Source organism: Kogia breviceps, chromosome 7, assembly GCF_026419965.1.
Source record: "Kogia breviceps isolate mKogBre1 chromosome 7, mKogBre1 haplotype 1, whole genome shotgun sequence".
Lineage (NCBI taxonomy): Eukaryota > Metazoa > Chordata > Mammalia > Artiodactyla > Physeteridae > Kogia > Kogia breviceps.
This window is the reverse complement of record NC_081316.1, coordinates 109,884,281-110,460,996: the sequence shown is the minus strand read 5'-3', so window position 1 is coordinate 110,460,996 and position 576,716 is coordinate 109,884,281. Positions and strand designations below refer to the sequence as shown.

Below are 576,716 nucleotides of genomic sequence, written 5' to 3'. Positions count from 1 at the left end.
CGTCACTTTACGTGGGCTTGTCGCGTGCCAGGCGCATTACCTCAATTAATCTTCACAACAACCATATGATAAAAGACTACTATTGTCAGTTTACAGATGAGGACCTGAAGCCCAGAAAGGTTGTGAAACCTCCCCATGATCACAGGATATAAAGAATGAAATGAATCTATCTGGCTCCAAAGCCTCTGCTTTTCTAAAAGCTCACATTGAGGTTCACTGTACGGACAATAGAGCTTTGTGGGGCATCGGTCTGAATCCATTCACTCGTTCTTCTATATTGTCAGCTATTTATTAAGTATCAGGTATGTGCTGGGTGCCGTAGAAGGTGTTGTGAGCATTGCAGTGCATGAGATACAATCCTTGCTTTCATCTGTCTTGGACTCCGGTGGTTATTTGTTTAATGCTCATAAGAGCATTATTCTGACTGTATTAATCTGCTGGAGCTGCCATTACAAAAGGCAGACTGGGTGGCTTAAACAACAGAAAATGATTTTCTCAGACTGCTGGGGGCTGGAAGTCCAAGATCAAGGTGCTGGCCGGGTTGGATTCCTCTGAGGCCTCTCTCACTGGCTTGCAGATGTTCACTCTCTTGCTATGTCCTCACATGGCCTTTTCTCTGTGCCCATATATCCCTGGTGTCTTGTCCTCTTATGAGGACACCGGTCATAGTGGATTAGGTCTCGACTGCTGTGACTTCATTTAATCCTAATGAACTTTTTAAAGGACCTATATCCAAATAATATTAGGACTAGGGCTTCATCCTGTGAATTTTGGGAGGATCCAATTCAGTCCATAAGCCTGATCACCTGAAAATATAAGCTCTTTCTTTAGAGGCATGAATAAAATCTGAATTTCTAACTGAATGAGTATCAGTGTTGTCTAAGTCCTGGATGGAACTCATTGGTATTAGTATGTGTTACCTGTGTTATTTCAAAGCCCAAGACTACGTTTTATTAAGAGGTACACAATCAGTTATTCCTAAGAGAGAAAGACCTGGAGAAATCTTATGGTAAGTAAGAAGGGTGCTAGCACATGTGACGTTCACAGTAGCATGGGATGGCCAGAGAGGAACAGGTTTATCTTGAATATAGTAGCAAAGGCTATTTCTGCCACCCATGTCTTCATGAGTGTGTGAGAGACTTACGTACATATTGGATTTTCATATCATGTCTTCTCCTGGCAAAAATGTACAAAGATGGTTCTGAAGGGATTGTGACTGCAGACATGAGGTGTATTCTAGCTGGATTTGAATAATGTCTCCTAACTGACTTTGCAGAACAGTGAGCTAATGGTTGGCTGAGACTTGGCTGTTTTTATGATGCCTTGCCTGGAATACCAGCATGGATCATTCACACTGATGAAGGGGTACAGTAGTTTAAAAATACTTAAAAAATAGTATATAAACAAGAATATCCTTATATTTGAGTTCAAAAATATTTTTGACCCTTTGCCTATATTAAAAACCTTTTTTTCCATAGTACTTCACCAATTAAACCCATAAAAGCTCTAAAGATCAGGGCAGAGTGTGTTTACTTCTTTTTGTCTATCCACAGAATGTAGTAGAGAGGCCTGAACAGGGTCTGCCCAAGAAATTTCAGATTTGTGGACAGATTTTTGGAAAGCCTAGTTAAACAACACAACCACAACAATAAAAACAGTATTGCATTGTTATTAGAGAAACAGCATGGGTAATGGAAAAAAAGTGGGTATAAACCTGTTTGACTTCTGTCTTTAAGTTGCTGTGAGGCTTAAGAACACACCTCCCACCCTACCCCTACCCGCCATCCCCCCAAAGCTCTGGATCTTAATTCTCTCCTATGTAAAATGAGGCAGTAGGTCTGGTTCCAAGTTCTTTCTAAAATGTCCTGTTTTATGGTGATGGGTGATGATTACAGTTGAACTAATGGCAGGGTTGCCAGACTTAGCAGATAAAAATACAGGTGTCCTGTATTTTATGTCAACCTTAATATTAGAAGTTGTACTGAGAGGCCCCTGGAGAATCCAGAGTCATCGGGAATAAGTGTAGTGTGCGTGGTCTGCACGCCACATAATAGAGACCTGGCTGCTTATGGTAATTTTTGGAACTTGTAGCATTTCAGAGTAGTTTTGGATTGGTGGAAAATGTTCCGCTCCCTATTAATATAGCCCAGGACCCAGAACGTAGAGGAAGCGAGGTGACTAAGCAGAACAGACACAACTGTAATGTATCCCCAGCTCTGTGGTGGTTCCCTAGTGGAGCAGGAGCCTGCAGGTAACACTTGCTTTGCTATAGGGGCTGCCAAGTTCATGCTATGCCTGTGCCCTTTCAGACTCAGGCTTCCATTGGCGTTCCAGAAGAATTTACGTTCATAACTAGGTGCTTTCATGAAAGAAAATACAAGCACGTCAGGTTCTCTTCAATCTAGAACCAAACTCACCCCCAACCCGGCCACATTCTTACAGGCTGGGGAAGAAAAGTGTTCTGGGTCAGAGAAAACCACCTCCTTGAAGAACGTTAGAAATGTTCTGTGCACAAGAAGTCTTTATAGAAATCAGCAATTTATTTGTTCTTTGTACCAGGATAGGGTTGCCCTTCCAGCATTTTTCAGAACTGACTTCTCATGGTTCGGGTCAGGCACTGTAAGTAAATTAGCCAAGTTATCCAACACCATGGCAAAGAGATTCTAAGTGTAGCAAAACAAGGCATGTGGGTTCTGGGTTTTGGGGTCGTAAATACCGGTTAGGAGCTTTATACCAATTACCTCTATCCCTTGACACATTTCCTTTTTAAGGTTAAGTAGGTTTAATTACACAGCTCCTTTTCCCATCTTTGCTTCTTTTTGACATTACATAAGATATTTTAGGAACAGGGAAAGGTTAATGGGCCTATGATGGGGCCTAGAATTAACTTCCTTAATTAAGCCTCCAGAAGACATCTTTTCATTTCTTTTAATGACCTGTCTTGGTTAAAAAAGACCCAAAGCTCCTGCAGTTTTGTGCGGTTCCTGTTTGTGGAAGACCTGCTTGATCCATCATGGGGTTGGAGCTTTGTCTTCGGTGGTGTTCCTGGTTCAGGCAACTGCTGTCACCAGCAGGGGGGCCAGAGAGAAGAAGCATCTGGTCAGTGTTGTGACTTTGGAAAATTCGTTTTTGTGGATTTGGACATTTACAGTCCATTATCAGTTTATGTTCATACAATAGATGGATATAAATAAGTCCTTCCTCAAATTATGCTCAGCAAGTAATGTAAATTAAATTATACTTTAAAGGTACCAGATCAGTAACAAACATCTTGATAGTTAAACACCTTGCCATGAATCTTCTCTCAAACTCATTTTCATACTCTTAATTTCTCTTGTTATTTAAGAATTTTTGACATGTTTGTCTTAGGTGAGGGCCAGCTGTACATTCATTTCTTCCCTCTTTTTTCAAATTAGATCTCTTCGAGGAGCAGTCGTCATTGGTGAGATTTTTACAGAGCCCATTTCAACATGATAGTGTTTCTGTATTCCTGAGTGTTTTGGATTAGTTTATCAATATCTCACTTATATTTCTTGATATTACTGGAGCAAAATATATATGCTATTAGTGTTATTACTTTTCCCAGGTGATAATTCTAGTGGTATCTCCTAATCAGTAATATGTATTAGGATGTCCTTTTAAAATTATGTATCTAAATCTCTATCTACATCTCCAGGCCATAGTGGGCAGGTTCTGATTTAGAGAGATGTAGTAGCACAATGAAATCTAATCTGTGTTTTTCCGAGTACCCCAGGGGATATTGATATGCATCCCTCTATGTACACGTGTTTGGAAATGCAGGCTGCTTTCCAGGTCCAAGCCCAGGGCGGTGGACAGCTTCTGTTCCCTCTTCTGTGAATCTGCTCTCCTACCTGATCACCTAACTGTCTGAAATGGCAGTCCTTGCCGAATAGCTTCTTGTGACATGGACCTCGGCGCTGAGCATGAAACAGAGAGCTGTTATTATCTGAACTATACAAATGGGAGAGTAAATGAGTGTGCAGTTCATTGAAAAGGCTTGTTAGGGACAAAAAAAGAAAAAAAAAAAAAAAAAAAAATCCCACATCTGTTCCAGGTGTTTCCAATGATGCCCCTCCCTGGTAATGGAGCAGTGATGATTTGTGTCTTATTATGCAAAGCTACTTCAGTTTGTCAATGGACATCCTGTGTTTGGTTACAGAGAGCCTAGATAGATGTCTAGGAAAACGTCTGCAAAGTGATGCACTCTTTTTTTTTTTTAACTTTTTTTTAAAATATTGGAGTATAGTTGATTAACCATGCTGTGTTAGTTTCAGTTGAACAACAAAGTGATTCAGTTGTACATATACATGTATCTATTCTTTTTCAAATTTTTTTTTTTTTTTAATTTGAGTTTTGGCTGTGCTGGGTCTTCGTTGCTGCGTGCGGGCCTTCTCCAGTTGTGGCGAGCGGGAGCTACTCTTCGGTGCGGTGCGCGGGCCTCTCATTGCAGTGGCTTCTCCTGTTGCGGAGCACGGGCTCTAGGCGCCCGGGCCTCAGTAATTGTGGCTCGCGGGCTCTAGAGAGCAGGCTCAGGAGTTGTGGCGCACGGGATTAGATGCTCCACGGCATGTGGTATCTTCCCGGACCAGGGATTGAACCCGGGTTCCCTGCATTGGCAGGCGGATTCTTAACCACTGCACCACCAGGGAAGCCCTCAAATTGTTTTGCCAATTAGGTTGTTACATAATATTGAGCAGAGTTCCCTGTGCTGTACAGCAGGTCCTTGTTGGTTATCCATTTTATTTACTTATCTATTTATTTTTGGTTATCCATTTTAAATATAGCAGTGTGTACATGTCAATCCCAAACTCCCTAACTATCCCCCCCTTGCTTCCCCCCAGGCAACCATAAGTTCATTCTCTGTCTGTGAGTTTGTTTCTGTTTTGTGAATAAGTTCATTTGCATCATTTTTTTTTTTAGATAGCGCATATGAGCGATTCTCTTTCTCTGTCTGACTTACTTCACTCAGTATGACAAACTCTAGGTCCATCCGTGTTGCTGCAAATGGCATTATTTCATTCTTTTTAATGGCTGGGTAATAGTCCATTGTGTATATGTACCACATCTTCTTTTTACATCCCTCTGTTGATGGACATTTAGGTTGCTTCCATGTCTTGGCTATTGTAAACAGCACTTTAATGCAGTTTGGGGTGCATGTATCCTTTCTGACCATGTTTTTCTCTGGGTATATGCCCAGGAGTGGGATTGCAGGATCATATGGTAGCTCTATTTTTAGTTTCTTAAGGAACCTCCATATTGTTTTCCACAGTGGCTGCACCAGTTTACATTCCCACCAACAGTGTAGGAGGGTCCCTTCTCTCCACACCCCTCTTCAGTATTTAGTGGAGTTTTTGATGATGGCCATTCTGACTGGTGTGAGGTGATAATCTCATTGTAGTTGTGACTTGCATTTCTCTAATAATTAGTGATGTTGAACATTTTTCCATGTGCCTCTTAAAAACAGCACCGTGTCTTTCCTCTTGCCCTAATTCAGACATTATATAGTGCGGATGCCTGTTATCACTCAGCATTTTATTCATATGACATGCCCTGAGTTTAATTGTATCAGCATTAAGTGTCCATATTAAATAGAGTGGAAAATAAATGATCCTATGACTGTCTTTTGCTCTCTTCTTCAGGACAGGACTAGAATTAGCAGATTAATCTGTAAACTATGATGGCCAGACTGGGAGGTGTCAGGGGGCATGTGGCCTGGGGACAGAGGATGTGCCGATCCATCTCCAAGTAAACCAAGAAGCCAGAAATAGGTGGGAACTTTTCTGGGTCTCTACTTCCGTCACCTGTAAAATAATTCAGTATCTTGTAAATTGGTTTGTCATGAAGATTAAACTTGTTAATACACATGAAGTACCCAGACTGGTGCCTGGCACAGAGTTAGGTTGTGTTAATGTGTGAAATAGCATTATTATGATTGTTTTCATCAGCAGAAACTGGAGGATAAGGTGGGTTCTGGACCTCAGCAGCTGGAGGGGTAGGTGGAAGACAGGGTAGGGGTGTAGCTTGAGCTCTGAGCAGTAATGCTTAGCTGGAGGTCCTGAAATCTTTCCCGCTCAAGGGCCTCCTTAATCTTGGAGACCAGTTGAGCTGAGCTTGAAGCAGAACATCCTGTGAACCCCAGTGTGGGCATATGGGAGAGCCCAGTCTGAGACCCAGTTTCTAGAACTGTGTTCTCCAATTGAGCTCACGTCTTGTCTCTCTCCCCTTTTGAGAACACCATCGGGCCTCAAAGGAAAGAGCTCTGTGACCACCAGAGAGAGTGGCTGGTGTCCACGTTTACTGTTGGCTCTGCTTTAGGCTGTAATTCTGCTGATCTGTAGATGACACAGGTGATTAGGTGTTTAACAAATGATTTGAGGTAGATCATTTCCCTTTAGGGTGGTGGCAGAGCCAACATAGCTATTTTCACTAATAACATCAATTCAATTCCTTAGCATCCATCATTGGAGAATCTCAAAGATTAATCCACTGAGAATATTTCCACAGCTCTGTGGTTGCTGTGTATTTTTCACAGTTCCCAGAGATAGGTGATAACTATTTTCCACAGCGACTGTATTCACTTAATCATGTAATTCATCAGACAGTCATCGAGTGCCTACTGTATGTTGACAGTGGCACTTGATTCTCAAGATACAAAAGAAGAATGTGACGTGGTTCCTGGCTTCAAGGTCTCGTGGAGCAGTGCAAGGACAGAGACAAGCTGACAAACACCGCAGTGCAGTGAAAGTGCTGAGAATAGAGCAAATATGAAGTGCTGTCGGGCTCCAAGGATGATCAGCTCTCCCTTGGTGGTAGAGTCATGGTAAGGAAGAGCCTCACAGAAGGGATAAAAAGAATTATTTGGTCTTCAAAGATAAGAAGTGGTTTATCTGGCAGAGAGAGAAAAACGAGTATTCCCAGTAGAGAGGCAGCTTGGGCAAAGGGAGAGGCATGGAACACATGTATTAGGAGGTTGGCATAAGAGTGGGAGAAATAGGATGGGGCAGGTACAGAAAAGCAATATCACCAAAGACCTTGCTTCCAAAACCTGGAAGTATTGACTTTATCAGAAATCGTTAGAGGACTTTAAACCAGAAGGTAACATGATGAGGTTTGCCTTTGAGAACGTTCTTTCTGATGATAGTTGGGAGGATGCAGTGGGACGAGAGCAAAACTACTACATAGGGAGATGAGGAATGCAGTTGAGAGACTAGTTTAATGCCCATGTTATAGATGATAAGGACCTGAGCTAAAGCAGAGCAGTGGGGATGGAATGGAGGACTCAGATTAAAAAATCTTTTAGAGGTAAAATCAAAAGGACTTGGTGGCCAATTGGATGTCTAGAACTGAAGGAGAGGTATTTTAATACTTAATACCAAATATATTTACTCCTGTTATCACAGTCCACAATGCATATTCCTCCTCCAAATGGTCCAAAGCATATCCATTTTTTGTTCTTAGAGGAAAAAAATGGAGGTGATCTTGCTGCTGGAGCAAAAAAAAAAAGAATACATTTTAAGGAAGTATTGGATTTTATTGGGGTCCTCTCTCCATTTAAATGCCCGGAGAACCTGAGGTGGTCCCCTTACTGAAACCTTACAGACGGAGCTAATGGAGAAGGCAGAGAGGCAAGGTCTTCATCTCTAGATCAGTGCTTCCCGCATTTAATGTACATACAATCACCTGGAGATCTTGCTCAAATGCAGATTCTGATGCAGTGGGTCTGGGGTGGGGTTTGGGGTTCCACCCATTTAACAAAGCTCCCAGGTGATGCCAGTGCACTTGACCTCAATTTGAGCATCAAGTCTCCAGATTATTTATTATTCCCAGAAATACAACTTGTTAGTGCAATGAGACAGCCACAACCAGATTGCACCAGTAGAGGAAAACAGCACACGCCTCAGATTATGCTGCCGCTGGTCTTTCAGGTCTTTCAGGTCTCGTCTTGGTGGGGCCTCTTGGGAATGGGGTCTGTCCCAAGAAGAGAGCTGACAAAGTCATATACAGTCATAGACAGTCTGAGCCAATAGGTGTCCTGGTGTTTTACAAAGAGCCACTAAGAATCTTACCACCATGCTGCCCCTGGCAAGTCTCACTGAGTAATGAAGTCCTGACTCAAACCTGAAAATAGCTCCAACCCACTGGCCTGCAAACAGTCCCACCTAACCAACATGGGATAACGTAAGTTTTGTTAAATTTGCCGTGGGTTGAGGAATATTTTGGGTGAAGTTATAAAAGCGTCTTTTAAGCCATTGCAATATTTATGTCCCTGTCACCAGAGACAAACAAGACTGGAAATCTGCAAACTGGCTCCTTCTTATGAGTCAGCACTCGTCCACGTTAAGCCTCTACTTGCCAGCCATGTCGTGCTTAAGTTACAGTTTGTTTGTATATGTCATATGTCGAGTCTTTAATCACAAGAGCATAAGTGCTAGGGACCAGGACCAGATGCCAGGGTTGGCATGGCCTGGTGGGAGACTGGCACTGACAAATGGCCTTGGGTGGCTCAGACCCAAGCTGGCCTGCTCTGGTTGCCTGAAATAGAGAGGAAATTTTGCTGTAGAGAGACTGCAGTAGGCTCCGTAATGGAGAGGTGTCTGGTATGAGAGAAAGGGCTGTCTTGGGAATCAGCAATAACCGGTTATGTGATTTTGGATGAGGCGCTTTGTCTTTCTTGGTCTTGATTTCTCTCTCTGAGAAAATGAGAAGGTAGGCTAGGTCAGTAGTCCTCAAACTTTCCTCTGCACAGCCCTGCAGTCCTCCTGGAGGAGCCAAGAGCATCAGGCAGGACCTGCCCAAATCCTTTCCAACTCTGAGTCATATGAGTTGGTAGGTCCCCAACATGTCTCTGCCTTTGGTTCTTGGTGTCATGGTAATCTCTTTCCAGTCCGCAGAAGTGTTCTCATTTGTGAGGCCTTTGATTTAGATTTTGGACTTCCTACAAGAGTCCTGTCTATACTCAGCACAGATAAAATTCTAGAGGATAAGAAGGCTTCGGAAAAACTTAGCTCTAATGCTGCCCTCAGGAATTCCACGAGCGAGCATGGATCACACATGTGGAAAATACTTACAAGAAGGGATATTAACAATACAATTGTGATAGCATCGATTGTATCTCCAGAGTACACCTCATCTTAAGAAAACGGATTGATTTTTGAACAACCAGCTGCAGAATTAATTTTAGTAAGCCAAACCAGAGTTAACCTACTTTTTGAGAAATGCATTGATTTGGGTTCCTGAACCATGAGCTGGAGTTACATAGCTTGTGCAACCACTAGACTTCTCTTTGTCTCAGAATATTTCTTCTCAGCAGCCTAGAATCTTAGCATTTCATGTAAAAGAGATTGGCTTGTTTTCATTGTCTCCTTGTGTTTATATACGTTTCAATTCTTTCTGTGGACTGCACTCACAAGGATAGTTACTATCCTGATTTTCCCAGGGTCGTTGTCCTCTAGCAGGGTGTACAGGTATACAAGTGCTGAAGTGCCTAGAGGCAAAGTTCAAAGTGGCTCTGTAACATACAACTTGTAAATACAATGGACCACTTCACAAAGGATTTCCCTTTGCAACACTGACAACACCACCTTAAAGGCAGCAGGCATACTTGTTGAATGACTGAATGGCCATTCTTTTGTTTATTTGTTCCATGGAGTTGACCCTTTCACAGAGCTTTGTATGAATTACTGATTTCTTCTTTGGAGAACTGAAATAAAGCTATGCTTTTCCTAATAACTAAACTCTCTTTGTGATTCACTTAGCCAGCTGGGTCTTCATGGTTACCTGCCTTTGATTGGTAGAAGCTATGCACTGTCATTTTACTCTTCTGTTTCCTTGAAAGGGTCCCCCTCTTTGGCTCTTGCCCTTGAGCACAGAAGAATCACTCAACACAGAGGCTATTGACAAAAAGGGGCATTTTGGGTGTCAATAGGGGTAAGTCATGATTAGTTAATAGAAACTTGATTCTCAAAAACCTAGGGGATTTTTATCACACTCAATATGGTTTTCTATTGGATTGTGTCAGAATATGCAAGTTCATGTGCACAAATTTTGAATTCGTTTAGATTTTTTTCTTATTACAAACAAAAACCTGATTGAAACATGACACTAGAAGGTTGATAAATTCGACTCTGCTTCCGATGGGCCTGAGAGCATCTCTAGAAAATAGTATTATGTTCCTAGGGAATTGGCATTTTAAAGCATGGTGTATGAGAAAGGTGGTTAATAAACTATAAAAATTATGGGATTATAGGCTGTAGGGAATCTGTTCTGGAACTCAATGGGTAAATGGATCCAAATCACTTAGCTAAGAAAAAGGTAGGTAAGATAGCATAAGACATGAGTGCAGACATAGTGGGAGAAGGGAACAGAAGACTGGACTTTTTTTTTTTTTTTTTTTTTTTTTGCGGTACGCGGGCCTCTCACTGCTGTGGCCTCTCCCGCTGCGGAGCACAGGCTCCGGACGTGCAGGCTCAGCGGCCATGGCTCACGGGCCCAGCCGCTCCGTGGCTCGTGGGATCTTCCCGGACCGGGGCACGAACCAGTGTCCCCTGCATCGGCAGGCGGACTCTCAACCACTGTGCCACCAGGGAAGCCCCAGACTGGACTTTTTATCTCCTTGCTTGACCTTGAGCTTCTTTGGAATTATCATGTCCACTCATAAAGCAAGGACAGGAATATCTGTCTCTCACTTTTCAGTGATCTTTGGAGGTTTGTTGAAATGATGATGGGAATATGATAACGTTAAGTGTCGTAGCTATACAGTGACTCATCGTGATACGGCTATGGCAAAAGCATAGATATTGAAGCCACCCAGACCGTTGTTCAAATCCCAAACCCTCCCACTTATGATACCTTGAGAAAGGTATTCAACTTTTCTGAGCCACAGAACTATGATATTACCTTTAAAATGGAGAGAATAAAGTTGTTGGGGTAAAAATGTAATGTAAATGTGTAAGATACCATACTTTGCACAGTAGCTATTCAAATCACGGTTCTCGTTATCGTCGTCATCATATCACAGGCAAGAAATAAGAAGTCCATCTCCTAAGCATTCGTTTATTCAACAGATGTTTTGACTGTTCACTGTGTACATTGGAAACTAGATATGATTTAAGTCAACTTATGATGTCAGTGGAGACAAAATGAAATCATGTAAATGCACATACAGGGTATATGCTGCCCTTAAATAAAAAGTTAATATTCATAACTGACCAACAAGATTTAAGTTGCACACAAATTGTTTTTGTTGTGTTTGTTTTTAGATTTGTATAATGAGTCATTCATATCCTTGGCCGTTCTTCCTTGTGATTAACAACATATCTGCAATATGGTCACACAGTAGATTAACACTGGAACCTAGTTAATAAACTATGGGCTCCTTTTAGTGCCTAGGTATAGCGCATATAGACTTTAGATTTTATTCTGGAGGAGACAGAAGCCATTTGAAAAGTTTGAGCAGAGGAGTATCATGAGCTGACTATATTTGCAGAGACTTACTCTGCCTCTCCGTGGAGAAGAGATGGCTACGGGTCAAGGGTGCAGGCAGAGACACCTGCGGATGGTCATTGCAATGATAAAGGGTAAACGTGGTAGTGATTTGGTCCTGAGGGGCAGCGGTAGGAGGCAGTGATACACGGTCAGATTCTGAACCTGATTTGGAGGTAGAACTATAGAATTTGCTGGTGGATTGTAGTGTGATGTGAGAAAAAGAACTCAAAGACTCAAGCCTGAGTCCAGAGATTTTGGACTGAGCGATGGGAGGTATGATGTTTCCGCTTAATGGAGATGAAAAAGACTAGGAGCAAGTGGGACCATTTTCAGTGAAGATGCAGAGTTGACCATTGGATGTTTGAATCTAGACTTTAGGGGAAATGTTGAAGCAGGACATAGAAATTTGACAGTCATTGGAGTTTAGATGGTATTCAGTGTCAAAGGACTAGATCACCAGAGACTGAATGTAGAGAGAAAAGAAGGTGAAGCCCCAAGACTGAGCCCTACAGCCGGTCATTGTTTAGAGGTCAAGAAGGTGAGAAGGAACCAGCAAAGGAGAACCAAAGTCAGACTGATGGGGGCATGGAAAACAAACTTATGGTTACAAAAGGGGAAATGGGGGGAGGGATAAATTAGGAGGTTGGGATTAACAGATACACACTACTATATAAAAAAGAGATAACCAACAAGGACCTACTGTAGAGCACAGGGAACTATACTCAATATTTGGTAATAACCTATAAAGGAAAAGAATCTGAAAAAGAATATATATATATATAAAACGGAATCATTTTGCTGTACACCTGAAACTAACACAACATTGTAAACCAACTCTACTTTAATTAAAAAATGCAAAACAGAAAAAAAAAAGGCAGACTGACGGGAAGGAGGAGAACTTGAAGAGAGATTGGTGCATCAGGAATGAGAAAGGCAGTAAAAAAGTAAGATGCGTTTAAGGAGGCAAAGTGGCCACCTGTGTGTCAAATGCCGCTAAATAAGCTAAATAAGATGAAGACTGAGAACTGATTTTTGGATTTGGCAAAGTGAAGGTTCAGTGCGAACCTCAGCAAAAGCTGTGATGCCGGAAAGATTGGAAAGGTGACCTGATTGGAATGTGTTCAAAATAAAAGAGGAAGAGAAATAGAGACAGTGAGAATAGACGTCTTTGCTGTGAAGGGCAAGAAAGTAATGAGGGAGGAGGGGAGAATGATTCAAAGAAAAGGTAGGGTCTAAGCAGGCATGATATTAATAAATATGACCCAGGCTCTGATGGATCGGATTGGATGCTGGCTGCGGGTCTGGAGCAGAGTCTTGGTGGGCCTGCTGATCCAGACTTACACCTTTTGGTAGCTGGACTATGGAATGTCCAGGAGGTCCCAGGGCAGAGGTTGGGTTGGAAAAGTAGGTGAGGGGGTACTTGGGAAGCTCAGTGTCGTGGGTGTTTATCAGCAGGTCCAGAAGTGTTTTAGTATTTTCATAATCAGGATGGTAGTACCAGTGTGTTCCAGCTGAACATCTGCCTTGGATCCATGAGGAATTTTTTTCTTTATTATCTTCATTTTTTAAGTTGAGGATATTGCAGCATATTTCCATGATGATGAGAATGACCAAAAAAGAGGGAAAATTGAAAAATGTGATGATGTCAGAGAGCAAGGTGAGAATTACAGGACCTCCTTGAGTTGGGGAGTGAGGCTGGGGCTAGTGCATAAACGAAAGGGTTGGTTTTGATGGAAACACAATCTCTTTGTTCCTTAGGACAGGAAGGCACACAGAGGAGAGGGCCACAGACATACGTCAGCTGCCAAGTGGTGGTGGAGGGCATGTGGGATTTCTTTCACGGTTGCTTCTATTTTCTCTGTGAGAGAGGAAATTTATTGACACCCCACATTTTTCTCTTCCTCAGAATGACTATGTACCTACACTTTATCTGAGATTTATGTAGAATTCTGGGGAATCCTGGTTACTAGACCAACTTTTGTTTCAGAATCTGCGTTTCCCGCTAAGAGACATCAAACCGCAGAACTTTGGTCCTCTTATTCCAATGGATGATTATTAGAGCCCAGTTTCCTTTAGAGCCAGTTTGTTTGGAATGTGATGAACCCTGGCTGCCTAGTGCCCTGCTTTGCTGTGGAGTGTCCCAGAAAGGAAGCATTTCTTGCCTGGCACAGTGATGTGTCCAGGACCACCAATGAACCTGACTCAGAGTAGGTAGGTGTTCAATAAATATTTGTTGAATGACTACAGGAAGGAAGGAAGGAAGCAAGGAAGCAAGAAGATAATATTCAGTTTGCATCAAGAAAAGACACTACTAATCCAGCCTAGTAACATATGTTTCTGCTCAGGAGATTTACATCTTGTTTATAACTAATTCCTCCATCGCATGTTTGGCGTTCCAAGATTTTTGCCTAGACTCAGGAATACATCCAGAGTGGCTGAAGGATGGCAATGCTTGATTGCTTGCCTCTCCCTCTACCTCTGAAGTTAATCTGATGCTCTCTGAGTGCAAAGACACAGACAGGGAGGAGGTTAATGCAAATTTAGCCAGGAGTCTAGTGCCACTTCACAAAATATTGATTAGGTGTCTGATTTGCTCTCCCCTGACAATGGGCCAAAGGAACGAACCAATGAGGTGGGCTCAACTCCAGCTCGTCATGGTCATTCGATAAAGCCAGGCAGCCAATGAGCAGCTGCTACCTTTTGATTGGGTGAGAGGCCAGAGAGGGGGGAAACCATCTTAGCAACAGCAGGAAGGACTGCACACGCCCTTGCACAAACCTGATGCCTTACCACCCTGCTGCAGGGAACGGTTTGCCGATTGTGTCTCTTAAGGCTTTTGTTCAGCCACGGTCCTAGCTTCCAAAGGACCAGTTTCTTTTCACAGATCACACTGCTCACCTGGTCTGTCGGCTCATAATCCCTTTTTAATGGAATGAAGGGGCGACCTTCCTCTCTCTGCCCCCTCCAACACACATCTTATTAAGAGCCCACTTTGATCTGCAGGTAAACGGCACAGGCTTTGTTCTCAAAATGGGCTGTTCTGACCCCTGTCCGGGAGCTGACCCCACCACTGCCCTTCCCGACACCACATGCAGATGGGGAGGGAGGTGGCCTGGAGGCCAGGCCCACTGCCTACCTGTTGTTTCCTGTGCTTTCTGGAAGAACCGTAGAAGGGGTTTCCCCAAGCCAGCACAGGCTTCTGTGTCGCTGTTGTTTTCCGTACAGGCTTCCCCTTCATTGTTCCCTGGCCTTCACAGCCAGGGCCCAGGAAAGCTTTCCTGTTTTCAGCGTGGCACTTGGCAATGCCTTTCGTAGCCACTGGGTTCCCAACATTTAACATTGTCATCTGAAAGCCTCCCCTCCTCTGGTCTCCACTGGGTTTTTATGTTTTCTGAGCAGCTGCCCTTATTCCCCAGGTGCCAGGGCCTTGGGGGCTGCCTGCCAACCCTTGGTTTCCCCAGATTAGTAGCTGCCGTGGCTTCCTCGTCTCCCTTCTGTCCCCCCACCTCATATCCTGGCTCTGAGTTTGTTTTGAGGCCAGGGGTGACGGGGGGTAACTGGGGGGCTGCACACGGGTTCCCAACATCTTTCTTTCCTCCGAGGACTTTGCTGCCTTGCTCTGACAGCTGCTTTCAGCCTGAATCTTCGATCCAGGAGCATCTGTCCATGGATTATCCAGTCCCGCTGGTGGCTCTTACTCATGTCCCCCGCTGACAGCTATAGTTGCGTCTGCGTAGGAGAGCCTATCAGGTAGGGCAGACTTCACTCTGAGCGGTGTGTGGCTGTATTTTGTACCAGAGAAAAGGAAGTTGAGATCATGTCATAGGAATTTTCCAGTCCAAGAAGGATTATTGTCTAGGAAATGGTAGCCAGCTGTTTTCCATCTTCTCGCCTAGCAAAGGGGAATGACCTGAAATGGAAGCAAGGGAGAATTAAGACAGACATGAAGAACTCGTTTCTGAATATTAGGCTTAACAGAACCTGGAAGATGTTACCAAGTGAACATTTGGAATTACTTTCCGAGTGAGGTATGATCCCCGCCCACTGGAGTTTTGTTTAGGTGTCTTCTCTCACAGGTGCAGTGGGGTGGACGTGATGACCTCCAGGGCAGCACAGCTGGGCTTTGGAGTTAGACTGGCCTAGATTTAAGTTGCAGCTTTGCAGCAGCCCCATAATGTGGTGTTAGCAAATTTCTTAACTTCTCTGAGCCTTTTACAAAAATCTGTACAATGGAAGTCACAATATCAACCATATCGTTTTAAATAAAACTGTGTATGTAAGGCACCTCGCTTAGGACTTACCATGTAATAGGCATTCAAAACTGTTGACTCTTCCTCCCAATTCTAGAATTCCCAGAGCTTCATTCCATCAGTGGACCTACGGATACAGTGTTATTAATCAATTTTAAAAATTGAGCATCTCCCTGGAGCCTAGCTTCACGAGATCTGCCCATGGTTTCTGCCCATGACAATTTATGTTTTAGGCCAGCAAAGAAGCCAAACAAGTGATATAACAGGGCATCCGTGTGGCAAGGCAAAGCTAATGTCACTTGTACAGAGTCAGTGAGTGTAATAGGAATGGGCTGTCTACCCGGGTTAGAATCATCCAAGAAAACATTGCAGGAAGGTTGGGTTTTAGTTCAGGAACTATCATTTATGTCCTTTGACTCTCTTTTCTTAGCTGTAAAATGGACACAATAATAGGATTAAATGGGATTGGAAGCAGATGAAATGCTGCAGGCATGTTTGACTGCGAAACTCATGCTTTAACCAACACACACACACACACACACAGTCCTCATCACAAGACATCCAATCAAATATTTTTAATGTGTCAAATGAATTGATAAAAGTGATAGCTATGAATGACAGCTGGACGGAATTAATCCTGTGCTGCCGAGGAGCTCCACGACAATGACCTTTGGTGTCCTCCCTCCCAAGCAGCCGCATAGAGACACTTCTCCTTCTGTGGACTGTGATTCACACATACGCATTTTCCCTTTTATCTCCCCATTTGCATGCTCATATTAGACATGGATTTGGTTGGACCTGCGTCTGTTGAGACGGCCAGCCAATAACAGAAGCCCCATGGGGACGAATGCCGTCTGGTTTCGGGAGTGGGTCTAGCGAGTGAGGTCTAGGTCAGGAAGCTGTTAGCCGCAGAGGTGGGGAATATATTCAGCTGTCATCACTTTTTAATTAAAATAGCCTGGTGGCAATTGCATCCCCCCACTCTGTCGCTCTCCACCCTCTCCCTTGCACTGGGTCCTCCTGCAAAACAGAACAAGTATCTTCTCTCTGGTCCAGGGTCTCTGGGGCTTGTTCAGAGACCGTGAGAACCCTGACCTTTAGGAGGAAAGAGGCACAATCCTCTGTTCTCTCCCCAGCTCCACCTTTTGTAATGACAGGGTGGTGAGAACATGTATAGCATGGAAATCTGCAAAAGCTACAAACCAGGGCTTTTCCCTCCCTGGAGAGTGACACATTAAACATGGACCATCACACCCTTAGAAGAGACTTGGGGTAAATTCCCAGCTGGTAATTCCTGAGATTACTATCATAACATGGGCTTTTCCGTACTCTGGATTTTCTTTTTCATTTTCTATCACATTAAATCCACTTGTTTCATTGCTTAAATGGAATGGAAACTTGAGAAACCAGATGGGCTCATTTTTAGAGCCTGCTCAGCTGACCTAAGTTAAAATCCCTGCTACTTGATTGCTTGTCACATGCTTTGAACTTTTTTACTTAGCTATTTTAAGCCTTGGTTTTCTCATCTGTAAAATGGGGCTAATAATAGTATCCACTACTTACGGTCATTGTGAACATTCAATGTAATCTTTCACTAAAGCACTGAGTGTGGTACCTGGCATGAAACAATTGTGCCGTAAGTGGAGGCTATCTTATGAGTCAGTATTTATCATTCTGGTTGGGGGACACGATAAAAAATTGATCAGGGGTAGACTAGCCATGTGTGATTAGGCTTGTCATGAATGTAGAAGTTTAATAAGGACATTATTTGACACAGTTATCTGAACCATGTAACAGAGAAGTGTATGAATAGGGTGCCACAGCACTTAATTAAAATGTTTAATTTATTACTCTGGTGTTTTCTGCATTTAAAGATACTGTGCACAACAAAATGTAGCACAGTCTCCACTCTCTCAAATTGGCATGATATGCAAATTATATCTTCAGCACTTATAGCGATATGCAAATAAAGCATCAACATAGTTGCAGCTTCATTAACACAAAGCATTTATTTTGTGCCTATTTTCCATAGGTGCACCAAAACAAAATGATTTTGGACAAATCCAGCTCCTACTCTTTGGGAGTTCATGGTATATAAGAGATAATACAGGCAAACCTTGTTTTAGTGCACTTCACTTTATTGCTCTTTGCAGATAGATTTTTTTTTTTAACAAATGGAAGGTTTTACAACCCTGCATTGTCAGATGATGTTAGATGTCAGAGGATGTTAGATGTCATCTGTCAGATGACGTTGTCAGATGATGCTAAAACATGTTAGCATTTTTTAGCAAGAAAGTATTGTTTAATTAAGGGAAGTACTTTTTTTTTTAGACATAATGTTACTGCACACAACAAATTATAGGATAGTATAAACATAACTTTTATAGGTACTAGGAAACAAAAGAATTTTTGTGAATTGCTTTATTGTGATATTTGCTTTATTGCATTGCTCTGGAATTGAACCCACAGTATCTCAGAGGTATGCCTGATACTGAGATCTAGCATAGGTGGAAAGACAGATTGGAGATTCTGAAGGCAGAATAAAAATTCTTGCACCAGGAGCTAACTCATAGAAAGGTGAAGTTTCTTATCTGTGTGGTGAGATAGAAATTCGTTTTAGGTGAGCGTGAGTAAACCTCTTTGGAATCACAGGCCAATAGGATTTGATTGAAGTCTGTTGCCTAGGTTGACGAATTTTAAATTGTTTTTCTTTGAAGTGCACGAGGGGCCAGTTGAGCGGAGACCAGTGGTAAAGCTCACCCAGCATTTACCAGTCTGTTCTCAGAAGCCACCCCACCCCCGTTTCACTGGTTCCAGTGGTAGCTTTAGATTTAGTGGTTGTCCACAAGGCTCTTCTGTGTGATGAGTCTTCACACTCTCGAGGTAAGTACCCTCAAGTCACCCTGCATTAGAATCACCTGGGGTGCTTATGAAAATGAAGATTCCTAGGCCAGAGTCCAGCATGGTAAGTCATGGGGGTGGGACCTAGGAAGTTTGAATTTGATCGTGGGCCTCGGATCACTGCTCTCCACACCAGACCACTGCTCTAGAGCCTGCCTTCTCAACATTCGTCCTATCCCAGGCCTCCTTATTACTTCTGCTGCTGCTGCCTTAGTTCATGCATCTAGCCTGGCTATTACAGTCCTCTCTTAATTGGTCTCCTAGTTATCCTCTTTACTAGTAGTAGTAAGCTAAATAAAATTCAAATCTTACAGGGTCAGATCCTATATAAGATCCTACAATCAGCCGCTATTTCCTATAGGATGACTTCGTCTCTTTACTAGGACAAGTAAGGCGCTCGCCAGCCTTGCCTCCCGCCTCATCCCCTGGGTCCCCCTTATATGCTGCAGCCACGCTAAAGGCGAGTCTCTGAATACACTCTGTGTCAGGGGTCCGGGCCCTTGCTCTTCTTCTGGCATCTGGCTAGAATGACCCCCCCATCACGCCCCCTCCCCTTATTCCTCTCCTGGCTCTCTGACAAATACCTACTTTAACACAACTGCTCAAGATCTACCTCTTCTGAGATGACTTTTCTGGCCTTTTCCCTTTTTGCGCCTGCATTCTCCCTCCCGTCTGTATTTGCTTTGACGATAGCACTTATAGCACTCCACTGCAGCATTAGTTGACAAGTCTGTCACTCCCTTGAAAGCACAGCCCATGTCTTTCTCCTCTTGGTATGTCAAGGAACATATTAATGTTTTCCAGAATAAATGAATGAACCCATGAATTGTACAACATGGAACCTAAATTTATTCCCAGACTAAACTTGCCACACCACCCTTCTTTTCATGACGTATATCTTATCAAGAGTTTTGAAGATCACAGGCAAAATGAAACAACTTGGAGTTTCCCACATGTGAGTGGGCTCGATCCAGTTTGACTAACACATTCTAAAGCCCACAGAGTGTTCCTTCCCTTCATGATGTGGAGGTAAAAATAGGGAGAATGAAATAAATGAAACCAGTCTTTGTTATATAAACCACAGGGTAAATTGGGGGTAAATGAGCAATCTTTATGGCAGATGTAACTGATCTTTCTGGAGAGTTATTTTATTTAATTGATTAATTTAATTGCCTAGCAAATGAAATCTGAAAATACTATCCCTGACAAGACTTACTTGCTGCAAATCCCTTCTCTTCTGTAAACCTCATCGATTCCAGTTAATTCCCCATCATTCCTCCTCTCTGTCTACAGTGTGATTTGAGCATTTCACATTTTCTTTCAAGGCTGAAGTTCAAAGATCGGACATAAAGAGTTGAAGATGTTCAATTCTACTGTCTAAGGCATTTCAAGAATCAGTGGTTGCTCTCATGTGTTGCTGGTGGGGATGTGAAATGGAATTAGCCACTTTGGAAAACAGGTTGGCAGTTGCTTAAAATGTGAAATGGAAATTGAGTATGAGACTTCTCCTTTTCACCCCTAAGAGTTTACCCAAGACAAATGAGAAGGGACATGTACACGTAAAGACTTGGTACGTGAACATTCACAGCAGCAAAACCATAATACCCCCAGCGTGGGGACAACCCACATGTTCACGAATTGGTGAATGGAGAAACAAAATGTGGTGTATCGTACCGTGGAATGCTAGTCAACAGTAAAAAGAAATGGAACACCCATGCGTTCTACAGCATAGATGAGCCTCAAAAATATGCTAAGAGAAAGAAAACAGTCACGGAGGTATTTATACTGTGAAATTCCATTTATATGAAATGTCCAGAGAAAGCAAATTTATAGAGACCGGAAGCAGAGTGGGGGTTGCACAGGACTGGCGGGGTGGCAGCAGAAGCTGCAGCTGGAGGGGATTTGGGGGTGCTTGAAATGTTGGAAGACTCGATTGCGGTTACAGTCCTCCACCTCTCCACGTTTACGTATAATCATTAAACTGTGCAGTTACAATGGGTGGATTCTGTGGTGTGCAAATGACACCTGAATAGAGCTGTAAAAATGGTTGCCACTGGTGCTCTGTTACCTTCGTAGTTTTATTATACTGGTGGTACACTTGCAAACACCTTTCCCAGGTAAATATGTTTTCAAAGTCTTTAATCACAGCATCTAGATTTTAAGTGGGTTTCTCTCCTTTTCTATGAACCCCTGAGACCCTTCACCTTTATACCAGTGGAGACATATTCAGACTGTAAAAACTTTTTTTCTCCTTCAAACGAATTAAGCTCTGATGACATCAGCTGTATTTGTAGTACACCTGATTAAGGCCATGATACTCATTAAATTCTTCAATGATTAAAAATGCAAATTACCAGGTTGGGTTGAGCAACAAGCCTTGCTTCTGGGCTCCAGAACGGTAGGGAACAAGCTTCATCTCAGGCGATGGAGCTCTCACGTCTAACTTGAGTCGAATGAGGCAATATTGACTGTGAATGACTAAGGTATACCTACTTTTTATGGGTCAATATTTCACTTATAGAGGCAACGCATTTCTAGGTGGCTCATACCTTTGTGAGTACACTGAGAAGTGTTGTATTGGGATGGAAGGACCCCCAAGCTTTGGAGTTAGAACTGAGTTCAAACACTGCGTGTCACTTACTACTGGTGTGCTCTTCGGCTAATTATTTAATTTCTCTGAGCGTGTATATCTTTATAACAGGGAATTTGATTATCTAGCTTGAAGAACCTGGGGGCTAATTAAATGAGATCACTTATGTCACTGGGCCTAGCATATAGGGAGCATTGAATAAGTGGGACCATGGGGTAGCTTAGATAATAAGCTCTTGGTTCCTTCAACAAATATTAACTGAGTGCCTACCATTCGTTTACTCCTTCAATTTATTATTTCATTGTTATTTTTTTTATTTGGCTGCATCGGGTCTTAGTTGCGGCACGTGGGATCTTCATTGCAGCACGCGGGCTTCTCTAGTTGCGGTGCGCGGGCTCCAGAGCACGTGAGCTCAGTAGTTGCAGTGCACGGGCTCAGTAGTTGTGGCGCGCGGACTTAGTTGCCCTGCTTCATGTGGGATCTTAGTTCCCCGGCCAGGGATCAAACCTGCGTCCCCTGCATTGGAAGGTGGATTCTTAACTACTGGACCACCAGGGAAGTCCCTATTCCTTCCATTTAGAAAATATTTATTGAACACCTGCTATCTTTCTGGTAGTATTCTTAGTGTTCAGGATCCATAAATGAATTTAAAAAGACAAATTCACACCGTAGCAAAGCCTACTTAGAAAATATATATAAACATAATAAATAATTAAATTCTATTATACGTTGCAAAGTGCTATGTCCTATGGCAAAAAACAAAGTAGGATGGGGGAGGACCTAGAGTGATGGGGGTGGGGAAAAGGATGGATTGCAATTTAGGGTGATGAAGGAAGAGCTCAGTGAGTAGGTAAAAAATGAGCAAAGCCTTGGAGGAGGTGTGGGAGCTGGGCATCACCCCGCAGCTCTAGGGAAGAGCCTTGTAGGCTGAGTAAACAGCCGGTATATAGGGCCCCAGACACCTTCAAGGAGTCCTGGGAGGCCCGTTACCATGTCAGACGCTAGATACGCATGGTAACCCAGCGGTCAGAGTGAGTTCAAATTCTGTCTCTGTCACTTGCTAGTTTGGTAATTTTTGGCTAACCTTTTAATTTCCTTGAGCTTGTATCAGTTCATCTATAAAATGAGATTTGAATATCTGTTTCAAAGGATTATCTGTCCCAAAGGACTGAAAGTCATTTACCCAGTCATCTCTGAAGCTACAGTTTGTAAATCGTGCTTCAGCAGAACGGGAACTATGGTTTTATTTGTGTCTGGTTCTGACCCACTTAGTTACGTATAGCATCCTGACACGGAGCCCGTTCCAGTACTTCGGCGCGGTGGTTGGGGCACCTAGGAGATGAGGCCGGCTGAAACAGAAGGGCCATTTTGAGATGTCAAAAGGAATGAGAGAGAGAGCATTAATTTATTCATTCAGCCAGTAGATAATTGAGCTTCCGCTATGTTCCGGGCACTTATCGCTTGGAGAAGAATAATGTGGAGTGTGGTAAAGCGTTTTAAATACTGGGAGGATAATACATCTTATACATATGTAAATGTGTGCCTGTGTGTGCATGTACCTGTGCAGTTTTTCTCAGAATCAACCATGTGCCAAAGGTGACTCAGACATTGATGGAACCTTTATCAGGGACTTCCAGTGAACTGTGGGTTGGGGGTTGAGAGAGCAAGGAAAGGACATGGGAGCTCCTTCAACTTTGATACTGGCCTTCTCAGACGTTTCTCTCCTTCCCTCTCGCTGGCTGTGAACTGTGCCCTGGAAAGAACACCGGATTGAGTCAGAAGACCTTGGTTCCACAATCAGCCCTTCAGGTTTTAGCTGTGTAACCTGGGCTTGTCATGTGACTCCTCTGAGCTTTATTTTTCTCATTTATGTAGTGGAAATAAAACTTCTATGTCACCTGCCACCCGAATGTCAAAGGTCAAATGAGGAAATGCATTTGAAATCATTTGATAAACTATAAAACTGAACATGAGTTGAAGGAGGTGCCCGTCATTGTTGGAGAAGGAGGCTGATAGGACACGGGGATGGTTAGTTATCTGTCGTAGGGAAGAATGGTTTTGGCATTTCTCCAAAGAGTAGACATTTGGTGCTAATTTATGCACATTAGTTAATTCTGCTTTGCTGGGGGGCTCAGATGGGACTCCCTGATGGATGTGCCATCCATGAAAGAATCATGAAAGCCACATGGCTCAAAACTGTGATCCTTTCAGGGATGGAACTAGAGAGACAGGCTCTTGAGAGGCACAGGCTTGGCTGACAATTTCAAAATCGTTTGCTCAGTGAAACCCTGCTGAACCCTAGGTAGTGGGATGAGGAGAGAAAACACTTTTGTCCTAAAAACTGTTAGGTTCATTTTCCACCCCGCTCCCCAGCTATCTAGGCTTTACATTCCAGGCATGTAGGGATACAGTCACCCAGTGGTAACTGGTGATGCTGGGCCCTTCTTTCCAAGCTCTGAAACCATCTGGGCTGGCTGAGAGTGAGAAGGGAAAAGGCAGCATACTTTTCAGGAGGAGAAAAACACTCTCAAGAGTCAAACTTGAGGCAAGTTCTTGGAGCAAAGAGAATTATTGAGGGGGAAGGCAGCCAGATGCTCTGTAAAAGCATGTGTCTGGTTATAGCATAAATCGAGGACGGGCAAGAAAGAATCACTGAATCTTAAGAATTGTTGAACCTCATCATGGGCGAGACTCAGGTGAACCACAGATGCCCTTGTATCTCTGTTTCTCTGTTGGTCTCGCTCTCCACACAGTAAGCTCCCAACTAGGACCGAGTTTTTTGCATTTTTTTCTATCTGTAGTGGTTGTGCCAGTGCTTTTGTCATTTCACAGTTGCTCCCAATATATGATGGAGTGGGATGGTTCACTGGCCCTTCCCACACACCAAGGCTGGCTAAGGAAGGAGGGCAACCCCTGAATCTTCTGTGGGGAACTTACCTCAGTGTTTCATAATCCTCAGTATTTAGGGAAGATTCTGATTTGGTTAAAAGATAAGAATACTGGGCTTCCCTGGTGGCGCAGTGGTTGAGAATCCACCTGCCGATGCAGGGGACGCGGGTTCGTGCCCCGGTCCGGGAAGATCCCACATGCCGCGGAGCAACTAAGCCCGTGAGCCGTGGCCGCTAGGCCTGCGCGTCCAGAGCCTGTGCTCTGCAACGGGAGAGGCCACAACAGTGAGAGGCCCGCATACCGCAAAAAAAAAAAAAAAAAAAAAAGATAAGAATACTTCTCTTCTTCAGTACCTGTTCATTTTCACTATGCTTGTAGCACCAGCAGTGGGCTGGAAATGGACCAGAATGATCTCATTTCTAAGGCAGAGCTTTCCAGGGGCTCTGTGACAGGCTTGGGGTGGCTGGGATACTTTACAAGGCATTTATCCGAGATATGGGTGGTTGAAAGTTTCTTATAGTGGGAGAATATATAAAAGCAGTTTTGATAGCTATTTAGAAATTTTTAATTCTATTTGAACATTCATTGTATGGCTTCATCTGTAAACTTGCTGACTTCCGTAATGACTCTTTGGGTGTCTAAAACTCTGTGAATGCCCCCCCACACACACACACCAGAGTGTCCTGGGAAGCTACATGCAATTCACTTTCCCCGGATCATCCTGTTAGAATGTCCTGGTATTTAGTTTGATTATTTTTTAGTCATGATTTTTTTTTTTTTTTTTTTTTTTTTTTTACCATCAGTGATGTTCTTTGCTTTGTGTGCCCTATAAAGTGTTAGATTTTTTTCCTGATTTCATTTGCTCTGATATTTTATATTTTGTCTAATAATATAGAGGGCATATGTGATTTTAATCATTACTTTCTTTCTTTTCTTTTTTTATTTTTTTTCGGCTGTGCCATGTGGCTTGTGGGATCTCAGTTCCCCGACTAAGGATCGAACCCAGGCCATGGCAGTGAAAGTGCGGAGTCCTAACCACATGACTGCCAGGGAATTCCCTAATCATTACATTTTAAAAGCAGATATTAGACGTTTCTAAATAGAAGATGATTTTATTTTACTGGGAGAGTTTATACAAAGTCCATATTTAGTATCTTCTATAACATTTGCTAACTTAAAAAGTAAGTAATGAAATTTAATTAGTTTTATTACTAAGTCTCAAATAGAATCTCCCAGATTTTTTCCAAGGTATCCCAATTATGCAATTGTTATAGCTTCCTGTGTGTGATGATATAAAAAAGTTAGGGCAACATTGCCATAAATTATTCTTGTTGCCAGTTTTCACCCTGGGAGTTGGGGTGTAAGTGGAAAGAATGTTAATCTTGGTGGAAAGGATTTGTTAGAGAAATCCAAGATGTTGCTATTTTTGCTTTTAAAGTTCCATTTGCTAAAATAGTGAAATAAGGAGGGCATGTTGAGCTTGAAGATATTTCACAATGCTGGACACTGTCTGATGGGGTTGGCTGTGTTTCTGCAGGTTCATACCTTGCCAGCTGCATCTCCCTTGCTTCTTCCAGGACAGAATGGGTTGAAAGAGCCAGCAGGAACTGACAAGGTAAATGTCACTACATCCAGCTGGCCATACTTTGAAATTAAACATGGACTTAACAGATTTCAAAGTGTCGTAGAATTCATACAGTTCATGAAACCACATTTAAATGATAAGCAAGCGATAACCCTCCTATTTCAAAACATCTGAGCAAGTGTTTTTTTATTGAACAAAACTCTTAAACTTCATTTCTATTGAATAAATACACCCAGTACAGGAGAAAAAACACCAAATGGGTCTGAAATTGACCTTAGATTACTCGTCCAATATTCTGGAGGGGTGTGCAAGGGGTGGTACCCCCTTTCTTCTGGAGGGCTGGCTGGGGAGAGAGGTCAATGCTGAGAAAGTGCATCTGCAGCTTTGAATGCATCTCCCACCCCTCGCCGAAGGGGTGGCAGGGAGGGGGGAACAGGCATGAACTCAGGGGTCTCAGGATGAGGCTACCATACTTAGCAAATAAAAATACAACAACACATGGAATATCGGGGATATATTTATACTAAAAGTTATTTGTTGTTTACCTGAAATTCAGTTTAAATTGGACATTCTGTTTTCATCTGGCAACGCTACTTAGAAAGAGTTGCGGGGAGAGGGATGTGGGAAAACATGAAGAAGCAGAAGGACAGGAGCGTCTACAATAGCGCATTTTATGGCAGGAAGATGGTGACAGCAGCATCATCCCTATGTCATGTACTTGGAATGAGATTTGCACAGGATTTCTAAGGACACACAGGGCAAGGTGCTGGTCAGGAACGGCTTCAGATGGGATCAGGACTGAGTCTTGAAGAAGATGCAAAATTACCCACAAAAGGAAGATGGTGAGAGATGAGGAAGGACATTCCAGGCAGAACGAAACAAGTCCAAGGCACGGAGGATGAAACAACTCCAGTATCTGAGTCCATGAAGCCTTTCTGGTCCCACCCAGAGGAATTCCTTCCCCCTTCCTCTGTGCTCTCCTGGCCCTTTGATGGAGCCTAATCACTGAGCTCTTATGCTTTTTGCTCTTGAGACGTCTGTGATGTGGGCCCATCAAGTTACAGGTGGTAGGTTATAGAACAGACTCATTTACTGTCCTAGTTGAGCAGTAAACCCAGCAGTGAACTGAGTTGAACAGACCCTGCTTTTTGCAGACGATTGAGAACAAATACGTCAAATGTTTTTTCTCAGGCAATGCAACATGCTGCATATATGCACATGTACTTAAGTAAACACAGAGAATTGATTTATAAAACATCAGACCTTAGGTATCTAGGATTGCTTCCCCCCAAGAGAAATAGCAATGTGAAAGTAAACGAAATGGAAAACTAAGTAAAATTCCTTGCATTCCCTAAAATTTATCCCCAAGCCAACCTACACTGCTTCAGTATATGAGGTAAACTCTCTATTGCGCATCTCATCTGTCTACTGCTTTTGAATGTTCTCTCTCAGAAGAGACAGATTGTCCTTTATCCTGTGTGTGGCACTTTTACCGCCCTGCTTAGAATTCCCTAGTTAAAGTTCTTCAAGTTATGGTGCTGTGTAAATAAATAAATAGGACCATGCTTTCTGCCCTTTGGGGCCCAGAAACCGAGAGGCCTTGGGTGTCTGTGGGAGGGGAACTTTCTGGACATAATGGTATGATTTGGATGCAGCTTACCCAGAGATAAGAACATTGAGAAGGTGGCTCTGTCTAGTAGCTTTAAGATGGAGATATAATCCCTTTTTGTGTGTATGTTTGAAAATGTTGCTTTCCAGAACTTTACCAACCAGATTAAGGGCTTTTGTTGTCGTCGTTTGTTTTCATTTTGTTGTTGTCAGGGGGAAGGTTATTTGGAGAATTATACTTTACCCATCGGCCGTCTAAGGGTTCAGAGTGGTTTGAGCCTTTCAACTCTAGGAGTGTTTATCTTGCCCCTGAAGTTGTTAATATTGTATGTCGTTTTTCCTTTTCTTTGCACATGTCCTAAAGATGCTGACCGTGCAGGGATTTCACTCAGACCTCTCCCGACCTACCTTGATTTACCTTTACCTGAGAAATGCCCGTATCCGGCTGTATGTTCCGTGGGGACAGTCTGCTTATTTTGGCACCATGTGGAGAGCCTGGTCCCCTTCGCCTTTCTCAGCCCTAGCGCCTCTCTTTGGGGCAGAATTAATCCCATGCTTTCTTTGGGCCCCACCAAGGGTCGGTTTCTGCTCTCCTGCGCCACCTGCTGTCACCTGCTCCAACCGCAGCCTTCCCAGGCTCCAGCCCCAGGCTCCCTGGCAGGAGCCCATGCCAAAACCTCAGCCCAAGCAGATGTTACTTAGGCTGCCAGGTTTCTGTCCTGGTCTTATCTGTCCTGCCTCCACTGGCTCACCCGATCAGAATCCCAAATGTCCCCAGATGACTTGCCTCAAGTCACGCAGACCCGGAGCTCCTTGGCCAGAAGAAGGGAGGCTGCCAGTGTAGGGGTTGGCGATCAGGGGCCCGTGCCAGCTTCCTGAATATGTGGTCAGTGGAGGCCAGCCTCCGCCCAGCAGTGAAAATGCAAATAGATTTCTGTCACAATGTCAACACACCCAGGCAGGGCACTGATCCTTTCATGGGCTCATCAACATGTCCCCAGTGTGTTCCCTGACTGGGCCACTAGTTTTCTCCCAAGTTGCTTAGAAACTGGAAACTTTGTTTTTTTAGCCGTCTGGACTTTCTTACATTCTCACAAAACTTGGTGATTCTAATCAGGGCACCACAAAGAAAGTGGAGTGGTGCTTGTTAATAGGTTAAGTACCCCTGTTTATTCCCTATTCTAGGTTAGGGATCTCTTGATGGCCGGGACTTCAGCATATGTTTATTCTCTCACACACAGTCTGGCACATAGTAGGTGCCTCCCAGAAACTTGCTGAAATGCACAGATTCTCTTTGGACAAAATCCTTCATGAAAGTCCTTTTCTCTTTGTCTATTAAAAGTAAAAGCTGTCAGATGTGAGATTCTGATTGTTTGTTCCTGATTTAAGCCTGAAAGTAAGTCTGACTTGGTAGAAAGAAATGATGAGCGATAGCAGTGATTTCTTCTGCTACTCTCATAGGAATGGGACGGTCACCAGCGGAGGTTAGAATAAGTAGCAACGTATGTGTGCAGGGGAGAGTTGGGTTAGCTACGAGATAGAACTTCCTGAGAGCAAAGGTTACAGGATACTCTTAGAAATTACAAGTGGGGGTTTATGCCAGCAACACATCCATTTAGCTCAGTAAACATTTATTAAGCTCCTACGTCGTGCCAACACTGTGCTGGAAGCTTGATAAAATACAGTGCCCGACCACAGAGAAGACTGAGACACATAAACAGACAATTTCAAGTCGTTTCCTAAGTGCCACGAGACAGAGGTGTGCCTGGGGTGTTGTGGGAGCATGACGAAGGGGTACTGATTTGAGCTGTGTCATCAGAGAAGGCTTCCTGGAGGAGGTGCTATGTGTACTGAGTTTTACCACTGGATGAGAGGTATCTCGGGGAATAAATGCAGTCAGTGCATTCCAGGAAAGCTGGACAACGGGATTAATTGATGTAGAAACATCTTTAGATGATAGAAAATCCCTTCAGTCCTACTGAGTTGAGTCATCTGCAGAATGACATTGTGCCATAGGACATGTCTTACCAACCTGGTGACAAGAAGGGGCTCAGTTTTCTGTTCCACGTTTGATCTGTCAGACATGATTAAGATAGCCTTCTGTAATTTTAGGAGGGAAAAAGGTAAAGGAGGGAATCTTCTTTTCTTCATGGATCATGGTCCTTTCAGCAGCCTCTCTGCTCCAAAATTGTGAGCTCTGCAGAGCTGGCATGGCCCTGATGCATCGGACTTGACATATTTGGGGGCTGCCCGCAGAGCCACGCTGATGGGAGCCCCAGACCAGGCATTCTCCATGCGTTCCAGGAGGCCACAGAGAGGAAGGCTGGGGTTGGGCCTGCCTGCTGGCTCAGAGAGAGTAAACACACTGCTGCCTAGAAACTCTCTCAACAGCTTCTCTTTGAAATCCAACAGATTAGTTTACCAGGCCCCATTGTACAGGTGGGAAAACTGAGGCTGAAGAACGTGAAGCCACTTCCTAGGTCCTGGGGAGTAACAGGTGGCTGCTATGGATTAATTTAGCTTCTTGTTTGTCACTTCAGTGCCTCAGCTAGTACCTCCCCGGGGTGGGAACCTCTGAGAGGCATTTTTCCCAGAAAGAAGTGCTTTTGAAATGACAGGCCAGTTAGTAATGGCCCGTTTCCGCTGGATACCCGGCTTATTGGGCTGGCGTGGTGGGGTTGGGGGTTCCCCGCCTCCTCCAGGGAGGTCATTCAGCCCCAGCCATGGCAGCTGGTGTCTCCAGGCCCTGGACCACCACCGGAGAAAGGCACCCGAGGAAGGACAAAGAGTGCAGCCCCGGCTGTGGACCTGAGCCCTCCACGCCCACTCGCCCGAGGCGGCCCTGGCCGGGTCAGTGCCAGGCACTGTGCCGCTTCTCCACCCCCTTCCCGGGCCCCCCTGCTCATCTGCTCGCTCTCAGCGCTCCAGCCCTCCTGAATGGGTCTTTGTCTGCGCCCCAGGAGCTGGCTCGGAAGAGCCCTGATAGAAATGCTGGACAGAGATATCTCCTCTGGACCCAGGCGCCGCTCGGCGCGGTGCCCACCTTGTGGAAGGCAGGTCTTTATTGTGCCGCCGGCTTGTTCCATATCTGGGAGCGAGCTGGGGCCTGGGTGAACGGAAGAATGTTCTGCACCCCTGCACAGTGGGGTCATCACCAGGGCCGGGGGATGGCAGTGCCTTGGTCACTTCCCGGAGCTCTCTTTCCCACTCTTTCTCTTTGCTACTTTGCCCCCAGAGGTGACTCTACTCATATTCATACCAAGAGGTGAGGTTAAATGGTCACTCTTTATGTGCCAGGCATTGCATTAAGGGTTTTATCCCTTTGAATTAAATCTTCCCAACAATCCTATGAGGTATGCCTCCATTATTATCCCCATTTTACAGGTGAAGAAACCAAGGTGGGGAATATTAAGGAACTTTCCCCGGTAATTCTGAACACAGGTTGGATGGGTCTCTGCTCTTGCCTCCTCCTTCTAACCTTCAGGGGGTCTCTCACCAGACATGGAAATCCTAAGCCCCCTTTACACTTGGGCCCCTGAGAAATCACCAGCTCTAGGGTACTGGCCGCCTCAGGAAACCCCAAAGGAGGCAAAGCCTGGTTCTGGCAGAATTCAGAGAGCCTTCTGGCCTTCTGAAGTCCCATCTTGTTTATACTGTCACTCCTTTGTGCCTTTTTTTAAAAAAAATCAAGAGTAACATTTTATTTAATAAGGTAGAAGAAACTATGGATGTAGAAGGAAAAAGTTGGGGTACAACACCATATTGAAAATTTTGCTAAAGAGCCCTACCTTCACCCCCAGGAAATAGAAAGGTTCTGCGAGGCAAACACCACCCGAGAGCTAAAGCCAAGGATTCATCTCCGGGGTCACCCCCCGCTCTGGTCTAGCGCCCTGCTGTAATGAGGGGATCGAGGTTAATTCCCGGTAGCCGACTCTTCAGCGCTCTCTGGGCAGAGGTTGAAGTTCAGGCACGAATCTTGCTTTGACTTTTTTCTTAGTAGTTAGAAGCAGTGGTCACGATGGCATCTACATTCACACACATGTGGCAGGGCTGTGTAGCTTGAGAGGTGTGGTCCAGAGCTTTCTTATGGAGCAAAGCTCAATGGCCCTTTTCAGGGACAGACATTTTAACCATGGATTTGAGAACAGCCCCATTAGCTGAGCCAAATGGCCAGCTGGGAAGGGCTGTGAGTATTTCTCTGTCGGCAAAGAGGCTAGAGCAGTCTATGGTCAAACAGACAAAAACAGCAAGAGAAATGCAAGTTAGATCTTAAGAAGAACTTCCCAACTGTGCATCATGGTGCACTGACAGGCAAAATAAGTTGTCCTTCAGAGTCTGTTTGTATTTGCTTGTTCCTTGTCTTCATTTTCTCCTTTTTTTTTTTTTTTTCTTTTTTAAAGAAAAGTTAGCTCTTCACCTTTCTAGGCTGTTATCGTTGTAGTCAATGTTACTTCTGGGGAAAGGGGAAGGACTGTTATAGGCCTTATGTAGAGGGAGATTCCTTTATGTCCCTCTTTCACGCATGACAAGAAACTCTGCAGAATTGGACTCCTCAGATTTGTGTGTGATGTGGTGTGTCTTCCCCTCTCCCCCACTCCTAGCTGCTCTTGCATTCAGCCCCAGAAATGGCAATGCTGTAAAGATGGGCAAAGCGACTGAGTAATTTTTCCATGTCTTATTCTCCAAGTTGCTTTCTACAGTCTTTATGCATTACTCTGATTAATATCCAAGGATCTTTACCCAAGCATATTTCTCCATTAAACCATTCCTATCATCATGGGGTATTATGACCGTCTAACTGTGGTGATCATGTTTTGAGTAACTGAAGCATAAGCACAGAAGAGAAATCCCCATCAAAGTCAAGAGGATAGTCTGTGGACGATTAGAGTCCTGAGATGCAGGGAATCGAACAAAGAAGAGTCGCAAACACCCATCGGCTCCCCTTTCTTCTCCACTGGAGCTGCGGTCATTCTCTGGTGTTTTTCTTAGGAGTCGCCTGCTCCTTGTTTACTTTGTTAATCTCATTTCTGAGAGTGGAACTCACTATTCAAAGAAGTAATAGTTAAAGATAGCAGAATTCAAGAGCCTGAGGGATAAGTCAGGCTGGACACAGGAAAAGGACTTTTTGATTGGGACGAGGAGGATGTATAGGAGAGAAACCCATTGGGACAGGACAAGTGGAATTCACCTCTGGCACATGGGCTACTGAAGTTTGAGCAACTTTCAGAGTCTCAGTCCTTTATTCATAGGATAACATGTGAGTCCCTGGACAATTTCCTCTTTGTGAATAAAGCTATCAATTTATTCATTGGATTTTGGTCGATAAGCAGTGCAGAATCTCCACGTTTGGACTGTGAACAGCAGGCGGCAAAGTATCACCACGAGTGTTTGAACAGAAGAGTGACGTGATCAGGGAGGCATGCGTCAGGAAGACTCACCCGAGAGTCGTGTGTAAAGTGGATTACAGTGGTATCAGGAAACTAAATGGGAAGATAGAGCAAAAGCCCAGTGGAGAAAACAAATGAGAACTTCACCAAGGATGATGGCAGCAGGAATCAAAGAGGAGGACTAATTCAAGAAATGCAGTGGAAAATGAAGGGACAGGGCTTGGCGACTAAGTGGGCGTGAAGGAGAGGCCTGGTGGGGTGTGGGGGGGTGATTCACAATGACACAGCCGCTGCGAGATTCCCCCAGAGAGCAATTGGGCATTTGTCCAGTGGCCAGTGGGAGTAACTGAACTTTCTGCACTTTTCTTGCTGAGAATCAAGGGGGGAGCGCCAGTGGCCTATTCACTGTGTAAACTTACCCCTCTAACCTCTCATTACGGGTAGACGAGGGCCTTGACATAGAGTGAGTGGGATCCTATGATAACCATTGCCACCGCTGTGGCCCTGCTCTTAACGGTGATGCTCTCTAACCCTCAGGTTACTGTGAGTTAGTGGGGCTCTCTGCACACAGAAACAAGGAGAATTCCCCCAAAGAACTGAGAGGGGAAAAATTTAACAGAAAGTCATACAGGGTGAAGTAGGTCAGAAACAGAAAAACAAATATCGTATAATAACACACGTACGTGGAACCTAGAAGAATGGTACAGATGAACCTATCTGCAGGGCACGAATAGAGACGCAGACGTAGGGAACGGACTTATGGTCACGGGGTGGTGGTGAATTGGGAGATGGGGACTGACGTATGTGCACTGCCGTGTGCAAAACAGACAGCTGGTGGGGACTGCCGTATAGTGCAGGGAGCTCAGCTCGGTGCTGTGTGGTGACCTAGCTGGATGGGATGGGGGGGTGGGCGGGAGGGAGGTCTCAGAGGGAGGGGATATACGCAGGCACAGAACTAATTCACTTCATTGTACAACAGAAACTAACACAACATTGTAAAGCAACTATACCCCAATTAAAAAAACTGTATCTATTTTTTTTAAAAAAGAAAGCTCCACGGTGATATCCTGCATGACCTATTTTAATGCTATTGGGTGGCATTCAGTGTTTTAAATTACTTTGCACCCTCACTCTTCTTGTCACCGTTTTCCAATTCATAATTCCAAGGCCCTGATACCAGATTTCCCTGGCGTTAAGAGCGAAATGGGAAAGGAGTGGCAACTGAGTTCTGTGTTCATTGCTGTCGTGCTGTCTGAAGACAGCAGGCCCTGGGAAGTGTAGTGAAGATGGCATCTTATTGGCCTTCAAGATGAAAGAGTTCAGTAGGGGACCACTGGGCTTGTCTCACTGGCATCTCCCTGTGGGCCTCTCAGATAACCTGGCAGCACATTCTTTCACCCTGACTCCAGGACAAGAAAGAATATTCTTTCAATAAGCAAAGCCCAGATGACTAAAAGCTCTTTCTTTAAAAGAAAGGCCCAGGGGGTTTCCTCTTATGATCCACGTTGGTCTCTGTCCAAGGACCTATGAAATCCCCTGAAGATGAGCATCTCTGGAGGGTCCAGCTGTATTCTTAATAAAGTGCAAGAAATTTGACTCTTCTCACAACCTCACTTGGTTTCCCACATTGAGGCTGCTTTTAGCCTAAGCCATCCTTTTTTTTCTTGGTTGGAAATGCCAGTCTCTACTCTTCATCAGTTGATATAGGAAAAGTAAGCATCCCTGTTGTTAGGTCAGGCAAACCTCAGTTTGTAAATTTTCCTCCAAAGCATGGAGATGGGGTTACTTCTTTTTTTTTTTTAATTTTAATTTTAATTTTTTGGCTGCGTTGGGTCTTTGTTGCTGCGTGTGGGCCTTCTCTAGTTGCGGCGAACGGGGGCTACTCTCTTCGTTGCGGTGCGCGGGCTTCTCATTGCAGTGGCTTCTCTTGTTGCAGAGCGTGGGCTCTAGGTGTGCAGGCTTCAAAAGTTGTGGTGTGTGGTCTCAGTAGTTGTGGCGCGCGGGCTTCAGTAGTTGTGGCTCACGGGCTCTAGAGCACAGGCTCAGTAGTTGTGGTGCACGGGCTTAGTTGCTCCTCAGCATGTGGGATCTTCCCGGACCAGGGCTCGAACCCATATCTCCTGCATTGGCAGGTGGATTCTTAACCACTGCACCACCAGGGAAGCCCGAGATGGGGTTACTTCTGATTGCCAGGTCCCCACAGTGGCTGGAAACTGCTGGAGAGCTTCTGGGTCAGACGGTGCGGTGGGCTGTTGGATGCACCCCGTCCTAGGAGGGTTCTTAGTCTCAACCCTCTTACTCTAATGCCAGGCTTTTTGATAAAGTCACTGAATCCAGCTTAGATCCCGAGAATGTACTTACCCATCTGCAAATGAGACTTGCCCTGACTTCCGTCTTCTAAAAATGGCAGGTTTGACCCCAGAACCCTTTAGTTTCCATCTGAGTAGGAAAGCTCAGTACTGAATGACTGCTCTAGGTGTTTTCTGGATACGTGTGGGTCACCTTGCCATGTAAGAATGTGTTCAAATTTTACTTTTCAAGAGACCCTGTTTCCCCCACCTAAAGAATACCCTCAGACTCGGAGCATGAACCTGCAACTCTGTCGCCTTAGCCTTAGCACTGATGCCAAGAAATGAGGAAGTACTTCTGTGATCATTTTCTTGTTGTTGTTTTTTTTTGCAAGGCCGTTTGGCTAATCTTGCAGGCACTTCTCAGAGGCAGTCAGTTCTCAGGGATCTGCACATGGATTACACGCCTTGTGAATTGTTCACGGATAATTGTTAATTCCAGTGGCTGTTTGACAGCCACTGCTTGACGGGCTCCCATGAAGATAGTCCTCAAGGTTTTCCCCTAAGCTAGGGACACCTGGGAAACATTACCACATTCTAACGTTCGCATGATAGAGAATAAACGGGGAGGTAAACTGATTGAAAAACCATCATATAACAATTTCCAAATCAGGAAAAACCCACAAAACTTTGGAGTAACCCTTTATGGAATTGGATTATTTCTACCCAAACATCCCTCCGTGATTATTAAAAAAAAAAAAAAAAAAAAAAATCAAGCCATCTATAGACTGACTCCATCTTCTTCCCAAAGCCACAACTTACAAGAATGTAATTACAATATTGAACCCTGAACCGAGTGGAAGTTCAGGAATGAGAGAGGGTATTGACACACATAAATTCTTCTGCCAACTTGGGATCCCATGGGGCTTGCACTAAAAGCTTCCCTAGCCCTTTCTCAAGACAGTCTTCAAGGGAGCTGACTCTGAGCCGTCTTATCCATCATCTAAAATGGAATGAAACCCAATCGAGCAATATAAAACCAAAGCAAAAATTAGTTGTGCCTGCCTCACCCCCTCTTTGGTCAAAGCCTCCCATGCCTCTGCCACCTTAAAAGTGGAGCATGCATTTTCTGCGTGCAGAGACTGCACGAAGTGGGCCCCCTGCTCTTTTCAGGGAGGGAATGTAAGCAGATCCCCAAAGAAACCACTTGGCTCAGCGATTTTAGGGCTTGTTGTTATTGGCCTGGCCTAAAAGAATTCAGCGAGCTGCACCTTTGCCAAGGAAAATGCAAAAGCTTCCCCCAAACAGTCGTTGAGGGTCATGGGCTCATCTGTGAACCCAAGTAGGAAAGCAAGGCAGACAGAAAATTCAGGAAATTGGAGAGGCTCCTTAGAGATGGTTTTCTCACTTAGCCATGGGCGGAGGCCAAATGAGCTGAAGAGGTCACGCCAGGCAGCATGAGTGGGGTCCAGAGGGGAAGGAGCTCAGGCAGAAGGCTTCCTCCTTCCATCATGAGCTCCTGATTTCCTTGAGGAGTAGAGTCAGTTTCTTGCCCAGCCTGGCTCTGCGCCAGTCCCCAGCCGTCCTCTGCTGGGCTCGGCATCTGCCCCCTTGCCCTGGGCCCTGCGAAGTTGTCAGGCAGTGCTCTCTGCCATCCTCAGGCCGGGAAGAAACTTGCCATGGCCTGATTCCTCCTGCGTCTCCTGGCTTCTCACATCTCTTTTTTGTTAAAAATGTGAAAATCACGGACCCAATTTTTGTACGTCATCTTTCTCTGAAGCACCCTATAATTCTTCGTAGCGGTTTTTCATCTGGCTCTCCCCAGCCCCCCACTGTTTGTGACCTCCATGTCAATAGGCCTGGTGATCCTAACTGTATAGCTCGTGCTGACCATGGTCCCCAGCTGCAGTAGTTCCTAAATCAACGATTGTTCGTTGACTGATAGTAATTAAGATTACTACGGGACATTCTTTAGCATGACTTTTTTACTAACACTTTGATTTCTGTTTCTAGCCCACGTCTGAGCATATAGGAGGTGTTCAGTCAGCACTTGACGGATTCAGATTTTTTTCTGATGGATTAACAATCTTTTGCAGCCAGGAAGAGACTAAGTCTTATGATGAGTCTAGCTTCGTCTCTGCTTCTTTCCACTCCGGAGATCTTTCAGGGCTTTGTCTCTTGCATCCCCCTAAACGTTTACCCTTATCCCCACCTCTCACCATCTCTTGAGACCCCACGATGGTTTTGGAAACATCCCAAGTATCTTGGACCTCCCTTGAGGCTCTCTCCTCACTTCTCCCTACCTCTCAATTCCTTCACTGATCTCGTGTTTCTCCCTTTTCCTCCACCCCTAAACTCTATGTCATTTCCCTCCTCCACTTAAGCCCTCCCTCCTCTCTACTCAATCAGAGGTCAGTTCTTTGATGCCCCATTTCTCTTGTCTGCCATGCCCACCAGCTTTGCCCTCATTTTTATAGCTCTGCCCCAGTCCCCATCATACAAGCAAGTGAAATACGTACCACATACCAGCATCCCTCAAAGCCCCGTATCTTGCTTTCCTCCTTATTAGCAACCTTCACCATTTTAATTTCTCCTGCCCCTATTCTTCTGTCTTCCCACCCGGCACTGGAAGGCTTGCACATGTACGCAAAAGATAGCATGATGAGCAACAATTTCACCTGTGCTTTTTTCCAGTACCACGTGTCACCAAGTAGTGACCACTCGCACTGGAGGTGGTATTTTATTTTACTTTATTTTTTCACTTTTTCATTGAAGTACAGTTGATTTACAATGTTGTGTTAGTTTCAGGTGTACAGCACAGTGATTCATTTATACATATGTCTATCTTTCTATTTATTCTTGTTCAGATTCTTTTCCCTTATAGGTTATTACAAAATATTGAGTTCCCTGTGCTGTATAGTGGGTCCTTGCTGGTTATCTATTTTGTATATAGTTGATGTGTGTCTATGTTAATCCCAAACTCTTAATTTATCCCTCCCGCACTTCCCCTTTGGTAACCAGAAGTTTATTTTCTGTCTGTGGGTCTATTTCTATTTTGTAAATAAGTTGATTTGTTTTGGAAGCGGTATTTTTAAAATTTACTGTAATCTGACTTTTTATAATCCTTATTAATATTAGCTTCTGTCTTTATACTCTGAGACAGTGCATATTAAAGGTACCATTTTTCTTTGCCTTTGTTTCCATGTCTTGCTGATGCCTTTTACATGTGTATATTTTTGCTAATTTCCCCATTGGAATGGCCAACAATGAAATTAGCTTTGGAGGCAGCATTCAAACAGAGATCAGGCAACACTCAAACAGGGAAGATAAGGAAGGAATTCAGACATGAGCGGTGGGGGTCTTTGACCATTTGGCTTCTAAACATCTCTTTTAAAACCTGAGATTCTCCTTAAACTGATGAGAGGGTGGGAGTGTGGCCTTCTCCTCTGTGTTTTCCACTGTTCTAAAGGGCACTTGCCTCACCTAGTAGGTACTTAAATATTGGAATTCCTGAGACAGTAAAATAAATAATTCTGTTCAAGAGAGACAGAGGAAAAGGCATAAGCACATTTTGCATTTAGGTGGTCATTGAATATATTAGGACATGTGATCCCTAAATAGGAGTTATACGCTCTGTGTGAGGATTTCCTGCGTTTCTCTTGTCCACTTTCCCTTCTTGGAACTCAGATTGTTCAGAGACCCCAAGACGCTTAGAGCTAAAGGGATCCTCCAACGGTGATTTCAGTCTAGAAGGTCTTCCTGCCTGGGCCCATCCTTTGACCAAAGAACTTCCAATGACAGAGCCCTCCTGACCTTCTCCAGACAGGAAGTGATCCTTCTAATTTTGGATTGAGCTAGCAGAGTATTTTTCTTCTGTGAGTCAAAAAGCATTCTCTTAGGAGTTTCTCCCCACTGGTTCCATCGTATTCCCTGAAAGCTAGAGCAAATCCCATCCCTTTCTACCTGAGAGCGCTTTGGATATTTGAAGATAGCAGTCATTTCCTGTGCGGAGTTGTATCTTCACCTGCCTAAACGTTTCTACTTTGCCAGATTCCTCCTGAGATGACTTCTGATCCCTTCTATGCGATGGTTGCTCTATTATCAGCACACTCCATTTCGCCTGGTGTGGAGCAGAACAGGATGCCCCGACCAGCCCAAAGGAAAACAAGACTCTCCCTCCCACCCCACTCATTTTCCTATTCTTCCGCCCATGAGCATGTGTCCTCCGCGTGCTCCAGACCCTCCGACACCTCCTCTTTGAGAAGTATTCCTGGATTTTTATTCCGTTGTTCACAGCAGTCCTGTCACTGAATGTCCTCAGGTTGAGATCCAATTACATGAAAGGAATCTGTTTTTTGTTTTTGCAGCTTTCCTTGAATTCTCCAAATCCTTGTTGCTGTTTTTTACTCGAATTCAGTTTATAACACCGTGTAAGTGTCTTCAGGGTGGGTTGCCTCTTTCACATTCAGTCCAGAGCCCAGTGTAGGTATAGGCATAGCATAGAAATATTTAGTGAGTCCACATCATGACTTGACGCGTCTCCGTCATCACATTGTTTCAGCTCCTTTTGCCCGGGGTGTTTCTGTGTTTGTTTTATCTTTGGTCCTCTAGTGTCAAGGTTGCTTATGGAGAAAGAGCCAGGGAAGAAGTGATGGTTTTTAGTAAGTGGAGTTTTATATTTTTACTCCCAGCTCAGTCTTGCCGTGTGGTCCAGGACAGAGCTGCTACCAACATCGGGGAGGTAATGGAGTTTAAATAGAGGTCAGCGGGAATTGGCTTGAGATTTGGCTTGCTGAAATTAGCATGCCGTGGCCCGAGTCCCCTGGCCAGGACAGCTAGAAGAGTCACGGAGGCAGTGTGGTATGGTGAGAAGAGCTCTAGGCTGAAATAGATTTAGGTTTGATCCCTATCATGGCCGCTTATCTCATGGGCAATTAACCACTCTGAACTCAGTTTCTTCATCTGTAAAATGGGGTTAACCCAACTCCATCTCAGAAACGGCATAAGGGTGAAATGAGATAACGTGGCACCACACACGTGGTGGCACGTGAACTCTGGCCGGGGCACTGTTGACGTTCTGCCGCTTCCTTACTCGGTTCTGGCCACTAAAGAGCATCCCAGTAGGGCCCACTGTTGTTTCCCCAGCTTTTGACATAGTGACACGGTCTCTCCGGCAGGCTTGGTCTGGGTCCGGCTGTCTGTGTCACACCCAGCACGTGGTCTTCACAGCCACCGCGTCGATCAATACTCTTTCAGGGTGCCGCTCACCGCCCTGCACTGAGGGAGGTCCGGGAGCCCCACCCCCCCCTGCTCTCCAGAGACAGAACACAGTGTAGACACAGGAGGCACGAGGAAGTCGGGAAACCTGGGCCCTCAGCTCCACCGATGGCTTTCCGAGAGCACTGGACACCTTTCTAGGTTGCATGAGCCTCCCATTCTGTTTGCAGAGAGAGGGCTATATTTGATTTCCTACTTGACTGCCAGGGTAGGTGGGAGTGAATGAGGCGGAATCTCTCCGGAGAAAGATACTATGTGAACATACAGTCTGTTTCCATCAAGTGGGGAGCAGGAAATTGCCAGGGCTCCAAAAGGATGGGTGCCCACACTGGCCAGAGTCCAAGAACCTGGACCATCTCCCTGTCCTCAGACGGCGGAGACCACGCCTGTCTCACCAGAGTAGCCCTGTGTGAAGGTCCGACTTTATGATACGTTTGTGCTGGTGAGCGAATTGGATGTGCAGAAGAGGCAAGTGGTTGCCAGTCACCACGTCCACACAGAGTGTAAACTGTGCAAGCTCACGACTCATGCCATACTCACCTGGACCAGAGTCCCCCAGGCACGGGGAACTCTTTTTGTCTCTCCCCAGAGCGGTTCCCTGATTAGTTACAGAGGGGCTCACACAGGGGCTTTTGTGCATGGCTGGAGCGGGACTCCACAGCCCCGGGGGTGCGCACCCCTGGGGTGTGTGATGAGCTCCTCTCTCTCCCCCTCCTCCCGGAGGCCCCGACCCGCCTGGGTACCGCCTTGCCGTGCCCTGCGTCTTCCACAAGGGGGAGCCCCCGGAGGGCAGCAGGATTTGGGAAGCGCTGAAGTTTTCTCCTCCTGTCCTCTAACTGATTTTCGCGTACCCAACTGTTAGATTCCTTTGTTGCAATGTTGGGGCCTGAGCTGACACTTCTGGAAGCTTTGGATGAGAACCACAGCTGATACGCCATCGTTTCTGGTTTGTTGTTATTTACCTAGCATCATCAACTAAGGTGGAAAAGTAGCAAAGAGCTTGAAGACTTTCATGGATCCTAGGCCCTGGATGGAGGCAGGCGGCTTCAGACAGCATCAGACAGAGACCCAAGAAGGCCGAGGGGCAGCCGGAAGGTGCCTGTGGCTGCCGAGCCCAGGTAGGTACCCGGGAGAGGATGACGGAGGGGCACCCGGGGCCTAGAGCCCCTGACGGCGGGAAAAGTGGATGCACAGGAGAGACGGCGGGGGGAGAAGTGCAGACAGGACCTGGGAGATGGAGGGAGAGCGAGGGAGGAGCCCCAAAGGAGTGCAAAAGAAAAACTGCTTGCTCGTAGGTCGTGATGCAAAAGGCTGACCACAGAGCCGGAGAGGGAGGGTTTGGGGGCTGAATCAGAGACTTAAACTTGTTTGAAGTTGGTTCCAACTCAGCTGCCCAGAAACTTCACAGGACATTGGAGGCCGGGAGTTTGAGAGCAAACGCTCAGTTGCAGAAGAAAATTCAAAGTGAGTGAGTGTGCCTGGAAGTCACCCTAGGCGTCCTGGTTGTGTGTCACAGGGCCACACCTACCCCGGCCTTTTGACCTCAACGAGGAAGAATTCTGGTCTGCCGGCCGTGTGTTCAGGTCCTTCGCACTCTGAACCAGTGTCTCCGGCTTTCCCTCCTTCCTTCCAGGTGCCCACAGTCGCGCTCGGGAATGGCTAGGCGTCAAGTTCTCGTTCTGCCAGTTAGTGCGATTAGCTTAAGCAAGGAGATCTCTCGTCTCCGTTTTCTTTGTCTCTAAAAGGGAGATAATACTATATTACTGATGAGCCTTATAGGATTTTTCTGAGGGTTTGAATAAGTAAGATAATGTGAAAAAATGCTCTTAATAGATTCTGATTGCTAGCCAAATAAAAGATGGCATTAATAATAATTAGTTGGGCTTCCCTGGTGGCGCAGTGGTTAAGAATCCGCCTGCCGATGCAGGGGACACGGGTTCGTGCCCTGGTCCGGGAAGATCCCACATGCCGCGGAGCAAGTAAGCCCGTGAGCCATGGCCGCTAGGCCTGCGCGTCCGGAGCCTGTGCTCCGCAACGGGAGAGGCCACAGCAGTGAGAGGCCCGCATACCGCAAAAAAAAAAAAATAATAATAATAATAATAATTAGTTAATATACCCTTACTACTCTCAGCAGGGTGTTTTCTTACGGAGCTTTGGAGGAACCTGTGTGCATGTGTGTGTGTGTGTGTGTGTGTGTGTGTGTGTGTGTGTGTGTGTGTATCTATATATATGCGTGTCTCTGGCAGATAAGTGGGAAACTTTGTGTTCTTTCCCTTTTAGCCATCTTCGAATGTTCTTTTTCCCAGCCTCGGCTACATTTTTCTGTGTCTCAGCCATGCAGATTAGTGATTGATGGTGTCTGCTTTGCTCCCTGGAAGAGCGGTTTGGCTGTGTCCTGGGCTCTGTGCTGCCCGAGTCAGTGTCACACCGTGTCTCAGGCACATGCTCCGACTGAATATGATTGGAAGAAGCGAATAAGAGGCTGTGTTTCTAATCCCGTCACCATGTTCCCTGCCTGGGATGTTCTTTCCAGGCCGCTTGTTACTTAACTCGCTAAAATCCCTCACATGGGAAACTTGGGTCTGCATTCTGAGTCAGGCTGGTTGAGGCGACCTGTGAAGGCTTCCGAGGTTGGCTTTGATACCTGTGGACACATTCACCCTTTCTGCGGGTTCCAGATGAGTGTGGAATACGGGGAAGGCGCTGTACACTGGGAGCAAATCCTCGGACTTCACTGAGCCGTCTCTTCCCCTTCTGTCAGGTGAAGTCCTTACCGCCCTTCCTTGCTGCATCCAGATGTAGATGCGAGGCACTCCTGAGATTATATCTGAGCACACCAAAAGTTTGTAACTCTGCAGTGTTACATAATTATAAGGTATCATCATTGTTACTCTGCTGCAGGTTTTTTACTAGTGATTTATCCGTATTTTACAACTTGCATTATTTTAAAAGCTATCTTTCCCCAGATGTTAATGTACTCGCCTTTTCTTCTCCACCACTTGACCGATAAATATCTACAGAGATGCCAAATGATACACCTACTCACCTTCAAAAAGTCGGTATCCCATCCAAATCACGTGTATACACGCGCAATATGTACCTAGACTGTATTTTTCTACAACCTCCAAGCACGTATGTATCCCTTCTATTTTCAAGCATGTACTTACTCCCTTTTTAATATAAAATATATACAAATATATCTTTGAGGAAAAGACATATGCTGACGTTCACACAGCATACTTACTTAGAGAAGATTTAATGGGCAAGAGGAAAGACACATCACCCTATCAGCATTCCAGCTCTTTTCGAGTCCAGAAGTGACCACAATACACAATTCGTGTGGTTAAAAAAAAATCGTGGATCAATTTCTGCCCTGTTCCTAGTAATGAATATCAATAGCTTACCTCTTGCAGATGGACTCTCAGCAGCTTTAGGTAATTTTAAATGAGTTTTCTAAAAAAAAAAAAAAAATACACTTGCAAAGTCAATTATTTTGAATCTCATCTGAAGCAATTAAAAAACATCCTGACATTTAAGGTGATACTTTTTTCCCAAGTAAAATAATTATAAATAATACTAATTATGAGCAAATCATTCAGTTACTCTCAGTCTGGTTCAATCTTTAGGTTAATAAACCAATCCATTAAAATTCATCTTGCTCAAAGGACCAATTTGTTAAAAAATGTAGTGACCTTTCACCGCAAGTATGATTGATATTTTCTTCAACAATAGTCAGAGCTGTCTTTCCCAGAAGAGAGTGTGGTCAAGTGGTAGGTGTAGAAAACTAGGGTTCTTTTATGCCTGTCTCAGTAATACTTCTCAGGTACAAAATGATGTTGAGGAAGAGGGTGATGGTAATACACAAAACGAAAACTCTGATCTCACAAAGTACCTAAAAGAGATGTCTGTAAGCCTCAGGACAGTTGCTCACAAGAAGTGACAAAATCATTAGTACTGGGAAAGATTTTAGTAAGCCCTTCTTTCTGTCTGCCTCTGGGGTTTCATCTCCTCCAAAGATGTAGGGCAGGGATTTGCAAATATGGCCCATGGGCCAAATCCAGTCTGCCACCTGTTTCTGTAAATAAAGTTTTATCAGAACCAAGCATAACCTGTCATTTGCATATTATCAGTGGTTGCTTTCCTGCTATAAAGGCAGAGTGGAGTAGTTGCAGTAGACCCCATACAGTCCACAAAGCCTGAGTATTTCTTATTTGGCCCTTTACAGAAAAAAGTTGGCTGACTCCAGGTGTAGGGTAATGAAAACAAACACAAAACCAATTGTCTTTGAATTTATGCCAACAACTAATATTTAAGCAGCGCTTTACAGTTTATAAAGTCTGACCACGTTCTTTTGCAATGTAAAGGACAGAGAAATTGCAGACTTTTCCGTGGTCATTCAGCCAGTAAGTGGTGTGGGTAGGACTTAGCCTCTAGAGTGGGAGGGGCCCCGCCCTGATGGCAGCCTGGACGGAAGCGGCCTGCGGAGGCGGCTCTCAGAGGGAAACGATGGCCGTCCCTCTCTTTCATCTGCGCAGAAGTGCTCGGTGCCGAAAGACAGTTGAGGAAGCAAAACTCTTGACATTCTCTTCCCTCTCTGTCTGACCTTGACCTGGGTGATTTTAACCTTGTTCTGCTTCTACCTCCCTATTCTCAGAACCAGAATGGTACTAATAAACAAAAAGGAGAGGAAGGTGCTTTGCAGTCAAACAAAGCTAAGCTTTATTGCTTCAACTCTCGCTTATCTGCACTGAAGGAATGTGTCCACCCTGAAATTGGCACTGGGGCACGGATATTCTGAAATAGCCAGTAACAGCATAGTCTTTGTGGAGTATGCTCTCTTTTTTTAAAGTTTGCTTTTTGAAATGGCAATACCTCTCAGCTATGTTTTCCTTTTACTGGGTTTATGGCCAAAATTATATTTTCTCACTTGAGCTTGTTGTATCTACTAGCAAGGTGGACCACAGGAACTGGATATAGGAGGAAGAAAGGCTGGCATGGATACCTTGCCTTTGAGATCTATGGATATAAACCAAGTTCTTTGCAGAGACCAAAGACTTTGTGAATCTTATATTTTCTTGGAAAGGAGGCAAGGGATATACAACTCGAGAGATGAGAATAAAAAAGTTGTAAGTCAAACCTTTCCTGAAGATTCTGAGCCAAAGATGAGGATTTAAACAATTGATCTAATGCAGGTTTTCCTCTAACAATGTTTATTTGGAGTGTCCACTCTGGCACGCACCACTAGGAGTTGAAGGAGTTGACTAAGATTCAGATATTCTTCAGGAAATGATTTATCAGAGAAATGAACATGCGTGTACGTGTCTATAATGCAATGAGAAATAATTAATGGGAAGGGAGCACAGATTAAAAAATCTGCACATGCTCAAAGAGACATTATTCTTCCTTATTGGAACGTCACTGATGATACTGTGGGGGAAGTGGCATTTGGTGAGACTCAAAGACTATGTAGATTGTAGACATTTGGAAATAGCAGGAGGTGGGCATTCTAAGAGGAAACAGGGAACAAAGTCACAGAGCAAAGTATAGGATTCGTATGTGATCCGAAAGTCGTTCATCTTATTGGGAGCATATGGTTATATAGGCATGCAGGAAGGTATGACGGGTGAAGAAGGTCAGAGCCAGAATCTAGAGGGAGTTGTAGATTAAAAAGTTTGGTCTGTTTTCAGTTGATGATGAGAACCATTGCATATTTTTTTCTGCAGGAGAATTACATGATCATACCTGTGATTTATTGGAAAAGAGTGTAACAGATGTTTGAAAAGGACTTGGATGCAAGGTCGCAGTTAGAAGCTAGAGCACCGGTTCAGGCTAGGCGAATAACGTTAACTCCTTTGTCTTGTGCTTGTGTTCGCGAGAACGCTCCTCTACAACCTGACTGTCATAGGTTATGGCACTGGCTGGGGACTTTCTGAGGGCATTTCTTTAATGACATGTCAGTGGCATTTACTCATAAAACCAAAAAGCCATTGGGGCCAGAAATAGGGGTTTTGGTTACTTCCCCAGACAGGATGCAGTTGGGGTGATTATACATGTGATTCATCGAGGTCGGGAAACAAGTCCTCCACAAACAAACACCCCTCCCCTCCCAGCCCAGTGACTCACGGCTTCTTCAGTTTGGAAAGCTCTGGAGCCCAGGCAGAATGTGAGGTGTGATGTTAAATCATAAATCCTCAGTGTTCATTGTTACAAGAGAAACACTTTTATTCATTCTGAGGATCATCGAAGCAGTAAACATGGAGTGAACTCTTACTGTTTTAGGCACAAGCATAGTTCCTGCCACAAAGTATTTTCCAGTTTACCTGGGAAAACAGATATAACATAAGTAGAGTATCCCATAAATGTTATAACAGAGAGACGCAAACAGTCCTAAAGGGTCAGAGGAAAGACCTGTCACTGCCCTGGGAAAGGAGGAACGGCAGTGGAGTTGGGCCGTGCACGATGCCCGTTCATCATGTCTTCATTCTCTCATTCAGCAAATAATGATCGAGCACTTACTGTATGCCGGGCACGGTTCTAGACAAGAGATTTCATACTTTTATGGCGCTTGCTTTCCAGCAGGACGACTTGGATATTAAATAGAGCTGGGAGCCAAACAAACAAATTGCTATACTCAGGGAATTTACGTTCTTGTAGAGGAACATTACAGAGAGTGGCAGCTAACACTTTGTTCCAAGAAAGAGCCACAAATGCAAAAAGAAACATGAAGCCAGCCCTCCTGGGAAAGAATGAAGGAACTGCAGGTTTGGGGGTATGCAATATAACAAGAGGGCTTATTTATAGACCTGAAATTGGATGCACAAGCCTCCATGCTGTTCTTTGGCTGGAGTTGATGGAAAATGGAGCCTCTTCTTACATGGAGACTCACGGCATTGGGTCCCCAGACATTCTGATTTTGCAGTGCCTAGCAGGCTGCTGGGGTCACTGATTCAGGAATCTGAGTACTGTGGCTTAGACTCACTGATGATTTTTCTGTACCTGTGTCTGACTGTCCTGCAGTGGCCTAGTGCCGTGGAGATACAAATTTAAGACACTGGCCGCGTCCTTGCTTAAATATTCAGGTCAAATTCTGTCACAGCCAACTCTGGCTTGGAGGTCATGCTTGATTCTCGTTTTATCAGGTTGTCTAAAATAACCTGGCCATGAGGTGGTTATTGTTATGGTACTCACTGGAATGGGATCTGACCTATATAAGGAAAAGAACTAGGACAGAAATAGCTCTTCAGCCCATCACAGACTTGGAGAAATCCAGTATAAGCAACTGCAGAATCACAGAGCTGGACGGGACTCAAGGTGACTTAAGGTGATATTGGCCCCTGCCTCTAGGCAGATATATGCCTGTCTGGAAATTTAACATACATTCTAGAAGTCATTATTTTAACAATACGTAAAAATTTACCCATCCTGAATAGTACAGTTCCCTTCAGGGCAGTGATGCTGCCTAGCCTTGGGCAAAACATCTTTGAACCTCCTATTTTACAGTAGACCTCAGAACCCATAGCATATTCTTTTGGATATACTTAGTAGGAGGAAGTGGTTGTCTTTGGAGGCTGTTTTGCATTTTCTAAAAACCAAGTGCCGTATCCAGTTGGTCCAGCTGAATGATACCATTTTTGATTAAAAATGAATTTAAATGCAGTTATGAAATTATGAGGTGACGTTTTTCTTTGGCTCGTAACCGGTTCAAAGGAGGCTTGTCAGCACTTGCAAAAGTAATAAGTACATATTCTCCCAGATGGCTAATTGGAGGGTCTATGAGCTCTGGTAAGCTGTACAACTTCTCATTCTACTTGGTGAACTACTTGAGGTCAAGGAGTGTGCCTTGTCTCAAAGCACCCACCTACCAGGTGCACGCCAGGGGCTAGTGATAGAATTAAGCAGAAAATAATAACATCACTTTACAGTCGTATCATGAATTCTTTGCCCATTGTGATTTTTTCACCAAATATGAACCCCGTTATCACTTCTTACCTTGAGGCTAATTACCCAGCAAACTGTTCTGGGAAGAGAGTTCAGCTTCTGTTGTGAGTCGGATGGGTAACTTGGGGAAAAGTGCTCAAGCCTGTGTCCCCATCTTTAAATAAAGAGATTGAACTCGATGGGAAAAGGTCCATTTGAGGAATAAAATATCGAGTAGCTACCTTGTGCCTATCTCTGCATGTTGTGGGAGATATTAGTAAGGTCTTAGTGTGGATCTGGATTCTTGTGTTTGCAAGTGACAGAAAACCAGCTTGACTAAGTTGAGGTAGAAAACCAAGCTTCAGCAAAGGCAGGGGGCCACCAGACTCCAGACATCACCAGAGTCAGGGACTCGAGCACTTCCACGACACCCTCCCTCCAGCTTTGTCTTTGGCTTCTCTCTCCCAGTCAGCTCTGTTCTCTCAGATTTGCTTCCTCGGTGAGCCTGAAGAAATTTTCAAAACCTCCGGGAGGTCCTCTGGGCCAGGGGAACAAGATACCGTGCGTGACTTGTAGCTCCTGTTAGAACCATGAGGTTGGCTGGAGAGAAGGGCAGCAGCTCCCCCAGAGAAGGGGCTGCTGTACAGCCCCAAAGTAGAACCCCTCTAAAGCCTGCTGTTGCTCTTTGCTGCCCCCTCCCACCCTTTTCTCTCAGCTCCACACCCATTGTCTGGGCACCTTCTACTCTTCTTGAAGCTTCTGCCCAACTTCACTGTCTCTGAGGGCTGAGCAGCACAGTCCCTACCTGTCTACACTCCCAGATCACCTTGAACCCATCTGCACCCTGGAATGTTGCTTGTTGTGGTCACTTGATCGGTCTTTCTCCCTCACGAGACGGGGAACTCCTCAAAGGCGATAACTGCCTTAATTGGTTTTGTGTTACTTTATGTATTTATTAGATCACTTATTTATTAATTATTGACAGCCTACTGTGTATTAGATTCTGGGGATTCAAAGTGAAGGAACCCAAGATCGCTGTTCTCAAGATGCCCGAGGTCAAGTGGGGACACGATAAACAGACACTTGCAGTACAGTGTGGTGGTGTGAGTCCTCCAGAGATGTCTGCACTGGTGCTCTAGGAGCACACGGCACACAGGAGAGTCTCCTCCCTAAGCGAGGACAGGGGTTGAGAAGTCCAGAGAGAGTTTCCGAGAGATAGGAAGGGGCCACCCCTGGTCTGTGCTGAGTTCTGTTGCATAGGATTGAACCTGGTTGTATAGGGTCTAGAGGGGCGGGGGGGACATCCTTCAGGGGTCTCTGAAAGTACAGTGTAACCAAAGGCTTATGTTTGAGTGGGATAGATAAGGCAGATATTCATTAAATAATTGGTAAATAAGACAGTTTTCAATAAAGTACTAGTTTTACTAGTACTTTGCACAAGGAATACAGAAACAATTGAGATTACCATGAACTTATAAGGGACATCCTTTGGAGCACGTGGGTAGTGCTTCACTTCATGGGGAGTCGGCAGTGCTGAAATCAGAGGCTGGGTTTCAGTCTCACTCTGCCAGCTATTACTTTGGTGATAATCGCTCAATCTCTAATTTCTACATCATAAAATGAAGACACTAAATTCCACCTCTCAGGGTTATACTGAGGATAAAATAAGACACGTAAATGAAAGTACTTCATAAACTGTAAAGCACTATACAAACTGAAGTTCTTCTTCAAATCCATTTATTGTTACAACAGCGAGTTCTTAATTGACAACAATATTTGGAAATATGAAAAAATGTATAAATACCGTTACACGGAAAGATACAGTGTTCGCATTGAGAGTTATGTTAATTTTACTCACTGGCTAAACGTTGTGGTTAATGCCATTGCAAAATGCATCACACATTAACGAGTGGACTGACTTTTCCTCTATCTCTGACTCTGAGGATAGTGCAGTTTGACTCAGCTGGCCGTGTCACAGGGTAAGAATTAAATCGTTTGGATGTAGTGATTATAAGGTGTTCTCGTCACCAAGTGAACTGTATTTCTGTAGACAGAAGGTTCGCCTAAGGATTTCCCTCTAGCTGTACTACTGTAAGAGGTGAAACTTTCCCTCCAGTGCCTCTGTTTCCTCCTCTTTGAATAATCATAAATAATGATAGTATTGTAAAGAGTCGCACTCACCCAGAGGACCTGAAGAAGTGTGATCCCCTTCTATTCTGTGTGAATTAGGTTCTGCTCAGGTGTGGGAGAGGGCAGGGAAGTACAGCCAGCAGATACAGAATGACCCGCTAAAGGAGTCTGAACTTTGAGTCCTTGAGTATATCTCAGAGGCTAGGATGAAATACTAAATTTTAGTTGTCCCAGTGGTTTAGGCACACTGTATAAATAATCGTTCGCTCCATGTTCTCCTCCAGTTTTCCAGAGCTCTTGCCATCACCTGGGAAGGAACCCCTGCCTTGTCTCCCACGGACACCACCACGGCCAACCTGGAGCTGCCCATTACAGGAGAGAGTGACTGTACTGCTTCTTCATGTTGCTGGGAGGGTAGCCCTGAAAATCATAGAACGAGGCGTTAGAGATTTGCCTCTCACTCTTATTCAGAGACGAAGCCAGAGTCCATAGAAGTAAAGGCTTATTACTCCCAGGCATGGGGTCAAAGCCATGGCCAGTTGGTAGTTTTCTTTCTCCACCCATGATTCAATTTACCTCATCTTTCTAAAAGTTATGTAAGGAAAGAGACCATGGCTCCTTTTTGGAATACTAGACCTACGAGATAGTAAGTAGTACAAGTTCTACAAAATAACAGGGTATTCTAGGGTCAAACAAGTTTGAGAAATTCTGAATATGTCCCCAGTAGAGATACAAAATGTACATGCACATGTCTAAGGTGGCAAAAATTTGAACTCAGCTTTCCCAAAGTTATTTGACTCTAGAACTGTTTTATTTAGTAATATTCATTAGCATCTTGAGTGCCTCTTTTTCTTCTTTAGTACAGTTTGGAAAATGCTATTTTCAGAGAAGCTTCAGTAAATCTTCCTATTAAAGGCTGAAGTCTATGTCTTAGATTGAAGAAAAGTTGAACATAGCTTTGATACAACCCTGTAAATAGGGAATACTTGTCTACCATCCGCAAGATTCTTTTCAACAGCCCATTCTTTATTAAATTGGAGGTTTGCAGGGAGGGGAACTGAAATAAGCAATTGGCCTTCTAGTCCGTTCATCCAGTTCATCCAAAAGCTCTATTTTCAAGATTAATTCAGAAAAAAAGTTTTTCTTCTTTTTCATTAGACTAGATAGATCTCATGGAAAATCCCTTGAAAATGTTGAAACTGACACCCTTCCCTCCCCTCTGCCCTTTTGCCTTTCTTTGTAGAGAATAAGTCTGGGTTTGATTTATAACTATTATGGTTTGTATTTGATGGAACCCTATGGAAACCTATTCGCCAAGGGAAAGAGTAATAACTAGTAGTTTTAGCTGTCATCACAGAAAAATCCTTTCCTCTCCTTCAGTCTTTCCATTGCTCTGTGATCATAAGGCATACCTTTAATGAAACCTTTCTAATGAGTGCTAAGGTTGTGTTCTCTTTCCATAGGTTCTCCAAAGTATGTTTTCTTCCTACTGACAAAATAGTCAGGAAGATAGTGGAAATGGGATCAACTCCATTCATCATATGCTTTATTTTATTCCTCTTCTCAGAGTTCATTGATGAACTTTCTTCTCCAGTCACTGGTTTCCCCTGCATTGCTTCAGAATTTATTCATTTCATAGGATGTCATATTACCTGTGGTGACACAATGCTTTGCAACTGACCTCAATCCATTCATATATGTATTTTCTCTGCCAACTAGAACCTAAAGTTTCTTGGAGGTAGGTACAATATATTTACATCTTTCGCATTATCTTTGGAGTCTCATTCGTATATAGTGCTCTGTACAGAGTAGACATTCATTCATTTGAATTGATTTAAGAATAATTTCCATGGAGTTGAATGTGAGTGAGGATAGCAGCTCCTCTTTGGAGCTTAATATCTCTATGTCTAGAACATAAATGTTGGAGTCCACCTGACCTGAGTTCAAATGCCAGGCCAAAGAAACATTAATGTGTGCTCTTGATCAGGTTACTTCCCTGAGCTTCCATTTCCTATACATAATGGTGATAGTATATATACCTTTTTTAAAGCACTATTGAGGATAGTAGTTAATAGTTTAAGTTCTGGAGTCAGACAGATCTGAGTCTGAATCTCATCTCTGCATCTTAACTTGCTACATGATCCTGAGCAAGTTAGTGAACCTCTCTGAGCCTCATTTCCCTCCTCCTAGCACTGGGGTCCATCATAGTATTTATCTCATGGAGTAGTTTGAGTTAAATAAAATAATGCCTGTAAAACTTAGAATGGTACCTCATACCTAGTAAGAATTCAATTGATGTCAACCATTACTATAGAAGAGCCCCTAGCATACCTGGCACTGGTGGGCTCAAATAAACTTTAGTTCTTTCTCCTGCTAATTCTCATCTTTAAAATAGTTGCCACCAGCAGACACACTTTTTAGACCCGTTGGCTAATGGGACTTCAGCATAACTTTTGTGTATGAGTGGTTCTCTGACTCTTTTACCCACCTGTCTTAAATGGCACCAAAGTCTTCTGAAGAAAAGGCTTTTATGCGGGGGAGCTCATGAACATCTGGATTAAAAAGAGTTTACATTCTTAAAGCGAGGTAGGTTGGAGATATTTTTTATTAAACATAGCCATTTTGTGATTTGATTTCCCCAGGATATGAATCAGAGAGAAAAAACTGAAGTTTTGTCCCAGAAAAAAAGGAGAGGACAGGCAGAGGATTTTTCACTGGTAAGGCAATTTACACACTTGTCCTTTTCATAGTGACTCATGGTCTGTGATACATTTCATAGCGATGTCTATGAGTTTCCAAATCTGGAAGAAGACGTATCAGCCAAATAAGGGAGAGAGAAGAAAACAGACTTTTAATCCACCTAGTTACCATTCACAGAGCTTTAGAAGTAGAAGTCCAAAAAATGGCTATTCCATCACCCCATGTTTAGTCACATATTTAAACCCATTGAGAGAGAGAATTAGCTAATCACTTCCAAAATATCTTCAGCAGACCAGCAGAGGAATTCAGTCTCTAGCTCCAGTGTTCTAGAAAAAGTTCTTTCTTCCCAATCTCTTCTCTTCCCCAACCCTCCCCCTTTCTTTTTTTTTGCTATAATTTGAGCTAAATCTTCACTCTTTTTTAGCTTTCGTATTGTCTGACCTAAGCCCGTCTTAAAATGAGTTTGTAAACATTTTTAAAAGTTATTAAAGCTTACCCCTTAGTCTTTTTATTTTACTATTTAAGCAGTCTCAACTCATTTAAAAAACTGTCTTAAGTCCAAGTTTTTCCCTACTTGACATAATTTCGGGTTACTATTCTGAGGGTGTTCCCCAGATAGTCTAATAGTAGAGTAAAAAACACCAGCACTTTGTTATATCCACTTGGGTACCCCCAGGACCTAGTGCACTCAGCATACAAGTGCTTAAATAAATGTTGAGCGAATGCGTAAATATGGCTTCAGGTTTGTATAGCTTCTAATACTTCATGGAAAACTGTAACTTCCTTAACAATTTGTCTGAGATTCTCTTACTTTCACAACAAAAAAAATCTTCCTTTTAGTTTTAAACCCAGTAAGTGGTAAAATGGAGACCGGACCTTAAGTCTCCAATTCTTAGTCGCATAAGTTTCTTAACTTAACTTGAACATTTTCTAAAGCCAGAGCTGCTGGTGTTTTGAAAAATACAGACCCCCAAACTCAACCTTATACTCAGATAATGGAGAGAGTGATGGAAGGAGCGCATACCAGTTCTAACATGTCTTTGTTTGGAAATATATCTGAACGTCATGTTATTTTTTTCATCGTAAAATGTGATTTGTTCAATGGATAGCTTTCTGTCTCCTCTGACCCTGAGCTCCAATTCTGCTGCCTTTCTGCAAGCTTATCACTTTTTTTTTTTTTTCCACATAGTATCTCCATATTTTGTTACGGGCATGAACTATTAGTAGGACATGACAGGGCACTTTTAAACTCTTCATCAGGATGTACATGGTACCTTGATTAAAGGGTGCATGATCAGTGTTAAGGGTCTTATTTAGGACACCTCACGACGCAGTCCTTGCTGGTCCAAGATTTCTTTAGTGCTGAAATCAACCAGCTTTACCATTTATTTCATTTACTTTGCTAGAACTGACAAAGGTGGGTATTAAATGATTAGGGAGACAGGGTATCTTGAATTGAGGTCTTCAAGGTCAGGGACTGTGTCAGAAATTTTTATACTCCCTTCCCCTAATCCATGGTCTGGCACAGAGCAGGTGCTTAATACATATTTCTTATATTGAATCTATAAGAAAAGCCCAGGCATCTGAGACTTAGTCTTGACTTTGTACATAACAATGTGCCCTTGAATAGGTCACTGAACTTTGTTGTGCCATCTGTAAAATGGGATATGTATCTACTCTTAAAGAACTAATGAGAGTGTGAGAATTACAGGAAGTTGGGCTTTACAGAATATTGGTTTTGGATTTCACAGATGAGGCGGAGTTCTGTTCTTTAAATAAATACTTTACAAACTGATGGTCATTGTGTCATAATCCTCTATCAAGCAAATAATCAAAGCAAAGTGACTCTTGGTGACCTACTTGTGGATTAATATTTGTAATTAGAATGTCATTTTTGACAAATTCCTGCAACCCTCAATATCCATCTTTTCCCTCAATTCACATTCCATTGCTATAGTCTTTATTGTTGAAATGGAATTGTCAACTTGAAGCTAATTTGAAAAATGGTTTGCTGCAATCTGGGTTCATAAATCTTAACAGGAAGAGCCAAGAGCCACGTAGCTCAGAGCATTGTGAAATCATTAAATTAGCCTCCTGGAATATATGAGTAGTCTTCTACTTTCTTGTTAATCTGAAGCAGAATGCCCAGAAAGAGTATTTCATAAATGTTAGTGTTGGGCGCTGGATGACCTATGAGTGTATCGCATTTATCAGTGAAGGCAATCTGTATTCTAATGTTGCCTTGTTAAAAAAAATAAGTCATTGTAAACTTGAAAATGAACAGTAATGATGATTTCTCTCATTTTGTTTCCTCAGTGTCTCTTAAACCAAATGCCTAACACAAAGTAGGCATTAGAATCACCTGGAGGACTTGTTAATTCACAGATAGTTGGATACTATCATCAGAGTTTCTGACGAGGTAGACTTGGAGTGGGATGGGTCCCAAGAATTTGCAATTCTAACAAGTTTCCTGGTGTTGCTAATGCTTCAGGTCCAAGGACCACACACTGAGAGCAGTTACCTGATCTCCCTTACGATTGCCAAGGCTGATAAAAACAAATATCCCATGAGCTGCTCCTCTTTTTCAAACTACTGTACTAAAATGGGACTTTGAAAAGCCATCAATGGCACAAACCACAGGTGGACATCCATGGGTCAGGGTGTCTATACAGAACTGTGACGAACACTAGAAAAAGAAAGCCAGATATTTTTTTTTAAGTTAAACTTCTAGCTCCTTCACACTATTGTGGTCTTTTCCACACTTCTTCTTGAGTCATCTGAAAATATATTACCTGAATCTTTAAATGCAAAAGAAGGAAGATGTGTCTCCATTTTCCCCCAGGTTGTCATTTTTGGTTCCACACTCTCTTTCCCAGGAAATAGACCATGTTTTCAGGTATGGATTCAGGTATCTTCTCTTCTTGCTTTAGGATAGACTTAGATCCTAGACAATAATCCTCTATCAGGCTATTTTAAGTCAAGCCCTTATTTCCTATAGGCACGATGTTACCAGTTCAGGGGGTTTTTTTGTGTGTATTTTTTGTGTGTGTTTTTTGTTTTTACTGGAAGCCTATTTCATTCAATTCAATTCAATACCCATTGAGTGTTTTCATATGCCAAGCACTATTCTAGATGTTCAGGAAAAGACATGACCAAGATTTGCTCAAATTCCTGCCCTTGCAGAGCCTACATTCTAGCAGAGACAGACAGTAAACTTAATACATAAAGCAATATGTAATGTTCCTGGTAGTAGATGCTATGGAAAGGAGGAAAATAAAGCAGGATAATAAGGTTCAGGACTTAAGGGGCTGGCAGGAAAGGGTCGTGTGTACACTTGCAATTTTAAATAGGGTGCCATTTGAGCAAAGACCTAAGACAGGTAGGACTGTAAGCATGTAGTTATCTAGGGAAGAATGTCCCAGGCAGAGAGAACAGCCCGTGTGAAGGCCAAAGGGCAGGAGCATGGCTGGCATACTTAAGGACCAGCAGAGAGGACCATGGGGCTGAAGCGAAGTGTGGGAAGGGGGAGTGGTGATAGATAGGAGAGGTAATATCAAGGCGAGGTCATGATCATGTAATGTTTGGCAGGTCACTGAAAAAGACGTTGGCTTTAATCTGAGTGAAAAGAGAGTCATTGCAAAATGCTGACTTTTAAAGAAGGACCCGTTCGAATGTTGTGTTCAGAGAATACTGAGTAGGGCAAGGATAGGAGCTAAGAGGCTAGTTACAAGGTTATGCCAGTAACCCAAGCAAGAGATGATGTGGCTTGGGCCATGTGTTGATTGATCAGTACAGGTGGTGAAAAGCAGTTAGATTCTGTATATTTTGAAAGTAAAGTGCAACAGGATTTCATGAGAGATTGGATGTAGAATGTTAAAGGAATCCAGGTGTTGGCCTGAGAAGCTGCAAAGATGAAATTGCTATCAGTTGAGATGTAAAAGGCTGTAGGAAGAGCAAGTTTGTGGAGAACGTTGGGATTTTGATTTTGGATATACTGAGTTTGAAATGACTGTTAGACACCTGATGGGAGATGTAGAGTTGGTTGCTGGTCATGCGCATATGGGGCTTATGAGAGTATGCGGAGTAGGTTTGGGCTAAAGGTGGAGTCATCAGCTTGTCAGTATTGAAAGTTTTGAGGCTGAATGAGACGATCAAGGGAGTGGGCGTAGATAAAGCAGAGAAGAAGAAAAGGACTCAACCCTGGGATTCTCTAGTGCTAAGGGGTCAAGAAGGAAAAGAGATACCACCAAGGAGAGATTGAGAAGGAGTGACCATCCAAGGAGAAAAACTGGGAGGGTTTGGTGTCCTAAAAACCAAGAGAAGGAAATGTACCGGTTAGAGGGGAGTGAAAAATAGTGTCAGATGCTGCTGTTGGGTCAAGTAAGATGAAAACTGAATATTTACTATTGGATTTCACAACTAGAGAACATCAGTAACCTTGACAAGAACATATTTGGTGGCATGGCGATGGTTAAGGTCTGCTCTAAATAGTGTAAGAGGGTGATAGAATAAGACTTGGAAATGGTGAGGAAAGACAACTCGTGAAGCTCCTGCCAAAGAAAGCACAGAAATGGGAGGGAAACAGGTGAGGAAAGTGGGGTCCCGCTAAGGGTGTGTTGGTGGAAGTGGTGGTGTTTGTGTTTGTTTGGGGTTGGGAGAAATAACGATATGGTTGTGCGATGATGGAAGTGATCCAGTAGAGAGGGACAGATTCGTGTTTTAGGAAAGATAGGAAGGATTCCTGAAGCAATTTCATTGGGTCTGCAAATAGTGATAGTATCTAGAATCCAGGTGGCAGATTCGGCATCCCAGAAATCAGGGATTTTTATCTACGGTAACAGGCATGTTTGGCGGGGAGTAATGCTGGTGGGGCAGTAGGTGTAGTCGTCGAGACCATGTGTAAAATCCCTTTTGATTGTTTCAGTTTTTTCCATGAGGGAAGAGCCAACATTATCTCGTAAAATATCAAAAATGATTCAAAAGAAAATACAGCCCACATATATGCCTCTTCAAATATTTATTCAGAAAATAAAACAAAGCCAAACACAATATGAAAAGTATGCAATAAATGTTTCATTTTAGGAGCTTTTCTAAAGGAACTGAATTGACTGAGGTTTTTGAATAGAGATGTAATATCTTTTCAAGTAGGGACTCTTCCTGACGAATGTCTCTATATCAAGCATGGACATTCTTTGTTGCTCTACTGGCCTTCACATTTATTTAAAATTAGGGATATTTGTATAGAAGTTTTTATTTGCCAATTCAATATGCATGAATGTCTACGTATGACATTTTTTCAGATGGTGAATGTGGGTAGAACGTCTCCATTAGAACTCTTCTACAGTGATCTCTTGCTCTCCATTCCAACAGTGTGGATGATCACTACCGTCTTGTCAGTGGGGTCAGTTTGACATTTTGTAGCTATTGGCTGCAGTTCTTAAGCAGTTCTTAATAGGAGTTTTAGCCATTCTTATTTATGATGAGGTCATAAACTTAATCAGAGATAGGAACCACGTATATGATTTTAAAAAGAGAGATAATGGGCCCTTTAAATAGTTTCCTCTCTGGGGTAAAAAAAAAAATGTCACTTTCTGGAGGATTGAAACTATATCTTAGTATACAGTATCAGTGCTTTGTATCTTAGTGCTTTGCTTGAACAAAATTTGGAAAACATAATTCAGAAGGCATTCCGTAATGTTTTGCAGTGATAATAAAAAATACTTATGTAAGATGGATGGTTAGAAAATACTCATTGGGGTTCTTCATATTGGGGAACAAGTGAGTTTGAAGCAGAAGAAAATAACCATAGTATTGAACTCATAGGGTTGTAGGGAAAATGAAATGATATTGCCCATGCAAAGTTCTTGTTACAGTAGATGGCTCATGTAAGTGTCCAGTAAATAATTATAGTAGGTATAAGATGATGGGGTTCCATTGGAAAGATACAACAAAATTGTCAAAATTAGGGGACTGTTCTTAGTTAGCTGTGGTTTTTCGTCTTTTGGGTGGTATCAGGGGGAGGGTGGCAGAAAATTATTACAGCCCAACATTGCTTTATTGAGAACCAACCTTTAGCAGTAGGACCATATAGGGGCCAAGTGAACAAGAAACGATCATTCAGCTTTTATGTACCAGGGCCTATAGTAAGCATCTAATGTATACATTTTATTTGGTCCTTACAAAAGACCTGCACAGTAAGTTGTATTAACCCAATTGTATGGATGAAGGAATTGAATTGGGGAGAAACGTTCAAGTGCTACAACAGGAAAACCCTCTGCAAAATTTTAAGTAAATTAAAAGGCTGACCCCATCAACTAAGCTGCTCACAAAAGAACAATATCCTTACCAAGATCACAACATGATTTGATTCCTAAGCTCCCAGTCTGACTATACAGGTTATTGAATAGGTCATCTAAATCCAACTCAAATCCAAATGCCTGTTGCTGGCTTGGTCAGAATCAAAGAGTCAGCTTACTTTGCTATCTTTCATGGCATTCAGTTCATGCTTCCAAACAAGTATGTAGAAATGGTTCACACTTTGGTATGAAAAGGTTGAAGACATAAGGAAAATCTCATCTTCTGTCCCCTGAGGGAAAAAACTCTTCCCATTCCCGAAAGCTACAACATAGTTTCTTTGGAACCTGGTTGCATTTCATACTCAAACTAGTATCACTCTGGTTGATGAGAAAGAGAACATTCGCTCTCTCTTCCTAGAGGAATGCTGAAATTGAAAGAACAAAAAACCCCAAAGGAATATCCAACCCAGTAATTGATATCTAGTCTCATAGTCTGTCATACAGAGTGAAGTTAAGTCAGAAAGAGAAAAACAAATACCGTATGCTAACACATATATATGGAATCTAAAAAAAAAAAAAAAAAAAACAAAAACAAAAACCTAGGGACAGGACAGGAATAAAGACTCAGACATAGAGAATGGACTTGAGGACACGGGGAGGGGGAAGGGCAAGCTGGGACAAAATGAGAGAGTGGCCTGGACATATATACACTCTACCAAATGTAAAGTAGATAGCTGGTGAGAAGCAGCTACCTAGCACAGGGAGATCAGCTCTGTGCTTTGTGACCACCTAGAGGGGTGGGAGGGAGACGCAAGAGGGAGGAGATATGGGGATATAGGTATACATATAGCTGATTCACTTTGTTATACAGCAGAAACTAACACAACATTGTAAAGCAACTATACTCAAATAAAGATGTTAAAAAAAAAAAAGAGCATAAAAAAAAAATATCCAACCCAACTTAAAAACTTTTCTATTCAGAACCAAAGAAAATCCAGCAGAACAATAACTTCCTTTTTTCAAGGGGAACCAAATGGTGGTATGGTTTTAACAACTTGCTGGAGAATTCTTCATTTATGGTAATCAATTGATTAACACTGAGCAGCTCCATTTGTGAAGGAAGCAGGGAATAGTTTCGCTGGCAGAACAACTTAAAAATTCTGTTCGTGAATATTACGTAAATTCAGTAAATTCACTCAATAATGAATATGTGCAATATAATATTTTACACCTGAGTTTAATCCAAAACAAAAAAAGAAAACCCCAGAATTTTGAAAAAAAGTTCATATGGAAATGTCAAATCACCAGCTCGTAACCTTCTTAATTTTTTTGGTTTTTTCTTAAGATAGGAAGGTGTAAACTCTCCACTCAGTCTGTAGCCACCTGAAATAGGAAAAATGATAACAGGACATCAAAAACAATTTTTTTTCCTTTCTATAACCTGAGGTGGGGCGATGGGAAGTTCTCATGTGAGAAGGGACAGGAGAATTTCCTGGGTTTCCATTATGAGTTTAGTATGACAATAGCTACGTGCAAATATATGGAGGATGCATACTTTTCAATGGGCAAAACCAGAATCATTCATCCATGTCCACAAAGACCAGTTTAGAGAAATTGAAGCTAGTGTTAGCACAGAAGTTAACGGCTAAAAGGGTAGATAAAGACAGAAATTAGTTACTAAGAGGAATCATGATTTTCTTTTTCCTCAAAGAACTTAAAAATCTGTGTAGGCTCCATCTCGGATCACCTAGGTGCCCTTCTACCTGGAGACAGGATTCGGCAGGAATGATTCTCATGGGCACAGAGGATCCTGGGAAATTCTTCCTTCTTCCCTGTCTCAGGACTTGTTTATACAGTGTATATGTTTTATACTACAAATGAAACTTCATTTCACTTGTTTGACAATTTCTCATTGCCCAGTGGCCAACTCACTTGTTCCTTTTGGCTGATTGCAGAAGAGCTGCAATCCCTCGAGAGGATAAAAACAATGAAGAGGGCAGAGACCCAACCCAGCTTCCTACAGCTTTCGTCCACTTCATTTGAGGAGTCTATGACTCATCCCTGAGTCCCCCCCACCCCCAAGCAACTTCCATCAAATCATAGTCCCCAAATGTGTTGTTGAACATTTTCTTTAGTGGTGCCATCTTGTTCTGAGATTACAGGGAATGCCGATTTTATTAGATTTCTTTCAACAAACTCGTTTAATTGTTGCTGCCCCTTGGCAAGTGCTGAGTCACTCTCAGCGCTTCATAGCATTCCAGGAACACCTCATCCTTCTAACTTTCCTTTTTTTTTTTTTAATGTCTTCCTTTTGTTTGGTTTAGAACAAGTCTCTCCTCTTTTTTCCCCAACAGACTTGTCTTTGGAAAAGACTCAGAAGAGCCAGTAAACTTGGCTTCTTCAGTTCTGCTTCTCATGTGAGTATAATTTATATTTCTAACTATTATGCAAGTGTCATTAAACAGCATATTTCCCCAGGTTTTTGTGGAAGAACTGCTTGTTTGATCTTTGCGACGCTAGCACTCTTTTAGAATTAACCACGGAAAAACTTGATGACACTTCCGTGCTTCTTGTAAAATTCATCTTCGGGGTAATTTTATGGTGTGTATTTTCCCCCTTGAAAGTTTTAAAGAGCTGGATTTCTCTCTCTTTACAGAGTGTTCTAGCAGCTGTGTCTCATTTGCTTTTGCAAGGGCATTGGAAGAAATTGCTATTTTGGAAGCTCCTTAACATATGGGATAATTGTGTACCGCACTTTACAGTTTGCATAGTGCTTGCCCATTATTTCACCTCGTCATTTCTCATAGAAGCCCTGGACATATTATTTACATTTTCCAAAAAGAGCAATAGAGGTCCTGAATAAATAGCAGGAGCTTGGCAGGACAATTTATCTCACTCTGGAATTAATCAGTAGATTAAAATCTCTTCCTTCAGATCCTTTAATACCTATGACCAGAAAGCCTTTTAGACCATGCTTTTAGACCTGCACACCCACTATGCATCTGAGGAATATGTGGTCCACTAGTTTTTGGTTTGCCCTAACAAAAAGCTGTCTGAGTGATTGGACATTGGGAACTGTGCTGTTTAACTGCTTTTATTAAAAGTGATACAGTGGATGGCTAAAAGCACTGGTTCCAGGGTCACACTGCCTGGGTTTAAATCCAAGCTCCAACCTTTATCAGCTGTGTGACACTGGATGAATTACTTGACCTTTCTCAGCCTCATTTTTCTTATCTGTAAAGTGGGAATATTAGTAGCTCCTTCTAGGAATTATTGTGAGGCTGAATTGACCGAATTCACGTAAAGCTCTAAGCATTGCACCTAGCACAGAGTAAGCCCTTAGACACTGTTAGCTGTTACCATGCTGTGATTCAAAAGGTGGCTCTCTGGTCATTTATTCTGAGATTCATTTAAGTTGATTTGTTTCATGAAATTATACAAATGGCTCAGTCAAGACCAGAGATAGTTGGCAGTCGTAAGAGGTGGTTGCCGGGGTAGACAGACCTTGTACTAGTATTTCCTCTCCTCTTAAGAGCTGTGATCATCATAACTTCTCAGTCTCTCTGTCATTCTCTTTAAAGTGCAAAGCTGCAATGCTGTTCCTCCCAAATAATATGGGATTTTGACAGACAGTCCTATTCACTAGTACCCACTGTATTTCATCCTAGCACTTTTGGAATGGTAGCACACAAAAAAGACAAAAGGTGACATTGGTTTTCTTACAGTTCCAGGCAGAAGTAAGGTATAGAGGAAATAGCAGGGATCTGCCTAGTTGCAAATGCTCTCTTGTTGGAAGGCAGAAGGCTGAGTCCCACGTCTGCCTCAGGTTTGCTGGGTAAACTGGGCAGAGCACTTTGCTTCTCTGTGCCTCAGTTTCCCCACCTACAAAGAGGAATTATAATACCCACGGGATGAGCAACCCGTCCCCCATTTGCTGGGACTTTCCTGTGGCAAGTGCCGCATCCCCAGAACCTCCTCCATCCTGGGGAGACCGGAATGCTGGGTCACCCTGAATATCTGCCTCTCATCTTACTGGGGTCACCATAGGGCAGTGGATATAAATGTGCTTTGAAATTTCATGGGCTGAACAGTATAGGGAACCCAAATCTGAACACCTAAGTTCCCAGAATAGTGCTATGGGTTATTGGAAGAAAAACATGGTAATACAGTATATCGTTTCTTAAGTAAGAATATCATACTTTAATTCTTGGTACATGTTTTATAAACTGCTTAGAAAATATATGATGTGACTGGCAAATTCCACTAATGGAAATATCGTGTTTTACATCATTCTTAAATGTTTAAATACATGTAATTGAAAGTATACAAAGGCGTATTCATATAGAACAGTTAGGACAATTACTTCCACATCACCACGACAAAGGTCATTTGCATTGGAAAAACCTCCTTTGAAACATCTTTACTGCCTGAAAAGTTCAGTTTTGCACCCAAGGCATATTTTTGAAAGGATCACCATTTACAATAAATGGATTAGTGATTTGTCTTCAAGAACTTCAAAGGAAACCCAGATAGTCTGGGGAAGATCATGTAACTGACCATCTATTTGGTATTTGAAAAAGAAGTACACACCAAAGGAGAATAGTCCATTACTGGGAATTAACTTGAGGCAGTAGCATCAGCGTTTAAAAGATGTGCAAAAAAAAAAAAATTTTTTTTTTTTTTTTTTGGGTCTTAGTTGTGGCAAGTGGGATCTTCGCTGAGGCACGCGGGATCTTTTGTTGCGCGGGCTCTTTGTTGTGGTGTGCGGGCTTCTCTCTAGTTGTGGCATGCGGGTTTTTCTCTTCTCTAGTTGTGGCGCACAGGCTCCAGAGAGCGTGGGCTCTTTAGCCTGTGGCCCGTGGGCTCTAGTGGAGGTGTGCGAGCTCAGGAGTTGTGGCACGCAGGCTTAGTTGCCCCGCGGCATGTGGGATCTTAGTTCCCTGACCAGGGATCAAACCCGTGTCCCCTGCATTGGAAGGTGGATTCTTTACCACTGGACCACCGGGGAAGTCCCAAGATGTGCAGAAATATTGAGTGAAGTGCACACTCCGGAATTAGAGTAGTTTCCCCAAGATGATTCATTTAGTTTTCTTTCATATCATATAGAGAGTGCACTTGAGTGGAATTTCAAAATGTACAAGTATGCATTTGCTTGGATATTCAAAGTTTTTTTGATGGACTTTTCTTTGTGTTTTACCTAGAGGCATCCAACCAGAATTCAAGCCAGTGTAAAGTCTGTAAGTGAGGCTTTTTGTAGACATGAATAACAAGATAAATAATACAATAATATGTATTAGTAAATACAATGATGTATATTAGTAGAAGCATAAAAACAAGTTCAGTCGAACTCAGTTGCTTACGTTAATAGAGAGAAGTAATATTTATCTTAAAAGTTAGCCTTCTAAAATATAACAGCTTGTTTTCTGCTTGGCTTTGAAAATGGAACATGTAAATCTCTAAAAAGATATTAAGGTACTTGAAGACCCTGAACGTGTCACAGAGTCTTTCTTTATCTACCCCAGAGGACCTACTGCAGCCTTGGGTACGCGACAGATGCTCAGTAACATCTTGTTAACTTATATTGAGTGTTGTATGTACTACTAATAATTCAAAATAACATAATGAAACCGGAGTGAAAAGGGCATGGTCTACCATTCCACATTCAAATTTTTCCCAAGGAATGAACTACTTTGCCTCTCAGACAGAAGCAAAGAACTCATTCAAAAGCAGAGCTGAAGGCTGAGGGAGTTATTGTTGTTTATATTTCCCTGGACAGAGGAGTCATTCTGTTGGCTGGCTTCAAAGGCCTTTTCTTCTACCTTCCATCTCGACATGGTCGTGCAGGAAGAAGCCTTTATCCTATTCCTACATTTTACAAATGGACACCCAGAGGAGGGAACAGTTTGCCCCAGGTCAGATTCAGACCTTGCCAGATATTTGTTAACCTGAATTTAAGTTTTCCAAATTTCACCAAACAGAGCTGTAGGGACTTTTCTTGGCCCCTTTTCCGTCCAGGAGACTCCCTCCTCCGCTCCCTTGCCCTCCCATCCATTATTATCGAATGCCGCTGCTCCTTAAAACAACTCCACTGCCTTCTGTCACTTTCCAATGGCATTTTGTTTGCTCTCAGACAACACACTTGAACCTCCCCTCCAAGGTCTCAAGCTAAAGGAATCTTCTAGATTACCCAAAGTGGAATATAAATTGAAGGACCATTCCTGCATTTCTTCTTAGGCCTGCAGCCTTGGAAACTGTGATGCATAGCTCCGGGCTTGTACTGATTACTCTCAAGCTTCAGTAATGCGAGTCAAGGCTTTGCTTTATGGTTAATTTAGCCGATGATGAGAGCAAGCTGAAACTTGTGAGGACCGACACAAGTTGGAAGAAACCAAGGTCATAGCTTGAGCAGAACCTCCAAGAAAAGAGATTGCCTATGGCTCTTAGAGCATCCTTTCCCCAACAGTAGTGAGGCAGACCGAAAGTAGAAAAATGACAGTCTCCTTTGAGGGGCATATGAGGGCACAAAGATTTTTCAAAACTCAGCCCCACAGAGAGGAAATCTGCTTGGTATTTATTCAGGCCCCTTTCTTTGAAATCTTGATTACCCTTGGCTCAGCTAGGTGCTAAAATTTATGCACCAGCGACAGGTGATTCTTATGTAAGGATGGAATCTCGGGTGTGATAAATTTGGTCTTGAGACATCTCAGCTCGCTTGCTGCAGATGGCAGTGTCATGATGGCAGAGTTAGAGAGTGGTGTCCTGCTGGGCTGTGGGCTGTCTGTGAAATGGCTACTCAGTTCAGAACTGTCTGAGCCAGTTCCTTGAGCCTCAAGGTCATGACCAAGGGGCTCAGCCCAACTATAGGGTTGACATTCATTCTAGCAACATTCTTTCCTGCCCCCTTAGACACTCCAGCTGACTCACTCCTACTCAAAAGTCCAACAAGAATCAGGTAATCTGCGTTCTTTGTGAATACCTTTGTAATTTGAGGTCTTTGTCTGTCGTCGTTAACTGTTGTTAGGCGTGAACTCTGTGTTTGTAAGGAATTGCTTATACTCCAGAATTTCTGTCAACCTGGTTGGTTTGGCCAAGGAGGTATTTTTACACACTACATCCCTGTCGGGTCCTGCAACTTTCAGGGCACAGGTTCTTAGCCTTCGTTTTGAGGACTCTGGAAATCCGCCCCAAATGCACATACACACACAAATTGTAAACATACATGTCTCTTTCTAGGGAGACCAGCTTTCATAAAATTATCATAGAAGTCTGAGATCCAACAAGTAGTAAGAGTCACTATTGTAGCTGAAGGAAATGTTCTGGAGCATCCTTTGTTCTTTTCAAGTAGATTTCCCACTTTGAATTTTAGATGGAACTTGATCAGAGGGTAGCAACCTCCGGCAAGCTTTGGAGTCACGTAGCCTTGATTCGGGCTCAGACCCTGGCTCTACATTTCCTGACTGTGGGAGCTTAGACATACCACGTCTGTATGCGTCACATCCTTATTTAGACAACGGATAAAACAGGGAAAATATCACCTACTTCGTTATGCTACTGTGGGAATTAAATGAGAATATATATAAATCTTGTGGTGTACCTGGCATTTGTTTACTGTTCAATCAACTGTAGCTAGCAGTGGTAGGAGTCGCGTGGAACTCATGTCTCTAGAGCATGTGGGGTGATGCCCAATGTCATGTGTCTTCTACCTTGCTGCAGTTTAAACCTATATCCTGTCCTTACCTAATCACTGAGTCATCAGCTGCCATTTCATATTCTTCATAAGCATCAACACGGTTTACCCACCACTCTTAAGAAATGTCACATTCCCGTCCTCTAGCCCACCTCTTATGGGAAAAAGGGTGATACTAACTGGCGTTAAACTCCTGGAATCCCATTTTACAAATATTACTTTCTTCAGAAAAGTCACAGTTTACTAATTGTAACGATTCTTCAGAAGGGATATATAATGTATATTTTAGCTAGGGACATTTTTTTCTTACCTTATGTGCAATAACTTACTTCATCTCCTAGCACATAGTAAGTACTGGTCAATATTTGCTGAATGAATGAAAAAGAAAATCTTAACAAACTAAAAACAAGGGACGTATGCGTGAGAACATTACTTCTTTTCCTAGTCATTCTCTTGTCCATCCTTATTACCCCGTTCTTCTTCTCTAAAGACCCCCCACGAGCATGACTCACCTTGGAAACTACGGAAGAGCATGGCTCTATTTGAGGACATTTATCATCCTGGTATCATGTGCTGCTTTTCATTGTGGGATTCGAGGCCAACAGTATCCAATCTCAGTCTCTCTTTTTAAAACTGATATTTCTGTAACAAGTGTAAAATCATCCTAAATGGGGAACCCCATTTTTTTTTTATACTGGAGATGACAGTTTTTTGAGATTGGACAAAAAAAATTTTTGAAGAGAGAACGCACTCAGTAAAAAAAAGCTGTGTTTATGAAACTGTTATGCGAGCTAAATGTGATGCACTGGAGAAACAGGATGGTAAATTTCACTCTGTACCCATGAGATCTATATCTCAACTCTATCGATAAATACTATTCAAGCGTATGTAAAAATTCCTTCTGTATATATGCATTTTTGTGGGTCTAGTTCATTGCCTAATCCACAGAAGTTACTTAATAAACATTTGTTGAATGGATGGATTCATATTATATTTTCATTATAATAGAAATAACATTACTTATTTTTATGTCATTCCAATAAGGAAAATATAGTAGTTCTCCATGTAATATCTTTATGGACATATATTTCTGAAGCTCAGCTGACTGATAAACCATTAAAACAAAGTATCTTCTACGCCTGTAGAATTTCTATGACAGAAATTTTGGAGAAGATGGGTGGAAGGCCGTTGAGTGAGTGTGCATTGCTATTTACTGTGTTGGAAGTTGAGTTTTGCCATTACACCCCTTCAGAGAGAACAATACTTAAGGAGCCAACAGCAGTCTTGTGGGCGTGCCCCCTTCCCGCTTTCTCTCAACCTTACTTTTTCACAAGAGGAATAACAAGCAGAATCAGAACGGCACTGGCCTGCCGGACTGAGGGCTCAGACCATGTAAGTGCAGCAGCACATTCAGCAAGAAGTCTCTGGAGCCTCTTGTCACAGGCGGGGAGACTTACCTGAGAAGTTAGGGGGAAGGTAGCTGTGTGGCCAGAAGAGCTCCCTCTAGCAGCCAGTTTCCTCATGAGGCGTAATTGCATCTGCGTCATTGGCATCCAGAAGGCAGTGGTTATGTGGGAGAACCATAGAAATAGGGAGGTCGCGAGAGTAAAAGGTAACGAAACAGAAAGAAATTATACCCCAAAGGAACTGTATCTTTCTTTGCTCTTTCTTTTATTGCTACCCCAAGCTCTGTATTCACCTTTGATTACTCAGTACTCTATCTCAGGTGTGTTTTCCCACATCACCACTGACGCTGCTCTTTCATCCCCCTTGTCTTACAAAAACACCTAGGCAAACACATGGCATTGGTCCTTACCTTACATTTCTTTTAGGGATTGAGAAAAAGTAATCAACATTTATCGGGCATCTGTAGGGGCCAGGTAATTGTACTCACTCTCCAACTCAACAGGTTTTAGATGAGGAAAAATAAGTATGAGGAAGTTAAGTAACTTATCCAGAGCTGCCACCTAAGTGGTGAAACTGGGTTTGAAACCCTTGTCTGTCAAGTCTCTGCATTTCTCCAGGGAACTCCTCAGGACCGGTAGAAAATCCCTTGAAACTGAATACAAGGACATGCTTGGGGACAAAGATCATTCAGTTTGAAGATTTATGTTTTTACTTCCTTGAATTTCTTCTTTACGCAGACCCACACAGAGAGGCTCTCATCTGTGTACCTGTATATGTGAGTTTAAGCCTTCTCCCATCTTCCTACTCGGACAACAGCAAAGATTCCATTTCACGGTTGTGGACATTAGGGTCTATGACTGCGCTTCTGGTGTCGGGCAGACCAAGATTGTCCTGGGAGGTGAAAAAGAAGAAGAGGGGTGGATCGTGAGGGCCAGACCAAAGAGTTGTGTGTGACCAAATACTGGAGCACTTTGGTTTTCCTCTTGCCCCTGTTGGGAAAAAAGCTACTTTTTCAAGTAGCTTCATTCGTTGTTGAAGTGCCTGTGCTCCTGTCTTGATAATCTCTCACATTCCTTCCTCCTCCTCCTCACTCCGTGCTCCTCTTCTCTACTAAGTGTACAGGATAGTACACCGAATGCCAGGTGGAAGTCAACAGGTATCTCTGTGAAAATCAGGGAAAGCAAAAGCTTACCACTTCCCAGTACTTGTTAAAACATCCCGAAATAGCTTGTGGGCTGGTGCCAAGGTCGAGGAGGTCAGCCCACACTTGAGCTCAGGCGCTTGAGTCAGTCAAATGGGAATGTTGGGGTTTCTTGGCTGGACGCGTGTCAATATCGCCGTGTACAGAAGATGTCTGTCTGCTGTACCAGCGTTTGCCGTCACACTGAACCGTCAATTTAAAGACTGACTAATGTCCTGAGTACATTCGTCTTTACAAGAAGTTCCTTGCTTCAGGGGCAGATGAATTTTGTCGACTATTCTTTGGTCTCCTGTTTCCTTTCCTCGTCTCTCCCTGATCACCTCCTGTCTCCTTCATGCCTCTCTGCACCTCTGCCCGAGGAATTGTACTCTCTCCTTGTCCGTTGGCAGCATCAGCACACCTGCAACGCCTTGTACACCATCCGTCTTCCCTGCTAAAGTGGACATTCCACGCAGACCTGTTTTCCCACTCATATATAATTCATCTGCCAAGTACATGGCTTGCATAAACTAGGCATTCAATAAATGTTTGTTGAATGAATGCAAGATAGAATGAATAGACAAGCACATTAGTTTATTTTGCCGCGTGTTTGGCTTCACTGAACCATTTGGAATTTTTTCTTTTCAGTGTCATTCATTCTTACTGCCTTTCTGCCTTCCTCAGTCAATATTTATTGAGAGTCTTTGCTGTGTCAGGCACTGGGCTGTATGTCAGCATGAGTGAGACGTTGTCCCTACCTCCTTGGAAGGTCCAGAGTGGGTTGTACTGATTATGTTGGTTCTGAGTCAGGCAGCCATACTTGATGAATCACCAGCCACGGGGAGTGGAGCCTTGAAGTGGCTGTTTGTGGGAGGATGCAGAGGAGGAGGACATTATCCCGACCTTGAGACTCTCACAGCTCATGGGGTAGTGAACAAATAAAGACGTGAAATATATAGGATAATATATGCCTAGCAGTTGGAAATGGTGGGGTACAATAGAAATGGCTGGGGGGTCCTGCAGAGGTAAAATAATAAGTTTTTCTCCCTGGTGCAAAATCTCCTTGATACCTTTAAACAGTACATAATTTATATAACAGATATTTTTTCTGTACTACTATGTGCTTGACATTATGCCAGGGCTGGGCACATGGCAATGCAAAGAAAAAGCGTGAAACTTGCTTCTAGGAAGGTGCAAGCCAAAACACAAAATGGAAGTAAGGATGAGTGAGCCGAAGTGAGAGTGAGAGAGAAGAAAGAAGGGATGGGGATGGGAAGAAAGAGGCCAAATCTGAGAGCTCCTGGTCAGTCCCCTGCTTTTAGGTCCAAAGGATTCCAAAGATGGGGGCTTTAAACTCAGGAATGTTAGCTTTCTCCCTTAGAAATTTTTTTTTTTCGAGAAAGAGCTGAACACTTTTGAGGTGACAGAACGTGAATTAAAAAAATAGAAATATGAGAAATGTCTAAATAACTCCAGCAGTCTAAGTTATTGGAGGCTAGCTTATTTCCAGGTGACTTAACTCTGACCTAAGATTTCCAAAGAATTTTCAGATTTCGCCATCTCTACTATCCATCCACTAGCAACCATTTAAACAAAGTTTTAAGTCTGTTTCTACTTTCACAGTGACTATGATCATTAGATCTTGTGTCCATCTAGTGCATAGTTGGGGTTTTTCTGTTTGTGTTTTAACTTTTTATTTCATATTGGAGTATAGTTGATTAATAATGTTGTGATAGTTTCAGGTGTACAGCAAAGTGATTCAGTTATATATGTACGTGTATCTATTCTTTTCCAAATTATATTTCTGCTTAGCTTTTTACATACTATTGAGCAGAGTTCCCTGTGCTGTACAGCAGGTCCTTGTTGGTTATCCATTTTAAATATAGCAGTGTGTACATGTCAATCCCAAACTCCCTAACTATCCCTTCTCCCCACCCTCTCTCCCTGGTAACCATAAGTTCATTCTCTGAGTCTGTGAGTCCATTTCTGTTTTGTAAATAAGTTCATTTGTATCATTTCTTTTTAGATTCCGCATATAAGCGGTATCATACGATATTTCTCTTTCTCTGTCTGACTTACTTCACTCAGTATGACAATCTCTAGGTCCATCCATGTTACAGCAAATGACATTATGTCATTCAGTTGCATATCTGTTTGGTACTTACCATGTGCCAGGCAGTGTCCTAGGCCCTAGGAATCCATCAGCCCCAAATCATTGACCCTGTGCTGGCATCAGTAATTTTGACTTTCCTTTTATAAGGTATATTTCAAGGAGCCTCTGGAAGTGTCTTTAGACTATTTTTTGTTCAAAGGATTCATCATGCATGTCTGTGATTTGGTTGTAATCATTAAAGGGAATGTGGAGCAGAGCTGAATAACATAGAAACTCTAAAATTAAAACAATTTGAGAGTTTCCAAAAGCATGCCCCCTTGAATAATCCTAAGTCAACACTCTATCAGGCTCCCATGAGGAAGGCAAGAGAAGCTCAAAGGACAATTACCCTCTGTATTATCACAGGAAGAAGAGTGGTTTCTTTTAAATGTTGACCTAATGGTTAATATACCTTGGGCACAAGCCTAGACACTTTACATGCATTATTTCATTCAGTTCTCCCAGTAACCTTGTGGAATGGGTCTTCTTATTAACCCCATTTTCCAGGTAAGGCAGTTGGCGCTCTGAGTGACTACGGCAGTCACCCAAGACAATACCCCTAATAAAGAGGAAAGAGAACACTTAAATCCAGATTCATTGACTTCCAACACTTGCCTTAGGTAGAAATCTCTTTCCGAATATTCTTATCAAGACTTAGAGCCATTTCTTGGTGAGTCTAAGAAGCTCTTCTCTATCTGAAGACTGAAGGAAGGATTAATTTGGTGTTGGATTTTGTCTTCTAAAAACCTTTGGGATTTCTTAGAGGATGCTATCACCTGCCATCTCTTGGCCTGCCACACGTAGGACATGCTAGAGGGTCCCTCTTCAACTCAGCCGTCTCCGCTCTTGGCTTTTAAGTTCCATGAAAATGACTGGACACATTCCTCTTACTCCACTCATACCCAAGGCCAGAGAGACATTCTACAGGCTTTTGTCAATAATATTTCCTAACGATGTTATCAGTATCTGTTCCAGGGTCTTCATACCACCTTCCCTTTCTTGTGTGTGTATGTTTGTCGTATTATTTCTTATAGTAATTACATGATGTTAATATATTACAATTATAACACAAATATATTAAAATTCAAAAATTGTATATTTTAATCGTTAAGAACCAATGCTCAGAGAGTGTCCTTACCAATTGGTTTTAGTAATTCAAGAATATAAGAATATAAGGCACAAGAACAAATAACAAGTAGCTCCTGAATTTGAAAAGTATCCAAATGGTAGCCCAGGGACCCAAAGGCAGCTCACACCAGGTTTGAACAGTCCATCTTATATGGCTCAGGTACAGGACTGCCTAACGGCAGGGACCTGGATTAGCCACGGTCATAGAATTTTACAAGTTAAAGGAGCATTTGCCATCCAACCTCTACATTGTACAAAAGGAACTGAATTCTGGAAAGGTTAGTGGTTTGCCCAGAGTCAAACAGGAAGGCAGAACAGCATCTAAAGCAGTGACTCTCAGACTTTTAAATCTGTAGATAAAAAGGAGATTGTTACAATACAGATTCCTGAATCACAGTCCCAGAGAATCTGATTCAGATCAGAGGTGGCGCCCAGGAATCTGTATGATTACTAAGCCTCCTGGGTGATTTGGTGGCTGGTGGTCCTGAGACCACACTTTTAAGGAACACTGCTCTGGAATCTAGGCCTCATGACTCTCAGTCCAGTTACTTCCCAAAGGACTAGGCTGCCTCCCCACATTAAAAAACATTCCAAACAAGACATAAGACTCTTGGTGATTCACATTAGGGCTTTTCTTTCCTAACTCAACAATTAATTCCTGAAAGCATCACTCATTGAGTAGTTTTCTTTCACTCACTCCATCAGCCCCTCTGATGTGCCAGGTGCTAGAGATACAAAGATTAAAAACACAACTCCACTTCCAAGGAACCCATCCACAGCAGGTGTTGTAGCTACCATTTCCTGAGCCCGTTATTTTATTTTATTTTTTGACCGGACCACACGGCATGTAGGATCTCAGTTCCCCAACCAGGGATCTAGCTGACGCCCCCTGCATTGGAAGCGAGGAGTCTTAACCATTGGACCACCAGGGAAGTCCTGTGAGCTCATTAGTTATCCATCCTTCTTAGAGCTTATCTCATTCCTTACGTCTAGGTAAGCCTGCACAGAATAACAACATGATTTGGGAGTTGTTTGTATATATAGAATCATGCATATTCTCTGAAATTTGTTCTTCACCCTTAATACATATTTGAAGTATTTCTCTCTGTTCTTTATATATGCTAGTCTTTGTAATGGCTACAGAGTATTTTCCAATATTGATGTATTTAACCATTCCCATATAGGTGGATATTAAATTGCTTCTATTGTCTCCTATTGCAAATAGTGCCATGATGGATTCCAAAGTCAGTCTTCTTATCCCCATTTTACAGAGGAGGAGATAGAGGAAAGTTGGTTACGTTGTCCAAGGTCTCACAATGGCAGAATTCGGATTCAAACTCAGGCTTGTCTGTCTCAAAGACCACAGAGTTACTTCCTTTTCACTATTACACCTTTTAATAATTGCAGTAGAATGGGGTAAGTGCTGGACGAGGTGGGTACTGTTGGACTCCTAAAACCTAGCTGCTGATAGGATGTCGGGGTCTTCAGGGAAATGATGTTTGAGCAGAATTTAGGAGTCTTCTGGGAAGAGGGAGAAAGCCAGCCTAGAAGGAGATGTAGGTTTATTGCAAAACAACCAGTCACACGTATTGATCACCTACTAAAGGAAACCTATAATACACGCTTGTGGGGAGATTCACAGAAAAAAAGACGTGATATTCGCACACTGGGATCTTACAGCATGATGGTGTGTGTGTGTGTGTGTGTGTGTGTGTGTGTGTGTGTGTGAAAATACGAGAACAACAAACCAGTGAGTATGGTATAAATAAACACCCACCTCATTTGGCAGCCTCATCAGAGCCCTGGAAATGAGTGGGCCATGGGGTCCTGTCTGCAAGTCGTGTCAGAGAAACGTGCCCTCTTAATAACTCGGTTTCTTCCTCTGAAACGAAGGAAGTACCGTCTAGTCCCTGCCTACGTGTCAGGGATGTTGCAAAGCTTGGTTAATTTCTGTAAATGTTTTGAGCTCCTCCAAGGTGTGTGTTCTATAAATAGGAAGTATTAGTAGCAGCCATCAGAACCCAGCTGAAACTGAACTGAACTGCAGTTCTCTGAGAAAAAACCGGAAATGCCCGCAAAGCCTAAAGCCCACCCTGGGTCCATCACATCGACCCTCCTTTAAAAGGGAGCCTGGGTCTCATGTAGGGCATCGCCAGAGCTCTCACGTGGGAAAATTCAGGAGACTCGCTGGATTTTCTAACATTTAATTTCCCAGCTGATTACTGTGATTTAAGAGCCCATCTGGCACAGCCCATTTGTGAGGTATGTGTGCGCAGGGAAGTGGGGCTCTAGTAAAGGCAGAGATCTAACAGAGAAGAAGAACACGCAGAGTGGAGCCAGGCCATGTTGGAGCCCTTGGCTAAGATGTTTAAATAGGAATTTCATCGTATTAGTGTTAGTGAGGCCAATAGGCCATATGTTGTAAGAAAGGCAGTCAGGGTGCCAGCGTTTCTCTTACTCAGGGCTTTTATGCTCACTTAGTGAGGATTTGGTGGTGCCTTTGTCTGCCAGGGGTCTAGGGGGAGCTGTGAACAAGCTCAGAAGAAAATCCAGCTCTGGGTTTCAGCGGCAACATACGAACATCTCTACCCGCAAACTCACGGGAACTAAGCACTTGCCGGGGGACGCACACCTACACTCCCGCGCAGGGATAGTTGGGATCGTTTAGGACAGGGGGTGCCCTGGAGCTCATGGTCCCCTTACTCTCATTCCCCCCAAAGAGCGGGGGATGGAGGAAGCCATATGTCAGCGCTCATATCCTCATGGCCCCTTCAGCGTAACTGCAGTTCCAAATCAAGCCACAGGCAAGTGGATTTCATAAGCACTAATAGGACTTACAGATGTGCAGAAACCGACGCCGTGATGCTCAGCTGAACTCCCGGATGCAGTTTCTCGTAATTTTCCAGTACCCAGGGGATCCTATGTAAACCTGGTCCAGACAGAGTTTTTATTGTATCTTATTTCTGAGCTCCAACCGGGCCTTCCCTCTGGAGGTCAAGCCTCTTGGTCTCCTTGGAAATTCCGATCTGAAAGGTAGAGGCTCCTGATTCCTGTGGTCACCACTTCTGCTGGGGCTCCAGGTCCACAAGGAAAAGTCATCAGCGACTTGATCTTAATCCTTCACTGCCTGTGCACAGGTCACTGAAAAACATCTGGCAGTCCCGACCCTTCGTGTCCGTTTGCCAGATGTATTGAAGCGGGGCAGAACTGGCGAGTCCATCTGTGGTCCTCCGTGGTGGCGGAGGGAGGGACTAGGTAAAGGTCTGACTTTGGGAGGACCTGGGAGCCCTGTCCATGTTGCTCAGTCAGAAGGATCGCTGACCTCTCTTCCCTGGTTGGAAGATTTGCACCTTTACAGGCTGCGAGGCTGAGTTCTTGGGGCCGAGGCTAGGAAAACGTCCTCTCCCACACCTCAGAAATGTGAAAATAAAGTTGGCGCCCCTACAGGTTGGAATCAATACCTAATTCCCTTTGGGAGATTCCCACCCTGCCTCTTGGGAAGGTGGATTCCATAGCCCGCAGTGTGGAGTTCGGCATGGAAGGATCAGTAGGAGTGAGGAAGTCTTTGATGTGGTCCCCTTAGGCTTCTGCTTCTGGAAAGGGACTTCTCCTTTAATTACTTGGACCACAGACAAAAGTTTCGCCTTCTTGAAGGGATAGATATCCATTAGCGAACCTATGAAATACAGTGAGACCTCGTCTATAATGATGGAGCTTCCTCAGGGCTTAAGGATGTCTGGTGAACTCTGGCTGAGAGCCCTGAAGAAAGGGCAAGTCTCCCGATTTCAGGTCCTGTTGCATCACAGATGTCTAACCTCCTAGCAGCAGGGAGCTTGGCAAAGGCAACGAGGTAGGAGGGAAAGCATCCATATCTCATCATTGTCTTCTCCTTGCCCCCGTTTGCCCTCACCTAGCACCAGGAACCTTCCAGGCTTCCCGGGAGAAATGGTAATGCCAGTCTGGACCAGCTGCATTGCCCAGAGAGAGGTCTTTGTTATAAAATGCATCATCGCACATAGATTCTGCAGCGAACTGAATTCGGATAAATGGATTTGGCATCCCGGCCTGCACAGAAATTGCTCTTTGTCACGATTTTCCTTGCCTTCAACAGAGACTTAACCTGTCAGGAGGTTTGCATCTCTCAGTGGTGGAGGGAAGAGGATGGGAATTGTTTTGCTATTTTTTCTACCTTATTCGGGTAACTTAGAGAGTACTCTAAAGATTGTGTGAATAAAATGTGCAAGACCTATTACACGTAAGATAAAAAGTCAACCTGAATTCCTTTTTTATTAGCTAGAATGTCCAGAAATAATATAATAATAACAATTATACTTTACAGGAATTAAAAACTTTATCACATCGAGGTTGCTGAATAGCTAGCTCTTACCATTGTCATGAGAAAGACAATGCAGGAGGATTTGGGGGTCAGTCAGGAATGGCAGATACTTAGTATATGTTTCATCCTCCTCCTCCTTCTCCCAGGGCAGTGATAACTTAACTAACGCTCGTAAAACTCTTTCCTACTGCGATCAGGCAGGATTTCAGAAGCCTTCTCGGCTTGTACTCCAGACACCTTTTACCAGGCAGTCCGAGTTGGCACAAGGGGTTTCATTCTTTAAAAATGAAGATAGAAAAAGGTGTCATCTTGAGTTTTTCATGGCATCATGAAAACGTTTCAAGAAGGGATTTTGGACTATCTCTGTGGCTTTTGCCAGCCTTTTCTGTTTACCAATCATTTAGACGGGATTCGAGACTCGACTTTCCACTTACCCCACCCATTCTTGTCTGCCACCCCAAAAATATCACACCAAAAGAAATGGGAAACATGATCTTGCTTTTATGAGCCATCCATGAGGTGATGTCTGGTCCATATTAAATGTCAGAAATAAATTATTGATGTGAGAAGAAAACACAGAGGTGTCATTATATTATGGATATTAATCCTACCCAAGAAGAAGAGCGTAACCACCTTGAGTCCCCCCGAGGACACTAGGAGTTTTGCCGTTATCCTTTAATAACCACCCGCCTTGGGAATATATAGAAAATATGTCAACATTTTTCATGGGACACTGTACATTTGATGCCCTCTCTTCAAATCTTGAACTCATCCTCTCCTCGTTCCTGCCCCATGGCTGAAAACAAATAAAAATTCAGCAAGCACTAGCAATTACACAGGGAAATGCATAGACTTTAGTCTGGGTGTAGATATGCTGAAAGCATTTTGTGGACTCAGGTGACCTGTTGTCTGTCACTTCTGATCCGAGTTATAGGACCACACAGTTGGATTGGCCTGACTAGAACACACTGCTAGAGACCTTTCTCAAACTTAGTTGACCTCTGACATCAACCTCCTGTATGAGTGTTTGGTGGTTTATTCTTTGGGGTTTACCAAGATGGCAGCTGCTAGAGCACATGTGGCCAAGGTCTCCTGTATCGGGGGATTATATGTGATACAAATGCCTGACTAACAAATAAAGCAGAGTGAGAGAAGGGGCACCATGAAATTCCTTCAGCCTGACCTAGGACCCTCTCACCAGTTTCGGGGCAGGGAGGAGAGTCTTAATTCTGATGCTGTCCTCACAATAATACATGAGCTTTGGAAAGACGCTTAACTTTCCTCTCTGTCAGCTCTCTACCACAACATGGAGTAATAATATCAACTAGACTTACTGATATGTGGAGTATTTTGCAATCTGAAGCATTAGCTCATGTAAGATGGAGAGGCCAGACATTCTGTTCCTTACCCTGTGTGCGGAGCGTAAGACTGAATTTCAGGGTGGACTAAGGGAAGGTCAGTTTACAAAATGTGAAAAAGATGTGGTCTTTGACCTCAAGGCTAGAGGTGAGAGATTTGGATGACAAGTGTGTGTGTGTGTGTGTGTGTGTGTGTGTGTGTGTGTGTATACATATATATGTATATAGGTGTGTATATGTACCTATACCCATGTTAAATTAGAAGTTGCATTACTTTATACTTTGAGAGGTGTCTCTGGGCAGCATTTTAGTTTGCCAGCCACTGTTAATATGGCTATTTTTTCTTTTTGCATCTCAAAGGACAGACTCCTTAAAGATTTTCCAATATGATGTGAAAAACCATAGTTTTATCTGAATGTTATCTGAATTGACTTTGTATGCATCTGATGCAGTCTTTCTTTCAGACTAACCTGGCTGTGTTGATCATTTGTTTACCGATATCTTTCCTTTTTCCACAAAGGACTGGCAGGGTTGGAGGGAGGGCAGGTGGTGCTGTAATAAGAGGTATCTAACATGTTTTCTGTTCTTTGGGGCATTTGAGAAAGCAGTAAGCCAACGTATAAAGGAAAGCACTTCTTTGGCAATCTAGACAGAAGAGAATCCTTCACTGCAGGACTAGGTGTTGCGTTGACCTTGTAAATTAGTTCTTCCTGTCTTTGAGGCTCTAGGATCATGCAGCGTCCTAGCAAATATGTCTTCACATTAGGGCAAGACAGTCCTCTTGTTTCCAGCAGGCAGGACAAATAGCCAACAGGCGACGAGGCAGGGTTTCCTGGGGTTTGGGCTACTGCAGCTTCCTGGACAAATGAAAAAATGCAGGTGTCACTGCCCTGCCCCCAGGCCAGGCGGGTCACAGGGCAATTGCCCAGTTGCCCGCTGGGAGAGGCCCACCCTGCTCTTTTCCCTGCAGGTGCATTTTTCATGTTGATTGAGTCATGATGCCTCTGTGGCACAGAACATCTGAGGATATGCCTTGTAGGGAAAAGGTCAGAAAGGACGCCAACAATCTCCCCTTCCCTAAACTCCAGGGCTCACTTGCATGGAGTCGTGTGTAAAGGATGGGCCAGCAGGGCTCGTTGTAGGGCTCTGTCTTTCTCTTCGAATGGCAGGAGCGAACCCTCCATCTTGCTAGCTTCAGGGTTGCCTGGCTGCCTTATTTCAACTGAGGCAGCACAGCTTGCTTTAGCTCTGAAGTGTGAAAACCAAATACAGGTTGGCAGAGGGAAGAGATGGAAGCCGCATAGCCTTCTTGGAGCATGAAAGGCGCTCGCTCAGCTCTGTGCACCAAGCGCAGAAACTTTTCCCATCCCCTAAGCAATTCCTTATCCCATGGGCACCCCTGAGAATTGTGATTGAAAACAGCAGCGGGCCTGGTTGGTTGCCCCTCACTGGGGCTCTTCGGTTGTAGCTGGTGGGCAGATGCTGTGAATTTCTCTAATTCGGGAAGGGACCCGTAGCTGTCCCCTTCCAACTCTCTGGTGTGTGTCTTCTTAATCTGCTCATGACAGTGAGGCAGGGACACACACACACACACACACACACACGCACACACACACACGCACACACACACACACGCACTCACGCACGCACACAGACTTGGCTGGTTTGTCCCAGCACCCTGAGCAACGATTTTGGCTATTTATTATCTCCCCCTTCTATGTCCTAGAGAAGATTTTAGAAATTCTAATACAGGAGGCTGAGAAAGGAAAATATTGGCTTCTACAGTACAAACATCTGTGTCCTGAAAGAAAATGTTAATTTTCCCCTAAATCAAATGTTGACATATATCGGCCGCTGCTGAAGATGTGTCACTGTGGGAGAAGGTCTCTGCTCCAGAGCGTGGATATCGGGCCAGGGTCTGTCCTCTGAAATGCTAGCTGGATTAGAATCTAAACAGGTTTGCGTCAGAGCTTTTATGAATCGAATCGTTGCAGTTAGTTTTCAAAAAGCTGATCTCTCTGGGACACCCTCCTGAGCGGGGAAGCAGGGAGCCAGGGTTCCACTCTGTGCAGCACACTCTTTTCTGCAGAAACCGGGCCCCTCCTGGGTGTCTGCGGCGATGCAGGCACTGCTTACCTCCGCTGAGGGATACAGGATTTTAACCGGAGATATGGGAGGGGGGGAAAGGCCAGCAGAGTGGCGAAAGGACGGAATCCACAGGCAAAGGGAAATTTCCAGTGCTTTACCTGCCCCCTTTCCCCACTGCCCCCAAAACACACAGTCTAAATATTCTTCTTTGTTCAACACCTATGTTTTTAAAATTCCAAATTAAGTTTCTCCACCCACTCTCTCCCTCCAACTAGACATACACACGTGCGCGCGCGTGCGCACCCTTTTCACTTGTTAAGTTTGAAAGATGATATATACAACCGGCATGCTTTGCCAGTCTGCACGGTGAAGGCCAAGATTAATGCAGAAGGTTGGTGCAACGTTGCCGCAGAGCAGCGTGATCAGAATGCAAGATGGAGCACAGGGGGAAAGGCCAAGAAATATGTCTGTGCTTGGAGTTTACACAAGTCTCCTTAGCAACTTGTCTGAATTTATTTTTCCCTTAATGTGTGTGGGTTTCTTCCAAACGCAGAGTGAAAGGGGAGTGGAGTTTCTAAGTCCCCTCTTTCTCTTCCCTGAGGGCGGAACCCTTGAGTTGGTGGGGGAGCCTTTCTCCCTCTCACCAGCGCCTGCCCACCCCTCCCCTCCCCCAGCTAGGTAGCCCTGATCCTTTGCATTGTGACTCTGTGGACAGTTGGTGGCTTTCCAGAAATTCCCATCCCCGTGGGGGAATGATGGGACCTGTTTCTGATGGCCACAGCTGTGCAGGTTTCTGCCACAGCCTCCCGCTCCTGGTGCCTGCTGTCGTGTGTGGCATCTGTGGAAAGGTGCCTGTTTACACGCCAGCGTGTTGTAAAATAAGCGAGAAACAGCATAGCTCCTTTCCTCTCAACTGTGTCTTTTATTTTTCTGTCTTGCTCGTTTCCCTTTCTGTCTTTCATCACCTCCTGAAACACACACACACGGACGCGTTAGCGCGCGCGGTCCTGTAATTCTAATTAGAAGATGAATATAAAGCTTTTAGAAAAAAAACCTGACTCTTAGGAATCTGATACGTTGGATTTTATGTGACTGGGCTTGCTTCAGGGGAGACAGCCGTAAATACTGCAGTGGTTTTCCCTACAATTGCTGTACCTGGAAATAACTCTAGGGAAGTACAGTTGCTGCCTCGTCGGAGCCGATGTTGAATATAAATCTTAATATTTCTTCTTCTTGCCCCCTCCCCTTTTAGAGTCAGGGGAAAAAAAGGAAAAAAAGAAACGGAGCCAAAAAACCGTTAAGGTTTGATTCTGGCTTTTTTACAAACAGATGTTGCTTGTCATTCTGTTGGTGTTAAGTAGGCACCAGATTGGACCAAGCGGCAGTGTGTGTGTGTGCGTGTGTGCATGTGTGCATGTCTCTGTGCGTGTCTGTGTGTGTGTGTGTGTGTGTGTGTGTGAAAGAGAGAGAAGCAGGAGAAGGAGGGAGGGTGGGAGAGGGAGAGAGAGGCTTGGAGGAGAGAGAGAGTTGTTGGGGTGCATAGAGCGCTGGAAGGCAAAACCAGATCGATTTGGGGAAAAGTTGAGAGCAAGAAGTAGGTAATATAGATTCATACCTCTTTTTTCTTTCCAAACTTCAATTTGACGGAGACTTTATAAAATCATATTCCACTTGGTGGATTTTTGTTGTTCCAGAGGAAAGGGGAAATGTGGAAATCAGTAGATGTGGAGAGCCCTGGATGAGACAGGCTAAGCTCTCCTGGAGTGAAACGCAGAGAGAGGGTTGGCAGGCTGTCCCTGGGTGAATCTCTACCCTGGAGTAAGGCAAAAGGTCTCTGTTTCAGCTGAAGTTAGCTTCTTGTGTTTGATGGGCGCTTCTTTTTGTAAGTATCATTGTGGAGGTTCCAGGCTCTTTTGTACTTTTCCCAGAACAAGAATCCTCTTGTTACACAGCCAAGGTTCTAAAGAAATACAGAGTCTTTACCTATTGCATATCTCCTTTCCTGCAGGACCCAAGTGATCTAATCCTCAGTATTCCCCCCAGCCACCCTGTACCCTCACTTCGTTTGTAGCTTTCTAATCCAATTGTGGTATGCTTTCTCAAGAGCAAAACATAGCTTTGAACATAAAAGTGTTAAAGTTGCTTGGCATATAGAAAGCTTTGTGCAGCATATAATTCGTTTATATTCAAGAAATGACAGACATCCGAATTTTTAAAAACATGTGTCTCGTGTTTCCATACCAGAATCAGGGTCTTCTATGTTTTTCAAAATTTTAATTCTCGTAAAAGCCTTTTTGGCTTTATTAACAATATAGCTAGAAAGGAATTTGTAGGCTGGCGCCCTTGCTTGTATTTTAAAAAGCAAGAAAAATTGTCATCCTGAGCAAACTTAACGCTTTCAAAAGTGAAAGCGACCTCCTTAGTCAGTTGCACATGAAACAACTTGTTACTGGCAGCCCCTCTCTCTTTTGTTTCCTCGGGTGTGTCAAAAGCAAATTTGCCTCCAACTTCTCACTCTTAAATAGTCGGTCCCTGTTATACATCTGTTGTAAGTGAACACTTAGTGGGTTTAAGATCGTTTTTAAATTACCCCCCCCCAAAAAAAGCCCACTACTCAAATTATCTGAGGGCATCTTTTGTTTTCATCCGATCTATTTTATTCCATCACGCCATTTTTCATGTCTTTGTTCTTTAGCTGACCTAGCCACACTTTCATTTTTCATTTGACGTAAAATATTTATTTATTTTTTTAATACAGGGAGTAGGTAGTAGGGAGGTTATAAATATCAGCTCCTAATTTTCCCTGTGCCCGAAAGGAACGCGAAAACCATGGCGTTGCTTTGCCAGTCTCCTCCCTCCCCTGCTCCCTTCTGGTCAGTTTTTCCTGGGGAGAGAAGAATTCCTTCGACCTAAGCTAGCTGGCTCTGGTGCCGGAAGCCTCTGTCTGTCTGCACAGGGTGCTTGAGGGACACTCGCACTCTGGGGGCTGGTGTCCTGGTGGCCAGGTCGCAGGTGGAGACAATGTGCTGTGATGCGTGGCACCCGTGAATTACTCTTGGAAGAGCACTTGCTGGATGTGCCTCTTTTGTTGAGGTGATTGGATCTTTCTACAAAGAGCAGGGGCTGCAGAGGGTGAGAGAAAAGACATCAGGAGAACTGGAAAGCCATAGGGAGACCAAGACTAGCTGTTTCTCCTGCTTCGTGATGTCGGGTTAATGCCAGGGATAGATTTGAGTTCTCCCTCTCTCTCTTTCCTCCTTTCTTCCTTTCTCTCTCTCTCTCTCTCTCTCTCTCTCTCTCTCTCTCTCTCCCTCCCCCACATCCCCCCTCCGCCCTTCCTCCTTCTCTTTCTTCCTTCCTCCTGTCCTCCCTCCTTCCTTCCCTCCCCCCACTTCCTTCCTTCCTCTCTCTCCATTTTCTCCACCTCTCACTTTCTGTTTAATTCTCTCTCCTTTTTCTCTCTCTGTCTCTTTCTCCTCCCTCCCTCTCTTTCTCTCTTTCTCTCTCTCTCTCTCTTTCTTTCTCTTTCTTTCATAGCAGGTTGTTCAGTTGAATTGCTCTTTCCCCCCAGGACAAAGGAGGTCTGCTGAGATTCTATACAAGGGACACCTCTTTTAAAGAGAAGGAGGGTGGAAGGGCAGGGAATCTGTCTGTCGGTGTCGTTCTGCTGACATCACTGTGGATTTGGTGTTCAAGTCCACAGCCAGGCAAAACTCAAGTACATTTTCCCTTTTGCGAGCAGCTGCACAGTGAGTTTTCCTTCCACTAGTAAAGGAACAATGAAGGGAAAGGAAACCCTGCATCTAAAACCTGGCCAATGAAAGACCGTTGGAATGGAAGCCAAGAAGCCCGCTGGGGTGGAGGGGGACAGACTCCTGAATCCACCAAAATCAGATATTTTACTTCTTTTTTAGCGGCCCCATCAGCAGAGAGAAATAATGACTCCCGAATCATTTGTGAATCAAAAAGTTAAAGCAGTGTCTCAGTGACGCTACATCATCCCAGGTAACGATTGCCCAGCTTGCTTATACCTTAACCCTGCTTAATTACTGATAGCCTATCGCTTAAGCATGTTTAGCAAATGAGCGGTTTGATATAAAACATTAGAACTTGGGAGGATTCCGAGACGTCGCATTCCTATTTGAGCATTTTTCTGGTAAAATCGTTCTCAAGATTCATCGGTAGCCAGGGAAATTCCAGGAAAAATGTGAAAGTGACCTATTTGCAGAACCTTTCTATCATGTGTAGTTCTGGAAATGAAGAAAACATAATGCTGCCCAGGGTTTTTCTAGAATTACTTTTATTTCAGTTTTTTGTGTCCCCTTTTACTTTCATTTTGGCATGAATTCTCGTTTAGCTTTATAAAAGAGTTGGGTGACAAAAAGAAAGCAACCACAAACCAAGCAAAAAAATCTTGATCCATTTAAAATAATTTTATTTTCCAGATGCAGGCAAATGGTTTGAAGATGCTGGCCTAGCAAGATGGCAACAGGTTTAAAAAAATAGGATTCGTAAGAAGTTCCTTTTGTCAGGTAATTATATTTTCCTATCATTTCCCCAAACCTTCCATTTCCTCAAGTTTTTAGGGCATGCTTGAATCATTTAATTATGAAGAATAACTATTTTAAGCTTGAGTTTTTGACAATAGCAACTAGTTTTATAATATTCGTAGCCAATGAGTAGATCATTCAATTCTATGGAGCTCGGAAAAATATTTTGAAAGTTATTGCTTAACAGTGCTTATTTCTTTTGACAACGATTTAGGCAAACCTCGTTTGAAACCATCAGGCGCCGTTCTTAAACTCTGTGGCTATCTTTAGTAATTGTACTTAGAAATATAAGTATTAGAGGATTATCTCTAAAAAGCCTAACATGTGCTCTGAATTCCTGGAAGATGTGGCTTATAGAAGTTACATAAAAACTGGTGCTTTGTAACATAATAATTGCATAATAGTTGATGTTTTAACTTTAGTCCTAGATTAGTAATGCTGTATGTCTACATACATACAGTATGTAGACATATTTTATACAACTGTGCTTACACAGGTCCAGTGACTAGGATTTGAGCTCAGCTATCATGATGTAAATAGTTTCCTTTCAGTGTTCATTGGAGGACTTTGTGCTACGTAAATATGTTTAATAACACAAATGATATATTTGCTTGATAACTTACCTTACCCTACTTTTGCCATTGTTTATGGGCATTTGCCTACATTTTCCAACTTGATTATTAGTGTTACTATCTAAGGTAGCCCCCACAGAATCTTGCTTAAGAAAGCAGGACAAACTTCCCTCTGAAAAGAACCCTTATTATTCTACTCAACACAAAGATGGTTCTTGAAGGAGGTATTTAATTGATATTTTGGGGAAAATGTCTATTTCCAAATAAACCATTCTTCTACTAGGTTGATATCTAACTTTCTCTTTTTTCTGCCACCTAGGCATCTTCTGATTTCTCTTTTATTTTCTAAAATTAAAACTCTGGATTGCTTGGAAATTAACATTACAAACCCTTCAGAATGAATAACTTTTCTCTGTCCTGTATTTTCCACACACACACACACACACACACACACACACACACACACAAGACACAGAGAAGTCCCCAACTGAAACACGGCATTGAGCTCCTTTTTGTGGACTTCGAGGGTGCAAATTTACAAAGGTGATGCTTCTTGAATGATTCAGTGTAACACTCTGACAGATCTTCATCCGTTGCTAACAAATATTGCCTTCTGTCTTTTTAATAAATGATAACAGCAGTTCTCTTCACTTTGGGAGCCTAAGCCTATTCCTTTATACATTAATAAGAGCTCCTATGTCACACACATTCCAGCCATCCTAAACAGTGTGCAAAGTGCTCTTCCTCAAATACCTCTGGCCCTATGACCTTGTCAGGGAGATCAAAGAAAAATAAGAGGCTTGGAGTTTATTTTAAAACCTTTTGTTCTATAAAGGAAATGAACACTTTAAAATAACAGCAAGTCTAAACCATTTTGAAGTAACTGGTTTGGATCCTCCTTGCTTCCACTTGGGATTGTTGTTCCTTTGGATCTAAAAGTCAAGCCACGGAGCTGCAACGAAATTCTCGGTCTTGGCAACCTTCACAGCACCAGTGAACTCTGAGCAGTGATGCTTGTGGCTCCATCGTGATTAAACAGGCAGACAATGAAGTGTCTATGAACCATTGCCTCCTCTTCCCTGTTTGTCCCACTGTTGGTTTCCTGTTCTCCTGTTCTCTCGCTTTCACTTTTTAAGTCGTATACATCGGGGCCTGCTCTTTTCTCTGAATAATTCTCAAATTCAGCTGTGTTTTTTTTGTTATTAGGAGAGCCTCCCAGATTCTTGAGATAGGAATGAATGTTCCTCTGTCAAGGCAAAGATCTATTTTTTTTTTTTGAGAACCAGGATCTACGGTCACTGCTAACAAAAGTTGAAAAGGTCTCTTTTTAGGTCCTACAAAGAGATGGAGGCATATGTTTTTCCCCACATCTAGGGAGATGCATGATTTTGCTTTCCATCATTTGTCCTTGAAGTACTCACGCTTAAGCCTGTGCTCAATAAAATTCACAAAAGGAGCCATTAATGAAAGTACATTGTCTTGGCTGCTCCTTTACTAATAGAACACTGATTTTGAAGAAAGGATGTTATACTGACAAACAAAATCCTTTTATGAGAAGTCCTTAGAAATAGAGTCATTCCCACACCTGGGACAGTTTTGAGGGGAGCAACTATATAATTTCTTTTCTGGTTCAGATTTTATAAAATATGCCCAGACTTGCTCATTGTTGGTGTTTGGACCAATAATGGGGGCGGAGTGAGGGTGAAATGCAAACTTTTCCTCAAGATGAATCTTCCAATTTAACGTAACTGTAAATCTCCTCTAGAATAATTTTCGGGAAATACTAACAAGCCCATTGGTGGTACTTGCTAGTTTATTACAGCTGTTTGCCAGAATGCAAATAAAAAAGGCTAATTTCACCATCTTTTTTTTCATGTAAGTCACAGGTATTTAAAAGAATGAACTTGCATTTGGGTTCTCCAGTGTTTCTCTCTTTCTCTCCCTACAACTGAAAGACTTTTCTTTATTCTGCTCATTTGCCATACTGATATCACTATGCTCAGTGTGCGTGTTGAGGTCTGAATAAATGAGTCTTCTGTAATATTAAACAGTAAAATGATGAGGTTTACCTGAAGCCCGTTGGGTCTGTGGAGTAACTGAAAACAGGGAAGTATGTGGGGGGAGAACCTAGAAGATGCTGCTTAACTTTTGCCCTTTTAAGAGCAGGATGAAGTCTTCCCATTTCTGGCGTGAAATGGTAGAATGGCAGAAACTTTGGTTGGACTAATGGTGTTAACGTTTCATTTTCAGACATGTCAGACACCCACACGACAGAGATACTAAGGCCTGTTGCCACAAACCCGTAGATCCGAACTTGTGATGATAGTCCACACAAGCTTGTGTCTATAGGTATGTGTCTGTGGGCAATCTCACAGACCGCGGGCTTTGCCTGTCTGCCGTCAAAATCCCCTCCAATTCCTTGATTCTCCCTCTCTTCCCCTTAGTTTCCTCTAAGAGGGGTAGACACGGAAAGAGGGGCTGGTGCGGAGGAAGGAGATCTTTTGTCCTGAAATGGATGAGGCTCTTCAATGATTTGATTTATAGGCTCGCCCTCAATTCCCTTCTTTCTTCTAACTGCTCTCAGCTGTCAAACAAAGAGCCTGGGCTCACAGGTGAGGCAGCAGGAATGGGGGTGCCTCAGACAACTTGCTGTTGAGTGGTGAGTAAATAGATACACACACCGGGGTTTGTTTTGTTCTCTGTGCGCCTAATTGTTTTCAAAGTTATCATGATCTTTTTTGGGAAGTGACAGAGACTTGTGTACAAGACCCGGTTCACCCTGGTTTGGGTTGTATCAGTACCTTCTAGCAAGTCTTCCTTTCCCATTGTTCTCCAAGTGCCGTCAAATCAGTCCTTACCTTTAAAAATAAAAATTTGTGAGGGGAATGGCTGTGCTTAACTGTTTATACTTCTGGACATACCCAGCACTGTAAGAAAAAGAACTTTCATACAAAAGAAATGGCTCGTTTAGGTCCAGCCTCATATTTGTCCAGAGCTGTTTTATAACTCTTCACCACGTTTAAAAGGCTGGAATGAAAATAATTTTATCCCCTTGCCTCTTAAATGTCACCATTGTGCCAGGATTGGAAAGCCAAACTGACTCCAGATCAAAGCAAAATTGGCTATATTTGTCTCATTCCAACAATGTGAGCTGAAGAGTCTGTAAACAGAACCCAGGGTGAAAAGTTGATCAGATTTGGATGACTCTGAAGCTTTTGCATTCCCTTTTGGTCAAACATAGTGCCGGGAATTCCCTTAAGACTTTTTTTTTTTTTTTTTTTTTTTGGTGAAGCCTCTTCTAACAAAAAAGGGTCAATATGAAGTAGTTATTATCATCATCCAAAGGTTTGAAATGCAAATGGATACATTTTTTTTCTTTTTTTCACTCAATGCTGTATCCTCATAAGAGCCGCACTGTTCACGGGTAGCTAGAGCTCTTTCTTCTATCAGGCATGTCAAAATGAAATTTTGTATGTTGGAATTAGGAAGGCCCAGATACAGGTGACATTGTTTAAAGACGTCTTGGAGAATACCAAGCTCTGAAAATGCTACCCCCTGAGGATGTTGTGTGTATGTGTTTCCTTTGCGTTTGCTCTGCAAAGCGTTGAGGAGGGTGGTCTGTAGATCTTGACTTCCAGCTTACTGAGAGATTGTTGCTTCGTTCTGGAATGATGGAACAGTACATCCAGAAGAAAAAGTGTGTCCCTATTACCCAAGACCTTTATCTGCCCATTAAGCAAACAATCTACTCGGTTGGTTTTATACACCTCTTTGAAGTGGTCGACTTGGAATGGATAAGCTGCTAGCAAATTAAACCTGCACCTTCCCTGGATAAACACTTACGTGTGATGAAGGCAAAATCGTGTCTCTACTCATCATCCCTTTAACCTGCTATTAAGTGTGCTACCAGTGGGACCAATAGAGTTCATGAATCTAGGGGATGCTGAGCCTAAATTCCCTATACAGGGATAACATTAAGACTGCAGGGTGGCTTCCCTGGTGGCGCAGTGGTTGAGAATCCGCCTGCCGATGCAGGAGACACGGGTTCGTGCCCTGGTCCGGGAAGATCCCACATGCCGCGGAGCAACTGAGCCCGTGAGCCACGGCCGCTGAGCCTGTGCGTCCGGAGCCTGTGCTCCGCAACGGGAGAGGCCACAACAGTGAGAGGCCCGCATACCGCAAAAAAAAAAAAAAAAAAAAAGTGCAGGGTGACCAGTAGGTGACTGTCATATCGTTTCTTTTAAGGGGTTTTTTTAAACCCAGTCATTACCCTAAGAAAAAAGATTATGCAGAGCAGTCCATCTTTTCAAAGTTTCTAAAAGGCCTAGGACATGATTATTTGATTCACCTGGCTAGAAAATAGTCTAGTGGAAAGCCCAAAGCCCCTGGACACTAGTCACAAGAAATAGGATATTAAATATTTTACAGGATGATGAAATTCAGTATTTTTCCCTTCTTCCATGTTCATGAATGAGTGGTTCTGTAGATATTAATTATTCCCTTGGGACTCCCTGGGTGTGGACCAGATATTTTACAGGAAGCTGATGAAAGTAAAATAACTTCAAGTTTTCCTCAGAAAGACTCTAAAATATATATTCAGTAGTTATTGTTGCTTGGGGGTGTAGAGAGAATGGGTATAAGACAAACTAGTTTTATTAAAATTCTCAAATTATCAAAAATATATTTATGAAGCTGTGACACGAGGATATAATTTAGATTTGTTTTTTTTTAACAGAAAAAAATAATTATTATTCCAAGAATTGTGTTTGATAAAGCAGTTCACCCTTTATCACCAGAGTTTGGAGAGAGCAGGGGGAACTGGTGTTTAATTTTGAAAGGGTTTCTTGTTTGTGTTTCAAAATAAATGGATTTCTCTTCACGGGAAGAAACTGATACATATAGGACAAAGTTAACTTTTAGTTTTAAGTTAATATGAGCTCTTGTTTTTCAGTGTGCTTACCAGTCATTCCCCAACATTTGTTAGGTACTCTGGATCTTTGAGGACTATGTTATTTAACTTCATCAGATGTCACCTAGCCTCTCTAATTGAGATTTAAGAAGTTTCTCAGGCCTGTAATAGTGCTGAAATTTTACGGAGAAGTCAATACGAATGACTCCCCCAAATTTGCAAAGACTTATTAACAACACCTCACATGTTGCTCAATAAAGTGTGAGGTGGAATAAAGCCACTTTTTAATTTCCCTGTAGCCATATGGCTAGACAAATTATAGGATGCATCCACTCGTTCATTCAGCAAACCTTTATGACTGCTTACTATGTGTTCAGTACTTTGCTAGAGGGTGAAGACATTACTCTGACTTCAAAAAACTGATTATCTGGTCAGGAGTCCCTTTGCAGAATTGCTTGTCGGCCATACCGACACAGACTTTAATGAATCATGTTTTAATCATAACGTTTGTCCAACTTCCAAACACCAAATCAATACAGAATATGTTTACTAGTGGGGAGTCCCTGCTTTTCCGTAATCTCAGACACTCATAGCATTGTTCAAGATTCACCCTCCCTTCATTTGGAAAGATTGCTGCTGGTAGCACTTAAAACCTCAATGTTCAGTCGTCTGAGGGTCTGTCTGTATGTATTCAGAATAGCTTTAAAATATGTTTTTTCAAGTTAAAGAGTAAAATGGATTCTCTATACCTAAAGATAGGTAACTGCTGTTCTCCTATAAATGCTATTTATTTTATTTTTTTACTTTCCCTTTTCAATAAGACCTTTTATGACATCACTCCATATCATAATTGCATGTTGTTATTACATGCCTACAAATATTTACACTAATTATGTAATGAGCCATAATTGCACTAATACATGATAATAGGCTAAAATCAGTGTAAATAAACAAGGAAATTCACACAACTAAAGGAGCAGGGTGTTGAAAACCATTAGTATTCTAAGAGCAACATCTTTTTATCTTTGACCCCTAGAAGAAGAAGGTACATGGAGAAAGATGAATGTTTCCATTTCCAGATATTTAAAAGCTCTGTAAGCTATATGTTTATACTCATATACTAGTATTCTAGCACACTGAAACTTAACCTCTCTTTGTTGTATCTTCTTTTGCTTTCTCTTATCTGCCCCTCCACTGCCTTGTTTCCCATTTATAAGAGTTATATCCTGACTGTGTTTATAGAATCAGGCAAATGGTCAGTGCAAGGAAATGAATTATATTTTCTTTCAGTGCCCCAGTGGATATTAAATCATATGCATAAGTGAGTATCTGAAAGGCAGGGGACTTGGAGTTACTTCTTGAATTTCCATATGAGATCCAGGACTTAAGGCATACTTGTCAGGTTGAATTCAGTCATTCTACAATTTTACCCCTCTGGAATCCTGATAGCAAATCCACCTTCCTATGATTGAAGTTACAATGTAAATGGAAGAACAGGGGACCTGATATAAAAATAAAAATCGCCTAGCCTTGAACTTTAGGTTCATCTATACGCCTACTTTACTCTTTCATTCATACATGTTTGTTTTCATGAACATGTTTTTAAGTCTCTACTATGTGCCAGGTAGTAGGCGTGCAGGTGGTACCAGATTTGCAAAGGTGAGTAGTGCAGCCTCATCTTCAAATAGCTCAGGGTCTAGTGAAGGAGACAGATAAGTGATAATGCAGTGGTGTTAGGGCTAGATTAGAAATGTGTGTATGGGGCTTCCCTGGTGGCGCAGTGGTTGGGAGTCCGCCTGCCGATGCAGGGGGCGCGGGTTCGTGCCCCGGTCCGGGAGGATCCCGCGTGCCGCGGAGCGGCTGGGCCCGTGAGCCGTGGCCGCTGGGCCTGGGCGTCCGGAGCCTGTGCTCCACAACGGGAGAGGCCACAACAGTGGGGCCCACATACCACAAAAAAAAAAAAAAAAAAAAAAAAAAAAAAAAAAGAAATGTGTGTATGAAATTACGAGATAATCAGAGAAAGAACTCTTTGAATTGAGGCTTGAAGGATGAATGGGAGTTTGCTTGGTGAAAGTAACGTCCCAGTCTTTCCCCCAAACCAGGTAGCATTGATTGAAGAGAGGCAGCCTCCTCAAAAAAGCAGCCTTACTCCTCGATTGCTGCGTGAGGGAATAGGGTTGGAAAAATAATCCTTCGCCAAGTTCGTTGAGTAACATGAAGGAACACCAGCTCTTCAGCATTTGGATCTGTCTTTTGAACACAATCAGCATGATAGAATTATCACTCTTTGTTTCCCTGTGCGCTCAGACACCCCTCTATCTTATACGGTTAGGCGCCGCCCCTCTGAGGAACAGCTTTTACCAGGCAAAACCAGAGTCCACTTGAGTGATGAGGAGAGATGGCCACAGAGCAGTCCTCATGGGAAAACACAAACCTGACCAAACATGGGAACACACAGAGATGGGAAGCCACCAAGCTTATGAGTCTGTCTGTCACTCCAGCATTGAACTAGCCCTGAAGATAAAGGAAAGACCCAGTTTAAAAATGAAAAGAACAGGGCTTCCCTGGTGGCGCAGTGGTTGAGAATCCGCCTGCCGATGCAGGGGACGCGGGTTCGTGCCCCGGTCTGGGAAGATCCCACGTGCCGCGGAGCGGCTGGGCCCGTGAGCCATGGCCGCTGAGCCTGCGCGTCCGGAGCCTGTGCTCCGCAACGGGAGACGCCGCAGCGGTGAGAGGCCCGCGTACCGCAAAAAAAAAAAAAAAAAATGAAAAGAACAAACAGGGAAATTTAATCCCTTATAATGAAAAAAATATAGAGTCACATTTCTATACATTGCTAAATGAACATTTAGGGATAGACTTTGTGAAAGAAGTGCTGAAGCAGTCAACTCTGGAAAATGGGCGCTTTATAAATATGTGAATTGCGTGACGTACGTGATGAATACTGTTGAGCGAATGTTCACCGTAACTTCTATATTACTTGTTTATCTCTCATTTGTTCATAATCCTGTTTCCTATACCTTTTCACCATGTTTGGGCTTAAACTATTTCCCCTTGTTTACCAACCCTTTAGAGATTCCAGTTTTCCAGGTTCACAAGGGTAACATTTGTCTTCCTAATTCTTTCTTCAGCTACTCGAGTTTAAATATTGGTCTGCTTTCATTGTTCTGTTAACAGGTACCAGAGGACATTAGATTGATCAGAACGACAGCCATTATATAACCTTACCATAATTTTCATGCACAAATAATTTCTAGAAGACCGATCCCAAGTATTTCCTTCCTTCCAGTCTGCACAAGTAATCTCATGCCAAGATTCTTGTGTTATTTTCCTTACTGTCGGACCCTTTGATGTGCTGTCTCTTATGAATGGCCCAAATAAGTGACAGCATGAAGAACAGTTATAAGACTAACTTGTAATTTCATTGCTTACGAAATGGTAGCTTTCCAGCCATTGTGACTGCATGCTCCCAGGTTGAGGTAGTAGGTTGTATAGTTTAGAATTACATCAAGGGAGATAACTGTACAGCCTCCTAGCTTTCCTTGGGTCTTGCACAAAGCAACATGCCGAGAATGATCATGGTTCCTCCGGGCCTTTTCTTTTCCTAAGAAAGCCTATTAAAGGTAAGATTGGGTACAGTTATTTTAGAATTCATGTTTTATTTAATTCTTGCACCCCGAAGGTCTACAGCAGAAATAGGGGCAAGACCCTCAGGCTCCTATATGGTCTTCACTTCTTAGCTAATACATCCACCCTTTAGAAGAGCCTGTGGCCTTGCCCTAGAAGACACTGTCATTACTTTGTCACATTTATCATGAGTTTGACGGAAAACACAGCTATTACCTGTGTCTGTGTTGGATAAGAGTTTGTGTATTAAACATCTGTAGCCACTTGACATATAAGGACCTGCTTAGTATTGTTTATACATTTATAAAGATTTTTTAAAAATCAGATTATCTCCCTGTGCAGGACAATAATGTCCTCTGCTTTTCAGTGGCATAAACTTGAGTGATTTCACACAGCCATGGTTTCCAAGGGCAAAGTAGTGTTTGGGGTCCTGTTTCTGAAGGCAGACTAACTGTCATATGGTTGAATTTCTACTGACTCAGTAATAAGGTTGTATCTACCAGAGTTTAAATCATGCCATCTTTGCTTACAGAGTGGCTGTGGTGTCTAGGAGGTCATACCCTTGTGTTTTTTGACCAGTAGCTCATGGTTGGACACAGAGTTTGTGAACTGCAAGGAAAATAAATTATGGAGGCCACTTTAGATACACCTTAGTGTCAGTTTCATCAGTAATGGATGGGCAAAGCATTCTTCAAAACAATTCATTCCTTATTTTCATCTTTGGTGAGTATGGGTCCCGTTTCCACAGGGAAACTCTTCACTGAATTTTATATCTGACAATCATTCTTAGCCCCAGAAATCCCAAGTACACGATTAATACAAATTACCTTAGTTTGTCTTCTGAGAATTAATCTTAGGATTTAAAAAGAAAAAAAAAAAAAAAGTTGCAGCATGCTACATTTTTAAAATATCCTCAAGAAATTATAATAGCTATAATGGGTGATGTGTTATTTTAACTTTTTCAGAATCCAGTGATTTAAACCAGCTATTTTCTAGCACACACGTAAGTTTCGAAACATAAATGTGTTGCTGGCAACTTGACCTTCTTCATCAATCAAGGAATGGTTTGCTGACACAGTTTATGGAGACTCTGGCTAGTTAGAACAGCAAGTTAATAAACTTTCCTGAAGACATGTCACCTGTACTTCTTTATTTGCACTCATCAGATTCTTTTTGACTTGGTTCATTAGTAGAGGCATTTAACTAGTATGTGATAACCCAGTCAACCCCCTTCTGGTGCTGGGTAATTATGCATTTCCACAGTCATTCTTGTCGGGACAAACACTGGCCTTCTCGAAGCTGGCTTTGGCTTACTGTCTTCCCCGAGCCTTTCTAGAAGACCCAGGGAGGAATAAGCAAGCCGCGTTTTTATTAATTCAATCAATATGTATCTTCTAAATATTTAGTGCACATTTGGACTGCAAATAGAATAATACCCCACCTCATTTCTATTCCTGGCCCACTGTACTATTTTCCCTTCATCTCTTGCCCTCCAAATGCTAACCCCACTGAAACACTTGTTTTTCTATTCTGAGACCAATCTTTGATGGTCCTTAATAGCTTGTTTCTCGAACCCTTGTCCTCCCAAGTTCTGTTGACTGCTTCCTTTAAATAGTGTTTCTCAAACTTTAATGAACAGGAATCGCCCAGGGATCTTGTTAAAATGCAGATTCTGATTTAGTAGGTCTGAATGGGGCCTGAAATGCGGCATTCCTACCAGCTCTTAAGCGAGGCTGATGCTTTTGGAGTGTGGAGCGCACTCTCGGGTAGCAAAGCTTTACACGAGCAGATGTTTCTAAATTCCAAGATGTCCGGACACTTAGGCTGAGGGGAAAACATTTGGAGACAGCTCCCCGTCTTTAGATAAGTACCGCAAAATTCTCCTTTAATTGCTGTCACGCAGCTTACCTTTTACAGATATTTTGGTTTCCTTCACTAATACAGAACCCCAAGATGCAGCGCTATGAAAGTTGCCTTTTAGAAATAAGGACCTTGTGACGTTGAGTCTGGTCCCAGAGATCTTCTTCATGTTACACGGATCATTCAGCAGACACATCCTTAAGCAGAGCCTGTAAAGAGAATTCACCAGGGGCGTGAGTGCAGGCGCCAAACCTTGGTTCTGCCCTCCTCAAATCATTTAAGCCTTCGGAACGACTGTGCCCAATTACGTTAACCCACGGACTAGACCTGGACAATTTCGGAGTGACCTTTAGTATAGAATATTCTGCAATTCTGAGACTGCCATTCAGGAGTTGTAGATGGCAGTGACCAGAATCTTACTTTGTAGCCTCCATAGCCTCCTGTCTTGTAACGTGAAAACAGAAATTTCCAATTCTGGGTCTGTCCTGTCAAAGGGACATGAGCAGAATGGAAAGGGGCAATTTGCGATAATGGTTACCGCAACAGCCCGCGAGCACGGAAAGCCGCATTAAGGCAACGGATAAAACAGCCTAAGAAAACAGTGGCCATCAATTCCCTGGTTCCTTCCATGGTTTGTAGATCATTAGGGTAATAAAGAAAAGTAAATTAATTTCTGCCTAGTTAATGTCTGTGAATGGGGTTAAAAGCACTGAATATCATTTTACAGTAGAGATTAGCTCAGTGGTGAACAGGAGGGGGGCTATGTCGGACATGTGAAATTCACCACCTCCTTCCCTGGTTCCTGTTTGTGCTCTCTCTAAACAAAAAATATGTGCTTCGTGCTCTACCGCCAACAGCAGTATGGAGCACACGAGAGCTTCTGTGGCCCTTCTCAACCTTTTTACATCAGTCACAGAACTCCCACTGTTCTGTGCTAATGCAAAATGCAATAACGTTTAGCATCAGGACATCTCTGAGTCAAGAGGTTAACGGAAAACACATCTCCCATTGTGTTCCTGCAGCTCTGATACTGTTAATGGTGAAAACACCATGGAGACAAATAGATCTCTCTTTATTCAGGATGCTTTGAGTGAAGAGAAAATATATATGACATGGTTACAATGTGAGAGCCCTCTCTATATGGTGCATTAAGGAAGAATGGGGGAGAAGAGAGGTTCATGTAACATCATGCTTGATATGGCTTGAGCCTTGTCTAGAGGGAGTTTTCTGTTGCCTTCATTTTCTTTCTGTTGCTTTAATTCTTCCAGTTCTGGTGCTGGGGGGAGTGAGATTTAACCTTTCAAGGTGCAAATTCAAGGAAAGAGGACTCTTTGGATAAGCATAGTGGAAGGCTTTATGGAGTATGTTCTAAAATGTGGCAGGAAGAGATATACGATCACATAGCTGCCACTTTCTCTTATCCTACTCTAGTGCATCTTCCCTTTCTCTGGTGTGTGCTTCCAGTATAGAGACTGTGGACCAATATGTTTGTAAAAGGGAGCCAAGTGGGAAAAAAAAAAAAAAAAAGAAAAGAAAAACCAAAACACACACATTATAATTATGCAGAGATTTTTACTTAAAAATTACCTGAAAGTAGACTGAATGTTCTTTGTGGCCAAATAAAGATCAGTGGTCTTATTATCCATTCACTTGAGAGTATCCCTTAGGAAAATCTTAGTCAAGGTCACTTCTCGTTCCTGTAAAACTTTAAAAAGAAATTTGTTTTAATTAGAAGCTAAAATTGGAGTGTTCTGTTCTTTAGGACCTAAAAACTTTTCACTCTGTGGTCAGAAATTCTGGTTCAGGAATCCATTTGGGGAGGGGTATCTGTACAGGTTTAGATGTACCAAATAATTATCAAATTTTTAATGTTATATGTAGTTTTTGAAGCATTTGGAGGATATACATTATTGATGACCACTCAGTCTGGTTAGATGACTACACTGGCTTTGGTGGAGGGGGGGTGAAGGGGAAGAGTGGGGACTTATATTCAGCTTTTACATTGAACTGGACACTCTGAGATGTATTTTCAAACCAGGCTGATGCCCTTCAATAATAGTATTCTAATCGTTGATTCCATTGCATCAAGGGCATCCAGATTTCATGGATAAAATTTATCAAGTCCAGGAAAGAGGGAAAGGACTTCCAGAATGACTCATTGTTTAATGAATTAGGCCCCAAGTATTCTGCGGTTGCCATTTTAAAATTTGAGGAAAAAGCATAGACTCCAAATCATAGCTTGAATTCCAGATTCGGGCAGAGCATGCTCAGTGGTGAGGCTGCAGTGTTATAGCGATATGTTGTTTCTGGTCAACTGCTAATAAGCAACTTCAGAGCATAAATGGGGCACTCATGATGTGTGTTCTGAATCCTCTGAGGGTTTAAGAGCCTTTAATCTATTTGTAGTTTTTTGTTATTGAGTAATGAAGTGCTGCTAATATACTGAAACCAATGAGCAAAACACGTATTAAATCAAGCATAATTCAAGGAGAATATATCCCCAAAGATTGAACAGAAAGGTGCAAAATGAATTTATGGGAAGTAAACTTTTGCGGGGGGGATGGGTGGAGACAGTAAACATTTTATTACCTTTCATAACCACAAAGAAGGAGAGTTTTCTGGTTAACCAATGTAGTTTTTAACAAAACTGCCGTATATGAGATTCATGAACGACCAGATTAAAAAATTAAAGATTATATTCTGCTTAAGGCTAAGATCATTCTAAATACAATATTTCTTTAAGATTTATAAGTTGTTCAGAATCCTTTATGCTTCAAGATCAGCATCATAAAGCAAAATTTATGTTGTGTAGTTAGTTGACGTGTAGAAGTGCCAGTTACAGATCTCAGCTTGGTAGAATACTGGTTAAATTAGATTTTACCATTTATGTTCTACGGTTTAAGTTGGAAACTTGTGTTAATACTGACTGTGATCTCATCTAATGGAAAAGTGCCAAAATTCTCTGTTGCAAATGAAACACTATTAACCAGTCTATCAAAATATTTAGTTATGAATACGGCATATATGTTATCCTGTGAACTTGGGTGGTTCTAAATTTAGCCAGTTCGGTTGGCTCTTCTCTGCCTCGGCAGATCGTCCCTCGACCTTTTTCCATCCTGTTCTGCGCTCTTGGAGGTTGGCCTTCATGGGCTGTCTCAACAATCCCTTTTCCCTTCTGACTTTTGCATGTGTTTCACCAAAGGGAGGCGCCAGCAGGAGACCCAACGGAAAGTAGAAAGAGAGGTTAGAGCTTAATCCTCCTGCCTTTCTTCCTGCAGGCCATGGAGTTGACCTGGCTTCGTTCCTTACTGAAGTTGGTGGCACCTCTTACAAGTCCTAATTCTCTCTCCACCTTCTGATAACCACTCCCTCTCCTTGTTCTCTCAGGCCTAGGTGGGTAATGACTTCCTCTCTTGTCAGTCCTCAGATACCTTACCATTTCTTTTTAATCTCTCTTAACTCTTCCCAATCTTTGTAAATAATCCTTATACTAAACTTCCCTTTGCTTCCCCATCAAAGTCTGCCATTTTCCTGTCTGGACTCTTGATTTTCTAGCTGAGTCAATACAAGCTAGATAACAGAAATTAGTCTCTCACTTTCCATCCTGCGTGGGAGGTGAGGGATGGGCGAGTAGATATTTATCTTTTCCATAACACTGTGAGCTCTGGAAGGGCAGGGACCATGTCTAATGTCCTTTATCATCCTCGACAGCACCTGCAGAGGGGCTTGGTCCACGGTGCATGCATGCATCTCGGTGAACATGGAGAGTCTTACTGAGTTCCTCTGGAATCCTCACATTTGTCATTGGCTTAAATGGATTGTAAGCTCTTGACTTAGGATGTAGACTTCAAAAAATCAAGGACCACACTTTTTTCAACAACATTTTTAGTATAATTTCATGTGACACAAATATCATACCCACACTGGAAATACTAACTCAATAAAAATAGAAGATTTACTTCATATGTTAGGTTGATTTGTGTTTAGTAGATGAGAAATAATTATGCTTAAAATGTTTAGATCTAACTTTGACATTACCAACTCATCCCCTATTTGTTAGTTTTACCTGTTTGTGCTGTTTTTGTATATTTGTTTATCTGGCTTTTAGCTCTTCGGCTGTAATGACACTTTTCTGAATATAATCTGGCTAGAGGGAACATACCTGGCGTGGTTAAAATAGGACTTAATAACTGCGAAATAAAAAGAATAGTTACCAGAAGAGGTATCTTCACTGTTTCTTTGTGGTTCACATTGTGGATTCACTATTTGACTTTACTGTAGTGCCAAACCTCTCCATACTTTTAAGTTTCAAAATTATTCCCAATTCTATGAAATGTAGCAAATGGAAATGGAAAACACTTTGGTTCGTAAAGTAGTAAGCTGTTATCGTATTGTATTCACTTCCTACTTTTGCGCAAATCAGTGTTTTAACATCTAATTGCTCCAAAATTTGGGAAAATAGATTAGGAAAATCAGTTAGGAAGAACTTGCCTTTTGACTTCCTTTACTGAAGGGAAACTGCCTGGTTAGTTCAAAGAGCAGTTTCCTCACTGTTCATATTTTTAAAACAAGATCATTTCTTCAACAAATGGAGGTGGTTGAAACACTATCAACTCAGATAAATTAAACTTTGTGTCTCCCTGATAAGTGAAACTGTTTAATGATAATTTTACTAGTCCACTTGGGAAGTGACCAAAGCACTATTAGATAAGTTAAAACCAAAAAACACGGAAAATATTTTTGCCAACTGTTTCTTCTTGGCCTCTTGGCAAAGATCAACTATTACGTTCCCTATCTAGGGACTATGTCTTGTGGGCCAGACCGGATGATCTAAGAGGTCTTTATAATCGCTAAATACTGTGACTTTTATCCCCAAGTGAACTACATAGTTTATTTACATAGAAACACACTCACAGGCTTAAGGAAATGCAATATGACTAATGGTAAGAAGAGTGAGCCAGGATGACTCAAGTGACTTTTTTTTCTAAATAGAATAAGTAAATTAAAATCACAGACATTCTCTCTAGTTCTCCTCTAGCATCTCAAGATATAGATCTTAGATGTCAGAATTTCCCAGTAGTGAGTTAGTTTCCTGTCACCAGCAAATTATAAATGTATTACCCTGTTAAATCAGCAAACCTTTGCTGTACTTATCAAGAAAGCTCTTCAGTGGAGATTCGGTTTAATTGTTTTAATTTCACATTCTGTCCTGGGCACATGGGAAATTAAAAATCTTAGGAATGATAGAAAAATAAAAATTGCTAGAAAAATACAAGCATGATAAAGAAAGCATACTCACTGTGCATTTCAGCTTTATTAAGAATGTGTTTTTGTAGTCTTGGGCTACATTTATCTAGACAAATGATGCATTAGAAGGAATCTCATTTTCAATTAAAAAAAATGGTTTCCTCAGGACTTTGTTGGCAAAGAGAACATTTTTGAGGTCTCTTTTCTTTCTCTATGTTAAACAGACATTTCATGCTTTCTCCAGAAGGTAATACTTCGAATAGTCTAGCTGGGACTAAAAATCAAAATTGTTGTCACTGTTGTTGTTGATGCTTTTAAATTTTTTGAATCAAATCTCCTCCATACTCGACATAGGGCCCCCTTAAAAATAAAAATAGGGACAGTCAAGAGATCTTACTCCCAGAAGGCTTCGAGTTTCTCAGCTGACTACTTGCCCCACTTACTCTGGGGGGATACACAGGGTAGAAGAATGTGGTTAAGATACACCAATTGAGAAGGCGGATAACAAAACCCTAGTATTACCCGTGGATTGTGTCCCTACGACAACTGGAAAAACTTCAGGCCATTCTTTTTTGTTGTTATTAAAATTTTTTTGATGTGGACCCCTTTTTAAAGTCTTTATTGAATCTGTTACAATATTGCTTGTGTTTTATGTTTTGGTTTTTTGACCCTGAAGCATGTGGGATCTCGGCTCCCCGACCAGGGATCGAACCCGCACCCCCTACACTGGAAGGTGAAGCCTTAGCCACTGGACCGCCCGGGAAGTCCCCCAGGCCATCCTTTATTTTCAGAGGAGGTGTCCAGTTACTGATCCTTTCTGATGAAAATGGTGGTGGGGGGGAATGCTGACTGGGGGCTTGATGAGCGATCCATCTATTCTCTTGTGTTTTCTGCTTTCAGAGTCCTGATTTATCATTTGGAGATCCCTTTTATTTCAGCCCTGAGGAGCAGAGCCATATAAATATCATGCATTGTTTTCTGACACCCTGTAGCTTACTGCACAACTGATTTTATTGCTTATCCTCAAACTAAAGCGTAAAAGATGATAATTTTTCTACAGGTTCTTTTATAGTGTATATACTGAAAGCCCCAGTAAGTCACTCTCAACCTCCTCTGTGGCATGGGAAGACAGCTCTCAGAGTCACTCACTTCCCACGGTAAATTCAATACAGAATGGAGCATATATTCCTCATCCTGCAGTCTCACGGTTTAAGTGAGAATATCACCCTCACGAACATAGCTCATTTTACTAATTTATCTCAGTTTAGTATCTCATCACACATTCTACCTATGATTTATCTTTGGTCTCAATTACCTTCATAGCTCATGCTTTGAAATTACCCTAAAACTTAGGTTTCTGGCAAGGCCTCTGTTCATGGTTGAGGATACCTTTGTTTTGACGGTTTGTGTCTTCCCAGGTCTAGCTGAAAGGTCATCATCTCTCTTTCTGTTTCCCTCTCACCTCCCTCAGGCAGCTCTTTCTTTTGTGTTCACTTAAGACTTTGTTCCAACAGCTATCCCATCATATGATGTGAGCGTTACACATGTCTGTTTTACTGATAGTTTTTGTGAATTCTTTGATGGGATGGACACCATTTTAATCATCCTTCTCTTCCCAGGCTGACACATAATAGTTATTTAATAAGTGTTGGTTCAGTTGAATCACATTTTCTTTCAGTAAAAAATTTTTGACAGGTCTGTGATTTAGGAAATATTAAACTTGGATAACCCACCTATGTGGGTTCTGTATTTAAGTTCTATATTGTAGTATTCTGTGACATCTAGAGTTTTTTCCTTTCGTTCTGCTATTGTTTCAGTGCACAAGATTGAATCTGAAATCAGGTCAGTAGCCAAGTCAAAACAGGGTGCAACTGAAGCTTGGCTTTTAAAAAGTTTCCTTAGGATGTTGGGAGTTGCCAGAAATTAAAGGCTTTATTAAGCTACAGGAACAAAGAATAAGCCCCAAAGAGAAGTATTTGCATGCTTATTAGAACAAAATTGACTAAGTTTCATTACTTAATTTTTATTTCAGAGTAATCACAGGCAATTTCCCTGCAATGGGGACGCAATCTCCCTTGATGTTGTACCCTTTTCTGCATTGTTCATTGAGTGTAAATAGAACCATCATGGTCATGAAGATGATGAATGGTTGTCTTTGATGTTACTAAGCTTCCACAGTTGTTGTAGCTTCTTACTGGGCTACATTCTAGTAGAGTTTTTGAAGTGTTTTTTAACTAAGGAATATATTTTATGATGCTGGTGGTAGTGGTGGTAATGATGGTGATTTGTTTCATTCGTGTCCACTGTGCAAATGGAATCGACAATAAAGACCAAGTTACTTTTTAAAGTTAATCAAAATTTTAAAGTCCTTCAAATTAAGTGATGTGCCATTACAGTAACATCTATCCAATTTAAGAATTCATTGAATACAATTAGTCTTATCTTATCTTTTAGTTTTTAATCCCAGGAATGAAATAAATAAACCTTGCTGTCTGGAAGGATTTCAGTACAACCTAAAGAGTTAATGTTACAATAGTTAACCACTCAACAGTTTTTCCAATCAATTTCATGTCACTTTATCAAATAACTGTTAACTTACTACTGTTTTGTTCTCTTTTCCCCTATGTCTACTTCAAGTTTTACTGTATCAATAATATGGGCCATTAACAATGTTTTCAATCTTCTCTGTTATACATAGATCATATTATATAGACATATATACATTATATATATTATGTCCATACCCATATTGCATATATATCTCACATTCAGTCATTCATTTATCAAATAGTACTTTACTGAGCATTTGTGCTAGGAGTTGTCATGAATGCAAGATAGGTATGACATTTCCTGCCCTCAAAGATCTTGAAATGTAGTGAGGAGAATAAAATAATTACTTCACAAATACAGATGCATTAAGTGCAATTCTTAAATGCTATGGTGAGTCAGAGAAAGAGAATATTTCCAAAGGTTGAATCAGAGAAGACTTCATAGAAGAGTTGTATTTTGAGCTGGGGCTTGAAGAATGGATAAGATTTTGAGGGATAGAGATTAGGGGTAAAATATTTCTGATAAAGGGAAAGTATAAATAAGGGGCTTGATTAGAGAGAAGTAGGAACTATTTGGGAATGGAAATAGTCCATTTGGGCTTAGACATAGTATGAAAATAGATTTAATAGAAGAAAAGTCTTTACAAGTAATCTGAAAGCAGTTCTTAAAGGGACTTTAATGCCATGTAAAGGTGTTTGGAATTTTGCCAGGTAGCTGTAGGGAGCATGTAGGTTGATTAACTGTCTATTTTAAGATGATTAATTAGCTTATGAAGTGGACAAGACGGGATGGGGGAGACTAGTTAAGAACTTATTACCGCAGACAGGTGACCTATGTATCAGTCTGAACTAGAGTCTTGGCAGTATGTGTAGAAAGGAGGGAATACTTGCCAGATCCTGTCTGTGCAATTGGAATTCAACAGTAGATGGATAAGAATGGTAAAGATTTGTTCAAGTTTGATTGGGTAAATTAATTCATTTTGGATTTTAACAGTATGGTATTGTGAATTTTTGCAGAAATACTTTGCAGACCAGGAATGAAAGCAGAGGAAACAAATGGTGATTACTCATGATCATAATTTGGAAAGTGAAAAGATGTAAAAGGTCAGAAGATAATAGATCCTGGGGTGCTAGTGAAAGCGTCATTGAAATGACTTCACAAGTGTTATTGACTAAAGTAGAGCTAGATAAGAATGATTGGCTTGGGGGATTCATTGGAATTTTGGAGTTTCTATATCACAAATTGAAATTGAATAGATTCAGTAGAAGTGAGGAATGGATATGTGATAATTAAGAGAGGCTTCCCTGAGGTTGAAACAGTTCCAGCTTTTGATGGATTTCAGGTTGTGGTCATGTGTACTGATGACTGAAACGGAAAGGAAATAAATATCATTGGACTTGATGAGGCCAAGGTACTCAAAAGACCCTCAATGTAGCCAGGGTGGCGGAAAAGACCATAAACTGAGATAGAATGAAATTATAGAATTAAAGTACCCCCAAACTGAATGAAAGTTCAGAGACAAATGTCCATGCACTGTCTCCATCTCTAAGAAAAGTGTGATACTGAAATTGGGCAAGTCTTAGTGAAGAAGCCCCACTCTTTCTGCCAGGTTCTAATAAGTGAAGAATTCTCAGTTACTTTCTAATTTTCTGAGAATTCAATTCATCTTTTCAAATGCAAATATTATACTTATTCACTAAAGGCAAGAACATAACTTCACAGTCATTGGACATGTTTAAAAGTATGATCAGTCCTCATTATTTATAAACCTCACATTTGCAAATTCACCCACTCACTAAAAGTTATTTATTTGTAAACCCATATTAATACTGGCGGTACTTTTGTGGTCAGTTGGAGACATGTGCAAGGCAGTGAAAATTTGTTTTGCTGGTACACACAACCTCCTAGCTGGGGTTGAACAAGGCGACTCTGCCTTCTTTTTGAAGGTCTTACTGTGTCCTTTTTGGGATTTATTTAGTGCCATGTTTTTTGCATTTTTTCACATTTTGTCGAAGATTTCACTGTTTAAAATGGCCCCCAGGGGCAATGCTGCAGTGCTGTCGAGTTTTCCTAAACGCAGAAAGCTGTCATGCACCTTAAGGAGAAAATACGTGTGTTAGACACGCTTCATTCACACATATGAGTTACGGTGCCGATGGCCATGAGTTCAATGTTAATGAATCAACAATATATATTAAATAAGGTGTCTCTAAACAGAAGCACACATAAAACAATATTATGCACTGATTAGTTGATGAAAACATGACCAGAGGCTTGCAGGAAACTAACCCGGAATTTCCCCTAGGAGGGATTCTTCAGTATTCACTAATTCAGTGTTCACAACAGCTCTACAGAAGATAACTGCCATGAATAGTAGAAATCAACTGTGACTTGTTTTTGTTAAAGGTAGCTGTCTTCGTTGTTTGGATCCCCACTCAAGTTCTTTATCCTTCATGACCATTCCCTCTGAGAAGTGTATGAACTTTGCATAGATACTATTCTCTTGTTAACTTGTTGATGAAACCAAAATATGATTTATTTAAATGGTACTTTGAAGTAATTTTAGACCTATGGGCAAGTTGCAAAATAGTACAGTGTTCATCTAGATTCCCCTAATGTTAACATTTTTACGACCACAGTACAATTATCATAGCTAAGAAATTAATATTGTTATAGTGCTACTAACTAATTACAGACCTTATTAGAATTTCTCCCCATTTCCCTTTAATGTCATTTTTCTGGTCCAGGGACCAATTTGGTATCCCACATTGCATTTATTGTGTTGTTCCTCGGTCTCTTTCAGTCTGGGACAGTTCTTCAGTCTTTCTTTGTCTTCCATGGCCCCACCATTATTAAAGAGTACTACTGCTCAGGTATTTTGTAGACTGTCCCTTAGTTTGGATTTATGTGATGTTTTTTCATGATTAGATTGAAGTTATCCATTTTTGGCAAGGGTGCCACCAAAGATGCCATCATATCAGGCTCAATGATGTCTATATGCTATCTTACTGGTGATGTTAATTTTGATCACTTGGTTAAGGTAGTGTCTGCCATGTTTTTCCACTCTAAAGTTACTATTTTTCTCTTTGTGATTAAGAAGTGGAGGAAGTTTTTTTTTTAACGTTAACATTTTCTGGGAGATTACTTTTCAATCAGCAAGCACATTAGCACTAATCATTTCCATTCTGAGCACAGTGATAAGTAGGTGGCATAATTTTTAAATGGTATTCTTTTCTTCACTGAAGACTAACAGTCTAGTTGGGAAGATAGAAATAGCACACACTAAACCACATTATACAAGGAAAGATAAAGAGAACTACATTGTGGCAAGTGGTGCGACACAAAATATAAAAGCTATAGGATTGATTAGGGAAGGCTTCCTGTGGAAAGCGGGAACTCCTATTGTACTCTGAAGAGTGGGTAGGCTTTTTCTAGGTAGAACTTTATAATTCAGTGAAGTATATTGAGTACTTCAACTCCTTGGGAACTGTGTTATGATCCAGGAATGTATAGGTAAAAAACCAGAATCCTTACCTTCAAGAAGCTCCCAATCTAGAGCATCCTCCAGCACAAGATGGCACCACGGGAATCCCTACTACAGGCTGTCTGAGGGAACACCGAGCTACTGCATCCACCGCCGGGTTCCAGCCGTGTGGCTGACAGGGTCTTGGTGCTCCGGCCGGATGTCAGGCCTGAGCCTCTGAGGTGGGAGAGCCGAGTTCAGGACATAGGTCCACCAGAGACCTCCCGCCCCACGTAATATCAGATGGTGAAGGCTCTCCCAGAGATCTCCATCTCAATGCTAAGACCCAGCTCCACTCAATGACCAGCAAGCTACAGTGCTGGACACCCTACGCTAAATAACTAGCAAGACAGGAACACAACCCCACCCATTAGCAGAGAGGCTGCCTAAAATCATAATAAGGTCACAGACACCCCCAAACACCACCAGATGCGGTCCAGCCTACCAGAAAGACAAGATCCAGCCTCATCCACCAGAACACAGGCACCAGGCCCCTCCATGAGGAAACCTACAAAACCCACTGGACCAACCTTACCCACTGGGGACAGACACCAAAAACAACGGGAACTAGAAACCTGCAGCCTGCAAAAAGGAGACCCCAAACACAGTAAGTTAAGCTAAATGAGAAGACAGAGAGACACACAGCAGATGAAGGAGCAAGGTAAAAACCCACCAGACCAAATAAATGAAAAGGAAATAGGCAGTCTACCTGGAAAAGAATTCAGAGTAATGATAGTAAAGATGATCCAAAATCTTGGAAATAGAATGGAGAAAATACAAGAAACGTCTAACAAGGACTTAGAAGAACTAAAGAGCAAACAAACAGTGATGAACAACAGAATAAATGAAATAAAAAATTCTCTAGAAGGAATCAAGAGCAGAATAACTGAGGCAGAAGAATGGATAAGTGACCTGGAAGATAAAATAGTGGAAATAACTACCATAGAGCAGAATAAAGAAAAAAGAATGAAAAGAATTGAGGACAGTCTCAGAGACCTCTGGGACAACATTAAATGCACCAACGTTTGAATTATAGGGGTCCCAGAAGAAGAAGAGAAAAAGAAAGGGACTGAGAAAATATTTGAAGAGAGTATAGGTGAAAACTTCCCTAAGTTTTCCTTATGGGAAAGGAAATAGTTAAGTCCAAGAAGCACAGAGAGTCCCATACAGGATAAATCCAAGGAGAACCATGCCAAGACACATATTAAACTATCAAAAATTAAATACAAAGAAAAAATATTAAAAGCAACAAGGGAAATGCAACAAATAACATGTAAGGGAATCCCCATAATGTGAATAGCTGATCTTTCAACAGAAACTCTGCAAGCCAGAAGGGAGTGGCAGGACATATTTAAAGTGATGAAAGGGAAAAACCTACAACCAAGATTACTCTACCCAGCAAGGATCTCATATTCGACAGAAAAATTAAAACCTTTACAGACAAGCAAAAGCTAAGAGAATTCAACACCACCAAACCAGCTTTACAACAAATGCTAAAGGAATTTGTCTAGGCAGGAAACACAAAAGAAGGAAAAGACCTACAATGACAAAGCCAAAACAATTAAGAAAATGGTAATAGGAACATACATACTGATAACTACCTTAAATGTAAATGGATTAAATGCTCCAACCAAAAGACATAGACTGGCTGAATGGATACAAAAACAAGACCCACATATATGCTGTCTACAACAAGAGACCCACTTCAGACCTAGGGACACATACAGACTGAACGTGAGGGAATGGAAAAAGATGTTCCATACAAATGGAAATCAAAGGAAAGCTAGACTAGCAATTCTCATATCACAAAATAGACTTTAAAATAAAGACTATTACAAGAGACAAAGAAGGACACTACATAATGATGAAGGGATCAATCCAAGAAGAAGATATAACAATTGTAAATATTTATGCACCCCACATAGGAGCACCTCAATACAGAAGGCAAATGCTACCAGCCATAAAAGGGGAAAGCAACAGTAACACAGTAATAGTAGGGGACTTTAACACCCCACTTTCACCGATGAACAGATCATCCAATCCCACTACTGGGCATATACCCTGAGAAAACCATAATTCAAAAAAGGTCATGTACCACAAAGTTCATTGCAGCTCTGTTTACAATAGCCAGGACATGGAAGCAACCTAAGTGTCCATCAACAGATGAATGGATAAAGAAGATGTGGCACATATATACAATGGAATATTGCTCAGCCATAAAAGGAAATGAAATTGAGTTATTTGTGGTGAGGTGGATGGACCTAGAGTCTGTCATACAGAGTGAAGTAAGTCAGAAAGAGAAAAACAAATACTGTATGCTCACCCATATATATGGAATCTAAAAAAAAAAAAAAAAATGGTTCTGAAGAACCTAGGGACAGGACAGGAATAAAGATGCAGACATAAAGAATGGACTTGACATGCGAAGGGGGAAGGGTAAGCTGGGATGAAGTGAGAGAGTGGCAGGCACATATATACACTACCAAATGTGAAATAGATAGCTTGTGGGAAGAAGCCACATAGCACAGGGAGGTCAGCTCAGTGCTCTGTATCTACCTAGAGGGATAGGATAGAGGGAGATGCAAGAGGGAGGAGATATGGTGATATATGTATTTGTATAGCTGATTTCACTTTGTTATAAAGCAGAAACTAACACACGATTGTAAAGCAGTTGTACTCCAATAAAGGTGTTTAAAAAAATGAAAATAAATAAGGAAACACAGACTTTAAATGATACATTAAACAAGGTGGACTTAATTGATATTTGTAGGACATTCCATCCAAGAACAACAGAATACACTTCTCAAGTGCTCATGGAACATTCTCCAGGATAGATCATATCTTGGGTCACAAAGCAAGCCTTGGAAAATATAAGAAAATTGAAATCGTATCAAGTATCTTTTCTGACCACAATGCTATGAGACTAGATATCAATTACAGCAAAAAATCTGTAACAAATACAAACACATGGAGGCTAAACAACACACTACTAAATAACCAAGAGATCACTGAAGAAATCAAAGAGGAAATTTAAAAATACCTAGAAACAAATGACAATGAAAACACGATGACCCAAAACCTATGGGATGCATCAAAAGCAGTTCTAAGAGGGAAGTTTATAGCAATACATTCCTACCTCAAGAAACAAGAAACATCTCAAATAAACAACCTAACCTTACACCTAAAGCAATTAGAGAAAGAAGAACAAAAAAACCCCAAAGTTAGCAGAAGGAAAGAAATCATAAAGATCAGATCAGAAATAAATGAAAAAGAAATGAAGGAAACAATAGCAAAAATCAATAAAACTAAAAGCTGGTTCTTTGAGAAGATAAACAAAATTGATAAACCATTAGCCAGACTCATCAAGAAAAAAAGGGAGAAGACTCAAATCAATAGAATTAGAAATGAAAAAGGAGAAGTAACAACTGACACTACAGAAGTACAAAGGATCATGAGAGATTACTACAAGCAACTCTATGCCAATAAAATGGACAACCTGGAAGAAATGGACACATTCGTAGAAAACACAACCTTCTGACACTGAACCAGGAAGAAATAGAAAATATAAACAGACCAATCACAAGCACTGAAATTGAGAATGTGATTAAAAATCTTCCAGCAAACAAAAGCCCAGGACCAGATGGCTTCACAGGCGAATTCTATCAAACATTTAGAGAAGAGCTAACACCTATCCTTCTCAAACTCTTCCAAAATACAGCAGACGGAGGAACACTCCCAAACTTATTCTACAAGACCACCATCACCCTGATACCAAAACCAGACAAAGATGTCACAAAGAAAGAAAACTACAGGCCAATATCACTGATGAACATAGATGCAAAAATCCTCAACAAAATACCAGCAAACGTAATCCAACAGCACATTAAAATGATCATACACCACGATCAAGTGGGGTTTATCCCAGGAATGCAAGGATTCTTCAATGTATGCAAAAAATCAATGTGATAAACCATATTAACAAATTGAAGGAGAAAAACCATATGATCATTTTAGTAGATGCAGAAAAAGCTTTCAACACCCGTTTATGATAAAAACCCTCCAGAGGGTTATCTGGTAGTTCCAGAGGGAACTACCTCAATGTAATAAAGGCCATATATGACAAACCCACAGCCAACATCGTTCTCAGTGGTGAAAAACTGAAACCATTTCCTCTAAGATCAGGAACAAGACAAGGTTGTCCACTCTCACCACTGTTATTCAACATAGTTTTGGAATTCTTAGCCACAGCAATCAGAGAAGAAAAAGAAATAAAAGGAATCCAAATTGGAAAGAAGGAAAACTGTCACTGTTTGCAGATGGCCTGTTACTATACGTAGAGAATCCTAAAGATGCTCCCAGAAAACTACTAGAACTAATCAATGAATTTGATAAAGTAGCAGGATACAAAATTAATGCACAGAAATCTCTTGCATTCCTATACAGTAATGGTGAAAAATCTGAAAGAGAAATTAAGGAAACACTCCCAGTTACCATTGCAACAAAAAGAATAAAATACCTAGGGATAAACCTACCTAAGGAGACAAAAAACCTGTATGCAGAAAACTGTAAGACACTGATAAAAGAAATTAAAGATGATACCCACAGATGGAGAGATATACCATTTTCTTGAATTGGAAGAATCAGTATTGTGAAAATGATTACACTCCTGAAAGCAATCTACAGATACAGTGCAATCCCTATCAAACTACCAATGGCATTTTTCACAGAACTAGAACAAAAAAATTCACAATTTTTGTGGAAACACAAAAGACCCCAAATAGCCAAAGCAATCTTGAGAAAGAAAAACAGAGCTGGAGGAATCAAGCTCCCTGACCTCAGACTATACTGCAAAGCTACAGTAATCAAGACAGTATGGTACTGGCACAAAAACAGAAATATAGATCAATGGAACAGAATAGAAACCCCAGAGATAAAACCATGCACATATGGTCACCTTATCTTTGATAAAGGAGGCAAGAACATACAGTGCAGAAAAGGCAGCCTCTTCTATAAGTGGTGCTGGGAAAACTGGACAGCTACATGTAGAAGAATGAAATTAGAACACTCCCTAACACCACACACAAAAATAAACTCAAAATGGGTTAAAGACCTAAATGTAAGGCCAGACGCTATAAAAATCTTAGAGGAAAACATAGGCAGAACACTCTGTGACATAAATCACAGCCAGATCCTTTCTGACCCACCTTCTAGAGAAATGGAAGTAAAAACAAAAATAAACAAGTGGTACCTAATGAAACCTAAAAGCTTTAGCACAGCAAAGGAAAACATAAACAAGACGAAGACAAGCCTCAGAATGGGAGAGAGTATTTGCAAATGAAGCAACTGACAACGGATTAATCTCCAAAATATACAAGCAGCTCATGCAGCTTAATGTCAAAAAACAAACAACCTAATCGAAAAATGGGAAGAAGACCTAAGTAGACATTTCTCTGAAGAAGATGTACAGATTGCCAAAGAAACACATCAAAGAATGCTCAACATCACTAATCATTAGAGAAATGCAAATGAAAACCAAATGAGGTATCACCTCACACCAGTCAGAATGGCCATCATCAAAAAATCTACAAACAATAAATTCTGGAGAGGGTGTGGAGAAAAGGGAACCCTCTTTCACTGTTGGTGGGAATGTAAATTGATACAGCCACTATGGAGAAAAATATGGAGGTTCCTTAAAAAACTAAAAATAGAACTACCATATGACCCAGCAGTCCCACTACTGGGCATGTAGAAAACCATAATTCAAAAGAAGTCATGTTCCACAACGTTCATTGCAGCTCTGTTTACAATAACCAGGATATGGAAGCAACCTAAGTGTCCATCGACAGATGAATGAGTAAAGAAAATGTGGCACATATATACAATGGTATATTACTCAGCCATAAAAAGAAATGAAATTGAGTCATTTGTAGTGAAGTGGATGGACCTAGAGACTGTCATACAGAGTGAAGTAAGTCAGAAAGAGAAAAACAAATATTATATAATAACACATATATGGAACCTTTAAAAAAATGTTTCTGAAGAAACTAGGGGCAGGACAGGAATAAAGACGTGGACATAGAGAATGCACTTGAGGACACAGGGAGGGCGAAGGGTAAGCTGGAATGAAGTGAGAAAGTGGCATGGACATATATACACTATCAAATGTTAAATAGCTAGCTAGTGGGAAGCAGCCACATAGCACAGGGAGATCAGCTCGGTGCTTTGTGTCCACCTAGAGGGGTGGAATAGGAGGGTTGGAGGGAGGTGCAAGAAGGAGGGGATATGGTGATATATGTATCCATAGAGCTGATTCACTTTGTTATACAGCAGCAACTAACACAACATTGTAAAGCAATTATACTCCAGTAAAGATGTTAAAAAAAAAAAAAAAAAAGCTCCCGTTCTAGTGAGAAGGACATAGATGTCCATAAATGGAGTGCAGATATGATCACTGTTGTGTGGAGATTGGAGAAAAGAGGGTATTACAGGTGTGGCAGAGCGATACCACATCTTGGAGATGAAAAGAACATAACCTTCATGTTATCTAGCCTAAATCTCTGCACTCTAAGAATGCCAGAAGAGTTCCTCTGATGATGTCACTCAATCTATATTTAAACTCTTCTAAGTCACAAGAAGTTTATTTCTCTAAGCATCTTATCCCACAGATTTATATCTTTTACTGATAGAAGAAGTTTTTTTGTTTCTTTTTTCTGTTGACCTAAAATTTACCTCCTCCAAACTTTCACCAATGAGTCTAGCTCTTCCCTCCTTTGCTATGAGGGAATATTTCTACTCTCTCTTTTTGGGAGACAGTCCTTGAAAGTAGATATTAAATCCTTTCTTAACGTCTTCCTTTCAAATTAAACATGAGTAAATCTATATACAGATCTTTCACAAGTCTTCGTGTATTTGTTTGTCAATTGATATGGCAACCAGAATTGAAAATATTCTGCGGCTTTCCAACCAGTGGAGAACACCATGTAACTAGTCTCTCCCTTATTCTAGACAACATAATTCTATTAATACATCTTGTGTGTGCTTTGGTTATTTTGGCGGCAAAACTGTTGGCTTGGTTTGTATTTTCCTTATAAAGAATCCATGCCCCCTTGAATGCCCTCACACTTGTTCTGATCTCCTCCCCCGGAAATATTTTAGAATAATTATTATATGAAATCTCTCCCACACAATTCAGTTGGAGTTTTGAGCCTAGCATTCAAAACTTATTTATTCTTGTCATATTTTGTGCTCTTTATTTTGACTTCCTGTTGGAGTTCTCTTTGAACTTTGATCTTGTCATCTGGCACAGCTTTTATTTTCCCCCACTTTCAGTATCTACAGATTTCATAAGAATCGAATCTATTTTTATCCAAGGATTTAATGAAATAAACAAGACAGGATCAAGAACAGAGCTCTTCAGCAAACCATATATGTCTGGTCATTTCACAATATAAAAAGCTCCCAGTTGGACTGTCATTGAGCCCTCCTGTCTCTCTCTGCAGGGTACGGGTATGGGGGCGAGCAGGGCATGCTCTTTGACAATGATGAGTCTGACCTAACCAGAGCCCAAGGTGGCATGTTGGCCAGCAGGTTCAAATCAAGTTATACTTCACGGAAGGTGGGTTACTTGGTGTCATATCCTAAAAGCCAGAAAGAACCATAATTGCTAAAGGCAAGAATTCTATAATGTTTTACTGCTTGTGGGGTTTTCACACATGCACGGTCTTGTAAAGATGAAGCGGTATCAGTTGCCAATGAAGATTTGGGGCTAGGGAATGACAAAAGAAAAACAGAATTTAAAGCAGAGTGTTCTGTTAATGGAACTCCAGATAGACCAGAGGAGGGAGAAACTGGAGGACGGGAGGCTAGCAAGGAAGCTGCCAGAGGTACCCAGGAGGTGAAATGGTGAAGAAGTTACACAGACAGTAGTGAAAAGTGAAGAGGAAGGAGAAGATCAAAGACGTGTTCCACAGAAGAGCAATAGGACCTTGTAACTAAAAATGGGTTTGGGGAGGGAGGGGGAGGGACAAATAAAAGACCATCCCCACATTTTAAATCTCGAAGACTCACGGCCCAGTTGACAGAAACAAAGGAGCTGGGGTAAAGGGAATCCTGTTTAAGGTGAGGTTGGTTTTCCTTGTTTTAGCGTAACACTTCGGTAGGAACCTAGGACTGCAGAGTCGTCCTCCACATTAGCAAAGAGAGAGGGTTTATGAGGACTTGTTATTCTCAGGTCAAAACTTAAATGGCCCCCTTCATGGCGTGACCGCATTGTAGCATCACCGTGGCTGTCAGCCCCTTTTGGTTTCCTGGTGCGTTGGTGGACTACTGTAAAAGTAGGAAATATTGTTTCCAGTTGAACCAAAGATCTCTTAAGCTTGCAAGTCCATTTAAGATGTTGCCAATGGTAAATGTGGTTGTGAGACTCTTGGAAATGGAGGTTAGCTAGGATAAATGATGTCCAAATCATAGAATAAGTCATCGGAATAAAATCTTGGATATCTCATTCTTTAACCATCAGCAGATATTTTGACAAAGCTATCTACCTACTCCTAATGGAACATTCTACTTGTTTCTTTCAATGAATGTTCAGTTTTTAGTCTCTCTACACCCACATGCACACACACAAATGAGTGCTAGAGAGAGAGTGAAAAGATATTAACTCGAAGCCCCATTAATCAGCCTTCAGAAGTGACCCTGTTATTAAGCTCTTGATCATCATCATCACCAGCTATTCATTAAGCACCTGATTGTGCTTATGCCAAGGGTACGCACACTGGGCAAAAGTCACAGGGGGATGCCCTCTCTGGGCATATAGATGCTGCATACAAGAGCAAGAGAGAAAATAATGTAAAATGGACAAACAAAAATGCTGAGTGGACAATGATTCCGTTTATCGTATTCTGGGGAAAGGGAAGTTGGGCAAGACATTTTTGCTTGATTTGATAGGGTACCTCCTCTCTCGTTTTCACAAGCTTCCCTTTAATCAGTCTTCCTAAAGATTTGGGCTCGAATGTGATTGTATAATACGGGGTAGCTTGAAGATCCAAGAGCTAAATGTATTTGACTCTCTCTTTGTTCTTTTTTGTTGTTGATTCCTATTATTGAAGATGGATATTTTTCTTTTAAGTCCAATGTGTCATTCTTTTTCTTGTAAGCAAACCTCCCCTATTCCTGATATGGCATCAGTGCATGTATCCCCATGTCTGCATCTAACTTGTGTTATCTAGAAGAGGGGACTATCAAACTTTATCTATAAAGGTCCAGAGAGGAAATATTACAAGATCACAGTATGGACTTTGCAGGTCATATGATCTTTGTTACAACCACTCAACTCTCTCGTAGTGACAAAGAAGCTATAGATGAGAGAAAACAAATGGGCATGACTAGATTCCAACAAAACAGGGAGTCGACGGGAGTTCACTCCAGAGCTGTAGTCTGCTGACCCCTAGACTGAAAGAAAGAAGTTTGTTTACTAACAAAAATGTGTTAAAGACCAACCCACATCCCCCTATATGTGATGAAGAATTCTTCACACGTAGACAAAGGAATATATGAAGAAATGACAAAGCTCGTCTGAGGTCTTCAATCACAGAATTTCTCAACACATATAAATGCTATCATCTATAATTTGCCATTTCAGTCAGACATTCCTATGAAGTAGTCTTTGGAAGTTTGATTATATTATCCATTTTATTTCTGGGAGAAGGGATGCCTGTGTTCCGTTTACTAAATGTGTCTGGTAACTTCTTAAAAACGATCTCCTAGAAATTTTTCTAAACGTGCATTTCCTCTTCTTAGCAGCTGCATTAAGCAGTCTCCTCCTGCCTTGCCTTTCTGTAGTCAGTGCCCTTGCTGTACCCATTATTCCCCTTTCTCCTTGAAATCTTCACACTGGGACCGCATACACTGACCATTTGTTTTTTGGTTGGTTTATTCTTTGCTTAGACAGTAGTCTACTCTCCACTGACTGCACCAATAGAGAGCAGTGATGTAGATAATCTAGAAACAATGGATAATCCCCAGGTCACTCCAACTTTGGAATGCTTTATATGATTTTTGTGGGGACAGCTTTACCTCGGTAATTGTATTCTGCCCAACCTAATATTAAAATCAACTCTCATTTCTAGAGCATCTCATTGACCGAAGTGATTGAAAAGTGTGTCTCTGATGAAGAAAATCATTTGATATGGATAACACTTACGCAGATAATCAGAGATTTGAGTATATGAATAGCTAGATGATAACTGACATGTCAATCAGCAAATATGTTTAAAAGCACTACTATTTGTCATGGACATGTAGCATCTACTTAAATATTACTAGGTACTTTTATATGCATTATTTTAATCCTTAGGACAACTGTATTACAGGGATATGATCAGCTTCATTTTTTTGTTGTTTTTTAAAGATTTATTAATTATTACTTTATTTCTTTTTGGCTGCATCGTGTCTTAGTTGCAGCACACGGGATCTTCATTGAGGCATGTGGGATCTTTCGTTGCGGTGTGTGGGCTCTTTGTTGTGGTGCGTGGGCTTCTATCTAGCTGTGGTATGTGGGTTTTCTCTCCTCTAGTTGTGGCGTGCAGGCTCCAGAGCACGTGAGCTCAGTAGTTGTGGCACACGGGCTTAGTTGCCCTTCAGCATGTGCAATCTTAGTTCCCCGATCAGGGATCGAACCCGCGTGCCCTGCATTGGAAGGCAGATTCTTTACCACTGGACCACCAGGGAAGTCCCTCAACTTCAGTTTGAAGCTTAGGCTTTGAGGGGTGAAATGACTTCCTGCAGGTCTCAGAAGGATAAAGGGTTGGGATTTGTGCTCAGTCCTCCAATAGTAGTAGATCTAGCACTCTTTAGACAGCTATCTGTGGGTATAGTGAACAGATTCCATGCAATTCAGAAACACCATTGCCCTGCTTTTTTCAGGACGCTGAGAGGACTGTATACATAAAGCAAGACAGGATTGTTACTTGGAGGGAATTGAAAAGCTATTCTCAGGTATTAAGATATATAGGCATTCACACTTCTGTGCCTTTGTTCATGTGCTTCTCTTGACAGTCCCCATCTTTCTGTTTAGCAAACTTACTTAGTTTATATGCAACAGAGTGCATCCATTTGAAATATATAATTGAAGATTCTCTACAGGCTTACATCCATAAAATAGCCATGACAATCAAGTTGTAGAACATCTTCATTACCTCCAAAAGTTTCCTTGTGGCCCTTGGCAATCCATCTCTCCTTCTGGCCCTGGCCCTAGGCAAGGACTGATCTGCTTTGGGTCTCTATAGATTAGTGTGTATTTTCTACAGTTTTATATAAATGGAATCATACAGTATGTACTCTTTTGTGTTGGTTTCTTTCATTCAGTGTAAAGATTTTGAGACGCATCCATGTTGCATCCACGCTGCATCCTTTTTACTGCTGAGTAGTAGTTTATGGTAGTATGGATATATCACAATTTGTTTATTCATTTTCCAGTTGATAGACATTTGGGTTGTTTCCAGTTTGGGGCTACTCTGAACATTTGTGTGTAAGTTTTGGTGCGACGTTATGTTTTTGTTTCCCAGTAGAATTGCTGGGTCGTATGGTAGATATATTTTTAACTGACAGTTGTCCTCCGTGGCTTACCATTTTACATTCCCACTAAGAGCATGCGTGAGTTCCAATTTCTCAATATTCTTGTCACAACTTGTTATTGTCAGTCTTTAATTTTTATTTTTATGCAATTTTAAAGGTTACACTCCATATACAGTTATTACAAAATAGTGGCTGTATTCCCTGTGTTGTACAGTGTAGCCTACCTTGGGTAACTGTTCTAATGAGCATGTAGTGCTTTGGTATCTCCTTGGGATTTTAACTTGCATTTCCCTGATGACTAAGGACTTTGAACATCTTTTCATGTCCTTATTTGTATATCTACTTTTGTGAAGAGTTTGTTTAAATTTTTATCTTTTTTATTAGGTTGTCATTATTATTCGGTTATAAGAGGTCCTTATATATACAAACTAGATACCAATCTGTCATATTATATGCATGGCAAATATTTTCTCTCAATTTATTGTGTGTATTTTCATTTTGTTAATGGTGTCTTTTAAAGAGCAAAAGATTTACGTTTTGATCAAGTCCAATTTATTGAATTTTTTCTCTTATAGTTCTGTTATTCCTGGAATAAGTTCTAATTGGTAATGATGTAGTTTTTTTTAATGTTGTTAGATTTGATTTATTAAAATTTTATTAAGGAGTTTTACATCTGTGTTCAATCTATGTTCCTGAAAGGTATTGGTCTGTAATTGCCTTGTCATTTATTTATCCAATTTTAGTAAAAATTCAGTGTGACAGTGTTCTCTTTCTTATCTTTGCCTACCCCCAAAGTTTCAGAGAGTTTCTTCTATATTTTCTTCTAAAAGATTAATAGTTTTAGCTTTTATATTCAAGTCTATTGTTTACTGTGAGATAATTTTTGTATGTGTTATGAAATAAGGGTCAATGTTCTTTCTTTTCTATACAGTTAACTTGTTATAGCGTCATTTGTTGAAATGACTCCACCCCCTCCATTGAGTTCCCTTGGCACTTTTCTCAGAAAATCAGTTGACCATATAAAGTATAGATCTATTTTGGATTCTATTCTGTTCCATTGGTTTGTAGGTCTGTTCTGTCCTCCAGTACCACACTGTCTTTATTATTATACCTCTATAGTAAATCTTGAAATAAAGTAGTATCAAACCTCTGGTCTTTAAAAATTACTTTGAAAATTCTGGAAACTTTGTGTTTTGATATTAATTTTAGGATAAACTTGTCAATTTTTGCAGAAAAAAAGGGGGGGGTGACTTGCTGAGATTACTTTGAATCTCTAGCTAGGTTTGCATAGAATTGATGTTAATGATATTGGAGTCTTCCAGTCTATGAACCTGGTATGTCTCTGCACGTCTTTAGGTCTTTAACTTCTCCCAGCAGTATTTTGCCATTTTCACTGTAAGCTCTTACACATTGTATTAGTTTCCCAGAGCTGCTGTTATAAATTATCACTAACTGCTTGGCTGAAAATAACAAATTTATTTTCACTGTTCAGGAGGCCAAGAGTCCAAAATCAAGGTAGTGGCAGGTTGGTTCCTTCTGGACACTCTGAGGGAGAAACCATTCCATACCTAGCTTCTGGTGTCTGCCAGACATCCTTGGCATTCCTTGGCCAGTTTCTTGCCTCTGTTTCTCCGGGTGTTCTCCTTCTATGTCTCAGTGTCTTCTCCTTTTCTGTCTCTTATAAAGATACTATTGTTGGATTTAGGGACCACTCTAATCCAGGATGATCTCATCTCAATATTTTTACCTTACTTACAACTGCAAAGATGCTTTTTCTCCCCAAAAGACTACATTCTGACGTTCCAGGTGGGCATATCTTTTAGGAGCCACAATCCAACTCACTACCCACATATTTTTGAAAATTTATTCCTAAGTAGTTTATGTTTTATGATGCTCTTATAAATGGATTTTAAAAATTTCATTTCCAATGATTTGTTGCTAGTATATAAAAATATAATTGACTTGTATGTATTAATCTTGTATCTTGTGATTTTACTAAACCCAGCTATTAGTTCTGGTCATTGCTTTGTAGATGCCTTTAGGATTTTTTACATCAACAAGCATGCCCCTTAAAATAGAGGCAATTTTACTTCTTTATCTATCTATGCCTTTTATTTTTCTTGCTTTATTATAAATTGCTAGGATGTCCAGTGAAATGCTGACTAGAAGTGGTAAGCACAGGCATCTTTACCTTGTTCCCAATCTTAGGGGAAAATAATTTTATAATTAACTATCAAGGATGATGCGGACAATAGGTTTTTTATAGAATGCCCCTCATCGGATTGAGAAAATTTATTTCTATTCCTAATATGCTGAAAGTTTTTTCTGGTTTTTTTTTTGGTCGTGAATCGGTGTTGAATTTTGTCAGATGATTTTTCTGCACCTATTGAAATAATAATATGCTTTTCTCCATTTATCCTATTACTATGGTGAATTACTTTGATTGAATTTTAAATGTATCAATAAAACCAATATTACATTCCTGGAATAAATTCTAATGGTAATGATGTATTCTTATGTTGTTAGAATTGTTTTATTAAAATTTTATTAAGGATTTTTATATCTATGTTCAATCTATGTTCATGAAGGATATTGATCTGTAATTGCCTTGTAATTTATTTATCCAATTTTGGTAAAAATTCAGTTTGGAAGTGTTCTCTTTTTCTCTATTTTCTGGAAGAATTTTCTAGATTAATGTTATTTCTTACTTGAATATTTGATAGAAGTCACCAGTGATACCATTTGGGTCTGGCATTTTCTCTGTGGAGAGGTTTAGATAGTGAATTTAATTGCTGTAATAGATATAAGGCTATTTAGATTTTCTGTTTCGCCTGTGTCAGTTTCAATAAGCTGTATTTTTCAGTGAATTTTTCAATTTTATTTACGTTCTAACCTACTTATTTTTATTTATCTAACCTAGATATTTTCTCTTCTGTGAAACCTTCCTTGATACCTCCAATAGAAGTGACTTCTCATCCTTTGTGCCACTACTTTATCTAGTATCATTTGTCCTCTCCACCTTCCTTTGAGGTTGTCTGTTCATATATCTCTTCCTATACTAAATTAAGAGCCCTAAAGTTTGATGATTGCATCCTATATATCTTTGAGTCTTTGCCACCTTTTATGGTGCTTGGCACATAATAGATGACCCTCCATCCTAATTTAAGTTATCAAATTATTCCATCTGTTGTCTAATTTATAGTTACACAAGCATGTGTCTAATTTCCCCAGTAGACAATGAGCATCTTTTGCAAAAATGGCAAATATTATTCAATGTTCATATTCCTCCTATGTCTTATATTTAGAATAATTTTTAAACTATTAAATTGAATAGACGCTGCACAGTACAGAAAAATCAGTATTCTGTGAACTCAGAGAAGAGAGGTTAAATGGAAACTTGGAAAACACGCATTAATAAAGGGAGAGAAATAAAGGAACTAACATTATTGAGCACTTACTATGTGCCAAACATTGTGATCAACAGTTTATATTCCTTATCTCATTTAACCTTAAAATAATTAGGGATAAAAGATATTATCATCCTCATTTTACAGATCAGGAATCTGAAGTTCAGAAGAGTTAAGTACTTTGCCCAAGTCCACAAAGTTATGAAGTGGCAGGTCTGGGTTTCAGACCCAAGTCTGAATGATCCCATCATCCATGTTCTTGGTTTCAATCGTACTTTTGCCCATTTGGTTTGCTGCAAGACACTTGATGGATTTTCCCAAGTGTGGTCTCCCTAATTGAGCATTGGAATCATTGTACATTTAGAAAAACTACAAAATATTCCCTGGGTACATGTCCCACCCTATAGCATGAAATAGAAGAAGCATAGAAGATGCAAAAGAGACTTATCTCAAAGTTTGCTGCGTAACTCCCTGTGGCCTTCCCACTACTCTTCATCAGCCTTTTGTCTACAACCCTGTAGTTCTTTTGATGATATCAGTTACCACCATTCTGGCTACTTGGAGGCATCCTTGGTTCCCGAGTCCCCACCCAAATAGCATAAGGGAAATTAAGAGGCCAAGACCATGATAACTCAAACAATTTCCACGACTTGATGTGAAAGAAGAGGATCTTTCCTGACAGCTGATCTTACCTTTATGGATGTTCCATGTCGGTTCTGTTTAGAAAGATCTGTGGGCTATTTTGTGCAATGCAGTCCTTCTCCTTATGCCTTGGTACAAGGTAGGTCAAACACCAGATCTGATCGTATAGCGTCTCTGCTGCTGCCAACTAAGATATTTCTATCTTCGGTCTATTTTCTCTCTCAACACGACAGTACTCTGTAAGTCACCTAGATCTGGATTGCCTATGATAACGCAGCTCTTCCCAAGTAGAAAAATGAATAATGCACCATTTTACCAATGCATCTTAGCCAAAGAACTGGGACGGGAAGAAGTTTTTCTGTGATTTCAGCCTGTCAATTGAAACAGGATGTTTCTGAGGTCTTCCCAATGTGGAAAAAAAAAAAATAACAATAATTGTTTATTTATCTGCATAGGATACTGTGGTCAGGAACTTGCTGCTTCTCTAGGGAAACTGTTTGCAGCGCATCGTTGAGGTGACAACTTAGCAATTCACACTGATCATTCCCTGTGGTCTGCCATGGTGAGGGTGATGCTGTCGTGTATTATAAGCATCAGACGAGGGAGGTGGATCAATTCTCTCTCTTGAAATTCTAGTCCTGGTTGGAATAACTCCCTTACGCACCCACAGCTCTAGGTTTTTTCTGACTAAAAAGTGTAGCAAATGCTCTCAGAGCTGTTCCCATTAGGAGAAAAAAAAAAAAATCTAAAAAGCATCCCTGCCTTTTAAATGTCAGAGATCAACATGGGTATCTTTCTTGCTTTAAGGAGTAGATAATGGCTTCTTTGTGGTCTGAGCTTCAAATTTGTTGAGGGGAGTATGTTGTTGAGACTTAGAATGAATTAATAATGTTTATCATGAAAACCTGGATCAGATGATATTCCACATGGAGGTAAGAAAGAAGAAAATGGCATAAATACATGACCCCTTGGGAGCTGTTTTCAGTTGAGATTTTTGAGTAGGCAGTTGAAATCAAGGGAAAGACAGGAAGAGTAGGATCTGGGAAGAAAAGAAGGGCAGCATGTAACCACTTTTTCCTTCCCACCTAACACTATGTTTAGGCAAAGCACAGTCCATAGGAGAGTGTTTTCTAAAATCTTGCTGAATAAATGAAAGGGATGGATGGATGGATAGATGGGTGGGTGGATGGATGGGTGGATGTGTGGTTCTGAACTTTCTTACATGGTAGCTTCAAATTGTGGTGATTTTGTTGTGTTCTATCTGGGTGCTGCCGAAGCCCAAGAAAGACCTTCCTATTTATTAGATCCTAGAAACTAAATGTGTACTCTTCACGGCCTGGACAGGACCAACTCCTGCAGTTCTCTTTATCCAGAGGCAAAAAGGACCCTCTTGCCTGCAGCTGGAGTACTGTTGCCAGTTGCAACAAAGAACCTATAATATATTGCCTAAGGAAACAGTGTTTCCTCTGACAGTGTTCAATATTGGCTCCTTTGCCATGAGGGGGGCTGTTCCTAGAAATGGCCTCCAGAGACTTTCCTAGTAAACCAGGATGCAGGTTGCATTGCTGTGTAATTCCCCTGCTGAGGCCCTATGAAAGGAATGAGTCGGGACAGATACAGCAAGATATTAGGACACATTTCCCCGTTCTTCATCCTGCATAACACAGAAGTGAACTTGATTTCAACAAGATAACCCAATTCTCAGCATGCTTTTCTACCTACTTTTATCCATAACACTTCCAAATTACTGTCTTTAATTCAAACTGTGCAGAGCAACGAGAAAATGAAAAGAAGATAAAGAAGATAAACTGGTTAGTCAAAAGTAAAATGGCATTTCATTAAAACTTAAGCTTGCAAATTCATGGAAAATGAAAGTATTTTGCTCAAAAAAAAAAAGGTCGTGTGATTAAACCTCAGGGCAGCATCACTGTCCTTTTGTGGTTTTGAGTGTATTTCATTTGTACATTGGAAGTAGATATTTGTCATATTAATAATCGCTCTACTAAATTGTTCACTCAGCATTGCCATCATTTTAACTTTCTTTAGTCCCAGGCTTTCATCTTCTTTCTGTACTTAAGCTTCTGAGTGACGGTTTGTTCTCATAAGCTTTCAATTAAAAAAAAAATTTATTGAAGTATAGTTGATTTACAATGCTGTGTTGATTTCCACTATACAGCAAAGTGATTCAGTTATACATATATTTATATTCTTTTTTATGTTCTTTTCCATTATGGTTTATCTCAGCATATTGAATATAGTTCCCTGTGCTATACAGTAGGACCTTGTTGTTTATCCATCCTGTGTGTAACAGTTTGCATCTACTAACCCCAAACTCCCAGTCCATCTCTCCCCAACCCCCCTCCCCCTTAGCAACCAACACATCTGTTCCCTGTGCCTGTGAGTCTGCCTCTGTTTCCTAGATAGGTTCATTTGTGTCATGATCCACTTATTTCAGTAGGTATCTTTATTCACTTAAAGTGAAGAATCAGATTGTGATTGTGTTGTAAATAAGTCAGCTCTTTCCTTCGCTTTCATGGAAAAGCTGTGGATGCTAAAAAAGAATGGAAAGAAATGTTTAATTTCTTAATTAAAATTTTTATTTAAAAAAAATAAAAAATGTGTTTAGTCTCTTAGGAAGTCGGCCATTAGAATAAGTAGAGCTAACTCTGAGGGGAAAAAAAGAAGAAAATGGAAAAGGTGTTTTTAGAGCTTTTAATTGAAGCCCCCCAGTGTCCCCTTTCTCTGTTTCTTTCTACTACCTTTACCCCACCCCTGTCCCACAGTCAGAATCCAGGGCACAGGCCAGCTCAGAAGCTGAAAGGAGAATAAGAGGCAGGCTCTGGATTATCCTTCCCCAGTAATCTTGAAAGATGGAGGCCAAAAGACTCTGCCTGGAGGAACTCCTCTTTACATTTCTAAAACTGCATCAGGGAAACTTCTAAATTGCATCGACGATCCTAAAATCTTTATAAGTAAAGAATTTTCTACATTTACAAAACTTAATCTTTTGGGGATCTTTTGCGGTAGAACAATATGAGGAGAAGTAAACACCCCCTATATTCTGATGTATTGGGCATGCTCTTTGAAACGTTGGAGGGACTGTTTGCCAAAAAGTCTTGGCAGTTTTCAAAGATGGCTGGCCAAGTCATAAGAGAATGAGGAGAAGAAGAGGTTTATGTAGAACTGAGTCCAGCATTGTGTGCAAAACACAGGTTTCAGTGTAAAGAAATCTGTTGCCTAAAAACCTTGGGAACTATATCATCCTGTCTTGTCTTTACTACATAGATATCCCACACAAGTAGCCTGTTCTTTAAAAAAAAAAAAATTTTTTAGAAGATAAGAAGATAAAGATGGTCCTAAAGAAACAAATCTCTTTATTTTAATTTTCTTTTCCTTTTCCTTTTACATTTAAGAGTTAAGACAACATTTCAGCAGAGAAATGTGGAGAAGGGTAAAGGGAAATCAATAAAGTTATTCTGTGACTTTTCCAGGAGGGAGGTGTGTTAATCGAGAATGGCTTGCTTGGCTATATATCAAGTCCAAGGAGAGCAGGAGTTGATTTTGAAACAGATTTCCCAGCTAGACTGAAAAAAAAAAAAAAAAAAAAAAAAAAAATATATATATATATATATATATATACACACACACACATAAATATGTATATATGTATATGTAAGTATGTATATATATATACACACATGTACATACACATATGCACACATATATACATACATAGATATATAATTCTATAAGAATGGTGTATTGTGTGTGTTAATACTATCATATATTTTAATATATATTTAAAATGTGTATGTAAGTATATGCACACATTTAAAATATGTATGTGTTTGTGTGTATATGTATATATACACACACACATTTAAAAAGTAGATAAGAGTAGTTTCTTTAGATAACTAGTAATACCAGACAAAAAATTCTTCTCATAATGTTTTATATACATTGATTTGGGTCATTTTACACTTTATAAGTTTCTCTTATAAGTCTTTTGACTCCTAAAGAAGGCAGTTGGTTACAAGATCCTAAAATGAGAGAAAAAGGAATGTAAACCAGATTTCCTAACCCCAGGCCAGTGGAAGTATCTGTGACCACAAGAAATCTTCTGAAGAGTCTCTGTATCATTTGTGTGGTCACTTTCTCTAGTGCCACATTACAGAAGTTTTTAGCAGGTGTGATTTTAGCATGAAAGTCAAGGTGGCCAGGAGACAGTTCTGCTGGGCTGGGGTGCCATGTTCTCATGTTTATCGGAAGCAGTGGTGGTTTCTTCATGGACAAATTTGAACAACATAATTGGGTGGAGGCAGGATACCTGGGAGTCAGGCGTGACTTCCCCTTCACAGTGTGATCTTGAGTGAGTTATCCATCCTTTCTGAACTTCAGTTTCTTTGATTATGAAATGGAATGGATACCGATTCTTGCCCCTTTCCAACAACATGCTTGCTTATGGCCCAAGAATCTTGTCAAAATTTCTTTGTTCCACTCAGTGATCAGGAGATTTTGGAGACAAGTTAATGGGTATCCCCTTTTCTCGACCCAGTCTAGTATGGTGAATCCCCCCATACTGAGACTCTTAACATTTTTCTTCTCTTGTTTTGTATATTCAGACTTTAAATTGTTTTTAACATCAGCTAAGATATTCTCTTTCTTTTCTAAATCCAAATCCCATGTATATCATAACCATTAAGACAATATTCTTGTAAGGTAACAGAATCTAGACAGAGAGAGAGACTAGGCAATTCTAGAATTTCCCTGGAGGGAACTTCAGAATTCATCTAATCCAATCCTCTCATTTTATAGTTGTGGGAGCTAATGATCTGAGGGGTGAAATGTCTTGTCCAAGGTGACTGTGACAGAGGTAAGCAGAGAACTCATGTCTCCTTAACTTTCAATTCTATATTCTTTCCATTGGTTCATCTGTCTCAGGACCACTATAACCAGAAATAGAACCTGAAGTTCAAGAAAGCAGACCAGACAAGGGTGTGTAAGTCTTTGATTTTCCCCAGGGCCAGATTCCAACTCTGTGTGTACATCTTGGCCAACAGGGCTTTAATATCCTCATGGAGGACAGAGGATTCATGGTTGCCGGCGCCTCTTCTTTGCCCCTTCTTGTCCCATAAGACCCAGCCCAGAAACTGGATCCAATTGAACTCCCGCCTTTCCGTGTTTATTATGGACGTGGTTGCATTTGCACTCTTTCCTATACTTCTTAAATTTTATCTTGCAGTTGACTTTCCTCACTTTATATTCAGCATTTACTGAGAGTTTGCCTTGTGACGGTCATGGTACAGAGGGATAGGTACCCATGGAGTGTGCACCACGATCACAGTGCAACAGGTCCTGAGTAACACCTGCTCACAGCGCTGGGGGCCCCTGGGGAAAGAGAGACTGAAATCGTCCAAAGGAGTCAAGGAAGACAGCAGATGGGGTGGTAATTCTCCTTCCTCATCAGCACAGAAAAGTTCATTCTCTGCAGTGGTATTTTCCAGACTACTCTCTCCCTTGTTTTCAATAGAAGGGGAGGAATATGTGGGATTTTTTTCCCCCACCTTCACGTCCACTCAGGTCTTACCTTGCTTGTTCTCTGTGAATTGTCTGAACAGAGCTGTTTCCTGTTTCCTGATCCTTCAGTCATTGCTTACTGCACAGTCAAAAATAGTCAACAGGGCTCTGAGATTTTATTTTATATATATATATATGTATATATATTTATGGTATATGGTTGGAGGGAAGATACTGTTCACCAAGTATGTCCTCCCCTACTTTAGTTTTCCGATCTGTTTTCTCTGTTTACTTTGCTTTTAAAAAGACATTGACAACTAGATACCTAGATGTTTCCAAGAAACACCCAAAGCATTAACATTTTAAATAGAATCTAAACACCAGCCTGATTTTTTGTTTAATTTTTGAAATTCTTTTTCTCCTTCCTTACCTTAGAACGTTTTTATCTTTTCCATACATTTTAAGATATGGATTTTGAGTCATGAAACTCATGGCAGGAGAGGAAAATCATCAACTAGAGGTTGCTTGTCTCTGTATCACCAGTTGATAGATCTGTGTTACACGACATTATGGCCCTAGACTATATTAAATTCCCAGAAACGTACAGAATGAGCGGTAACTTGTAAAGCACCTATTATATGGCAGGCAGAGTTCTAAGCGTAGTAGAAACAAAATCAGCACATGTGCAGGTAAATCCCTTGCAGAGCCGGGCATATAGACCCCAAGGCCCATAAACTGAACAGTCCAGCAGTCTTGGGGTAGATAGTCAAAATATCACAGCGAATCTTTAAAGACCTAGGAAGGTCGAAAGAATTTACTCAACCTCCCCCTAGTTTGGGAATGCAGGTTGGCCTCAAATTGTAGTTGGCTTGCTCTGAGCCAGCCTGCGTTGGAGCGCACCATCCAACATTCCTGGAGGGCGAAGCATCAGACCGCAGAAGGCGAGCCGGCTCCCTCTGACTTAGTTCTCTGTGGTCCTCATGTCATTGCTCGTTGTAGCATGGAGAGACTCCTTGAGAAGTGTTGGATGTGCCAAGTTTAAAATCTCTGCGGTAGCAGTTTCCACCCTTAAATTATTCCTCGGCTTCTTCCCAGAGCACTCCCTATTCATTGCTCTCTGTTTTCATCTCAGCAGGAATTCTGATACTGCTGCTGCCCCTCAGTCCCCAAAACGTGTTTCAAAGTGTTTCTGTATTCCTTTAGTTTTACTAATTCTGCACGCTCAGTGCTTTTGAAACTCATCTATTTTACAAATGCTCAAGTAGACATAATTGTATCTTTTGGAAGCCCTTCCCGACTACGCTGTAGTTAGTTAATAATGGGGGAAACCAAGGTGCACAGGGCATGATAATTCTTAACGGTACCTTGGATTTACACAGACTCACTCTGACTGAACTTGCGGTGGTTCATTCTCAACAGCTGGGTTAAGAGACCTAGATTCTATTCTTGGTGCTCTAAGCACCTTCTTGGGGAAATGTACTGAGCCACGAATGGCCTTGGTTCCCAACTATGAAAGGGGAATAATGACATGAGGATATTTGCTTCCCCCTCTCCTTGTCCTAAATCTTTAGAACTTAAACAGCTTTAAAAGATCCGAAAAGTCTGAACGTGAAGAAGGAATGTGTCTTAACTTTATGACTGTTAATGGAAAGGTGAGGGGGCAGTATTAGGAGCTTGACTGGAAACCTTGAAATCTGAATCGTAGTTCAATCTCTTCTTGATGATGGGTCATTGCCCTGGATGGAAACCTCTCTCATTTTTAGGGAGAAAGTACTGCATAGTACAAAATAGTATACTGGAAAGTGCTCAGAGATCCAGAACACAATAAAAGGGGCCCAGTCTTCTGAAGAGCGTGACTTTGGTCAGCAAAGATGCCTCTAAAGAACCATGGCATCCGTAGGACTGAATGTGAGATAAGAACTCTTGGCTTCCAAAGCTTTACCCTTCCCCCACCTCTCTCCTTTCCCTCACAACCGCCAGGCTTTGTAGCAGTTTCAGAAAATATGCAAGCTCTAGACCAAGTCCCTAGCCTGTATCCTTGGTTGCATATCATCTCTAGACTCTCAGCCTAGCAATCTCAATCTTCCAAAGTCTCAGCGGGTGGAAATATGCCTCTTTTCTTGCCAGCCTAAACCTAATGACTGAATAGCAGGAAGCCTAGACCAAAATAGAACTTGGCTCTTAGACGACACACATAAGCCAAGAATAATGATCTTTATAATGTTGGATTCCAGTCTTTTCCTGCACAGGTAATAGGGATCTCGCCTTTTAGAAGGGTCTTGATCCTCTCCCTTTCTCTCTTTCTCAGTTTACCCACTATTAACAGGAATGAAAGATTTTCTCTTTTATTTTTCTAGACCCTAAAGGCTATTGAAACGTACTTCCTACAAATTGGGAGACTCGGGCCACAAGGCAGTGGACAGTAGATTACCTTTCAGAGAACTTCACAAACCACATGGGTCCATCAGATAAACTCCCTTCTGTGGAGTTAAGCTAGAAACCTGGAAAAGTCCTCTGAAACTCACCTGATGGAGGCATAAGGAGACAAGAGAATTATTTTATATATTTATATCTAACAATGTTGTTAAATATATATACTGAAGGATTATCTCACCATTGATTTTCCCTAATATCCTAAAAGGCTAAAGAAAAGCAAAAACAGTGTTTTTTTTTTTCACTGAGCCAAAATCCGCCTGTTTAGCTTGACATTACTCAGTCTGAGACCCTTGGAGCTGGTGTGGGTTTGAGGTATAAAATCTGCCAGATGACTCCTTTTGAGACCACGTGAACTACAGATTGCCTGTACCAGACACTGCTCCCTACCAGTTCAAAGTGTCATTGCTTTAGGAAAAGGGCATTGCTAACCAAACAGTGCATAACTAAGCTTCCTCTTCCTCACCTTCCTAGGAAGAACAGTAAGGAGTGTTTTTGTCAGTTGACGAGGGACTCTTGCCAACAGAAATTAGATAGTTCACATCTAAAGCACATTTAGAGTTTATGGGCTGGAGTAGATAAACTCCATCCAGCTCTCCAGTGAGAGGTGCCTCCAGCCCCCAAGGATGCATCTTTAGAAACTGTGTTCTGGGTTCATATAATGGAAATTACCCCAGGCTAGTGAAGATTGTAACTGAATCAGCGGTGCCTAAACCCTGAACATGCATGGATGCCGGTCGAAGGACAGATTGAATGTCATCCTAGTCCCCTTGTCCTCTATTCAGAGACAGGGATTCCTCAGATGAAGACCGGCAGAGAAGCTAGCCTGCCTGGGATACCACTTATACATACTTAAATATTCTTTCCTTAGGCAAAAGAAGGAATTGTCGAATCTTTTTGTCAGGAGACACATTATGAAAAACCCTGGAGCCTTTAGGTCAGATGGTCATGAACCACTTCTAGCTTCTCAACCTCTTTTTCTGAAATGAGGGCATCTGAACTGGGTTGCCAGTCTCAGATCTAGACTTACCCACACCCTCTGAAGTGTAAGAGATGTCTCTCTGCACGTAGCTCAGAACTCCTTCACGACCATGTCATCCTGGACGCTTTATCAGTGGATGCTACCTCCTAATCCCCAGAGCAGTGAGATTTCAGACAAAGTACATCTGGCTTCCAACAGCACACCTTTGGAACTTTTAGAATAGATGAAACAGACCAATTTGCTCTTTTTCAGAAACACAAACATGGGTATAGGTGGGACCTCTGCCAGAGTGTCATCATGGACAATAAGGCTGCAACTCACCATTTATTAAATGCTACTTTTCTCTAGCATTTTACTAAGCATTATTCCCAAGGTTATTTAGACATGAACCGCCCCCCCCCCCAAATGTTACAATCGAAATCACATTTACGTGAGTGTGAAAGTTTATTCAAAAACTGCTTGGCGAGCTCCTGCTGTGTGCCAGGTGCTGTATACTGGGAATATAAACGCGACCATGTCACAGCCCTTGTCTTCATTCACCTTCGAGTTTGGAGGTGGAGATAGCATAGTATTTAGGCAGTGCCAATACCACAGCATCTTCTTCTCTCCTCCACCTAAGGAAATCACACTGCCCAGCACAGGGCCTGACATATAGTCAAGTCAATAAATATTTATTGAATAAAATGAACTAAATGAAAAAGAATGAATAAATGCTAAGATAAAGTGTAGGGTGCTATGCAAACTACATAGAAGGAGAAACTAGGCTAGTTTGAGGGGGGTTACCTGCAGAAAGTGTCATCTACTCTGAGACAGGCAATAAAAGCGTGTACTGATGCAAAGGAAAAGATCATGCTTGTGGAGTTAGACCTGGGTTCAAATCCTAGGGGCAATTCCAAACCTTACCCTTTGCATCTGTAAAACACTGGTGATGGCTTTCAAGGCTGTTTTGAGGATTAAATGAGATACTAGTTATCTGTGAGTGTCTGGCACATCGGAGAACCCCAGTAACAGCTTAGAGGGGTCATAGAGAACGGAATTGCAACAGTAAAGCAGAAGCACCTAAGTAGTAAGGTTAAGAGCACAAATATTTTGAGGGCCAGAGAGCAATACTAAGCTTAAAATCATGGTGGAAGCAAGGGAGAGGTGCTACCTCTTTTAGCCTCCCAGCCCACGCAAGGGTGGAGGGGGCAGGTGACTTGTAGAGGTTTGTCTTCCTCCTCAGAGCCATCCCAGAAGGCTTTCATGTTCAGCTTTTAGCTACAGGACCAGGTATCACCTTCCTGTCGCTGTTCACAGTATGGTAAATACCCTTGCAGGCAATCACATGGTCTTAGGATATTGTGATGTGTGGAAGCAATTTGTGTGTGTGTTTGTGTGCACACACATGCATACATACATAAAAACATAATTTTTCCCTGTATGTTCTCGTAATAATTAGCTTCTGTTGCTTTTATCCTAAATATCACAAATATACCAGACTCCCTTCCTCTGTTCTTCCTTCCACCCATATCAGACCCTTTCCCACTACGTTCATGTAGTTAGATCAATTAACACCCACACACCCACACCCTATTCTCTACTGTCTTCAGCTCTTTTTAGGTGACCTTTTGGGAAGTGCCCTGAGATGCGTTGGCTTGCTGGCTATGTTAATGTGGGTGGGGAAAGACTGGGTTGGGGGTGATGCCAGCAGCTGACTTGTGGTTTGAGTTTTCAGTCCAAGACATGAGATAGGACTGTATTTTAATATGACCAAAAAAAAAAAAAAAAAAATGTCCGACAAGAGAGTGAGAGAGGCCAAAGAAAGGAGATGGTGGTGGCCAGAGATGAAAGAAACTCTAAGACATAAAAAGACTTTAGACCTAAAAATCTGGGGAGGGGAGAAGTAGAAGTATTTAAAATGATGATGGGGGAGGGAAGGCAGTTGATTGGGTCTTTGAAACCATGCCAGGAACCAAGAGCCAGGGGCAGTGGCAGAGGAGAAGGCCAGGTAGGACAATTAAAGTGGAAATCTGGCTCCCTACAGGGCAGCATGGAGCAGGGCTACAGAATTTGCTGCAGTGGGAGGTGGGGCCAGTCTGGCACAGTCTGTGGGTTTGAAAGGAGCTGGGCGGGTTGGAGAATGCCAGTCCGCCTTTGTAGTTCTGAGCTCAGGGAGGGGGTGACAAATACTGGGCTTCAGGTCAGAAGCCTGGCTTGGGTGGCTTCTGGAGAAATTTTCCCTCTGCTCCCAAACTCTTAAAATGAGCTCATCACACCACTGGCTTCCAATCACAGCATAAACACGTGTCCTGGAGGCCGTCCTCCAAGCAGAGATTTCAGCAGTGGTACCTGTTGGCCGACTAATGGGGCCCTTTCCCTTTCCTATTCCCTAGAGACCGTAAAACTGGGCTGAATACAATATCCTTGCATATTTCCCATCACCCTCCCAACATGCTTCACATCTCCCAGACTCCTAGGGTTAATCCCCAAGACAACCTTGCTTTGAAAGAAAAAATGTGGTGAGCCTACTTGAAGATTTGGATCCCAGAGGCCTCTTGTCTGTCCTGCCTCAGCCAGACACCGGGCTCAAGGAGATGGACGTTTACAGAGAAAGAAGCAGTAAGTTCTTGTTGTTGTTTGTTTTCAAGGCTTGATTGCTCTCCAGCTTTAGGGTCCCTGAAAGCAATGGGTTTTTCTTTTTTCTTTTCCTTTCCTCTTTCTTTCTTTTTCTTGCTTTCTCTGCAGAAATTAATAATATCCTGCAGATGATTCATAAAAGCAATTGCATTAGAAAGCACTTCTTCGTTGCTGTTTGTAGCTCGGGTTAAAGATACCTAAAGTTGATCTGTAAGTGCCTGTTCTCAACACTCTAATATTTGGAACTGTATCTGCATTTGTGAAAATAGTCTGTACTGCTGGTTCCTCTCCAGAATAAATCCTACATAACCGGCTGATTGATTGTAATCGTCATGAATTTGTCCCGGGACTGGCATGGACGTCTTCTTTGGGGATTTTTGTGCCTATCTGCTGCTCATCAGTGGGGAAGGCGAGACAGACTTTGGAACGAGGGTGTGGTCCGGTTGATTCAGCTTCCTTCCCGGCCCATCTCTGCCTCCTGCCCTTCTGCTTCTCCCTTCCCACCCTGGCTCCTCCGATCCAAATGAGATGGCACCCACCTTTCTTTCCTCTTATCCGCCTGTGTCCCACTCAGTCAGTTCTGCCTCAGCCAGACACCGGGCGGGTGATCAAACTCCCCGTACTCAAACTCGTCACGTTTGTGACCTCAGCGTATTTTCAATCCAGTTGAAATCTACTCCCTCAGCTTCCCCCATCCTGGGATTATTCCTCAGCTCAGTAAGAGCAATAATAATACTGTATTTAGAAGTTCCTTAGCACATTGCATCTCTGAGAGTCTTACAGATGTTATCTAATTAATCTTCACAACACCCTATATGGGAGCAGTAAATATTATTAACCATAACAGAATACACACACACACACACACACACACACACACACACACATATGTGCTAAGGGCAGCAAAATAGTTCACTTATTTATCATGGTTCACTTGATATAGTAACTGGTATTTTTGAAACACCCATCATAGATACAATAATTAGAGATGTGCTTTTGTTAACAAAACCACTACCCACTTCTAGCATACCCTTGGGTACTAAATAATTACCCACTTTGTGTGGTTATCTAGCTCACTAATTACCCACAGAAATTGGGGTCAGGTGTTAACTGCTTGAAATAAGTATCCTCCAAAGACATGGCTGAGTTGTATAGAGAAAATGAAGTGTTCATAGCAAAACTTTTATAAGTTACATATTTGTATCTCTTGATAACTTGAGTGAATACAGACAGGGACAAATCAGCTCCGTGTGTGAAAATCATGCTGAACCATTGTTGCAAATATCTAGAGGTTTCAGAGAATCTCAGGAAATGTCGTTCTCCGTCTACCTTTCCTTCTTGAAGATGGGTGCATCCATGAGTCCCATAATCTGGACTTCATAGACAAGGACACGGAGGCAATTGATGATTCTCCTTAGGAGTGATTCATTTTGGCGTTACAGGGAGGCACCCAGTGAGTCAAAATTTTTTTTTTGACAGCTCCACCCTTTATGATTATTCTAGCATGTTTCTTTTTCTCCATCAGTCTAGTGCAAACACCCTTTTAGCCAAATCTGAAAAAGATTCTAACCCAGTCGCCAACCCCTGCCAACCATCTCTTTCTCCTTCCCAATAATGAGAAAGAGAGGAAAAAAAGGTATTAAAGGAAACCCAACACGATGATTGTAGGCCTTTTCTCTTTTTGCCTCAGTTTGTTCTCCTTTCCTCTCTCCTCCTCTCCTCCCTCTCCCTTGTTCTTCTCTCCGCATCTCCTTCTCGTTTGTGCTTTTTCTTCTCCTTTTCCTTGGCATCCAGCCGTGCGTCTGCAGGTCTCACAGTCAGAGACAAAGCACAATATCTGAGTTGAGCACAAAGAAACTACCTTTTAAAAACATCGACTTGGAAGAAACCCGCATCCCCAGCTACCTCCCTCCCTTCCTTGCTCTTTACAGAGCCCAGCGTTATATTTAACACAGCACTGCCTGTTGTCTGCATGATTCTAGCCACGAAAATTGGGTGAAGATGGCAGTATACCCACTGTGTGTACAGATAGGTAGAGACCCTAATTTTCGAGAGCTACCTGCTTTACACAATCCTCCTGTAGCTGAGCTTTTAAGATGTGTGCCCACAGAAATGATAGGATATGCTCCCCTGGTCAATTCAGGATGTCTTTCATTTTTCTTGTGCCACTTTTTTTTTTTTTTTTGTCGTCTGAATGATTACTTATCATGATCAAGGGACTTCAGGCTGATCAATGAAGTGTGCACAGAACTGATGGACGTTCGAGGACAAGTGCTTCAGGAATAAGGAAAAATGTCTGCAGTAGAAGCGAAGGGTTAGGATGAGCTACAGTCACTGATAAGTTCATTTCCAAATCCAAGGGAACGTTAAGTGGTAAATTAGTACACATGGCAAACAGAGTCAACGCGTAAAACCCAGCCATTGAAAAGAAAGAGATTTTTAGTATTGTAGTCATCACATGCCTTAATAGAGTGTCTGCGTACTTTAAATATAGATTGGAATCACTGCTCTTTTATCCCTCTAAATGCCGATTTCAAAGAAGTCTTTGGGCATTGTTGACTTTCTGTCCATAAAGAAAACCCACCCAGCTCCTCCAAGTACATCACCTGCACTCACACATGCATGCGTGTTTTAAATACCCATGGGATGTGGAACAATTAGGCAGAGATCTGCACTGTGGTCTCTCGTTTTCACTCCTCCCCACCCACCCCCTTTTTTCTTCCCTTTTAGAAAATGTGATACCTGATCTCTGGGTCTAGCAGGGCTGAGGATTTTTTTTTTTTTTTGTATTTGTATAACACAGTGTCTGGCCTTCCCCCTGACCTGCTGGTGTATTTTTGGTCTCATTAGTAGTCAGGCAGAAGCCTTAGTGCATCCGGTGCTGGGAGTCAGGGATGAGACACACGACAGCAGAGAGAAGGAGCGGGCGAGAGGATATTAGAAGAGAGGCTTGCCTCCAAGATATGGAAGGAAGTGAGAAATGACAGGACGACGGCAAGCTTTGTATGGAGGAGCCTGGCAGGGCGGGGGAGCGGTGAGGAGCGCGAAGTGGGTTCTCAGAAGCCCTAGAAGAGCTAAAGGTGATTAGAGGGGGATATTGATTCCTTACTCTGCCAGAGATTTAAGCAGGCATGCGAGGAATCTGCACCATGGTTGGCAAAAGGAGACCCATTGCCTCCTGTAACCAGACACTCGGGCTTTCCAGGAGCCCAGGGAGAGAGCCGAGAAGAAAGGGGGCAGTGTGGTCTAGGAAAATTCAACTTGTCGCTGATTTGTGCCTGATGCTCGCTGTCCGTCAGCAGCCTCCCTTACAATCTTTTTTTCCTCTCTCTCCCTTTTTTTCTTGCCTTCTCCTTCTTCACTGAAGCCTAGGGGAGCCAGTAAAGATTAAATGTGCTTTCTCAAAGGCAGCCACTTCATGCTGCTATGTCGAAAGGGCCATTATTATTATGTTTTTAACAGTAAAAGAAAAAGGGAGAGAGGTTGAGAGAGAGAGAGAGAGAGAGAGAGAGAGAAGCTAGGTAGGATAATGACAGACTAGCTTTTCTGAGAGGAAAAGGAAAAGGGAAGGGAGAGAAAAAGGAGAGACCCTGAACTGAACAGAGGATTGTGCCTGCGAAGAACCTACAGAGGTGAGAAAAAAAAGTTGTCTTGAAGATGGGGTGGGGGGTGGGGGTGGGATGTTGAATAACCCTGTACACAGGGAAAAGAGACATAATTTAGCTGTCTTGCTCCTATGATTCTATTTTGCAAGGCGGGGGGTGGGCAGAGGGGGGGGGCAGATCCTGGAACTTTAACGGTTTTTAGTTGCATATGGAAATATGTACAAAATATTTAGCATTTTTCCTGAGTGCCCGAGGCCCCCTCCAGTGCCTGCCTTGCAGGGGCTGCTTTGTCATTCTCTTTGACTAGCCATCCATCCACCTTGCTCAGGCTGGAATAAAAGAAGAAAAAGAAGGAGGAAAGGAAAGGAAACAGAAGGAAAGAAAAAAAGGGGAAGAAAAAAAAATTTTAAAGAGTCATCTTCCCACCCACTTCCCCTCCCTTTCGTTTCATTTTTGGAGGCGGCACTAGGAGCTATCTCCGCAGAGGAAAGCCCAGCTTCCAGGCAGACGCGGGGAAGCGACGATCTATCAGGTACACAGCCCTACACAGCCCGTAGCTGTCTGCGAAGATGGAGGGGAACTGTGCTTCGGATGCCTCCGAAATATTGGCAAACGGCTTCAAAGGATCCGCGGCGGGAGTGGGGCGGAGGAGATGCGCCTCCCCGGCTCGCGCCCACCCCTTCCCACTCGCCTCGACCAAGTGACAGCCTGGTGCTGGCTCGGGGTGATTTGGCCTTGGCTTCAGCCAAGCAGCTGGTGCACAGGAGGCCCTTCGCAGGACTGGCGAAAAGTGCACGCTAAAGAAAGAAGGAGGAAATTTTGAAAAGCAGCCCTGGGGAGGGTTCTCATTCTTCGAAAAACACTGTTTTTGAATTTTTAACTGAATATTCTCAAAATTTGATCAGTCCCAGTCCCTCCCTCCACTCCCACCGAATCGCCTTTTTTTTTTTGCCCCCTTCTCTCGTCAAAGCATAAACTACAGAGTTACAGTCTCTAGATTTGGTGTATCGCTTCCTGCCCCCGCCTCCCCCTCCCTGCCCAGTTCTCAGTCCTCTATTGAAACACCTCGCCCAGGCAAGCGCCCTGCAGCTCACATTTCCCCCCCTGGCCCGGACGGTGCTACTGGAGGCTGCAGCCCGACTCCACTTCCAATGGGTGAGTTTCAAACGCTCTTCGTATGTATACTTTCCAAGCCTCCAAATCCTACTGTTTGGTCTTCTCCTTCTCGAAACCTGATTTGGATGGTTTTTGCATGCGGCATGCTCGCCCAGGGGGGAAGAGATGCCTCGGATTTTCTTTACCGTCATTGGTGCTAGTTGTAAATTAAAGCTTTGACGTTTAATCTTGATTGTAGACCGTGGTTTGAAAAACGTGGGCATTTCTGAGTCTGTTCATATTGTTTTCCATTTTAGTAAACTCTTTTGCCCAAAGCTTCAAAGAGTTTTCTCTGATAGACTGGCGATTGTATGTTCAGGTATGTATATGCGCCCACAGGCGCTGCGTACGTTTGTATGTATCTACTGTACTTACGTGGAATCCAAATTTGGTGAAGGAAGGCGGCTTAGAGAGCGAGGGAATATCCTGCCACCTGTTTGTTGCCTTTTAGTCGTGAACCTCGAACCGAAATTGCTTGTCATTCCCGTTTTGCTTTGTTTTGTCTCAAGAAAGAACAATTTAGCGCGCTCCTCTCAATCCCTGAGACCCTAACTTGTGATGTTTACCGTTTAAATCCACGGGTTAGGCTCTTGGGAGCTGCGAGCCGTGCCTTTGCATCCTGGAAATTTGGTGGAACTTTTTTTTTTCTCTGAAGCAAAAACAAAAGAAAAGAAAGTTTGTCTGAAGTGTTTGAGTGCACCTCTGAGGTTTTCATTGTTAGGTGGGATCAGGTGACCAGAAAAGTGGCAGCTCCTGGATTTGTGTTAAAGTAGGTATATATTGTGTGATAATAGCGTGTTGGCTGCGATGTGTACGCATGTTTATTATCGATGCCTGAGGCTTGTGGAACTCACCTACCCTGGTCTATTCCTTGAGAGCAACACGCAGTACTATCCGAGCGTAATAAGAACAGCTCAGTACCTGGTGCTTGACCTCAGAACATATCAGCTGAAGTCCCAGCATGCCCCATGCCTCCAACTTCTCAACTCAACAGTTAATCTTAAAATTGTGCCCAATTAAAATGGGCATGTGGATAGAGTATATATTCAATGCCCACATATGTGTATCATATATGGCTGGACAGTGAACACACAGACACAAATAGGGACGACCCAGTAGTGTGAGCTAAAATATCAGTAGGCTAAAAATTCCACTCTTGCTAGACTTACAAGAAGGATGGAATTTATGGTGTTAACAAAGATTAAATTTGTATTACTTGGCAAGATTTTAAAAAATAAAATAAAAGGAGAGGTTATAGCTTCCTTGCCTGACATCTCTTTAAAAATGTTATGTACAATGAGTTTAAAAGTAATAGGGAATGGAAATGTATTTTCTAAACACATAAAAGGAAAGAAATAAAAGGAAATATATATATTTTTAAACATATAAAAGGAAACAGCGCATGCACACAATTATTGTATCATTTAGAAGTTATCAATGCCTATTTTTTATTTAAAAATTGGAAAAAAATGATCAGGATTTATATAATCCAACGAAGTTATTTATAACACCAAACTGTACAGTTAAAAGAATCTTCTCTTAAGGTAATTGTTAGCATTACCTAGTTTGCAGTTTTCTAAAAATGTAACTTTTGATACCAAAAGAATCTCGGTGATTTAGATCTATCTCATAGTTAGAGAGAGAAGAGAAACAGTAACTTACCTTTTCTTTGTTGTGAAAAATTCCAGTATACAATTTCATTTAAACCATTTTAGTATTCTTGAGCCAAGATTTATCTTCTATTTTTGGAAAATACCTAAGTCAACCCTGACTTCAAATGCTTTCTTCTTTTAAAGACTTTATGTCGGTTATAACCTTGTTTTATACGTTGCCGAAGGTTAAGGAAACTGTTCTTTTCCTGCTTTTCTTTTTGTAAGTGTTTATTGCCATTTTAGTCATTGACTCCAAATCGTAGTCAAGAAACCATTTTGTATCAGAAAACTGAATTGAGAAAACGAATTGTGCAACAATTGCATTGTGCTTTTTGTCGAAACCTCCTAGTAGTTGTAATGTTTAAATATTACTTTCAAGCCTTTGATAGCCTGAATATGCGTCAGAGAAAAGAGCTATTTGATTTTCAAGTTATCTTTTGGTTTCTATACAATGGATTAATGATTTCCCCCCATCTTAGCTGATGTGCATGCATAGGCATTTGGGAATTATGGAAAGGCATATATTTAACTTATGGATATATAATTACCACTTGATTCATATCAAGTATTTGCCAAACATTTGGTGCTTTTTGAGCTCAAAATATAGCTGCATCTTATTCCATGAAACTGTGTGCAGGGATCAATAAAAGCATGCTGGATGTAATTCTTCTGTGATTTTTAAATGATAACAGCATAGTAATTTAATACAAGTGATACAGTTTATATTGCAAGGCACTCTTTCGGGTTTTTTACATGTTTTCACCTGGATTGCTCATGTCCTAAGGTTGCTATCATAGGATTGATCATATAGGCATTAAGGAGTGCGTAACGACGCAGGAGATTTTCTATTTCAGCAGGGAACTGCTTCAGTATAAGGGCAGATTTCTCAACACCCCTTCTTCCTCACCAAGCCCATCAGTGAAGTTCAGTGAAATGAATAACATAATTGGTGGTTGGTTCAATCACTACCAGTCTAGACTAGCCCAGACGCATCAATTAGAGGGGGCTGTCTTTTAAAGGGAGAGTGCCACCGAAACAAGCAGGGCATTATTGATACTGATCTTTAAAAGTGCAAATCCAGCTTGGCAGATAAAAAAAAAAAAATAAGGCAGGGAAATTGGGGAGGGGGGTGCATTGCGGGAAGAAAAGAGAAAGAAGTGAACTGGAGCTTTCGGACACAGAAGGACAGGAAGCTTGAGAGAAAAGGCGAGAGATCAGGAGTGAAATGCAATGCAGCACTTCCTTGCAGCACACAGTTACAATTCAGTTCACAGGGCGCACTGGTTCACCGTATTTTTAACTAGATTCCCCCCCGCCCCACCTTTTTTTTTCATTCCTTTTTTGCCTCTGTTTCCAAAGAAGTGCCAGCTTAAAACCAATGCAGTTGGAAATTTAACAGCTCTAGGAAGCTCTAGAGAGAATAAAGCCAAGAGTAAGATGAACCAGCCAAAACTCCTTTTGCAGCATTTTTCCCCAAAAGAAAAACACAGAAGATGTTTATTTTTCAAGTCTCTAATTCAACCTTAAAAAAAAAAAAAATCAACTATACAAGTGAACAGGACTCATTTTAAACCCAGCACCTGGGAACTAATTTTATGGGCAAGACACCTTTAGGTAAACAGCTCATAGCCTTCTGTTAAATACAGTAAAATTATGAAGAATGTAACAAAAGGCTTTGGTAAATTGCTTTTTTCTTTTTTCTTTTTCTTTCTGTCTTTTTTTTTTTTTTGGATGAATAAAGCACAGATGATTTAAAAAGCGTTAGGAGCACGTCAGGCCCCAGGGAAAGAAAATGTTTGATTGGTATTAATTAAAACACTGCTAATATATTCTAATAAAATCAAATTTAACATTCTAAACTAATCCGCTTGGTATGTCAAAGGAGAAGAAAAGTATTATCTTATTTGCATCTCTGCAATCCAAATGCATTTGCTCATTCAGCAGAATTAATTTTTATCACCAGTCTGTTTAATCTCCTCACAGATTTAGCCAAACTTATTCTTTCAAACTAAAAAGGATCAGGGTAGGGAATCCATAACGGTATTCGGAAGACTAGTGACTGTATTTAGTACCGGCTTTATTTCATGATTTTTTTTTTTTCTCTTCATTCGCTATAATGGGGTGTGGAGGGAAACGGTGAGTCTGCAGCGAGAATGATGAATGGTTAATTCTCCCTCTTTCTCTCCTACCTACCGGGTTATTTAGGAATTCCAGTTGCCAAATTATGTGAGTGGCGTTTATTTACAGGAGTGATGTTGGTCTGTTGATTAATACCTCACTTATTTCTAATTTCAGAATCCTATTTTTTACAAATTCCTAATGAAAAAAAGGATCTTAAACCAGAGACCAATTGCCTTTTCTCAATTATTTTCAACTGTAGGCCTCCTAAGAGAAAGTGGGGAGGTGAATGTAAAATTTTTGTCACTAAGAACTGAGTTCTTTGTTTCCTTTTTAAGTCAAAATTTCTACAGAAAAATTCATACTTTTATGAAACGGCGAGTTTTACGCTCTTTACTGTTAAACTCTCACAATGGATAAAATTGTCCCCAAATGACATCATAGCCAAAATGTTTCTCCTCTCATTAGTCTCCCATGACTATGATATCATATGTAAATATGTGCCTCACACACAAAATGAATGGGCCATAAATATCAAGGACCACATTTGTATATTTGAAAATAAATAAATAAATAAATAAATAAATAAACAAACGAGGAATTCTGCACACTCTCAAGGAGTGTAAAACCACTGACTCAACCACTGAGGATACTGCCTCTTGCTCCACTGCCTTTTTCAGTTCTTGGACGTAAAAGAGCAATCGCAGTTCGGTTTCACATGTATTGTTCTATAATCCAGGCAATAAATGCTAATTAGTAATGCTCAAGGATCCGACCATTCAGAGTAATTATCATAATTTACTTCTTCCTTGTTAAAGACATTCCTTGCTGATTAAAAAAAAATGAAGTCGTCGTTTTACCACTGCCCTGCAGTGGAAATGCACTGGAGAGATGTTCAAGGTATAGGAATATCGCTCTGGCTGCATTTGAAGTCACCGACGTGTGCCTCTTAGCTTATTCCAAATGGAATTGCAACTTGATTTTGAAAAAGAAATATTCATGTAAATGCACAAAGTTTTGCATGTGCACCAAGAATGTATGATTGTATTTTACAAACCCCAAGGCTCCTCCTTCCCCGCCCACCCCCTTTTCTAAAACCACTTACTGAGCAGAACAAAGGAAACTGCTAACTATAGAGGCATCATTAAATATGAACAGCAACAGCGTGATAAAGTATGTGATATGACAACATATTTCATTGCACAAAAGTGCAGATAATTAAATAATTCAATAGTAACCCTGGTTAATTAGCAGAAAGTTCTTTAAGGAGGGATCAAGAAAATGGATCCAATCAACTTGAATAATATGCTCCATTCTCCAAGATCACAAATATGTATTTGGTTATTTGATGATTGATTGATTGATACAGAAAGATGAGGACAAAAGCCTACTCTTCAAATCAGAGGTTTGACCTGGTGTCGTCTTTAGGACAAATTAGTCATATGTTTTAACAGAGCAGGATTGAATGTAGGGCAGTCTCTGTTTTCAGTCCAAGGTATAATCTGCCATTCTCTTGCACACTTCTCTTTTAGCAGTTGATCTAAAAAATCATCAGTCCCTTAACTTTTCGTATCATTGCCTCAGAATATGTATGGAGCCTCCCCCACATTTTCTAATGAGGCTCTTGTTTAAGTTTTCTTCTTATTGCTTGAAGCAAATAAGGATCCTCTGCACAGAAGGAACAGAATAAATAACCATATGCTGAACATTATCTTTGGTGGACCCCTCCCCTCTTGCTTTATCCATCAAGGTAATATTCCCAATGTTCATTGTTCATTGGTCCTTTAAGGAAGAGCTTCAGCTTTTACATGAGGGCTGTAAGCACATTAGAGGAATAATTCCCTTTGGATACTATACAGAAGGAGCCACCTGCAAAATGTTGATGCTGTTATTGAAATCTCAAGTGGAATCAGCTTTCAAAAAATTAGATATTAGATACATCCGATATAATTTGCAATGTGTAATTATACTAATGTGCATATAGTTGTGTGTTGCTTTACATGTTGCCTACTTGAGATTTTTATTCCCCCCCTTGGGCATTTCTCCTCATTTGAAATGGCTCCTGAGTAGAATGTTTTTAAAGTCAGCTTTTATTTTTTTTAACTCCTTGTTAATTAATATAAGAAGCAAAGAACTCTGTGTTCTCATGCAAGAATGAATGTGTCTGGCCTAGATGTTGGAAACTAACGATTACTAAAAGGGTTATCATTGTGGATACTTGCATTATTCGTAAAATATTTGCTGCTCTTTACTGATTTAGTCTTCATTTTGACTTTGGGCAACTTGAAGTAATGGAGAATGTTAGAACAGTAAATCGTATTCATAAGATATCCATTTCCTTTATTAGAATAATGAGATAAAATGCCAGGGAAATGGCCTTAGGCAGAGATAATAATCTTAATTTAATCAAAGTAATCAAAATCATAACAATAACAAACAACTTCTTTTCTATCTTTCCTCCACTTTGCGTGGCACATGATGAATAACTGAAACTCTGCCTCAGGTCATTTATGCACTCATGTCACTTTCCCGTTTGGTGTCTCAATATGGTGTCTCCTGGACTGGAGACCCCACCACACCAAGGAGCTGACCCTGAAGATCTAGCCATTAAGGCACAATCCAGACAGAGCAACAGTGAGGGGATTGGTCAGGCTGTCACTTGGCACTTGCTATATGCTCAGTGGGTGGAGATGCTTCTGATATAAATTTGGAGAATCATCCCCATCAGATCACAGAGGGACCTCAAGCAAGGCAATGCAAGGGTCCCAATTTACGCTTATACGTTCAGGAGACAAAGAGGATTCCAAGCGAGGCTCATGTTAAGATGATACAAGATATAACTTATTCCAATTAAGTAGTCACAGGCCCCAAAGAAAGCTGATTTGTTAAACTTTTGACTCATTATAGACACCTGGAGTATGGTGCTTTGCATGTTTATACTATTTATTCCTCAAAATTCATTTTGCTGACGGGGTCCAGAGACATTATGCATGGGCTGTATCTGTGCAACACCAAAACAATACGTTGATTTACTTTTCATCTGCTCATGTATGCAAGAGCTTTGCATTATCAGCTACCCAAAGGAGTCACACAAGAATTTTGTGACACGTTCTTCCTTGTTGCAGTGGCATTTTAGTTGATTCACAAATGAGTCTCATACACATGTATCAAAAGCTTAGCACCCCACCCTCCCATTCTATGTTCACAAAATAATAAATTCTAAAATCTGTAAGATGTATATTCAATTACTCATCCAGGATCAGTTATTGCATGCTTGATCAGAACAGAAAAATATCTATTAACAATATTTAACAGTAGGTTATTTTACCGGTATTCGGAAATATATATACATTATACCTGCCATCTAGAAAGAGAACCAACATTTTCAATGTGTCCAAAGCGTTTCGTGCAGAAAGAGAGGTGTGTGGTAGTAAATCCCTTTTGATGTAACTTATTATGCATCTTCACTGTGCTAGCATAATGAAGAAACTGACAATAAAGGCTTTAGTTAATTTCAGGTCCACCTGCAAAGTATACTGCATTCATAACAACTTTTGTAGAATGAAAGAAACATTAATACAGCTCTTCCCAAATATCCTTGTCTGTAAAATAAGCGGGTTGGATTAGTTGGTCTCTAAACTCTTCTCCAGCAGGGAATTTTTGAAGCGATTCTCATAGAGGTATAAGAACAATTTCAGGACCCTTGAATCCACAGTCTATTTGCACCAACAGCTGCCCTTTAAAGTTATATTTGATCCCACCTCCAGGCGCTGTACTTACTAACATATCTTGCCTTGATGCTAAAACAGTGAAGACTGAAGTTTCAGGAAGGGCAGGGACAGAAAAGAGGCACAGGCGAAGAATGAGAAAAGCTACACAGTGGGAGAAGGAATTTCTTGATCTGAGATCTAAGCCCATTTCCTTCAACATTAACATAGAAGAAACCCAGAGGAGCACCTGCCTTTCTATTTTAAGACCATATTCTTTAGTCCTTCTGCCTTCACTAATTGCTTGCAGTATCCTTTGGTTTTTTTTCCATTGGGTTGACATCTTTGAGTTTCAGTTTCCCCTTTCTACTTGATGCATTTATATCATGTTAATATCCCCTTCAAAACCTACAGTTGTTACATTAACATACCACCCTTCCCAAATTAAATCTTAACGTGTTGTGTTTAAAACCTCCTGAAAATTGCCCCGCCCATTTTCTCAAACCATGTATAACCTCTTCTTGAATTAAGGGAGCCCGCTCTTCCAGGCTTCCAGGTCTTTGAATTCGCTCTCACCCAAGCTTTTCCTCTCTGCACGCTCTGCCTCTCCACCTCTTCTACATTTCAGATACCTTTCTTTTCTTCCTCGCTTTCTCTTCCTCCCTCCTCCTTCATTCTTTCTCTGTCTCTCCCCTCCCTTTCTCCCTTCCTTCCTTCTCTCTTTCTCTTTCTCCTTTCCTTCCTCCCTCTCTCCCTTGTTCCCTCCCCTTCCTTCCTCCCTTCCTCTTTCCCTCCTTCCCTTTTGTGGTTCCTTTCATTCTTTCTTTCAGGGGGCACCATGTGTCATCCTCTGAGCCAGGCACTAGAAATACAAAGACACATACAAGGAATTGACATCAACTCCTAACCGTTCTAGTGACTCCGTTCACTCCTACATTGCTAAGCACCGACGTGCCCATACTTATTTTATTTTGCATGTAGTCTTTAGATTTAGTTGAATGTGTCCTTAATGTCCTGTGTTCTTTTGTTGTTTTCCTCCGTGTCCTATTTCAGTAAGTTGCCTGTTGGATAAACCTGAAGTTATTCTTACGGAGCGCATTCTCCCAGAGCGAGGATCCTGGTGCTCTCACACACTCTCAAGCAATGCTGTTGCTTGACTGATTCCTGAACAAGATGAACAATGAGCAAGCTCCATTTCTCTGGTGATGCAGCATTTCACTCATAGTTAGAAACAGCATGGCTCTCAAAGTATCATAACATTCCTCTATTTGTATTAAAGAGTCAATGTGATAACCTTCTGTGATGTGTTCTGTTATTTTTTTAGTCGTGTTGATGTCCTTTCAGCTGGTCCTATAGTCCCCCCTCCTCAGGAATGTCTCCCCAGTGAAAGGACACACACCACAGAGACTGCTGTCCTGATGGACGCTCAAGCCGACTGGGAAGTTGAAACAAAGAAAGCAATCACCTGAAGACACCTCTCCTGCCAAGCGACACACCCACATGCTGCAGCTTCAGCCAATAGAATCTCAGAACAAGAGGCAAGCTTTCCAAGAAACAGGAACACTTAAGAATGACACCTAGATTTCGAAGGAGCCAAGGACTTTCTCTTCGTCATGTGTATTCCTCTGTTTGTATTTAAATTCTGTGTGACGTTCATTTTTAAAAATCATTTTTTCTAGTATGAATGAATATGCTTATTAATGCACCAATTTTTAAAATAGAAAGTTGTTCGTGCCAGAAGTAAATTGAATGTTAGCCACACACCGAGTTTGACCTTCAGAGTGACTTAAAGAATATAAAGTTCTTTTGAAATAATGAAGTAGTGGGAGGCAATCCAGAGGATAAAATAATGGTGAGAACTCAGACTGTGGCAAAGAAATACAAGATCGCGCTGACTCCAACCAACGAACCAACCATTCTTTTTATCAGGCAAGCTAGGTTCTGGGAGATGTGCTGAGTGCCTCTAAAGAGTTTAAATCTAGTGAGACAGAGGCACATAAACTTTTGAAAAGATAAGTAACGAATCAGGTCAACTGATAAGAGCAAAACCAAAACAAAGCGAAAGATACAAACAAGGAGCTCAGAGGTCACCTTAAGCTGGGCAAACTGGTCTGTTTAGGGAAGAAAGTTCCCGAAGGAGGAAAATACAAGATGAATCTTAAAGGCTGTTAAAGATTTAGATAAGTGGAAAGGAAGGAGAAAATAGAGGCCTTCAGATGGATGTAATAGTGTGAGAAAAGTCAGAGAGGAAAGCATCTACGTGGTGGTTTTAGGGAATTATGAATATACATGCCTTGTGTACTGCATCCCAGACTTTCAGTGCCAATGTATAGATATATATATGGTGAAGACTTTGCACACACACACTTCCCCCCTCCCTCCCTAGGGGTCGCCTAGAATTATAATCATATTTCTTCCATTAAACAACTGATATGAAGATTTGTGATTTTTCTGTTAGCCTAGTAACAATGGATATTTATTGCGTTCTCACTACATGTTAAGCATTTTCTATGTTAACTCTCTTAAGCCTCACAACAACCCTGCCAAATAGATGTTGTTTTTTATTACCATTTTACACAAAGAAAACTGAGTTTTAATGAGGTTAAGTAACTTGCCAAACTGCCACATACAGGGTTCACAATCAGAACTGCGATTGCAGAGCTCATGATCTAACGCACTAAGTCACAATGTTGCTACCAACGTTGTAATATTATCTCTTCTATATTCCTCGATATTTTTCTGTGGTAAATAAATAGCTATTTCCTTTAATTAGCTTCTCAAATTTTTCAGTTTTCTGGTTAAACTCGCATGATGGAATGTATTTTCATGAAAAAAATTGAAAAAAATTGGGGAATAGAGTCTATCAGCATTTTAGACCTTTTTTTGGGAGGGGGCCAGACTCTGATGAAACTGCTCACTTCGGTCAGCATGAAATCTCAACTTCTTGAGAATAAAAATAGGCGGTGGAGAGAGCTTAAAGGTCATCTACTGCAATGTCCTTTTCTACAGATGTGATAAATCCATAAAGTTAGAGTGACTTACGGAAGATCACACATTGAAGTGTAGCAGAGCTAGGTCCAGAAACCATGCCGCCCTCAGAGGCTCTTGAACTTCTCCACCCTGTCTAAATGAAGTGTGAGCTTGAATTTGATCAGTGAAAACATTCTATCTGGGTGATCAGGGAGCATTGTACCTAGTAGATTGCTTCAATTTTGCACCTCTTTGGCTTCTCACCTCAATGTGAAAATTAGCTAGCTACAAACTGACATCTTTAGTTCCAGAAATTGTCAATGGTCCATCCACAAAGGACACACAATGGCAAGTTATGTGTGCAATGTCTTCAATGATATTCTTAAATTAGTTGGCATTCTTAGTTCGCCTAAACAAACCAGATCTTCTAATGAGCATTTTCTTAACCAGTTTTATGGACAGAATATATTTGTAAGAGCTTCTGCATGAATATTTAAACATGACTGTTTCAATAGTCCTTATGTTTTTTGAAAATATCAATGGTTATTTTCTATTTTAATTGTTACTAACTCAAGAATACTTCAGCCATAAAAAACTGGAACTGAGGAAACCTCACTCTTCTTTACCAGCCGCTTTGCCTTCAGTTGGCATTTAGGAATGATTAATAAAGTGGTCAGCTGGAGAACACAGAAGTTCAAAACGCAATTTTGTCTTGAAGGAGTCAGTTAATCTGTGTCTACTTAAGGGCAAGCATCTAGATGTTTGGAAGGACCTGAATATTTGACTGTTGTAAACTTCCGCTGAGATATCTGGCATTGTCACACTTAGACCTCCTGGTGGCTCAGGTCGTCCTGTTTTCAAAATGGTGGTCATTGGCCATGTCTCACACAGTTCTCATTAAGTGAACTCATAAATAAACAGGTTTTGGTTTTTTTTTTTTTTAAAGCGTAGCCAAGCACTAAATGTGACTTTGTTGACATTTTATGAGACTTTGTCATATGTCCCCTGAACCCCCAATAAAAGCAGTGTTGCATCAACTGTGAACTCGTGTTGATTTCTTGGAAGAGTATGCTCTCATAATTAGGGTGTTTTCACTAATGTGTATCAAAGCTAGTTTCAGGATCTATGAGGAGCAAATGATCTGATATGGTGGGGAAATTTCAATTTAGAGGCAATTTCTAAATGATCCCATGTTGCCTTTAATAAACAGCACTACCGTCTACTCAAGTCAGAAACCAAGGTGTGATGCTTGTCTTTCCTCTTTCCACCTGTCATGGCCAATCAGGTAAATCTTTTTGGTTTTTCCTTCTTTCTGTTTTTAAACGTGTCTACTTCTCCCCATCCTCCAACTATTTAAGACAACTCTCATATCACCTGGACTCCTGCCTCATGCTTCCATTTTCTCCCTTCCACAGTGCCAAGTAGCACCCAGGGAAATCTGTCTAAAGCACAAATATGATCATATCATTCCACAGTTTCCAACTTTTCACTGGCTTCCCATTGCCCTTTAAATAGCATTACATCTAAAACCCTTCCTATCCTGTTTCCTTGCCCCAGCATTCCTCTCTGGACTCATCAAGTACCAGTGCTTTTGCAGGTTCTCAGCATACATCTCTGCCATTTCTTATCTTCTGAGTTTTCTCACGCACCTACTCCTGCTTGGTACTCTACCACCCCTTCCACACTCCATCTATTGTCCTTCGTGTCTCATCCTAAAAGGCATTTCCTCTTGGAAGTCTTCACCGCAACCATCCACTACCCCTAAGACTAGCGTCTTCAGCTAGGTGCTTTCATAGCATTCTGTGCTTACTTCATATCAGTGCTTATCACCCGGATTATGAGAATGTATGTGACAGTCTCCTCCATTTGAATATGAGATTCTAGAGCTGCCTTGTACTGTAGGGTAACCACTCACCATACATGACTGCTACAATTTAAATTAATATTGAGTGAAATTTAAAACTCAATTTCTCAGGTGCACTGGCTACATCTGAAGTGCTCAGTAGTCACCTGTGTCTAGTGGCCACCATGTTGAATGGCACAGATATGGAACAATTCCGTCCTTGAGAAAGTTCTGTTAGATAGTACTGTTCTAAAAGACAAGAACTGTGTTTGGTTTGTCATTTTATCCCCTAAAATTGCAGCCTTTCTTATCTCGAGTTTGTCATCTGAACCACAGAGCAAAACAATTATTTCAGTGACCGTTTTTTCAATTTTCCCGACGATGATATATAACTAAAATTGTATGCATAGGAAGGAAATTAATTAATTCCATGTAAAGATACCCAGGTTTACTTAAGAATTAAGGTTTAATTCTAGCATAAAGTCCTCATTGAGAAAGTCTACAATAGCTTACCACAGTGTTTGGCACAATGTAAGTACTTCCTAAACATCTGCTGAATGAATGAATGACATCTGGATATCAGATATTTTGTTTTATTTATTCTCACCGAGATGTGTGGGGTCATGTAGGAGGCATGCTGTAGATCCCCAAGAGCCTCTTCTCTAGAGGATACGGAGATAGATGATTTCCTTACATCCATCCCAAGGATAGTTGAATTGTGTCACTGCAACCGGGTTGCCCATTATTTTACTTGCCTTCCTTGTTTTCATTGGCAAACAAAAGTAGAGAATTGAGATCTTATTCAGTAAATAAGAGCAAAGTGAAAATGATCAAAGTAGATACCAGATTTGATAAACCCTATTTTTTTAGGGGTTGGCCAAAGTTCACTGAAAATGTTAATGATTTCCTGAGCACCTACTATATTTTTGGTAGAAACTTTGTTAGGTCCTGAAGACATAGGAGGGAATCAAGATGCACACAATTCTTGAGTTCACAGTGAAACAACATTAATGTCATTATTTCAGCTCCTCTCCCTGCATTGTGCCCAAAGCAGTAGTTCTCAACCTTGACAGCACATTGCTACCACCAGGTGGGCTTAAAAAATTAGTGATACATGGGTCCTTCCTCAAAAGACTTTGATTTAATTGGTGGTGGGGGGTGTAGCCTGGGAATTGGGATTTTTTGTAAAGCTCCCTGGGTGATTGTAAGATGCAGCCTAAGTTGGAAACTTAACCTATGGGAACATAATCTTAGAGTGAGCGCAAAGCTCAAGAGCTTTTGGTATTGATGATGGATAGCATATTGGAGACAAAAAGAGAACCTTTAAATCATCTGTCTAACATCCTCATTTTACTCTTTATTCCTCAGAATATAAACTCATACTTAAGAGTCAATGAGCTGTCCAGGTCAAAGGGCCAGTTCATGACTCAGATAAGACTTGACCCCAGCTTTCTGACTCTAACATGACCTTTTTGCTACACTAAGCTGCCTCCAGGAAATGGAAGATACAATTATCTTCAAGAGACAACCAGCATCCACCATAGTCATAATATTTTAAAGCTATAATTGAATTTGGACCAGTTTTAATCCCATGTACTCAAAATTTTCTGCTAATCAAATGTGAGCACTATAGATTCATTTTGTTTGAGTGCAACTTCTTTTTTGAAAAATATACATATATATGTGTATACTTATATATGTAATGAGTGTGTGTGTATATATATATATATATAAAATGAGGTAGAGTTCAGTTTCCCAGGATCCCTCACCACATTCTTACAGATTCAAAAATCAATATACACATGTTAAACTCCACACATAACTAGGAAGGACATTTTGCTTTTCAACTTGAACTACTCAAGAGCAGAAATGGTAGTGGGAGGAGAAATGAGAGTGCATTGTGCTCCCACATTCTCTGTCCCCACCCACCCTATTACGTGACATTCCATTCAGTTTAACATTTTACATACAGGTAAAAGTTGCCAGTCTGTCCCCATGAAAAAAGTTGACTTTGAAAAATAACTACTATTAAAGAAAAAATTACTTCTTTTTGCTACCCCCACCCCATTTTTAGATTCTCCTCATAGATCAAGAGAATTCAGGAGACATACATTATCTAGTCCATTCTTCTTTGTCCATATAGTGAAAACGTGCCTTTCCATTTCTTAAGGCATCAAAATAAAACTAATGTCCATATACTTCCTTCGAGACATGTTTCAGTGTTTGAGAGCCTACACAGTTGGGAAATTCTGTTTTATTTTGCTCCCAAATCCCTCACGCTGTAGTTTAATCCCATTTTCTCTTGTTCCCTGTGGAGAGAAAGAACAGCTGGTCTCCATTCTCTCTAAACCCAATCCCTTCAAGTCCTTAAAGACACCTACCTCCCAGCCTTCTCTTTTCTGGAATAAATAATAACAGTCCCCATCAGGAAAATATCTCTCTTGGATCATGCATATTCACTTCCAGCCGTATCACGTATATTCATGCTCATCACATAACGTTCATAAGTAAAACAAGCCAAGGCCAAGAGCAAAAACAAGCAAATGTATCATTGTTTTCATGAATGAAGTTTCAGATCCAATAATAGATGCTGAATACATAGTTGTGAATGGTAACCTTCCAATAATTATGTGCCAAAATTATCATAATTTCTTTTAGAAAGTATTGGCAATCTGTTGCTTTTGGAGAGGGGAATTAAAAATTCAGTGATTAGGTTTCAATTTCCTTTATGCATGTTCTCCCCATGCCCTGCAATGGAATATTCCATTCAGCATTCCACAGCAGGAGCCACCATTGCTTTGACAAAAATAGATACAGTATTGGAACATTCAGTCAATGGAGTAATCCAATTGTCTGAACATTCTTTTCTGCTTTATCATTTACATTTTAATAAATCCCAGAATATGTCAAGCTGTATCGAGTTGTACCAAGTGTAGCTAATAGCATGCAGTTACCAGATGCAGAGGAAATCATACAGGCAAATCCTGCAGTGCATCACATTTGGTTTGTATATATTTTTAGGTTTCTACATTTTAAACAGGGATACTCTTTAAAAATGGCTATTTAGCAAAATCTTTGCTATTATCAACATTCTGTTAGTATATTCAGCTTTCATAAAGGAAGCTGTGGGGAGAGGGTGCTCTATTTAATTGATCTAGGAATGCTGACATCTGCTAACCCCAAGGATGACACTATATAGCTAGTAAAATGTGGAATGTTAAATTATCATCTTATGCTTATTTCTTTGCCAGTTTATTGTCTCTCCATTCAGGAGCCTCAGATGGTCACATTTGAAAGTCATTTGACATTCCATGATGCCAAGATTCCAGGCAAATCAATCCTGAAAAAGACTCTGTGTGTGTGTGTGTGTTTGTGTGTGTGTGTGTGTGTGTGATTATTAACCTATTTGCATAACTTACCTCCTCCATAGATTGACCACCTACTGTTGTAACATTTGAGAGATTTGTTGTCCTGGTTTGACAGAGCCCACTGAATTTTCACAGTGTGACAGAGATATAGTGATGGAGTGAGTCTCAGCATGTTGAGGGTCCCTAAGTGGTAGGCATGTGCCTGTAGAGGAAGATTTTTCAAGGACAAGACTATTCAGATTAGTCTCTACTAGTAAAAATCAAACAGAACATGAGGCTTAAACTTAGCTCTGCTTATATCCTTTGTACCTAATTACCTAAATTATGTGTTAGCCCATCAGAAAATTCTCACGTTAGACTTCTCCCCAAAGACCAGGGTTATTTCCTGACATCAGGTATGTCTGATTAGTGTTAAACTTGTAAATAGACTGAAGGACTAAAAAGAATCATTTGGCTTTTGCTCTTGCTTAGAGCAGTGTAAGTGTTTACCATGGAGTTTGTGGGCAGCATACCACTATCACTACATGGGGTCAAGTACTGTGCTGAGGAAAGTGATGTCACAGCTTATAGCAGTGGGATGGAGAAAACCAAAATGCACTGGCATTGTAGTGCACAAGTGAGGTCATCATCATTTCTTGATTCCTAGAGTTTTCTCTTACTCTGCCCATATTATGAAAACTGGTAGATTTAATGGAAAAGTATGACCTAGCCCATAGTAAAATGATCACAATATCTTGAAGACCTCTAGAGAAGGACCCTTTACAACTTCCCCATTCACTTAGAATATGATCAAACACTTGCTCTCATAAAGTCCTGCCATGATTATAGAATAATGGTTTATAGTTTTGATGGCACTCAATGAACTTGAATTAATCAACTAATAATCTCAATCAACATCAGGGAGAATTTTAGGAGGAATGTCAGATGGTGAAGGTCCAAAGGCACAGTTGAAAGTTCAATTTTTGTGAATCAAAGGTTCTATGTTATAGATCTACCACTATTGATAATTATTTCCTTTAAAATTTCTGGAGTTGAGTTAGTTCTTCTGTAAAATGAGGAACATGGTAGTCAATGTGTTGTTACTTCATGAAGATATTGAAATATGATAAAATGTTTCAGGAAGTCTCTTACTGCTTTTAATATTTTCTCCTTTTCTGTAACTTTTGACATTTCAATTGTAATGTGTCTTGGTGTGGTTATCTTTAGGTTCATCTTATTTGGAACTCTCTGGGCTTACTGAATCTGGATGTCTGTTTACTTCTTCAGTTTAGGGAAGTTTTCAGCCATTATTTCTTCAACAAGATTTCTCTCCCTTTCTCTCTCTCTTCTCCTTCTGGGATTCCAGTAATGCAAATATTAGTTCATTTTATGTTGTCCCATAAACCCCTTAAGCTATCTTCACTTTTTAACTTTTTGTTTTCTTTTTGCTGTTCTGATTGGGTGAGTTCCGCTGCCTTGTCTTCTAGTTGACTGATCCTTTATTGTGATATGTCTAGTCTGGTTCTGAACTCCTCTAGTGTATTTTTCAGTTTAGTTATTGCCTCTTTCAGCTCTGTGACCCCTATTTGGTACTCTTTTCTATTTTCCATGTCTCTCTTGAAGTTCTCACTATGTTCATCCATTTTTCTCCCCAGTTTGATGAGCATTTTTATGACCATTACTTATAATTCTTTATCAGGTAAATTACTTATCTCCATTTTATTAATTTTTCCTGAGGCTGTATCTTGTTCTTTCATTTGGAACATATTCCTCTGTTTCTTCATTTTTCTTGGCATTCTGTGTTCGTTTCTATACAGATGAAACAGCCACCTTTCCCAGTCTTGGAGGAGTGGCCTTGTGTAGGAGGTGAACCTTGTTGTTCAACCCTGCCCCAGTTCTATCGTCTCTCAAATCCTTGTGCTTGTCCAAGCAGCCTATTATACTTTTAATAGTTCCCAGTAGTTGAGGATGTGCCAAGACCTGTCAGTGTCCCTAAGGGGAGGATCTCGGCATCCAGATCTGGCTGGAAGCCAAACTCTCATACATCAGCTTTTAAAAGTATGCAAATATATACAGTCCTGTCAGACCACAAGTGTAATTCCTACTGACCAGTGCTTTGGTGGTGTCTCCTGGGTGGCAGTCACAAAAACTGGGGCTACAGACAATTTTGCAGGTGTATCTTGGCGATATTATGGGTTTGGTTCCAGATCACTCACAATAAAGTGAGTCACGTGAATTTTTTTTTTTTTCCCTCAGAGCATATAAAAGTTGTGTTTGCACTATGCTGTAGTCTATTAAGTGTTCCATAGCATTATGGAACAAAATATATATATATTTATATTTATATATTTATATATAAAAATATATATATATACCTACCTTAATTAAAAGATGATGCTGTTGGGAAAAGGGCACTGATCAACTTGCTTAGCTCAGCGTTGCCACAAACCTTCAATTTGTAAAAAAACACAGTATCTGTGAAGTGCAGTAAAGCAAGGTGCAATAAAACAAGGTATGCCTGTGTAAGCTCTTTTCTGGGAGACACAAGTGAGCTAGACCAAGGCAGAAAGGGAGAGCACCAAGATGATGTCCTCAGCCTGTGTTCCTTGAGATCCTTGAGAACAGCTTTGTGTCCATCAGAAATGTGCCAAACGTGAAGTCTGCCCCTCAGGCAAAAGCTCAAGGACAAACAAAGAGGCCTCCTTCACAGAAAGACTTGGGGGTGCACCTTAGTCTGCTGTCTTCACAGTGCCCTGGGCATGGCAGCCTGCCAATAACCATCTCTCCAATTGCCACAGTCCTGTGAGACCCAGGAACACAAGTCCCACTGGCCACCAGAGCCTGGTGATGAAGATTACATATCATTGCCTTTTAACTACCCAAGTAAATAAGAGCAGGGAAGCAGATGTTATAAAAAATTAATATAGTTTTACAGAATGCACTTTTATTATTTTTTAGTTTTTCCCCAAAATCTATTTTATTGAAGTATAGTAGATTTACAGTGTTGTGTTAATTTCTACTGTATAGCAAAGTGATTCAGTTATATATGTATATCCATTCTTTTTCATACTCTTTTCTATTATGGTTTATCACAGGATATTGAATATAGTTCCCTGTGCTATACAGTAGGACCTTGTTGTTTATCCACACTATATTTAATAGTTTGCGTCTGCTAACTCCAAACTCCCAATCCATCCCCCCACCCCCTTGGCAACTACAAGTCTTTTCTCTCTGTGAGTCTGTTTCTGTTTCAAAGAAACAGAACCACATATAAGTGATATTATATGGTATTTGTCTTTCTCTTTTTGACTTACTTCACTTAGTATGATAATCTCTAGGTCAACCCATGTTGCTGCAAATGGCATTATTTCAACAGAATGTACTTTTGATGTTTGCTTCAGCCAAATTTCCTTTTGGAGTCTAAATCCATAGACTTTCAATGACAAAGAAGCCATAAAGGTCATCTAGTTTATCTTTTGTCTGAATTTTCCCTGCTAGCCTATAATGGACCACTTCACTAATCAGCAGTTCCATCTTTGGACAACTCAGATAGTTTAAAAACTTTTCTCTCATATCCAATCATAAGAGGCACTTCCATCGTTCCTGCTTTTACCCTTGGATCATACAGTGTATGCTAAATCTCATCTCTTCTACTTATCAGTCCTACAGGTATTTAAAAGAAGAAACCATGTTCCTTCCAGAGTCTGCTTTTCCCTAGGCTACACACACCTAGCACCTCCAAGCACTCCTCCTACGGCATTATTTCCAATACCTTGATTATTCTTTTCAGTCTCTACACTTCAATTTGTCTATCTGCCTTTTTTAATGTGCTACTCAGAATTGAATGCAATTTTCTAGATGTGGACTGACAAATGGAGAGCTGAAGGTGATGATCACTTTAAAAAATGCTTCCTAAGTACTGGATTTCTATGTATAAAACCTCATATTAATCTTCTTGGCAACCAGTTAGCAGTGTTGACCCGTATCGTCTTACTATCTATTAAAATACTTAAGTCTATTTTGTACATGCTACTGTCAAACACCATTTTCTTCATCTTTAGATTCAGCCCATTATCCTGTCTCCCAATATCTTTTTTGATCCTAATTAAGATATCTGATATATTAAATATTTCTCTCAGAGTCATCTTATTCATATATTTGACTCAAACTTTCCCAAAAGAGATCATAAAGCCTTGTCAAGTGACTTGTTGAAGTTAGAATCCTGAATGTCATTCACTAAAACTATCCATCTAATAACTGTCAAAGAAAGAGGTGAAGTTAATCTGGAATTTTTGTTGTTGTTGTTTGGTTCATTTTAGTCTCATACTTATATTAGCTTTTTTCTTATTAATGACTCATGCTGGGGACCAGCCATCTAGATGAATGATAGACGGGAAGGGAAAGTTCACTCGGGATCAATAGTTTGCTTTAGGTAATCAAAAGAAGGAACATTTCATTTGTGAAGAATTGAGATCACTACTGCATATGTTGATGTTTGAAATAACTGGATTTTCCTCTTTCCTGCTCTCTTTGGGTTGGTAAACAACCCTCCTTGAAAAAGGAGATCTAGGGTAAAGGGAGTTGGAAAACTTTTGCCCACAGTATATAAGAATATTAATATGTCCATACATCTTTGCACTTATCTATCCCACATAATAAAGTAAAAGTAAATATGATTAAAAAAACAAACAAAACCTTTGGTTCTTCACTGTAATAACAATTCTTTGTAGAGGAGAGGGAGTTATATAAGGTGAGTATGGTCTGGCATCTATTCAAGGGGTTTAGTTACCAAAGTGCCAGAAGATACTCATAATAAGGTATTTCAACTCAATTCAAATTGTTAAAATGAATTGAAATTCATGATAAAACAGCTTCACAATCTGGCCCCAGAGGACAGAATTTATAGCAAGGCTCCAGTGTACTGTGCTATCTGATGGTAATGTTATCCAGAAACGTTGAAAGTCCTCTTTTTATTCTTTCTCTTTTTCCTCCTGTGCTGAGACTTGGTGATTATTTCTCTGTACCTCATTTTCTTTTGCTCTTTCCTTTCTTTCCTTCCTTTCTTCCTTCTTTCCTCCCTTCCATCCTTCCTTCCTTCTTACTCCCTTCTGTATTTCCTTCTTGCCTTCCTCCCTCCCTTTCTCCCTCCCTTTCTCCTCTCCCTCTTTCTTTCCTTGGTTTTTTGTTGGCATTCCTTCTCTCCCTCTCTGTCTCTCTCCTTTTATTTTACTGATTATCTTTTCACTAAATATGAACTACTTAAGAGCCATTGCTTGAGTTTGGTATCTGCACATGGCTTTCTCATGCTGCTACTGTCCTCTCAAGACTTCATCTTTGAATAAACCAATGTTAAAATTTTATCTGAGGATAAAACCACATGTAGTTATCAGGGTTCTGAACTCTCCTTGAAAGAAAAAGAAAAGAAAAAAAAGAGAGAAAAAAGAAAAGAAAGGAGCCTCCCTGGATCATTTCTGTGCTTTTTCCCCAAGTTACTTCCTCACCTTCTTCTATAGCTCTCTGATTTCTTGGACAGGGGTTAAGACTCAACATTTAAGGACACAGTCATCCTTTTTTTTTTTTTTCTAACACTACCCATTTTCATTATTCTCCTTGTGCCTACCACTCCTATTCTCTGAATGGTTCTTAAACTGCAACATGCAACAGAATCGTCTTGGAGAACTGGTAAACCATAGACGGCTGTGTCCCATCCCCAGAGTTTCTGATTCAACAGGTCTGGGGGTAGAGACCTAGGATTTGCACTTCTATCAAGTTCCCAGGTGATACTGCTACTATTGGTCCTGGGACTACACTTTGAGAATGACTACTCTAATTCCAAACCTGTTTCATTCTCCTTCAATCATTTCTTCAATGGAATAAATAATGCTACTTCCTTTCATCTTCCTTAGTAACATGTATTTCCAGAACTTTTAATCATCAGGGTGGCTCTTCTTTAAACTATTTCCAAATCCATATTTTGCTGGAGGGCTAGAACTGAATACAAGACTGTAGCTAATTTTGACATAATAAAAATAACAACCCCTTATATTTATATGATGCATATCTCCCAAAGGGTTAGAGCAGTACTTTCTTATCTATTATCTTGTTTGTCTGCCTAATATCCATGTAATAATATCTCATTTTGGTAAGAGAGATTGTTGTAGGAAAAGATATTGTGCAATTACCACAAAGATATGCAGGAAAAGACTTGAACTCAGCATTCCAGACTCCTAGTTTGCAGCTCTGTTTGAATTCTTGAAGGATTTATTTAACTTATGAAATGCAGAGTCCAGTTCATCTCATTGATATAAGGTGAACTGCTCTGATCTATTAATGTACTGTCAAAAAAATTAGAAAATTACTTAATTTTGAGTAGAAGCTGTTATTGGCTGTTCAAATTCGAAATAAGCCTAATTTAAAGAATTCCACTCCAAAAATGTGAAAATTTAAAACTCTTTTACTTGGAACTTTATTTCTATGATCACAAATAATGGCTTTTAACTGTGATCCCACCTTTGGTTTTCAGTTCACTAAATATATTAATTTTGGTGCAGTATGTTCCCCAATTTGTCCTACCATAGAAAACTAGCCTTCTACCTGGTTCTACAAATTGGTTTCAACATTGTTTGATTTTTTACAATCTTACTGTTTTATATGATAATTAGAAATTTCTACATTTGTCATTTACCTGGCTTTATGTACTACATGTTTCCAAAAACCCAAGGGAGAAAGAGAGGCTAGAGGGAAAGCAGTTTCTCAACGTATCAATGTTATTATTTATATATATTATCTCAAAGTTTTTTTAGCTCCTTATGTCCCATGATCCTCTCTCTGCTTTTCTTATATCCTGTTCTGTCCTCTCCTTATGACAAAGAAAATGAAGAGTCTGACAGCTTATGAAACAATAAAGCTGGATTAGATGGGTTTTTAAGGGTCCTATTGTTTGTCCCTAAACCATTGTTGCAAAAGCAAAAGACTCCAACTGTTCAAGCGACATACAAATTGCCATCAGCAAGGTATTAGAAGGAATCTCATTTACTACCACCAAGGAAATAAATAACACCAATGGACTGAGTGTCTTTCATCCAAATTAGACTAACCAAATCAATTCAGATCATTAGAATACATTATATCCAATTATATATAAATCTGCCTTGTAAATAGCCACTTACCTGCTTGCCCAGAGCAATGTAATGTCTATGCTAAACCAACAGTTAAAAAAATTATAGAATCGACTGGCAAAATATTTTAATGGGTTGTTACATACTTTGTACTTAATTCATTCAATAAACATTAATTGAGGACCTACTACATCCTGGGAATACAACGATGAATAATACATGATCCTAGTCCTCAAAGTGCTCACCTCATAAGGGGAAAAAGACATGTGAGGAAGTGATTGCCCTTCTCTGGCTCTAAACTGCATTCAATCCCAGGAAAATTAATGGTGTGAGTTTCTGCCTGATTTATGCATGGGGATAAAAAGATGAAGAGACTGGTGAAAATATCTAGAGAAAACTCAGTGATGAGAATTTGCATAAAGGTTCAGGTTCAACGCCTTCCAATGACCTTCTCTAAGTAAATGCAGGTTTCAGGTTAAGCGAAACATAAAGAGGAAGGTGGGCGTGTCCAGGAGTGGAGAACACTGTATGCTAAAGTCCAGTAGAAATGACTTGGATTACCTAGAATGCTGTGATTCCATTCCATCTGTTCCTGTGGATAATTAAGTACATTAAAAACATTTTCAAAAGAGGAAAAAAAAAAAAAAACATTTTCAGAGGCATCACTAGCAATTGGTAAACATGTTCATTCTTCAAATTATGTCTCTATCCCTAAGATAGTCCATTTACTTAGGTAATAATACGTTCTTTCCTTTATATATCAAGAGGGTTTGACTGACCCAACTTTAGCTGAAAGATGTACAAAGATGCACATGGATCCAGCTACACTTTCTTTAAACAACGGTCCCATTACCTTTAAACAATGACCCTTGCTAGCTGGACCTAGGCTGGACGGAGATCACAGCACCAGAGAAGATGGACAAGTGTTTGTGGAGTGGAAACTAAAACTGGCTTATTTAGGGATTGAACTTGCAACCTCGTGAGTATGGAGTCCAAACCAGCTGATTGTAGAGCGCTGTATGGAGTGAGATTATCTTCTTGGTTTTAATTTTTTAGTATCTTTTAAAAGGCACAACCCCAGCACAACACATGGAGAGGAAATGCTGATTTGGAGACCCCCCAAGGTGGGTCACCGAGGCCTTCCTCAGACCTTTAAGAGGAAAGAGGTTCTGCAGTCTGTAGGTGTCAAGTGCATTACATGCTCATCCAAGGGACCCTGGAAAGGAAATGATAACCCTCTTAGAAGTAGTGCTGAGAAAAATTTTAGAAGTGGCTTTTGAACCCTAAAAGAGAGTTATACCAAAAAAAAAAAAATCACTTTTTTCCAGAGTCACTCGTTTGTGCCTTTTTAAACATAGCATGTTTCCATTTTCAGCCTACTCATCATCGTGCATTCTCCAAGATTTTTTGCAATCATTAGAGTTCTCTTATTAGCTAATAACCATGAGTAATTCACCTTATGAACTGATTTGTTGTTGTTGCTGTTTATAAAGTTCTGTTATCGAGAACTTTAAAAGTTTTGTTATCGGGCTCTGAAAACTGGCATTTCTCGTGTCGGTGACCAGTTTGGGATCAAGGCATTGCTGAGCTTTGATTGGCCAATTTGCTTATGGTCTGACTGCCTGTCAGTAATGCCCATTCACAAAAGCATGGGGTGAGGTCATCATGCTTGCAGAGAGAAAGGTTTGCATGCTTGTTATTTTGTATGTAGCTTATAATCACGTTGTTCTTGCATCTGGCAAAATATGTGCCTGTGTGAATTCCATGAACACTAAAGAGCAAACACACTAAGTATGTTCATGTTTTGATTTTGACCGTGTGACTGTTGCAGGCGTCCTCTCTACTGAAACAGTGACTTTGTGTTAGGCCTGGCGTTGTGCTTTGGGAGCCAGTAGAGAGGCGCTTGTACAATCAAGACCCTGGCTGAACCGCGTCGTGAAGCTGGATGGAACTTTCTCCAGTGCCTGTGCCCAGTTCCTGCCTCTGTCACCTGTCTCCTCCCTTTACGGTCCCAGGCTCAGCTTTCTGTGCCTAATTAGAAAATAACTGATAGATTAATGCTTCTTTAAGGTATTATTTAATAAGGTGGGTTCCTCCCATGGGTATTAGTAAAGGAGCCTTGAACACTGAAGGGACTTAACATCTCAGAGAAGAATTCTCCCATCACAGCCTTTTCTGACGCCATGGCAGACTTGCGGAGTGAAGAGGGGAACCCAGGATAAATCACTTTTATTCATGTTTCTTAATACCACTTGCTTGGGCAAAACTGTGAAACAGACAAAGCTTATCTTTTGTACCCACAGCTTCTCCTTTCCACACTCTTTGCTTGCAGGACTCTGAACAGTCAGTTTTTTCCACCTGCCTTCAGATCCAAAGCCACAGAAGTTTAAATGGTGATGCCCCAGGAACAGGGTGTCTCTCTCTCCCATTAAGCATCTCCATCATTGTTGTGTCAGCAGAACTAGAAAAGCTCATTTGGTCCACACGGGGTGGGAAAATATGCTACCTTTTTGGCACATCCATGACTTCTCCATTTTGTATCTTAAAAAGTTCACTGTGGATTTTTTTTTTTTTTTGCGGAGCACAGGCTCCGGGCGCGCAGGCTCAGCGGCCATGGCTCACGGGCCCAGCCGCTCCGCGGCATGTGGGATCTTCCCGGACCGGGGCACGAACCCGTGTCCCCGGCATCAGCAGGTGGACTCTCCACCACTGCGCCACCAGGGAAGCCCAGGGAAGCCCAGGGAAGCCCTCACTGTGGGTATTGAATAGTGAATGCAGTGTCTCAGAGTTCTTGATGTGTCTTCTCTCTCTGCTCTTTCAGTTCTTGAGAATTTTGACCACTGGCGTGGATCTTAGAAGTCATCGATCTGCCTTCTCCCACTTTTCCAAATGTAGCCTCTAGCCATCCCATTTCTTTTCGTAAGTTCAACTGGGAGCATGTTTACAAATAGATAACCAGCCAGAGGCACAGAGAGACGGACTCCAACCTCTCACATTTAAACCCATGTAACCCCTACTCTTCTTTGCTTTCCATGCATCCAAAAGGGTGCTAACATGACATCGGTCCAGGACCGAGGTAGAAGCATGCATGTTCTCATAAAGGGCCAAGTTAGGATTTCCCTTAGTCAAAATTCTTTCCTTATATTTTAAATGGAAAACGTTTAACTGCACACGAGTTGTTTTTAGGTTAAATGTTTATAGGATTTATTTGAGACATCCAGGATGGAGAGTGATGGTATACTCAATCATTTCCTGCTTTTTGCCTTGTGTTTATTTCTCTGTTTATTCAGGTTTATTATTTATTCATTGAGCTATTTTTCCCCCTCTCGGCCTTATCTCTCTCCTCCTTGATCATGTTCTCTGGACCATTCTTCTTACTGTCTGCCTGCTTTGTTTTCAACACACACTCAAAATTATTAGCACTGATGCTGGACCACTTGTCATCCTCACACAGTCCTAGAAACATCTGATTGCGGGGTAGAAATGCCTTTAAATGGCCATCCTCTTCAATCCCCTGCTGTCAAGTCAGTACTCTGCCCATGACCAACTGCTATCATCATTCAAATCTGAATAGAAACATCGATTCCTCAAGGAAGCCTCCCCTGACCTCCCCGCAATTAGATCCTGTTCCTTTGTTTGTGTTCTCATAACTTGCTGTAATGTTTTTCTTTACACCACTCATGGTTTATAATTATGTATTTAGGCAATGATTTGATAAATGTATGACCCTTCCTTAGGACTGTGTGCTCCAGAGGGGAGAGATGCGTATGTTTCACTCACCACTGCATCCCTCCCTCTTTGCCCAATGCCTAGCTCATGATGGGAATTGATAAATGTTAATTCGTAGTTATTATTATTATTACAAATATCAAGGTCTATGATCAGCCTTGTTTTTATTATAAAACAAGACCTGGCTAGAGGAAAGGGATTTATAGATTTACCTACATTTTCCTTCACTCATTCATTCATGTATCCATTCATTTAATACAGCTGTCAAACAAACAATGACAAATATATATTGCTTAACTATCAATACTATGTTTAAGACCCTTTTCAAGCAAAGGGGAGAAAAGGCAGATACAAAATGATTCAATACAAAGCAGAGGCTGCTAGGTGCGCAAGCGAGCTAGAGAACACGTAAGGCTTGGAGGACTGAGGGAGGCTTCACGGAGGAAGTTGCCTTTGCAGAGGCTGGAAGGTTCTCGATAACTTGGACAAGTCGAGATGGAAGGGACTGTGTTCTAGATGGAGAGAAGGGTGAGGCCAAATGTTTGTGTCTCTATCCTTTGAATGCCCTGTGCAGGGAGAGGAAACAGCCAATGTGTCAGTGACCTTGACAGTGGAGACCGAAGGAAGGTCCTGGAAGAACTTGGATGTTCATCACAGGAGTTGAGATTTTTTTATTCTTAGGCCAGTGCTGAGTGATTGGAGGCCGGTGAGCATGATGATCTCATGCGAATGGTGTGTTTGGAAGATTAGTTTGGCATCACTGTGTCTCGGGGTTAAGTTGGCTGTCGTGCTGACCCTGGCAACTCTCATCTCTGATGCTTGTGTTCCTGTCCCTGTGTCTTAGTCCCCTAGGGCCTGGACTCTAACCACTGCCACCCTGACCTGGGATCAGCTGCTGAATATTCCTGATATTGGTTGCCTACAGTTTGAAACTCTGCTTATCACTTGTGTGGTCTCAATGGACACACTTCATCTTGGTCTCTTAATAAATGTGTCTCACGACACATCTTTTGAGTGAGATCTCAAGTAATCTTCTTACTTTCATTCTTGGATGATGCTACTAACACTTGTACGTGGCAGAACTGACTCCTAACTCTAGGATTTCTGATCCCAGGTCTGGACCTCTTTTCTGTCGTAAGTTCACAGTCTCTCTTAACTAATAAAAAGAATGAGTGAGTACAAATCAAACCACAATAGTTAAAATTTATTAAGTAGTTTCTATGTGCAGGCGCGCTGCTAAGCACTTTATATGTATTGAATCATTGAATGACCACAAAAAAATGTTGTGAAGTAGGTGCTATTGTTCCCTTTACAGGTGAAAAAACCATGATAAGAAAATTAAGTAACATGCCTGGTCATGAAGCTACTAAGCAGAATAGTCTGGACGGAAACCTGGACAGTCTGACTTCTGAGCCCATATTTTACTGCTGTGCTACTGTCCCCTAAGTTAAGCGATGTACATACATGAAAGCACCTACTCATTGTCCCATAGACAGTAGGTGCTCAGCGAATATTGCCTGAATGTCAGTTCACTCTTCGATCTCAGCTAATGCTGTGTGCATCTCACTTGTCCTGTGCCACAGACTGGTTCTGTGGTCTGGGAGTTGGTCTCCAGATGCTCATACACAGGTGGTCCTCCTGAGATGGATTGTTCTACTGCTGTGTGTTTATGTTTGGCCCCTCATCTGCTGCCAACCCCAGGAGTCTGTCTTCACTTTCCAACCTGGTCTTTCCAACCAAATGCAACCTCCCCTCTTCTAGTGAATTATAGATGGCATTCCTTCTTCCATACTTGCAATAGACATGGTCTTTGGGATAGGTCCACACAACTTCTTTCTGGGGAATAATCCTTTTAGGAACCTACGGTTTCCTCTGCAAGCATTGATGACCTTCCAAAGATTATCAGGAAAGGCCTTTTGGAATGGGAAGCGGTTCACTTAAAAATGCAACAAAAGGTATTGAATTAAAAAGGTATATCACATGCTACTGTGTTATGCCAGAAACTATGCATTTTCACACACACGTCTTATTTATTAGTCTCAACAACTATCTGAAGAATTGTCATCTCATTTTACAGATAAGAAATCAGGTTTAGACACGTAAAGATGCCCATGGCCAGATGAGTGGTAGATCTACAGTATAAACATAGGTGTGTAAGAGCTCACAATCCAGCAAGGAAAATAGATGACTGTATAAATAACAACAGCAAGCATGATAAATGCTGTGATGGAGAAAGTGTAACCAATATGTCCTTTCTTTGTATTCCATAATGGCACAATGTACAGGCCTTAAGTTAAAAAAAAAAAAAATATATATATATATATATATATATATACACATACATACACACACACACACATCCCATTTAGTAAAACAATTTTTCCCTTCCCTCCCTCAAGTCTTTATTCCTCATCTTTTAAAATTACTAAGGAGTTTATTTGAACAACTGAGGGTCCTAATGGTATGTAAAGCACTATGATATCGACTGTTAGAAAATGTAAAAGCATGAACAAATATGGGCTCAGGACAAAAGAAGCTTAGACAGAACTGGCCATAGTAGTGGGCAGTGTAAATGCTAGAAAATTCTAGGCAAAGCTCATAAAGAGGGTCAATTTCAATACACTAAGTTCTGTTTGCATGAGTGGTCAGGGAAAGCCGGCCAGCCCCGGCCAGCACTTTGGCGATGGCAGAGGAGCAGGCTGCACGCCGTGAGAGAACTTTGTGCCCTGGTCTTGTTTACAATTTGTCTGAGGCTTCTTGAGATCAGCCTAGCCAGATGGACTCTTCCTCTCAAATATCAGACCTGATCTTTTAAAATAAAACAGTACAAAGCACATTAAAAGCTTTGATCCAACTGTTTACTTTGCATTTGTGTGTGTTGGGGGAAATGGGGACAAAGGAAGGATTTATTAGGCCTTGGGTGGCCGGTGAAACCACCGGGCATGTTCGAGAAGAATCGGGAGGGCTCCGAGCTGGCATATTGGATCCGTGTCAGCACCTGGACACCCTGACGTTCCTGCTGAATTCTGTGGCCTCACCCTGTGAGCCTCCTACATTTCAATCTTCTCATCCACAGTAGGGGCAGGGTTCCTGAGATAGGAGCCCTTGCAGTTTAGCTGGTCAGTCCATCCATCCCTCTGCTTCAGGGCAGGTCAGAGTCAGACACCTTCTTTAGGATTCTCCTGGAAAAGAAGTTTCTCAACATCCCTGGGTGACACCACCTTCCTTTTCTGTGAATGTGTCATTACTTTCAAAGCATCTCACGTAAATTAACTATTTGGTCTGCATCCTCCTAAAACAGGTGTTTATGTATTCTCTGTCTCTCTCTCTCTCTCGCTCTCTCTCTCACACACACAATACAGACATTTTTCCTACACAGATTAGAACACTGTGTTGATTACAGGAAGGAGGAATCTTTTACTCCTGTTATATACCAGAAACTCTCAACAGATGATGTCATTAATCTTCTCCAAAGTCCCATGAAGTAGGTACGATTTGCCCATCTTAGAGATGAAAAATCCTGAAGCTCAGAGAAGTCAAAAACTTTCTGGCTCATTCCTTATAGCTATTTGTACTTATTTTCATATCACCAAAGGGTGGAGCTAAGATTCAAACTTGAGGCCGTGGAGTCCAAGGCCGGTTTGTCTGTTCTCGTCCTGTGGGCTGGTCTCTCGTTGCTCAGTGTTCTTTGGCTCCACAGATACCTAATGAAGAGGGGCGATTGCTCTCAGAAAGTTCTCCATTGTGTCTGTTTTCTTTTATATGTGCATTTGTAGGGACAGAGAACCTCTAAAAAAAAAAAGCTGCCCTAAAGGATTTTTCAGATCAGTAAATGAAAGGAAATTGTATGGGCAAAATAAGACAGTGCTCCGAATAGAGGATTCAGGAGCCTTCTGCTGTTTAGGAAGGAGAAGATTGCTGAAGAACTGCAGCTTTCTTTTCGCTCAGCAGAAGAGCAACTGTGATTGCTTAGTAAATACAGTGCATGAAGTATATGGAATCCCCAAGTGTGAAGACAGAGTTGTCCTCTTATTTCTCAGCTCTGGTCACCTTTCTGCCCTTACTCCCCCCATCAATTCAGTCCCCAGTTAAAACTGTTGCACATAAGCTCTGGGTCTCTGGGTAGTTCAGGGATGGGCACTAGAGAGGAAAGGAATTTAGAAATTCCAGTACAAACACAGTACAGAAAGCTTCATCAATTGCCGTGTCTAGTGAAATTAAAGCCACTTTGAAAAAACACAGTTATTCCAAGGTTTCAAAAACAAGTGAGGCATTTGGAAAAATAAAGATAAAGCATGATGGTTACATGTTTATCAAATAGAATTTTAAAATATCTCGTCGGTGTGTGTATGTCTGTGTGTGTGTGTGTGTGTGTTAGTGTGTGTATAAAAGAGACAGAGAGACTAGTACTGTAATTTTAATTGCTTGTAATCTAACTTGCCTTTTTGTTCCTTTTTTCTTTCTTTCTTTCTTTTCTTTTCTTTTTTTTGTATCAGTTAATCTGTTGGTTACATTTTCAGCTTTTCTTTGCTTCTGGTTTCATTTTCAGATGAAAAAATGCTAGGCACACAGTGCTGCTGTCTGGTTGCCATGGCGACCACAGCCTATTATCCTGCCTTGTCATTCATCACGAAAGAATTGCACTTGACAGAGGGAGAGGAAAATGCCTGCAGTCTGCAGCATAGGAGGAAAAAAAGGTTTTCTTTTCTTCTATGTCTGTAAAAGGTCTTTAATGCCCGTTTAGTTACATGTTTTATTTAGCATTATTTATTACTTGTAACGACAATCATTGATACCTGTAAAAATACATCCCCTCCCCCCAAAGTATGTAACTTGCAATTTGTTCCTTTGCCTTGCTTTCCCATTTCAAACCTGCACCTAGCGTTGCACCTCCATGCCCCACCACCACAAACACTGCTTCCACTGCAGTAACAGAAACAGCCCAAAGATTATATTTTCCACAGAGGATGATCATTGTAAAAGTAGCTAAACAAACCATTTCTTCTTCCTGAAATTGTTTTATAATCAACAGTTCTCTTGTCCTGCTATTCCTAAAACTAATTAGTGGGATACATAATCGATCAATAATTGAATATAACTTTTGATTAAATGACTTCTCCAAGTTTCAACGCCTATGAAATAGAGTGTTAGCAAAATAACGCAAAAGTACGATGATCTGTCCATTAGATAATCGAATATAAGATCATGATTGCTCTTTACAAATTTAGATCCATCCCAAATCCATTGTTCTTCAAAGGCAGGGAAATGTAATTACTTGTTATTTAACTGTTCTGCATCATGACCATTGGAATTAGCCTAAATTATTTCCAAAAATAAATGGTCTAATAAATTTCGTATATTTAAATACTTAGCCTTATTTATTATGTCTGATATTTTCCACTTCATTATTTAACTCTTAAAATATCTGTAGCTGGTGGGCCATTTTCAACAACTTTGCTAATTTCTTTGCTCTTCTTGAATTGCTTGACTTTCTTGTTAAGGTGGAGAAACAGGCAGTATTTTAAGTTGAGATCTAGTGAGCTTGGTTTCTGACCATCTTCTTGCTCTTTTGTCTCAGTGATGCGAGAGAAACTGGACAATAATGACACTTCATCTCAAGTTGGTAAAATACCAGGATTTGGCATCACTGATGTTTGTTTCAAAAAAGCCATCCCACCTTGAGACTAAATGGGCAACTAGGGTGAGGAATAGTGAACTTCTGAAGTTCACGTTCTAGCCTGTCTGAAGACAGCATCCCTACTATAGGTCAAACTTCACCAGCACCCACGGAGACACTGAAATCACACTTCTACCTGTAAGTGAAACAGGGAGCTGGTTAATTATCTGGTCAGTTTTGGGTTTTGTGATGGTTCAGATTCTAACCTTCCCACCATTATCTGGATAATTTTGGCAAGAGGATGTTTGGGGGCGGAGAGGGATAATTCTAAAAGAATGAAATAATTACAGCTGTTCAGGAAATCTGTCCTGGATTTTAAATATTGCTCCATAATAATTCAAATCTCTTGATTCTCATCACATTGCAGATAAATTCCATTAATGCATACTTGCCAGGATCCTTTATATATCCTGGCTGTGTAAAAATGTAGAAACCCTGGAATGTTTTTCTTTAATCTTGACATTTGGGAGAGCAAAAGGAAACAACAAAAAGGAGAAAAGACATATTGAGTTTAGAATTGTGACTATTTCCTATTGGTTCTAACTTTTACTTTAATATTGCAGTAACACCACTCTTCATTTCCTGTTAAACTTCAAGCCTACCTTTTGATTTTCAAACGTCCCCTAGGCTAATGTTTTCACTGAAGAATGAAATGAACAGGCAGAAACAATTAAGCGAGCAGATACAGTGAAAAGGAGCGCCACGCTGCACTTTCACAGAAATGGACGTGTATGAAGGAATTCTGCTTGGAATTTGATCCTATAGCAGCAGAGCTTTTGCTTCTTGTCATTTTTCTTTTGCCCACCCCCAATGCACACCACTTCCCCTTTATGGGGGAAAAAAAAAAAGATCTAGGCACACAAAGGAACTCCTAAATACTCACAGGCATGGGAAATATTTTCTCTGCCTGTTACTAGTACAGGATAATCTCCAAGAAAAAAAAAAATTCATCCAGATATTCTAAACTGCAAATGTCTTCCAAAGCCTGTTAAATGTTTACATATGTCTTTATGAAATTTGTAATATGGATTGTTTATACACTCTTGATTAAGGGCATGGACATCATTAAAAAGGATCAAGTCAGTTTAAAGATGGAAAATTATAAAATCAGATAAAATTGTAACCTACAAGAAAAAGTGTGTACTTTTTAAAAAAAGCTTAATAATCTACAACTCTGTATATAAAAAGATAAATCAACAGCCAAAAGTGAGCTGTTAAAGAACCTTCTAAGTTCTATCAGGAATTAACAAGGAAGTAATTAACTCTCCCCCAAACAAATCTGCCATCACATGTTTATAGCATTTTTACCACTCTCTGAAAGTTATATCTTCTTTTTTAGCACCAAACTGAGAGATTTTACATGGCAGGAGCTTGGCATGCCTGTTTCTGGATTTACTTTGTTAAAACAGCACTAAGTCATATGCTGTAATACATAAGACACTGGGTACAATATAGCAAGGTAAGGGGGCTGACAGCAAGGTATCATTGTATATATTTTAGAAGATTCCATATTATTATCTGACATAAGACCTGCACGACAGGTTCAAGGTTGGTCAAACTTTATTTCTAAGGTGGTATGCCATGGGAAACTGCCTTGTGAAGGGATCAGAACACCCAAAACATGCACAGTTTAAACCTTGTGACTCTCCTTTGTAAGGCAGAACAATACCTCAGTCATGGATCTGGAAGATGGAGGGTACCCATAAGATTATACTGAGCGGAAGGCCTGGTTTTGTTTTTTATTGAATCCATCCCTTAGTATTTTCCCAATAAAACACTTCTCATAAACCAGGGACTTTGTATTTTTGTTGTTGTTATGGGGATTTAAAAAAAATACCAGTATAATAGTTTTACTCTGCAGTAGTGAAGATTTAAAGACAGCTGCTAGTAAACATAAAACCGGCTATATAATGGCATTACAATGGATTTTTTATTTGAGATTCCAGGATGGGGTAAATTTGTTACCCTAACAAACGGCTGGTTACGTGGAAATTGACTTCACATAATAGGGAACATTTCCCTGGAAAAGAAGGCAATTTATATTGGTTAAAACACCAAGCAACGACACACTTCCTCTTCTTTGTTACTTATAAAAAAAAAAACAACAATGACAACAACAAAAACAACAAAAAAACTCCACCTATGTAGTGTCTAGACATGAGAACGCTCCAGTAAACCACTCTTCTTGTAGGTGTCATGGTACTAGTCCTGGAGCAATTACAAAAGCACAAATGAATTTTCAGGTATCTGTGGAAGTCCTAAGTGGAATAGGACATTTTTAAAAAAATCTTATCTACAGTGATCGGTCACCAGCATCATTTGAACTAAGCAAACTGAGATCACCTGATCTTCTTCCTTGTCTTTGTAACACAAGGAAAGGTAAATCTAAAATATTCATGGGTGTATTTACATGTTTTGCAATACCATATTATTTTTCGGATTACAGTGTTATATTTGTTAAATGTCAGAATGACCTTACAAGAAAAATATGGGCAATGGTGGCTGTCGAGAAAGTGTAGTTAGAGATATAAAAGAATTTATTGAGATGGATGTCACTAAATCTTGAAACTAGTCACCACTACAATTTGGGATTCTCTTTTTCTGGAGTGTCATAGCAGCCTCTGCCAAAGATATGTCCACCTGTGAATTTGCATAAAACGTCTTGCAGAAATAACTAAGCTAAGGGTCTCAACAGGAGATCATCCTGGATACATGTGGGCTCTAAGTCTGATGATGGGCTTCCTTGGAAGAGAAAAGAAGGAGAGATAACACAAAGAGACACCCAGAGGGAAAGGTCATGAGTAGACAGAGGCTGAGGTTAAAGTGGTGAGTCTACAAGGTAAGGAAGGCCCAGGGTTGCCAGCAGCCAATAGAAGCTAGGAGATAGACAAGAAATGAATTCTCTGTCAGGACCTCCAGAAGGAGCCAGCCCACGTTCTGGACTTCCAGCTTCCAAAACCATGAGAGAATACGCTTCTGTTGTTCTAAGTCATTCAGCTTGCGGTGATTTGTTACAATAGCTCTAGGAAACTGGTACAAGTTAATGCAAAACAAAGCAAAACAGACTCAACAATGAAGGCAGTAAGGGGACATACTAGCACACAGAATACAAGGGAGAATAGGACGACCACGCTGGCAGGAGGTCGAGTGTGCAACTGAACCCTGGTTGTTTTGGAACAACCAAAACTCAGGGTCCAAATTTTGCCAGAACTCTCCATCCTCCTCCTCTGCATTATTGTCTCGCATTGACAACTGGCTTTCTTCACTTGGCCAGAAACATTGCCGCTAACATCTCCCGAATTTTCAATTTTAGGGTTTCAATCACCTCAGACAGACTGATTCCCTTTCATATTTCCAAATCCTGTGGAAGGATTCCACTTTCTTAGTTTTTGGTCATGCCTACCCCTGAACTAATCAACCAAGGCTAAGCTGCCATAGATTATCAAATACGGCAGTTTCTGAGGAGACCATAGGAACAGGTGGAGGTGCTGGCACCCAAGTGTCCATCACATGGGATCTTTTCTTGTCTACCTGGGATGCCATAGCCATTTTCCTTAAGGACCATGGTGTGCTATTGGCAAAGACATTCACTCTGTGGGTGAGATCTGGAGGTGAATCCAGGCTAGAGCGTGGTGTTAGCAATTCACCGGACCTTTCTGAGCTTCTTAATCTGCTTTTGAAAAATGAGGATAGATTCACTGTACATATAGAAGGATCTCAATCGTGTGTGTTAATGATGATAGCAGGAGTAGAGAAATTGAATTGTCCTGAAAGACAGACAAAGTCAATCACTTCATTTCTGTAGCTGAGATTTCAGAAGTTAAGTTGGTAAGAAAACCAGGGCGAGAATTTAGGTTACTTAACTACCAGATGAGTGCTCCTTTGTTATTTTATAGGATCTGTCCCCATCCCTGTGGATATAAAATAAGGTCTCATCTGAAAGGTGTCATTCAACTAAATCAAAAGCATCTCTCTTAGAACAGACACTGATATTAGGCTTTAGATTAGATAATAACACTGGGGTAAGGAGGTCAAGAAGGAAGGTGCAAAGAAGTGGGTTGGGAGCTAAGATGTGAGGGACCCAGCCTTGGTGCTTTTGCAAAATTGTGCCTGCCCTGGAGTCTATAGAATGTAATTATTTTGAGACAGCTTTCAGAAAAGAGAGAAATAAGCGCTGGTAGGATCAGAACCCTCTAATTTTAAAGCCATATTGTTTATATCCCTCTACCCTGTGTTTATTTTCCTTTTGCCATCCCTTATCGTATAATGAACACATTTCGAAAGGGCCTACTTGCCTCAGTTTTGCAATGAGGAAATCAAGAGAGAGAGTTTGCCTTCTTTGGGCCAAGACTGGACCAGAATAAGGACAACTATAAATATATCTAGTGACTGTAGGTCAGCTCGTTTTTTAAGCTTGTAACAACTTAATGCTCATGTCTACGTTTTAAAGTTTTTATAATATCAACTGCATTTTCAGGTTGCTCTGGACCAGAAAGTTCTACTCCATTTTCTTCAGGATACTATAATCATAACCAATGAGACCTATACACACTGCTCCATATGTGGGTACCAGTCTACATTGACACACACACACATACACACTTGTAATATGCAGCATTCACAGAAAAGAGTATGCTTTTTCGAGGCCCTATTCTGTAAGAAATACTGCTTAAAATGACCACTCTGAGCATAAGAGTCTTACCTGCCTTTGTTAGTAGATAGTAAAAAGTTTTACATAACTATCTGTAGGAGTATTTCAAAGTTTTCTTGGTAGGTTCCAGTTTTTTAAGTCAATGATTGTTTAGCAGTTAGTTGTCATTTTGTGTGTGAGGAGGTGAACTCAAGGTCCCTTTGCTCCACCACCTTGTCCTGGATTTCTCAAAATATTCTTTAACATAAAACTTTGTGAATACAGTGAAAGGCTTATTTGAAAATGGTAGAACATACACCTTGGTATGAAAACCATATGTAGTTAATACACCGTTAGTTTAGGTGTTATTGTATATCCAATAAGTTATGGATAATTCAATCTGTGAATATGATCATTAAATTCCACCGCCCTCTCACTAAGTGTTGATGAAACAAACAGACCAAGGAGTTCCATCACACCTGATCCAGGGTGGGACCTAGTTGGCTGTGGCCAGTCATCCTCTTCCTCACTGCGCCTTGCTGTCCTTGCCCCCTGACAGTCTGTGCTGAAATGGCTCCCTTGTCGGAACATCTCAGGTAAGTTGCAGTCCCCGAGTCTGCAATTTCTCCATGCTCAGATTTTGTAGCTATAAAGTCACAATTATTTTATTTCTAATAATTTACTTCTAATGGCCTTTGTGAAATGTTTGCCATTTTATTTTTGCCTCTCGGTGTATAGCTTCTCTGTGTATGTGTGCAGCTCTGATGCTTATCTCTGCGTGTCTCTGCAGCAGAAGGACGGGGTCTCACATATTCAGTCAATCCATCCATCCAATCAGCTCATTTGGTGAGTATCTACTGAGTCCCTACTGTGTTCCAGGTGATGCTCTAGGTGCTCGGGATATATAGGCACACAAAACAGACAAAACTAGTTGGCCTTCATAGTGCTTATATTTTATTGGGTAAAATAAACCAAACCCCTCCCCCCAATAAGCATAATAAATAAGCTATAGGGAAAGAATAGAATAAGCGTAATCAGAAATGACAACAGAAACAGAGGTACAGGCTGCAATTTTAAATGGGATGCCAAAAGGGGGTCTCATTGACACAACTTTTGAGCAAAGACAATAGGTACAAGAAAGAGTTAAATATGTGAATGCATGGAATAAGAATATTCCAGGTGGATGGAACAGCCATTGCAAAGGCACAAAGGGGAGTAAGTACTTTGCTGGTGGTGGTAAGCATAGCAGTGCCCCCAGAGGTATTTAGAGGTCCATGTCCTAATACATGGAACCAGTGAATATGTCACCTAACATGGCAAAAGGGACTTTGCAGATATGATTAAATTAAGGATCTTGAGATGGGGAGATTATCCAAGTGGATCCAGTATAATCACAAGTGTCCTTATATGTGAAAGGGGGAGGTAGGACAGTCAGAGAAGGAAATGTGTGATAGAAAGCAGAGGCTGAAGTGATGTGATTGCTGGTTTTGAAGATGGAAAGATGTCATAAGCCAAGAAACACATGAAGCATATAGAAGGTAGAAAAGGTTAGGAAATGGATTGTCCACTAAAGTTTCTAGAAGGAGCGCAGCCATGCCAACAACTTGATTTTAGCCCCTTGAGACCCATTTTAGACTTCTGACCTTTAGAAATGTAAGGAAGATAATAAAGGTGTTTTTTTGTTTGTTTGTTTTTGTGGTGCGCGGGCCTCTCACTGTTGTGGCCTCTCCCGTCACGGAGCACAGGCTCCGGACGCGCAGGCTCAGCGGCCATGGCTCACGGGCCCAGCCACTACGCGGCATGTGGGATCTTCCCGGACCGGGGCACGAACCCACGTCCCCTGCATCGGCAGGCGGATTCTCAACCACTGCGCCACCAGGGAAGCCCAAGGTGTGTTGTTTTAAGCCACTAATTTTGTGTTAGTTTGTTCATTAGGAATAAGAGACGAATAAACTAGTACTTTCATTCATTTATTCAGGTGATTTTCAGATAATAGTATTTTGTGTGTCTAATACATGCCAAGCGCTGAATGAGGAATGGAGATTCAGACACACAGCTCTTACCCTGAAAACTATGATCTTAAAGCAAGGGTAGATAATTCCTACAAAATGTGGCAAAAACTATGATAAAGCAAGGCACACAAGGCTTTGAGAACACACATGAGAGACATTTAATCAGACCGAGGAGGGAATAGTAGCCAGGAAGACTTCCTACAGGAAGTGGTATTTTAACTAAAGTTTAAACAATTAGTAGAATTTAACCTGGCAAAGATGGGGGAAGGGAACATTACAGATGTAAGTAATTTTGAGTTCAGAAAGCCACAAGAGTACATGTCACATTCCGGGGACTGTGGGTAGTTTGCTATTTACTGAGAGGTAAAATGGAATGCACAAGAAGCCTAGGACGAACATGCTCCTAATATGTAGACTTTAAACAAACATGTGTGTTAATACTAATTTAATGTTATTATTCTTTTACTGAAGTATCATTTACCTAACAGGAAATGAACAGATTTTGGATGTACACTTTGATTAGATTTGACCATTGAGTTCACTTGTATGAGCCATACCCTAACAAGATACAGTCAATTCTGCTACAATGCTAAATTATGCATTCCTAAAGATCAACATTGCCGTGCAAAATCATGCAAGAAACATCACATCATAAGTCTTATGCAAAAAATGGGACTAGGGTAAAACATTCAAACACTTTGTCAGTGACACGTAAAAATAAATAGAAGAATAAATACCGTATGCTAACACATGTATATGGAATCTAAAAAAAAAAAAGGTTCTAAAGAACCTAGGGACAGGGCAGGAATAAAGATGCAGATGTAGAGAATGGACTTGAGGACATGGGGAGAGGGAAGGGTAACCTGGGACGAAGTGAGAGAGTGGCATGGACTTATATATACTACCAAATGTAAAATAGATACCTAGTGGGAAGCAGCCGCATAGCACAGTGAGATCAACACCTAGAGGGGTGTGATAGGGAGGGTGGGAGGGAGACACAAGAGGGAGGAGATATGAGGATGTATGTATATGTATAGCTGATTCACTTTGTTATACAGCAGAAACACACCATTGTAAAGCAGTTATACTCCAATAAAGATGTTAAAAATAAATAAATAAATAAGAGCCTAATAAAAATAGTAGTGCAGTTTTACACATTTGGTGATTAAGGAGTTCATAAAGAAGTTATAATAAGAAGTTCATATAATAAATATGGCACTTTACTTTGAAAAAGACCTAAAATTTGCTTATGGAAGTGGATATCAGAAGGGTTGCAATTTGTGAGTGATTATGAAGTGAAGGAAAGAGGGTTACCTGAAATGAGACAGAAATACGTAACACCAGACGTGGATGGTTGTGACTCAGAATACAAGAGATAAACTGAGGCAGCTCGTAGATGTTTGAGGTGTGTTCCTTTGTGTGAGATTTGTGTTTTCCTAAGCAGCTCAGTTTAGCTGGATGCAGTTTTTTTCACTCACCTAGTGTTTCTTGCAGACAGCATCACACATAAGCAAATGAAAAGTCCATGTCACACTCAGATTTTTCCCTAATGTATCCATTGCACGGGAACAAATTCACATTTCGAAACAAGTGTTATAGTAGAACTAACCGTGTAGAACATATCCATCACTGCCAAAAGAGCCCTTGTACTTCTGCCCAATCAATTGCCAACTCCCACTCCCAGAGGCAATCGGTGTTCTCATTTCTATCACCATAGATTAGTTTTGCCCCTTCTAGGACTTGGTATAGGTGGAATCATGCCATCGATACTATTTGGGACCTGGCTTCTTTCACTCAAATGTCTCTGAGGTGCATTAATGTTGTTGCATTCATCAGTAGTTCATTTCTTTTATGGCTGAGTAGACGCACCTTAGATGGATACACAATCATTTGTTTATCCATTTTCCAGTGGCACTCATCATGGTTGTTACCAGCTTTGGGCTATCATGTATAAAGCTGCTATGAACATTTTGTACATATTTGTTTGTGTACATTTGTTTTCCTTTCTCCTGGGTAAATATCCAGGAGTGAAATTGCTGGGTCCTAGGGTACGTCTATGTTTAATTTTGTGAAAAGTGTTCAAACTAATTTCAAAAGTAGCCATACCATTTTACACTTCTATCAACAATGTATAAAAGTTTTAGTTGCTCCACATCCTCACATTTGATATGGTTGGCCTTTTAATCATTCTACCAGGTGCATAGTGGTTCTCATTGCGACAAATGTGCATTTCCCTGATGCAAATTTCCCTAATGATAGGAGCACTTTTTCAAGTGCTAACTGACCAGTCATATAGTCTTCTTTGTGTAATGCCTTATACTCAATTAATTGGTTGTATTATTATTATTGAGTTGAAGCCATTTATATATTCTGAAAACAAGTCTTTTGTCATATATATGACATGTATATGTTATGTATGACAAATAGGTAGATAGAAAGGTAGATACAGATAGATATTTTAATTGATGATCAACTTAACAATTTTCTTTTTTATATTTAGTACTTTCTGGTTTGTATCTAAGAAGTATTTATTTATCCCCAAATCATTAATGAATTCATTCTTCAATGTTTTCTTCTAGAATATTAGAGTTGTAGAGTTCTAGGTTTTTAGGTTTAGGTCTATAATCAATCTCAAATTAATTTTTTTGTATGGTATGAAGTAAAGGTTTCTTTCCCCATATAGATAGCCAGCATTCTAGAATATTTGTTAAAAATAATTTTCTTTCTCATTAAATTACTTTAGCACCTTGTTCAAATAATAATAGATCATATAAGTTTGAGTCTATTTTCTAAAATTCTGTTCCATTAATCTATTTGTTAATATTTATACCAATATCACACTGTCTTAATTTCTATAACTTCATAATAGGTATTAAAATCAAGTACTGTGAGTCCTACAGCTGTGTTATACTCTTCAGAATTATTATGGCTATTCTAAGTCCTTGCATTTCCAAATACATTTTAGAGTCAACATATCAATTTCTATTTTTTAAAAGCCTGCTGGATTCTAAAAATTGAGATTGTGTGATCTATAGGTCAACTTAAGAACAGACACCTTAACAACATTGAGCCTTCTAATCCATGAACATGGTATATCTCTTCATTTACCTAGTCTTCTTTAATCTATCTCAACAATATTTTGAAATTTCTAATGCATAACTCTTGAAATGTTTGTTATATTATTCCCAAACATTTCATGTTTTTGATGATACTGTAAGTGGTATGTTTATAGTTCATTTTTTATTGCTAATGTGTAGAAATACTATTGACATTTGTATATAGAAATTACATTTTACAGTAATACTAAATTCATTTATTAGCTCTATTAGGTTTTTTTGTTGTTTTGGGGGGGGTAGATTCCTTAGGGTTTTTCTACATATATCATGTCATCTACAATTCAAGATAGGCTTGCTTTTTCTTTTCAGTCTAAATGCCTTTTATTTCTTTATACTGTATTATTGCACTGACTAGAACATCTAGTACAATAATGAACAAGAGTGAGTAGGATAGACATCCTTGTTTGTTTCCTATCTAAGGGGAAAGCATTCAATATTTTACAATTAAATAAATATGATGCTTCCTGTATTTTTAAAAGTAAATGACCTTTATGAGGTTGAGGAAATTTCTTTCCATTTCTAATTTTCTGGTAGTTACTCCTCCTCCTCCTCCTCCTATTATTATTATCATTACCATTACATTATTAGGCATTGAATTTAATTAAATGCTTTTTCTTCAACTAATAAGATAAATAATTTTTATTTATCCCATCAATATGTTGAATTACATCAATTTTATTTTGAAAGATAAAACACCTTTGCATTTCTGGGATAACCCCATTAGTTCATGATGTATTTGCCTTTTTAATGTATTGCTGGATGGGGGTAGTTAGCATTTTCTTAAGGAATTTTGTATCTATGCTAATGAGAGGTATTGATTTATAATTTTCTTTTCTTGTAATGTATTAAGTGGTTTTGGTTTCAGGGTAATACTGGTCTTATAAAAGGAATTGAGAACTGTTCCCTCCTTGTATATTCTTGTAAGAGTTTGTGTATAATTTGTATTATTTCTTTCTTAATTGCTTAATAGAATTCGCCAGTGAAGTCATCCAAGTCTGGAGTTTTCTTTGTGGAAAGATATTTATATTATGAATCAATTTCTTAATGGATATAGAGCTAGTCTGATTTTTAAATTTATTCTTATGTTAGCATTAGTATTTTGTATTTTCAAGGGATTTGTCCTTTTAATGTAAATTTTCAAATTTATTCTCATAAAGTTGTTCATAATATTCACTTATCAAGTTTTTAAGTTTGAATGATCTATATTAATATCTCTTCTTTCATTTGTAATATTGATAATTTGTATTTTCTCTTTCTTCTTGATTAGTATAGGTAGGAGCTTATCAGTTTTATTAATCTTTTAAAAAAGCCAATTTGTGATTTTATTATTTTTTTCTTCATTATTTAGCAGTTTTCTAGTTAATCGACTTCTGCTCTTATCCTTATTATTTCCTAGTATATTCTTGCTTTGGGCTTAGTTTTTTGGATTTTTCTAACTTCTTAAGGTGGAATCTTAGGTTACAATTTTTTTTTTTTTTTGCGGTACGCGGGCCTCTCACTGCCGCGGCCTCTCCCGCCGCTGAGCACAGGCTCCGGATGTGCAGGCCCAGCAGCCATGGCTCACGGGCCCAGCCGCTCCATGGCATGTGGGATCCTCCCAGACCGGGGCATGAACCCATGTCCCCCACATCAGCAGGCAGACCCCCATCCACTGCACCACCAGGGAAGCCCTTAGGTTACAACTTTTAAACCATTTTTATCATCTAACATAAGCATTTAAAACTGGAGTTTTCTTTCTAAGCAGTGCTTTGACTTCATTCTACAAATTTGATGTGTTGTGTTTTTATTTTCATTTAGTTAAAAATGTTTTCAAATTTTCTCTTAATTTTGTCTTAGACCCGTGGTTTATTAAGAAGTATTTTGATTGACTTCTAAATACTAGAGGATTTTCCAAATGCCTTGTTACTGATTTCTAATTTAATCCTAAGAACCTACTCTAAATGATTTATATTATTTTAAATTCGTTTAGACTTGTCTTATGGCTCAACAAGGGGTTTATCTTGGCAATGTTTTGTGATCACTTGAAAAGAATGTGAAGTTTCCAACTGTTTGGAGGAGTGTTTTATACATATAAATCAGGTTGTGTTGGTCATTAGAATGGTTCAAATCTTCCGTATGCTTATTTTCTGTCTAGTTTTTCTATCAATTGTTGAGATAAGAGTGTTGAAATCTCCAGCTATAATTGTCAATTTGTCTGTTGCTTCCTCCTTTTCCATCCTGTTTTTCCTCATGTATTCTGATATTGTTATTAGATGCATACCCTTTTATGATTACTGTGTTTTCTTTATAATTTGACACATATCATCATTGTCTTTATTTCTGGTAAAACTACTTTTCCTGAAGTCAGCTTTGTCTAGTATTAATATACGCAGTTCATCATTCTTATGATTAGTGTTTTCATGGTATGTATTTTTTCCACATTTTTATTTTTAAGCTGTCTGTGTCTTTATATTATATGTGAGTTTGTTGTAAATAACACATACTGAGTCATGCTTTTTAACACAGTATGACAGTTTCACCTTTTAAATGAAATATTTAGTCCATTTACATTTAATGTATTTATTTAAATGGTTTGAGTTAAGATTGGTATCTTGCTATTTGTTTTCTATTTGTCCCATCTATAGTTTGTTCCTTTTTTCCTCTTTCCAAACTAATTTTGGATTGAGTGATTATTATTCCATTTTATATCTTCCGTTGGCTTATTATTTGTACCTCATTTTATTTATTTTTTAATGATTATTCTGGGCCTTACCATATGAATCCTTAACTTATAGTCTGTCTTGAATTAATATCAGCCCACCTCGTGTAAAACATAGGAACTTAAATTTTCCCCACTGTTGTTCTTTTTCTATTGCTATCATGCATTTAACTTCTACACTGAGACTATCAATTTTTTCAACCTTTTCCTGTCTGTGTTTCAGCTTAGCTAATTTCTATTTTCCTGTATTCAAATTCACTGATATTTCCCTTTGCTGAGTTAAGATCATCCAGTGAAATTTTTACTTCAGATTTTTTTTTTTAATTCTAGGTTTTCTCTTTGGTCTTTTTATGTTCTTCATAAAATTTCCATTCTTTATTGTGTTTCTTGACTTGTTACCCCAATTTATCCATATTTTCATTTAAATCTTTGAACATATTTATAATACTTGTTTTAAAGTTCATGTCTGTTAATTCCATTATCTCTGTCATTTCTGTGTCTGTTTTTATTGGCTTATTCTTCTCCTGGTTATGGGTCACACTTTCCAGCTTCTTTATATGTAGGCATTTCTGAGTTGATGCTAAACATTATAGATTGTATGTTGTTGAGTGTTTGGTTTTTATTGTCTTTCTTGAGTATTGAATTTTGCTCTGGATGGAAATTAAATCAAGGCAGCTTGATTCTTTTGTGTCTTGTTTTAAAACTTTCTTAGGGCAGGTCTAGGGTAACCTTTACTCTAGAGATAAATTTGCCCTTCTCCTAAGACCTGGCCTTTCTGGGCTCTCTTCTAAGCACTGTGACTTCTCTGGGAGGTCTCTACACTCTGGGACTAGAACTTGAATGTCCCCCAACATTGTGCAAGTTCTAGTAATGTTCTACTCACAGTTCCTCAGTAGTTTTTCTTTCCCTAGTAGTTGTCTTTGTTCAGTAGTTGTTCTGCACATGACCTCATGGTTTCTTATTTTGCACATGGGAAGCTTCATGTTCAAACACTCAAGGGCTTCCAATATAGATTTCTGAAGCTCCTTCTCTGTACAGTTCCCTTTTAGCTGGTATCCTGACCCACAATTTCCAACACAGGAACTCTACACTCTGTTCCCTTTCTCTTTAGCCAAACAAGACCATTGTTTTCTGACTTCCCTTTCCCTGCACTACAGTTCAGAAAATGCCTGTAAGCAGAAAGCCAGGGAAATCATGGAGCTCACCTAATTTAGCTTTTTCCACGCAGTAATCATGGTTCTGTGTTGCCTGTTGTTCAGCAATTGAAAATGGTTATTTCATATATTTTCTCTAGTTTTATAGTTCTATACCAATTACTCACTTATCACTTGTAAGCAAGTATTTTAATGCTAAATCATTTTGGTCGTCAAGTTCTTTGAAGAAAAGATATGAAAGTTTTTCTTCATAACAAGAAATACTACTTTAGTAATTATACTCTAGTAAATTTGTTTTATGTGTGTGTGTATGTGTGTGTTTGTGTAAGTATAAGTGTGAGTCTTTATGTGTGTATGTGTATAATGGGATTTCAGCAATCATGAGGGGCAACAATCTTTTGGTTTTATGCATACCATATTATCAATTTTCTTTTTCACATAAACTTTGGTTACCTTGGACCTTATTGAGGCCTATGGGAATTATACCTTTGAAAACCAGAATGAAAGCATATTTTTCTATTTTCTTTAATACTAAACTATATCTCTTTTTGGAATGTTATTCATCTAAGGTAGAGAATAATTATACTGGTGGGAGAATTAGTTAGAGTCATTTATACCCTAATAGACCTAATAGTCTTTATATGAACTGAAATGTAAAGTGGATTTGTTCTTTGCATTCATATGGTTGATTCAGAGAGTACATCATTCACGGTATCTGTGAGACACCAGGTGGGGTGCCCAGGTCAATGGAACAAAAATGGATTTATTTGAGTCACATGGATTCCTATTGTTCAGATAATAAAAATCCATATTCATTAACTTGTAAGCAATTGGAACCAGAAATATATCCATTATATTGAACCATACATTATCTGGTACTTTTTTAACCTGATTTCTATAGTACAGACATATTTGACAATTTGTCTGGAGGGTTCCCCTAGTGTGACTAGTTCTTAGGCCTTGTAAATATTTAGCACCTAGTAATACCCTAGTAACCATGATCAAAACTGAGGTTGCAAATAATACATAGACTTCCTTGATAATGTAAATATGAATATTTATTGGGTGTCATTAATCTAGTTAGTCATTTAACAAACACATTTTGGGTACCAAATACTATGTTAGATGCTAGAAAAACCATGATGAACTGTTCTAGGCACATAACGGAATATCTTTTAGAGAAAACCTATGTCTGTGTCAAGGTGTAAATATAAATGACCATTTTCATTATCTACATATTGGACAAACGAAGAATTTGAGAACCCATCTTCCCAATCTCCCATTCCAGAAACACGAAAGCTGTCACTTATCTCACGGAAAAATATCACCTGGCCAAAGAGAACTTTCTCTTTCCTTAAAGCAGAGTTGCACTGGTAGTCGTCACTGCATTTTATATCTGCTAACCTTTAAAAGCAGTCTCAGCTGTGAGGAAACACTATGGTTCGGTTATTTTATTTTTATTTTTTTTGCGGTACGCGGGCCTCTCACTGTTGTGGCCTCTCCCGTTGCGGAGCACAGGCTCCAGATGCGCAGGCGCAGCGGCCATGGCTCACGGGCCCAGCCACTCCGCGGCATGCGGGATCTTCCCGGACCGGGGCACGAGACCTTGTCCCCTGCATCGGCAGGGGAAAACCTGCGCCACCAGGGAAGCCCTTGGTTATTTTTTTGAAGCCATAATGTCTTTGGCCTAAGTAATGGATGAAGGAGTTTGCTACCAGGAATCTTTTCTCTTAATGCTGCATGGACTCAATCTCAGTTTTCTACATAGCTTCCAGAATTATTGTTAAGAGCAAAGTTAATTTTCCATTGTATAGCGATGTATCACATCACATACAATTGAAGATCCCTCTGGGTGATAGACTACAGCATGGTGTATATTTCTCATCAGATGAATCTGTTAATTAGTTAATGTTGGTAAGGCATTTTCAAAATTAAAGAAAGAAGATAATTCATTTTTATCAGCTTTGGAGTCTCTTTCTTCATGGAGACAAAGTATAATGCATTGAATCATAGTCATAGAGCTCATTGCAGCGGGCACTTGAAACTTGTATGAGAAGGGAATGCCTATCAATTTTTGTGATTCTCATCTAAAAATACATAAAGCCCAAGTGTACTCTGGAGATTAACTGGCTTTATCAATAGCAAATGTCCTTCTTCACCTGAGATTACCAAGAATTCAGACCTGGTCAGGCTGCTTTCATATGTGTCCTGGATGACACTTTAACCGATGCCATATTACAGAAAAAAATACAGATGTATATTTGGTTTTTAATACTTTATGGGAAATTGCATCTAGGTATTTCAAATATTACAGCTCTAGGTCCATTAAATATAGCGACTATAGATGTAATATATACTATATTTTTTTCTGCAGTAATTCATTGATATCTGGGGATGTGTATATATCATTAATAATGGATACATATATACACACAAATGTAAATGTATGCATTTTAAAATTCTGTTAAATGTTAGTTTGCCCTTGAAGCCCAAATATCCAGGCTATGTCATATCAACATGAAGAAAATACAATTAATTGGAAAGTAAAAATTGTTCATAGTTCCACTTAGGCAATCTCATTCAGCTGATTTTTTTTCATGAAACTGACCAATTGTTTTGATATCATAAGGACATTTTGAAGAAATATGTTTGCTTGTAATTATTAAATAATTAACTTGCTATGTAACACATGCTAATTTCATATTTTTTCAAAAGACTTGATGCTTAAAAGACAACTTGTTAAGTTATTCATCCAACTCCAGCATAAGACTGTATTTAAAATTGATGAAGGCAGAATGATACCACCTCACATCTTTAGTCTTAAAAGGATAGATAAAAGCAGAATTATTTCAGTTTAGTGTAAGGAAGAAAGTTTCTCAGGGACCCAGAGGGCTCCATAGAGACTCTCTCTGTAGGTAAAGTCTACCTAGAAATTTAAAAATAAAAGTAATTGAAGGGATACTTTCTTTAGAGGCTACTTTCTTAAGAATGATGGAGAATCTGAAAAAGAATACATATGTATAACTGAATCACTTTGCTGTACACCTGAAACTAACACAACATTGTAAATTAACTATACTTCAATTTAAAAATGGTTAGAGACTTCCCCGGTCACTCAGTGGTTAAGAATCCGCCTGCCCATGCAGGGGACATGGGTTCGATCCCTGGTCCAGGAAGATCCCACATGCCACGGAGCAACTAAGCCCCTGTGCCACAACAACTGAGCCTGCACTCTAGAGCCCGTGAGCCACAACTACTGAGCCCACGTGCCACAACTACTGAAGCCCACATGCCTAGAGTCCATGTTCTGCAATAACAGAAGCCGCTGCAACTAGAGAAAGCCCGCGTGCAGCAACGAAGACCCAACACAACCAAAAAAGAAAAAAGAAAGAAGGTTTAAAAATGAAGAATAATGGAGAAAAATAAAGTTGACTCCTATAAAAATGAAAGGAAGAAGCAGGCCAACAAGTATATTAACAGAGAATTATTAATCAGATGTTGTTTAAAAACCACCTGAGAATAAGCATTGTGAACAAGAGATTCACACCAAAGTTATCCACAAACATAAAAAGAGATAAACTTCATGTGCTTAATTCGTATTTCCTTTTCTTTGTCCTATATTTTAGCATTTAAAAAATCAACATATTTTGATTAATATACTCTAATTTTAAAGTATTAATATACTTTAATTTTAAAATAAATATTACATACTACAAATGATATAGTAATTATGTAGCATCTTCCATTCCCTTGGAAGCTATGAACAAGACAAAGTGGTTTTTTTAGGGTTCTTTTACTTTAATCCTCACCCTGTGATAAATATGATCTAGGCATACTCATAATTTTTAATCACCATCGTATAGACAGTCAGTATCTTTAAACAATAGTTTTCCATTAATTTGCATCTTTTTTATTTTTAGAAGCCTTCCAGTAGTGCTTCAAAATGCAATGAACACCATCAGTGTTTGTCATTCCTTTACATATGATGGCGGGTGAATAACTCTCCTGATTTGCCTGAGACTGAGTGCTTTCCTAGGACAAGGGACTTGCAGCCCGGAAACTGGGAGAGTCTGGGCAGATCAGGACAGTTGCTCACCAAAAATGAGGGACACTGAGTAAAGTGGCTAAAACAAGTGCAGCTGATATTTATTGGGGACTTACTTAAGTGTCAGGCTTGGTGGTAAGCAGTTAAGTTTTGCTCTTTCATTCAATCCTCATGACAATTTGAGATGAGTATTAAGTTTCATCTCCATTTTATAGGTGAGGAAACTGAGGCTTAGTCAGATGATGTAAAGCATAGTTATAAGTAACACATGCATATTGAATATACTAGAAATATATGCTTTTTAAAGTCATGTCTTCTTATGTGCCAACTCTTATTTTAATATCGCTCATATAATATCATTTTATAGTAAGCTTGATGGGTAAGTGAAGTAAACGAAGGAGACATCAAAGAGAATGTTTCAGCTCAGCACGGGAGGGCCATGCATTGGCACATGTACCTAAAGGCCAGTGGAATGGCCTCTGTTCTTGTACTATTAAGATGAATAGAGGGGAAGTCAACCAGCTGGTTTTAAGAACTTAAGGCCAACTCACCTTTGTGTAGAAGAATTGGAACTGAAGTTTACATTCATCATAGATTTTTGTGTTTACTGTGCTTCACTTTATTTATTTATTTATTTATTTTTTTGAGGGATAAAGGAGAGAGGACTTAATTTAGGTGAGGCAGGGAGGAAAGGGGAGGATTGGGAGTACCGTGCCGGGAAGATGAGAGTCCGGAGAGGAGAATGGCTGGAGGCATCAGGAACATCCGTGTGGTCCGGAGTGAGGGTGATGGGAATGGGCAAAGGCTCCCCTACTGCCTCTTCCAGGCCCAACAGTCTAAATGCTGTGCTCCGGCTCCTCCTCTCCCCCTTCTCCCCTTAAGCCCTAGCACAGTCTGATACTTGAGCTTAATGTCTAAAGGCATTGGGGTAGTATTATGCGGCTCTGTATTAGCCACCGTTAAATACTTGGTTGGGTAGCAGGACCGACAAAGGAAGTGTTGAAACCCACGGAAAGAGACAGGCTTGATAGGGATCCTGACCCAAACCCCTGTAGATGGGGTCCTGCTCTCTGCCCTGGCTGTCAGATAGATGAGTAGAAGAGCAAAGAAATGAACTCGCGAGACACATTCTCTGTCCCCCTCTATTCCTTCAAGGCAACCTGAAGCCCAAATACTGAGACACAGGTTGCCAATATTTTTCTGATAAAAAGAAGAAAGGAATGAGGGATAAACAAAACATGGTATATAAATGCAATATTCAGTCTTAAAAAGAAAGAAAATTTCTGACATTCGCCGCAACATGGATAAACCTTGAGGAGATTATGCGAAGTGAAATAATCTGGTCACAAAAGGACAAATACTGTATGATTCCTCTCATAGGAGGTCCCTAGCAGAGTCAAATTCACAAAGACAGAAAGTCGAATGGTGGTCGTCAGGGGCTGGGAGCAGTAGGAATGGGGAGTTAGTGTTTAATAGGTACAGAGTTTGCTTTATAAGATGAAAGAATTCTGGAGATGGGTAGTGGTGTTGACTGCACAGCAACGAGGTTGTACGGAATACTACTGAGCTGTACACATAAAAATTGTTAAGATGATACATTTTATGTTATGTGTGTTTTTACCACAATTTTTTTTTTTAAAAAAGAAAGAAATCCCTAGGCCTCTCAGTATGCACATTTCTAGCACCATTTACAGAGTCCCTGTACTTTCATCTTTGTCCTGATAACAGCTTGTACTAGGCAGTTAAACAAGTCCCGGACTTGACTGTTCTTTGGATTTTTCATCCATAAAATGGGAAACATCCTTCTTAATATGCAAGTGTTCTTTTGAAGTATAATTGGACTTTCTCTTAAAGGCCAACTGAATAAAACTCATCTTTTCCTGACCTGACTCCCCCAAAATAAAGAAGAAATATTTAGTCATGAAGCCAGAGTGTGGTACAATTCTACTGGGCTGGGTGGGGGTAGAAAGGTACCGTAAGGCTCACAGTACAAATGTCAACCAATGATCAGGACATCTTACCCAATGGTTTTTACTCCCCATGGAAAGGCCTAGGAAAGTTGTGATTCCCCCAGAAATCCTGACGTCACTTCTCAGATCTTTTTACCAAATCTCACATGTGGCAGAGTCCTTGTATCCTTATCCCAAGTTGTCCTCTTATTAGAAAATCAGTCACTGAGGCAATTAACTAGTGAAGGCAGCAAAGCAGAGTGGTAAAGAGCTCTGCACCCAGGAAGACTTATTATGTGTTTTGGGGGTATTTCTGAGGGGGTGGTTTCAGAGGGAAATAGTTCTTTAACTCATTCATTATTTTGTTGAATAACAATAGTAGTTAGTCTAGTATGATTTTTTTCTTCTGATTTTATTAATTTATTTTTATAGAATGAAAGATTCTTTTTTTATAGATTTATTTATTTTTATTTATTTATTTTTGGCTGCGTTGGGTCTTTGTTTCTGCGTGCGGGCTTTCTCTAGTTGTGCTGAGGGGAGGGCTACTCTTCATGGCGGTGCATGGGCTTCTCATTCCGGTGGCTTCTCTTGTTGCGGAGCACGGGGCTCTAGGTGTGCGGGCTCAGTAATTGTTGCTTGTGGGCTCTAGAGCACAGACTCAGTAATTGTGGCACAGGGGCTTAGTTGCTCCGTGGCATGTGGGATTTTCCCAGACCAGGGATCAAACCTGTGTCCCCTGCATTGGCAGGCGGATTCTTAAGCACTGTGCCACTGGGGAAGACCCTGAACGAAAGACTCTTTAAATTCTATAGTACTTGACAATTTTCAAAAATTTCACAAACATGATTTCATATAATCCCATAGTAACCCTTTTTTCCCCACCCTTATCTTGCCTTCCACCCTTCCCTCTCCTCACTGGTAACTGCTACTTTGTTCTCTATGCCTGTGTGTCTCTTCTTTTTTCATTCACTAGTTTGTTGTATATTTTTAGATTCCACATATAAGTGATGTCATACAGTATTTGTCTTTCTCTCTCTGACTTACGTCACTAAGCATAATGCCCATCAAGTCCATCCATGTTGCTGTAAATGGCAAAATTTCATTCTTTTTTATGGCTGAGTAATATTCCATTGTGTATATATGTACCACATCTTCTTTATCCATTCATCTGTTGATGGACACTTAGGTTGCTTTACATACCTTGGCAATTGTAAATAACCCTGCTGTGAACTTTGGGGATACATATATATACTTTTTCAAATTAGTGTTTTTGTTTTTTTCAGATATATACCTAGGAGTGAAATTGCTGGGTCATATAACAGTTCTATTTTTCATTTTTTGAGGAACGTACCTACTGTTTTCCACAATTTACATTCCCACCAACAGTATACGAGGGGAAGACCTTATTTTGAATTCTAGCTGCCACTCACTAACTGTGAGTCCTTGGCAACATTGCCAAACCTCTTAAACCTTAAAATTATCTCTGTAAAATGGAGACAATAAGAACCTACCTTTTGGGAGGTTGCAAGGATGGTGTCACAAATGCCTAGTGCACTTAGTTTATAGAAAGTATTCAATACACATGACCATTTATTAAGATTGCCTCCAGAATAGGAAAAGGTGGACAGAGATTTATAACCACGGCATCAGACCCCCCAAAAAATTCTTCCTCTGTATCTGCGATCAAACTTTTTTATTGATGCTCCTTATATGCATATGCAATCACCCACTGTGTTTTTGGTCTATATCCATAGCTTCCTAATACTGTTTTATTCCTTCATTCTTTCTTCATCTCTAAAAGAACTCCTTGTGTTTCCTTTTCTTTACCTCTTAAACATGTCATCAAAAGTTGTGATGAATCACAGCAGTCTGGCTTGAGAATTGGTCCACATAAAAATTCCAAATATAATCCAGCCCCGGATGATGTTGGTCGTGAATTATTCATATGGTCTAATGAGGAACACGAGAGGATTTGTAGTCAAATAACAACTTTTCTCCAAGTGACATAAAGCACATCTGAAACAGATCACAATGATCTCACTTTCCCAGATGGGAAACCAATGCCCGGGAATGGGAAAGGACTGGGCCAAGTTGAACAAGCAACAGAGATTCCAACAGGACAATGCTTCTGTTGGGACTCAGTACTAAGTAGGAAATTCCCACTCACTCCCTCACCTACCCCTATTTCCTATAGGATAAATTGCATGATTTTTTTTTTTTTTTTTTTTTTTTTTTTTTTTTTTTTTTGCGGTATGCGGGCCTCTCACTGTTGTGGCCCCTCCCGCCGCGGAGCACAGGCTCCGGACGCACAGGCCCAGTGGCCACGGCTCACGGGCCCAGCCGCTCCGCGGCACGCGGGATCCTCCCGGACCAGGGCACGAACCCGCGTCCCCTGCATCGGCAGGCGGACTCCCAACCACTGCGCCACCAGGGAAGCCCTAAATTGCATGATTTTTAAGGGAAACACATAGGTGACAGAAAAACGCAAGCGTATGAGAACACTTGGTTAACCTAGATGCTAACAATGTACAAGCTCAACTAGAGTGAAAACAGTAGAAGACAAATGTGTGCTAAAGCAGGTACCTGATCTGTGCTTCCTAACCTGGCAGACAAGGCCCTTTGTGATCTGGCCCCAGTCTACTTTGACAGCTCGGCTTTCCCCACTCCCCAGCTGAAAACTGAAACCCTACATAACATCCATACTGAACTCTCTCCAAACACCCAGTATCTCATAGCTGCCTGACTTTACACATCCTTACCCTCCACTCCTCTTTACTTCCTGACCTAAATTCTTCTTATCCTTGAGTCTTTGGCCTGAGCCTCAATGCCTCTGGGAAGACTTGCCAGTCCTCCTCCACCCCTCTTGGGGGTCAGATTCCCCTCCTCTGTGTTCTCAGGGTACCCTTCACATATTCCTGTCATGGTATCTCATACTGTATTAATATGACCTGCTTCCTGCTCTGTCTTCCTCACAGGACAGAGGACTCCTTTAGAGCAGGGACTGTCGCTTTGTATCTTAAGTGCCTGGCACCTACTAGACTTTCAGTAAAAGCTTCTTAAGGGAATTAGTACTGTTTCTAGCTCGGCAAAATGCAAGAACTTCTAACTCGATTTCTTTTTCTATCAGTAATAGATAACAATCTCCCCTCCACCCCCGTCCACCATATACTAAGGATATGGTCTAGCAGACTTTTATGGAATCACTATGACCTACTTAAATTAAAAAAGAATGATCTCTCGAAAGGATGTTCAGAGGTCATTTGATCCACTCCATCAGCACCAAAGTGAATTTTCTGAAAATTTGAAAATATGCCAGTAATGAAAAGCCACAAAAGGTAATAATCAGTATTAGAAATAAGGGAATGTTAACCTTCAAGTGGGCTCAAATGACGTGTTCAGATAAGTTTGGTTTTCAAGAATCAAGAACAAAGCTTTCAACTTGTTACCCCTTCATGTTGAAACATGTAAGTGCGTAGAAAGTAATGTAATTCATATGCTTGTGATTCATTTACCATTCACTCATCAAAATGCTTAGGTGCAAGAGTGTGCTTGATGCCTGTTCAAGCTTCCTTTTCTTGACAAGGATGTTTGTTTTTTGTGAGGTAACTCATGTCCTAAAATTTGGGTACTTACAGGGAAATTCCAAGCCTGTCAAGTCAAAAGGGCTTGTAAATTGGTCCCACAACTTTCTCCCAGTAAAGGTTAATAATCTTGTGGGTGGTGGTGGGGGGGGCTGGTGGTTGGTATTAGGAGAGTTATTGTGCTGTAGATGAAATAGGTCACTGACTAATTGACTAAATTTCCCAAGAGATTAGTGATCAAAATCAGAACTTCTAAGCTTTTCCCAATTTGCTGTACACCCTTAATTGGCTTCAGGTTTATGACATGAGGCTAAAATGTTGTAAAACTGGACAAAGGCCTTTGAAAAGAAAAACACTAAACTAAAATGGTGATCGTTTTGAAAAGCAGTAAGAACGCATCAATTCAAATCATGAATTGTATTATTACCTATGTAAAAACCCCATACTCAACTTTCAGTGCCTTAAAATGCCTCTATACAAGGAAGGGCTGGGTGAGGTCCTTCTTTTTGTTTCTCTGTGTGATAGAGTACAAGATCAAAAATGCTACAATCAAATTGTCAAATGAGAGCATCATTCAGAAGTTGGTGTCAGATTACTAGCTATGCCTGAAACAAATCAAAGCAAAACAAACAAACAAAAAATCCAGATATCAGGATCTAGGATAAGGCCGATGCCTCCAAATGAATGTGATATCCAGAACGGAGGTCTGTTTCATAGGGCTGACCAAGCCAGGAGAAGCAGAGGTCAGATTCATGATGAGGAGAGGAGGCCCTGCAGTTCAGAATCTTGGGCTGAGCCAAGGGAAAGTCAGTAGATTCAGATCAATTAGAATTGCTGGGTGGGACTCTAGAAATCTAAGGGCCCATCTAATTCTGGAATCATTCCATTCATGCCTCCTGGTGCTCCAACCTGTGTTTGAATGCTTCTAGACTTGCAAAACCCTTTTCCTCAACTGGCCTATTGTACAGATGACTCTTCATTTTAGATGATTGCTCCTTATATTTAATCAATATTTATCTGTGTTACTTCCACCTAGGGTTCCCTTTCGAGGTATACACAATACGTTGAATCCTTTTATCCAACATTGTTCTGGGAGTTTTAGGACCTGGTTCTTGAGATCTCCTGGATGCTTTTCTCTAGATGAAAGTTTCTCAGATCCTTTTACTGTTCCTCATATCCCTTTACTTTCTTGGTTGTTTTCTTCCTCTAAAAATCTTTCTCTTTGTCTCTCTATTCCTTAAGTGTGTTAATTAGAATGAGTGGATGGAACTCTTCATGGTCAGACCTTGAAAAATCCATGTAGAGTCATATTATCTTTAAAGTGAACAGTAGATACATTTCCTTCCATGAGCTCTCTCTCTCCCTCCCTTCATAGTCAACACTCGTGATTTTTCTGTGCTTATCACATCCAAGTGGCATGTTTGTAGGTATTTGTTTACTGGAAAATTCCATTTTCATTATATTCAACTTCTTAAAGACTGTTGAGTGAAAGATCCTGCCTGAGACCACATTTAAATCTTACCTCAAGGGCAGGCCATACAATTCATGAACACATAAACCCTAGATGAAACTAAGGAAGAAAGGGACTCTCTGTACATCATTCAAAAGCAAAATGAAACATCAATTTTTTTATGTGAGTATAAGTGGAAGATGACAAGAAATCCAGGGCAGGATTAGGGAAGGGACAAAAAGCCTTACTGGTTTATTTTTCCACAAAGAAAGGCAGATTGGGTAGCAAAAGGTTATGTCTGGACCTTGGGTATATACACACCTAAAATTAATCAAAAAGAGAATGTACGACTGAATCAATATGTTGTTATTTTTATGGTTGTTTATGGAGCTTTGTCTATGCAACAGAGAACAATGCCTAGGTTCCATGGAAAATGTTTGCATGACATAAACTGTGGCAGAAGACAGATGGTCATCTGATCTTAATAACTGTGTTTAAACAGAGTTGAACTGCTATTAGTGATACCCTCCACAAAGATTTATTTGGGAAACATGGTACAGGGACTTTCACCCTCATGGAATATTTTTTCTTTCAATGTTTGTGATTGTCTACACAACACTGAAAACATCTGAATTTAAACTAAACCTTTCAGTCCATCATCTGCATGGCTGGCACATGCAATGCCAAACAACTGAAAGCAAGAAAAGAAAAATGCAACTGACTGCATTATTTAGAGATATATAGATTGCCAGATCTGAGTAATTATTCAAAGGTTGGTTCGTATGGACATCTCACTGGGACAAAATATAAATCTAATTCAGATCACTTGGTCTGTTAAGACCCTACTGGTTCCTCACTGCTTTCAAGAGCACAATCCAAGGGCCCTGATAGGGCAGCCAGGTCACTCTGTTATTTGGTCCCACCCTGTCATCCCAGCCTCATCTGTTGCTTCTTTTCACTTAGTGGACTCTATAATCCAACTACACAAATGATGCACCATTAAAAGTGCTTATGCTTTTTCAGGATTTCAGCATGTCTTTGTCCATATGCCTTGTCCCTGACATGTTTTTCTTCTAATTTCTCTGACTGATAAACTTTCTATTCTCCCATCCATCTTTTAAGACCATGCTCAAGTATTAACTCCTTTAGGGATGCCTTTGCTGACTTCCCTATACTAAATAGTTATTTTCTTCACTATGCTTCTATAAGGCACTTCAAGAGAATTGCTATTACACTTTGCATTGTCATTACTTGTCCACACTTCTCTCTTTCTTATTAGACTACAAGCAGAGTAGGAGGCATGTCTCTTTAATCATTGACTTTCTTGTGCCTAGAATAATGGCAGACTCATAACTGGCACTCCACAGATGCTATTTGAATGAATGAATTCTGATTTAAACTCTTTTTCTTCAATAAGAGAATTTTTATCTGAATAGTTTGGGATCCTTGTTCAACAGTTCACTCCAGCTATGTAGATGATAGCTAAAGGAACATATCTCAATCCAATATTGATTTGATTACATAAATTTAAATAATAATGTATTCAATCAACTTTAATTCATTGACTGCCTATTTTGCATTTCATGTTTTTATGCAACGGCATAGAAGACACATTTTTTTATAGTACTTAAATTCTTATTCACAAAATACACTTCAGGATATGTGTAGCTGTGATACATTCCTTATGAAGATGCCTGAACTCTCTTTAGGAATTTTCCAATCTCTCTAGAATGCACGATATTAAAAAAAAAAAAAAGAATACAGTGAATGTTAAATACCTAGTAGCCTTCGCAGAAGCTATGTTCACAGCACGAAAAGCTATAAAAGGATTATAGAATGTCCTATTCACCTATTCAATTCTGGGAATTAAAGAATTTTCATCATGTCTTTCTTGCTTTATATTTCATTATTTGGTAAGAAAACAAGTTCCCATGTTATTTTGTCTCTCTCTCTCTGTGTGTGTGTGTGTGTGTGTGTGTAATAACATATATTATATATCTGTGTGTATAGTTTACCAATAGGGGATATATATAGATACACACATATACATTTATATACATGTATATACACATACATTTGTATTCCGTTAAACAGGAACACACAAAACCACAAGAGAAAATTACTTATCCCCCCCAACTTCACCCTCAGCCCCTTGAAACGTGCCAATATTTTTCATTTCTCTCCCAAAATTGTCAGTATAGAATTGGACGCTGTAGCATGAAGGGTAATACAGGAATACTTTCACCAGGCTTAAGGATATGAGATAATGAAACTTGCTCCCGGGATAAGCATATTTATTGGGTTTGTTATGTATCAAATGTAACAAAAGTAGAGGATCTGAAGAACACCCTGTGTGGTTCTTTTCACACCCTTTGATCACACAATTCCTCTTTAATTCAGATGCAGTAGAGCTTAAGTGGCTTCATTGATGTGTTAAGTGTGGAATGATTTTTGTATAAAATAAAAAAGGCTCCATTATGTGTCCAGAGAAGCCTGTGTGCACTCATTTATTGAGACAGGAAGTCGGTTTCCCACACAGAACAACAATTCTGTGATGCTGCAGCATTGTGTCTGAAAGAAGGGTAAAGGAAACTTCATTTTCTACCTGGCAGAAATCGGCTTCAGGAGGAAGGGGCAGACAATGCGATTGGACTTCCACTGAGTGAGAGGACTTGATGGATTTTCAGAAAATGTACCGTGCCATGAGCAGGGAGGTTGCCTGGAATACTTTTGTTAGGAAAACGTACATTTTGTAATGGGCGCCAGTTTTCTGAATCTTCCTTGAAAGTGATGCATTTCAGTGAGCACTTGTCACCCCCCTCTTGAAGTCAGGCGGGGCAATAGAAATGCTCTTTTGGATATTTTCCCTTCTCTATTTGTGTCTGGGTTGATTTTGGTTTGTTTGTTTTTTCCTTAAGTTGGTTGCCATTCGCTTTTTTAAAGTTTTTGTTTGTTCGTTTGTTTCGTTTTGTTGTCTTCTTAATAAACATGGAGAATATTTCTGAGACTTTCCAAGGCGAAGTTAAAAAATCCACCCATAGTTTAAATATTTAGGCATGGATATAGGTCCTATCTGCTAGGAGTGGACCTCAGTCTTGTCGTAAACCCATGGAATAAACCCTCCACTGTGGTCACAGGATGAAGAGGATCAAGATTAGAATTCACTTCGGTCTCTTATCCAAAGCTCAGTCTTTTATCTCTGCACCATGCTGCCTTATACTCTGTGAGGTAGCTAGAAGCTAGCCGCCCTCCCCATGGCTCATATGATTCCAGCGTCTACCCTCATGGTGATTGTCTTAGTCATTTTCCGCTTCAGCCTAATTATGAACCAGTCTAAAGGCTTGCGTATCTTTGCTGGGAGTTGTTCTAAAAGAATATATTGTTGTTGAATATATAGTTGTTCCACTCAACAGTTTTATAATCTAAAACAGACAACACTACATGGATCTAATGAGAAGAATGTAGAGAGAATAGAGCAAGCTTAGGGAATTTTTCCATTGGTCATGTTTGCCTTATTAATATTCTTAAGATAAGTAAATTTTCAGGGTGAAAAGTTCAGTAAAGGATAGTTATATCAGTTTCATGTCCAAGAAGGCAATCATTAGGCTGTGTAAACTGCGGTGGGAGATAGGATTAGAAGAGCTATTTGATTGAGGTTTGGTGAGGGAAGTCAAAAGGGTAGACACTCCAGGCACAATCAAGTTCTCTCCGTGACTACTTCATTCTTCCTTGTATAGTTAGGTTTGTTTCTGGCCATTCTTCTTAACTTTTCCCAAACCTACTGCTAATACAACATCTACTTTTTCCTTCCCATCATGCATGGGTGATTTTTGTTGTTGTTGTTAAATTTGATGTCACAATATTCTTTTGATCATTATAGATGTGTTTATAAAAGAATTTCAGAGTCTAGTAGTTCTAGGGGATAAGTATTGGGGCAGGACAAAGAATATTCTTCCAGAAGGTCCTAGACTAATAGTGACAACCATTAGCTTTCTTCCTCTTGGCATTCAGAGCGAATTCTTCCTCCCTGACTCCTTTATCAGCCTTTTCTATTTCATTCCAACTCACAGTAGCACTGCCATTGATGTTACCCTAGATATTTAACGCTTCTTCCTCACGCACTTCTCACATTCTTCTCATGCATTTCTCAGAGATCCCCATCTCTCACCCCCTCCACCTATTCGTGTAATGCTTGGTATGTGACTGTTGCCATGAACAACAATAGGCCCTGCCCAAATCATGTGACTTTAATTTATCATGTCAGACACCATTTTTTTTTTTTCTACAGAGAATTAGTGGCTGCCCTAAAGCTAATTTTCTTACCCGATGTGATATGGTTTCTGATCTCTCTTCACCCCATGCTTAGATTCAAATAAAGGCTACTGTGCCTTTATCCCCCAAATCAATCACCCAGTGAAAAGATGGTACAGTCAGGAATCCAAGAGCCGCATCTGCTCCTGGTACTGTAACTGACTTCTTACAACTCAAGACCAGCTGCTTGATTTCTCTTTCTCTTAATCTTTCTGATCATCTCTGCATCAGAAAATTGTCTTTTTCCTCCCTCCCCTCTTTCCTTTTCCTTTCTTTCCTTTAACTCATATGTGCTGCACATCTCTGTTCCCCAAGAGAGAACAGAAAGACCAAACAAAACATTAAAATAACAACACAAGACCATTGTGATTAAATGACCAGATAACAAGGAATAAACTCCATATGCATTTGTACAGTACTGTGTAAAACTACGATATTGTTATGGGAGAATGACACTCTTGGGAAGACTGGAGAACACAGAGGTTAAGAACTTGGGCTTCTGCATTGAAAAACATGAGTTTCAATCCTACTAGCTGCGTGACCATGGGCACATTAAAGTTTCCAAGTTGCAGTTTCCTCATCTATAAAGTACGACATGTTAATAAAATTACATAACCCAAAGAGCTGTTGTGAAGATTCACTGAGTGAGATTATATACGTAAAATGTGAAGCACAAATGCCTAGCATATCATAAATGCTGAAGAAGTTTAGCTGTTATTATCGTTAAGGAGGGCAGAGTAACTTGCACTATTATCATGCCATTTTTGTTGTTTAAAATAACAGTGATGACTGCAAAGGAAACAAAGGTCGGTGGGGGCTGGAGAGTCAAGACTTCTCCTAAGGGGTGTCAATTTCCTCTGAAGAAAGGAATTCATGAAAGTAGAGGCATGGCTGTGCTTGGGATAGAGGCACAGTAATGTTAATGGTGAAGGTTTATACTCTTGAACACTCTTTTGTGACTGCGAGCTGTTTGAAGGCAGGAGTTATATTATATTCATCTTTGTAGCCCATATCTTAATTACCTGTGCTTAGTACAGCAGAGAACTAGACAAATGAAATGAATTTGATTATATTGCCTTGAATTCAGTCTTTCAAAGGAAAAAGCAACGAGTCTGCTTTCCTGAGAGTTTTTAAGGTCTTGCTGGAGCTGACTTGGGAGCATACAACCAAGGGAAGGGGCCGAGGGCTCGGAATTCCAGCTCAAATCCCCAGGTCCACCACAAGCTGCCTCTGGATCTCAGAGCTCTCCATTACTGACTAGGTGGCCTTAGGTCCCTTGAAGCTGGAATTAAAGATAACCCATGTGCAATATTTGGATAAGAGCCTTAATAACACGGACTCTAAAGATCATGAGGCAACAGGAATGTTCCATTTAGTTTATTTTTGCTGTGTGCTTATCAGAGTTTGGAGCACACATCCAGGACATTCAGATGGCTGGAGTTAAAATGATTAAAGGGTATGGAGGGCTTCCCCGGTGGCGCAGTGGTTGGGAGTCCGCCTGCTGGTGAAGGGGACGCGGGTTCGTGCCCCGGTCCGGGAAGATCCCACGTGACGCGGAGCGGCTGGGCCCGTGAGCCATGGCCGCTGAGCCTGGGCGTCCGGAGCCTGTGCTCCACAACGGGAGAGGCCACAACAGTGAGAGGCCCGCGTACCGCAAAAAAAAAAAACTAAGGGTATGGAGCCTCCATTTGGCTTAATGCTGCTAAGAAATTCCTTGGCTAAGAAAATAATAATCTTCCGTTTTTTCTTTCTTTCTTTTTATACATTTGTATAAGTTGATCAAAAAAAAAAATCTTTGCAGTTCAACTTGGAGTTTCTTTTTCCCTTTCTCTCTGTCTCCGGGGCCTTATCTGATTTTAATCAGCACTGGCCTAATATGATTTGAAACAGCTGAGGCCGAAATGCCCTTAAAAAAAAAGATCTCTGAAGTTGCAACTATTGGAAATACCTACCTATTCTACTCCCCTCGTCCAAGGCAGTATGTGCTATTAAGTGTAAACCCTGGGGATTATGCATTTACCCTTCAAACTTTCCAATGCTCTGTAGAGTTTTCTCAGCAATTTGAAAGTCCTGTTAACCATAATACAGCCAGTTCTTGATTATCCACAAAAAAAGGAAATGAATAGTGGCACAGATAATCCGAAACAGAAAAACAATCAAAATGTTTCTTATATTTTACTTTGGAATGCTTTGTATGGCTTTTGGGGATTCAGATTTTCCTTCCCAGGGATGTTGAGCTCAGGAAAAAGTTAAAATGAGTTTGCATTCCCTAAGCCCACACTAAATAGCTGAAGGGGGACGTGGCCCAGCCACATGCTGGGTGGCAGAGAGAAGGAGCCTGAAATCGAGGGGAAAGAATTCCACTGATAACCTAGAAGTGGAAAATGCCCATATGAATAATTAAGTGCCGACTGGAATATAATTCGGTCTTGTCAATTAGTGTGGACAATTTTCCAGCCCACATTTTTGAAAAACCAGGTTATCCTTTTCAGAGGAGTTACACTGGTAGTTAAAACAAATGACCTCAACGTTCTCTACCGCTCCCAGTCCATTGGCGCTGGAACTGTGTGAAGGAGGCAGGACCTGCTGCTAATGCCGCGGGGATTCAGTCCTTGGCTAATGCACTCCAGCTCCATCCTACAACCATCTTCAATTGAACAGACATAGGTTTATAAAACGCCAGACTCTACGCTGAGTACCATCTCATCCACTAGGGTAGTTACCATTATTGCTCCTGTTTTACAGGTGAGAAGACTACGGCTCAGACAGGTCCATTACTGATTTCAGTTCCCAAAGCTAGTCACTGCAGAGACTAAATTTGAGCCCAGGACTATCTCACCTAGTCTGGGATAAGGATGGGTAAAGAGCAGAAAGGATTTCAAAAAGAGGGTTTAGTGAATGAATGAACACAAGTTAGTGGGTAATTACAATGGACTGTGGGTGATGTTCCTGCAGGACCAGGTACATGGTGCCATTGAGATAGGTCCTAAGGATCAAATGGCATTTTTTAAAGAGCTCTGAAATGGACAGGATGGGATTCTCAGTGGTGGGAATACCTTTGGCAGGTACACACAGGTTAGAAAACACCAGGCGCGTTCAGAGACCCATGGGCTGGTCTGAAAAAAGAATCTGCTCAGGGTAAAGAGATGTTAACAAAAATGAAAATAATAACAAATGAAAAGAAGTGTCTAAATTGCGTAATAGTTGTGCCATAAAAAATCAGCGTGGGGAACAGGAAAAGGAGAGAAAAGAAAGGACAGGGGAAGCCTGTTTTGAACCCCCATCATGTTTCTTATTTATTTTTTTTTTTGCGGTACGCGGACCTCTCACTGTTGTGGCCTCTCCCGTTGAGGAGCACAGGCTCCGGACGCGCAGGCTCAGCAGCCACGGCTCAAGGGCCCAGCCGCTCCGCGGCACGTGGGATCCTCCCGGACCGGGGCACGAACCCGCGTCCCCTGCATCGGCAGGCGGGCTCTCAACCACTGCGCCACCAGGGAAGCCCTCTTATGTTTTAAAGAATGTAAATCCTCACTTTGTTATCTAGTGCAGGACAATGAGTATGCATCTTTCAATGATTTTAGTGTTGGGAAAAGATGAGGAAAATAGGTAAAGATAAAGAATCGGTTAGGTCAAAGTAACCCAACTGGCCAAGTGGATCCCCAAACACAGGTTTCCTGACCCCTACCCTAGGGATCTTTCACTGGACAGGCTGGCTTTGACGTACCATGTTAACACCAAGGCCAAGCCTCCAGGAAACCTCAGAGTAGCTTTTGGGAAGAAAGTAGGGACTCCAGGATACTGCAAAAATAACTCATGTCTTATAGATTTTCAATTATTTCTGGAAATTTCCACAGGCATCAGCTAAATTATATTCCTTTTTACAGGCAAACTGTTTTGTCTTCTCTTGATCCCTTCTTTGACATCTCCCCACGATCACCACCTTTTACTCCATCAAAGCTGAGTTATTCCCTGTTTAAAAATGCAGGACCCATAGAGTGGTTTACCTCTAGGTACCATTACCATCTTCTGGGTCTCTGCCTCTTTAGCCTTTGGAGTCTTAGATGTCTATGGGCCCCATTCCTTGGTCTAGGAACAATTTTTAATCACTGTGGACATGACCTCAATGAAATTGGCCCCAGAACTCTGGGTCCTCAGCAGATAGTTCTACCTTTCCTCCCATAGTGGGTGCTGTGGGTGCCTTTTAGGACCCACCAAGGTGCCCCAGCTGCCAAGAGTGTTGCCTTCTAACTTCCCACAGCTGAGCCTTCCCTGGAAGGCTCTCTTGCTCTCTGTCAAAGGAGGCTTCCTTGCCCAAGGTCATGTCCCCTCCCCAAATGTGGCTCATAGCTAATGATTGCCCAGATCCATCGCCGCAATTCCACACGATTGTTCAGAGCTATCTGTGCTCCAGAATTCCTTGTGGGGTCAGTTAGGCCCACTCTTGTGAATGCAGCACTTTCAGCTTCTCCCTTTGCCTGGTCCTGCTTCCCCTACTCTCTCAAGGGCGCCGTTCCTGAGAGCACTCCTAAAGAACTCCTCACATGCAAATCTCCACTCTGGAGTCAGTTTTCCAAAGAACTGATGTATGACATTCCCATCGCCCTATATTTATTGTGACTTCTTTGTTGCTGTAGTCACCTGCCCAATAATGAAAGAAAAACGCACAAACTTTGAAGGGCTCAGAGAGCAAGTTTTTGGTGGATTATGTACAATAGAATCTATCAAGTCAGGTCTTTAGCTCAGTTCCACCGTTTTCTTCTTGGCCAGGAGTAAGAAATTTAGCATTCCTATATACTCGCTTCTTCTGGTTCAAAATGGGTCATAACCTATAGGATGGGGGTGTTGGGGAAGAAAAATGAACAGATGGCTAAGCAAGTCCTACAAGACCATTAAGTGCTATGGGAACACTTAAACTGTGTGGTGAAAGCTCTAAAATCTAGGGCCCTGTAAGACTGAGATTCTACAGCCCACTTCCTTGGAGGTAGTTTTGAAAACACCCTTTGCTTCATTTCCTGTGGATTATGCAACCACAGAATTCCTCTGGGGACTCAGCCACACCCCAAATCTTAGCCTAAATTACTGAGTTTGACACAGATTCACAGGAATTTGGCAAGGAGCTCACCCAATTTTTCTATCTCAAATTGGATCCAAATGTTGCCCAGGTTGGCTGAGAGTTCAGTCAGAAAAGAAGGAGGCCCAGGCCCATAACTGCTAAATGGTGATATTTGAAACTCAAATGAGTTTGGCTTGCCTTTGAGAGTGGGAGGAAGTTTTGAGCCATAGTATATGATATAAGCCATGGTCCAACTCAAAACAGTTTCCACTTTTTTTTTTTTTTGGTTATTGTTTCAGATCTGGATCTGCTGCTAACATTCACAGGTCACTATGCTCATTCCAAATGCCAAGGCCAGTTGCAGGGAATTTCGGGCTCCTATGGGGTCAAGGTATAGTGGAGAAGTAATGTTCCTTGAATTCCCTCTGGAACAGAGCAAGCCTTGACAGAGGATGGAGAAGGGGGATGTTGGAGAAGGACTAAGGGAAATCCTTGGTTCAGCCCCTGTGAAGAGTCCAGCATGGAGTTGGCTGCTCTGGTTGAATTCTCCCTCTTTTCTCTGGGTATTCAGAAAGTGCTGGCCTCCTGCTTCCCGGAGTAGTGGCAATGGCTAATACTTGTAGCAGTGATTTGGATAAAATTGTGAATTAGAGAAAGTTAGATTTTACTGCTGGCATCACATTTTCTATCACAACTTCTTAAAACCTTTTTCTTATTCTATTTTTTTTTTTTCCACCCAAAGAGCCTCCATCACAGTCTCCACTGTTTTCAGGCTTCATCTACATCTCCTCCAGAATCCCCCACTACCCCAGCAGCCAACCACTGGGTTGGCCTTTCCCAAGCAATGTCACATTCTCTGGGCCTTTCTCCCTACACCCACCCCACACACTTGTCTTCACCTGATCTCTCTCCACCTCCCACCACCATTAAGATTCAGCTTTCATAGATCCTGTCTCCTACCTGCTTCGACAAACCACTATGTTATAAAATATATATTTATGGAAAAACCCACTAAAACTGTTGTCAAAATATGTGTGTGTCTTCACTTTGTCACTCACACAGCAAGAAACATCAGGTAAGCCATTTTGATTCTTTAAGCCTCAGTTACTTCACCTCTAAAACAGAGATGAAAAAAACTTAACTCATAGGGCCTCAGATTAAAATTAACTCCCATCAAAAAACACCTCTTGTGTGTGTGTGTGTGTGTGTGTGGTACGTGGGCCTCTCACTGTTGTGGCTTCTCCCGTCGCGGAGCACAGGCTCCGGACGCGCAGGCTCAGCGGCCATGGCTCACGGGCCCAGCCGCTCCGCGGCCTGTGGGATCTTCCCGGACCGGGGCACGAACCCGCGTCCCCTGCATCGGCAGGCGGACTCTCAACCACTGCGCCGCCAGGGAAGCCGCCAAAGACACCTGTTGATTTTCTGAAATAAGATGAAGTGCCCCTTCCCTATGCTGCTACATCACCCAGTAATTCACTATCTTGAAGCATGTAACTTTGCATCTAAGTTGCCTACTCCCTTTCTGACCCTCACTAGCCTGAGGCTCCTGACGGCAAGGACTACAGTTGATCACGCTTGAAGGCCAGCGCCTCACATAATGTCAGGCATGCAGCTGGTACTCAAAATGTGTGTGTTCAACGCACGGCCCACTCTGAGAGCATTTATAAATAGTCGAGATTGTTTCTCTCAGAAAGCATATTTGTACTGGAACAGGGTCTTTTTTGGACCATGTCTTTCCTGGAGGAAAGACCATAATGGTGCAGGATATTTGGAAACAGGTGGAGTTCATGTTGTCCCTCAAATAACTCCATGTAGGTGGCCTCTTGCTCTTTGCAGACATCCAGCTAGCCCTGGGCCCTTGCACCTGAGGGGGGATATCTGAGACTCTTGAAATTTCCTGTTCCATTTCAGTGACACCAGTTTGGCTCAGTTTTCGCCTCCAAGCTGGGATCAAATGTTGTCCAAGGATGGAGAGAAGAGGAGAGATAGCTCGTTCTCTCCCTTGACTTTCCTCACTTCAACTCCTCTCTTCTCACGTTCTTCATGGAAGCTTAAACTAATTCCCAGGGAAGAGTCCTGTCCTGGTCACCAGCAGCCTCTAAGCAGCTCACGATGGGTACCGGAAGTTCCTGGGCGGGGGCGGGTGTGGGGGTGGGGCGTGCTCCACGTGATGGGGAGAAGTGAAGAGGAGTGGGGTGCAAGGGATATGTGATGTGGGAGATGCCTATGTTCACAGAGCAAAGTGATGTTGTACAGAAAGCCTGCCTCTGCTGACGAGCCTGGGAAAAGGACAGAAAGGAAATGGACTATTTCTGTTATGCTTTTTGGGAGACGGTTTTCCATGTGTCTGTCTCACATTTTTTACGTCTGGCAAAAGCAGGAGCAGTGACTGCTTTCCTTCCATCTTTTCAAGGCAGTTTCTACAACAAAGAGCATCGAAAGAAAGAGATAGCCTGGAGCACAGGGCAGGTATGCTGACTGCCCATTATACAAAATTGGGGTTCTCTAAGCTCAGGCTCGTCTCCGTACTGCACCCCACAGTGTGATCAGCCGTCACCTGGCTCTCTTCCCATTGCCCTGTGGAGTTTGGGTCCAGGGAAACAATGCAAGTATGTTGATACTCATGATGCTTGCTGTGCTATGAGTGATCAAGTCCTTCATCTCTGATCTAGGAGACTCATGGATTCGTTCAGCATCCATGAAACCATGTCAGGTTAACTTGTAAGCGTAATAGGAGCATAGCATTTCAAACCCTTCACAGTTCTTGACAATGCTCTCTCCGCTCTCCCTAAAGGCAGCGATACAAGCATTCGGCCCTTTATGCCCTACCTCCCCTGGGAAAAGAGGGGTGAGAGAAAAAGAGGATCTATTGTTTGAATGTCCTCTGTTTGCCAGGCTGGACTGTGCTGAGCTGAGCCTTTCATCTATTAATTCGTTTAATCTTCACGATAATCCTGGGATAGGCATTATCATACCCATTTTACAGATGAGGAATCCTAGGCTCAGTGAGGTGACGTGCCTCTTCAAGGTCACACGCAGGTACAGTGTAGGGGCAGGATTTAAATCTAGGCCTGTGTCTGCTGAGAGAGCCCCTGATTCCTCTATTACGCCATTCTGGAAAGTCAGTCAGTTCTTCGTGTTGACTGGGTGCCCAGCGCAAGATAGCTTGGGAGATGCCAACAAGCCTAAAATCATTTCTCTCCCGTCTGTTATCTGCCTTGTGATTTTGCCTAGTTCTACCCCTGGGTACACTCCTTTACTCCTAGTTTAACAGAGAACTTTTACTTTTTAAATTCGATCTAGACTTGTACCTTCTCTTTTCTGGGACCCCTGCCTCCCACCGATATCATGCTTATTTCTTAGCCTTGATCTTCTGGATCCTGCCTATCTCCTTGCTTTATTTTATTCTATTTTTCCTACTCAGAAGGAAGGATGTGAAGCAATTTCTCTGATATCACAGAATCCATAACACTCTCCAGACTTCACAGTTCTAAAAAATCTTGTTTGGTTTTCAGATGTGACTGCAGTGATTTGCACCCGGATGCTTAGACTGGCCATCTGCTCAAAGGCTGCTCAGAAAGACATGCCCATGTGTTCTCCTGCCACAGACCAGTCTGCTCTTCCTGCAGCTGTGGGTTTCCAGGACCTTGTACCTATGCCACATTGTCTGAAGCTGAGCTTCACGGAATCATAAGAGCATTTGCCTGGACCTACTACATAACCTAAATACAGCATAAACTGACCTTGTCTTATAGGAAGTGGGTCAAGGAACGAGCCTCTTTTTTGTGCAGAGCTTGTTTATTTTCCAATTAAGAGGGGAAAGCACCAGGCAGATGGAGTATACACGTGAGTACAAGGGAGACAGAAAAATGAGCAGCCCTTTCCATCGAGAGGGTTTGCTGAGGTCTCAGGCTTTAGAAAGTCACTGTTAATTCCTCTCTCTGAGGCTCGATATCACTAGATAACCAAGTTCTTGTGGGAGCTTTCATGAGGTTTATAGTTCACTAATAAAAATAAATGTTGTAAAATAATCTAAATGTTTGACTGAGAATATACATGTTTCTTTATGGAGCAGACTTAGTTTGGCAATAAACTTATACAGCTGACCTAACTCTAATTCTCTGGGGAGGAAAATTGCCACCTACCCCAGAACACCATCCAAATACTCACAAGAATGGGCCAATTAGCGATTCATATTTTTAAACACTTATTAGCACTGCCCATACTGAGGCTAAGCAAATTTTGAAATAAAAAGAAAAGGATGAAGGGACATCGACCATGCTTTATGGAGCTCATAGTCAAATTGAAGAGAAAGACAGTAATACTTGAAAAAGAAATAACCTACAATCGGACTGTAGGCCAAAAGACACATACGAGCAGCAGAGATGATACTAGGTGCTGCAGAAGTTGTGAAGAAGTATCATTAGTCTCCTAGTTACCAAGACTCTAAATTGGGGTGACATCTTGAAAGCCCACACCTACTTCACTCCCACCCAGACGCCTCCAAAATCCCTCTCACAGCCTCCTCTTTCTCCTTTCCATAACTAATGTCAGCACCTTACTTCAAGACTTTATCAATTTATATTTAAATTTTTAAAACTCACATGTCTCCTTGCTGGCCTCTCCCCACTTTCATTCACATGGAGCACGAATTAAGCTCTGATCCTTTTCCTTCCCTATTTCCAAACTGAAATAAAGTCAAAATTTGAGGATTGGCATGAAAGAAGAATCCAGGTTTGAGATGACCTGGGTTTAGTTCTGGGAATGGTAACAGTGGAAAAGGGAAAGAAAGAAAGGAAAAGAGAAGCAAGATTTGATATTTGGAATGTAGGGGATGACAGCAAGTAGCATTACTAAGAACTATGGGCTTAAATCTAGAAGACCGGAAGGTGGGCAAAGGGCAAATATAGAGAAGAGCACGTTTCCAAGGAGAGATGCTGAAGTGAGGAGATTTGGGACTTTAGTAATATCATCCACCACTTGGAATGCACTTAGTAGGACATAGGAGGTGTTCAATAGATGTTTGTTGAAGGAATGAATAAAAGAATGAATGGGACTTCCCTGGTGGCACAGTGGTTGAGGGTCCACCTGCCGATGCAGGGGACACGGGTTCGTGCCCTGGTCTGGGAGGGTCCCACATGCCGTGGAGCGGCTGGGCCCGTGAGCCATGGCCGCTGAGCCTGTGTGTCTGTATCCTGTGCTCCTCAACGGGAGAGGCCACAACAGTGAGAGCCCCGCATACCGAAAAAAAAAAAAAAAAAAAGAATGAATGAATAGCCCTCAATTTCATCATACCCATCGTATTTTATCTTTACAACAACTCTGTTTCGTGGTTCTTTTTATTATCTCTGATTTATTATCTCTGAACAATGGGTAAGGCCAACATTTCAGAGATAAGGAGAGGAAGAGGAACCCTTGAGAACAGCAGAGAAAATCAGAGGAGAACTAACAGAAGAAGAATCATGGAACCAAGAGAGAAAGGAGATTTGTCATAAATATAGGGTCCACGGTATCAAAAACTGCAGAAGTATCTTTGAAGGGAGCACAGTTTGAGGGAAAGGGAAGAAACTGGACCATAGCAGATCACCTGGGTTAAAACCATCCTTTTGCTTTAACCTCGAGCAAGTTGCCTTAACTATATGGAATTTGTTGATTTATCAATTGGTCATCATATCCACTTGTCAGGATTAAATGAGCTCATGAAATAAACGACCTAATACCAGGCTTGGCATCATGGAGCAGAAAACAGCTGACACTTATAAGGCATCAGGTACTGATCCAAGTGTTCAACGTGTATCCATCCATTTAAGCCACATAACAACCTTGCTAGCTGGGTTCTGTTTTCATCAGCTTCAATTTGCAGATGAGGAGACACAGGTTTAGAGAGTTTAAGTAAATTCCTCAAGGTCACACAGCTTGTGAGTGGCAGCAGCTTGGATTTAAACCCAACCATTCTGTTCTCAGAGCCTATGCTTTTAACCACCATGTTTGCTGAACCTTGTTGAATAAATTACTCATAACTATTAGTTCCCTTCCCTCAAGAACAAGTGAGCTACATTAACTTTTTCAAGTAGGAAGATCAAAAGGATTTAAACTAGGGGTGAGCAGACAACATACCACAGGCCAAATATGGCTCATGGCCTCTTTGAGAGGCCCACAAGCTAAGAATGGTTTTTATGTTTTCAAATGGTTGAAAACATTTTAAAAAAGAATATTTTGAGACACGGGAAAATTATACAAAATTCAAATTTTAATTTCTACCAATAAAGTTTTATTGGAACACAAATATGTCCACTTACGTATCATCTCTGCCACTTTTGTACTGTAAGAGCAAAACTGAATAGTTGCAAGAGAGACCCTACAGCCCCCTAACCCTAAAATATTTACTCTCTGATCCTTTACAGGAAAACTTTGCTGACCCCCTAATATAACCAAAAACTCTGGCGAACGAAGAGAAGTGGATTTAAGGGCTTGAATTTCTCAGGAACGTTGTTGCCCTTCACCCCCCTTCTCAGACGCTTGATGGACTGCTCCCGCACCTGCACTTCATTAGGAGACGGGGGTGAGGAGGAAAGAAATCTCCAACCCGGTAGTTTGTTGAATTTCTTGGGTGGAGGAGGAAGGTGGAAGGACGCTCGCTGGTGAGGGTGAAGGTGAGGCTTTCTTTTCAGTCCTGAATTACAGCCAGATGAGTTTATCCCTTTTTTTGGCAGTGGAACGGTAACTTTTTTTTTTTGCGGTACGCGGGCCTCTCACCGCCGTGGCCTCTCCCTTTTTGGAGCACAGGTTCCAGACGCGCAGGCTCAGCGGCCATGGCTCACGGGCCCAGCCGCTCCGCGGCATGTGGGATCTTCCCGGACCGGGGCACGAACCCGCGTCCCCTGCATCGGCAGGCGGACTCCCAACCACTGTGCCACCAGGGAAGCCCTGGAATGGTAACTTTTAATGCGCTTAGTAAGCGCAGGTGCTCAGCAGTCAGGGGAGGAGAGGCCGTAGCCAAGTCGCAGCATAGGTGTCTTCTCCCGAGGGCCAGGCCGTGAGCGGAAAAGCCGCCTGCTTAGACACGTTCCAAGTGTCTACCTGCTCTTCACTGGGGAGTGAGAATGCCTCTTGGGCTTTTGCACAGGGCTGGGAGCCAGTTCACCTGGGTTCCATGTTGAGATTTCTCAGCAGATCTCCAGCGTGGTAGCACCAAGTGGATTCCTTTATTTCTGCCTTGCTTAACATAATTAAACTGAAGTCAGATGTTTATCAGATTCTCCAGTGTGTTCATGCATCCAGCCTATAAGATAACTAGTAAACAAGAGGGTGATAACGGTAGGGTTATACCTGCTTGTTTTCTTTTTTAAAAATTTTCTAAAATTGTGGTAAAATATATATAACATAACATTTACCGTTTTAAACATGTTTAAGGGAACAGTTCTGTGACATTAAGTATATTCACATTGTTGTGCAGCCATCACCGCCATCCATCTCCAGAACTCTTTCATCTTCCCCAGCTGAAACTCTGCCGCCACTGAACAATACCTCCCCATTTTCCCTCCCTCCAGAGACCAACAACTACCTCTTTCTGCCTCTATGAATTAGACTTCTCCAGGTATCTCAGGTAAGTGGAACCATACAGTACTTTTCCTTTTGCGTCCGGCTTATTTCACTTAGAATGATGTCTTTAACGTTCATCCATGTTGTAGCATATGTCAGAATTTCCTTCCTTTTTAAGGCTGAATAATATTTAATTTATGTAATTTTGTTTATCCATTCACCTGTTGATGGACACGAGTTTTTTTTCTACCTTGTGGCTGTTGTGAATAATGCTGCTATGAACATGGGCATACAAATATCTGTTCATGTCTCTGATTTCACTTCTTTTGGATATATATCGCAAAGTGGAATTGTTGGGTCACATGATAACTCTGTTTTTAATGTTTGGAGGAACAACCATACTGTGTTTCATAGTGCCTGGACCATTTTGCATTCCCACCAGCAGTGCATAATGGTTCCAATTTCCCCACATCCTTGCCAATACTTGTTATTTTCTCTTGTGTTTCTTGTGTTTGTTTGTTTAGTAGTAACCATTCTGATGGATGTGAAGTGGTATCTCGTGGTTTTGATTTGTGTTTTCCTAGTGATGTTAAGCATCTTTTCATGTGCTTATTGGCTAATTGGTGTCTTCTTCAGAGAAATGTCTATTCAGGTCATTGCCCATTTTTGATTTGGATTGTTTGTTTTTGGTGGTTGTTGAGTTGTAGGTGTTCTTTCTATATTCTAGATATTAACCCTTTATCAGATATATGATTTGCAAATACTTTTTCCTATTCCATGGGTTGCCTTTTCACTCTGTTGATCGTGTCCTTTGATGCACAACATGTTTTGATTTTCATGTAATTGCTGTTAACTATTTTTCTTTTTGCTGTTGCCTGTGTTTTTGGTGTCGTATCCAAGATATTGTTGCCAAATCCAATGTCGGGAAGAGTTTCTCCTATGTTTACTTTAAGAGTTATATAGTTTTAGCTTTTACATTTAGGTCTTTATTCCATTTTGGATTAATTTTTGTATATGGTATAAGGTAAGTGCTCGACGTCATTCTTTTGCACATGGATATCCAGTTTTCCCAACATCATTTGTTGAAAAGACTGTCCTTTCCCCACTGAATGGTCTTGGCACCCTTATCAAAAATCTTTGACCATATATGTAAGGGTTTATTTCTGAGTTGGCTTGAGTTTTGATATTAGCAGATATGCCTCTCAAATCAAGCCCCAAGTTGTATAAACTTTCCATAGACGATGCTATTAGAACATCGGTGATAGCCCATCTCAAGCTAGAGTTTCAAATGCATGAATCTGTATCACCACTAGTTTGTGAGTTCCCAGAGAGCAGGAACTCTCTTATAACTCAAGTTTAAACTTAATCTATATGTTTTGTTCATCCATTATGCGTCCAGCATCATGATAGCAGTAAGGATGCAGACACTTGTCTTTAAGAGCTTGCAAATTAGCGGAGAAATAAACATGCAAACATATGAATGTCTTTTTGTGAGAAGAATACTCCAGAAGGTAAAGCAGGGGTAAAAAGACGGAAGTGGTGACATCTAGTTGGAGAGGAGAGAGAACTTTCTCAGAAGCGGTCACACTTCTGCTGAGTTTTGAAAGATGATTAAGAGTTTGCCCAACAAACAAAAAAGGCAGAGGTCATCAGCACATTCAAAATGGAGGAACCACACCTGCAGACTTGGAGGGGGGCTGCAGTATGGTCGTTGGAGGCCTAGCACATATATTACAAAGCCAGGAGGAGTGGGAGAAGAGCCTAGAGGGGTAGGCAGGAGACAGGTCCCAGAACTTGAACTTTATTTTTAGTGTGATTGGAAGGATTTACATGTCTATCCCTTAGACTAGTCCTTAGCACTTATCATTGTTTATTGAACTGATTTTAGTCCAGTACAACAATGATATATGTTTCTTTTCCTTCTCAAACATTATCTCTTCCTCTTCTTTTCTTTCTTTTTTTTTTTTCTTTTTTCTCTTTCTAATATGATTTTGATGGCTTTGCTACTTTTCCTCAGCTCAATATCTCAACTACCAAAGGACATAAACTACACTGGGGCATGAATTTAGACAAAAACAACAACAACAAAAATGAACTCATAAGAGAAAACATTGAAACTACCTAGGTTAGGCTCAGCTGAACTTCCAAATGTGTTTTAAATTAGGTCGTCTCAACCATGACTACAAGTTCAAAACATTCAAAGCAACCTTATTGGAACTGGAACAAGGCATATTTGGTTTCCTCTAAAGGGTTTTTAAAAAGTGGAGCTAAGGGCAGAGATCCCAAATGTAAAAATACGTGAAAAGAAAGCCCATAAGCAAATTGTCTTCATAACAAATGGCATTAAAAGTTCCAAACTATCAAAAGTTGTGATCTCTTAGGAACATCTCACTTAGAGGAACAATGCCTATGCCACACTCTCATTTATCTGGGCAGGGCCAATCAGATGCAAGTGAGCGGAGGAAGCATTTGGAGCCATCAAAACGTATGTGAAGGGTCCAGAAACTCAGATATGTTTTGCTCTTATTTTATACAGCATACAAGCAAACTTGGTTGCCTAGTTTCTTAAGAGGACAGAACATGAACAGTAAGGTATAAGGTCACCAAAAGAGAGGTGTCTAGAAACAGGCCCAAGGATTCTTTTGAGAAAAAAAAATACTGTTGATTTGACAAAGAGAAGACACAAAAAAATTTGAAAGTAAAAATCTACAAACTCTAAAAATAAAACCCACACACAACACATAAAGCATCCTTGGATTATTTAATAAGGAAATAGAGGCCTAACCCCCTCAGTAGCCTCCAATGCATCTCCAAAGGAAGGAACAGAATCAAAGCTAATGTTCAAAATGATTCCTTCGTTCCGTATAGTTATATTGATACTTCAAACATTTAGGCCTGCAAAGTAGTACAGATGAGCTATTCTGGAAAATGTACTTCTGCAGAAATAACTGTATCTCATTCTGCGATGATGCTAGTTAAATGAAGCATCAGACAACCTCACCTAATGTTAGCATAATTTCCTACTTAAATAGCAAACCTTTATCATTAGAGAGCTTATATAATTTTCCCATATACTAAATATGATCTTAGTCAAGACTGTCTCCTTATCTGCGAAATGATAATAATAATACTACTAAGTATATCAGAGATCTGTTTTGAGGGCAAAAAGAGATAATGTATGGTATCTAGCATTTTACATAGTCAATACTTCACAAATGTTAAATACTGCTACTACTACTATTACAACTAATGTTGATCTTATAACAGGACTGTACCTGGGTTCCTATCCTAACTCCACCATTTATGAGCTATAAGATCTTGGGAGAGGTACTTTACTTCTTTCTGCTTCAATTGTTTCATGTGGGAAATGAAAACAAGTCTATATCATATCTACCTCAGGGGGTTGCTACAAGGATTAAATGAGATACTATATGAAAAACACTTCAGTTAGGGCCAGGCAAGGAGTAAGGATTTAAGTACTATTAGCTGTAATTATTACTGCTGTTGTTGTTATCCGCCATTTTGCTTGTAAGGATGGTAGTTCTCAAAGAGTGGTTTGGGGACCCCTGGTGGTCCCTTTTGCAGGCAGCCCAAGCGGTCCAAACTGTAGTGTGTCTTTTTCACTCCTTGAATGTACAGTGGAGTTTACCCAAAACGACGTGAAGTGTGATATCGCCATAGGTTGAATGCAGTTGCACATTTGAGACTCTAGCTGTCTACTATTAGATAATAAAGAGATTTGCAAAACTGTAAAGCAATGTTATTCTCTATTTTTTTGTAAAATAGTTATTTTTCCAAAATTATGTTTTATGGTAGCCTATGATGGGTGTATTGCTGTTATTTTTAAATGAATCAATTTTAATGCTTAATTTTAATTTCTAATATGGTAAATATCAAAATATATAATCCACATAAAGAAAAATTCTTTGGAGCTCTCAATAATTTTAAGACTGTAAAGGGGTCCTGATACAGAAAAGTTTGAGAACCACTATCTTAGTACATAAAGCCTCAGAGTTGTTGACATCCTTCAAGGTCACTTTCTTGAGATTTGAGTAGAGGTAGAGTCAAGGCTCAACCAAAATTTACTGATAATGAAACCTGTTGATCATTGTAATACATCACACTCCAAGGGTCATGGAACTCCTACATGGGGAGAGGGCCAATGGTCATTACAAAGCTTTTATAGTTGAGTATGGTCGCAGGGTTCTGTGTGGTCAACTTAGCAAGACTCTACTCTAGACATGGTATTCAAGGCTAATATATGTTTTACAGCATCTTAAATTTTATTCAAGTGGCCAACCACGGCAGCACTGAATTCACATACAGTTCTTGCCTGGTGATTAAGAGGAGGCACCTAGTGTTAATACTCTTGAGTTGTAGCTTTACTGTCCAAACTGACTCCCATCACAGTTTTTCAATCTCAAATGTCAGGCAAGAATTCTCACCCGTTTGTAAGCCACTTTAAATATGCTTCTCAGGAGTTCAAGAACTAATCCCTGGAGAAACTGTGTCAAGTTCTTCCCAGTCCTGTCCCCATACCACAGATAGCTAAGCTTCAGTCTTAAGGAAATACTTTGGGACACCAGGGCATACTTAAAGGAGGGAAAATAAACAGGACAGACTTCCAGAGAAAAGACATGTGTGGTCTCTCTTCCAATAAGCATTTGATACTCGAGTGTTATTTCACTGGAACAAGTTGGTTTAAGTATGTACTATTCTGACTTAGGGTTTCCATCATTGTCTTGATGCAAAGTTGACAAATGCTATGTTGTTTAAGACCTTTGTCTCAGAGTCTTCAGATTTTTACACACATATACAATGCATTTGGTTGGGTTGGATTGAAATCTTCAGTAGTAATTCAAAGAGTTTGGCTTCTAGGGTAATGTCACAGGTTTGCATGCATTATGCAGAATTTTCTGCTAAGTGCAATAGGCCCTTAGAAATTGAATTGGTTGATTTCAGTCCAATGCTTATTTGACATAAATGTCACATTTATGCTGAAGAGTCATATCATTCTTCTATTTCTGCTCCAATAATGTTAATTCTTAAAGTGTTACCCTACATAGGCTATGACTACATGATGCCAAATATCCATCTGGAGGTAAGAAACCTTTATTTTATTATCCCAATGTTCCTAAATCTAATATTTGATAGGATGGAGTTAAATTACCTGGATGTTTAACTATTTTCATTTGTGGCTAGGTGCTGCAGTGTTGTAGAAAAAGAGAAGTAAGTAATATGAAATGGAAACCATTTTGATCAAACTCTATGGCACCACAGAAATAAACAACCCTCCTCCAATATTTTGCTCAATTGAATAATCTCAACCAAATGTTATCAGATCAGTTTGTGTGTGGAACACAATGTGCCAAACAAAATAAATTGACTATTTTACTGTTGAAATAATGTGAAAGGAGCGTGGCGCTCAGGGAAACAAGCACGAGATATACTGGGCAAGGCAAAGGGGGTCCAATTCTCTCCTCCTCCTCCAAGGAGGGTCTGACCAGAGCTGGCTATCTCCAGCAACAGAACAGGGACACTGATACTCTTATCTTTGACTCTACAGAGGATGCTTCTCTTGTGATGCCTTCAACCCAGCCAGCCCTGTGGTTTTGGAAGAGAGGCATACAAGGTAGTTCTAACTACTGACTTATAGGGAAGGATTCTCCCTCCCTCAGTTTTCCAGCCAGTGTCTCAGCACATACTGGAAACACTCCAGGCTTTAGGGATGACCCATTCATTGACACTTCATCACTACCTTAACCTAAGACTTGTAAATTCAGGCAGCAGACCACCACACCATCCACAGTCTACTACTGCTGGCTGCTGGTTTATCTTGTCCTAGAGAAGTACCTAATTGAGATATTTCATGGAACACAAGACTACACAGCACAGGCTGACCAGTAGGAGAATAATCCTGTAAAAGCTGTCCAGACTCGAGATAACACCATCAAAGTTGTTGAGGCATTTAAATATTCTGAGATTTTCATTTAATTCCATTTTTTGCCTGCTTAGAGTTTGACTTCATATTCCCCTTCTCTAATCAGATCTCCAATATTCAAGTGGAGGTTCAAGGTTAGCCATTTTCTGATAAATCTGGGGAAAAAAAGTGAAGCCATATCATGTTTCCAAGCTCTACTCTTTTCTCCGCTAGCCGAGCCAACTGAGCCACAAAGTGGGTTTGGCTTAATGACCCCATTAAATAATTTATGTCTGGGTAGCCTTGGTCTTTGTCTCAAATGGGTGAAAATAGAAATATAGATGGAGCTTTTCAGATAAACAGTTCTGGTACATTTGCCAAAAATGAATATACTTATTCAGACCTCCCTAATGAAATTGAAAGACGGACGTGTTATACACTGATGCAATTTAGTTAAACAAATTAACCATTTAACCCATATTTCTTGGGTGCCCACTATGTGTTAATTTTTGAAAACTACAGTTAAGTAAAAAACGTATTTTAAGGCACTCACAGTCTAAGTAAAAGACACAAAAGTAAACACAATTTCCTATCTGTGTAGTTTGTACCTGAGATACAGGTATGCACAGCATGCTTTGGGAACACGGAGGGTGATGATAATTTCCTCATTATGATTACCATTAACAAGCACCATATATATATTGTACCCAGCAGAAATACACTAAGAATTCCAGGAGCTGCCTTGTTCCATCCTACTTCTCCATTGCCAAGGCTGCACTGATTAATCTTTAGAAAAGCTACAGTTTAGCACCTGTTGAATGATATTAGAGAAAATCATCTGTGTTGCAAATAAAGAATATGTTAGGGAGGCTGGACTCAAATGGATCCAGGTTTTGATATCTTTCTCCTTCTGTTTTAGCAGACAAATAATCTGTTGCAACTTTGCTGCTTCTCTTCCCTAGCTTGGCTCTGTTCCCGTGCACCATTTTGTTCTAGGGGGATGCCTAAACTGATTCTGCAGCGTTAGCCAAAACAAATGAGGAGCTTGGCTCTGGGTCTGGTTGCAGCAGCTGCTGTGATTGAAGTTCTCTGCACCTAAGACAGTGGGGCAGCTTTCCGTTTGACAGATGAACACATTTTCATTACTAGAGAAACAGGAAGCATGGCATACTGGGCAAAAAAAAAAAAAAAAAAAAAAAAAAGGAAAAAAGAAAGAAAGAAATATTTGGGAAGTTGCTTTGTTCTTTCTTATATCAATCATGGTTATTGTTCAGCTGAAATGTTGGTGAGGAGGCTGACCGAGTGGGAGCCTCGTACCCAAGCCTCAGGCTTCTCTTCCCCCCAGACTGTAACTGTGAGCTGACAGCTGCGTGGTTTCCTGACCTCAGGTTGCCTCAGCCAGAAAATTCCTTTGCAGATCTGCTCTGAGAGGCTGTTTCTGTTCATGCATGCAGCACAGGGCAGGGAGAGGCCAGGAGGTCTAGGGGAACCCACATGTAAAGGAAAGGAAAAGAAACATTTGGCTGTTTCCATTAATTCAGTCATACAGTGGAGCTGAACTGTCAAGTGAGTAGTTGAAGGCCTTCAAAATAGCTACTCGAGACTTCCGTGGTGATCTGGAAGCTTGTGAGTGACTCAGCTGCAGGGGGACTGGATACAGGTTCTTGAGAGAATAGAGCACATTTCTAGGAGGGCAACCTTGTGACAGCCTTTCCTTTATCATTTCATACTCAGATTCCTTTTATCAAAATGGTAGCCTTGGGAGGCATCCTTGGTCCCCAGATTTTATGTGTTGAGTCTCTAGGTAAAGGTTAGTACCATCCAGTGATATAGAAATCCAAAAAGCAGAGGAAAAGTATGTGAAGGAGAGCAGAAGAAGATGATAAGAAAATACATAAATCTAAGGGGTGAAGTTGCACATGAAATGGCAAAAATTGAAGTATTAGGGGATGTCTTCAGGAATGAGAGGAGTCCTCACAGGCACATGATTTCTGAACCCTCGTTTACAATGATCACTAGACCAAGAACATCCTGACTACCGTGGAATCTGTTGAAGAAGTTGGATGTCAGTCAAGGCAGCTAACATATGTTGATCAACTACTATTTGTCAGACACTGTGCTTGGTGCTTTATACAATGACGTGCCTACAATAGCACATAATGTAGGCGTTTGATACTTTGTTATATACATTAAAGAAGCTGAGACTTGGGCTGTCCTAGGTCACATGGTTAAGTGACAAAGCAAGATTTCCAACCCAGTTCTGTGTACTTTCAAAGCCATCTCGGAGTTTGAAAGGTTCTTCTACCCACATACCCAAGCCCTATTTCTCCTGCAGCCTTGATAACCTGCAGTATTCTTTCCTGCTTGGCCTGGACAAAGTCACCAATCTCTCTACACATGACACCAGGCTGCTGGCAATTGATGGGAATTGGCACCCAAGATGAATCCTATTTGCAGTCCTTGTGCCTTTACCAGTGGGCCGGGGTGGGAGGCGGGGAACCGATTCTGCTCTCCTATTCATTTACCAAAGATTTCCAGTATAGCAGGCCATGCGATGGACTTCTGTGTTCATGACCTTAATTAGTGGGTTCCTTAAGGACTCACGAGGACTCTTACATTTGCATCCTTGTCACATGACATGCATAATGCTTTGTCTCTGGTCTTCAAGCTAAGGGCTCGCACTTGCTCATCTAAAATATCAAATCCCTTCCTATTTGTCATTCTATGTTCATAAAAGCATTTGCTGAAGGCCTATTAGTGGTGGTGCCTCTGATGCCAGAAAGGTTCGGGAACTTAGTCAAGGTTCTGCAGTAAGTTACAAAACCAAGCAAAAACTTCAACTTTTCTGTTCCCCAATGAACTCTTACAGATCAAGATTTTAAAAATCACATCTCATAGAGCTGTAAATTTCAGTTAAAACTTCCTACGATCCCTTAGGTTTTTTTCCTCCAAGCCAATCAAAGTTTAATTGTTCTTATAATAGTACGATATCTAAAATAAGCTTCTGATAGGCTTTTTTTCTTCTTATTTTAGTTTCTTTCTTCTTGTCTCTAAATTACCCTTTTATCTTTGCTCTTGCAAATGAATTTGTTCCCAAGTGCAACCAAGGGCATTTTGTGAGGAAAGATATGTGCAAATTTTGCTTCCTATAAGCAGGAAAGTTATATGTATGAATTACTAAGCTTCTCAGGTTGAGTTTCCTCATTAGTGGTATGAGATATCAGTGCCCACCTCTTAGGGTTGTTGTGGGAATTAAACTAATTATTTTATATAAAGCATCTAACAACATGCCAAACGCATGGTAGGAGTTTAGCAAATATTAGTCTCTATTATCATTAATATTGATGTGAATTGTGTAAGGAAAGACATAAAAAGGATAAAGAAAAGTACTACCACCATAACTTTTACTACATTATTATTTTTGTACCTATGATTTCCTTTTACTATAGATTTTTGATTACAGGCTAGGTTTGATTTGATATCTATCTAAAATCCACCTATCTGTCTATCATTGGGAAGTCAGGGTCATCTCTTGTGCCTGCCATGCCCACAGCCTTTTCTCAGGGAGACCACAGCTCTTCCTGAAGGACCTAAGGAGCATGATGGACAGTCATATTCTCAACCCAGTGGTCTTGTGTCCAGGTTCACCAAGTCCAATTAACTGACTTGAGGGTAAGCAATGCATAGGCCAGCAAGTGGCCTGTGAAATCTCTCTCTACTCAGGAATAAGCTAAGCTAATAAGATCCTCTCAACTCTGCATTTAGTCTCGAGAGTTGTGGAGAAGATTAAGCTTTTAACAGTTAGAGCTGAATTCTGAAAGGAGACGCAGAGAGAGCTCATGAAGTAGAGTGAGGCCGTACCATGGAGTTGTGAGCAAATGGAAACTAAAATTTAGCAGAAGCACTTGCTACTTACGACGACCGACAACCGTCTTTCCGTGGCCTCCAGTTAAAAATTCTGTGCATCTGTGTCCCCCTGGTCCCAACAGTGAGGCTCCTCTTGGGTGGCTTTGAATTCCCAGCCGCTTTTCTCATGCCATGTCTTGTTTGGAGGGACTCAGAGCTATTCTCAGATCCACCTGTTGATTTGCTTCAGTGATCACTGCTCTATCACTCAAATGCCATGTTGGACCTGGAATTTCTCTACGAAGTGTGCAGTCACCCAGACTGCATAGGGCAAATTAGAAAATGATGCCTTCTGTTTTGGAATCAGAACAGCTTGTCTGCATGTCTGGTATTTCTGTCAGGGATTCTATTATTCCTGTTATTTCCGACCACAGCTGGGACATGGGCTACTTCTCAGGGACTGAAGAGCATGCCTGTTAATCCACCCTTTCTTCCTTCTTTGATCAAACTCTTCTCAGATAATGAATCCTAGTGTCTTCACATAGTCTTCCTTACTCTCTGGCTTACGGTATATATAACTGTGGGGTTTTGTTTGTTTGTTTGTTAGTGGTTGCCTTCAAGTTTACAATGTGCATTTATAACTAATGCAAATCCACTTTCAAATAATACTGTACTCCTTCATGGATGGTGCATGTACCTTATAACAGTATTCTTAATTCTTTCCTCCTGTCTGTTATAGTATTGCTGTCATTTATTTCACTTATTTCACTTATAGGTAAACTATAATCTCCAAACACATTGACACTATCATTATTTTGAACAAACTGTTATCTGTTAGATCAATTAAGAATAAGAAAAATAAAAGATTTTATTTTAACTTCATTTACTCTTTCCCTAATATTTTTCTCTTCTTTACATAGGTCCAAGTTTCTGACCTCTATCCTTTTTCCTCTCTCTGAAGAATTTCTTTTAACATATCTTACAAGGAAGATCTATGGCAACAAATTTCCTAAATTTTGGTTTGTCTGAGAAAGTCTTTATTTCTCCTTTACTTCTGGATAATTTTACTAGACCCAGAATTCTTGTTGGTGGGCTTTTTTCTTTTAACACTTTAAATATCTCACTTTACTTGCTTCTTGCTTGTTTGATTTGTGAAGAGAAGTCTCATGTACTTCTTATCCACTTTTCCTCTATAAGTGAGGTAAAGTTTTTTCCTCTCTGATTCTTTTTATTATTTTCCCTCCCTCCCCCACCCCACCCCGGACCCTACCCATCTAGGTCATCACAGAGCACCGAGCTGAGCTCTCTGCGCTATACAGCAAGTTCCCACTAGCTATCTGTTTTACACATGGTAGTGTAATTATGTCAAAACTAACCTCCCAATTCATGCCACCCTCCCCTCCCCCCCACCCCATGTCCATACGTCTGTTCTCTATTCCTGCCCTACAGATAGGTTCATCTGTACCATTTTTCTAGATTCCACATATATGTGTTAATATACGATATTTTTCTCTTTGTGACTTACTTCACTCTGTATGACAGACTCTTGGTCCAGCCACATCTCTATAAATGACCCAATTTCATTTCTTTTTATGGCTAATATTCCACTGTATATATGTACCACATCTTCTTTAACCATTCATCTGTCAATGGACATTTAGGTTGTTTCCATGTCCTGACAATTGTAAATAGTGCTGCAATGAACATTGGGGTACATGTGTCTTTTTGAATTATAGTTTTCTCAGGGTATATGCCCAGTAGTAAGATTGCTGGGTTATATGGTAGTTCTATTTTTAGTTTTTTGAGGAACCTCCATACTGTTCTCCATAGTGGCTGTGTCAATTTACATTGCCACCAACAGTGCAAGAGGGTTCCCTTTTCTCCACACCCTTTCCAGCATTTATTGTTTGTAGATTTTTTTGATGATGGCCATTCTGACTGGTGTGAGGTGATACTTCATTGTAGTTTTGATTTGCATTTCTCTAATAATTAGTGGTGTGGAGCATCTTTTCATGTGCCTCTTGGCCATCTATATGTCGTCTTTGGTGAGATGTCTATTTAGGTCTTCCACCCATTTTTGGATTGGGTTGTGTTTTTTTTTCATATTGAGCTGCATGAGCTGTTTATATATTTTGGAGATTAATCCTTTGTCCATTGCTCCATTTGCAAATATTTTCTCCCATTCTGTGGGTTGTCTTTTTGTCTTGTTTATGGTTTCCTTTGCTGTGTGGAAACTTTAAGTTTAATTAGGTCCCATTTGCTTCTTTTTGTTTTTATTTTAATTACTCTAAGAGGTGGGTCATAAAAGATCTTGCTGTGGGGACTTCCCTGGTGGTGCAGTGGTTAAGAATCTGCCTGCCAATGCAGGGGACATGGATTTGATCCCTGCTCCGGGAAGATCCCACATGCCAAGGAACAGCTAAGCCTGTGCACCACAACTACTGAGCTTGAGCTCTGGAGCCCACGAGCCACAACTACTGAGCCTGCGCACTACAACTACTAAAGCCCGTGCGCCTGGAGCCTGTGCTCCACAACAGGAGAAGCCCATGCAATGAGAAGAAGAGTGGCCGCCACTCGCTGCAACTATAGAAAGCCTGCGTGCAGCAACAAAGACCCAACTCAGCCATAAATAAATAAATTAATTTTTTAAAAAATGATCTTGCTGTGATTTATGTCAAAGGGTGTTTTTCCTATGTTTTCCTCTCAGAGTTTTATAATGTGCGGTCTTACATTTAGGTCTTTAATCCATCTGGAGTTTATTTTTGTGTATCGTGTTAGGTAGTGTTCTAATTTCATTCTTTTACATGTAGCTGTCCAGTTTTCATAGCACCATTTATTGAAGAGGCTGTCTTTTCTCCATTATATATTCTTTCCTCCTTTGTCATAAATTAGGTGACCATAGGTGTCTGGATTTTTCTCTGGGCTTTCTATCCTGTACCATTGATCTATATTTCTGTTTTTGTGCCAGTACCATTCTGTCTTGATTACTGTAGTTTTGTAGTATAGTCTGAAGTCAGGGAGCCTGATTCCTCGAGCTCCGTTTTTCTTTCTCCAGATTGCTTTAGCTATTCAGGGTCTTCTATGTTTCCATACAAATTGTAAAATTTTTTGCTCTCAGTGAAAAAAGCCATTGGTAATTTGATAGGGATTGCATTGAACATGTAAATTGCTTTGGGTAGTATAGGCATTTTCACAATGTTGTTTCTTCCAATCCAGCAGCATGGTATATCTCTCCATCTGTTTGTGTCATTTTTTATTTCTTTCATCAGTGTTTTACAGTTTTCTGCGTACAGGTCTTTTGCCTCCTTAGGTAGATTTATTCCTAGGTATTTTATTCTTTTTGTCATGATGCTAAGTGGGATTATTTCCTTAATTTCCCTTTCTGGTCTCTTGTTGTTAGTGTATAGGAATGCAAGAGATTTCTGTGCATTAATTTTGTATCCTGCAACCTTACCAAATTCACTGACTAGTTCTAGTAGTTTTCTGGTGGCATCTTTAGGATTTTATATGTATAGTATCATGTCATCTGCACGCAGTGACAGTTTTATTACTTGTTTTCCAATTTGTATTCCTTTTATTTATTTTTCTTCTCTGATTGCTGTGGCTAGGACTTCCAATACTACATTGAATAATAGTGGCAAGAATGGACATCCTTGTCTTGTTGCTGATCTTAGAGGAAATGTTTTCAGTTTTTCACTATTGAGAATGATGTTGGCTGTGGGTTTGTTGTATATGGCCTTTATTACGTTGAGGTAGGTTCCCTCTATGCCCACTACCTGGAGAGTTTTTATCATAAGTGTATGTTGAATTTTGTCAAAAGCTTTTAAGCTTTTTCTGAATCTATTGAGATGATCATATGTTTTTATTCTTTAATTTGTTAATATGGTGTATCACATTGATTGATCTGCGTATATTGAAGAATCCTTGCATCCCTGGGATAAATCCCACTTGATCATGGTGTATGATCTTTTAGTATATTGTTGGATTCTCTTTGCTAGTATTTTGTTGAGGATTTTTGCATCTATGTTCATCAGTGATATTGTGTTATCTTTGTTTGAGTTTGGTATCAAGGTGATGGTGGCCTCATAGAATGAGTTTGGGAGTGTTCCTCCTTCTGCAATTTTTTGGCGAGTTTGAGAAGGATAGGTGTTAGCTCTTCTCTAAATGTTTGATAGAATTCGTCCGTGAAGCCATCTGGTTCTGGACTTTTGTTTGTTGGAAGATTTTTGTTTACAGTTTCAATTTCATTACTTGTGATTGGTCTGTTTATATTTTCTGATTCTCCCTGGTTCAGTCTTGGAAGGTTACCTTTCCAAGAATTTGTCTGTTTCTGCCAGGTCATCCATTTTATTGGCATAGAGTTGCTTGTAGTAGTCTCTTATGATCCTTTGTTTTTCTGTGTTGTCAGTTGTAATTTCTCCTTTTTCATTTCTAATTGTATTGATTTGAATCCTCTCCCTTTTTTTCTTGATGAGTCTAGCTAAAGGTTTATCAATTTTGTTTACCATCTCAAAGAACCAACTTTTAGTTTTACTGATCTTTGTTATTGTTTTCTTCATTTATTTCTGTTCTGACCTTTATGATTTCTTTCCTTCTGCTAACTTTGTGTTTCCTCTGTTCTTCTTTTCCTAGTTGCTTTAGGTGTAAGGTTAGATTGTTTATTTGAGATTTTTCTTGTTTCCTGAGGTGAGCTTGAATTGGTATAAAATTCTCTCTTAGAACTGCTTTTGTTGCATCCCATAGGTTTTGGATTGTCGTGTTTTCGTTGTCATTTGTTTCTAGGTATTTTTAAATTTCTTCTTTTATTTCTTCAGTGATCTCTTGGTTATTTAGCAGTGCACTGTGAGCCTCCATGTGTTTGTGTTTTTTACAGATATTTTTTTCCTGTTACTGATTTCTCTTCTCATAGCATTGTGGTCAGAAAAGAAGCTTGATACAATTTCAGTTTTCTTAAATTTTCCAAGGCTTTATTTGTGACCCAAGATGTGATCTGTCCTGGGGTATGTTCCATGTGCACTTGAGAAGAAAGTGTATTCTGCCACTTTCAGGTGGAATGTTCTATAAATATCAAGTAAATCTGTGTGTTTTATTGTGTCATTTAAGGCTTGTGTTTCCTTATTTATTTTCTGTTTGGATATCTGTCCATTGATGTAAGTGGGGTGTTAAAGTCCCCCACTATTATTGTGTTACTGTCAATTTCCCCATTTACGGCTGTTAGCATTTGCCTTATGTATTGAGGTGATCCTATGTTGAGTGCATAAGTACTTGTAATTGTTATGTTTTCTTCTTGGATTGATCCCTTGATCATTATTTAGTGTCCTTCCTTGTCTCTTGTAATTGTCTTTATTTTAAAGTCTATTTGATATGAATATTGCTACTCCAGCTTTCTTTTGATTCCCATTTGCATGGAATATCTTTTTTCATCCCATCACTTTCAGTCTGTATGTGTCCCTTGGTCTGAAGTGGCTCTCTTGTAGACAGCATATATATGGGTCTTGTTTTTGTATCAGTTCAGCCAGTCTGTGTCTTTTGGTTGGAGCATTTAATCCATTTACATTCAAGGTGATTATGGATATGTATGTTTCTGTTACCATTTTCTTAATTGATTTGGGTTTGTTTTCGTGAGTCTTTTTCTTCTCTTGTGTTTCTCACCTAGAGAAGTTCCTTTAGCATTTATGGTGGTGCTGAATTCTCTTAGCTTTTACTTGTCTGTGAAGGTTTTCATTTCTCTGTCGTATCTGAATGAGATCCTTGCTGGGTAGAGTAATCTTGGTTGTAGGTTTTCCCTTTTCATCACTTTAAATATATCCTGCCACTCACTTCTGGCCTGCAGAGTTTCTGCTGAAAAATCTGATGATAACCTTATGGGGATTCCCTTGTATGTTATTTGTTGCTTTTCCCTTGCTGCTTTTAATATTTTTTCTTTGAATTTAATTTTTGTTGGTTTGGATAATATGTGTCTTGGTGTGTTTCTCCTAGGGTTTATCCTGTGTGAGACTCTCTGCATTTCCTGGACTTGGGTGGCTATTTCCTTTCCCATGTTAGGGAAGTTTTTGACTATATTCTCTTCAAATATTTTCTCAGACCCTTTCTCTTTCTCTTCTTCTTCTGGGACCCCCATAATTTGAATGTTGGTGCATTTAATGTTGTCCCAGAGTCTCTGAGACTGTCCTCAATTCTTTTCATTCTTTTTTCTTGATTCTGCTCCTCAGCAGTTATTTCCACCATTCTATCTTCCAGCTCACTTATTTGCTCTTCTGAGTCAGTTATTCTACTATTGATTCCTTGTAGTGTATTTTTCATTTCAGTTATTGTGTTGTTTATTACTCTTTGTTCTTTAGTTCTTCTGGGTCTTTGTTAAACATTGCTTATATTTCCTTGATCCATGCCTCCATTTTATTTCTGAGATTTTGGATCATCTTTACTGTCATTACTATGAATTCTTTTTCAGGTAGGTTGCCTATTTCTTTTTCATTTATTTGGTATTGTAGGTTTTTACCTTGCTCATTCATCTGTAACATTTTTTTGTCATATCTTTTTTTTTTGATGGGTGGGGCTATATTCTTATCTTAGTGGTTGTTTGGTCTGAGGCAGCCAGCACTGGAGTGTGCAGGCAGTTAGGTAGAGCTAGGTCTTGGTGCTGAGATGAGGACCTCCAGGAGACCTCACTCCGATTAATATTCCTTGGAGTCTGTGGTTCTGTGTTAGTCCAGCAGTTTGGACTCATCGCTCCCACCACAGGAGCTCAGGCCTGACCCCTGGCCTGGCCACCAAGATCCTGCAAGCCACGTGGTGCAGCAGAAGAAAAGAAAAAACAAGTAGCAATACAATAACAATGAATAAACAATAGAATAAAAATAGAAAATGTATTAGGAAAAATTAAAATATAAGTGAAATAATGGCAACTGCAACAAGGTAAAATACAACCACAACAGAAAAAAATAAAAAAGGGGTGGGGAACAAGCAAAAAGGAGCAGAATAATAACAAAGTATAAAGAATAAAATAAAATTAGAAAAATAAAAAAATAATTAGAAAAAATAAATATATAAATGAGTCAACAACAACAAGGTAAAACAGAACCACAACCTGGTCACTTGGGGGCTCCTCCCATCCCCTTAGGTATCCATGGTCCCCCACCAGTGCTTGGTAGATGCCCTAGTTGAGCGGAGACGTGAACTCCATGTCCTCCTAGTCTACCATCTTGACTCTGACGCTCCCCTCTGATTCTTTCAATATTTTCTTTGTCTTTGATTTTTTTTTTGCATTTTGAATATGATACACCCAGGTGTAGATTTTTGGTGTCGTTGTTGTATTTATCATGGTTGGTGTTGTCTGAGCTTCCTGGACCTGTGTTGTGTATTTTGAAAAATTGTTGGCCAGTGTTACTTCAAATATTTTTTCTTTCTTCCTCCCTCCCTCCCTCCCTCCCTGCCTCCCTCCCTCCCTCCCTCCCTTCCTTCCTTCCTTCCTTCCTTCCTTCCTTCCTTCTCCCTCTGGTATTCTCATTACACTTATGACACATTTTTTCATTGTCCCACAATTCTTGGATATTCTTTTCCATTCTTTTCTTTTTTTTTCCTCTTTCCATTTTAATATTTGAAATTTGAAGTACTGACATATCTTCAAGTTCACTGATTCTTTCCTTGGCCATGCTGATGAGACTGTAAAGGCATTCTTCATTTCTACTACAGTGTTTTTAATTTCTACTATTTCCCTTTGAGTTCATTAGAGTTACCATCACTCTCTGTTTACATTACCCATCTGTTCTTGCTATACTGTATTTTGAATCTTCTAGGCCTTGCCTCTTCCACATTTAAAGCCAAGGAAGTTAAACAATTCTTCTTCTTGCAATAAAAATCATGGTTCTTGCAATAAAAATCATGGCTTTCAAAACTTTTTCCTACTTTAGATCTACCCAAATTTACGTAAGAGCTCCAAAGTGAGGAATTTAACTCTTTCTTGGGTATCTACCTAAAGGCAGCATTATAGCAAGTTTTGATGATGCTTGAATCATTAGAGGATGGTGAAGATAACAGACTTCAATTTTAAAATATCCTTCTACTATGTTTTGCTTCTTAAGGGGTTTGTAAAACCTGGAACACAGAACTCACACTGCACTGACCCAGCTGAGAAGCAAGATAGCCCTGACCAATGCTGGGAAGATGAGACAGAAGGAGCACCTCCCCTCCAATCCTGGGCATTACTTACAGCTTATTTACCCATTTACTTGGCCAATCGATTTATACCCTGGTGGTCATAATACATAAAAGGGAAGCCAGACATAACCCACTTCACTCCAAAACGGCCCAGAAAAACAAAAAACAGAGAAATTTGATATTGTACTTGGGATTGAGGAAAACTAATTGATTTGACAGCTAAGCTAGAACTCCTAAGGGAAAAATCAGTATAGAACAAAATAATCTCGTCTGTAATTTTGTATGCTATTCCCCCTAGTATGTCGATTGTATATCAATGTCATCTGTTTTAGATGGGGAATGTTACCAACTATAATGCTTCTGTTGATATTTCAAAAATATTCTAATCTCACTGCAGTAATAGCTTCTGTCATTCCTAGCAACATATATGCCATAACATTCTTGGTTGCATTGACAGAAATATGAATGTGCTCAGATTTTATATTATTCAGACCACCGTATGTCTCTTTCTTAGTGTTCAGTTGCTTTGGCTTTACACACAGTGTTAGAGCCTGACTGCCCAATCCAAGTGCATTAGGTGTTATTCATGAGGAGCATCAGTCTTCTCATCTCTGTGTGATTTGGGTCTTCTGCTTCTCTAGCAGAAAACCTTTCTACAATTCTATGGATTTCCTCTTTAAACATTATACTTTCCCGTGTTCTGTAACTCAAATGAACTTGCTATATACCTTGATCCTCATCTTCATTTTATTCCCTTAGAGTTATTGCCTCTCAGGTTGGAATGGATTTATGGTCCGTGTGTCAATCTGATGTTTGAAACTTTCATGTACCTTCTCTGCCAAATTCCTACTCTGTTCTTAAACTCATTGCCTTCCAGTTCTGTCTTCTAGTTCTATCTTTGCTAATATTATTACATAGACCTTACATGAGCAGATATATTTCAATGTAGTTTTAACTTTTTACTCTAGTTTCACTTTTTAGTGTCACTTAGAACAATCCAAATCTTTCTTCTACTCCATAACCCTTCAGATATTTAAAATAGCTACCAGGAGCATTTACTTCTCTGGGCTAAATATCTCTAGTTCCTTCTATTGTTAATTATAGAATATAGTTTTGACTTGCCTTATCATCTAGTTGGTGACTCATTATGCATTTGAGTTATACACCCACAACATTTTGGAAGGGATATTAGGAAATTTCTCCACTTTGGCATCAGAATCCAGACTGGAATGATTAAGAGTATATGGCTATCTCTAACATTTTAAAATTTAAATGGAGCTTTAGAAAAGTAAAAAAAAATAATAAGATTTTTAAAGATAAGGGTTAAATGGGATCCACTAATACATACAGTAGAATAAAATCACACACAATTTGCTATAAATTTGATAATGAACATTTTTAGATGTCATTTGTTGTGATGATAAAACCCAGTCAGTCTGGAACCCAGTCAGCACTGTGGGAGTGGTCTTGGAGGCTTGGAGAATTATCTAGGAGATTCCCTAGTGGTTTCAGAATGTCCTTAGTGGTGGGGGCGGGGGGGGGGCAATAAGGTTAGAAAGAGAAACTAGAGGATTTGTCTTGAAACTCTGCATAGTTTATTATATTTTTACTTACATTGTATATGACAGAATAGTTACTGTAATAAGGTTCTCTAAAGATACTTTTGGTCACACTTCGCCTAAGATTAAGAAATTACCCATTGTCCATATCAAAGATTATTATTTTTATTTAGGGTAGCTTTAGAAAGTGATGGAGATTCTGGGAAGGTAAAAGCTAATCTCCCACCAAGACATTGGAGCCACCATTACTCTGATTCCTCATATTGTTACTTTTGCCTTAGGCAATTCTGCATTGGGTGTACACTGATTATAAAAAATATGCAAAATGCCATCAAACCCTCTGAAGCAGTTGCTTAACATTTACTTGAAATAGCAAGACCTACAGTGGGTGTAGAGAAATACTTCCGATACGCCCTGTGAAGTGTCTGCTACCAATTACTTTTTATTCTGGAAATGATTTGTTCTCCCTAAGTGCTTCTGCATTTTACTGTCTCTGTGTCTCTCGGTCTCTTTCTCAGATGCCTCTATGTTCTATCTGTATTGTGTTTCCAGAAGGAAAGAATATTCTATTCATTTTAGTTCACAATTGGTCATTTCCAGGCCAAAAAAAAAGTGCTCCCATCAGAGTAACATTTATCCCCAAACACTTTTAAACATTCTTCCTGGCTACAGCTGTTCATGATTTTACTCTCTAATCCTTCCAGGCCCATTAATCCTAAGACTGCACATGTGATGCTTTTAAAGTATGGTATCTAGAACAAAATCCAATACCACAGGTGAGGTCTGATCCTAGCTTTCTCTTAGCTTGAAAGTCATGTAGATTACAGTTGGGGAGCTATTTTGGACTTGAGACACTGATGACAGATTGCTTTTATTAAACACCCTCTGTAAATAGAACATTATATTCAGCCTTGGAGCATCAACAAACTTACAGACAGCCTTGGAGAAGGCAGAGAATCTTCCCTTAAGAACTGCCATGTACAACAAAGCTGAAAACCAAGCTGCCACTTGCTGCTAATCATAAAGCCATCATCAAGTGAACTCCCACTTACTGGTATTTGCGGAGCCATTGAACCATGAGAGATCTAGGCTCATAATGACAAGATTTAGGCTGCAATACTTATTTGATGCATTTCATGTAGACACCTCTTCGGGGGCAGTTTAGGAGTACAAACATTTTCTTAGGGCCTTCAGTGTGTCAGCACTACCTCACTGAATTTTCAGAATGATTCTCTAAATTTGGATTGTTGTTCCTGTTTTGTAAATAAGGAAACTGAGTCTCAAAGAAAGGTCAAGCAGCGTGCATTTGAATAACTGGCAGGGCCAGGCTTAAAACTCAGATATTTTACTCCAAAGCCCAAGCGCTTTCACTAAAACATGCTTCCCAGGAGGTTGCCTGTGGGCAAAGTGAAAATTATGTTCTAGATATTTAGCATTAGCAGACATATGAAAGGACAAAAAGACAAAATACGAGTAACCGACAGTGGAAACTGTTCATAATTCTTAATTGTTGCAATGATTCTAAACTGAAATGTGTTAGATTTTACCATATTATTATTCAACAGATGTTAACCAGTTATGTTAGCTATATATCGCCTGTGGTCTTTGGTATACTCTCTTCCGTGTATCTTATATAAACTGTTGGTGACTTCACAGGCAGTGCTGCATCATTAATGCATGTAAATTCAGTAGGCATTTTTTCCACCATTCATTCTGCCCTAGAAATTCTTATTTCTTGTACCAAAGTGGAGGATCCCTTTGCCGTTTTCAGTGTTGACAGGTTGCTGAGGCAGAGTTTTTACCCTAATAGACTTTTCAAGCAGATAGAAAGCTTTCATGCAAAGATATCTATAAATGTGCAAGGAATCATAGACATTAGAGCCAGAAGGGACTTTTAATGTTTTCTACTCAAGCATCTCATTTTTATCAATAAGAGAACTAAGACCCAGAGAGGCCTATAAATAGAATGTTCTAATAACACCTACCTTATGTAGGATGTTGTTCATTTTCCAAATATGACACTCTGAAGAGTAAAAGGAGTGCTAACCGAATGGGATGCTGGCAAGTGGGCCCTGTCCCAGGCAAGCCAGGATCTAGAGTTACTCTAACCTCTTTGAACCTTTTAAATCATGAAATAAGATGGCATATGTGAAAACACTTGGATTAATACCTGGTGCATACATGGAAAGTGCGAATAAATTTTGCACTGAATCTGAAGTCCAGTTGCCTAGGAAATCAGTGGAAGAGCTGGGAGTTAGGCATATGTTTTCTAACTTCTAAAGTCAATAGTACCAAGTGAAACAAATGAAAACATAAAGTGACAACTAATCATCAGGTTTTGTTTCTGTTTAGCTTAATTTTTGTTTCTGTTTTGTATCTAACATAGCAAACTTCCTGTCATCTTTTCCCCATTTTATAGTTTGGCCACATTATCCAGTGGCTTCAAGATAGAAACACATTAGTAAACAGCTGTGCAGACTAATAAATCCTGCCGGAAGGAAGGAAAAGATAAAGGAAGGCAGGGTGGGGAGGACGGATGAGGAAGAGGGATGGTGAGAGCAGTTGTTTCTGAAGATATTAGATGCTGTGGAATCTGTACCCAGATAAGATGCTACACATTTTATACGGAATTTCTTAAAAATGAAACTAGATTGAGTACAGATTTTTAGCTTAAAAGCAACCGATTTACAACTGCCCCATTCTACTGCCATTTCACTGTGTAAAAGTTGTTACTACATCTTTGTTTCATTCCAATATTTATTTAGTATAGTCGGCTTTCAGAGCCCTTGAATTCATTCCTTCTCCACTTTTGCCATAAGAATAACTGCAGTTCATTCCTCAATTTATGGCAGACCACAAAGTGAGTGATCTAGTACTGCTTTCTCCAGTGTTAAGTTATGAGTGCCCAGGAGTAGTTAAAAGGTAGTACCTATATAAACTGATTTTTCTAGGTTATGTCATTTGGAAGTTCCATGTTTTATCCTCTCTCTAAAGAGGTGTAGAAACATTCACTTCTCTGCTTCCAAATCCAAGATATTGGTTCCCTCCAAGATATTTCTGGTTGAAATTTTGTCCCTGGAAATGCAGAACATGAACCACTTCTATTCCTTGCCATTTCTCCAATGGCAATGAGGAGGTGAAAATTCAAATGTTTTCTAGGCTGTGAAATCTGGCCCTTCTGTTTTGACCTTTTCATTATTCCTTGTTCTGACTGACTGGTCATTGCCAGCCCCTTCTGCAGGTTGGTTGTGTTCTAAGGACTGGAAGAGAAGAATCACCACCTAATCAACATACCAACTATTGCAAAGGGCAAAAACAGCTGCTTTTCTCTATAGCCACCTCCAGTGTACACACGTCAACTTACACAGAAACTGGCCCCACTTTAGAAACATCCTGTTCTAGTTTTGGTGCAATTAAAAAAAATAAGGGGTTTGAATAATACTGATTATTTCACTCTAGCAAACTAAAGTGGAAAAAACTACCCTCTGCCACATCATGAGATTATAAAGCTCGTGAACGTCTCTGACTATGTCTAATTTATAATCAACTCTGGATTTTTTTTCAAGTATAACTCTTAAGATTTTTTTTCCAGTAAGAATTTTCAAATAAGATTTCCCCCTAATGACTGATTTTTCCTACCTTCAGTTTGAGAATTTTATTCCTAAATCGAGTTTTCTTTTTCTTCTGTCTTGAATTATATCTTCAGTTTTACATTTTCTCCCAAGTACAAGCAAGAATAATGCTAGAAAGTAAGCAGTTAAAGTGCAAATGTCTTTTATTTCCACAGTGCTGTACATTTTGCAAAACATAGTGTTTTAGTCTGCATGGGATAGTTTCAGTAGTAGTAACAAATTAATCCCCAAATCTCAGTTCTTAACACACTAACGCCTTATTTCTTGTCACATGATATATCCAATGTGGGTTAGCTGGGCGCTGGGTTCTACATTAGCTCACAAGTCACAGGCTGATGAAAACACCGTCATCTTAACACATGCCTTTGGAGTTTGCTGTGCCAGCCTTAGAGGACATTTATTCTTCTGTGTTTAGGCCTAAGTTGAAAATGCATCACTTCTGCTCATAGCACCTTGGCCAGAATCTGTCACATTGCCCACCTAGGGTGAAAATATGGGTGATCGCCTGGATATTCCATAAGCAAAAGATGTCTCTGCCACACACTTTTATGTCAATGTCTTCACTTAAGCCTAATTACCTCGAAAGGTTGATGCTCCAGCTACTAGCAACAATCTGGCAACTATGTATCATTTCCCAACTGTGTGTTCGGAATGAACTCTCGCAGCCACGTTTTCCTCATCTGGAAACTGAGGCTCGGAGACGGTGGCGTGTCAGTTCGGGTCATCACAGAGTTATACGCCATGGTGGAGGTAGAAGCAGATGAGATCTAGGGGTTAGTTTCCATGAAACATAGAGGGAAGAGAGAGCCAGGAGTAGGCAGAGGAAGCCTTCAGACCGGAGCAGAGGTCTGACACCTGTGAAAGGACAGAGGGTGGGAAGGGCCAGCCTCAGGCTGTGGAGCAGCTCTGCCGATCTCAGCCAGCCCCGAGGCAGCCCCAAAGGAAAGATTGACAGGAGAGGAATCTCGCAGTGGGCAGAGACGGCCAGGCCCTAGGACCCATGTCGCGCTTAGTTGTCAGCTGGGAACCCATGTTCTTGGCTCTAACACTGAGGCAGACCCCCAAAGGCACTGCCGCTGGAGGTTGTCAGCTGGCTGCATTCCTCACAGCAGGTTTTCTGTTGACAGGCTGCCACAGATAGCTATTCTGAGAGCAACAGGTGAGCTGAGAGACATACTCAGGGTTCCTGGTGCCAAGGCTGCCTGGTGTTCTAGCAAGCACTGAGAGCTACAGCAGAACTTTGAGTATAATTTTTCTATTATTAACTGGATAAAGAACCTTCAGAAAAAAGAATAGTAATGGGGGTGGATATTAAGGTCAAGAAGTCAGGAGATCACTGTTCTAGCTTCACTTCTGCCATGAACTAGCTGTGTGACCTCCAGCTCTGTCACTGAACTCATTGTGCCTTTAATCTCTTGTCCAAGTTAGACGATTGGACTAGATCAGTGGTTCTTAAACGTTGCTGTGTTTCACAATCACCCAGAGGGCTCGTAAAAACACAGATCTCTGCTCCCACACCCAGAGTGAATGTTCTGAGAAATCTTGAGTGAGGCTGGAGATTGGCCTTTCTAACAAGTTCCCAGGCACTGCTGCTGGTTGGGAGCCCGTACTTTGAGGAACACTGGACTAGATGCTCTCCGATGTCATTTCAAACTCATAAATACTATGTGCTTGTGATTTAGCTACATGACTTTAAAATGATCACTGCTGCAGTTATTTATATCCATCTCTCCATGCTCCAGTATAAACTAATATAAATGTTGCCTTTATTACTATCTGTGTAATACCTGTATAGATAATGTATCATTAAATAAAGATATCTAATGATTTCTTACCATGTGATGGATATTGTGCTAAATACAAAGAAAATATCCTTCACATTTGAGTTAAAATACTAATAGAAGAACCATCATCATCGATAACATGTATTGAATACACACAATGTCCTAGACTCTGTGCTAGCTCCCTGGGTCTGTTACCTCATTAATACGAGTACATGATTAAACACGATGTTAGGAGAGCTATAAGGAAGGAGCGACAACCTCACAGCACAGAGATAGAGCACAGTAGGCTTTGGTGCATATAGATGAGGTGGGGGACGAAGAAGCAGTGCACGGGGTAATGTGAGCAATCTGGCCGCCATGTGCAGATGGCATATACCATTTGGGGAGTGGAGAGTGTTTGAAGTCTTAGCCTAGACTGAAGGTGTTTTGGGGGTGAGGAGGGAATGCTGTTTGTGTGAGTGGGGGAAAGGAGTAGAATCAATTCAGACATGCATTTCAATTCTGTGAATCCCACACATTTGACAACCATGGCCTAGAGCAGTCTACTACACCGCCTGGTAGGTAAGTAAACACTGGTAGACAATTTTACTGGAGGGAAAAGAAGAGAGAAGTGAAGAATCGAGGACCTGTCTCAGTTCTGCTAAAGCGTCAGCTCTGTAGCCTTGAGCGAGTCACCGAGCTCTCTCAGCACCCTTTTCTCATCTCTACAGGAATGTAGCGCTCACTGTGCCCATCTTAAAGTATAGTGAGTATAAAGTGAGAGCGCACCGTTCATCACAAAGCTCTGTGCATCAGTATGACATTATAAGCAAGCATCATTATTAATAAGCAAGCTGTCTTGTATTTCTAGACTTTTTCAAAACATTTCCAGCTTTCTGGTTTGGTAACAAGTTTCACTCTCTCCCCCAAAGACCAGAACTCCTATGGAGAGTGGTCTGGCATTTATCCAGTTGTCTGTGGGATGTCATGCACACCTGGCAGCTTTAGAAATGCGGAAAGGGAATCCTCTGTCTCATGACCTGACATCCTAGGAGCTCTCCCATCTACAAGAGGTAGGTTGGCCTCTACTGGCTAAAAGCAAATAGGAGACTCCCAGAGAGTTGATCCATGTGATGTTCTGTGGTGTAGGACAATAAAAAGGTGACATGAACGGAATGGAAAATCAAGACATGGCTGGCCAAAACATGTTGTAATTAATATATCCCAGGAGCTCAATTGTTCTCTTTCTCTGGTTGGAGCTGAAAGGAACAAAGGAAGGAAGGGGAGAATCCAATCCAATTAAAGAAAATGCAGCTCAGGTTAAGGTCAAGGCTATTGCTCTAGGGATCTTTCATTAACCACTTGAAGGCAGGTTCAGAATGGGTTAATATAAGCCTTGACCTCTGGCATTAGGAATATATTGTCAAGGGAAAATCAGATTCTTAGCCAGAGAAAAGGCAGGAAACTTTGTCTACACTTCAATTTACAGATGCATATAGAGTTGATATTTGGAAAATCGAGTGTGTCCATGAGGAAAGTGCTGTGGAAGCTGGTTATATTGGTATACTTTGCTTTTATGGGTTATCATTCCCTTTAAGCAGATGGATAAACTAAATTTGAAGGCATCCAAAGACTGGATTTTAGGAAATAATTCAAAATTCAGAGGGGCCTATTCTCAAAGAGTAGATAATATCAAATATTTATATTTGGCTTTAGAGTTTTATCCTAACTCATTTTCAGCATATTTGCCTATGCGTTAGTATTTTTGTTGGAATGAATATTAAAACAGACCAACATCCTCTGTGTTCTCAACACCTAGAGTGGATCGAAGGTGGTTGAGAATTCTGCTTTGGTCACATAAAGTGTGAGATGACTAATAGACATCCAAGGGGAAGTGTGGAGTATATGACAAACCTTAAAAGCCATCCCTTCAGCACTCAATTGTCTCCTGAGCTAGAGTCCTACAGTCTTAACCATGAAAGGTCTAGACATTTCCATATCTCTCCTTGGATGTTCCATCATCACAGCAAACCCAGTGTATCTGAAACAAAACTCATTTTCCTCCTCAACATGTTGACTTTATTTTTGCCATTCCTGTTTCTGCTGTGGATTTCATCATTTTCCAAGTCACCAAGCTTCTAAACCTCACAGGTAGTCTAGTTTCCTCCCTCTCCCTTTCTACCCAGATCAACCATAAAGTTCCATCAATCATAGCTTTGTAACGACCATCCTATAATCCCTTCTCTTTCCACTTCATCTGTTATTACTCTGGTTTAGTCCAACATCCCCAGGATTCCTTTACATCTAGAAAGCAGTCATCTTGACTACAGACTCTCTCAGCCTTCAGTTTCATTCTTTGTATTGCTTCCATATTGATCTTTCAAAAATAATCCTTTGCAGGTGTCGTCTTTCAACTCAAAACTATTTTTTAAATTTATTTATTTATAGCTGTGTTGGGTCTTCGTTGCTGCACATGGGCTTTCTCTAGTTGCGGTGAGCGGGGGCTACTCTTTGTTGTGGTGCACAGGATTCTCATTGCGGTGGCTTTTCTTGTTGCAGAGCACGGGCTCTAGGCATGTGGGCTTCAGTACTTGTGGCATGCAGGCTCAGCAGTTGTGGCACACGGGCTTAGTTGCTCCGCAGCATGTGGGATCTTCCTGGACCAGGGCTTGAACCCATGTCCCCTGCATTGGCAGGCAGATTCTTAATCACTGCGCCACCAGGGAAGCCCCTCAAAACTATTTCTTGACTCACAATTTGTGGTAGAGACTGTTAGATGACTCCCAGTGTCCACCAATCCATTCATTATTTCTTAGAACCAAAACCCTAGACAATGTGCTCAGCTCAGAAACCCACCTTTCCCAGGATCCCTTGCAGTTACATTCCATCATATGACCAAGTTCTGCCCCATGAGATGTAAACAGCAGGCTATGGATCTTTCGAGTTGTTTCCTTCAAAAGGAGCAATTTCTTCATCCTCCTTTCCGATTCTGGAATGTGACCATATTGCTGGGACTCCAGCATGTGTCCTGAATCCTGAATCTTCCAGGGTAGAAGTTAGCTCTGAAGGTGGCTAAACAGAAAGATAGAAGGAGACTGAGACCCTGATGACTTCATGGAGCTCTCATACCAACCCTGGACTGTCTAATTCTGTACTGTTTTTATTTACATGGACAAATAAACGTTTATATATTTAACCCACTATCCTGAGGGTATGTTACTTACAGGTGAATGCAAATCTGGACCAAGATACCATTACCTCCAGGGTACAGGGAGTTCTTGCAGTGAATTTTTTTTTAACATCTTTATTGGAGTATAATTGCTTTACAATGCTGTGTTAATTTCTGCTTTATAACAAAGTGAATCAGTTATACATATACATATGTTCCCATATCTCTTCCCTCTTGCATCTCCCCCCTCCCACCCTCCCTATCCCACCCCTCTAGGTGGTCTCAAAGCACCGAGCTGATCCCCCTGTGCTATGCGGCTGCTTCCCACTAGCTAGCTATTTTACGTTTGGTAGTGTATATATGTTCATGCCACTCTCTCACTTTGTCACAGCTTACCTTTCCCCCTCCCCATATCCTCAAGTCCATTCTCTAGTAGGTCTGTGTCTTTATTCCCATCTTGTCCCTAGGTTCTTCATGACATTTTTTTTCTTAGATTCCATATATATGTGTTAGCATATGGTATTTCTTTTTCTCTTTCTGACTGACTTCACTCTGTATGACAGACTCTAGGTCCATCCACCTTGCTACAAATAACTCAATTTCGTTTCTTTTTATGGCTGAGTAATAGTCCATTGTATATATGTGCCACATCTTCTTTATCCATTCATCTGTTGATGGACACTTTCTTAACTTAAGATTCACTACAGAAACTTGGCCTGCCTCTAAGCCATTTATACAACACTTCTCCTACCAGAAATATTCCTTGTGATCAAGTTATTGTATTCCAAATGTGCTATGCATTCTCCTGTTTCTGAAATTTACCATAATACTTAGGGACCCTGACTTTCATTTAGCCCCATAGCACCTAGCAAATACTTTGCATTGAGATGCAAATAAATGTCAACATGGAAGGGATTTACAATTTCTCTAATTCAAAACTTTGTATACAGTGAAGGAAAATTCTCTATATCCTTGCTGCTCGTAGTCTATTTGGTGACTGGCAGCATTTTACAAGACTCCAGGTGATTTAAATGCACCTTTGAGTTTGAGAAGCATCTCATCTGTAGCATATCTTATCACATGTCATTCAGCTGCTCCTTAAGTTGCTCATAAACACACAAAGCACCTTAGCCTGTGCTTGGACAGCTGTAATTGCTAGTAAGCCATTCTGCACTGTAAGCTGCGCATTGCTTCCTTGGAACTTTCACTTATGACTTCCCTATTTCTGGTCTCTGGAATAACGATAAATAACACTGATCCACCACAATTATTTAAAGGTAGTCCTCATCGGGTTAAGCCTTCTCTTTTCAAAGGTGAACAACTCATTTGGATTGGCATTCTTCACATAACCTGATTTTTAGACACTTCATCTGCTTTAATCTGTTCATCTGTTAGTGCCCTAATTAAAATACGAAACCGGAGTTCAATATTATTCCCTGAGTATGTGGAACTAGATGTCATAAGAAACAGTGAACTCTAATTCCCTAAATCTGCAACCTATTACATGCAAAGTTTAGTTCATCACTATAGTTTTGATGGTGTTCTGGTGATTGACACATTTTATTTATATGAATATTATAAAAAATCATCTTTTGAGTTAAAGTATGCTGAAAATGTCAGAAATCACATCTTGTTTGTTATTTGTTTTAATCAGGAAAATCTATGTGCGAGTCAAGATACTGTGGTTTTTTTTTTCTTTCTAGAGTTTCCTCTGCTACCACCAAAAGTTAATACACACACACACACACACACACACACACACCACACACACACACACACACATACATACATACATACATACATACACTGAGCTCTCTCCAGTATGTCTTCGTTTCTACCTTCCTGTAGGACACTTTCTCTTGAGTAACTTGTCTGCACCTCTGACTCAACAGCCTTACCTAGCTCATCTTTCTGTCCTTTTTATAGTTATGAATATGTGCCTTACTACCCTTTTAAAGAGAGCTCTCCTTGACAGATGTAATTCATATTTCCCATAACACTGAGCACAATGAACAACTCACACTAGACACTAAAGAAATATTTTTAAAAGAATCAGTCACTGTTTATTCACTGGAACATAGGACATTACTAGATTAGACTTTAGTAGGATGAGTTGGGATAGACAAATGAGTAAAATACCAGAACTGCTTTTGCTATCTTTAGGTGAAATGTATAGCTCCCTCTGGGATTGTCCCAACAAAGGAGCTGACCTAGTTTAATAGAGTATAAATATAGTGTGTTCCCAAAAAGTCCCCAAACACGAGATACACAAAAGTGTGTCTTCAATGTTTCAAGTGGTGCAACGAATACAGATTGACCCACTTAAAATGAGCCTTTTTACACAAAGTGGTTTCTATTCAGACTAGGACCATCAAGCAAAATTCTTGCATCTATGGTCCAAGGCGATTCCCCTCCTTTCCTTTGAATGGCTATTAAAGAATTTGTTTACCCAAATTAACAATCAAACCCAGCAGACAAACAACAAACAGACAAACAGCAACAAATTTTACCCCAATCCTGTAGTTCTTAAAAAGAAATGGAAGTAAATGTAGATGAAGAAAAACATCTAACTTTAGCATTTTCCATCATTTTTATAGTCTTAGTTTGCACAGCCTCACTCAGAACACTATTTATATCTTCTAGATATTTTGTCTGAGGTTAGTAAGCTGTCAGTGGGCAAGTATTTTTGCCCTGATTGTGGTTTCATGGACTATTCATAAACATGAGTACCTGGGGAAAAAATACCATCATACGTTTCCTCCCAGTTGTATAATTTTTAGGAAAAAATGTACCACTTCACTGAAATAGACAAGTGTAAATCTTAAGCAGTATTAGTCATATCTTGCCCTAATTGAAAGATAATCAAGATTTTAAAAAGTAAGTATTGGTGGAACATCCTAGATCTAGGGCAAGTTCACACCCTACTCTATTCTCCCCTCAACTTACCCAGTAAAGAAAAGTTCTTGTATAGTAACTGGTAGAGGGTGGAGTTCTTTTGCATTACTCCCTTTTCGGACCATCTCTCTCATGACGCTGATGTTCTCAAGCCGGCTTGAGGCCATCTCCCACTTGGGAGGGCTCCGCTCGCTACCTTGGAAAGATAAGTAGGACTGGAAGGCAGTCCAGGGCAATGAGGAATGGAGTAGATGACTAAGGCCAGCTCATCTCTAGCCTTAGGAACAGGGCCTCACTTTTTTTTCCACTTTGAAGTTGTAAAAGCAAGCTAAATGAAAAATCATTCTCCTATTGATGGAAGACTTGGGTTGCTTCCAATCTTTTGCTATTACTAACAATGCTGCAATAGATATTTGTGTGTATCATTTTGCATGTGTCCTAGTATAACTCTAGGATACATTCCCAGAAGTGGAATAGCTGGGTCAAAGGGTATATGCATTTGTGATTTTAATAGATATTACTAGATTGCCCTCCCCTGGGGTTGTAACAATTTACATTCCCGCCAGCAATATATGAAAGTGACTCTTTTCCTACCGCCTCACCAAGAGATTGCATCACACTTTTGGGTTTTTGACAATCTGATAAGTGAAAAAATAGTATCTCAGTGTAGTTTTAAAACTGCATTTCACTTATACTCATAAGTAGTTTCATGTTTTTAAAAGTAATTTATATTTCCTTTTATATTCTTTGCCCATTTTCTTATTGGCTTTTATCAAAATGTAGGGGCTCTTTATACACTTGGGAGATAAGCTCCCTTTTTTTTGGTATTTGTTGCAAATATTTTAACTCAGTTTTAACATTTATATTTTTCTTTGTTTAATAGTATGTCTTCACACTGAAATTTTCTTTTAGTATTATGTAGTCGAATATAACAATTTTAAAAAATTTTGGATTTTGATTTATATTTAGATTGGCTTTTTCCTAACCAGGCCTAGGATGGAATCCTTCCATGTTTTCTTTCAGTATTTTTATGGTTTCATGCTTTATATTTAAATCTTGATCCATTTGGAATTTATCCTTGTTTGAAATGTGATATGTAAATCCAATTGTTCCAGGAACTTTTATTGAATACCCTATGTTTTCCCCTCTGGTTTGAGTTGGCACTTTTGTTATATAATATCTCTCTCTCTCTCTCGCTCTGTTTCTGAACTTTCTCTATTTTTTTCCATGTCAGTCTCTTCATGCATTAGTGTCATGGATTTATAATATGTTTGAAATCAAATAGATCATTTCTCGTCCTTGTTTTTCCATTTCAAAAATTCTCTAAATTTTTTTTACACGAATTTAAAAAATTTTCTAGCTTTTTAAAAATATTGGCAATTTTACTGGGATTACATCATTTTTAATTAGGTTAGATAAAATTGACATCTTTTTTTTTTTTTTTTTTTTTTTTTTATTTTTTTTGTGGTACGCGGGCCTCTCACCGCTGTGGCCTCCCCCACCGCGGAGCGCAGGCTCCGGACGCACAGGCCCAGCGGCCATGGCCCACGGGCCCAGCCGCTCCGCGGCACGTGGGATCCTCCCGGACCGGGGCACGAACCCACGCCCCCCGCACCGGCAGGCGGACCCTCAACCACTGCGCCACCAGGGAAGCCCAAAATTGACATCTTTATGATGTTTGTTCTCCCTATGTAAAATATGTAAGTCTTTCCATTTGTTAAATTTTACTATCTTTAGTTAATTTTATAAAGTTTCCTTAATATGTCTTACATTAATTTTCTTCTTGGTTATTTTGTCTTTTTGAGTTGTTATTATAAATGGGATTTTTGTTTTCTTCTATCAGATGTTCCAACTGGCTATTGTTTACATTGATGAAAATCATTGATTAATTCATATTAATTGTATATCCCCACTAATTTGTTTTCTTGAGTTTATACTTCCATTCAGTTTATTCTCTTGTGTTTTCCAGGTTACCATTAAACACCTTCAAATACTGATTGTATGTCTTCTTCCTTGTTTCCAGTTTTGTACCTCTAACTTTTTTCTCTGTTCCAATTGTGTTGGCTGGTACCTCCTACACAATGTTAAATAATAGTGATGATTATGGGCATCTTCTTTATGTCTTTAATGCGAATTTCTTTGTTTTTGCAATTAAGAATGGTGCTTGATTGGGGCTAAGAAGGAAATATCTCATTATATTAAGAAGGTATCTACCCCTATTTATTGAGGTTTTTTAAAATCAAGAATAAATGATGAATTTTTAAAAATCAGATTTATTGAAGTATAATTTTCATACAGTAAAATTTAGATTTTTAGGTGTAGAGCTCAGAGAATTTTGACAAGTGTCTACAGTTTATCAATTATGAACACATTAAAGATACGGAATATTTTCAACACCATAAAAAGTTCCCTTGTGACACTTTATAGTCCATTTCCCCAGCATCCTCACCCCTGGCAACTCTGATCTGATATTTTTACCCATGGTTTTGCTTTATCCAGAATAAATGGAATTATACCATATAAAACTGTTTTGTATCTTCTTTAGCATAATTCTTTTGAAATACTTTCATATTATTGTATCTATGAATAGTTCTTTTTTATTGTTGAGGAGTCTATTGTATGGATGTACCACAGTTTGTTTATCCATTCACCAGTTAACAAACTTTGGAATGTTTCCAGATTTCAGCTTGTTATAAATAATCTAAAGATCTTTGTGTAAAGTGAAAAATATGAGTTGTATGGTAAATGTATGTTTAACTATTAGAAATTTCCAAGCTGTTTTCCCAAGTGGTTATATCATCTTGCATTCACACCAACAATGTATGAAAATTACAGTTGCTGTGTATTCCTGCCAACCCTTTCTTTTATCTACTTTTTTTGGCGGAAAGGTAGGGTTGGGGGAGTCATTTTGTAGGTGTCTAGCAGTATCTCATTGTGACTTTAATTTGCATTTCCTTAATGATTAATGATGTTGAACATCTTTTCATGTGCTTATTTGCCATCTGTATCTATTCTTTGGTGAAGTATCTGTTCAAATATTTTGCCCATCTTTTAATAGAGGCTTTTGTCTTCTTCTCATTATTTTAACAGCTTAATGAAGTGTAATTAAAAAAAAACAGTAAACCACATATATTAAAAGTATACAACTTGGTAAGTTTTGACAGATGCATATAACCATAACCAAAATCAAGATAATGAATATATCTATTACAATTAAAAGTTTCCTCTTGATGCATTATAATTCTTCTCTTCCACACCTCCCAACTCTGGCCCTCACACCCAGGCAACCAATGACATGATCGCTGTCCCTAGAGATTAGATTGCGTTTTCTAGAAGTTTATATAAATGGAATCATAGAGTATGTACTCATTTTTTTTAAGGTGGCTTCTTTCACTGGCATAATTATTTTGAGTTAAGTCTGTGTTGTTCCATGGATTAATAGTTCATTCCTCTTTGTTGCTGAGTAGCATTTCGAGTACAGATGAACCATAATTTGTTTATCCATTTATCTGTTGGTAGATTTTTTGGCTTGTTTCCACATTTAAAAATTTATGTCCAAATTCTTGTGTGAACATATGTTTTCAGTTGTCACGCATATATACCTATGAGTGGAATTGCTGTATTATATGGTTACTTTATGTTTAACTTTTTGAGAAACTGTCCAAAAGTTTTCCACAGCAGCTGCACCATTTTATATTCCCACCAGCAATGTACAGGGTTCCAATTTCTCTGCGTCCTTGCCACATTAATTTTCCTTTTTAAAAAAAATTATGGGCATGAAGTGGTATCTCATTGTGATTTTTTAAAATTTATTTTATTTTATTTATTTTTGTCTGTTTTGGGTCTTTGTTGCTGTGCATGGACTTCTCTAGTTGCAGCGAGTAGGGGCTACTCTTTGTTGCAGTGCACAGCCTTCTCATTGTGGTGGCTTCTCTTGTGGCGGAGCATGGGATCTAGGTGCATGGGCTTTAGCAGTTGTGGCTCGCAGGCTCTAGAGCGCGGGCTCAGTAGTTGTGGTGCACAGGCTTTGTTGCTTCACAGCATGTGGGATCTTCCTGGACCAGGGCTTGGACCCATGTCCCCTGCATTGGCAGGCGGATTCTTAACCACTGTGCCACCAGGGAAGCCCTCTTATTGTAATTTTGATTTGCATTTACTAATGATTAATTATACTGAGCATCTTCTCATGTGCTTACTGGCCATTTGTCAATCTTCTTTGGAGAAATATCTACTCAAAGCCTTTGCCCATTTTTAAATGGGGCTGTTCATCACTTTATTCTTGAATTGTAAGTGTTCTTAATATATTCTGGATATTAACCCTTTTCAGATATGCAATGTGCAAATATTTTTACCTATTCTCTGTCTTGTCTTTTCAATTTGTGGATAATATCCTTTGATTCACAAACATTTTAAATTTTTATGAAGTCTAATTTATGTTTCCTCATTGGGTATTTGTGCTTTAGGTGACATGTTTAATAAACCGTTACCTAATCCAAAGTCATGGAAATTTATATCTATGGGTTCTTCTAAGAGTTTTATGGTTTTAACTCTACATGTAGGTCTGATGTATTTGGATTAATTTTTGTAAATGGTGTGAGGTAGGGGTTCAATTTCAGTCTTTTTCATGTGGGTATCCAGTTGTTCCAGCACCATTTGTTCTCCCATTCAATTATTTAACTCCCTGGTCGAAAACCAGCTGACGATGGATATGTGGATTTATTTCTCATTTGTAGTTTATTGATCTACATGTCTATTTTTATGCCAGTGCTACACTGTCTTGATTGGTGTAGCTGTGCTTTAGTAAGTTTTGAAATCAGGGAGTGTGACTCCTCCAGTGTTATTTTTCTTTTTCAAATTGTTTTGGATATGCTGGTTCCTTTGCATTTTCATGTAAATTTTTATTTTAAATGACATTGGAATTTTGATAGAGATTGCCTCTGATCTGTAGGTCAATTTGGAGAGTATTACTGTGTAAACAATATTATGCATTCCAATCCTTGAAACATGAGGTATCTATTTATTTAGGTGTTCTTTAGTTTCTTTCAACAAAGTTTTGTGGATTTTAGTGTACAATTATCAAACTTCTTTTGCTAAATTTATTCCTAAGTATGTTATTTTTATGCTATTTTAAAATTGTTTTCTTAATTTTCAGATTGTTCACTACAAATGTATAAAAATACAACTAATTTTTGTATATTGATCATGTATCCTGTAACCTCACTGAATTTATTAGATCTAATAGATCTTAGGGCTTTCTGTATACAAGATCATGTCATCCACAAATAAAAATAGTTATTCCTTTTCAATCTGAATGCCTTATATTATTTTCTTGCCTAATTTATTTGGTTAGAAGCTTCAGGAAATGTTGAATAGAGGTGCTAAGAGTAGAGATTCTTGTCTTGTTCCTGATCTTAGGGATGAAAGTTTTCAGTTTTTCACCATTAAATATTATGTTAGCTGCATGTTTTTCATAGATGCTCTCTATCAGTTTGAGAAAATTCCCTTGTATTTCTAGTTTGTTTAAGGTTTTTATCATGAAAAGATTGTTCAGGGTTTTTCAAATATCTTTTCTACATTTATTGAAATTATCATGTTTATTCTACTGATACAATGTTGATTGACTTTCATAGGTTGAACCAAGCTGCAAACGAGGGATAAGTTCCATTTGGTCATGGTGTGTAATTCTTTTTATAGACTATTGGGCTCAGTTTGCTAGTGTGTTATTGAGCAATTTGTTTCTCTATATTTATAAGGGATATTGGTCTTTCTCTCTATATATATATATTTCTGGCAATGTCTTTTTCTGCTTTTGGTATCTGAATAATATTGGACTCAGGATGAGTTGGAAAGTGTTCCCTTCTCTTCTATTTTTGGAGGAATTTAAGAAATATTAATGCTAAATTTTCTTTAAATGTTTGGTAGAATTCACCAGTAAATACATCTAGGCCTGGGCTTTTCTTTGGGGGAAATTTTTTTATTACTAATAAATTCACTTCACTTGTTACAGGTGTATAGATTAGATTTTTATTTCTTCTTAAGTCAGTATTGGTAGTTTGTGTATTTCTAAGATTTTTTCCATTTCATATAGGCTGCTTAGGTTTTTATCTATGTTGATTACTCACATTATTCTCTTTTAATCCTTTTTATTTCTAAAAGATTAGTAGTGATGTCTGTACCAATTTTAGTGATTTCAATTTTCTCACTTTTTTCCTTGGTTAGTCTATCTAATTTTCTTGATCTTTTCAAAGACCATACTTTGGGGTTTCATTAAATTTTTTCTATTGTGTTTCTATATTCTATTTCATTAATTTCTGCTCTAATTTTATTATTTTTCGTCTTTCTGCTTTCTTTGGATTTAATTTGATTTTCTTTCTTTATGACTTAAAAACACACTCATTTATTACTTCACAGTTTCTATGGATCAGGATTTTTGGCATAGGCTAGCTGGGTTCTCTGCTCAGGGTCTCAGAAAGCTGCAAGCAAAGTGTTTACAGGTGCTACAAAGTCATCTGAGGCACATTTAAAATCCTTTCCAAACTCATTAGTTGTTGGAAATGTGAATTTCCCTGTAGTTGTATGACTGAGATATCCATTTTCTTGCTAGATATAGATCAGAACCACTCTCAGTTCCTAAAGGCCACTCTCTGATCCTTGACATGTGGGGCTTGTCTCTCAAAACATGGCAAAATTTGCTATTCTTTTTCTAGTTTTTCTAAAGTGGAAGTTTAGGTTATTGGTTTGAGATCGTTCTTCTTTTATAATGTAGATTTTTACAGCTGCAAATTTTCCTATAAGAACAGCTTTAGCTGCAGCCCCAAAGTTTTAGTATGCTTGTGCTTTCGCTTCTATTCATCTCAAAGTATTTTCTAACTTCATTTATGTTATCTTCTTTGACACGTTGGTTATTTAGGTGTATGTGATTTAATTGTCACATATTCGTGAATTTACAAGTTTATATCTGTTGCTGATTTCTAATTTATTTCTGTTGTGGTCAGAGAATGATGTCACTCCTTTTTAATTTTTTGCTTTGTGGTCTAACATCTGGCTATCCTGGAGAATGTTTCATGTGCTTAGAGAAGAATATATGTTCTATTTTTAAGTGGAGTGTTCTGTACATATCTGTTAGGTCTAGTCAGTTTATAGTGCTGTTCAGATCATCTCGTTTTTGCTAATACTCTGTCTAGTTGTCCTAATCATCAATTAAATTAGGGTATTGAAGTTGCCAATTATTATCATTGAATTGTCTTTTTCTCCCTAAATTATGCTAGTCTTTGCACTATTGTTAGGTGTATATATGTTTATAATTGTTATATCTTCTTGATGGATGGACATTTTTATCATTATAAATATCCTTCTTTGTCTCTAGTAACAGTTTTTGTCTTAAAGTCTATTTTTTTCTGATATTAGTGTACTCACTCAAGCTCTGTTTTGGTTACTATGTGCATGGAATGTGTATTTTCCAACCTTTTATTTTTTATTATTATTTTTAATATCTTTATTGGAGTATAATTGCTTTACAATATTGTGTTAGTTTCTGTTGTACAACAAAGTGAATCAGCTATATGTATACGTATATTCCCATATCCCCTCCCTCTTGAGCCTCCCTCCCACCCTCTAGGTCATCACAAAGCACTGAGCTGACCTCCCTGTGTTATGCTACTGCTTCCCAGATATCTATTTTACATCTGGTAGTGTATATATGTCCAGGTCACGCTCTCACTTCATCCCAGCTTACCAGTCCCTGTATCCTCAAGTCCATTCTCTACGTCTGCATCTTTATTCCTGTACTGCCCCTAGGTTCATCAGAACCGGTTTTTTGTGGTTTTTTTTGTTTTTTGTTTTTTTAGATTCCATATATATGTGTTAGCATACGCTGTTTGTTTTTCTTTCTGACATCTTCACTCTGTATGACAGATTCTAGGTCCACCCACCCCACTACAAATAACTCAATTTAGTTTCTTTTTATGGCTGAGTAATATTCCATTGTATATATGTGCCATATCTTCTTTATCCATTCATCTGTTGATGGACGCTTAAGTTGCTTCCATGTTCTGGCTATTGTAAATAGTGCTGCAGTGAACATTGTGGTACTTGACTCTTTCTGAATTATGGTTTTCTCAGGGTATATACCCAGGAGAGGGATTGCTGGGTCATATGGTAATTCTATTTTTAGTTTTCTAAGGAACCTCCATACTGTTCTCCATAGTGTCTGTATCAATTTACATTCTCACCAACAGTCCAAGAGGGTTCCCTTTTCTCCACACCCCCTCCAGCATTTATTGTTTGTAGATTTTTTGATGATGGCCATTCTGACCAGTGTGAGGTGATACCTCATTGTAGTTTTGATTTGCATTTCTTTAATGATTAGTGATGTTGAGCATCCTTTCATGTGTTTGTTGGCAAGGGGTATATCTTCTTTGGAGATAGTGCCTTGATTACTGCAGCTTTGTACTATAGTCTGACATCAGGGAGCCTGATTCCTCCAGCTCTGTTTTTTTTTTTTTTTTTTCCTCAAGTTTGCTTTGGCTATTCGGCATTTTTTGTGTTTCCATACAAATTGTAAAATTTTTTGATCTAATTCTGTGGAAAAATGCCATTGGTAATTTGATAGGGATTGCATTGAATCTGTAGATTGCTTTGGGTATTATAGTCAATTTCACAATGTTGATTCTTCCAATCCAAGAATATGATATACCTCTCCATCTGTTTGTGTCATCTTTGATTTCTTTCATCAGTGTTTTATAGTTTTCTGAGTACAGGTCTTTTGCCTCCTTAGGTAGGTTTATTCCTAGGTATTTTATACTTTTTGTTGTAAAGGTAAATGGGGGTGTTTCCTTAATATCCCTTTCTGATCTTATGTCGTTAGTGTATAGGCATGCAAGAGAGTTCTGTGCATTGATTTTGTATCCTACTACCTTACCAAATTCATTGCTTAGCTCTAGTATTCTGATGGCATCTTTAGGATTTTCTATGTATAGTATCTTGTTATCTGCAAACAGTGACAGTTTTACTTCTTCTTTTCCAATTTGGATCCCTTTTATTTCTTTTTCTTCTCTGATTGCCATGGCTAAAACTTCCAAAACTATGTTGAATAATAGTGGTGAGAGTGGGCATCCTTGTCTTGTTCCTGATCTTAGAAGAAATGCTTTCAGTTTTTCACCGTTCAGAATGATGTTGGATGTGGGTTTGTCATATATGGCTTTTATTATGTTGAGGTAGGTTCCCTCTATGCCCACTTTCTGGAGAGTTTTCATCATAAATGGGTGCTGAATTGTGTCAAAAGCTTTTTTGCATCTATTGAAAGTATCATGTGGTTTTTATCCATCAGTTTATTAATATGGTTTATCACATTAATTGATTTGCATATATTGACGAATCCTTGCATTCCTGGGATAAACCCCACTTGATCATGGTGTATGATCCTTTTAATGTGCTGTTGGATTCTGTTTGCTAGTATTTTGTTGAGGATTTTTGCATGTATGTTCATCAGTGATATTGGCCTGTAATTTTCTTTTTTTGTGACATCTTTGTCTGGTTTTGGTATCAGGGTGATGGTGGCCTCATAGAATGAGTTTGGGAGTGTTTCTCCCTCTGCTATATTTTGGAAGAGTTTGAGAAGGATAGGTGTTAGCTCTTCTCTAATGTTTGATAGAATTCTCCTGTGAAGCCATCTGGTCCTGGGCTTTTGTATGTTGGAAGATTTTTAATCCCACTTTCAGTTTCAGTGCTTGTGATTGGTCTGTTCATATTTTCTATTTCTTCCTGGCTCAGTCTTGGAAGTTTGTACTTTTCTAAGAATTTGTCCATTTCTTCCAGGTTGTCCATTTTATTGACATAAAGTTGCTTGTAGTAGTCTCTCATGATCCTTTGTATTTCTGAGTTGTCAGTTGTAATTTCTCCTTTTTCATTTCTAATTCCATTGATTTGAGTCTTCTCCCTTTTTTTCCTGATGAGTCTGGCTAATGGTTTATCAATTTTGTTTATTTTCTCAAAGAACCAGGTTTTATTTATTTTTCTTTTCTTTTTTTAAACATCTTTATTGGAGTATAATTGCTTTACAATGATGTTTTAGTTTCTGCTTTATAACATAGTGACTCAGTTATACATATACATATGTTCCCATATCTCTTCCCTCTTGTGTCTCCCGCCCTCCCAACCTCCCTATCCCACCCCTCTAGGTGGTCACAAAGCACGGAGCTGATCTCCCTGTGCTATGCGGCTGCTTCCCACTAGCTATCTGTTTCACATTTGGTAGTGTATATATGTCCATGCCACTCTCTCACTTTGTCACAGCTTACCCTCCCCCCTCCCCATATCCTCAAGTTTATTCTCTAGTAGGTCTGTGTCTTTGTTCCCATCTTGCCCCTAGGTTCTTCATGACCATTCCCCCCCCCCTAGATTCCATATATATGTGTTAGCATACAGTATTTGAGTTTCTCTTTCTGACTTACTTCACTCTGTATGATAGATTCTAGGTCCATCCACCTCTTCCCTCTTAGAACTGCTTTTGCTGCATCCCATAGGTTTTGGGTTGTCATGTTTTCATTGTCATTAATTTCTATGTATTTTAAAAATTTCTTCTTTGATTTCTTCAGTGATCTCTCGGTTATTTAGTAACACACTGTTTAGCCTCCATGTATTTGTGGTTTTTATAGTTTATTTTCCTGTAGTTGATTTCCAGTGTCATAGCATTGTGGTCAGAAAAGACACTTGATGTGATTTCAATTTTCATAAATTTTCTGAGGCTTGACTTGTGACTCAAGATGTGATCTGTCCTGGGGAATGTTCCATGTGCACTTGAGAAGGAAGTGTATTCTGCCGCTTTCAGGTGGAAAGTTCTATAAATATCAAGTAAATCTATGTGGTTTATTGTGTCATTTAAGGCTTGTGTTTCCTTTTTTATTTTCTCTTTGGATATCTGTCCATTGGTGTAAGTGGGGTCTTAAAGTCCCGCACTATGATTGTGTTCCTGTCAATTTCCCCTTTCATGGTTGTTATCATTTGCCTTATGTATTGAGGTGCTCCTATGTTGGGTGCATAAACATTCATAATTATTATATATTCTTCTTGGATTGATCCCTTCATCATTATGTAGTGTCCTTCCTTACCTCTTGTGACAGTCTTTATTTTAAAATCTATTTTATCTGACATGAGTATTGCTACTTCAACTTTGTTTTGATTTCTATTTACATGGAATACATTTTTCCATCCCTTCACTTTCTCTCTGTATGAGTCCCTAGGCCTGAAGTGGGTCTCTTGTAGGCAGCATAGATATGGGTCTTGCTTTTGTATCCATTCAGCCAGTCTGTGTCTTTTGGCTGGATCATTTAATCCACTTACATTCAAGGTGATTATCGATATGTATGTTCATATTACCATTTTCTTAATTGTTTTGGGTTTGTTTATGTGTGTCTTTTTCTTCTCTTATGTTTCCTGCCTGGAGAGGTTCCTTTAGCATTTGTTGTAAAGCTGTCTTTGTGGTGCTGACTTCTCTTAGCTTTAGCTTGTCTGTAGAGCTTTTGATTTCTCTGTTGAATCTGAATGAGATACTTGCCAGGTAGCTAATCTTGGTTATAGTTTCTTTCCTTTCATCACTTTAAATATATCGTGCCACTCCCTTTTGGCTTACAGAGTTTCTGCTGAAAAATCAGCTGGTGACCTTATGGGGATTCCCTTGTATGTTTTTCCCTTGCTGCTTTTAATGTTTTTTCTTTTAATTTAATTTTTGTTAGTTTGATTAATATGTGTCTTGGTGTGTTTCTCCTAGGGTTTATCCTGTATGGGATTCTCTGTCCTTCCTGAACTTGAGGAACTCTTTCCTTTCCCATTGTTAGGGAAGTTTTCCACTATAATCTCTTCAAATATTTTCTCAAACCCTTTCTTTTTTTCTTCTTCTGGGACCCCTATGATTCGAATGTTGGTGCATTTAGTGTTGTCCCAGAGGTCTCTGAGATTGTCTTTGATTCTTTTCATTCCTTTTTCTTTATTCTGCTCCTCAGCAGTTATTTCCACCATTTTGTCTTCCAGCTCAGTTATTTGTTCTTCTGCCTCAGTTATTCTGTTATTGATGCCTTCTCGTGTATTTTTCATTTCAGTTATTGTGTTGTTCATCTCTGTTTGTTCTTTTAGATCTTTGTTAAACATTTCTTGTATTTTCTCAATGCATGTTTCCATTCTATTTCCAAGATTCTGTATTATCTTTACTATCATTACTCTGAACTCTTTTTTGGTCTTGTAGATTTTTACCTTGCTTCTTCATCTGTGACATATTTTTTTTTGCTGTCTCTCTTTTTTTTTTTTTTGATGATTGGGATTGTGTTCCTGTCTTCCTGGTTGTTTGCTCTGAGGTTTCCAACACTGGAGTTTGTAGGCTGTTGGGTATAGCTGGGTCTTGGTGCTGCAATGAGGAGCTCCAGGAGACCTCACTCTGATGAATATTCCCTGGAGTCTGAGGTTCCCTGTTAGTCCAGTGGTGCAGACTCGGAACTCCCACTGTGGGAGCTTTGACCTGACCCCTGGCTCATGAACCAAGATCTTGCAAGCTGCACTGGGTGGCAGAAAACAACAACAACAACAACAACAAAAACCAGTAATGAAGTAAAAAATAAAATTAAGCTAGGAAACTAACAGATGTCTTAGAAAGAATATAAGAATAAAAATATAGGTGAAGCAATAACCAGAAGGTAAAACAGAACTGCAATGATAAAAAAAAAAGAGGAGAATAAAAAAAAAGAAAAAGGTGGAAAAGACCTTGGCTGTGGAGGGTGGGGCCTAAGCAGGGGTGGGGTTTGGGTAGTGAGTGGGGCCTATTCTTAGGACCAACAGGGCTGGAAAAAGCCCTAGGTGGTATGTGGGGTGGGGCTTAGGCTCAACGGGGCCCAGGCTTGCCTCCCACCTCTGGTCTCAGAGGGTGGGGGACCCCACCTGGGAGCTCACCAGGCTTTCCAGGCCTGAGTGGGCACAGCAAATGCCCTCTGTTCCTTCTCCTGCTCCTCAGGTCCTGGAGGGCCCCTCCCGTCTGCCTCTCCTGTTCTCCCCTGGCCTCTCTGCTATGCCCCCAGGACCAATGTGGCCAGGAGGGGGCCTCTGAGGGCATAGGACCCAGCCCAAGAGCCAGGCAGACTTCTCTGGCCGATTGGGCAGGGGAAACGCTGGGCATGCTCCCCCCTGATCCAAGTCCCTAAGGGTCCCTCCAGGCATGGGAACCCCTCCCCGCCTCAGCCATCCTTCAGGGGCCCTGGTCCTGTCTGTGCTCCAATTCTTCTCTGCCTTTCAGTCCCTCCATGTCCTACTGGTTTGCTTGGGAGTTTCTCCTGTCTCCTTGGGCATCGAGGTCCCCCACCAGCATCTGGCAAGCACCCTAGTTGTGGGGAGACATGAACTCTGCATCTTCCTGCCCTACCATCTTGACTCTGCCCCCAAGCTATTGTATTTTTCAACTCCAGAATTTCTGTTTGGTTCTTTAAATAACGTCTATCTCTTCATTGATATTCTCTATTTGATAAAACATAATTCTCATATTTTCCTTTCATTCTTTAGACATGGTTTTTTTTTTTTTTTTTTTTTTTTTTTTTTAGTTCTTTGAACATTTAAAAAATGGATAATTTAAAATCTATGTCTGCTAAGTCCAACATCTGGACCTCCTCAGCAGTATCTAGTGACTGCTTTTTTTCTCTGGGTATGAGCCATACTTAATTCTTTCTTTCCATGTCTCATAAATTTTTACTGAAAACTGCACATTTTAAATAATAGAGTATGGCAACTCTGGAAATCAGATTTTCCTTTCTCCAGGGCTTGTTGTTGTTTCTGCTTGTTGTAGTTGTTTGTTTACATACTGTTCTGAACTAATTTTATAAACTATTATTTTTTATGTGTGGCAATTGAAGTCTCTACATGGCTAGCTTAGAGGTCACCTAATAATCAGATAGAGATGTCCGTAAAAGCTGTCTGTTAGTTTTGTATGGTTGTATAAAAAGTTACCACAAACTAGGTGGCTTAAAACAACACACATTTAATCTGTTATAGTTCTGGATGTTATAATTGAAATAATTTTCAGTGGACTGAAATCAAGGTGTTAACAGGGTTGCAGTCTCTCCAGAAGGTCAAGGGAAGAATCTGTTTCTCTGTAATTTCCAAATTCTAGAGTTGCATTCCTTGCTTCATGGACCTTTACCCTATCTTCAAAGCCAGGAGTGTAGCCTATTGCCTTAGTCTTCACATTGCCTTTTCCTTCTGTGTCAAATCTCCCTTGATCTCCCTCATATAAGGGCACTTTTGATTGCAAAATTAAGGCCCATCCAGGTAACCTCCCCATCTCAGTATCCTTAGCTTAACAACACCAGTAATTCTCTTTTGCCAGGTACGCTAACATTCGAAGGTAACAGAGATTAGGACTTGGACATCTTTGATAGCCATTATTCAACCCACCACATCCAGGAACCCATAAATCTCCTAGGCTTTGCCAAAAGACTGTGTGTGTATGTGTTGAGGAACATCTGCAACACTTGACAACTCTGCCTTAGCCTTCACTTCCTGCCAAGCAAACTCTCTTACCCCAGCTTTTCCTTTTAAGACTTTTGATTTATCTGTTGTTTGCCCCAGTCATTGTCCCCCACTTCATGCAGCTACAAAGTTAAAACACCTATCGGTGACTTTTTGACAAGGGCTCCCTAGAGAGAGCTTTTCATATTGGACAAGTTCCATGTTAAATAAAATACAGGTGACCTTTTCCCTTTCTTTGAGGGAATCACCATATAGGTCAAATAATAGTAATGCTTTGTGCATGAGGTTCTGCCAGAGCTTTGGCTTCATTCTGCTCCTTACAGTGGCTGCCAGGCTGCACTGGGAATGCAGGCTATTATTTTTCAAAGTTCCTACAGAGTTGGTGAATAGGACACGGGACTAGGGCAAGTTAAAAATGTCATGAAACTTACTGTTCTTACCAAGATTCAGCTGTGTTTTTGATTAGATGTTCCCTGGATTACTGCAAGCCTCTGGGTAATTCCGAGTTCCAAAAATGTGAGTCTGACCACGTTTGCCAGTTTTATTCATGGTTATTATGGAAAATAACATTTTTGAGGTACTCCATTATTTTTGTTGATGTAACTCATCAAAGTGTTTTTTTTTTTTTAATGGTTGTACCATTTTCTGTTCCCATAAGCAGTGTTTGACAGTTGCAGTGCTTTTGTATTATGTATTCTGTATGATCATGTTTTTGTTTTAGATATTCTAATAGGTTTGTACTGATATCTCTTTGAGGTTTTAATTTGTGTTTTCCTAATAAGTGGTATGCTGAATGTCTTTTCAGATATTTATTTTCCATCTGCTTATCTTCTTTGGTGAAATGTCCTTTCATATATCTTGTCCCTTTTTTTCTATTGCTTGTTTATTTTCTTATTATTGAACTCTGCAGATTCTTTCTATATTCTGGGAACAAGTCCTTAATCAGAAATGTGATTTGCAGGTATTTCCTAAAGTGTGTCTTTTTATTCTTTTAACAATGTCTTTTGAAGAGCAGACATTCTTAATTTTAATGAAGTCCACTTTATCAATTTTTTACAGTATGCATTATGCATTTGGTGTCATATATCACAAATCTTTGCCTAATCCAGTGTTCTAATTTTTTTCTTTTAGAATTTTTATAGTATTGGGCTCTTACAGTTTTTTAATATATAATTTTAGATTTTTATTTAAGTCTATGATCCCTTGACTTAATTTTTGTTTATACAAGGTATGAATTGAAGGTTTGTTTCTTTGCTTACTTGCTTGCTTGCCTGCCTGCATAGGGATATATGATTCTTCCAGAACCTTTTGTCAGAAATACTGTTATTTTGCTACTGCCTTGTCTTGCACCTTTGTCTAAAATCAGTTGACCAATTTAGGCATTTCAGGACTCCTTCTTTGTTCCATTTATCTATTTTTAGGCTATCTTTATAGCAAAACATTGTTTTGATTCTTGTTGATTCAATTTTGAACTCAAGTAATGTAAGCCTTCCCACTTTATGCTTTTTTAAAGTTATGCTATTTTAAAGTTGTCATGGCTATTCAAAGTCATTTATATTACCATCCAAAATTTAGAATCAATTTGAAAATTTCTATAAAACATATGTTTTGTGAGAATTAATTTTTTAGCAATATTGATTGTCCTAATCTATGAAGACAATCTATTTCAGTTATTTTCTAATTTTTGATATATGTTTATAGTCTAGAATGTGATCTATTTTGGTGAATATTTGATGTATTCTTTAAAATGAATGAATATTCTGTTGTTCGGGTAAAAGCTTCTATAAATATCACTTAGGTCAAGTTAGTTGTTCAGGTCTTGTATTTCCTTACTGATTTTCTTCTATATCCTTACTGGGAGAGGAGTATTGATTTCTCCAACTATACCTGTGGATTTGTCTATTTTTCCTCTAAGTACTGTCAATTTTTGTTTTATGTATTTTGCAGTGTTCTTATATTATCAAATAGTATAATCTTTAATATCATGTAATATTTGTCTTTATCTGTAATAATAGTCCTGTCCTGAAGTCTACTTTGTCTCTTGTCTTGTATTAATAAAGCCATTCTAGCTTTTTAAAAACTGTTTAAATTAGTAATTGCATGAGATATATCTTTCATCCTTTTACTTTTAATCTATCTATGTTTTTATATCTTAAATGAGTTTCTTATAGATAGCACATAGTTGAGTCTTGTGTTTTTAGCCAATATGACCATCTCTGCCTCTTAACTGAAGTGATTAGAACATCAATATTTACTCACTGCTATGAGTCAGTTTAAATCTAATACCTTGCCAAATTTCTATTTGTTGCACATTTTTTGTTCCATTTTCCTCTTTTCCTGCCTTCTTTTTTTTAATTGAGTTTGATACCTTTTTATTTCCATTGTTGTCTTATTAGTTATAGCTCATTTATTTAAAGAAAATTAGTTATTGCTTTAGAGAAGTGGTTCTCAACAGCGGGAAATTTTGCCTTCTAGGGGATATTTGTCTGGACACATTTTTAATTGTCACAACTGTGAGGGTTCTTATGGCATCTAGTGGGCAGAGGTCCAGAATACAGTTAAATATCCTACAATATGTAGGGTGGTCCTTCACAGCAAAAAAATTATCTGTCCCCCAAAGTCAGTAATATCTAGGTTCAGAAATGCTGTTCTAGGATTTACAGTACACACATTTAAAGTACAATAGTCCACTTTCAAATAATATTCTATCACTTCAGGTATAATTTAAGACTCCTAGAGTGGTTTACTTCAACTTTCTCCTTCCCATACTTCATGTTATTGTGTATTAGAGTTTGGATCCATCTTCAGTGTCTGACTACTGACAACTTTCAAGCCCCACCACTTCCCTTTCTCTTTCTCCCTCACCCTGGGTGTATTGATGAGAAAGCCCAGGTGCTCTCTTCTTTGGCACTAGTGGGCATTTCAAATTATGCAAGCCTTGATCTCTATATAGAAATTCCCACCCCAGTCCCATCCCCTAAACACTGTAAAACCTAAGCAGGTCTCTTTTCCCCACTTTCCTAAACCAATTCAAGTCAGCTTAAGAGCCCTCCATGCCCTCCTTATAAAGTTTCAATATGTGAGTAATAAGCTTTTTTAAAACCTCCCAGTATGTGACAGGTGTCATTGGTCTCAACATCCAAACCAAATTTTTGACATGTGCTGCTCTATCTCTTGACAATGGGTCATATTTTCCTTGTTGTTGTTTGTCTCATAATTTTTATTGAATGCCAGGCATTATGTGTAGAAGAACAGGAAATATAGAGGTAAATAGCATTTATGTCCAGAAATGATCATGTCTCTACTGTTAAGGCATTCGTATGTGTCTATAAGGGTGTTTTATCTCAGGGTTGTCGGTAATTGGACTGGGTTTGTATTTCGCTATTGCTAGCATAATCCTCAGCACATGACAGGTTTCACATTTCCCTGGTTGTGGGCTTCTGTTGGCTTGTGGTACCTGTGCATGCGTTTTTCTCAGTGTTCCAATTCCACCCTTAGCTTTAAGCTATCCTCATGTCTATGCCATAGAGGAGGTTTCTTTCCATGTTTTTGCCCCATCTCCAGGGTAAACCACCATTGTATTACTGCTAGCTCATGGTGGGGTAAGTGGTTGGTCCTCAGTTCTGGTTCTGACAATTGTATTCTGTCAGTCTTGTTTAAGATCTATGACTAAGATTATTTGATTTGACTGTCCTTAAAACTATTAAGATGTGAAAATAAGTCAAGGAATTTCATAATTAAACAGAAGGTAAAACAGAACTGCAATGATAAAACATATTAAAACATATGTTTTATATATAAAACATATTAAACATATTCATATTAAACAAATTTCACATTCCTTCAGTAAACCCCACTCAGTCATTGACATTATTTAAAAATTTTTCCACCAGCTTCTTACAAATATTTTACTTAGAATATTTGAAAAAATGTTTGTAAAGGGTATTGGTTTGTAATTTTTCAATGCAGTATTTGTCCAGATTTGCTTGAAAAATAACTTGAAAGTTAGTATTTAGCTTCATAAGTTAATTTGCAAGATTTCCTTATTTTCCCAGTCTTTGGAATAGTTTAAATAGCATTGGAATTACATGCTTTTTAAAGTTTTGACAACACTTCTGTAAAACATGCTAGGTCTTGTACTTTTTTTTTTTTTTCCCCCCGGTACGCGGGCCTCTCACCGTTGTGGCCCCTCCCATTGTGGAGCACAGGCTCTGGACACGCAGGCTCAGCAGCCATGGCTCATGGGCCTAGCCACTCTGTGGCATGTGGGATCTTCCCGGACTGGGGTATGAACCCATGTCCCCTGCATCGGCAGGCGGACTCTCAACCACTGCGCCACCAGGGAAGCCCTGCTTAGACTTTTTATTTCTTCTAGGGTCAGGATTGGCAAATCATAGTTTCCTAAAACATACTTGCATAAAATTGAACAAAGCCCTTTCTTAAGAGTATTTTAATTTTTTCTGCTTATGTGATTTTTTTTTTTTTTTTTTTTTTTGGTTTTTGCCTTGTTTTCTATTTACACTTTCTCCCTGTTTTCACTGATTAGGTTAAATTGTATTTTAATTTTTTAATGAAAGTGCTAATTTTTTTTAATGTATTAATTTGTTTTCTGTTTTCCTATTTTCTAACCCCTTAATATCTATTTTTATCTTTTAAAATTCCATTCTTCTGCCTATGTTAAGTTTATTTTATGGTGCTTAATTAGTTTGCTTTAAATCATGTTTCATTTTTATATTTTATGAACTATTCTATATTTCTGTAGTGTTTATTCTTCATTGTGCTTCTTATAATTTTGATTTTATTTATGTGATAAAATTTTCCCTTTATTCTTAAGTTCTCTTAGCTCATATTTCATCTCCTCCTGTTGTCTCTTCTCTGGATTCTTTTATCTCTGACTTGGGGTCTCCCTTTTAAAGACAATAGTTCCTTTAAGTTGTTTTGTCTCTTTTAATTCATGGCCACATGCTTCATCTGCTGTGTTGCAGCATTGGCTGATGAGTGTTCTTTGTCTGTTGGCAAAGTTTTTTGTGTTTTAGATATATGATCCATCTTAAATTTATTTTTGTTCATAGTGTAAGGTAGAGTTCCAGTATCATGTTTATTTTTATTTTTTACATATATTCATCCAGTTGTAACAGCAAAATTTGTTGAAAAGACTTCATTTCCCCATTGAATTTCCTTAGCACCACTGTAAAAAATAATAGACTATATATATGTGAGTCTCTTTCTGAACTCTATTCTGTTCCATCAGTTTCTGTGCTCATTATTTTGCCAGTGCTACACTATCTTGATTATTATAGCTGAGTATTGTCTTAAATTAAATAGTACAATCCTCTTGCCTTTTCTTTTTTCTTGAGATTGGCTTGTTTATTCTTGGTTCTTTGCATTTCCATATTAATTTTAGAATCAACTTGTTGATTTCTGCAAAAAATACTGCTGGGATTTTTATTAGGATTGTGTTTAATTAATAGATCAATTTGAAGAGACCAAGAAATTTTGAGTTTTCCAGTCCACAAACATGGCATATCTCTCCATTCACATAGGTTTGTGTTTTTTATAATAGGTTTGTTTTTTGTGGGTAAGCCTTGGTATTTTGCCCATAAATTTTTTTTTTTTTTGCGGTGCACGGGCCGCTCACTATTGTGGCCTCTCCCGTTGCGGAGCACAGGCTCCGGACGCGCAGGCTTAGCGGCCATGGCTCATGGGCCTAGCCGCTCCGCAGCATGTGGGATCTTCCCAGACTGGAGCATGAACCTGTATCCGCTGCATCGGCAGGCGGACTCTCAACCACTGTGCCACCAGGGAAGCCCCACAGATTTTTATTATAGCATCATTCTCTCAATGGTCTTCCAGTTTCTTTATTATTATTTATTATTGCATGGGTTGGATTTTCCTAGACCTGCTCTTTGAAGGAGTTTCCTGTAGTGGAAAAAATGATAGGGGAACCTTATAACAGGTACAGAAACAGATTGGTTCCTACAGATATGATTGATTGTTTTATTCTTTATATAGCCCTGACTTTTCTGTTTAGTTTGTTTGTATTTTTTTAAACATCTTTATTGGAGTATAACTGTTTTACAATAGTGTGTTAGTTTTTCCTTTACAACAAAGTGAATCAGTTATACATACATATATGTTCCCATATCTCTTCCCTCTTGCATCACCCTCTCTCCCACCCTCCCTATCCCATCTCTCTAGGTGGTCACAAAGCACAGAGGTGATCTCCCTGTGCTATGCGCCAGCTTCCCACTAGCTATCTAATTTACATTTGATAGTGTATATATGCCCCTGCCACTCTCTCACTTCATCACAGCCTACCCTTCCCCCTCCCCATATCCTCAAGTCCATGCTCTAGTAAGTCTGTGTTTTATTCCTGTCCTACCACTAATCTCTTCATGACATTTTTTTTTCCCTTAGAGTCCATATATATGTGTTAGCATACCGTATTTGTTTATTGTTTGTATTTTAGTTATATCGGCTTCAACCACCAAGACAGCCCACCGCAGTTTCTGACCCTATTTGGGTAAAAAAATGGAGCTGGTCTCTCCCCTTTGAGAAGTATATTTTCACTACCGTTTTTTTCTGAGATTTGCCACTCCTGGGCTACTCTTTCTATGCTTTTTTTCATGGCTTCATCCCAATATTAGCACCAGTTGGCAGCAGTCCTTACACAATTTTTCCTATCTGTATATTATATTTCAATATAGTTTCATTTAAAATGGAGTTTCAGAGATTTTCTTGGTGGTTTTGTATGAATTCTAGGGAAAAGATACTCAGTTATGTAGCTATGTTAATGTAAGAGGTCCAAATTTTAATTTTTAAAAATGACATTTAAAACAATATATCAAACTTCCTAAACAAACTTATAAAGTAAATTCTCTATGTAATAAAATTAGGAATTATCTCATAATGTTCTCAGTGTAGAAGGAATTCTGGTCTCTCCCCTTTGAGAAGTATATTTTCACTACCGTTTTTTTCTGAGATTTGCCACTCCTGGGCTACTCTTTCTATGCTTTTTTTCATGGCTTCATCCCAATATTAGCACCAGTTGGCAGCAGTCCTTACACAATTTTTCCTATCTGTATATTATATTTCAATATAGTTTCATTTAAAATGGAGTTTCAGAGATTTTCTTGGTGGTTTTGTATGAATTCTAGGGAAAAGATACTCAGTTATGTAGCTATGTTAATGTAAGAGGTCCAAATTTTAATTTTTAAAAATGACATTTAAAACAATATATCAAACTTCCTAAACAAACTTATAAAGTAAATTCTCTATGTAATAAAATTAGGAATTATCTCATAATGTTCTCAGTGTAGAAGGAATTCTGGATTTCCATCACTTACCCAAGAAATATCCGTTTCCAAAATATATTTCTTTAGCTATAAAGGCCTGTATTATTACAAAGGATTAAAACTAAATTAATCTGAGCAATTAGCTAAAGCAAAACTCCTTCAATATTTACATTTTTCTAAGACTCTTTTAAGCTCTATTCTCTTAGATTCATAGGATTTTAGATTTGGCAGGAAATTGAAATTAAGGGCCTTGATCTAGATGCCACAGCTGAGTGGCAGAACCGTAGCATTTGTATAATCCAACTCTCAGCCGTTGGTCCTTACACTGGTTCCTGCAGGCCCTTTTATTACTTATTTCTGGTGAATTTCTCTCTTAAACATTTATTTCTAATAAATTATCAAAGAAAATTTTCTTTTATGTAGATGTGAGAAAACAGATTTGAGTTGGATAAGTCTGTATACTTTTGTTAATAACAAAACTAGGACTAGAACCCAGGTCCACTAAAGTAAGCATCTCAATTATTCAGAGAGCCAAGTATTAGAATAATCAATGGATATCCCTATTTCCTCCCAATATATACATTTATTTCTTCTTTGGGAGAGCTATTTCAGAATAGATGCAACTGCTTTGGTTTTAAAACCCTAGGAAACAAGAATCTGAGTGTACAATACAGTAACAATGACCCAACAAGCTATCTCATTGGTAGCTGCTCTGAGAGTGCTTTCTAATGGTTTTCACCATCAACAGATCATGCTGAGAACAGTGTATGCTTTGGTGCTCCACCTTCCTTTTCTTGCTTCCTGACTCTCCTTGCCACCTTCCTCGGGTATCCAGCTTCACACAAGACCAGGAGCAGTTGATGCTCCCCAAAAAGCAGTTGCAAGCCAAGACTACAGGAGGTAGGACAAAGTGAAAGACATTACATAAGGACAAGGCAGGGGTAGGAAAGACAAAAGGGGTCGTAGGAACTGGGAATTAAGAGAAACCTAGGGATGCAGAAACAAGAGACTCACAGAGCCTGCATATAGTCCAAGGCTGGGAAGATCAGGAACCAGGCAAGCAGCAAGCATAGCAAACCCAAAGCACTAGCAGCAAAAAATGCCTGAAACTGAGGTAGATACCAATCATAAGGAGAAACTAGCTTGGGGCCTGTGGGCCACCATTTTGTAGAACTCCAGGGAGCATCATCCTTATTACCTGCTGTGAAGAGCAAGTCAGCAACATTAGGGAACTGGCCAGTGTCTTTAAAAGGTTAAAGATGAAAGATGGGATATAAATCTCTTCCTGTGACATCTACTATCGAATACACTCTGTAGAAAAAGACTGATTTCGCTAATGTCCAAACTGTCCTGGGGAGACAGAACCATAGGTGAATTTGTGAGGGGAATGTTACGGGCAGGGGGTGATCTGGGCCATTCCTGGGCTCCCTGACACCCCTGAGTGGGTGACCTGCTGCCTGGGAGCCTCGGTACCAAGTCTGGTAATTGCAGAGTCTTTGGGAGGGCACCCGCACGCAGCGCCTCAGTTCAATACACATGCCTTTAATTTGGTGTTTTTTAATTCAGCTCCAAGGCTGTCGTCAGCCATTTCTCCCTCTTTCCTTTAACACTGACCACCTTGTTCCCTTTTATACCCTGAACAGAGCCAAGCAGTGTGCATTGAAATCCAACATCCTTTGTGCTGTTTGAGAAATCTGAGGCTGACATCTCCGGGGCTTTTTTGTTTCTCTTGCCTCTCTCTGCCGTGACCTGCCAACTCCTTTTGGCTCTCCTGGGCTTTCGTCATGTCCCGTATCGATTGCTACCCTTTTCTTTGTTTGTGGGATGCTAAGGATGAACCCTGCAGCACAGTGACGCTGGCTTTGGACATGGTCAGGTCAGCCTCCAACCCCGGGCATATAGGTCCAGTGATATTTCACCAGACCAGGGCTGTTGTTGCATCAGCAGCTCATAAAGGAGCCAATTGATTTTTTTTTTTCAGACTGCTATTCTGAATTCACAAGGTCTTTTCTAGGATTTCATTCTGCTGCTTTAAATGCTCTTTTTTCTGCTTCTTTCCCATCTTAGACCTTGTGATCCTCAGGTACCCGGTTTGCTAATTACCCCCAGTGCTGGCACCTGACAGCAGGTGGCCACAGTTCTGTTAATTATGTCCCCAGGCTGAAGAACTCTCTTGCAATGACATCCAATCATCTACCTCTGACTCGTGGGCTGAAAGCAGGTTGCAGACATGCTTCTCTTCCCCTGAGCTCTTAAAATCTATTCTTCTGGCCTAGCACCTTAAGATTCATATGCTGTGCCTTGAAGGTATATGATAGAATATCCAGCTCCATGCCTTCTACAGCATCCAGTGCAGCACAGGTATTGTAGGCTCACGTGAAGGGGGGATTCCAGACCCAGCCTGTACCTCATCATTTACCAGTCACACAGACTAGCTGGCAAAGTGTCAGCAGACGCATTCTGGGTAGACCTGTAGTAGATTAAGGCCCTTAAGGCCCTTCTCTTGTCTTCTTCCATCCCCCTGACCCCAATATAAACTGTCCTTTAGCCCAGAAATTACTGTTTTCCATAAAGAGTGGAATAAAGATTAAAGGGAGCCATGGTGAATTCCTTCCTATGGAAATGACCAAGACTATGGTATAGGATATAAGAAGCCTGGCTTTCCAGAGAAGTAGATTCTCATCAGTTATAATATTCATTCCATGAGTGACCGGGACTCTGTTTTTCACCCACAAAATGGGGGAGATATCTATTCCTTCTCTGGAAGTGAAGTTTGACGTGCAGCCAAGAGAATTAATTGTGCAATATTTCCAGAAGGCTTGGTTTTCCATGGAGACAGGTGCTGTGTGCATACAAGTAAACACACAAAGATATGTAGATATATAGATGATTCCTCACTGATTATTTCAAGATACTGGAAGAAATGAATCGTGGGTAAGGAGAACTGTTGAGCAGGGAGTTTTTGTCAATTTGTAGGTACTTTAAAGCAATTGCGATGGATGTGGGAAAAGAAATCAATGGAGAACTATCAATAGGGATTTCACTCTAAATACAATATCCTAACAGCCTAACTAGTCATCAGAAATACTGCCTATCTGTAATGTGGGCAAATTAAAAAGATCAAATAAGATCTTTGCATAGAAGTCATAAAAATAGAATAAAACATGCACTTTTCTTCACACATGATGGGGCGAAACAGATAAAATTGGTCCTGGTCCAGGTCAGAGGTGCCTTATCTGGTCTACAGTTACAATCGCAATTTTCATTTGCATAAAAGACTTTTATGTGTTGTTGCAGTTGACTCTCATAAATAAGAGAGTCGGTCAGGTTCCCTCTTTATATATGAGGAAACTGGCTCAGAGAGCTCACCCAGGATCACAGGATGTACACACAGGAATGTTCAGACTTAATCCCAGGTCATTCTTCCTGAGCTAGGGTACTTTCCACTCGTCCACACTGGCTCTGGCAATTAAGTATTTTCTTTGAGGCCTCAGTTCTGTCCTAATACACTGTTCTCTCTCTTCAGAGAATCTTCTTCTCATTGGTCTTTCTTCAATGACTGGGTAACATAGACCCGCTTAATGCCTGTTCTCTGGAAATTAGACCTTCCTCTTGAGTCAGCAGATGCCCTCGGGTTGCCCTGAATGCCCTGATGTATCATTTGGCCCTGGCGGGTCTCCAAACCCTCTCTTCAGCTGATTCTCCCCGAGCAGCCTCCCAGCCTGGAATTTCTGGTCATTGCCCAGTCAAAGGTAAGCCCACAGAAAGACAATGATAAGAAGGAAATAACCGGGGAAGCTCCGTAAACAAACGCACCCTACAATTCCTGGCAACTCTGTAGTCTCCCCTTCCAACTACAGGCCGGCCCCACTTGCAAATATTTTTGATTTTTTGGCACTGATAAAATAACTCTCAAGAGGAATTTTTAATTTGCGCTCAGTTTGGTTGGGTCTCTTCGTTCATGCTTCCATCTCTAGTTATTGAACTCTTTGCTCTCTCTCTTTCTCTCAGGTTGTTTGAAATCCTCTCAATCAATGAATTACCCCACTCCTGCTTGTCAATATCTTTGGGAGCTTTGACTCTCAGACAGATCAGGGAGGCACATGAAGGATGCTGTTAAATGTGCAGGCCAGTAAATACACCTATATGATGACCGTTGTGTCCATTCTTTGTATTCAGTTGGCCAACCCAGTACTATGGTTAGATCTAGGGAAAAACTCTCACCATGTTAGGTTCCCTCCAACCCATACCCATCATAATTTTTCCTGACCCCTTGGAGACTGAGAAAAGGTAGCAGTGATAAAGACTTATTGCTCTTCCTTGATATGTGTGAATAAATTGCACCCTTCCAATGAGATCTGGACTCATACAACAGACTCTCCCTGCCGGCTTGGCTGTGTTCTCTGTTCTGCAGACAACAAAGGATGACAGGTTGTTAAGTTTCAGCATCAGAAGAGAGCAACTGGCTTCCGTTGGCAACCTCACTTGTTAACTGGCAGCTCGGAGAAACAAGACTCCCTGGGTCATCTAAGGACAGGCAGAGGTTGTTGAGTTGTAGAAGTGGCAGCAAAGAAGGGCAAAGGGGTTGATGATGATTCTGTAGCACAGCAGTGCCTTGGTCCCCCTCTCCCCCTTGCCTTTCCTCCTCTCCAGAGCTCTCATCCCATCTCTCAGCCCCACCCTGGTAGTAGGGTCAGTGTAAGAAATATAATAAGAAGCACCCCCATTTCCTGAATAGGCTTCATGGAAGGGACCTCAGCCCAGCCTTTGTGACTACAAAAGTTGTCTCCCCAGTAAATGCCTTTCTATACTCCGCAGCAAACCTAGCTAGCTGGAGAGCGTCTGATCCTAGTAAGGAATAAAATAAACCTGTCTGATTTTTTATTTTCCACTGGAAGACTCCCAAATGCTTAATTTTCATTCAATATTCTAAACCCTGTCAGGTCATAAAATATTTTTAATAAATGTTTTGTCAAAAAACACTTCATTTTGGAATAATTTTAGATTTACAGAAAAGTTGCAAAGATAATACTGGGTTCCCATATGCCCTTCACTCAGTTTCTAGGAGACCAATTTTAATACTTAACTACACTTAGTACTTAACTAATGCTTTAAATAGGACCACACTGGACTTTTAGAACCTTTTAGGCCTGTCTAATTTGCAGCAACACCTCTCTTCCTCATAACTGGAGTCCTTAACTCCCACCTACTGCCTCGGTCCCTTCTTGGGCTCTGGGCTAAGCCTGACCAGCATAGGAGGAATTTGCACAGACCCAGCCACGTATTCTGGCCCTCAGCTACAAGTTGACCTTGTGGACAGCCCAGCCAGCCCTTGGGTCCCAGATGTGAGCAAGCTGCACATTGAACATTTACCTCACTCACAGGAGGAGTGTCCCCATTAAGCCTCCATCAGGATCCCTGAGTCAAGAACCATGTGCTTACCTCCCAGCTTAAGGAATAACGCAATCCCTTGTCCTTGACTTTGCCTGTGTCCTTTCTATGGCTCCCGAGGCCCCATCTGGCTCTTGCTACTTGTCTGTAGTTATTCTGATGCTGCCTGTGGGGCCTGGGTCACTACGTACTTAAAATCAGGTCTACCAGTTCACACCTTTCAGACTTTGTGTCCTGGCTCCTGGATGCTGGACTAAACCTTCTCTTGACCCCTGCTCTTCTCTCCACTGAACTAGTCTAGGCCCACACCCGCACTCTTCTGGGGCTCCTTCAGTCTACTGAAATTGACCAGGCCATGCTTGATTACATCATGAGCATGGTAATACCTCACCTTATTCAGTCATTTTTGTGCAAACACTTACAGCCTGTCACTTTTTAGGCTCCGTTATTGAGGTTTATGGAGATGAATAATAAAGCCTTACTTTCAAAGAGCTCATAATCTAGCAGAAGGGACAGGCGAGAAGAGTGAGGACTGCCATAGAGCAGAGTCGTTGCTATGAGAAAGCTAGCCCAGGGTAAGTGAATAGGTAGAACTCAGTTCCTTACAAAGGGACATGTAGGAAGGGGCACATAGAATAGCAGGTTTGAAGAGAACAATAAACAATGTCATTTTGGATATATTATATTTGAAATAACAACAGGACACCCAGATGAAGATGTGCATTATGCACTGGAATTAGAAGCCTGGGAGAGGAGAGACATGTGGGCTGAGCTTTTGGGGTTATCAGAATACAACGGCAAATTGAATTCTAAGACCACTCAGAGATCATGGATAGAAGGAAAAAGGTGCTAAAAAGGGGACCTGGAAGAAATCAACACTTAAGGGATAAGAGGGACAATATCAAGCAACTTCAAAAAGCATCCCTCTAACTTGAAGCATTCAAGGCATGGGGGAAGAGGTGTTTATTCACATCCTCTCTTCCTTGCACCTTAGCTCTCTTCCTGTTGTGTAATCTGCCCAGGCAGGCAGCCATTGGATATTACTGTCTACTGTTGCTGAAACAAAGAGCAAGAAAGCCAAATGTCATGGCCTTTGCTATTAAGACATCAGAATACTTATTCCTCTCCAAGTTGTTCCGGTTATTGGTGAAGTTGGAGAAGAAGCCGGGGAAAAGCTGGGTACATCCACAGTCCCTGAATAGATTTCACTATTCTTGTCCATAATGTGGGGATAAGACATGGGTCATTAAGTGGCATTCTGAGAAAGGCATTCTGTGCTCCTGAGACAGAGGTTGCCTAGGAGTGATTGGAACCGAAGAGTGATTGGAACTGGTAAATGTTCAGGTTCCCAAAGAGCATCCAATATAATAAGGACCCCCAAAAGAGCCTAATGAGTAAAGGATAAACTTGGAGTCTGTACTTGGGAACTAGAGAATCAGGTATATGAACTCTGTATCCAGCAAGAAAAAAACAAGATGACAATACATAATTGTAATGATAGTGCCCAGAAGTGTAACAAACACATTGAAGCATCCAACTTATTACTTGTGTTGAATTAACTGATCTATGATTAATAGTGAACATTGTTTTCAAGCTCCAGATTATGGAAAAAGTAGCATTATTATTATTGTACTGTGGATCCTGTTGGCTCCCTGTTTTCAAAGTGAGTCTACAATATATATGTGAACCCTGGTTGTTTCCCTGAGAAATTTGAGAACACAATGTGGGTTCCTCTGGGATCTCCTATCTGAAAACATTTCTTTAAAATCTCTTAAGTCTCCAGCAACAGATCAGTTGTTCTCACTGGGCTCTCAGGCCACTTCTGTCCATCTGACCTGGAGGAGGTTCTCATAGAGGTATTTTTAAGTAGCACAGATGAGTTATTGTCTGGTACCGGGGTATCTAAAAACTGCAAGTGAAGACTATCCTTATCCCAAAGCCTTGATAAGGCAGCCTGTGTCTATGTGACTAGATATCCTGAAACAAGTTCACCTGGAGACAAAGTACAGGAACAGGCCAATTCCTGCTAACAATGGGACCCACTGATGCTGCGGATTGTGGGGAGAAAGCTGGAAACTGGTACGAAGTCCGAGAACTGTATGCAAGGATACCCCTTCTCGAGTGCAAACTTTTTCTCACCGGTCTGGAGAGCTGCCACATTATTTGTCCTAAAATGCTTCTGCAGTCTCGTGACCTCAAGGAAAGGAGATTCATTATCCAATTTGATCTTCTTAGCATTCCTGTGGAACAGATATCAACGTGCCCAATTTTCAGAAGGGAGAGCAGAAACTTGATTTTTTTTTTTATCTAGCAAATATCTACTGAGCACCATTAAGTATCAACACCTACCATGTGATGAGTATAAGATATGATCTTTGCTCTTATGCAGATTGCAAATCTGAGAGAGGGAGAAATAAGCAAGTAAACAAAATTTCAAAATTGGAATCATGCTAAAGGTGAACGGACATTGTAGACTCTCTTATTTTTTCAAATTCTTTGCTGTCCCTCTTTCTTGTGACTTCCTAGGGGACACCTCCCTGAAGCTTTCCCTGTAGGAAGTGTATTCTTACCTCACTGAGCTCAAGCTTGGATGTATGATGTGCTTTGACCAATGAACCGTGAGTGGAAGTGATCTATTTCACATCTAGTCAAAAGTTTGAAGAACCACTCGTGGTTTTGCCATTGCTTGCTTCTCTCTGCCTCAAGAATTGAGTGTCGCAGATGGAGAATGCCTTTTCTGCCATTCTCTAAATGAAGACAGCACATGGAGGAGAACCTCAGCCTTGAAACAGCCAGTGTGAGTGGGCCAAGAATGAGAAATGAACTCTTTGTTTCTGGAAACCACTAAGATTTGAGGACTGCTTGTTACTACAGCATAACCTAGTGAAATCTGATTAGTACAGTGAATATGTTCATGGGTTGGGGCGAGAGATAGAAGGAGGCTTTGGGGATGGTCTCTGAAAGCTTTTGCTCAGGACCCAACGTTTTTTTGATGGGTCTGAGGTCACTGTGTACCCAACATAGTAACTAGGTTTCTCCAAGTCTGTTTAGGCCATTTCTCCACAAATGACACTGTGCAAAAGGGCTGGATTCTGAGTGAAATTCACAGACCTCATAATGGAAAGATGCATAACTGAATTTCTGTACAGATTTATGAAAATGTCAAAGAATTTCTCAAACATTTAGGTTTAGATTGAGTCTAAAGCATGTTTTGCCTCAAGCTCCTTGCTCCTTAATTTTAAATCTGTATGGATCTTCAGGAAAATGGAATCCATATGGTTCTCATTCATTCAACCTTACCTCATCAAAATACAGTTTGAAAGAATCACTTGATGTTTTAAGCTCTTGAAATCATGTTTTCCTTCCCAAATTGGGAAGCTGCCTTTCCTGTGGTTGACACCTCAAAGGAAGAAAATATGTTCATCCTTTTGGGATGTGGCGAGGTCCCCTGGTCAGACTACTTCTCTCTCTTGGCCAGAGTGAAAAGTCCTGCAAATGTGGCCTCTGTTATCATCACTACATGGCAATCTGGCAAACTAAACCACAGTGTCCAGCCATTGGAACAAGACATATTTCTTTCAAGAAGGTGAAAGAGTCAAAGCCAAGAGTCCAATGTGTCTCCAGGCATCTACCCCTTTTCATTGACACAATCCTTTTCTTTGCAACCAGGTCAATGCCAATACTTTATGTCTTATTTCTAGCTAGTAAGAAAAGTAATTTTGGAATTTCCCTTCTTTACTATTTAAGAAACTTTAAACATTTTTAGCATGGCATAACTAGCCCTTTGTCCTTTATCCTACCTTGTTATTTTAATCTCTCTCCCTCGACATCAAGCCACTTGTAATTTCCCAAACAAGACCTGTTTCTGCTGCTGTACATATGGTGTTCTCACTAAGTGGGATGCCATTATCTCCCTGGTCCAGCAGGTGCCTTCCTACTCTTCCTTCCAGATACTGCTGAAAAGTGTCTTGCCCTGTGATCTCCATGCAATTTCATGCTTCATCTCTAGTGCTCTCACATGGCCATGCACATACTTCCATTAACGTTTATCTCGTGGTGTTATAATTATTTATATGCAGAATAATCTCCTCCAATAGATTTTGTCCTATTTGAGGGCAGGGAACAGGTTTTATTTGCTTTGTTTCCATGGCATTGCCAGAATAAGAAGCCTCAATCACTGTTCACTGGTTGAATATAGGGTTAAATATATTCTGGGTTGGGGAAGTGGTATTCAACATTTCACCATAATAAAAACATCAGAATTTAGTATTTTTTCAAATTATTACAAAAAAAGAATACATCTGCTGAAATGAAAAAGTAGAAAGAGAAGAAGAGAGCCAGCCAATTATCCAGAGAACTCAGACAGTGTAGCCTGGAGAGGGTGGGAAGTCAGTTCTCCTCAGCTTGCTTTTATAATATTTCTGAGGTTGCTTTTTGTTTTTCTCTCCCCTACTTGTCTAGGCCTTGCTGCTAACCCACTTTATGTTTCAGAAAGTGCTGAATTTTCAACAACTGAAGGCATAGTTTCTGGGGGAAAGTAAGGGGAAGAGCAGGTAGATGTTCTCAGGACTCTTCACATTAAATTATATCTATATCTGGGACTGCCCCGGCGGTCCAGTGGTTAACACTTTGCCTTCTGAGGCAAGGTGAGCAGGTTTGATCCCTGGTCAGGGAGCTAAGATTCCAAATGCCTCGCGACCAAAAAACCAAAACATAAAACAGAAGCAATATTGTAACAAATTCAATAAAGACTTTAAAAAGGGTCCACATCAAAAAAATTTTTTTTAATTATATCTATATCCATATGCATGTTAGATATATCTATATATACTTATATCTATATCACATGTATATGTAGGTATACATCATATGTATATATAGGTATCTCACATGTATATGTACACACATAAAAATATATATATATTATATATGTGGCTATATGCATGTAAAGAGAGAAAGAGAAAGATGTAATATGTGTGTTTGTGCATGTGTATCCATATTCATTTGACCTTGGATGTGAATATATTTTCAGGCCAATTTAAATCCCAACTGCCTAATTACCATGTTGCCTTAAAGGAAAATTCTAGATTCACACTGTGTGGAAGACAAAAAGTATTTCATGAATTAAGCACCCATTATTACAATAATAAGAAGCACAGTAAAAGCTGGTTGGACTCTGGCCTTAATATTTTGAGCAGCAGAAAGAAGAAAGAGATGATGAGAAGCTAGGCAAATGATTCAAGGAAAATGCGTGTGTCTCTTCTTGAAACAATGAAAAGACTCAATCGAAAACTTCCTTCCCCACCTCTCCTTGCCTTAAACCTCTGAGAATCTCTTGCAGAATGTGTTTGTTTTGTTAAAACCATGGATTGAGGAGCAGTCAGGGGAGAACTAGGGGGATAAACTTCATTGAATATTTCAGAGTCGGAAAATCTTGACTCACATTAAAACTGCGAGCACTGGGAAGTATGAAGCAGTGATTCTTATCTCCTAAAGAGTTTTACCGTCATCAATGCCCAGAGTGAGCTGATGAGCTGAGAGTGGGTGACCTTAATAGACATAACTGTGTATGGGTTCATTGTACCATGAAATTAAATTTTAAATCTGAACTGATGAACAAAAATGCTGGTTTGATATTTCTGAACAATAGTTTTAATAGTTTTGTAACTCTTTCCCTTCCATGAGAATTGATCTGAATTTGGGACTGTGCAAGGAAGCTTCTTGTTTCTGAAGACTATATCTGAGTTCTACCACTAATAGGTGAATTAAGATTATTCAAGTAAATTGGCAAATCCAGTGGCCTCTTCCCAGCCCTCCCGCTACCTACTCTCTCTTGGAATTGGCCATTGTTAACCATTCTCTTCTTGAGTATCTCCTCTCTGGCTTCAGGACAGAGGCTCCTCCTACTCTTTGGTTGACTCCTTTTTCCAATTTGCTGTTTCCCCCATGTTACACAAGTAGCCCTGATCTTACCACCACACCCTCTTTATCCCCTCAGCAGTCTCATCCTTACCCCTGGCTTTAACCATCACTGCTTCACATGACTCTCAAATCTATACTTTCTGTTTGGCTTCTCATCTGAGCATTCACCCCATATTCTTATTTACCTTCTAGACATTTCCACATGGATGTCTTCTTAGCATCTCAGATCAGCATGATTAAAACCCAAATCATCACCAATTTCTGTGTATTTCTTTTTTAAAATTTTTATTAGATTATAGTTGATTTACAAGGTTGTGTTAGTTTCAGGTGTACAGCAAAGGGAAGCAGTTTTACATATACACATATCCACCCTTTTTAAGATTCTTTTCCCATGCAGGCCATTACAGAGTATTAAGTAGAGTTCCCTGTGCTATACAGTAGGTCCTCATTAGCTATCTACTTTACATGTAGTAGTGTGTAGATGTCAATCCCACTCTCTCAATCAATCCATCCCCCGCTTACCCCCTGGTCACCATAAGTTTGTTTTCAACCTCTGTGACTCAATTTCTGTTTTACAGATAAGTTCATTTGTACCCTTTTTTTAGATTCCACATTATTTTATGATATTTGCCTTTCTCGGTCTGACTTACTTCCCTCAGTATAACAGTCTCTAGGTCCATCCATGTTGCTGCAAATGGCACTATTTCATTCTTTTTTATGGCTGAGTAATATTCCATTGTAAATATGAACCACACATCACCAATTTCTTATACCTGTACCTTATCCTGACTTCCCAATAAAGAAATAAAATTCAGAAACTTCCAAGTTCTGAGCAGTGAAGAGCTGGAGTTGGGGGGTGGGAGGTATTGACAAAACTCTGCCAGTCCCCCCGTAGGGTATTTCAGGAGGATCTTTTCACTTGTGTCTTCACTCCCTACCCATTCACTCACCCATTTATTCATTTATTTATTCATCCATCTATCCATCCCTCCCTTCCTTTCATCATTCATCCAAAAAGCATCGATTATGTCCCTTTTATTTGTCAGGGACACAAACATAAATAAGACATAGTCTCTGACTTCGAGGAGTTTCATAGGAAGAGACAAAAATTGCATAAAACTTTCCAGATGCTAATAGAAACATTTGAAATTTGGGACACCAAGTAGGAGATGGTCAGTATCATTGAAGGGAGATAAGTTCAGAAAGTCTTCAAAAATAGGTGGCACGAGACACATCTTAAAAGATGAGTTGGTGTTCATCATGTGCACAGGCCCAAGATGCTGCATGAGTAGGCACCAGGGTCTGAAACAACACCATGTCCTGTAGAAGCAGAGGGTGGAAGACACTGCGAGTTGGAATTTAAGAGGTAGGCAAGGCCAGTTGGTGAAGATGCTTATACTCACCATGCATAGGAGAGTGAGTTTTATCCTGAAGTCCCTGAAGAGCCTGAGTTGGGGGATTGCCAGCTGGGAAGGTGCAGTTTTGTCTTCTCCTTGGGCTCCTGCTACCAATTTTAGTATTTATTGCTCTGGCCTTAGTCTCTGACTGAGGAGAGAACAGCCTCCCCTTCTTGCTTCTCCTCCTCCAAACTCTTGAAACAGCTGCAATAGTTTCCAGTTTTCAAATAGAACTTTACTAAATGCTAAAGGGAAATAAAAGGAAATTGTTGCAGAAATGTCATCTGTAAAGCAGTAGTCTAGTTTCCTAAGTACAGATGTCTGAGTCAACCATTCTACTAGAAACAGCAAAGACATTTACGTGGTTTCCAAATCTCTCTCTACAGTTCATACTACTCTTGCCACCAGTGTTATTACTTCTACCACTGCCACTATTATTGCTGCTCCCATCACCACCACATATATGATAGCACTTTAGCAGCTCACGTACATTATATATCTTATGCCAGTTGCTATGCTGGTTGCTTTATTGATAACGTCGCCTTTAACCTCCATCAAAAATAAATGAATGAAATATTTGTCAATATCCCATTTTATTTATTTATTTTAACATCTTTATTGGAGTATAATTGCTTTACAATGGTGTGTTACTTTCTGCTTTATAACAAAGTGAATCAGTTATATATATACATATATCCCCATATCCCCTCCCTCTTTCGTCTCCCTCCCACCCTCCCTATCCCACCCCTCTAGGTGGTCACAAAGCACCGAGCTGATCTCCCAGTGCTATGCGGCTGCTTCCCACTAGCTATCTGTTTTACATTTGGTAGAGTGTATATGTCCTTGCCACTCTCTTATTTCGTCCCAGCTTACCCTTCCCCCTCCCCGTGTCCTCAAGTCCATTCTCTACGTCTGTGGCTTTATTCCTGTCCTGCCCCTAGGTTCTTCAGAACCATTTTTTTTTTAGATTCCATATATATGTGTTAGCATATGGTATTTGTTTTTCTTTTTCTGACTTACTTCACTCTGTATGACAGACTCTAGGTCCATCTACCTCAATACAAATAACTCAAGTTCGTTTCTTTTTATGGCTGAGTAATATTCCATTGTATATATGTGCCACATCTTTATCCATTCATCTGTCGATGGACACTTAGAGAAATGGAAATAAAAACAAAAATAAACAAGTGGGAACTAAAGAAACTTAAAAGCTTTAGCACAGCAAAGGAAAACATGAACAAGACGAAAAGACAACCCTCAGAGTGGGAGAAAATATTTGCAAATCAAGCAACTGACAAAGGATTAATTCCAAAATTTACAAGCAGCTCATGCAGCTCAATATCAAAAAAGCAAACAACCCAATCCAAAAATGGACAGAAGACCTATATAGACATTTCTCCAAAGAAGATATACAGATGGCCAACAAACACATGAAAGGATGCTCAGCGTCACTAATCATTAGAGAAATGCAAATCAAAACTACAATGAAGTATCACCTCACACCAATCAGAATGGCCATCATCAAAAAATCTACAAATAATAAATGCTGGAGAGGATGTGGAGAAAAGGGAACCCTCTTGCACTGTTGGTGGGAATGTAAATCGATACAGCCACTATGGAGAACAGTATGGAGGTTCCTTAAAAAACTAAAAATAGAACTACCATATGACCCAGCAATCCCACTACTGGGCATATACCCTGAGAAAAACATAATTCAAAAAGAATCATGCACCACAATGTTCATTGCAGCTCTGTTTACAATAGACAGGACATGGAAATATCCCATTTTATAGGAAAGGAAACTAAAACACAGTTGGAAGTAAAGGAGCATCTCCAAGATCACAAGCAAGTAAGTGATAGAACAAGTGGTCCGTATCAGCCAGTACCAGCAGGTTCGAGGAGTTTTTGCTGTCATGCTGGCAACCAGAGGCATTCATGCCAAGGTGCCTAGCTCACCGTGGCTCACACTAAATACTTGCTGGACACACCCAGGCTCTTGTCCTTTCTGGTGCTAAATGTCTTCTTTTCTCTTTAGCTCCTTCTCCCGATAGAGTACTTGACTGGGATGGTAGAGTAACTACTCTCATCAAAGCACTTCCCCAGAACCAAGACTCTTGTCATTCTCTTACACAGAGCATTCTGTGGGGAAGGATGGGTGGGAAAAGTGTTGATCTGACACGTGGTCACTCGTATGTGGCCCAAAGAAAGACTAATAGATGAGATTCAAATGTGTTTCACTCCTTGTCATTCTCTTGGATTAAGGGTTTGTGAGGTAGAGGAAAGTAGTAAAAAGACAACTGCATCCATTTCTTGTGTGGTTTTGAGAGGATTCTTCATGCATTGTTGGGGTTTTTTTGTTTTACTTATTTCCAATTACTGAACCAACCAAATTGTCTTCAGATGTAAAATAAAATAATCTATCAGTCCTGGATTTAGTATAACACAATGCAAGGGATTTCCAGAAGCCACTGACTCTCTCCAGGATCCACTTTCAGAGGACTTGAAACTAGAGCTGAAGGCAGACTGTCTCCTTCCTCAGAAAACAAAGATTATGATGACACTTCATTATCATCATCAATGTGTGTAAAGTCTGTGCCATGTTCTAGGCACATCTTTAAATATTTTATACATCTCACAATAACCCTACAGTATAGGAATTATCCTCATTTTTGAGTTGAATACACTGAAATTTTGATAGTTGGGTAGCTCACTCAGTGTCACATGTTTAAGATGCAGAGCTGAATTTCAACTAGGTCAGACTAACTTCCATGCTTCACATCAGCAAGTCAATATATAGGGCTATCTGACCCTTCCTTGATATCCAAGATCCAGGGATGCTGTTTCCCATCACTACACCTGTATTTTGTTTTCCTCTCCTCTTTGTGGTTAAGTCCCCACCCACCACCTGCTGTGTCTTAGATGTAGACTCTGTCTGTACCTTCTCTTGTGACTTAGAATCTCCCACGCAGACTTCAATCTATTACCACCTCTATATTGATTATTCTCTGCCTCTGGTTTATCTTTCCAGTTTGACGTGAAATTAAAAATTTTGACTCCAGCCAAACACTCTGAATTCATGAAATCACATAGCCTCTCTTTCTACACAAAGCTCCACATTTTCCAGCAAGGACTCTGTCTTGTATTCTGCGCCACCCACCATACCCACCTTGGAACCATTTCTTGTTTTCCTGCCTTATTCAGAAGCCACCCATCATTGGCCCAGACAAAGAGACTAATGAAATGGACAGTGTGGCAGTGTTAATGAGAAATAAAGAAAAAAACACGTTTTGAAGAAAAGTCACAATGATAAAGAACTGTCAACAATTTTGTTCCAGAGGCAATTACTTCACTTGTAAGCACCAGAGTCACTCAAGTTGGAAGTCTCTTTCCTTCTCTGTATGTGTGTGTGTGTGTGTGTGTGTATAATTATTTATTTGAACAAAGAAATGGAATCTTTAGAGAAGAAATTACAGTGCAGAACAGATAGCTATTCCTTCCTAAATTCAAGTGGTATAGTGCAGTTATTGCAAATAGGCCCATTTTCCTGGATCATCTCAAGGTCCCAACTTTTCCTTGGTACTCAAGTGCAGGGCTGCTCAATGAAGATGAGGTATCCACCCAGTTCTTTGCCAAGGGAACAATTATTTATAGCCCTAAGAGTTTTCTGAAGCACAAGCAATAATAATGTTTTATATCATCATCACCACCATCACGGTATCATCTTCTTTGGCACTTGGCAGTGTGATCACAAAATGTTTCCACGCCTAATTTATCCTTTGATCCTTATTAAAACCACCCTGTGAGTTAGGTATTGCTGACCCCAATTTTATATAAGGAAATGGAGTCTCAATGAGGACAAACTACAGAGAGTGAAATCTGTGCTAATTCCCAGGCCTCCTGACTTCTAGGCCAGGCTTATTACATCATGTCTCATTGGGTAGTCAGGGCTAAATGATACTTACAGGGGCAGGCAATGTGGCAAGGTGGTTAAGACCAATAATTTTGGAGGTCGATTCCTTAGGGTTCAAATCTCAGCTTAGGTGCTTGCTATTTGTGTGGCCTTGGACAAGTTACTTGAGATTCAGTTTCATCATCTGTAAAATGGAGCTTAAATGACTATTCACAATACTGAGGTGAAGGTTGAATAAAATCATGCCTGTAGGGTACTCTGGCTCAGTACAATGCTTGACACAATGCAGGTTCTTAATAAGTGGGAGTTTTTAAAAAAATTACACATGACGTCCACATTCTACCATCTTTCTATTCAGAAATATGAAAGCTCTGAAAAGCAAAATTTTCAAAAATAACTTATTTCGCTGCAAAACTCAACCTAAATAGACCTTAAGTTAATCTTGTATTTTTTTATCTTTTAAAAATTGTTTTGTACTCTGTTTATCCACCTTAGTGTGAATATTTATGCATTTTGGTGCAGAAATATTACTGCTTTTGCTGCCACAGACCCCCGGGTATATTACATAATATTCAATATCACCTCTTTTCTAAAATTTAAAACATTCTATATTCTGAAACATAACATACATACCATGAGGGTATTGGCAAATGACTGTGTGTCCACTCTTGCACACTGGTGATACTGGCATTAGGAGAGGCTACTAGTATTTCTGTTATTCCTGATTCCTTCGGTATTTGTTTCTTTCACCAACGGGGGTTGGACTGTCTTGCCAGTCGGTATGGAGTTCTGAAGGCCTGGAGCTGGAATGGAGAAGACAAGCTGAAAGCATTAGCCACAGGGATCGTTAGACCAAGGTGGGTTGGAGAGAGGTGAGGCTCAAATGCCTGAGAAAGCAAGCAAGGATGCTGAGTGCAGGGGCCAGAAAAGGGGGCTGTATCAGCAGAGGCCCTCCGAGAAGCAGATGCCAAACAGAATTCAACCTGCAAGAGGTTTTTTGGAAGAAGCACCTGTACATGATAAGGCAGCACGAGTAAGCGGGGAAAAGGTTCCGATTGCGATGCTAGTCTGACACCTGTGAAAGGAGAAAGAGAAGAAAGGAGGGTGGGGTAGTGAGGCTCTCAGGTGGTAGCAGAGCACAGAGAACGTCTCAAGCAAGCTGATGGGAGACTAGTGACCACAGGTTCACTAGTGGAGAACTGCACTGGGCAGGAACAGCCCTTCTCTGTCACCTCCCGTGATCAGTCACTGGCTGGGAGCGCCCCGTAGAGACTGTGGCCTTGACACCAACACTGCAGAGGATCCAAAGGTGCAGCATCTGGAGGTTGTCAGGCAGATGCTGTCCTCACAGTGGTTCTCTTAAAGGCAGGTCTGAGCAGCATGTCTCCGTGGCTGCCGCAAAAGCCAGATTTTGTCAGAGAAGGCATTCTGAGTCTGGCAGAAACTCAGAATCAGAGCAAATTAGAAACAAACAAAGGGAATGGGAGCATGTCGTAATAGTATTACAATTCTAAAACAATTTCTAAAGACCTCAGAGGATATTCACATTACCACTCTGGCTAATGGGTTTATGCATCAGCCCACCTAGCTTGGGTGCCAGGGCAGAGCTCCTGAGGCATTAGGAATTGTGTCCAGTTCATCCCACCATACCCAGAAAAGAAAAATGATTGAGTCATCCACCTAATTCCCTGTGGTCAACCAGGGCAATCACCCCACAGTTCCTCCTTTCAGTCCTTCTTCAGAATGCTGCTCATGGAATTCCAACAAAATGCCCTGCACACAGCAGACCCCCTGCAGGCATGGTCCAGCGTCTAGTACAGAGGCTGAAAATTGTAGCTTCCCAGGTCTGATAGCTCCATTCAAGGCAGAAGGCCGTCTTAGTCCCTATCTCCGTTTTGGGCTTTTCCACCATTTTCTGACTTCAACAGGATGGTCATTTAAGAAGAAGTACTTTGGGGTCTTATTCTGAGTTGAAGATTTTGGAGCTAGCCATTACATAGGGCAAGGAAACCTGCTGGAGTTGGTAGACAGTACAAGTCAAGGGACTGGAAATCTGAGTCAATAGGTGTTTTCTCCTGAGATCAATACTAATATATTTAGTGCTATTGAGCATCATTAAATATGTATTGGTTCTTCTTAGTCTCAGCTAAAAATCATTCTAAGTGTATTCTGCATGCAAATGAGTATTTAGAGCTGATGCGTTAATGCCCTGTCTCCAAGCATGGGGTGTGTGCCCAAGCTCAAGTTCAATCACAGAATGAGGAGCCAGTGAGCTGTACTGAGCTGTCTTCATATGGCTCTTGCACACCTCCTCATGGAATTCTCTCCTGTTGACTGGGTAGTCACGTGCCCTTCTAATGCCAGTGGAAATTGAGACTATGCATTGAGTATGAGCTATGACCAAGAGTAGTATTTGGACACTGTCATTTTGAGACCAGAAGGACTTTAAGAAGTGAAATGCAGCATGCACTTCTACAGACAGCCCCCTTTGGCTCTCCCTACAGCCTATGTCTGGCCCCCAGCTCCCTTTTCAGAGTGGCTCAGGTCTACTTGGGGTGAGGAAGAAAGAGATGACTTTTTAATTCCAGAAGCGAGGCCAAGTGATAAATGTATCTGTAAACTAAAGGAGATATATTCTATCATCCTTGAGATCTCCTTTAAGGCAAAAACCCTAAGAGACTCGTAAATAAAAATGTAGAGGGTAATTATATTTTAAAAAAGAAAAGACCAAGTTTAAGTTGTTCAGCCCCTGCCAGGCTTCCATCAGTGAGTTTACAGAAGTTTAAGCTCCACACACAGATGTAACCATTTGAGTTTTGATTGGAAAATTCTTTTCTGGTATAGAGTATATAAGAACTTCTGTCCCTATAAGAAAAGGGGGGAGGCGTATGCCTATCAAGCTCTAGAAGATTTCATGATAAAGCATGAGATTTGGAGTCATAGACCTGCAATCAAATTCTGCCTGCCCCACATCATAGCTGTCTACCTTGCTGCATCAGTAACACAGATGCAATGGATATGGGCTTCTCATGGCTGATATGAAGCCTAAATGTGAGAACTGAAACAAACTGCTTGCTAATAGAATGTGATAGAAAAATGGCGGTTTCCCCATACCCAAAGGCCAGAAGCAGAATGGATTCTCTCATCTTTGGGATTCTCCTTAATCAGGAGGATGAATGAATTGGGCTTTATGGGGTCATGGGAGATACAGGTAAAACCAAAGTAGAAGAGATTGGAGTTCCCTGAGTGTGTAATGAAATCCCAGAGAATAACATGCTCAAAGGTAAAAAATCACCACTCTTCTCCAGCATGGCACACCTCTCTGAGAGAGAAAGCAGGCTATGCACACAGCAGGCAGAGAAACATTCTCTGCATACATCCGGCAGCTGAACTAACACATGGACCTCAGGACAGGTTACATAATCCCGGAGCCAATAGCCAATAGTGAGCATCAACTCTGAGAGATTTTCACGTAAATAACAGTAAAGTTTAAGTATCATTATACTCTCTGTGGAAGAATGTCTGTAAACCCACATGACAGCATAGAAGGAGCTAAAATACAAGTTTTTTTTTTTTTTTTTTGTGGTACGCGGGCCTCTCACTGTTGTGGCCTCTCCCGTTGCGGAGCGCAGGCTCAGCGGCCGTGGCTCACAGGCCCAGCTGCTCCGCGGCACGTGGGATCTTCCCGGACCGGGGCACGAACCCGTGTCCCCTGCATCGGCAGGCGGCCTCTCAACCACTGTGCCACCAGGGAAGCCCTAAAATACAAGTTTTAAAACTGCATTATGTTAGTCATCTATTGCATGTCACAAATTATTCCAAACTCAGAAGCTTAAAACAGTAGACATTATCTCACAGCTGATGTAGTTCAGAAATCCAGGAGCAACTTAGCTGTGAGTCTCTTGTGAGTTGAAGTCCTGGTATTGTCTGGGGTCACAGTTAACTCTAAGCTCGGATGGGGAAGGATCCACTTCTCACATCACTCACATGCTTGCTGGCAGCCCTCACAGTTCTCTATAGGCTGCCCGAGTGTTCTCACACCATTGCTGCTCAGGACAGGCCAACTGACTCCTCTCAGAACAAGTGACTCAAAGGGAGGGTTATGGGGGGCGGTTGGAAGTGCACCCAAGACAGAATCCACAATCTTTTATAACCTAATATTAGAAGTGACATCTCATGATTTCTACTCTGTTTGACTCACCAGAAGTGAGTCACTAAGTGCAGCCTACACTCAGGGGGAGGGGAAGGAAGGTCGACCTCTTAAGCAGAAGAGAATCAAAGAAGGTATAGACACAAGTTTAAAACCAGCGCACGCATTTAAAAGAAGAATTCAATTAAGAAATGGAATTGGTGGTCATGCAAAGATCTTGGATGGAAAGTAGACAGTAAAATCTGAATGGATTCTATTTTATCCCTTCCGAATAAGTTAGTGAGATCTCACTGTCTGGATGAGCCTGCTGTGTGCATAGAACAGATTTCCTTTTCCCTCTGGGCACAGAGCTACAGGCTACATTTCTTAACTCCCTTTATGGGTACTTGGGGCTGTGAGTCTGAGTTCCAGCCAATGAAATGTACAGAAGAGATATCCTCCCTTCCTAGGCCTGCCCCATAAAAAACTTCTTCCACACCCTTTTTTCTCTACTGAATGGAAATACTGATTGGAGATGATTCAAGGATTTAGTAGAGGGTGGAGCCATAAGAGAAAGGAGCCCAGGTCCCTAAATGAGAGATTGGAAGTTTGCCTGACAAGCACATCTGATTTGAATCCACATGAGCAAAACTAAATTTTTATTTTTTAAACCTTTGGAGCTTGGAAGGTTATTTATTATAGCAGCTAGCATAACTTATTCTAACTCACTGTCGTTTAAGAGAGGTAGTTCAAAGGTAATAGATGAAATAATGTTGAGTCTATAAGATCTTCTGAACATGAATTAATACAATTATATTAATCGAAGGGCTTTTAAAAATTCAAGAATAAATGTATAAAATGGTTATTTAAAACATCTACTATTCCCTATGACTGATAAATTGTTACTTTGATTCTTGGAATATAACCTGGGAAAAAGACCAGTAAATTTTGCTGATTATGATATGGAGTCCATCATAGAGCATAAACTTATTAATCAATAAAACATATATAATCTACTTGGCTTTGGGGAAAATTGGCTAGTGAACAACATAATATAATGGATAAAGGTGTAGTCTTTGGAGTTACACAGACCTGGTATCCTTTCTGTAGCACCACTTAGAACTTATATAACCTTAAATTTCTTACTCAATTTATTTAAGTTTCCTAATCTATAAAATGAAGATGATGATGAGGAGGAGGATGATAATAATAAAAATTATATCATTTACATGATAAGATTACAGCGAGAATTAACTGAGATCTCTGTATTTACATAGAAACTACACAATAAAGTGTTCAGAGAGTGTTAGCCATTATTATTATCATTCTTGCAATTTTGTTATTTTGGGGAGGGAAATTAATACTTTGCTAGTCTCTATTGCCCTTTGAGGAGAGATAAATAAGGTTATGATTAAGATAGAAGTAGAGATTATAATTAATTGAAGAGTCAAAAAGACCTAATTTACTAAGGCTAATGGCAACAGTCTCCTACAGGTCATATGAGAAGATTTTACTGTGACAGGTGAATTTTGTAGGAAAGTATAAGAAACAGTATCCCCAGAACATATTTGCCAGATACAAGAGTTTTAGTCAAAATCTAGGAAAGGGATAATCACTTAAATATCCCTATCACTTAGATTTTCCTCTGGAGACATTCTTTGATCAAAAATGTAATAAAATTAAAACTAGGGAAAAAAACCCCTACCATCTAGGAAATTTAGAAACTTCAAATAGTTCTTGAGTCAAGGAGGAAATCAAGGTAAGAATTGATACCTATGTAGAAAATAATAGTACCAAACTCTATGTGATACAGTTAGAGAAAAGCTCAGTGAAATAGTCATGGTTTAATATTGTTTACTTTAATAAAAGAAAGATTTTTAAAGATTGAATTAAATATGAAATGCAAGAAGTCAGGAAAAAAAAGTAATCCAGAAGAAAACAAAAATAAAAGCAGAAATTAAAAAGGAAAACCAGACAGGGTAGAATAAATAAATATACTCAAGACCTTTAACATACAGTATTTGTCTTTCTCTGTCTGGCATTTCACTAAGCATATTACCCTCCAGGTCCATCCATGTTGTTGCAAATGGCAAAATTTCATTCTGGTTGATGGCTGAGTAATATTTCACATCTTCTTTATCCACTTGTCTGTTCATGGACACTTAGGTTGCTTCCATATCTTGGCTATTGTACATAATGTTGGTATGAACACTGGGGTGCATGCATCTTTTTGAAATAATAGGGGAAGGGGCAAGATAGGGGTAGGGGATTAAGAGGTATAAACTACTATGTATAAAATAAATAAGATACAGCAATATATTGTACAGCACAGGGAATATAGCTAATATTTTTTAATAACAAATGGAGTATAATCTATAAAAAAAATTGAATCACTATGTTGTACACCTGAAACTAATATACTATTGTAAATCAACTATATTTTAATTTTTCAAAAATAGACCTTTAAAAAAGTAAAATAAAATAGATAAAACATTAGCTAATCAAAGCACAGGTATATAAAAGAAGAAATAAGAATAAAGAAATAACCATAAATAGAGAAGAAAATAATCTTTAAAAACGACTTTGCGGGCTTCCCTGGTGGCGCAGTGGTTGAGAGTCCGCCTGCCGATGCAGGGGACGCGGGTTCGTGCCCCGGTCCGGGAGGATCCCACGTGCCGCGGAGCGGCTGGGCCCGTGAGCCATGGCCGCTGAGCCTGCGTGTCCCGAGCCTGTGCTCTGCAATGGGAGAGGCCCGCGTACCACAAAAAAAAAACAAACAAACAAACAAAAAAAAAAACGACTTTGCTTAGCTCTTTGCAGACAAATATGAGAACCTAGTTGAAATGGATACTTTTCTAGGAAACCATAAATTGCCAAAACTAACCCCTGAAGAGATCAAAAGTTTAAGACTACCAATATTCGTAAAATACAGACAAATTTGAAAGAACTTAGGCCTAGATATTTTCACAAATGAATTCGACCAAACTTTAAAAACAGCCGGTTTCAATGTTATTTAGAGCCTTGTGATCCAGAGCGACTGAGGACCAGCATATGGGCATCGCCTGGCGAGACATGCGCTCTCAGGTTCCACTGCAAACCTGCTGAAGGAAAATCTGGTTTTAACAAGGCTCCTTGGAGATTGCACGCACGTTAAAGTTCGAGAAAACGGATTTATACCAAGGTTTGGCAAACTATGGTCCACGGGCCAAATCCAACCCACCTCTTCTTTTCATAAATAAAGTTTGATTGGAGTACAGTCACACTCATTTGTATATGCTTTCCCACTACACTGGTAACTTGAATATTTGGGGACTGAGACCATCCAGCCCACAAAGCATAATATACTTACTATCTGGCCCTTTATGGAAAAAGTTTGCCTACGCTGATTTATACTGCTGCAGGCATAGAAAAAGTGAGAAAAGCTTCCTCTTCTATCGATTACAGAAACATCAAGTAGGTCACAATGACTTCATACTTAGCCAATATTTCACAAGCAATAGATAGCAAAATAAGATCACTCTCACTTATGAATATTAATGCAAAAATGCAACCCTGTTAAATATAATTCATAAAAATCATAAGATAATACTCTTAAGTATTGTAAAGGAAATTGACAAAGTTCAACATCATTATTGATTTTTAAAACACTTAATAAAATGAGAATAAATGAATAGATTTCCTTAGCATAATAAAATTCATGAATTTAAAAATCTTTAAATTCATGAATTCATAAATCTGGCATCAGGCTTGATGGGGAAACAATAAAGTGATTTTTTAAAAATCACACCATTATCATTACCTGCAGACAATATTGCAATCCTTAAGTAACATAAAAGGATCAATTGAAAAAAATTATGACGATAAAGACAGTTCAGGAAGATACATGTCTTGCTGCTTGACAAATTACTCAATCGCTTTGCTGTACACCTGAAACTAACACAACATTGTTAATCAACTATGCTCCAATATAAAATAAAAATTTTTTTAAAGTCTCAGAATGGAGAAGGGTTACATCTAACTCCACTTTTTGGCATGGTAAATGAAATATAAATAAAATTTAAAGATTGACAAACCAGGGGAAAATATTCCCATATTCCAAGGGGCTTATCTCTTTCATACATACAGACTTCCTTGTTAAAAGTCCTATGACCAATAACCCAGAACAGTATTAGACTAAAGTCATGAACTGACAATCCACAGAAATATAAATAGTGTTTAAACACATGAGAAATGCAAGTGGAAACCATGAAATAATATGTTTGCCAATTAGACTGTCAAAGATGAAAAGGCTGGTGACAATGTGAGGAAGGAGTCGGTCTTGTGTGTTTGCCCAAATTGTATGGGAGGGTTTGTTGTCAGATTGTCTACAGAGGGGCGTCTGTAATGATCTATCAAAATGTAAACAGTCCACATCCTTTGACCTAGAAATTCCACCTCTATAAATTTTTCCTGGTGATATACTTGCACATGTGTGAAATGATTTATTACATTGTTTGTAATTGCAAAAAAAATGGGAACAAATTAAATATCCCTTGATAGGGGCTTGGTAAAATAAAATATGATACATTCATGGAAGTGAATACTAGGTAGTGGTTTTAAAGTGGGGTCATCTCTTTGTGTATATTGAAGAAAGATCCGTAAGACAAATTGCAGAGCAAAAAGTAATGTGTGGAATAGTGTGTATGCATCCATTTGCAGAGGGGAAAAAAGAATAGCGTACATACACGCTTATTTATACATAGAAAATTCCTGAAAGGAGAGGAATGGAAGTAAGAACAGTGACTGCCTCCAGTAGTGTCCTGGTAGTATGAAAGAACCTTGAATTATAAAAAACAAACAAACAAACAAACAAACAAAAACAAACTCTGAAACTAAGAAGCTAAGACACCTGATCTAATTTAGCACCGAGGTACAAATTGTAACATCCTCAGTGCTGGCTATTTTGGCCATTTGAAAATAGAGAAATGTTGCTGATGTGCAATTCTGGACCTAATTACTTTCTTGCTAACCACTGAACATTTCTCCCCAAAGGTCCTGCTACACAGCCAGTCAGAGAGAGAGAGAGAGAGAGAGAGGGAGAGAGAGAAATGTGGCTTGTTATCAACTCAGCCCCACAAATCCAATCAGCATCCTAGAACTGCTTACCTTGTGCTTCCTGAGTCATTTCTAATGAGAGATAATGATAGCAAGGTGGGAGGTCTCAGGTGGGTGTCAGGAAGGATGCCAAAATGTAGGCCAGGTCAATTTTGATTCATTGCACATCAAATTTTTCACTTTTCCTTCCTTTGCACATTTATAGCTATTAGTGAGGAATTTGGGAGCATTGCAAATACAAGCCAGTCAGCAAAATTGGCCTTAGATCCCTCGTGTATGCATTCTAGAACTGGAGATCTAGATGGAGAGAAAAAGAGGACATCCTCCAGGAGATGCTATGGGACAAGCCTGCTCTCAGGGATACAGGGGCACACACTCTGGGAGCAGGGCAGGGGCTCTAGGGTAGGGAGGGAAGACAGAGCAATCCTTACCAAAATATATAAACATAAAATTTGCCCATATGTTTACTGCATATTGAGGGAAGTGTAAAGTGAATAAAGCTGGGGGAGGCTCATTAGCAAATATTTTGTGGCTCTGGAAACACAAGGGAAACTATGTGATTTATTACATAGTCAGTAGAAATGTTGAACATGGAACTTCTCTTGCGTACTTACAATAGGCCTGTCACTGTTGTAGGTCTTAGGGATGTGTCAGAACAAAATGCAGCCTTGCCCCTCATGCTGATTACATTCTAGAGGCCAGGGTAAGGGGCTCGATATGGGAGATGATACATAAATAAGAAAACACACCTATGAGATAATATTAGGTAATGAACAATCTAAGGGTCAATCTGCAATGGTAAGGGAAGAGAAAGACAAGGGGTAATAAGAGATTATTTTAGATAAGTGGTCAAGGCAGCCTCTCTGAGAAGGTGTCTGATAAAGTGACATTTGATTAGAGACCTGAGGAAAGTTAAGCAGCAAGCCATGAGGATATACAGGGGAAGTGCAAAGGCCCTGAGGCTGAAGCCTGACTTTCCCCACACAGATAAAGTATTCAGAAAATAATGGTAAGAAACAATTGAAACAAAAACATACCTTCCCTATGATTATGTATGCATAGAGATATGTATCAGGAAAGACTTTTAAAAAATATAAATTCTTATAGTGCTTCAGTGAAGGGATAAAGACTCTTTCTCAGGGCAGGCAGTATCTTCGAATTCCTCGTGTCTGATCCAGCCATGCTTGGTATATATAGAAAGTTGGTATCTGTAGAAACAATATCTGATGACTAAATGAATGATTTTCTTTGAGAATATTTTATTTATCATTTTTAAAAAAAACCAAAATGGCTGTTTTTGAAAAATCAAGTTTGTAATAGCACATTGCATCACAGGGTTTCTCAGAAAGACCTGACTTTAGCTATGGGCCAGCCCAGGATGTAATTGGGGAAGGGGACAGAAAGCTAAATTTTACTGATTACCTAACAACTGCTATATATTTGTATGTGCGTTATCGTGGGCAAACCTCAGAACACCCCAAGGACAAAGGTATAGTTGTTCCCACCTTGCAGTTTAAAACAACGAGGCCAGAAATTCAGTTTCTAGCTCATGGACAGAAGGCCCGTAAATGGTGGAGCTGAACAGCAGACCTTCTGCCTCCAAGTTCAGACGTCCTATGACCATAGCTATGGGGGGCCGGTGTGGGGGGGTCTACTCTAGACCTCCTCCCTCATGCCCAGTGGTTTTGAGAACCACTTCCTGGTCCCCAGCATTCTCCGCGTGCCTTGATTTTCTCAAACCCTCCCGGTGAGATGCTTCTTGGGAGCTGTTCCCTCTGCCATATCCCCATGTCTGGTCTTTGTGTACAAAGCCCACTATTTCGCCCTTACTAGTGGTGTGACTCTGGGCAGGTCATTTCACCTCTCTGAGTCTTATTTTTGTCATGTTTTAACGGAGATAACTATGTGTTGGAATTGTGGTGCAGAGTCAATGAAATCATTCAGTCCAAGTGTCTGGACCAGTGTCTGATATATACGGCAGATACTCAATAAATACTGGGTGAATCTATTTGTGACCATCTTGGGTCTGGGGCCAGCTAACGATTGACTAACCTGATGAGTGAATCCTGCATTAGTTGCCAATGATGATAACAGCATAAAATAGTGTGCCTCCCCAAGAACATTTTCAATTTAACAGAAACTCATTGCTGATGGTGTGAAGGCCAATCACAGTTGCCAGAGAAGACCTCATTGACTTTCCTTACCTTGGCATTCAATGGGAAAGCAGCACATTTGTTCAGAATTCATTAGGCCATGACTTAGGCTCAGAGTAAATTTAACATGTAGATTGACTGTCATAAATGGAATGAAAACCTCCTGCTAAGAAGACACCAGTCTGCATATGTAGCCTTCAAACTTAAGGTTCAGAAAAAAAAAAAAAAAGAAACTCTTTAGAAAAGTCTAGAAATAAGTCTAGTGAGCCCTGTTTTCTGAAATCTAGGATTTATCTTTTTTTTTTTTTTTTTTTTTTGCGGTACGTGGGCCTCTCACTGTTGTGGCCTCTCCCGTTGCGGAGCACAGGCTCCGGACGCGCAGGCTCAGCGGCCATGGCTCACGGGCCCAGCCGATCCGCAGCATGTGGGATCTTCCCGGACCGGGGCACGAACCCGCGTCCCCTGCATCGGCAGGCGGGCTCTCAACCACTGCGCCACCAGGGAAGCCCTATCTTTTTATATAATAATTTTATTTTCTTAATCATGACTGACAGCAGGAGAAGGGGATACATAGACAGTCTAACAGGTGAGTGTCACAGTTTTCTAGGGCTGCCACAACAGAGTACCACAAACTGGAGGACTTAACGACAGAGATTTATGATCTCACGGTTCTAGAGGTTAGACTTCCAAATTCAAGGTATCAGCAGGACCATACTTCCTCTGAACTTTGCAGGGGACACTCCTTCCTTGCCTCTCCTCGTTCCTGGTGTTTGTCTGCAATCCTTGGCTTGCGGCTACCTCAGTGTGGTCACATCTTCTCCCTGTGTGTCTCTTCTCTTTGGAAGGACACCAGCCATATTGGATCAAGGGCCCACTCTACTCCAGTCCGACTTCACCCTAACTCATTAGATCTGCAGCAGCCCTCTTTCCAAATAAGGTCACATTCTGCAATATTGGGGACATATCTTTTTGAGGGACATAATTCAGTCCATAACAGTGTATCACTAGCCTTCCTTGAAGTATAGAGGGATACAGGGCTGGAGAGCCAGGCAGATGATTTTAGTTGCACACTTTTCTAACCACACTTTTGTCTCCCACTTCAGAAAGCATCCTGGAAAGGACATGAGGGACTACACCTCATGTCCTAGAGCCTGTGCTGACGTGAGAGGGGTAGAGGTTGCCTCTCCCCTTCTTTCTCACTGTAGGAGGCTTGCTTCTGCAGATGCCACAAGTCTCAAGCTGGGCTACCCCATTCAGATGACTTGGAGCTACAGATACATAACTTTGGGAGCCAAAGTGAATGACCCTTTTCTGTTTCCATTTTAATAGCCAGAGTTTTATTTCAATCCTATGTGTGAGAAAAACATATTAAGTGTGCTTAGCACTGCTGATACTACTTTTATTAGGTTCAATCATATAGATTGACCATTTTTATAGACAAAAAATGGTCAAGTATTGGCACTCTCACATGGTTCGACCTATGTATTCTGTTAGGTGCCGTCATGGGTGAGCCCTACTTGGCCCTAATTATTGAAATTGATCCCAAGCCTTTGAACTTTATACTGGGCCCAATCCTACCCTCATGTCCTACAAGGGAACCACTGAGAATGTGTGCGCCCTCCCATGCCCAGCAACCCTGTGAGAGGCACACGCTCAGAAAAGAAGCAAGGATTTGGAGTTTCAGAAAGATCTGGGTTCAAATTATTCCTGTTAGTTCTAGGATTGGACTTCAGAGGCCCAGTTATGTAGGTTTCTTAGTGTCTCAGAAACCTTGTTTGTGAAATGGGTATAAAACCTTGTAGGATTGTGAGGATTACATTATATATGTATTTAATATATACACTACCAACACATAGTAGGTGTTCAACAAATTTTGATTCCCTATGCTTATGACCTCCATAACCTCTACTGTAATCCCTCAGAATCCCAGGAACTGCTCAGCAGGAGCAGTGGGAGAATCTGCAGGCTTAATTAGGGTAACTAAGGATTACACGATAATGGGACAAATAGGCTACTTGGCATGTACCCTGTTCTTCTGGATCCTACAGCAGATAATGGTCTCAGAAAATACACCTTGAAACCCATTACTGAAAGACATCATCGTTATGCAGTCTTTTCTCATCTCACAATGAGTAAACTCCATTTGAATTGCATACATGATGTGTCTGTGTTTACACCCAGTGTCATTTTCCAGCATGGTAGTTCTCAACCTTTTCTTCACTGGGACACACGTGACATCGACATAAATTAGCATATGTGGCACTCTCTTTGGGGGCTATTCAGAGATTCTCTAATTCCCTATAACCACACTTTTGTCTTCCATTTCAGAAAGTATACTAGAAAGGACATGATGAGGCGGCATTCTAGAGATAACCTCCTTAGATATTTTCCAATTAAATTTTCCACAAACTTGAGCAAATTATCCACAAGTGCTGTGCTTATAACCCACCTGAAACTCGTGTGTGGTACGATACTGAGGTCGAGAGTCAGTCTTCTAAGAGATGCTGTTATCATGACCATTCAGAATGGTTCAAACACGCCGAAGCCACTAGACAGTGCAGATCCCAGGAGACAGTTGCAGTCTCCTACATCTCATTTAGATGCTTCTAGGTGCTCTGACCCAGACTGAACACATGGAGTCAGGATAATTGCACACAATGAACAAATGGATCTTTTTCAATGACAGTGTGTTGGCACGAGTGGTACTCCTGCCTCTGTGTTACGGAGGCAAAGCAATGAGGCAGAAATAAAACCACCCCAGGCTCCTTGACTTGCAGAATATTCTATATATACAATATTGCTACTGATATGATCAATGATATCTAACCACCAGAAGCAGTCTGCCCCATCTTTTGGCACTTAAGCATTCTGTTCAGCTAATCTACTCTCCCCTTTGGTCAAAGCCATTTATTACCAGTTGTAAGTGATGTGACTATGGGGCATGCTACCTGGGGCCACTGGAAGCTGCCATGGTTTACAGCCCTTGGAACAGACTCAGACATTGTAAGTTGAAAAAAAAAAAAAAAAAACTCCTTAAGCCAAACCCAAACCTTTTACAATTGAAATTATAATAAATCACACATCCTAAATCTTCCTGGAAGCAGGACTCAGGAAAGATTTCCCCTCTCTCTCTGCCAAAGAGCCACTTAATAAGGGAGAAAGATCAAGAAAAAGCACAATGAATGGTGTTTCAGCTGTGCTCAGGGCTAAGATAGGTAGTCTAAGATTGGGTCAGTTCTTAAGACACGGAGGCCGGGAATCAGGATAAGGATAGATAGAACAGAAGGGGAAGGGAAATGGGAGCATGTTACTTCCTAGCTTTAACCATCAATGGCTCCCAATCACCTCTAAGACACATCCACACGCTGAGCATGATGTGTATACAAGGCCCTCCACGTTCTACCCACGCCTGACATGTCCCTCTATGACAGCACCCACCTCTCTGTATTGCAACCATTCGTTTGCTTTCCCTATTAGACTGTGAGGCCCTTGAGGTAGGGATCCTGATTTAGTAAACTTTAACCCTTGGTACCTAGCCAGAAGCCCAGTAGGTGCTTAATCAATTCTGAATAAATGAGGAAATTGACCCTGGGCTAAAGCTGTGCATAAGCTAAAAGGGCCAAGTCGAGAGAAATGAACCTCAGATTTTGCATAGTCTGAAGAACTCACGGGCATGTCCTTCTCTGCTGCCAGGCACTATCAGCTGTTTCAGGGAAGGCTGCTATAAAATGTGACCATGAAATAATGTTTTACTCTCTTCCCCACAAATGTATCACGATCTGCGATCCCTTCTAAGTCCTCTCCTTGGGAGGCTACATGTATATTTTTAAATGGCTGAATTTGCTCAAGACGCTTCTTGGCCTCTTTTGGAATTGTGGTCAGATTCAGTTTATATGCCATATGAGAAAACCAATCTAATTCCTTTATAGGCACATTATTTCCAAAACAATGTTCTCCCAGCTTGATTGCCCACGATATTCACGGGACACAGCTTCAGGGCAACTTTTTTAGTAGCTTCCTACAACAAATCCACCCCTCTGAAGATGAAGGTGTGCAACACTTGAAGATATTTGAGAGAGCGCCAGGAGTGTCCACACACGATTCTAAAGAAGAGTTCCCAAAATGCTTTGAGCAATTCCCCATTATCTTGGAAATGAGCATACATCTATCAAGGAAAGTACTTTGAAGGCAATAAGGATGGTCTATTCTAATGTGTGCCATAAAAATAAGCAGAACTTATTGAGCGTTTATTATGACTGAGCAATGCATGTGTATGTGTGTGTGTGAGAGAGTGTGTGGGTGTGTGTACGTGTGTGTTCTCATTGAATCCTCCCAACAACTATATGAAACTAACAATAGCAACAGCGATAGCTAGCATTTACTGAGTGCTTACTATGGGTCAGGCACTGGAACTAAGGGTTCTTTCACTTTAATCCCCATTTTATAGACAAGAAAACTTAGGTTTAGAGAGAAGTGACCTTCCTAAAGGTCACGAAGCCAGTAGAGAAAACCTGAGATTCATGTACAAATTTGTCTGACTTGTTCTTTTTGTGTGTGTGTGTGATATGCGGGCCTCTCACTGTTGTGGCCTCTCCCGTTGCGGAGCACAGGCTCTGGACGCACAAGCTCAGTGGTCATGGCTCACGGGCCCAGCCGCTACGCGGCACGTGGGATCTTCCCGGACCGGGGCACGAACCCGCATCCCCTGCATCGGCAGGCGGAATCTCAACCACTGCACCACCAGGGAAGCCCTGACTTGTTCTTAATTACTCTGATACATGCTGTGTTATAAGCTCTGCTCTTAACCACTGTGACATGACCTCTGCATTTTTATTAAAATATTTGGGATGCATGTAATATATATTTTCACCCTAACTCATACTCCTTTTTAATCAAAATGTTACCTAGTTCAGGGCTCAATAAATACTAGTTGAATGAATAAACCTATGTCAGTGGCGGTGATCCAACCAAGACCAGGCAGAAGGGCAAAAAGAACAATAGGCCAAAGTGATACAAGATGGTCCAGCTCATCTCATCCCCAAACGAAAGCCATGCTCATAGCAAAGAGCAGTGGGTGTCAGAGAAAGTGCCTGGATGGCTTCCTGCCGGCTGCAGCATGCGGCTTTGTGAATTGTTTGCTATTTCATTCCCAGTAAGCCCCTGCAGGGCCCTGGTCCTCAGTCCCCTCATCCAAACATTGGGAATGGGTACATTCACCTCTCTTCTTCAGCCCTCCCCTATGCATATTTATAAAGGACTCTAGAATCCTGGTATGCCATAAAGATGCAAAGTATGATTATTATTCATGATACAGTTAGCAAGAAGGACATTTGTTATTTCTACTCAATTGGTTTCCTCCCGGAGCAGAAACAATTCTTTTTTTGACATAGTATTAATGTGCCATCTTTGCAACTTTGATCATCTGTCATTTGCTTTTGGAGAAAGTTGTGCCACTGTTTCAGGCAGCACCCTGCCTTTTCCTCTGCAACGTGGACACTATCTGAGCGCAAGCTGCTTCATGGTTTAGATGAGACTAGGGATCTTTATTTGATTTCTGGTATCAGGAAACCATTTATTAGGATCAAGGCAGTTAGGCTACGAGACTTCCTTTCTTGCCTGGGTAGTCGCTAGTTGAGCAGGCAGCCTGGGCTCATAAATCTAGTTTTATTTCCCCATCTACTCACCTGGAACTAAGTGATTTTCTTTTTAAGGCAAAGGGGGAACACATTTCCTTATGTAAGCACTCTTCCTCCGGCTCGTAATCACCATTGTTTCTTAGACAAGCTAGTGAGCAGCTGAAGAAGGGAGCCATTTCTATCCCGGGCATCACACTTGTGTTTTCAGAGTTTACAGAAAAACACTGCAACCAATTTGGGATTTCCCTGTAAGGATCCACTTCCTCGAAATAAATCAAAATGGATTCAAATGCGCATTTCAGAGACAAAAGGGCTTTCTGCAAATATGGCTTTTCCTAGGCCCTTCAGAAACTACCTTGCCTCTCTTTCGGGCCTCCATCCCCCTCTCCCACCCTCCCGCAAGCCCCCCACCCCGCCTTCCCCTCCTTCTTAAGAAGACTTTCCCAGGTCCCTCTTGGCTGTGGTTGAACGACGTTGGCTCCTGTCCACGCTGCAACAAAGACCTGGCATTCCAGCTGTCTGAGTCTAATCTCCAGTGTCAGCTCTCGTTAATGTGTGAGCGTGAAATCAGAGGGGGCAGAGCTGCACGGAATATTAAAACCATGATCAGAATTCCACTGAAATGCTGAGAGTCTGCAAGCACCATTAGAGGAGGCTGTCAAATCACGGCTTCGCATTAAATAAAAGAAAAGATTTCTATCAGAGGAAAGTACAATCAGTGAATCGCTGAGCTAAATTAGCATTTGTTCAATTGGAGATCGAAGTTGATTTATTGTTCTACACGACATTAATGTAACTATGTGCTTGGCCTGCTAAGGCAGCTACTTTTTCATTTAAATGGTTTCTCTCCTTCCCGGTGCAAAGGCTGCAATCATATTTCAACTTTGCAGAGTGATCAGAAACATCGTGGAATGCTGCAGAAATGTCTTAGGGCGGCCTTGCCTCCCCTCCCCTCTCCTTCCTTTCCTTTTTCCAACTCTAGCGCCTTCCTCCTCCCCTCCCCTTCCCCCCTTAACCTCATGGCTGGTGGTCAAGGTCACAGAGGAAGAGTAATCTCAAAGCCACCAACTTCAAAGCTGCCATCAAAGAAGCCCCTACGTAGCCACTGAATTAAAAGGGAATGGGGGAGGGAGGGCTCTGGGCACTGGCGTTCATATCTGCAAGAAAGGGCCCCTTAACTGCCCTGTTGGTACAGCCCAACCTGGGGCGCCCTACATCCAGTTCTTCCCTGCCAGCCTCTCAATACGGGTCTCTTCTCATTCTCCCCAGTCCCCCTCCCCACGCACACATCGCCTGAAGATAATATACATTTCCAATTAGCAGAGCACATTGTACTCATGTTCTCTTTTACTGCCCTAACTATCTTCCTTTTGCTAAAAAGCTGGGCCGTCATTAATGAAATCCTGCAGTTCTGTTAATCCGAGATACAATGCTCCTTTTCTCTCTCAGCCTCTCCCAAACATAAAAAACTACAGTTACTTCAGCTCGCCTCCTCTGTTTAGATTTCTTGTCATTTGTCTTTCATTACATACCTGATGTAGCACAGTAGCGGTCGAAGTTCCTGGACATAGAGGGAAAGGACGCAATTATGTTCCTTTTCCAACGCGCTGTTTGCAAAGGCAGCTGGCATTTTCTGGTTTTGTTTTGTTTTGTTTTTTTCTTTCTAAAGCGCACTGATTTTAATCTCTGGAAGTTGATGAATATGTTTTAGGGTACTTTCAGGGCCCTAACATTTAGCAAGCTTGTTAGATTTTAAACTAGCTGGGAGCCCTGGAAGAACCCTGATAAATGAGATTTCAGTATTTATCTGCAATGCCTCTTATGAATTACTTCATTGTATCCCACAGTGAGAAAAAGGCAGGCCTTGGAGGTGGGTGGTGAGGCTGGCATGTGCCACCCGTTACCACTAGAAATACTAACTTTTAAAGCAAAACAGACATTGGACCAATAGCTAGTGTTTATATTTTATCTTTCTTCCCCCGAGCACCAAACATCCACCTTCTGAAATGATAAATGGAGTAAAGTTCTATATTTGGGGGAGGCATGAGGGCATTGCAGGACCTTAGGGTATCAGGCAAAGGAATAGAATAGTCACCGCACAGAGGACTGGCTGTGGCCAGATGAGGTAGAGCGTAGCCGCCACTCTCCAGCCCTCTGGCCTCTGACACAGATGGAGTCGCTCCAAGGGTCAAAGGCATAGAGACAAATTCCCCTCCCACTTCCATCACAACTGGACCTAATTGGCCCCCCTTGGTCAGGCGAGAGACCACGGAACGAATGGTCAGGATGCTGCTCTTTGCTCTCACCCAGTGAGAGGGCCTCTCTACGGCCACAGGTGCGGGTCTTGGCAAAAGACTGCTTAGCTGGCTGCTGAAGACGTGCACCGCTAGCCCCTGTGTGCCTGCCGCCATTTTGTCCAAGTTGCTTACCGTTGCTCATCTCTTATGCCGTTTAGAAAGTTACCCTCTCTTATGGAGGTACATGTATATGTATAGCTCATTCACTTTGTTATACAGCAGAAACGAACACGCCATTGTAAAGCAATTATATTCCAATAAGGATGTTAAAAAAAAAAAAAAGTTACCCCGTCTCTTCACCATGTGGATTATCACTCAAATCAACCACTGTACAAAAGGCGTGTGGATTTCATTCTCCAAAGGCAATAAGAGTGTGGTCACTAAATACAGAAAAAGCTTCAAACCGGTCGTTTGCATCTCTCCTGGACGGTCCCCACAGCGGTTCTCTAGCGAGAGCCAGTAGTATCCTTGACCGGGGATTCTCGTGTCGCTTGACAATCCACATTCATTAGCCCTCAGGTGGCGTCACAGCACGTGCCTCCCAGATTTCCCACCAGCAGGGCGATCATATGACAAAGCCAGCCTCTTGAAAGACCCAGATGCAAAACTCAATGATTTCCTGCACTCACAATTGCCATGGTCACCCGTTCCCCAAACATGATGCTCCTCTCCTTTACATGATAATCTCCTTCTGAACATAGCTTTATTCATGGAATTAAGGACCTTCAGATGATTTGGGTCACTTCTGCTTCACTAGTGCACAAAATAGAGCCCCAGCCAGCCCCCAGAAAAGATAACGCAGACACTTTGTCAGTCACCCCACGTGGCCTGCAACACCTTGGGAGCCCAGCAAGCAACATGCTCCTCAAAGGCTAGGAGGGACCAGGTCCGAATGTCCTTTAGGGCGGGAAACACAGGAGGAAAACAAGTTTGGTAGCAGAGGCAGTCTGTGGAAGGTAGCCAGACTGCCCAAGACACTGTGGTCTAAGAGCTTGGCTCAAGAAATGCTTAGCACCAGAGACACAACCCAGTGGGCATTTGGAAGGGGAGGGCAGGGCATAGGATGAGGTCATGAGATCAGCCCATTCCACACAAAAGCTCAACACACCAAGTCTACTCCAGGGAAAAGAATGCTGTGGTGAGTGAGGCAACAGCAGAGGCCTGCCAACAGCTGGGTTTTGGGGAGAAGGGTCAGTCCTCAAGGAAAACGAAACTGCTACCAGAATAGATGTGTAGAAAGACTAAGAAGCATATGCAAAGCAGCAGCCGTAGCAGGAAAAGCAGTCCTCATCTGCTTCCCCATCCTAGAAAAGGGGTCCTAATAGTACTACCACATAGGGGTATTGTGAGGATTAAATGCTTTGAGATCTATATCGACACCTCTGTGTGTGTGTGTGCGTGTGCGTGTGCGTGTGTGTGTGTGTTAGATCACACCTGCACATGGAAAGCCACAATGCTCATTCGGCACCATCAAATACTCAGGGCTCCTCCCAGGTGTATCATTTCGTTTTTTTAAAAGAAGAATGAAACGAACATGTATTAAGACTGTCACACAGGATGCTAGACACTTCCATATGTTATTTACTTAATTCAACCTCACAACATTCATTCAATCATCACAGCAACTCTGTGAGGGGTGTATGATTACCTCTCCTTTTTACGTTGAGGAAATAGAAGATTAGGAAGGCCTGAGTAACTTCTCCCAGGGAAGACACCTAATCATGGTAAAAATATTGAAACTCAAGTTCCAGGATCTAACTCCGAATGACTCACTCTGCAAAAATACTAGAAGGATTTGAAGCATCTATCCTCAGCAGTGGCTTTTTGTAAAACTGAGCCTCAAAGCATTACATATGATTAGAAAGAAACATCAGTAATGCAATACCACAGTAAACTCAAGGTAGGAATTATTTTATTTGGAGAGTAATAACTAATACCTAACATCTCTTGAACAGGTGTGTTAAGTGCCATGCAGTGTTCCACATATGTAATTGCAGGCATTAACACATTTAATCCTCACACCGACCCTACAAAATATGTTCTAATATTATCCCCATTTTAAAGATGAGGAAACCTAGGCCCAAATATATTAAATAACCTCCCCAAGGTAACACACTTAACAGATGGCAGAGTCAGGATTTGAAGCCCACCAAATCTGGGCTTCGAATTCCATACTCCTAGCCACCATGCTCTACTGCCCTGGAGGAGAATGAAGCATAATTCCTTGTCATTATTCTAGTTCATTAAGGAGTTTTGAGAAAAGCACATTGGAGCCCTGCAGCTATGTTTGAGCCCAAAGAGATTTTCAATGCAAAAATTACAAACTTAATTATAAAGCTCCCTTTTATGAGGTTTAGGCCACTAATAGACTTCCTCCTCCTGTTAGAGTTTTCCCAGAACTAGGGAAGATCTGGTCCTATAAGCTTTGGGGAGGTGGGGGGAAAATACAGGCAGGAGAAATAAGGTGACAGTCGGCCCTTGGATCAAATACCAACTGTGGAATTTCAGACAGAGTAGAAGCAGAGTGCTTTTGGAGCACTGGAAAAAGTGATTCATTCTCACTGTGGGAAGGCATGGTGCAGAAGTGAAAGGAAGTGCTCCCAAACTGGCCCTTCAGGAATGGGAGGGATTTCCATAAGGAGAAAGCAGAGTGAGCTCCATCCCAGGCTGAGGGCCATGCGTGAGCAAAAGCAGAGAAACTATGAGCTCCTAAAAGACAGGCTATACAGAGAGCTCACCCCTGTGTCCTTCATAGCCCCTCCTCTAGTGCCTGGCTCTGCCTGGATCACAGTAGGTGCATAATAAATGTTGAGTGAGTTGGACAGACCATGCTTTCATGCGTGCATGAATGAGTGAAATCAAAGTGCAGGCCATGTCCAAATAGTAGCAAGTCATCCAATATGGCTGACATTGGTGTCTCCCAGTGCATTTCTGTGGATCCCAGAGAGTGGTTTAAACAATGAGCAGATCTGGTTCCTGAGGGCCTGGGTCTCCTGTCTCTCGCCATGCCACTGCATCATTGCGATGTGTGAGAGATTTGTTTGGAGTGAGGAAAGCATATTTTTGTTTGCATTTGCTTAGCACGTTGATGTCGCACATTTTGCTATGAGATGTAAAGTCATCTGCATGCACCGGTTGTGCAGTAAGAGAAAAGTCAAAACAAGCGTCAGGCGGGGTGTCAGCCACATGGCCCAGGCAGACTGTCATACTTCTTTGCCCGTGATCGCTGCCACCTTCTCGCTCCTCTTTTCCCCACTCTTCCTTGTTCCTGAATCCCCACACCTGCATGTACAGTTCTAAGGGTCTAATTTCTAATCGGCTTAATTATATGCCAGACAGTGTCTACACATACTGCAGATCCAGGGTGGCAATGCCCACACCATTCACCCCTGTGGATAAACAAACTTTGCATCAGTCTTAACTGTAAGTAGGTGTGGCTTAAGAATCCTCAGGAAGCCATCCTATCCTGCATCATAGTATCACCTAAAAAAATAAATTTAGCAGTGTGCACAGGACAAATGATAATATTTTCTTTTTATCATCTAGAAATACCCCCATTCTTTCAGCTCCATTTCATCCAGGTCAACATCAAGACTATTAATGTCCTGAAGAACATAGACTCATGTTACCAATAGAGATAGCTGTGATACAAGGGGAAGGAGTTATTAATTTGGAGTCCAGGAGACTTCATCTTGAGTAATCTGTGAAATTTGGGGTCAACCACTTAGTTTTTCCCCAACTTATAAGTAATATAAGAACGATAATAACATCACAGGGTTATGTGATGTTATTATAAAAGTAAAGGCCATTCATACTCATTCCTTTATTCAAAGAAACTTTAGTACGTGTTCATTTTGTGCCAGAGATTACACCAGGCTTCAATATGGAGCAGATGGCAAAGCAGACTTCGTTCCCACCCTCATGGAACTTAAAGCCTACCGGAAGAACAGATCATCCTCAGGTGTGGTGACGGCTATGAAAGAGATGTACGGGTACCTGGAAGGGTACATTAGCCAAGAGGGAAAAGAACATGGGAAGGTTCTGTGCCACAGAAAGCATGATGCATTCATGGAGATGAAAAAAGCCATGGATGGATGATGGATCACAGATAATGAATGTGAGAGAGCTTAGTAAACAGAAAAGTACTGTGCAAATATGAGGGATTTCATGCTAATGGAGATAATATCTTTTGGAAAAGATCATCTCCAATGAAGCTCCTGGCAGATTGGTAAAGGAGATGTTTAGAGACAGAAGAGACCATTTCCACTTCTTCTCAAGTCTCATCTTGTAAGCAAGCATCTATTTTATCAACATCTGAGGCTAGATCCACAGAAGAATAGATCAGGATCATCCAGTGATTATAGGAATGATAAAGAGGAAAGCTCGCACAAATGCTCACTGCCTTCTGGATGTCCTCTGGCAATATTCAGGCCATTCATGCCCAAGTTCACAGGCTGGAAGATTTCATTCCACATACGTTTTCCTGCTGCCACATCAAGATCCTGCCATCCAGCACTCGTACTTGTCCATTTATTTTGCCTTTGTTTTAAAACACTGAACCTGATTAGAATAGATTGGCTCACATACTGTGTACAAGGACACATCAAAAGTCACACACCAATAAGTTGTTCAGAAGCTCCCCCTTAATCCAGGACTCTCACAGCCTCTGGAAGATGCTCATTGTAGGCTTTGGCCATCTTTGGGTGCTACTGGAAGGCAATCATGCCTGGTTAATCGTCTGAGTGTTAGGAAGTTCCTTTCTACTTCCAGAGAACCAGAGACCCATGGAAAAGACTTCCAGGGTCTTCTAGGAGCCCTCTTACCAGTTCAGGTGTCTCTTCTATGACAGACCTAACAGGTAGTCAGGAAGTCTCCGAATGAACACTTCCAAGGACCGGGGAGCTCACTATGTTGCAAACCACCCACTCCATGGTCTTCACACTGGCTGCTCCATGCATTGGTCTTAGCTCTTCCTCTGCTAATCCAGAGAATAACTGTTCCTTCATTCAACATGCATTTTTCCAGCATGTTCCTGGCTCCCTCTTATGTGACAAGATTCCATACAAAAACATGTAGAACAAAGCTTCCTCCTTAAGGAGTCTACCGTCTAATGAATTTGGTACACTCCCTGTGTTAGTTTGCCAGGGCTGTCATAACAAAGCACCACTGATTGGTGGTGAGAAATATATTTTCTCACAATTCTGGGAACTAGAAGTCTGAAATCAAGGTGTCGGCAGGGTTGTTTCTCCTAAGGACTCTTCCCTTGGCTTGTAGATACCATCTTCTTCCTCCCTGTGTCCTCACCTGGTCTTTCTTCTCTGCATGTGGGTCTGCGTCCTAATCTCCTCTTCTTATAAGGACCCCAGTAATGTTGAGTTAGGGCCCACCCTAATGACCTCATTTTAACTTAACTACTTCTTGAGAGACCTTATGTGCAAAGACAGTCCCATTCTGAGGTTATGGGAGTTAGATCTTCAACATATGAATTTGGGAGGGAGGACACAATTCAGCCCATAACACTCCCCTTTGCTTGTGCAACTCTTCAAACATTTAAAAATAGACATCATATCCTTCCGCTAAGCTGCTTCTTCTTGAGGGTCAACATTCTCAATTTCTTTGACTTTTTGTTCCACTGTATGGCCACCAAACCCATCACTGCCTTTGTTATTTTCCCATAAAGACACTTTTGTTTATTATTGTATCCACTAAAATGTGGGGTCCAAAAGGGCACAAGGCAATTGGATTGTTGTCTCCCCTGAACTGGTGACACTAAATAACTATCGATTTAGCATTTGGTTAGGTGTATGTTTCAGTAACCATCTTGAACATTAACTCATACTGACTTTGAAAACAACCAGGATCCTTGGACGTTACAGACTATTGTTTGTCCTATAAGCTTCTGTTTTTAGCAATAGTTTCTTTGAAGCAAAGTATAACATTCTGTGGTTATGAACGGGTTGACCAGGGTAGGGACACGAACAGTCTGGAAGCAGACAACTAGAAACAATACGCCCAGCTTGCCAGCCTTCTATTAATCAAACCCTTTGAAGATAGTGGTTTAATCAGGCAAGAATCTACCTAATTGCATTACCATTAGGCCCATATTACTCCATGTTACCTTGGAATCCGTTATCAACTATCTTAAAATTCAAATATGTATCTCTGCGGCAGTGTTTCCCAAAATGTATTCCAAGGAACATTTGATCCTATGGAATTCTCCAATTAAGGATGATCAAAAAATTGTTCAAAGCAGTACGACTATTTCTTCTTGAAGATGTCTAAGCTACTTTGTCATATAAAAGGCTATTAGGTGTTCTAGGGTAAAGAAACCTATTTAAATTTATATAACACTGCTTCACAAACTTATTTGAACATGGAACACTTTTTAAAGTTAATACATAATAACATCAATAGAACTCGTTTCTGTGCAGTGTACTTTGGGAAACATTAGTCTCTAAGCCAAGCTAAATTTTACCCACAGAGTTTTTATTTTCATAGATTTCACTTAGCCTTCTTATAGTCAAGCAAATGCCAAAACATTCCCTCTACAGCTCTCCCCTGTTCTCTGAGCCTGTTTTTTTTTTTTTTCCCCCTCTATTTTTCCTTTTCTCTCCTTTTTGCACATATGTAGCACTTCCACCAGTTTCCTTAAAAACATGCAAATAGCAGATCATACAGACTAATGGAACTCAACCCTGGGGCTGTGTACTCCACGTGGGGCCTTGAACAGTGTCAGTTGAAAAGTTGTGATTAAAGTTTAGAGGATGATCAAATTTCTGGGAGCAACTGGGGTTGGAGTTCAGTCAAATACAAGGCATGGCCAAATTGCCAGTGCTGGAGGGGTGCTCATGGGTGATGAGTAAGGAAGGAAGAGAGAAAATTCCAGCAGTAACGCTTCATTTAGTATTGGACATTTACTCTGCACTGGACACTGTACTGTGTTCTGGACATTACAAGCAAATAATCCATATTCCCTTAGAGTTCATTGTCCAGTGGGAGAGACAAACAGGTAAACAAATAATTATAAGTCACGGTAATAAATATTATAGTAAAAGTGGGTTTAAGATGTTATTGGAGCAAAGGAGTAAACTTATGAACCCTGCCCAGAGAGTCTCATTCTTGCCTCCATTTTCAGCCTTGAATGTGCGAGGACATTGACCCTGTGTAAGTGATTGGGACTCCATCAGAAAGGGTAAGAGGTTTAGGTTATTGGACACCTCCAGTGCACTCCAGCGTCCCACCTAAAAACTTTGTGTCAGAGTCAGGGAGAGTCAGGAAGCACAGAATCAAGGCACCAGCCAAGATAATGTCATAAAGCTCCTAAAAACGAAGACTTCCTGGTTTGATGACTCTGAATAATAATTTTGCTCAATTAACTGCCAGGTCTAGTACCTGACATTTGAGCAGCCCTTTACAGTTCACAAGCTGCATTCACACCTCTTACTCTCAACAATCCTGTAAGGTTCTTGAGATTGGCCCAATTTATAGATGAGGAAAAAGCAGCTCAATGAGACCAAGTCATACATCCTACACCCACGGTAAGTGGAAGGAAAGAGAAATTAACTCCCCACTTCTTCAGACATCAGGTTCAGTTTTCTTTGAAATGAGGAAATTTCTGAGAGTATAAGAGAGATAGCAGAGGAAAAACCTGTTTAGCAATATTCCCAAAGGTAGATGATGAGAAGGGGGCCAGCCAAGGAACACAGGGTGGAGACAGTCGTTAACCTGGATAATAAAGAAAGAACTGCATGAGAACTTTCCCTTCTATAAAGTTCAAAGTAATTAAGGGAGAGACATATCCCAATAACAGTCCCCAAAGTAAGGAGCATCCCTGCCTTTATTTTACAGGTGAGAAAACTGAGGCATAAAAAGAAAAAGTGAATTGTCCAAAGACAGTTTCTAGGCTGGAGATAAACTCCATCTGCCCCGCCATGAACTCAGGTGCAGTCACGGGCTACCAGCTCCCACTCACCTGCAGTGACTCCCTGGGTAGATATCCTTTCCCACCCAGAGCTGAGTGGTTAGTGGAAGAGAAGACATTTCTTCAAAAGAAGTCATCCTTCACGCCACGCCACTTTTGATAGGAAAGAGAAGCCAGGATGTGAGTGCCTGTGGCTGGCTCAATCCATTCTTTTCATCTTATCGTTGAGAAAGATATACAAAGAAAGCGGGCACACCATAGGGATGGGTTAACGTAACCTTTCACAGCCTTTTGCCTGCCCCATCTTCCTCCTCCCTCTCATATTCTCCGTGTTCTTGGCATAATTCTTTCCCAGCAGCTCCCTTGAGCCCCTTTCTGCTCATTACTTTACATGCCTAGATAAATCTCCAGATGATTCACTCCCTCCAAACCCACCTAATCTGATATGTCAGGGGATTCCTACAAAGAACAATCAAGCATTTGCCTGGAGGACTAGTGGACTAGATTTCTTCTGTTTTAATTCATAACATGAAAGAAGGAGCTTAATCTACACCAGGCCCCTGGGAACCCCACTTAATAGACTGTGCATCAGGGAACTTTCCAAAGACTGCTTTGGAAGAGATCTTCCATCCTACTGGAATATTCTTTTATCAACTAACCAATTGCTAATGTCTATTTCATGTCTCAGTGGCTTCTTGTTGTTGACCTGGTTTCGTCCTTTCATTCAGCTTATTGACCACTTTTTATGAGACAGGTTGCTATCAAAAGGCTATATGCACCTTCCTCTTATCAGAGGACAGAAGGAAGTATCTAGGAAGGGCATATACAACTCATCCATTTCTCTCACTTCTCAATATTGTGAGCAATTGCTCAGAGACATCCATAGAAGGTCTTGTTCCAGTGATGTGGCCAGAACATCCTGCAAGAAAAAGTGAAGGAAAATCATTTCCTCCTCCTTAGATATGATCCAGTCTAGTCCCATCCTTCAACTTTGAAATTCACTGAAATTAGGAAATGGTGCTTTCGGTGGATAGCCCTTGGAGATATAGATAGAATGAGTGTAGTCAAACCTGGGAAAGACACAAGGTAATCCTCCAAAGCAGTATTTCTTCAACTTGATCAGTGTATGAATGTCTCTTTAGAGAAAAACAACTGTCATTTAGCCCCATGTTGACTTCATTGTATTTTAATGTTTCTTAAATATATATAACCATTAAACTAGGCATAAACTCCTTATGCACATTAGCCCTTAAGCAATACAGTCAAAATTGATTTGCAAATAAACAAAACTAAAAAATTAATACTGGAATTATTACCATTAATTTAGTATGACATATGACAGCTTGGTAAAAATTAATTTTTGCCCAGAATGTGAGTGTGATTCCAAGCGCTATGGCATATGTACTTGCTTTTGAGTTTGGTCTTCCTCTGCTGTCACCTGCTATGCAATGACTCCAACCCTTCAGTATTTCTCTTTATGACAATTCTAAGAAATCACCACTTCTTCAGTACACGTTGAAGTCCTCTGGTTTTCACTAGAGTGCAAGTGAATTCTACCTCACCCCTCTTCTCATTCGTGAAATGTGCTACTTGGCCCTAACGCAAATGCAATTGGAGCGTTGGAATCACGTGGCAGTTGTCAGTTATGAGTTCTCCCAGATGCCCCAGAATATGTGCATATGTGTTTTTAAAATCATCAAAATGAAAATATGACATAGAAAACTTCTCAAGAAAAACGTTTGACTCTCCAAGAATATGCCTCTAGCCTCCCATGGAGGATCCACATATTCCTGCTTGACAAATATGACCAGGGAACCACCCGAGCTTCTTCTGTCAGAGCCCATAATGACACGGGTCCTATACCACTGTCCAGAGAGAGCTGGCCATGCTGCCATCACAGAGATCAGGGAGATGAGGAAAAAGGCACGGCTGCTCAGACTCAGCCATCTCCAGAATCTTCCAGATGGAAATCAGGCAGAAACTCAGTTCATTTGGAATATTTTGCACTTGCCACAGATGGTTGAGAGACGATTATGATCTAACCCTGTGTAGGATGCTTTTATGGGATGTTATAAAAGAGAAAATACACACACAGTGGCTAGCAAGAGAGCCAGGATGACATAATGGCCTATTTCATCTATAATTTCAGTGATTATATAGATGATGAATAAAATCCAACTACAAGTGCTTTTTTATTATCTTCTCGATGGGGTAAGATCTAAAAGCTTGACCCCTGGAAAGTAATAGCCTCTTTTAGATGTATCCAGAGTTGGAATAAACCTGGGAATCTGGACTTTGACCTGAAACTCTTAAAGAGTATGCTGCTTATCACTCCCTTGGGGACAGAGAGAGTTTTACAATGAGATCATCTTACACTGGAGGAATAGTATAGATGACTCTTAAAAGTCAAAGGAATCTACCCCAAAATGGCTTCTATTGGGGGCAGCTGAGATATCAGATTGGCAGTGCTGAGCTGTTCACCAGGGGCCTCCTACCTTGACTAGGATAGAGGAGAAGGGCAGAGGTCAAGCTGCTGATATTCGTGACAAGGAAGCAGGGCATTCTATTTCTGTATTGAGGTCACTAGATAGAGCCAGACCTGAGTCATTCTTCCCAAAAGGTTTGAGCTCAGATCAAGTCCCTAAAAGCCAGCAAACCAATTTCTGGGCAAACTACCTAACCATACATCACATTAGCCGTCCTCTAGCCAGGGTGACCAGAATCTGGGTTCTTTCCAATAGAGTCAAATCTCTGGGTAATACCCCTGATGGTCTAGCATCCCTGGGGGAAGTACTTTGGCATGTGTGGCTGAGGTTGTTTACACCGGTTGACTGTCAGGCATTTGTAGCTGGAACCAACATCACTTGTAATGCTACCTGATTGAACCAAGGTTTCTCCTAGTAACTTCTGCCTATCTCAAGACTCACCAACCATCCAGATGACTTGGGGCATTATTCCCTATCAGTGGGTTCAGCTAATGTGTGCTGAAAGGGGAAGGCAGATCCAAGCAGCCCTTCTGGGTAGAAGTGGGCAGTTGAGAGACAGGGTTTGCAGGTCTCTCACACCTCTGATGGTGATACACAGTATCCGTTAGAGAGATACCTCATCATCTGTAGCTGTCAAATCCAAACTGTCCTCTTTTAAGAGCCAATTTGTTTTCTTGCCAGATCAGTGCTCTTACCTGTAATTGTGTGCCCCACAAGCAACAGCCAATAACCAGTTAACCTGCAATTCAATTTCAGAAGAAAAGAAATGTCTTAATTCAAACATTTATTGTACAAGTGTGAAATGCCCTTAGTGAAATTAATGGAGGCTCAGAGACTATAACTTATAAATTAGTTTGCCTGTGTGGAGCAAAATGATAGAAGGAAATGATATAGTTTTGGGAACAGACAAATGCAGCTTTGCTCGGTCTTGATTTTTAACGCTGGGTCTGCTGTCATTACTGTACTCTGATGATAATGGTTGTCAACATGCCTAGATCTTACCTAGTATAATAGCTGGAACAGCAGTGCAAGCCTCCAGTGCTCCCACTGGCCATAACTTCTGATCAGAATGATGCTCCTCTGCCTACTTATTACGCCCTCCTATACTCTAGTCTTGGTCCCCAAACAAGTGTCTCCAGATGCCCATTAATCTATCATTAGATCCCATCCTCCGTTTTTCATTTGAAATGGACACAAAGAAATATTTCTACTTTTTCAGACACCCTTGTGTTGTACAGAGGCTGTGCTCTGATTCACACTTTTGTGTGTAGCCACATCTTATCTGCCTACCGTGGTCCAGTACATTTGCTCATGAAGCAAAACGTCACTGAAAGGGCTCAAAGCAAGTCGAACCTTCAATTGAGAGCAGAGCGTAGCTAGCTGTTCACTAAGCCTGTATGCTCTTTCTCCTTGCCACATAGCTAGGCCATACCCTTTCCTTACTTTTCTGTTGGATGTGGCCGTGTGACTGAGCTCCAGCCAGTGGAATTTGAGCCTATGTGAACACAAGTGAAGTGAAGATGGGCTTGAAGTCCTGACCCTAAAAAAAATCTTTCACATACCATCTGCATGTTCTTTCCTCTTCCATTAACTTGACACAGATTGATGGTGACAGTTTGGGAAGCCAAAGTGTTGATGATGGAGTAGTAGGTGGGAGAAAGCTGGGTCCTTGAATCACCATTTGGGGAAAAGCTGTGCATCAATCCGGAACACCTATTTTATGCTCTATCTGAGAGAAAAGTAAACTCCTTCCATGTTTGAGCCTTTATGTCAGTTGGGGTTTGTTTGTTACAGTAGCAAGTGTAAAGGCCAATAATACAGTGTGTTCTACTGAATATAATGGGAAAGAACAGTCATATTTCAAGGTTCCTAACAGTTTTAGGATGTTTTTCTCCCAAAATGAGTGTTTTAAAAAGATGACAGCGTCTTCATTTGCTTTGAGATTCAAGTTCCTTGTCTGAGAAAAAAAAGAGAGAGAGAATTTTGGACTAAATCTTCATGAACAAATATTGTGCTACTATTTTTTTTTTTTGCTCCCACAGTCCTCTTTTTTTTTTTTTTTTTTTTTTTGAGAAATAAAATGGAAAACATAGGACCATACAATGAGAAATCTCCTTTTTCCAAGTAGGATGGAGAAAAGTAAGGAGGCCAAGTCAATGTAAAAACAAATACAAAATCTATTAGAGTTAAACCAACTAGTTACACCTGGCTTTAACATTGCTTTGGAGCTTTTTATTGCTGCATAGAAGTATGTAAACAATGGTATAGTATGAAGAGAGGGAAGGGGAGAGGGAAACATGGAGGAAGGAAGGGAGGAGGGCAGATACGGTGCTGAAACTCAAGTAGGAAACAAAGCAACATTTTGCATTCATTCCATGGCTCTCTAGCCAGTCATCTCAGATAGAATGTGACCCCACCTGTTAACGAAAAGAGCTATTGTTTGGTTCCTGCTTGCTCAACTCTTGCTCCTCCAACAGACGAATCTCACACGTACGTAGACACATACTCCCACACAAGCACACTTCCAAAAGCTTGTCATAATATCCTTCAGCATTAACTCCAAGAATTGCTACACTGTTAAGTTCTGTATTCCAAACAAACTTAACCTTCACGTGTAAGTGATTTGGCATTACATCTCTTCCTATCAAGGAAAAAAAAAAAATTCTACAACACACAGCTTCTAATTAGTAATCCCCAGTAGGAGATGTAAATTACATTAAATGTTTAAAATATTTCCAGACACACCTTAATCCAATAATCCCTTCTTGACTCAAGAAGGGTCTTAAAAATTCAAAGGCCATTTATCAACCCAAGAGAGCTGAGGCCCACAATTCAACAATACACTGTTTTCATGAGAGGCTCCCCTGGTTGGCATGATACTGCAAAGCACTGTGGAATGCCAAACACCCAACTCTTTGGATTAAAAGCACGGTAATTCCATGAAGTTTTTTGTTCTGAGTTGAGAAAATGGTTGTGTAGTGACTCACATTTCTTCAGACTTATCAGAGTAGCATTATGTCAGGTATTTCATAGAATGATCTTTTCTCTCTCTCTCTCTCTCTCTCTCTCTCTCATGAGAAAAGGGAAAATTTAAGGTGGTTTGTGGATCTTCCCTTCAAACTTTCATAACTAAAATTTAGTTTTAATCTGTAACATTAAAAAGATTTTAAAAAAACAAACAAATGAACTGAACATTATGGAGAAATGATCTGCCTCAATCTGGTCCATAGCTAAAAGGGTTTCAGTAACAAGAAGAGTCCTCTTACTTGGTCCATTCAACACTGAGCAACCACACTTCTAGGCATAGCAAGTGGAGAGCGAAGATGTAGTAGGATTTGCCCATGCCTTCTCTCTCAAGTGTCACTGCTTTTTACCCAGCACTGACATAAGGATAAGAAGGACTGCAGCTCCCAGGAGCTCTGAGCTTGACCGTCAATGGCCCATGAGCATTCCCTCTTGAAATGTTTAATCAGACACAGAAGAACAAGTCTGACCTCAGAGTGGAAGGCTCCCAGGCCATATTCTGGACTCAAACTGAAGAGAATTGAGTATGAAAATCACTTAGGACATACAATTTACATTTCTTCCCATTTGCCTATTTGTTTAGTCCCTTGTTTCAATCCACAAAGGATTGAAACAGACCCTAGAGTAGGGAACGGGAGAAACCATCAATGTAAAGTTATAAAATAAAAATAAAAAATCAGGCTGAAAGAAAAAGGCAGTACAAATATGTTAGCCATAACATAGATGCCGTGACAGACAGTCGTGTTTGGTCCTGGTCCAAAGAAAATATAACCAGGAATGTTCTTCAAGCTTTTGGTCTGACTGAGGTTCTCGAAATTTTAGAAGATGAAGAAAAATGTAAAAATAATTTTAAAATAATTTGTAATCCTATTACAAAGAGATTTAGAACTGTTAATATTTTGGTGTGCTTCCTCCTAGTTTTTTCTCTTTCTCTCTCTAGATATACATATATAAATTATATCATGTGCATTCTCCCATGTCATTAACTACTTTATGCAAACATGATTTGTAATGGTCTTAAAATGTTACATCATATTCCAGACTCCTTATTATTAGACATTTTGATTGCTTCTAATAATTTGCTACAGTAAACTCATGATGAAGAGACTTATACATAATCTTTTCAGACATTTCTCATAATTTTCCAAGGATATATTTTTATGAGTGGAGTTACCAGGACCAATGGTAGAAACTTCACTGTGGTGTCTGATAACTATTGTCAAGTCACTTTCTAGAACATCTGTAGCCATTTTCATTTTAACAGCGATTGACAAGAGCAATTTCTCAACATTCTTATAAAAAATATTATTATTTTTAAAAATTTTATTAATTTGATAGGTGGAAAATAGTATTTCATTATTTTTTCTTTTCTTTGACTTCTAATGAAATGGAACACTTCTCTTCTTATATTCACTAAGCATATGTTTTCTTTTTTGGAGGATAGCCTATTTATATGCTTGGCCAGTTTGTATTTAATTTTTAATATGTTTTTATTGGTTCTATTTTTCTGTTTTTAATATAAGCTTTTCACATATTTTATTGTAGTTATTTATATTTATATTCTTGCTACGCTTTGAGTGGATGCTTTCATTCTTTATATTTTCTAAATATTTACAGTAGAAAAGTAATTGAATATCATATATGTGCTTTGTTACCTACCACTTGATCCAATGCTAAATTATTATTAATTATTCTAATTCTAAAGTATTTTGAAAATTATGAGTATTAAGTTTCTTCCTTTTGAATAATTTTATTTCTGTTTCATATGAAAGCATCTTCCCTCTCAACTCCTGCCAATTTTAATGAGCTTGATATTTGTAATTAGCAAGATATAGACTATTTTTCATATTAAGAAAGAATACTGTTTGTCCTACTACACTATGATTTTCTTTTTCAATACTGGATACTAAATTTTATCAGATGTGATTGATATGATCATGTGGCCTTTCACGTTTTGACTTTTTGAGAGATAGTTGGGTTTTTTTTAAATAAAATTGGATTCTTTTATTCAAGAATTCACTCTTCTATGTCAATATGGTTTTTTTAAAACCATACTGTTTAACTTCATTTATTGGTCTATTTAGTTTACTGCTTATTTATTAGTATTTTATTTTGAATTTTTATATCCACATTCATAAATTCAAAATAGAATTCCATAGTATTATATACATTATAGGTAAGATTGTTGGTATCACTTTTATATTAAATGAATTAGATATGTTCATTTATTTATTAAATTTATTTAGGTTATTATTTCATTATTTAGTTTATTATTTACTTTATTAAATGTATTACATATGTTCAATATTTTTCTCTGCTCTTATACTTTTTACAGTTCATATTACTTTCAGCATTTTAAAGAATTTAGTGGAAATGTATGTCCCTAAAACTTCTTTCGAATAAAATATTGCTTAATAATCCTTTGAAATATTTGCCATATTATTTCATCTGTAAAAAATTTCCATTTTTGTTCGAATCAACTTTGATAATTTGTAAGTTCCCTAGACATTTACCACTGTATTGTGTTTTTCAAAGTAGCATGAAGTTTCACTTACAACATTTTCATTAAAATTATTTTAATAATACATAGTACATATACAGCATTACATATTTTTTCATTCATTCTAACTGTGATGAATTTTTTCTTTATTTTCTGATTAAAATTTACTCATTTTTTTCTTTCTCTAATTTATTTATTTCCACTGTTTTCTTTACCATTTTATTCCTCCTGCTTTCCTTATGTTGATTTCAGTTTTCTAGCTAGTTGACAAAAATGATTATATATTTTTCATAACTAAGTCATTTTAGGCAATGAATTTACTTCTAATTAGAACTTTGGCCATATCCTTTAAGTTTTGGTAAACAGTTTTCATTGTCATTATTTTATAAGTAGACTGCAGTTGTAATTTTTATTTCTTTTTTGATATACTCATCCAAGGATGATTTACCATGCTTTTGTGAACCACCTTCCCCCTAAATACACATACAGCACTCTTTGGTCTTTGTTAATATGACCTGAACTTTAAAAATATTATTCAAGAATATTTTCAGAGAGATATTCAAGATGGCAGAGGGGTAGGTGGATGTGGAGTTCATCTCTCTCCACAGATGCAAAAGGAATACATCTATAGATGCAACAGTTCTCACAGAACACTGGCTAAAAACTAGCAGAAGACCTTGGACACCAGAAAGGACTATAAAGATCCCTTCATAACTGGGCTGCCCCTCCAAAAGCAGAGGCAGCCAGAGGATGTGTGTGCACCAGTCCGCATGGGGAAGGAGTAGGGATGGAGCCCAGCACCACCTCCTGGTTCTCCCTCCAGGGAAACCAGGAAAACAAGAAGTAGCAAGAGCTTGAGAAATGCCTGGCTTTGAATTGGGGATCATTCACCTGCCTATTGCTTCATTCCTGGAAATTTCATCGCAACTAAGTAAGAAATAAAATACCTGAAAGAAAGAAAACAGAGAAAAAATGCCCCAGAATTCCTAAAGAAAAGGTCTTAGTGCTCTGGTGAGGTGTCAGGCCTGAGCCTCTGAGGTGGGAGAGCCAAGCTCAGGACATTGGTCCACCAGAGACCTCCCAGCTCCACATAATATCAAACAGTGAAACCTCTCCCAGAGATCTTCATCTCAATGCTAAGACCCAGCTCCACTCAACAACCAGCACGCTCCCATGCTGGACACCCTATGCTAAACAACTAGCAAGACAGGAACACAAACCCACCCACTAGCAGAGAGACTGCCTAAAATCATAATAAGTTCACAGACACCCCAAAACACACCACTGGACAAAGTCCTGCCCACCAGAATGACAAGATCCAGCCTCATCCACAAGAACACAGTCACCAGTTCCCTCCACCAGGAAGCCTACACAACCCACTGAACCAAGCTTCCCCACTGGGGGCAGACACCAAAAACAATGGGAACTACGAACCTGCAGCCTGCAAAATGGAGACCCCAAACACAATAAGTTAAGCGAAGTGAGAAGACAGAGAAACACACAGCAGATGAAGGAGCAAGGTAAAAACCCACCAGACCAAACAAATGAAGAGGAAATAGGCAGTCTACCTGAAAAAGAATTCAGAGTAATGATAGTAAAGGTGATCCCAAATCTTGGAAATTGAATGGAGAAAATACAAGAAACTTTAACAAGGACATAGAAGAACTAAAGAGCAAACAAACAATGATGAACAACACAATAAATGAAATTAAAAATTCTCTAGAAGGGATCAGTAGTAGAATAACTGAGGCAGAAGAACGGATAAGTGACCTGGAAGATGAAATAGTGGAAATAACTGCTGTAGAGCAGAATAAAGAAAAAAAGAATGAAAAGAATTGAGGACTGTCTCAGAGACCTCTGGGACAACATTAAACACACCAACATTCGAATTATAGGGGTCCCAGAAGAAGAAGAGAAAAAGAAAGGGACTGAGAAAATATTTGAAGAGATTATAGTTGAAAAATTCCCTAACATGGGTAAGGAAATAGTCAATCAAGTACAGGAAGTTCAGAGATCCCATACAGGATAAATCCAAGGAGAAACATGCCACCAAGGCACACATTAATCAAACTATCAAAAATTAAATACAAAGAAAAAATCTTAAAAGCAACAAGGGAAAAGCAATAAATAACATACAAGGGAATCCCCATAAGTTTAACAGTTGATCTTCCAGCAGAAACTCTGCAAGCCAAAAGGCAGTGGCAGGACATATTTAATGTGATGAAAGGGAAAAACCTACAACCAAGATTACTCTACCCGGCAAGGATCTCATTCAGATTCGACAGAGAAATCAAAACCTTTACAGACAAGCAAAAGCTAAGAGGATTCAGCACCAAAAAAACCACCTCTGCAACAAATGCTAAAGGAACTTCTCTAGGCAGGAAACACAAGAGAAGGAAAAGATTTTCAATAACAAACTCCAAACAATTAAGAAAACGGTAATAGGAACATATCAATAACTACCTTAAATGTAAATGGATTAAACACTCCAACCAAAAGACATAAACTGGCTGAATGGTTACAAAAAAAAGACCCATACATATGCTGTCTACCAGAGATCCACTTCAGACCTAGGGACACATACAGACTGAAAGTGAGGGGATGGAAAAAGATATTCCATGCAAATGGAAATCAAAAGAAAGCTGGAGTAGCAATTCTCATATCACACAAACTAGGCTTTAAAATAAATACTGTTACAAGAGACAAAGAATGACACTACATAATGATGAAGGGATCAATCCAAGAAGAAGATATAACAATTGTAAATATCTATGCACCCAATATAGGAGCACCTCAATACAGAAGGCAAATGCTAACAGCCATAAAAGGGGAAATCGACAGTAACACAATCATAGTAAGGGACTTTAACACCCCACTTTCACCAATGGACAGATCATCCAAAATGAAAATAATTAAGGAAACACAAGCTTTAAATGATACATTAAACAACATGGACTTTATGGATATTTAAAGGACATTCCTTCCCAAAACAACAGAATACACTTTATTCGCAAGTGCTCATGGAACACTATCTCCAGGATAGAGCATATTTTGAGTCACAAATCAAGCCTTGGAAAATTTAAGAAAATTGAAATCGTATCAAGTATCTTTTCTGACAACAACACTAGGAGACTAGATATCAATTACAGGAAAAAATCTGTAAAAAATACAAACACTTGGAGGCTACACAAGACACTACTAAATAACCAAGAGATCACTGAAGAAATCAAAGAGGAAATTTAAAAATACTTAGAAACAAATGACAATGAAAACACGATGACCCAAAACCTTTGGGATGCAGCAAAAGCAGCTCTAAGAGGGAAGTTTATAACAATACAATTCTACCTCAAGAAACAAGAAACATCTCAAATAAACAACCTAACCTTACACCTAAAGCAGTTAGAGAAAGAAGAACAAAAAACACCAAAGTTAGTAGAAAGAAAGAAGTCATAAAGATCCAATCAGAAATAAATGAAAAAGAAATGAAGGAAACGATTGCAAAGATCAATAAAACTAAAAGCTGGTTCTTTGAGAAGAAAAACAAAATTGATAAACCATTAGCCAGACCCATCAAGAAAAAAAGGGAGAAGACTCAAATCAATAGAATTAGAAATGAAAAAAGAGAAGTAACAACAGACACTGCAGAAATACAAAGGATCATTAGAGATTACTACAAGCAACTATATGCCAATAAAATGGACAACCTGGAACAAATGGACACATTCTTAGAAAAGCACAAAATTCTGAGATTGAACCAGGACGAAAGAGAAAATATAAACAGACCAATCACAAGCACTGAAATTGAAACTGAGATTAAAAATCTTCCAACAAACAAAGCCCAGGACCAGATGCCTTCATGGTTGAATTCTATCAAACATGTAGAGAAGAGCTAACACCTATTTTTCTCAAACTCTTCCAAAATATAGCAGAGGGAGGAACACTCCCAAACTCATTTTATGAGGGCACCATCACCCTAATACCAAAACCAGACAAAGATGTCACAAAGAAGGAAAACTACAGGCCAATATCACTGATGAACATAGATGCAAAAATCCTGAACAAAATACTAGCAAACAGAATCCAGTGGCACATTAAAGGGATCATACACCGCGATCAAGTGGGGTTTATCCCAGGAATGCAAGGATTCTTCAATATACCCAAATCAATCAATGTGATACACCATATTAACAAATTGAAGGATAAAAAACATATGATCATCTCCATGGATGCAGAAAAAGCTTTCAACAAAATTCAACACCCATTTTTGATAAAAACCCTCCAGAAAATAGGCATAGCTGGAACTTAACTCAACATAATAAAGGCCATATATGACAAACCCAGAGCCAACATGTTCTCAGTGGTGAAAAACTGAAACCATTTCCACTAAGATCAGGAACAAGACAAGGTTGCCCACTCTCACCACTATCATTCAACACAGTTTTGGAAGTTTTAGCCACAGCAATTAGAGAAGATGAAGAAATAAAAAGAATCCAAATCAGAAAAGAAGAAGTGAAGGTGTCGCTGTTTGCAGATGACATGATACTATACATAGAGAATCCTAAAGATGCTATCAGAAAACTACTGGAGCTAATCAATGACTTTGGTAAAGTAGCAGGATACAAAATTAATGCACAGAAATCTCTTGCATTCCTATACACTAATGATGCAAAATCTGAAAGAGAAATTAAGGAAACACTCCCATTTGCCATTGCAACAAAAAGAATAAAATACGTAGGAATAAACCTACCTAAGGAGACAAAAGACCTGTAGGCAGAAAACTATAAGACACTGATAAAAGAAATTAAAGATGATACAAACAGATGGAGAGCTATACCATGTTCTTGGATTGGAAGAATCAACATTGTGACAATGCCTCTACTACCCAAAGCAATCTACAGATTCAGTGTAATCCCTATCAAACTACCAGTGACATTTTCCACAGAACTAGAAAAAAAAAATTCACAATTTATATGGAAACACAAAAGACCCCAAATAGCCAAAGCAATCTTGAGAAAGAAAAACGGAGCTGGAGGAATCAGGCTTCCTGACTTCAGACTATACTACAAAGCTACAATAATCAAGACAATATGGTATGGGCACTAAAACAGAAATATAGATCAATGGAGCTGGTTAGAAAACCCAGAGATAAACCCATGCACATATGGTCACCTTACCTTTGATAAAGGAGGCAAGAATATCCAATGGAGAAAAAACAGCCCCTTCAATAAGTGGTGCTGGGAAAATTGGACGGCTACATGTAAAAGAAAAATTAGAACACTCCCTAACACCATACACAAAAATAAACTCAAAATGGATTAAAGACCTAAATGTAAGGCCAGACACTATCAAACTCTTAGAGGAAAACATAGGCAGAACACTCTACGACATAAATCATAGCAAGATCCTTTTTGACCCATCTCCTAGAGAAATGGAAATAAAAACAAAAATAAACAAATGGGACTTAATGAAACTTAAAGGCTTTTGCACAGCAAAGGAAACCATAAACAAAATGAAAAGACAGCCCTCAGAATGGGAGAAAATATTTGCAAACGAAGCAACTGACAAGGGATTAATCTCCAAAATATACAAGCAGCTCATGCAGCTCAATATCAAAAAAACAAACAACCCAATCCAAAAATGGGCAGCAGACCTAAATAGACATTTCTCCAAAGAAGATCTACAGATTGCCAGCAAACACATGAAAGGATACTCAACATCCCTAATTGTTAGAGAAATGCAAATCGAAACTACAATGTGGTATCACCTCACACCAGTCAGAATGGCCATCATCAAAAAATCTACAAACAGTAAATGCTGGAGAGGGTGTGGAGAAAAGGGAACCCTCTTGCACTGTCGGTGGGAATGTAAATCGATACAGCCACTATGGAGAACAGTATGGAGGTTCCTCAAAAAGCTAAAAATAGAACTACCATACGACCCAGCAATCCCACTACTGAGCATATACCCTGAGAAAACCATAATTCAAAAAGAATCATGTACCACAATGTTCATCGCAGCTCTATTTACAATAGCCAGGACATGGAAGTAACCTACGTGTCCATCGACAGATGAATGGATAAAGAAGATGTGGCACATATATACAATGGAATATCACTCAGCCATAAAAAGAAACAAAATTGAGTTATTTGTAGTGAGTTGGGTGGACCTAGAGTGTGTCATACAAAGTGAAGTTAAGTCAGAAAGAGAAAAACAAATACCGTGTGCTAACACATATATATGGAATCTAAAAAAAAAAAAAAATTTTCTGAAGAACCTAGGTGCAGGAAAGGAATATAGATGCAGATGTAGAGTGGGGACTTGAGGACACAGGGAAGGGTAAGGGTAAGTTGGGATGAAATGAGCAAGTGGCATGGACATACATACACTACCAAATATAAAATAGATAGCTAGTGGGAAGCATCCACATAGCACAGGGAGGTCAGCTCAGTGCTTTGTGACCACCTAGAGGGGTGGATAGGGAGGGTGGGAGGGAGACACAAGAGGGAGGAGATATGGGGATGTATGTCTATGTATAGCTGATTCACTTTGTTATATAGCAGAAACTAACATACCATTGTAAAGCAGTTATACTCCAATATAGATGTTAAAAAAAAAGAAAAGAATATTTTCAAGGATAATTCTTGACTTCTGCCCTCCATTTTATAAACAAATATATTACTAATGATATCATTAAACCCTGTGTTCTACTTTCTAAAGATGTAAACAATAGTGGATTACTTAAAAGAACTATCTTGATCCCATCATATTTTAAAAATTAATAGTTCTAATATAACTTTTGTCTCAGTGCTCTTTGGTTCTGTGAAATAAACCATCAGATTCGTGGCACTGAAGTAGTCTGTCCAGGAAACAAGGTTGAAGTAATGACCTATAGAGATTCTAACTGTAAGCAGCAATGGCTATTACATTGGCATCATATTTACGAATACAGTATAATTTTACCACATTTGACACACTTTCCCTTTCATCAAGTTAGCTCCAACTTTTCCTTCAAAACTCAGGAAAAAAAAAACAAACCTCAGCTAAAGTTTCTCCTTCTCCATAAAGCCATCCTTAATTTCCAGGTTTCCTGAATGTCCCCTCAGGACTTCCCAGAATATCGTATACATATTAGTATCCCAGTTTGTGTCCTGCTGGTTTTCTATGACTGCTTCTTTACTAAGCATTTTGGGGGCAATGCCTAGCACAGTGCCTGACCATTTATAGATGGTTAATGAAAGTTTTGTTAAATGAGTTAAGTTAATAAAAGGAAGACTTGATCGATTAATCAAGCAAGTATTTCGAGTGGACGGGAACTATTATCTATTTGTCCCTCTCTTTTGATTGGCTCTTCAGTCTTAGTGTTGCCAAGAGAAAAAGTTGGCATGAGACCTCCCTGTGAGCTCAGAAAGGAGAGCTGGGCTCGAGGAGACTAGTCACCTACTAAATTAGTAGATGTGCCACTCTTTGCTCTGGGGACAATGGCCATAGTCCATTGTGAGATTGCTGGGAACTTTGTAACTGCCCCCATATTGGTTTTTGCCCTTTTCCATTATTCCCCCAGTTTTCAGCAACACACTCATCTGAGAACAGTCTTCATACTGCAAGACTAGGTTCATGCTCCAGCTCCTCACCAGTCTTCCCTGACCACTGCCGTGGGAGTGACTCTCTCCATCTCTGACCGTTTTCCCCACATAATGACCCTACCAGATGCTTGGCTTCTAACATTTACTGCTTTCTAATATATTTTTCCTCATTAACAGAGTTTGAGAGCTTTGAGGATGGATGGAAATCTATTTTTTCATCCCCCAAAGTTTCTAGCAAGACATCCTGCACATTGTATGTACAGAGTAAGCATGTTAATGCATGGGTGTATATACATGGGCATGTGAGTGTGTGTGTATAGAATTACACACCACGCAAATACCCATTTCAAAACCTTCCTCCCAAAACAAAATCAGAAGAAAGGGGATGTGGGGAATTTGGGGGCAGGAAGAGTCAAAAATTTCCCCAAACACTTTCAACCTCATTTCCATCTACTCTGCCTTAAAATCCAGAAACAAGCTTCTGAAAACTTTACCTCTTCTTTTTCAGGAAAGATAAACACAATCAGTTATTATTTACCAAAATATTTCTGTGCTTCCTCACAAAACGTTTCTGGTTCCCGAGGAAAGCTTAAAACACTCCCCAAATCATCAATAGTTAAGAGAAACCCTCTGAGCATTTAACCCACCTACTTCCCCCACATATATTTATACATGCAAGTCATTGTCTGGAACCAAGAAGTACATACATAAACCCAGGCACACATGTGTGCCCACACCTGTGCACACATACATGCACATTCCTTTTACTGACTTGGGAGAACCCTCCCTGACAGAGTAAGGATAGATCTTGAGGGCTCTTGGAGCACAGTAAGTTTCTAACACCAGCTGCCATCAAGCACTGGTGCAGACAGGCAGAAGGACCATGTGGCTGAATTTCAGGGTAATTAAGAATGTAAATGGAAGCCCTGAGTGCCATTGGGCACTTAGCAGCATGTGCACAATTCTCCCAGCAGGTACCCAGGTGGGCATGAGGCCAACCATCTTTTCACCCCCTGCTACTTTTGGCAAGTGAGGCTGAGCCTGCTCTGGGGAACATAAATGGAAGAGCAGTGGTGACAGGGAAGATACTCATTGGGCAGCCAACACATTTTGCTCTCCATGCTGGAGTACCAGTTGCGTGCTGTTCTCCCCTTAATCCGTCAGCTCTCCTTAAGTCTGTTGGGGTAGTTGCCTCTATTCCTGGCCAGATTATCTGCACAGTTGAGAGGGAGATGTGGTCGGCAGCAGTTGCCCTCTGACTTCTCATCAACTGATCTAAGCCTGCTGCCATGGCAGGCAGCTGCTTATTCCAGGTAGGGTGTTTCCCCCAGGTCTCCTTTACCTTTTATCACTTCTGTACCTCAATTTCTTTTTTAAAAAATTTTTTATTAGAGTATTGTTGATTTACAATGTTGAGTTAGTTTCTGCTGTACAGCAAAGTGTATCAGTTATACATACACCCACTCTTTTTTAGATTCTTTTCCCATTTAGGTCATTACAGAGCATTGAGAAGAGTTCCCTGTGCTATACAGTAGGTCCTTATTAGTTATCTATTTTATATATAGGAGTGTGAATTTGTCAATCCCACTTTCCCAATTTATCCCTTCCCCACCCCCTGCTTTTCCCCTTGGCAACCGTAAGTTTGTTTTCTACATCTGTGACTCTATTTCTGTTTTGTAAATAAGTTCATTTGTACCATTTTCTTAGATTCCACATATAAGCAATATCATATGATATTTGTATTTCTCTCTCTGACTTACTTCACTCAGTATGACAATCTCTAGCTCCATCCATGTTGCTGCAAATGGCATTATTTCATTCTTTTTTTATGGCTGAGTAATATTCCATTGTATATATATATTCCATTGTATATATATACCACACCTTCTTTATCCATTCCTCTGTCAATGGACATGGAAGCAACCTAAATGTTCCTCAATTTATGATTGGACTCTATGGTCACAGAACCCTTCCCAAGCACCAGAGAACAGCAAAACTTGGGAGTCAATGATTTTACCTCTTCTTAATGTCCCTTGCTTCTCATCTTAACTCAGAAACACCTTCAATAGAATTAATAAATATGTCATTGATGGTAAAATTTTAGGTCTTGTGATCACTGGACAAGAGAACAAATTTTAGAAGGCAGTCTTCCTGGAGCTACTCGATTATTTGTAGGGCTCGCTCTGATATTTTTATCTCTTTTCCCAGCCCCACCTCCTTAGAATTGCCTTGGTCCTCAGTTTCCCCAAAATATACCAATAGGTATGAGGCTGCTTTAAATTCTGTGCTTATATAGGTAAGTGATGGCTAAGATACTCTCTTCTTCTTATTCTTTGGAAAGAACATTCTAAGAGAGCCTGAAAGAGTCAAGATTGTGACCACAGCAGAAGAGACCTTTTGGTATCAGGCTTCTGTCTACCTTTTCAGCTTTAGTCTCAGGTTCACATATTACACTTCAGCCATGCCAACCAAATTCCTTATAATTCACTGCCTCGCTTTCTACCTGCTATTTCTATCACCCAGAATGGCCTTTGCCCAGTCTCTCCCTATTTACATGTCTTCATCTCAGAGCTTCCATGGCACCCTATGTACAAATTTCCTATAACACCAAACTTTAAGAACACAAGGACAATCAGCTGGTCATTCAGTGTTTTAAGACTCGTCTTTGGGAGAGAGTATGAAAAGACAATTTACAGAAACCAGGAAGGAAATGGGAAGTGGCAAGAAATGGGTGGGTGCTAGCACTTTGTTGTCTACTCTATCAGTTAGGATGATATTGACAGAAAATGGAAAAAAATTGATAGTGGCTTGTACAAAGTATTTAATTTCTGTCTCATAAAGAAATCACCCCAGGCTGGTAATTCTGTTCCAACAACACTCCCAGGCTCCTTTCAATTCATTGTTATATGCTTGCTCTCATATACTATGGTCCAAGATGGCAGCATCCTTACTCTAGGATGCAGAAGGAGAAAGGGCAGAGAAGAATTGAGGGAGGGGTATGGACTAGTCACCTCTGTGAAATTACATCACAATGTCCAGTCACCTGTGCATAAGGGAATTGGTAAAGGCAGTCATTGTTCTGGGAGAGCATATACTCAGCTAAAATCCTATTACAATGAAAGAAGGAAAGAATGGGTATCAGAGTACAACTACTACAGTATTATCCTAGTTTTAAGGCAAACTCACTAGCCAATTGCATCTGATTATGCTAGCCTTTAAAACCACACATATATACCCCTCCTATTCAGTATACTGGAAGTCCTAGCTAGTGTAATATGACAAGAAAAAGAAATAAGAGGTATTTTAAAAATAATACACACATACATTTGCCTAACCAATCATCAAACATTTATTTACAAAACTGCACTATTTTTATGAGAATTGCAGACGTCTAAGACAGAGTCCTTTGATGCACATAACTGAAGCTAACTTTTTAATGAAAACTGTGCCCAAAGATCTATAGCTAGTGAAAAGAAGAGTTTAAAAATATTACAAGGTCAGCTTTTCAATACATTTCTCTCCAGAAATGCAGACTTGCACATCCATCTGTCTACAGAATGGATCCTTCTGGATTCCTGTAGATACTTATGTGCAACACTAAACCAACTTATTGTCTCCCAAGGCCACTTCTCTAGAACTCCTTATCTACAACTATTGGAATCACTATCCATCCAGTTGTCCAAGTCAGGTATCTAGACTTCATCATTCATCTGGACTTTACCTTGACCTCCTAAAATTAATAAACTACTAAGTTCCATCCATTCTATCTCCTTTCTCACATTTCCATGAACACTGTCATTACATCACTCCAAGCAACCATCATACATAACTTGACTATCATTGCTTCTCTGATCTTGTTTTCTAGGACTGGCACAATTTTACAGGAACAATAAAACTATAATGTGATGGTTGCTTTATTAGAAGTAAGACCAAAGTACGTAGAGTAGGGAAAAATTACTTCTAGCTTTGATGGGCATAGGCTTTTGAGAAGTACTTTGAGAAAGAGATAAAATATTTTCAAAGATAAGTATTGGCTAGAAAAGGACACTAAGCAGAAGAAACTGCATAAGTAAAAGTATGGTTTTATCCAGAATCAGAGTAGTATAGACTGAATAATATATTCTGTAGACTGTGTGTTAGTTTCCTAGGGCTGCTATAACAAAGTACCACAGGGACTTGGTGGCTTAAACAATAGAAGTATATTTTCTCACAATTCTGGAAGCTAGAAATTCAAGATCAATGTGTTAATAGAGTTGATTTCTTATGAGACTTTTCTGTTTGGCTTGTAGATGGTTGTCTTCTCTCTGTGTCTTCACAAGGCATTTCTTCTCTCTGTGTGCATGTGTGTTGTAATTTCCTCTCTCTCTCTTTTTTTTTTCATAAGCAGTGAAGCGAATTTTTTTTCCATGTTGGGAGATATGGCCCATTTATTTATTTGTTTTGTTTTTTTATGGTGTACAATATGATGATTTAATATACATTGTGAAATTATTACCACAATCAAGTTAATTAACACATCCATAACCTCACAAGGTTACCTTTGTGTGTGGGGGGGGGGTAGTGAGGACACTTAAGATCTACCCTCTTAGCAATTTTCAGTATATAATAGAGTATTATTAACTATAGTCACCATGTTGGAAATTTGTACCCTTTGACTAACATCTTCCCCACCCCTGAGCCCCTGGAAACCACTATTCTACCCTCTGATTCTATGGGTTCGACTTTTTTAGATTCCACATGTAAGTGAAATTATACAATATTTGCTTTTCTGTGTCTGGCTTATTTCACTTAGCATAATGTCCTCCAGGTGCATTCACATTGTTGCAAATGGCATGATTTCTTCCTATTTATGGCTGAATAATATTCAACTGTATGTATATACCACATATTCTTTACTGATGCATCCATTGACAGGTTGTTTCCGTATCTTGGCTATTGTGAACAATGCTGTAGTGAATGTAGAAATGCAGGTATCTCTTTGAAATACTGATTTCATTTTCTCTGGATATATACCCAGAAGTGGGATTGATGGACCATATAGTAGTTCTATTTTTTATTTTTTTGAGAAGCCTCCATACTGTTTTCCATAGTGGTTGTAACAACTTACATTCCTACCAACAATATACAAGGGTTCCCTTTTCTCCACACCCTTGCCAGCATTTGTTATCTCTTGTCTTTTTTGTTAATAGGTATCCTAGTAGGTGTGAAGTGATATCTCACTGTGGTTTTGATTTGCATTTCCCTAGTGATTAGTGATGTTGAGCAATTTTTCTTATACCTGTTGTTCATTGGTATGTCTTCTTTGGAAAAATGTCTATTCAGGTCCTTTGCCCAACTTTTAATCATGTTACTTTATTTTAATTTAGTTTGCTAGTGAGTTGTATGAGTTCCTTATATATACCCCTTATTAGATATATAGCTTGAAAACATTCTTTCCCATTTCATAGATTGCCTTTTCATTTTGTTGACTGTTTGCTGTAACAGAAGCTTTTCAGTATAATGTAGTCCCACTCATTTATTTTGTTGTTGTTGCTTGTGCTTTTGGTATTATAGCCCCAAAATCATTGCCAAGACAAATGTTAAGGAGGTTTTTCACCATGTTTTGTTCTGTGAGGTTTCAGGTCTTACATTTAAGTCCTTAATCCATTTTGATCCTGTTTTATAGTATAAAATAGGGTCCAGTTTCATTATTTTGCATGTGTCCCAAAACCATTTATTGAAGAGACCTTTCTTTCCCCATTGTATATTCTTGAGGCCCTCATTAGAGATAAGTTGACCATACATGTGTTGGTTTATTTCTGGACTCTCTGTTCTGTTTCACTGGTCTGTGTGTCTGTTCTTATGCCAGTACCATACTGCTTTGATTATTATAATTTTGTAATATAGATTGAAATCAGGAAGTGTGATGCCTCCAGCTTTGTTCAGCTTTCTCAATATTGCTTTCGCTATTCAAGTCTTTTGTGGTTCCATAAGAATCTTAGGGTTATTTTTTCTATTTCTGTGAAAAATGCCATGTCATTTTTGATAGGGATTACATTTAATCTGTAGATCACTTTGGATAGTATGGACATTTTAACAATATTAATTATTTCAGTCCATGAACACAGGTTGTCTTTCTATTTGTTTGTATCTTTTTCATTTTCTTTCATCATTGCCTTATAATTTTCAGTGTACAACTCTTTCACCTCCTTGGTTAAATTTATTCCTAAGTATTGTATTAAGTATTTTATTATTTTTGATGCTATTGTAAATGGAATTGTTTCCTTAGTTTCTCTTTTGGATAATTTATTGTTAAGGTATATAATCTCCTCTTTTGTAAGGACACCAGTCTATTTGTTTAAGACCCTTATTTTTAACTTAATTACCTCTCTTAAAGACCTTATCTCCAAATACTGTCACATTATGGGGGTTAGATTTCAACATGAATTTTAGGGGGACAAAATTATCCCATAACAGGCTGTTATACTTCAGAGTCTTGGAGGAACTAGGCTAGAAAGGCAGGTAGGAGTCAGATTCCTAAAGAACTTTGAAGTAAGGAATATGGACATTTTCCTGAACTAATAAACAACACAAAAGAGTTTTAAGCAAGGGTGTGCATTGATCATATGTGCATCTAAGATAACTAACAGTATGAGGTCAGTAGTCCAGACAAAGGAAAAACTGCAGATATTAAGGTCAGTCAGGAGTCTATTGTAGTGAGGTGAGGTAAAGATGATGAAGGTCAGAGTGAAAACACTGCCGATGGGGAGTGGAAAAGGGATGACAAATTTGAGAGACATTTTTTCCATAGAGTTGAGAGGACTTGAATGGGAAACCTAGCCTGGTTGACCGAGGAGGGTAGTGTCATGAATTAAAATCAAGAGCACATGTTGAGTCTGAGGTTCTATAGCCTATACAAGTGAAAACATTCAGGAGGTGTGGCTGTACAGTCAAGGAGAGAGAACTGAGCTGAAGATATCACACAGATGTGTGATAGTCAAGGTCAGAGTTGATATCAGTCTGGTGGTGTGTATTGGCCAAGAAAAAAAAAAACATTCAAAAGAGGAAGCACGGAGAAATGTCATACTTAGGGGGCAGGTGGAAAGGAAGAGGAGTCAGAAAGAGAAGAGGAAAAACAGAAAAGAATAGGGTCCTAGATGTCACACAGGAGAGGTTCAACAAAAAGAAATCAGAAAGTCAATCAAAAACAGACTGAGAATTTAAAAGAAAGCATAGAAGTTGGGCTCCAGAAGAAAACTTATGGTGGAGGAGTGGAAATAGAAACGAGACTACAGTAGGTTTGAGAGTGAGGGGAAATCTGGTGGTAGGAAGATGGGATTTAGACCATTTCTAGAAGCCTGGCTATGAAGAGAGGAAGGATCTGGGAAGTAGTTGATGGGGGAGTTATCAGTTGCCATGCCAGCCTGGTTTCCGTACCCACAGAATAAGTAATTGCCCTATAGGGAATTCTGTCCCACACCTCTTATCAGGATGACAAGCTGTGTGACCTCTATCTAGTTTGCCACAAAGCTCTCCTTTGTATCCCCACAGTAGATTGTACGTACTTCTGTCTCAGGATCTATATGTATATGGTTATCATTCAAAAGCTTGTCTTCCCATTATATACCATTAACACCTCAATGGCAGAAATCGTGTCTGATTCATCTTTTATTTATTTATTTATTTATTTATTTATTTATTTATTTATTTTTGGCTGTGTTGGGTGTTCGTTGATGCGCGGGCTTTCTCTAGTTGTGGCGAGTGGGGGCTACTCTTCGTGTGGTGCTGGCTTCTCATTGCAGTGGCTTCTCTTGTTGTGGAGCATGGACTCTAGGCACGTGGGCTTCAGTAGTTGTGGCATGCAGGCTCAGTAGTTGTGGCATGTGGGCTTAGTTGCTCCACGGCATGTGGGATCTTCCTGGACCAGGGCTCAAACCTATGTCCCTGACATTGGCAGGTGGAATCTTTTTTTTTTTTTAACATCTTTATTGGAGTATAATTGCTTTACATTGTTGCATTAGTTGCTGCTGTATAACAAAGTGAATCAGCTATACGTATACATACATCCCCATATCCCCTCCCTCTTGCATCTCCCTCCCACCCTCTCTATCCCACCCCTCTAGGTGGTCACAAAGATCCCCCTGTGCTATGTGGCTGCTTCCCACTAGCTATCTGTTTTACATTTGGTAGTGTATATATGTCAATGCCACTCTCTCACTTCATCTCAGCTTACCCTTCCCCCTCCCTGTGTCCTCAAGTCCATTCTCTATGGCTGAGTCTTTATTTCTGTCCTGCCCCTAGGTTCCTCAAAACCATTTTTTTAAGATTCCTTATATATGTGTTAGCATATGGTATTTGTTTTTCTCTTTCTGACTTACTTCACTCTGTATGACAGACTCTAGGTCCATCCACCTCATTACAAATAACTCAATTTCTTTTCTTTTTATGGCTGAGTAATATTCCATTGTATATATGTGCCACATCTTCTTTATCCATTCATCTGTTGGTGGACACTTAGGTTGCTTTCATGTGGCAGGCAGATTCTTAACCACTGTGCCACCAGGGAAGCCCCTGATTCATCTTTATACTCCCTGCATTGTATATATTTATAAATGTACAGAGAAGAAAGAGAGGGAGGGAAAAACGAAAGAGTTAACACTTGAGCATTTATTCTGGGCCAGGTGCTCTGCTGAATATCTTTCTTGAACTAATCTTTACACCAACCCTATGAGGTAATTATTATCTCCATTTTACAGCTGAAGAAACTGAGGCATCCATATAATGAGTGACCTGCCCAAAGCCATGTAGTTAGCAAACAACTGAGTGTGTATCTAAACTCAGGCATTTGGAATCAAAAGCCCATACTCTTCACTGTGCAAAAATCAACTATATTATTTTTAAATTTTGACCTGTATAAGGGGATACATGGGAAGTACTTTGAAATGTTTATTTTTTAAAAGAAAAAGAGCAACAGCCAACAAGAGCTACATTTGATCTGATGAATTGCATTTCAGTTGCCTTGCGTGGTGCAAAACAGAACATATGATCATCGCATCACTCCTGCAGTGTTGCGTTATGTTCAGCTGTCAGGTTTGTTGGTTTCCTAAATCAACCAGTCACAGACCATCACCTAAAATATTTTTCACTGTCAGGTTCTAGAGCATAAAATTAGTCTTTATTGCTTTGACTATTACTGTTTTCGAAGGCCAAGGAATGATCGTGTAGCAAAGGCAGCTGAGCCTGGACCAGAAGGACTCCCTAGATGAGATGAAATAAATTTTTACTGATGGCTTGTGTTTGAGCACTGATGTGAAGGAATTGTTTGAGCTCTGGGATGTTTCCTTAGGGCTGGGAAGGCCAGGCATAAGGATGCTGGTCATGTGGCTGCTTTTTACCCCGAGCACTTCTTCCCAAGATCTGGGCCACATCACTGAATCAGGGCCAATGCACTAGGTACACAGGGAAGTCTTTGCCCAGCCAGCCCTCTGTTCAGGGCTTCAGGTGCTGAAATCCTGGGAATCTCCAGTATGAGAGTCAAGGTGCTTCCTGGGAAGCCTCCAAAATAGTCTCCCCCATGAATCACGCAAGGAGGAAATAAGTTGGTGGCTTCTCCTTAACATGGTACCTGTTTTTAGTATGAAGAGAACTGCCAGCTCCATTCATAAGATCAAACTTGTATTAGCCATGGTTTCAGCTGAAAGAAAAGGTCAGACCATGTTTCAACTTCTCTTCTTTGAAGACACTTACCCTTTGGTGATCTTTTACTAATTATCACTGCCCCCATCACCCAGGCCTCAGAAGGATTTCTGTACATACAGTGGTCACAGTGGGTTTAGTGTAAAATCTCAAGGAGAAGGGGCACTTTGGAGGACGGGGTGGAGAAAGCAAAGCTGGCCTGCTCCTTACCATGTGGATGCTTTCCTTAATAAGGACCATGTTTTGCTGAGGGCAATTTGTGAAGCCTCATGTCTTATATCCCCACAATATCTGTTTGGCTTTGATACTAATATAATCCTTCACTTTACAGATAAGAAAACTATAGCTTAGCAAGGTTAACTGTTCTTGTGGGATGAATTGTGTCCCCCAAAAAGATATGTTGAAGTCCTAACCCACAGGACCTGTGAACATGACCTTATTTGGAATTAGGGTCTTTAGAGATGTAACCAAGTTCAGATGAGGTCGTTAGGGTGGGCCCTAATCCAATACAACTGGTGTCCTTATAAGAAGGGGTAATTCAGGGACTTCCCTGGTGGTCCAATGGTTAAGAATCTGCCTTCCAGTACAGGGCACGTGGATTAGATCCCTGGTAGGGGAACTAAGATCCCCCATGCCACGGGGCAACTAAGCCCATGCACCACAACTACCGAGGCTGAGCTCTCTGGAGCCTGCACCCCACAACTAAAGAGAAGACCGCGCTCCACAATGAAGATCCTGTGTGCCACAACTAAGACCCAATGCAGCCAAATAAATAAATATTTTAAAAAATAAAATAAAAAATACCTCATGAAAGGGGAATCAGACAGCATTTTAAAAAAAGGGTGTGTGTGGGAGGGGTGAATTAGAACACAGGCAGACATGCACAGAAGGGAAACAATGTGGAGACACAGAGGGAGAAAACGGCCTTGTGGTGATGGAGGCAGAGATTGGAGTGGTACCTACAAATCAAGAAATGCCGAGGATTACAAACACCAGGAGTTAGGAGAGGCAAGGAGGGAGTCTCCTTCCAGTTCCTTCAGAGGGAGCACGACCATACTGACACCTCAATTTTGGACTTCAAGCCTCCAGACCTGTGAGACAATAAATAAATAAAGTTGTTTTAGGACATCCCAGTTTATGGTCCTTTGTTACAGCAAGCCTAGAAAACTAATATGACGGCCTTGTCCCAAAGCACAGAATTAGTCATCTCCAGAGTCCGGATTTGAATCCATGTCTGTCTGACCTCAATGCCAATGGACTAAGGCAGCATCAAGTAAGAACCATCAATCCCACCTCTTTTACAGAGAAAGTGCCCTTGACGTCTGCTTCTGAGGGTGAGGATGAATTTGTTAGATGAGGAAGAGAAGAAAGAGAAATTCAGGACAAGCATGAAAGACATGATAGAGGATGCTGTGCTTCAGGAATAGACGTGGCTCCAGCACGGGGTGGAGGAGGTGTGTATGGCAAGGAATTGTGACCATGCGGAACACCTTTATTTTCTGGGAAGGCCCCAGATGCATACTTGCAGGTGCGTTTCCATATTAGTGGAGCATCCAAAAGGATGGGATGGCTATAGTCCATGCCTGAATCATGGGGGCTGCTGCCCAGCAACTTAATGTTAGAGCTTTCATGGTAATAAATCTTTCTAGTATAGCCAATGGACTTAGCCAGGGTGAGCTGGAAGATTCCATTAGCAAAGGAATCTACCAGATAAGGAACGTTTTCCTTCCTTGTCATTAAGCACTGTCTCTTAATTAAGTTGTCTTCTGCACACTCGATCAGAAAAGAATTCCAAGAAGTCCTTTTCCAGGAAAATGCTCCCATCTTCTACACAACCACCCGGCTTCCCCCTGCACACACATACACACACACACACACACACACACACACACACACACACACACACGTCTCTTAGTAATGGGCTAGTGTCTGGAGGTAAATAAGCCAGGGGACTGGGGAGTGAGCCCCTTTTATCTCAGTATGTGTACAGGTGTGTGTGCCAGGGAAGGAGCATGGCCCCAGCCCCTGGCAGGTGCAAAGACAGTGCTCAGAGCATGAATCACAGATGCAGTCAAGCCAAGCTTTGTGATAGGTGCCACAAATCATTTAATCTTGCATAGAGAGAGGATGTCATGCGCTAGTTATTAGCGGATATCACTATGGCACCTCCAGATTCCAGGCTTTGCCTTGTTTCTACCAATAAAGACTGTTACTGAACACTGTATATTTTGATCCAATTCAGGTAAAGTTAATTTCAGTGAGGCAAAGGAGGCTGTGTAGGCAGTGGCCAGTGGTACTAGAATATCTTTAACTGAGTAAGAGGAAGAGAGTAAGACCTCATAGCCACTTATAGCCTCTCTCTTCCTTTGTTCCCTGCCCCATAGCCAGGCAATCTCAAATGCTATCCATTCTTTCTCGTTTTCCCCTGCCTATGTCTGCCTCTTTCTCTCTAGTTCCAGCGTATAGTTGACACTCACCTCCTCATCCTTCACCTCTCCTGTAAACACTTCCTTGCTCTCCCCAGCTCCCCTCCCATGCTGTGCCAGCAGACTCAAGCTCTTCCTCCCCTGTGCTTCAACAGCTCAGCACCAGCCCAGCTATTAGGAGATTTATCACATTGTGTTGCAAGCATTTATTTACCTTCCTCGATGGCTGCGTGACAGGCCACCTCAAAATTTAGTGGCTTAAAACAAAAATTTATTTGTATTGTTCTCTCTCCAGTCCTGAGGTTTCATTGGGCTCAGCTATGTAGCTGTCACTGGGTCTCTCCACAACCCCTAGCAGAGTAAGGATATCAGTAGTAGTCAGGGCTGGGACTGAGATCATCTCCAAGGTTTCATCACACACGTGGCTGATGCCGAGGCTGCAGAAACTCAAACAGCTGGGGCCCTTTAGGCAAGTCTCCATCTCTCTGTGGTCTTTCCTCATGGTCTCTCCTTCATAGCAGCTTTGGGGCGGTCACACCTCTCACATGGCCACTGAGGGCTCCCAGAGGAAGTGTCCCTAGAGACTGCAAACCAGGCAGAAACTGTTATTGCGTTTTACTACTTAGCCCCATCCCACTTTTGCCACAGTCCTAGACCACCAATATTCAGTGGAGAGGGAATAGAATCCATCTTTCAACCCAATGGAGGAGGATCAAATCACACTGTAAGAAGGGCACGTGAATGAGATATATCCATTCGTGTGGCCATCTTTAGAAAATACAACCTGCCACATTTATAAACCCAGGGCTTGGCAAAGTGCCTGGCATTCAATGTTCTCTCTCTAAATATAAATGGCTGATTGAATGGATGACCCTTATCCCCCCATGTAGACCTTATTATCTTATGCCCAGCTTCTATGCTTGTCTTTCTCTTTAGCCCTTCCTACATTCAATTTTTCCTTTACCCTACTTTCTGAAGAACCATCTTCTAAAATCGTGCTTTTTTCATGTCTCATTTTCAAAGGTTTCAGTAGCTCTCAATAGCTTATAGCAGTATGAGGATGTTGTTTTAGCTTGTGATTCTGTAGTACTTCTTTCTTTGAATATAGCACAAATATACATATCCATATACATATCTCAACTTATCTCCAGACTGAAAGAAGAACATGTCTGGCACATGTATGTGTTACTGTCTTCCAAATGTGCAACTTCTTTTATTTATAGAAATTGTCCTGAGCTCTGGGTCATGGTAATGGATTAAAAATCATGTTTACTTCTCCCTCCTGTAGTTCCACAGAAGGCTAGAAAGGACACACATCCTTAAAAGACTGGACTGAAAAAAGCGATAGAATCTCAAAATTTTGGATGGAAAGCCAACAGAGAGCAGTAATTGACTCAGATGATTTGCAAAGTTGAAGCTGCTTTGCACCGAAGAACTTGATTAGGACTCAGGAATTGGAAACACCAAATGCCTCTGAAATTGAGGGAAAAGGTGGGGTTGAAAAATTAAAATGTGTGAAAAGTCTTTATAAAAAGTAGTAGATGTCCCTTCTCCACCGTGGCAGAAGACTAAACGTTTATTCCCTTGGAGAAGATGAACTGGGGGGACTCTGGACACAGTATAGCAGGCAAGATCATGTGAGGTATTAATGAAAAGAGAGGGAATAAAATAAAGATCTACACGTGGAACAGTGAGATATCTGGGTACCGTTTCCTATTAGGCTCATGAATATTAACAGATACGTTTTGGCCCAGGTACCCCTTTCCCAAACCAGTTAAGAAATTGGAGGATTTCTCTCTAAAAAAAATAGAAAAGAAACAAGTTACCAGCCCATGAAAAAAACACCTAGAGATTTTGACCACTGGGGTTTCCCACATGTGCTAACCTGTAATGAAGATTAACAATGGATAAGCATCTCCTAGGTAAAAATAGCTTCCAAGAGGTTTTTTGATGTTCATCTCCTCATTAGGAAGAGAAAGCCAAGGATCACCATATACTTGAGGAAAACCTCCAACTAAAAACAAATTAGTGAGACAAAGAAACTCAGAGGAAATCCAGACAATGCCAAGAGCAATAAAAGGAGGAGGAAGAGGAGGAGAAAGAAAATTATAATCAAGACCTTCAGAAAGATTAAAGAAAAGAGCAGAGAAAACAGATTCAATATAAGAACTGGAAAATAAGGCTGAGGATATATCCCAGAAGGTGGAACAAAATGATAGAAAATAGAACACATAAGAAAATTAGAGAATTCATGGTTCTCTGGCATCTGAATAAGAAGAGTTCCAGAAAGGAAGAATAGAGAAAAGAGAGGAGAGAAAGTTTTCAAAGGGGTAGTTCAAGAGAAATTTTCAGAACTGAAAGACATGATTTTCCAGATAGAAAGGGCTGTAAGTATCCCGCAAAACTGACAATCACAGTCCAAAAAAACATCCTGCAAACTTCTAGAGAGAGAAAGCCAGGAAACTACAAAGAAAGGCAGATCCAAACAGCATAGGACTTCTCACAGCAGTACTGGAAGCTAGAAGGCATCAGAAAAATATCCTGAAAATTCCGAGGGAAAATGATTTCCAAAATAGAATTTTACACTTAGCATTAATAGAGTCAAAGCAGAGTAAAGATGTTTTCAGACAAGCAACTTCTCAAAAAAGTAGTTTCTTGGCTCTCATTCTTCAGATACTAGAGCGTGTGCTCCACCAAAATGAGGAAATAAACAAGAAATGGGGAAATGCAAGATCCGAGAAACAAGCTATCCAACGCAGGAGAGGAGTGGAAGGAATATCTGAAAGGATTAAGGGGAAGTGTCGGAGAGACACCGGTTAGCAGGATCTAGGAAGCATCAGGTCCAGATTGGAGCAGAGACCCAGAGGACTCCAAAAGTTTGTCTCCAGAAAAACATGAAATGGAGAGTTCCTGGTATGTTTTAACAGAAGTTCTGAGAAAAGACTTAGCCTCTAAGTGAAGCCTGGGGGTAAATTTTCAAGCACATTGAAAATAAGTTGTAAAATAGTACAATTATTATTTCCGGTGGGGAGGGAATGTTATAATCCCAGTATACTGCATGGTTCAGCCATAAATGAAATGTACATAACCATCATTGTAAAATTTAAAAATTAAGTTTAGAAAACAAAAAGAAGAAAGAGAGAAAGAGAAGGAAGGGAAGGAGAGGGGCAAAAGAAAGGGAGGAAGAAAAAGAAATCATTGTGAAGAGTTGCTTACAAGAAAAAGTTTTAGAAGCTCTTGCTTATGAGATAAAACCTAAACCGTTTTGCATGACATTCCGGGTCTCTCACAATAGCTTCATGTTAACTCACTATTGATCAATAATACCTGATATTTTCATATTCTACATCTATGCTTATCTTTTCCCTCCCAACCTGGAATTTCCCCTCCTACCTACCTTCTCCAAATCTTATCCGTCCTCTAAAGTCACTTATCCTTACCACCTCCATAAAGGCTTTCTTGACCATAGACAGATCTTACCCTTCTCTGTTATTGGCTGGACCCAGTTAGTTAATTGGGCTTTTTGCACTTCAGCTTTCAAAGTATTATGGTCTATATTAGGGGCTTACAAGTTCCTTGAGGACAGAGTCTCCCATGGTGGCTCATGCAGTGCTGCAGAGCTATTTACATGGTAAGAACATTAACATTTTTTTGAACAAATTAATTAATTAATAATTAAGTTACTCGTCCTTCTGTCTCTCTCATGCTAGGCTTTTGTTGTCCCTTCCGCTGAGCATCAGGGGTTTGTTGTAGCTTTCCATTGATTTCCTCTGCCTGTGGTGCTGGGCTGTGGCTACTGATTCAGCCATCGCTTGGGTGCCCTGTCCCTTCCATGGTCAGAGCCCAGAAGGTGAGGAAGGTTTGGAAGCAGATGGAGTAACCACACCACGATGCTTTATTGGTGTTTGTCTTGCTCTGGAACATCTGTTCCTACCAAAGCCCAGTGGGACCAGAAGTGACAGGTAGAGGACTATAGCCAAATCAATTCTTAGTTCCATTTGATGGAAAGAAGAGGAAAGACAACAGGACTATCAATTCTTTCAGAGTGGTCCTGGAGATACCAAAAAACTCACGCAGACCCTTTCCAAACACAGTTAGACCACAGGCATATTCCTGCACAGAGACCTCACACCAGCAGCACCTACATTTTCTAAGACCATCTGCTTGGCCCCTTGGGCACCTCTCTCCACCCACTTTCTGTATCCCTTGGCTCAGAGACCCTCCAGCCTCTCCCTGTAGCCAATACACTCCATCTCCTTCTCTTCTTGTCAGATTCAGTCCGCTGAAGAGCAAGCAGGCAGTGAGGGTGACAATTTTCCTTAAAAGAAAAGCAGGAATAAAATGCCTCTTATGTGGCCCCAAATCCTCATTTCTGGGTCACAGTTCACTGAGTCCTAGAACCTTGGAATTGAAAGAGACCCTAGCAGTCACACAGATCATTTCCCATGACAAGTCCCCTCCGCTTGCCTCATGTGCAATGCTCCTGCTCCTGCTTGGATGCTACCATGGTGAGGAAGGGCTTCCCTCAGCAAGTCATTGACGGGAAACCTAGTGGCATGTGGCAGGGAAGCTCTGTTGGCCGAGGAGTGATTGAAGCGTTTGCCTTAATTGTGATTGTTCTTTATATTTTACCATCACAAACGCCCAAGAGAATATGGAAAAAGTTTTAGATCATCTCCTCCAGAAAAAAGCAGACATGATATTTTGAACATAATTTTAATAGGTTCAAAGACTCCCCAAACCCATCTGTAGATGCTTAGTTAAAAATCCCTAACTTAATGTTTTTGAGGACCAAGCAAATGATACTGGTCCATGGACTAAAACAATTAGTCTGGCCTGGGGTGGGGTAGCAGGGTGGAATATCAAGCTTGGGTGGAATATCAAGTCACTAAGAAGGTTAAAACACTGAAAAACAAATGAGGCAGCCTCTCAAGTGATTTTGCGGGGCTGCGTTATTTCCTTGACATGCCTGCCACATTGTGTGGAGAAGTGCGACACTCCTCACCATTGTGTGTCGGCAACTCCTAAGATTCCGAAAGTTCATGATTTTCTGGGCCTGGAGCTCACACATCTTGCACCTTTCAAAAGCTTTATTTCTCTTCTGTTTGGAGCATTTCCCATTGACTTTAAGTGTATTCTCCGCTGGCAAGAATGAGAAAATCAGGGGAAAGGTTTTTGTGCAATCTTACAAATCCAGTGCCATGTATTTTTTGGTTGCTGATTGATCAGTGAAAACCTTACGGTTGCAGCTGCCAAGTAAAACCCGCAGTTAAGTGCTACCTATAAAAACAAGCTTGGGACGGTCGTGTGGCATGTTCCATGGTATATTGGGGCTCCGGAAGCTTTCTTAGGTGTCAGGATCTTGTTCCTGGGAGCATGTGCTTTCCAAAGAAGTCCATGGACAGAGAGTCAGCCCCGCCCCACCCCCATAGGACCATCTGTGGTAGAAGTTTTCTATTAGGCAAGGTGAGATGAGACAAGAAGCAGATCTCTTCTCAATATTAACTACTGGGTCTGAAGGGAACGAATCCATTCTTATGCCTCAAGGACATTCAAATAGATTGGGGTTTTGTTCTTTCTTTTCAGCATTTCCCAAGGACATTCCAGCTTTCCTTAACCTTGCATTCCAGAGCCTCACGGTGCCTATACCCTATACTCAGGAAATACTTCCTCGGGTTTAACTTAAATCCTTCTCCCTGCAACAGGAGACCACTGCTCTCCTCCGAGGATTCAGAGAACAGCTGCCTGGACCGTTGCCAATCCCACCATCTCACGTTCCCATTGTTCAGGGGGAGGGAATGGCTCTAGGCATATGTTGATTGGCTCCCTACCACCCAGCGGGAACCCAGGCATGACCCCCAGGCTCCTCTGAGGAGTTATTTTGCATACTTGGGGCACTGTTCTCCCAGGACTCGAAAATGATCACAAATGACTTATCACCCTCTGAAAACAAAAGTCTCTGCAGGGGCTTTGAGAGGAGATGACATAAGAGAATGCTCTGCACCTTGATGGTGCTTTACTTAACATTTGTGCACATGCACATTCCACTCTAGGTATAATAACTATCATTTTAAAGATAAGGAAATGGCTTCAGCAACATTTGCACAGATTACAAGAGGGGAAACCAAGAGTTGGACCTCAAATCATGAATTCATCAAGTTCAATGCTCTTTCTACTACACCAGAGGTGCTTCCTGGGGAGAAAATAAAGCCCTGGATCATTGACCATATGTTTCTTATCTTTCAATTCTTAGTCTAAGGAACAGAGAGGCAGATACACAAGGAAATGGGCATAAAGACTCATTGAAACTGTGAACGCATGGAAAGTCTTCCTTCAGTCACAAAAACTGTGGAATTGGTGGTGGGGTAGGTAGCGGGCTGTAGAGACAGATAGACCTGATTTCCAGCTCCAGCTCTAATACATGCAATGTGACGCGGGACAGGTTTACTCACCTCTGAGCTTCAGTTCCATCATGTATGAAATGAGAATAATCATACCATTTTCACAGGGTTATTTTGAGGAGTAAATGAGATAATCAATATAAAGTGCTTAGCACAGGGTCTGACAGAGAGGAAGAGCTAAATAAAAGTTAAATAGTAACTATTCATATTATGGAGTGAATAGAGCAATGAAACTGAATGGAGTTAAATTAGGAAAGGTTTCATGGAGGGAATAAAAGTGCAGTCGGAATTGTAAAGCAGGATTAGGGCTTGGTGAACAAGATGAGACAGGGCATTATTTCTTTGCCCTCAGCTTCCCATAGGCATAGATATGCCAGTCTTTGAATGTGGATGCCCAAACTATCTGTCTCCATGGACTTTCCCATTTTTAAACACACTGTGGAACAGTAAGATAGCAGAATGTCATTGGAGAGGCTGTGGATGGATGGCTTACAGGAAACATAGAGAGATGCCGGCATTAAAGCAAAGTCTATCCCAGAATGAAGAATAGCTTCAGTATAACTCCATTAAAACTTGAGTGTGCCGTAATGTTGAGCTATTCTTAGTGTGGATAACTTCTTAAAAGGTTAAGTCTAATGACTTGTCTTGCTTGCCATAGATCTGCTGCATCTGATATAGATGAGAGAGATGACCTCTCCAAGACTCTACAAATTATTGGAAATAGTGAGATTGCAATTCTTGGAACTTTCCTATTGATTGGTTAAGTAAATCATCTGCTAAATGGAAATCTAATTTGAAAGGTATAATTTAATAGAATTAATAAGTGAACTGATTAAGCAAAATGTTAGAAGTAACCAAAAAATGCCCCAATTGATTGGAAAAGTATCATCAGGCCCCAAAGAATGAGGAGCCTGAGAGAGAAATTACTGGATGCTTCTAGGGATTGTGGTGACACTGCTTTTGACATCTGCCCAGTTCAGTGTGGATTTGTGCAATACAAACCACACTGCCACAACTACTTCCAAAGGCATATAAATCAGGATGCATTTCTCTCCATGTGTGACAAGCCATTTACATACCCAGACTGAAAGATGGTGGAAAGTCCATCCTGGGTGTTGGTGCCACCAACTCACAATGTGGGTTTCTGTGGCTAGTGAAACAAAGTCAGGTAGTTTCACAGGCTGAGCCTCCTTGCATGTGGCTCCTGCTTAGATGGCTGGCAACGTGGTCTGGGAACCAAGTACATAACCTGCATTGGAAGGACACTTCTCACAAACAGGTGCTGAAATAAGACAATTGAGAAGAAAGTGGAGAGGGAGGAAGCAATCACATCCATTTAAAATCTACTCTGTGCCAGTCACTTGACCACCATTTTTTACTTAATCATCATAGCAATTCTGCAAGATAAGAATTACTAAGCTCATTTTACAAAGGATTCAGCCTAGTGCCATTGCTGGGATTTGAACCCAGATCTGACTGACTCCAAAGTCTATGAGTCCATGAGTCCATGGTCTTTCCACCTCACAGGTTCGCCTCAAGAAAATGGGATATTGTTTAATTTCACTGAGACATTAGCTCGGGCTGCAAAGTTGTATCCAGATCAAGAAGTGTGGGGAATCACTGAGTATCATGTTAAATGATTAACAGGCAATGGGCAAAGAAGGTTTTAGAATGGGGTGAGGGTGCAGCATAATCAGAATTTTCTTTCCTACTTTTAAGAGTGTAATTCAATAGAGAAAAGAGTAGGAGAGGCCAAATGAAAAGCAAATAGGAGGAGAAAAGTCCTAGTTCTGGCCAGTTAGTAATAAAGGTTATTTTATTTTATTTTTTATACAATTTTAAAGGTTACTTTCCATTTATAGTTATTACAAAATATTGGCTATATTTCCTGTGTTGTATGATACATCCTTGAGCCTAGCTTACACCCAATAGTTTGTACTTCCCACCCCGCAATCCCTAAATTGCCTCTCCTCTCCCTTCCCCACTGGTAACGACTAGTTTGTTCTCTATATCTGTGAGTCTACTTCTTTTTTTTGTTGTACTCACTAGTCTGTTGTATTTTTAGATTCCACATATAAGTGATACCATACAGTATTTTTCTTTCACTGTCTGACTTATTTCACTAAGCAAAATGCCCTCCAAGTCCATCCATGTTGCTGCAAATGGTAAAATTTTCTTTTTTTATGGCTGAGTAGTATTTCATTGTGTATATACATCACATCTTCTTTATCCATTCATCTGTTGATGGACACTTAGGTTGCTTCCATACCTTGGCAATTATAAATAATGCTGCTATGAACATTGGGGTGCATGTATCTTTTCAGATTAGTGTTTTGTTGTTTTCAGATATATTACCCAGGAGTGGAATTGCTGGATCATATGGTAGTTCTAGTTTTAGTTTTTTGAGAACCTCCATACTGTTTTCCACAGTGGCTGCACAAATTTACATTCCCACCAACAACGTACAAGGGTTCCCTTTTTCTCACATCCTTGCCAACATATGTTATTTGTGTTCTTTTTGATGATGGCCATTCTGACAGATGTGAGGTGATATCTCATTGCGGTTTTGATTTGCATTTTCCTGATGATTAGTGTTGTTGAACATCTTTTCACATGCCTGTTGGCCATCTGTATTTCTTCTTTGGAAAAATGTCTATTCAGTTCTTCTGCCCATTTTTAATTGGGTTGTTTGCTTTTTGATGTTTAGTTGTATGAGCTGTTTATATATGTTGGATGGTAATCCCTTATTGGTTATATCATTAGTAAATATTTTCTCCTATTCAGTAAGTTGTCTTTTCATTTTGTCAATGGTTTCCCTTGCTGTTCAGAAGCTTTTAAGTTTAATTAGGTCCCATTTGCTTATTTTTGCTTTTATTTCCTTTACTTTAGGAGATGGATCCAAAAAAATATGTTGCTGCGATTTATGTAAAAGTGTTCTGCCTGTGTTTTCCTCCAGGAGTTTTATGGTATATGGTCTTACATTTAGGTCTTTAATCAATTTTGAGTTTATTTTGGTATATGGTGTTAGGAAATGTTAGTAATAAAGGTTCCAGCCAAGATGGTAACCAAAAGACCTGAAAAAATGTGACAGATTATATTTTCCAAAAATGGCCATAACAATATTTCCCATCCCACATGTTCTTCCAGGAACTTGTCATTCCCCTTCAAGAGGTAGAGTCTATGACACCTCCGCAGGAACCTGGCCAGGGCTTTGTAACTGCCTCAACTAATAGATTATGACAAAAGTGATACTCTGTTGACTTCCAAGGCTAGGTCCTAAAAAGTGATATGGCTTCTATCTGGTTCTCCCTCTCTCTGGATGCTTGTCCTTGGAAGCCATCCATTGTACTGCAAGAAAGACCAGGCAACAGAGAGAGGTCCATGTGGAGAGAAACTGAGGCCCCTAGCCATTGGCCCCAGCTGAGCTCCCTGCCAACATCAGGCACCAACTTACTAGCCATGTGAGTGAGTCATCTTGGAAGTACAGTTAAGTCCCCTACATACAAATGAGTTCCGTTCTGAGAGTGTATTCGTAAGTCCACTTTGTTCGTAAGCCGAACAGAGTTAGACTGGGTACCCAACTAACACAGTCAGCTATATGGTACTGTACTGTAAGAGGTTTCTAATATGTTTCACACAAATAATATATTAAAAAAACACAAAAAATAAACACTTTTAATCTTACAGTACAGTACCTTGAAAAGTACAGTAGTTCAGCACAACAGCTGGCATACAGGGGCTGGCATGGAGTGAACAGGTGAGAAGAGGTACTGGCTGGAGGAGGGAGAGGAGGGGGGAGATGGTAGAGCTGAAGGATCGTCAGCAACAGGAGATGGAGGGCAGGCTGCAGTTTCACTCACGCCTGACGTTGATGGCAGAGGTTCTGGTTCCTTGCTGGATTCAATTCTATCTACTCTCTTGAAAAAAATGATCCAACGATGTCTGGGTAGTAGCTCTTTTTTTCTCATCATAGATGACACAGTAGCACTGGATTTCATTCTGAATGGCTGCTGCAACCTTTGTGTACCGTTCTACATTCAGGTCCTATGCCTCAAAAACTAACAGTGCCTCCTCAAATAAAGAAAATCCCCTTGCCATTTCCTGCATCGTGAATCTCTTCAGTTCTTCAGTTATTTCTTCTTCCTCTTGTCTCTCATTGTCCTTTCTCTGGGCCTCCAATTCCATCAGGTCTTCGTTAGTAAGCTCCTCGTGTTGCACAGCAAGGAGTGCTGTGAAGTCGTCCTCTTGCAGATCTAGCTCCAGCTTCTCGCTGAGGGTCACTAAGTTGCTGAAGACCTCTTTGGACTCATTATCCACCTTCTCAAATCTACAGAAATCATGAACAAACTGTGGGCAAAAGTTCTTCCAAACCCCATTCATGGTGATGGCTGTCACCTCACGCCAAGCAAAGTCAATGTTTTTTGTGGACTTGTAGATGTTAATAGTCCTTCCAAAATTGTCACAGGTTGTTCCTGATTCTTCACGTGCCTTTACTGCCTGACAAAAGTGTGACCAGGTTGGACGAGCAGTGTAGTTATTTGGTGACAGATGCACTACTTTGATGTTGGGATGAAAGTCGTCCATGAATGGGAGGTGGCCCGGAGGTTTGTCAAGGAGCAAAAGAATGTTGAATGGGACGTCCTTCTCTAAGCAATATTTCTCTACCTCTGGGATAAAGTGGTGGAAAAAAACAGTGCTGGAAAATGACCTGTGTAACCCAGGCTTTGGGGTTATTCTTCCACACAACAGGAAGAGAGCCCTTGGCTATGTTTTTAAGGGCTCTTGGGTTCTCTGAATAATAAACTAAGAGAGGCTTCAGCTTCATATCGCCAGAAGCATTGCCACCAAACAACAGAGTTAGCCTGTCCTTTGCTGCTTTATAGCCTGGCATCAACTTTTCCTCCTTACTGATGTACTTCGGTCTGGCGTCCTCTTCCAGTTCAGTCCTATATCATCCACATTAAAAACCTGCTTGGGTAAATACGTGCCTTCATTAATAATTTTTCGAAGGGTTTCAGGAATTCTCAGGCAGCTACCGTATCTGCACTTGCTGCCTCATCACTTACTTTTACATCGTGAAGGCTGGCTCTAGCCTTGAACCGATGAAACCAGCCATGGCTGGCATTAAAAGATGCGCCCTCTGAGTCTTCACTGTGTTTCTTCTTCAAGTCTTCATAAAGGCTTTTAGCTTTCTCTTGAATCAGCATTAAGCTGAGCAGGACTCGATGCTGATGCTGATCCTGCATCCACACACTGAGAAGTTTCTCCATCTCTTCCATCACTTTTCCATGCTTCTTTGATATTATTGTCGACATTATCGGCACAGCAAACTTCACACATTCCATGATCTTGTCCTTGTTCTTTAGAATCATGCCAGTGGTTGAACAATACATGTTATAAGGATGAGCGACGTCTACCATCTTTTCGCCTTGCTCCACTCTCGCAATTATTTTCACTTTTGCTTCCATCGTTATTGCTTGGCGCTTCTTAGCACTACCAGCTACATCACTGCTGCTTTTTAAAAAATTAATTAATTAATAAATATATATTTTTTAAATTTTTGGCTGCAGTAGGCCTTCGTTACTGCACATGGACTTTCTCTAGTTGCGGTGAGCAGGGGCTACTCTTCGTTGCAGTGCGTGGGCTTCTCACTGTGGTGGCTTCTCTTGTTGTGGAGAACAGGCTCTAGGTGCTTGGGCTTCAGTCGTTGTGGCGCATGGGCTTAGTTGCTCCACAGCATTTGGGATCTTCCCGGACCAGGGCTTGAACCCGTGTCCCCTATATTGGCAGGCAGATTCTTAACCACTGCACCACCAGGGAAGTCCCATCACTGCTGCCTTTACACTTACTTCCGGACATCCGGGGCTTAAAAAAAAGATACTGTACTACTGTACTCTATACAGTACTGTACAATAAAGTACACAAAAGCACAACCACTTGTGGAGGATGCACGCACGTGACAATGTACGCTAGACACATCAATTAACTTACGTGATTGGACATGCAAATGCACGTTTGCATCTTTGAAAGTTTGTAACTTGAAGGTTAGTATGTAGGGAACTTACTGTAGATCTTTCAGCCCCCAGTTGAGCTGCCCAGATGATGCCACATGGAGCAAAGACAAGCTTTTTAGACTGAGCTTTGCCCAATTGCAAATTTGAGGGCAAAATAAATGATTGCTGTTGTTTTAAGTTACTAAGTGTTGGGCTGACTTGGTATGCAGCCATAGATAGCCAGGACAAAAAGGGCCAATGGAAAAAAGAGTCACTGGTGTATCAACCAACAGGCATACTGATGAATCCTGGCCAAATGGTAACAAAGGTCAATTTTATTTACTTGATTGTGTCTCCATTGCTCTGAGGAATGAAGATTTTAGAGCCGGGAAATATGTGCATCTAGATAACAAAGTACTAATAATAGCACTTCTAAGGTATCCACTCTAATGGGTGGAGATGGAGATTCAGATAGTCATCCATAATGATGAATGATCCAATGGAAAATATACCTGCATTAGGAGTCTACTATATTTTAGGCAAAATGTTAGACCTTTCACTGCCTTTTCTCACCTAATCCTCATAAAACTCCTGTAGAATCTTACTCTTATTTTACAGGATCAGAAAAAGTTAGAAAATTGATTTTAAAAAATCATCTCACACCAATGAGTGGTAGGAGCAAGATTCAAACTCAAGTCTGACTGCAGAGCTCAGCCCCTTTTTACTACAGCATCCTACATATTTGCCAAAGGTGATTTCTCTTTGGTTTTTGCACACATGTGCTATTAATGGTTTTTTAGTTGTTTGGAGTGGATTCCATTTTCTTCAGCAGCAGCATATTTATTTACACTTCTTGGCTACTGTTTTTTTTTAAAGAATTTGCATTCCTGAAGCATATACAATCCAACGGTGTTGAAAGCAGATGATCCACAAGTATGCTGTGAGACATGGGGAATAGAAATTAAAAGAAAATTTTGTCACAGTTACGGAGTGCTGTGGTGCTTTGTATGTCCATACATACAATGCAGTGTATGTCATAAATGGAAGTGGCTTTTTCTTCTTTGTTAAATTGGCCATTATCTTTATTGAAGGTATTCTTTCAGTCAAAGCTAAGACATTTTACCCAATGCACGAGTGTCTTGTAAGTTGAAGTGCAGAACACAGCAGTAGTTGTGCAAAATAAGCAGATGTCTGCCCTGATCAGTCTGCTTTAGAATTCTGTTGGGGGCTTGTGATTGTTTGAATGGGAGGAGTTCTCTCAGTCGTTTCTTGGAGGGAAAAGATGTATAGAGGGCAAGAGGTGAGAGTCTCTCCCTCTGAAGGTCAGGGGGTTCAGTGATGGGAGGAAATGGATATCTAGGCTCTTCCATTCTGTTCTGTCACTGCCACTTCACACAGTGACCTTGCTCAAGTCATTAACCCCTTGTTTTGCTTATTAGTTCCTAGGGGACAGTAACACCAAGCCAGCCCTGCTGAAAACAAGTCAGTTCTTCAGAAAAAGTCATCAGTATATGTACAAACCCAACAGCCCTTTATTATACACAACCCTCTCTTTTCGTGTTTTGCCCCTGACAGCAATGCATTTCTTTCCTCAGCATGCCATTTTCAAAACCTTTGACATTCCAGGGCACCTCATCATTGCCTTCATTGGGGATCATGCCAATTTGTCAGTTTTAATCTGTCCAAAAACCTGCATCTGCCAGCATAAACCTTTTTATTTCTTATATGTTGATACAAAGATTTCACACATTGATTTTGAGTAGCTCTGATTTCATGCAAGCTAAGCAAACAGTGACAGGTTGGTACTTGGGGTAATGAATGCTCTATCAGATTAATATAAATCAATGGCATTGGCAGGTTTCAGATGAGGCACAGGGGTTGGGGTCTGGAGAACACGAGCTGCCAGAACAAGACAGATGGTCAGAAACTGACACTCTTACCTCTTTATCTTGATGGGCTCATTAGCAGATTTCTCTCCTTTGAGTGAGTCTTATTTGGCTTTAAATGGTACCCCACCATCCTGGAAAAAATACTGACATACCCTTCTCATGACCTGGCATGAAGAATATTCTAGTGTCCAGGGTCTGTTTAGCAGCCTGGAGGGCTGGGACTTGGGTAAATGGATACTAGAGTTACCATTTATCCAATAGGACCATTGGGGTCCAAAGAGTTACTGTATCCCTGTGAAGAACCTACTTTTCTGAAAACTACCATTTATCGAATGTCAAGTCCTATAGCAGGCACATTATTTTATTTAATTCTCACAAGAACTCTAGGAGGTAGACTCCATTATTTTTATCCTTGTTCTTATTGTTTCTATGCTATTGCATAAGTGAGAAACTGAGGATTAAGTAATTTGTCCAAAGGGACACAGGTGGGGAGTAGAAAAGGCAGAACTTGATTCTGGGTCTGCAGAACTCCGAAACCCTGAGGTTAACCACTGGTCTCATGTACAAGAGCAGATGGCTAAGTCTATGGGCAGCTTTTTTGGTCCTGAACTGGCGTCTCTCCTTTCTCCCTGCCTCCTTCCCTTCCTTCCTGCAGGCGTCAAGGACTCTCAGCTGTCTCTTTCTTCCCTTTTAAACAACATACCTCCATCCTCAGGTTCTTTCTCCTCTAAAGCTGGCAGTGGAGCAGGGGATAGTAACCTTGGCTCCCTTCTTTCCTACTCTTCTTCCAGATGACCAGCATCACGGGACAAAAACAATAAATGGCCAAAAGGTTTCAAAGTCCTATAAGGTTTTTCACAGTCATTGATCCATCAAATAGAGGTTTTGACTTCCTATTTATTTATTTATTCTTTTCCTTTATGGTTTATTACAAGATATTGAATATAGTTCCCTGTGCTATACAGTAAGACATTGTTGTTCATCTATTTTATATATAGTAGTTTGTATCTGCTAATCCCAAACTCCTAATTTTTCTGCCCCACCTTTCCCCTTTGGTAACCATAAGTTTGTTTTCTATGTCTATGAGTCTATTTTCCAAATAAGTTCATTTCTATCATTTTTTTGATTCCATATATAAGTGATATCTTATGATATCTGTCTTCCTCTGTCTGACTTACATCACTTAGTATTGATAATCTGTAGGTCCATCCATGTTGCTGCAAATGGTGGTATTTCACTCTTTTTTATGGCTGAGTAATACTCCATTGTATATATGTATCACATCTTCTTTATCCATTCATCTGTTGATGGACACTTAGGTGGCTTCCATGTCTTGGCCATTGTACATAGTGCTGCTGTGAACATTGGAATGCATGTATCTTTTTGAATTAGTGTTCATCTTTTCCAGATTTATGCCCAGGAGTGGGATTGCTGGATCATGTGGCAACTCTATTTTTAGTTTTTTTAAGAAACCTCCATACTGTTCTTCATAGTGGCTGCACCAATTTACATTCCCACCAACATTGTAGGAGGTTTCCTTTTTCTCCATACCCTCTCCAGCATTTATTATTTGTAAACTATTTAGTGATGGCCATTCTGAGTGGGTGATACTTCATTGCAGTTTTGATTTGCATTTCTCTAATAATCAGCGATGTTGAGCATCTTTTCATGTGCCAGTTGGCCATCTGTATGTCTTCTTTGGAGAAATATCAGTTAAGGTCTTCTGCCCATTTTCTGACTGGGATGTTTGTTTTTTTGATATTGATTAGTATGAGCTGTTTGTATATTTTGGAAATTAAGCTCTTCTCAGTCACATCATTTGCAAATATTTTTCCCACTCTGTTGGTTGTCTTTTCATGTTGTTTATGGTTTTCTTTGCTATGCAAAAACTTATAAGTTTGACTAGGTCCCATTTGTTTATTTTTCCTTTATTTCTATTGCCTTGGGAGACTGACCTAAGAAAACATTGCTATGATTTACGTCAGAGAATGGTTTGCCTATGTTCTCTTCTAGGAGTGTTATGGTGTCATGTCTTATATTTAAATCTTTAATCCATTTTGAGTTTATTTTTGTGTATGGTGTGAGGGAGTGTTCTGACTTCACTGATTTACATGCAGCTGTCCAGCTGTCCAGCTTTCCCAACACCACTTGCTGAAGAGACTGTCTTTTCTCCATTGTATATTCTTGCCTCCTTTGTTGAATATTAGTTGACTGTAGGTGTGTGGGTTTATTTCTGGGCACTCTATTCTGTTCCATTGATCCATATGTCTGCTTTTGTGCCAGTACCATGGTGTTTTGATTACTATAGTTTTGTAGTATTGTTTGAAGTCTGGGAGAGTTTTGCCACAAGCTTTATTCTTTTTCCTCAGGATTGCTTTGGCAATTTTGGATCTTTTATGGTTCTATATAAATTTTAGGATTATTTGTTCTAATTCTATGAAAAATGTCATGGGTAATTTGATATGGATCACATTAAACATGTAGATTGCTTTGGGTAGTATGGCTATTTTAACAATATTAATTCCTCCAATCCAAGAGCATGGGATAGCTTTCCATTTCTTTGCCTCATCTTCAATTTCCTTTATCAATGTTTTATAGTTCTCATCGTATGAGTCTTTCCCCATCCTTGGTCAGACGTATTCCTAGCTGTTTTTCTTTATGCTATTTTAAAAGAGATATTTTTTAACTTTCCCTTTCTGATATTTCATTGTTAGAGTAAAGAAATACAACAGATTTGTGCATATTAACTTTGAATCCTGCTACCTTGCTGAATTCATTTATCAGTTCTAGTAGTTTTTGTGTGAATGAAGTGTTTGGGGTTTTTATACATATAGTATAATGTCATCTGCATGTAATGACAATTTTACCTCTTCCTTCCAATCTGGATACCTTTTATTTCTTTTACTTGTCTGATTGCTGTGGCTAGGACTTCCAATACTGTGTTAAATAGAAGTGGTGAGAGTGGGCATCCTCGTCTTGTTCCAGATTTTAGCAGGAAGGCTTTCAGCTTTTCACCATCCAGTACCATGTTGACTGTGATTTTGCCATAAATGGATTTTATTATGTTGAGATATATTCCCTCCATACACGCCTTGGTAAGGGTTTTTTAAAATCATAAATGGATATTGAATTTTATCAAATGCTTTTTCTGCATATATCGAGATGATCCTGGGGCTTTTGTCTTTTCTTTTATTGATGTGGTGTATCACATTGATTGATTTGCAATCGAAGCATCCTTGTGACTCTTGGATGAATCCAAATTGATCATGGTGTATGATCTTTTTTATGTGTTGTTGGATTCAGCTCACTAGTATTTTGTTGAGAAGTTTTGCATCTATATTCATCAAAGATACTGGCCTGTAATTTTCTTTTTTGGTAATGTCTTTGTCTGGTTTTGGTATCAGGGTGATGGTGGCTTCCTATAATGACTTTGGGAGTGTTCTCTCCTCTTCAGTCTTTTGGAAGAGTTTGAGAAGGATTGGTATAAGTTCTTGGTATGTTTGGTAGAATTCCCCAGTGAAGCCATCCGGTCCTGGACTTTTGTTTGTAGGGAAGGTTTTTAAAATCACAAATTCTATTTCACTTCTAGTGATTGGTCTGTTAAAATTATCTACTTCTTGATTCACTTTTGGTGGGCTGTATGTTCCTAGAAACTTGTCCATTTCTTCTAGGTTGTCCAGTTTGTTGCCATATAATTGTTCATAGTATTCTCTTATGGATTTTTTGTATTTCTGTGGTGTTGGTTGTTATTTCTCCTCTTTCATTTCTTGTTTTGTTTATTTTGTTTCTCTCTCTTTTCTTCTTGGTGACCCTGGCCAGAGGTTTGTCTATGTTTACCTTTTCAAAACCAGCTCTTGGTTTTATTGATTTTTTAATATTATTTTAAATCTTTTTTATTTATTTCCTCTCTGAAATTTATTATTTCCTGCTATGGGAAATAATAAAGTTTTTGTTTGTTTTCTTTTGTTTGTTCTTCTTTTTCTAATTCTTTTAGGTAGTAAGATAGGTTATCTAGTTGAGATTTTTCTTGTTTTTTGAGGAAGGCCTGTAATGCTATGAACTTCCCTCTTGGGACTGAATTTGCTGCACCCCATAGATTTTGTATGGTTGTGTTTTCCTTGTCATTTGTCACAAGGTATTTTTAAATTTCCTCTTTGATTTCATTGTTGACCCATTGGTGTTTTTTTTTAGTAGCATGTCATTTAGTCACCAGGTAATCATTTTCTTTTTCTTGTTTCTGTTGTTCATTTCTAGTTTCATGCTGCTGTGGTCAGAAAAGATGCTTGAAATAATTTCTATCCTCTTAAATGTATTGAGGCTTGTTTTGTGACCCAGTATGTGGTCTATCCTAGACAATGTTCCATATGCATCTGAAAAGAATGTGTATTCTATATTTTTCAGGTGTAATGTCCTGAAAATATCAATTAAATCTAACTGTTCTATTGTGTCATTTAGCATCTCTGTTGCCTTATTATGTCTAGAAGATCTGTCCATTGACGTTAGTGGGGTGTTAAAGACTCCTACTATTTATTCCTGTTAGTTCTTCCTTTTATGTCTGTTAGAATTTGTATTATATATTTAGGTGCTCTTATATTGGGTGCATATATATTAACATGTGTGATATCCTCTTCCTGTATTTATTCTTTTATCACTATATAATGTCCTTTTTCTTTATGGCCTTTGTTTTAAAGTCTATTTTGTCTGATATGAGTATTGCTATCCTTGCTTTCTTGTCATTTCCATTTGCATGAAATATCTTTTTTCATCCTCTCACTTTCAATGTCTATGTGTGTCCTCCACCCTAAAGTGGGTCCCTTGTAGGCAGCATATTATAAGCTCTTGTTTTATTATCCAGTTATCCACTCTATGTCTTTTGATTAGAGCATTTAGTCCATTGTAATTTATGGTAATTATTGATATGTATTTATTGCCATTTTAAGTACTGTTTTCCAGTTGATATTATATTTCTTCCTTTCATTTTTGTCATTTTTTTCCTTTTGTGGTTTGATGGTTTTCTATTGTATTATGCTTGAATTCTCTTCTTTTTGTGTTTTTGTGAATCTATTGTATGTTTTGATTTGTGGTTTCTCTAATTTTCAAGTATGTTAACCCATTACTGTATCTACTTGTTTTAGACTGGTAGTAATATAGGCTCAAACACATTCTAAAAAAAAATCTACATTTTCTTACTCCCCTCCCCCACATTTTATGATTTTTGATGTCCTCTTTTATATCTTCATGTTTATCCTTTTGCTGTTCATTGTACTTACTGTCACTTTCATAATTTTTTTTTAATCTGTGTACTGGCTTATTTAAGTGATATAACTTCCAATTGTGATTTTCTCTTTCCTATAGATTCTTGCTTCTTTTCTATTTAGAGAAGACCTTTCAATATTTCTTTTAAGATAGGTTTAGTATTGCTATATTCTTTTAGTTTTTGCTGTTCTGAGAAATTATTTATCTCTCCTTCTATTCTAAGTGATAGTCTTGCTGGGTAGAGTATCCTAGGTTGCAGGTTTTTCCCTTCCAGGAGTTTCAATATATCTTGCCACTTTCCTCTGGCCTGCGGTGTTTCTGTAAAGAAATCAGCTGATAGCCTTATGGGGGTTCCCTTGTAACTAACTCTTTTTTTCTTGCTGCCTTTAGAATCCTGTCTTTAACTTTTGCTGTTTTAATTATAATATGTCTTAGTGTAGGTCTGTTTGGTTTCATCTTGCTTGGAGCTTCCTGTACCTGGATATTTGTTTTCCTTCTTTAGGTTTGGAAAGTTTACAGCCATAATTTCTTCAAACACATTTTTTATCCCCTTTTCTCTTTCTTTTACTTCTGAGATCCCTATTATGTGTAGTTTGGCTTGCTTTATCCGAAAGGTCTCTTATATTGCTTTTATTTAAAAAAAAAATTTGGCTTTCTGTCTTCTGTTCTGATTGGGTGATTTCCAGTGTTCTATCTTCCAGATCATTTATTCTTTCTTCTGAATTATTTAGTTTGCTAGTTATTGTTCAGCTCTCATCTCAACAAATGCATTTTCTAATTTTGATTGGCTCCTCTTTATAGTTTCTAGTTCCTCATTACAGTGATCTGCATTTCTATTGATAGCCTTTCTTAATTCCTTCAGTATTTTTATTACTTTCTTTTTGAACTTGGGATCTGGTAGACTGGAGAGGTCTGTTTCATTGTTTGTTCTTTCAGGGAATTTTTCTTGTTCTTTTAATAGGAAGTGGCTCCTCTGCTTCTTCATTTTCCTTTTCCTTATATTTCTCTGACTCTATACATTTAAGGGAAACAGTCATCTACTGTGGTCTTGAAGGGCTGTTTTTGTGTGGGAGCATCCCTGTGTGGCCTGCGTGTGTCTAATATTTTTGATGCCAGGGCTGTTTTTAGTATGGATACCTGCCACGTATTTCCTCAGTGTGTGCTGGCTGTTATCCCCTTGACAGTGTGTGTGATTGGTGTTGTGCTGATCAGAGCCTGCACCGGATGGTGAGCAGGGCCTGCTCTTTGCTCTGCAGTTGTCACACCTCTGTGGAGGCAGGGTCTGCTCCCCAGTTGTTGGAGTAGAAGCCCCCAGATCTGGTTCTGAGCTGTGTCATGAGGTGGGAGGGACTGGAGTACTCCTGCTGGGAGAAGAGCCACTGAGTATACCTCCATAGGAGCTGTTCACTGGGAAGTGTACTCTGTGGCATCACCTGTAACCCATTGTGTGTGCCCACAAAGTACACTGTTGTTGGCACTGCCCTTGGCCCCGCCTCAGTCAAGGGAATGCAATCGGCCAGGATGTCCCTCAGGCTCTGTGTTCACAAAGCCACCGGCACTGTTAGGCCGCCAAAGTTAGGCACCAGGATCTGCTGTAGCTGTGCATCTGGACTTTCTGTGGGAGCCACAGAATCAGCCCAGAGCCCAACCCCACCTCCACACACCCATAAAGCTGACCGCTGCTAACACTGGACCAGCCACAGCCACAGGAGCACCTGTAATCTGCTTGGACATCCTGCAGATGCTGAGCTTGCATAAATCTGCCCAAGTCTCACAGTCACTGGGACAGGGCTCAGATTTCAGCCCCTCCTCCACATGTGGGTACCCACTGGCACTTGTGTGCTCCCAGAACTCATAGAGGTGAAGCCACGCCCACTGTAAGCATGCTGAGAGTAAGGCTGATGTGGTGGGGCCCCACCCTCCCTTCACGTGTGCATTAACAATGGGACTTCTATGGCAGACCTGGGCTCCATGCTGTGCACACACCCAGTTGTGGCCCAGAACAAGCTCCAGTTCTTTCAGGCTGTCTCCACACAGCCAATCCCAGTCCTCTCCCAGGTCTGTCTGTGAAGACTGAGTTTCAGCACCCAGCCGCCTCCACCTTCCATACCAACAGACACACGTCTCCAGCTGGGGAGTGCAGCAAGATGGCCAGGACTGTGTCTGCTGGTCTCTCTCTGTTCTGCCTGCTGCGAGCCAGCTACTGCATTCTCCTCTGAGCCTCTGAACCTCCCTCTGTCCCAGCTGGTCTCCCAGCCAGTGAAGGGGGTTCCCAGGGTGAGGGAACCTTTCCTCTTTCACAGCTCCCTCCCAGGGACACAGGTCCCATCCTAATTCCTTTTTTTTTTTTTTTCTTTTCTTTCAACCTACCTGGTTACCTGGTGATCTTTCTTGCAGCTTCGATTGTATGAGATCTTCTGTCAGCATTCAGTGGGTATTCTGTGAGAATTGTTCCACATATAGATGTGTTTTTGATGTATTTGTTGGAGGAGGTGAGCTCCATGTCCTTCCATTTTACCATCTTGCTATTTATTTATTTTTAATGATTTACTTTTTAGATGGTATCTTGAGTTCTCTCTTAATTGGCTTGGCTGCTTAGAGGTGAGAGAGATTCAGCCTGAAAGACCTGCTAAATATGAGATTCTTAGACCTACTTCATAATCTGTACCCCAAATATGAGTTACTTCTGCATTTCTTCATTCCTTTGCTCCTGGTCAGCTTCTCTAACTTAGAATAAAACTCCTGTCCATGGCCCCAAAGGATTATCTGTAGCACTTCAAACTTGAGCTTTGCAGATGCCTTCTCATACTCAGAGCAATCTCCTTGGCTCCAGCTGCCCACTCTCTGTATCCTGGTGATTTGCCAGCAGAATACATACCAGCCATATCCCAATACTGATTCTATGTTCTATCTGTACCATCCTCATTGTCTAAGGAACTAGACCCCATCCTTTCAACCTACTCAGTCTCTGAGCTTTGCCACATAGTCTTACAGTTACCCTCCACCCTTAGTTAAAAAAAAAAAAAAAAAGCAAAAAAAAAAAAAAAGCTTCTCTATCTGAGATCCTTTAATACTACTTTCCTAGTTCTCCAAACTCCATGGTTTCTCTTCTATCTTCTTTTTCTGCCACTGCCTACGGTGTAAATCCCACTGCTTAGTCCTTGTCTTCTGCTTTTCAGCTTTTACACTAACTGCCCTCAAGAGCATATCCAGACTTGTGGTTTCAATTACCATTGTAATAATGATTCACAAATCTCCATACTCTTCTTAATTCCAAATAGCTTCCTTTGGGAAATTTCCACTTGAAGATTCTACCATTATCTCTAACTTACCGTGCCTAAACTTCCCATTTACGTTCATAGCATCACCATCCTTCCAGACTCATTTTTTTCAACTTGAACACTTTATTTCCCATCAGATTTACTCATTTATCCATGTGTTCATTCATCCACTCATTCATTTACACACTCAGTAAACATTTACTAAATGCCTATTCTGTGTCAGGTTCTGGGTGAGGCACTAAAGATAACAAAAGTAAATGATATATCCTGAATCTAAAACTGACGATCCTCCATCCATCAAGAACATACCCTATCAACATTTTCTCTCATGGTTTCCAACAACACTAAGTGCTTTAGTCAAACTGGTTTCCTAGACTTCACACTAAACATGTGAAGTTACTCTCTTACCTCCATGCCTTTGTTCCTCTTGTTCTTTTTGCCTAGAACAACTTCCCTTAATTTTTTCTGCCATCTGAAATCAACATTTCCTTCAGGTCCCATCTATTTTCAAAGTCTCAACCGAATGCTTTTTTCCTTTTCTGAATTCCGATAGGATTTTGTGATTCGATCCCATTATGATCACAGGAAATAGAAAAGCATGGCTGAGAATGTTTTAGTAATAGAAAAGTCTTTAGTGAAGTTGTCATAGCAAGGGCATAGTTTTTGGGCAAGGACACAATTAATGCATTCCTTTAGTCATCCATTTATTCATTCAGTTCTGATCTCTGTGAAAAAAAAGAAGGCATGGGCTCCCAGAGGGCATGAGGCCAGTGCCAGGGGGTTGTTCACATTGATGCTCACCCTGGATTCTGGACTGACCTGGCCCTGCTGGTCTGTAGCATAGTGGCACCTGGTGGCACTTGCTGGTGGGGATCAGGCCTGGCTGAAGGAGGAGCTGGATATGTAATACCTGTATACAGTGAAGGAGCTGTGTCATGCAGGACTCACCTGATGCCCACCCAACTTCATGACGGATCTCTTCCAGAGGGTCCATCCCAACAGGGTAGCCAATAACCCCAACACCCTCGCAGGCAATATGCTTTGATGTTTTAAGGAGAAAGGGTATGTCAACCAGAACAACCTTTTCTTCGACATCTCCTCAGTGGGCAATCATACGAAAGTCCTGAATGTTGAGCTCCACACGTTCAAACTCCAGCATTTTCCCAGGACCCCGCCCTTGACAAGCCTACCATTGTTACAGGGTGGAAGTCTGTAAGATCCTGGGCCCATGCCAGAATTAGAGTGAGGGAGCTTTATTTCAAGTAAGGATCTTCCTCTGGCCTCTAAGTCTGGCACAGATGATGACTGACTGCATCCTGGGAAACACTTCAGCTTGAGCTTTCTGGGACAGACCATGAAGCCACTAAATGACAGTTACCACAGGACCCCGTGGAAGGGGATCACAGTGATAATAGGAACCCTGTACTGGCCCTTGGCCAATAACAAGGGCAACATTTTATTTTTGCTGAAGAGGGTAGCTGTCCCTGCCCATCATGCTCCACTCACTCTCAGAGCTGGAGAGTCTGTCCTAGGTAGAACTCTCTGCAGACCTCACCTCAGCTACCCCAGATGGTGGCCCCAGAGTGCAAGACACAGCTTGAAAGTGCTTGTGATGGCGAGATGTGTCTTTTCTACATAGACTCCCAAGGATATAAGCTACACAGACAGGGATATCTCATTCGAGGCTATCAGGTCAATCGCTGCAACATCATTGGCTCTATCTTGTGACCACACTCACCTGGGGATGTGCAGTAGGAGAGGATGAGGAGGAAGGAGGCAATATCCATTAAGGAGCCTGTCACTCAGTGTTCTTATTCCAATAGAATGTTTAACTCCCCATGTAAGCTTGAGAAGTCAGTGATTCTCTCTAGGTCTCACTACATCTATCTGTAAAATGGAATTGTCTTTACATCGTAGGATGTTCAAGAGTATGAAGAGAAGGTACTGAGAGGAGGGATCTCACAGAAGTTTGTGGGAGGAGTGATTCTTGCTTGTGTTACAGCTTTTTCTGCAGTGACTACTCACCACTGTATCCCCAGGAACTAGAAGAGTGAACGGTACATAGTTGGCCTTCAATATGCATCAAATGAAAAAAATGAATGGACTGCAGCTTCTGTAGTCATTCATTCAAAGGCCATGTATGAGTTTTTAAGAGCTAGGTAAGCAGCTATAGTTCTCTTCTGCTTCTCTATTCCCTTCCCCAGTGCCCAGTTTACAAACACCTCAGCTTGGGCCAACGTCAGTGGCCACTCCTCCCACCCTTCCACCCCGTTGGCTGCGTAGTGGAAGTTGTGTGTGGTTGCCTTGGGGCACTCAAAGAAGTTAAATGAAGGCTCTTAAGACCATCCCAAACCTGGGGTTGGGGTATGGATGGGGGGAAGAGGCAGATTCAGAAGTTGGGGTAGGAAGTCTTGGGTCCATAGCCTCCTCTAAGAGCTATATGCCTTGCCCAAACTCAGGCATGGACTTTTTTTTTTTTTTTTTTAATAATGTTGCATTTCTTTCAGGTATACAGCAAAGTGATTCCGATATAGATAGATAGATAGATAGATAGATAATCTTTTTCAAATTCTTTTCCATTATAGGTTATTACAAGATATTAAATACAGTCCCTGTGCTATACAGTAGAACCTTGTTGTTTATCGTTGTATATAAAGTAGTTTGTATCTGCTAATCCCAAACTAATTTATCCCCTCCTTTTCCACTTTGGTAACCATAAGTTTGTTTTCCATAAGTCTGTTTCTGTTTTGTAGATAAGTTCATTTGTATCTTTTTTTAGATCCCACATATAAGTGATATCATATATATTATCTTTCTCGTCTGAATTCATGTGATAATCTCTAGGTCCATCCATGTTGCTGCAAATGGCATTCTTTCATTCTTTCTTATGCCTGAGGAATATTCCATTCTATACATACATACCACATGTTCTTTATTCATCCATCTGTCAATGGACATTTAGTCTGCTTCCATGTCTTGGCTATTGTAAATAGTGCTGCTATGAACATCAGGGTGCATGCAGCTTTTTGAATTAGAAATTACATCTTTTCCAGATATATGCCCAGGAGTGGGATTGCTGGATCATATGGTAAGTCTATTTTTAGTTTTGTTTTTTTTTTAACATCTTTATTGGAGTATAATTGCTTTACCATGGTGTGTTAGTTTCTGCTTTATAACAAAGTGAATCAGTTATACATATACATATGTTCTCATATCTCTTCCCTCTTGCATCTCCCTTCCTCCCACCCTCCCTATCCCCCCATCAGGTGGTCACAAACCACCGAGCTGGTCTCCTTGTGCTATGCGGCTGCTTCCCACTAGCTATCTGTTTTACATTTGGTAGTGTATATATGTCCATGCCCCTCTCTCACTGTGTCACAGCTTACCCTTTCCCCTCCCCATATCCTCAAGTTTTTCAAGGAACCACCATGCTGTTCTCCATAGTGACTGCACCAATATACATTCCCAGAAACAGTGTAGGAGGGTTGCCTTTTCTCCACACCCTCTCTAGGATTTATTATTTGTAGACTTTTTGATAATGGCCATTCTGACTGGGGTGAGGTGATAATGCATTATAGTTTTGGTTTGCAGTTCTGTAATAATCACTGATGTTGAGCATCTTTTCATGTGCCTGTTGGCCATCTTCTTTGGAGAAATGTCTATTTAGGTCTTCTGCCCATTTTTTGATTGGGTTGCTTCTTTCTTTGATATTGAGCTATATGAGCTGTTTATGTATTTTGGAAATTAAGCCTTATTGGTCGCATCATTTGCAAATATTTTCTTCCATTTCATAAGTTGTCGTTTCATTTTGTTTATGGTTTCCTTTGCTATACAAAATCCTTTAAATTTAATTAAGTCCCATTTGTTTATTTTTGCTTTTATTTCCATTACTCTAGGAGACAGATCCAAAACAATATTGCTGCAATTTGTCAGAGTGTTCTACGTATGTTTTCCTCCAGAAGTTTTATAGTATCTGGTCTTACATTCAGGCCTTTAACCCATTTTGAGTTTATTTTAGTATATGGTTGTTAGAGAATGTTCTAATTTTATTCTTTTACACGTAGCTGTCCAGTTTTACCAGCACCACTTATAGAAGCGATTGTCTTTTCTGCGTTGTATATTCTTGCCTCCTTTGTCATAGATTAATTGGCCATAAGTGCATGGGTTTATTTCTGGGCTTTCTATCCTGTTCCATTAACCTATGTGTCTGTTTTTGTGCCAGTACTATACTGTTTTGATTACTGTAGCTTTATAGTATATCCTGAAGTCAGGGAGCATGATTCTTCCACCTCTGTTCTTTCTCAAGATTATTTTGGCTACTTGGGTTTTTTGTGTGTTTCTGTGTAAATTTTTAAATTATTTATTCTAGTTCTGGGAAAAAACACCATTGGTATTTTAATAGGGATTGCACTGAATCTGTAGATTGACTTGGGTAGAATGGTCATTTAACAATATTGATTTTTTTTCAATCCAAGAACACGGTATATCTTTCCATCTGTTTGTGTCAACTTCAATTTTTTTCATCAGCATCTCGTAGTTTTCAGAGTACAGGTCTTTTGCCTCCTTAGGTAGATTTATTCCTAGGTATTTTATTCTTTTTGATATGATGGTTAATGGGATTATTTTCTTAATTTCTCTTTCTAATAGTTTTTTTGTGTGTATAGAAATGCAACAGATTTCTGCATATTAATTTTGTGTTCTGCAACTTTACTGAATTCATTGATGAGCTCTACTAGTTTCCTGGTAGCGTCTTTAGGGTTTTCTATGTATAGTATCATGTCACTTGCAAACAGTGACAGTTTTACTTCCTCCTTTACAACTTGGATTCTTTTTATTTCTTTTTAATCTCTGAATACTGTGGTTAGGACTCCCAAAACTGTGTTGAATAAAAGTTGCAAGAGTGGGCGTCCTTATCCTGTTCTTGAACTTAGAGGGGAAGGCTTTCAGCTTTTCACCATTGACTATGATGTTAGTGGTGGGTTTGTCATCTATGGCCTTTATTGTGTTAAGGTATGTTCCCTCTATGCCCACTTTCTGGACAGTTTTTATCATAAGTGGATATTGAATTTTATCAAAAGCTTTTTCTGCATCTATTGAGATGATCATATGGTTTTTATTCTTCAGTTTGTTAATGTGGTGTATCATGTTGATTAATTTGCAGATATTGAAAAAATCCTTGCATCCCTGGGATAAATCCCACTTGATCATGGCGTATGATCCTTTTAATGTATCAATATTGTTGGATTCAGTTTACTAGTATTTTGTTGAGTATTTATCCACCTATGTTCATCAGTGATACTGGCCTATATTTTTTTTTATGATATCTTTGTCTGGTTTCGGTATCAGGGTGATGGTGACCTCATAGAATGAGTTCAGAAGTGTTCCTTCTGCAATTTTTTGGAATGTGTTTAAGAAGGATAGATGTTAACTCTTCTCTAAATGTTTGGTAGAATTCACCTGTGAAGCCATCTGGTCCTGGGCTTTTGTTTGTTGGGAGTTTTTTAATAACAGATTCAATTTCAGTACTGGCAATTGGTCTGTTCAAATTTTCTATTTCTTCATGGTTCAGTCTGAGGAGATTGTACCTTTCTAAGAATTTGTCCATTTCTTCTAGGTTGTCCATTTTATTGGTATATCATTGCTCATAGGAGTCTCTTATGATCCTTTGTATCTCTGTTGTTTCTGATTTTATTGATTTGGGCCCTCTCTTTTTCTTCATGAGTCTGGCTAATGGTTTATCAATTTTGTTTCTCTTTTCAAAGAGCCAGTTTTTAGTTTCATTGATCTTTTCTATTTTTTTGTTTTTAGGCTCTGTTTCATTTATTTCTGCTCTGATCTTTATGATTTCTTTCCTTCAACTAACTTTGGGTTTTGTTTGTTCTTCTTTGCTTTAGGTGTAAGGTTAGGTTGTTTATTTGAGGTTTTTCTTGTTTCCTGAGATAAGCTTGTATCACTATAAACTTCCCTCTTAGGGCTTTTTTGCTGTGTTCTATTGGTTTTGGATTGTTGTGTTTTCATTTTTTTCTCCAGGTATTTTTTATTTCCTTTTTGATTTCTTCAGTGATCCATTGGTTATTTAGTAGCATATTGTTTAGCCTCCATGTGTTTGTGTTCTTTGCAGTTTTTTCGTGTAGTTGATTTCTAGTTTCATGGCGTTATGGTTGGAAAAGATGCTTGACATGATTGCAGTTTTCTTAAATTTACTGAGACTTGCTTTTGGACTTGCTGTCTTCAGGCCTGTCTCAGGAAGGTGGAATTGGGGAGGGAACAGGACAGATGGAAGCGATCTCGACATGTTGGCTGGAGTTAGATCCTCCAGTTCTCCAGTGCTATGCCTTTTGCCAGCATTCTCATGCCTTACACTGTCAGGGTGACAGAGAGGACCTAGACCCTAACTTTTTAGGAACAAGAGGCAGGGTATCTGCTTCCCCCATGAAACTGAGTCTGGGTATAGAAGAAAAAAACCTCTTTTAATGGTTTCTATCCCTTCCCTTGACACTCCTACCTGAGTTCCAGGTGAGACTGCCAGGGCTCTAATTGACTCAGAATCAGAGCTCTTGCCTGGCCATGAAGCTTCTTCCATGTCACCAAGTGGTAGAAAGATAATAGTGTCAGTTATTTATCTATTGTCTGTCATTCCCATACCCATCCTTCCATACTCTGCTTAGACTTCTGTGCCAACTGCATTCCTAATGGATTCTGCATGTTAGGAGACACTGGAGGAAGATCAGAAATTAGAAGTGGAGAGAAGTTATTATTCCTCCTTTTTCTTCTTTGGCTTCTGGCAGTAACTGTGGATGGAAGTGGCTTCATTGCTTTAAGGATTCCAGCTTTGGGGTCAACAATCCTTCTTTGGTGGTTCTGGTAGCGACCATTTGGTTCTCTATGGGGTCAGCATCTACGGGGTGGTCCACCCCATGGCTCCAGTATCAGCAAGTGCCACCATCTACCATGGTAACAACATTATACATGGTAACCTCACTAACTAGTACAGCAGTCAATGCATTATGTGCTCTGGAAACACCAATCCCTTCCTTTTCTTCTTTAGCCATATTTCCTTCCTGTAGTAAATAATTTCTGGGTTACTTCTTCTTTCCCCTTTTCCTGGTTTTGTTTCTTTAGGTCTTTTATAACTAGTTCTCTGTGTTAAATGCCTTCTGTTTGTTTTTCTTGTATCCTTTCTGATACGCAAAAATTAAAGTAGATGGTTATTCATGGGTAGAAAACAATTTTCTCATTTCTTCCCCAAAAGAAGTAGAAAGAAGGAAATATAAAACATTAAATTAATGAATACATTATTTCTCATTACAGTTAACCAAGCACTACCTTGTTGATCATAAAATTGGAACACTATTTGAATATTATTTTTCTTGGGTAAAAATATATTTCCATATATGATATGCTATTTCCATTGGAACTGAATTTATATATATGTCATCTTTAATTATGAGTAATGTTTTACATCTGAACTCATTGTACTCTGAACCATTTGATACATCTTGTGCTACAATGTACCAAATTAAATGTGATAGTTCCATACATATACAAAAATAATGTCTTCCTCTTTGATCCATTGTGGATGTATAGAATGGTCTAGACTTAAGTGAAGCAAACTTAAGAAATGAATGACTTCTGCACTCCTGCTAGCTAATCTCTGGATGAATGACATCATCTAGAAACCATTTATTTGATAGTTTTGAAAGAGTTGTGATCTAAGTGTTAATCTGAAAGGAACTAGCTGTTGAATGATAATTTATCCAGCCATCCATCCAGCATAGGCAAAGCTATATAGGCAAAGCTATATAGGCAAAGCTATGGGTCACTGAAGGTGATGTTCATCTATAATCATTAACATTGCAAAATGTTTACAATACATTGCTGAATGAAGGAATTGATTATAAAAGTTTGCATAATATTGCATTTTTGTTTAAAAAACATCTGTATGGTTTTACTGAGTTTTTTACATTTTATACAATGAAGATATATTAATTTTATTTAAAGGAAAAAAAATTAAGTTAGTTAAAAGACAAGTTAGCATGCTCTGTGTTTTGTACAGCATAGGACTCTGTCCATAAGAGCTGTGTGGGGGTGATGGCAGAAGCAGGGAGGACTAAAGAGGAGCATCTGTGGGATCCACTCCTTCCAGGTTGTCAGGCAGGTCCCTGCCTTATAGAAACAAGGTGCTGGATGACCGTTGAGGCTCTGCCCAACTCGAGGTTCCAAAATCCAAACTAAAATCCAATTCAAAGAAAACATCGGTGGTCATCCTGTGCCCAGTGCCAAGACCTATAGGAGGTCTTAGAGAGACAGAGACGGAGGCCAGTACCTACCCTGTGGGCACCTCTTACTTTGTCAAGGGATGGTTGCTGGCTTTGAAGTGGAAAGATTTCTCTTTGAACTCTGCCTCTGCCTCTCACTAGCTGTGCAACCTTGGGAAAGTTTCTTCTCTTTAAATTTCAGATTTTTCACTTTTAAAGAGAAGGTAATAATTCTTCCTTTTCTTTGTTGTTTGGAGGATTATACAGAAAGATAAAGTAATCTAAGAGGGAGGGAGGGAGAAAGAAAGGGAAAGAAGAATATATATAGAGAGGGAAAGAGTCATTCATTTTCTAGGCCAGTTTAGGCTTTTCAGGAATGAGAACAATCAATAGGAATGAAGAAGAAAATATAAAAAAAAAAAAAAAAGTCCTTACAAATGGTTATAAGTTAATGACATAGAAATTGTTTAATTTTGTAGTACCTCCTCATGGTCTTTGCCCTTTGTGAGCACATAGGGCTTTTCCACAACCAGATTTTCCATGTAATCTGTGTGTGGTTACTGAAGGACAAAGGATCTGCTCAGCCCTTCTTTCCCAGAGACCCCAGATAAATGGGAAATCAGGGTGCCCTGGACAATGGTGGGAGATGGAAGAGCCATGGTCCACCAAGTCTGCCTCTAGACATAGAGTGGACAATACTGTGGTGGCGGGTGGTAGGAAAGGAAGGCTGGGGAGGGGGGAAGATTACTTGGCCATGGTAAATGATTTCTACCTTATAGAAAATTTGTAGTTTCTATACTTTTCTAAAACAAATATGTAGGAAAACTTTATATGAATAACTTTTCTGTGAGTTTCAGACATCCTTTTGTTCTTGAAAGTCTTACCTCACTAAAAAGTAAGTGAGCACCATAAGTATGCTGTAAACACCTTGAAAGCAAGAGTCCTGTCTTCATCTCCATTTGTAGGAATTCTTAGCGCAGTGCTGGTCTCAACAAATCATTACTTGGAGCGTTCACCAATAGTCGTCTCTCACCAAAATTATTCCATTATTTATGTTTATATTGTACAATTATCAGCCAACCACGGTAAATCAAAATAATGGGCTTTCAGTTGGCTAAATGGATTTGTTAACACACTGAATAATTATTCACCAGTAAATGAATCAGCCTAATTTTGCTTAAGTGTAGGTCATAGATAAAATAATTGGAACACGATGTTTTAAGACACTGATATGAACAAGAGATAAAGTCAGACAAAGGCCATGACTCCAGCACTAGAGGGAAGACAAGTTAGTTTAAAGGCAAACCAATCAATCCAGCATTGTGTCAGATCCTTGAGGGATAATGAAAGTACAATTGCCCTGTCCTCAAGAAGCTTTGAGTCAAATTGAAGACTCAAGACATACCTGGCAATTAGGTAATAATAAAAATACTATACATTCAAAAATGAAAAGATGTGGAATAACCAGTCTTTTCAGTTAGAAGGACTCCTTTTAAAAATAAGTCCTTTTAAAATAAATGATAACATCAATTTATTAAATCAGAAAAACCAATAACCAAAAATTAAAAATCATAAGTCACATAATCATTCAGAGATATGGACTGTTAACGTTTCAGTATATCTTCATCCAGATCATCTTTGTATAAATAATAGGTATTTCAGTAAAACAAGATCACATCATAAAACTGTTTTTACCTTATTAGTTGTACTCAACAACTTATTATGAAAAAAATTGAAAATATTCTTACCAAATCGTAGGTTACACAAAGCTGGGAAGGAGAGCCATTGATGAAAGAATCACCATCTAGAAAGATCTTGCCAGAAGAGAACAAGGGCCAAACTAACAAGATTAAATTTAACAGAGATACCTCTTAAGTCCTTAACTTAGATTGAAGGCCTATAGGTCTTAGTTGACTACAAGTATGATAGGAATCAACAGTGTCACTGGCTTTCAAAATGCTAGGCTGTTTCAACAAAAGCATGGTACCCAATAATAGGAAGGAAAAGTCCTCTCTAGGTTGTGTAGTCTGACCATGTCTTGAGTCCTATACTCAATTTTATGACCCAGGTTGGTCAAAAGGACAATAAGCAAGATGGAAATTGTCAAGTGAGTCATAACTGCGAGAGCTACAGGTGCTTAGCTGGAAAAGAGGCTACTTTGAGGCTCCGTGTGCACACGTGCCTATGTGATTGTGTGCATGTGTCTGTGCGGAAATTCTACACACGTACACAGAGAGCTATACTGCAAAAGAACAATGTGATATATTTTGTGTAATTTCAGAAGGCAAAAATAGCTGGACAGCTCTGAGCTCATCCTCATAGCACTGTAACAGAGGAATAATTTTATAAACATCTGAGCCATCCAACAGTGGAACAGACTGTCTTTTTGGTGGTGAGTTCCCCTTTCTCTGAAAATACTTAAGCAGAGGTAGAATAAGGTATATTGTAGAGAGATTCCTGCCATTGAATGTCAATTATCCTGTGGTCCTTCTGAGATTATGAGATAAAGTGAAAGAATATTATTGAACTGAATACTTTGACTCAATTTGTGGATTTGTGCATGTGCAAGTATATGGGAGTATCAAATTATCTAAATTTTAAAATATTTATATCTTGGAAACTTTCTCTTAAAAATATATTGAGTTTAGATGTAAAAAAAAGTTCCTGGGGCTTCCCTGGTGGCGCAGTGGTTGGGAGTCCGCCTGCCGATGCAGGGGACACGGGTTCGTGCCCCGGTCCGGGAGGATCCCACATGCCGCAGAGCGGCTGGGCCCGTGAGCCATGGCCACTGAGCCTGTGCGTCCGGAGCCTGTGCTCCGCAACAGGAGAGGCCACAACAGTGAGAGGCCCGCGTACTGCAAAAAAAAAAAGTTCCTGATTATTTCTCCACGATGTAGCAGAGAAAGACAAAGTTTGAATTCCAGCTGTGCTTCATCCTTAGCAGTATGACCTTGAGAAATATGGTTAAACTCTTTGAGTCTCATTATCCCTGTTTTAGAAGAAATAACCCACAGTCAAAGGAGCATTGTGAAGATTAAGTGATTTTATGGCTATCACACTGCCTGGCACATATTAGCTGCTTAATACATAGTAATTGTTGTTATAATAATAATTATGATTATACTGGCCTTTCCCATCCCTTTCGCAGCACCCCCTCCCTTTCCTTCCTTTCTCACCAGAATCTCTTCTTACTCCCTGACTTTATCTTTCAAGGCACTGTCAGTTTATCTCTGTGTCAGTGTATACCTATCCCATCTCTCCTATGATTCTGTGAGTGCTGTTGAAGGAAGATTAGACCGGCAAGGGTGTGCAAGGAATAGATGTAAACAGAGAAGACAAGAGTGCAGGAAAACCAGAACAGTCAGCTCTTTTCCCTTCTCCAACTCCTCACTGTCCCCACCTCTCCCCGAAAAGAACAAATACAGGAAGGAAGACCAGTGGAGGAAAAGATACCGCCACAAGATCAGGAGTGTGGAGACGTTGGAAAAAGCAGGATCTCACACTGGAAAGTCTCAAGAGGAAGTGGAAAGCGAGAGACAGACCACCAGACCCAGAGTGAGTGGAATGAAAAAGATAGATGGTTCTAGAGAAGATAACTAACGAAGCTCTGATAACTCTAATTTTCTGGGCCTTGGTGAGCTTTGCCTACACTTCAACTAAATGGAAATATAAATAGCTGAGAAAGAAGCCAGTGGATGGGAACTGACATAATGGACTCTATTGACTCTGAGATATAAGGGACCTTCTTAAAAGCATAATATTTTACGTGATCATTTGTCAGGCTTCCTCTGGGGGAGCGAGCTCCTTTGGGGGAGGTAAGTGGATTGGCCAATCTTTGTGTTTTGTTTAAAGTACACCCTGCATTGTGCTAGAAATCAGTTAGCTTTACTGAGCAGACAGGGAGGGGAAAGAACCTAGGCACCCACCACCCCCCTCCTTTCTCCTGAGGGGCCTTACCAGCTGAGTGCCCACTGGAAGATCCAAGACCTACTTTCCTCTCTCCTCCACTAGCCTCTCCAGACCATCCCTTTCTCCATCAGGGTCCTGGTCTGAAGGAACTAAACCATTCTTCTCTTCCTGCTCTCACAGGGTGGAACTAATCCACAGGCCATCCTGGCATTTACCCAATGGACACCACTTCCTATTAAAATCCCTCACTCCACCCAGATTGTCTACCCATGGATATCACCTCAGCTCCGTGAACTTGTATCTTCCACCTCCGTGGGTAGTGCTGGGGGCTTCCCTTGTGCCCCAGCCAAAAGCGACCATCCCCACCCCCTCCTTATCCTCTTCACCAACAGCCTTTAGTGAACTTGGAGCTTGTTAAGAAACCCAGCTTCAAAGGCCCAAACTCAAAATTGCTAGGAATGGAGCCTGAGAATCTATCGTTTCACAAGCCCACAGCTGACTCTGATGTACAACATTATTTGAAAACGATTGGGCTCTGTGGGACTGTATAGGACTTCCTATCAATTGTCATGTATTATATGTTCATTTTATATAAGTTGGACCTAGCACCCAGAAGTAAACCATGATCTCCTAGACTGCGACCATCACTTATTTTCCTTGATATTTCCCTTCCCTGGCACAGGAAGAGGTGCTCAGAAAAATGTCTTTCGATGATATAATAAATTGGGTTTTGTCCATTTTATAGGATGACAGGTTGAGGACATGCTGGTTTTAACATGATTCCATCTTAGTAAAGTCACAAAGCTCACCCATCTCTAAGCGCTCAACCCTTAAAGATTTACCCTAGGGATTCGAATTCCGAGAATTTCCCAGCCAGCTTTCCCTCCCCCAGCTGTCCACTCTCCCCACATCCAATATCATGATGGTAGTGCTCTCGGTCCCAACAGCAACTTCCTCCTGTTACTTCTGATACCACCTCTGTGAAACGATTTCTTAAATGCAAAATTACCGTGTAACAAAAGTTCTCACCAGAGTCCTCCATTCTCTCTTAATCCCCTAAGAGAAGAGGAATCTAGAGCAGAGGGAAAAGGCAATGTGGCCATTTGGATGTAGATGAAAGATCCAGACGTACAGAAGAAGCTGCCTTTGGTTGGAAACATACACATACATCCAGTAACATAACCAAAGTGGTCCATCACGTAAACCCATGAAGAAAGAGGACACATATGTGGGAAAATAATTAATTCTGATGTCATCTTCAGATACATCTTCATCGCGTGGATGGGTGTTAAATGACTTCAAGGTAATTGAGCCTGTGTGATGGGAGTCTCAAAGTCTGAACTGACACTGTGAAGCATTTTTTTTTGGTGAGAACATACGATGACTGACTGTGTAGAAAGATTTTTCTGGCTCAAAGAAGATGTAGAACTGTGACTCACACTTTCACTTGGACTGTGGCCCCAAGTAAAGAAGAACAATTCCATACAAGTCCATCTGCACCCAAGAGAGACCAAAGCTACAAAAATGACGGGTTTTTGTTTTTTTTTTTTTTCTTTTACTTCCTGACATTTAGTTACTGTTTTTCGGTAAGCAGAATTACTTGCTATTAAAACAGTTTCAGTATACAAATTCCTACCAACTGACTCAGGAGCTCTCTCAGATGCAGGTGAACTGCTGTCCATGAAAATTTTCCAGCTCAAATCCTACCCACCCTCTGAGATTCAGTGCGAGCTTTGCTTCTCCTTCAAGGTGGAGTCCAGAGCCAGTCTTGACAAATAGGAACACATCCTCTTTTCATTCTTACTTCCAAACCTTATCTTGCTCTTTCCTACACTCTGTTTGCCGTTTCCGCCTCCAGTTCTGCAGACACTCTTTTCCCCACCTCGGTCCCTCTCTGAATTCTACCTATGCTTCAAGGCTTGGCTCAGGTAACATCTCTTTGATGGAGGAGGTTTCTCTGTCCACTTATCCTCCAGTTGGTCACCTCAATCCTTCAAATGCCACCGCACTGAGTCAACGACACAGACTAGCCCTCTGTTTGTCATTTCTAGGGATTTGTGTCTTGTTTTTCGGAGTGACCACAAATGGATGTGGGTTTTGAGAGCAGACAGAGAGCCCTTCCCCACTTAGTAGTTTTGGGACCTTGAGCAAACTATGCCTCAGTTGCCACTCTATAAAAAGGGGATAATAGAACACTCTCCTCACAGAGTTACGGTGAAGATTGATTAAAATCACTGCTCTTTCACTGTTAGCTATTATCGATGTTATCAGTGCTTAATGCAGATGCCTGGCTCACCGTCATAACAGGTAGCCTCACCATGCGGTGCACAATGAAGCCGCTGACTGTGGTGACCTTGGTCTCCAGCATCTGATCTAATCTGTGCACTTTCTATAACCTTCTCAAAGCTCATAGTGAAAAAACATATTTCCATTCATACATAACACACAGTTATTTATATATAATATAGATAACGCATATACATCTTTCTACATTCTAAAACTAAATAATTAAAATGAAATTCAAGTCATCAAACAAAACGAAACTGGCTGGCTGATGAGGAATATAGGTACATCCCTTTGGTATTTCTCTGCACCTACTGAAAGGGCCACCTGGGCAGGAGATTTTTACTTATCCATCACCTGGAGATTGGGAACGCATATCCTTAGTTGTTCAGATCTAGCTTATTTGTAGACAGCCTAGGGGCTGTGTATAGAGGAGTAGAGGTCTCTGTCCAAAACACCCCCCTCATTTGCCTGTGGAGGTGCCATACACGATTGCTGCTGCAGAGTTACTCCTCTGAGTTAAGGCTGCAAACTTCTTTATTAGAGAGGAACGACCCGCAGTCCTGTTATGGACTCGCTCACTTGTATCCCTTCAAAATTCACATGTCAAAGCCCTAATCCCCAGTAAGACTGTACTGGGAGATGAGGGCTTTAGGGAGACAACTAAGGTTAAATGAGGTCGTAAGAGCAGGGCCCTAATCCAATATGACTGGTGTCCTTATAAGAAGAGACAGACACCAGGGATGCCTGTGCACAGAGAAAATTTAGCCATGTGAAGACACTGCAAGAAGGTGACCTTCTGTAAGCTAAGGAGAGAGCCCCCAGGAGAAATCCACCCTGCCAGCACCTTGATCTTGGACTTCCAGCCTCCAGAACTAATTTCTGTTGTTGAAGCCTCCCAGCTGTGGTATTTTGTTATAGCAGCCGTAGCTGACTCATACAGGTGCCTATCCCACAAATGATAAATTCTCCATATTAACAGTAATGTCCTCGAATAGACCAACGGGTGAGACCCCTGATAATCATGAAGAAGAGAAGACAGCGTTAGAATGCAAAACAGGCCAGCTTAGCTGGAAGAAGGGATACTGAGGGTAGATAGGGAAGAAAATTCCAGCATACAGAGTGCTGCCAAGGGAAGACAGGTGAGGACAAGATGCTGGGGTGGGCAGTCCTGGGCAGCTCCTGATTGGAGGCGCTACGGGGCTTCTGCAATGCGAGGGTCAGCGATGGTAGGTCCAGATACCCACTTCCCTTTCAGCTAACCCTGGCTGTGGCAATGCAGATTAGAACCCCACTGGGCTGCTTCCCCCTCACTGTAACTCTTGCTTCCTAAGGCTCTCATTATCAAAGCCTGATTTCCAGGAACCCCAGTTTCTGATTTGATTTATGGGCTACACTTAAGCTGCACATTTGAAGTAATTAACTCTGGTGACTGGAAGCGTTGTGTTGGAATATTGAGTCAGTGGGCTATCTCAGCACACTCTGAGCCATGCTCTCTGCAGTTCCTTGACATGCTTAAGAAAAATTTAGACAGCAATCTGATGATGGGGTCAGGGCTTAAGGGGTCGGGACCTACAGAGCAATGGGGTTCAGGGAATTTTTTTAAACTATTTTCATTCTACCTCTGCATTTCCAAGTGCATCTAAACAGCACCCAAGTACCTCTACCTTAGAACTATTGAATGGTTCTGGTCTGGGAGTCCAGTTCAAGGCATGTCTGTGCAAATGACTCATAAGTCGATGGTTTTTTAACAGTATAAGTCGTCAATCTTGCAAGCCCATATTTCTTTATGAATAAAGTATAAGAATTTAAAGTGGTGAGGCATACAGAGAGGCCAGGGTCTGGAAGTCTGTATTCTAATCCCTCCACTTCCTCACTAGCTCTGTGGTCTTTGGCAGCCGTGCCCCTTTCCTGTCTAGGTCTCAATTTCCTTCTCTGTAAATAACAGGGATAAACTTTACCATCTATAAAGTTCCTTCCAGTTCCAGAGTTCTGCAATGCTATGGGGGAAAAAATGTTGAGGGCAAAACAGATTACGTGCGCGCGGCCATACACACGCACTCCCTGAGCTCTGCAAGTGCTAAGTGGCGATGCAGGGTGTTCGCTAAAACCGTACAGTCATTCTTGCTTGATCTGTTTGACTACAGGCAGCGGTTCCTCATTGCTACAGCACCTCAACCCACACACAAAATAATGGCAACCAACAAAAATGGGTGACATTAGGTTATTAGTCAAAATATACATGTGGGTGGAGAAAAACCCACTCAGCTGGGCTGCTTGGAGGAGGTAGGCATTAAACTGTGCATGCAAATAAAAAGAGATCTACCCCACTTGCCGCTCTGCACTGAAATGCTTGGCACTGCTCGTCACCCAGAGAACTCACCACCCAACGGGCTTCACTCACTGCTTCAGAGCCATCGTCCTCCCACCCACTTTGGCGCTAGGGTACAACGCACATGCCCATCCTGAAATCCAGTCAACCTGACATAGCATCCGCCACAGATTAAATAAAAATTCACCAGGTAGAAGCCAGCTGTGATAAACTCTCCAACAAACAAGAAGATTTGGAAAAGAATATTAAACTGGAAAAAAAATGCCTAGCCAAAACAAGGCAGCCATTGAAATTTACCAAGTGACTCCTTTAATTAAGGACCGTCTCCTTAAATTACATTCATTTTTCTTACCCCTTTCAGGACAATCCAGGGTGAATAATATGTTTGTTCCTGGCTGAAGAGGTGCCAAGTTGAAAGGTAGTTTTGGGTTAATAAAACTGATCTGAGTTATCAGCCAGAAATCCTGTCTACTTTTAGAGACCAAGAGAAACTGGTTTAACCTTGATTAGTTTGTACAAACTAATCCACAGCAAGTTTAAAGTATACGCAAGGCAAGTGAGAAAAAAGAGTAAATGGCATTTAACAAGCAACCCAATCAAAAAATGGGCAGATCTAAATAGACATTTCTCCAAAGGAGACATACAGATGGCCAAAAAGCACATGAAAAGATGCTCCACATAACAAATTATTACAGAAATGCGAATCAAAACGACAATGAGATGTCACCTCACACCAGTCAGAATGGCCATCATCAAAAAGTCTATAAACAGTAAATGCTGGAGAGGGTGTAGAGACAAGAGAACCCTCCTACACTGTTGGTGGGAATGTAAACTTGTACAGCCACTCTGAGAACAGTATGTAAGTTCCTTAAAAAATTAAAAATAGAGCTACCATATGATCCTGCAATCCCACTCCTGGGCATATATCCAGAGAAAACCACACTTTGAAAAGACACATGCAGCCCAGTGTTCATTGCAGCACTGTTTACAATAGCCCAGACATGAAAGCAACCTAAATGTCCATTGACAGATGAACGGATAAAGAAGATGTGGTACATATTAGGTTGGCCAAAAAATTTGGCCAACTCAATATACACAATGGAATATTACTCAGCCATAAAAAATGAAATAATGCCATTTGCAGCAACATGGATGGACCTAGAGATTATCATGCTAAGGGAAGTAAGACAGAGAAAGACAAATATCATGTGATATCACTTATATGTGGAATCTAAAAAAATGATATAACTGATTTACAAGACAGAAACAGACTCATAGACTTCTAAAACAAACTTATGGTTACCAAAGGGGAAAGGTAGGGGGAGGGATAAATCAGGAGTTTGAGATTAATATATACAAACTACTATATAGGAAATAGATAATCAACAAGGACCTACTGTGTAGCACAGGGAACTCTCCCCAACATTTTGTAATAACCTAAATGGCAAAAAAGAATTTGAAAAAGAACAGATAGATAATATATATAACTGAATAACTTTGCTGTACACCTGAAACTAACACAACATTGTTAATCACCTATACTCCGATATAAAATTAAAAAATTTTTTAAAAGACCATTTTAAATAAAGGATGGATTAGGGAAGGGGGAGGGGCAAGATAGAGGTAGGAAATTAACAGGTCCAAACTACTCTGTGTAGGATAAATAAGCTACAAGGATATATTTTACAGAACAGAGAATATAGCCAATATTTTATAACTTTAAATAGAGTATAATCTACAAAGTTATTGAATGATTATGTTGTACACCTGAACTAATAAAATATTGTAAATCAACCATACTTCAGTGAAATCATTCAAAAGAAGTTTCAAAAAGAGTAAATGACATTTAGATCTACTTTTCTGTTCCTTGCTTCTCCTACCTGAGCTACATTGTACTGACACTTGGGTTTCCCTGCTGTCCAGTGTGGCCTGTACACGGCTGCCAGACAAAGCATTCTAGAAATGAATTGTTTTTCTTTCCTACACAAAACTAGCAATGGCTTCTCATTATCTGTCAGGAAAAAAAAAAAATCTCACTCGACACTGATACAACCTTGAACAATCAATTGCTTTATCTCCCTGTTCTCATTCCCCTCCTCTGAAGCCCAGCCTCCATTAGCTCTCCACATGGCCCCTGGGTGCCAACTAGCCTCCTCTTTGTCACCCACAATCACAGACTTTCTCACACTTGTCTCCTTGCTCATGCTGGTTTCTGTGTCATTTGTCCAGTTCACTGCTGTAACCTCAATGCCTGGCAGAAAACCAGGCATGGAGAGGCAACATAATAAGTATATGCTGAAAAAATAAAAGAATGAAAAGGCATGGACAACCATTCCATTGCTTTTCTCAGTCTAGACCCTACTGATTCTTACAGGCCACTTCAAGTACACCTTGCTCCCTGAATCCTTCAGCTCTCCAGCCCACCTGAACCCCTTGTTTCCCTCAAAGTTATGGGGACCCGATTAGCCCTTGGAGGACTAATTTGGCCACTTCTTGTATTCCTCCAGTGCTTAACCTAGAGCTATACTCTCAGTGGGTTCTCCCAATTTTCCATACAAAAAAAGAACTTGAAGTTAGTATGTAGCAGACCAGGGTGCTGTATTTAACGTTTAGTGTGGTCTAAGTTGACTCACGTGACCTTGCCTCTACTCTTCCTGAGTTATGTGATGTGGTCCTCGCCTGCCCTCCCTTTGCTATCTCTGAAGCTTGATGCTGTGTTCAGAGGGCAGGGGTTGGAGCCAGACTGTCTTGGCTCATATTTCAGTGATGGAACTTCCTAGCCATGTGACCCTGGACGAGTTACCTAATTCTTCTGCGTTCTCAGTTACCTCATAATAGACTTGCTGTGAAGGTTAAAAAAAATTAAAACATGTCAACTGCTTTGAACGTGGCCAGCTATTAGCCAGATTAACACTGGCTATTATTCTGATCCAGCCACACTGGCCTTCTGTTACCCACAACACGCCATACACCTTTCTACCGCAGAACTTTCGCACATGACTCCTCTCTACCTGGACTCTTCTGTGCTCATTCTTTTCCTTCAAGTTAAGTGGCACTTTGTCAGAGGGGCCATTCCTGACTCATCTGCATTCTGGGTTAAATTTCTTCTGATGTGTCCTCATAGCCCCTTGCATATCAGTATCACATTTGCAATTTCTTGTTCAATGTACGTCTTTGAGGTTAGACAACACACTTCAAAGGTACAAAGGGGATCTATTTGTCTTTTATATCCTGGGATACCCAACATCCAGCACAGAGATGATAAAGAAATATTTACTGGGTAAATGAATCAATGAACAAACTGTAAAGGGTATTGGAGAAGCTTCGTGGACGCGACAGGCCCAGACTGTGGGACAAGGTTACATCCAATAATGAAATTATAAGAAGCAAAATAAAGTAGAGTAGATTAGCTGTCTGGAGGCCAGACAGAAAATGGGTAGTTTGGGAACTGGAGAAACACCTAAGCTTAGGCTAGGTTTGCCAGGATATACTGGCCTTTACCATTAGCTCTGCAAAACAGGGGCACAGAGAGTTCAGCAGTGCATTGGACAACAGATATTTTTGCCACCTCTAATAAATCACCATGGCACATAGCCCCAAAGCTTTCCTCTCCGAAGGGAGTCAAGGAGCCAAGTCTCCTGGATAATTTAGTAACGCCTCCTTTTGGTACCTGCCTGAAGAACAGAGGTCCCCCCACACCTTGGCTTCCTTTCACTTCTTTATCTGGCTGAAAGTTGGGGAAGCCAAGTAGGTTAGCAACACAAGGCAAAAAGGAGTAGAGATGAAAATACACGTTGGTGGCTACACACAGCCCCTCCCCCCCAATCTACCTCTAGAGTAGAAAATAGCTCAGCATTAAATATTAAAGAAGTGAACTTGCTAAGTGCTACGGTCACCCACAGCACAGTTTTTGAAACACACTCACAGATTTCCAAGGCTCCTAATTGATCAGAGGAAGTTAGAACCACATGGCTTTGGAGACAGCTCTAACAAGCTCATCTTAAAGGAGTTAAAGAAACGTGTTAATTGCAGCAAGTCGGGAGCACTAACAACAAAGACAGTGTATTCAGTGCATGGAGGCAGTTCTGCCACAGAGGGAGAGAGAAGTTCAGGAAGTAAACTTGGCCACCTGGGGGACGGGTGCCTTTCTCGAGAATTACAACCTCAAAACTTGCCCGCATCAAACTGTCTTTACAGTCTCTTACTTGGACAGAGCAGGATGGTCCCTACCCCTGGGTTTCACTTTTGGTTCCTCCAACCCTCCAGGTGGACAGATCCTGGGGTGTGGACAGTGGGGCAGATGAGGAGCCCAGGAAAGAAGGGAGCAGAATCCTGTGATGGACTTGACGCCCTTGCAGAGAGGAGAAAGCCCACCCCCCGGGCTTCTGCGCAGTGGGAAAGGAGGCTGAAAGAGCCGCACATTAATTCATGGCGACAACCTTTGGGAAGAACCTCAGTGTTTGATCCGGAAAAGATTTCATAATTCTTTTGATGGCTTTGAGGAGAGAATGGTAAAAAGTTACCTTCCTTTCTGAAGCTTTTACGAAGAGTAAACAAAGTTCAACTGTGCATGTTCTCTAGCTATGCCCCCCCCCCTTCCTCGGACCCAGAGATCAAGTTTGTGATTGAGAGAATTCAATAAACAAGAGGAAATGTGACCCGTTTGGAAACAAAGATCGCAATGTGCTGTCTCTGCAGCGAACCTGACTCTCCCTTGAAACTGTCACAAGCCTGGGCTAGAGGAACATTCTTGCCTCTGCAGGAAGGCTCTGAGCCTGTCCTGACCCCAGGAAGGCAGTGCACTTCCCTTTCCAAGAAACTGCCCTGGGCAGGAAGATGAGAAGGTAGATAAAGCACCTGATCAAGGAGCAGAGTGAGGCTAGCTGCCTTTCCCAGCTGGGTTCCGCCAGTGTCTTTCTAAGCGACCTTGTCTAAACTGTCTTCTTTCGAGGCCTTAGGTGCGCATTATGTACGATGGGATAACACTGCACTGTCACCCTTGCCTTACTTGCTGGTTCAGCATCAGGACGCCAGCATTTCACCTGCCATCCAGCTCCGCAGCTGTATGGAAGGGTCTGACCTTCAGTCCCAGGTGGTACAGTATCAGACACGCTAACTGATGTTTCCATTCAGTGGTTGCTTTAAAAAGAAAGTAAACTTTCTATTCAAATAACTAACGGCCTATAAAAAGACAAAATCAGTACTTCTAATAAAAGCTTCTAAAATCTTTTAAATTTGATCCTCTGTGCTTGTGTTACCTACTCAAAAATAATTATTTACACTTTGAAAATCTAAGCAACAATTTCGGAGCTTTTCCACTAATTTTTAATGTATTATTGTATAGTAAGTCTTAACTTTATGCATCTATTTTGATTATATTTATCCTTTGTAATTTATCAGCGCTCTCTTACTTTATAATCAATAACCTTCCCCCAAACATCTGTACACCCCAGGGGCTTCTACAGCCCAGGTGATGAGATGTACCTTCCACTCTTCTTCAGTCGAGGTCTTTACCTGTTACCAAAATCGTCGGTTTCCAGCTTTTGTCCACAGGGAGAAGGAAAAGCTTGCTTTCATTTTTTTTTTTTTTTTAACTTTCTGGTTCTCATTTCCTGCTTCCTCATCTATTATATTCAATTCAGTTTAATTCAACCAGCATTTACTGAGTCCCCAGTACATGCCAGGAACTTTGCTGGCACTGTCTCTACAGAGATGGGTAAACCACAGCCCCTAACTTCCAGGGGTTTATAATCTAGTGGAGGAAGATATCTGTCACAGACCTCTTGTCCAGCTGAAAGGGCTATTAGAGATCATTTACAATAAATCCCTTCATTTTACAGAAGCTGTTACTAAGATCCAGCAAGGTAAAGTGATTCACCCAAGTTCTACCTTCCAAGTGGCTGAGTGAGGATTGGAGTTTAGACCCCATGTGCCAGTAGGAGAATGAAAACAAAACCAGAACTTATCTGCATTGCTTTATCCAGGGAGAGAGATGAGAGACCAATCTCTGTTCTATGGCTCTGGTAATTAGGATAAATCACTAAGAAGTAAGTTTAAAATACATAAACTTTTATTTTTTTTTTTAAAGATTTCTTGATATGGACCATTTTTAAAGTCTTTACTGAATTTGTTACAATATTGCTTCTGCTTTATGTTTTCTTTTTTTTGGCAATGAGGCATGTGGGATCTTAGCTCCCTGACCAGGGATCGAACCCACATCCACTGCATTGGATGGCGAAGTCCTGACCACCAGTTAAGGGAGGGAAGACCCAGAAAACATAAACTTTTAAAATTCAATATTTTGTAACTTTTAAATTTATATTTGACATTTAGGAACTTGGAAACTATTTGGCCCAGGCAAATATTTAATCTCCTAATCCCACTATTTCCTGCCTTCTAGCCCTCTTCATTTGTTTTTAAAGTTGAATTTTAACTCTAAGTAAAAACCAGACCCAATTTTTTTTTAATGGTTTGAAAACCATTTTTTATTTTTAGGTTGCAAATAACTTTTTAATTTTACTTACTATTTGATTGAGGTATAACTGATAGACAAAAAAACTGCATATATTTAATGTATACAATTTGATGAATTTTCTTAACATCTTTATTGGAGTATAATTGATTTACAATGGTGTTAGTTTCTGCTGTATAACATAGTGAATCAGCTATACGTATACATACATCCCCATATCTCCTCCCTCTTGCATCTCCCTCCCACCCTCCCTATCCCACCCCTCTAGGTGATCACAAAGCACCAAGCTGATCTCCCTGTGCTATGGGGCTGCTTCCCACTATCTATCTATTTTACATTTGGTAGTGTATATAAGTCCATGCCAATCTCTCACTTCGTCCCAGATTACCCTTCCCTCTCCCTGTGTCCTCAAGTCCACTCTCTATGAGACTCTTTATTCCTGTCCTGCCCCTAGATTCTTCATAAGCATTTTATTTTTGGATTCCATATATATGTGTTAGCATACGATATTTGTTTTTCTCTTTCTGACATACTTCACTCTGTATGACAGACTCTAGGTCCAACCACCTCACTACAAATAACTGAATTTTGTTCCTTTTTATGGCTGAGTAATATTCCATTGTATATATGTGCCACATCTTTATCCATTCATCTGTCGATGGACACATAGGTGCTTCCATGTCTTGGCTATTGTAAACAGAGCTGCAATGAACATTGTGGTACATGGCTATTTTTGAATTATGGTTTTCTCAGGGTATATGCCCAGGAGTGAGATTGCTGGGTCGTATGATAGTTCTATTTTTAGTTTTTTTAACCTCCATACTGTTCTCCATAGTGGCTGTATCAATTTACATTCCCACCAACAGTGCAAGAGGGTTCCCTTTTCTCCACATCCTCTCTAGCATTTATGGTTTGTAGATTTTTTTGATGATGGCCATTCTGACTGGTGTGAGGTGATACCTCACTGTAGTTTTGATTTACATTTCTCTAATGATTAATGATGTTAAGTATTCTTTCATGTGTTTGTTGGCAATCTATAGATCTTCTTTGGAGAAATGTTTATTTAGGTCTTCTGCCCATTTTTGGATTGGGTTGTTAGCTTTTTTGATATTGAGCTGCATAAGCTGCTTGCATATTTTGGAGATTAATCCCATGTCAGTTGCTTCATTCGCAAATATTTTCTCCCATTCTGAGGGTTGTCTTTTCTTCTTGTTTATGGTTTCCTTTGCTGTGCAAAAGCTTTTAAGTTTCATTAGGTCCCATTTGTTTATTTTTGTTTTTATTTCCCTTTCTCTAGGAGGTGGGTCAAAAAGGATCTTGCTGTGATTTATGTCACAGAGTGTTCTGCCTATGTTTTCCTCTAAAAGTTTTATAGTGTCATTTAGGTCTTTAATTCATTTTGAGTTTATTTTTGTGTATGGTGTTAGGGAGTGTTCTAATTTCATTCTTTTACATGTAGCTGTCCAGTTTTCCCAGCACCACTTATTGAAGAGGCTGTCTTTTCTCCATTGTATATTCTTGCCTCCTTTGTCATAGATTAGGTGACCATATGTGCATGGGTTTATCTCTGGGCTTTCTATCCTGTTCCATTGCTCTATATTTCTGTTTTTGTGCCAGTACCATACTGTCTTGATTACTGTAGCTTTGTAGTATAGTCTGAAGTCAGGAAGGCTGATTCCTCCAGCTCCATTTTTCTTTCTCAAGATTCCTTTGGCTATTCGAGATCTTTTGCGTTTCCATACAAATTCTGAAATTTTTTGTTCCAGTTCTGTGAAAAATGCCATTGGTAGTTTGATAGGGATTGCATTGAATCTAGATTGCTTTGGGTAGTACAGTCATTTTTACAATGTTGATTCTTCCAATCCAAGAACATGCTATATCTCTCCATCTCTTTGTATCATCTTTAATTTCTTTCATCAGTGTCTTATAGTTTTCTGCCTACAGGTCTTTTGTCTCCTTAGGTAGGTTTATTCCTAGGTATTTTATTTTTTTTGTTGCAGTGGTAAATGGGAGTGTTTCCTTAATTTCTCTTTCAGATTTTGCATCATTAGTGTATAGGAATGCAAGAGACTTCTGTGCATTAATTTTGTATATTGCTACTTTACCAAATTCATTGATTAGCTCTAGTAGTTTTCTGGTAGTGTTTTTAGGATTCTCTATGTATAGTATCATATCATTTGCAAACATTCTCAGCTTTACTTCTTCTTTTCCAATATGGATTCTTTTATTTCTTTTTCTTCTCTGGTTGCTGTGGCTGAAACTTCTAAAACGATGTTTAATAATAGTGGTGAGAGTTGGGGATTTTGTCTTGTTCCTGATCTTGGTGGAAATGGTTTCAGTTTTTCACCCTTGAGAATGATGTTGGCTGTGGGTTTGTCATATATGGACTTTATTATGTTGAGGTAAGTTCCCTCTATGCCTGCTCTCTGGAGGGTTTTTATCATAAATTGGTGTTGAATATTGTTGAAAGCTTTTTCTGCATCTATGGAGATGATCATATGGTTTTTATCCTTCAATTTGTTAATATGGTATATCACAATGATTGATTTGTGTATATTGAAGAGTCCTTGCATTCCTGGGATAAACCCCACTTGATCATGGTGTATGATCCTTTAATGTGCTGTTGGATTCTGTTTGCTAGTATTTTGTTGAGGATTTTTGCATCTATGTTCATCAGTGATATTGGCCTGTAGTTTTCTTTCTTTGTGACATCTTTGTCTGGTTTTGGTATCAGGGTGACCTCATAGAATGAGTTTGGGAGTATTTCTCCCTCTGCTATATTTTGGAAGAGTTTGAGAAGGATAGGTATTAGCTCTTCTCTAAATGTTTGATAGAATTCGCCTGTGAAGCCATCTTGTCCTGGGCTTTTGTTTGTTGGAAAATTTTTAATCACAGTCTCAATTTCAGTGCTTGTGATTGGTCTGTTTATATTCTCTATTTCTTCCTGGTTCAGTCTCGGAAGGCTGTGCTTTTCTAAGAATTTGTCCATTTCTTCCAGATTGTCCATTTTATTGGCATATAGTTGCTTGTAGTAATCCCTCATGATCCTTTGTATTTCTGCAGTGTCAGTTGTTACTTCTCCGATTTCATTTCTAATTCTGTTGATTTGAGTCTTCTCCCTTTTTTTCTTGATGAGTCTGGCTAATGGTTTATCAATTTTGTTTATCTTCTCAAAGAACCAGTTTTTAGTTTTATTGATCTTTGCTGTTGTTTCTTTCATTTCTTTTTCATTAATTTCTGATCTGATCTTTATGATGTCTTTCCTTCTGCTATCTTTGGGATTTTTTTGCTCTTCTGTCTCTGATTGCTTTGGGTGTAAGGTTAGGTTGTTTATGTGAGATGTTTCTTGTTTCTTAAGGTAGGATTGTATTGCTATAAACTTCCCTCTTGAACTGCTTTTGCTGCATCCCATTGGTTTGGGGTTGGCATGTTTTCATTGTCATTTGTTTCTAGGTATTTTTTGATTTCCTCTTTGATTTCTTCAGTGATCTCCTGGTTATTCAGTAGTGTATTGTTTAGTCTCCACGTGTTCATAATTTTTACAGATTTTTTGCTGTAATTGATATCTAGCCTCATAGCGTTGTGGTCGGAAAAGATACTTGATACGATTTCAATTTTCTTAAATTTACCAAGGCTTGATTTGTGACCCAAGATATGATCTATCCTGGAGACTGTTCCATGAGCACTCAAGAGGAAAGTGTATTCTGTTGTTATTGGATGGAATGTCCTATAAATATCAATTAAGTCCATCCTGTTTGATGTATCATTTAAAGCTTGTGTTTCCTTGTTCATTTTCATTTTCAATGATCTGTCCATTGGTGAAAATGGGGTGTTAAAGTCCTCTACTATGACTGTGTTACTGTCCATTTCCCCTTTTATGGCTGTTGGTATTTGCCTTATGTACTGAGGTGTTCCTATGTTGGGTGCATATATATTTACAATTGTTGTATCTTCTTCTTGGATTGATCCCTTGATCATTATGTAGTATCCTTCTTTGTCTCTTGTAATAGTCTTTATTTTAAAGTCAGTTTTGTGTGATATGAGAATTGCTACTCCAGCTTTCTTTTGATTTCCATTTGCATGGAATATCTTTTCCATCCCCTCACTTTCAGTCATTTGTGTCCCTAGGACTGAAGTGGGTGTCTTGTAGAGAGCATATGTATGGGTCTTGTTTTTGTATCCATTCAGCCAGTCTGTGTCTTTTGGTTGGAGCATTAAATCCATTCACATTTAAGGTAATTATCGATATGTATGTTCCTATTACCATTTTCTTAATTGTTTTGTGTTTGTTATTGTAGGTCTTTTCCTTCTCTTTTCTTTTCTGCCTAGAGAAGTTCGTTTAGCATTTGTTGTAAAGCTGGTTTCGTGGTGCTGAATTCTCTTAGCTTTTGCTTGTCTGTAAATGTTTTAATTTCTCCATCGAATCTGAATGAGATCCTTGCTGGGTAGAGTAATCTTGGTTGTAGGTTTTTCTCCTTCATCACTTTAAATATGTCCTGCTACTCCCTTCTGGCTTGCAGAGTTTCTGCCTACAGATCAACTGTTAACCTTATGGGGATTTCCTTGTATGTTATTTTTCCCATGCTTTTTTTTTCTTTGTATTTAATTTTTGATGGTTTGATTAATATGTGTCTTGGCATGTTTCTCCTTGGATTTATCCTGTATGGGACTCTCTGTGTTTCCTGGACTTGATTAACTATTTCCTTTCCCATATTAGGGAAGTTTTCAACTATAATCTCTTCAAATATTTTCTCAGTCCCTTTCTTTTTCTCTTCTTCTTCTGGGACCCCTATAATTCAAATGTTGGTGTGTTTAATGTCCCAGAAGTCTCTGAGACTGTCCTCAATTATTTTCATTCTTTTTTCTTTATTCTGCTCTGCAGTAGTTATTTTCACTATTTTATCTTCCAGGTCACTTATCCGTTTTTCTGCCTCAGGTATTCTGCTATTGATTCCTTCTACAGAATTTTAAATTTCATTTATTGTGTTGTTCATCATTATTTTTTTGCTCATTAGTTCTTCTAGATCCTTGTTGAACGTTTCTTGTATTTTCTCCATTCTATTTCCAAGATTTTGGATCATCTTTACTATCTTTACTCTGAATTTTTTTTCAGGTAGACTGTCTATTTCCTCTTCATTTGTTTGGTCTGGTGGGTTTTTACCTTACTCCTTCATCTGCTGTGTGTTTCTCTGTCTTCTCATTTGGCTTATCTTACTGTGTTTGGGGGTCTCCTTTTCGCAGGCTGCAAGGTCATAGTTCCTCTTGTTTTTGGTGTCTGCCTCCAGTGGCTAAAGTTGGTTTAGTGGGTTTTGTAGGCTTCCTGGTGGATGGGACTAGTGCCTGTGTTCTGGTGGACGAGGCTGGATCTTGTCTTTCTGGTAGGCAGGTCCACATCTGGTGGTGTGTTTTGGGGTGTCTGTGACCTTATTATGATTTTAGGCAGCCTCTCTGCTAATGGGTGGGTATGTGTTCCTGTCTTGCTAGTTGTTTGGCATAGGGTGTCCAGCACTGTAGCTTGCTGGTCATTGAGTGGAACTGGGTTTTAGCTTTGAGATGGAGATCTCTGGGAGAGCTTTTGCCGTCTGATATTACATGGAGCCAGGTTGTCTCTGGTGGACCAGTGTCCCGAACTCGGCTCTCCCACCTCAGAGGCACAGGCCTGCCACTGGGCAGGAGCACCAAGACCCTGTCAGCCACACAGCTCAGAAGAAAAGGTAGAAAAAAAGAAAGAAAAAAATCAAATCCAGTAAAATAAAGTTATGAAAATGAAAAATAAAAAATAATTATTAAAAATACAAAAATTGAAAATAATGAAAAGAGAGCAACCAAAACAAATCCACCAGTGATAACAAGCACTAAAAACTATACTAAAAACAAAGAAAGAAACAAACAAAATAACAAAAAAACAGACAGAACCCCAGGACAAATTGTAAAAACAAAGCTATACAGTGAAAAATCACACAAGGAAGCATACACATACACACTCACAAAAAGAGAAAAAGGAAAAATATATATATATCATTGCTCCCAATGTCCACTGCCTCAATTTGGGGATGATTTGCTGTCTATTCAGGTATTCCATAGATGCAGGGTTCATCAAGTTGATCGTGGAGATTTAATCCGCTGCTCTTGAGGCTGCTGGGAGAGATTTCCCTTTCTCTTCTTTGTTTGCACAGCTCCTGGGGTTCAGCTTTGGATTTGGCCCCACCTCTGCATGTAGGTCACCTGAGGGCCTTTGTTCTTCACTCAGATAGGACGTGATTAAAGTAGCAGCTGATTAGGGGGCTCTGGCTCACTCAGGCCAGGGGGAGGGAGGCATACAGAATGGGGGGGGGGGGCGAGCCTGTGGCAGCAGAGGCCAGCGTGATGTTGCAACAGCCCGAGGTGCACCATGTGTTCTCCTGGGGAAGCTGTCCCTGGATCATGGGACCCTGGCAGTGGCAGGCTGCACAGGCTCCTGGGAGTTGAGGTGTGCATGGTTGCCTGTGCTTGCACACAGGCTTCTTGGTGGCTGCAGAAGCAGCCTTAGTGTTTCATGCCTGTCTCTGGTGTTTGCGCTGATAGCCATGGTTTGCGCCAGTCTCTGGAGCTTGTTAGGGTGTGCTCTGAATCCCCTCTCCTCACACACCCCAAAACAGTGGTCTCTTGCCTCTTAGGAAGGTCCAGACTTTTTCCTGGACTCCCTCCTGGCTAGCTGTGGTGCACTAGCCCGCCCCCTTCGGGCTGTGTTCACGCAGCCAACCCCAGTCCTCTCCCTGGGATCTGACCTCCAAAGCTGGAGCCTCAGCTCCCAGCCCCCACCCGCCCCGGCGGATGAGTAGACAAGCCTCTTGGGCTGGTGAGTGCTGGTCAGCACTGATCCTCTGTGTGGGAATCTCTCCGCTTTGCTCTCTGCACCCCTGTTGCTGTGCTCTCCTCTGTGGCTCCGAAGCTTCCCCCAGACCTCCCCCCGTCTCTGGCAGTAAAGGGGCTTGCTAGTGTGTGGAAACTTTTCCTCCTTCAAAGCTCCCTCCCAGTGGTGCAGGTCCTGTCCCTATTCTTTTGTCTCTGTCTTTTCCTTTTTCTTTTGCCCGTGGGGAGTTTCTTGCCTTTTGGGAAGTCTGAGGTCTTCTGCCAGCGTTCAGTAGGTGTTCTGTATGAGTTGTCCCATGTGTAGATGTATTTCTGATGTATTTGTGGGGAGGAAGGTGATCTCCACGTCTTACTTTTCTGCCATCTTGAAGGTCGATCTACAGTTTGATGAATTTGGATCACATCCCCCAAAATGCCTAGGAAACCATCACCATATCCATCATCTCCAAAAGTTTTTCTGTGACCCTTCGTTTTTTGTGATAAGAGCACTTAATTTGAGGTCTCCTTTCTTAACATTTTAAGTGCACAATAGAGTATTCGTAACTATAGGCACTATGTTATAGTGCCTATCCTCAGAGCACATTCATCTTGTGTAACTAAAACTTTATACCAGTTGAATAATAATTCCCCATTTCCCCCATCCCTTAGCCCCTGGTCACCACCATTCTGTTCTCTGCTTCTGTGAGTTTGACCTTTTTAGATATCTCACATAAATGATAACATTCAGTGTTTGTCCTTCTGTAACTGGCTTATTTCACTTAGCATAGTGTCCTCCGTGTTCATCCCTGTTGTTGAAAATGGCAGGTTTTCCTTTTTTTTAAAGGCTGAATGGTATTTTACTGTGTGTATGTACCATAATTTCTTGATCCATTCATCTGGGATGTTTCCATATCTTGGCTATTGTGAATAGTGTTGCAATGAAAATTGGAGTGCAGATGTTTCTTCAAGATCCTGATTTCAATTTGGCATGTATATAATGAAAAGTGGGATGGCTGGATCATATGGTAGCCCCATTTTTAACTTTCTGAGAAACTACCGTACCGTTCTCCATAGTAGCCGCATCATTTTACATTCCTACCAACAACATAAACAGGTTCCAATTTCTCTGCATTCTCACCAACACTTGTTATCTTTTGCTTTTCAACTGGCTTATCACCTGTCTATGTACACCTGTTATCTGCATGCTATTTCTAAGGTGTTCTCCAGGGAAGCCTAGCTAGCCAGTGATTCCTACCACATATTAAGTGCACTGAGGGCAGAACCATCTCTTTTGTTTCCTGAAGCTGTCTTCTGCTGTACCTACCACTTTACGTAGGGCCCTTTCCTTAAAGATATACACTTTTAACCAGGCTTGAATTTTAAAGCACAAGCAACCAGCGAGCCTTGGCCTATCTCAAGGGGCTGCTTCTGCTGACCCCTCTCATGTGTTCCTGTTTAGAAGCACCTCACCCCAGTAGCCCAGGAGTGATCTCAGAATATATGAAACACCCTTCAGGGACTTGTTTAAAACCTTTTGTGTCCATAAATTCAGAGCAAATAATAGCCTATTCCATAAATGTCATGAGGCCTTAGAGATTATCTCATCCAATTATAGACAAGACAACTAAGGCTCAAAGGGGCAAAATAAATTGCCCAAATGTATATAGTTACTTGGTGACAGAAGCAAGTTTAGAATTCAAGTTTCTTGAAACCCACTGCAGTACATTTTCCAATATATTTCTATTCAAATTAGAAATATATAAGTAGTAATGAATTAGTAATGAATATTTACTGAGTGCTAGAAGGCAAAAGGCTTCATGCTAGGTGCTGTGGGGGATACAGAAATGAATAAGATATACTTCCCATCCTCTAGGGGCTCATAGCCAAGGAGAAGAGAGAGACGGCTCTGTAATTCAAGGCAACTTTTGGGAAACTGCAATAGAGATTAAGCTGGAAAAGGTTGGGAGAGATGAGAAAGGGAGTCAATTGACTCTAGAGATTTAAGAAACCTAGTGAAGAAGGTGTGTTTTGAGCTGAGCTTTGAAAGATGAACAGAATTTTGTTAGAGGCCGTGCAGATGAGGCATTCTAGAGAAGCAGGACACAGTTGCAGAGGCAGATGGGTTTCCAAGCTCCCCTCTGATTTCACTAATTAGGGAAGGTGGCATCTGAATTCCTGGTGACTAGGTGCTAGGTTTGGCACTCTGGGTTGAGCTTGGAAGTCTAGCCTCTGATCCTCAACCAGTAGTAGCAAAGGCCATGGGGTTTACTGATTGGTCAGAAACCTAGATTTTCTGGGTTCATATTCCTTCCCCATCACTTACTTGCAGTGTGACTTTGTGCAGGTTATTTAAGCTTTATCTGCCTCAGTTTCCTCATCTATAAAGTGGACATTATAATACTATCTCATAAATTCGTTGCAAGAATTAAATTAATTAGTACAGGTAAACTGCTTAGAACAATGTCTGGGACATGGTAATGGCTAGATAAGTGTTCGTTAAAACAGTGCAATCTGACTGAATGTAGAAGGTTCTTTCAGGTCAAAGATTCTCCATGGAGGCAAAGAAAAACTGTGAAGAGTTCCTAGTTTGTTACTCAAATAAGAAGGAAGAGAGAAATACCTTGCTACCAAATTCTGTGATGAATTCATGCAAAAAAGATCTTGGGATAGATAGCCCTTCATCATTGCCAGTGCCCTGACTAACCTCTGCCAGGAGATCCCAGACACCTGAGGTGACCCCATGTTATGCTCCTCACCCTGAGATGATGGGTTTGGCCTTACTCAGAATCAGTCTGTTCTTGGTAATGCACTGAAGTCACATGGGAGCTCGATTCTCCATGGCTCAGAATAGATCCTGACATCGCTGTGGGCTCCCTGTGCTAATGGTTTCATGTATTCCAGATTGCATTACTACAAGGAATCGATTTTTCAGCTCTTTAAAACAGTCTATTTTGGTCATCTTTCCCCCACTCTTAGAGATGTATTTTATTTCCCAGAAAGTGTAGTGACTCTTAGAAAAAATAAATTCTGATTACTGAAATGGAAGCAATCTGTTGCCCAGTTGTCGGGAAAGCTGGGAGGTTTTCCTTGCGAAATTCTTTTGTAGGTCAAAGCAAAGGAAATTCATTTCTCTAATGTGGAGGCCCAAAGTGAAACAAACAGTGTAACATCCAACTGAGATTTAAGAGCTTCTGTAAAAGCTGTCAGGTGTATAGAGCTTAACGGTTGATACAGTGGTGCTATCCAATATGGTAGCCACTAGCTGTATATGACTGTTAAGCCCTTGAAATGTGGCTGATGTGACTAAGGCATTTCTAATTTTATGTAATTTTACTAATTTTAAGAACAAATATTTGATTTGGTTACCAAAAAACTTTTTAAGTTTAGGAAAATTGGGGGATGTACATCTACTTATTCAACTGTAAATATTATGTAATCCAAATTCATATCAAGTATTTTGGATTAAAATTTAGCATCCAAAATTGAGATGTGCTGTAAGTGTAACATACACTGGATTCAACAACTCAGCATTAAAAAAAAGAATGTAAAACATCTCCTTAATAATTTTTTCAAATTGGCTCTTGTTGAAATGATAATATTTTGGTTATGTTGGGTTGAGTAAAATATGTCATTAAAGTTAAGTTCACTGGACTCTTCTTACTTTTATTTAATGTGGCTTAGAAAAATTTAAATTACTTCTTTGGCTCACATTATATTTCTATTGGACAGCACGGTTATAGAGCAATTTCACAAATACTAACCCATTCCTATTTTACAACCACCCCATGAGTTGCTTAAAACAGGTACTGTTATCCCTGTTTTAAAGATATGGAAAGAAAGGTTCAGGTACTTGTGGCTTACCAAGCCTTGGAATGAAACTCCAGGGTTTCTGATTAAAATCCAGGGCTCTTCCAGTGCACTGGATAGGCTTGAAACTACAGATGAAACTTCAGAAAGGCCTCTTGTACTCTTAAACTGAACCTGTTAATTCTGTATTAAGCAACTAATGGGAAATTAACATACCTTAAAAGAATGACATATCCCACACAAAGGTCAAATGAGCATACACAAATAGAAACAATTGCAACATGTGTACTGCATTTATTTGGCCTTCATGTCTGTTTGGAGATCCTTCAGCAAGCATTTCCATGCTATAAACAGTGTATTCAGTGTATCATATGCCTTTCCTCTGCATCATGCAAATAAATCTGGACAGTGTGGTATGCCCAATAATTTCAAATCCAATGGCAAGCTGACTGACTAGAAGAAGTTAAAAATGTAGGTTATACATAACAGCAAGAGGAAAACTATAAGGAACCATAGAGTAAAGCAAGAAATGTCTAATTAATTAATTGGAAAAAAATAAAACTTTTCAGAAGATGATAAAAAATAGAACTTAAAAAACAAAGAGGAACAACATGAATTACAATAGTAAACTGTCACTTCTCTTTCCAACTACCAATAGGAAGCAATTAATAAAGGAATATGTTAAAATACACATTAAACTATTTTGCTGATGCAATAAGCAAAATATAAGCTGTAGGAAATGCTGCAGGACAAAAACAATATATTTTGAGAAATACAAAAGAAATGGAGCTTTAACATGGAGATTTTAAAAGACTTAAAAGACAAAACAATTTCAATTTGTGAATATTGTTTGAATCCTGATTTTTTTTAATTTAATTTAAAATTTAATTAAAAAATTTTAATCAGCTGGATATTTGAACAATGATATTTGATGAGGAATTTTTAGCTAATTTTTTAGCTATGATCATGGAGTTTTAATTTTTTAAATAGTCCCTATCTTTTAAGGGTACATTTTACATTTGTAAAATATTTATAAATAATGTATGCCTGAGATTTTCTTCAAAATACTATAAGAGAAGTTTAAACTTTGGCACAATCCTAAATTACTGATAGTTATATATAGATAAAAAGAATTGAAAACAGAAGAATATCTACCAGTGGCCCCTGCTAGAAACTCAGTTTTCTTTTAAAAAGCTTGCTAACCAAGATTTCTGAGATTTCTTCTTCGGGCGATGATGAAGTAAATAGTATCAGACTAGATCTCTCACTTTAGTAACTAGAAAATTGGTCAAAATATAGGAAACAAATACAGACTGTGACCCTAAAAGAAAAGATAAAAATAAGGTAAGCCCAATAATTGCTTTTGCTTTTTGTCTGAAGACATATTCCAGTACATAAAGCTAGGAGGCAGGTTCCTTAGTAGAACAAAGTATTCTTGTTGAGTTGAGGAAACAGAGCTCCAAGTCTGGGGGGGATGAGGTGGCTGGAATATGCACATTGGAGTACTTGAGAGAAGGGAGCTATGGTGAGAAAGAACTCCAGAAATCTGGAAAGGGATCTCCTTGAGTTTTGTATGAAGACTAAACTATGGATGTGTAGGATAAGACTACACAAGCTTGGTAAAGAACAACTACTAAGGAACAATCAATTACCAGAGAACTATAAACTGAACAGCTACCAGAACTCACATAGGACTGGGAAACATTCAAATTCCATCCAGACAAGTAAATGACCTCATTAAAAACTTAGAGAATTTCATAGTGACACAGAAATGTCATGCCTTAATGGTGGGACTAAAATCACTCTAGAGTAAAAGCTCCAAAATCACCCTAACAAGGCTTAAAAACAAGCCTCAAGGAACCAAGCTGATCCAGAAGTCAATTGACTGCTTGCCAGAATGAAACCCAACACTATTAAATAAAGGTAACAAAATTCAGACATTCAAAAAATAGCATCTAATGTCTCACATCCAATCAAGAATTACTAGATGTATGGAGAAAAAGGAAAATGTGACTTCTATCCAGCAATAAAATCAGGCATTAGGAACAGATCTAGAAATGATATGTATGTCAAAATTAGCAGAAAAGTCTTTACAACAGCTATTATAAATATGTTACAAGAATTTAAAAGAAAACATGAGCACAAAGGAAACTATATGCTGCTCATTGGTATAAGTCTAGAAAAGCCAAATATAATCTGTAGTGACAGGAGGCAGATCAGTGATTGCCTAGGGGTGCTGATGGGAGATTGATTTGAATGGGGCTCTGGCAGTTTTCTGAGTGATAGAATATTCTATAAATCAATTGTGGTGGTGATTGTACTCAGATTTCATCAGAATGAATACATAAAACGAGTGCATTTTATTAGTAGGTAAATTATAGCTCAAAAAAGTTGATTTAAAATGCTAAAAAAAGATAAAAACAAGTGGAGGAAAGTGAATGATGGTGCAAGTGGGCATAGATTGGCCATGAGTTGATGAGTTGGAAGGCTGGATGACGGCTACATAGTGATTTGCTGTTATTCAAAATTCCCTATAATAATAAAAGAAAGGTTTTTTTTTTTAAAGGAAAAATCAACTGCTGGTTCTGACTGAGGGAATATAATATTGAAGATGATTGTTTTAGCCTCTCCATAAGCCTTTTTCACTTTCTAAAAATGTATTTTTATTTTATATCCCTAATTCTCATTTCATTCTCATTATATTCTCAAAAACACCCACTATAAGTAGTCCACGTCCTTGGATATTTGCATGTCTTTGAAAAATAGCATTGCCTTTGGTATGTTGGTATTTTCAATTTATTTATATTGTATTGTGCAATAGATCTCATTCTGTTTCTTCTTTTTTGTTTCATATGTCTACATACATATGATACATATATGTATCTCTTCTTCATTGCACTGACTGTTGAGTTTTACTTATTCATTCTCTAGTGAAGGATGCCTCAATTGCCTCCTATTCCTCTTTCACCAAAAGAATAAAATAAAATAAAATAAATAAAAAATTCTTGTGCTTGTCTTATGCCTCTGTTTACTGGTTTTTCTGTGGAATTTACCCAGTAGTGGAAATGCTGAATCTTAGGCTATATACATACCTAATTTCCATAAGAACTCCTTCCACAAAACCTACAAATGACTTCCCATTTTACTCAGAGTGTAATCCAAAGTCTTCAAATACATACAATGCCCTTGTTATCTGCCCCCATTTATCTCTCTTACCTCATTTCCTCTTATTTTCCCCTTACTTCCTCAGATCAAGCCACCTAACCTTGCTGTTTCTCAAACACCTTAAGCATGGTCCCAATTCAGGTCTTTGTTCTTGCTGTTAACTCTGCCTAGACTCTCTTCTTCAGGATTTATGCCTCACAGGTCTTTGCTCAGATGTCTCCTTCTCAATGAAATCTTCCCTAGCAAATAAATTTTAAATTGTAACTGTTTCCTTTTCCTCTGGCCATCTCCTAACACTTTATCCTGTCTTTTCTCCATACTGTTTATCATCATCTGACATATGCTAATTTTAGGTTTGATTGTGTTATCTTCTTTCTTCACTAGATGATAAGCTTAATGAAGGCAAATATATTTATGTTTTTTCACTCACTGTTGACTTCCCCAGCATCTAAAATCATTTCTGGCCCATTTATAGCACTCAAAATATTTACTAATTGAAATACTGCCAGATTCATCTCTAGAATGACTATACCAGTTTTTATTACTGTGAGCAACATGAAAATTTTCATTCTTCTCATTCTAGTCAAATATTTGGTATTGTATAACCTCCTAATATTTACCAATCTGCTCGATATTAAATGTTTGTTATTGTATTTTTGTTTTGATTTTTTCTAATTATTAGTGAAGTCGAGCATTTCCTTATATATTTGTTGGTTATTTGAATTTTCTCCTCTGTGAATGTTCAACTTATTACCTTTCCCATTTTTTAAAAATTGGGTCTCTCATTTGTAATGTTGATTAGCAAAGTTCTTTGACTTTTTGACCTTTCTAGACATTAACCTCATCAATTTTTGACATCAAAATATCTCTTACCCATCTGTTACCCAACAGATCCAAGGCGTTCTTCTGTTAATTCTGTTTATGGTGTCCTTGGTGGAAAAATAATTTATGTTCATGTATTCAGACTCATCATTTTCTGTTTTATAATTAATTTTTTCTTTTTAAATTAACTTTATTGAGGTATAATTTACATATAGTAAATGCACCTTTAATGTGCACAGTTCAACAGCTTTTGACAAATCACCTATATAACCACACACAATCAAGACATAATACATGTCCATCACTTAAAAAAACTCTCTCATATCTTTTAAAGTCAGTACCTCACTCCTGGTACAGTATTAACTCATTACATCTACAAACATAGTATAATTCTTCTTCTATATCCTTTCGAGTTTTCAAATGTTTCATATGAAGCTTTAGCATTCCACTAATTCCTCAGTACCTCATAGGTTTTAATGATATATTAAATGCTATTTTATTTTCTATTTTTAGTAATTGTTTAATACTTATATAGATCATTATCATTTTTACAGAACTCTCTTATTAATACTAATGCCTGATTTTGTAATATTTTCTCTGTAGATAATCTTATCATATGTGAATGACAATAGTTTTATCTTTTCTTCTCCTAACTTTGTACCTTTTACTTCTTTTTCTTTTCCTATTATATTGGCCAGAGCCTCCAGTACTGTGTTGAGCAGTAACGATGATAATGGGTATCCTTGTTTTATACCTATGTATGTAAAGTCTTCCTGTTGAACATGATGTTTGATGTATTTGTTATATCCTTTATCATATCAAGGATGTTCCCTTTAACTCCTGTTATTTGATAGTTTTAAATTATAAGTAGATTTTAAATATCATATGTTTTTTTCTGAATCTGAGATAATCACATGATTTTTGTTCTTTTCATTTAAGGTAAAACTCTTATATTTATGAATTAATTTTAATACATTGTTTATTTCAGTAGGCTTAAGCTTAAATCTTTGCATCTGTGTTCATAAATAAAATGGATCTATAATTTTCTTTTATAGTGCTGCCTTTATCTGATTTTGGAATCTAGGTTCCATTTCCCACCAAATATGACTAGGAAAAATATCTGTCCTTGTGTGCTATATAAAACAAGGATTATTTCTTCCTTGAACTCACTTGTAAATTGTCTGAGTACTTGGATTTTTTTCTGGGGGAAAGGAGGAGACATCTGCGAACAATAACAAATAATTAACCCCTCTTTCATTCAAGTCACAGAAGGAGAGGAAAGGAGAGCGGGGTTGAAAAAATACTTGAAGAAATATGGCCCTAAACTTATCAACTTTGGTGAGACATAAACCTGTAGGCCCAAGAGACTGAGTGAATCACAAGCAAAATAAACTCCAAAACTCCATGTCAAGACACATCATAATCAAACATTTGAAAACTAAAAGCAAGGAAAATAATCTTGAAAGCAGAGAGAAATTGTGCATTATCTATACAAGAAAAATAATTTGAATGATGACAGTTTTCTCGTCCATGGAGGCCATAAGGAAGTGGCACAACATTTTTCAAGTCCTGAAAGAAAAGAACTGTCACCTCAGAATTATATATTCAGTGAAAATATCCTTCAGTAAGAAAGGTGACATAATGGCATTCTCAGAAGAAGAAAAGCAAAGAATTTGTTGTCAGCAGACCTACTTTAAAAGAATGGCTAAGGAAACTCTTCAGACAAAAAGGAAACAATAATAGAAAGAATCTATTAGCATTAGGAATGAAACAAAAAGCAGTACCAGGAGCAAATACATGTATAAATATAATGTACTCTTCTCCTCTTGAGTTTTTTTTTATTATATTTGATAATTAAAATTACAACATTGTCTTATATAGTTTTAAATGTATCATTAAGACAACTATATCATGGGACTACCCTGGTGGCACAGTGGTTAAGAATCCACTTGCCAATGCAGGGGACATGGGTTTGATCCCCAGTCTGGGAACAACCCACATGCCACGGAGCAACCAAGCCTGTGCACCACAACTACTGAGCTGGCACTCTAGAGCCCGTGAGCCATGACTACTGAGCCTGTGTGCCACAACTACTGAAGCCTGCACACCTAGAGCCAGTGCTCCGCAATAAGAGAAGCCACTGCAATGAGAAGCCCATGCACCACAATGAAGAACAGCCCCTGCTTGCCACAACTAGAGAAAGCCTGTGCACAGCGATGAAGACCCAATGCAGCCAAAAAATAATTAATTAATTAATTTTTAAAAAGACAACTATATCATGTAATAACTGTAAATAGAAAGTAACTTTTAAAAATTGTATAAAAAATCTTTTGGTTTTTTTGTTCGGTACACGGGCCTCTCACTGTTGTGACCTCTCCCATTGCAGAGCACAGGCTCCAGATGCACAGGCTTAGCGGCCATGGCTCACAGGCCTAGCCGCTCCATGGCATGTGGGATCTTCCCGGACCAGGGCACGAACCCTTGTCCCCTGCATTGGCAGGCAGACTCTCAACCACTGTGCCACCAGGGAAGCCCCCAAATTTTTTTAAATTAAAAAACTATATCATAAAGGCAAGCAGGGAAGTGAACATAAGGGTGATTAGGTATTTACAATTCTATTTGAAGTGGTAAAATGTTGATACTCATAGGCTGCAAAAAAGCTAGGTATGTGTATTATAATCCCTGGAGCAACCATTAAAATAACTATAGAAAGAGATATACTAGAATAACAACAGCAATGAAAAAATGAAAACCTGTGGATAAATTAAAATAGAATTTTTTAAAAGTTCAGTTATCCCACATGAAGATAGGAGAAGGTAAACAGGAATGTAAAACAGAAGGAATAAACATAAATCAAAAAGGTAAATGGCAGGTTTAAATTGTAATATATCAGAAAATTTATTAAAAGTGAATCTTCTAAAGATACCAAGAAAAGTGGTGGGGGAATCATGATTCAATCCTATGTTATCTATAAGAAGCTTACTTCAAATATAATTATAGCAGTAGATTAAAGATAAATAATAGGGAAAAACATACAAACATAAATCAAAAGAAAGCTGAAGAGGCTATATTAATATCAGACAAAATAAGCTTTGGAGCAAAGAAAATTACCAGAGACAAATAAAAACATTATATAATGCTAATAAGGTTAATTCACTAAGGAGACACAATCTTAAATGTATATGCACCAAAAAATAGAGCTACAAATGCCTGAAGCAAAAACAGAACAGAACAGAGAAATAGAAAAATTCAAATATAGAGTTGGAGAGTTCAGAACCTCTCTCTCAGTAACTGAACCACTAGACAAAGCATGACTATAGAAGAACTGAACAATAATTTCAACTGAGATGAAAGATTTACAAACACTCCCCCAACAAGAACAGAATACACATTATTTTCAGCTGTTCATGGAACATTCAAGTATACAGATATATTAATTCAAAAAGATATATACACCTCAATGTTCATAGCAGCATTATTTACAATAGCCAAGATATGGAAGCAACCTAAGTGTCCACTGACAGATGAATGGATAAAGAAGATATGGTGTATATGTATATATATATGATGGAATATCACTCAGCCATAAAAAAGAAGGAAATTTTGCCATTTGCAACAAGATGAATGGATCTGGAGAGTATCACACTAAGTGGAGTAAGTCAGACAGAGAAAGACAAATACTATATGTTATCACTTATATGTGGAATCTAAAGCTAAAACAAATGAATGAATATAACAAAACAAACAGACTCACAGGTATAGAGAACAAACTAGTGGTTGCCATTGAGGAGAGGGAAAGGAGGAGGGGCAAAATAAGGTTAGAGGTTAAGAGTTACAAACTACTATGTAGAAAATAAATAAGCTACAAGAATGTATTTCACAGCACAGGAAAAATAGCCAATATTTTATAATAACTTTAAATGGAGTATAAGCTATAAAAATTTTGAATCATGTTTTACACCTGAACTAATATAATATTGCAAATCAACTATACTTCAGTTAGAAAAATATAGATGTATTATTTAAAAACATACTATATATATACATATATATAATGTGTAGTCTATGTATAGTATTATAGTATACAGTTGACACTTTGAACAACATGGGTTTGAACTGCATGGGTTCTTTATATGCGGATTTTTTTCTATAGTAAATACTACAGTACTGCACAATACCAAGTTAGTTGAATCAGCAGATGTGGAACCAGAGGTATAGAGGGGTGACTATAAAGTTATACATGAATTTTCAACTGTGCAGAGGGTTGGCACCCTTAACTGCTATGTTATTCAAGAATGAACTGTGTTTGTGTGTGTATACACTACAGGTGTGTTGTAAGAAATTGACTCACACAATTATGCAATTATATAGGCTAAGAAGTTCCTCAATCTGCTGTCTGTAAGTAGGGGACCCAGGAAAACTGGTGGCCTAATTCAGTCTAAGTCTGAAGGCTTGAGAATCAGGACCAGCAAGGGCAGGAGAAGGTCAATGTTTCAACTCAAGCAATTATGTGGGAAGGATTGAATTCTTTCTTCCACCTACTTGTTCTATTCAGGCCCTTAATGGATTGGATGACACTCACCATCATGGAGGGCAAACCAATTTACTGAATCCATCAATTCAAATGCTAGTTTCATCCATAAACATTCTCACAGACACAGGCAAAAATAATATTTAACCAAATATCTGGGCATCCCATGATCCAGTCAAGTTGATACATGAAATTAACTATTACTATAGATCATATCTTGAGTCATAAAACAAACATTAACAAATTTTAAAGAAGCGAAATAATGCAAACTATGCTCTATTACTATCATAGAATCAAACTAGAAATCAGTAGAAGAAATCTAACAGGAAAATCCAAACACTTGGAAATTAAACAACATATTTCTAAATATTTCATGGCTCAAACAGAAAATCTCAAATTAAAAATTTTAAAGTATATTGAACTAAATTCAAATGAAAATATGACATTAAAATACATGGGAAGCAGCTAAAAGCAGTTCTTAATGAAAATTTGTAAATGATTATATTGCAAAAGAAAAATGTATCAAATTAATATTCTGAAAATTCACCTCAAAAATAGTTTAAAAATAAAAATAAACCCAAAGCAAGAGTAAGGAAGGGAATAATAAAGGGCAGAAATTGGTAAAATTTAAAACAATAGAGAAAATCAGTCAAATCTAAAATTGAATTCTTTTTAAAAATCAGTAAAACTATAAACCACCAGCAAGACTGACAAATTAAAAACCATACATTAGCAATATTGGTAATGTCCTCACAGACATTAAAGGGATTCTAAAATATTACAATAACTCCACACACATAAATTTGACAATTTAGATAAACTTATCTGATACCTCAAAAATCACACACTACCAAACTCACCCAAAAGAAAATAGATAACCTGTGTTATCTATAATATTAAAGAAATTGAACTCATAATTTATAAAAAGGAAAACTACAGACAATATCCCTCTAAACAGAGATGCAAAAACTCATCAAAATATTAGCAACTTAAATACAGAAATATATAATAATATAGTACTACACCATGACCAAGAGGGCTTCATTCCAGAAATACAAGATTGGTTCAATATTTGATAATCAGCCAATGTAATCCAACATATTAACAGTCTATAAAGGAGAAAAATCACATGATCATATCAGTTGATGCAGAAAAAAGCATTTGACAAATTTCAATACCATTCAGGTTTTTAACTAAAAAACTCTAAGAAAAGTAGGAATAGAATAAAACTTTCTCAACCTGATAAAGATCTGATGTTAACCTGGAGTTAACATCATACTTAATGGTAAAAGACTGAATGCTTTCACCAATTATAATATCAACTATAAGGCAAGGATGTCTGCTCTCATCACTTCTATTAAATATACTACTGGAAGTTTTAGTGAGTATAAAAGGCAGGAAAGGGAAATGAAAGGCACACAGATCAGAAAGGAAGAAATAAAAATTTTCCCTATTTTCAGATGACATGATTTTCTACATGGAAAACTCCAATAATCTACCAAAAAACAAAAAACAAAAAAAAACCAAAACAACCTCATGGAACTAATAAGGAGTCTCATAAGGTCACAGGGTCAAGGTCAACACACAAACTCAATCATATTTCAATATGTTGGCAGTGAAAAATTGGAAAATAAAATTTAAAACATCATACCAATTACAGTCACCACCAAGTGAAATACGAAGTTATAAATCCAATAAAACATACACAGAATCTCTGTTGAAAACTACAAAATGCTAAATAAACGAAGTCAAAAAAAGATCTAAATAAATGAAAAGGTATACCATGTTCAGGGATGAGAAGACTCAACATAATAAGCATGTCAATTTTCCCCCAATTGATCTATGGGTTTAAAGCAATTTCTATCAAAAATCCCAGAAGGATTCTTTGTAGATGGAGACAAGCTGATGTTAAAATTTATATAAAAAGATAAAGAAACTACAATAACAAAAGCAATATTAAAAAGAAGAGTAAAGGTAGAGGAAGAACATGACTGGATTTTGACTTATTATATAGATAAAATAATCAAAACAGAGTGGTATAGGCAAAGGCACAATCACCTAGATTAATGGAGCAAAATAAAGAATCCAAAATAGAGCCACACATATATGGCCAACTGATTTTTGACAAAATGCAAAAGCATTTCAATGAAGGAAGGATACACTTTCAACAAATGTTGGAATAACTAATCATTCATAGGCAAAACAAAGAACCTTAACCTAAAATGTATACCTTATGCAAAAATTAACTCAAAATGGATCATTTATCTACATGCAACACATAAAACTATAAAACTTTTAGAGGAAATTTTGAAGAAAATCTTTATGGCTAAGGGTTAGGCAAAGAGCCCTTAGACATAACACCAAAGCCATGACCCATAAAAGAAAAAAGTCAATAAACTGGACTTCATCAAAATTTAAAGTGTTTGCTCTTTGTAAGAGCCTGTTAAATGTATGAAAAAGCAAGTCACGGACAAGGAGAAAATATTTGCAAATCATACATCCAACAAAGGTATCCAGGATATATAAAGAACTCTAAACTCAGAAGTAAGAAAACAAACAATCCAGTTATAAAATGGACAAAACATTTGAACAAGCACTTCACCAGTGAAGATCCATGGATGACAAATATACACATGAAAAGATGTTCAGCATCATTAGCCATTAGAAAAATGCAAATTAAAGCTCTAATAAGATATCACTGTACATCTATTAGAATGGCTAAAGTAAAAAAAAAAAATACTGATAATATTGGTAATAAAAATACTGATAACACCAAGGGGTAGTAGAACAACCACATCTTTCATACATTTCTGCTAAAGCCACTAGAAAATTTGGCAGTTTCTTACAAGGTTAAATGTACAATGACCATACGAGCCAGCAGTCATACTCCTGGTATTTATCCTGGAGAAATGAAAAATTATGTTTACACAAATACCTGTATCCAAATGGTTTATTGTACAACTTTATTTATAATAGCCCCAAACTGGAAAAAACACAAATTTACTTGAACAGGTGAATGGATAAAGAAATTGGTACATTCATATCATGGAATACTGCTCAGCAAAAAAGGAACAAACTATAGATACATGCAACAACTTGGATGGAACTCAAAGGTATTATGCTGATTGGGAAAAAAAGCCAATATCAAAGATTTATATACTATATAATTTCATTTATATAATATTCTCAACATGACAAAATTATAGTGCAAGGGAATAAATCAGTGGTTGTCAGGAAGTGGGGAAGAGGTGTGACTAATAGTAACGTAAAAGAATTTCTTCATAGTGATGGAATAGTTCTGTATTCTGAGTGTGGTAAGTATTCATAAAATCTAGAGATATGACAAAATTTCATAGAACTACACACCAAAAAACAAAAAAGTGAACAAAACAAAAAGAGAAAGAAAGGGAGAGAGAAAGAGGAGAGAAAGAGAGAGAGAGAGAGAGGGAGGGAGAATGTAAAACGGTGAAATTCAAATAAGATCTGTACTTGAGTAATAGTATTATACCAACGTCAATTTCCTGATTTTCACAATATACTATGTTATATAAGATGTTCTCCTTGCAGAAAGCTGGGTGAAATTTTTTTCTACTATTTTTGCAACTTCTCATGAATCTTAAACTAGTTCAAACTAAAAATAATAAAAATAAATTTTAAAATATTATTGACTTTTATGACATTTACTTCCTTATTTCCTTTGTCATAGTAGGTTTGTGCATTTTACATTTGTTTACTGCCCTTTTAGTGAGGTTTGAGAAGTGGTACCAAACACTTTTGGTCATTCTGCCATGTTTAACCAGCAGTCCCTCTATTCCAGTTTATTTCTTCTTCATTCTTTAAACAGCTTCTCCAGAGAGTTCATGGACTAGGTTTCTCATGATGTTTGTGTTTTGACATGACAATATCTATACTTTCATTTCTGTCAAGAATCAATAGTTATGACCACTGAGTACCCAAACTGGAAAAACAATAAATAAGGTTAGATCCAACTTTCCTGATTTTATTCTTTGTAATAAACTTTCTTATTGAAATATAAATCTCATACACAAAAATATACAGATAAATGTGGAATTGATGACTTTTCACAGAGTGAACACACTCATATAACCATTGTCTAGATCACGAAATCAAACATTACTTGTATTCGGAATCCCCCCTTATGCTTTGTCTGAATCAGTAGTGCTTTCCTCAAAGATTACTCTCATTACAGAGATGAGAAAATTCTAGCTCAGAAAGATGAAGAGATTTGCTTAAGCACACATAACAAACGGTAGACCTAGGATTCAAATCCAAGTCTCCTAAAGACTAAGGTTTTTTCATTTCAGTACTCTTTTTCCTAATATTAGCTGTATTTTCATACTTCATAAGACTTCTTCCCAAAGTTAGTGCCACTTGTTCATTTATATTGATGACAGTTTTAGGGGTCAGCAAATGGAGTCAGGTAAGTGGCTATTTGGTCTCCTTGCTGTACACAGAAATTTTCTAAGTTAAAATTGCATTCATTCATTCATTCATTCATTACCATATGTTGTGAGAGGGATACAGAATTAAACATAGTCCCTATCCACCAGAAAAGTAATTGCAAAAACTGCCGACTTTAAAATAAAGTAGAATAATATGAGTACTAAATAAAAATATGGAATCTCCCCCTTCCAATTTATCCTACACATGGCCAACAAAGTTATCTTTCTAAAACACTAATCTAATCATGCCTTCCTCCCAAAGAACTTTATTCTCTTCCCAATATATATTGCCTACTGGATAAATTCCACATTCCCTTGTCTGGCATCTGACTTCTGCAGAACTCCACAGGTAGAATCCTCACCCCCAGTAGTGTTGAAACCAGATATACCTGGGTATGAATGCCATATCTATCCTTTACTAAATGTCTGGCCTTTGAGCAAATGATTTACCCACTCTCAATTTCAGTGACCATATTTATAACTAGAGGTGTCTTCATAAAGTCTGTAAGGTAAAAGGAGATAATGTACACAATGCACTTTGCCCAGAGCTTGGCACATACTATTTTGTGAGTGGTAACTATTAGACATCAAATCATTCTGAGCTGCTTATAATTCCCCAAATTCAATGTTATCCAACTATTACTTTTGTTTGGGATAGTCTACTCCACCTCTGCCTCTCATCATTTTCCGTTTGGTTAATTTCTACCTGAAATAGCAACCCGTGAGTTTTGGTGCCCCTAGTGAGGAGATTGTCTGGAGATGCTCTCTGTTTAAGAGAAAGAAGAGAGTTTTGTAAAATCTGGAGTACCGAGCTGGAGTGTATGATGTCCTACTGAGGATTCTATTTTGTGTGAGCTCTTAAAAATACCAGATAATAGAACTTAAAAAAAAAAAAAAAAGGTAGATGTGTTTATAGACCCACATCTGGAAAGAAAAGGCACAGGGCTCTGCAATGCAAGAATTAAGCTGGTATTTGTATTTGTATTATGGTGATTGGCTTTACCTTCTCGTTTTGCATAATCTCTTTTTCAATGGTGAGGAGTGTAATTTCCCTTCAGTTCATAGAATAGTACTTGGAGAGGACAGAGAGGAAGTCTCTGCATTTTGTGAAAGAGAAAATTACCGGCACCCCTTTTGTTCCCTTAGGCAGGATTTGGATGGATTACTCATACTTAAAAAGGAAGGCGGCTTTTAACCTTAAAAAAAAAAAGAAAGAAAGAAAAGAAAAACTCCTTGCATTAACACAGTGCATTGACATGTTACTAAATCTAAGGAATTTTGAAGGATAAATTCCCAGACTTTATCCAAAACATGAAACAAATTCTTCAAACACAAGCTGCCAAGCTCATCAACTTGTTCAGATCCCTGCAACTTTGGTCTCACCAAACTGCTCGCTTAGCTCCTTGATTGGCTGTTTTAACCCTTCCAGGCTGATTGGGTGCTGGGCGGGGGGTGGCCTGGAGGGACTGTTCAACAAGCTCAGAGCATTGGCCCCTCTTGGAAGATCAGACTTCTGGAATCGATTTGGGTCCAGAATTGCATTACCCAAGGAATGTGGAGTATGCACAGTCCTTGACGGCTTGTGAACCACACTTCCTGAAGCTGGCCACCAGCCAGAGCTGAGGCCATCAGCATCTTAAAAATGAATTCTTTCTGAGACAAAGAACAATCCACCCGATTTCTGAAATCACTGAAGTAGAAAGCTTGCCTGTAAGTAACCTAAAACCTGGTTGACGTTTAGACTCCTTTGTGTTTCTAGTAGATGAGGGAATCAAATGTCACCCCAAAATGTCTTTTCCTTTCTATAGGCAGGCATTGTAAGGCATTGAATAGCCTGGGATTGTATCTTGCTGAAACTTAACTGCTCTACTCAGAAGACTGTTTCTCTGTCAAAAATATTGCCCACCAACTGCTCAAAAGACAGGACAGAAAGGACTAGATGTGGTAAGGAAAGATAAAGAGGTGTGATGATTCTCCCTCTGCAAGAACTTAAAGTCTAGGGGCAAGAGGAGACAAATATCTGTGAAGGATGCTTCAAAATCCAAATAAAGCAATCGTTTGGAGGGATGTCCTGCCGAGGTTTTTTAGGAAAGCGTGAGTCGCAGAGACATGACTAGAAATATGGAGAAAGTTCCAGCTGTTGAGAAAAGATGGGGACACAGGCTCAAAAGCAGGAGTCAGCAAAATTAGCTCTGGGTGTGCCTGGCTGAGTCGAGAAATCCTAGCCTGGGATTATGGCAAGATATGCCTAGGATGGGGGGAGGTGGGGGGTGGAAAGAGAGATAGTGGGGGCTTAATTGTGCTTTATTTTTGCAAGTAGATTATAATTACCATGTGGTTGTTTTCTTACTCTCTACTTAGGCAAGGAGTATTTTCACCTGATGTCTTTCCAATTATCTTATTTCATTTCTCTCTCATGTTTGGATCATTTCCTTCAATCTCAAAGTTATGTGCTGAAAATGTGCTGTTGACCCAGAAAAATCACTTTGGCTCTCAAATTCTACAATATAAGTCACCACACTAAGTAGTGTCCTTTATTCAAGGAGAGAAGTATATCTTTTGAACCAGGTGATGCACATATGGGTCAGACTTCTGTCCCCATAGTTGAGTAATTGATTAACACTCTGCAGGCATATCTGACAGTTTTATTCCCCCACTACCAAATCTTGGCAGCTTAGATGATAATAATAGTGACGCTTTACTGTCAATGGACATTTTCACATATATTTTCTACTGAATTCTCCTTTCTATTTTTGAAGAGGTCTAAGAAAAATCTACCTGAAAGGTAAATAGCTTATATTCTGTAGTGTCAGAATTACACACCTATTCAGCCAGTTCCTCATCAAATCAATAAAAAAGTAACAAACTCAAAGCATATTAATTGAGATTCTAATGAGGCCAGTCTTTCCAAGTAAACCCCTAATATTTATCCCAATGAATTGGATCACATCTTTCACGAGTATTTTTCTTTAATTTCTGCTTTTCAAAATACCACAAGAATTGTTATTTTTTTACCCTGCTTCTAGACAGAGTTTAACTCATGAAATTAAGTTAGCTTGAGTATAAATTCTTTGAGGATATGGAAAATGTCTAGCACCGTCCTTTGGTGAACAAAGTAAGGAATAAGTGAGTGAGTGAATGAATGTATGAATTTTTTAATGAAGCTCTTTTTCATTAGTCAGGGATGGGCCAAATAATATGAAATGGCTGGAGACGGTAGTAAACAAAACTGGTTAAATCACTCAGTGTCTTAAGGTGGTATTAACCAGAGTGTCATAAAAAATCATCAGTCCACTTCATCAGAAATTGAGGTAATTGTAATTGTTATCATTATGGACTACTAACTAGTCCACAATGATAAAATGTAATTGTTAACATTATGGACTACTAGTTAGCCAACTGATTCCACTAAATTTCCACTGAGCAGTATATTCCAGGACTTTCAAAAGACCCTAACATTTCACAACGTATGAAACGGGGAGCCAGCAGGAAGGGCCCCTTAAAGATAATCTGATCTAGTCCATGTGTTTAGAAGGAAAAAACAAAGGCCCAAGGAAGTGCTATAACTTGCCCAATGTCACACATTTACTACAGAGCATGAAAGGTCTCCTCCTTCCAACCCAAATAATGCTCCTTCAGCTGTTCTAGGGCTCCATGCTGTGAACCCGTGGGAAGGAAGAAGAGCCAGGCCAAGGGGAACCAAGGAACCCAGGATGCAGGACCCCAAAGGTCTTCTGAGGAAGGGCTGAGGTGGCCCTAAGTATTCAAGAGCAGTTGAGCAGTTACTGAGGGATGTTACACTAGGGTGCAAAGAGCCAGGAGACCCTATCCAAGTGAAGTAAAATGCAAGAAAAGCTTTGCTGGTGAAAACATGGAGAGGGAACGTTGCTGAAACCCAATCAGTAACCTCCACTGCTGCAAGGATCTGCCCAAATGCAGCAACATCAGAGGAATTTGAGTTTCTTCTGCAGTTGTCTGGGAGAAGGATAAAGTGGCTCATGAGAGCTCATAGCTAACATTATTGAGTGAGACGCCATGATTTCCAGTGATGCCAGAACAAAAATAAAACTGAGGACCACAAAGAAATGACAGGGTGCTCAGATCCAAGCAGAAGAAAAGGGCAGAGAATTGCCAGGAGTTGTTTTAAAAGAAACATATCTTCACCCTAATGTCAAGGATAGAAAATGACAAAGAAAAGAAAAGAGATTGTGTTAAGATTTATCTTGACGTGTTACTGTAGCAGATAAAGGGAAGGAAGCAAAGAGCACTATGAAGAAGAGGATTAAACAGTATTCATAGCATGAAAAAAATGGGGCTGAAGTGGAATGTGAGAGAAAGGTTTTCAATATCAGGCCAGAGTTTGGGAGAGAGAATGTCTCACTACCCCACGGGGAGGAAGCAGCATTCCAAGGGGTAGGGCCAGTGGAACCCTGGGATGAGAAGTATTGCTCCCCATGATTGCCTCACCCAAACCCCTAGATGGAAATATTAAAATTCAGATTGTGCCTATAGACATAGCAGCAGAATGTAATAACCCAAAGGAGAGAACTAAGGCAAGGTGAAATGAACTGAATCAGGCAGATGGGCCCTCTTGCTACAACCATACAGTGGTGGGATTAGTGAGGGTCAAAAATCTGTAGTCATTCTGGGGCCAGGGTTGAACAATTTGGCCGAAATGGCTCAGTAACAGTTTGGTTACCATGTGTTTAGATGCAGCTTTGGTTAATTAACTGGATGTTTAGGCTACCTGAGGTCACATATTTGGAGAATTAGGAAAATCCAAGTAATTGACAAGATTATTTTCTCTTTGGATTTCCGCCCAATGCTTTGGCATCATCATCCTTACAGTCAAGGGAAAAAAGCATGATGAATGTAAATATACAGTTAAAAAAAAAGCAAAGTTATGTTACTGTTTGTCTGGGGTTTTTTTAGCTTGATGTTACAGTATGAGTCAAAGTTATGTCTATCTGTCACAGGTAGAAGGAAGGCATTACATGAGAAATCTTCTTAAAGTAACCTTAGTACAATCTCATCTATCTGATTGATCAGAAACAGGCATATTGAGGCAGATGAATTATCCAGAGGGGATGATTACGGCTTTATTCTTTGTGTGGGATGTGGTTGAGAGCTTAGAATTTGAAGTCAAATAACACTTCAAGTCATAGTGCTCTTATGTTTCCAAAGGCAAATTGTTTAACCTCCCTGAACCTGAGTCTATACATCTTTAAGAATGGGGCAAAAATTGCAGAACTTTATAAGATTATGATGAGCATTCACTGAGAACACACATATGGAGCATAATATAATACGGTGCCTGTGACACAGTAGGTGCTCAGTAAATGCTAGCTGTGTCGTCAACAAGGTTGGACTGAATTGAGGAAGGGAACTAAGATATCCAGATGGATTATTTTTGTTTGTTTTTAACTCTGGAGTATTCTGCAGAAGACGTTTCCATCTCATACAGAACTGAGCTACATAACTTGGAAGGACCACTGCAGTTCTAAAGTTCTAAGTGTTTATTATTTCATAAGTCATCATTTCTGAAGTCATCACTCACCTTTCCTATCAGTTGTCCAATTATCATTAATTTGTTAATAGAGGGCCCCCAACAAGTGCTGAACAAGTGTGGGGCCACTGTGGGCATGACAGTGAAGAAGAGACTGATGAAGCATGCTCACTGTATACAGGTCAACAAATGCATAAATCAGGACACACTGAGTCATCATCTCATACGTGCATAAAAGATAATGACTGTGCTCGGCACATTGAAGTGCACTATCTGACTTAAATCTCATAACCCTGAAATAGGCACACTTATTATCCCCACTTCACAGAAAAGGAAGCTTAGGCTTGAAGAGGTTTTCAAATTTACCTGGGGTTATATAGCTAGGAAGTAGCATAAACACAGATTATCAAACCCTTGTTTATGCCACTACCTGCCTCTCACACTTCCTCCTCCTGCCTTTTGAGAGAATAAATGTCACACTGATTTTTAAAAAAAATCTGTGCAGTGTTATGAAACATTTTTGTAAGGGAAATCAGCAAGCACTATGAATGAAGTAATGGACTGGAAAACGAGATTCTTACCATAACCTGAGCACGAAGTCGTGGACAAGCCATTTACAAGCTCTGGTCCTGTGTGTCCTCTGCTTTAAAATACAGTTGTAATGTTTTACCTCTAGAATCCATTTCATCTCTATAAATTTGCTTAGACTAAGAGCCAGTCTCATGGATTAAAAGCATCCATTTTCCCTACTATCATAAAATGTCTAGAGGATGACTCTTTGGTATTGACTCAGAAGGACCATTAAAACACAGAATTATCTCATTAAATTTTTTTAAAATTGTGGTATAGTTGTTTTACAATGTTCTATTAGTTTCTACTGTGGAGCAAAGTGGAGTTCCCTGTGTTATACAGCAGGGTCTTATTAGTTATCTATTTTATACATATTAGTGTATATATGTCAATCCCAATCTCCCAATTCATCCCCCCACCTTTCCCCTCTTGGTGTCCATATGTTCTCTACATCTATGTCACTGTTTCTGCCTTGCAAACCAGTTCACCTGTACCATTTTTCTAGATTCCACATATATGCGTTAATATACGATATTTGTTTTTCTCTTTCTGAATTACTTCACTTTGTATGACAGTCTCTATGTCCATCCACGTCTCTACAAATCACCCAATTTCATTCCTTTTTATGGCTGATTGATATTCTATTGTATATATGTACCACAGCTTCTTTATCCATTCATCTGTCAATGGACATTTAGGTTGCTTCCATGACCTGGGTATTGTAAATAGTGCTGCAATGAACATTGGGGTGTATGTGTCTTTTTGAATTATCATTTTGTCTGGGTATATGCCCAGCAGTGGGATTGCTGGGTCATATGGTAATACTATTTTTAGTTTTTTTAAGGAACCTCCATACTGTTCTCCATAGTGGCTGTATCAATTTGCATTCCCACCAACAGTGCAAGAGGATTCTCTTTTCTCCACACCTTCTCCAGCATTTACTGTTTGTAGATTTTCTGATGATGCCCATTCTGACTGGTGGGAGGTGATACCTCACTGTAGCTTTGATTTGCATTTCTCTGATAATTAGTGATATAGAGCAGCTTTCCATGTGCCTCCTGGCCATCTGTGTGTCTTCTTTGGAGAAATGTCTGTTTAGGTCTTCTGCCCATTGTCTGATTGGATTGTTTATTTGATATTGAGCTGCATGAGCTGTTTATATATTTTGGAGATTAATCCGTTGTCAGCTGGTACATTTGCAAATATTTTCTCCCATTTTGAGGGTTGTCTTTTTGTCTTGTTTATAGTTTCCTTAGCTGTGCAAAAGCTTTTAAGTTTTATTAGGTCCCATTTGTTTATTTGTGTTTTTATTTCCATTACTCTAGGAGGTGGGTCGAAAAAGATTTTGCTGTGATTTATGTCAGAGTGTTCTGCCTGTGTTTTCCTCTAAGAGTTTTATAGTGTCTGGCCTTACATTCAGGTCTTTAATCCATTTTGAGTTTATTTTTGTGTATGGTGTTAGGGAGTGTTCTAATTTCATTCTTTTACATGTAGCTGTCCAGTTTTCCCAGCACCACTTATTGAAGAGGCTGTCTTTTCTCCATTGTATATTCTTGCCTCCTTTGTCATAGATTAGGTGACCAGAGGTGCTGCGTGGGTTTATCTCTGAGCTTTCTATCCTGTTCCATTGGTCTAAATGTTTGTTTTTGTGCCAGTACCATACTGTCTTGATTAGTGTAGCTTTGTAGTATAGTCTGAAGTCATGGAGTCTAATTCCTCCTGCTCCACTTTTTCCCTCAAGATTGCTTTGGCTATTCGGGGTCTTTTGTGTCTCCATACAAAATTTAAGATTTTTGTTCTAGTTCTGTGAAAAATGACATTGGTAATTTGATAGGGATTGCATTGAATCTGTAGATTGCTTTGGGTAGTATAGTCATTTTCACAATATTGATTCTTCCAATCCAAGAACATGGTATATCTCTCCATCTGTTTGTGTCATCTTTGACTTCTTTCATCAGTGTCTTATAGTTTTCTGACTACAGGTCTTTTACCTCCTTAGGTAGGTTTATTCCTATCTGTTCTTTTTGTTGAAATGGTGGACGGGATTGCTTCCTTAATTTCTTTTTCTGATCTTTTGTTGTTAGTGTATAGGAATGCAAGAGATTTCTGTGCATTAATATTGTATCCTGCAACTTTACCCAAATTCATTGAGCAGCTCTAGTAGTTTTCTGGTGGCATCGTTAGGATTGTTTATGTATCATATCATGTCATCAGCAAACTGACAATTTTACTTTTTCTTTTCCAATTTTATTTCTTTTTCTTCTCTGATAGCCATGGCTAGGACATTCGAAACTATGTTGAATAATAGTGGTGATAGTGGACATCCTTGTTTTGTTCCTGATCTTAGAAGAAATGCTTGCAGTTTTTCACCATTGAGAATGTTGTTTGCTCTGGGTTTGTCTTATATGGCCTTCATTATGTTGGGGTAGGTTCCCTCTATGCCCACTTTCTGGAGAGTTATTATCATAAATCAGTGTTGAATTTTGTCAAAAACTTTTTTTGCATCTATTGAGATGATCATACGGTTTTTATCCTTAATTTGTTATTATGGTGTATTACATTGATTTGTGTATACTGTAGAAACCTTGCATCCCTGGGATAAATCCCACTTGATCATGGAGTATGATTCTTTTAATGTATTGTTGGATTCTGTTTGCTAGTATTTTGTTGAGGATTTTTGCATTTATATTCATCAGTGATATTGGTCTTTAATTTTCTTTTTTTGTAGTATCCTTGTCTGCTTTTCTATCAGGGTGATGGTGGCCTTGTAGAATGAGTTTGGGAGTGTTCTTTCCTCTGCAATTTTTGGGAAGAGTTTGAGAAGGATGGGTGTTAGTTCTTCTCTAAATGTTTGATAGAATTCACCTGTGATGCAATCTGGTCCTGGATTTTTGTTTGCTGGGAGATTTTAAATCACAGTTTCAATTTCATTACTTGTGTTTGATCTGTTCATATTTTCTCTTTCTTCCTGGTTCAGTCTTGGAAGGTTATACCTTTCTAAGAATTTGTGCATTTCTTCCAGGTTGTCCATTTTACTGGCATAGAATTGCTTGTACTAGTCTCTTATGATGCTTTGTATTTCTGCGGTGTCCATCATAACTTCTCCTTTTTCATTTCTAATTTTAATGATTTGAGTCCTCTCTCCTCCTTTTTCTTGATGAGTCTGGCTAAAGGTTTATCAATTTTGTTTATCTTCTCAAAGAACCAGCTTTTGGTTTTACTGATCTTTGCTGTTGTTTTCTTTGTTTCTATTTCATTTATTTCTGCTCTGATCTTGATGATTTCTTTCCTTTTATTAACTTTGGATTTTCTTTGTTCTCCTTTCTCTTGTTCCTTTAGGTATAAGGTTAGATTGTTTATTTGAGATTTTTTTAAACATCTTTATTGGAGTATAATTGCTTTACAGTGGTGTGTTAGTTTCTGCTTTACAACAAAGTGAATCAGTTATACATATACATATGTTCCCATATCTCTTGAGGTAGGCTTGTATTGCTATAAACTTCCCTCTTAAAACTGCTTTTGCTGCATCCCATAGGTTTTGGGTCCTCATGTTTTTGTTGTCATTTGTCTCTAGTTATTTTTTTATTTCCTCTTTGACTTCTTCAGTGATCTCTTGATTATTTAGTAGCATATTGTTTAGCCTCCATGTGTTTGTGTTTTTTACATTTTTTTCCTGTAATTTATTTCTAATCTCATCATGTTGTGGTCAGAAAAGATGCTTGATATGATTTCGATTTTCTTAAATTTCCTGAGGCTTGATTTGTGACCCAAGATGTGATTTATCCTGGAGAATGTTCCGGGTGCACTTGAGAAGAAAGTGTAATCTGTTTTTGGATAGAATGTCCTATAAATATGAATTAAATCTATCTGGTCTATTGTGTCATTTAAAGTTTGTGTTTCCTTAGTAATTTTCTGTCTGGATGATCTGTCCATTGTTGTAAGTGACATGTTAAAGTCGCCCACTATTGTGTTACTGTCGATTTCCTCTTTTATAGCTGTTAGCATTTGCCTTATGTATTGAGGCGCTCCTATGTTGGGTTCATATATATTTATAATTGTTATATCTTCTTCTTGGATTGATCCCTTGATCATTATGCAGTGTCCTTCCTTGTCTCTTGTAACATTCTTTATTTTAAAGTCTATTTTGTCTGATATGAGTATTGCTATTCCACCTTTCTTTTGATTTCCATTTTCATGTAATATATTTTTCTATCCCCTCACTTTCAGTCTGTATGTGTCCCTAGGTCTGAAGTGGGTCTCTTGTAGACAGCATATATATGGGTCTTGTTTTTATATTCATTCAGCAAGCCTGTGTCTTTCGGTTGGAGCATTTAATCCATTCATATTTAAGGTAATTATCGATATGTATGTTCCTATTACCATTTTCTTAACTGTTTGGGGTTTTTGTAGGTCCTTTTCTTCTTAGAGAAGAAAAGACCTGTTTCCCCTTAGAGAATTTCCTTTAGCATTTGTTGTAGAGCTGGTTTTGTGGTGCTGAATTCTCTTAGCTTTTGCTTGTCTGTAAAGCTTTTGATTTCTCCATCAAATCTGAATGAGATCCTTGCCAGGTAGAGTATTCTTGGTTGTACATCCTTCCCTTTCATCACTTTAAATATATCATGCCACTCCCTTCTGGCTTGTAGAGTTTCTGCTAAGGAATCAGTTGTTAACCTTATGGGAATTCCTTTACATGTTATTTGTCATTTTTCCCTTGTTGCTTTTAATAATTTTTGTCTTTAATTTTTGTCAGTTTGATTACTGTGTGTCTCAGCATGTTTCTCCTTGGCTTTATCCTCCCTGGGACTCTCTCTGCTTCCTGACTTGGGTGGCTATTTCCTTTCCCATGTTAGGGAAGTTATGGAGTATAATCTCTTCAAATATTTTCTCGGGTCCTTTCTCTCTCTTCTCCTTCCAGGACCCCTATAGTGTGAATGTTGGTGCATTTAATGTTGTCCCAGAGGTCTCTGAGGCTGTCTTCATTTCTTTTTTTCTTTATTCTGTTCCATGGCAGTGATTTCCACCATTCTGTCTTCCAGGTCACTTATCCATTTTTCTGCCTCAGTTATTCTGCTATTGATTCCTTTTAGTGTATTTTTCATTTCAGTTATTGTATTGCTCATCTCTGTTTGTTCTTTAATTTTTCTAGGTCTTTGTCAAACATTTCTTGCATCTTCTTGATCTTTGCCTCCATTCTTTTTCCGAGGTCCAGCATCATCTTCACTATCATTACTCTGAATTCTTTTTTCTGGAAGGTTGCCTATCTTCACTTCATTTAGTTGTTTTTCTGGGATTCTATCTTGTTCCTTTATCTGGGACATAGTTCTCTGCCTTTTCATTTTGTCTATCTTTCTGTGATTGTGGTTTTCATTCTGCAGGCTGCAGGGTTGTAGTTCTTCATGATTTTGCAAGAAGAATTTAATGTACAAAGACCTGGCACATTTCTTTTTCTCCTTGAAGCCTTGGCTTCTGGAATTTCATCCACTGCTTAGACTTGCAACACCTCTTCTGAATTCTCATTATCTCTTCCCAGTCTCACTCTGTAATCAGAGTACAGTTAAAGGAGCAATTCCATGACACAGTTCATCAGCTTTGTCTGGCCAAGGCTGAAGACTCACTTCAAGACCAAAGGCATTATGAAATTGCTGACTAATCTACCTATGAGTGCTAGTCTTTGCTGTTCCTGAGAAACCATAGCATAATACTATTAATGGTGACACATATGATCCAGTAATCCCACTCCTGGGCATGTATCCAGTGAAAACCATAGTTTGAAAAGATACATGCACCCCAATGTTCATTGCAGCACTATCTACAGTAGCCGTGACATGGAAGCATCCTAAATGTCCGTCAACAGAGGAATGGATAAAGAAGTTGTGGTACATATATACAATGGAATATTAGTCAGCCATAAAAAAGGAATGAAATCATGCCATTTACAGCAACATGGGTGGACCTAGAGATTATCATACCAAGTGAAGTAAGTTAGTCAAAGACAAATATCGTATATCACTTATATGTGTAATCTAAAAAAGTGATACAAATGAACTTATTTATAAAACATAAACAGACTCACAGACTCTGAAAACAAACTTACCAAATTGGGAAGGTTGGGGGGAGGGATAAACTAGGCACTTGAGATTAGTATATACATGCTCCTATATATAAAATAATCAACAAGGACATACTGTATAGCACAGGGAACTCCACTCAATATTCTGTAAGAACTCATATGGGAAAAGAATCTGAAAAAGAATGGATATATGTACATGTATAACTGAATCATTTTGCTATACACCTGAAACTAATACAACATTGAAATCAACTATACTCCAAAATAAAATAAAAATTAAATTTAAAAAAGTGACCAAATCATTTGATATTATTAAGGAGAAAAAAACCTTATTCCCAAAGTAGTCACAGGAGGAGGGAGAAGAGAGGAGTTTCTCCTACTCAGCAATTATTGATGTTCTCCTCCCACCAAAAAAAAAAAAAAAAAAATTTTTTTTTTTAGTGGTTTGGGAAGTGTTAACTTCCAACCCTTAGGAATGGAGCAGGGGTGTACAAAATAACATCAGCCCAGTGGCATTATTTTTATTTCCATTCTCTCCAATACCACTGGATAATTTCTTGGCTGATAAAAGTCACAGCTTTCAAATTCCCCCTAATGGAAAATTCTCTGAATGTGACTTCTGAATACACATTAATGTTGACAAGTTGGACTGTGTGGCCTGTTGTTAGGTTAAAGCTGATGAAATGGCCCATCCCTTACACAGTTAGTGCAAAAAAGACTAACACTTATTCTTAGTATGAGGCAATTTTATGACTCTGGTAAGTGACTACATGGAAGACCAAAATATATCACATTTTCCCCCCAAACTTTGATAATACCAAATGACTTCCCAAGGGGTTTTCAAAGAAGGAAAATAGCGATGCCACAGATACTACATAGAGTAAATTTGAAAGGTAATATTTCAACCATTGCCACCTCTTAGGAAGTTTACTCATTATTTTTAAAGCTGTTACTGATCACTTATTTTGTGCCAGGTGATACAAAGATAGTGAATGTTATTCTTGCCTCAAGGCATTCACAGTGTGAGGAAGGAGATGGTGAAGTAATCAGACAATTCTAATTTAGAGTTGAGTACTTTCCTCACTACAACCCAATGCTCCCCCAAAGCATTGGACAAATTCTAACTTTAGGCATCAGCTCATACCAGCTTCTTGAACAGCTGGATCTACAACTGGAAACCACAAGATTAGGGGTGAAGCTTTGTTCAGACATCTCTGTAACAGCTACTGTAGCCATCACAGGCCCCAAAAGAAGGCTAGAGCTGTGTTGGAGAGTCTGCTGCCAAAGCTTCTTGCTGACTCCATCTGTGTCATCGGCACTAATATCACACCTCCTCAGCATCTCGGGGCAGAGCCCAGTTCTGACATTTTCACACTCAGAGCCAGTCAGAAGTTTGTGTTGCTGACATGTCATCCTCTTTCATCCTCTGACATCAGCCAGTCCCTGTGTCTCTCCTCCAGCCCCCCTCGGTGTGGATCACAAGACACTTGTAAAACAAGACAGGAAGTAACCCTCACGTCATGGAGTCCATCCACAGGAGATGAGCAATTTGCGGGGACATATTAGGTGTTTTTTTGTCCTCAACCCATTCTTTCCTGCTTTCAAATTTCTACTCCTGTCAGACCATGAATTTGATTCTTCCACATCCTTTACCCTGATGAAGAGAAGTCTGGAAAAGCTGACTTTACTGCTCCTTTCAAGGACACTTCAGCATTTGCCTTCAACCTGCTAGCCCTTCAGTCAGGAAATCACTACTTTGCTTCCTTGTGTCCCGTTAGAAGTTTCCCCTCACAGTTTCCTTCTCAAAATAATCACCTCAGATCCCTGAAAGGCACTTCAGACCCTTGGGAATGTTTGAATGCTGAGTGCAAAGACCCAAATTACAAGAGTCTCTTCAGAAGACATTCAAGAGAAGACATCTTCCAACTTCAAAGTATACAAAATGTTGTTCTTCTTCTTCAAGTTAAAATACTTTCATACTTTACCAAATATGTATACAATTTCTGTGACTACTATAAAAAGAGCTCAAGTTTTATATCTCTTCTGAATGCCAGTTTTAAAAATCTTCTTAACATAAAAGTAAAAATGATCAATGATCCTACCATTCAGAGATAGTCAACAATTGCTCAAACTCTGTTTTCTTCCTATTGCCCTTTAATTGGCAGCTAGAAACTCATACTGAGGAAAGGAGGAATCAAGTACCCCAGGTTCCAAAAAAAAGCTAAAATTATTTGGAGTCAAGTACTTCCTCAGGGTTGTCTGCCCCAATCATGTCACATGCATACATACACAAAACAACATGCTGTATAGACTGGTGGGTGTATAAAAAGATCACTAAAAGGAAGAAAGATTTCGGTTAGGATTCAAAGAATTGACTAGAAATAAATATGGTTCACGAGCCTCATAGGGAGTGTGTGTCATTTTTTTTTCTCCCTTTCCTCTGGGACAGAAGACCTAGATCACCCAGCATGCCGGTAGGGGAAGCTCCAATGGCATGGATAGAGGAAGAAGGAAAAAAACAGTGCTTTGGGCTAAAACTTTGCTGTTGCGGGGGCAGGGAGGATTGGAGATGAGCATTAAATTGGAAATTAAATTGAAATTTTAAAACAAATTAAATTCACTGGATGGGACTGCATTTACTAGTAACTGAAAATGAACAGAAGTAGTATCTGTCCAAGATATTGTTAAGAGGCAAAAAATAGACATTTGAACATTTTCAGATGAAGGGTTTTAATGCTCTTGAGGGAGCTTCTGCACATAGAAAAGATTAATTTTGGTTTAAAATTTTTGACATTCAATTTATTTAACTTATAAACTCAAACACCTCATTAAGTTCAAATTACAAATCTTATGGAATCATTTGCATGTCATAAGTTTTAACAATAATTTTTAAGTATCTATAAATAATGTTTGTTCCCATTTATGAATGTTTTCCCCCATTTATGAATATAGTTAGACACTTTAACTATATTAAGCTAAGTTTGTAGATGTAATATACTGATTCCTTTCTAATACTCAGTTGTATGACTCCACAAACAACCTTTATGAGTACTAAATAATTCTTATACATCTTTAAAAATTCTTATAATTTAAAAATACGGTGGCCCTTAAAATCTTCTTATATAGCCTAATATTTTGCATTACATCTCAACTTAAACCTGCAAGTCTAAATTAATTATTCAATTATATTGTTGAAATTGAAGTGATAAGGCAATTAATCTAAGAGAAAAGTTCTATAAAACATTTAAAAGTATATGGAATTTATTATATATGCAGAGTCTTTGTTATTATAAAATTATTAATATTATGGATTTTAGCCTCTTAAATATTTCTATACTTCATTTAACATTTTCCTAGGATTAAAAGATGGACCATCATTCAAGGAAGACAGTTATTTGAGGTTGCCTCCCCATGAAGCAAGACACTTTCCACCATAGCTAACTGGAGTTCCTTATAACCAGAGATCCTGGCCAGGTAGAAATCCTGGAGCCCTGGACGTCTACTGAGAACAATTCTCATACACCCCAACTATAACACAAAAACCCCTCTTTGAAATATTATGAAAAGTTTTTCATTCTTTGACTACTCTCAGAAAAGCACAACTTTCTTTTAGACTGAACAGTTGATTAGAATTTTCATTTTTCTTGCTCTTAGTTTGTGAATATGTATTTTTCATCAAAATCTAAAGAACATTGTGCTTGATAGAGCCCTCCAGATAAGTAAACATATTTTCTATTTATTTAATGACTATGAAGAGTTAAAATCTTTCTAATTGTAGATTTGTTCATTTCTCCTAGTAGTTCTGTCCATTCTTACTTCGTGTATTTGTAAGACTATGTTATTAGGCACATGTGAATTGAAATTTGTTATATATTCATGGTGAGTTTAAGCTCTAACAATGCCAAAGAGATGCTCTTTATCTCTATTATTACTTTCTAAATTATATTTTGTTGATATTAACAAAGCTATATATTTCCTACTTCTGATTTGCATTTACATGATTTACATGGTATTTCTCTTTCCAAGGTTTTGTTTGTTTGTTTGTTTGTTTGTTTTTGCAGTACGCGGGCCTCTCACTGCTGTGGCCTCTCCCATTGCAGAGCACAGGCTCCAGATGCACAGGCTCAGCAGCCATGGCTCACGGGCCCAGCCGCTCCGCAGCATGTGGGATCTTCCCGGACCAGGGCATGAACCCGTGTCCCCTGCATCAGCAGGCGGACTCTCAACCACTGTGCCACCAGGGAAGCCCAATATATCATTCATTTTAGATGCTCCTCTTGTAAACAAGTGTACATTTCAATTAGTTTTAATTTGGAGAATTTAACTTGTTTCCATTTAATGTAGTCACTGATATATTTGGATTTAAACCTAACATCTTATTTTTGTTTTATTTTGCTTATTTTGTCCTGCTTGTTCTTATTTCTCTCACACTCCTTCATAATATTTTTTAGTAGATTACATTTTATCATTTCATTTCTTTCCTGTATTTGGAAGTTACATACTAGATTTCTTTCCTACAAGTAGATAACCTAACAATAAAAATCTAAAACTAATACCTCTACCCTCCTCCTGGGCAATAGAAAGGTCTGTGGACATTATAACTTTTTTCCTCAAATGTATATACTGATATTGTAATGTTTTAAAATCTATGATTCTTTTTTGTCATGAGTCAATATTATTTTTGTTTTACAGAAATTAATTTACATTTACCACATATTTACTTTTTCTTTACTCTTTCTTACATTTTAGAAATGCTATCTAAAATCAATTTCCTTTCTGCATGAATACATTTTAGAATATCCTTTAGAGAAGGTGTGCCAGTGACAAAGTCAGTTTTTGTTTATTTGAAAATATCTTTATTTACATTCATCTTGAAAGATACTTTTCCTGAATAAAGTATACTCGGTTGGTAGCTACTGCATAAAATTGAGAATAATATTCCACTACCTTCTGGCTTCCATTTTTGCTACTGAGAAGTCAACTTCAGACTAACTCTGAAGATCATATATCTATTTTCTTTGTTTTTAAGATTTTTCTCTTTGTTTCTGATGTTGTGCAGTTTTACTATGATGTGTGTAGGTGTAGGAGTTTTAAATTTATTCTGTTGAGATTCATTGGGCCTTTTAAAACTGTGACTTGGTTTTTCAGATGTTCTAAAAAGTTCTCAGCAATTATCTCTTTAAATATTGCCTCTCTCCCATTTTATCTCTTCTCCTTTTTTGGAGAGACATTAAAGTTCTTAGCCCTTCTTACTCTGTCCTAAGTGTCTCTTACTCTTTCTTTTGTGTTTTCTATCTTTTTGTTGCCTAATATTGCATATTGTATAATTTCTTCTGGCCTATCTTCCAGTTCACTAATTATTCTTTCTTCAGTTGTGGGTAATCTGTTGCTCAACCATTGAGATTTTAATTTAAGTTATGGCATTTGTATTTCTAGGAGTTTTCTATTTGGTTTTCCATCAGATTTGTGATATCATTTTTTTATGGTATCCTATTGCTTGAAGCCATTCCAAACTTATCTTCTGTTTCTTGAAATATATAAAACATGGCTCTTTTATAGGTGTGTCTGATATTCCAATATCTCAATCTTTAAATGAATTTTCCCAACTTGTTTTGTTTTGTTTCTGTTGGTTCTTATTCATGTCAGTTTGGTGTTTTATTTGTTTGTTTGTTGGCTTAGTTATTTCTGACAACCTGCTAGTCTTTGTACTTGAAAAAAATTTTGTAGGAATGATCTCAGGGCTTCTCCATAGAATATCTGCACTTTCTTCTGTCAGGTGGCCAGGAGTACCACCGGCCCAGGATCACCATATATTGTCTTCTGTGAGACTCCTCGCTTTTAGGGCTCTGGGTTTTATTTCTATACCTCACACCTCACATCAAAACAATAGTTTACATGAGCAAGGACACCACCCCGGGCAAAAGAAACCTCCATATTCAGCTTCTCTTTTTGGATTATCAATATTAAAAAATGTTTTTCATGGGAGAGTTGGTCTGCATAACCTAGAAACAAAGACCTTTGAGTTTATTGGGATTTTTGCTTTTTTCAGTAATTACTTAGATCATACAACTCTTGAAGATATTTTAAAATATAGCCAATTGAATTCAACTTGTCACATGGCTTTAGCTGACTTAAAGCCCCAGATTATGAAGACTTTCTTCAGATATAATAAACTATAATTGAAGGTAATAAATGGAGAAAAATGAAAGCATTTATAGTTGTGTACCACCAAATACTACAGGTAAGACAAAATGCTCCTAAAAATATATTAAATCAGGAGCATTTGTCTCATAAATTTACTTTGAACTATTTATTTTTAATGTCTCCAAGGTATCTAATTACCTATCTAAACCACAATTATTTGATTACTCAGCTTTTGTCAACCATTTTCCAGTTTTTCACTATAACAACTAACACTGTGTTGTATTTGTACATAAATCTCTGTGAAAATCTCTGATGTTTTTTCAATACAAATACTTTGAAATGAGATTACTCGATCAAAGAAGGTGAGCATATACGCCTCTCAATAAGCACTGCCAAATCACCCTCCAGTGAGGTGACTACAATTTTCACTTGCCAGAAACAACACCTGAGTTTCTGTTTAAATAGTCCTTACCAACGTTGATTATTATCACTGAAAAATATATGCACTTACTTATTGGAAAGATGAAAAAAAAGAAATATTTTGTTGTTTTAATACCAATTTCTTTTATTATTATGTACTTGAACTTTTTGTCTAAGCTTATTAGCCATTGGAATTTCTTTAATAATTATCTGTTCACTTCTTATGCTATTTCTAACTTTGAATGCTTATCATGTTCCTTACTACATTAACTTTACTAGTTAACTTACTGCAATGCTTTATAAATTAAGTATATTGAACCATTGGCTTTCACATAATTTGCAAATACTTTTATACTTTGTCTTTCAGATTGATTTACAGTGCTTTTTTACATACAGATTTTTGTAGTTAAATATCCTAATTTTTTCCTTTATGGTTTCAATAATGATGATTGTCAGAACATTCATTGTATAATTTATTACATCAATAATTTTTGAAGACCAAGAATAAACAAAACAATCTTGAAAAAAAGAACAAAGTTGGAGGACCTACACTTCTTGTTTCCAAAGCATACTACAAAGCTACAGTAATTAAGGCAGTGTGGTAATGGCATAAAGATAGACATATACATCAATGGAATAGAATTGAGAAGCTGGAAGTACACCCTTACAGTGAAGGCCAATTGATTTTAGACAAAGATGCCGAGATTTAAATGGGGAAATAATTGTCTTTTCAACAAATGGTTCTGGAAGAAATGAATACCTACATGTAAAAGAATAAAATTGGACCTCTTCTGTAACATACACAAAATTAATGCAAAATAGAGCTTAGACATGAATATGAGAACTGAAACTATAAAACTCTTTTTAAAAAGAGAGTAAATATTCATGACCTTGGGTTAGGCAATGATTTTTTCAGATACAACACCAAAATCACAGACAGCAAAAGAAAAAAAAACTAGATAAAGTTAGACTTGATCAAAATTTAAAAGAAACCTTTGTGCTTCAAATGAAATCATCAAGAAAGTGAAAAGACAAACCCACAGAATGGGAGAAAATATTTGCAAGTCAGATACTTGATAAGGGACTACCACTGCATAACCACTAGGATGGCTAAATCAAAAAGACAGATAAGAATGTGAATGAAATTGGAGCTCTCATCCATTTCTAGGCAGAATTTAAAATGGGAAGGATACAACCTAAATGGGAAAAAAATTTGAAAAAGAATTACACATGTATATGTATAGCTGAATCACTTTGCTGTACACTGGAAACTAACACAACATTGTTAATCAAATATACTCCAATATAAAATAAAAATTTTAAAAAAATTGGAAGGATGCTTTAGTCTAGAAAACTCAAAAGATGTTAAACATACAGTTACATATGACCCAGTACTTCCACTCCTAGGTATATACTCAAGAGAAAGAAAAACATATGCCTACACAGTGACTTATATATGAATATCAAAGCAGCATAAACAAAAAGTAGAAACAACCCAAATGTCCATCAACTGATAGACGGATAAACAAACTGTAGTATATCCATACAATGAAGTATTATTTGAGAGTAAAAGGAAATGAAGTACTGATACATGCTGCAACATGAATGAACTTTAAAAACATTATGCTAAGTGAAAAAAACAGACACAAAAGATATGTAATATGTGAGTCCATTTATATTAAATTCCCAGAATAGGCAAATCTATAGAGACAGAAAGTTGATTAATGATTGCCAGAGGATAGTGGGAGGTGAAATGGGGAGTGACCACTAACGGGCATGGAGTTTCTTTTTGGACTGATGAAAAAGTTTAAAATTAGATTCTGGCGATGGTTGCAGAACTCAGTTAGTATACTAAAAACCATTGAATTCTGCACTTCAAATAGTATGGTATGTGAATTGTATTTCAATAAAACTTTAAAAAATAAATGTTGGAAAGTAATTTGATAAACTTCTAAATCTATCCAAGATAGAAACAAACCTTTGCAAAGTGAGACTTAATTAACACAATAAACATATCAAACCAAGATCATATTTCAATCTACTTAATGATGAAGTACTGGAGGCACTCTCATTAAAAGGATTTTAAAAAGTGCACTAGTATCTGGCATATTTCTGGAATATAGAACCAATGAAATAAAGCATGAAAGAGTAATGAAGTATATATTTTGACATTCTTAAATGGTATTATCTATATATAAATTTTAATTTAAAAAAGAAATAATATAAATTCTACCCAAGTTCTTCCAAAAACAGAAGCAATGGAAATACTCTCCAACTCATTGCCTGAAGCCAGCATTACTCTTACTCCAAAACAAAGACATTTCAAACAACTATAGTACAATTGATCTCATGAACAAGGTGCAAAAATTCTTAACAAAATATTAGGAAATCAAATATAACAATATATAAAAAGGATAATACATCATGATCAAGAGATATTTATCTTAGAAATCCAAGACTGGCTCAATATTCAAATATAGATCTATGTAATTCACTATATCGATAGACTAAAAGGGAAAATACATGATAACCTTAAAATATGTACAAAAGGCACTTAACAAAATGCAACATTCTTTCATGATAAAAATTTTCAACAAACTAAGAAGAGAAGGAAACTTCCTTAGACTGATAAAAGATGTTTAGCAAAAACCAAAAACAAAAAAACCTTAAAGGTAATAGACTGAATGCTTTCCTCCTAAGCTTTGGAACAAGGCAAGGATATCCTCTATCACTACTCCTATTCAACATCATACTGAACGTCCTAAACAGTCAATAAGGTAAAAAACGATAAATAAATAAAGAAAAGGTGCATAATATTGGAAGGTAGGAACTATTTCTATTCACAGATGATATTTAAAAACTACTAGAATCAATATGTGAGTTTAGGAAGGTTTCAGGTTAATATTTTAAAAAAGCAATTTTATGTCTACATACTAGTAATAGATAATTGGTAATTGAATATTTTCAAAAGACCACTTACAAAATCACCAAAAAACAAACACCGTATAATACTTGGGTCTAAGTGTTTCTAAAAATATGTTCTAACTCTGTTTGCTGAAAACTGGAAAACACTGTGAAAGAAATCAAATATCTAAATAAATGGAGATGCGTATCATATTCATGGAATGCAAGACCTATATTGTTAAGATTTCAATTATCCCCAGTCATCTGTATATTCAACACACTCCCATACATCTTCAGGACATCATTTCCTTTCATTGATCAGGGAGAATGTTCACTGCAGTAATTCTTAACCTTTTTGGCGTTATATATCCTTCGATAAAAGGATAAAAAATTTAAAGCAGAAAGGAAATAGGGAGGGTATTCTTAATGCCAGAAGACATGAGCAGGGATAACAATATGAACCATAGAGATCTGTTTAAGGAATACCAGAACTGAGCGCTTGGAGATCAACTTGCCCAATACCCTACTATTAGAAACAAGAAAGTTGACAAAGAGAGCTGATGCAACTTTATAAAAGTCATGCAGCCTCAACATCTGTGTATGGCTCCCCCAGAAAGTAGTCTCCTGACTACTTATCCAATGACTTTTCCAAGGACAATAAATTATATATTTATAAAAAAATTATTTCTACCTGCCTAGAATACCTTGAAGCCTGGAATCATGACTCTTTGACACCCTGCAGCACTTGCATGCAGTAGAAAAACTATACAGTTATACTAAATTGAGTTCAAAGAAATGTATAATGAATTAGCCTATACTCAGAAATTTATACTTGCCTATTCTAAGGTGAGGTTAGTGGAATTCATTAGAAGTCTGTTTGGCCCAAGGTTATCTGGATTATCTGGAACCAAGAACTTATCTGGAACCAAGAAAGTACTCTACATCACCAATGGTAATGGATGAAAAAGGAAAATATGTAATTCAGACTCACTGCTACCAAGGCATAAATCAGAGAAAATCAAGTTGAGATCTTCTTATTAGTTAAGACTCAAGGCAAGAGTCTTTAAAAAGAAGAAAAAGAACCAAGTATCCCATCTCAATTTCAGAGAATTATTGGGGAGGTGTGTGTCATTTACCACCCTAATGCTTATTGAACGGTGCCAGTTCAGAAGACCAGCCCTACCAGAAACTAGTGCCCCTATTAAGCCCTGTCAATAAGAGGAGAGAACCTGATAAAAGAAGTTGTTCAGGGTCATCACAGGGCTTGTGAAGAGGAGCTATTCCCTGCCTCATCTTAGACGAATTTTTTCCCCATACCCAAGAGAGAATTACTTTGTAAAGTCTGAGGGTGTCGGTAAAATAAGACAGGTATGTAATAATTCCATTGCTGAACACCTGCTTCACCAAAAAGATGTCTTGTGGGGTCCTGAATGTAGTAGAAACAAGAACTATGGAGAGATGTCAAGGCAGGAGACTACCAGTGATGAGTGGAGACGGGATTGACATCCTTTGTTCTCAGTTTTGAAGAGATTCAGAAGATAATCCTACATGCCTGAAGGCCATAGGGATTTGAAGAAATTAAGTGCTACAATCTCTCTGCAACTGACACAGCAGGTTGAGGACAGCAGAACATCAGAGAAGTGAAGCATGGTACCACCTCCTGGGAGTCAGAAGGAAGATCCGGCCAAGTCTTACAAGACATCAACAATGTTAAAGCATCATCCACAATCTCATTGTTATTTCTTTAAAGTGAAGGCGAACTTAAAGTTGTTTGTAAAGAAAGCTAAGTGCAGAATTCTAGATTTTTTTTTCTAAATTGTTATAGTTGTCTCACCCATATATAATCAATAGAAATCATTTAAAATAATCTGTCTGTATTGAGTCTTTTGAAAATATTTCAATTCTGCTTTCAGATAAACAATACATTTTCACATTCATAGTCCACTGCTTTGTATAATATCAAATCAAATTTTATAATTATAACTCCAAGTACAACTGGAATAAATAGGTTAGGGAATAAATTCAGCTGTCTCTTACAAACAATAAATGCTGGAGAGGGTGTGGAGAAAAGGGAATCCTCCTTCACTGTTGATGGGAATGTAAATTGGTACAACCACTATGGAGAATAACATGGAGGCTCCTTAAAAAACTAAAAATACATTAGAGAAATGCAAATCAAAACTACAGTGAGGTATCACCTCACGCCAGTCAGAATGGCCATCATCAAAAAATCTACAAACAATAAATGCTGGAGAGGGTGTGGAGAAAAGGGAACCCTCTTGCACTGTTGGTGGGAATGTAAATTGATACAGCCACTATGGAGAACAGTATGGAGGTTTCTTAAAAAACTACAAATAGAACTACCATACGACCCAGCAATGCCACTACTGGGCATATACCCTGAGAAAACCATAATTCAAAAAGAGCCATGTACCACAATGTTCATTGCAGGTCTATTTACAATAGCCAGGACATGGAAGCAACCTAAGTGTCCATCAACAGATGAATGGATAAAGAAGATGTGGCACATATATACAATGGAATATTACTCAGCCATAAAAAGAAATGAAAGTGAGTTATTTGTAGTGAGGTGGATGGACCTAGAGTCCGTCATACAGAGTGAAGTAAGTCAAAAAGAGAAAAACAAATACCGTATGCTAACACATACATATGGAATCTAAAAAAAAAAAAAAAAAAGAAGAAGGTTCTGAAGAACCTAGAGGCAGGACAGGAATAAAGATGCAGATGTAGAGAATGAACTTGAGGACACAGGGAGGGGGAAGGGTAAGCTGGCACAAAGTGAGAGAGTGGCATGGACTTATATATACTACCAAATGTAAAATAGATAGCTAGTGGGAAGCAGCCACATAACACAGGGAGATCAGCTCGGTGCTTTGTGACCACTTAGGGGGGTGGGATAGGGAGGGTGGGAGGGAGATGCAAGAGGGAGGAGATATAGGGATATATGTTTATGCATAACTGATACACTTTGTTATAAAGCAGAAAGTAACACAACATTGTAAAGCAATTATACTCCAATAAAGATGTTTAAAAAAAAACAAGTAAAAATAGAACTACTATATGATACAGCATCCCAATCCTGGGCATATATCCGGAGAAAACCATAATGTGAAAAGATACATGCACCACAATGTTCACTGCAGCACTATTTATAATAGCCAAGACATGGAAACAACCTAAATGTCCATCGACAGAGGAATGGATAAAAAAAGATGTGGGACATATACACAGTGGAATATTACTCAGCCATAAAAAAGAAGGTAATATTGCCATTTGCAACAACATGGATGGACCTAGAGATTACCATACTAAGTGAAGTCAGACACAGAAAGGCAAATATCATATGATATCACTCATATGTGGAATCCAATTTTTTAAAAAAGATGCAAATGAACTTATTTACAAAACAGAAACAGACTTACAGATATTGAAAACAAACATATGGTTACCAAAGGGGAAACGCTGTGGAGGGAGGGATAAATCAGGAGCTTGGGATGAATATACACACACGACTACATATAAAATTGATAACCACCAAGGACCTACTGTATGGCGCAAGGAACTCTACTCAATATTCTGTGATAAACCATATGAGAAAAGAATCTAAAAGAATGAATATGTGTATATGTATAACTGAATTACTTTGCTGTACACCTGAAACTAACAAACGTAAATCAACTATATTCCAATAAAATTAAAATATTTTAAAACATAAATAAATTCAACTGACTCTTAGTGAACACATAATTTTTCTGAGCAAAACTGCATAGGCTTACTAGAAAGTAGACTACTAGTTACAAGTACTCACTGTGCTTTGGGCATCAGTTAGAATGTCTTACAGAGAGAATGAAGAACGTTCATTAACCCAAAAAGTCAATTAAGTAAAAGAGCTCTTACTATTCACAGTAACATTAATAGTGATACTTTATAAAATTCTTTATGCTAAATGATATGCTATCATATGCATTACCAGACACACACATATAACACTCTTGGCATATCCTTTTTTCCTCAAATGTTTACTCAGTGTAACAAACAACACTCAAACCAGATCGTGAATGGTTGTTTTTAGAGTTTTTCTATTCTTTTTACTTCACTTTAAATTTATTAGGATTAGGGTGTCTTTATGGCTTTGATCTTTCTCAAAACAATTTCCTGGAACTATGCCTCACTTCAAAAAGTGAGACAATTTAAGGTTTCTACTAATTATAAGGAAATAAGAACTGATATGGCAAAAAAAAAAAAAAGATAGTGTATTAAGAATAAAGATATGTTTAAGGAATTTTTAAAATCAGGGAAGTCTTCATGGAAGATGAGTGAGCCCTCTATATTAAACTTTGAGTAAAATAATAGTCATTTATTATTTCAATAACAAGGGTGAAGGTGAGAAGAAAAGGCAGTTACTCCAAAGTGAATGGTCTAAATAGAATACAGGAAAGTATTAGAATGTTTTAAAATAGAGGGTTTGTGGAAAGGCAAAGAGGTTAGGAAACTCAGAGAGATGGTTTAGAATCGTGCTGTAGAGCAAAACTCCAACAGTCCAGGAGGAAAATAGGGAGAACCCAAAGGCCCATTCCTGAGAGACAGATAAGTAACTCTTTCCAGAAGCCACCAACGTGGATTTTATTGGGTTTAGATTTTCTGAAGCAAACTGAGAAAGATTTATCTTTTCTGAGTCTAGTGGTTTTACGTTTTTGAAACCAAAGCCTCAAAGACAGAAAAACAGAATTGTCAGGCAGTTGGGGCCACCCAAGCAAAGGCATGACGCCGCCAGGCCATTTATTCTGGTCATGTTTTGGGGTGTAAGACAATTGTTTGGAATGAAAACTTGGGATTCCACACCAAATGTAATGTAACTTAGATATTATTGTTAAGGAAATTTTGTTTTTATAGTGATCAAGGTCTCCAATCATTAAAAGGGTGATCAAGTGATATTGTTTAGGGATTCTTTTGTCGTAATTTCTCAGTGGACTATGCAGATGAACTATCCTTCTCTTCATGGGATATTTTAGAATTTAGTTTAATATAAAATATGAACTCTAAAGTTAATAAACAGGGTGGCATGTGGTGCCATGGATTAAATATTTACCGGTAAAATATACAGTGATGAAAAGGATTTTCAAACAGGCCATAAATCAAGTGGTCTGAGCTCTGTATTAAATATTATTTTTACCAGGGAAAAAAATAAAACTTAACCCAATGAAAAAAGTTAACCCATTGTTGTAGCTTCCTGGGGCTGAATTTGTGAGGATCACCAGATATTCATTTTCAAAACCAGGTAAATGGCAGAGAGATTTTATGAAATGATTCACTTATTTGGTGAAATGAAGAATGCTAACCTCCCATCCTTCACTCAACCATAGTTGGTTCTTTCACACGCCTCTTCCATCTAGCCTCTCCTATTCCACCCACCTTGTTTACCATCAGGAGTTCTGTTGCACAGTGGTTAAGAGCACGTGCCCTACAGCCAATCTGCCTAGGTTCAAATTCTGACCCTGACAGTTCCTAGCTGTGTTACTTCAACTCTCTCTTCTTCAGTGTACTCATCCACAAAATGAATATATTAATAGTACGACATCATAGGTTTTCACATAGATTAAATGAATTAATACACATGTGTATATACAGCACTTAAAATACGGTCTAGAAAATAGGAGATTCTCCATATTGTCCTTCATACTCTTTAATTAACCCAATATTACCCATCTTTCAAAATCCAGCTTAATTCTTTAATGAGATTTTTTTTATTTTTTAATCAATGCAAACCTTCCCTAAGTGTGTATAGCCTCTTAGGCTTTTACCTCTTTGAATATCTAATTGCTTATTATGCACTATTTCAAACTGGTTCAATCTCCGAGAGAGAGAGAGAGACTAACTTTTTTTCAAATTGCTTTCAGCTAGATATGCCTCGGGAAAAAGCAATATATCCATAGTACGTGCCCACAAATTTTGCATTTATGGGGAGCCTTGTATGTGCATTCCACTGAAAACTGAACACAGCTTGCATCCTCTGGCTTCCGTGGTGAGGGAGGGAGGTGCAAAGTGTAAAGCATGTTCCCTGTGTGTTGGCTAACCCTTGGTCTGAATAGATCTGCTCTTGATAAACTTTTATTTAAGATGGATGGATGAATACATGGATGGATCAGCATGAGAGCTGAGTGAGGGAAAAAGTCCTGCAGAACAAAAGAGAAGAGTTTGCCGCTGGAAATGATTTATTACACAAAGCAGAAGTAACTTTGGGAAGATATCTGCTTCACATTATGTGTAAGGCATAGGAAAAGACTATAAAACAAGGAGTGGAGATGAAAATCTAACGGGCAAGATGCTGGTTAGGAATATTAAGTCAAGGGAATCATTGTGGTAAGGAAGTGAGGACACAGAGAGAGAGAGAGGAGAGAGGAGGAGATGGAGAAACGGATACTGTGATACCACTCTGCATTTTAATTCTATTTCCTTTAAGCTGAGTGCTCATGGAGAGCGGCTAAGCGATTTTCTGCAGTCTGAGACTTATGTTCCTAATTAGACTCATTTACGCAACAACATTAAGAACATGCAACCAGTGGAGGCAAGAGAAAGAAATGGGGAGCAGTTGAAGGTCAATGCTTTGCCTGGGTAAATAAAGATAATAAGAATGGCTGCGTGTGATGCTCTCCTGTTTCCTTTATCATCGTGGAGACAAGAAACCCTACTCGACAGAATCTCAGGATCATAGATCTTGATCAAGAATGTTTTAGACATGCTCCTGCTTCAGGATAGGGAAGCCTTCTTTTAAGTCGTATCCAAAAGATAATTTTCCTTCTAGGTCTCCAGAGAGGGAGATTCTGGTTTTATAAACAGGTTCTGCAAATGGAACTATTCTGCCAATCATATTTCTACCTGAAATCCTATATTCCGCAAAGAGGTTTTCCCAAGAAGTGAAAACAGGGTACAGACTGGTGGCAAGATCTCTTATAAAAATCACTGGATGGAAAGTCATAAGACCTGAATTGTACTTCCATCCTTTCTTGTTAATTTTTTCAGGGATTCTGTCCACATCACCATACTTCTGAGGCTTGGTTTCCAGAGCCTGAAAAGTATAAACCTTCTCACCCAAAACAAAAGTGGGAACCACGAACCAGTCACCAGGACTTTATAAGGCACAAAGCACTTTTGGTGTATATATAATTTCTTCTAAAGATGATAGATTTGAATGGTAAATGGTAAAAAGATAAGTTTCAATATTAACAGTGGAAGTTCAAGTGAGGATAGAAATTATGCAAATATGCTAGTTTGTTTCCCTCTTCAGCGCCACTTCCCACATTCTCATCCAGTGCCTCTTGCAAATTAAACTCCTATAAATGTTCAACCTTCTAACTTAATTTCAGAGTTTCCTGGATTCTTTTATGCATTCTGCATATATATCTACATGTTTCTGTTTGACCATATTAATACACATTCCAAAGAGTTTTTCCCCAGGGGGCACAACCCATGGTCCTGTAATGACAACAGAAGGCCACAGAACCCATAGCTGAAAATGATGACCTCGATGATGAAAATGGTAACACTTTACTGAAGATGGTAACACAGAGAGATGGAATCCTGTCATTTATTTCCAAAGGGAGGTAGCTCTCCAGCAGCCTTTGTGACCTGAGTTTCCAAATCTGCCATGAGGTTCCACTTAAACACACAACAGACACACACAAAGCCTCGGCAATTGCCAAATTATACTATTTTAACAGGCAAACAAAATCTGAAAGCCTTAGGCAAAAGGTTTCACAAAGCGCATTGGGGGAAATGCCAGCTTCGATGATGGTAGAAGTTTTGATTAAGGGTTTGCCCACATCTTAAATAGTCACCCTCCTTACCACCCAGAATGGTTTTTCCTTGGGTGGAATTATTACTCAATGGAAAGACAAACACTGAAATTCGGAGAAGTTTTCTATGCATTGGTATTAAACCATAGAAAGAAACCAAGAACATGAAGGGAGAGGGGAAGCGGCTCCTTGCCTGTGGCTTCTCCTCGGTTCTACTTGATGCCATTTTATGTGCTCTCCCCTCAGCTGGGGGAGACTCCCTACCATGACTCTGACTCCTGGTAAGTTCCACATCCATTTTCACATATCTCTTCTCTATGAAGTCTGTTCCAGCCTCCTCACCACGGTCCTTTCACCGTAGCCTGCATGTCTAACCCTATCGTATATCACTGTTCATCTCACGAGGCAAGAGCGCGAGCCCTGGAGTTAAGATCCCAGGCTTCAGATCCAGGCTTACATGGGAAAGTGACTTAACCTCGTGCCTCATCTGTAAATTGGGAAATTAACAACTGCCTCCTTGGGGTGTGTTGAAGAATAAAAAGACAATCTATGTCCAGGGCTTTGTGCAGTGTGGGGGACAAAATAACCAGTCAATACAGCACTTACTTTCATCACACTCTTTTTTATTCGGGTATATTTCGTTCACCTGTGTATCCTCATCACCTAACATGGTACCTAGCAGAGCATGGGCACTTAAAATACTTTTTTCTTTCTTTTAAAAAATGAATGAGTATGTACAGCGCTTCACACTTTAAAAAGAATTTTCGCATATGCGGTCTCACTGGCACCTCCCACTAACCCTCAGAGAGAAGCAAGACGGGCACAGGACCTCTCCTTGGGAGAAACACTTTTCTCTGTCTCCATGTACAACTGCCAATCGTGGGGCACCTTGTGAGCTCAAGGATGATCACAGGCCCAGATTGGACCCAATAAATCATTGCTGGTGATGTTGCCGTTTGAAGAAAACACGAGGGGGCGGAAAACAGATGGAATGATTCCAGTCAATGGAATTACTGTGGGAAAATTTACCCACACCTGGAATTGACATTCCAGAAGCTGCCCTTATCCGGTCTTCCCTTCTCTTGAGTTTCAGTTCTTTCCAACCAATGTTACTGAGTCAAAGGATATAGGAGATAGAGCACTGAACTGGGTATCACCAGCCCTGACTTCTAGGTCTGTCTCTGCCATTAGTAATGGTGGGCAAATCTCTTCATCTCTTTTAGTCTGAGTTGCAAAATCAGTTAAATGGGAACAACACTCCCTGTTCTGCTTATGTCGGTTGGGTTGTTGAAGGCACCAATGAGAGGATTTGGGCTGTGAGATTTTGAAAACTGCAAAGCAAATACAAAGCATTAGTATTCTCCATTTCCAGAGCAGTAGACCATTTCCTTGGTATAGAAGATAAAAAATTAGGTTGGACCCAGCACATTTTCAGGAAGGGGGACCCCTTCCAGGGACCGAGAGTGGGCTCTTGTCTGACACTTGGAAATGAAATGTCCAAGGAGACCCACATGCTGACAAAACAAAAGGCTTTATTGGGAAGGGGCACCCGGAAGGAAAATAGCAGAGTAAGGGAACCCAGGAGACCTGCTCTGCCACGTGGTTCACAGTCTCAGGTTTTATGGTAATGGGGTTCGTTTCTGGGTTGTCTCTGGCCAGTCATCTTGTTTGGCTCATATTTGGTCTGACTCAGGGTCCTTCCTGATGATGCACGCATCTCTCAGCCAAGATGGATTCCAATGCGAAGGATTCTGGAGGTTGGCAGGACATATTATGGGCTGGCATCTCCTCCCTCCTTTTGGCCCCTCCCAAATTATTCCGGCTGGCAGTAGCTTGTTAGTTCCATGTTCCTTATCAGGACCTCCTGTTGTGAGATAACTCATGCAAGCGGTCGTTATCATGCCTGACCCAGACGAATGATTTTGGTCATTGGTTCCCTAACTCTTCCATATGCCCAATACCTGATAAGTACAGATTCTTTTTCACTCTTTCCATAGTCTCACCTTGTTTCCTGAACCTTTTTGCCTTTGACCCACCTCACGGTCTCCTTCCTGACCTATTGCTGATCTCCTTGGCCCCTAACCCCTAAACACACTTCCTGTCTGTAGCCTGAAATGCTCCCCGTACCTTGGCTGACATTTGATACAGCTCCTCCAGCACTGCTGGCTTTGAACCATGAGAGTGTCAGGATCTTTGGCTTTTCTGGGTACTTTGTATGTAGCAAGGGTGGGTATACAGACCCAAGGCTCAAGCCAGGTCATAAGGTCAACGGGGAGCTGCTTCCTTGGTCATTTTGTGACCTCTTTATCTTCCTTGCTCATGTTTTTTTTAAAGCATTTTCTGTTACCCAATGATAAGTCTCAATGATGAAGTTCAAAGGCCAAGCTTGGGGATAATTTGTGCTGGGAAGGGTTATTACCTTTCTGTAGCTATATCAGTTTTTGTACTGATGAGGAAACTCCCTTGAGGTCATCACTGGGCTATGTTCCCAGAGCTCAAGCCACTCATTTTCCTCTAGAAAAACTGAATGGAGAGAAAACAAATGTAGATTCCCTTCTCATGCCTGGGGGCAAATATTTCACTGGCCAAGGGGGGAGTGCTTCCTACTCCCCCGGCCAAACATTCTTTTAGAACTTTCTTTGGCTTCAAGGGTTTTGCCCCATTTCTGTTGGAGCCCACAAAAGGCATCTTCTAGGTCTTGAGAGAGAGAATTTGCAAGTCAGACGGAGTCCAACGGTGAGGTGGTCTCAGGAGGATAAAATCACAACACTCAACACGGGAAATTATTAAAATACAGAATGAGGGCTGAGGGGAACCTGCTCTGGCTCCCAGGTGATTTGGTTCTGTAAGTTCTACTGATGGGTTCGGTTCCCTCAGGTAAATGAGGAAGGCAGCAGAAGCCGCGCGGACAAGCCAATGCAAGCAGCAGCTCCTCCCTGCCCACAAGCCTTCCATCCTGTGGCCTCAGGCCTGCGAGCCAGAGTTCACTTCTCCGGGATCCCCTTACAGTCCAGCCCTCCAGCTGTCTGCAGCTGCGTGCCTTCCAGCAACTCCCAGCTGGCTTTGCAAAGAGAAACGGCCTCTCTCTAAGGCAGTTTACCAGAAGAGATTGCTTCAGATGTGCCATGTGTTAAAACACGATTCTAAAAGCACCATTAAACGCAATGAATTGTGATGTTACATGGAAAAGGTGCACTCTGACCAGTGCCTCACCCATAGTAGGTGCTGGCTCAGGAAGTGGCAGAATTTCCCTTCATTTCTCTTTTTAAATTATATTTTATTTTATTTTATTTTATTTATTTATTTATTCATTCATTCATTCATTTATTTTGGCTGTGCTGTGTGGCTTTCAGGATCTGAGTTCCCCAACCAGGGATTGAAGCCTGGACCCTCGGCAGTGAAAGTGCAGAATTCCAACTACTGGACTGCCAGGGAATTCCTTTCCTTCATTTCTTTGTCTCTTCTCCTTTTTAGTCATGCTGAGACGCAGAAGAGTTGGAAATACCATAAAAGCAACTTCCCTGGTGGGGGGGTTCGTGTGGGTGCTCCATACAGGTCATCCTATGTGCTCATTTGTGCTTGTGTGGTGTGTACACACGTGGGGGCCGAGTGTGTGGACACTCAGGGCCACAGTGCCACTGAAGCTCTGTGTGCGCAGGCGTAAAGCACACCTTAGTTTCCTAATATTGATCAGATCTATTCTACACTTGAGGGTCAAGACCCTGTAGGAGAAGAAAGGGTTTAGGGACTTTTCCTCCTGAAAGCAGCCTGAAGTTGAGTTTCAAGCTTTTATGAGGTAGATTGGGTTGGGTTCAAGATAATAACCCAGTTAGAAGTCCTGGTGCAAACAATAGTTTACTCTGTATTCTCTTTTCATTTAAATCAGACGCTTAGCTTTCATGGCTGTTCTTATTGATATACTTTTCAACTCTTGACTTCTGGTTGCTTTGAGTATGAAGCTCACACACCCAGGGGAATCTCACTACATAAACAACAGGGCTTCTTGTTGTTGTTGCTTTAAAGGCTATAAACTTCCAATCTGCCTGTTTGCGAAGGTCAAGTTCATGTCTATGTGAGGCTGTTTGTTCAGTGCTCCATAATTCTAACAGACAGTGGTGTGAAATTTTGAAACATGCATTTATATTACATTAGTTCCTTCTACTCCTTTCCCGCATTTACTCATCCTCCTGGGACCTCAAGCTATGGTTCTTTACCCCTTCTTTCTCTCTGTCCCTTCCCTCCTTCCTTCCTTTTCTCCTTCCTTCTTTCCTTCCTTTCTCCCTCCCTTTCTTCTCTTCCCTTCCTTCCTCCTCTTTCTTACTCTCCTTTCTTTATTTCCTGAGCACTGGCTTCTGTCTCTAGGCACAGCTTCCCTTCGGCCAGGTTGCATATCCACCAGGCAGCCTGCTCTCTGTCCCTCCATCAAACACCGCCTTCCAAAGTGTGTTTTCCCTCCAATTTAACTCTTCAAAAGTAGCAGGGCTTAAGGGGACTGGGAGACCCAGGCACTAGGGAAGATTGAGACAAAAGAGCTCGTTTGCAGAGTCACAGGTATCCCAACAGTAAATCTCCCCAAAGCCCTTTTCAAAACTGGAATGATTTTCATGCAGCTGAAGAAGGTCGGGCAGCTGAGCTTGCTCCTTCCTCCTTCCTTGATGCTCTCCCCTCTCCCCGCTCCAGCCCCAACCTCTCTTCCCCGCAGAGCAGAGAAACGGAGCACACAGTCACTTCAAAGAAGGAAATGGATAAAGTAAGAAAGGAGTTGAAAACCTACGGGAAAAACAATACAACATCTTGCCATTTGGGAGTCAGGTACAGAACCCAGAAGCAATATGGTTAATATTCTCCTCGCCTTGCAAACTCTTAGTCTTTCTGAGCCCCTGGGCACCGGCCCACTCTCCACTTGGGCTGGGAATTCTGTTATCCCTGGTCCATCCCCAGCGCAGGCAGATTTCACCTACATTCCTCTATTGCCCTGGTGGGGAGGGGGAGTCACGGGGACTCAGGGCAGACCCTGGGGCCTGTCAGACACACAACACCACTCTCTGTACCACAGCTAGGATGTTTAGTCCCTTCATTCTGAAGTCTGCCCAAAGTAGCAGAGTTGAAATGTCTGAATTTAACACCACTTCCCTCACCACTCTCTTAGCCAAATGTCCTTGGCTTTTCAATAGGCGTAACCTCTCGGCACTATTGAATCTTGATGTTTTGCATTCTTTTTCTCTTACATATTTAACCCTCAACTTGCCCTTCTCTGACTAAAGCTTCAATGACACAAATGCCTTACTTCCTGGGAAGAGAGCCTCCCTTCCTTCTTTCCTTCCTTTCTTCTTTCTTCCCTCTCTTCCATCATCTTTTCTTTTTACTTGTTTCAGTTTTTCAGGAGGAGGGAGGGAAAGCAATGGAGGAGCCCTTGGAAACTCTTGGAAACCCAGGGACACGGCATTCCAGGAGTGTTTCCAATGTGGGTGGTGGGATGTGAGGAGGTGGCACAGGGGACGGCTTAGCCACTCTGTCCAGAGAACAGAATTCTCTTTCCCTACTACGCCCCAACTCCTTATTGCTATATCTGTTGAAGTAGCCTCAGAAATCTACGATCTTATCCTTGTTCCCAGTCTTGTCCCAGGCTCTGGCATTGAACACAATCTTCAAGTGGTGCCCCTTGAGTAGCAAAATGGGCTTATTGTTGAGTTGGCCCCTTGTGCCCTTATAAATGACCTTCTGGAGACTTTCTCTTGGCCCGTGTCTACCATGGCCAAGTCACTTCATTTACTGCCAGCTAGGACTGGTGTTAATTTTTTAAAGTTTAGATGCTTTTCATAGCTTTGCCAGCCTGGGTTTCTTTCCCCTAGGAAGTCCAATGGACTTGCCAAAGGGCACAGTCTTAGTGAAGAGCAGGGCAGCAGTAAAGACTGACAGATGCACCACTGTTGTTTGCACACACAGGCTGCGTCTCAATGAAGACAGAGAATCAATAACTAAGTGAACCAGCAAATATGACATACCTAGGTATCTTTCCCAGAACCAGCCTTTTGTGAAATCATAGAATTGATCCAATCATTTTGGGGGTTTTTTGCTTTGTTTGTTTTTGTTTTGTCATTATAAAGCTGAGTTTACTCGGAAACCGCAAGCTGATCTTTCTCGACCTCCATGTTTCTTGAGCAAGAAGCCCTTTCATGGGGTTTCTCTGTAACAAGTGTGTTACATTCCATCCTCTATGCATACTATCAGCAGTGATTATTCCTGCACTTATTAAGAACTTTCTATGCATTAGGCCAGGTACTGAGGGCTTTATATACATTAGCTTATTTAATCTCCAAATAATCCTATGAAGTGGGTACTCTACTACTTAATTTTTCAGATGTGGAAAGTGAGGCCCAAGTAGGTTATGTTATTTACCTAATGGCTATACTTGTTCACCCGAGACTTCAAGCACCTTGTGGGAAGCACAACATTCTCTTCTTTAACTTTCCATCCACCACAAAGTATATGTCATCAGCTCTGCATATGGTAGGTGCCAGGTTAATACCTATGAATGTCCACTTCCCAAGAGGAAAAATTTTAAACCAAAGACCAAGAGAAAATCAAGGCAGGTTGTACTATGGTTCCTTCCAAACTGACTGTGTTTAGATCCCCACAAACCACTCCTGGACTTGAACAGAGTGACAGTGATTCTGTAAGTAGCTGACAGTGAACTCTGTGGTGTCTCACACTTCAGATCTCAGTGCCACAATTGGGGATTCCAAACCCATGGCTATGTACTATAAATACAGACATTTATATCCTCTGTCAACTAAAAATATCACCTTTCTCATGACTCAAATTATGAACCTCTTGAGTTTGTGAGGAAGAAGTATCTGAATGGGGTTAATATATCTGCAGGAGCCTTCAAGTCAAGCAAATTTTGAGTGTTTACTTTGTTCCAGGTCCCAGCACACCAATTCTATGTTAGATAGCTTCTTATGTCTAGAAACCCAGATTTCATTGGCAGAAAGTCTATCTGTATTCTTGACGTTTCTCTCTCTTTCCATCCCCCACTTCATTGGTTAGAACAATATGACCAAAAAAGAAAATTACAGGCCAATATCATTGATGAACATAGACACAAAAATACTCAACAAAATACTAGCAAACCAAATCCAACAATACATTAAAAGGCTCATATACCATGATCAAGTGGAACTTATCCCAGGGATACAGGGATTCTTCAATATCCGCAAATCAATCAGTGTGATATGCCACATTAACTGAAGAATAAAAACGATATCATCATCTCATTTGATGCAGAAAAAGCTTTTGACAAAATTCAACACCGTTTATGATAAAAACTCTCCAAGAAGTGGGCATAGAGGGAACTTACCTCAAAATAATAAAGGCAATATATGACAAACCCACAGCTAAGATCATATTCAACAGTGAAAAGCTGAAAGCATTTCCTCCAAGGTCAGGAACAAGACAAGGATGTCCAGTCTCACTACTTTTATGCAATATAGTTTTGGAAGTCCTAGCCATGGCAATAAAAGAAGAAAAAGAAATAAAAGGAATCCAAATTGGAAAAGAAGAAATAAAACTGTCACTGTTTACAAATGACATGACACTATACATAGAAAACTATAAAGATGCTATCAGAAAATTACTAGAGCTCATCAGTGAATTCAGTAAAGTTGCAGGATACAAAATTAATGTACAGAAATCTCTTGCATTCTTATAGACTAACAACAAAAGATCAGAAAGAGAAATTAAGAAAACAATCCCATTTACCATCACATCAAAAAGAAAAAAATACCTAGGAATAAACCTACCTGAGGTAAAAACCTGTACTCTGAAAACTATAAAACATTGATAGAAGAAATCAAAGATGACACAAAGGGATGGAAAGATATACCGTGTTCTTGGATTAGAAGAATCAATAGTGTAAAAATGACTATACTACCCAAGTCAATCTACAGATTCAGAGCAATTGCTATCAAATTACCAATGGCATTTTTCACAGAAGTAGAGCCAAAAAATTTACATTTGTATAGAAAGACAAAAGACCTCAAATAGCCAAAGCAATCCTGAGAAAGAAAAACGGAGCTGGAGAAATCAGGCTCCCTGACTTCAGACTATACTACAAAGCTACCATAATCAAAACAGTATGGTACTGGCAAGAAAACAGTAATATAGATCAATGGAACAGGATAGAAAGCCCAGAAATAAACCCACACACCTATGGTCAATTAATCTATGACAAAGGAGACAAGAATATACAATTGAGAAAAGACAGTATCTTCAATAAGTGGTGCTGAGAAAACTGGAAGCTACATGTAAAAAAGTGAAATCAGAACACTCTCCAACACCATATACAAAAGTAAACTCGTAATGGATCAAAGACCTAAATGTAAAGCTGAATAATATAAAACTCTTAGAGGAAAACATAGGCAGAACACTCTTTGATATAATCGCAGTAAGATCTGTTTTGATCCACCTCCTAGAGTAATGAAAATAAAACCAAAAATAAACAAATGGGACCTAATTAAACTTAAAAGCTTTTGCACAGCAAAGGAAATCATAAACAAAATGAGAAGACAACCCACAGAATAGGTGAAAATATTTTCAAACAAAGCAAATGACAAGGGATTAATCTCCAAAATATACGAATGGCTCATGCAGCTCTATGTCAAAAAACAACAAAAACGAAACCAAACAACCCAATCAAAAAAATGGGCAGAAGATCTAAATAGACATTTCTTCAAAGAAGACATACCGATGGCCAAAAGCACATAAAAAGATGCTCAACATCACTAATTATCAGAGAAATGCAAATCAAAACTACAGTGAGGTATCACCTCACACCAGTCAGAATGGCCATCATTAAAAAGCATACAAACAATAAATTCTTGAGAAGGTGTGGAGAAAAGGGAACCCTCCTTCACTGTAGGTGAGAATGTAAATTGGTACAACCACTATTGATAATAGTATGGAAGTTCCTTAAAAAACTAAGAATAGAACTACCATATGATCCAGGAATCCCACTCTTGGGCATATATCTGGAGAAAACCATAATTTGAAAAGATACATGCATCCCAATGTTCATTGAAGCACTATTTACCAGTACAATAGCCAAGCCATGGATACAGCCTAAATGTCCATTGACAGAGGAATAAAGTTGTGCTGCATATATACAATGGAATATTAATCAGCCATAAAAAGGAAGGAAATATTGCCATTTGCAGCAACATGGATGGACCTAGAGATTATCATACTAAGTGAAGTAAGTCAGAGAAAGACAAATATCATATGATATCACTCATATGTGGAATCTAATTTTTTTTAAATGATACAAATGAACTTATTTACAAAAAAGAGATAGACTCACAGATTTGGAAAACAAACTTATGGTTACCAAAGGGGATTCTTGTGGGGGGTATAAATGAGGAGCTTGGGATTAACATATACACACTACTATATGTAAAATAGATAACCAACAAGGACCTACTCTATAGCACAGGGAACTCTACTCAATATTTTGTAATAACCTATATGGGTAAAAATATTCTGAAAAATAATGAATATATGTACATGTATAATGGAGTCACTTTGCTGTACACCTGAAACTAACAACACTGTAAATCAACTGTATTCCAATTTTTAAAAAAAAGAATAATATGACCAAAGAAAACACAGGGCCTAGCCAATACTCCGTGCTTCAGAGTTGAGTGGAGATCATGCTATTTTGGTCCCTGTTTTACCAGTTTGTTGGAAATTGTCAGTATATTCCTGAATTATGTCTCAGATGTCTGTTGTTGGCTCCATTTCCAGCTCAGGCTCAAAGGCAGTCCCACGCCTACTTCTCTAGATCAGGTGATGGTACTTGCTGCAACCCATGGTGACAATGGTTTTACCCCTAGATGTAGAGTTTATCACAAGCTGAATAACTCCGGTGCAATCTATTGTCAGTGTCTACCAACTGCCAGGGTTGGGTGCTAAGGACCTGAAAGGGCAGAGGAAAGAGGAAAGGCCTCTCTGGCAACACTCAGTTATTCCAAGAGAAACTCTTCTAAGAAATTGTCAATACCAAGAGTGCCCTTTACTGGAACAAAGAACCAGAAGACACAGAGGAAAGAAGAGACAAGGTGTCCTAACACACAGGAAGCTTCAAGACTAAGATGGTAGCCTGAGAAATAGGATGCACCTCCATAAAAAGACATAGGACACAAAGAAAACATGACTTTAAATAAATTGCAAATTATATGCATAAGTTGTCTCTCCTCTGCTCCCAGAGATGAAATCAGACCATGAGCTCAAGTAGGGAGTGAGAGAGGTGGATGGACCAAGCACATCATTTCATCACCTTGGCAAACTGTCTGGACTCTTCAGTTTGAACAACTCATATGAATTTACAACAGGGAAGAAAACAAAACAAAATATTTCCTTCAAAGCGGTGACGATAATTTCACTGTCCTCCAGAGCATTCTTGTAACAAGGTCATAGTGCTACGATGCTTCATTCTCTGACCTCACCTATCCAGACTCCAGGGCTTTCTTCCATATTCACATGGAACCTCTCTGTCATCCTTCCTTTCAACTGCTATTTATTCTGAACCTCTGGACTCCAGAAAGCTGACATTTGGGATGCAGAGTGATCTAGACCTTCATGAGTGGTTGTTTCCCATTCAATCCCAATTGAAATGTGACTTGTGTCTGCTCTCATCCCTATTGGTGGCCTGCTTCCCTGCTCACCCAACCAATGGCAAAGAGGGAGACACCATAAGTAGGTATCAAAATGGAATCTCAAGGGAAAGATGCAATGACATTGAAGAGGAGGACACACAAATAAGAAAAGAAACTGAAACAGCTGTGATGCCAACCTACCAAAAATGATATCAAAGGAAAGGCTGATCAAAGAGCAATCCAAAGGCTCCGAGGTCAAGATGCAGAGGGGAGCATTAAAATCCCTTTTCCAACCATGCTGGTGGATTTTACTTCCACCGAAGCACAAAGAAGACCTTTTAAAAGACCAAAACTGGAGCATGAGAATGATGGTTAGGAGCTCAGACTCTGCCCGATTCCCAGTACTGCTTCTCACCTGCTAGGTGATCTTATAATTTGTTGAATTACAGGTTCCCGTCTGTAAAATGGGGATAATCCTACCAACCTCACAGGAATATTTCCAGGCTTAAATGAGATCATAACATGAGCACTTCTGTAGCACCTACTATATGCCAGACATCAATAAACACGATATTTATTAAGTAACTTGCCCAAGGTCACACAGCTAGGAAGTGGCCAAGTGGTGACTGGAACCCAGGAAGGCTGGTTCCAGTCTGTGTTCTTATCTACCACACCTCTCAATACAATGCCCATAACTCACTCAGCCTGGTGCCTGGGATGTGATAATTATGTTGTACATGTCAGCTATCATTCGATTATTATTTTTCTTGGCATAAGAAAAAAAGTCTTATCAACAGAGACTGAGGGAAGAAAGAGGCTCTGGAATGCAACACCTGGAGCTCTGCATGCCAGAAGAGTTGTTTGGGGAGAATTCAGAAAGGACTCGAGAAATGTGGTGGAGCTGTTTCCTGGAGCTGTGTCTAGCTCACACAAGTATCCTTGGTTTAGCACCATCGTCTTTTCTGTTTTCTAAGACTGACTCAGAGCTCTAAGTCTCAGTGGAGAATTGTACGTGGCCCTCACCCTCTCATTTTATACACGAGTAAATTGAAATCCAAGTTATATCATTTGATTACAGAAACTTTGTAAATTAGCAACAAAACTAATACTTGAAGGAAAGTCTCCTGATGCCCAGCTAATGCCCTGTCTCCCAAACCTAGAGCCAATACATGCACCAGCTTTTCTAGATTTCAAAATGCCACACACATTGTGTGCATAAGTGCAGTCCTCTTGGCTAAATAAGCGATTTAATTATTGATTTGGTAAATACAATTATGACAATGATTCATCACAGGGAAGACAGTTACACAACATCTCTCTCCATTTCCTTCTAATGGCCTACAGGGGTGGAGGCGTGGCGCTTAAATCAGAAGGTCCCTAATTACCTACCACAATCCTCTTGGTCTTCAGTGGTCCTGAGGTTTGAGGACCTGTTTGCCAATGCTGAGACCCAAAAGCTCACATTGAATCAGGTCGTTCAAGTGCTCCAGAGGAGACGTGAAACACTGAAATTTGGGACCTCCTTCCACTGCCCGCAAAAGATCCTTTGCCTTTAAGGACTCCCTTTAAAAGCCAGCAAGTGTTCTCTGATCCTTCTTAATATAGTGCCCCAGCAGCAGCGTGCCCCTTCCTTGAGATCTGTGCAGTCTCATTAAATTTGATGTGTCACAGAGGGCTTGGTTACGTGAAAGGGAGGCTATGGGAGAACTGGAGGCTGCCAGCTTTCCTAAGGAAACGTAATTCATTATGGCTTCTCAAAATGGACGCCCCTCTGGCTTCCTGCTCCATTGATTTTTTTCCCCCTTTGCAAGTAACAACTGAAGGGCCCGCTCAGCCTGCAGATTTAACCCTTATTAACAGCCGTTTAAATTAGAGATGTGGTTTGATGGAGAGACAGGAGCCTTCGTAGATCCCCACTCAAAGGAAACCGAGAAGAGATGATTAAGGATGAAAGCACACTAGGCTGGTGATGTGGCATCTACCCCCTTCTGAGGAGAGTCTAGCACCGCTATTAAGTAGTTTACCCAAATAATGTGTGCTTACTTTTCCCTGATTAAATATTCATGACCCAATTCCTTCCTCTCCCGCCCCCCACTCTTTTTTTTTTTTTTTTGCGGTACGCGGGCCTCTCACCGTTGTGGCCTCTCCCGTTGCGGAGCACAGGCTCCGGACGTGCAGGCTCAGCGGCTACGGCTCACGGGCCCAGCCGCTCCGCGGCACGTGGGATCCTCCCGGACCAGGGCACGAACCCGCGTCCCCTGCATCCGCAGGCGGACTCCCAACCACTGCGCCACCAGGGAAGCCCCCAACCCCGCCCCTTTTGAAAGGGTAATGGGGGAAGGAGGATTTGCTGCTCTACACGAAGTGATGAACAGGAGGATAATGGCAGACCACCAGCCTGCTTGACCACTGCCTCCTCAGCAGCACTGACCCAGAACATCTAGGATGATGACCTACCTGGCTGCAGGCTTCCCTGAGACCTCGGAGTGAAAAGACAGATGCTCCGGTGCTCCTGCATGGCCGAACCTGAAGGAGACCCACGTGGTCTGGGAACAGATCCTGCAGAACAGAGACCAGATTCCTCATGCAAATGCCAGCTTCACCTCAGTCTGTGGGGACCAGTGTGTGCAGGGGCCACACAAGCTAACCAGGGAGCAAAACTGCTCGGGCAAGGGCAGCGCTTTGATAAAGAGAGGGTGACGACATCCAGGATGAGGCTGCCCATCCCAGCCTCTCTTCCTGTTTTACATGCAGCCTCGTAATGCCTCCGATTCCTTAGGCCCCTAACCCTACGTGGTCTTAGGGGTGCCATCGTCATTGTTCCTCTGAATTTGTCCCTTAAGAAAAGAACATGGGGCATCACACCAGGTACAGCAGACAAAGCAAGACCTACCTGCCCATTGGGAAAATGAGCCATAGAAAAAGACCACCTTGGGGAAGGATGGGGGCAATGTGTCCCTCAAGCAGTAAAGCCCACTTTGTTCAGATTTCTGCTCCCCACTTCTGCTAACAACCCTCATCTTCACTCTAAACATAAAGAAAACAATCCCCAGAATCAGGGTCATATCCCTTGGAAAATGCACGTACGCCAACACTGCTATAAAAATGAAAAGCATCAAGGTGCCTCTCTCATGTTCATACTCTATAAACTTATTTTTCTGAACGTGCAGCATCTAACTCAAGGAATCTAAAGAGAAACATTCTATGACAGAAACAAAATAAGACAGGCCCAAATAAGTCCCAGGCTGACAGCACTGACATTTACATATTAAGTGAATGAGGATGTCAGCTCATTTTATTCTTATTTTACTTTCAACTGAAGTGCGTAGAAGATTTTTCTGGAGTCTAAATTTTATCAGAGCAACTCATAGTGCAGAAACTTTAGTACACCCTAGTTTTGACCCTACAAAGAGTAATTCTTCCCCCCATCCCGCCCCCGAAGTCCCAAAATAGGACAGAAATATATAGAACACATGGCAATGCCCCTCCACATCCTCCTCCATTCACCTTGGTGACTTTTAGGCAAGTTTTCTGGGAGACTCAAAAGTGTACACAGAGTTAGTTATAAATAGGGTTTTCTTCAAACTGTTTTGAAACAAAGTTTCAAAGTGTTCACAGTGTCAGAGAGAGTTATTGCCAGCTTGTGCTCACCATGGCGTGGGGAACATCAGAAATATAGGCTTTCCACGTTTTTTACTAATTGACACCATCAGGGAAGTGCACCCAGATGAAGCATTGGGAAAATAAACTATAAATTTCCAGCGTGTGTCCACTCCAGGGACAGATGAAGGGAGGTGCATGCTGTATGAGCTGCCAAGAACCTTCAGGTTCAGAACAAGGGTCCAAGCAAGACGCAGTCTTGGCAAAAGCTTCTTCCTCTTAATTTCAAATTCGAGAGTATGTGCAGGGAAATGTAATCCCTGGTGTTTTTTTTTTTTTTTTTTCTGAGACACTTTCCCTTTCTAGAACATCCAAGCCCTGCTTTACAGGCACGTACCACATGAAAAAGGAGCTAATCACGTGGAGGAAACTTTCCTGCCAAGCAAGGAAGTTACACAGCAGTAAGAAGTTGTGTATTGTGAGATGGGTACTTCAAGAGGTCTTTTGCTCATCTACACCCTGCAGTCCCACAGTGAAATAGTTCTCTGGCCCCTAAAAATGTACAGAATGATAAAGATAAAAGTGGGGACTAGGGAAGGAAGAAAAAAAACGGATACTGCTGAGCACTTAGTATGACCCAGAACGGCGCTTAAGAAATGTACATGTGTTGTTCATTTCATTTTGGCAACAACTGCTATGAGGTCAATTATCTTTTTCACTTAAAGATGAAGACCCTGAGGACGAGGTGGGTTGGGTAGACTCCCCCAAGGTGGAAGGGGCTGAGGGAGGACTAGGGTCACAATGTATCTAATTTTGAAGCCACTCTGTTTGCACTCTGCAATACTGTCACCAATGGCAAGAGTCTTTAGAAACCACAGAACCAAACACCATGGAAGTCACAAAACAGTGGAAACAAGAATCTTGATTCTTAGCTCAGTCTTATTTCCCATGATAGCAGAGTGTGTTTGCTTCAAAATGTTTGTTTGCTCCATTAAACGTCTAAAATGAGTCTAGCATTCTCCTGTTACAACACTTAACGCAATGCCATATGCAGTCAGACACCAGCCATACCATACAATAGTGAAGACAGCAAAGGAGATCAGTTATATGGACCATATACATCTCTACATAGTCACTTGGGCCCAGTTTACTATAAAGGGCTAAAAAAAAAAAAAAAAAAAAAAAACCTCCATACAGGGAATAGCCTCAGCCTGGCCTCCTAAGCCCACTCACAATACCCTCCACCTGCCTTCTACCCAATAACACTATTATCATTAGAAACTAAGAAGACATTGTCAAGGCAAAAACAGACATAAACAGATATTCACATAACGCAACAGAGAAGTGGTCTGAATTCCCACAGTGAAGGCAGAACGCTTCATCGGCAGCCTCCTTCCCTGATCACTAACACAAGTGCAAAACCTTTCCCTGGCCCCAAACTCAGTCTCACTTGTCTCCCTCCTTCTAGTCTAAGCACAGAGCCCACCAACCTTGTTCCCTTCCCCTGCTTTTCCTTTTAGTCACCCCCACCTACAGCTAAATCACTTTTTCATCCACGCCCCATATTCCATACCACCTTTTCAACAAGTCTCTTCTTTGGCGTCCTGAGGAATCCTGCTTAATGAGCAAACTCCCACATGGCTGCAGATCCTCATGGCAGCATTCTTTCCACCTCACTGTCAAGTGGAAATGTGGCTTTCCCTTAACTGTAACTAGCTCTCAAACTCCTTTCCCGAAGCTGCTTTCTCTTCCCTGACCGCAACTCAAAAAAGGTCACACTTGCTTTCAACTTACCTTGCAGAGCGTTGTCTGCCGCCATCGCCCAAGAGCCCTCCTCCTTTGCAAGTCTTTTCCCTCACTCCTTAAAGTACCCTTCTGACCTTTAATCTGGAGCATGTGCTCACCTGAGACTCCATAAGCACACTGAGCTTTTATTGATGACTGATGACCCAAGCCTCTCAGCATCTCAACCTCCTCGACATCAATGACCTTCACCTCCTTTCTGTTTCTCACAACAAAGCAGCGGCTCTCAAAGCATGGTTCTTGGACCGCTAGCATTAGCTTCACCTGAAACGTGTTAGAAATGCAAATCTCAGGCCCTGCCTAGACCTGTAGAATCAGAGTTTTTAGGGGTGGGGCCGGCAATCTGTGCTTTAACAAGCCCTCCAGGTGATTCTGATGCACAAAAGTTTGAGAACCACTAATGCAGAGGATGGCCCCACCACGGATCAGTTGGAGATTTTCAACTCTAAGACCTCCGCTTCACCAACTTGTCCTCACGTTTCCTATTCTCTCAGCCTTGTTAATCTAATATTTGCCATGGTCTGAAGATCTAAAGCCTCTTCTGGCCTCACCTTCACCCAGTCTGGACCCTGGTCCGCATTTCCATGATGGCTCTAAGCTTGCAATTGCTACTTAACTGGTTTCCCCTAAATTTGGACATTTGGCACAAGCTATGAAATTGTGCTGACTGAATCCAAGCTAGCTCTCTTATCTGGACCATCGATGCTGGTTTATAACCATAGTATTCATTTCTTTAGGATTGGTTAATTTGTTCTTTACAATATTTCTAAAATTTATCCACTTTCTTCAATACTGACATTTCCACCTTGTCTTCCACACTTTCAGCCACTTGGCTTGACTCTTACTTTACTTAAAAACAAAGGCACCCAGTCAAGTTCCCTCCATTTCCACCCACTGCTCTCCAAATCATCTCGAGAGCTGCTTCTCCCAAAGTAGAAGCATCCTGCTCTCTTACGCTCTGAATCTTCTCCCTCATGAGTCCACCAGAACCTCGCTCCTCAGGAATGCCAATGGAATGTAGGGCCTCTAAGAAGGAAAGTTCAAGACCATGTCTTGCCAGAGGGCAGAGGAGGTTGTCAGTGATTAATAGTGTCATATGCCAGAAATAGATCCAAGATAATGAAACTGAGGAAAGGTTGTTTTGTTTGGGCCATTACTAGATAACTTGTTTCAAAATTGCTGTTTTAGTAGAGAGGTGTGGACAGAAGACAGATTGCAGGAGGTTAAGAGAATGAAGTAAGGATGTAAGGGTGTGCATGGCCCACTATTAAGAGAAATTTAGCCATGCAGCAAAAAAATGAGAGTAGAAATGTAGCTAAAGAGACTGAGGACTCAATGGACATTCTTCTCTCTACCATTAGTGAGATCGGTGTTTGTTTTATGCAAAGGGAAAGCAGCCAGTAGAGAGGGACAGAATAAAGACACTGGAAGATGGGTTAATTAAAGGAGAAAAGTCCTGCAAGGGACACAAAAACATGGAGTAGACAGCAAAATTGGAGGGGTCTATTCATCAGGACTCTTGACTGCAATTAACAGTATATCTTCATCAACTAACTTAGGCTAAAACAGAAATAGACTGGCTCACATGACCAGCAAGAGGAGTGTAACAGGATATAACTGTACCCAGAGATTTGATGTTTCTGGGACCACTGTCTCATCTTTACTGCACTGTATGTATCTTCCATACTCTCTCCCATGAAGACAAGCACAGACTACACCCATTCCACAGGCTGCTCCTGGTGTATATGTTTCCAACTTTTCCACCAGAAAATAGAGCATTTCTCCTCAGCTCTAGTCAAATGCCATCAAGACTGATTGGGCGAATCTGAATTTCATGCCCAGTCCTATGGTCAGGGAAAGAGGAAGAAGCCAAAGTATTAGGATTCATAGTCCTCATTGGAAATATATGCATGGAAGAAGAGGAACTCTTCACTCTCCCACAGAAGGTATGATGCCTTGACCAACAGACTGGGAAGAAATGAGGTACAGGAGAGACAGTGTCAATTAGCCAGGGTCAGCCCCAGATAAGAACAAAGGCATCTCTCTGACACTAGGTTGGGTGTGAAGGTATATATATATGTGTGTGTGTATGTACATTATATATAATATATACATGTATAATGTATGTACATATACAATGCATATATGGGTGTATTTGTATACTTACATATACACATGCATACATATGTATACTTATACAGTTGCAGAGGCATGTCACAGCCCAGGTGCTCTGAAAGCAGATGCTGAGACAGTTTGGTGTGCAAGATATTTATTGGGGATCCACACCTGTGAAAGGAAGGAAGGAGCTGTATTTGTCAGAGGACAAAGTAAAACTGTAATGCAGACCTCCTTCAACCCAGAGGAGCGCTCTGGAGTGAGTGTTGCTAGTCAGAGTTGTCTTACATCAATTAAAAATAGTGGGGCTGGGGGATTTTCTTGGTGGTCCAGTGGTTAAGAATCCACTTTCCAATGCAGGGGACGTGGGTTCGATCACTGGTCGGGGAACTAAGATCCCACAGACTGTGGGGCAACTAAGCCTGTGCACCACAACTACTGAGCCCTCGCACTCTAGAGCCCACGAGCCACAACTAGAGAGCCCTCGTGCTGCAACTACTGAGCCCACGCACTCTGGAGCCCACGCACCACGACTAGAGAGAAGCCTGTGCGCCGCAACTAGAGAAGGCGGTGCGCCACAACAAAAGATCCCACATGCTGCCATGAAGATCCTGCGTGCTGCAACTAGGACCTGACACAGCCAAATAAATCAAATTAATTAATTAATTAATTTTTAAAAAAGAAAGAAATACCTGGACCAAAGTGCCAGGGCCTTTATACACCTGTGTCGCTCAGTCACTGGAGGTGGGCTGTCCCAGGGAAGGTATGATCTCAGGGGAGGTCATGCTCTCTATAGCTGAGGCAGAGTCAGAAGATACTGACAGCTGAAAGTTGCTCTCTGTATTCCCCAGAACAGGGCAGCGAGCCCTTCTTTAAAGAGGGATCTCGATGGTGCATCTCCATGTGTACCGTGCAAGAGTGGAAGAATAGAGGAGCTTTAAGGCAGTGAAACTACTCTGTATGATACTGCAGTGGAGGGTAGATTTCCTTACACATTTATTCAAACACATAGAATGTACAACACTAAGAGTGAACCCTAATGGTAACTATGGACTTTGCTTTTGTTTTTAATTTAGTTTTATTTATTTATTTTTATACAGCAGGTTCTTATTAGTTAACTATTTTATACATATTATTGTATATATGTCAACTCCAATCTCCCAATTCATCCCACCACCACCCCTGCCCTGCTTTCCCCCCTTGGTGTCCATAGGTTTGTTCTCTACATCTGTGTTTCTATTTCTGCCTTGCAAACTGGTTCATCTGTACCATTTTTCTAGATTCCACATATATGCGTTAATATACAATATTGGTTTTTCTCTTTCTGACTTACTTCACTCTGTATGACAGTCTCTAGGTCCATCTACATCTCTGCAAATGAACCAATTTCATTCCTTTTTATGGCTGAGTAATATTCCATTGTGTATATGTGCCACATCTTCTTTATCCATTCATCTGTTGATGGGCATTTAGGTTGCTTCCATGACCTGGCTATTGTAAATAGTGCTGCAATGAACATTGAGGTGCATGTGTCTTTTGATTTGTGGTTTTCTCAGGGTATATGCCCAAGAGTGGGATTGCTGGGTCATATGGTAATTCTATTTTTAGTTTTTTAAGGAACCTCCATACTATTCTCCATAGTGGCTGTATCAATTTACATTCCCACCAACAGTGCAAGAGGGTTCCCTTTTCTCCACACCCTCTCCAGCATTTGCTGTTTGTAGATTTTTAAACTATGCCCATTCTAACCAATGTGAGGTGATACCTCATTAAAACTCTTAGAGGAAAACATAAGAATGCTCTTTGACATAAATCACAACAAGATCTTTTTTGACTCACGTCCTAAAGTAATGGAAATAAAAACAAAAATAAACAAATGGGACCTAATAAACTTAAAAGCTTTTGCACAGCAAAGGAAACTATAAACAAGACGAAAAGACAACACTGAGAATGGGAGAAAATATTTGCAAACAAATCAACGGACAACGGATTAATCTCCAAAATATAAAAACAGTTTATGCAGCTCAATATTAAAGAAACAAACAACCCAATCATAAAATGGGCAGAAGACCTAAATAGACGTTTCTCCAAAGAAGACATCCAGATGGCCAAGAGGCACTTGAAAAGCTCCTCAGCATCACTAATTATTAGAGAAATGCAAATCAAAATTACAAAGAGGTATCACCTCACAACAGTTAGAATGGCCATCATCAAAAAATCTACAAACAATAAACGCTGGAGAAGGTGTGGAGATAAGGGAACCCTCTTACACTGTTGGTGGGAATGTAAATTGATACAGCCACTATGGAGAACAGTATGGAGGTTCCTTAAAAATCTACCTTATGATCCAGCAATCCCACCCCTGGGCATATATCCAGAGAAAACCATACTTCAAAAAGATACATGCACCACAATGTCATTGCAGCACTATTTACAATAGCCAGGACATGGGAGCAACCTACATGTCCATCAACAGAGGAATGGGTAAAGAAGATGTGGTACAATGGAATATAAGCCTTAAAAAAGAATGAAATAATGCTATGTACAGCAACATGGATAGACCTAGAGATTGTCATACTGAGTGAAATAAGTCAGAGAGAGAAAGACAAATATCATATGATATCTCTTATATGTGGAATCTAAAAAAAGGGTACAAATGAACTTATCTACAAAACAGAAATAGAGTCACAGAGGTAGAAAACAAACTTATGGTTACCAGGAGGTAAGGGTGGGTGGGGGAGGGATAAACTAGGAGATTGGGATTGACATATACACACTACTATATATAAAATGGATAACTAATAAGGACCTACCGTACAGCACAGGGAATCTACTCAGTACTCGATAATAACCTATATGGGAAGAGAATGTAAAAACAGTGGATATATATATGTGTATAACTGGTTCACTTTGCTGTAAACCTGAAACTAACACTACATTGTAAATCAACTAGACTCCAATAAAAATTTTAAAAAAATAAAAGCTGCTCGGTGGCTCTGCCTGAGAGTAAGCAAGAGTAGAAAGAGAAAATGAAATTAACTAAGTTCACTTAAGAGAAGTTGAAACTTAGGGACAATATGGTCTGCTGCATCATCCATGGGATTGAATTATGTGTCCATTGCCATTAAGAATGAAGGGTTTGGGCTTCCCTGGTGGCGCAGTGGTTGAGAATCCGCCTGCCGAAGCAGGGAACACGGGTTCGTGCCCCGGTCTGGGAAGATCCCACATGCCGCGGAGCAGCTGGGCCCGTGAGCCATGGCCGCTGAGCCTGCGCGTCCGGAGCCTGTGCTCCGCGGTGGGAGAGGCCGCAGCAGTGACAGGCCCGCGTACTGAAAAAAAAAAATGAAGGGTTTATCGTGTCCTAATTACTTAAACACATTATAAATGAAATGTGCATAAGGACTCTGTTTGATTCCAAGTATAGACAGGCCTCTGAAATATACCATGTTCAGAAGAATTTTAAATAATTTTTTAATGGTCCAGGCCCTATACAGATCATGTAGAAAACCTGACCTCTGACCACTGTTGTAAATCAAGAATGGTTAATTTAACCTTTCTGTCCTTCTACGTAATGATCCATGGCAGATATGGTTCTGAGCACTTGTTCTACTCAGGCAGTAAACATTTCCTGAATACCCCACTATGTGCTAGATGTTAGGCTGGGCCCAGTAGAAACAATGGTTATTAACACACTGTTGCTTATCTTCAAGAAAACCTCGGTTTAGTATGTGAGATAGGCCCATAATCGGTAACCACAATACAGTGTGCCAAATATTAGGATTAGGAAGGCATACTGTTTGTACTATGTGTTCAGCTAGTCAGTCAGATCATACTACTATATTAGGAGAGATGGAAGAAAAGGTTCATTAATTGAATGTCTACTGTTTGCTCTATATTTTATATAGGTCATCTCATTTACTCTTCACAAGAGTTCTACACAGTAGATATCACTTGCCCCAGGCTCTATGGCTCAAGGAAGAAAGTCACTTACCCAAGGGTAGGTGTTTAAAAAGGCTGGACTAGGATCTCTCTCTCTCCAAAGCCCAGCTATTTTCCCTAACCCTGAAGCCTGCTGGGGTGCTACATTTATTTGTATATGTCTGTCTCTTAGAATGGGTTGTATTCATTTTAGGGTGAGAATCTTGCCTACCTCATTATTTTCCTCCTATGCCAAAGTATACTGATTAGTTGGTCAACAAATATGCATTTCATAACCAAAAGGTAGTACAAGTTTCACAAAAAGATGTTCCCTAGAAGAACATAATTGGCATTGAGTTATTATTTGTAAGAAAAAAATGAATGAGAGACTGTATGAATGAGTCAATGAATGCATGAATGAAGGCTGAACTTGTTTTTGGCCCAGGGCACTTGCGTTTGCTGGTCCGTGGTTGGGGATTGTCTTCCCCCACATTTTTACATGACTTGCTTCCTCAACACTCTCTTCAGTTCCCAGCTCAAGTGTCACCTTATCAGCATCACCTTCACCGGCCACCCTATGTAAATAGCAACTACCCCTCCAGCTGTCACCTCCACCTCCTGACCTGCTCCAGTTTTTTTTTCACAGCACTTTACCACCCCTTGACATACAGTATATTTGCCAGTTCATTCATCCTGTCCTTCCACGGGCGCCCACACCCCACGTGAGCAGAAGCCTTTTCTACCCTGTGTGCTGCTGCAGCCCCGATGTTGTAAGTGCTCAATTAATATCTGTTCCAGGAATGAACTTGACTGTTAAACACAGTCATAGAGATCAAATTCCTTCCTTACCTTTTCTCTTGTTTTGCCTGGAAAAGTTAAATAATTTTATCAATGCTTTAAACAGTGCTGTGTTCCAAAAGTATCATCTTTCTGTGAAAAAGCTATGAGGTTGTCTTTTCTTTTATGTCTTTGTCATGTGCACAGAGGATGGGGTTTTATTGGGATATGTCACTGCTTTTTCCCATCTGCAGAAGTTGGAGATAAAACAGCATGTCCAATCTCTCCTCAGTGAGTTGAAAGGTTAAAAGAAGTGCTTTCTACCCCCTAAGAGGAAGGTGTTTTGACTCTCTCCACTTCTACTTTCTTCCTCATGACTCGATTTTGGTGGTGGTTTGGAAGTTAAGTGAAAGATAGTTTTAGCCACTATAATATTGGAAGAGCAAAAAGAAACTCTGAAGGTTAATATTTACTAGCAGGACAAAAGAGTTGCAAACAGCTCAACTGGAGTTTTCCCTGTCTCCTGCAGATAACTCACAATCAAAATTCTTTCACTGTAAAGGAGGGCCCTTCACTATCTTATGCAGGCTCTTTTTTTGTCTTAGATAATTAGAGAAAGTACTCGTTTCAAGATAGCATTGAAACATAATACTGTAAGAATATTCATTGCAATGGAATTTTACCTTTATGATAATATTATCTAGGGGCAACCAATCTCATTCCCCAATTCTCTGTGTCTCTAATTACTTGGAGAAACATTCTAACATTGTGATATTTAAGGGTAGGTCCTATGTGACTAGGGTGTTAACAGACTTTAATGCAGAACCTTCGGGGTTAAAAAAAACGATGAGCTACTGAGTGCACACTCAAAGCTGAAACAGTAATAATACTTTATATGACACTCCACTTTTCTCACTTTTTCGTCACCACCCTCTCTGAATTAGAAAAAAAATCAGAATTGGAAATTTTCCCCAAATTACAGGAGAGATTCCAAGATCAATAACATCTTACAGTCACACAGCTAGAGAAGATACGGCCCAAACTCGAGCCCGGGTCTTTGGGCTCCTATGACCTCCTCAACTTGCTCTCAACAGCCCAGAAAAATGGAAACTGTGCCATGTACTATATAGGCTCTCCCCTTTAGGATCTAGTTGCTGGATCTCCAAGTCAATAACATATCACAGTTTGGACCATATTGAAAAAAGGAAGAATTTGTGGAGACAATTCAAGATGAGGGCAAACCTAGCAATTGTGACCCAGCCCAGGCCTGTGACTTCTGGGGAGAAAGCCCTGAATCACATACTGAACAGAGGGAAGCAGAAGTCCCCAAATGAGCTAGCTGCCAGAGCAGGCTGATTTGGGGTCCAGCCAAGCATTTACTCTGAAACCCTCATGGATTATTCAGCAGTAAATCATTGTTTCTCTTCTTAAATTCTTTCTCCGCAAAGAGGAGTTATTTCCTTTATGATTAATAGTCCCCTGAAACTATTCATGTGGGTGCATTTCTTTATCGCCTCTCTGTCCTCTCTCTCTCCCTCCCCCCCCTCACCCCTTTCCACATCCCACCTCCCTCTTTTCCCCTATTTTGCTCTTTTTATCACAGCTTTTAAATCCTCATTCTTGCTTGGGATGTTACTTTTTATTACTGCGTTAAAAATTACCACAAAGTTGGCATCTTAAAACAACACAAATTTATCATCTCGAAGTTTCTACATGTCTGAAGACTGGGCAGAGCATGAATCCTCCACGCAGGGTCTCATTGGGCTGAAATCAAGGTGCCAGCTAGGGCTTCAGTTCTCATCTGGGTCCTCTTCCAAGATCACTGGTTGTTGGAAGAATCCGTGTCCTTGAGGCCATTGGACGGAGATGCCCCTTTTCCTGCTACCTGTCAGCCCAGAACTGCTTTCTCTGGCAGTTCCTTGTCATCTGCCCCCACTGTCCATTCACAACCCAGTGTTTGCTTCCCTCCAGAGCAGCTGGAGTCCGTCTTTCTGACCTCCTCTTGTACAACCAGCTGGAGAAAGCTCTTTGCTTTTAAAGGACCAATGTGATTAGGGCAGGTCATCCACGGTGCCACGTAGCATAACCTAGTCACTGGAGTAAAGTCCATCATAGTCTCAGTCCCAGCGCTGATGCAGGGCATGCATACAAGGAGGATGGGAAATCCTGGGGACCATCTTAGAATTCTGCCTACCATATTTAGCTTCGTACTCCATTTGTGTAGCATGTTGTACACATCAACATTTTTTCTTTTTCTTCCCAGGACACAATTCTGCCCTCCTATTTGAACCACTCTTCATTTGTCCTTTGAGAAGCCAGTTTCTTGAATCTCCCCTTTCTCCTTCCACACTTCCCAAGCTCAGAGGGTATGATATTGTATTACTTATATTACTTATCTCTCCTCCATAGGACTTAGCAGCGTGTCTTACCAGCAAAGATGTTCATTATATGTTTGTGGGATGAGATTGGATTGGTTCGAATCATTGCATGTCTTTGAGAAATTAGGCATTTAGCTAGCAGACATTTTTTTTAAACATCTTTATTGGAGTATAATTGCTTTACAATGGTGTGTTAGTTTCTGCTGTATAACAAAGTGAATCAGCTATGTGTATACATATATCCCCATATAGACTGCTTTATTGCACTTCCAGGCCTCAAGGACCGAGCAACAGTCATCGGAACCTCTGGCAGTCAGCTCGCTGGACTGACACTGCAGTTACCTGTCTAGGTTGCTAGGAGAGAGCTCCCAACCAACTGATGATTCTATGATTTCATCGAATGCAAGAGGCAGTCAAGAATGATCAGGGGGAAAAAGGCCTCTTTATAAAGAGTGCATTAAACTCTCTACCTCTTTTCCATTTCATGCTCACTCATTGTATTTTTTTTAATGTACTTTAAAAATCTTTTTGAAAGCAACGTCTTTTCTATTCAAGTGGAATAATATGATTCACCCTGCACTGCCCATGGTCCCTACTGTGCTTCCAGGGGCTACAGCAAAGGGCTACTTTCCCTTACAGCCTTTGATTTGTTCCTCTACATCCTGTAATTTCCATCCACACCCAAGAGCCAAGTGCTGTGTGGGGCTAATTAAACACTATAATTATCTATGAGTTATGGCCCAGAAGCAGAGAGAAAATCTAATACATGTCTGATTGTAATATCAGGTAAATACTCAAGATATGTGACTGGTGAAATGCAAAATATTCTGTTCATTTAATATTCATGATGAATAGTGAATTAGTCTAATCACATTAGCTATTCTATTCATTTATTAGGTGAGAGTGATTAGATGTGAATAGCTGTGGAAAAAACCCTCTCGAGTTGCAAAAATTAGACTTCTATAGTTTTATTATGTTTATTTTCAACGGAGGGTAATTGTCTGTAGATTTCTCTGAGACTAGTCTACACCCCTCCCTCATCTTTGCCCCTTGAAAAACTGAGTGCAGATTACAAGGGTAGAGAGAGAAGATGAGACAATGCAGATCTGGCATACAAATGCTCATATAGATTGTACAAACAAGTGAAAATATTGCATATCAACATTGCACTTCCAAGGATATAACCATACGATTTTTTCTTTTTTTTTTAAATTGAGGTATAATTTACATACAATAAAATGCATAAATCTTGCCACTATGGAAAATAGTATGGAGGTTGCTCAAACAGCAAAAAATAGAACCACCATGTGATCCAGCAATTCCACTCCTGGGTATATATATATCCAAATAAAATGAAAACACTAATTCGAAAAGATATGTGCACCCCAGTGTCCACAGCAGCATTATTTATAAGAGCTAAGATACAGAAGCAACTTAAGTGTCCTCAACAGATCAATGGATAAAGAAGATGTAAAAAAAAAAAAAAGAAAAAAGAAATGAGAAAATCCAAAACAGAGGTGATATATGTATACATATAGCTGATTCACTTTGCTGTACAGTAGAAACTAACACAATATTGTAAAGCAACTATACCCCAATAAAAATTAAAAAAAAAAATAGAAACTAGAAAAAATACACACACACACACACACACACACACTGGAATGTTACTCAGCCATTAAAAAAATGAAATTCTGCCATTTGCAACAATATGGATGGACCTAGAGGGTATTGAGCTTAGTGAAATAAGTCAGACAGAGAAAGACAAATAGTGTCTGTTATCACTTATATGTGGAATCTAAAAACTAAGACAAACAAATATAACAAGACAGAAGCAGATTCACAGCTACAGAAAACAAACTAGTGGTTACCAGTGGGGAGAGGGAAGGGGGAGGGACAAGATAGGGGCGGGAATTAAGAGATGCAAACTACTATGTATAAAATAAATAAGCAACAAGGATATATTGTACAGGACAGGGAAATATAGACTTTTTTTTTAATTCTCAAGAAGAAAAAACCCACCATATTTATTTAGTTTAACACTGACCCAGATCTAAAGAAAAAGATGTCAAACATAACCTAGGATATATACCTACGCATGTACCCCATGACCCAGATAACCTAAAAGAAAAAAATAAGGGCAAAGTTCTGTCCAACAGATAAATTTATCTTCGCTTCTGGAAGATGTTTCCACATCCTCTCCCTCTTGCGGCCTCTTGGGCCTTCAGAATAGCAGCATTTCCCCGACCAGCCCTGAGCCTTGGGTTTATTTTTCATGCTCTTTAACATGGGTGGGTTTTTCAGCATGTCATGTCGGGTAAAATCAGAAAGCAGATCTTGCTGCCATGGATGTACCCCTGCTCCAGCTGTGCCACTCGGCCATCTCTGTATGTGACTGTGATGTTGGCCATCTGGCAGTTCATGTTGTCCTCAGCTTCAATGAGCTTTCCTCCATACACCTCACCAGTGATCGTCTCCCCTGTCACGATGTGACCCTCACTCAGCCTCATGTAGGACTTTAATCGCATGCCGATAGACATTTCAGCAGGAAGAGAGTTCGGCTCTGGTCTCCTCCTCCTTTCTGGTGCAGAGGTGACTCTTGCGACTGTGAGGGTGTGAGGCGAGTGAATGGCGGGTCCTGCCTAGACATTATTTTGCACTCACTTTAAATGGAGTATAATCTATGAAAATATTGAATCACTGTGTTGTACACTTGAAACTAATATGATATTATAAATCAACGATATTCAATAAAAAAATAAAACTTAAGGGTACAGCTCAGTGAATTTTTACCTAAATAGATGCCCATATAAGATCCACGTTTCCTAGAAATGTTCTCTTGTTCCCCTTCTCAGTCAATACCCACAGCCTCCCCAGAGGTAACCACTATTCTCACTTCTATCTCCATACACTGGGTTAGCCATTCATCCAAATGGAATCATACAGTCCCATAATACTTTTTAAAGAACTGTATGTATAAAATTTTAATAGAGAAAAGCAAAACAAAGGGGCAAATCTATTATCCCACCACCACCACCACCACCACCAAAAATGAAAAAAAGAAAAGCTTCAACATCAAAACAATTGATATATACATATCATTAAATATTTCAGACACAACAGAAAAGCATTTGGGAAAGCCCTCACTTTTCAAGAGCTGTTTATTACTAAGCAAACCCTGCTGGATCTTCCCCATTGGTTCCTTCAGATCCCCCCTCCATCCCTCTGCAGCCTTCTCTGGGCCCCTGGAGGCTGGCCTCCGTGGGCTACATCAATGGCTCCTGGCTACCTTGTGTCTACTTGGGAACTGAAAAGGATAGCACTAGCCATTGATGGGAGGGCAGCAGTGAGTTAGGTGGCATGTTCATTCCGCTGACTCTCCCTGCTTCACCTCAGGCAGCCTCTCCTAAAGCTAGCTCCTCTCCCCAAGAGTAGGAATGGCCTTTCCCCTTGACTCTTAGGCCAGGCTGGTTACACTTCCCAGCTTGGGCTTGCCCCTGATTGCTTCAGCACCTCTGGCTGGCTTTCCTTCATCCTTCCCGTGCCTTTGTAAATAACCCCTTCATTGAACTCTACTCCATTTGCATGTGCTCTCTTCTGCCACTGACTATCATCCACATTAAGTTTTAAATAGGGTTTTTAGGAAATAATTCTGCATCCATCATGTGCATAGGCTATACAGTGCTTCATGGGTGATAAACTGTTTCTACAGGTTCGCGTTATTAGCTACCTCCTTCTAATCAAAGGACACTTACATCATTCACATCCCTAATTCATCCAATCTTTAAGCAGAACAAGGAGACTTGTCTTCAGGCATGAGCAGGTAGAACCAACATCGCTACAGTGGAACTGAAGCCCAAGGTGGATGAGAAAATAGTCAGAAAACAACTAACTTATTTCAAGTGTCCAGATCCCTAAATCCAGACAAACTGCATCCTGGAGTGTGAAGATACTTGGAGGTGCCATCTTTTTTAAACAACTGTGGAAAGAACCAGAGATGCTTACTGTGAAATAGCAAAGACCTGAGAGGAGGGGACAGGAGAGCTCTCTAGGGATGAGACCATCTCTGAGGCTCCAGAGGATGGGTTCACAGCCAGGCGGTGGAGGTTACAGTGAATGCGGCTCATGGCCTGTCAATTTCACTTCATTCATTCACTTGTTCAACAAATAATTACTGAGAACCTGCCACTTGCTGGGCACTGTACTCAGTGCCAGTATAATAAATGTAACAGTAAACAGAGACAAAGCTCCTGATGCCATAGCTTGTTTTTATGGGAATAGACAATAAGTAAATAAAGGAATATATAATACGTCAAGATTGATAAGTGCCGTAAAAAAGTAAATCCATGTAAAGAGGGTATAAGGAGGTGAAGGAGGGTGCTCCCTTTTATACAGTGTGGTCAGGTTCAGATGTCTGAGAAGGTCTCTTCTCTGAATGATCCACTTAGATATCTGGGTGGTGGGGTGGAGGTAGGAATTCATGTGGATACACAGGAGAAAAATGGTCCAAGTGGAGAGAACAGCATCTACAAAGGTCCTGAGGTGGGTGCATATTTCATCATGTTTGGGGAATAACAAGGAGATGATGACTGAAGTCAGATCATCATACCCAGCGGTGAATAAGGAAATTGGTAGAAACTAAGCTTCTACCTTAATCTGCTGGAGACAGATTGTATAGGGTCTTGGGCCCTTCATAGTACTTTGCCTTCTACTTTGAGTGAGATAGGAAGCTATTGGAAGATACTGAGTAGAAGAGAGATATGATATGACTGTTTTAAAAGGATCACTCTGGATCTTGTGTAAAATAAACTATAGTTGAGTGGAGGAGGAAGTAAGGAGACAGTTAGGAGGCTGTTAACCCCCGTGAAAGAGGATGGTGAGCTGGACTAAACTTAGGGTGTCAATAGAATGGTGAGAAGTGGTTGTTAGATTGGGTATATTTTTGAAAGAAGAGTCGATAGCATTTGCCATTGAATTGGAGGTAGGATGTGATAACAAATGATGTGTCAAAGATGATCTCAAGGTTTTAGAGAAGAGAAAATTATAGCATGTAATTGTCATTTATTGAAACAGGAAAAACTTCACAATAGCAGATTTCAGGGGAAAATGAGAAGTTTGGTTTGGAATGTGATAAATTAGAGACATCAGTTAGACATCCAAGCAGAGCTGTTAGGGAAGCAATTGGCTATATGAGTCTGGCTTTCAGAAGAGAGGGCCGAAATGGATATAGAAACTGGGGAGTTATCAGTATATGAATGGTATTTAAAATCATGGGATTAGATGAATCCCTCTTTCCCACCCCTAAGTTTGTGTAAACTGAGAACTGAGCCCTGTGGCACTCAAAGATTTTGAGGTCATGAGGAGGAGAAGGAACCGTACCAAAAAAAAAAAAAAAAAAGATTGAGGAGGAACTGCTGGTGAAGTGGGGAAGTGGGGAGAACCCAGAGGGAGTGGTACCCCAGAGACTAGTGAAGAAAGTGCTTCAAGTGATCAACTGTAGCTAAGGTTGCTTACAGTAGACCAAGCAAGATGGTGCCTGAGACATATATCCAGGGTAAACTCTAGTTCAGAAAGATACATGCACCCCAATGTTCATAGCAGTGCTATTTATAATAGCCAAAACATGAAAGCAACCTGAATGTCCATTGACAGATGAATGGATAAAAAAGATGTGGTGTCTATATACACATATATGTGTGTGTGTGTGTGTGTGTGTACACACATATTACTCAGCCATAAAAAAGAATGAAATAATACCATTTGCAGCAACATGGATGAACCTAGAGATTATTATACTAAGTGAAGTAAGTCAGACAAATACCATCTGATATCACTTATATGTGGAATCTAAAAAAATGATACAAATGAACTTAACTACAAAACAGACTCACAGACATAGAAAACAAACTTACGGTTACCAAAGGGGAAATGGGGGGATGAATTGGGAATATGGGATGAACAGATACACACTACTGTATGTAAAATAAACAACAAGGACCTACTGTATATCACAGGGAACTACATTCAATATCTTGTAAAAACCTACAATGGAAAAGAATCTGAAAAAGAATGTATATATATATATATATATATATATACATTATATATGTATATATATGTATATTATGTATATATAATATGTATTTATGTGTATGTAATATGTATGTATACATAATATGTATATTATGTATATATATATACATACATATATATATGACTGAATCAGTTTGCTATACACATAAAACACTGTAAATCAACTACACTTCAATTTAAAAAAATAAATTTTTAAAAAGAAATTTCAACATACCATAAAAATAGATAGTGCCTGAGAATCATCTTTAACTTCTGGCAACGCGAAATTCTTTTGTGACCTTGACTAGAGCCATAGAGGAGTCATGGGAACAAACACCCACCTGGAGGGAGTTCAAGAAAGAACTGGAGGGGAAATGATGGAGCCAGAATGTATACACAACTCTGTCAGTGGGTTTTGCTGTAGTGAAGAAGACAGGAATGGGGTAGTAACTATAGGGGGTGTGGGGTGAAGGAAGATGCTTTGGGTTGGTGGTTTGGCTCAAAGATAGGGACTATTCCACCATGTTTTCAGGTGACAGGAATGATCCGGTAGAGCAGTGTTACATGTTGACATGGGGGACAGAGGGGAAACTGCTCAGGGCACATCCTTGAATAGGGTAGAGGATAGGAGTCCTAGTGCACAAGTAGGAGGGGTTCTGTAGGGCCAACCAGAGTCATTCTTAGCTTATCTGCTTTATATTTTGCAGTTCCACAGAGACTTTCACCAGCGGAAACATGAGTGTTTAACTACTGAGGTTAAAAAAAAAATTGATAACTATTTGCTTTATTTATCTCTCACATGTTTTTCTGAGCCATTTTACCCCCACCTTACTAATAAGGAAGGCTCATAAAAGTTATATGACTTGGGATTAACATATACACACTACTGTACATAAAATAGATGATCAACGAGGACCTACTGTATAGTACAGGGAGCTCTACTCAATATTCTGTAATAACCTATATGGGAAAAGAAGCTCAAAAAGAATGGATATATGTATATGTGTAACTGAATCACTTTGGTGTACACCTGAAACGAACACAGCATTCTTAATCAACTATACCCCAATATACATAAAAATGAAATAAAAATAACAACAACAACAAAAGTTATATGACTTCATCAAGTTCTCAAAGCTTCTATGAAAACCAGGTCTCAAACTAGTTCTGGCTGATTCCAAAGACCATAAATGTTCCACGACATCGGAGCCTAGAATTCCCCCGGAAGGCCCACCAGCTAACGCGAAAGGGACATCATCATCTTAAGATGCCAGGCAAAGAAAAGCACAACTGCGTAAACCTAGAGAATCCCACACACAAGCACCGAGGAAGCAAGAGTAAGTTACAAGCCTGGCCCCTGCGCAGTGACGCCTTTGGGGAAGATGTGGTTCACGTGATAGGTGGTAAAGGCAGAGTGAGGGAGGCGCCAGCATTTGACAACATTACAGGAAGATCCTGAGAGGAGCTGGTCTCCAAAGTAGGGCTGATGAGTCCCGTATGGATGGGAGGGAGCAAATGTTTCCACTTGAAAGTGGGGCAGTGGAAGTTGAGAAAAGCATTATGGGGCTTCTCTGGGTTTCCAGTCACTTCAGTGAACACTTATTAAGCCCCTACTGTGTACACAGCACAGGCCTTCATGTTCAGGAATGAAGAAGAGCAGTCTTCCTTCCAGAAGTTACACAATGAACAATTCGAATTCACATAAGATTTCTAAATACCTGTATCAGTCAGTGTTCTCCAGAGAAGCAGAATCAAAAATACATAAGTAGAGATATAGATGATATATATAGACATAGATCAGATAAATTTATTTCAAGGAATTATATATAGGGCAGGCCAACAGTCTAGAAACTCGGGCAGAAGTTGATGCTGCAGCCTCGAGGCAGAATTCTTTTTCTCCTCCAGGAAACTTCAGTTTTTTTTCTTAAGACCTTCAGCTGATTGGATGAGGCCCACCCACGTTGTCCATGGCAATCTAGTTAATCAACTGTAGCTGGTAACCACATTGACAAAATACCCGTCGGGTCAACACCTGGATCAGTGCTTGATTAAATAACTGGGTACTCTAGCCCAGCCAAGCTGATACATAACACTAAGCATCCCAGTATCCTATCAGTTCTCAGTTTAGTCCATAGAAGCCAAAAGCAGATACTCTATTTTAGAGACTTTTGCCTTTTAGAATTGCTATGGCCTGATCAGGTGTTGAGCTGTAGACCAGTGAGGGGTCAGAGGAAGGGCTGTCTCCAATCCTTGGTACTGTTAAGGGTGGTTTATAAAGGTTCTAATTCATTGTAATTAATTTTTATTGTGCAGAGGCAGAAGGCTGCAAGAATGAAAGGGGGTAATTTCACAAGTCAAAATAACAAATAATACAAATAGTCCCCAACTTCCCAGGAGCAGATCGCAGATCACCATCTCACACACACACACACACACACACACACACACACACACACACACACACACACACACGAGAGATTCACCCAGGAGCAGATCGCAGATGACCATTTCTCTCTCTCTCTCTCTCTCTCTCTCTCTCTCTCTCTCTCTCTCACACACACACACACGAGAGAGATTCACCACAGGGCGGGCTAGGGGAGAGAAGCCCTCCTTGGTTGCGCTTGTTGCAAACAATGAAACGTTGCACGTAGCCTCTTTGTTCATCTCCAGGCTCGGAGCCTTGGAGAACCGAGCAGTGCAGGCGCGTGTGCCGGATACTAAGTCTCATTTCAAAGCCGCTGAGCCCACGGCGTAACCTGACGGGTGACGTGGGAGCGGCTGCGTGCTGGGAGTGGCAGGCTGGGATCCGCTTTGAGCATCCGCGTGGAGGGACAGGAGATGCAGAGGAAGACGAGGCTCTGCGCTGTGGAGTATTTTCTTTCTCGGAGGGTGAGGCAGGAAAGGACTTGACTTTCTCCGGCCTGAAACCCCGTGTTGGGGTTTCAGGAGTCTTGAGTAATGACTGGTATAGGTTTCTCATGGAGGACTCATTTATCTAGGTGCCAGTGGGTGAGCCTGGCTTCCCAAACTTGAAAATTTAGATTTATTGGGTGCCAGAAATTGGACTGGACACCATTTAATAGGCCCATGCACCATGAAGGTGAGGGTGGGAGGATAAGTGTCAGGAGGGCAGAATGGTTGGGGAAGGGGCTCAGTGTGAAGGAAAACAGCAAAATCTGATTAGCGCCGTAGAATGCTGGCCGCGGCGGGCAGGAAATACAAGACTCTGGAGAAACCGGTGGTTTCTGAACAGAGCCGAAATCAGATAAACCTTCGGGAAGAGAGAGAGGGTGGAGAGGAAATAATTAGTCTCTCGGAACTTAAGGAAGGGACTTGTTGGAGGGGGAGAGAGAGAGAGAGAGAGGGAGGGATGGAGAGACAGACTCCTCCTGAAATCTACAGAAGGCAGAAGTGCCTTCAGAAGAGGCAGATCGATAAGAAAGCCATTTGCTGGTTACAAAAAAAAAAAAAAAATGCATGTATCTTGTTCAGCCTCTTGCTCTGAAATAGAAGAAAAGCTTTGGGATTTATGGAATGTGGATTTACATAGAGAGGCCCTGGAATATATAAATACTCGGCTGACTTCTAATGTCAGCGAGAGAAAGGCCGAGGGAGGCACGTTTGCAGGAGGGAAAAAGTGAGAGAGGGGAAGTGAAATCCAAACCCTGGACTCCGTGCCTCATCCCCCAAGTGAACATGGGGAATTCATATCCCTTCTCCGCGTGCTTCAATTTCTTCATTATTTTTATCTGTTTTCTCCCTGGGGCTGGGGAAGCAGTGTAAAAATGACTTCTCGGGCTTTGAGACATTTAAACAAAAAACGGTGTAATGCAACGCAGCTGATCTGAATCTCTCTACTCACAAACATAGATGTTCATTCAATATTTATTGTGTTTCTTTTCTCAGTGCAAGGCACTGAGTTAGATTCACGGGTGGAGATGTGCATGGTAAGTACTTCATTCATTCAACAAATATCTGGGAGGAAAATCTTCCCGCAAAGTGCTCCCATCTTTGTGGGGATAGGTGGACAGGTAAATTCACGTGCACGGCATGCCGGAGACTTGAAGGAGGGCCAGCTGAATCAGACAGAAGAATCACAGACACCTTCCTGGAAGAGGTGACTTACACGCAGGCTGTGGGCCCCTGGCACTCACTGGTCTGCTGACAATCACGTTTCTCAGTCAACAACCCAGATGTTTGGGCTATATGTCAGCACACATCTAGGCATTTGGAAATGCTTGGATTTCTGGTGATTAGATCCAAATGCCCACCAGCACTCGTAGAAAGGAGAGTATGCATGTACCTTGTAAATAATGCAAGCATGGATTGTGTAATCATTGTTTTTATGAGCCTTTCTTCTTCCACCAGGACGCAGATCATCAAAATCCTTCACTATTTATTATACATTAGTTTATCACTTGCCCTCAATTACATGGTGAAATTTATATGTTTGCACATGACCAAGGTGGTAGGCCCCGTGGCCCAAGGCAATTAGATAAGGCCTTAAAGAAATCAGACTGTGAACAAGGCAGAAGTTTAATAAAATTTGAAACCCACAGCTGTCAAGCTACATGCAGCCCTGTGTTCACAAATATCAGGCAAACATCATGACAGAATTGGTCAGGGTAAGAAGCGCTTTGCATCCCATTTTGGTGACAGATTTAAAGACTCTGTCGGTGTGTGCATGTGCACACGTGCGCACATGGGTACATATACATACATACGTGGGTATATCAGCATGCCTGCATATGCATATGGTGTATTTATATTGACGTAGGGATGTGCTAGAGGGAGGAAAGTGAAACTGCGTAGGCAATGCTTCTTTTCAGCCGTCCCCAATCACTTGGTCTCTTCTTATTTCCCTCTCCCTAATCACCGTCTTATCCCACACAAACCCCCAGACAGCTCAGAGCTCATGCCCCTCACCTCAGTATTCCCCCTCCAGCTCCAGAGAAGCCTACACTCTGATCCCTAATACACATAAATGTCCTTCCCATGAAATACTTTAATTTCAACCACTAATACAGCCAAAAGATAAAGTCCAGATGATGGTAGAAATTTAGGAATGAATTGGCAACCAGTCAAGGGTGGACGTGGGGGTGAGAGGCGCAGGAGAGACTTTCCTGATCAGGGGAAATGTACAAGAAATGATGATTCTGAACACCTGGAGAGCCGCCTCAGCGCTAATCCCTGCTACATCCGGCAAAGCTCTGGCATCCTCTTACTTGGAGTCAGTCTCTTTTCTGTCTCCCAGCGCCTTTTGCAATCACCTAAATAGATACTTATCAGATTGCATAGTCACTTATTAGTTATTTGTTTCCGGCCATCTCCCCCTCTAGACGGTGAGCTCTTCAAGTGAGGGGACCATGTCTTCCCAGGTTCTAGCACGATGCCTCGCTTGTAGTAAATGCCCCATTTTGAAAGCATTCCAATGAATTTACCTATTCTGGGTCAGTTTCTCACCTGCAAAATGCAAGTTTCTCCCCTCATCCATCCATTTATTTACTTGCCGTTTGCTGGACAACCTGCTAGGTTAAGTGCTGTAGGAAGCATACAAATGCATAATCTAGTAACTTATCTAAAATAACATTCCCTGCCTACCTCCCAGTACCATAAGGAAGAACAAAGAGACCATGTGTATGAATGAGTTTTGGAAACTGTACACGCTACCTGAGGTAAGGGGTGATCTTTATTCTTACTCATTACATGTGTCGTGCTGATGCTCTGGGCCCTCCCGGCCCTGCAAGGGTTATTTTTGCAGATTCCCCTGTCTCCCCTCTCTGTAGCTCCCAGCAGATGTATTAAGTGTAATCTTGGAACTGTTCCAGGTTCCCTCTTTAAGACTCAGAATGTTCAATATTTCCTGTGCACAGCAGGCTCTCTGGGCTGGCGTGATGCCAGGTGCTGTGAAGGGCTCACTCCCCAAGCGTCCCTGGTGTCTGGGTCCCAGCCCCAACTCGTCCAGGCTATTCCATTGGGCCTGCTTGGGAAGCAGGGACAAAACCCCAGCAGAAGCTGCTGCTGCAGCCCCACCAGCTCGTATCCAAGACAACCTGCTGTCCTCCTCCCTCTGAGCACCAGCTGAGGAGGGAAGTCCCACCACCCAGAGCCCCTCTGCTTCCTGACTCAGCCTGAGCCCTGCGGGGGGCAAGCGGGGCATTTGGGCTGTCCCAAGGCTCTGGCTTGTTTGATGGTGGAATTAGAACTTTTGAGAGGTCAACAGGAAAAGAGGTGAACAGTAGCAAATGGAGTCCCCCAGATGCTTGCCGAGCTCACATCATGGGACTTAACCCCACCTCACCATGTGGCTGACAAGACCCCATCTGGTTCTGCAGTGAAAACTGCCTTCTTGTGACTGCTCAGGGCTAATGCTTCTCATGGCAGCAGCACAAATGGAGTCCATATCCTTCTCCAAAACTGATGGGATCTTGGGGAGCATTTCCACGTGGATGCACGGTCCCCAGTCCTCCTCTTTCCTCCCTCTTTTTAATTAATTTGCATAATCACTTGCACTGGTTGAACACATGTGACACACTCAGGACTCATGGTTGCATCTAAATGGGAACCAGTTTTGTGCTCTTAAATGTAATCTTTTCCTGACTCTTTCCCCACCCATTGTCTTTCTTTGCCTTTGGTCTCCCATGCCCTCCTTCTGTTTCTTTTTTCTCCAACCTCCCACATGGCGAATTCCATGGTCACTGTGACCTCCCTCCATCAAATACCCACCCTCTTCCCCAACCGCATCAATTCAATCGAACAAGTAGATTCCGCAGTAGAGAGGAAGGAAACTAAGATTCATTGAGCTCCTCTGAGGCACCAGGCAGTGTGTCAAAATGCAGAATACAGACAGACAAGCTCCCTTGCACACGCAGAGCTCACCTGTAGCCTAGGGGCCAAGCTGATGCTACCGCACCTACCTAATGCCCAGACCTACTAAGGCAGGGAAGGCATACCCCAAAAGTACAGGGTAAGAGCTACAGAGGCCCTTAAAGGGCATGACATCCAGAGCCCAGCCAGTAGGAGATTCTCCCACTGAAGGTCACTGAGAAATGGTTACCTTTCCTTGTGGAAAGAATTGCAGTCCCAAGTTCAAGTTCAAGCTCTGCCTTTAACTGACCTTTGTTAAGCTGTAACTTCTTCTGCCCCTCAGTTTCCACATTTAGAAACTAGGACAATTGAACCAAATAACCTGTTATATCTCCAGTTCTGAAATGCTTTGAATCTGTGAATCCTTTCCTGATCTTTGCTTTGTGACCCAAAAAACTGTGTTAAACTGATAAAACTGTATTAAAATGGACTGTGAGAACAGGTAGATGTCAGCTGTATTTTTGTCCATAGACCAGATCTCTGAATTCTTGTCGTAATGGTGTGTTTGAGGCTATAATGGTTTGTAATCATTCTTGGTATATAGCATGTGTCTGACTACTAAAATCAGTGCTTCTCTTAGTGTTAGGGTCCATGTTATTCGGAAAAACAGACTGTTATTCATTGTGTAGACATCCTTACTGGAATCCTGTTCAGACAGAGCTTGAGCTGCTTGAGCTAATGAGAGAGACCTTTTATCAATCCCTGGAGGTCAGCAGATGTGGGCTTTATGGGAAAAGTGAAAGAATGGGGGAAATTCCATCATGGTCATGAACAGGCACTTCCAGTAAATTCTTATCCATCAAGGGAGAGTAACAGGTTGTTCTGTTCGTGGCAAACAGAGAATCTTTATAGATGCTGCATGGATTATCAATTTTCAAAGGTTGAAAGAAACATGGAAATATACCAAAAAGTTGCTATGAGTAAGTTAATCCTCTCTGAAGATTCCAAAACCCTTTGTATGGGCATCACATAGCAAATGAGAAGTATCAGATTTAGAATATAATTGTTGCTATTCGTCACAAAAACAGTGGGGCTCCTGTTTATCAATTCTGTTACTTTTGGGGAAAAAATAATATTACCAAACATGATCTGGGTTTCCTCTCAATCCCCATTTCCAACGACTTCCCTGTTCTGCTCCATGCTCTAGCCACAGCTGGCCATGACCATTTCTAGAAAGAGACGGAGTTTCCCACTCACACACCTGTGCTCCTGTACATCTTCTCTCCTAGCTCTCACTGCCCTGCTTCCCTACCTGCCATCTCAGCTGTGGTCTCCTTCATAAACCATCCATAATATCCCCCTAAAATATGGGATTGTTCCCATTTCCCAACTCTCACAACTCTTTGTTTTCAACTCTCTTAAGGTATTTATCAATGCTGTGCTCTTTGAACCACATGAATCTATCTAGTTCTGGCACTGTCCTTTAGAGGAAGTTTGACATATAATCTGCCTGAGGGCATAAATATTCTCGTTTGGCTTACACCTCTTGATAGGAATAGACACATGGAACTATTCATCAGGATTTAAAATTTTGAAAGCATAGATGATGCTCTGTATTCCGTATCCTTATATGGCTGTGAGCATCTTGCGGGCAGCATCATGTATAAGCAAACTGCATTCCTGTCTCCAGCACAGAGCCTGGCATGTGGGCGGGAGCCATAAATGTTTGCAGAATTAAACTGAACATAATAAAAGGACACCTTGGTGCATTCACACATGAGCGGAATGCTAGAGAGGCAAATGTTCACCAAACTTACATCTCTCATTTTCAACTGAAAAATAAAAACACATTTTACATTGGAAAGAGAAGCAATGGCATATGCAATCTCATTTGGAAGTTCAGATGATTTACTTTGATAAAGAAGCATCATGAGCTGTAATCTTTCAGGATATTGTGGACGAAGGCCACGCTGTCAGGTTGGCTCTTTACAGTCATAGATATCGATTCATTCATCAAATGTTACTGAGTATAACTATGAGCTATGAGTCGTTAAAGTTTTAGGGTTGCAACAGAGGAACAAGGCAAGATTCTTAAACTCATGCAGGTTATATTCTAGAATAGGAAATAGGATAAGAAAGCAAACAAATAAGAAATATGGTTGAGTGATACAAATACATCAGGGTGGTGATAATAAAAGTGATGGGGAGATTAGTATTTAGGAAAGATGGATGGTCAGGGAAGGTTGTTTGGAGATGACTATTTGACTTGAAGGAGATAATTAAGTGATCCATGCAAGTGTGTGAGGGGAAAGTATTCCGAGTAAAAGGAACAGCATGGGCAGAGGCTCTGAGGCAGGAGAATACTTGGTTGCTTGAGGAAGAGAATAACAAGGAAGACAGGGTAGCAGAGAAAACTGAACAGGGATGAGGTTGGGACAAATGGCAAGAGATGAGCTCAGGGCAAGAGGAGTGGACCAGATGTAGGAAGTTAGGATACAGTAAGATTTGGATTTTACCCTAAGATGGATGCTTTTGGAGGAGGTGGAACTGAAATGTGACATGATCTCACCTGCATTTTAAAAGCATCACTCTAGCTTCTATGTGGAAACAGACCGCGAGATGACAGGAGCATTAAGCAGTCTGGAGACATTGGAGCCAGTTAGGAGGCTACAGCAATAATCCAGGATGCTGGTGGCTTGGACTAGTTTGTGAATGGTGAGGATGGTAAGAAGCGATTGGGTCCTGGATATATATTCAAAGGTAAGCTATAGGCTTTGCTGAAGGACTGGATATGAAGTCTGAGAGAAAAACTCCAAGGATCTTAGCCTCATCAATTGGAAGAAGAGAGTTGCCATTTACTGAGATGGAGTAGATTGCGAGAGTAGGTTTTGGGGTGAGGGAGTTCAGCTTGGTATATGTTAATTTGGGGATACCTATTCGTCATCCAAGAGAGATGTTGAATAGGCAATTAGATACATAAGATTGGGGTTCAGGAAAGACATTCAAGCTGGATATATAAATATATGAGTTGCCCTCAAATAGTATTTGTATTAGTTTGCTTGGGCTGCTATAATGAAATGCCACAAACTGGGTGGCTTAAACAACAGAAATTTATCTCTCTCAGTTCTGGAGGCTGGGAAGTCCAAGATCAAGGTGCCAGGCAATTCAGTTCCCTGGTTAGGGCTGTCTCCATGGCTTGTAGACATCACCTTATCTCTGTGTCCTCACTGGACAAGGGAGAGAGAAGAAACAAGTTCTCTGGTGTCTGTTCTTATAAGGGCACTAATTCCATCATGGGAGTCCCACCCTCATGACCTCTTCTAAACTTAATCACCTTCCAAAAGCTCCATCTCCAAATACCATCACATTAAAGGTTAGGCATTCAATATATAAATTTGAGGGGGACACAGTTCAGTCCATAGCAGTATTTAAAGCCATGTGCATAGAAGTACATAAAAGAGAAAAGAGGGGAGGGGAAGGAAAGGAAGGGCAAGATGGAAAGGGAAGGGAGAGGAGGAGGGGGAGGATGAGAGGTTTAGAGAATGGAGCCCAGGAGTGGGGGGAGAAGATGAGGCAGAGCCAGCAGTGATCATAGAGAAGGTATGGCCTTGGGAGGGAGGAGGGAACCAAGAGAGTGTGGTGTCCTGAGAGCCAAGTGAAGAAAGAATTTCAAAGAAGATGGATGATCATCTGGGTTATGTGGGATAGATCAAGTGGGATGGGGATGCAAACTGACTATGCATTTAGCAGCTGGTAGGTCACAGTGACCTTGGCAAGTGCAATTTTGTCAAGTGATGGGGATGAAACGCTGACTACAGCGCGTTCAAGAGAGAATGGGTCCGAGGGACTGGGAGCAACAAGTATTGATCACTCTTTCAAGGCATTTCACTGTGAAAGGAGTAGAGAAAGATATGATAGCTTGAAGAAAGCAAACACTTCTGCTTTAGCTGAAGAACCACCGGGAACTTTACTCACATGGTGGGGAGATGCTCCGAAGGCTGGCTCGGCCCACTCAGAGGACGTGCCTGTGGTTTAGAACCTCTAGGAACTGCGACTCCATCTACTCACTAAAATCACAGAAGGCATAGCCTCTCTGCAAAGCCCCAAATCAGCAGCCCCTTATTATCTGGAATGACTAAGGTGCACATATCCCTTTCCCTTCTCTTCCTGCCTGGATCTGCGTGCACAATTGGGTATGGCCACCAGCACAATGACAACTTCCTAAGGTCAAGAACCCAAAGCCAATTGGAAAATTGTGTTGTGAGCAAATCTCTGGCAAGGTGGATGGAGAAAAGGAAGAAGGGGGACATGAAATGGGTAGGTGTAAACGCATCCCCAGCTCCCTGGATCCCACTGTGCTTGGGCACCTGGCAACCATCTTGGATAGGGTCAATCACCTCTTCTAAATCTGCATCAAGGGATGCAGCGAACTTACATTCTTTGCTGACAGGGGTTTCCCCATTGAGCCAGGTGTACTTAACAGCTACAACATGCTTTGTCTGCTTTTCAATTTGGCCTCTTTAACAGAGGCTCGAAAGTTGGCGAGAAGTGGCCCTTGTACCAAGGTGAAACTAGCTGTTTAGTTTAATTTCACCCAATTACTTTTCATTGAGCACCGGCTAGAGCTAGATACTATGCTGATTTGTGCAAGGATACAACTTTAAAAAAAGAATAGAATTTGCTTCCATGGAGCTCACAATCTAAGTCAGTGGTTCTCAACCTGGGGCCGTTTTGCCCCCCAGGGGGCATTTGGTGGTGTCTGGAGACAATTTTGATTGTCACTACCAAGGGAGGATGTTACTGGCATCTAATATGTAGAGGCCAGAAATGCTGCTAAACGTCCTATAGCACTCAGACAGCCTCTAATCTCAAGAATTATCTGATGTAAAATGTTAATAGTGTCAAGACTGAGAAACTCTGATCTAAGAGATACGACAGCACACATATGAATAACTCTAGTACAAGAGAGACTGTGATAAGCAACAGTTGATGTTTCCAGAGATCCTTAAGCTTTGGAGAGAGACAGCATCTTAGATTCAGTAGCAAGATGCCTCTAGTGATTCTGGGAATTCCATCTAGGGAAAACAAAACTCCAGCAAGTTCCTGCATGGGTATACGTATGTATTCATATGGCCTCTTAGTGGAAACAAGGGTCTTCTGTATACACAATCATGTTCCATCCTCACAACAATCCTATTTAGGGGTCCTCCATCTATTCGAATAACTGTAACTGAAGAATAGTCCTCCGCTATTTGGAAAGGCCATTCTCTCCAACTGAGAGAGAGACAGGGACCTCAGCCCAGCCAAACAGCCAAATTGACCCTGGCGGTCACTGATGTCAGATGCCCCAGACAGATGTCCGTCGTTCCTCAACAACTGTCTTAAGCAATCCGAGTCGGTATGCACACCTCCAGTTCAGATTTGGAAACTGAAGTTTAGTGACATGACTAAGATCTCACTGTTCCTAACTTGCAGTGATTTGGCTCAAGCCTTGCCCTTCTGAGGCCAGATGCAGAAATCTTTCTACCACGAGAAGCTGCCTCTTTCCAAAACAACAATAGGCATCAACACCATTATGGAGCTTAACAATTCACACAGTGATTTCCATATCCACCCTTTTTCTCCCCGGGTATTTATGTGGGCAAATGCATGGGAAGGAGTGGAAAATACATCCTGCATTTAGGCTGAAGGAGAGAAGGAGTCCTCACCTGTATTTTTATCAGCCACATCACAACTCTATCTTCATACATAAATCATGGAGGACATGCAGCTATAGAGCCACCTGGCATCAAAATGGAATCAGACTAAAGGGTTTCTCCAGTAGCATCATGCACCGCATTTATGTACCCTTAAAAAAAAAAAAAAACACTCAGGGGGACTCAAGTATGCTAATGGCTTAAAATGACCAAGTTAAAACTGAGCCACGTGATTTTATTTAAATACAGATGGTCAGGTTTTGTTACATCTACAGAGCAAAGAGCTGATACAAAGTGGTGCCCTATACATATAAACCAGCAAAGCCATTTTACAACCCAGAGTTTGAAAGAGTCTATATAAATGTAAATTACCTACCAAAGGGAGCATAAAATCTATGGATGTGAAAATGAGACTACTATCTTCCCTCATCCAGCTCAGATTGGGCCATGTGGGTTTCACATGGCTTTCTCTCATTTGAGGAGTCTCTGGAGCATGGATTTAGCTGAGCTGCTGTGTACCAGCATTTCGGCTGGCCACGATCCAGTGACCTGTGTTTCCTCTGTGGTAGTGTGTCAATGCCAGGGGGGGTTTCAGATCTTGCAGAGACACTGAGGCTTCATGCATCTGCTTTGTCGCCCCAGCGTGACTTTGATCCCTTGGATTCTCCAACAGGAGTCTTCCAGGCAAATTCAGGGAGTGGGTTGACCCAGTAATTCAGCCTAAGAGCTAGTAAGCCAGCTTTGTCCAGTGCCAAAACTGAGCTCTAGTTAGAAATGAAATGCTTCTGAAAGCTGACTTAACTCTTTTCCACCACTAACGTTGTGTTTCCTTAGGGACCCTGCAGTAGCCATTCCCTAAATGAGACTCCGGGGCATGCAAGAAGTTAAAGTTGAGCTTCTCCAAGCCTGCCCTTCCCAATAAGGGAGGATGGGGCCCACAAGGGGTAGAGGATTGATGGAATAAAAGAGAATGACCACAAAATGCTCAGAGTTCATGCAGGAAGAACCCAGAGAAAAACAATCTAGCTAAATGAAATTGTTTTCTTCCTTTCCAACCGCAGTATATTAATTGGGTACAAATCGGTCCACTTAATGCCAATTGACATTAAGCAATTTACCATTTGATGGCAATTGAAAACCCATGCTTAGTGCTCCAAACTCCCTTGATTGTTCTGAACAGATTTCCCATCCTGAAGTGGAAATGGATTTAATTTGATCTCTTCAGTCTGTTCATCATTATGTGTAAAACAGTAATACTGGTACCAGGAAACCAGCAGCTACCTGGGCAGTGGACTATTCAAAACAGAGGCATTCAGTCATTGGAGAAAATTCCAAAGAAAGAGTCACTATATAGTTGTAATGATGGCTACTGACGTGGGGCAGCATGGTTGTTCTTTGTTGCTATTGATGTCTCATTGTTTTGATTTCTTCTTTTTTTCCTTTTCTGTTTCTTTAACGCCAGAGGGGTTTAAAGTTGAGAAAAGTCCTAGAAAGCAATCTAATTCAGCTCTGTCGCTTCTCCAATGAGAAAACTGAGACCTAAGGAAGTTACGTGACTTGCCCAGATACTTAAAAACAATAATCTGTTCTCTTTTCTTCATGCCTATGTGTTCTTTATTCTCTTACATGCCCACTCCTACCCCACCTCAGAGCTCTATGGGCAGAGAAGTAATGGAAAGAACATGTAATCTGGTAACAAAGGACTTGAGTTCAACTGATGTACCTCTGTCACTTAACTTCTCAGGACCTCAGGGTGTCAATGAAAGAGGAATAAAGGTCCACACCTCCCAGTAGTTTTGAAGGGAAAAAACTTATGCAAAAGCACTTCGAAATCTGCAAAGGAACGTGACATGTAAGACATTGCCTGACCAAAACCCACCATGGAATGGAGATCAGCCAAATGGGTCAAAGGTTGAAAGTCAGGCAAGGAACAAATTTTGAGCCGTTGGCAATAAGAGCCATAGCACCCCAGTTCTCTCCACTCATACCTGAAACTAAAGAAAGATCAGGGATTAGAAGCCTGAAAATATTTGCAGATGTTTGGCATGGCTGTGGTTAGCCTTTTGACTTTTGGAACAAGTAACGTCTAGTGATATTTGTTCCACTTGTTTTTCTTTTAACTAAGTTGTCAGCGTATTGTTTGCAAACTTAAATTCTAAACATCTATTTTGTAGAAAGCTATCTAATCACTTATCTGAAAAAAGGCAAACATGGCCTTATGGACTTGCCCTGTAATTATACTTTAAAGTGAAATACACAGAGCCTTAACTTATATTCTGTTGGCAGTGTACCCAAATCCTTTATTAAACTGTTTATAGAAATATGTGCCATTGGCACTTTCACAAGTAGAGGCATAAATGGAATAACATAAAAGCAGATCACACTAGAAGCAGCCCTGGGCTAGGAGACACAAATGATTGCTTCTTATAGCTATGTGACTTGGAGCAAGTTACTTTACCTCTCTGAGTTTCCGAGAGGTAAATGGGGATGCAAAGCGGGGATAATGACCCCAGCAGGAAACGCGATCATATCATCCAGGTCTCAGCTCAAATGTTCCCTGATCAGAGGAGCAATAGTGGATGCTCAGATAACCCGCCTCTTTCAGGATTGATGCATCATCCCCCTAGCTGCTGAGACAGTTGGCCACTGACCACTCACAGCTGGGCCCCTTCACAGATAAACCTCAGCAGTCCACCTCATCCAAGATCTCACTCTCCCCCATCCAAGGCAGGCCATGTACCATACTGGCCAATAAGAAGGTCTCAAGTCCATCCCTCCCCCAACTCAGAATACCCTGCAGGGCTATCCCAGCTCCAAAGTGCCCTGTGGCTTTGGAGGTTGAGGCTTTGCTGTGACTACGTGACAGCCCAACTTTTTTCTCTTCCCAATCCTGCTTCCTATAACTCCCCCATGGATATTGATCCCAAAAGAGTTCCACAGTAAACTCTCTGTATGCTCATCACCACCTGAGTTGTCTTCCCCAAAAATCTGACCTGCAACACAGGCCCTTCCTGGCCACATCTCCTCTGGTCACTCTCTATCTCATTGCTCTTGTCACTCTCTGAAAAAATACCATTTATTTATTTGCATGTTGATTGTCTGCCTCCCCACTGCTAGAATATATGTTCCATGAGGGCAGGACCTCTTTGTGTGTCTTGCCCACTATTCTATCCCTAGGGCCTAGCACATAGGAGGCACTCACTAAATACTTGTTGAATAAAAGAATATCAGATATTAAGAGCTTCCAGTTTGGTAAATACAATGAGCTGTACAAATGTTAGTTGATGTATCTTTAAGAACTCAGTTTGTGCTTCAGAAAGGATAAATTAAAGAGAGTTGATAAATATGCTGTAGGACTCACCCAGTGAATCACTTATCAACAAATTAATGGATCTTGCCCCAGTTGACATTTCTGTTTGCAAACTAATGGCATACTTATTCAACTGTCTCCATTATGCGCCCTCAATATATCCAAACAGTATGTTTAAACATGAAAAAAAGCAACTTAAAAAAAAATTGGACCCAATCACAGTGCATTTGTAGGCACCAGCAAATATCATTTGTATAAACTAACAGCTCATAACTAAGGAAACAGCCATCAATAAAATGAACAGATTACTAGTTCAAAACCAAAAAGTTTTGTTATAGGCAAGAGCGATTCATGTGTTGATACTTGTAAGGCTCTGGATCATACAGGCTTCAAGTCAGGAGATCTGGGCTCTTGCCTAAGCTCCGCCTCTAACTAATCAAGTGACCTGGGTCAAGTCACTGCATTTTACTTACTGGTCCTGAGTGTTCTTGTGGAATGAGACAGATGCTTTTCTCATCCCTCTTTGAAATTCTATGTGCCTATATTAGCTAACTGATGTATATCAATGATACATTGATGTTAAAGAAGACAACATAGACTATACTATCAACTATATTTAGGATAAGGCTAGGAAATCTCATAACCTATGGGATATTTGTGGTAAAAAGTAGATAACCTATGTTTGGCTGTCTGAGTTCAAGGTCATAATTAAATTGACTTTCCATGAGACTGGGTTAATAATTTCATGAGATTTAAAGGCAAATAAGCTGGAGGCCACTGGATGATAGAATGTGTGTGACTACCTTTGATCTAGAGGATGAGATCTACTTTTCTGGGCTTAGGGAAGCAGTGTTTTTAAGAATGTTTCCTCCAAAAATCTTTTGAGAAAGGCAATGGTCCCCTTGTCTCAAGTGTGTGAACTAAGTGAGGAGGTATAAGACTCCACCTGCTATTGTTTTTCATTTTGAGCCCTGGCTCAGAAAACTGCAACTTCACAGCTCCTCTCTCCCTTCCTCCCCCATCCTTTCACTGTGGTATCCTTCAAGGTTCCATCCTTTACCCTCTTCCCTGCATACTCATCTCAAATGATGATATCATCCACTTACATAGTTTATGTGCAAATGGCTCCCACAACAGTATCTCTAGCCACAACATCTCAATTTATAAAACTCCTAATTGCCTGCTGGATAGTGTCACTAGCTACCTCAATATCCCAAACTCATATCTGAATAGAACTTAACTTTTTCTTTATCATCGTGTTTACTTAAACAATTCTTATTTCTCACTTTCATCCTTGAGCTTGTGGTAGCACTCATTCAAGTTCTTGCTTCCTGAATCTAAATATTCACTAAATCCTTCCCTTTTTCCTTCTCACTAACTTCTGCATATGACTCATTTCCATTGCTTCAACACTAATAGAGGTCTTGAAGAGGACTAGTAGTCAGTAGCACTTATGTTACTATTCTAAAAGTTGAAATAGGCAGTTTCATGAAAAGAAGTATAGACCTAACTCACTTATAAACATAGATAAGACAATATTAAACTATTAGCAAAGAAAATCAAGCAATGAATCAAAAGGACTTTTTGACAAATTGGGTTTATGCCAGGAATTCATATACTGCTTAACATTAGAAATTTGATTAATATAAATTTTACACTACCAGACTAAAAGAGAAAAATAATATGCTAGTACCCATAGACCCACAGGAAAAATATTAAAACTTGATAAAATTCAACACTCACTTGTAATTTAAGGAGGAAAATCTTAGCAAACTAAGAAGAGAACTTTTTACATCTACCCCCAAACTTCCCTCAAACATAATTTTTAACAATCAAATGTTAAAAGTTTCATAGGAAAGATGCTGAAATTCCCACTATTGACACTTATAAATTTATAATAGAGGTTCTAAGAAGGACAGTAAGAAAAGCCAAGGAAATAGCAGGTATAAGAATTGAAAAGGAAAACAAAACTGTTCATACTTAGAGTTAATATGATTTCCTATATGGAACAATAAAACAAATGAATCTACAGAAAAAAATAGTAGATTTAATAAAAACATTCAATAAGATTGTTGGATATAGTATAAATATACAAAAATTAATTGCATTCCCTTATAAATTAAACAAAAAATAATAAAAAATGTAATTTTACAAGTACCATTTACAAGACCCAATATAAAGTACCAAATAATCTCACAGAAAATGTACAAAATCTTTAAGGATAAAATGATAAAATATTATTGAAAAAATATTGAAAAGACCTAAACAAATAGAAAGATGTACCAAGTTCATGGATAAGACTACTCAATAACTTAAACATGTCTATTATTCCCAAATTAATCTATACATTCAAAAAATTCTAATCAAAGTCCTAACAGAATGTTCATGGAACTTGAGAAGCCAAATTCCACAACTGTATGAAGAGCAAAGGGCCAAGAAAAGCCTAAGACACTCTTGAAAAAGACTTGCCCAGATTTCAATACTAGCATTGTGGGATTGGAAAAGAGATGGACAAATTGAAAAAAATAAAATAAAAACAGGTTTTAGTGTTCAAAAACAGATTTGTGTATATGAAGAAACTTCATATATAATAGAGAAAACAATGCCAATCAGCGGGGAGAGAATAGGCTATTCAATAAATGGTGCTAGAAGAACTATGAACTGTATGAAAAAAAAAAATTTCTACCCCGTTCCACACACATTAAAAGCCATTTAAAATGAAAACAAAAATATAAACCAATTAAACATTTTGGAAGAGTTGTAGAATATATTTGTGACTTTGTAATGGGAAAGAATTCCTTAAATACTCAAAGTACAAAATCCATGAAGGAAAAGATTGATTAATCTGATTATATTACAATTAAAATATTCTGTGCTTTGAAAGACATAATTGGAGGGATTTGGGGTTATGGCAGTATGAAGAAGTAGTTCTTCAAAAATAAGTATAACACTGGACAAAATTCTCAAAATCAATCACTTCAAGGCAGATAATGAATTGGAAAGCACTTATTCTTGAAATCTGCTAGATCTTTGGGTGTGAACAGCAGGGATGTGTGGTCTTCTCACTTGGAGCTGCTCCTATTTCTTACCAACGCAGCTTAGTTGGTAAGAATTTTAGTTTTTCCCAGGCTGGGCTAGCTGCAAAACCAGCAGCTTTGCTGCCAGAGGGAGGCAGCTGAATTCTGAGGGAAAAAATGGGGAAAACCCACAGCAGCTTGTTTGTCCAAGATTGCAACCTTAGTTGTGGTGAGGGATAGACCAGTCACAAACTTAATGGAGAGATCCGGAAATCAGACAGCCATAGAAGAGCTGAAATTAACTTCCCACACATACATGAGTGACTGCAAAACTATGACATGTTAGCAAGGGAGACCCAAGAGAGTCTGGAGATAAATGCCAAGGGAAACCTGAGAACTGGTCACAAGTGTAAATCATTTCTCAGTTCACACACATATCAAACAGCACAGGGTAAAAGCCTTTCCTAATCAAGCATAATCCCTGGCCACCTATGGGCTGGCCACTAAGCTATGCAGACATAGGGGGGACCTCTAGGAAGTCCGAATAAAATTAAGAATAAAAAATTTTAGCAGATACCTTAATGACTATACATCTTAGGGGAAACAGTTTCTCCACATCCCCACCAACACTTGACATTGTTAATCTTCTTGATTATAGACATTCTAGTGGGTATTAGTGTGATGTCACTGTGCTTTGAATTTACATTTCTTTATTGACTAATAATGCTGGGCATCCTTTCATGTTTCTATTAGTCATTTACATGTCTTCCTTAGTGCAGTGTCTATTCAAATCATTTGCCCATTTAAAAAATACATACACTGCTGGCGAGGATGAAAAACACTCTGAACATTTTGTAAAATAGTTTGTCAGTTTCTTAAAAAGTTAAACATAGAATTAACATACAAGTCAGCAATTCCACTCTGAATATCTACCCAAAAGACATCAAAATATATATTGACCCAAAAATTTGTACACACATTTTCATAACATTATTCATAATGAAAGCTGGGAACAATACAAATGATGGGTAGATGAACAAAATGTGGTATATCCATACAATGGAATATTATCCAGCAATAAAAAAAAAAAACTACTGTTACATGCAACATCATGAGTGAACTTCTAAAACAGTATACTAGATGAAAAAATCCAGACACAAGAAAACCATATATCATATACTTCCATTTATATGACATCTTTAGAAAAAGGCAAACTAGTGACTCAATGCAAATCAGCAGTTGCCTGGAGCTGGGACTGGGAGGCAAGACTGACTGAAAATGGGCAAAAGGTAACTCTTGGGGGTGATGAAAATGCCTTAAAATTGGATTGTAGCAATAGTTGTCTAATCGTAAATTTACTAAAACACATCAATCTGTACATTTATGATGAGCCAATTTTGTGGTATACAAATTATACTTCAATAAAGCTTGTTATTTTTAGGCCATCATTGAAAAAGTAAGAAGTCCAGTTACAGAATTGGAGAAGATATTTGAAATTTATATAATCACAGAAGGATTAGAACTAAGAATATGGGCTTCCCTGGTGGCGCAGTGGTTGAGAATCCGCCTGCTGATGCGGGGGACACGGGTTCGTGCCCCGGTCCGGGAAGATCCCACATGCCGCGGAGCGGCTGGGCCCGTGAGCCATGGCCGCTGAGCCTGCGCGTCCGGAGCCTGTGCTCCGCAACGGGAAAGGCCACAACAGTGAGAGGCCCGCCTAGCACACACACAAAAAAAAAAGAATATGTGTTTGTGAGTAAGTATATATGTGAGTATATATAGACCCACAGACATAGAAAACAAACTTATGGTTACCAAAGGGGAAAGGGAAGGTGAGAGGGATAAATTAGGAGTTTGGGATTAACATATAAACACTACTATATATAAAATAGATAAACAACAAGGACCTACTGTATAGTATAGGGAACTCTACTCAATATTCTGTAATGACCTATAAGGGAAAAGAATCTGAAAAACAATATATATATATATATATATATATAGAGAGAGAGAGAGAGAGAGAGAGAGAGAGAGAGAGAAATAGATATCGATATATGACTGAATCACTGTGCCTTACACCTGAAACTAATACAACATTGTAAATCAACTACACTTCAATAAAAAAATTAAAATTAAAAAAAGAAAGTTGAAGATTAAGAAAAGAACATATATGTTTGTGAGTGAGTATATATGTGTGGGTATATAAGTATATGTATGCATATTTCATGATATATGTACATATATATGAATTCTTACAAATCAACTAGAAATAGAAAACACAATTTTGAAACAGAGGACGTGGAAAAATTATCAACAGGTAGTTCACAAAGAAAACCTGAATAAGCAATAATAAACATCTAAAAGACAATCAATGTCATTGTAATCAAGAAAATATAAACTTAAAACTGCAATGAAGTACCAAGCGGTGCCAGAAAAAAATTTTTAATTTTGATCACTCCAAATGTTGGCAAGAATACGGAGTAACAAGAATTCTTAAACACTGCCGGAAAGACTATAAATAAGTACAGTCAGTATGCAGAGCAATTTGGAATGTCTCATGATGCTGAAGATGTACGCTCTTCATGACCCAGCTGCTCCATGTCTACACACAGACACACCATGAAATTTTCACACATATTCCATAAGAAAACATAAATAAGAACATTCATAATAATAGCTGTTTTTGGTGTCAGAGACCTGGATTAAATCTTACCTAAACCATTCATTCTCTGAGTAGCCTCAATCAAAAGGTCTTTAAATCTCTCTTAGCTTTAATTTTTTATTATTAAAATGCAGGCAACCATACCTGCCCACCAGAAATATTGTGCAGATTAAAAGAAAAAAAAAAGGTTTATGAAGAATGTAGCACATTTGACACTTACTAAAACTTGAAGAACAGTAGTTCCCATTTCTCCGTGTACTAAATGGATGTTTATATCCTAAATTGACTGGAAGGAATTCCTTGATTTTAAGAGAGGCAGGATCCTACAGTGAAGGCAAGTGTGCTGTTTCAAAATGTTTAAACTCCATTTCCTCTCTTTAGTGCCTTCTGAAAAGTACACCATGTCACACATCCCAAAGGAAAAGAGTGTCATGGAAAGAGGAGGCAGGGACACCGAAACAGTTACAAGGTTAGGAAACCATTGATTACAGCCTTTCCACCACCTGGATCTCAGTATGAGTTAAATATAATTATGCTTGGCTTAAAGTAGTGTTTGTGTCATATTCAAATGGGTCCAGGTAGCTTCAAAGGGTAAATGTGCTTATATATGTTCAGTGGGATACGCTGATGCCTGGTCCTTAAAAACTTGTAAGACCATCTCAGTTTATGTTGCTGGAAAAGACCACTTATGTTATGAGGGTCAGAGTAAATATCTTGGCCCTTTCTTTTTTAATTTTACAAGGAAGCACATGGCAAATGAGGTTAAAATGTGGTTAATTTATGAGTATGATGGAACGTCCCCCATTACAATGGATGTCAGCCTGGAAACCTGGTTGGTCTGGGTAAGCCCTAATTTAAAAAGAATTGTCTAAATGGACTTTCTAGACTCACGTCAGACCTGGGATCTACACAGAGCCAGCAGGAACTTTGAGTGGAGTAGAAAACCTGGATGGGAAGGAGAGAATCTCAGCTCTAATCCTGGCTTGGTTGCTAGCTTGTGCTACCTGTGAAGCTGCCCCTTCACAGCTTTCGAGGTCTACACAGACTCAATGATCTGCATGCTCAAGATCTAGGATTCTGAGGCTCATCACTTCTTTCTCAAGCCCTGGTTATAGAAGTGATCTTCTTCTAGGTCTATTAACACACCTTGAGAACAGAGAGACCTATACTGGACATAGAAGAAAGGACTGGGCAAAAATGAAGTATGGGAGACAGGGAATGCAAAGAGGAATTAGAAGATGCATACAAATTAGAAATGCATAAAAATAGAAATGCATTTTAAAATGGCATTGAATTAGAGTGGATACATTAAATCAAAATAATGCCTTCACAAGTTCATGGAGAAATGAATGGACCTAGAGATTGTCATACTGAGTGAAGGAAGTCAGACAAAGACAAATATCATATATCGCTTATATGTGGAATTGAAAAAAAATGGTGCAAATGAACCTATTTACAAAACAGAAATGGAGTCAGATGTATTAAACAAACTTATGGTTACCAAGGGGGAAAGGGTGGGGGGAGGGAGAAATTGGGAGAGTGGGACTGACATATACACACTACTATATTTAAAACAGATAACTAATAAGAACCTGCTGTATAGCACAGGGAACTCCACTCAGTACTCTGTAATGGCCTATATGGGAAAAGAATCTTAAAAAAAAAAAAAAAAAAAGAGTGGATATATGTATATGTATAACTGATTCACTTTGCTGTACAGCAGAAACTAACACAACATTGTAAATCAACAATACTCCAATAAAAATTAATTTTAAAAAATGTTCATGGAGTTGTAAGGTTGGATACCTACTCTATAGTCAACTCTTGGACTAACTAGCTGTGTGACTTTGAATCAGTCAGTTCCCTTCTTAGTCTCCATTTTCCCTCCTATAAACCAAGGTGTTTGGGCCAGATAGTTTCCGAGCAAAATAATTTGATGAATCAAAGTAAGGGTGAATAGTACGTAATGTATGTGTAAACCTTGAGGGATCTGAGAGGAACAAAGCCATGGTTACAAGTGGGCAGGGGTTCCATCCTACAGCCTCCCTGCTCTCCAGAAACCATGCCCTCCCTATCAGACTTCCCAGACTGCGCTGGCATCGCCAAAAGGCTGCTGGGAATTTCTCTGCACAGCCCTGTTCCTAAATGAACTCCCAGGAGATTGGGGGATGGAGGAAGGTGCCAGTTTAAAACAGGTCTGATATGATCCAGGACCTGATAGGGTTTCAGCTGCCTGCTTCTCTGGCAATTTACAGAGAAATTAAAGAGATTCTTGTGGAGGTTAAATGGCTCAAGTCCTAGGGAGGGGACGCTGTTGCTCAGAAAGAAACACAAAGACGAGATTCATCTTGCTCAAGAATTATAAATAGAACAGTCAGATTAGATTCAGCAGAGGAATGGGGGCACCACGAAGGAGCCAAGTTCTCTCCGAATAAAGAGGCAAGGCTCCAAAGACTCGCAAAGCAGGCTTTCAAAAGGGAAAAAAAGAAAAGATGGGAAGGAAGAAAACTTCAAAAAAAAAGGGGGGGGGGCCTTTTCTTTTAACCTGCAACTTCTTTCAGGCAAGAAGACAAAATCATCAGTTCCTGAAAGAGAGATTGAAAGTCAATTATCACCCCATAAGGAGTCGTCCACTGTAAAAGGAATGAAAATAGTTTACGGCTCTATGGAAAATGCAAGCTGCTTCCAAACTTTAGGTTAAAAACTTGGCAAAGGGTGCTTGGCCTCCCTGTGTATCTGTCTCAGAGATGTTTATCCAGCGGATGGAGATACTGAGATGGGTCTGGTCTTCAGGTTTGTTTTTTGTTCTGCGTAAGGTTTCCATCAGATACAGTCTGCAAACTGGTGCAAGCCAGGAGGCTGCTGGAGGGAGGCCCTGATTTAACTGCAGCAGGCCCTGCCTACACCAGGACTCTGCTTTGTAAGAATAGAGCAGTAGTGCAGAGACCAAACAGGAAGCAGCGCTGGGAGCTGGTGGAGTGCATACTTGCTCCCAACTCAAAAGACCTTCTTTCCAGGTCTGCTTCTAGCATTCAATGCCATATGGTCTTAGACAAGTCACACGACCTCTCGGAGCTACAGATTCCCCATCTGCTCATCAGTGAGGCTGGCTTCCACCTACATCTCGAAGTTGTTTGAAGGAAGTAATGTAAAATACAAGTTCTGTAGAAATGCCATCAGTAGTCTACATGAAAACAGATCCCTTCAAGGGGACCCTAAGTGCTTCCTACAAAACCACAGGTAATATGGGCTGCTCAATCACATTATAAATTTCCTGTTCTCCACCGGATGTAACCTAAATACTTTCAGTCTCTCCTCTTCTAAAAGGAAGTACGTAGAGGCAATGAAGCACAGAGAAGAGCATGGGTTTTGCGTTAAGACAAACTAGAGTTTGAATCCCTCTTGTCTCACTCATTAGGTACATAACACTGGAAAATTTTTCTTAAACTATCTGTATCTCAGTTTACTTCACTGGAAAAGGGGAATAATGCTGGCCTCCCAGGTTTGCTGTGAGGATTCATAAAAAGCAAGAATGTGTGCAAACCACATAGCCTGTGCTCAAGAAAGTATGGTATGGTTTTTAATCATTGCCTAGTATCATAGTCACCGATTTTATTGTCTTTGGATTAAATCAGGCAAGTACTCCTTGATTTACTCATATACCTCCAACTGCAATTTAAGTCTTATTTTGTTAAAAATATGTGTTTTATTCTTATTATAAAAATAATACATAAATATACTTCCACTTCCAGGAGGATGGAGTAGGCATGCATTTCCCTATTCCTCCACTAAGTACAAATGAAAAGTGTGGGATATTATATATAAAACAAAGGTATAGACTCTGAAAGGTGGAGAGAAGATGGAAGAGTGTCCAGAGACCTCAGGACCTAAAAAACAATGTAGCGCTGAGTTCCTAAGTTTTTTTTTTTTGCTTCATATACCCCAGACTTGGAGCTGAAGAAGCCAGAGACTCAGAAATGGCAACAGGCACAGTTTTTACTACCTGATACCTTCACTAGTGAATTCTACCAACCATTTAAAGTATACCAATTCTTCTCAAGCTTTTCCAAAAAATTTAAATGGAGGGAACATTTCCTAACCCATTCTATGAGGGCAATGTTAGCATTGCCCTGATAACAGAGCCAGATGAAGACACTACAAAATTATAAACTAATATCCCTTTTGAACATTAATGCAAAATCTTCAAAAAAATACTAGCAAACTGAATTCAGCAGCATACTAAAAGTATTATATACTATGGCCAAGTTGAATTTATTTCTGGACTACGAGGACAGTTCAACATACAAAAATCTATCAATGTAAAGCACCACATTAATGGAATGAAGGAAAAGAAATATGTGATCATCTCAATTGATGCAGAAAAAGCATCTGACAAAATTCAATACCCTTTCATGATAAAAACACTAACAATTAAGGAATAGAAGGAAACTACCTCAACATACTAAAAGCTACATATGAAAAACCCAACATGAGTATCATACTCAATGATGAAAGACTGAAAGATCAGGAATAAGACAAGCATGCCCACTTTACCACTTCTATTCAACATAGTACTGGAAGTTCCAGCCAGAGCAATTAGGCAAGAAAAAGAAATTAAAGACATCCAAATTGGAAAGAAAAAAAGTAAATTTATCTCCATTCACAGATGCTATTTTATACATATAAAATCCTAAACATTACACACCAAAATAAAACTGTTAGAATTAATAAATTAATTTAGCAACAGTAGGATACAAAATCAACATGCAAAAATCACTTGCATTTCTGTACACAAACAATGAACAATCTGAAAAGGAGGTTAAGACAACAATTACATTTACTATAGCATCAAAAAGAACAAAATATTTAGGAATTACCTAAGGATGTAAAAGACTTATACAATGAAAACTATAAAGCATTGCCTAAAGAAATTAACGAAGAGATAAATAAATGGAAAGGTGTTCCATGTTCATGGGTAGGAAGACAATATTTTTAAGATGTCAATATTACCCAAAGCAATCTACAAATTCAATGCAATCTCTCTCAAAATCCAACAATGTTTTTTGCAGAAATACAAAAACCCATCCTAAAATTCACATGAAATCTTAAGGGACTACAAATAGTCAACAACCTTGAAAAAGGAAAACAAAATTGGAAGACTCACATTTCCTGATTTCAAAACTTACTACATACAAATTTGACAACTTAGATGAAATGAATCAATTCATTGAGAAACAGAAATGACCACAACTCATCTAATGTGAAATAGATAATTTGAATATCCCTATAATATTAAGGAAGTTGAATTTATAACCAAGAACTGCCCCCCTCAAATAAGTCTCTGGGCCCACATAGTTTCACTAAAGAATTCTACCAAACAGTTAAAGAAGAATTAACATCAATTCTACACAATCTCTTCCAGAAAATGTAAGAGGAGAGGACACTTCACAATTTATTTTGTGAAGCTAATATTACCCTGATCCCAAACTCAGCCAAAGACAGTACAAAAAACCAAAACTACAGTCCAATATTCATCAAGATATGAACACAAAAATTCTTAACAAAAAGTTATTAAATATAATTCAGAAATTATAAAAAGAATTAAACACCATGGCTAAATGGAATTTGTTCCAGATATGCAAGGCTGGTTCAATTTCCAAATTATCAATCCATGTTTTTCATCATATTAATGGGGAAAAGCAGTAAAATCACATGATAATATCAATCAATGCAAAAAAAGCATTTGATAAAATTCAATATTCATTTATAATTTTTTTAAACTCTCGGAAAAAAATAGGGTTAGGGGAACGTTAGAAACTTGATAAAGACCAGCTACAACAAACCTATAACTAACATTACATTTAATAGTGAAAGACAATGCTTTTCTTCAAAGATCAGGAATAAAGTAAGGATATCTGCTCTCCAGTCTTAATCAATATAGTGCTGGAAGTTCTAAATAATACAATAGGCAAGAAAAGGAAATAAAAGACATACAAATTGGAAAGGAAAAAGTAAAATTGTACGTATTTGTAGGTAGCATGCTTGTCTGTACAGGAAATTTCAAGAGAACTACTGAAGGAACTCCTAGAATAAGTGAGTTCAGCAACATTGCAGAATACAAAATAAACATAAATTTATACACATATATACATATATAAATTTATTTTTATATTTCTATACACTAGCAATGAACTCTTGGGCACCAAAATTACAGTACCATTGCAATCACTCAAAAAAATTAAATACTTGTGTGTAAGTTTAACAAAACATGTTCAGAACTTGTATGCTAACAATGGTGGAAGACATCAAATAAAATCTAAATAAATGAAGTAATATATTGTATTCATGGATTGGAAGACTTAACATAGTAAAAGATATCATTTCTTCCCAAATTTATACATAGGTTCAGTGCAGTTCCTATGAAAACTATAGAAAGCTTTTTAAAATAGATATAGACAAGATTATTCTAAAATTTATGTGGAAAGGCAAACTAAATAAGCTAAAACCATTGTGAAAAATGGGACTGAAGTAAAAGGAACACAGTCTATCTGATTTCAAAACTTTTTATATAGCCACAGTAATCAAAACTGTGTGGTACTGGCAGAGGAATAGACACATAGATCAATGGAATAGATAAAGAAGCCAGAAATAGACTTACACGAGCATGCCCAGCTGATTTTTGACAAAGGTGCAAAAGCAATTCAGTGGTGGAAAGACTGGCTTTTCAATAAACAGTGCTGAAACAATTAGACATCTATAGGCAAGAAAATGAAGGAGAAGGAGGAGAGGAGAAGAGGAGAGGTAAAGAAGGAGGAGACCCTTGACCTAAGTCCCACTCCTTAAACAAAAATGAAGTCAAAATGGATCAAACATAAAAAATAAAACTATAATTTTTTTAAAAGATAGGAGAAAATCTTTGGGACCCAGGGCTAGGAAAATAGATCCCAAACTTGACACCAAAAGCACAATCGGTGAAAGGCAAAACTGATAAATTCATAAATATTTACTGAAGCTTTATTAATAATAGTGTAAAACTGGAAACAACCCAGATATCCTTCAACAGTAAATGGTTAAACAACGTGTGGTACATCCATACTATGGAATACTACTCAACAATTTAAAAAAGAATGAATTACTGATACACACAAAAAAGTGAATCTCCAGAGCATTACCTATTGTAGGATTCTATGTATATAAATTCTGAATATGACAAAATTACAGAAAGAGAGAACAGATCAGTGGTTACCAGACGTTAAGGAGGGGTGGAAGTGGGAGAATAGTGAGTGTGGATAAAAAAGGGCAGCATGAGAGATTCTTGGGGTGATGGGACCTTGGCTGTATCAATGCTAGTATCCTGGTCCTAATATTGCACTATAGCTTTGTGAGATGTTACCTTTGGGGGAAAATGGACCAAGGGTACATGGAGTCACTCTGTATTATTTCTTGCAACTGCATGTGAATCTACAATTATCTCAAAATTAAAAGTTTAATTTTTTCAAAGTAATAGTAATTTTAGAAAATCTGGACTACACACAAACAGAGAAAAATAATAAAAATTATGTATATCGTTCCCACTAAGAGATAAGCACTATTTAATCCTTAAGCGTATCTAACCAAAGTTTCAAAAATCTTTCTAAGCATGAATAATTTGAAAGAAAGATAACTCTTATTCCGTGGAAGGATCCTATGCCCCACCTCCTCAGCATGAAAGTTATTTTATTTCAGAAACTCCTTCTTCTCCTACAACGGCCTGTGTTAGTCAGGGTTCTCCAGAGAAACAGAACTAGTAGGTAGATAGATACAGGTGACCCTTGAATAACACGGTTGCAAAACCAAGGATACAGAGGGCCAGCTGCAAAGTCATAGGCAGATTTTCCATGCCCCCAATCTCTATGTTGTTCAAGGGTCAACTGTATATATAAAATAAGGCAATTCAAAAGGCAGCAGTTTCCAAACCCAAGAATAGCCAGTGTTTTGGTCTGAGCTCAAGTCCAAAGGCAGGAAAAGACCAATGCCCCAGCTCCAGGCAGCTGGGCAGGAGTTCCCTCTTACTTGTGGGAGGGTCAGCCCTTTTGTTCTATTCAGGCCTTCAACTGTTTGGATGAGGCCCACCCACATTAGGAAGAGCAATTTGATTTACTTAGTCTAGTGATTCAAATGTTAATCTCATCCAGAAACACCCTCACAGACACACCCAGGATAACATGTGACTTGGCCCAGTCAAGTTGACACACAAAATGGTCTGATGCTACTCTCTGTCCCACCAGTGAACTACCAACCGTGCTTTCCCAACTCTAGCTAATTTCCTGAGAGGTTTCTCATCTAAGTACAGAAGTACAGACAAGACCCAATTCTGCTTTGTTTATAAGAACCAGTGAGATCATAGCAGTGATGCTGTAGACCTTGGCTGTGGTATTTTTCAGCCAAATATCTGACACCTGGAATGCATCTCAAGAGAGTTACTAAGTGGTGGTACCAGGAAGGGTAAAATACCCCACAGGGAATGAGCTATTAGTTTTGTGACGTATGCGTTGAGTGATGTGGAGTAGCAGGGAAGTCATGGTGGGGGTGTGCACATGTACGCACACACACACACACACACACACAACACCCAAAGGGACCTTGTGGGCTGTTATGATGGTTGTTTACTCACTGTTTGGCAGTGAACAAGTCGGTCTGGGTGGTGCAGACCAATACTGAGACATTTTAGACAGGTCTATTCTGCAGGAAAGTACTGCCCTTCCTGCTACCACTCTGTGCCTCAACTTCTCCAACTATAAAATGGGCATCTTTGCCTTGTCTTTGGTTCATGGAGGTATTAAGAAGTACAGTGATGTCTCTACAGCCCTTCAACTCCTTACAAAAAAACCTGCATTGGGCTTCCCTGGTGGCACAGTGGTTGAGAATCCGCCTGCCGATGCAGGGTGCATGGGTTCGAGCCCTGGTCGGGGAAGATCCCACATGCCACGAAGCAACTAAGCCCGTGCGCCACAACTCCTGAAACCCGTGCACCTGGAGCCCGTGCTCCTCAACAAGAGAGGCCACCGCAATGAGGAGCCGCGCACCGCAACAAAGAGTAGACCCCGCTCGCCGCAACTAGCGAAAGCCCAAGCTCAGCAACGAAGGCCCAACACAGCCAAAAATAAAAATAAATTTATTTTAAAAAAAACACAACACAAAAACCTGCCTAAATAAATCAAAGGCCACTGTGTAAGAAACAATTTCTAGTTCATTTACCATCCAGATCCTTATGAGACTCTGTAAATATTTAATAAAAGTAGACAAATGGCTGGCAACATGAGGATTCAGCTTGCAACAGAGTTCTAAAAGAAAAGAACTCATAGAAAACTAAGACTCAGGTGGAACACCTGATAAAAGCATTCTAGTTTGGCCATACATTTCCACGGCTCTAGAGAACAACTTCCCAATAGCATATTTTTCATTACATATGCAACTACACTATGGCCCAGCAATTCTACTCCTGGAATTCACCCAAAGTAAATAAAAACATGTGTCCACAAAAAGACTTACACAAATATATTAATAGCAGCCTTACTCGTAGTAGCCAAAATCTAGAAACAACCTAAATGTCAATTACCAGGTGAATGGATAAACAGATTGTGGTATATTCATACAACAGCAGAGTTCTTAGGAATATAACAGAACTACACAATAATACAACCCAGCACACAATAAGAAGGAATACATGAACTACTAATATAGGTAACACATGAATGGATCCTGAAAGCATTGCGTGGAGCCCAAGAAACCAGATACAAAAGAGTACATACTGCATAATTCCATTCATACGAAGTTGGGAACAGGCAAAACTAATCTATTGTGCGAGAAATCAGAACGGGGGTGTGTCTGGCAGTGGGAATGGGGTTAGAGATAGAGGGAAAGTAAATAACCAGAAGGAGAAGTGAAGGCATTTGCTTTCTGAGATGATGGAGATGTTGTCTATCTTGTTTGGGGGCGGTGGTTTCACAGGTGTACAGAATGACTGAACTCATAAGACTGCACTTCAGATCTGTGCGTACTATTGGATGTAAATTATGTCTTAATAAATAAATAGGTTTGGGCTTCCCTGGTGGCGCAGTGGTTGAGAGTCCGCCTGCCGATGCAGGAGACACGGGTTCGTGCCCTGGTCCGGGAAGATCCCACGTGCCGCGGAGCAACTAAGCCCGTGAGCCATGGCCGCTGAGCCTGTGCGTCCGGAGCCTGTGCCCCGCAACGAGAGAGGCCACAACAGTGAGAGGCCCGCGTACCGCAAAAAAAAATAAATAAATAAAATAAATAGGTTTAAAAAAACTGTTGGGCCCACCCATATCCAGGGGCAGGGAAACTTTATCCCCACCAAATAAATTATGAATAGGCAGTGGGAAACAAATACAGCTCTGTTTTGATCACATCCTTTGATTGTGCTCGTTGAAGATATCAGTTAAGCACACTACTTATTTTGTCCAAGAAAGGCGGAAAGGAAGGAAGAAAGGAGATGTCTGACACCCTCCCTGACTTTTCCTGTTTAATATACTTACTTCCGTCCCCCTCAACTCCATTGTTGTAGCCATTGAACATTTCCACCCCTTCCTCCATCCCAGGTGCCTGATGCTCTCATGGGTGGCCCTGAGGTGGTTGGCTGAGTGGGGAGAAAGGCCTAGAACAGCTGGAGGATGACACACAAGACAGTATGTAATTAAGGGTTGATTTACATGGTACCTGTAAGTGTCAAAATTAGAGACAAATCTCTCCCAGGGGAGCTGGGGAAAGTTTCACAGAGGTAACGCGCTGAGCGTACTTTTAAAAACTGGGAGAATTGTAATCAGCGGAGACACAAAGGAAGGCAATTTCATGAGGGGGATCATAACCAAAGGTGCAGAATCAGAAAAGCACCAAGCATGTTGGGGAAATAAAAAGGATGAATGATAACTCCTATTTGTTGAATATCTTTGCTTTGCCACCAATCGATGTAAGCATTTATTTCCTTCTGTAAACTTCAGGACAGCTCCTCATTATACAGATAAGAAAAGGAGGACAGAGGGGAACCAGGGAACTTCCTCAACAAATGCAGAGTTGGACTTTGACTCCTGGTTCATAGCTCACGTATGCGCAAATGACACCTAAACGCCATTGCCCTGGTCCATGGAGATGAGGCTGCAACAGGGGTCTTCAGGCCTCTGTAGTAAAAGGAAGGATATCAATTAACTAGTTAATTGAAACAGTGCTAAGAGGTTGTTTAGAAATATTTAGGTGCTATAGATTGAAAAGTTGGGGGACCAGAACATAGAAAACCTTGAGTAACAAGTTTAGGAGTATCCATTTTATTACAGGTACAGAGAAATCATTTAAGTTCTTGGAGCAAAACCATGAGAATGTGGAAGAAGATGGTTCTGCTGCGATGAACAGGTCGAGCTAGGCAGGACCAACAGCAGGAAAAACAGGTTAAGAGGATATCAGAATACTGTGCTAGTTCAAACAAGGGACCATTTCATGGTCTATATTAAGGGACAGTAATGAGAAGGGGAAAAAAAAGTATTCAAGAGACATCGTAAAAGAAATATGGTCAAGGCCTGGTGTCTAATAGGTTGAAGGGCTGAGCAAAATGAGCTAGGAGAAGAGAAGAGGGTTCTAGGGGTCAAGCCTTGGTCCTAGGAAAATGTCATTTCTGTTATGGAAGTCAGGAAGGAGAGCTGCAAGGAGGGGAGAATGATCAGCTCATCAGGAAATTTAGGGTTTGAGATATGGTGGGACCCACAGACAAGGTGAGATTTGCCTGTCAGTGGTGGACGGAGGGGGATTGAGATCAGAAAACCAAGCCTTGGGCATTAGAGCCACCTGGTTAAGTGCTTGGACTCAAGTCAGACAGAGCAGACCAGAATTTGACACGTACCAGCTCTCTTAGCCTCAGTTCTTCCTATAACAATGAAATAATTAATGTACCTGTTTCACAGGGTTGATGGGAGGAATAAAATGCATAATAAGGGGACTTCCCTGGTGGTGCAGTGTTTGGGAATCCACCTGCCAATGCAGGGGACATGGGTTCAATCCCTGAGCTGGGAAGATCCCACATGCCGTGGAGCAACTAAGCCCATGCGCCACAACTAGTGAGCCTAGCCTGCGCTCTAGAGCCCACGAGCCACAACTACTGAGCCCATGTGCTGCAACTACTGAAGCCTGCGTGCCTAGAGCCTGTGCTCTGCAACAAGAGAAGCCACCCGAGAAGCCCGCGCACCGCAACCAAGAGTAACCCCTGCTTGCCGCTACTAGAGAAAGCCTGCGCGCAGCAACGAAGACCCAACGCAGGCAAAAAAAAAAAAAAAAAAAAAGAGCATAGTAAGTACTCCATAAATGTCAGCTCTGGTTATGGAGGCATGCATATATTTGGGAAGAAAGAAGAGGAAGGCAGGCCTGGAAGACCCAGAGGAGGAAGAATCAGAGAAATTTGGAAAAGGCTTAGCACCACGTGACATATGCCCAGAGGGTCTTAAGGAGAGAGCACCACGTGACATATGCCCAGAGGGTCTTAAGGAGAGATGATAAACAAAGGAGGGTGGGGTCAGAATGCACTACTGACACTAGCAATCAGGAGACTAAAGGAAGCAACAATCAGGCTTCAGGGGATTCAAGGGACACTGGATAATGTCCCAGTGGAGACAAATCAGAAGGGCAGTAAAAGGAAAGAGAGACCTAGAAAAGATACTAGAAAAAGAGCAAACTCAAGTGAAGACTTATTTTCAATATCAAGAAGACTGGACTATGAATGAAAGCAGAAGTAAACCAAGTAAATTCCAGTGAAAAAAGAAATATAAAATATACGTAGGAGAGGGACTTCCCTGGTGGTCTAGTGGCTAAGACTCCGTGCTCCCAATGCAGAGGGCCCGGGTTTGATCTGTGGTCAGGGAACTAGATCCCACACGCTGCAAGTAAAAGATCCCACGCACCGCAACTAAAGAGCTTGCATGTGGCAACAAGGATCCTGCATGCTGCAACTAAGACCCGGTGCGGGCAAATAAATAATATAAATAAATACATTAAAAATATATATATACACACACACACACACACACACACACACACACACACACACACACACACACGCTTAGGAGAAAAATGATAATGAAGGGACAAAACGCCAGATGGAGGCAGAATGTAATGCAGTCAAGAAGAGACATGGGTGAATTAGCCTGGGAGATAAAGAGGGAAATCTCTTATCTGCAGAGGATGTAGAAGAGACAAAGAGAGAATGAGGTGTAAGAAGGAAAAAAGACTTTGGTGCTCTGGGGTTCTGTGGATGATGGAAGAAGATTTGACCCCAAGGTTAAACCACACCAGTCCTTTGGATTCCCCTGTGATAAGCAAAGCTAGTGGTTTCAGGCCACATGGAAGGAAGCCAACCACAAGCCTCATTCCCACTGGACCCCAACTTGAATGTATACGCACGGTCTTACTGTCTAAGGGAGAACATATTTGTTCCATACCAGTATATGGAATCCACACAGGCTGTTCTAGGAGCGTCTCTCCACTGTCATCTCTCCAAAGCATTGTTCCAGACGCCTAACAACAAGGATTGTCAAGTAGTCCCATAACACCACAGGAGAAGTTGAAAAGTGGAGATTGTAGACTTGGTGAGGGATCTGCCTCCACGGAGCTCCCTCTGGATCAATGATTTCTGTGGAAACTGTAAATGCCCCCATTCTCTGCTGTATGTGGCTTTGAAGCCTTAGTCTCACAGGGGCCTAATTCAACATCTGGCAATCCATTGGAGTATGTGGTACTTGGCATTTTCATGGCTTCATTATTTAAAGGGCAATTCATTATGTGCAATGGAAACAAATAAAACTCTATTTCTGACATTTCTAAATCTGAACCCTGAACTCTCAATAAACCTTCCAGTTTCAAAATAATTATTTAAGCAAAGCCCTGGTGTATTCACTCTAAACCATTGAGCAGTGCTCCTGATGGTTGGGGATGCAATCTCCAATGCAGAGACTTGAGTATTGGAACTTCCCTGAAGAATATTAAATAGTCCCCTTCTCTGCAACCCATTAAAGGCAATCTTGTCCTCACAGGCCTCAGTCACATTTGCACAGCAATTAGTCCTGCACAGGGTCTGATACATTTCTTAATTATAAAACAACTTTGTACCCTATTGGCCCTTTCAGATGGGTTAAGAGAACGTTAATTACCTCCTCCTGAGACATCAGAGAGGTTTTTTTTAAAAAAAATTCCCATCTTAGGGATGAATAAAGCAAGCTGTAGAGAGGAGCTAACATCCATTGAGCACCTACTACGTGTTAGGCTCTATTTGGGGTGATTTACACATGTGTGAATAAGCCCACGGGTAAACTATTAACCCTGTTTTGCCAGTGAGAAAACACATTTAGACAAGTTAGATTACCTGTCGTGGTCACACGGCTAGTAAGTCTGCCGGTCTGAAAGTCCACTTTGGGATCATGGTGCCTCTGGAGGGGGATTCCCCTGATCTTTTCTTTCTTTTTATAAATTATTACCCATCAGGCACTTTTGAGAACCTTCTGCATACCAGACCGTGCGCTAGGTGCAGCGAGCAAACAAGGTCCCGGAGCAAACAAGAAACAAACAACTGCTCTATGGTGCTTATGTGATCAAACCAGCCAGAGAGCTGGGGGTGGACAGAGCAGGCAGCCATGAGCTCAGCCTGGTGGGTGCAGCCCCGAGAGAGTTCACACACGCCAAGGTGGGGCTCCTCGGGAGGGACCCAAATCCCCTGGGAATCGCCGCCTCTCCCTTTCATCCCAGTCTTAGGCATCACACAGGGAAGGAAGTTGAAACATATAAAGAACCAGCCCCGCCAGCAAAAGCACCTAGGCATTCTCAGGCCACTGGCCTTGGCATCAGAACATGCCAACCGCTTTCTTCTCCTCCTCTGACTCAGGCGACCAACCCAGCCCCATGCCCTCCGCAGCCTCCCTCCCCCACCTCCAGCTGATCTAGATTTCTTTCATTATACTCTTCCTAAATTGCACATTTCATAAGACCTTCAGGAAAAAGTCAGGAAATGAGGTTTAGAGGAAGACGGAGGAGGAGAGTAGGGGGCCCGGAGGGCGGAGGAAGGAGGGAAGCAAACTCTAGGAGGGCAAGTCTTCCATTATCACGGCCTGTTAGGCGACGTCCTCCCCCTCGCCCTGCGGCACCCTCTTGCTGGATGCACGCCATCCGCGGGGCTAATGAGCAGAGTGCAGGAGATAACTAATCCTAATGCAATTACCGCTCGCCAGTACACTGATAGGTTTGAGGTGCTCCCCGCGTGCCCCACAGCCGGAGACAGGCTCGTGCAGATGTGCCTGAATCTCCCATCCGAGACGCTCTGACAGCTGTATACAGTCGCGGGCCCCCTTCCCCTGACAGCATCCCGGGAGAGTGATCTTTTCCCAGAGAGTCCCCAAGCAGCCTGTCGGAGGTGAAATGAAATCTTAGCAGCTTTGGGGAAGCCCGGGTCGGGCCGTGCACAATCGCTGCTATTTCCAGGGCGGTGATGGAAAGAGCCAGAGACGCAGGCCCCTGCTCTCGGCCGCTCCTCCACCCGCGCCGCTTCCTAAGAGCTTACGGGGAGTTTCAACTGCAGTGAAAAATTATAGCGCACGGGCCGGGCCCTCTCCTGGCGGAGTTCCCGCTCCCGTGATAGGGGGATGGTTTGCAGCACACATGTTCCTTTGTTTGGCCCGACCACGTGCTCTGTTTGCACAGCAGCATGTGGTACCACTGGAGGAAATCGAACCAACACTGAAAGTTCAAGGAACAGCCAAGCTCTGCTGGGAAGCGGCTGGGCCACTGCCGGGGTGAAATGATGGAGCAGGAGACGGGCCCGACTCCCTCCCCTTCGGCGGAGAAGCACCGGGTGGAGGCTGCGGAGGGGGGCAGGGGGCGGGTAAAGGCTCTTCTGGAAAAAAAGGACTGCAGGTTTAAGTGGACTCTGACGATGATAATAATCTCTTGTATTTGAAAGAGCTTTATAGTTGATAAAGCTTTCTCAGAACTTTTATCTCATTTAATCCTTACAAAAACATATGATGCTAAAGTGCCTCTCCTAATTGGGGTAAAGAGGGAGAGGGGAAGGGCTGGTGCCCCTGAACCCTTGACCGAGTGGTCTGACCTTCCACGAGGCCCAACAGGGCAGCTCCAAACATGGCTGATGGCAAAGTGCGTGAAACAGAAACCGTCCCTCTGGCTGGCTGGCTGTCTCTCTCTCTTTCTCCATCCCTCTCACGCCCTCTCTCTATCCCATTTTTTAAAAAATTACAGAGTAATACACACTTGTGGTTTTTTTAAAAAGCCATACAACACAGAAACGTATGGAACATACATGTAGGATGCAGAAAGAGAATGTTTTTCAAAATTCAGTTTCCCAAATACAGACGTGGTTAAGAATTTCAGTCATTTCCTTATTTTTTCATGCCTACCCGAACATATTTATACAATTTATAAATACTTGCATCTTTATTTTTTTAAGGGGGGGGATCTTAATACACATACCACTCAATTAAATCTGTTCAATTTAACAAAATATCAAAGGATATCTTTACGGAACAGAATATACAAATCTACACCATTGTTCTTTTTAACAGCTGCATACTATTTCTTTGTATAAGTGTACGTTATTTAATTGCAAAGTCAGATGGTTTCCAGTTTTTGTTTATTAAAACAATGCCAAAATGAACATAAACTATATGAATATACATCATATATTAATATATGAATATATTGTATATCCTTATGTAAATATATACTGTACATTGTGAAAGTATTATTTTAGGATGAATTCCTAAAATTGCTAATTCAAAGCAGTGTTGGGTCAATGGTAAAGGACATTTTAATGTCCTTTAATGGCCAAATTGTTCAACAAAAATGTTACATTAATTTACAACACACGTAAGAAAGTTAACTGTTAGTGTAGGACATTAATGTATAAAAGTTAACTGTTTCCACCCACACCTGACCTGGGTATTTGTAAATCTTTGTAATTCTTGCTAATTCAACAGGATGAAAATCTCATGTTTTTAAGAGTAAGTTTGAGCATATTATTATATTTTTACTGACCACTTGTTATTTTGCTTTTATAAGTTGTGTTTTCTTACCCATTTTTCTATTGGTTTACTGATCTTCTCTTACTGATTTGAATAAATTCCTTTGAGTAATTTATAAAAGACTTTTCTTAGTTTGTTTTCTACCTGTTATTTCTGTAATACAAAAGTGCTAAATGCTAATGTAGCTAAATCTGTGAATCTTTATCATTTCTTGGTTTCTTGTCATGCTTAGAAAAACTTTTTCAAACTTCCAGAAAAATCTAAATATTCTGCTATATTTTCTTCTAACACTTTCATGATTATTTATTATTATTATTATTATTAAGTAGATTTTTATTGAGCAGGTATCATGACAGGCACTATTTTAGAATCTGGATATATAGACACAGTTCCTGAATTCATGGAGCTTACTTTCTAGGGTGGGAGATAGACAATAAACAAACAAATGAATGAATAAGTAATTACAATACTCTGAAGAATTAATGGAAAAGAACAGAGAAAACCTAGTTAGGGAGAGTGATTACAGAAGGTGAGATTTAAACTAAGCTCTGAGGAATGAGAAATAGCCAGTCATGGAGGTAAAGAACATTCCAGGCAGAATGAACAGTATATTCAAAGGCCCTGTGGAGAGTAATTTGGAGTATTTGAGAAACTTAAAGGAGATCAGTGTGACTGGAATATGGCGAGGAATGCAGTGAATCAGCAGATAAAGAGCCTTATAGACCAGGATGAGGGAGAACTTAATAGGTGCCTTACAGACACAGTGAGGTATCGATTTTACCCTAAATGCAGTGTGACACCACTGAATGTTTAAGGGAAAAAATTAATGATCTACTTTCTGTTTTTATGTTTTGAGTCATTTAAAAGAATGATCTGGCTTCCTTGAGAATAATGTAAAGAGGATCATAGGGGGAGGATACTAGGAAGGATTCTGGGAAACAGTATGGTAGCTTGCTGGATAGTGGTCATGGGAGACAGAGAGAAGGGAAGTTCAAGATTCATTTGGGAGGACATTGACATGATTTGCTGATGGAGTGGTTGTGGGTGATGAGGGAGAAGTAGGAATCCACATGATGTCTAGGCTCTAGTTTGAGTAACTGGGTGGATTATGGTATCATTTCCTGAGAAGTGTAGACTAGAGAGGATGTGGGGGAAGGGAGAGTCTAGGAATCCTGTTCAATCCATTGAGTTTGAGATAATCATGAGATATCCAAGGTAGGTAGTTGGCAGTGCAAAACTGGAGCTTGGGGAGAAGACTAGGTAGGAGGTAAAAATTCGGGAATGGCTGGCCATTAGCTATTTAAATCCAGGAAAAGAGTATACAGAGAAGAGCAGGGGGCCTGGCTACAAGCCATATTTCCATACAGAAACTTCCATATTTGGAGTTGAAAAGAGGAGAAGTCAGCAAAGGAGACTGAGAAGCAGTCAAGGACATAAGGCAGAAAACTGGGAGAGATTGATATCTCAGAGATTAAGAGAGGGGGAAGAGTAAACAGCATCAAATTCTGAGGAGAGATGCCATAATATATGAAAACCAAAAAGAATCCATTAGACTTGGCAACAAAGAGTTTACTGATGATATGGACCGGAACAGTTTTAGTAGAAGGAGGAAATAGAAGCTATAATTTGAGAACCATGGCAACCTCCTGAAAGAAAACTTGAAATTTAATAGGGAGTTCTGTAGATATAATACCTTGATCTGGTGTTTTCAAGCTTTGTTGTGCATTAGACTCACCTAGTTAAAAATACAGCTGCCTGAGCCCCAACCTCAAAGAGTCTGACTCAGTAGTTCCAGGGTCAATATTTTATATAAATTCTTTAGGCGATTCTGATACACAGTAAAGTTTGAGAATCAGTGCCTTACCCATGGAGAGATTTCTCAGAATGGAAATTCAGATTCTATGTTTGAAAGAGGAAAGATGTGAGGCCTTTCCGTGACTTTCAAATCCTGTCACATAAGCAGCTGCCTAGTCTTTTATGAAAATAGCGGCTGTACAGAAAAATACCCCCCTTGGCCTTATACGCAAGTGTTTTTAACCTGAGCATAAATTGGATTTGCTGAATTTAAGCTGAACTCCCTACTTTCCCTGCCTGTTTGGATATAACCACAGGTAGGCTCAAATAACATTTCACAGGTGACATTCTTTTTTTTTTCCAGAAAAATTTTCCCCAGAATTCAAAAATGCCTCTTTTCCATTGTTCTTCTAATTGACTAGATGGTCTAAGGTTGAGACCATGTCCTTAAAAGCAAAACAACTCCTGGGTTGGGAATTAAGAGGCAACTCCCTTTTATTTGATAACCACACTCTAAGCAATCACCTTTACATACATTATCTCAGTGAATCCTCACATGACCCTTTTGAGACAATGAGTTTTATTTCTATTTTATGGATGAGAAACTGTGACTGGAATAAGTCATGGTGAAATAAGTTATTACAGATGTCTCAAAAATAGCATTCCTTGGCTATGTATAGATTTGACTGTATTATCCCAATTATAGAAAGAAAAATGGCTGGTTCATTGCCCAAAAGGTTCTGACATTTGCTTTATCTTACCCTCCTGGCCTTGCTGTGTAGATCAGGTTGTTAACAGCCCAGGCTCCACTACCAGCTGGATATTTATTCTTTCCCAGCTTGGACATGGAGCACAATGTAGTGGGATGTGTATGCATGAGCTCTGGGGTTCAAATTCTGGCCCTGCCCCTTAGTAACTCTGTTGCCTTGGACAAGTTATTTAGCCTTTCTAGGCTTCATTTTCCTCATATGTAAATCAAGGAGCTCTCAAACATATGTTGTATTACATGATATATGTTACAAACACAGTATGCTCAATACACGATAACTATTATTACTTTTACCAAACCCCATTACACCCCTCATTCAAATCTCAATTCCACCCCAAATCTCCTGTAGGATATATTTCTAAAATCCTTTTTTGAGAGGTACTACTAGTTCTTATTTTTCTTTAACCCCTGAAGGGGTTATTTCAACCATATCTGCTCCTCTCCTGAGTTCTACATAGCCACCACCCCTTCATAAGATCTTCTTTTGGATCCTGAGAGAGATGCTGTGCTCAGATTCATACTCTGTTTCTTTCTAAATCCAGCATTAACATGGTCACAGTTACCCAGGATAATTGAGGAAAGTGAAGAGCTTTGCCAAAGTTAACAACTTCATAATGAATACATAGTCAAGTCTCTAGTATCTACAAATACAATGTTTTCAAACAAAATGAGAAGACACAGGAATTTGTTTCAAATGAAAGAACAAGAAAACAAAACCCTGAAAAAACAGCTAATGAAATAGAGATAAATAGTTTACCAGATAAAGAGGTCAAAGCATTGGTAATAAGAATTCTAAAGAAACAGACTCACAGATAAGAAGAACAAGCTAGTGGTTACCAGTGGGAAGAAGGAAGAGGGGAGGGGCAAGATAGGCATAGGGGATAAAAAGGTACAAACTACTATGTATAAAATAAATGAACTACAAGAATATATTATACAACACAGAGAATAGAGCTAATTTTATAACAACTGTAAATGGATAACCTTTAAAAAATGTAAATCACTATGCTGAAGACCTGAAACTTATATAATATTGTATATTAACTATACCTCAATAAAAAATAAAAAGAATGCTAACTGAACTTGAGTAAAGAATAGATGAGCACAATGAGAATTTTAGCAAGGAACGAGAAAATATTAAAAAGAACCAGAGAGCTGAAGAATATATTAACTGAAATGAAAAACACACTAGAAGGAATTAACAGCAGACTAGGCAACACAGAAGAATGCATAAGTGATCTGGAAGATAGAATAATGGAAATCACCCAATCAAAATGAAAAACAAATTTTAAAAAATAAGGAGCGTTTAAGGAACCTCTGGGACAACATAATAGTACTCATATCCATAGAACATGCCCTCTCATCATACACAAAAATAAACTCAAAATGGCTTAAGGACTTAAATATAAGACATGACACCATAAAACTCCTAGGAGAAAACATAGGCAAACCATTCTCTTACATAAATCATATCAATGTTTTCCTAGGTCAATCTCCCAAGGCAATAGAAGTAAAAATGAAAATAAACAAATGGGACCTAATCAATCTTATAAGCTTCTGCACAGCAAAGGAAACCATAAACAAAACGAAAAGACAACCCACAGAATGGGAGAAAATATCTGCAAATGATACGACAAACAAGGGCTTAACTTCCAAAACATACAAACAGCTCATACAACTTGACAACAACAACAAAAAAAACCCGAGAAAACCATAATTCAAAAAGAGTCGTGTACCAACATGTTCACTGCAGCTCTATTTACAATAGCCAGGACATGGAAGCAACCTAAGTGGCCATCAACAGATGAATGGGAGGTTAGAGAAGATGGCAGAAGAGTAAGACATGGAGATCACCTTCCTCCCCATAGATACATCAGAAATACATCTATACGTGGAACTGCTCCTACAGAACACCTACTGAACGCTGGCAGAAGACCTCAGACCTCCCAAAAGGAGAGAAACTCCCCACGTACCTGGGTAGGGCAAAAGAAAAAAGAAAAAACCAAGGCAAAAGAATACAAACGGGACCTGCACCAGTGGGAGGGAGCTGTGAAGGAGGAAAAGTTTCCACACGCTAGGAAGCCCCTTCGCAGGTGGAGACTGTGGGTGGCGTAGGGGGGAACTTCGGAGCCGTGAGGAGCGCACAGCAAGAGGGGTGTGGGGGGCAAAGCGGAGAGATTCTCGCATCGAGGATCGGTGCTGACCAGCACTCACCAGCCCGAGAGGCTTCTCTGCTCAACTGCCGGGATGGGCCAGAGCTGGGAGCTGACGCTCGGGCTTCGGTCGGATCCCAGGGAGAGGACTGGGGTTGACGGCGTGAACACAGCCTGAAGGGGCTAGTGCACCACAGCTAGCCAAGAGGGAGTCCGGGAAAAAGTCTGGACCTGCCGAAGAGGCAAGAGACTTTTTCTTCCCTCTTTGTTTCCTGGTGCACGAGGAGAGGGGAATCAGAGTGCTGCTTAAATGAGCTCCAGAGATGGGCGCGAGCCACGGCTATCAGCGTGGACCCCAGAGACGGGCATGAGACGCTAAGGCTGCTGCTGCCGCCACCAAGAAGCCTGTGTGCGAGCACAGGTCACTATCCACACCTCCCCTCCCGGGAGCCTATGCAGCCGCCACTGCCAGGGTCCCGTGATCCAGGGACAGCTTCCCTGGGAGAACGCACAGCGTGCCTCAGGCTGGTGCAACATCACGCCGGCCTCTGCCACCGCAGGCTCGCGCCGCATCTGCACACCTCCCTCCCCCCAGCCTGAGTGAGCCAGAGCCCCCAGATCAGCTGCCCCTTTAACCCCGTCCTGTCTGAGTGCAGAGCAGATACCCTCAGGTGACCTACACGCAGAGGCGGGGCCAAATCCAAAGCTGAACCCCAGGAGCTGTGCAAACAAAGAAGAGAAAGGGAAATCTCTCCCTGCAGCCTCAGGAGCACCTGATTAAAGCTCCACAATCAACTTGATGTACCCTGCATCTGTGGAATACCTGAATAGACAATGAATCATCCCAAATTGAGAAGGTGGACCTTGGAAGCAAGATGTATTATTTTTTTCCCCTTTTCCTCTTTTTGTGAGTGTGTTTGTGTATGCTTCTGTGTGAGATTTTGTCTATATAGCTTTGCTTTCACCATTTCTCCTAGCATTCTGTCCATCTGTTATTTTGGTTTTTTTACTTTTTAAAATTTTTTAATAATAATTATTTTTATTTTTTATTTTAATAACTATTTTATTTTATCTTACGTTATTTTATTTTATTTTATCCTCTTTCTCTTTCTTTCCTTCTTTCTTCCTTCCTTCCTTTCTTTCATTCTTTCTATTTTCTCTCCCTTTTATTGTGAGCCGTGTGGATGAAAGGCCCTTGGTGCTCCAGCCAGGCGTCAGTGCTGTGCCTCTGAGGTGGGAGAGCCAACTTCAGGACACTGGTCCACAAGAGACCTCCCAACTCCACGTAATATCAAACAGCAAAAATCTCCCATAGATCTCCATGTCAACAACAAGACCCAGCTTCACTCAATGACAGGCAAGCTACAGTTCTGGACACCCTATGCCAAACAACTAGCAAGACAGGAACACAACCCCACCCATTAGCAGAGAGGCTGGCTAAAATCATAATACGGTCACAGACACCCCAAAACACACCACCAGACGTGGACCTGACCACCAGAAAGACAAGATCCAGCCTCATCCACCAGAACACAGGCACTAGTGCCCTCTACCAGGAAGCCTACACAACCAACTGAACCAACATTAGTCACTGGGGACAGACACCAAAAACAACGGGAACTACGAACCTGCAGCCTGTGAAAAGGAGACACCAAACACAGTAAGATAAGCAAAATGAGAAGACAGAAAAACACACAGCAGAGCAAGGTAAAAACCCACCAGACCAAACAAATGAAGAGGAAATAGGCAGTCTTCCTGAAAAAAGAATTCAGAATAATGACAGTAAACATAATCCAAAATCTTGGAAATAGAATAGAGAAAATGCAAGAAACATTTAACAAGGACCTAGAAGAACTAAACAAGAAACAAGCAATAATGAACAACACAATAAATAAAATTAAAAATACTCTAGAAGGGATCAATAGCAAAATAACTGAGGCAGAAGAACGGATAAGTGACCTGGAAGATAAAATAGTGGAAATAACTACTGCAGAGCAGAATAAAGAAAAAAGAATGAAAAGAACTGAGGACAGTCTCAGAGACCTCTGGGACAACATTAAACACACCAACATTCGAATTATATGGGTCCCAGAAGAAGAAGAGAAAAAGAAAGGGACTGAGAAAATATTTGAAGAGATTATAGTTGAAAACTTCCCTAATATGAAAAAGGAAATAGTTAATCAAGTCCAGGAAGCACAGAGAGTCCCATACAGGATAAATTCAAGGAGAAACATTCCAGACACATATTAATCAAATGATCGAAAATTAAATACAAAGAAAACATATTAAAAGCAGCAAGGGAAAAACAACAAATAACATACAAGGGAATCCCCATAAGGTTAACAGCTGATCTTTCAGAAGAAACTCTGCAAGCCAGAAGGGAGTGGCATGACATATTTAAAGTGATGAAGGAGAAAAACCTACAACCAAGATTACTCTACCCAGCAAGGATCTCATTCAGATTTTTTTTTTTTTTCTTTTTTTTAGCGGTACGCAGGCCTCTCACTGTTGTGGCCTCTCCTGTTGTGGAGCACAGACTCCAGACGCGCAGGCTCAGCGGCCATGGCTGTGGGATCTTCCCAGACCAGGGCATGAACCCATGTCCCCTGCATCGGCAGGCGGACTCTCATCCGCTGTGCCACCAGGGAAGCCCTCTCATTCAGATTTGATGGAGAAATTAAAACCTTTACAGACAAGCAAAAGCTGAGCTAGTTCAGCACCACCACACCAGCTTTACAACAAATACTAAAGGAACTTCTCTAGGCAAGAAACACAAGAGAAGGAAAAGACCTACAATAACAAACCCAAAACAAATAAGAAATGGGAATAGGAACATACATATCGATAATTACCTTAAATATAAATGGATTAAATGCTCCCACCAAAAGACACAGACTGGCTGAATGGATACAAAAACAAGACCCATACATATGCTGTCTACAAGAGACCCACTTCAGACCTAGGGACGCATGCAGACTGAAAGTGAGGGGATGGAAAAAGATATTCCATGCAAATGGAAATCAAAAGAAAGCTGGAGTAGCAATACTCGTATCAGATAAAATAGACTTGAAAATAAAGACTATTATAAGAGACAAGGAAGGACACTACATAATGATCAAGGAATCAATCTAAGAAGAAGATATAACAATTATAAATATATATGCTCCCAATATAGGAGCACCTCAATACATAAGGCAACTGCTAACAGCTATAAAAGAGGAAATCAACAGTAACACAATCATAGTAGGGGACTTTAAAACCCCACTTTCACCAATGGACAGATCATGCAAAATGAAAATAAATAAGGAAACACAAGCTTTAAATGATACATTAAACAAGATGGACTTAACTGATATTTATAGGACATTCCATCCAAAAACAACAGAATAAACATTCTTCTCAAGTGCTCCTGGAACATTCTCCAGGATAGATCATATCTTGGGTCACAAATCAAGCCTTGGTAAATTTAAGAAAATTGAAATCGTATCAAGTATCTTTTCCGACCACAACACTATGAGACTATATATCAATTACAGGAAAAGACTTGTAAAAAATACAAACACATGGAGGCTAAACAATACACTACTTAATAGCCATGAGATCAGTGAAGAAAACAAAGATGAAATCAAAAAATACCTAGAAAAAAATGACAATGAAAACACGATGACCCAAAACCTATGGGATGCAGCAAAAGCAGTTCTAAGAGGGAAGTTTATAGCAATACAATCCTACGTTAAGAAACGGAAAACACCTCAAATAAACAACCTAACCTTGCACCTAAAGCAATTAGAGAAGAACAAAAAAACCCCAAAGTTAGCAGAAGGAAAGAAATCATAAAGATCAGATCAGAAATAAATGAAAAAGAAATGAAGGAAATGATAGCAAAGATCAATAAAACTAAAAGCTGGTTCTTTGAGAAGATAAATAAAATTGATAAACCATTAGCCAGACTCATGAAGAAAAAAAGGGAGAAGACTCAAATCAATAGAATTAGAACTGAAAAAGGAGAAATAACAACTGACACTATAGAAATACAAAGGATCATGAGAGATTACAAGAAGCTCTTTGCTAATAAAATGGGCAACCTGGAAGAAATGGACAAATTCTTAGGAATGCACAACCTCCCAAGACTGAACCAGGAAGAAATAGAAAATATGAACAGACCAATCACAAACACTGAAATTGAAACTGTGACTAAAAATCTTCCAACAAACAAAAGCCCAGGACCAGATGGCTTCACAGGCGACTTCTATCAAACATTTAGAAAAGAGCTAATACCTATCCTTAAACTCTTCCAAAATATAGCAGAGGGAGGAACACTCCCAAATGCATTCTACAAGACCATCATCACCCTGATACCAAAACCAGACAGATGTCACAAAGAGAGAAAACTACAGGCCAATATCACTGATGAACATAGATGCAAAAATCCTCAACAAAATACTAGCAAACAGAATCCAACAGCACATTAAAGGATCATACACCATGATCAAGTGGGGTTTATTCCAGGAATGCAAGGATTCTTCATTATATGCAAATCAACCAACATGATACACCATATTAACAAACTGAAGGAGAAAAACCATATGATCATCTCCATAGATGCAGAGAAAGCTTTTGACAAAATTCAACACCCATTTATGGAAAAAACTCTCTAGAAAGTGGGCATAGAGGGAACCTACCTCAACATAATAAAGGCCAGATATGACAAACCCACAGCAAACATCATTCTTAATGGTGAAAAACTGAAAGCATTTCCTCTAAGATCAGGTACAAGACAAGGATGTCCACTCTCACCACTATTATTCAACATAGTTTTGGACGTCCTAGCCACAACAATCACATAAAAAAAAGAAGTAAAAGAATACAAATTGGAAAAGAAGTAAAACTGTCACTGTTTGCAGATGACATGATACTTTACATAGAGCATCCTAAAGATGCTACCAGAAAACTACTAGAGCTAATCAATGAATTTGGTAAAGTTGCAGAATACAAAATTAATGCACAGAAATCTCTTGCATTCCTATACACTAATGATGAAAAATCTGAAAGTGAAATTAAGAAAAGACTCCCATTTACCATTGCAACAAAAAGAATAAAATATCTAGGAATAAACCTACCTAAGGAGACAAAAGACCTGTATGCAGAAAATTATAAGACACTGATGAAAGAAATTAAAGATGATACAAATAGATGGAGAGATATACCATGTTTTTGGATTGGAAGAATCAACCTTGTGAAAATGACTCTACTACCCAAAGCAATCTACGGATTCAACACAATCCCTATCAAACTACCACTGGCATTTTTCACAGAACTAGAACAAAAAATTTCACAATTTGTATGGAAACACAAAAGACCCTGAAGAGCCAAATCAATCTTTTTTTTTCTTTTTTTATTTATGGCTATGTTGGGTCTTCATTTCTGTGTGAGGGCTTTCTCTAGTTGTGGCAAGCGGGGGCTACTCTTCATCGCAGTATGCAGGCCTCTCACTATCATGGCCTCTCTTGTTGTAGAGCACAGGCTCCAGATGCACAGGCTCAGTAATTGTGCCTCACTGGCCAAGTTGCTCTGCGGCATGTGGGATCTTCCCAACCAGGGCTCGAACCTGTGTCCCCTGCATTAACAGGCAGATTCTCAAACACTGCACCACCAAGGAAGCCCCCAAAGCAATCTTGAGAAAGAAAAACGGAGCTGGAGGAATCAGGCTTCCTGACTTCAGACTATACTACAAAGCTACAGTAATCAAGACAGTATGGTACTGGCACAAAAACAGAAATATAGATCAATGGAACAGGATGGAAAGCCCAGAGATAAACCCACGCACATATGGCTACTTTATCTTTGATAAAGGAGGCAAGAATATACAGTGGAGGAAAGACAGTCTCTTCAATAAGTGGTGCTGGGAAAACTGGACAGGTACATGTAAAAGTATGAAATTAGAACACTCCCTAATACCATGCACAAAAATAAACTCAAAATGGATTAAAGACCTAAATGTAAGGCCAGACACTATAAAACTCTTAGAGGAAAACATAGGCAGAACACTCTATGACATAAATCACAGCAAGATCCTCTTTGACTCACCTCCTAGAGAAATGGAAATAAAAACAAAAATAAACAAATGGGACCTAATGAAACTTAAATGCTTTTGCACAGCAAAGGAAACCAAAAAACAAGACCAAAAGACAACCCTCAGAATGGGAGAAAATACTTGCAAATGAAGCAACTGACAAAGGATTAATCTCCAAAATTTACAAGCAGCTCATGCAGCTCAATAACAAAAAAACAAACAACCCAATCCAAAACTGGGCCAAAGACCTAAATAGACATTTCTCCAAAGAAGATATATAGATTGCCAACAAACACATGAAAGAATGCTCAACATCATTAATCATTAGAGAAATGCAAATCAAAACTACAATGAGATATCATCTCACACCGGTCAGAATGGCCATCATCAAAAAAATCTAGAAACAATAAATGCTGGAGAGGCTGTGGAGAAAAGGGAACACTCTTGCACTGTTGGTAGGAATGTAAATTGATACAGCCACTATGGAGAACAGTATGGAGGTTCCTTAAAAAACTAAAAATAGAATTACCATACAACCCAACAATCCCACTACTGGATATATACCCTGAGAAAACCATAAATCAAAAAGAGTCATGTACCAAAATGTTCACTGCAGCTCTATTTACAATAGCCAGGACATGGAAGCAACCTAAGTGTCCATCAACAGATGAATGGATAAAGAAGATGTGGCACATACATACAATGGAATATTACTCAGCCATAAAAAGAAACAAAATTGAGTTATTTGTAGTGAGGTGGCTAGACCTAGAGTCTGTCATATAGAGTGAAGTAAGTCAGAAAGAGAAAAACAAATACCGCATGCTAACACATACATATGGAATCTAAGAAAAAAAAAAGGTCATGAAGAACCTAGGGGTAAGATGGGAATTAAGACACAGACCTACTAGAGAATGGACTTGAGGATATGGTGAGGGGGAAGGGTAAGCTGTGAGAAAATGAAAGAGTGGCATGGACATATATACACTACCAAATGTAAAATAGATAGCTAGTGGGAAGCAGCCACAGAGCACAGGGAGATTAGCTCGGTGCTTTGTGACCATTTAGCGGGGTGTGATAGAGAGTGTGGGAGGGAGGGAGACGCAAGAGGGAAGAGATATGGGAACATATGTATATGTATAACTGATTCACTTTGTTAAAAGCAGAAATTAACACACCATTGTAAAGCAATTATACTCCAATAAAGATGTTAAAACAAACAAACAAAAAAAACAGATGAATGGATAAAGAAGATGTGGCACATATATACAATGGAATATTTCTCATCCATAAAAAGGAACGAAAGTAAATTATTTGTAGTGAGGTGGATGGACCTAGAGTCTGTCATACAGAGTGAAGTAAGTCAGAAAGAGAAAAACAAATATTGTATGCTAACACATATATATGGAATCTAAATTTTAAAAAAAAGAAAGAACAAAAAATGATCAGAAGAACCTAGGGGCAAGACGGGAATAAAGATACAGACCTACTAGAGAATGGACTTGAGGATACAGGGAGGGGGAAGGGTAAGCTGGGACAAAGTGAGACAGTGGCATGGACATATATACACTACCAAACGTAAAATAGATAGCTAGTGGGAAGCAGCCACATAGCACAGGGAGATCAGCTCGGTGTTTTGTGACCACCTAGAGGGGCGGGATAGGGAGGGTAGGAGGGAGGGAGATGTAAGAGGGAAGAGATATGGGGACATATGTACTTGTATAACTGATTCACTTTGTTATAAAGCAGAAACTAACACACCATTGTAAAGCAATTATACTCCAATAAAGATGTTAAAAAAAACAAAAACAAAAAAAACACAACCCAATCAAAAAATGGGCAGAAGACCCAAAGAGACATTTATGCAAAGAAGAAATACAGGTGGCCAACAGGCACATGAAAATAAGCTCAACACCACTAATTATTAGAGAAATGCACATCAAAAGTACAATGAGGTATCACCTCACACCAGTCAGAACAGCCACCACTAAAATGTCTGCAAATAACAAATGCTGGAGAGGGTGTGGAGAAAAGGAAACCTTCCTACACTGTTGGTGGGAATATAAGTTGGTGCAGCCACTGTGGAAAATAGTGTAGAGGTTCCTCAGAAAACTAAAAAGAGAATTACCATATGATCCAGCAACACCCCTCCTGTGCATATATCCAGACAAAACTATAATTCAAAAAGATATGTGCACCCCTATGTTCATAGCAGCACTATTCACAATAGCCAAGACATGGAAACAACCTAAATGTCCATTGACACATGAATAGATAAAGAAGATACGGTACATACATAACAATGGAATACTACTCAGCCATAAAAAAGAACAAAATAATGCCATTTGCAGCAACATGGATGCAACTAGAGATTATCATACTAAGTGAAGTAAGTCAGGAAGACAAAGATAAATACCATATGATATCACTTATATGTGGAATCTAAAATATGACACAAATGAACCTATCTATGAAACAGAAACAAATCAGGGGCATAGAGAATAGACTGGTTGTGGCCAAGGGGGAGAGGGGTAGGAGAGGGATGGATTGGGAGTTTGGGTTTAGCAGATGCAAACCGGTATATACAGAATGGATAAACAACACGGTCCAACTTTTTGGGAACTATATTCAATATCCTGTGATTAAACCATAATGGAAAATAACATGAAAAAGAATGTGTGGGTATATGTGTGTATATATATATATATATATATGTATATATATATGAGTCACTTTGCTGTGCAGCAGTAATTAACACATCACTGTAATTCAACTATACTTCAAAAAAAAATTTTTTTTTAAATAGTACTAACATTCACATTATAGGGGTCCCTTAAGGAGAAGCAGGAGACAAAGGGGTCAAAAATGTATCTGATGAAATTATGGCTGAAAACTTCCTAAACCTAAAGAAGCAAACAGATATGCAGGTACAAGAAACAAAGAGTCCCAAAGAAGAAGAACCAAAACACACACACACCAAGACATGCCATAATTAAAATGGCAAAAGTTAAAGAGAGAATTCTAAGTTAATTGGTCCAAGATGTCAGAGTAGAAGGACATGCTCTCACTCCCTCTTGCAAGAGCACCGGAGTCACAACTAACTGCTGAACAATCATTGACAGGAAGACACTGAACTCACCAAAAAAGATACCCCACATCCAAAGACAAAGGAGAAGCCACAATGAGATGGTATAAGGGGAGCAATCACAATAAAATCAAACCCCATAACTGCTAGGTGGGTGACTCACAAACTGGAGAACACTTATACCACAGAAGTCCACCTACTGGAGTGAAAATTCTGAGTCCCAAGTCAGGCTTCCCAACCTGGGGGTCCGGCAAAAGGAGGAGGAATTACTAGAGAATCAGATTTTGAAGGCTAGTGGGATTTGATTGCAGGACTTGAACAGCACTGAGGGAAACAGAGACTCCACTCTTGAAGGGCACAGACAAAGTAGTGTGTGCATCGGGACCCAGGGGAAGGAGCAGTGACCCCACAGGAAACTGAACCAGACCTACCTGTTAGTGTTGGAGGGTCTCCTACAGAGATGGGGGGTGGCCGTGTTTCACCATGAGGACAAGGACACTGGCAGCAGAAATTCTGGGAAGTACACCTTGGTATGAGCCTTCCCAGAGTCTGTCATTAGCCCCACCAAAGAGCCTGGGTAAGCTCCAGTGTTGGGTCATCTCAGGCCAGAAAACCAACAGGGAGGGAACCCAGCCCCACCCATCAGCAGACAAGAGGATTAAAGTTTTACTGAGCTCTGCCCACCTGAGGAACAGCCAGCTCTAACCACCACCAGTCCCTCCCAGCTTAAAACTTGCTCAAGCTTCTTAGATAGCCTATTCCACCAGAGGGCAGACAGCAGAAGCAAGAAGAACTACAATACTGCAGCCTGTGGAACAAAAACCACATTCACAGAAAGACAAACAAGATGAAAAGGCAGAGAGCTATGTACCAGATGAAGGAACAAGATAAAACCCCAGAAAAACAACCAAAGGAAATGGAGATAGGCAACCTTCCAGAAAAAGAATTCAGAATATGATAGTGAAGATGATCCAGGACCTCAGAAAAAGAATGGAGGCAAAGATCGAGAAGATGCAAGAAATGTTTAACCAAGCCCTAGAAGAATTAAAGAACAAACAAACAGAGATGAACAATATACTAACTGAAATGAAAACTACACTAGAAGGAAACAACAGCAGAATAACTGAGGCAGAAGAAGGGATAAGTGACCTGGAAGACAGAAGGGTGGAATTCACTGAACAGAATAAAGAAAAAAAAAGAAAAGAAATGAAGACAGCCTAAGAGACCTCCGGGACAACATTAAGCACAACAACATTTGCATTATAGGGGTCTGAGAAGGAGAAGAGAGAGAGAAAGGACCAGAGAAAATACTTGAAGAGATTATAGTCGAAAACTTCCCTAACATGGGAAATGAAATAGCCACCCAAGTCCAGGAAGTGTGGAGAGTCCCATACAGGATAAATCCAAGGAGAAACATGCTGAGACACATAGTAATCAAATTGGCAAAAATTAAAGACAAAGAAAAATTACTGAAAGCAGCAAGGGAAAAACAACAAATAAAATACAAGGGAACTCCCATAAGGTTAACAGCTGATTTCACAGCAGAAACTCTACAAGCCAGAAGGGAGTGGCATGACACATTTAAAGTGATGAAAAGGAAGAACCTACAACCAAGATTACTCTACCCAGCAAGGATCTCATTCAGATTCGATGGAGAAATCAAAAGCTTTACAGAAAAGCAAAAGCTAAGAGAATTCAGCACCACCAAACCACCTCTACAACAAATGCTAAAGGGACTTCACTAACTGGGAAACACAAGAGAAAAAAGGGACCTACAAAATCAAACCCAAAACAATTAAGAAAATGGTAATAGGAACATACATATCAATAATTACCTTAAATGTGAATGGATTAAATGCTCCAACCAAAAGACACAGGCTCGCTGAATGGATACAAAAACAAGACCCATACATATGCTGTCTACAAGAGACCCACTTCAGACCTAGGGACACATGCAGACTGAAAGTGAGGGGATGGAAAAAGATATTCCATGCAAATGGAAATCAAAAGAAAGCTGGAGTAGCAATACTCGTATCAGATAAAATAGACTTGAAAATAAAGACTATTATAAGAGACAAGGAAGGACACTACATAATGATCAAGGAATCAATCTAAGAAGAAGATATAACAATTATAAATATATATGCTCCCAATATAGGAGCACCTCAATACATAAGGCAACTGCTAACAGCTATAAAAGAGGAAATCAACAATAACACAATAATAGTGGGGACTTTAACACCTGACTTGCACCAATGGACAGATCATCCAGACAGAAAACTACTAAGGAAACACTAGCATTAAATGACACAATAGAGCAGATAGATTTAATTGATATTTATAGGACATTCCATCCAAAAACAGCAGATTACACTTTCTACTCAAATGCATATGGAACGTTCTCCAGGATAGATCATATCTTCAGTCACAAATCAAGCCTCAGTAAATTTAAGAAAATTGAAATCATATCAAGCATCTTTTCTGACCACAACACGATGAGATTAGGAATCAATTACAGGGAAAAAAACATACAAAACCCAAACACATGGATGCTAAACAATACGTTACTAAATAACCAAGATATCACTGAAGAAATCAAAGAGGAAATCCAAAAATACATAGAGACAAATGACAATGAAAACACGATGATCCAAAACCTATGGGATGCAGCAGAAGCAGTTCTAAGAGGGAATTTTATAGCAATACAAGCCTACCTCAAGAAACAAGAAAAATCTCAAGTAAACAATCTAACCTTACACCAAAAGGAACTAGAGAAAGAAGAGCAAACAAAACCCAAAGTTAGTAGAAGGAAAGAAATCATAAAGATCAGAGCAGAAATAAATGAAATAGAAACAGAAAACAATAGCAAAGATCAATAAAACTAAAAGCTGGTTCTTTGAGAAGATAAACAAAATTGATAAACCATTAGCCAGACCCATCAAGAAAAAGAGGGAGAGGACTCAAATCAATAAAATTAGAAATTAAAAAGGAGAAGTTACAACAGACACCACAGAAATACAAAGCATCCTAAGAGACTACTACAAGAAAGTCTATGCCAATAAAATGGACAACCTGGAAGAAATGGACAAATACTTAGAATGGTATAACCTTCCAAGACTGATCCAGGAAGAAATACAAAATATGAGCAGACCAATCACAAGTAATGAAATTGAAACTGTGATTTAAAATCTTCCAACAGACAGAAGTCCAGGACCAGATGGCTTCACAGGTGAATTCTATCAAACATTTAGAGGAGAACTAACACCCATCCTTCTCAAACTCCTCCAAAAAATTGCAGAGAATGGAACACTCCCAAACTCATTCTATGAGGCCACCATCATCCTGATACCAAAACCAGACAAAGATACTACAAAAAAAAAGAAAACTACAGGCCAATATCACTGAGGAATATAGATGCAAAAATCCTCAACAAAATACTAGCAAACAGAAAGCAACAACACATTAAAAGGATTATACACCATGATCAAGTGGGATTTATCCCAGGGATGCAAGGATTCTTCAATATATGCAAATCAATCACTGTGATACACCATATTAACAAAGTGAAGAATAAAAACCATATGATCATCTCAATAGATGCAGAAAAAGCTTTGACAAAATTCAACACCTATTTATGATAAAAACTCTCCAGAAAGTGGGCATAGAGGGAACCTACCTCAACATAAGGCCATATACAACAAACCCACAGCAAACATCATTCTCAATGGTATAAAACTGAAACCATTTCCTCTAAGATCAGGAATAGGACAAGGATGTCCACTCTCACCACTATCATTCAACATAGTTTTTTAAGTCCTAGCCATTGCAATCAGAGAAAAAAAAGGAATACAAATTGGAAAAGAAGAAGTAAAACTATCACTGTTTGCAGATGACATGATACTATATATAGAGCATCCTAAAGATGCCACCAGAATACTACTAGAGCTAATCAATGAATTTGGTAAAGTATCAGCATACAAATAAATGCACAGAAATCTCTTGCATTCCTATACACTAATAATGAAAACTCTGAAAGAGAAATTAAGGAAACACTCCCATTTACCATTGCAACAAAAAGCATGAAATACCTAGGAATAAACCTACCTAGGGAGACAAAAGACCTGTATGCAGAAAACTATAAGACACTGATGAAAGAAATCAAAGATGATACAAACAGATGGAGAGATATAGCATGTTCTTGGATTGGAAGAATCAACACTGTGAAAATGACTATACTACCCAAAGCAATCTACAGATTCAATGCAATCCCTATCAAATTACCAATGGCATTTTTGACAGAAATAGGACAAAAAAATCTTAAAATTTGTATGGAGACCCAAAAGACCCTGAATAGCCAAAGCAGTCTTGAGGGAAAAAAATGGAATTGGAGGAATCAGACTTCCTGACTTCAGACTATACTACAAAGCTACAGTAATCAAGACAATATAGTACTGGCACAAAAACAGAGATATAGATCATTGGAACAGGATAGGAAGCCCAGAGATAAACCCACACACCTATGGTCAACTAATCTATGACAAAGGAGGCAAGGATATACAATGGAGGAAAGACAGTCTCTTCAATAAGTGGTGCTGGGAAAACTGGACAGGTACATGTAAAAGAATAAGTTTAGAACACTCCCTAACACCATACACAAAAAATAAACTCAAAATGGATTAGAGACCTAAATGTAAGACCAGACACTATAAAACTCTGAGAGGAAAACATAGGAAGAACCCTCTTTGACATAAATCACAGCAAGATCTTTTTTGATCCACCTCCTAGAGTAATAGAAATAAAAACAAAAATAAACAAATGGGGCCTAATGAAACTTAAAAGCTTTTCCACAGCAAAGGAAACTACAAACAAGATGAAAAGTCAAGCCTCAGAATGGGAGAAAATATTTGCAAATGAATCAACAGGCAAAGGATTAATCTCCAAAATATATAAACAGCTCATGCAGGTCAATATCAAAATGAAAACAACCCAATCCAAAAATGGGCAGAAGACCTAAATAGACATTTCTCCAAAGAAGACATACAGGTGGGCAGGAAGCACATGAAAAGCTGCTCAACATCACTAATTATTAGAGAAATGCTCTAATAATCAAAACTACAATGAGGTATCACCTCACACCAGTTAGAATGGGCATCATCAGAAAAGCTACAAACAACAAATGCTGGAGAGGGTGTGGAGAAAAGGGAACCCTCTTGCACTGTTGGTGGGAATGTAAATTGATACAGCCACTATGGAGAACAGTATGGAGGTTCCTTAAAAAACTAAAAATAGAATTACCATATGACCCAGCAATCCCACTACTGGGCATATACCCAGAGAAAACCATAATTCAAAAAGACACATGCACCCCAATGTTCATTGCAGCACTATTTACAATAGCCAGGTCATGGAAGCAACCTAAATGCCCATCAACAGACAAATGGATTAAGAAGGTGTGGTACATATATACAATGGAATATTACTCAGCCATGATAAGGAATGAAATTGGGTCATTTGTAGAGATGTGGCTGAATCTAGAGACTGTCATACAGAGTGAAAAGTCAGAAAGAGAAAAACTAATATCGTATATTAACGCATATATATGGAACCTAGAAAAATGGTACAGTTGAACTGGTTTGCAGGGCAGAAATTGAGACACAGATGTAGAGAACAAACGTATGGACACGAAGGGGGGAAAGCAGAGGGGGCCGGTGATGGTGCTGTGGTGTATTGGGAGATTGGGATTGATGTGTATACACTAATATGTATAAAATGGATAACTAATAAGAACCTGCTGTATAAAAAAATAAAATTACATTTTTAAAAAACGCGATAATTCGAAAAACAAAGAAAAACAAAGGGTCACATACAAGGGAACCCTCATAAGGCTATCAGCTGATTTTTCTATAGAAACTTTGTAGGTCAGAAGCGAGTGGAATGATATATTTAAAGTTCTGAAAGGGAAAAACCTATAACCTAGGATTCTCTACCCAGCAAATTTATCATTCAGAATTGAAAGAAAAAGAACTTTTCAGACAAAAAAATAAACAAACAAACAACTAAGAGTTTATCAATACTAAACTGACCCTAAAAATGTGTTAAAGGTGTTCTCTAAGTGGAAGAGAAAAGCCTACAACAAAAAGGAAAAATTTACAGGAAAGGAATAATCCCATTAGTAAAGGCAAATACAGTATATAGTAAAGGCTGTGGATCAACCACTTAAATAAACTAGTACAAAGATTAAAAGACAAAAATTTTGTAAAATGAACTATAACTACAATAAACAGGGATAAACATGAAGATGTAAAATGTGACATCAAAAATACAAAATGTGGGGCTTCCCTGGTGGCGCAGTGGTTGAGAGTCCGCCTGCCAATGCAGGGCACATGGGTTCGTGCCCCGGCCCGGGAGGATCCCGCATGCCACAGAGGGACTGGGCCCGTGAGCCATGGCCGCTGGGCCTGCGCGTCCAGAGCCTGTGCTCCGCAAGTAGAAAAATACAAAATGTGGGGGATTTCCCTGGTGGCAAAGTGGTTAAGAATCTGCCTGCCAATGCAGGGGACATGGGTTCAAGCCCTGGTCCAGGAAGATCCCACATGCCATGGAGCAACTAAGCTCTAGAGCCTGCAAGTCACAACTACTGAAGCTTGTGTGCCTAGGGCCCATGCTCTGCAACAAAGAGAAGCCACCACAATGAGAAGCCTGTGCACTGCAACGAAGAGTAGCCCTGGCTCGCTGCAACTAGAGAAAGCCTGCGTGCAGCAACGAAGACCCAACACAGCCAAAAATTAATTAATTAATTAATGTAAAAAAATCCAAAATGTGGGGGAGGGGAGTAAAAATACAATATTTTCCACAACATTCCTATCACCTGGTCATGTAAACAATGGTTGGGTACTTCAAGAGATGGAGCATTCCAGAGTAGCCCAATCATTCCATAGATTTTATTAGAAGCTTTTTCCTTTGTCCATTAAAATCTAACTCCTATAGCTTTCATCCTACCCTTAAGGACCATAAAGAATTAGCCTTTCAAGTACCTAGCAAAAACTGGCAGAACCTTTTCTCTCCTAGCTATATATTCCCAGATCCTTCAGTTATTCCTTACATAATATATTTTTTGGTTTCTTCATCCTCATGTCCACCATCTCCCAAATACATTATTTATCTTTTTCCCTTTTGGAGCGGTGGGAGAGTACCCAAAACTAAATGCAAAGATGAGGTTTAACCAGCACAGACAGCAAGCTTATCCCCACTTCTGTTCTAAACACTGTTTCTTTCACCCGATTAACATTGTATGCATTTAGATACACCCAAGATTTGGAAGGTGGAAGCGAGGTGAAGTCCATTTCCCTGAATTCTGCTACTGCCACTGGGAAGTACAATTGTGGAGACTTTGCTTTTTCCACAGCAGATGAAAGTTTCCTAATCACCGGCTTTATGGGCTATTAAAGACAATTGTGGAGACCTCCGAAGTGGCTTCCCGATTCCTGTTTTGAAGTCAGTGGTTCCGGGGTGGCCTCCCAATACCTCCCCTTGCTGATCCTGGCAGAAGTAGGAGCTCCCCCTGGCAGAGCAATTCCACCGTGTTGTTCTAAGAGGCATTCCTAGAGGCCCAACCTACAGTCCGCTCCTCCAGCACATGTGCCAACTGTGTAATTACCTCATTCCTTACATTAAATCTCTTGCTGCTTTAAACGGATAGAGTGTGTCCTGTTCCCTGCAACTGTATGCTAACCATTTTGAACAATGAGTAGGATTTCACAACGCAGAAAACTTCTAGCAATTGAAAGTATTGCTTTATATTCACATGTATGTAATATCCGTGGGGCTGGAGTATGGATGGACAGATGGATGGACTCATGGATGGATGGACGTGGGAAACACTATCTTCCTGCCTCCCTATGTGTAACCCATAGAGTCACAGGGTAGCCACACTGGCTGGCCTCTATATTCCTGATCAAAATATGTAGTTTGGCTACAATGATAAATCCCACTGTATTGATCAGGACTCTTGGTTACAAGGGACAGAAACACACCTCAAAACAATTCAAGCAAAAGAGGGGGATTAATAATAATTGAGCAGCAGAAAGGGCAGGAATGGATATGGTCTTAGGGACAACGAAACCAAGGATCAAATGTTGTTAAGGAGTCTCTTCACCTCTCATCTCTGCATCTCTCTAAATGTTAGCTATATTCTCCCAAACTAGCTTACCTAACAGAGTGGGGTACATGGCTGCCAATTACGCCAGATTTATATCCCCAATGCTCCAAAACCATAGAGGAAAATGAAGGCCCTCTTTTCTCAACTGAAATTTCGAAAAAAAAAAAAAAGACAAAAATTCTGAATATGTTTTGAATCTTACGCCCATCCCTTGGACCAAGCACTCTAGCCTGGGAGTGAGGCACTATCACTAGCCCAGCCTGGACCACAGATCATCCCTGAGCCTGGGGAGTGGAGTCCATTAGCAGGATGTGGCAGGAGAACAGACACTGAGCGCACAGAGCAAGACTCACCCCCAAACCTGAAGATGTTCCGAATGATTCACTAATTGTAGCTGTTAGGCTTTTAGATGTTCACTCTTCTCAGAGGATTTAAAACCACTCACATGACCCCTACACTGAGAAATCTTCTTCAGTGTTATTACTCTGGTGAACGTGTTTCTGAAAGATTTCATCCGTGGAGGATTATTGTCATAAGGTACTTATGTCAAGGTTAGCTATTTGTCTACATCAACCGTTTAGAATCTAGAAATAAGAAAAAGTAGCCTTTGAATAGGTAGAAGTGGCATTTTAAAAATCAGATTATAGGGATGATGAAAAAGTCTGGAAATAAACGCTAGTCATGGTTATACAACATTATGAATATACTTAATGCTACTGAATTGTACACTTTAAAATGGTTGAAATATTAAATCTTATGCATATCTTACCACAATAAAAAATTTTAATAAAGCTATGCATCTTATTTATTCATTTATGAATTCATTTATTTTACTTTAATCTCAAAGGAAATCTAGAATGTACAGACATATCTATGGAATAATGGGATCCAAAATGCTAGTGTTGGAAAGATCTCAGTGCACTCAGCTCTCCAAGTGGAGATCCATGATGCCACAGAATTCCTGGACTAAAAGTGTTAGCAGGGATCATCTAGTTAATCCTCCACTTGTCACTAAAGAGCATTTCACTCCATCCATTCAGGACACCTAATACATCCTAGACACAGATGCTCAACTGGTTTAGAAATGCCACTGATGGTAACTGCCCTCCCTAGGCTTCAAAAGCAAAACTTAGGTACAGCCCAGATTGGAAAGAAATTCTTATGGGGAGGATGCTGGTACAATGTCCCCACCCACTGCCACGTCATCATGATCCAGTAGGCGTTTTCCTACCAACCCACAGAAACATTATTAGAAGAAAAATGAAACCTTCCATGTTCTTAACCTTAAGGACCTGAGACTATTCTATAAGAGGAAAGAGGAGGCATAATGTTTCGTTTTTCTTCCCTAAATAACAGGGAATGACGAGCTCAGAGAAGGCTAAACTGACTTGGTGAAGTTGTCTGTGATCATTTGAGGTTGTAGAAACAGAGAGATTAAAAATTCAATGCTATGGTTCTATTTCCCTCTGTCAGGGCATTAGGCTTTTAGATAACTATTCATGTCTCCAATGAGACAAAGGCTGTTATGCAGAAGCCAGCCTTCCTGAAAGAATTAAGGACATCTACAGAATTGGGTTAAGTCAGACATACTCTCTGGTCAGTTGGCCATAATGTGTCATCTTTCATGTCCTTCTCATCTTTATCTCTCCTGGAACCTCTTTCTTTTGTAAAAAAAAAAAAAATTTTGTTTTATAATTTATACACATTACATGACAGAGAACTAAGAAAGTAACTAGGAAAAAATAAAAGAAAGTAAAACTCCCCATTATGCATTCCTTGGACAGATATTTATTGAAGGCTCACTACATGCCAGGCTGATATTACAGTTACCCATCACTGTAACAAACTACCTCAAAACTTAGTTGCCTAAACAACCATTTCATCTTGCTCATAAATTTTGTGGGTCAAGAATTGGGGAATGACTCAGCTGGATACACTTGGTGTTTGTTGGGCTGGTGCACTGGACAGGTGACTTTCAAGATGTCTAGAACCTCAGTGCTCCTTGGCCATTCTGTCTCTGTCTCTGTCTTCTCTTCCCTCCCTCCCTTTTTCCCTCCCTGTAATGTCCAATTCTCTGGGCCTCCTCCACTTTGTTTGGATTTCTCACAGCATGGTTTTCTCACAGTGGTCATACTCCTTAGGTGATGACTAACTTCCCCACAGGTAGTATTCTAAGAAACCCAAGTGAAAGCCTTAGAACTCTCTGAACCTCACTTTTGCCACATTTTATTGGTCAAAGTGAGTCATTAAGACCAACCCAGATCCAAGGTGAGAGAAGGAACAGACTCTACCTCTCTATGGGGCTGTGGAATGCAGCCCCAGGGAGGGAAAGACTTTATGGCCATCTTGGAGAGAGGCTACCACACATGGTGCTGTAAGAACCTAGATATAGTCTCTTCTCACAGAAAAAACAGGCGATGCAAACAAGTCAAAAGGTCATCCCAGGGATACAAGAGGTAAGCCGTGGAATAGGAGCACACGGAAGGAGAACCCAACCCAGATTTGAGAGGTCAAGAAAGAATTTCTGGAGTAGAAAATACTGAACATGAGACCTGGGCCAAACTTGCAGGGATTGTGTGACTAGGAGAACAGCAGAGACAGTGTTCTAAAAGTTGGGAACAATATTCTATAAGACCCAGGAGAAAAAGAGAAAGAGCATTTGCATCCAAAATCCTGAAATAATTCCAATGTCAGAATAGTAGGGTGAAAGGGTATGAATGTTGAGAGATGACGTTGAAGAGAAGAGACCAGAACATAAATCCCCACTCTTTTCTATGTAAGGGTAGCTGTGCATTTAAAAAATATTTTGTGTACAAAGGTGGGTTCATGCCATTCCTAAGGTTTTGCGGTCCACATTTCATCATTTTATGTTGTAAACTTCTTTTCCTTCTCAATAAATGCACTTCTAAAATATCACTTTAAATAAATGTATAATATTCCTTTATTAGCTCTGTTACTTTATTTAACGAATCTCTTATTACAGGATATTTAGAGTATTTCCAGTTTCTTTCTACGCTTATCCTCATAGCTAAATCTTAACATTTTTAATGACAACTTCCTAGATACAGAATTTCTGGTTCAACATATATGAATACTTTTTAAAGGTTTTTGATACATGGTGCCAACTCATTTTCCAGAAATTTATTAGTTTAAAATCCCACCAGAAATGTAAGAGAGTACCTATCTCCCTGTGTGCTTTCCATCAATAGGAAAAGTCATTTTGTTTCTATTTTTTTACCAATTTGATAAGTTTCTGTTTACATTTCTGTAATTACTGAGGAAATGGAATTTTTTGTATGTGGGTAGTTCTTTTTTTGTAGGCTTATGAAGATAATAAACTTATCAAAAATAGATAAGTGGATAGACTTCAAACTTTAAAATGTTATGAAAAATTTAATCTGCTAGTAAATTTAAATTGTAGTTTGACAATACCTCTTTCTTTCCTCTTAAGAACTTCTCTGTTTGACCTGTTCTGAAATTGTCCCAGTGACTTGGTATAGAAGGAGAGAAAGTCAAGGGTTGTGACGGATCGGAGACCCAGGCTAAGTTCAATTCCAGTTAAATAGGTGAAGTGGTGTGAGTGGGGGGCCTTATTTCATTCACAATAACTCATTGGCTCCCTCTTTTAATGCATTTAGTGATCCTGTGAGCTTAATGACTGTTGCAATTAAAGTCACCCTACTTAAGCATCATGAATTACATTATGCTTGTTAGAGGCTGCCTTTGATAAAACATAAGAGCAAGTCATCTCTTCTACATCATAACTCATTTAAAATATTGCTTTTCCATATCTGTCCTTGCCCAGTTGATTTATTACCCAGTACTCCCAAGAAGTGTAATAAAAAGAAAGTTAGGATTTGAGTGATTCTTCCAGTGTCTGGATAAGGAGGCAGCTAAGGGGGAGATGGCCTTCTGATTGGTTAGCCTAAAAATGGGGATGGAATTGAGGGTGGCAATCAGGAATTAAAGTAGACGAGTTACACAAAAGGAAAATATTAGCTTTTTGTGGCCTCTTTGCCCTTCCTCCCTTTGGATGGAAAATCAACAAAAGCCAGGTCTCCACTAAGAAGACTTGAGAGATTTACTTATCCAGATAAACCAGGGGAATACATCTGAGAGCCAGGACAGGGGACAGGGGCTGGGAAATATTGCAGGTCTGCTTTTGTCTACTTAACTTTACCAAGGAAAATTTTAACATGGATATTTGAAATCAAAATAATGATCTGGTGAAATTGACCAGTGTTGATTATTTGAGGCAAAGAAAAAAAAAAACAACTCAAAATCTTCATAATGCCTTTTTAGTTACCTTCCACCCTCATCCCCAAATCACAGAAATTGTTGTTCTCATGCATTTCTTCACTTTGCTCCAGAAAGCCAAGAACCAGCCCCCCGGCCATTCAGTCCAAATTTTTCTTAGAGACAAGCCAACTAATGCTAATGTTATTTTAATATGAATCCATAACCTTTTATCCAAAATCTTTGTCCTTACTTGTAACGTTCACAAAGGATACATTTGGAGTTAGTAAGGCATTAGTTGTATTAGCTGTAACAAAGCTCAATGATTCACCATGATTTCACTCTGATTAGTCTCCAAAGGCAACATATATAGGTGGAAAAAATGTTGAGTGGGGTGCACACCAAGTTCTTGGGAACCAGTGGAGTATTCTCCCCTTGAATTGTTTTGGTGCTTCCTTGTCAATTACAGCTGGCTCCTCTGTGATGTCTCCATAAATAATAGAATAAAAGATGATCCATTTCACACACCCAGCACAAGTTCTTGAGCCGACAGATATAAAGAAGAGTTCACAAATTTCTGTGCAGTTCCATCTGCTAACAAAATTACTTTTTGAGACACAGAGTGGTTTTGTAGAAAATGCACTACACCACAAACAAGACCTGTATTGGAGACACATTTCTGGCACCACCCTGCTATCTCTCCTTAGAATTATTTTAACTTCAACAAACCTCAGTTTCCTTATCTATAAAAAGGAAGATTCAACTATAACATCTCTAATCCCTTTGAGCTCTTGAGGACTGATTCCATCTTGCTGTTCTGGTCACTGCTGATGGGTTTTGTAATATAAGTTTAGTAATTTTTCCTTTCAAGATATTCTCCCATGAAGATACTCATTCTGAAAGTATTTGTCCTCTTACTACCTTGAAAAAAGAAAATGCTGTAAAAGCTTTAGAAGAAAGTCAAATAATAATAATGTATTTGTATGTATACTCACCCGCACACGCGTGTGTGCACACACACAGTTAACTTAGCTTTGAGTTTCTAATTCACCTCAGGAACAAAAAAAAATTGGTAATATAGTAACACACTGGACCTAGATTTCCTTTTCCATTTTTAATGTATGCTTGACTTATTCTTCAGTTTCAATATATCAATACTTCCTTACATTACTGTGGTCTGCAGAAGACTATTTCCTTCTTAAATTGCTGTAGTAGACATCTTAGATATGTCAGTTGCCTCAATCCTATTGTTTCTTGGGAAATAATAATAACAACAGCTCACACTTTTATACCACTTGTGGTTTGTGTTATTTAAAATTCATGTCATTCCCATCAGGATTATATTAGTGGCACTAGATCATCCTTTCAGAATATAGCACCTATAATTTCATTGCACCAAAACCTCTACAAATAAGTTACCAACATTAAATAAGTATCTGTGTCAAAATAAGGTTGATTGAAAAACACCTTCTGTAGAAAAAAGTAAAATCAGCCAGACAGTTTAAGTTATAAAATATAGAGTGAATACAAAGGGCACTCTAATACTCATTAATGAAAATTATATAATTGGTCTAATCATTCTGGAAATAAATTTGGGAAAATGCACCCAGAGCCTTAAAAATATTTGTACCTTAGTGATTCCTCTTTTATTAATATATCCTAAGGAAAAATCTGAAATGCAAATAATTTTTTAAATAAAGATCTTCATGTATGAATCCTTTATAATAAAGGGAAATTGGATCCAATCTAAATGACCAGTACAAGATAATGGTTTAGTAAATTATGATGTATCCACATGACGGAAGACTTTGTAGTCACTAAAAATATATTTCGTCAGAATTTTTAATGACGTGGAAAATGTTTCCGATGTTCCATTAAGTGAAAAATGTCATAAAATTATATGCTAAAATTTAATCTCAAAATTATATACCCAATAAAAATAGAACAAAGTATCTCAATACTGTATTATTATAATTTTCTTCTTTAAATTTTTTGTAGTTTCCAAATTTTCCACAGTGGGCATCTGCTACTTTTCAAATCTGAAGAAAAATACCCATAGAAATAAAAAACTAAAATTAAAAACAGCTTGTACGGTGAGACCTTGAGTAGCCAAAATGCTCAGAGGGATGAAATGTTTCAGTGGATTTAATGTTGTGACAAACTAGAGATTAATTAGGAATACTTTCGGAATCTCTTTGCTGAAAATCAAGTCATCAGCCAACAGTTATTTTCCAAATACCTATTACATACTTCCTTCAGGGCCCTGCAGGCTATTCTTGCTCAGCTCAGCGCAGGCACCTTGGGGAGATTCCAGACCACTACTACTCAGTGAGTGTAAACATGTATCTGTGCAACGGAGAAACCAGGGGAAATACACCAGGTACCCTGCCCGGCAGGACTACAATCCTAGAAGAAGAGGTTTATGAAAATTCACTCTGAAATATAGGTGCAGATGTTTAAAAAAGGGGAATGAGCTTCTGAAGAATAATTGCAGAAGAAGTAACTTCCCCTGGAGAGCTCGAGAAATGACATCACAGGACAAGAGAAAAGAGAGCCTTGCAGAATGGGCAGGATTCTAACAGAAAATAAGAGAGCCACCCCCAGCCCCTCCCCAGGCCGGAGAGCCAAGATGGACAAAAGCACAGGGGCAGAAAGGAAGTCAGGGCATGTCTGGGCTCAAGAAGAGGCCTTCGTAGCAAGAGCAAGGGGCATCTTGGAGAGTGGTGGGGCATGGCTTCTCAAGGGCATTTAATTCACCTTCTAAGTAGGTAACTAATTGACACAGCTGAGTCTTTGCTCAATTATTATAGATGTTTTGGTGCCTCAAGCATCCATGGGAACATTAAAAACCACAATACACTTCCATAAATGCACGTGTCAAAGGCATAAGATACTGTTCTAAATAATAACTGTAATCCGTTACCTTTGTATAGCACCTTTCAATTCACAAAGCTTTTCCCTATGGTTTATCTCATTTGCTCTTCACAGCCACCCAGTGAGACAAGCATTATTATCACCACTTTACCGATAAGGAAACACTCAAAGAGATCTGATGAGTCATCCCCAGTGGGTACGGAAGGAGTAAGTGACAGTGGGTAGTTTCAAACCTTCCAACTCCGTTGCATTGCTTTCCATACTGCAGCTGCCTTTGAACCTGAGACACACCCTAGAAGTCCAGTTCTCTTTTACCTCATTCTGACCTCCATTGTAATCATTGTCATTATCTTCTTTCTTCTTGGATTATAGAGTACAGAGAGCTCTGTTTAGACTGGGTTTGGATTCTTCAAAGCAATTCTCTACTTTCAAAGTGCTTTCACACCTCATTTATCCTTACAACTTTTCAGGTAATTCAGACAAATGGAAAACTTTAGTCTAAATACACTAAGGACAGGATGGGATGCAGAGGGGGCAGGAACCGGGAGGGAGAGGAGATGCAAGCAGGAAGGAGCCGCCAATCTGCTCAACTTTCTGACCCACTTTGTGCTACACAGACTTGGGCAGAAAAAGGCCTTACCCGCACTGAGGATGTTAAGAAGTACTTGTACTTTTGTCCTTCCCAGGTTGACAGGCTCCTGGAAATGTAAGACGTACAAAATCCCTCTTTACGAGTTCCATTTCTGTTGCACCACTTTCATTACTGAAACCTTTTTCAAAGTTTGGCTCCATAAGAAAAACAGTTCTGTCACATGGTTTCAAGTAATCCTCTCACTTCTAAAAGTGAACATGGCTGCCAACTAATATCACAAGAACTAAATAGATGACATCTGGAAAGGAGGATTTTCAAACCCACTGTTTCATTACCCCCACCTGTGCCTTTATAGGCAGCGTGAAAAGGAGAGGTGAGGCCTCAAAGGGATTCTCTGAAACTTACTTTGGAGGAAAATATCGGGGAAGGGTACATGTTAAAAATCAGATTTATCATCTGCCCACGTTGTCCTGATTTACCAAATGCATTTCCAACAGGGAGGGTGAAGCAGCAGGCTGCATATTAAGCCAGTGAGTTCAGGATGTCTTTACAGCCAATCATCTCCCCCCAGTACAAATCCTCTTGCTCAAAACATCAGGCTGGCTGTGGAATTGAGCTGGAATTTAATGAACAGATAAATCAACGATACTTACTAAGCATCTCCAATGTCCCTGCTCTGTGAAAATCATGGTTCAGTGTAACTTTGGGAAAGCCATTTAATATTTCTTACACCAGTTTTCCCCATCCGAAAAATTAGGATACTAATAACACCAGCTCTTCCAAGCTGACAGCATTATTGTGACGCTTAAATAAGGTAATCTATGTGGAAGGGATTTATAAGCGCTAATGTGCCAGGGAAATGCAAAGTCACGCGATGGTACGATGAAGCATGGGGTCTGAGCCTTGCTCACGAGGAGCTCGCTGCCGATTTGGAAGAACAAAGCGTAAACATATCAAATGTAAGTAACAGTGTAAGGATTAAACTATAGAAAAGACAGTATGACAAGTAGTTTGGCAAGATAATGTGTAATTATTTGCAAGGGAGAGGTACAGACGATGAGATTTATGAATATAAAATAGGAAGCAAGCTCAGCGAGCTGGAGTGATGTGGACAGGCTTTGTGGGAGAAGCAACTCTGGATCTGGCCTTGGAGGGCGGGTAGGTTGAACAAGAAGCATAGGATACCATCCCCACCGTGAACTTCCCCAGAACCAGGGGCGAAGAACACACTGAGATGGTATTCACAAACCACTCCTGCAAGTGGTCTACTCTGAGAGCAATCAGGTAAGGTTCCACCATCATCAAGACCCAGAGTGAGCTTTAAAGGAAGCCCCTACGCGTTACCATAGAGGTCCAACTTGGAATTATTTGTCTGCCCCGTAACCCAAAGCCACCCAGACTCTCAAGCTCCTCTTCACCGTCCCGCCTCCTTTTTTAAATGAATACAGCTGTGACTTTTCTTTATTTTTTTAAACGTTTTATTTATATTGGAGTATAGTAGATTAACAATACTGTGTTACTTTCAGGTGTATAACAAAGTGATTCAGTTGTGCATATACGTGTATCTATTCTTTTTCAAATTCTTTTCCCATATAGATTATTACAGTGTATTGAATAGAGTTCCCTGTGCTCTACAGTAGGTCTTTGTTTGTTATCCGTTTTAAATATAGCAGTGTGTATGTGTCAATCCCATCACTGCACCCTTATTCACACTCACCTCACCCTGTTAAACTGTAGAGTGTCTTCCAGGAAGAGAATATAGTCACCCAGCATGGCATTCCCTACCTGAGGCAATCACAGCCTGTTCCACTGTGGTTAGCAAACTAAATGCCAAGTGGGAAACACAGAAGCAAAGCTAAAGAGAGAGAAAACAAAAGATGTGTCTCCTTTCAAAACCGTTCACTTAGCGACAGCTGTGTTAGAAAAGTCTTTGTATTTATGAAGAGAGGTACTAGGTCACAGGCTACAGTGAGGAGGCTCGGGAGTGTCTCTGAGTTGCCGGGCCAGGTGCTAATGGGCTGAGTTCAGAGGCTCAATCTCCTGCCCATTCATTTCACAGACCAAAAAGCAGGTAACTGTCACCGTTTGCTGGACACCAGCAGTAGAATCCCATCCAATCATCCCACTGGTGCAAAGTGTGGGGCATGACATAGTTCAGAACAAGGTGCAAATGGCTGCATCCAACACGTGGCCGTGCCTAGATGCCTGGAAAGCAAGTCGGAATCCAGGACACGACTCAGTCCCTCCTTCCTCCCTCCCAAATGCTTTTCGCCACTGGTCTAGTCACTGTCACCCAATATGTCAAAGATGTATCCACTCCACATCTTCACTCAAGCTCTGGCCCCCACCCTTTTGGCCTTGCATCTCTCACACAGAGCATTGGTTCAAACCTGCTCCTTTCTTCAGGACTTGAATAGTAACTCCGGACTCCTCTGCAGGGCTGCCCTGACGCCCCAGTCCCCACGGTGTCCCACTATCTGAACTCTTGACACACCCACACTGCCTTTCCTTTGTGCCCTGGGATTACTCCCTTGAGTTTGCACAGTGCTTTGTACACAGTAAGCTCTTTTTAAATGTTTAAGAAATAAATTCCGATTACAGATGGTAGGAATAGGGGGTGGCTAGGAAGAGCAGAGTACAACTTTGTTTTGAGCTTATCTGTTTGGGGTGTAACTGCCTTACCACCCCAAACAGTACATCAGTAGCAGCATCAGTAATAGTAGTGGTAGTGGTAACAGTAGGAGGTGGCAGAGTAATAGCGTGTTAGCCCTTGGTTTCTTAATAATACTAGACAGGAGGAAAACACCTGGCTCTACCAGTACAGAGAAGGAGAACTAGCTATGGAATTGAAGCCCTTCCCTAAGAAATCTGAGTACACAAACTGGACAGGGAAACATAGATCTTCGCGGCATAAAAATGAAAGAATCATCATTTCCTCACATATTTTTTTGCTCTTCTCCAAGATCCAGTTAGTCACAGGTCTTGTTGATTCTCCCTTTAAAATGTCTCCCACATCTATCCCCAATCTTAGATCATCCTCAGCCCTTATTCTACCTTCTCTGGACTATTCCAGAAACTCTTGCCCGGTCTCCACCCCTCTAGCTCTTCCTCTTGCTTAATACATCATTTCAAGGCTGACGATGACATTATAACTCACCTGTCTGATCCGTCACTCTGGGTTTCTAAACCACGAACGCCTCCCCTCCCAATCCCCTAAGGATAAAGGCTGTATTCCTTAACACGGCTTCCTAACTTGGCCCCAAACCACATTTCCAGTTATATTTCTCCCAATGGCCCCTCACATCCTACTTTCTAGACACATCCAACTGCTCCCCAAGCCCCAAACATAGGGTTTTGTTCTGTTTTTTAACATCCCCTTGTCTTCGTATACGGTGCTTTCTCTGCTTTGCTACCTCCCAACAAACTCCCAATCATCCAGTGAAGATCAGCTTAAAAGTTACTTCTACTGGGATGCTTCTCCGACCGTGGCTCCATCCTGCCCCCTGACTCCTCCCTCAGCTTCCTCACAGAAGACTATCACAGTTGTCTGCTCATATGACTATGTAATCCCACCAGACTGAGTTCCTGCAGAGGTGGGGCTGGGTTTTATTTCTCGCCACATCCTGAGTGCCTGGTACACAGAAGGTGCTCAACAAAATGTGTGTTGTGTATTGAATGAATTAACCCAGGTGGGCTGTCCTCTCCCATGAGATCCATTATCCTTCTCTGCTTTATCCCTGCAACTGTATTCTTTGCCTTCTCCATATTTCACTGTGATGCATTAATAAGGAATGAGAAATGAATGAAAGTTGGACAATGGGTATGAACAGAGAATACCAGGTCATTTGCAGTCAAAGCATTTCTAGATCAAATCTATGTGTTCTGATTCACTGTCCTTTTTCCTCTTTTCCAAAATCCAATAAGTCCCAGATCTTATTGGTTCTCCCTCTAAAATGTCTCCCACATTTTAGATCACTCTCAAGCCCCAGCCATATCTTATCTGGGACAAACCAGGAGAATTCTTTGAGCCTGAAACTCCTGGAAATGGTTTCTGATTCATAGTCTTCCATTATTTTAGAAACAGCACCTGGAATACTTTCTTGCCTCTTAGGTCTCTTTTAATGTCCCCACGGCACCTTCAAGGCAACAGGATAAGAGAGAGGGACACCGATTATGCATCCAGACAAAGCACTTTTAAGTTCCACCTCATCTGCTAATTCACCGTGTGACTTTGGTCAACACATTTTCCCTCTCTGGGCCTCAGTTTCCTTTTCTAGTGTCTACTTGAAAACAAAAAGCCTCCAAACTAAGCAAACTTTGAGCTGGTCTTCTACCAGAAGGCGCTCCCTGAGGAGTTTTCTAGCTCGAACACTCAGGCTCCCGAGTTCTATCCCTCTCCCTTTCCTGCCCGCACTTGCCAGTACCAAGTCTGACCAAAGCCTCAACATTTTATTAGACTTTATTTCCATGATTACCTTTGTGTCAAGACCTCCTACCAGAAATAGGAAGGGTGAATATAAAAGACCTATTTCCTTCCCATTGTGTTTCCTCCTCCTCTCTGTAGTGAAAATGACCTATGTGGACAAGCCAAAATGCTTTTGAATTGAATTCACCAAAGTAATATACACAAGGTTCTAACTTACAGTTTGGGGTCTCCAGGCCCCTGCATATGAGTTCTATAAATGAGACATGTTGCTACAATATAAGTCCCATTGGGAGAGGCTGGCCTTAGAATGAGAACAGCTGTAGAGCTATAATCCAACAAAGTCAGCTTCTGAATCAGATATGAATTATTGGTTCAGTCACAAAGCTATGGGTATGCTTTCCCTCACAAGCATTCACATATGGCCTTTGGCAGAAATGAAAATATCTTTCCCTCCATTACTGGGTTTGGTTAATAATGAACCTTTATTCTGAGTACTTTCGTTTGCCTTAACTTCCTTTCTCTTTGTTCTCGTTCTAATTTCCTCTAAGGCCTCCAATAACCAGCTACACAAGGTGAGGCTAAGAGCTCCCGGGAACATTTTAGAGCTAAGGGAAGCCAAGGCAGCTGAGAGAATTGTTCTCAGCCTTGTTTGTACCCCGGGAACACATGAGGATCTTTCAAAAATCCCAGCACTAAAGTGGTTCCAGTATGTAGTCAACATTGAAACCACTATTTTAAAGTCAATTATGTCTAAAACCACCAGAGCCTTTCTCCCCATCCCCAAACAATATGTAGGAAATATGGGTATGAAAGACTTCCTTCTTGAAGCCGACACATCTGAAAGCTTCAGGTCCGAAGACAAAGGCTTGTCTTCTAAACCAAGGTATGTAGCCAAAACCGCAAAAAAATTTACCCAACTACCATAACTTCTGGAGTGTCAGCTTTCTGATCCTTGAAGCATTTGGTTGTGAAGTCCCAAAGCTAACGGAACAATAAAAAGTGTAAAAGAGCGAAAAAGGTTAGGAATGGGAACGTGTGTTTCTAATACTACTGCTACGGAAAGGTGTGCTTCAGAAGAGATGTCTGAGGACAGGCAAGCAAGCGAGGGGGTACCCACTTAGCCAGCCAGTCATTTTCTGCGGAGAGGGGAAAACCACATCTCCTTTACATCGTTGTCCAAACGTTTGTCATGCCTTCCCTGGACAACTGCAGCAGCCTCCTAATTGGCTCACTGTCCACTACCACCCCCTGTCCTTCTTGAACAAATGAGGTACATGAAGCACTGTGCTTGGTGCCAGGACTCAGAGATAAATCACCCTGGTCCTCCCTTCAAGGAACTCTGAATCTAGCAGATGAGATACAAGTAAGGAGATCTTGCCACAGTTTGGTAGAAAAATCAGAGAAGGTTCCAGGGCAGAGGTGATGTCTGAGTTGAGAGACGTTCCAGAAAAAGGGCACAGCATGTGCAAGGACCCAAAGGTAGGAAAGATTCCAATTGATTACTGAAATCGAAAGGACCTCAGTGCAGATAACAAAGTAGCCTGCAGGCAGATAAAAGCCTGTCAGGACCAAGGGCTGAAAACTGAGGCAGGAACCTAATCGTGAAAAGCTACAGATCCACGGTGCAGTGAGGAATTTGGATTTCGTCCCATAGTCGATGAAGTACCATTGGAGGAATCTGAGCAGGGAACTCACATGATTATCCCTTAGTTTTAGAAGGCTCTCTTCGATAGCAAGCTGGAGGATGCCCTGAAAGAGACCAACCTTGGAGCCAGGTGAAGTTGATAGAGAATGTTGCCAAAGTCCAGGTGAGAAGATGGGGCCCAAATTCAGGTGGTAACAGTGGGACTAGAGAGGAAGGAAACTTTAAATGATTTGAATATTTCTCCTGATTTCCTCCTGGACTTTGATTCTTGGTTTTTGCTTGTTTGGTTAGCTGTTATTTCTTAACTGTTTTTAACTTAACTCTTAACTGTTAATAACTTAGCTGTTATTTCTTGGTTAGCTTTATTTCTTAAACATGAATTGAGTACTCCCATGCTTTCACTTGTATCAAGCCTCACCACAACCCCCGAAATATAGGTATCAGTATCTCACTTTAACCAAAGAGGAAACTGACTCAGAGAGGCTAAGTAACTTGCCCAAAGCCACACAGCTAAAGGCAGCAGCTAGCCTGGTGCCCAGATTTTCTGGCTCCAAGTCAAGTGGTCTTCCAACTGCACCTCCACTAAGTAGCCCCAGACTCATTCTTGTTCTGTTTCTTTCCTATGTCAGATTGAAGGCTGGCAGACGGACAATTTGTCTGGGCATAACTTCAGTTGCTCAGAAGGCAGCTGAGGTAGAGCCTGGCTTTGTAGTCTGAGCAACCTGGGTCTGATTCCCGGCCTTGAACAAGAACACTGGAGCCTCGGTCTCCCCACCGGTCACAGCATCATCCTGCAGGGTTGCTGTAAGATTGTTGTAAATAAGATCAGAGCCGCCAGTACTATGCCTAGGACATAGTCTGTTCTCAAGAAATGGTACCAATTTTTCCCCAGAATAGTCAGGAAAGAGTCAAGCCATCACCAGAAAAGATGTCGTACATTTGACTTAGGAATATGGCAGTAAGGGCAGGTTTGCGAGATTTTACTATCTCTCCTGTCGCCTCTGAGGCAATTCTTTCCCCTTCCGTTTGTGTCACTGAGGTAGCTGGTGAAAACACCCCCTAACCCCCTCCCCAAGCAAGCATACTAGCAAGCCCAGGAGATCCTGGTGCTAAGCTACTTTACAGGGGGTTTCTGTTCTCTTTTTTTCCTCTCTCCTTTCACGCTAGAATTAAGAAACCTGTAACTTGCTGCTTATCTCATTATCTCCTCCCTTGCATTTTAATGTGTCGCTTCTAAAAAGACCTCATTGATATTCCAGTTATGCATGTGTTTGTTTGTGTCTCTTGGGAAAATGTGCTACCCATCTTCCAAGTTGCACACCAGTGTCCTCACAGCTCAAAGGTGGAACTCTCTTTTGTAAAAAGAATAAATAAATAAATAAATAAAATGGAGACTGTTTGACGATTTTGCATCTACAAGCTGCTGCAAATAGAGCAGCTCAAGAGTCTCAATCCAAAACCAGGCACAAAAAGGCAGGTGAAGAATTGGGTGTCTTCCCAGGATGCTGGGTTAGGTCGATGAATAATTCAAGCCTAAAGGCTCTTAAAAGGACACAGTTACCTGGTTTTCCAGATAATTAGAGACCACCCCTGACAAAAAGGTTTTAACCTAATTGAACCAGATAATTAACCAGATCATCCAGAAAAGAGCAAGCTTTTTATCCTGCCTAAATTCTCCTGAGTTTCATCGTTATTAGGTACCCGACAACCTTCTCCACTTCGGGCTATGCTGAGTCTACACTGTGGACGGAGCTAAATCAAGCCTCGAGTTAGCAGGTGACATGAACAGGATAATAAGAAATCATCTTACAAAATCTAGTTGCCCTTTTCAAGCATTACGGATCCCGGCTACCTCCACACGAATTACAATGGGAGGCTTAGGGAATTATCTGTAACAAAACAAAACAAAATCCTACCATGAGGACTACCTAGACGGTGTTGAGACCTGGTTTTATTGACTTTTTGTACAGATCGAATTACTTAAATAATGGCTTGCTTCTTATTACTTTGCTCTGTATTAACACTAGGAGATAGAAGTCGATGTAACATTTTTGTGATGTTACTGCAGCTGATGAAATTTTCTCACTTTATTCATCAGCTTCTTCTTCCCCAGAACAATGCACTGAGATCTTCAAGGAGTTGGTCACTGCTGACACTAATGACATATTTACTGAATACCAAACATGTGCATTTATTCTGCATTTATTATTTCATTTTAACATGGAAAAGGCCCTTCAAGGTAGATTAAGCTTCCCCCACCTTTCAGGGCAGTGATATATATGGAAATTCTGACTGTAATTTCTTAGGTTCAACCATTTGCCGTTGGTTCCCTTGCGCTAGTTGAATCGATAGCAGGAGACAAAAAATGTTTTCTACGTAACCACGGATTCTAGCCACCCATGGGGTTGAGACAGGATATTCACAAGGGAACTTACTTTGCCTTGACAAGGAGTCGTGGAACAGAGCCAGATGTCCCATTAAAAGTCCTTTCGAACCAAATGAGTTTGTGCCGATGTGTGTTTAGACGTGTGAGGATAAAACATACCGTGAGCATCCCTTCTCCTAGTGTGTAAGCTGTTATCTGAGAATGAGGCACTTCAGGAGGCTAATTGAGCACTGGAGGCTGTCTACACAGGCAGAGCAGAAGGGAGATCTGGAACCCTCCCCATTCCCCACCCCACACGCACACATAAGCAACACCCTGATAAATTATCCAGGAAAGCCAATTTCATCTGATAATGCAGCAACATCAACTTCATTTTACCTCTGCAGACAAAATATTTTTACATTTTGGGGAGCCTGGGCTTCCAGAGGCCCAGATACATCATAGCTTATTCTGTGAAATGCTCTGCCTGGTCTGCTCAGACAGACTCAGCCACGATGCTCCAGCACTGATTTTCAGAGCCTTCCTGTGCTGGCCGCGGCCATTTTGTCATCTAATAACAAGCATTTAAAAGAAAAAAATAAAGGTGAAGAAGAATCACGGTAAAAGTCGACTCCCTATTTTCTACAAAGATGTTATTTTTTTTTAATGGTTACTTATGATCGTTGGCCTTTGCAGATTAATTATGACACCGTTTCTGTGAGTCGCAGAAGCAATCTGTCCCCCAGAATGACACAGAAGGCCACCCAGGCTCCGTGTTTCCTGTTATCCGGCTGTAAATCAGTGTAACTTGCGGGAAAGCATGCCACAACACACCGATGGCCGGCCCGTCCTCTGTCACAATCAATGTCGTGCCCACCACTCCCCTCTTCTCGCTCCCCAAAGGGTCCTGAAAGAGGATTTGTCCGGGACCGCCGCAGCCCCGCAGCCTGCTGACTTTATAAAGAGACGAGGTGAAGTAACACTTTTCTTTTTAATACCCCGCGGTGTGGAACTGAAATTGCAGCCTGCTTCTATTTTCAGAGGCCTCCTTGGTAAGAGAATGTTTTTATCTGGAGATACAATGACCGTGGCCCATACTCTGCTGTTCCCATGAAGGCCTTGCCAAAGTCCATGAATGCTCGCTTTATGAATTGGTCTTGCAGGTGTTCAGGGGGGTATGTAATCACGAATGAATGGTCGAAAAACACAGAAAGTCTCGGCAGCCTCTGGCACCGAGAGCCGCTGGGCTTTATAATTCTGTGAGAAAACACACATGCGTCGAGAGCATTCCCTGGGCTCCGCTGTTGCCTCAGGCCAAATATTCGTCACAGTCCGTCCCTGGGCTGGTGGTACATTCCAGAAGAGAAGGGATCTGTAAGTCGCCCTGTGGACCAAGAAGCTGGTAGCTCTTAACACGATTTTCCTGCTCTGACTTGCTACAGGCATGATTTGGGCCAAGGTACTATTTTGCTGCACACATGGAACCCAGCAGGCTAGAGTGTCTGGAGATTTTCTGAAGACCTCATGGATGCCTGCGCAGGTGGGCTGGTCGCCCAGGCAAAGAAGGCATCAGGAGGTCGAGACCAAATGCCCTCGGATAACCTGCACATATCCTTGGGCAGGGGCACGGCTAGAACTGGGGCGGGCTGCATAAGAGGGAGGGGACTGAGAAAGACAGCCCTGCTATTGGAGGTCCAGAGAGCCCTGAGGCCTTAATTCCAAATTGAATCTACTGTATCCCCTCCCCCCAAGAAAAGCTCCCTGAGAATCAGTGATGATGGAAAGAGGGTCACTATTAGCTCATCTGGCTTGTCCTTCCCAGCCTCAGCCCTAGGGAGATAGCAAAGATGTGGAAGTAAATCTTTGTCCTTTTTCTCACTTTCCCCACCTGCCCTTCCTCTCTACCCTGGGCTCCCTCTGAGCTGGTAAGTGGAAAAAAGTCTCTGAGGGGGAAACTCCATCAGCTCTCCAGCACTCTGGAAGGATGCAAAAGATGCAAGGGCTTTGCTGAGAGATTTCCAACTTTTTACCAGTACAGACTCAGGGCCATAGAGAAAGACAGGAGCCTAGCCTGGGAAAAAAACAGGACATCGGGTGGTACTAGGTGATACCTCCCAGAGGCGTCCATGGCCAGGAGCAGCCCAAACCCCTGGCACCAAGTGCCTCCAGACGCGCTGGTGATGCTGAGAAAGAAAGTGAGAGCTGACAGCATGATGAGGTGCTAGCCCGGAGAGGGAGGCTTCTATTGCTCCAGCACCTGGAACCGAGAGCACTCTCATATCCTGAGCTGACAGGAGTGGCCCCAGAGCAGAGCTAGAATTGGAGTTCAGAAGCTGAGCTGTCAAGGCCACTCATAAACATTGGGAAAAAGAAAACCTCCTGTACTTAAGGGATTAAAGAATTTTCAGATGTGGGAGCTACAAAGATCGTAGGCTCTCACCAAATACCCACCTTCCCTGGCTTTTCACACCTCTCCTAATTCATGTTACACCAGCATTTCCTATCACCTACACTGACACCCAAGATGCCAAAACTATCCCATAGGTTAGCCTACCAGTTATAGTTAAGTGGAAGAGGAAGTCTTTGAATTAGTCAAATTTCAGAGGCACAAATGAAGACATTCTATTTCCAAAAATATTCCCAACTTGGCTCCCTGACACCAGAAATTCCACAATTTGAAATGTATTCCTTTGGTTTAATCCAACGTTAAGCTACCGTAAACATTAATTTATTCAGCAAATATCTATTGAATACCTTCTTCATTGCCATGCCCTTTACTGGGCATTAGATAAATGGGGGAAATAACATAGACAAAGTTTCTGCTCTCGTGGCACTTAATCTCCATCAGTCATTTAAGAATGAGTTTATCTAATCATTTCCTGAAAGCACATTTCAATAGAAGAAGGTGACTAAGTGAGACCACCTAAAGGAGAGCACGATGGAGATGGGCTACCCCTGAACAGAAAGGCAAAAGGATGAAAAAGTGGTGGAACAAGAGCCACTGAGAATAAATTTCACTCATTCATTCATTCATCCGTTCCACAAATACAAAATGTATTTTAAGCATCTCCTTAGAGCCAGATACTGAGGGTAGATAACTGAACAAGAAGGACACAGCCCCTGCCCTCAGGAGGGAGCTTATATCGGGTGTAGTCAGACACAAATCTGACTAGTGCTAGTCAGGATGGGCACAGGGCACTGAAAGGGCACACATTCGGGGCACATAAAGCAGACTTGGAGAAAGGGGTGGATCGGGGAAAGCTTCTTGAAGGGGGTGAAATCCCAGGAGTGAGGGTGGGTGAGGGGAATTGCTTCTGCAAAGTCCCTAGAGAGAACCACTGTGCTCCCTGCTCCGCTGTTGAAAGGTGGAACATCAAAGTAGAGGTGAGGTGAGAGTGCAGGTCACCTGCGGGTCTAAGCCAGGAGTTGGCTATGTTTCCCATAAAGGGCCAGATAGTAAATATTGCAGGCTCTGTGGCCCATGTGGTCTGCTGCAACTACTCAACTCTGCCATTGGAACAGGAATTCACCACAGGCGATATGCAAAGAAACGAAGGCAATTGTGTTTCAATGATTATTTATAAGATGAGACATTCTTATAAGTTTGGTCCACGAGCCATAGTCTTTCAACTCCTGGTTTAATCAGGACTTGGAGCCAAACAGAGGCAGCTAAGGGAACTTCACCCACTGGGGTGGGCCTCCCTGCAGAGGGTAAAATTTGTGGCAAAAAAGTAACCAGGCAGGGAGCTGGGACATCTGAACTTGGGTCCTGGTCAGTGCACAAACTCTAGGATAATGTCTTCCTCATCTGTAAAATGAAAGAGGAGAATAAGGTGGTCTTTAGGGCCTCTTCTCTGAAAGTACTTAACCTGGGGCACAGGGATACCCCAAGGAGTCTATGGATAATACTGAACAATCCATGAACTTAGGTGAAAAAAAGAAAACCCACATTTTTAGTTTCATTATTTTCCAACTGAAATGTAGTGTTTGTTTCAATGACAAGTGTAGTCAACCAATCACAGTCATATTAGCAGTACCTATGATTTTGTGTCCAAGAGGAATCACAGCGATTTTCCTATCATGCTATGGTTGTAGCATATATATTGAAATATTATCTGTATTCATCACTTCTTTGAACTTATGGTAGCTACTGGATCTGCAACTAAACTTTGTTATTTAAAATGTGAGTAGATATACATATAATATCTATGGGTTTTTTTGATATTTAAAAACTATATTTCAATATAATTAGTTTTCTTTGTAATCCTATGTAATTTATTTTGCCCTTCAAAAAACAGTGTTCTGAGGAGTACATCTCCCCCAAAATAGTTAACAACTCCTAGTCTAGAGTTAATGAATTATGTTAATTTATATCCATCCTGCTGGCAAAATACTCTTTCTAAAAAAGCACCCTTTTCAGGGGAAGAAGTGGCAAAGGAGTACTTTCTCACGTAGTTAGAAAAAATGAGAATTATAACAGCCTTTTCAGAAAGTAATGTGGCAATATTTCTGAAAGATTTCAAAATGCGTATATACGCTGTAATCCCACTCCTGGGAATTTAGCTAATATAAATAAAAACACCCATACAAAAAAAAAAAAGCAGATTGGCAAGTATTGTTCAAAAGGCCAAAAATGAACAAACAAACCTGGAAACAAAGTGAATGCCTATTGCTAAGGGGAAAGTTAGGAAGTAATGATCTATCCACATTCCGGAATATTATATCGTCGTTCAAAAGAATGACTCAGAGCTCTAAGAGCTGCCCTAGTGGGATTTCCTGGAAGAATCATTGAATGAGGAAAGTGATACGATTTTATTTCATTTAAGTAAAATCCACCCTGACAAAGGAATGTTGTATGTGTATGATGTGTGTGTGATTACATGAGCATGGAGAAAAGTGAGGAAAGAAAGACAGTAGGGTATTCACGTGAGTTACGTGGGAGAAGGTGATATGAATGGAGGCAGGGTGGGGAGGAAGGAGCTAAGAAAAACGACAAAGAAAGACCACACAACAAAGGGTATTATAATTGCATTTTGTGTTTATATAAAATTATGTTTGTAGGGTTAAAAGAGAGATCATTCCATCCACCCCTCTGAAAAATCTATGATATCAGATAAATGTAGGCTGAGTTCAGCCTCTCTGGTTAACTGTCAATATACTGAGTATCTTTTCAATCCTGCTTTGCTCTCAGCCGATGCCTGACATCTTCTGGCCGCCTACTTGGGGGTTGAAAAGATAAATCCCAACACCCAACATGGTTTTCTTTCACAAAGGAATATGTCTATTTTGATACAAGCAGCTCATTCACTCACTCATTCATTCACTTACAGAGAACCATTAAGCGCCAGGGACGATGCTTTACTCTGAGAATAAAAAGGATGGAAAGGACAGGAAGGGAGGAGTCTCTGATATTCTTTTCTGTTTCTAGTTTGCTTCTTTACTGTTGTTGTTCACTAAGGTCAAACATGTATTTGTTTCTCATTTCCTCTTCCTTATGCCTTTGCTGGCTCACCAAACTCCCATAAAGATATAAGACTGATGCCCACGATATCACAGATACCAGCAGAGGCTCGCAGAGCGATGAATTGCAAGTCCACTTGTGGCTCCTTTCGAGGTCAGGAGGGCGTGGTGTTGGCTCCGGCCAGTCGCCGGGCTGCCCAGTGACCTACAAGCTCAGGAATCTCATCAGGCCACTTTGCAGAGGCCGTCCGCACCACCGACTGCCCATCAGTTTCTGTTCTGACGGCCAAGAGGGAGAACAAAAGAAGTGAAATGCCAGCAGCTTTCAGTCTCCTCACTCAATTCGATGGCCTTTTTGTTTCTGTACCTCCCCAGATCTATTCTGGGAACTGTTAACCGAAAGATAGACTGACTCTCTCAAACTGCCTCTTCTTAACTCTTAGGAAGACAAAGGCTCTCACCGTTTTCTCCTTGCGCAGAGTGGAGGATGAGAAATAACTCGAGACGTCCTGGGTCCTCTAGTACAGGTGGCAGGCGCTACCGCCTAACAATCTCTATAATTCCTTACGGCGGGGGCCACACATTTCAAAGCGTTTCCAGCTGCACAGAACATTTCGTAAGAGACAGGAAGCACAGGCAGGATAATTGGCAGGAGGTGAAGACGCTGCATCTAGTTATAGATAAGCAACTTGCAGGAGATGATAAACTAGGAATACTGGAATTAGGAGTCCAACCCAGGTGTTTCAAATAGCAACACAGGAGCAATCAACGCTTTCCAGAAATTGGTGTAGATCAGCACTGCCCAGCAGGAATAGAATGTGAGGCAGGCGAGTAAGTTACACATTTTCCAGCAGCCACATAACAAACCGAAAAGAAACAGGTGACATTAATTTTAATGTTTTTATGTAACCCAGTATCCTTTAAATATGGTCAGTTCATCATGCAATCAATATAAAAATTTCGATGAGCTCGTTTAACCTTTTCTTGTACCAAGTCTTAGAAAGCTAGCGTGTATTTAATACTTAGAAGATATCTGAATTCAGACTAGCCCCATTTCAAGTATGTAATAACCACATGTGTCTGATGACTCCCATATAGGACATGTGGCTCGTAGACATAGGAAAAGGGAGAAAACTAAGATGATAGGTTGTATTGCAAATCCAGCGGAATTCCCTTCAGAATGGGAATGTTTCACCAGCAAGTGTGCCGAGGAGAGCCAGCTTCAGCCCCAAATGTGGAACCAGCATCACGGGTCAGCCAGGAAAACAGTATTAGCCCTCGGTAATAGAAGGAGGGCCTGGAAAGGTTAGGGAGAAGCTGCTCCCTCCAGGATGGAAGCAGGAGTAGACATACTGGGGTTTATAAACCCCTGTCAATAAGAAACCAAGCTCCACAATAATTTTAAACCACAGTGAGTCCTGACAGGAAACTGACCTAGTAAACCAGACAAATTACCGCAGCAGCCCTTCCCTGCCTACTTCCCACTCCAAACCCCCTCCTCACCCCCATGAAACTCGAGCTGTTTGGAAGTTTCTGCTCAGCTCTCTGGAGAGTAAGAGAGGGAAGACACACAGAGAGGCCGTGAGATGTCCGACAGCCCAAGCCACAAGCCCTAGGCCACCTGTCCGAGAGCAAGTACCGGCGCGTGCGCTCGGCGGCAGGGGTTAATCCTGATTTGCTGCGTGTCTCTGAGCTGATCGGTTCCCCTCTCTGACCTCTTAGTTGCCCAATCAGCAAATGGCCATCATTATGCCTGGTCACCTGGGACCACAGCCGTTCAGGTGGCGATTTCCTCAGGTAGCAGAAGTCCATTCATTGTCATAATATGTACACTACCTTTGGATAAAGAGGCCTGTGTTGGTCACACTGGAATCCTCGGGACTTGATTCCTGATGAGGAGGCCAGAGGGACACAGGAAGAACCACTGGGAAATGAAAATCATACTATAAAAGTCTAAAGCTTGGGATCTTCTGGGAAAATAGATTTGGGAGGCATCAGCAAGCCAAGTGGGTGAGAAATAGCCTCTGGGGCTGGAATTTACTCCACCTCCATCTTCTGTGTAGACAGGAAGCCTGTGCTCCTGCTTGAGGATTGTAAACAACAAACCGTAAACTCAGACAAAAGTGGTGTCAAATCAGTCTTGAAACAGGGCACTTGGAATTATTGAAACAGCATGAACCTGCTTAGCTTGGAGCGGTCCCAGCACCTCTCTGAGCCCCGTTAGATATCTACAACACAAGTCAAGACGCCTTCAGCGTCCAGTGTCATCTGAATCTTTTCCTGAGCCCTCTGTACACTCTGCCTGTGCCACGTGCTCTTAAACACGCACTGAAAGGATAAGTCGGTGCATTCCATGCAGGACAGTAAGGGGGCTCTGTTATCACTTTGTCCTTATGGTCGCTCAAAATGCCCACGTGCTACAGAGGTCCATCCTATGGGAAGGAGCCGGAAGGCAGGCACATGTTGGGGCAGTGCAGAGCGGAAGAGAAGGAGCCCCATCATTTAGGAAGCTCCCGGGCGTTTGCCAACCCAGGTATGTCTCCCCCGCTTCTACCTGCACCTGTGTCCTGAGCGCCGGCGCTGGGCTCCTTCCACTCAATTTTTGTCTCCTCAATCGGCAGAATTTCTCAAATGCTCCAGATTTTCTGGCTGGTTTAACAGCCTTATGGAGGGGTTAAAATCTCAAATTATGTAAACTTTCAAAGCTGTTTCAGGTCAAACAAAATCTCAGTCATCTAACTGAATCAAGGTTCCTCTCAAAGGTGCAACTGAACGCCATCATCATTTGGTTTTTGCAAATTCCCCCCTTTCTACTGGTGTTAAGAAACCTCGACATCATCCTAGAAGACAACTCAACATGCAATGAAAATAAAGGCAATTTCTTAGCAACACCTTACACTTTAATTCATATCAGTCAGGGAAGCTCAAAACAGTGATTCCTAAAGAGAGCGGCTCTAACATAAACTGCTGGCACCAGGCTGGGAGAGGCTGTCAAGACACCCACATTTCTCTTGTGTCTTCACCCTGATTTCTGATATAAAACTGAGCACTTTGCTTGAATCTCGGAGTCTCAGTTTCACTACCTGTAAAATGGAGAGAGCCACTTATTTTCTACCTAGCAACATGTATCAATAATGTAATATTGGAAAAACTTGAATTGAGAGGAAAAAAAACGCAGAATAATAAAAAAGGACTGTGTTATACATATATATGTTCTTTTTAATATTCTTTTCTATTATGGTTTATCACAGGATACTGAATATAGTTCCCTGTGCTGTACAGTAAGAGCTTGTTTATCCATCCTACATAGAATAGTTTGTACCTAATCCCAACCCCCAATCTTTGCTGTACAGCAGAAATTAAACACTACATTGTAAATAAACTCTACTTCACTACAATTTTAAATAAATAAAAATAATAAGAAGGACTGTGATAGGATTATAGATGGATGTTTTTCTATCCCTTATTTTCCAACAGTTTTGAAATTTGATTATGTTAAAGAAAAAAAATTGAATTTATTGTCACATTTAACATAAAGTAACTTGAAATTTATGAACTCCATGTGAGGGCAAATCGAAGTCAATTCTTAATTATCCATGTGCCACTGAATTCACAAAGTATTTTGTCTACACTCATTTTTTAAAATCCAAATGGGACGCCCCTGGTCACTAAGAACCCCTCTGTGGCTACCTCGATCAATCCATCCATCAAAAAATGTAAATGTATGTGTTTATCTGGAACTGTGAATTCAGCATTGTGGAAAACGCTTGGGTGATATGAAGGGCTCCGGTCCTGCCCTGTCACAGTGATGTTAGAAAAACAAGACCAACGTGTGACAAAATACAAGTGACAAAACTGTGGCTATGACTAAAGGGCCAAACTGTAGGGAACAAACTCTAGAGATGAATGAATACCCAGGGTGACCAGTGACAATGTTATAGCAAATTGGGACTAAGTGAAACCTTGAAAAATGGATAACGTCTATCTGTGAGATAGAAGGGAGAAGGGAGATCCCCGCAGGAGCAGACAAAACAAAGCGGGAAAGAGAAACTAATATTTCCTGACACCTACTATTCAAAGGGCATTGTTGTAGGTACTTCACTAAGTAATCTTCTGAACTCCTTACAGCCAGCATGGGAGGGAGTCATTCTTAGTAACCCCATTGGACAGACAAGCAAACTGAGCCTCCACTATTGTGCTACGTTCATGGGATAATACAGGAACCTGCCTGATTATAGGTGGCAGGAGCGCCTGGTGACATAATGAAGCATGACCTAGAATAAAGAGGGACCAGATGATAGAGTTATGCCTTTCAATATGGCAGCCACAAGCCGATATGCCTATTGACGACTGGAGACATATCTGCTGTAACTAAGGAATTGAAACAGGGTGAAACATTTCTCTGTTAAACGAAAATTTACTGTCTGGTACGACTACATTTTACTTTAACCACTGAAAGTGTAGCTTCCAAATTGAGATGTGTAATAAGTATAAAATACATGCTGGATTTCAAACACTTCATGTGAAAAAGGAATGTAAAATAATTCATGAATAATTTTTAAGATAGATTAAATGTTAAAATGAGAATGTTTTGTATATATTTAGGTAAAATAATATATGGTAATAAAAATATTTCATTTATTTCTTTCATGTTTTTAATGTGGCTGCTAGAAAATTTTAAGTTACAAATGGGGCTCTCATTATATGTCATTGGGCAGTTTGGATAGAGAGCTTTGAAACTCTGGGCATCAGTAAAATATAAGTTAGATGCCTCGAGACATTCTTTTTTAGTGTTAGTCTGAGCTAATATTCCCTTGGATTATAAATTAAAATATATTCCCAGTGATTTTAATTGCCTGATGTTTAGGATCATATGTAATCTTTTTCATACATTACACTTTGCAAGGCACTTTCACATATATTATGTGAACCCCTACATCTCTGTGATGAGACAGAGTGAGTGTGATTACCCCATTTTACAGAGCAGGACACCAAGGCCAGTTAATCCAATTGCTAGTGGGGGGCAGAGAGGGTTTCAGCCAGTTTTTCGGCTCCAATTTCTCATCCTTCCTTGGCCAGAGGCTGCCTCAGTACACCCTTGTCCCTGTCACTCTTGCTTGCACCTCCCTGGGAGGCCTCCCCATGCAGCAATATTGCTCAACAAACGAGTCCAGATGGATCTCTAGGACGTCTTCTATTGACACACAACCATAGCACTATATCAGCTCTTGGTACACTAGAATAGCGTTACAGCCTCCGTGCCTCAGGTGCAGGCCTTCTGGATGCTTGTATGTGGATATATATCCAGCTGCACTCCCATCCCCTTTTCCAGCAGGCGTTGGGAACTGGCTGTATGGCTCCAACAGGCTGTTCAAGCAAGTATCTCCAGACAGCAAGAAACCACCAGCAAAACATGTCTCTGTTCTTGCACTAAGTAAATTGGCTACTTACCCAAGGCCCACTCGGATATGTGCATCAGCTTCCTGAGTACGGGGGCGCTGCTTGCTTGCTCAGCTCTCTGCCTTGACAGCACCCTATCAGTAATTCCTGGCACAAGGGACAGGCTTAATAAAGGCCCACCTTGACAGGTAGACAGAGTCAGCAGCTTAAGAGTGGCCATGTTGCTTGGTGCTAAGTGTGTGTTCTGAAGCTAGACAGAGGCTTGAGTCAAGGTTCTGATTCAGTTGCTTGGTGCATATGTGACCTTGGGCAGGTTGAATAACCTTTCTGAGTTTCATTTCCCCATTTTTAAAATGGATAATGGTAATGGTGGGAGTTGCTACCTATGGCTGAGGAGGTGAGGTGGGTCGTACTAGCTAGAGTCTAGCTCGTACTCTTATCACCAGGCCACAAAACATGGTTTGAGGCAGTGTGTGCCAGAAAAGAGGGTCATCATTCACGAAACCACACAGAGAGTCTACGTACCCACCAAGCCTGTGCCCGCAAAGCCAAGTCTGCCCGGATAGGAGGTCTTTTTCTGTCATAAAGATTCATTGTGCTAGCTAATGCATGGAGTACTCAGTCAGAAATGACGGTCTATCAGCATGCCATTGTTTAGGACCTGATGAAGCATTTTCTATCTTCATGGAACTTTCCGTACTTGATATCATGGAAAGATGACAGCCTGGGCTCATAGCCTGGTTCACCCCTTTCATCTGTGTCTGCTAAGCCTCCATTTCTCATTTGTAAAACCAGAACAAGAATAACAGGACTTTTGTGAGAAATCAAGGAAAGGGTATATGGCACAGTGGTGGGCATATGGCAGACTCATGAGAATTCTGAATGACCTTCACACTTGCTGAGAGAGAGGGAGAGAGAAGGCTCATAGGGAGAGGGGCCTGAACACCACACTGATTTCCCTGACTTTGTCTCCTTTACTGATTCTCAGTTCCTACCCTACACCCCAGCTATGGACAGTGGAGAGGCCTACCACCTTGTATTTGTCTATTAGAGAATTCATCCACTAGCAGGGCTTCAATCTCCACATCTTTTCACATGACAGCCCACTTTTTCCTTGACTGTAACCACCCAAGTTGTAATCACATTGCTCTAACTGCCTGCTAGGTATTTTCATCTGTGAGATCAATCAGTTCATTAAAGTCAACTCAGGAAGAAACAAACTGACCATCTTCCTTCCCAAACCTCCAACATCTCCTCCCCTCTTCTCTATCCACTGGTGACCTTGCTCCTTATTTCACTGAGGTAGCAGCGATCAGAAGAGAACTTCTACAAGGCCCACCACCAAATCTAATAACCTAGTTGTACCTGTATTCACATCACTGCCTTGACAGCAGTTCCCCCCTTATCTGCGGGGTACACATTCCAAGACCCACAGTGGATGCCTGAAACCATGAATTCTACCAAACCCTATATATACTATGTTTTTTCCTATACATACATACCAATGATAAAATTTAATTTACAAATTAGGCACAGTAAGAGACGAACAACAATAACTAATAATAAAATAGAAAACGTATAACAATATACTGTAATAAAAGTTATGTGAATGTAGTCTCTCTCTCTCTCTCTTTCAGAATATCTTACTGGACTGTACTCACCCTTCCTGTGATGATGTGAGATGATGAAACTCCTGTGTGATGAGATGAAGTGAGGTGAATGATGTAGGTGTTGTGAAGTAGCATTAGGCTGCTCTTGACCTGAGGACACATCAGACGAAGGACCATCTCCTTGGATAATCAGCCATGACAATGCTGAGTTTGGATGTCAAGAGCAGACCGTGTCAACGGTCGGGGATCCCAGGCGGGATGGAGTGGGATAACATGAGATTCCATCATACTACTCAGAACAGTGTGCAACTTAAAACTTGTGCATTGTTTATTTCTGGAATTTTTCTATTTAATATTTCCAGACCATGGTTGACTGGGGATAACTAAAACCATGAAAAGCAAAACCACAGATAAGGGGGGCCTCCGGTATCCCTATTACCATAGTGAACTGCCTCTGCTCCTATCTCCCAGGCCCACCCCTTCAGTTCTCATCCTCACTTAATCAATCCTGTCCTCTCTCTCCTTAATATTTCCTTCTCAAAATGGACTATTCTCATCCTATCAACCTACGAACTTACCAACAAATCCCCTTCCCATGAAAAAATTCCCTTGACACCCACATCACCCCCATTCCTCTCCTTACTTTTCTAAGAGACATCCTCAGAATAATTATGATACTTGTTGTCTCTATTCTTCTCTCATTTTTCCCAGGATCAACTCCTGTTAGGCTTTTCAGTCATTATCAGCCAAAGGAAATATTCTTGTCACCAGAGACCTCCAGGTTGTCAATTCTAGTAGCCACTGCTGATCCTCATATTAATCAACTTAAGATCAGCATTTGACATAGTTCATTGCTCTTTCTTGAAACACTTTTTTCATCTGGCTTCTACCATGGTCCTCTTCCTTGGATCTCTCCCCAGCTATTGCCTATTCTTACTCAATCTCCTTTGCTGGTTCTTTATCATCTTCTCAACCTCTAAATCTTGGAACATATGGTCCCTTTTCTCTTCTCACTCTAGTGGTGTTCTCACCCAGTCTCCTGGATTTAAAGGATATCCAGACACTGAAAACTCCAAATACTACATCTTCAGGCAAGAGTGCTTCTCTAAACTTCACAGATCCATACATACAACGCCTACTTGATATTCCTTCTTACAAGTCTCAAATTTAATATGTCCATTTTAGACACAACTTCCAACACACACACATACACCAGCCTGCTCTTCCCTGAAATATCTCCATTTCACATTCTCAAGCCAAAAATCTTAGAGACAACCTTGACATCTCTCTATCTCTTATACTTCAAATCCAAATCATCAGGTCTACATTCAAAAAAGGTAATTCAGAAGGTAATTTGCACCACTTCTTCCATGATCACCCTAATCTAAGCCACCATCCTATCTTCCTGTCTGCACATTAGTGTAGTAATTTCCAATAAGATTCCCCTGCTTCTCCCACTAAAGTTTATCCTCTACACAGCGGGCAGAGTGGTACTGTCAAAATAAGTCAGCTCATAACACTTTTCCATTCAAACATTCCAATGGCTTCCCATCTCAGAGCAAAATTGGAGGTCCTTTCCACAACTTACTAGCTCCCACCTGATCTCCAGAAAAGTCCCTGCCCCACCTCTCTGATCTCATTGCCATGACTATTCCCTTGCCCAGTCTACAACTTCCTTGCCACATATATGATCTCCTTGCTGTTATACAAATTTGCCACACCCACTCCTACCTCAGATCCAACCTATTTGCAGTTCTCACTCCCTTCATGGTCCCCAGAAAGTTGTATGGCCTGTCCCCTCCCTGATTTCTCTTCCCAAATGACAACTTGTCAGAGAGGTCCCCCTTGATTACTTTATACAAATAACACCATCTCACCATCATTCTTTTACATCTTACTGAGCTTTATTCTCCATCATACACCCACCACCATTTGACATGTTATATATGAATGTGTTTATTGTCAGTCAGTCTTCTCCTCCTAGAATATAAGCTCCATGAGAGTAGAGGCTTTGTTTCTGTTCACTGCTGTATCCTCACACCTATTAACTAAGTAACTAACTAATTAGTAATTAATTAAGAATTGTGGGGACTTCCCTGGTGGCACAGTGGTTCAGAATCTACCTGTCGAGAAATTGTTTCTGGGGTTCAAGATGGCAGAGTAGAAGGACATGTGCTCACTCCCTCTTGTGAGAGCACCGGAATCACAACTAACTGCTTTATGGTCATCAACAGGAAGACACTGGAACTCACCAAAAAAGATACCCCACATCCAAAGACAAAGGAGAAGCCGCAATGAGACGGTAGGAGGTGCACAATCACAATAAAATCAAATCCCATAACCACTGGATAGGTGGCTCACAAACTGGAGAACACTTATACCACAGAAGTCCACCCACTGGAGTGAAGATTCTGAGCCCCACATCAGGCTTCCCAACCTGGGGGTCTGGCAACGGGAAGAGGAATTCCCGGAGAATCAGATTATGAAGGCTAGCGTTATTTGACTGCAGGATTTCAACAGGACTGGGGGAAACAGAGACTCCACTCTTGGAGGGCACACACAAGTAGTGTGTGCATCATGACCCAGGGGAAAGGGGCAGTGACTCCATAGGAGAATGAACCAGACGTACCTGCTAGTGTTGGAGGGTCTTCTGTAGAGGCGGGGGGTGCCTGTGGCTCACCGTGGGGACAAGGACACTGGCAGCAGAAGTTCTGGGAAGTACTCCTTGGCATGAGGTCCCCTGGAGTCAGCCATTAGCCCCACCAAAGATCCTGTAGCCTCCAGTGCTGCATGGCTTCAGGCCAAACAACCAGCAGGGAGGGAACTCAGCCCCACCCATCAGCAGACTGGCAGATTAAAGTTTTACTGAGCTCTGCTCACCAGAGCAACACCCAGCTCTACCCACCACCCATCCATCCCATCAGGCAGCTTCCACAAGCCTCTCAGACAGCCTCATCCACCAGAGGGCAGACAGCAGAAGCAAGAAGAATTACAATCTGGCAGCCTGTGGAACAAAAAACACATTCACAGAAAGACAGACAAAATGAAAAGGCAGAGGGTATGTACGAGATGAAAGAACAAGATAAAAGCCCAGAAAAAGAATTAAATGAAGTGGAGATATGCAAACTTCCAGAAAAAGAATTCAGAATAATGATAGTGAAGATGATCCAAAACCTCAGAAAAATAATAGAGGCAAATATCAAGAAGATGCAAGAAATGTTTAACAAAGACCTAGAAGAATTAAAGAACAAAAAACAGAGATGAACAATACAATAACTGAAATGAAAAATACACTAGAAGGAATCAATAGCAGAATAACTGAGGCAGAAGAACAGAGAAGTGACCTGGAAAACAGAAGGGTGGAATTCACTGCCATGGAACTGAATAAAGAAAAAAGAATGAAAAGAAATGAAGACAGCCTAAGAGACCTCTGGGACAACATTAAATGCAACAACATTCGCATTATACAGATCCCAGAAGGAGAAGAGAGAGAAAGGACCCAAGAAAATATTTGAAGAGATTATACTCGAAAACTTCCCTAATATGGGAAATGAAATAGCCACCCAAGTCCAGGAAGCACAGAGAGTCCCAGGCAGAATAAATCCAAGGAGAAACACACCAGGACACAAAGTAATCAAATTGACAAAAATTAAAGACAAAGAAAAATTATTAAAAACAACAAGGGAAAAATTACAAATCACATATAAGGGAACTCCCATAAGGTTAATAGCTGATTTCTCAGCAGAAACTCTACAAGCCAAAATGGAGTGGCATGATATATTTAAAGTGATGAAAGGGAAGAACCTACAACCAAGATTACTCTACCCAGCAAGGATCTCATTCAGATTTGATGGAGAAATCAAAAGCTTTACAGACAAGCAAAAGCTAAGAGAATTCAGCACCACAAAACCAGCTCTACAACAAATCTAAAGGAACTTCTCTAAGTGGGAAAAACAAGAGAAGAAAAGACCTACAAAAACAAACCCAAAACAATTAAGAAAATGATAATAGGAATATACATATCGATAATTACCTTAAACGTGAATGGATTAAATGCTCCAACCAAAAGACACAAGCTCACTGAATGGATACAAAAATAAGACCCATGTATATGCTGTCTATAAGATACACACTTCAGGCCTAGGGACACATGCAGACTGAAAGTGAGGGGCTGGAAAAAGATATTCCATGCAAATGGAAATCAAAAGAAAGCTGGAGTAGCAATACTCATAGCAGATAAAATAGACTTTAAAATAAAGAATGTTACAAGAGACAAGGAAGGACACTATAAGAAGGATAGGATAGTGATCAAGGGAGCAATCCAAGAAGAAATAGCAATTATAAATATATATGCACCCAACATAACAGTACCTCAATACATAAGGCAAATGCTAACAGCTATAAAAGAGGAAATCAACAGTAACACAATAATAGTGGGGGAATTTAACACCTCACTTACACCAATGGACAGATCTTCCAGACAGAAAATTACTAAGGAAACACAAGCTTTAAAAGACACAACAGACCACATAGATTTAATTGATATTTATAGGACATTCTACCCCAAAACAGCAAATTATACTTTCTTCTCAAGTGCACACGGAACATTCTCCAGGATAGATTACATCTTGGGTCACAAATCAAGCCTCAGTAAATTTAAGAAAATTTAAATCATATCAAGCATCTTTTCCAACCACAATGCTATGATATTATAAATAAATTAGAAGGGAAGAATGTAAAAACACACACACACGGACGCTAAACAGTACATTACCAAATAACCAAGAGATCACTGAAGAAATCAAAGAGGAAATCCAAAAACACCTAGAGAAAAATGACAATGAAAACACGATGAACCAAAACCTATGGGGCACAGAAAAAGCATTTCTAAGGGGGAAGTTTAAAGCAATACAATCTTTCCTCAACAAGCAAGAAAAATCTCAAATAAACAATATAAACTTACACCTAAAGGAAAGAAAGAAAGAAGAACAAACAAAACCCAAAGTTAGCAGAAGGAAAGAAATCATCAAGATCAAAGCAGAAAGAAATGAAACAGAAACAAAGAAAACAATAGCAAAGATCAATAATACTAAACGCTGGTTCTTTGAGAAGATAAACAAAATTGATAAACCTTTAGCCAGACTCATCAAGAAAAAGAGAGAGAGGACTCAAATCAATAAAATTAGAAATGAAAAAGGAGAAGTTACAATGGATGCGGCAGAAATACAAAGCATCCTAAGAGACTACCACAAGCAACTCTATGCCAATAAAATGGACAACCTGGAAGAAATGGACAAATTCTTAGAAAGGTATAAATTTCCAAGACTGAACCAGGAAGAAATAGAAAATATGAACAGACCAATCACAAGTAATGAAATTGAAACTGTGATTAAAAATCTCCCAAAAACCAAAAGTCCAGGACCAGATGACTTCACAGGTGAATTCTATCAAACATTTACAGAAGAGGTACACCCAACCTTCTCAAACTCTTCCAAAAAATTGCAGAGGAAGGAACACTCCCAAACTCATTCTACAAGGCCACCATCACCCTGATACCAAAACCAGACCAAGATACTACAACAAAAGAAAATTACAACCAATATCACTGAAAAAAAAAATGGATGCAGAAATCCTCAACAAAATACTAGCAAACAGAATGCAACAACACATTAAAAGGATCATACACCATGATCAAGTGGGATTTATCCCAAGGATACAAGGATTCTTCAATATCCACAAATCAGTGTGATACACCACATTAACAAACTAAAGAATAAAAACCATATGATCATCTCAACAGATGCAGAAAAAGCTTGACACAATTCATCACCCATTTATGATAAAAACTCTCCAGAAAGTAGGCATAGAGGGAACCTACCTCAACATAATAAAGGTCATATATGAGAAACCCACAGCAAACATCATTCTCAATGGTCAAAAGCTGAAAGCATTTCCTCTAAGATCAGGAACAAGGCAAGGATGTCCACTCTCACCATTATTATTCAACATAGTTTTGGAAGTCCAAGCCACAGCAGTCGGAGAAGAAAGAGAAATAAAAAGAATACAAACTGGAAAAGAAGTTAAACTGTCACTGTTTGCAGATGACATAATGCTATACGTAGATAATCCTAAAGATGCCACCAGAAAACTACTAGAGTTCTTCAATGAATTTGGGTAAAGTTGCAGGACACAAAATTAATGCACAGAAATCTCTTGCATTCCTATACACTAATGATGAAAAATCTGCAAGAGAAATTAAGGAAACAATCCCATTTACCACTGCAACGAAAAGAATAAAATACCTGGGAATAAACCTACCTAAGGAGGTAAAAGACGTGTACTTGGAAAACTATAAGACACTGATGAAAGAAATCAAAGATGACACAAACAGATGGAGAGATATACCATGTTCTTGGATTGGAAGAATCAATATTGTGAAAATGACTATACTACCCAAAGCAATCTACAGATTCATTGCAATCCCTATCAAATTACCAATGGCATTTTTGACAGAACTAGAATAAAAAATCTTAAAATTTGTATGGAGACACAAAAGACCCCGAATGGCCAAAGCAGTCTTGAGGGAAAAAAACGGAGCTGGAGGAATCAGACTCCCTGACTTCGGACTATACTACAAAGCTACAGTAATCAAGACAAAATGGTACTGGCACAAAAACAGAAATATAGGTCAATGGAACAGGACAGAAAGCCCAGAGATAAGCCCATGCACCTATGGTCAACTAGTCTATGACAAAGGAGGCAAGGATATACAATGGAGAAAAGACAGTCTCTTCAATAAGTCGTGCTGGGAAAACTGGACAGCTACATGTAAAATAATGAAATTAGGCCTTCCCTGGTGACACAGTGGTTAAGAATCTGCCTGCCAATGCAGGGGACATGGGCTCAAGCCCTGGTCCGGGAAGATCGCACATGCTGCAAAGCAACTAAGCCTGTGCACCACAACTACTGAGCCTGCACTCTAGAGCCCTCCAGCCACAACTACTGAAGCCCATGTACCTAGAGCCTGTGCTCCACAACAAGAGAAGCCACAGTGATGAGAAGCCCACATACTGCAATGAAGAGTAGCCCCCGCTGGCTGCAACTAGAGAAAGCCTGCGTGCAGCAACAAAGACCCAATGCAGCCAAAAATAAAATAATATATAAATGTATTTTTTTTAAAAGAATGAAATTAAACACTCCCTAACACCATACATAAAAATAAACTCAAAATGTGTTAAAGACACAAATGTAAGACCGGACAGTCTAAAACTCTTAGAGGAAAACATAGGAAGAACACTCTTTGACATAAATTACAGCAAGATCTTTTTTGATTCACCTCCTAGAGTGATGGAAATGAAAACAAAAATAAACAAATGGGGCCTAATGAAACTTAAAAGCTTTTCCACAGCAAAGGAAACTATAAACATGATGAAAAGACAGCCCTCAGAATGGGAGAAAATATTTGCAAATGAATCGACGGACAAATGATTAATCTCCAAAATATATAAACAGCACATGCAGCTCAGTATTAAAAAAACAAACAACCTCATCAAAAAATGGGCAGAAGATCTAAATAGACATTTCTCCAAAGAAGAGATACAGATAACCAAGAGGCACATGAAAAGCTGCTCAACATCACTAATTATTAGAGACATGCAAATCAAAACTACAATGAGGTATCACCTCACACCAGTTAGAATGGGCATCAATCAGAAAATCCACAAACAACAAAAGCTGGAGAGGGTGGGGAGAAAAGGGAACCCTCTTGCACTGTTGGTGGGAATGTAAATTGATACAGCCACTATGGAGAACAGTATGGAGGGTCCTTAAAAAACTAAAAATAGAATTACCATATGACCCAGCAATCCCACTACTGGGCATATACCCAGAGAAAACCATAATTCAAAAAGACACATGAATCCCAATGTTCATTGCAGCACTATTTACAATAGCCAGGTCGTGGAAGCAACCTAAATGTCCACTGACAGACAAATGGATAAAGAAGATGTGGTACATATATACAATGGAATATTACTCAGCCATAAAAAGGAACGAAATTGGGTCATTTGTAGAGACATGAACCCAGAGACTGTCATACAGAGTGAAGTAAGTCATAAGGAGAAAAACAAATATCGTGTATTAACGCCTATATGTGGAATCTAGAAAAATGGTACAGATGAACCAGTTTGCAAGACAGAGATAGGGACACAGATGTAGAGAACGAACATATGGACACCAAGCAGTGAAAAAGCAGGGGTGGTGGTAGTGGGATGAATTGGGAGATTGGGATTGACATATATACACTAATACGTATAAAATAGATACCTAATAAGAACGTGCTGTATAAAAAAGTAAAATAAAATAAAATTCAAAAAAAAATTGTTTCGAATTTTGCCTTTATCACCAACGGTCACATAAACTTGTTTTGTAATCATGTCAGAATGATGTAAAGATTAATCTGTTTTTGATGATAATAGAAGTGAAGTAGAACTTAAAAAAAAAAAAAAAAAAAGAATCTGCCTATCAATGCAGGGGACACAGGTTCAATCCCTGGCGGGAAGATCCCACATGCTGTGGAGCAACTAACCCCGTGTGCCACAACTACTGAGCCTGCGCTCTAGAGCCCGTGAGTCACAACTACTGAGACCATGTGCCGCAACTACTGAAGCCCACATGCTCTGGGGACCGCGTGCCACAACAAAAGAAGTCACCGCAATGAGAAGCCCGCATACCTCAACAAAGAGTAGCACCCACTCACCACAAATAGAGAGAGCCTGCACATAGCAATGAAGACCTGCCACAGCCATAAATAAATTAATTAATTAATTAAATGTTTTAGTATTTTAAAAAATAAATAAAAGTACAAGTGGTGCCTTTAAAAAAAATTGTAAGAAATCTTTTTTGATGTGTCAAATCATTTATAACTTACCCTAATCCATGAATGCTAAGGTTGCTTTTATCCTTGCCCATAACCCTTTATGGATCCCCCACAAACTACAGGACAAAGTCCAAGCTCACCTTGGCATTCATGCCCCACCATCATCTGGTGATTCCTACCTCATGGTTGCCCCCTTCTCTACATGAATCCCTCCCTAAGAATATGCCTTTCTCCTGCTTGCTTCTGTTTATACTGTTCTTCACCCTCCTGTGATACCTTCTCTCATCTATTTACCAAACTCTACCCACCCTTCAAAATCTGGATCAAGACCCACTTCTCCTTCAAGGACTCTCCTAATCATGCCACCCAAAAATGAACATCCTCTGCTCTGTCTTCCCATAGGTCTCCCTGTTGGCGTTAGTCTTTGGCATGTAGCGCACCCTGATATTTATTGATCATTGATTCATTCATTTAATAGATATTTATCTCATCAGGCCTCTATCATATATTAGCAATATTCTCTTTCCATACTTACACTTGATCTATTGGATCTATTTGTTTATGTTATAAATTCTTTGGGGGAGAAAACTAAGATTTTAACCTTATTCGAATGGTCTATGAAAAAAAATATATATATATATAACAATCAAAGAAAATGTGGCCTGTTTCATGCCTCTGTATTGTTAAACATATTGTCCCATTAGCCTGGAATGCCCTCTCCCCAGCTCTTATTATTCCCATCTGTCAGGCAAATTCTTCCTACTCTTTAAATAGAAGACTTAGGCTGATCTGTCCTTCCTCTGGGTCTCCTCTACCTCTAACATATCGCTCTTACCTGGTTCTCATGGTTTTCTTGTCTGTCTTGTTTGCTGAATGATTTCCCCTCCTAAAACCACTAACAATGATATCCTATGGTATATTTAAGTACTTTGCATTCTTCACAAGAAAAGCACTAATTAAATCCATGCAGGTGTTGTAGTCATTGTTTTGCCCAATATATCTATGAACTTTAAATGCACATTCTCATGATTAGCTCCTTATGTATCTAAAATGTGTTTCTTCCTTTTTTACCCTCACAACATCCATGTGAAGTTGCTATGAAACATCCCCATATTGCATTTGAATTAATGAGTCCCACAGTTTTGTGTCTCTCTTTAGTTTTACATATTGTTCCACTTGCCCACAATTCCCTAAGAGTAGAAAGAGATGAAGTGAATTAATCAGTAGAACATACTCAATGCACACTGAAGGTCCCTATATTATTGCTCATATCTGCCATTCCTTGAGTATTGCAAGTGATATTTAGAAACAAAGAGGAATTAAGAAGCTTGATTATAGTACAAATTCTGAGAAAGCTTGAAGATTGAGAAAGGTGATGCTAAGGATAGATAGCCTATAGTGGTTAAACTGGCATTTTTCTAAGCTAACTACCTTGATTCAAATTCCAGCTCCACCTTTTTCTAGTTGAGTGTCCTTAGGTGTTATCTTATATCTTTTATTCTCAATTCCTTTGTCTATCTAGTGAAGATAATAGAAGAAACTAACTGATAGTATTGTGATGACTCAAAAAGAAACATACATAAAATAATTAGCATGCTGCCTGGCACAAAGTAAGCATTCTATAAGTAAATAGATGATATTTATAAATATTATTGTGTCAAAAGACCAGAAATAGACATATATCTTCATACTTAAAAAGAAAAATAAATTCTGGAAAAAGCTTAATAGTGAACATGATATAGACAGAATCCTAGAAAATATTATTAAACAATGATTTACTTAGAGAAAGAAGTGATCCCTTTAAGTTAGTATGTGTTCATTATGACTAAGTCAAATCCACCAATCTTATTTCCTATTTGAAAAGGATTATTAGAGCGATTATACCTAATGAAGGTAGTGTATCTTCATTTTTTGTAATGTTTTATACTCTTTGGTAATTTCTTTAGAAGAATATATACAAAATGAGAATTCTGTTAGGTAAGCTGGTTAAAAATATATCACTGGCCATGATATCAGGTTTGTCTTCCTATGGTAAGTAACTAGGAAACTAGACAAAAGCAGTGAAACTATCATTTTCAAACATTAGAAAACAGGCAGTGCTTGATTGTGATCCCTAAGAGATGCAAACTAGATGAGCCCTGTGGTAGGTGAGGCATTCTGTCTGAAAGCATTTCCAAGGCCATGGTACAGAGAGAAGCAGCCCAACCAAAGCATAGTAGTCTTGCTGAATTGAGGAGGTAGAGATCAGTGTTTGAGTAGGCTGAGGCAGCTGGAATTTGTGGAATAGAATACCATAGAAAAGGAATCTACACAAGAAAAGAGATCCAGAAATTTGCATAGTGATCCTCTCGAGTCTTTCATTAAGTACTAAGCTTACTAAGCTTCACATGCTCAAGAAGTGCTATGGGGCCAGGCAAAGAACAAATACTGAGGAGATGTAAACTAAACATTTCTAGAGCTCACATGAGGCTGGGAGACAGTCGAGTACCAAATAGCCCCCCATGGAGAGAATCTGTTGATCCTTGGGGCATTCAACAGAGACTGAGAAGGGTCACACCTTAGAAATATGGTAAAACTATCCCATGGGTAAGTTTATTTTAAAATAAATAAACCTACTTTAAAAAATTATTGAAACAAGTCCCAAAAGGATCAGGCTGTTCCACAAGTAACGTAACAGCTTGCCACAAGAAAATTCATCACTCCTTAAAAGAAAACAACACAATCTAGACTCTAAATTAATGTTACAATCACAATCTCCAACATCAATTGGACACCCAACACGAAGAATTGCTTGATATGTAACCTATAACCAGTAAAAAAATTTTTAAATAATAATACAAGAAAAACAACAACAGAACAGATAGAAACAATGAAGGTAAGAGATGAAGACTTTTAAATGGCTAATATAAATATGTTGCAAGATTTAAAGGAAAACATAAAAGTAATAAAATTTAAAGAGATGAAAAAGAAGCATAATGAAACTTCCAGAGCTGAAAAATATTATATCTGAAATTTAAAATTTACTAAATGTACTTACTTAATAGCAGATTAAGTACTGCAGGGAAAAAAACAAACAAAAGAAAACAATGAGCTTTTAGGCAAGCAACAGAAAGAGAAAAAAAAAGCTCAACTCTTAAGACAATATAAATCAGTCTAATATGTGTGTAAGTGGAGCCCCAGAAAGGGAAGCATAAAAGAATATTTAAATGAATAATTCAAAAATTTATCCAACTTAGTAAAACTTATAAACCCACAGATTGAAAACACCCAACAGAGAGCAAGTAGAAAGAAAAAAATTAGAATCATCATAGTGAAACTGCTATAAATCATAGGTAAAGAGAAAATTGTAAAAGTATCCAGAGGAAAAAGACATATCCAAAGAAGTAAAGTAAAAATGACTGCAGACTTCCCCCAGAAATAATGCAAGCTAGAAGGGAAATGAATGACACCTTTAAAGAAAAACAGTCAACCCCAAATTCTATATTTATTGAGAATATTCCTAAAAAATAGAAGCAAAATAAAGACATATTTTAAAAAGCTGAAAGAATGTGTCACCAGCATATCTGCACTCCAAAAAAAAAAAAAAAAATGTTAATGAAATTCAGGCTGAAGAAAAATGACACCAGATGGGAACTCAGATCTACATGAAGAAATGAAGAATGCCGAAATAGTAAATGTATGAGTAAATACAAAATATATTTAAATATATTGAATTTGTAAATTAAAACATTCCTCCAAATAAACTCCAACCTCAGATGATTTCACTGGTGAGTTCTAACAAACCTATAAGGAAGAAATAATATCCATCCCACAAAAACTTTTTCAGAAAACAGAAAAATGCCAACTCATTTCACAGGATAGCAATATTATGATACAAAACTAAATAATGAAATTATAAGAAAAGAAAATTTCAAACCAATATCCTTCAAAAATATAGACACACAAATCTTAAAATATTAGCAAATTAAATTCAGCAATGTATAAAAATAACAGTGCATCATTACTAAATGAGGTTTATACCAAGAATGCAATATTGGTTTAACGTTTTAAATTCAACCACTGAAATTTACCTTAGTAACAAAGTAAAGGAGAAAATTTTATAATTATCTACATTTCTTATAGAATTTGACAAGCAGATTCTAAAATTTATATGGAAATGCCAAGGGTCTTTAATATCAATAGTGCAATTTTAGATAAAGAACAAAATTGGAAGATTTATACTATCTGATTTCAGATTCACTATAAAGCTACACTAACAATGCAGTGTGGGATTGGTGTGAGGGTAGCTACACAAATCAGTGGAGAGTACAGAGGGTCCAGAAAGAGACCTGCACATTATTTGGTCGGTTGGTTGTTCAACCTTTTGGTCAGTTAACTCAAACAGTTGAATTACCAAGGTAATTCAATGGAGGAAACAAACAGACTTTTCAAAAAAATGGTGTTAGAATAACTGGAATTTGTGGGGGACGTCATAAATTTTGACTTTTACTTTACATCACACACAAAAAGTAACTCAAAATCAATCATCAGACTGAACCTAAATTTACAACTACAAAACTTCTAGGAGGAAACATGGGAGAAAAATCCTATCAACCTTGGGCAGCAAAAATTTCTTAGGGCAAATAAAGCATTAACCATAAAAGAAAAAATGATAAACCCATCAATATGTAAAACTTCTGTTCTTTGAAAGACAGTGTTAAGAAAATGAAAAGGAAAGCCACAGACTGGGAGGAAGTTAGGAAGGGAGGGAGGGAGAAATAGATTTCTCTTTCTCTCTCTCTTACAATTTGATAATGAGAAGATGAATATAAACAACCCAATTTAAAAATGGAGAGAAGTCAGGTCAAGCCACATGTGACAAAGCAAAGCAGACACTGTGGCAGAGGGAATAGGGGATGGGTTTTTTTTCTTTTTGGGTTCTGCTCTACAACATCAGTGATAGAAAAAACTTTTTAAAAATAAAAATGGACACAAAAGACTTGAACAGCGACTTCACAAACGATGATATATAAATGGCCATTAAGCTTATGAAAAAAAGCTCAAAATTTTTAGTCATCAAAATAAAAATCCATTGCACAATGAGATACCGCTACACACAATAACAGGTGTTGGTAAGTATGCAGAACAACTAGAACTCTCACACATCGCTGGTGGAAGGACAAAATAGGACAACTCTTTGGAAAACTGACGGTTTCAAATAAAGTTAGCACATATTTAACTTATACCCTAACAACTCCACTCTTAGGCATTTACCCACAGGAAGGGCAAGATAATGTTCATACAAAGACTTGTACAGAAATGTCTGAGACTGATTTAACCACAATACCCAAATGTGGTAATGAGATAACCCAAATGTCCATCAACAGATGAATGAAGAAAGAAATTGTGGTAGATTCATATAATGGAATACTCCTCCGCAATAAAAAGAACAAAGTACCAAACTACTAATATAGACTGCCACATGAACGAATCTCAAATATATAACACTGAGTAAAAATAGCCAGGCACAAACAGTACACACTGGATGATTCCACTTATATGAAACTCCAGAACAGGCAACACTGTACTAATCAATAGTGACCGAAAACAGGGATGTGGTTGCCTGGGTCCAAGAGCAGTGAAGATTGCCTGCAAAGAGACATGTTAGGTAATGAAAATGTTCTAGATCTTGATCGTGGTGGTGCTTACATGGGTCCATACATATGTCAAAATTCATAAAAGTGTCCACTTAAAAGGAGTTCATTTTAATGTATGTAATGTATATGTAAGTTATGCCTCAATGATGTTGATTTTAAGTAATAAAATAAGACTATATAAATTGGATTAAAAGTATTGGGTTTGGGGGCTTCCCTGGTGGCGCAGTGGTTGAGAGTCCGCCTGCCGATGCAGGGGAAGCGAGTTCGTGCCCCGGACCGGGAGGATCCCACATGCGGCGGAGCGGCTGAGCCCGTGAGCCATGGCCACTGAGCCTGCGCGTCCGGAGCCTGTGCTCCGCAACGGGAGAGACCACAACGGTGAGAGGCCCGCGTAACGCAAAAAAAAAAAAAAAAAAAAAAATTGGGTTTTGTCCTCAACCTTGCCTGCTTCTGCACTCTTATATAGCAAGATATCATGTTTTGTTTTGTTTTCTCCAGATTTTTATTGTGAAAAAATTTAAATACACTGGAAAGTTGACATGAAACCAGTACAGTGGGTACCAGTAGAACACCTAGTTTATGTATTGTCCTTTTTTTCTTTTTGTTTCTGTGGATAGAACACTTGAAAGTAAGTTGTAGACATTTTTTCACTTCACCTCTAAAGGCTTCAGCATGTATCTCTTACCAATAAAGATTCTCTCCTACATAAGCACAATGCCAATAAAGAAATCCAGTTTACCAGATGGATTGGTGACACATAGTTGAGGGAATGTCTTATTTGTTTATTCGGCAAATATTCTTTAAGCACCTACTGTGTGCTAAGTATTTAAGGCTATAATGGTGAAGGAAAAAAGTGAGGTCTCTATTCTCGTGGCATCATCGTCTTATGGGTGAGGCAGATATTAATCAAATAAGTGGAAGGCACAATTCTAAGGTGAAGGAAACCAAACAGCTCTGTGAGATAGATCATATCAAAAGGAATCTGACTGGGTGCCTAATGATGAGTGGGTAGGATTTATCTAATGGAGGGGTGCATTTTGCATTAGGGAGTCTGAGTTGGGGTGGGAAGCATTTTGAAGAGGCTAAAGGAATATCCGAGTTCGGAGCTCTAAGAACAAGGCAGAGAGTGCAACAAGATGAAGCATGAAAGACAGGAAGCCATGTCCAAGTACATCCTGAGAGCAATGAGAGCCCCCAGAGGGGTCCTGGGCAGGAGCAATGAATTCAGACCCTCTGGTGGTGGTCCAGCGCCGATACAATCATCCAGGTGAGAAGATTGGCTGTTTATACTAGGCCAGTGGCCATGGGGAGGCAGAGAAGTGGATGTATTTGCTAAATAGGAGGTAAAATGGGTAGTTCTTGGGGAAGGTTGGACATGGGGGTTGAGGGAGAAGGAGGAGTCCAGGGTTCCAGCCAGGTTTCCGCCTGGGACACCTCCATGGGTTGAGCATTCTTCACTGAGATAACTACACAAAGGTGTAAAAGCAAACTGAGAGGAGGGTGGAGGAGACGGGAGATGTATGGAATCTAAAGTGCCTGGAGAACCCTGACACGGGAAGTCCCAATTACTGACACCACCTGAAGTTTGGGAGAGCTGGGCTGGAGCTGTACACAGCCACCATCAGGACAGAACAAATCATCAAAACCTCTGGGAGTAACACATATACACGGAATCTGAAGAAAAAATAATGGTTCTGAAGAACCTAGGGGCAGGACAGGAATAAAGACGCAGACGTAGAGAACGGACTTGAGGGGGAAGGGTAAGCTGGGACAAAGTGAGAGAGTGGCATGGATTTATAAATACTACCAAATGTAACATAGCTAGCTAGTGGGAAGCAGCCGCATAGCACAGGGTGATCAGCTCGGTGCTTTGTGACCACCTAGAGGGGTGGGATAGGGAGGGTGGGAGGGAGACACAGAGGGAGGAGATATGGGGATATATGTATGCCTATAGCTGATTCACTTTGTTATACAGCAGCAACTAACACAACACTGTAAAGCAATCATACTCCAATAAAGATGTTAAAAAAAAAAAAAAAAAAACCTCTGGGAGGATGAGATCACAAAAGCACAGTTGTGCAGGGAGTAGGGCCCAGGACAGAGCCCAGAGGAGAACCTGTAGATAAGGCCCCGCCAGAGGAAGCAGTTTCCACAAAGAACAGTGATAGAAGGAGAGCCCAAGAGGTGGGAGAACAGGCAAATGTTATACCACAGAGTTCAAAGAGGATACAATTGGAGACGGCACCCCTTCTAACTCAAGGTTCTAGACCCACGCAGGAGGCCAGTGGGAGGGTAGTGATAACGTCTCACCCGATCGAGTACTTACTGTACGTTCTAGACACTGTTCTAAGCACCTTCCGAGAATCCTCTGATTTGATCTCTGCAGCAGCCGCAGTGGGTAAGAACGGAAATAGCACGGCTCTAGCTCTCCTGCCAGAGCCGGAACTAATACAGGACTCCTGGCTCCCATTTCAGTGCTCCTTCCCCTACACCTTTTCCTTGGTCCAGACCATCTGGCCATCGATTTCTCCAAACTGCTCCCCTCCCCCACCCATTCTCTGCACCACGGAACGTGGTGTTCACCAAGATATCTGAGGCTTTGGACCTCTGGGTCTCCATCCTGGCCCACCCTGAAGCCAGCTCGCTCTCAGGCCCGAAGAAGAGGCAGCTGTCGAGTAGCTTCCAGGGGAAGAGCATCTATTCCTGCAGACACCGGTGCAGCGCCCCTCCCAGCCCCACCTCCATGATGCAGTTATCATTCCACAGCTGGGGGCAGAAGTTCTGCAGGAGTTATTACCTCTGCAACCTGAGGCGGGGGTGGGGGTGAGGGGAGGGATGGACAAAGGCGTACAGCTCTAGCTGCGTCCCCTGCATTTCTTCCTCTCCCTTGCCGTCCCATCCCTCAGATTGCCATCCTTCTCCTTCCTTCCCGGGCCTTATATAGTCATGCGCTTTCACAAGTCCCAAGGCAGACTGTCTGCCAACCCCTCTAACCACTCCGCTGCCAAGGCGATGGCAGAGGCGAGCTGCAAACTCCGCGTCGGAGCCAGACACCGAATATATCTATTTTCTGCTTCTCCAGCAAGGCACCCGAGACGGCCTGGGGACCCTGGGTCCCTTCCCAGCTCGTGCCACAGGCACTCCACAGATGCTTACAGGGACACCAGGATGTCGGGGGTGGGTGGGGAGGACAGGGGCCTTGGTATCCAGGACTGAGGGAGTCGGGGGCGGGCTGGCCGGTGCGCCGGGACGCAGGCAGGTGCGAACCACCGCCCGGCTCCCTCACCCCGCAGTGCGCGCAGGGCTGCGGCTCTTTGTGTCTGCGGCTCGGCTCGCAGTCTGCGCTAGACTGGGTGGGGTGGGGAAGCCGGAAGCGGCAAATCAGCATCTGGGTCTTGAAAAATGCCTAGAAGTGTGGACATTTTCATTAGAAACCCTCGCACATTTGGGGAGAACAAGTCTGCCTGGGCAGCGGCCTGCCTCTCCCGGGCCCCCTCCCCCCGCACGCCCACTCCGTATCGCCCGGCCTCCCCCTTTCCCCGGTCATCTGGATCTCGTTGTTCTTGCATTTCCCCAGCTGCCCTTCTGCATTTGCAGCCCTGCACGTGCACAGACACACCCGTGCTCGTGGCACCCACCCTGCGGCCCCCTTTACCGCGACCACCTCACGTTGCCACTCACAGATCCGTAAGGCAAGGATTCCTTCCCTGGCTCCAATCCCCTTAACAGAATGAGCCCTTTATTCCAAAGGAGGAAGAGAAAGGGCCTTGGGTGTAGTTAACAGGAGCAAGAGAAGCTACGAGGAAGGCTCTTTGTATGGGAGAGTGCGTGGGCAGTTTCTGTGGTTTGGGGATGTTTTAATCATTTCTCCCCAAAATATACTATATGAGCAATCTATTTCTCCACTTTGGGGGCTTCCCTGAAAGAAGACTGTTAAAAGGAAAGTTCAGAGAACGCAATTAACAGTATGTTTTCCCCTCACTTCACCTAAAGGTCTTTTGCTACATTCAGTTACTGTTCATTTTCTATTTTATAAATGTTAACCGATCTGCTGAACAAACAGAGGCAAAAAATCTAGGACATTGTTGCTTTAAGAATCTAGACTAAAACACCTTAAATGAACTCTGCAGCAGACAGATGAAAAAAAAAAAAAAAAGGCCCTTCTCTGGCCCTTGCTGCTTTTGCCATTATTCATGATGTAATTTTTCAGGTGTTAGTTTGGCAGAGAAAGATTGGAACAGGGCTTGTTGCTAGGACATGAATGAAGGAAAGGAATCCCATTGGTTCTCTGGGACTTCACGGGAGCCAATGGGAATGAAGGGGATGTAGGTGGAGGGGGCGGGGAGTCAAAAAAAAAAAAAAAAAAAGACTCTCCGGCTGGACTGTTCTTGTATTTGCTATGCTAAAGTGGGGGTACTGTAAATTTATGGGTTTTTTTAGGTCTATGTGTAAGGTGTGGGTGGGTAGTGTTGTCCGAGGGACCAATGCTGAAGAGTGAGCAATTAAGAGGCAGCTTTGTTCACACGGTCCTGCGTTTCACTAATAGCTCACTGTCACCAGCAGTCTGGAGCACTCTGCAAACGAGGTTGGGCACATTTCACACCCTTACCCTGCAGAGCCACACACCGTTCGGGGGATGCAGCTATGCTAGAGCTGAGTTGGGAGGTGGGAGTGTGGGTGGAGCGGGGCTGGAAGATTTCTCTGGTCTTAAATCACCATACGTGAACCCCAAACAACCTTTGGCAACGTAAGTGAAACAGTTTTGTGTAACGTAAACCGGGGCTCATCATGTTCCCTGCCCAAGGCTTCGGAACCGCCTCCCGACTCGCTTCCCCCGGCCTCTGAAGGGGTCACGGCAAGATCTGGCCCAGCAAAAGCTCCAGTTCTGATAACAACCACGTGTAGGCACAGTTCCGCCGAGAATGTCACCCGGCTGCCAGACCCGGGCTATAAAACATTCACCCACTTAAGCCGTTTGAGTCTCAGTCTCCTGGCTAGCAAAGTAAGCAGTTTTGTGCGCCAGTCATGCTCAGCCGCTGGATTCTAGGCAGTTCCTTGCAAACCTAGGCAGGAAGAGAAGCTTTGATCCCTGCAGGGCCCCTTCTTTCCCTCCATTGACTGCATAGACTTGACAAGCATCCACCTCCCTTGCCATATTCCAT

At 40.3% G+C, this 576,716-nt stretch overlaps 3 long non-coding RNA genes and 1 pseudogene across 5 annotated transcripts; 2 read left to right on the top strand and 2 right to left on the bottom strand.

Annotated features, from left to right (window-relative positions):
- Positions 1-137,531: 137,531 nt before the first annotated feature.
- On the top strand, positions 137,532-150,917 carry LOC131760077 (uncharacterized). 3 transcript variants are annotated; one of them, XR_010841469.1, is made up of 4 exons: positions 137,532-138,300; positions 138,602-139,428; positions 147,959-148,107; positions 148,230-150,917. It is a non-coding gene; the product is annotated as an uncharacterized lncRNA (long non-coding RNA). The 3 variants fall into 3 exon arrangements; XR_010841470.1 differs by having other exon boundaries at positions 138,581-139,428; XR_010841468.1 differs by having other exon boundaries at positions 137,534-138,300; positions 138,733-139,428.
- Positions 150,918-212,056: 61,139 nt separating this feature from the next.
- On the top strand, positions 212,057-490,317 carry LOC136794526 (uncharacterized). Its single transcript, XR_010841472.1, has 4 exons — positions 212,057-212,241; positions 213,139-213,194; positions 461,662-461,764; positions 490,226-490,317. It is a non-coding gene; the product is annotated as an uncharacterized lncRNA (long non-coding RNA).
- LOC136794525 (uncharacterized) lies at positions 282,548-310,025 on the bottom strand. The gene is made up of 3 exons (XR_010841471.1): positions 309,770-310,025; positions 283,122-283,291; positions 282,548-282,672 (listed from the first exon to the last, which is right to left on the bottom strand). It is a non-coding gene; the product is annotated as an uncharacterized lncRNA (long non-coding RNA).
- LOC131760076 (small nuclear ribonucleoprotein Sm D3 pseudogene) lies at positions 463,887-464,316 on the bottom strand (annotated as a pseudogene).
- Positions 490,318-576,716: the final 86,399 nt, after the last annotated feature.